At 35.5% G+C, this 576,716-nt stretch overlaps 3 protein-coding genes and 1 non-coding gene across 7 annotated transcripts; 2 read left to right on the top strand and 2 right to left on the bottom strand.

Annotated features, from left to right (window-relative positions):
• Positions 1-63,041: 63,041 nt before the first annotated feature.
• Positions 63,042-466,423, bottom strand: Zip48C (Zinc/iron regulated transporter-related protein 48C). 3 transcript variants are annotated; one of them, XM_069845971.1, is made up of 8 exons: positions 465,536-466,423; positions 464,612-464,846; positions 464,409-464,507; positions 462,735-462,914; positions 455,234-455,303; positions 201,195-201,293; positions 144,661-144,819; positions 63,042-64,481 (listed from the first exon to the last, which is right to left on the bottom strand). In XM_069845971.1, the coding sequence occupies exons 1-8, from the start codon at positions 465,641-465,643 to the stop codon at positions 64,403-64,405; spliced, it is 1,029 nt and encodes a 342-aa protein (XP_069702072.1). In that variant the 5' UTR covers positions 465,644-466,423; the 3' UTR covers positions 63,042-64,402. The 3 variants fall into 3 exon arrangements, with proteins under 3 accessions (XP_069702072.1, XP_069702073.1, XP_069702074.1); XM_069845972.1 differs by lacking the exon at positions 201,195-201,293; XM_069845973.1 differs by lacking the exons at positions 63,042-64,481; positions 144,661-144,819; positions 201,195-201,293 and adding an exon at positions 296,848-297,125.
• On the top strand, positions 411,915-411,987 carry TRNAA-AGC (transfer RNA alanine (anticodon AGC)). Its single transcript has one exon. It is a non-coding gene; the product is annotated as a tRNA-Ala (tRNA).
• On the top strand, positions 466,290-474,404 carry hoip (NHP2-like protein 1 hoip). Its single transcript, XM_069845974.1, has 4 exons — positions 466,290-466,428; positions 466,562-466,679; positions 467,553-467,690; positions 474,128-474,404. Exons 1-4 carry the CDS (start codon positions 466,426-466,428, stop codon positions 474,250-474,252), a joined length of 384 nt encoding a protein of 127 aa, XP_069702075.1. The 5' UTR covers positions 466,290-466,425; the 3' UTR covers positions 474,253-474,404.
• A 6,818-nt stretch (positions 474,405-481,222) lies between these two features.
• On the bottom strand, positions 481,223-526,740 carry Alg1 (ALG1, chitobiosyldiphosphodolichol beta-mannosyltransferase). 2 transcript variants are annotated; one of them, XM_069845976.1, is made up of 6 exons: positions 526,390-526,740; positions 525,963-526,305; positions 518,917-519,170; positions 513,567-513,740; positions 504,898-505,012; positions 481,223-481,436 (listed from the first exon to the last, which is right to left on the bottom strand). In XM_069845976.1, the coding sequence occupies exons 1-6, from the start codon at positions 526,589-526,591 to the stop codon at positions 481,238-481,240; spliced, it is 1,287 nt and encodes a 428-aa protein (XP_069702077.1). In that variant the 5' UTR covers positions 526,592-526,740; the 3' UTR covers positions 481,223-481,237. The 2 variants fall into 2 exon arrangements, with proteins under 2 accessions (XP_069702077.1, XP_069702076.1); XM_069845975.1 differs by lacking the exon at positions 481,223-481,436 and adding an exon at positions 495,886-496,404.
• Positions 526,741-576,716: the final 49,976 nt, after the last annotated feature.

The raw sequence follows: 576,716 nt of genomic DNA on the forward strand, positions 1-576,716 counted from the left end.
TTAATTCTTGCAAATATTTAAAAACAATAATTAACAGTGCAATTTAGGTGAAATTGCAGTGGTAAGTTTCCAATTTATAATTATTACTATATTGAACGTCTCTAAAAATAATATGTTGAAAGCCTAAAGCAGTCAAATCAATATCTCACTTAAGCGGTAAGAAGAGGGAAATTGTTATGTGTGTTCGGTTGGGAATACTGAATGTGGAATTTTAGACTTGCCGCGGGTTGGTTTTGTGCGGAAACCAAGCAAATACGCACGATCTCGCACAAAAATATATAAATGTATCTACCATATCTATTAATGTTAATAATAATGGTTATTCTTTTTGCACAATCTTTTTGGTATATTTCAAACAGAAAGGAAATAACTGAACTTGGATCATCTAACTTAATCGGAGAAATTTCTTCAGTCAGAGTTGACTTTAGTTTAAGACAAATTAATCTCAGATTAGACTTTATACAACACAAAATTCCAAGGTCAGCTAGAACTAGGATCAATTTAACCCCTGATCTAAGATTAAATGGTTTATACAATCGACCCTAAATATGCAGTAATTTAATACGAACAAATGTAACATTTTAAAATGCCTTTTCAGGACGGAAAGTTACATTGTTCTGTAGTGTATTTAGTTTTCACTTTGTAGTATCCAGTATCGAAGCTCTAAAGCAGATGTTGCTGGTATCGAGTATCGAGCATTGAGAAATTGTAGTATGAAGACATCTCTATTAGGAAACACGTGTAATGGATATGAACTGCTATTCCAGCAGCACGTGAGTGCTGAGCGCTGAAGCAGATATGGACATTCTTACACGATTCCACAAGAAATGCTGTAATGTGACACACACTTACATCAGGTCCCGACTACCGTTTGCACTGTTAAACCCTCCTAGAAGTAAATCAAGATATATAGGTTTACTTGCTACAAGATTCCGTTTTGCTCTCGGCTCTCAGTGGGACTTTTTCACGATTTCGGTCGTGATATCGATCGTATTTTATTTTCTCTCTGTAATAAATTTCGAAAAAAAAAATATATGTTGATGCTGTAATAGTAATATACGTTACAAGAACGGTATGTTGACGTTTTCATGTTCGAGGAAAAGATTGAAAAAGCGAAACGAAGTTGAGCTTTTTTAATTTCCGAGAACATGAAAACAAACATACCGCTCGTGTATCGTAGATTATTTTGTGCGAAGATCGTTTATTACATACCTGAAAGACGAATTTCTAATTAGTTACAATGAAATCTCCATGTTGGTTTCTGTTTAATGACGCCAACTTCGGAACACCAAAATATTTTTCTTCAACATTGTTGCTGTAAAATGTTTTCTGTGTTTACTGTACTCCAGCAGGCCGTGATATACGTCTGTCTTCCCCCCCCCCCCACCCACCAGTCTAGAAATGCGAACTTAAAACAAACGGTAAGGTTATGTAATGATTTATTTTTCATTTTAATATTTTAACAATATTATTTACAACATATTGCAGTAATAACATCGGCATCTGGAATCTCGTTGATTTTTTAACGGCTTCCTTAATGTTACTTGTATCAGGAATGCAATAAGTTTCGTGGAGTAGTATACTTTACTTAATTTTTGCAAATATTTAAAGACAATAATTAACAGCGAAATTTAGGTGAAATTGTAGTGGTAAGTTTCCAATTTATAATTATTACTATGTTAAACGTCTCTAAAAATAATATGTTAAAAGCCTGTAGCAGTAAAATGAAAGTAGCGCTTAAGCGGTAAGAAGAGGGAAATTGTGATGTGTGTTACGTTGGGAATACTGAATGTGGTATTTCACACTTACCGCGTATTGGTTCTGTGCGGAAAACAAGCAAATACGCACGATGTCGCACAAAATTGATTTTCATATTTTCAAGAAGAACACTGAAAGTGAAGTTAGGAGCAAACAAACAGAGAAACGAACGAACAAACAAACGAATAAGTAAATGGATAATGGGTGAATTAGTGAATGCATGAATACTTACTTATTTAATGGCTTTTAAGGCACCCGGAGGTCCATTGCCGTCCTCACATAAGCCCGCCATTGGTCCCTATCCTGAGCAAGATTAATCCAGTCTCTATCATCATATCCCAACTCCCTCAAATCCATTTTAATATTAGGCCTATCTTCCCATCTACGTCTCGGTTTTTCCCTCCGGCCTCCCAACTAACACTCTATAAACATTTCTGGTTTCGTCCATACGTGCAACATGTCCTGCCCATCAGAAACGTCTGGATTTAATGTTCCTAATTATGTCAGGTGAAGAATACAATGCGTGTAGTTCTTCGTTGTGTAACTTTCTCCATTCTCCTGTAACTTCATCCCTCTTAGCCCCAAATATTTTCTTAAGCACCTTACTCTCAAACACCCTTAACCTAGGTCCCTCTCTCAAAGTGAGAGTCCAAGTTTCACAACCATAAAGAACAACCGGTAATATAACTGTTTTATTAATTCTAACTTTCAGATTTTTTGACAGCAGACTGGATAATAGAAGCTTCTCAACCGAATAATAACAGGCATTTCCCATATTTAGTCTGTGTTTAATTTCCTTCCGAGTATCATTTATATTTTTTACTGTTGCTTCCAGATATTTGAATTTTTCCACCTCTTCGTAGGATAGATTCCAATTGTTATATTTCCATTTCGTACAATATTGCCGTCACGAGACATAATCATATACTTTGTCTTTTCGGGATTTACTTCCAAACCTATCTCTTTACTTGCTTCCAGTAAAATTCTCGTATTTTCCCTAATCGTTTGTGGATTTTCTCCTAACATATTCACGTCATCCGAATAGACAAGAAGCTGATGTAACCCGTTCAATTCCAAACCCTCTCTGTTATCCTGCACTCTCCTAATGGCATACTCTAGACCAAAGTTAAAAAGTAAAGGTGATAGTGCATCTCCTCGCTTTAGCCCACAGTGAATTGGAAACGCATCTGAGAGAAACTGACCTATACGGATTCTGCTGTACGTTTCACTGAGACACATTTTAATTAATAGAACTAGTTTCTTGGGAATACCAAATTCAATAAGAATATCATATAAAACTTCTCTCTTAACCGAGTCATATGCCTTTTTGAAGTCTATGAATAACTGTTGTACTGTACCCTTATACTCCCATTATTTCTCAATTATCTGTCGAATAAAAAATGTCTGATCATTAGTCGATCTATTACGCCTAAAACCATACTGAGGATCCCCAATAATTTCATCTACATATGGAGGCAATCTCTTCAAAAGGATATTCGACAAAATTTTAGTACGACGTCAACAAACGTGATATTCCTCGAAAGTTACTATAGTTAGTCTTGTCTCCGTTCTTAAAGATAGGTACTATTATGGACTCCTCCCATTGTTCTGGTACAATTTCCTTTTCCCAAATAGCAAGTATAAGCTTATAAATTTCGTTAGATAATGCGCTTGCACTCTCTTGTATTAATTCTGCTGAATTTGAAATTAATTAATCAGGTATAGAAAATTGAGATGTGTTTATTCAATATTCTGATAACGAAATATGAGCAGTGTACCTTTAGAAACAGCATCCAGCGTAGTTAGCAAAGTAACAAAGACGCTAGAGTAGCTACAATGAACGTTACGGTTCGTGCCACCGTCTGCTGCATCGGAAAACGAGTGAATGCAATCGCAGGAGACAGGAAGACTTGGTCACAAAACAGGAGCAGACAGAACATCAACACGCGTTTGTCTCAAATCGTACGTGGTCGAGTTTAAATATAGCTGCTTGTGGTTGGAAATAGTTCCCAGGCCGGGTCAGGCACCCAGACAGACAGGAAGACGGACAGACAGCGCAAACAAATGGACAGATATACACAATTTGGTAAAATGGGCAAGAAATAAATAAATATAAGGTGATATAATTACATCAAGCAAAGTATTGATTAATTATTTATTGCATTAACGCTTGGTTTTGAGATTTTATCGCACATGCAGTGTTGCAAGGACGTATTTATTAGTTGTCAATTCTCAACGGTCCTAAGTATTAGTTCAAAATTGCAAGAACGTTTACCAAAGTTAGTTAAAACAGTTAATGTGTCTTAGTGAAACTTACAGCAGAGTCCGTATAGGCCAGTTTCTATCTGATGCTTTTCCAATTCACTGCGGGCTAAAGCAGGGAGATGCACTATCATCTTTACTTTTTAACTTCGCTCTAGAATATGCCATTAGGAAAGTTCAGGATAACACAGAGGGTTTGGAATGGATCGGGTTACATGAGCTTCTTGTCTATGCGGATGACGTGAATATGTTAGGAGAAAATCCACAAAACGATTAGGGAAAACGCGAAAATTCTACTTGAAGCAAGTAAAGAGCTAGGGTTGGAAGTAAATCCCGAAAAGACTAAGTATATGATTATGTCTCGTGGTCAGAAGATTGTACGAAATGAAACTATAAAAGTTGGAGATTTATCCTTCGAAGAGGTGGAAAATTTCATATATCTTGGAGCAACAGTAACAAATGTAAATGACACTCGGGAGGAAATTAAACGCAGAATAAATATGGGAAATGCCTGTTATTATTCGGTTGAGAAGCTTTTGTCATCTAGTCTGCTGTCAAAAAATCTGAAAGTTAGAATTTATAAAACAGTTTTATTACCGGTTGTTCTGTATGGCTGTGAAACTTGGACTCTCACTTTGAGAGAGGAACAGAGATTGAGGGTTTTTGAGAATAGGGTTCTTAGGAAAATATTTGGGGCTAAGAGGGATGAAGTTACAGGAGAATGGAGAAAGTTACACAACGCAGAGCTGCACGCATTGTATCCTTCACCTGACATAATTTGGAACATTAAATCCAGACGTTTGAGATGGGCAGGGCATGTGGCACGTATGGGCGAATCCAGAAATGCATATAGAGTGTTAATTGGGAGGCCAGAGGGGAAAAAACCTTTAGGGAGGCCGAGACGTAGATGGGAAGATAATATTAAAATAGATTTGAGGGAGGTGGGATATGATGGTAGGGACTGTATTAATCTTGCTCAGGATAGGAACCAATGGCGTGCTTATGTGAGGGCGGCAATGAACCTCCGGGTTCCTTAAAAGCCAGTAAGTAAGTAAGTATGTTAAAACAGTTTTCTAACTAAGATGTCTGATTTTGGCTCTCTAAGAAGTTAACGCTCCATTAGTAAGCTGTAAATAAGCTACCAGTTTTCGAAAATTAAAAGTAAAAGTTGGGTTCTTTTATTTTAAGGTTAATAGCTAAGAAACAAATTGGCGTTTCAGCATGTGCTAAAAGGAATTACACAGTATTGTCGTCATACGAGTATAGGGGAATTGTACCCTATTTACAAGCATGTTTTAGCTTATTTAATTTATCTTTATATTCGACCATACTATAATACGCTAACTACATATGACGTAACTATCTTAATAACATAAATTACAGTACTGCTATGAATTATGTTATTCAAACTATCGATTTACAAATAAACATATGCGATATTGATTAATATCGTATGCGCAACAACCCGCAGACCTTGATAGCAGCTATTCAAAATGGCAGGCGCGAGTTTTGAAAGTGATAATTTCGAAATAAACATTAACCTAACTTCAAACATTCCACTAAGAGCCATACCCCACATAAATTACACAAATTTCACAATCAATAACATTTAAAATAAAATAAATTATATTCATGTTCATTTTAATATTCTAATAAATTGAGTTTATTATGAGTGTTGCTTGCAGTTAATAATAATAATAATAATAATAATAATAATAATAATAATAATAATAATAATAATAATAATAGTAATAATAATAGCTTATTTATTTAATCTGGCAGAGCTAAGGCCAGTAGGCCTTCTCTTCCGCCCAGCCAGACTCTAATTCTAATTGAATGCAATTGCTTACATAGTAATTACATGAATATCTAGACCATAAAACAACATGAAAGTAAATAATGAAAGTTGGATAAGTAATGTTAGTGTTACAATAATAAACATTGGTAAGAAATAGTTATAATAATAATAATAATAATAATAATAATAATAATGATAATTTTAGATATTTATCTGTAATATATATAACCATTAAACATTGAGAAGCCTGAAACAGCTATTACTGTTAACAAGAATTGTTAGAAAAATATTTCGTTAGTCTATTCTTAAATTGGTTTGATGTCTGACAGTCCCTGACATTACTCGGTAGGGAATTCCAAAGCCGAGGAAGAGCCACAGTGAAAGAAGATGAATATGAGGATGTTCGGTGGGAGGGAATGGGTAATATTGAGGAGTGTTGTGATCGTGTGTCTAGGTTATGATGGGTGGATAAATTTTGAAAACGAGACGCAAGATAGACAAGAGTGGAGAAATGCAATATGTGAAAGAGAAGGGAAAGACAGTGGATTTTCCTACGATCTTCTAGACGAAGCCAGGACAACATTTCGAGGGACGGTGTTACGTGATCAGCCCGGCGAATATTGCAGACGAAACGGACGCAGGAATGGAATGGATGATAAAACTAAAGTAAACTTGATACTCAGATCAAGATTTAGCAAAATCTTTACAATGGTGTGTATTAGGAAGAAGAGGATCCCAATGATTAAAACCGAGTGAAGTGTTAAATAGGAAATGTTAGTATAGTGATTTTAAATTGAATAGGCAGTTAAAATTTATGTATGATATTTTGAAAAAGTAATAATGATCAATAGAATATACCGTAAAGAAGAACGAATAAGGTGGGATATACAATTTATGTTAATAAGAATAGAATGCTGGAAGGGACGTAAGTAAAGTGTGCAACTAAGAGACGGTAGATATTTAAGAACAATAAGGAGAAATGGAATGTTTGGAGTTAAGTTAATAGCGGGAGTAGAAAAATTATTATTTAAACTGACTGTCGGGACTGCATACTAATTGTAGGTAAATGTAGTAGAAAGTTATGGTGGAACCCGTATACAGGAATGTGGTGGTACACCATAACGGGTATAAATAAATAAGTAAATAAATAAATAAATAAATAAATAAATAAATAAATAGATAAATAGATAAATAAGTAAGTAAGTAAATAAGTAAGTAAATGAGTAAGTAAATAAATAAGTAAATAAATAAATAAATCAGTAAATAAGTAGATAAATAGATAAGTAAGTAAATAAATAAGTATATAAATACATAAATAAATAAATAAATAAATAAGTAAATAAGTAAATAAATAGATAAGTAAGTAAATAAGTAAAATAAGTAAATAAATAAATAAATACATAAATAAATAAATACATAAATAAATAAATACATAAATAAATACATACATAAATAAATAAATACATAAATAAATACATAAATAAATACATAAATAAATAAATAAATAAATAAATAAATAAATAAATAAATAAATAAATAAATAAATTGAGTTCATTTGCTGTGTTTTAATCTGTGTTGCTTTGAGGTTCAATTCTCCAAACCAAAGCCCTGTAAGTAATCAATAAATACTGCGTAGACCCAAAAGTGCTCCGTGCCTGCCATCTGTTGCAATAGTCGAGAACACGCTGAAGACAGACTCATGGTCCGTACCTGTCATCTGTTGCAGTAGTCGAGAACATGCTGAAAATACACTCATGGTCACCCTTTCATTTATCAGTAAAGTAACAAGTTTATTTGTAAAAACTCAAAACGTGGACATTTAATTATGGTCGAACAAAAAAAGTCATATGCATCTTGCCTATAATGGTAATTAATACACAAGGTATAAAAATTATGAAGCTCGCTTAGGATCGTTTCATAAACATACTCGCGTCTTAATTACTACCATTAGATGTTCGTTGCATAATATACTATTTTAGTTGGTTATTTAACGACGCTGTATCTAGTGCCCATGGTAGTGCTAGAATTTTGTAAATTTACAATTTTTTGTACTGTATTTTTCTGGCAATAAACATTATTATTATTATTATTATTATTATTATTATTATTATTATTATTATTATTATTATTATTATTATTTCACTGACACGGACTAACTTTTGTAACGTTAGTAAAAACACTACATGATTTATTAGTCAATTCTTTCTTCAACCGTTTATCCAATAGTCATATAGGTTCTACATGCTTTAATGAAGTGCTTCAATGCAACAGGATGGATGTACCGGCAATCAGAAATATGCTGTTATGGAATTGAATTTTCGGAAAGGGGTATTATTACCAAACACTACGACCTCCCAAACCCACACCGGCTGACTACACTAAGGTTCGCTGCGTACCAAAATTTAGAAAAGAGAATTCCCCTCGTCCCTAGGTCAGCCCCCTCCGTGCATTGACAGCCGGCGTTCGGAAAACTCCTGAAATGCGAAATGGAGAAATGTTGACGGAATTATGTCGATACCTAATATGAGCGAATGGGACTACCTTGAAATATACTGTTAACATTTTCAAGTCTAGCGGGGCAGCTCATACAGCAGACAGGTTTGCTTGCTGATCCGTAGCTGCGCTAGGACCTGGGTTCGATTCCCGCTTGGATTGATTATCTGCTTGGGTTTTTTCCGAGGTTTTTCCAAACTATAAGACGAGTGTCAGGTAATCTATGGTGAATCCTCGGCCTCATCTCAATGACGCTAAATAAGATAGTAGTTGATACAGCGTAGTTAAATAACCAACTGAAACAAAAAAAAAAACTTTAAAACCTACTCAGGAAGGAAGTACAGGCTTTGAAACAGTAAGTGAATAAACAACACGTATTCGCACTATTACGTCAATAACATAACTGTATTACGTAACGGAATATTTAACATCAGATATGAATGTCATGAAGGCAACACATATCTCACGTGTTTCACAACAGTTTAGTTTCACTTCTATAGATCATTTGCTTGAGCAATTATTCAAAAGGCATACATAATCTTTTCTTATGCGCCCAAGTAGAATTATAACTTAGGTTTCTTAAGTTCTTCTTCTTCACTTCATAGATTAGGCCAAGTCAATATGCCTGTTTCGCCTTCAAAGTCCCTCCAACCATCTCCTTCTAAGTCTACCGATAGATCTCCTTCCTATAGGTCGATTTTTCCATATTTGCTTGGCCATACTCTCTGAAGTATAAAGACCAATAAAATTTACAAATAATTTGAAATTGCATTACATTTCCTGCTTCGAACAAACCTGAACTACGAATTCAATTTGGCATTAGAAAACATTTCTTTTTCACGAATTCACATCTCGGCTCACTATGACATCATACTGCATCACATGGCATACAGGGAGATATATGATAATTTAGCGTCCTAAATACCACTGTTATATTACATATTAGTCGTATGTGCATGTTCCAAAATACCACTGTGCACCTTGTTGTTACACACAAGTACATATTGTCGTTGTTCCGGCAATAACTCCTATGTGACATATTTATCGATATTCAGATTTTTGCTCTATTAAATAACTTAAATAGTGATACAGCAAATAATGAAATCTCCTATAGGTAATGATATTTCTTTCTACATCTTGATTACACAACTTTTAACACTGTATCACTTTGGAATAATCGAAGGCCTACCCATGGGATCACCCATTTCCAGCATACTAGCAGAAATATTCTTACACCACATAGAACAGACGTACATACTAAACAAAGACAGCAACAAACACGCAGACATCATATGAGCTGTTCAGAGCAGAAGTGGTGTAAGTCAAAATTGGGTGATGAGGTTTAAAGTAAAAATTCTGTAAAATACAGGGCAAAGTAGCAATTAATATGTTCTTCGTGCTATCCACTGACTACTGCTAGATTAAATAAATTGAATATTAATTGCTACTTTACGTTGTATTTTACAGAATGTTTACTTTAACCCTGATTACCCACTTTTGACTTACACCACTTCTGCTCTCAACGGCTCATATATTGGCACAGAAACGTAGATCACATACAAATACTATACAAAGGAAACAAAAGACAGATCCAAAACCTACATCAACACATAAACAAAATACAGCAAAGTTACACTACACATTAGAAATTGAAAACAACAAATCTATAAATTTTCTAGACATCACAATAACAAAAGTCGACAACAAACACACATTCAAAGTATACAGAAAATCCACAACAAGAACACAACACATCCAATCATCAAACACAACACAAACAAGCTGCATTCCGAACAATGGTACACAGACTACTCAACATACCAATGAACCAATATGATTACAAAGAAGAGCTAAACACAATGAAATACATAGCACAAGAAAACGGATAACACTCCAACATAATAGACAACATAATACGAAAGACAAAACATAATCACAAAAAACATAAGAATACAACACAAACACAAGAACACAAAAAATACGTCACACTAACATACGAAAACAAAAACACACAAGATGACAACCGGGCAATCTCATTCAATAAATTAAATTACAACATCGTATACAGAACAAATAATACTTTACAAAAAAATCTCAACACACAAACAACAGAAACAAACAAATACAACCACACAAGCGTACACAAACTCAAATTTAACACCTGCAACAACTTTTACATAGGACAGACAGGCAGATCATTTCAAAAATACGTTACAAAGAACACATCACAACCATAACAAAATTACAAAACACTTCCATATATGGAGAACACATCACAAATGCTAACCGCACCTACAGAGACATCAACACAGACATGGAAATTCTACACATCCAACTAAAAAGCCAGAAACTAAACACTCTAGAACAATATGAAATATACAGACACACAAAAACACACCCCAATGAAATTCTCAGCACACAACTCAATTTCAGAACACACACACTCTTTGACTCCACGTTACACTACACAAACACACCCCACAGGAAACAAAACAAAAGGCACCAAGACCAGCAATAACCAGTTCTGTTCTGAAGAAGGTCAATAACAGACCGAAACATGTTAACCAGGTACGATAGAATTTTATAATAATCTGAAAAGCGCACAAATGTGCATTGTTTCAACCTTAGTTAGTTTGCATTTGCGTAGTCGCGCATTGATCTTGGTCTTTTTGTGCATTGTTCTATGTGGTAGCGTTCAAAGACTCTACTACACAATTCACACACGCATGCTTGGGTTGGGTCGTGATACGTCTTGTTGGTACAGATTAGGTGATGGAAGCCGTGGATTGCCAGTCTAGTCACGACGTGCCGCAGTTCGAAATTTGGGGTCGTCCATGTTCGGTCTGTCATGGCTCCGGTGCCGTAGAACTCAGGCCATACTTCTTCTCTTTTCCTCTCCATGATCTTCATTTGGTTTCATAATGAAATTGACTTACCTCACTTCTTTTCCTCTTAGCTTAGAGTAATTCCACGTGTAACTGACTGACATTTACAGTACACTTTGACAGCAAAATGTCTGCCTAAATTGTATAATGGGTTGAAATTAGACTGTGTCACCGCAGGATTTTATAGAGGGAAGTGTACACTTACGATACATATAAAAATAAACGTCTTTAAAAGGAAAAGTATACTATTTATTTACGTCCAAAGTGTGTGTAACAGACTGACATAAATGTCAACTCTCTCTTCGGGTGAACATGATTCTCCACAGATTTCTCTGAATTGTCATTCTTGATACAATTTTGCAAAATATAGTTCGGAAAGGAAATTATAATCTTCAGTTTAAGTTGAAAACGACCTCCAAACCACGATTAGTAATGGAGTTATGGCCGAAAAAGTGATGTGTAACTGACTGACCTCATTCTGTAACTGACTGACATCTCTGAATTTTAAAATGAAGTTGCACTTACAGAACCGTAAATAGTACAAAATAATATGAAACTTAATAAGCAGTAAATTAACATAACGATTAATTTAACAAATACCGACGATTGATGTCTTCTATTAGGAAAGGTTCTCTAGCTAGGGGATATACCAACCGTGATCTAGTTGTTTTTGATAGTCCAAGTGCTCTTTTTAGATATGTTGATTTTACCTTTTCTAATGCATTTAGGTTACTTTCTGTCATTTTTGAACGAAAGAAATATTTGGAATATGTATTATATGTCTTTCTCGTGTTAAATTCTATCGTAACGTTCGGCCGTTACGATAGAATTTAACACGAGAAAGACATAATTATAATACATATTCCAAATATTTCTTTCGTTCGAAAATGTAAGAATTCAAAATCTCCTATGCACTGTTGCCATAGAAGAATAAATGTGTTCTTTCTTCCTACTGAAAATTTTCATATTTTGCACATAGGAGTTATCGCAGGAACAACGACGATATGGTACTGTTATTTCGAAACTGTTATTTGGAACCTAGTAGTTTCAAGGAACTGGAACAGTTGGAACTGCTACGAGAAAATAACTTTTCCCATCTCTACATTAAACAAGACGGTGAGAGGCAACAACAAAGCTGAGCTGGCAGGTCTGCACGTAGCGGTGAATGAAAGGATTTTGCCAGTGGCGCGCTATTAGCGAACCACCATCTCACCTCGTCTGTGTACACACACGAGTGAAGGTTAACAATCGGCCCGTACGTATCTTCGTCTCAAGGAAGTGTTAGAGAAATAAACTATTGCAAGTTATTTCTGTAAATAAAAATACCATTATTATGGGATTTTCCAATGGCGGAATTATCGATTGGACTCTGAAACACGGAACTTTGCAGTGCATTCCTACACCCACTACAGAAAAAGTAAAAGTTAAAAGACATTAGCATTGGGTATTTCCAGCCACCAAGGCCTTCTGTGTGCATGTGTGGCAGGTCGCTAATTGACTCATTTGTGCATTCGACAGCTTGACAGGCCTGCTTGCACGAACACGTGTTCCCAGTGCACCGTGCCAGTAACAACATAGCTGGAACATCCCAGTGTGGAACCAGGGCAAATGTTTTCCTATAAAAGACTCTTAGTATTATTGTGGAGCAATACTTCCAGTATATTGAATTATCTACGCCAGTGGTTCCCAAACTGGGGGTCGCGACCCCGAGGGGATTCGTGTAAAGAGCTGAGGGGGTCGGGAGATGATTTACAAAGTATTAACATACGCTTACTGTTTGTTCTGAACGTAATAGTAATTTATGTAACTAGTGTACAATCTCGGTAATTATGGCACGACTCAATGTTTAGCGCTGGTACAGACACTCATTCTACCTCACTTCGATTATTGCGACGTTTTGTTCAGTGATCTCAGGATTGATTCCGCCCAGAAATTACAGCGTGTTCATAACGCGTGCGTCCGCTTCATTTGTAATGTTCGATACTATGATCATATCTCACCTTCTTTCGAGAAGTTATCATGGCTTAGGTTACATGAGAGGAGAAATCTGCACTCGCTTTCTCTCCTATATCGAATTATGCACACTTCATCCCCCTATTATTTATTCACTCGTTTTCATACTCTCTCTCGCTATCATAATATGAATACTCGATCACAACGCGATAACACGCTAGAAATTCCACTTCACACATCATCTCTGTATTCCTCATCTTTCACTGTTGCTACCTCTCGTCACTGCAACTCTCTACCGCCTGAAGTCAAGGGCTGCCGAACATTGAAATCTTTCAAATCCAAGTTAGAAAATTATCTTATGACGAGTTGCCAAACTAACTTACTATTATGATAAGTGTTGTATTGCATGTTTCCACGTATTCACATTTTTTTTATGTTCTAGTGATATTTAACTTATTTTATATTTTTGTTTTCATATTTTCCGATAATGGTATATCTCTAATGTGGTAAGTTGAGCTATATATAAACATAATTTTCCTTACTGTGTGTACTTAAAAATATTGTATTCATTGTATGCTTTGTACTGCACTATTTTATTACTACTATTAGTATTATTATTACTATTGGGCCTGTTATCTTACAGGATCCAGTTGAGGAGAATAGAGATAATTATTTCAATGAAAGACGGGAAGCAAGTCGTACACTTAGGAATAAAAAGAGAGGTTACTTGAAGGAAAAACTGAATGAGGTAGAAACAAATAGTAAGAATAAAAACATTCGAGATTTATATAAGGGTATAAAAGAATTTAAGAACGGATATCAGTCAAGGGTAAACGTGATCAAGGATGAGAATGGTGACTTGCTTGCAGACTCTTCATCAATCCTAAACAGATGGAAAAACTATTTTGCGCAACTACTAAATGTACATAGGCCAAATAGAAATGATCGGGACGATATTGAAATACAAACTGCTGAGCCATTTATACCCGAACCCACGATTTCAGAAGTCGAAATTGCGATAGAAAATCTGAAAAAGTACAAGTCTCCAGGTATCGATCAAATTCCAGCAGAATTAATACAAGAGGGTGGAAGTGCATTATATAGCGAAATTTATAAACTTGTACTTGCTATTTGGGAAAAGGAAATTGTACCAGAACAATGGAAGGAGTCCATAATTGTAGCTATTTTTAAAAAGGGGGACAAAACCAACTGTGGTAACTTTCGAGGAATATCACTTTTGTTGACGTCGTACAAAATTTTGTCCAATATTCTTTTGAGCAGATTAACTCCGTACGTAGATGAAATTGTTGGAGATCATCAGTGCGGTTTTCGGCGTAATAGATCGACTATTGATCAGATTTTTTGTATTCGGCAGATAATGGAGAAAAAATGGGAGTATAAGGGTACAGTACATCAGTTATTCATAGATTTCAAAAAGGCATATGACTCGGTTAAGAGGGAAGTATTATATGATATTCTTATTGAATTTGGTATTCCCAAGAAACTAGTTCGATTAATTAAAATGTGTCTCAGTGAAACATACAGCAGAGTCCGTATAGGTCAGTTTCTATCTGATCCTTTTCCAATTCACTGCGGGCTAAAGCAGGGAGATGCACTATCACCTTTACTTTTTAACTTCGCTTTAGAATATGCCATTAGGAAAGTTCAGGATAACAGGCAGGGTTTGGAATTGAACGGGCTACATCAGCTTCTTGTCTATGCAGATGACGTGAATATGTTAGGAGAAAATACACAAACGGTTAGGGAAAACACGGAAATTTTACTTGAAGCAAGTAAAGCGATCGGTTTGGAAGTAAATCCCGAAAAGACAAAGTATATGATTATGTCTCGTGACGGGAATATTGTACGAAATGGAAATATAAATATTGGAGATTTATCCTTCGAAGAGGTGGAAAAATTCAAATATCTTGGAGCAACAGTAACAAATGTAAATGACACTCGGGAGGAAATTAAACGCAGAATAAATATGGGAAATGCGTGTTATTATTCGGTTGAGAAGCTCTTATCATCCAGTCTGCTGTCCAAAAATCTGAAAGTTAGAATTTATAAAACAGTTATATTACCGGTTCTTCTATATGGCTGTGAAACTTGGACTCTCACTCTGAGAGAGGAACATAGGTTAAGAGTGTTTGAGAATAAGGTGCTTAGGAAAATATTTGGGGCTAAGCGGGATGAAGTTACAGGAGAATGGAGAAAGTTACACAACACAGAACTGCACGCATTGTATTCTTCACCTGACATAATTAGGAACTTGAAATCCAGACGTTTGAGATGGGCAGGGCATGTAGCACGTATGGGCGAATCCAGAAATGCATATAGAGTGTTAGTTGGGAGACCGGAGGGAAAAAGACCTTTAGGGAGGCCGAGACGTAGATGGGAGGATAATATTAAAATGGATTTGAGGGAGGTGGGGTATGATGATAGAGACTGGCTTAATCTTGCACAGGATAGGGACCGATGGCGGGCTTATGTGAGGGCGGCAATGAACCTTCGGGTTCCTTAAAAGCCATTTGTAAGTAAGTAAGTAAGTAAGTAAGTAAGTAAGTATTGGGCCTGTTATAATAATAATAATAATAATAATAATAATAATATTATTATTATTGTTATTATCATTATTACTATTCTTATTTATTATTAATATTATTAATATTATTATTATTATCAATAATTGTCTTATTTTTTATACTTTGTATGCCTCATTTATTTTTGACCTGCTGTTCACATTTTATTATGCTTTTTTCTTTCCTTCTCTATGTTATATATTATGTCTGATTTCTTCTCACTTGTTGTTTACATTTTATTATTATTATCTTATTCAGTTTTGTGTGTAAAATTGTAGTGTACTTTGTAAATTTGTAGTGTTTTTGTAACGCAGTTTTTACTCCTGGTTGAGTGTTAGAGAAGGTCGTATGGCCTTAACTCTGCCAGGTTAAATAAATTATTATTATTATTATTATTATTATTATTATTATTAAATGTAAGCGAGTGTTTATAATGAAAATTTATTTATTTTTATTTATTTATTTGACTTGGTAGAGATAAACCCATCAGGTCTTCTCTTCCCCTCTACCAGGGGATTACAACTACAATATTGAGAATACATTACAATTATAATTACAATTAATATTAAATTTACAAATAAATAGGTTGGATAAAAAATAATGGCAACACTGCTGTCACGTGACGATGGTGCGTTCAAGAGCTGCCAGCTGTGTGGACGTGAACAAGGACTGTTAGATGAGTTAGTGCAGCCAGCGGCGACAGTACTCTGTCAATCTACTGCAGCGTGTAGAACGTTGACTTTCATAGGGATAGTGCGAGCGCCCTAAGACCACGTTTACAAAACTAGAGCAACGTTCCTGGATCAAAATTGAAGTGACAAGAGGTCGTAGTGCACAAGAATGTTTTCAGGGAGTGCATGAAGCATATGCCGATGCAGCGTTGCCATATCGCACAGTGGCACGATGGGTTATAGCGTTCCGGGAAGGCAGGGATGCCGATCAGGACAACCTCCGTACAGGACGACCCCGCGTGGAGGACAACACAGTTCAACTGCTTGCTTCCCTGTTGGATGCTGATCGCCGATGGACTGCGCAGCGGAAGTCTGAGTATGTCACAAAACTGTGCTCCACATTCTGCAAGACATTGGTGGTACAGAATCCCATCATTCTTCATGATAATGCAAGGAGTCACACCGCTGCAGCTGTCAAGGACCTCTTGCATCGCTGGCAATGGGACATTCTGGAACATCCACCGTACTCACCCGATATGATCCATGCGATTACGATCTTTTCACCAAAGTGAAAGACCCACTGCGAGGGACCCGGTACAATACCAGAGATGAACTTATCCGTGCTTTAGGGCGGTCAATACGGAACATCAACAAAGATGGACGCGCTGATGGCGTACGACGCCTTCCAAACATTTGGCAAAAGGTGATAAATAAGGGGGGCGACTATATAGAAAGTACGTAAATGTTGTACCCCTGTGAATAAAGCCATGTCAGAAATATCGAACTGTTGCCATTACTTTTTATCCAACCCATGTACAATAAAAATCAAAGTACTAAAAGATTATCTGATTAATAAAAGCTAGACAGTTTATTGTAAAAGTTAAGAAGAGAGAAGCATTTATTTTATTGATTAAGTAAAAATTAAACCTACTCTACACAGTAAGAAAATGCTCAATAAGTTTGTTTTGAACGCTACTAAATTCCGACAGTCTCTGATGTCACTGGGTAGGGTATTCCACAAGCGCGAGAGCGAGATTGTGTATGATGATGAATACGATGATGTCTTATGTGTTGGTATGGCTAGTATGCGGCTATTTTTGCGTGCGTGTGAAGAGATTATGATATAATGACAGGTAACTGAAACGGGAGGCAAGGTAGGTAGGTGTAGAAGTGTGAAGGACTTGGAAAAGGAGAACAAGAGAATGAAAATTTCTACGTTCGTTAAGCCGTAGCCAGTTTAGAGTTTGGAAGGATGGGGTAATGTGGTCAGCGCGACGGACATCGCAGACGAAGCGAACACAAGAATTATGAACACGTTGTAATTTTTGCGACTGGTTGACATTGAGGTCAGTCAGTAGAAAATCACAATGATCGAAGTGGGGCATTACTAATATTTCCACTAGTATTTTTTTTAGTGATAGCGGGAGAAATGTTCGAATGCTGTTTAAGGAATGTAGTATGGAAAGCACTTTTTTGGTACACTTTATATACGTATTACATACAACATTTTATGCAATTCTAGCCAGGGTTGAGCGAGTAAATTACCTGTACGTATTTTACGTGTAATTTATAGTACGTGATGTAGAAAACTGTTTTATACACGGAGTAATAAACTAACATTTATTGATTTTGACAATCTGAACATCAATTACTTCATTCCTTTTAAGTCCTGATAAGAAAAATGTCTGTTGCAGCAGAAAAAAAAAACGTTTTGTGATTTTATACTGTAGTTTTTACATAGATTACAACATTTGTTCATACTTACTTTCATTCACTCTAATACTTAGGAAAATAACAATGTTTTGCTTACTTTCTGTTTGCTGGAAAAACCGCTTAACATCCTGACTAATTATTTTTTTGGGAGAGTATATATTCACATAGTGTCCCATTTATCTTGTGCACCTATTATAACTTTTTTGTTTGGATAGATAGTGGAATTTTTGTTTTTGAGCGTTATGTTAGAACGAGGGGCTAACATGAGTATAGAGATTTGGTGCATGTAACTACATTATGGTACAAGATACACGTGACATCATCAATTTTTCAAGTAGCACTACATACTTTAATCATGTTACATTGATTACACATATTAAGACGAGTTCAAAAATGTATCACAATGTCACCTTCCTAATCAATAATAACAACAACAAAATGAAACAAAAACGTACCTCCAATGTGATAATGTTATACTTTGAGAGTCACAGAAGATGTTCCAAATGGTGACCATTCACATTAATGCACATTCGAAGGCGTTCCCCGAAAGACCGTATGACTGCCCGGCATGTTGCTGGCTGAATGGACACACAAGCCTGTCGAATGTGTTGCTGCATGTCGTCTGGTGTTGTCAGAATGTTCTGGTACACACTGTCCTTTACAGTTCCTTACAGGAAGAAGTCGAGTGGCGACAGGTCCGGAGAACGTGCAGGCCACTGTAGTGAATTGTGGCGTCGACAGTTGTGGTTTCTTTACATGTTAGACAGCAAACACACGACACACGACGTGTACGGACGTCAGTTGTCTTTCGGTTTGTGTAAGTTAATGCACAAGATGAATGGGGCACCACAACAAACGATACATTCTGATGGCATTCATTTTGCATTTAGTTGTTATTGATTGGGAAGGTGACATTGTGATACATTTTTGAACTCGCCTTAATGTGTGTAATCAATGTAGCATGATTAAAGTATGTAGTGCTACTTGAAAAATTGATGACGTCACGTGTATCTTGTACCGTAATGTAGTTACATGCACCAAATCTCTACACTCATGTTAGCCCCTCGTTCTAGCATAACTCTCAAAAACAAAAATTTTAATACCTATCCAAATAAAAAAGTTATAATAGATGCACAAGATAAATGGGACACCCTATATATACATACATATTATATATAATGAACACAACTAATAATGAATAAACCTAACATTTAGCAACTAATATCACTTGTTAAATACATTTTGACAATACAAATAAAAATAATTAAACTAAATAGTTTTTATTGATTTCCCGAAAGTTTTGTTTTTGTCACTTGTGGGGTTTTAAAAATAAACGATACTATTGCTACAGGCCTTTTTATAGTATAACATTTAAAGATAAATATTATGATTTGAACATAATAACACATTAAATGTAATAATTTTCCAAATTTTTTGTGGTACATGACTAATCATCAAAGAGTTGGAAAGCATGGCTGAATAGACTTTTTGTATGTCAGAACATTTATAAACTTATTTTTTCAATCTTCGCTTCCACTGGCATTACTATCTTTGTTGGTCGTAGGCCATGTGTACAGTTCTGAGTAGAAACCTTAGATTTCATCCGGTATGATTTGCAAAATCTTCTTAAGGTCTCCATTTTTTTAACATTAATTGGTAGCCACGAGTTATATGCTATATTTGTTGGCAATAATCACAAACTGAACAAAGAGGGATTAAAAATAAAAGTTTTTGGAGGTTTTTACGTATTTTACATTTATTACGCTAATTACGCATTATTTACGCGTATTTTACTGTAATGTAAATAACATTTTTTACGCGTGAAGTCCCAACCCTGAATCCAGCATTAAAATATGTAAAAAAATTATTATGAAACAATTAATAAAGAAATAACATCAAATTTATAATGCTGGGTAATTTGATATCATCGTCAATGAATAAAGAGGTTACTATGACAACAATGATGTAGGCCTATTAAATATTACAGCACGGCAAATAGTTTCATAATGTTGACTTTATGGCACAAGTTGTGCCGTCATAGTAGAAGTCATGATGTTTTAGTTTTTTAGTTGGCATGGGAATATTTAGGCTCTGGTACAATAATGTGGCATATTATACACGATTTTCACTAACCATAAAGACTACAGGGTGATCCGTTTGGGTATGGATAAAATAAAAACACCGTAAAACATTTACTACGGTACTGAACTTTATTTGTTGAAATTATGTGCATACAACACTGAAAGATGGGAGATTCATCAGAGCTCAACATGATATCCATTGCGCACCCTGTACAACTCATGACGGTGATGCAATTCAGCTCATCAATGTTCCTGGGTTTCTGTGAATAGACAATATCTTTAACAAGCCCCTACACGAAGAAGTCAGGAGAGGTTAGATCTGGGGAGTTTGGGGACCAAGCCAATATATAACTGCTTCTTGTATTGGGTTTCGCCTGCGATCTCCTCATGTTTTTTTTAACACAACCCGTCTCTACAAATGTTCGATGCCACAACATTATGGAATCATATTTAGTTATATTACGCACACCATACTCACGTCGAAATTCCCTTTGAACTCTTTTAACATTCTCAAATTTAGCATACCAAAGAACACATTGTGCCCACTGTTGATTTGTAGTAGCCATTTTAATCATTTACGATTTTCATTTGTCCTTTCAGATTATGCATGGTTGATTGTTATACTCGTATATGGAAACTCCAATCTTTTAATCGTAATATAACCAGTAAGGAATTTTTTCTATCATAATAGCTTTATAATCTATACTAATAATAAATCTGTAGCCAAAATTTTTCTGGTAATTTTCGATTTTCCACAAATAATTGGTCCTAACATATATAATTAACCACCCTGAAACCGAAAATCGCTTTTTTGAAATTTTTGTTTGTATGTCTGTCTGTATGTTTGTTACCTTTCCACGCGATAATGGCTGAACGGATTTCGTTGAAAATTGGAATATAAGTTAAGTTCGTTGTAACTTAGATTATAGGCTATATGGCATTCAAAATACATTATTTAAAAGGGGAGTTATAAGGGGGCCTGAATTAAATAAATCGAAATATCTCGCTTATTATTGATTTTTATGAAAAATGTTACATAAGAAAAATTTCTTTAAAATTCATTTCCGATAAGTTTTATTCTTTGAAAAATTTTTATAGGACTGATATTTAATGAGATAAATGAGTTTTAAAATTAAAATAACTGCCATCTAAGGCCGTGTAATGAATTAAAAAACAAATGACTTCGTCTATAAGGGGCCTTGGACAGCAACAATCGAAAGCTATGAAAGATAGCCTACAGATAATGTTTCTGCGTTTCTATGAAGTAATATCGGAAGCTAAATTAACCGATTTGTATAATTAATTATTAATTCACCATTGGAAAGTGTAGTTTCTCTAGATGGACATAATGCTATAATGTTATCACAGTAACTTCTGAGTGAATCGAGGACAGGTAAGATTAAAATAGATTCTTATGCACAGAAAACATGATAGGCTATTCTGTATATTCGTTTCCTGTATTTCCTAAACAAATTTTTATGACCAAATGAGTGGTCTCTGGATCAAAATGATCGCATTTTAATATTTTAATTAAATTTAAATTAAGTAACATAATAAACGATTTATCCTTCTATCAAACACGAATTTTCCCTGGATCAAATGTCCTATTTTAATTATATAATTACTTTCTATTTATTTCTAACGGGTGCAGCGGAGCGCACGGGTACGGCTAGTAAATTAATATTATCCATACCCAAACGTATTAGACTGTATTTCTAATGCTAGGATTGCATAAACAATATTTATGCATTCCTAGCATTAAAATATGCTTATTATGCTGCTATAAATCGTACACAATTGGACTAAGTCTGGCACTGTTGCCAGAAAAGGTTACCTAGCAATTAGTATTCCAGGACGTCATCAATGCCTTCAAAACACAATTTTATACAACGACTTGTAAGAAAAGGCTTCAAAACAATAACAAACTAACACTGTCTTAGAAATGGTTACTTAGCAACCATATCAGGGCCTACGTCATATCCATACTAACTCTCTATGTCATAACTAGACATCGGATTTTTAGGCACTAAAAATTGCAGTTTTAGGCGCCTAAAATAAGCTCAAAATTTGTAAAATTAGGCTCTATTTTAATGAAAATAGGCATTTTAGGCACATCAAAGTATCATACTTATTTCTGCTGAGATTGGATGATGTAGGCTGTGTTAGTAAAGTTTGTTGCAGTTGATTTTTCTGCTGAGCTTTAGCCTTATGAGCCGCTCCTTGCACATGCTGCTTTAGGTGGCACTTCTTTTCTTGCGAAATCTAAAAATGTAAAGTAAACTGAATTAAAATAAAATCCTAATTGTTGTATTGGCGTATTTCTATCACAAAGTTAGTGGGTTCGAACAATCAAAATTTTAATGACCTGCAAATACTTTAAATATCGGAATTTAAAAGGTTAAAGTGTAGTGGTCTTAAAAAGAATTATACCTCAGGATAGCTCAGTCAATGTATAAATATTATAGGCCTACTCAGTAAAATTAATAGAATTTATATATTTCAACTATTGTTACATACCTGTTTGCTACAAATCTTGCGGAATATTATTTTTCCATCATAAGTGAATTCTGAATATTCTGTTAGCCATTGCCTGATCAATGTAGATTTTGCACTTATATTTTTCGGCATTATCGCGTTAAACTTCACAGGAAAACGTCCTACCGCTCAAAACTTCTCAACACAAATAAGGTGAGGAAAAGAGCAACTGTTAACGAGCATTCAAATGAACCGTTGTTATTGAGATTCAATTGGACAAAAATACAAAGTTCCACTTATTGTTGCATTTCCTGGTAGTGTTAACACTAGGAGGGCCATTCTTTTAAATATTTTGTAACGGTTTACCCTACTAATTCGCAGTTTTACGACTTTTCATAAATATTTCAAAAACACTCTTTCTCCAAAAATTGTGATTTTATGACACTCTGAAGGGCAGTGCAGCTAATCGGTTTCAGACCGAAAACAGTCATTTTTATAGTATAGTATATCTCTGAATCGGTAGCAGCACATGTTGTGACTGTTGCCTGCTTCAAAACTAAGGTTGGTTCTTTGTCGGCATTTATGCCGCCAAACATGTTAAATTCGGTGAAATCTATTGCGAGTGTCGTGAGATTCAAAACATTTTGTTTCCTTTATCAATGGTTTCATGGCCGGTGTGAAACAAACTTTCCACTTTTTAAATGCCTTAAATTTCGCAGTGAATGCATGTATAAATTATAAAAAGTAAGAGTAAAATGCGAAACTTTACAGTGAGTTAGGCATTTTTAGGCGAATATTAACAAATTAGGCTCTAATAACCGTTTTAGGGCATTTTAGGGCACTACAAAACTCTTTGAATACCTTTCAATTTCCATGAAACACAAATATTAATAATTATTTTTACTTTTCTCCTAAAGAAACAAAATAGGCATTTGCCCTAGAATCCGATGTCTGGTCATAACATTACATTTTGTAAATTTATAATAGTTTTTTTACATACAAATATTTTAACGCTAGAATAGCATAAAACGTTGTGTGTAACACGTGTATAAGCTTCATTATAAACACTCGTGAAAATTAGAGCGCTTGCTTACGCTCACGCGCTAAACCACTGATATACACTAGCCTACCTATATTTCATGATTTTCAATTATTTTATTTTCCGATGCTGTATCAACATCTTAGATTATTTAGCGTCTGATTGAGATGAAGGTGATAATGCCGATGAAATGAGTCCGGGGTCCAGCACCGATAGTTACCCAGCATTTCCTCATATTGGGTTGAGGGAAAACCCCGGAAAAAACCTCAACCAGGTAACTTGTCCCGATCGAGAATTGAACCCGGGCCATCTGGTTTTATGGCCAGACGCGCTAGCCGTTACTCCACAGGTGTGGACGATTTTCAATTAACTTGTTTAGTCAATTGTCCGAAGACAGGTCTGAAGCACACAAGTGATACTAACAAGACACCATTTCTGAGGCAACTAAGTCAGGAGATAATGGGGTAGGGTGGCCAGTTCCTTTCCTGCCTCCATTGAATACACCGTCGACTAGCTACATATTACACTAGTCAGACTTCAGATGTACAGAAACAACTGTTCGTCCTCTGGCACATATAGTCAAGTAAGATACTCGTATAGCTACTGCCTGAATATATATATATATATATATATATATATATATATATATATATATATATATATATATATATCTGCCAGTAGCTCAATCAGACACACAAATTATTGATTTTAAATACCAAATAATTAAATCCAGTAGACAAGAAAGGAAACATTTACGTTGCATATGTGAAACTTAGAAAAAGAAACACATTGGAGGCGTACTGTAAAAAAAATTGTAGTGTACAGCTGTCAAAAGAAAAAGTGGCCGCTCTCCTGTATCAAAGTTCCCTTCGGGTATCTTCGCTACAATTCGGAGACAGGCGATGTTACATGTTGTTGGACCACGTTGCCTGATATCTACAGTTATAATTGAAGTATACTGTGTGTTATTCGATAGCATAATGGTAGCGTTCAGGCGTCTTATTCATGAGGTCCTGCGTTCGACTACAACCTCCTGCTTTTTATGTCCTTTTTTGTTCTGTTTTTGAGAGAGACAAACTAGACATAATGGTTCCTTTTTCTTTTATGATTATTTTAGTAATTAACATCAGGTTCATTAATATATTATGCCATGACTTTATCATTATCATTATGATATTGTGGCTGCAAATGGAAAGAAAAAAGATTTTATTCTCAATAAAATATCTTTCGTGGCATAAACATAACAAATTTACTGGCGTCGGCCTTAAAATATTCAAACAATTAAGCGTTCAAAAAACAAAACAAAAAGCCACAATTCAATATTTAGTCTATCTTCCTCTTATCTCGATCATCTTGCAGTCGAGTGGGGATGGAATTGACTAGTCTTTGCAAATAGCGACTGTTCTTAGACACGATATTCCAGGCATTCTGAACATACACACATAAATGTTCTGTCCATGGGCAGGTCTTTAACTGCAAACCCAGCAATCTCCAATCTTTCCTATTTTCTGCCTTCCTCTTATTCTCCACATATGATCCACATATCCTAATGTCGTCCATTATTCTTTTCAACCAGAGACCCAACCAATTCCTTTTTCTCTTTCTAATCAGTTTCAGCATCATTCTTTCTTCACTCACTTTTTCAAACACAATTTTATTTCTTATTCTGCCTGTCCACTTTACACGCACCGTTCTTCTCCACATCCACATTTCAAATGCTTCAATTCGTTTCTCTTCATTTCGTCGTAATGTCCATGTTCCTTCCCCATACAATGCCACACTCCACACAAAGCACTTCACTAGTCTCTTCCTTAGTTCTTTTTCCAGAGGTCCGCAGAAGATCCTTCTTCTTCTATTAAAAGCTTCCTTTGTTCATGTTTGCAGTTTTCTTAGGAAGGATAGGCCTAAATGCGGTAACATCCCGTTGCTTTCCGCACACCACAATCTCTTTCGCAATTTATTAAATTCCAAGGGGCCCAAGCGTGGAGATGAGGAGAGTGGATTTGACTAATTGGGCCCTCCGGACTTCACCGAAAGTCACGGCAAGGGTTAAATATTAATTCTATCAGGATGTTTGACCCGGTCAGAGACCGGGAAATCTCAATTAGCCTTTGCCCCCCGCATCCTGGACTAGCTTCTACGAATCATCAGAAGATCTTAGAGTGTGATTGGGCCAATTTTTCCAAAAATGTTTCCACACTTTTGCTCTCGTAGCTCAGCGGCCGAACGTCGGAATTTAGATGTCAACGTCTCAGGTTCAATTCCTCGTTACTCCTTTTCATTTTATTGTGGTTCAATTGTATGTAATAATACAAAAAGAAAAACTAATACCAGTATTATGCAACTGGATTTTTCCAAACCTAATATTAAATTTATGTTATTTATATCGCTAAAGAACGATTACAATATAAATAACTTGAATATTATTTATACAGTCTCACTAAAGAAGGATAATAGAATATAAATGATAAATATCGGTTTGTTTAATTAATATATTGCGAAAGAACAATAACAATATAAATAACTTGAATATTGTTTTATAATGCTAATGAAGGAAAACAGAATATAAATGATAACTTGAATATTATTTAAATCGCTAAAGAACGATAACAATATAAAAAACGTGAATATTATTCATATCGGAATTTCACAGATTTATTACAGATGTATTTAAGGAATTGTAGAAGAATAGTAATTAGTAACAGTGTCCTATTTATTCTTCTTGGAGCCAAATTTGTAACTTTTAAAAGTGTGGTTACTATGTTGAAGTGTATGTGTTGTAACGGATGCTTGATTTGTTATGTATGTGAGTCAGTTATGTGATGCTTGATGTCGTCGCAATGTCGTAATTATGGTTTGATTGTGTTTGTGTGACTATTGTGTATTAATTTATGATGTAAGGTACGGAAAGCTGCATATTTGTGTTATAGAAGTGTTACGTATGTGTGTTGTTAATGTTTTTGTATGTTACAAATTGATACCTGATATTTGTTTTGCAATCGCAATGCCTAATTTACGGATTGTTTATGTTTTGTTTACATCGCGTAAGCTAATTTAATTTTCTTTTCAATTTCTCTTTATGCTTATCTTTTTTGTGTATAAAACTATAGCTCTAACATACATATGTAAAATACGGCTAACCCCCATTGGAAATACAATAATAATTATTATTCATATCGTTATAATACGATAACAGAATACAAATGATGACCTGAATTTTGTTCATATCTCTAAAGAACGATAACAAAATATAAATAACGTGATATCCATAAAGAACGATAACTGGATATAAATGATAATTTGAATATCATTTACATCGCTAAAGAAAGATTAAAAAATAAAATGAAAACTTGAAGAAGGCCCGAACCCACAACCTTTGAATCATTAAACAAGCACTCTACCACTGGTCCACGAGGCGTAGATATGGAACACTTTCATAGTTCCGGAACTGCTTGTACAAGCACATGCATCGTGTAACATCGCCGCGACCCGAAGTGGACTTTGAAAATATTCGCTGTTCACGAGTGCGGCCACTTTTTTTTTTTGACAGCTGTACGTATGTTTACCGACGAAATGACAGTTCTAGAGTCTGTAGTGGGATGTAACCATGAAAATTGTTAAGATTTTCCTAGACAATATTTTTATCAAATAGTGTTAAACGCGATGATACCTCTGAAGGACCTTCAAAGTTGATATGAAGTCAAACTGTTAATGTTCTTGATTAAATTTCTGTTCAACTGACAAGAGACGATGTGCTTAATGCACGAATAGCAGCAGGTAGAACTAGAAGAAGAGTTCTTCCGTGGTTACCTAAACCTAAAAATGAAGTCCATACCACAGTGGGATTAGTATAGGGGCTATTCCATATTAAATCGATCAGTAAAAAACCTCACATTTTTTTATACTCTAATTTTTTCCCTATTTATACAAGATGCTGAGGAGAGTCCATTTTCAAAAATATACTATCGAAAGTCAAACGGTTTTCGTATTGTTGAGCGACAAATTTAGCGTATTTTATAAAATCAAGCCTCTTTCAGCGCTCAGAACTCTGCAACCATTTACTGTAGAACATTGAACGAGAGCTTATTTTGAAGCTGACATTTGGTAGGTTATGTTAAGAAGTAATCTTTATTTTTATTGTATACAGAGAGACAGATAATCTGATTTTACTTGCTTTTAGGCTTTTTGTCTATTTGTAAAAATGTAAAAAAAAATATATATTGAGAAAAAACCTTGCATTATTAAGAGGGATTCGGCACTGTTTGCTTAGTGGTAAGGCAATAAGTTTCGAGGGTATTAAATAGATTATTTTCACACGCCTAGACTTGAACGGCGCAGTACCGCACGCACTGGCCGAGAGCTGAAGATAAGGAACCGTTGGGGGTCATTTTACTCCTGTGTTTATGAAAACCTGTGATAAAGCTAGTACAGCCATGACTGCTAGACGACACATCACGTGTTTATGCCTCCTGGCCTTGCTTACCTCGGCTAGCTCCCGCCTCATAGTCAACTGGTTAATTCACGCGCGTACTATTTATTTTCTTTATTTTATATTTTCAATACTTTCTTATCAACGTGCCATCAGTAAAAAATGTGTGTTTATTTGTACTTTTAAAGGCGAACCTAACTATATATTTTTAAAATATTTTTTTTCCTTGGCAAAGGCGTCTTAATGAGGAAAAATCTAAACTTCACCATTTCCATAAAAAGTAAGAAAATCTGTTTATATGTCAATATAAACTTTAATTTCTCAGCATCAAAATAAAATATGATTTTGATCATTGGGTGAAAGGGTTTCGGAGCTACAACAGTTTAAAGTTGCAAATTTTATGAAAATACGATAAATTTAAATATTTTAAATTTAAACACTATGAAGTTCTGATGCCTCAAACTTTGCACAAAGTATTGTATCACAGTTCTCTACGTGCAAAAAAGTTGTATTGTATTTAGAAATTGTAAGGTCAATTTTCTCTATATTTCGGTCGATTTGAAATGGAAAAGCTCATAGGCTACATTACGATACCGGCGTATGAAACTTCATTACACAGCAATTATGACGCTACAGATGACGAAACATGACGAGTGACCTCACAAGATGGCGATAACACCAACAAAAGACACTACGGAACCTGTGTTGGAAACCGGGATTTTGGGTGGGGACATTCATAGAAAATATGATACTGTTAATCAATAAATTTACAAATCGTGGTATCGTACAGTAAACTCAAATTATACATCATAATATAATACTATATTAATACTACACATTTTGTATGAACAAAATAAGGTGCAACTTCGATACCTTCCCACACAACACATGGGAGAGAAAACATACTTAAACTATTAAAACCTTTTCACACTCCTAGGCCTTACATCACTTAATTATTCCCTCAAACAAATCCATTGACCTTGTCACATTCCTCGACCTCATGGCACTTAGCTATCCCCTAATTTAAGCCATCTAACGCAATTCAAATGTGAGTCCCGTTACTCACATCCACCGTTGCAACAACCCATTCTCTAACAGCACAGCAATCAAATCAAATTCTAAAATACACTCAGGCCAACATGCAACAAATTAATTATACCAACATCAAAAACCTAAATACTCAAATCCATTGCCTTCTCAACCAAGAGGCTTTCATTCTATAGCACAGCAATGAATAACTAATGACGTAACACAACATACGTCAACATCACAGACATCACATAAGAAAATAGTTCCAACGTCTAGTATCGGAATGTATACTAGACCCGACGCGGTCAATAGTGTTCTTATTGTGACAAATAAATCTAAGTACTGTCATCCTCTGAGGAGTTTAGTGCTAAGAGGAATGCGGTTCCGACTAGTCTATCGCGGTACTGGAGTGGGAGAGAACAGTGACAGCGGCAGTCTGGAAGGAAGTACACTCATACTGAAAACATGCGCAGCAGTATGGCTATTAGTTTTCTAACGTGTTTTTGGCGAGATAGAGATACAAGTATTGTAGAAAATTTATTAATCAATTTATTTATTTATTCTGGTTAAGTTAAGGCCATCAGACCACCAGAAATACAAATACAATAAAATAAATAAAAAGAAAAATCATAATAAAACTACAATAATATAAATGAAAAGAAGAATCATACTATAAAATTTAGCGATTAGTAGAATTGAATTAAATTAGTAATGTAATCAATTTAAATATACTGTACTGCTGAACTCACTTGAGAAGTAAAACTACTTGATTTGTATTTTAAGACATTACCAACAAATGATTTTCGCATGACATTATAGGAATCTGTTTTTCACGATACCAATCTCACACATTCTAAAATTCCAATAGAATAAAACCAAAAACTTTTCCGCAGCACGTTTCCTTAAAAATGACTTGTTACAGCGAAGTATTTAACATGAATAATTCATATAATATTAACATAGCTAACATCAGGGAGATGTTTGAGCAAAAATTGCAATAATATATTTAATATATTAATAACAAAACCATATAGATCTAGGTAAACAATATGTATATGAAATATTCACACACTAGTACAAACTGAAAACTGCATATTTTTTTAATACTTCCCACTCCGCTCAGCTCGGGTTGGCTGTAGCAACAAAAGAATCTATCTGAACACCCCCCCCCCCTCACCGATGGCAAGAATATCTCAGGTCCCAGCGCTAAACTCGTCGGAGGAAGACAGTAGTTGTTATAGGTGAATGATTGAACTCATATTACGCCTATATTTGGTTGTGGAACTAACCTAAAATATTCAGTGCGTTCTTGTAGCTCTAAAAGTATACATTTTTTTAAAAGTGTAAAGAAAATTTCCTTTTCGTTATTGCAGTGATCACATGTATACAAGTTATACTAAGTACTTATCCATTTCATTACTTTCCGGTTCCAAATTATGTGCACTTTTTCAGTGCATATTTGCATGTTTTGGCCTTTTACGGGGATAAAAACATGCCTAATGCATATTTAAGCAATTGTTAGCTTAATCTTGCATATTATATATTCAGTTTAAATGCATGTTTTAATGGTTTTGAGTGGACATCTCAGTTTCTCGATTTTTATGTCCCTTACTTTAGCTTAAAGAATCAGAATTGAAGAAGGAAAAGTATAAAAAAAACTAAATAACAGAAAAAGGTTCATTCAAATTTGCACCTATAACTTGTGACGTAGAGAGGCCATTTTCTGCCTACAAAAACAGACTGACTGACATACGCAGGAACCTCACAGAAACCAATTTTGAAATGATGTTAGTTGTTAACTGTGCAAAAAAGAAGTGAGCTGAAGTGAAATAAGAAATTTGAAACAAAAATGAAAGTGCATATTTTAATGTATTATTCGCTTGATCGTGCATGTTTCATAGTTTGATAGTGCATGAATGCATGCATATTTTGGGATTTTACAGTGCATTAAAAATTCTCGTCTCTAATTATTACTATGTTGGCGAAACTGATACCCACTGTTACATTAACGAAATTTGGCGGTATTCTTCATTCACACAAGACGATTTTCGTATACGAGAAAGGTAAGTGTTTGGATGGGCTTATAGCTCTCCCAGTGATCACATCAATTTCTACTAATCAATGCTATAAATCCAAGGCATTTTCAAGGTATTTTATTAAATTCCTATAATAAGTAATGTTTATCCAATTTTTTTAAGACTACGATTTCTTTTATTTTTTTTAATTGGGTTATTTTACGACGCTGTATCAACATCTAGGTTATTTAGCGTCTGAATGAAATGAAGGTGATAATGCCGGTGAAATGAGTCCAGGGTCCAGCACCGAAAGTTACCCAGCATTTGCTCGTATTGGGTTGAGGGAAAACCCCTGAAAAAACCTCAACCAGGTAACTTGTCCCGACCGGGTTTCGCGGCAGACGTGCTGACCGTTACTCCACAGGTGTGGACGATTTCTTTTATTCGCTACGACTAATACTAATGTTAACAAAAACGGTTGTAGGAAGAAATTCGAATGCCCTTTTTAGATTAAAGTTGTTACACTTGTTGCGCACCTCAAGGTATTGTCACTACACAGCTTCAGTGGAGAGCACAGAGCTCCTCTGAGAGCGTGTGTTTGCATTGCATAGATACAGAGTGCCCCAAAAAAATGTATACATTGTTTAATTGCCCATAACTTTCAAATTGATTGCCGGAAACATCTCATTTTTGGTAGTTGAATAGTTTAATGTTCTGTTGTTAGATGGCAGTGGTCACATAAGCTTTGTTGTTTTGTTGTTATTGTTCTTGTAGGTTAGATAGAAACCGCCGCCGTTGTTGGTTACGCGAGCAAACATGGCTGTTAATTACCCTTAATATTTTAGGAGAAAAATTCGCTCCGGCGCCGGAGATCGAACCTGGGTCCTTGGTTCTACGTACCAAGCGCTCTGACCACTGAGCTACGCCGAATTCAATCCACAGCACCGGATCGAACCTTCCTCCTTCGATGTTTCGCTTTGTGGCCTGACTCCAAGTTAGGCATATATATATATATATATGTTGACGTGTATCCAATGTCAACTGCCATTATACTAGGAGCGCACTCAGCTGAGTGACCTGTTGGCCGGGAATCCGCAGTTATTATACACTGCTAGCTGAGAGAATATTACAGATGTATTAATTAATATATATTAAATAATATAATATTATTATATTACAGAGCAAAACAGGCTGCAATAAAAGGAAATACTACTACTATTAATAGTAGTAATAATAATAATAATAATAATAATAATAATAGTAATAATAATAATAATAATAATAATAATAATAATAATAATAATAATAGCTATACTACCACTGTTTCATATCATATATGTTTTTATGTAATTTTCTTTTTATTTGTCTTTTCTGTGTATTGTATATAATATGTCTATGTCTTACGTATTGAACATGCACCAGTATGCCATGTCTTTTTCATGTCATTTTTATGTCATATACGTCCTTAAAAGTAATATGTATATTTCTACGAAATACTTATTATTATTATTTTTTATTTATTATTATTTTTTTAAGTAACAAGTCTGTGTGATATGTCCTGGGAAAGTACTGTATGTAATCTGTCTGCATTTCATACATTGCGTATCTATTTCTATATATTATATCTATTTTATCTTATATATTTGTATTTGTATAATATAAATATGATTTTATGGTTATATACATTTAATGTAATATGTGTATTTTATGTCATAATTATGTATACACTTTATGTAACCATTTGTACAGGGCTATAATATGTATGATTTAATTACAGCCCTAATATACCTTCGGGTAAAATGGGGTTCTATAAACTTGGAAATTCAATAATAATTTGTCCTACAGAATTTATCTGTAATATTGACCTTTAATATTTTTACAATTTTTCTCCTAAAATATTAACGGTCAATATTACAGATAAATTCTGTAGGACAAATTAATACATCTATAATATGGCTGTTAATGTTATTGTCACTTGTTCTTTAACAAGTTTCTGAAATAATTCCCTCTTGTTTAATTTTAATTTTTATTATTATTGAAGTATTTCTCGTGCTGTATATATTCCACGGAAGTTCGTACATCTCATGCAATTCTAAAAATGTTACAATAAGGTGTATAAGATATACTGTACGGTATATTTATTGTGACTTATGGAAAAGTATACAGGCTAGATGCCGATCAGAGCACTTTCTTCACATAAATATACATGAACAATTAAACTTATAATTTATTATTGATAATGATTCACATGAGCAGCAGTTATAAAATAGGTATATGCAACTCATTAGCAATAGAAATAAAAGAAATGAAAACACGAAAGAGATGTAGCTTATAATTATTCAGTATTGACAAAAAAAAATATATAAATTGATAATAAATTGTAGGACCAAAACAAGAGAAAAGTTGTGATATTTTTTTTCGTTACAGAGATATTAAATACGAAATTTATTCTATATATATTTGGAGGAATATAAGCTGGAATTAGTTTGAGTATTTCAGCGGAATCATTATTTTTGTTTATAATTTTCTGAGAAATATCTTTAAGTCGTTATTCTGTCATTGAACGTATGGAAACCGAAACCAAAAATTCATCTCAATAATCTAAGTAGTTGAGATCTGGAATGGACAAGGTATTTTAAATATCTTATAATATAGGAACCAAAGGAATTTATTCTGTATCAATCGTTGTTTTTGCAACGAGGATTCCAAATAATTATAGTAGCACATTCCACTTGCTTCTGACCAGGTGTAGGTCTAAAAAAAAATAGGTGGTTGCTTGAAAAATTTCGAATTACAAATTTACAAATCCAAGTGATTTGTAAGCAGAATTAATAATTGTTAAAATGTGGGGTTTGGAAGTTAAATTAATTTCAAATTCGATACCTAAATTAATCAGCTATTAATTTAAACAATCACACACTATCCACAATATCTGCTTACAAGTTGTTACAAGTTAGCATTCACACGAGGAAAGTGGTGGAGTCAAGTTGAACACGTGACGGGAAAGTGGACACAAAAATTGACGACTCATCAACTCAAATTCTACTTGACCGCCAAGTCACAACTTGACTGTCTCGATCATATCACACGGGGAAAGTCGAAGGAAAGTCGACTTGATTCAAGCATTTGACTCCTGTAAACTATCCCCGTGACATTATAAAAAGGACCTAACGTCTGTGTTTCCTTTAGATAAGGCTTCGTCTCTATGCGGACAGTTGATTAATAAAACTGTATTACGAGATGTAAAGCATACTACTGTCTTCTGAAACTATTTTCTCATCTTGAAAATCATTTCCCTCTCTTGACCATGAAGCACTTTAGAAGAACAGATTTTACCGTTTTTTGACTTTACTGGAAACAGCTCCTATATTATGAAAGTATGATTATATTTGACTGGTGTTTTGAAATTGTGGATGAGGTACACTGTCACGAGACTAGCAATGCATGGATATCACCACAAACTGTGCCAAGAAGCAAAGTTCCGTATACCAGACGAAAATTATGTGTGTAAATTGTGCAACAACGAATGTACACATATATGACTGTAGAGAAAGAACAAAATCCATTTCGGAATATAGTGAAGAAGAAAAAGAACATTAACTTTCCATACTTGTGCACATTTATAATAATAATAATAATAATAATAATAATAATAATAATAATAATAATAATAATAATAATAATATTATTATTATTATTATTATTATTATTAAATTGCGACTACAATATGATCTTACCTGGTTTGCTGTTGAGACACAAATCACACATTCCTTCCCCCTTCCTTTCCCCTCCGATGAGCTATACGTCGCTGCGCAACCAAAAGTCAGAGCTCAAGTTCAACCGAACAACCTGTAGGCCTACACATCAATGCATTACTAATAATACGATGCGACTTATTTACTTTCCCGTTTCAAACACTAGGGGCGCTAATTAAATGTACTTTAACAAAGTACTCGATGCGTCTAGCAGCGCACCAAGTGGCGAAAGTATAACTACGTGCATAAGACATCTCCCACTTCTGAAATTACCTCATTTCATTTAAAATAAATACTTTCGTTTTGTTTCACCTATTTTCCACTCAAAATCCGTATTGGAGTCAACAAAAAGATGAAAGAGTGTGAGGATTCTGATGTGTAACTTAGAAAACAGTACTTGTAATACAACTTATTAAAATACATATCGCACACTGAAGATAATTCTGTCGTAACTACGAAAAGTTAGTTTTGAGTAAATGCAAGATAAAAATTTCAAAGTCGTATGAAAATCAGGATTACCAAGTATCAGTACGAGTCCTGTAGAGTCTGCCCTTTAACTTAAACATACGACAGTTCTAATGTTTGGTAGAGGAATAAATAAATATTACATAACTGCCTGTAACTCAAAATTCAATTTCTGGGAGTTACAACAATATTATTCTAGGAATGTAATATATCTACTATGGACAGAAAAGAAAAAAAGTTAGACAATTGAAATTGCCTTTTACTATCTACTATTTTAGAATATATTTAACAACGTTTATAACAATGCATCTAATGCCCATAACATCATTGTTTAATATCTTATTACATTATGTATATACAGATAGGTACCACATACATTTGCCTCGATTTTTCTGCGCACACACACGCACACATATGTTGGGTCAAAAGTCGCTTTCCCCAAACACTTCCTTACATTTAATTACATTAAATTTACATTTGAGTACAGACCGATTATTTAGTCCTGACAGCTCAGCGACGCGAAAGAGGGGAAGTAAAATGGAATATGGTGCTGCATGTTGGGATCCTTACAGATTAGAACATATTAAGACACTGGAAAAGATTCAAAAACGGGCTCTTAAGTGTTGTTGGAAAAATTCACCATTAAAATGGGACACACTCACGGACAGGAGAACGCGAATTCGATTATGCGCACTGTTCAAAACATACAGAGGTGAGCCTGCCTGGAAAGAAATAAAAAATAGGTTGCAGCCGCCAAATTACTCTTCAAGGAACGACCACTCATATAAATTGAGGGAAAGAAGGCAGAGGACGGACACTGGAAAGTTTTCTTTTCTCAATCGTACTATCAGGGACTGGAATGCTTTACCTGCAGACTTACTAAAGGCTTTACCAACAACCAAAAATGTATTTAAAAATAGGCTTAAGGACCTTACTAATAGACGGTAATTATACACAGTACTTAAAGGGTGTAAATGATATGTTGTTATTGAAGTGTTGTATCAGTGAAGAATTATGTTGTGTCAGTGAAGTGTGTTGTATCAGTGAAGAAGTATGTCGTGTCAGTGAAGTGTGCTGTGTAAGTGAAACGTGTTCCTGTCAGTGAAGCTGTATAGGTTATAGTGGCAGTGCAAAGTATTTGAACAGTGAAATGTTTTTGAAGTGTTAGTGAAATCAGGATAGAATCAGTGAAATGTGTCGTAGTTCCAGTGCAGTGAGTGAGTTGACAGCAAAATGAGTGTAATGTTGAAAGGTACTTGTGCAGATATGAACATATACTCGTGGGTTTTAGTTCGATCTTAGTTTTAAGATACAAATTAGAATATTTCAAATGTTATTTTAAGTGATCGTTTCATTTAATTTAGTATATTCCCTGTTGTTGTTGTTATTATTATTGTTATTATTATTATTATTATTAGCATTAATTATTAGTATTATCATTAATTGTATTTTTAATTAATAAGTTTATTATTGTCATTATTGAGTGTAATTAGTTACCACTGCCACCGGGTATATACCCATTGCAGTGTGAATAAATACATACATACATACAATAGGAGTAGAGGGAGAGCTCCGGAGTAGAGATAATGGCGAGCGGTCGGTAAAGGAATGCAGTACAGCTTAACTGTACTGGAAACACACCGCTATACCGCATGACATCCGATCGCTCTGACTGCAGACGACAGACTAATCCAAACACCCCTTGGCGTAACTTAATGGACTCGCCTGACCCAGGCGCACATTGCCGGCGACTGTCAGGACTAAATAATCATTCTGTACACATTTCTTTACAGATTTTGTTCAAAATGGAGACCCTGTTTCTCGATACACAATTCACAACGTATAGACATTGATTTACAGATGACAGAACATAACTCACGATTTTAATCGATTTCCACGAATGACTGTTCAATCTTCTGTCGCAGTTTCTGAGCAAAAACATCATCTTTCGCTCCTGAGAGAGATTACTGCGTGAAAGATCGCATTTCTCAGATTCTCTGATGGTTTCCGCTAGAGTTTCAAACGAGATCTTAATCCTATTGATCATTTTGTATGGAGTGAACTATAAAAAGGAATTTACTACAAAACAAGAATTCGTAATATTGAACATTCCTTCCATTAAACATGCCTTCTCGAATGTTGGGACTTGCTTCATAAAATACAGTTATCCAGTGCTATTGGACAATGGAGAAGACGCCTACAAATGGTTGTGCGGGCAAATGGCGGCCACATAGAGCATCATTTTAAATTTTGATAATTTGAAAGATCATTAATTATTATTAATTTTAGCAAAATTCAATTTCTGAATTTTAAAGTAATAAACTGAAGGGTTCAGAACCATAGTGGGCCAAACGCCATTTATTAAAACCGTAGAAAAGAAGGGTTAAAATGGAGTTATTACCATAATTCATTGGAAACATATAACAAGTAATATAAAGTATACACATTCAAACTAAATTATATGTCAATCTTCATTAAATTGTGGTATTCACTTAACTTTCTCCGGTTTTAATAAATGGCGCTTGGCTCACTATGGCTCTGAGCCCTTCAATTGTCTTCAAGAACCACATTTTTCGCATCATTGTGATTTTAATTGAGCCTCAAAAAATAAAAAGTCCTGCTCATCTTTAAAGTCTACTCTTTCCAACAGTGAATTCATTATAAATTAATGTTATATATTTCCGGAAATAGAGTATTTCTAATTTTGTGCCTTTTTTGGCCCACTATGAATGAATGAATGAATGAATGAATGAATGAATGTTAGCCATGATGCCCCATGTTGGGCACAGGCCTTCTGTGATGGGGTTAGAACCCCCTCGACAGGGATGGCTCAAGTGTACTCGCTTGGTGAGCCAATCCAGGCGGGCTTGTTGTGTATACTACTTTTGTGACATGGTTAATAACCCTGTTAGACTTCAACTAGTCTCAGCACTCTGTTCTTTGTTCATTTTTTTTTCTTGCACTACACACATTATACTGACACCAGCACTTTGACAAACACTGATTGCTACTTACACTATTTACCTGACACTTTCTCAACACTGACTTTACTATTTACAAAACTTATCTTACACTTTCACTAATACTGACTTTACTATTTACAATATCTTAACACTGATTACATTATCTATTTACAATGACCTCCCGTAGTTCTTTCCACAAAACTCTGTTCTTTGCTGTCCTCGACCATTGTTTCCTCGCCTCTTTGGCAAACATGTCAGACCATCTAAGCCGTGGTCTTTCCTGTCTTCTCTTTCCGACGTATGGGTCCCACATCGTGAGTGCGTGGGTCCATCTTGCCTGGTGTAGTCTCGCCACATGTCCCCCCAGGTCCACTTCGTTGCCGTGGCTCGTTCTGCGTCAGTAGTGTTCGTCAGTCTTTGTAGTGTTTCGTTTGTCATCCTGTCTCGTAGCGTGATGTCCAGTATTTTTCTTTGCATCTTCCTCTGGCATGTTTGTATATTTCTATATATAAACCTAACGAGACTCAAAATATGACAATAAAATATTTCGCATTAGTAATTAACACTTCTGTATTTAATCTTAGCATGCAGGCTTTCACGGCCGGTGTCTAGTTGAAACAGAGCTTCCGGGCTAAGATGCCGTGGTCTATTGGTGCTGACGTTACCAGACGTTTCGTCAACTGATCAGTTGTTACAGGTATCCCGAGCAGAAGACTTCGACCGAGGATACCTAACCACTGAAGATGTCTGGCGTAGAAGTAGACGAAACGTCTGGTAACGTCAGCACCAATAGACCACGGCATCTTAGCCCGGAAGCTCTGTTTCAACTTCTGTATTTATTTAAAGTTTTCTATAACCCTATCTGCCATTTTATGGCATAGACCAGTCATGTCAATTGATGCCCATAGGAGCAAGCGCGCGCTTTAGAGCTCAGGAGAGCCTGAGCGCTTTACAGCGGAAAGGAAAGAGACAGACGAAAGAGGTGGTATATGCCGCTTGGTCGAGCTATATTCAGGGATGGCCAGCACTGATTCAATAGATAAAGGCAAGAGAATTTATTAAAACTGTATCCATGTTAATTTTTAGATTTTTCTTAGAAGTATAAGTGCATTATAATAATGTAAGTTTTAATTTTAATACTCATATTTCACAAGTTTGACTTTTTTATTCAAAAGAAATATTTTCTCAATTATTTTATAGAAATTTTCAGATATAGGCCTACTTATTTGTTTTCGTAAATATATTAGGTATACCGTAAATACGTATTACTGAAGATAGTGTATTGAAATTTTTGAAAATATTTGCAAGGAAATTGTTTGTAAGGAAATGAATTAACAACGCAACTACTGTTACATCATAAGCAAAAGATACGTGCCCATGTGTTGTAAAAATGTCAGCTCTATAGATTCAGCACATTTCGAGAAAATAATTTAATATTCTGGTGATAGGAAGTTGCTCACCAATATCACCTTAAAAGCATAATGCGATAAGGGTTTTGTTATGGAATATTAGTTACACTTAAAACATACACAGCACTTAGATAACTTTGCTTTGTACTGTAATATTGTTTTGATTAGTTTCTTTATTACTTTTATAAGGCTAAAGGTACCATCAAGATCAATTCCAACTTATCATGTCATACTCAATCTCTTTTTTGGGATATCACTTTCTTTATGAATGATGTGTTTCATCCACTTAGTACAGTATAGTTGTACTACTATGGGATTTAAGTGAATATTCCTTCTTAACTCTTTATTATGTTATTAACATTTAAAACACAACTGCAATATTAAGAAATTGGTATTAGTACTTTCGTTTTACAGACAATATAGATAATATCAAACAGAAAGAAGCTATATAAAAATAACGACATAAAATTTAACGTTCCGTTTGAAGCTTGTGCACCACTGTTTTCTTAATCCAAAACGCTAGCTTATTCATATACACAACCCTTCCCCTTTCAGCGCTTGATGCCCGCGCACGACGTCAAGGTCAGAAAAATGCGCTTGCTTTGACATCATTGGCATAGACGGATATCGAAAACTACGACCTTGGTTTTGACACGGCTTCACCTCTATATCTCAATGACTACGTATAGATCGGCTGACGATCTTAGGAAATATTAACAAGTAATAAATGTGATACGTAACAATAATGGATCTAGTACGGCCATATACGTACTTACATAAAATACCGGATGTATCAGGTTACACAAGTTTCACCACTCTGTACTGGTGGCATGGTTTACATAGTTTCTTCACAGCGCTCCTGCTCGCAGACTCGAGGAACTCGGTACAATTGCCACAAGTCACTACCTCCCACATCCCGTCTGTGATAACTTTACAAAGGTAGGATATCCGAAGTTCATTGCTCCCCTATGAAGTCGCTACAATAATAAGAATAAGCTGTAAAAAGACCACAATGATACATGAATGAATATAATATGTCTACATGGCATTTAAGTCTCCTGAAACAAAAATAAATATTATCTAGACAATTGTCGAAATTCCATTATACCAACCCTGGGACATAAGCTTGAAACAGTGGAACCAAAAAGGTGTATTAGTATGGCCGTCAAATTACCCATAGTTCATCTCTTTTTCCGGTGTGTTTATCAGCTGTTTTCTTCATATTACTACGATTACAAATTGTTTCTTGTTGTCAATATTTCAAAAGTGTAATCAAATTATGAATCTTGACCAGAATATTGTATGAAATCGAAATAATATATTGGAGATTTATCCCTCGAAGAAGTGGAGAAAATCAGATTTTTTTTTTTATTTTAGTAGGTTATTTTACGACGCTTTATCAACATCTTAGGTTATTTAGCGTCTGAATGAGATGAATGTGATAATGCCGGTGAAATGAGTCCGGGGTCCAGCACCGAAAGTTACCCAGCATTTGCTCATATTGGGGTGAGGGAAAAACCCGGAAAAACCTCAACCAGGTAACTTGCCCCGACCGGGAATCGAACTCGGTTCACCTTGTTTCGCGGCCAGACGCGCTAACCGTTACTCCACTGGTGTGGGCGAAATTCAGATATCTTGGAGCAACAGTAACAAATGTATATGACACTTGGGAGGAAATTAAACGCGGAATAAATATGGGAAATGCCTGTTATTATTCGGTTGAGAAGGTTTTGTCATCTAGACTGCTGTCAAAAAATCTGAAAGTTAGAATTTATAAAACAGTTATATTACCGGTTGTTCTATATGGTTCTGGAACTTGGACTCTCACTTTGAGAGAGAGGAACAGAGATTAAAAGTGTTTCAGAATAAGGTTCTTAGGAAAATATTTGGGGCAAGAGGGATGAAGTTACTGGAGAATGGAGAAAGTTACACAACGCAGAACTGCAAGCTTTGTATTCTTCACCTGACATAATTAGGAACATTAAATCCAGACGTTTGAGATGGGCAGGGCATGAAGCACGTATGGACGAATCCAGAAATGCTTATAGAGTGTTAGTTGGGAGGCCGGGGGAAAAAGATCTTTGGGGAGGCCGAGATGTACATGGGAGGATAATATTAAAATGGATTTGAGGGAGGTGGGATAAGATGGTGGAGACTGGATTAATCTTGCACACGATAATGGCGGGCTTATGTGAGGGCGACAATGAACCTCCGGGTTCCTTAAAAGCCATTTGTAAGTAAGTAAGTAAGCAGTCAAGTTCAGCAGGTGTTATTTTTTTTATAAATATGCTAATATTCTGATCGACTCAACTGTGGAGTATATCCGTTGATATGTCCCCCTATGCTTTAACATATGAAGGAGTGCCATCATCCCTCTTGATAAAAGAAAGAATGTGGAAATGAAATGTTCAGCCCAAGTCACAACTATAACACTTTTAATAAATATACAGTGAAATGTACATTGATATAATAATCTACTAATACAGTACTCCTGTTACCTCCACATCCAGTCTAAACCTTTTACGTATGATCGAAACCGATAGTAGCAGTTTAATATTTAGCGATTGGTGGTATTTCGCGGAGTATTATGGGGCATAGAAGGTGTAGTTTGACGTCATATCCGTCGCACTGATTTCAGGCATATTTGCTTGGATTGCTCCTTCGTCTCTTTCTATCTTCTCAGCATTATATTAAACGCTCACACTTTCCGTTTCTCACAAAATCAAATTCTGCTACACTTAAAAGAGGATTTCTATACTTACTTGAGTTAAAGTTTATCAGTGAATTGTTGGTAAATGATGCTTTCCACAGAAAAGTCCAAAAGAAAAGATCCAAATATACAGGGTGGATGGTAACCTCTGCACCAAAATTTAAAAGGTGATTCTACATGTTAAATATAACAAAACTTTTACATCACTTTTCCTTCGATGAAGATTCGTTAAGGGGGGAAAAATAGTCTTTGTCCAATGTTTGCAGCGGTAATGGCCCGAGAGAAATGACTGATTGCTATACAAGCAAATAGGTAAAAATAATCTGAACAGTTAATGTCTTGAATCTTCATTTGCAAATTAAACCGTCTAGTCATGAATTTAAATTGAATAATAGCGAACATCGTTTAAATAAATCTTGCAACGCAGTGCACATTGCGTCTTACTGACAGAGTACAGTAGAGGGGAAGGGAAGGTAAGGAGTGCAGGTCGCGCTTGCTTAGAGTTACTGCAGCAGCCGTGATGTTGTCAAATGCTTCATAGAAACATAACGATTTCCTCTGAAACGGGGAATGTTAGAGAAAAAAATTATTTAGATGTTTCAAATCTCTCCTCATGATCTATTATCAGTTTAATTTTGGTGCAGAGGTTACCATCCATTCTGTATAAAATGTCCATAGTATTAAGTCCAGGTATGTATTGTTCCAGGGAATTTAGTCCACAAATAAAAGGTCCAGCAAATAAAAATATTCAGACTTAAAATGTACAATAGGCAAAAGTGTCAAATTTGTAAAATAATACAAAACAAAATAATAAATGAAGTTCGATATTTGAGGATAGGACAGGACAGGAATGTTTCCAAGGTGGAGAACTCAAGAATACATTGTTTTTTATATGACAATGTCAAATCTGTTTGAAATATCTTTGAATTGTCAAATTTTGAAGCAAAATGGCTGAAATTGTATACTCATAGAAGAATAAACCTACTGAGTTCGCCCAGCATTGGAAACTGCTCATATCAGGCCTGGAAAAGGAAGAAAGAGGGCTCTTCCCCCTATGGTCGCACAAGAGATGTGGAATATGTATAAATCAATTTCAGAATTAAGTTGCATCTCACGAAGTAAATATATGGATATTTATAAAACACCTAAAATAACAATAGAATGAAACAGAAACACAGAGGGAAAACCTCAGAAAAAAACTAGGTAACTTGTTCCGACCAGGATTTGAACCCGGGCCCCCTCGTTCACGGTCAACAGTTACTCCACAGCAGTGGACCTACAAACACTATACATCGTTACAAAATACAAATGCATTCTTAGAAAGGTGAAGTTCCCTTGAGAAACGATTCCGTTATAGTTGAGTTTTATACTGTATGGTGATATTTAATTTGCATTCGCTCACAACACTGTGACTGTCTGCTGCAAGTATTCTCACACTGTGCAGCAAGCCGCCCTCTGTATGTCATGTAATTACAGCACAAAATTGACGTCTTAATTATGTGAAAACAACACTTGACGCATTGTACAACGGATTATTTTTTCACATAGACAATTATCACTCAGGCTGTGCTCTCGAACTAATATAATTATGTAAACACGGGGATATAGCAATGCAGCAGCTATGAGTTTCCAAATTGGTAGAGTGGTCATTCGATCCCGTGCCGTGTCGTAGATTACACGAATTCTGTCCCGAGTGAAAAGTCTCGAGATAAAGTAACAGTCATTTCTTTCTCACATAAAATTAAATTTTGCTAGTATCATTCTAGCTCAGGCCTGGGCACTAATAACTCAATCCAGTAACTGCAGATTTCCCTTTAACTCCCCACTCCACCTTCCCCGGTTAAGGCGAGTAGCCAGGAAGGTAAGCATTGCTCAGTGACGGATTGTGTAAGGCTGGCATCATAACTTTTACGAACTTTCAGCTGTCGCTAGTCGCCTGAAATCCATCACTAATGCACAGTGCCTACGTTCGTTGAGAGTCTGGGCGACCAGAGCGTTTTTTTGTCACGGCATGATACAGTGGCACGGAACTGTTCTACCCACCTCACAATCGTTCATGTTCGGAGATTTTGTCATGAAGTCCTAGTTCGAAGTTGCGACGAAATATTCTTTGTACACAGATGGGCGACTCATTATTCTTAAAAAAAAGTCTCATTGTTTACGAAACCACCTCTTACTACTTGTAGAGACAGAGTTTGTAGAGCGACATGATACCGCCACTGCTTGCCTTCAGTACGTGAATGAAACGCACAGCAATGTGCAGGAAACTCCTTCGTACCCGTTTGAATGTCTGTGATTACACGATGTAATCACGACACCAGCTTTGGTCACCGCTGCTCTATGTACTTAAAATTTTTTAATCTGTATGCATTATGTCACATTAAGTACTGATTACAATTATTTTATGAAGGTCCTTTTATTTTTTCTTTTAAATTCAGACATTTATGAATGTTACAAGTTCAGCCGCATCTGCAGTTAGGTTTGTACCAGCTGTTCACCTTATTTAGATTACATTTACATTACTTAATACATAAAAATGTCACTAACATATCCTTACAAATCATACTAATCAGATGCATATTATAGCCTATAGACCAAACATCACACAAATGCATTTATTTTATTCACAATGACAAGTTTAACTGAATATCTATCCTGAAAATCCCACTATAAAAGTAATCACGGATATAATATGTCGAGAAGAAGCCATTCATAAAAGTAAGTTACATTATTGCTATATTAAGGCTCTATTTTCAGAAGTATAAAAAAAAATCCTACGTTGTACAGTCGGTGGAAGACAGTTTTTGATATCCAAAGTTTCATAATTGATTACATATAGCAATAATATAAACTAACAAATTAATATTTCTCTTATAGGTATCCTACAAGCAAAACTCAGCTCGAACTCCTCGCGCCGCGCATGCTATACCCCTCTTACCCACCTGCAGTAGGCGTGCGAGCATGCTGGGAACGGGAGCATACGTCATCTCTGCGAGATAGTCACGGCCGTTGGTTTCTGCGCACTGAGCTTTCCTTATTGGATACCTATAGAAACTATTGCTAAAAATAACACATCAAAATAAATTGACATAACAAAACATGTGCCGTTAATTGTTGTCACAACAAAGATAAATAACTTACATTATTAATAGGTACACTGTTTAACAATTGTTGGCGGATATGAAATCCGATACTGTCCACTGACAACTAAATAGGAAATGTAAAATTAATAATAACAACAATTACGAAAATTTTAAGTCTTTAATTTGATATACTGGGTGTTCATTTCAAAGTGTGTCATGACGTCACTGTTGTTGGGTCACCGATTTGAAGCGAGTTTCAGCTTATATGTTAGAGAAGTTGCCTATTATTTAAGGCGTTCTTCAATCTGAACTTGAGAACGTGTACGGTATAACTTGAACGTCGTAGCAACAGATGGCGGTCTGTACGGTCTGTGTGCTACCATAACCTCTCTCGAACTGTGTTTTGGCGCCGGCAAGTCGTACGCAGGATATTTGTTATCATCGGTTGCGTACGGTAACATTCCACAACACAAATCAAATGCTCCGTGTCCATGTTTACCGTCGAAGTTAATGTCAACAAATACGTAAGTAATCGTCTTAACCCTCTCGTATTACGTATTTCCAAACAGTTCACATTCCTGCCACTACCGGCGTTACCGTACGTATCGGTTCGTACTCTTCAGAATGAACGCCGTACTTGCTAGGCAACTTCTCTGCCTCTTAGGTTATACACCTCTGCGGAAGTGTAGGAAGATTGAATTCTCTAGGCTCATCGGCTAGCCACATGACGGCATACAGCGAGCCATGACACATTTTGAACTGAACACCCAGTATGTACTAAAGATATCAATATTAATTGTAATTTAACATAGAAGATACTACTTACGATATCGATGTTTATACAGTATATAGGCTGGTCCAAAAGACGTTACCTATTGTTTTTATTTGTTTTTCAAATTGTTTTTAATATGTATTGATAGAATGCTGAAGTCGATCTGGGACACTGACATACTTTTCCGTATAGTATCTGAGCGAATCAATTTCTTCAAAAAGCTTTTTGAATGGCAGCTTTAAAGTCTTCAACTGTTGACAAAGGTAGTGACTTTCGGTCCACTTGTTTTTATAAGTATATACTGTATATACGTATATTATAGGTCATTCGGTATGTCGTGAAACCTACCTGCGCGTGGAGGGGAAAGAAAAAGTGGACTGAGAAGCTTCTCTCCCTCGCTACGCTTCGACTTTAAAACTAGCAAGCTCACTTATTACTACCATAAGTTTCTTACTATGAGCTACGGTGCATGAATGCATCTGGTTTCACGAGATAACGAATGATCTATAAGGTACATACGTCATTATTCAGACAAAAGAAGAAAGCATGCTGAGGCAGAGTTCGCATTACACACAGGAGTATCAATAGGAAGCGAGGAAATATCAATTTAACATAATATTGTAAAAGAAATTAATATAATTTGTTGTCATTTTGGAAAAACTAGTAAGTTACAAGCTATCGTTGCTTCCTACATCTTCCCACGTCTTTTATAGTGCAACGTTCTTCTGAAAATACCTTCACATTTCATACTATTGCACATTTTCATTTTTAATTTAAACTTTCTAGTAATTAAATATTTGAAGTTTGTTTCTGGTCCTTATCTGATTATTATTTTAATCATACAAAATAAGACGTTACTCTTAAAATTCAGCAGATATTATTTTCATTACAGGTTTTCGTTAATATACAGCCTTTGCTTCACCCACTTATACGGAAACAGATACTGATTTACAACATTTTCATTGTTTTTCTTTAATAGTCTTCTTTCAAGCACGTTTTTAATGACACTAAATAAGTTTTTCTATCTTCGGAGTTTTTCTTCCGTATCAATATTTCTTGATAGGGTCAAGTAGGGCTACTATGATACAAAAAATCAATATTTTTCTGTAATATATCTATCAAGCATATACATCAAAGTTTTTTGAAGCGATAAAACTTACTTTTATTTTAATACATTTATGAGGCATATAATAGTTTTTTTAAATTTTATTTAATATTGCTCCCTAAAGAGCATAAAATATACTTCCATAATCGCAGTTTTAAACATTTTCAAACTGAGCCTTTGATACATTTTAAAGTCTGTATCAAATTAGGCCGGCCTTTTTAACTGTATCATATTAGCCCTACTTTACCCAGTAAAACATTACAACACAAATGTTTTAGTACACGCCTAATTAGTTATTTCAGTATACATTTTATTATCTTTTTCGTACGTATTGTGCTGGATGATATTTTTTTAAATGTGAACAACTCATTGTACTATTTTATTTACGAAATTCAAAACAGAAATTTCCAGACAAAGCTTATGGCTTTCAATTAATGTAAAAATATCATCTCTGGCAGTTTTTTTTTTTTACAATTTTTCAGAAACATTCCAAACGTCAGTGTAAACTAACTTTTGTCAACACACGTTTATATTGATTCATTTCGTAATTTGATGGAAAAACTTACTACCGAAGCTTGTCCAAGCATTATTGAGACATAGTATTCGTGTGTAACAAGAAACACAGATTTAAATTTATCTCTCGCCTGTAACTATTTAAAAAATATGACAATACATCCAGTTACATAAACACTGTTCTCCCCAAAAGCAATATACACAGATAACTTGACCATCACTAAAACTAATGAACTGATGTGTACGTATATTATTTGAAATAAGTTGTAATATAAAAAATGCTATCAGATTTCCTTCACGTAAAACAATTGCTTTGGCATTATAAAAATATTTGAAAAGAGAAAGCTTAACTCAGAACATCTATCAATGAAACCTATACAGGTACTTATAGAAAATATATTAAAAGCCAACTAAAACAACATCTACCTATACATACATCTTACGCGGACGGTTCAATAAGTAATACACATTTTTTTTAAAGGCTGCCTTTCATTGTAAAATAACGTAATTTTATACAGATCACCTCTGAAGCTTTCTGCATTGCGTCATATAGTTTCGCAGTTTTACGTTAGATGGGTGTGATGTAGTTTCGTTTTAAAATGGCGACTGCACGTGAAACACGTACACAGCAGATCGCTCTGATTGAATTTCTCTTTGCGGAGCAGGAAATCATCACAAACATTCACAGGCGGTTACAACATGGGGATGAAGCAGTGGATAGATTGGGTTAACAGAGTGTCAGCGACAGAACAAGGTAAAGCGAGACTGTCAAATCTTCTACGCTCGGGACGACCACATGATGTTGTAACACCGGAGATAGTAGGACGCACCGATAGGTTTATTCGGGACGATAGGCAAGTAGTCCAAACAACTTGCTGTTCAAGTCGACATCTCTGTGGGCGAGGCCTCACACAAGCGTGTGCACTCGTCAAGAAATCACAAAACTTGGGTGGATTGTCCTTCCTCATCCGCCCCACAGTCCAGATCTCGCAATCATAAGGGACGTCAGGATGTGGCTGAAAGGAAGACGAGCAGAATGGTACCGAGCTGGCATACAGGCTTTAATATCTACGTGGTGCAGACCACAGATTTGAAAGGAAACTACGTGGACAAATAGGTATTTGTAGCCAATTAATTGGGGAATAATGTAGTATATTTGGATTTGTAATAAAACAAACTTTGAATGAGAAAAAAAAAGATGTGCATTACTTATTGAATCACCTAGTATTACTTATTGATTAGGGTACGAGGAATTGTATTTTATTAAAGTCACAACAGTGAAATAAAGCACACACTAATACATTTCTACTACTAAAGTAAATAACGCTACTACATAATATGATATGAACACTGGCAAAAATAACCTGTTATACGTATCACAGTAATTATTTAAGGAGTCCTTCATAGGAACTTCACTTATTAATGAAATATTGTTAGCCAAGTGATACTATTTTTGGCAATCTCTCCGGCTGCCAACACAAATCTATATTTAAAATTAATGCTAACGTTACACCCATACACACTTTCAGTTAACTATTTATCACAAAATTCTATAGGTAGTTTGTAAATCTGCCACTATGTACATATAAATACAGTATACAGGGTGAGTCAGTAGGAAAGGTACATGGTGTGAGAGAGATAATATTGGTGATTCTGAACATAAAAGTTTCTATGAACATAAGCCCTGTTTTTAACAGAATCTGACATACAACTGTTGAAAATCACGAGCGTCAGTCTCATGTCCTTCATCAGCACTCATATGCGGACACAACCAAAACGACATTAGGTTGTAGTAGGATCAATGAAACGTATCCTGGGCGTTGGATCGGTCGCGGTGGAGTTATTTTTCGGCCACCGAAGTCACCCGACATTACTACATTGGATTACTGTGCGTGGAGTTGGCTTAAGACCGAAGTAAAAACTTCTCGCTCGCATTTTACATGCTTGTGCTCAAGTAAAGGAATGTCTGAATCAGCTCAGATCAGCAACACAGCAGCTGTGTACAACACCTGCAAAGTGCATTGAAGTTGACGGTGGACTTTTTGAACATGTTCTGTAAAGAAAAGTACACAATTAACAATGTTTTAATTTACTATCACCTGCACTTTTCATGTTCCTCAATGTTTCCATTAGTTTTCTTCGAAACAGTTAAGAATAGGGCATATGTTCATATAAACTTTTTTCTACAGAATCACCAATATTATCATCCCTCAAACCATGTACCTTTCCTCCTGACTCACCCTGTATATCCAGCTTATATGACGTTCAATGCATTACTTTTCTCTGTGCAATAGACGGCTGAGGAAATCAGAATCTTCATGCAAGGGAATTATATTAATATATTCAAAATGAAGGTACACCGTTTGTTCTTCTTGTGCGTACGTAATTTGTAAGCGAGTATCTACAAAAGTGTAATTCTTTTTTCTGATACTGTAGATAGAGGTAAATATTATACGAAAATAGTTCTAATAGCACAGATCAAAACAACATTCCAATTTATTAGAAATTATAAGAGAAGTTTTTATTGTGACTTTATAAGACACTATTATTACTCGTAGAATCACAAACCGTATATGGGATACTTTTCGAAAAATAACATGGCAGTGTAAATTGTGCAGGCAATTTCTAAGCTTTTCCTTCAATTTCTGAGGAAAATGATTATTATCAATGACAGGGGAATAAAACAGTCATTATGAAACACGAGGATCGTCCAGAAAGTAAGTTTCTCTGGGCGTTTATAGAGAAACAAAACACAATTTCATGGAAAGATTTATTGGAACAGACACAGCAATAGTTGAGCTATTTTTCAACATATTTCTACCGGAATTGAGGCATTTGTCATACCATAGGATCAACGTTTGTACCCCTGTGTCGTAGAAGTCTGCCGCCTAGAAGCGAAACCAGTGTGTGACAGCCGTCTGAACTCTCTGTCACTATGAAAATGCTGATCGGACAGGAATTTCTTGAGGTGTAAGAAATGATGGTAATCGCTCGGTCACATACGGCCCGGCGCATAACAGATCTGCAGGAGTTCCGTTGGGAGGTGTTTCAACATCCACCCTACAGCTCGGATCTCGCTCCCATCGATTACCATATTTTCTTACATCTCAATAAATTCCTGTCCGGTCAGAATTTTCACAATGACAGAGAGGTACAGACGGCTGTCACGCACCGGTTACTATCCCAGACGGCAGACTTCTACGACACAGGGATATAAAAGTTTGTCCCACGGTATGACAAATATCTAAAAAAATAACTCAACAAATGCTGTATCTGTTCCAATAAATATTTATATGAAATAGTGTTTTCTTTATCTAAACGGCCTCAGGGAAACTTACTTTTTGGACGAGCCTTGTATCTTTAATATAACACGTTGGAATTATATGTGCCTCCTTTAAGTTTTTGCGACTATACAAAATTGTTCAGTGTCCACCGAAATAATCTGCTGATGTATTTTGTTTCTCCTGCCAAACATTAAAGCGACTGTCGATGTCAATATTAAGTTTTAACAAAAATTCATTTGATTAGTGACACTGTAGTGAGCTTGAAACACTTGGACACGTCCTTGGACAATGCCCTAAAGGCGAGCTGCTGATCAGTGCTAGACATCATCGTGTGCGACATGCTTTGGCGACATTGTTAAAAACTTTAAATTGGGAGATTCATGAGGAAGTGCATTGTGTATCATCAGATGGTTCTTTCAGACGGGCAGACATTGTTGCTATTAACGGACGCTTAAAACGGGCTCTTGTTCTTACCCTATTATCCGTTTCCAAAGGAACCTAAATCAGGCCACCGAAGTTGATATTGAGAAGAAGTCTATATATGAACCTTGTCTGCCGTATCTTTCTCAAAAGTACAACGTCCCTCTTAAACAATGGTCTGTCATTGGTTTGCTGTTTGGCAGTAGAGGTTCTATTACAAAATTCACATGGAATTATCTTAAGGAACTTCACATTCCTTTTGATTATGTAATGTCTGTCCTTATAAATATTATCAAGGATTCTCTTCAAATATTACATCATCATCTCTATTTCAATTAATCCACTTATATTATTTGCCTTCAACAATTAACTTTATTTTTTCTTTAATATTTCAAATCACATTATACTGTACATGTTTATTGTATTCAGGACCCTTGTGGTCACTCAAATTCGTTGAGCTGATGTCTTTAATGAATAAATAAAAAATAAGAAAGAAATATCTGAGCAGCAATACAGAGCAGATATAGCCTATTTATGTGCAGACAGTAGGGCCTAACTCTTTTACAAATTATAACGCAATATTTGGACGGAATAATAGTAAGAGATCATCACTAAGTATTAACAGACGTCTGTTCCTGCTCTTTCGGAATTACGCTCCGGTCTGAGTTCGACTCTCATTTGGGCTGACTACCTGGTTGATTTTTTTTTCGAGATTTACCCCAACTGTGAGGCGAATGTCGGATAATCATACGGCCAATCCTCAATCTCATCTCGCACAATGTCATCTCCTTATCACCAATTCCATCGACACTAAACAACGTAGAAGTTGACACAGCGTCGTTAAATAACCTACTAAAAATCAGGCTAATTTTAGTAACAATATTTCGTTCCATAATGTCGGCAGAAGAAGTAAACATTGTCAGTAGAAAGAGGGAGAAGGATGATTGCTATTGAACTAATGGCAAAGATCTCATTCCACGCTTATCTTGAAGTTGGGCGGTCTGAAGCGTTCTACCTCCTCCCAACTTCAAGTTAAGTGTGGAAGTGTGGAATGGGACCTCTGCCATCGGCTGAATAGGAATATACAGATCGTCAAAATTTCACGAGAGGATCTCTGCGAGGGGAGTGCGGTCCTTGCGGGGTAAGAGGAGAGAGTAAGCCAGTAACTCAGCGTTCTTGAGGGAGCAGGTGGATGGGAGTGATGTCATTGGCCGGCTGGGACAAGCAAGGCTCAGTCAATGGCCGGCCGGTTCCGTGTTGGGGGTAAGTTATAAGAGTGGGGGGAAAAGCTCGCATTCCTTGCGCGGATCTTCTCGTGAAATGCGAACTGTAGAATTCCTCGTATCCGGCAACTGTGGGACAAAGCCAGTGCTTCGGAAATATCTCACTGAACACAATTCGTGCTTTATATTTTCTCTGTGATAATTTAATTTAGCTTCTAAACTCATATATGTTGCCATAAGATAATTTATCATAACAACATACATTCGTTAAGTTCAATTAAATTACCGAGAAACTATCAGCACTCGTATTATAGAAGATGTTTTCTGTGCGTCCTGAAAAATTTACTGAAATGGACATGTGAGGTTTCTGCAATTCACGATTCATCTATGGCGAGAGATAATTCACATCTGCTCGAGAGTACAGGCTCAGTCTAGTGCAGGCCTGCACAAACGGCGCTCATCGAGCGCGGCCACTCCTTCGGAGCGGGAGAGCTGTCCAAACAGCTCGCCGGAAAGTTATGTCGGAATGACGTATGCCTGCCATAGGTAGATGATAGTCCACGCAACTATCTGGTGTAATGTGTATTATCAGTAGCTATTTCACTTTGCCTATCTACGGCTACATAATGGGAGAATCTAAAAGACGGAAAAGTGATCATCAGGCAAATTCTTTCAATATTGCATGGGAGAATGCACAGCAGCTTGAGTCAATACTTATCTGCCACAAAAATTCGAAAGTAAGAGGAAAATATAATATAATGCGTCATTACTAGTCCACAAATTGGAGATACGATGGTTTTGTTGGTGAAAATTGCAGCAGAAAGGTTCAGGAGTTGAAAGTTGCATTATTACATGAGGTAGAGTACGTTAGAATTTATTAATCTTCAACAATTTATAAATATCTCTCTTCAGGGAAAAGGCCAGCTCATTGTTGATGTGTTCAATAAATTACGGGATTTCAGTCGTAAACTTACATTTTTCGTAAGTCAGTTTCGGGAAGATAATATGGCTTACTTTCCAACGACAGAAACTACTCGTGATGAAGCTATGTTAAACAATTATGTTCAAATATTAATTGAAATTCAAAATGAATTTAATTGTAGGTTCCAAGATCTTGTCTTAAATGGAAAGAAGTTTAAGGTTATCATAATAAATTCCTTCAACACCAGTTGAAACAGTGTCATACATAACATTTAAGTGTGCTTAAATGCGACAGACTCAAAATTCCGGCACACGGGCGACGCTGATATAGGCCTAACCTCGGCAGTTGCGAGTGTCGTTAAATAAAACATAACATTTAACATTTAACGATTTACAGCTTGAACTTATTGATCTTCAATGTGACCTAAGGACTAAAGACCGTTTGAATAATATTACTAGCCTGGTTGAGTTTTACAAGACTAAACATTAGCAATAATATCCACGACTACACAGGCTGGCTGTGAAAATGATTGCTATGTTTGGCTCGACATTTATATTTTTGAGCAATTGTTTTCTATAATCAACTTTAATAAAGGCAGGCATCGAACATCTGTAACTGATGTTTCATTACGATCAGTAGGCTACTGTTCCTTTCAGCTGCCAACAGCATAAAACCTCGTTTTCATGTAGGTACTGATAAATAAAAATGTAACATAATGATATTGCACATTTAAATACAGTAGCTATAGAATTTCTATTGTTTCTGTAAAATAAATATTTCTTTATTAATTAATAATAGTCCAAGATAGTTTTGTAAACACTGAACGGGAATTCATTTCATGAACACCTTGTGTACATTTTGTACGAGATCACCCCTTCTTCCAGTCCACTCTTACACAGAGCGCAGCCAATATCTGCATTCCGCTCATGAGCTGTGAGCCGGCTCGGAGAGCGCAAACCTTGTGCAGGCCTGGTCTGGTATATACAGTCACGAAGCTTGAGTTGTGAGGGTGCTAGGAACAATAGACTGTGCCGGTACTATTTCGCATTGTCTGTAATGAGGCGATATTAGCGATCCTAGTGGTTAGCAACTATCTATGGATGCATATTTACTACGTATTGAGCTTCGTGACTGTATATACTAGACTGTGGTACAGGAGAGTCAGTCGGCAGATTGATTGCAACAGTATGGAAGAACGCGGGTTCGATCCCTATTGGTTCGACAGAAGGCAGTCTGATGCTGATTACTTAAACAGCGACTTTATAAATACATGCAAATTATACCTCTATTTTCCCTTTGTGCCCATATGACGTGGAAGCAGAAGGCCAATTTTTAGGGCGATAATAAGAATTAGCATGATGAGAGTAACGGAAAATGGGGATGTTGCCAAACACCTGTCGACGAATTACGTGTTCTAAATAGCTTGGGGGAAACAAAAGAATTCTTTCTAGCGAACTGATTATGATTCGTTTTTACAACAACCTTTAATTTCCTGAGGCTAAATAATATCCTGCAGTTGGTTCCTCTGGTTTCGCCTTCCATTTTAAAAGCTTCCGAACACGAAACAATCGTTATTTTGTATGAAATAATAACAATGACGTTTTACAATTCAGAAAGAATAAAACTGAACCAATGGATTACAAAAGAAGGGTTAGGCATTAAAGTATCGATCACGTAAGCTAGCCTATTACGGTACAACGATAGGAAATTACAATTTTGTTTTAAAATTCCGCGAGCTTAACAGGGAACGCAGAGAAAGGAATAAAATTTCTCAACCTGACTCCAACGACTGACTCAACAAGAAGGTAGGTACCGGGAGGCCAAAAAGATTAAATCCTGTATTTTCTTGTTGTCTTTTTAGCTGGTTATTTAACGACGCTGTATCAACTACTATGTTATTTAGCATCGATGGAATTTACGTGAAGATTAATGTTTGGTCCTACAGAATATGGCCCGGTTTCTTCAACCTTTGTTAAAATACACCTAACAGCGTTAATTAACTGTAAGTTAAAGGTATAAATTGCTGTTAAAATATTACGTTTCTTCAACTTTACATTTCACATTTTAACATTCTGTTTGTTAACACTCTGTTGGCACCAGATATTCTAGAATTTAACCATAACCTATAGCCAAGTATAGGCTCAATTCTGTTTTCTGAACTCTGACAGTTGAGATTCTCGCTTGTTTCCGTTGTTTGATTCAGAGAGGATAGAAGTCTTTCTATTGTCTCAGGTTTGACTTACGCTTCTTCCCATCGTCTGTATCACAGTAGCATGGAGCGGCGTATTGCCGTATTGGTATTCCTGTTGTTAAATGGAAAACACTAGAACAAAAAGAAATCATCGGACTAATTTCTCTACTCCTGGAAACAATTTCGCAGTATAAACCAATTATTGAGAATAAATAAACAAACGGATCTACGTTGAAAGCGAAAAGTGAGGTCTGGCAGAAAATAGCCTATACCTTTGAATGAACTTCTGTTCTGTCAAATCACAGAAATCATCTGCTCTGTTTATGAATTCATGGATATTATTTTCTAAATAATCAAGATATAAAAGTTCAGCATCTAACGCACCAGCCATATTGAATATTTCTATGATAACAGAGAGTTAAATGATTTAACTGCATGAAATTGAACAGTTAAATTAACATGGGTTTTAACAGCCTGTTAGTATAGTAGTTGAAAAAATGCTTCAACTGTTAAGTTTACAGTTAAAATGGAATAACACACTGTTATAATTTAACAAAGGTTGAAGAAATCGGTCCTATATCAGTTATGGTAGGCGTAACAATGATTATTACAGGAGAAAAATCCGCCCCGGCACCGGGGATCGAATCCGGGTCCTTGGTTCTACGTACCAAGCGCTCTAATCACTGAGCTACGCCGAAGTTCAATCCACAGCACCGGTTCGTATTACTGTGGAATCCCGGTCACCAAGTCACTCAATTGAGTGCGCTCCTTGTATAATGGCAGTTGACTTACTGTATGTCAACATAAATATATGTCGAATTTGGAGTCAGGCCACAAAGGGAAAAACACTACAGGAGATGGATTCGAATCGGTGCTGAGGATTTAACTTCGGCGTAGCTCAGTGGTTAGAGCGTAGAACCAAAGACTCGGATTCGATCCCCGGCGCCGGAGCGAATTTTTATCCTCTAATAAACATTGTAATCATCGTCGATGGAATTGGTGATATCGAGATGGTATTTGGCGAGATGAGGCCGAGGATTCGTCATAGATTACCTGATATTCGCCTTACGGTTGGGGAAAGCTCGGAAAAAACCAAACCAGATAATAAGCCCAAGCAGGAATCAAACCCACGCCCAAGCGAAACTCCGGCAAGCGCCTCTGTCGACTGAATTACGCCGGTGACCTATGTTTTGTTGTTCTTGGTACTGGAAATGTATAGACATAATTATATACATTTATATGTACAGCATTAATATTATGTAATTAGTTTCACGCTTCAGTCAACTTCAACCTCAAGAAAAATAAATTGAAAAGTTATTTGATATGTGTTTCACTAGGAGAGCCATGCTCAAGAAATGTCTAAGAATAAGTCCTTCATTTTCGATGGGAAGAGATTTTGTGATTTCTCTGTCCTATCCAGTTAAATTAGCCGCTACCAGATTCTCGATTTTCAATATTAGTGTTCCGCTCATCTTGAATTTCGTGACGAGGAGAGACTAGCGTATCGGTAATTATACAGTATGGACACTTCGTGTCGGTACTTTTGATGTAGCCGGACTGATTTCAATGACCTTCAAGCCAGCTAGAGCGTGAGATTCTGCTTTCTCACTAGAGTTGGCGCTGACATCACACCAGCTAGCAGTCGACACAGCGGAAGTATAACACATAATTAATACATCTAGGTACATTATGTACTCAAAATAAGTTGGATCCATAAAATAATAAATTCGTCATTAACTGTAATGTCTAGACTGTAGAGTTCCTTTATAATGAGAGTTGAGACGTTGACCCCAAGAACAATGAAAATATGAAATGATTTGATAGCACTGAAAATGGAAAAACAAAACTCTTATGAGAAGTAAAACCACATACCTGTATTATATTATATACAAATATTAAACGAATTCGATACTTAATTTTATAATGTATTATATTATTTTATAATATAATTTATTACATCTGAAATATAAAAAAAAAATATATTATTACAACTAGTGTCTCAACTCTATACTCAATTATTATCTTAGCGTATGCTCGATTACACTAACCTCTAGCGCTTGAAAGTGGAACTAAACGCCGGCGCACAGAGAAACAAAACACAGGAAAATTCGCTGTGTCCATTCTTTATAATCCCTATTCGCTGGAGAATCCTTCTAATTTAACCCAGAATTTTGATAAATTTTTAGACCTTCTAACTTAACCCAGATTTCTGACAAGTTTTTAAACATTTACTTAAATCTGAATGTTTTTGGGTTGAGCGCTATGTTAGTACTAAATTTTTCGTTTGAAACCGTATCTTCTTGTCCTATAATCACAATTCACTCAACAAATTTACTAATATAACGTCAGTATAACATAAGTTGGAGAAAACAAGTGGTATTAATACAACGTGTCCCGCTTAGAGGGATCGAGAAATAAGTGATAATTTCAAGTATAAATAATAGTTTATTAACGTAACTTGATGTGAAAACTCTCCGAGTTTCGGAGAATGCTGAATGCAACTCGATGTGTGCGTCTTGAGTTGCCCTGCAGACATCTAAACGACGGTATTCAACCTTCCCCCAATTCTTCTGCGGAATTTGTGGAGTCACTAGCGCACCTGCATTTGTGATGCGTTGTCTCAGTTCCTCCAAAGTGTTAGCTCTGCTTCTTTGGCACACAGCATTCTTCACAAAGCCTCAGAGGAAAAGTCCAAGGGAGTCAGATCGAATGACCTGATTAGCCAGTTAATGGGTCCTCTCCTTCCTATCCACTTATCCACGTACGACAAACACGGCGTTGCACTCGCGTAACAGATTTTTCTTCTGCTAGCCATAGCACACGCTGAACTTTCTGTTGTGGTGTCCACATGTTGACCATGGCGTATTCTCCTACAAAATGGCGTCAGGCTTGTTTTAGAAACAAACAAACGAAAATTACGCATGCAGCTGTTTTTAGACTGTTGCGTAAACTTAGACAGTTTCTCTATCTTGTCAGATGTAAATTTCAACGATATCTTTATCTGGTTTTAAGTAGTGAGCATTTATTTCTCGATCCCTCTAAGCTGGACACGGTGTATCTTAGAATCACGTATTTATAACTTGTAAAGAAAGTAATGCATTGAATGTCCAAGTACTGTGCAAGAAATGTGGCAAGAAAATGTCAGGCATTTGTATGTAGATATCCATGTCCATTTCTTGGAAATCAGAAGTTAAAGCTTTGTAATCTGTACCGTAAAATAAACTAAGTTTTCTAGATTCATTGCGCGAAAGAAGTTTGAAAATAAAGAAAGACATTTAAATTGATATTCATGTTCAAACATAAATTGAGATATATACTTGAGAATTAGGTAGAGTATACTAAAGAAGATGAAAGCTGCCCACATTCGCGCAAACATTAAGGTGTCTTTATGTCCCGATATTGTTTAATCGAGGCCTATTATCATTATTTCAAATTGTTGGTTAGGTATACGGCGTAAGCCATTTCATTATTTCCAAATATAACGAAATGTAAACCTAACGAGAGTTTCTGAACTGTATTATAACTAAAGAGCCACACTATTTAGCATATTTAGTATAGTTTGTTTGAGTATGATAAAATATAATAGGCATTTTTGTCCGTCAATTTAATATTTTCCGACATTTGGAAATGGAAACTTGTAGCAAGAGCTGTTTATTCTTTAAGCATGCGTCGTTTTAAAACATTCGTAATTATGTAATGAATGTTTATGCCATACGCTTTAATTCTGAAGTTAGCCAATTTTATTTCTAATGAACAAAGATAAAATCGTCGGATTACAAGCAAAATACATTAAGTCAAAAATTTATTTACGAGAAAAAGGCGTTTGAATGCTGTTGACAAAACTGGATCCTCAAAATATTATTATTAGCAAGTTGTGTCTTAACGTGTATTTTTTTCCAATTCTAAGTTTACACACATAGACCTACATTATGTACATTACGCCTCTTTCTCAGAAGTTACATTTTTGACTTAATGTGTTTTGCTTGTAAACCGACTAAATTATACTGCGCGACAAATGATAGACGATAGCCTATATGATAGGCTGAAATCTCATCCAATTTAAGTAACATCACCAGGGGTAGGTATTTATGGAGATTGATTTTATCATTTGTGTTTTTTAATATTGGTGTCGGCGGAGATTGTTGGAGATTGATTTGTACTCTTGGCGGAGATTAATGGAAATTTTGAAAAATACAATAATTTTGGAATTGCAGTATTAATTCAGTATGGATATTACTTTCCAAATAATTAACATTAAAGGTACGTTGGATTCTGGTAAAGGTGCGGTATGGCCAATAGACAATATTTGTTGGATTGATACTGTATTTAACACACATTCATTAAAAACGAGAAAAAAATTGCAGTCTTCAAATTAACACTATCAAATTATCAGTGAAATGTTGAATTATCCGTCTTTTGAGTTCACTAATGTAATCAGAATACCTGGAATACCATGCAATGTAGCCTACTTGGATGTAATGGATTACAAATTCAAGTGAAAAAAAAAATCCGAAAGAAACTCAGAATATGATATTCGCTATAATAAAATGACGCAATAGTAATAATTCGCGAATGTGTTCATATTTCGCTATTAGAACTCTATTTCGCGATGTGTCGTGATTGTTTTATCCGCATATTATTAATCAGAATGACTTGATTCGTAAAGATCAGCAAAAATCTAATTATTGTAATTATATCTATTATGTCGTGATTTTCGTGATTTCCATAAATACCCGACCCTGAACATCACTATTGTCTGAGCACCGGCTCTGAATCCGCGCCGAATGAGGAAGTGGAGAGCGGGGGAACATGACTTAGCAAGTAAAGTACAATCTATCGCGTTCCACTCCGCATTCCTGCCACGGTTTCAGAGCTGGCGCTCAGACAGTGTCATTCTACAGTAATTAATCCGAAGCTTTTATGATAAAAAAATCACCTGACAGGTTTCAATAAAATATGATTTGGTATAAATGTTTAGTGATTCTTGCTATTACCAAGTTTCGTACAAATCCGTCTTGTGGACATTGGGAAGGTATTCACAATCGCATTACAGTATGATATATTAAATACTTCGGTTGCTCTGCAATAGACTGTGTTTTAAACACGTGAGCAAGGAATAAGTAAAACGAAGAGAATAATCGCGACCACTAACGAATAAAATATACTCGTAGTCTTCTTAATTCATAAGTAGATTCGTTGGTGAAGCACGTTCATAAATTAATTAATCAGTTGAATTAGATTTAAATTATTACTCCACAAAATAAATGTGAATTTCATATGTTATCTAATATATTCAAAGCTTTCAATTTCAAAATAATAGAAGTTTATTGCGTTAAAAGTGATAAAATGAAGAGTAACAACTGTCGATGCTAAAATGAATTCATATAAATTAACTTCTAATAATAATGGATTTGAGGGAGGTGAGATATGATGATAGAGACTTGATTAATCTTGCTCAGGATAGAGACCAATGGGGGCTTATGTGAGGGCGGCAATGAACCTCCGGGTTCCTTAAATGCCAGTAAGTAAGTAATAACAGAATGTCATTTTACATTTCAGATGCGTCAATGTGAAACTTGTACATCTGAATCTCCGGACAAACAATTTCACAAAATTTGCATTTTATGTAATACTTCAACAATATTGAATCTGTAGAAGATGACTGGTTTTTGGAAGTAGCAAGTGACTGGAGGCTTTGGAAGCGTTTGGAAAAGGGGAAAAAAGTTCAACTTTAAAGTGAAACTCCCGTACATCAAACACAGAGAAACTTAATTTAGTGGTAGTAATTATTTTCATTAAATTCTTCGTTTCATGTCCGGACAAGACACTGAACTGGATGGATGTGACTGCTGTTCTTGGTATTTGTAGTCACTTAGTAAACAAACCTGAAGCTCTAAAAAGAATGGCGGCAGCCTGTGCGCTATAGAGAAGTGAAACTTGGAAAATTATAAGTCAAAGAAGAAAGCAGATTACACAAAGATGAGATGAGATATTGTACGTTGTAGACGGAGTTATAGACAATGGCAAGAAAGGAAAATAAATGGTTCTAAGTTTAAATAATTAATATACAGGGTGTATCAGAAATACGGCTATACGTTTAATTACATTGTGTGATGACAGTATTATTGTTACAGAAAATATGATATTAGTATTGGAAAGAAAATTCTTCAAATAACAACAATACCATACCAACGTCATTAGTCAAGATGGTGCTGAACACGCAACAGCAAATTTCAGTTGCAGTGTGAGCAATAACATATGAAGAGTTCGCGGGAAAAACGATGAATGTCACAGTTTTGTTAAGGTTGATGTCATTATCTAATTAAATGGATCACTACGAAATTTAATGCCGTTCTTATGAAAAATGGTAAAAAGGAGAATTATCACCACGAATACAGTAATCCTTTCCTTTATTTTGTATAGAAACAGCACTACATCATGCAGTTATAGACTTAATTAGATCATTATCTAATCCTTAACAGAAATGTGACATTCATCATTTTTCCCGCGATCTCTTCATATGGTAATGATCGTGATTTTAACGTAGCATTGCAGTCATCGACTGTGGGTAAGTGGAGAAAACGATTGCCGGCAACGGGAAGCATCCAGAAAGGAAAACCTTCTGGAAGATCTCGCAGTAGCACGGATGCAGGAACAACGGGAAGGATTCTGGAACCCACAAAAATCGACCCGCCAAGCTGCACATGAGCTTAGTATCAGTAATACCAATGTGTTTCGTGCTTTGAAACGTGAGCAGTACCAACGTGATTTACGAAACAGGTGGATGGGAAGAAGAGGACCAACAGAATGGCCAGCCCGTTACCCTGATCTCACAGTCTGTGACTATTGGTTTTGGAGTTATTTTAAAGAGAAGGTTTTTTGCTCGGAAACCTCAAGACTTCGACATGCTGAAAATAGCAACTGAGGGAGAAATTCATGCTTCCAATGGACATGTATCATAAATCAATCAATGACTTCCTAAAGCGTTGCCAGTTATGATTGGATGTGAATGGTGAACAGTTTGAGGCAATAAAGTGACTTGGTTAGTATTGTTGTGACTTGTTTAATTTAAAGAATTATCTTTCCAACGGTAATGTCATATTTACTGTAACAACAATACTGTCATCACACGATGCAATCGAACATATAGCTGCATTTATGATACATTCTATGTAATAAAAACTATTACAAAATGTTAGGCCACGTATACGGAATAGCAACAGAGCGGCATTAGAATAATTATATTAATTATAGATGAATCTGAAGAAGAAGAAGAAGAAGAAGAAGAAGAAGGCATGTGTGGCGCCGGACGTAAAGACAGTTTCAACCATGGACGTCACAACGCTTAAAGTAGACAAGAATATGAATATTAATATTAAACATATTAGTTATTTAACTCTTGAAGAATTTATAGAGTAAAGTGGCAATTATACCGTATTAACCAGAGCTGCAATGATATTAAATGTGATGTATTTCTTACACTATACAGAGTGTTTCAGAAATAATTTGATAAACCTTGGGGGCATGTTTCTCACACCAAAACAAGGAAAAAAGTTCATATAAACATATGTCTGAAAATTCTTAGTATTTTAGTTATTAATGAAAGAACATAATGAAACAATTGATAATGCATATCAACAATTCCATGGTCTGCACGTTCCCCCGACCTCAATCCTGTGGATTTTTATCTGTGGGGCCATCTAAAACAATTGGTTTATGCAGCAGGCATTCCTAATGTAGAGACACTTCATCAAAGTGTCATGGAAGCCTGCGAAACCGTTCGACACCGTGTGGGAGTATTTGAAAGGGTGCGACAGTCCATGATCCGACGAGTGCATGCGGAAGCAAAACAAGAACATTTTGAACATTTGTTACGAGTTTTTGAATTGATTAAAGTTGCAACACTTGCTATCACGCTGAAAATATCTAGCAGATGTTTCATTAATAACAAAAAAACTAAGGATTTTCGGACGTATGTTTATATGAACTTTTTTTCTTGTTTTGGTGTGAGGAACATGCCCCCAAGGTTAGTTAAAGTATTTCTGAAACACTCTGTATATTATACTATGTACGAGTATGTGCGTATTTATGTCATTTGAAATTAATAATAAATGTTTTCTGCATTACAAATAAAAATTATGAAATGCAATGCCGATAAATACATACGTATTGTTTGAAATGAATTTGGATGTAAATTTGATGTCAACTTTAAACAAAAAAGTTACCGATTAAAGTCAATGAACTAGTATAATACTGTACAGTAATCTATTTATAAGGAACTTGTACACAAACCTGAAAATGACACTGATACAAAATAGTTCATATCACATGTACGAATCACATTGAAGAACCTTATTATAGAAATGCGTCGGATCGCCCGGAAGGACGGAACTGAATGGTGATGCTAGCCCAGCCCCACATCCAGCACCATCATGACGATGAAGCCCCATATGCTGCCCCATGTAGCGTATTTGCCGTTGCCACTGAAACACACAAAACATCTCCTACGCATTAACATCTATTCTGACACTTCAACGTGTAATCCATTGCATACATTTATGTTCCACATTTTAAGGGAGGAGACGGATGAAATTTTCTATATTATCAGTTACCAGTGACAACCTTTCTAAGAAAATATTGTAGTTATTTTTTTAATATGTGGTGATGAAGTTGTTGTGAGAAGAGCTAAAACTTATCAAGAAAGAACATTGTTTAAATAAATATAATGAACGGTTGAGGTAAAGTGCTGATATAATAGTACCGTAAACTGGGGTTACTTTGAACACAGAGGAAACTTTGACATTAGGTTTCTACATGCTGCACTTGTTACAGATGGAGGTAAATTTGGTATTAGAATGATATTATGATAATTTACCTCCTTCTATAACAAGTGGTGCATGTAGGAACCTAAATATGATTTTCTGAAAAAATGTTCAAAGTTTCGTCTGTGTTCAAAGTAGCCCCAGTTTACGGTACCTGCCATAACAAGACAAACAAATAGAAGTCACGCATTATCAGCAAAGCTTCAAATACAAATTGCTTTACAAATTGGGATGTTGATTATTTTCCAATGCCATCTGGTCTTTCTGTCCTAGACTAGCAACACTTCCAGAATGTTTTCCTAACAATCTAATACCAATTCATCAACTGCAGTAATTTTTGCTGACTTTCCTCCTCCACTGCCAGTTCATCTGACATTGTCAACTTTAGCCTACAAATTAAACATAAAATACACTACTTTATGAATAGATCAAATGAGTAGCTTAATATCAAAGACGGACATCTGACTTCAATCGAAATTTAGATAGCTGTGGTTTTTTATACAAATTTTCATGCTTTTGCCAGTTATAGTGAAACCATATGCAAACTCTAATATTATATTTATAAAATAAATTACCTTAAATATTACAAAGAACACTGTGAATTAAAAAATTGCCTCTAGATCAAAACTATGGAGAAGACAGATGTCCGTCTTTGATATTAAGCTACTCAAATGTAAAACTGAAAAAAAAAAAAAAAAAAAAAATAGCGAACTTTTCATCAAGTCATAAGTGGCATTCATGTCGGCAGTAGACCTACTAGCTACATAATATGTTCATATTATGATACTGTGAACTTGAATTGGTACTTATCAAAGTTACTTTATTAATGTTGATCCAGTAAGTGTCACTACCATATGCATAATCTTTGTTCTGAGGTATCAGTTCCATAGCCTAACACATTACAAACTTTTTATGCATTCGTTTACTTCATCATTTTTTTGTTAATATGCTTGAAAAAGCACCGAATAATATATTCTTTGATTCATTAAACATATCGAGTACAGTTAATTTGCTTTCGATTGATGGAGTTTCAACCGAAAAGAGAAATCAAAACCAAAACATAAATAACTTAGCCTTCTAACCTCAAATAACAATACCTACCAACGACTATAAACAAATGAACTCAATCAGCTGACTAGTGAAAGAGATCATGTGACTAGTAAAAAATTGTCACAAGTTACTAGACTGGTGAAATAGTTTGAGAAACAGAATCTACTAGAGCTGATGAAATACATTCTGGTAACTAGTAACTGGTGAACGAACTACTAAACTAGTATTTTTGAGAAACAGGCCCCAGAAAGATGAAAAGTGAAACGAATAAATTCATCACTGTTTTCAATTGAAGTCTGCATATTATGCAGACATTTATTCGTAACACTTTGTCCTTTGGTTTTAGGGCTTGCAGCAACTGTAGTCGGTACGGATGAAATCGCAACCGCTTGCGATGAAACTTGCCTTAAAATCAGTGTACCATTTACGGATTATAGGCCCACTGGGTGGATCTGCACCAAACTTTGTTCGGTAATGCCGTTGCACATTAATAACCGACTGGTTCACATGAAAATCAATCACACAAAAAGCTTTTCTGTTTCTATAGCAGCCATTTCTCCTCAACAACGAACAAATTTGTTTGTATGTTTATGAGGCATTATTACCAACTAGGAAAACAATGATGCCACAATTAAACTTTTTTAGTTTCTCATTCCATTGGTGCTATTTTCATGCACCTCAGATTCATAGAGTGTAAGTTACACGTGTTTGAAACAGGAAAGGTCTTTCGTAGGAGCCCTATAGTATTACCATAATCTAGTATATACAGTTACGAAGCTCAATACGTAGTAAATATGCATCCATAGATAGTTGCTAACCACTAAGATCGCTACTATCGCCTCATTACAGACAATGCGAAATAGTACCTGCACAGTCTATTGTTTCTAGTACCTTCATAAACTCAAGCTTCGTGACTGTAGATACTAGACTGTGGTATAATAATAATAATAATAATAATAATAATAATAATAATAACAATAATAACAATAATAATAATAATAATAATAATAATAATAATAACAATGATTTATTTTAGCTGGCAGAGTTAAGGCCGTAAGGCCTATTCTTCCACTCAACCAGCAAAAAGTATACATACATATGTATCAACTTACAAAGAATTCAACAATTTGATTTAGATAAGAGTTACATGTATACAAGAGTTATTTACGAATTAAACAACAAAATACTATGAACTATTAATTAAACACTGAAATACAAACTATGTAGCAGAATTAAGCAAAAATATATAGAATGTTAATATATTTCAAATAATGTTAGATAATAGAAAGAGATTATTATGAGACAATTTTGAAAATACAGCACTATCAGGATGCATGTCTAAAGAAAGGAGTAACAATGTAGACATTGATAGTTTAAGTCAGTATGATTGGAGTGAAATGCTAAGAAGGTTATCTTTCAAGCTGTTTTTAAAAGTGTTTATTATCTTGCAGCCCCTAATACTTTGTGACAGGGAATTCCATTGTCGCGAGGTGGATACTGTAAAAGATGATGAATAACGAGATGTTCTATAAAGAGGTATACTTAACGCGCTACAGATAAATGATCTGGTATTTACGTCGTGGTTAGAGTATAGATAAGAGAAAGGAGACGAAAGGTAATTTAGTATTGAAGTGTGCAGAATTCGAAAGAGCAATGACAAGGAGTGTAAAGTTCTACGTTCTTTAAGTCGGAGCCACGAAAGACTTGCGAAGGACGGTGATATGTGATCATATCGTCGGATGTTGCATACGTATCTGACGCACATATTCTGAACTCATTATGGCTTTGAAATTAAAAAAAATAATAATAAAGGTTATGAAAATAGGGACATAACTGGTAAAATCCAATAATCTGAAGTAGACCTATGTGCATACCTTTTTTCTTTTTTTCACAAGGAAGTTTCTTTATGAAAATATTGTCAAAAGGACATATGGACATGACGTTCTCATGGTGTGCTGATAGACGTAATACTATAGTGGGCGGACTACCTACATTACTAAGTGCCAATCAAAGGAATGAAAAATCAATAGAGATGTAAACTTAAATTATATCGATCTATGAGAAGCACAGAAAGATGAAAACAAAGGGAACTGCTCATACAATACACTATAAAAATGTATAAATTCACGAGGCTTATATCCAAAATAAATAACATGTCAGCTGGGTCTATCTGATAAAACACAAGTATTTTAATTACGGGTTTATCAGCCCCTTTATTCTTGTGAGGTCAGAGCAAGTCAAGGAGCTCCGTCTTGTCAAGCACTCACGTTCGACCAGTAAATCACATACGGACTGTATATTGATACTGATTTGCACTTTGTTCAAGACATTGACCTATATGTTTAGAACCAGGATGTTTGTTTTGTGAAGAGTGTGTCAATGTGTGTCAAGGACTTGTACACGTCGTGGCATTTTAACTCCACGTATTATTATACAATTAGCATTACGTTACAATTCTTTCTAGACTAGGCTACATCTTTTAAACGAATGAAAGAATCGATTACGCAAAAAAACATTGAAGAGAAATTCAGCAACGGCGATCACTTGTAATAAAATGTACCGAACAATTAAAGAAAACAGTCCCTCACTATTTCTTTGCTTTCTACCTTCAGGAACTTACTATTTCATTTCATTTTGTGTTCTGACTAAGGGAGGTCTGTCACTGCAAACCCAGCTTTATCCAGTCTTTCCTCTTTGTTTCCTCTTATGATCCATGAATCTTAATGTCGTCTATCATCTGATATCTTCTTCTAACCTGAACTCTTCTCCCGTTCACCATTCCTTCCAGTGCATCTTCAGTAGGCAGTTTCTTCTCAACCAGTCACTCACCAATTCCTTTTCGTCTTCCTGATCAGTTTCAGCATCATTCTTTCTTCACCCACTCTTTCCAACACAGCTACGTTTCTTATTGTCTGTCCACTTCACGCATTCAATTCTGCTCCATATCCACATTTCAAATGCTTCTATTCGCTTGTCTTCACTTCGTCGCAATGTTCATGTTTCTGCCTCATACAATGCCATACTCCATACGAAGCACTTCACTAGTCTCTTCCTTAGTTCTTTTTCCAGAAGTCCGCAAAAGATGCTCCTTTTTCTATTAAAAGCTTCCTTGGCCATTGCTATCCTACTTTTGACTTTCTGGCAGCAGCTCATGTTACTACACCCCAACACTGAATTTGTACAGAAGTATCGAGTATGGCTACTTTTTGAAAAGCTCTTAATGAGCGTTATTCAAAAATAAAATAATATATTGGGCGTTCCATTTAAAATAAGAGAGTTGGAGTTACTTCCGGTTAAACCGGAAGTAGAAAAAACTCGCTAATACCATTATTGAGTTCTTAGCATATGGTTATCCTCTCATACCAAGTTTCATATCACTGAACGGTATGCTTCAAAAGTTACTTAGGTAGTTCATTTATTATTTTAATATTCGATACACTTTTCTGTTTTCTTGACTTAGCAACACTGAATTTGTATAGAAGTATCGAGTGTGGGTAATTTTTGAAGAGATCTTAATGAGCTTTATTCAAAAATAAAAAAAATATTTTGGGTGTTCCATTTAAAATAAGAGAGTTGGAGTTACTTCCGGTTAAACCGGAAGTAGAAAAAATCTCGGTAATACCATTATTGAGTTCTTAGTATATGGTTAATCCCACATACCAAGTTTCATGTTACTGAACCACATGCTTCAAAAGTTATTCAGGTGTTGCGGAACTTTTAACTAACCCTATATATAAATTAACGTAATTCACATACTGCAACTTTATCATCAGAACTGTTCATTTGTTTCACATAAGTAGCTATGACAATATGCCATTACAATAGTTATATAAACGTACAACCAGTATTCAGTGATTATTCCGTGTGTCAATTTACATTTCCCCCGGCCTGTAGGCGTACCTGCACGCGCCTCTAGTATACCTACTATGCTTACGTAAACAACAACCCTCTGACGAGACAAACTAGTCGCGTTGTAGTTACCTTCACATCAGAATGACTTTTTTTCCGCTGTCTAGTAATAATAAACGAACATAAAAGTAGAGTCTGATCAAGGTTCTAATAAAACATTCTGTATTTGCGCTCTGAAACTAAAGACGCAGAATAGATTTGCTTACGTGCATTTTGAAACAGATGAGAATGATGCTTTGAGTGGAAGTATTACCTCATTGCGAAAATATAAGCAAGTGTCGTTCTGGAGAAGCATGCGCTCCATTGCTTGCGGATTGCCTCATTCAACTCTTCGTTATCTAAATGACAGCGTATTTACTACATTAAAACGAAGATTCCTCTTTAATTCTCAAAACACAATCTTCAGTTTTATGAATGGTATAACAAGATCCTGATCTCAAGTTGCATACAGAGACCCCGGATGCAGTTCATTCAGTTCGTCCAGGCTTCGATGGCATTCGATGTGAGTGGACAGTATCGCTACTCAGACTATTCTGATTTACTTTATTAAATAATAAATTCAACGACTGCTACATTGCTGTCGTTATCTTTAGCAATCGTCTCCAGTCAAATTTTGCAGTTTGAAATAAAATGGGACTTAAGTGAATATACAGGGTATAAGGGGTATAAGTGTCATCCTTTTCACAGTCGTCGGGGACGGTCTACAGGATCAAAAAATGTCCATACAACATAGAGTCAAAACTTGTTCCTTTTCTCAGAAAAAATAATCCTTTTCTTATTTTATTTCCGTTATACTGCTTATATCGTTAGTAAAATTACAAAAATAATTAAATCAGTAGATATATCTAGCAAAGAATTAATATTACAGTAGTTTAAATAAATATTTTTATTTACTTATTTATTTATTTAACCTGGTAGAGATAAGGCCATCAGGCCTTCTCTTCCCCCTACCAGGGGTTTACAACTACAATATTAAGAATAAAATTAAAATTATAATTACAATTAATATTAAATTTACAAATACAATAAAAATCAAAGTACTAAAAGATTAACTGATTAATAAAAGCTAGACAGTTTATTGTAAAAGTTACGAAGAGAAAAACTTTTTTTTTTATTAAGTAAAAATTAAACCTACTCTACGCAGTGAGAAAATGCTTAATAAGCGTGCTTTTGAACGCTACTAAATTCCGACAGTCTTTGATGTCACTGGGTAGGGTATTCCACAAGTGCGAGAGCGAGACTGTGTATGATGATGAATACGATGATGTCTTATGTATTGGTATGGCTAGTATGCGGCTATTTTGCGTGCGTGTGAAGAGATTATGATATGATGACAGGTAACTGAAACGGGAGGCAAGGTAGGTACAGACGTGGACAAATTATTAACAAAATGGACGATTTTTATGATAATTCTGTTTACAAAATTTGACTTTTCAATTTAGACTACATTTGACAATTTTGGATATTTCCATCATTACAGTAGACAGAAATATGCAAAAATGTCAACTGTAGTTTAAATTGAAGAGTCAAGTTTTGTAAAAATTTATAATAGAAGTCTTCAATTTTGCTAATAATTGGTAAATTAGCAAAATTGTCAACTGCATTGAAGAGTCAAATTTTGTAAAAATATAAAACAAAAATCTTTAGTTTTGCTAATAATTTCGGAATATCCAAAATGTCAACTGTAGTACAAATTGAAGAATCGAATTTTGTAAAAATATACAACAAAAACCTTCAGTTTTGCTAATAATTTGTAAATATGCACAAATATCAACTGTATTCCAAATTGAGGAGTTAAATTTTGAAAAATATACAATACAAATCTTCAATTTTGCTAATAATTTGGAAATACACAAAAATGTCAACTGTAGTCTAAATTGAAGAATCATATTTTGTAAAAATATATAATAAAAATCTTAAATTTTGCTAATAATTTGTCCACGTCTGTAGGTGTAGAGGTGTGAAGGACTTGGAAAAGGAGAACAAGAGAATGAAAATTTCTACGTTCGTTAAGCCGTAGCCAGTTTAGAGTTTGGAAGGATGGGGTAATGTGGTCAGCGCGACGGACATCGCAGACGAAGCGAACACAAGAATTATGAACACGTTGTAATTTTTGCGACTGGTTGACATTGAGATCAGTCAGTAGAAAATCACAATAATCGAAGTGGGGCATTACTAGTGTTTCCACTAGTATTTTCTTGAGTGATAGCGGGAGGAATTTTCGAATGCTGTTTAAGGAATGTAGTATGGAAATAACTTTTTTTGGTAATATGGGTTACTCGGTTATTCCAGTTTAAATGCGTATCAAAGTAAACTCCAAGGTTTTTAACACACGAAGCAAAATGGATTATTGTGTCGTTTAACTTGACTGGAAGAGCAGGAGTAATATTGCATAATAGACGTTGATGTCCCACTAGAATTACTTGTGATTTTCTTGCATTGAGAGTCAAACCAAACTTTCTGGCCCATGCAGATATAGATTCAAGGTCCTCGTTAAGATATTTGTGAGTTCTATTACGTTTTCGTGAATTAAATAAAAATGCATGCTTAAATTTGTTAATATTCTGGCATGAGAGACATGGCAACGTGTTCAGCAGGCAGTACTCTGCACAGACGTACGTACATGTCAGCTGAGTTCAAGCTTCCTGTCCATAGGTCTACTGCCGAGCGGATGACAGTTCAGTACAGGGTATTCGATAAACAACTTACAATGTCATTTACAGTTAAGTAATTTATGGAGAAAGTCGTCGTAATTCAAGTGAGACAAGAAAGATGTACCGTCAATGTTTTCCTCAAAGAAGGTTACCTAATCGGCGAACTTCTGTAGCAGTTCTCAACGATTACTAGGAACTAGAAGTCTCTTATCCCGTTTCGAAAATCACATAACCAGAAATTTGTTTAAAAATGATACTGCTTTACGGAAGCGGGAGAGGTAAAAATTTTGCATTAGAAAAAAGTTCGTGTGATTTTGTGCAGAAAACCATTATTATTTATTTTTTAGACATACAATAAAAATGTAGCAATATTGTTACATAAAATGTACATTTACCATAATGTTCCATTAATGAGATTGAAAGTTTGTATTTGCTGCTCGTTTTATGTAAACAACAGTATTGTCATGGTCCTCTCCTGCATTAGAACATAGCATCTGTACCGGTATGTCTGTACCGCTTGAGCTGTACTGTGTACTTACAAACCAACTCTTCCCCATCCAGCAACGTTGCAAAACGTCTAATATTGTAAACTTTAATACTTAGTTAAATAGTGCAATTAGAAAAAAAATTGCAAGGACATTTTTCTTCCTTATGGCATCAGTTAAAATAATGGCACTTATACTCCTCACACCCTATATATATTTTATATATGGCACGAAGCGTGGTAGACTTTGGCCCAGGTAAAGGCTGATCCACAATAAACCGGGAACGGGAACGAGAACAAGAACGGAAAAATTGTTTAAAATAAATGCATTTAAATGTGAGCGTTCACAATTAATGAGAAGCTTGCCGGAGCTCGGGAACGGGAACGTTCTTAGAGTTGGCCAAGTTTAAACTTTGCCGTTCTCGTTTCCGATCACAGCCTACTAGATTCATTCTGCTGTTATCAAAAGCTATTTCATCGTCGTATATTTTGTAGCAAGATGGCCGTGATGTAATTTCTTGTTCATTCATTGCTTGCAACTGACTCGGGACTTCAGTAAAATCACTTTCAATATAAACTACGTTTATATGTGATCAGACTATCATGTGAATTCAATTCTTGAATATTCCATGACTTAAATTTCGAGTTGGTTAATCTGTGTTTATGTCGAATGGTTTGTACTCATGCGAATGTCATTGGTCAAGTGTACACAAACAATATCAGAATGCATAACTACTAAGATTTTTCAAATCATCCGTCCTCAAGTGAGGTTGACCACTGGGATCCGGAATTAACAAACATAAAAGATAAATGGAAATGAAACGAGCAAAAATTTACGTGTTAACATATAGATGATAGTGTAGAATTTGAAGAGAGGCCTTCAGAATTTCCATTACAATCTTCTGAACCTCATAAAAGGGAATTTGAAAGGATTTAAGGATATTACTTGTAAATTTTGGTAAACAACCCCTCGCTCCAAATAGTAAGCCTGTAACATCCCAGTTGTAAAGCGAAATGCCATATTTTTCACCGAGGTATGGAATACAAGGTACATATTTAGCTCGCTTGTCATCATTAATCTGCAGTGCTTGATTTGTGTCTCGTTCAAAGCAAATCGTAGGGTCTAAGACCATCGCTTTCTGGGTTCTTCTATTGATGGCCATTATATCGACTTTTCTATGAGAATCATCTTCAGACACACAATGAATCTCCTCATGTACTTCCCATTCTCTGTTTCTTAGCAGGTTGGCAATTGCTGTACGGGCACGATGGTGTCTGTTGTTACGCAGTAGCTCTCCCTTCTTACAGAACCCCAGTACATGGCCAAGTGTTTCAGTCTCGCTGCAGCCGGAATGGCGACAACGAGTAGTACTGAAGGTTCTGCCAGGATTGACATACGTATCGATATGCATAGCCGTTTCTGTTCTCGGTTTATTGTGAATAAAAAATCTTCATGTTCTCGTTCTCGGTTTATTGTAGACCAGCCTTAAGAGTGAACTCCTTTGAAATAACTGTTACATTATAAAATGGATATGGCGATGTGAGACGTGAACAATAATGAATGGTAATGGTATGATTACTCCACCTGTTTTTAAATGCATTTCATGCAGTAGTTTTTCATCGTTTTCTATATTTAATTTCGCGTCCAACCATTTTATTCATTGACTCACCACTAACGGCATTAGATAAAAGTAACATATGTGGAATTACCGGTTCATAGATTTCATTTTCTCTTGAAGTCAAATGCAACGGATGCAATTTTCATTGACTCCTCAATACGTCGTTTATTTTTAATTAAAGCAAACAATATCTGTTGTTTTGGCATCATACGCTGAAATATTTATTTTTACTATGTTTACTGTGTAACTATTTTAGTAAAGAAAGTTGTATTTCCTAAACAAAACTAACAGCGACAACTACGCCAATAAAAACACAGCACACTTGATAAAATACATTAAGATTAAAGGAGATATACTACAGTTGCATGAGCATAAAGTCCCCATACAACTGAAGTATATCTCCTTTAATCTTAATGTAGGCTATTTTATAGATTTTATAACACTGTAACAAAACCTTAACCAAATATGTGTATTTTATCACAGCGCACTTGACTTCTAAACTGTAACAATCAAGAGTGAAAATTCTGGCGATTTAAATTTCAACCAATCAAGATCGGCCAACAGACTCAGCTATGCGAGTTGTGTCACCAATTAGTCTTTCTTAAAACACCTTACATTGGAAAAAATCTTCAAGGAAACTACAGCCTAAAAGTCTACATAGACCTATGACAACTTATTTTAGTTACTGAAAATTCATAAAAATGTTTGAAATCTCCGAGGGGGATGGACATCCTGGAATTCGGGGACGACGACACTTTCATCATTTTCTACAGAGCTTAGTAGGTTAGTAATCTACACCTGAGGTAGTGATTAGCATAATTCTTGTTGAAATAAATAGTAAGTTTTATATGAATCACTCTGATATAAGTAGAGGTGAACACGAATTCTGAGAATATATTTGGGACTTCTACGGAAAAAGAAGGTTTTCACAAAAATTGCTCTTCTTGCTTAATTTATGTACAAAATTACGTTAGTTTTATAAAGTAATTTATGAAGACTATTACACTTTTAGGAGTAAATCCACAAACGATTAGGGAAAATAAGGGAATTTTACTTGAAGCAAGTACAGAAATAGGTTTGGAAGTAAATCCCGAAAAGACTAAGTATATGTTTATGTCTCGTGACCAGAATATTGTACGAAATGGAAATATAAAAATTGGAAATTTATCCTTTGAAGAGGTGGAAAAATTCAAATAGCTGGGAGCAACAGTAACAAATATAAATGACACTCGGGAGGAAATTAAACACAGAATAAATATGGGAAATGACTGTTATTATTCGGTTGAGAAATTTTTATCATCCAGTCTGTTGTCAAAAAATCTTTAAGTTAGAATTTATAAAACAGTTATATTACCGGTTGTTCTTTATGGTTGTGAAACTTAGACTCTCACTTTGAGAGAGGAACATAGGTTAAGGGTTTTTGAGAATAAGGTGCTTAGGAAAATATTTGGGGCTAAGAGGAATGAAGTTACAGGAGAATGGAGGAAGTTACAGAACATAGAACTGCACGCATTGTATTCTTCACCTGACATAATTAGGAACATTAAATCCAGACGTTTGAGATGGGCAGGGCATGTAGCACGTATGGGCGAATCCAGAAATGCATATAGAGTATTAGTTGGGAGGCCGGAGGGAAAAAGACCTTTGGGGAGGCCAAGACGTGGATGGGAAGATAATATTAAAATGGATTTGAGGGAGGTGGGATATGATGATAGAGACTGGATTGATCTTGCTCAGGATAGGGACCAATGGCGGGCTTATGTGAGGGCGGCAATGAACCTCCGGGTTCCTTAAAAGCTAGTAAGTAAGTATTACACTTTTACTACGTCATACTCCTTTTGACTGATAACACGGTACGGAAAAACCAATCACAGCTGCTTGTCCTAGAAATTTTATCACCTCCCTAGCAATTATTTTTTTTTTGTTTGCCAACATTGTACTTTCAATAATTGTACCTTTTAAAATGAGTCATGTTTATTTCATCAACCTTAATTAAAGCTTTTCTATCATTTACCTTGTTTATATTATTTAGGTTATGTTATATCTTCTGCTATACGAGATTATGGATAGTCACGTGTCGGAGATTGTTTAATAAATATTTGATAATTGAAGTGGAATGCAACTGTTTTAATAAAAATGAAACTGAATCAACAAAGCGTTCTTGACTAGTTAGACTTCAATGAAGATTTATATAGTTGGCACAAGTGATAACAAGAGAACAGCTCATTATAACACACTACTGCCATCTAGCAGAATATTTGTAATGATGATATGGTACAACAATATATTTGAAGAGAGTTTAGTATTTTCGTAAGTCAATATTTTATTGTATTAGAGTAGTACTTTATTTCTTCTAATCTTTATATACTTTCTTCTAATCATGTAAGTCAATTAAATCCCACTCGAGTTTTGATTTTCTCTAGATAAATCAAAACCCCTAATGAAATTACTGTAGATAAATTTCGAGTTCTATTTTCTCTCGGGTTTTCCATTTGCGGTAGAATTTTGTAGATAGGCCTACTATCTTATCTGGAATAACAATTTTTAAAACATGTGGTTTATATGTGTTACTTCAGATTATATATGACATAATGCAAAAAATTAGCGAAATTTGAGAAAATTGACATTCTGTGATATTTTGAATCAAGGAACCGATTAATCTTCGCTAAAAGTGATTACAATTAATATATAATTAATTTCCCCAATGAATTCACCTGTAGGTAGATATTATAAATAACATACCATACGTACAACAGCTTAGATAAAATCGCTCTACAAAGCATACAGTACCATAAGCTGTCTTTTGGTACCAGAGTTCCTGAAAACGGTGTAGGCCTACTTCCGTGAAGTTCTTAGAACTGTTAATTGGATGGAGTTACGCAATAAGAGATCAACCGACAAAAGCATGTTATCGGGATATTCACTACTGAAGGAAATTTTGTTGTTTATTAAATATTTTACGCAAGAAGTATTATGACATTCGTACTGTTACAAAAACTAGCACAAATAATAATAATAATAATAATAATAATAATAATAATAATAATAATAAGACTAACCTATTTTAATAACAGACCAGTAGTTGAGTTAATATTGCAAAGTAAAATAGACAGACAGATAGACAGACAGACAGACAGACAGACAGACAGACAGACAGACAGACAGACAGACAGACAGAGATATATAAATTTTATTCAATAAATGAATTTCGCTTATAAATGGCAGCAGAGTGCAGATATCGCATTCTTGATTTTTTTTCTGAGATAAATAATCCAGCCAACAACAGATCTGTGCAAATATCTCAATTTTCTTTTCAAAATGTCGGTTAGTCTATTGTTGCGTATCTCCATCCAATTGCAGCGCCCGCCACAACCAGGGTTGCCAGATTGGGCAATATTTCGCTGTTTGGGCTATATAAACAGAGAATTTGCGACCTATTTTTTAAGAATTACGACTAACGCCATTTGGGCGACTTTCGCCCGGAATTATGCGAAATTCGGACGACATAGGAAAAATCACTTAACCGTTTATTAATTTTATTTTATTGAGTAGCCCATTGCTGATAAATTGCTAATCCAATTATTCACTGACTGCCATGAAATATTAGACTTATCATTGTTGACACGGCGGAACTTGTTTTTTTTTTATCCAAGAAAACTTTATTATAGTTTATGTTTATTCTCAACATTACAGCTTAGGGCCGGAACTTGTCACAGATCTTTGACACTTGTTTAAACAAACGCATCGTTCTTTCTTCCTCGCCCCAGGAAGTAGGCCTACTGCGCTAGTTTTTCTTAATCTGAGGTCCAATAAACTGATCATTACTGAAACTTGTAGACGAAGCATTGTAGAGAATTTTCTAACAACGTGAAAAATAGAAATCTAACCGTAGTTTCTACTCCAGCTCCATAAATATTTAATTCTTTCAAAGGTGTTAATATTGAGATTGGTTTAATTTGTAAGGGGGGGGGGGTATAACAATGACGTGTGTTGTGCAAAATTGCAGAAGTGAGGAAAATTTGAGAAGATCGACACAAAAACCAATGCAAAGCGTATGCCATAAATACTAAATTTATAGAATTTACGTGGGATGTAACTTTAATATTGGCAACACTGCTGTAAAAGCGAAACGAGACGGAGTTAATTGTTGTCACTTCTACCACGTGTTAGTCTATGTCTGCCCTCCTTCCCCCTAAAAGGACTCTTCCATCCGACTCACAGCGCATACACTGTGGAGAGATGAAGTTAGTCTGTTAGTTACAGCTCCTAGCGGTTGCGTTTCGCCATGTTTACAAAGCAGGAACAGCGATCTTGGCTGAATGTTAATGCACAGTATATCCATCATTTTTTTTTAGCATAATCTGAGACCAGCGTTGCGAAGAAAGCGCCCACAGGTTTTGCAGAACCCTCCCATCAGTTTGCAGGATAACGCAGGGGCGCACACGGCACAGCTTGTAGCTGATTTGTACTGTCGCTGGGAGTGGGAAGTGCTTTTCCATCCACCACATTCACCGGACTTAAGCCCCTGTGATTATGACTTAATCCCGAAGATAAAGGAACCACTTCGTGACGTTTGATTCCGGACTGTTCCCGATATTCTGCAGGCAGTAGGGCGGTCCATCAGATACATCAACAGAACAGGAGCTGCTACAGGGATACTACGATTTCCACATCGCTGGCAACGAGTTGTTGACATTGCATGCTTACTACATTGAAGGACTGTAGAAGTTTCACAGATGTATCACTTGTATATTCGTAATAAAATAATAGCTGCCATTATTAAAGTTACAACCTGCGTATTACATAAATATGACAAAGTAACGATATTATATTATTATAAAAACGCATACATTGAGATTACTTATTTTTAACGTAGAAAATTGGCGACATTGGGCTACACTAGCACCAAGATTTGGCGATTTTAGGTAAAATCAATCTGGTAACACTGGTCACAACACAACACTGCCTACTTATACTTTGTATAATAGAGGTAACGTAATCAAGCAGGGTATATCTCCCTGCTTATTAACCAATGAAAAACAATCTGTACACATTAGGCCCATTATGAGTGTGTAAAATAAATCACAAGAAAAATGTACAAAGTCGAATGAGTTTCTGCGTAGTAATTTTATTTCGCTTGGATATAAGAGTGCTATGTAATGCTGGTTGTACTCAATTAGTGCTGGAACTCTATCTCAAAGTCTAATGTCATTCATAAAATATTTTTGCGTATGTGGGACTAGATAGCGGCAGCCATGTCGTCATACATCCTTGAGATGAACTCCAAGTGCAATCACCCAGTGGTCTTACGCAATGCTGACTTCTTTTGTTATCAGTTTCACAGGATGAAACATTCGATAGTTCCCAAGAATGCATATAATCGTTTCGAGTCTTCAAATGACAAACAGGATGAATTGTGGAGGTTGCGCACAAAATCGGTCATTTCTACCAAAAATAAAAAAATGAGTTTTTATGGTTTCGGTATGTTTAGAGAGGCATCTTTCTGAATATGTTACTGTTTTTATTCTAACTCGGTCATTTCCATGAGAAACAGTATGGTAAAATCAGTATTTTCAACCAAAACCGGATAATTTCATAACATACTAATTCCAATATTTTCATAGTCTTTTTTGCATCAAAAACGGACATTTATAACATTCTGTATGTGTTGCAATTGCCAATCCATTCAAAGTAAGTCTTTTCCACTTCTATATGCAAGAGCGATAATACAATGCGATCAAGAAGTCTCTCCGCAGTGCTTGCGTAGCCACAGTGTAGCTGAGAATCCACTGGGCAGAGAATTCAAGTGGCAGCACTGGTCGCTAAGCATATGGTGGACTGGGGATGTGAGGTTGTCAAACCGGAATTAATGGCAAAGTGCCAACTTTCTACAGGATTACGTGTCAACTTCCTACAGAATTACTAGAACTAATAGAGTCGCGGAGGGATTTTTCGATCGCACTGTATCGTATTGCTAATTGAAATTATTGTAAAAGTGTTATAATATATTCATTTTTCCATGATACAGAAGAATGAAAGTGAAGGATATCTAGCGAGATAAGCTATTCAATTCACACGATGAAAGAGTAATGGAACGGAGAAAAATTCTCTCCGGCGCCGGGATTTGAACCCGGGTTTTCAGCTCTACGTGCTGATGCTTTATCCACTAAGCCACACCGGATACAACTCCGACGCCGGTTAGAATCGTCTCAGATTAAGCTCCAACTCTTCGGTTCCCTCTAGTGGCCGCCCTCTGCACTACGTCATAGATGTCTATGAACGCAGGACCGAAGTCCACACATGCGCTGAGGTGCACTCGATATGAGTGACTAGTTGGCCGGGATCCGACGGAATAAGCGAAGTGATTTACGCATATCATATATATATATATATATATATATATATATATATATATATATATATATATATGATATGCGTAAATCACTTCGTGATTTAAGACGGCGCTTAATCTGAGACGATTCTAACCGGCGTCGGAGTTGTACCCGGTGTGGCTTAGTGGATAAAGCATCAGCACGTAGAGCTGAAAACCCGGGTTCAAATCCCGGCGCCGGAGAGAATTTTTCTCCGTTCCATTACTCTTTCATCGTATGATGACGCAGAATATCTGCATGGAAATATCATATGTACTTCGGTACATTAAAATAATAAAATAATATATATATATATATATATATATATATATATATATATTCAATTCACATTTTTATTTTCATGCAATGTGCATTCACATAGTTGAGCTAAATATTTTTTTAATTGAAATTATTGTAAAAGTGTTACGATACGGGTGATAATGTAGTAAACACCGGCCAAGCCGCCATCTTCCCACAATAGAGGTCCTGGACACACAATATTTTACCGTTAGAGTGCAAAGGAACTCACAATATGCTAGTTATACGCAATATATGCACAGAACTTCTTTTTTGGTGCAGATGATGTAAACGTGTAGCCTATGTCCGCGAAAATATCGAAAGCAAAAAGATTAATAATTTATTATTTATTATTATTTATTTAATCTGACAGGATTAAGGTCATAAGGCCTTCTCTTCCATCCTACCAGATAGCACATATAAATACAAAAAAGAAATACAAACACTGATGAAAATGATACAACTTAAGTTAAAGCCCTATAGAGGGTCAACAGAGTCAAAAGTACATTATAGTGCTCTCATCGAGCTAATACAAAAAAAAGAAAGAAAACAGAGATAGCAATGATGATATTGATAACTGACAATAATAATAATAATAATAATAATAATAATAATAATAATAATAATAATAGTAGCAATAATAATAATAATAATAATAATAATAATAATAATAAATACATTACATATTAATTTTCAATTTTACAACAGCATAGTTACAATATTTACTATATGTCATGGGTTAAGGTGAAGTTGCGCAACCTGACATGTGTTCAACAAACAATTCCACGAACTAGAATATGATTTTTTAATTTAAATTTGAATTTTGATATTGTCCGACAGTCTCTGACGTGGTCAGGGAGAGAATTCCAGAGGCGTGGAATAGATATGCTGAAAGATGATGAGTAGAAGGATGTTCTGTGCAGAGGAATAGAGAGAAGGTAGATGTTCCGGGTTCGAGGTAGTGAAAGGTAAACAAAACGAGATGCTAGGTAAGAGGGTGTGGAGGTGTGGATGATTTTAAATAGTAATAAGAGAGAGTTGAAGAATCTTCTTTCTTTAAGTGGACTCCAAGACAATTCTAGTGACGGTGTTACATGATCGAATTTTCTAATGTTACAAACGAAACGAACGCAGATATTGTGAACACGCTGTAGTCTATGGGCAAGATCAGTATTTAGGTTCGTGAATAAAGAATCGCAATAATCGAAGTGGGGCATCACTAAAGTTTGGATCAGGTTCTTTTTAAGGCTGAGAGGTAAAACATTGGTTAAGTGTTTGAGGGAATGAATTATGGAAAAAGTTTTCTTACATATGTAGGTCACTTGACTTTGAAAATTTAAATTTGAATCTAAATATACCCCTAATTTTTTACTGTCTTACTATATGTAATTGTAGTATTATTTATTTTTGTATTTGATACAGTGGCTAGATCTATTTTGTTTAATGCTCGTTGGTGGCCCATTATTATAGCTTGTGATTTGTCTGGGTTTAGTCTAAGTCCAAATTTTTGCGCCCATTGAGCTACAGATGCTAGATCTTCATTAATTCTGGTCACAGAGTCATTGATTGTACAAGTTCGGGAATGAATGTAAAGTTGTAAGTCGTCAGCGTATAGGTGGTGTTCTGAATATTTTAAGATCTTTGTTACGTCGTTTATATAAAGCGTAAAAAGTAATGGCCCAAGAACCGAGCCCTGAGGGATTCCGGCCTTGACGGTACGCCAATTGGAAGAATGACCACCGGCTGATCGAAGAGTTCAGAGCACAGGTCTGCATCGGACGTTTTCGCTCGAGCGCCAAGTAGTTCATAGCATAATCCGATAGGTAGCGCACATGCATGATGGGTAAAATTGTCACGAGCGACAAATCCTCGAACGGTATAAGCTGAGTGTTAGACATTCGATCTTGTTACAGTGATTTATCATTTCAAAACTTTGCAGTGTTTAACTAACCTCTCCACAGTACAATTACAAAACTTGCTTTAAAATGTAATATAAATGTTGTAGGTATTTTTTTTTTTTTTTTTTTTTTTTTTTTTTTTTTTTTTCCCCACAGGAGTGATTTTGTTTTTGCCACATCTGATAGATGTTATTGGATGTAAATGTAATTATTATAAACGGAGAACACAATCACGATAATGCAAGAACTGTATCAAGTTTTCTAGTAGTAGTAGTAGTAGTAGTAGTAGTAGTAGTAGTAGTAGTAGTAGTAGTAGTAGTAGTACTAATAATAATAATAATAATAATAATAATAATAATAATAATCTCTAATAATTAGTGTATCAATCTTTGCGTCTGTAACAGTTGTGCAGCATGATTATTCGTTTTATTATATTTTCTGTGACGTTATCTCCGTACTAATATTGTTATTAATCTACTGCTATATCAATAATATTTTGTAAAACGTTTCTACATTGTCGCAGTATATAGGCGGAACACTATGTATGGACCTGTCATATTATATATATTATATATGTGGTAAATCAAATACTGAATCATTATTAATTAGCAATAATAACTGTATATCGAAGTTTTTCATACTATTTTATTTAAACTTCATGTTCCAGTTCTGGTACGTTCCATTGACTGTTCTATTAGACGTTTGTCATAAACGCAGAAAATAAAGCCTTATTTTTATCGTGTGAGCAAAACATATGTGTATCTTATCTGTCGCCTTCCATACAAGATAAGACATGTCGGTGAGATGACCTTGTACTGTGCTCCTATTTATTACGAGTGTATCACGACCGATCGTATCTCACTCGAGGGTGCGACACTCGACCGAGTTGAAGCGGGCGATTAAACTCCAATGCAGCACTCTGGTTCAGAGCCATAGTGGGCCAAGCGCCATTTACTAAAAACGGAGAACGCAATGGTTAAAGTTAAGTGGATACCATAGTTTAATGAAGATTGACATATCATTTAGATTGAATGTGTATACTTTATATTACTTGCTATATGTTTTATTTTAACCTTTGTTTTATACGGTTTTAGTAAATGGCGCTTGGCCCACTATGGTTCTGAACCCTTCAATTGTATATGAATTATTCTTCAAACATTGCGGTCGACGTACCACCACCACTACTACAATGAGGAGTCCGCATTCAGTATTTGTAAAAGGGGCGAAACAGAGAAATACATCGTCCTGAAGCGTGAAACTCTGATGAGTAAATTAAGACAGATACAGTTTGAGACTTATTATCGTCTAGACGCAGATGAGTCTATCACTGGAACAAAAATTCTGGAACCAATCTTGATCGTGGGAAAACAAAGGGGATGCAAAGTGCTTACACATAGATAAACATAACGCCTCTAGCCTAATCAATGTTTGTTCATGATGACAATGATGATGATGATGACGATGACAACGAAGTAAAATTGGAAGCTACGTTTCTCATATGAGGAAGTACTTTTCAAATCGTATTAAGTCCACTTTTTAACATATAATTGAGCTTTATGTCATTTCCGCATATTCTGAAAACGCTCTATCGAATCGTGAAGTCAATTCGCGTCTAACTGTATTAGGTCCCATTCAAACAAGGCTTGAAATATAGCGTTCACTTCAAATCGTATTCTGTCCACCTCGTCGTCCATTTCAAACCATATTCAGTCCTTGACAATATAAAAAAGGCAATTTCTTGCGTAAATTTTTCAAATTTATGAGACCATTAGTTCTGTACATGCACAAATTGTTAGGAAATCAAGGATTATAAGTCACTTCAACTACACCTAAAAAAAACTTTTTGGGATCAGTGACACGAAACGAATAATGATGAAGAAACCATAAAAAATGGACAGATTAATGTATTAATGAATATGGAACCCACATCCACATGGATGATCTTTCAAAGAAATATAGTTTTCTTTTGAAAACGGGTAGAAAACTGGATAAAGTACTCGATCCATTGGTGATACCTCTACGAAACAGGATCTCAAAAGAGAAGAAAACTGATGCAGAGAATTTATTGAAGAAAAGGTATGGAGAGGACTGGAGAACTAATGATGACGTGAACTTCTACATCAGTATTTTGGATGATCCAACAAACACTCTTGAGACCGGCGAAGATATAACGAGGTGTGATTGCTTGGAAGATGGAGAAGGATTGTTACAACTTTGAAATAATACGATGAAAGAGTAATGGAACGGAGAAAAATTCTCTCCGGTGCCGGGATTTGAACCCGGGTTTTCAGCTCTACGTGCTGATGCTTTATCCACTAAGCCACACCGGATACCCACCCCGGCGTCGGGCAGAATCGTCTCAGTTTAAGTTCCAACTCTTGGGTTCCCTCTAGTGGCCGCCCTCTGCACTACGTCATAGATGTCTATGAACGTAGGACTGAAGTCCACACATGTGCTGAGGTGCACTCGTTATGAGTGACTAGTTGGCCGGGATCCGACGGAATAAGCGCCGTCTTAAATCACGAAGTGATTTACGCATATCATATATATTATTTTAATGTACCGAAGTACATATGATATTTCCATGCAGATATTCTGCGTCTTACGATGAAAGAGTATGACGTAGTGCAGAGGGCGGCCACTAGAGGGAACCCAAGAGTTGGAACTTAAATTGAGACGATTTTGTCCGACGCCGGGGTGGGTATCCGGTGTGGCTTAGTGGATAAAACATCAGCACGTAATGGTGAAAACCCGGGTTAAAATCCCGGCGCCGAAGAGAATTTTTCTCCGTTCCATTACTCTTTCATCGTATGATGACGCAGAATATCTGCATGGAAATATCATATGTACTTCGGTACATTAAAATAATATATTTGAAATAATTAAATTCAGTACTTTCCCACATGTTAAACAGTCTTGTATGATAACACTTTCCTTAACAGCCTTTTTCAGAATAAGACAATCAAACGTCTAAAAAAAGATTAACTTATACATTATGTTTTGTTTATGTAAACGAATTTGATAAATTTGAAACATATTCAAAATGCATTTATGTTCTTTTCCACATCAAACCATATTATGTCCATATTGTTTCTGTGATTATCAACAACCCCATTTTGAAAATGATTTCAATGAAAATAGATCCTGAATCTCAAAATCTATAAACAATTTTGGATACTTGGAATTTAAATTTATCTCCAAATGTTCAGGAGTTAACGGTTTTTTACTCTCCTGAAAATTTCGCTTTAATGGACATAATACGATTTGAAAAGTACCTCCTCATATATGCTAACCTTCGCATTATATCAAGTGCTGTGAATTTCGCATAGGCCTGCTAGTACACGAATCACAAAAAGTTGGAACAATCTTCGTCTTCGAAAACATTGGAACGGATTGGCCGGATCCGTAGGCGGATCCATGCTCTGGGAACTGGCACGACCAACTGTAATCTAAATAATTTTATTCCTAACGCCTTCCCTTTGACACGGACATTCAATACATGAAAACAGGAGACGGGTTTCTTTCTGTAATACAGATTATAAGTAGGCCATTTCTTGCGTCATTGCAGCCAACCTTAACGAACTGTTCTTAAATAGCAGTGGGGGCAACAAATGACGAAATTCATAAATAAAACAGAGCATGATGATCGCAGCTGTTATTCGAATTTCATGTGAAATCTTATCCCAGATTTGTTACGCCGCCCCCTCCACCCCGGCTGTGCGCGTCACACATTGTTCTCAATTACATGATGTCACTGTACTGTCTTAACTACAGCTTAATGTGCAATTTTGCTATCCAAATATTTGGAGATTAGACCTAATATGGAGTCGTTTCGACAACTTTTACATAGTATTAAAATACCCAATGTAATATCTCTGACTAGGGATCGGAGAATTAATAATTGAACATGCCCTTTTTAAATTGGTAAAGTAATAGTAAAAGTTTCATTATATTTGTAATAAATTACGTAAAACATTATGTTACTTTGTTATTCTAAGAAATATTTTGTCAATTAACTGTTTACGTGTAATTTATTTAGCATTATTTCAATTTATATTTATGTATGGTATTATAGGTTCGAGAGGAACTTATAAATCCAACCTTTATCCGTTAATTTTACTACAGAAAAAAGTATTAAAAATTTATTTAAAAAAGCAGAAAGATTACCCAACTGAAATGTTGTTTAAACATTTCAAAGTTTTCAATATTTTCATAGAAATTTTAATAACTTTGAAAGGTATATACATAAATATAGAACAAAAAATATGAATTCTCTGCGTTTGTCTGAACCAAAATGTAAAACCAATGCATTTTTTTTTATCATAGCATGAGTCAAGGTCCCAGATTATTAAACAAATTTTATTCACATATTATTTCAACCACGAATCCTCTCCAAATTAATAAAAAAATTTAAAAAAATGTTTTGGATTTATAGTTTAGGTTTAAACATATTAAACACTATTTAATCTGTATTCACTTTCAATTTTAATTTTATTTTTGTCTGTATTGGAATCCCCTCCTGAGCACGAGTCTTACTCATTCAGGAGTGGGCTAGTTTATCTTTCATTGTATTTATTAATTTGTGTTCATTTCAAACTTACTAGCAATAAAATAAATAAATAAATAAATAAATAAATAAATAAATAAATAAATAAATAAATAAATAATATGCCCGTGTAGCCCATCGGTGAAGTCAGAAAATGTGACCAGACTTATACTCATATTTTCATAATATTTCGACACTTTTAGGCCTTGATCTGAATGAAGGAGGGAGAGCAATGGTGAATTGTTCAATGGTTGAGCTGTCTGAACTTTTTCCATTGTTAATTTTAAAAAATTGTAGCACAACGTTTCGAAGAGTGGATCTCTCTTCGTCGTCAGGTGAAAATCTATTATGAGGATCGTTACAAACAGCTAGCGAACTGATCTATATCCACACAACTAATAAATGCGACATAATGAATTAAAACAGAAATAAGATTAATACTGAATTTTTAACATTTCGTACTACAATATTTTAGAATTGGCCTATGACACTATAGAATAATATAGAAATTAGTAAATAATATTTAAGTCTAGATCTACATCAAGTTTACATTTCTGTGCAGTTCACGTTATCCTTTACTCATATCGATGGAAGATTACTACTTCTATCGATTGTAGAAGTCGTACATACCTGCGTCTGTTCTTGTAAAATTTCTACAAAATTTCTACCCCTTTGAGTCATTCTCCCATCGCTTCGTTACATTTATCTGATATTTCTTTTCGAACTTCAAAATATATATCCATCCAAATGTCCCTCCATGATTTTCCGTCTATCAACTGTTTCTGCATGGATAAGCCCTTAATAAGTGTAGTTCGATCACCAACTTCAACCATACATAAGGATCAGTTCATTCTGAGCATATTTTAGCGATGTTCTTTTCTACAGGTTGTTCAATACGTAGACGTACATGTTAATATTCATTTATTAAAAATAATAAAAATACACATAATATGAAATGAAATATTGTACGTTACAAGAATTTAAAGTTTTTTTTTTTTTTTTTACGAATTCGTTTTGAAATTTCCGGCCTCAGTAAACATCTCAATATTTGTAAAACCTCACTTTCAATCCTTGTAACGTAAATAGATCTATTTCACTAAACAATGCGTGTTTGAAGTATGTGCAAATAACATTGTACGTTGTATACTACGGAGTTCTCCTCATTATAAATTGTTCTGACAATGGAGAGTTCATCTTATTTGATAATCTGAAAATGTAAATTCTTGTGCGATATGTCAGGATATAGTTAGGCTATAAATTTTTCGGCCACTGTAGCGTAAAATAGATACTTCTCAGAACAGCTTAGATCTAAAACATGATCATTTCAAATTGCTTCATAGGTAGGCCTACGTGACGGCCCATGGTTCTATGGCAGGAGTTCCCAAACGTTTTGAAGGCGCAACCCGCTTCTGGACAAGACATTCGTTTACGACCCCCCCCCCCCAATACCGTACCAATACTTAACTCTATTCGAAAAATACAAATCCCTGTAAAATCGAAAACAACGATACTATTACTCAAAACCTGTGGTTACCACCTAACTTCGAATATAGGCCTATGCCTATCGGTTTGTGCAAGACGACAAAATTGGAATATAGGCTACAAACCTATTTTTCACTTCTTTCTGGCTTCTTAAATTGACATTTATTGCTTAATATTTTTCGAACATTTGAATAGTAGCTTGCATGACTAAGATGTTAACATAACTATACGGATTCATAAGAAAACTTGATTTCTAGTCGACATTACTTGACAAAACGAAATCTGATTCATTTCAGCGTATTAATTAACCCGTGAAGAATTTAGCCACGCATTGTATGATACAATTACTGAGTTTGCGTTTGTAGACATGTAATTAGATTTACACAATTTTAAACAGCAGATTTTAGAGTATTTTCTGGTATAAACTCAAAACAACTACCACAGTCACAGAAGGACCTACTGAGTACGTTTTTTAGACAGTTGCGTTTAACGGACTGAAATTTAAAAATATATATTAAGGATAGGCTAATTGAAACAGAGTGGAACGGGGGAAGATGCCTAACTTTTTCTTTGATTGAAAATTTAAGATACTGTTCATTTAGTTTTGAATTTCATATTGAAATATCAAAGTCTGGAAGGTATTTTGAAACTATATTTTTGGTACAAAGCAGAAAACATTAATTACTTTGCTTATAGATACAGGTTTTCTTGTAATCTGCACTATAGGCATCTTTCCCTGATAGTCGGAAAAGATGGCAAATGCAATTAACACATTTACCGATATATGTATTTTATCTGAACTTGGTTTGATACATGTAAAACAGAAATGACTTAATCTAAAGCTCATGGACACTTTCTCTCTCGTTAATCACTACTTAGGAACACAGTCATTGCACATAATTTATTGCAGTATGCAGATTCGTGAAATCACTTCTTGCACACAATGAATTCAATCCAGTACAATTTTTTGTCATCATTCTTTTTTAGGAGGCGTTGGTAAGGAATCTTATATGCTTACCATGCTCTAAAACAATTCATATCCCCTGTTCTAACATGTTCCATCGCACGTTGAAGACTCTTCAATCCACTTATTTCTATCAGAGGACATTACGTAATGTTTACGCATTCCCTGCAATAAAACAAGAAATAAAACTCTTGCAACGAGCTGCCATCTTACCCCGAAAAAAGTGAGCACCTTCCCAAAGAATCGGGGTAAGATGCCTAGTGCTGTGAGGCAACCTAAGATGGCGGAACAAGGTCGTTTGTTGTTAACAATACACATTTTTAGAACCTTTACTACAATTACAAGGGTCTGACAGTTATTACCAGAGACCAGACGTTTAAGCATTATGAATCATTAAAATAAGCAGGCAAAAAGGCATCATAAATAGCTAAAATAGGCAGGCAAAAAGGCATTATAAATAGCTAAAATACGCAATAAAAGGCAATTACAAAAACCGTGCACTAGACCCACAACCTCGCACTTTCCACAAAGGGATTTCGGCAGCAAGAAAAGCTTTACATAAGTTGAATGCAAATTGAGATTTTCGACTCGATGTTGCAATTACTGTTGGAAGCAAAGAAATCTTCTTCCCAGTAGCCTTGGAAAGTGCATTTTTGTGTTTGGTTGTACTGATATGTTGCGAGCTACAACAACGTCGCAATGAAAACTGAAAGAAAAATAACCGTTAAAAATAACGTTAAACCCGTACTCATTGTTGCCTTGTCAAATAAAAACAATCGATAATTAAAACGCTTATTGTTATAAATTTTTTGCACGGCAGCACTCATTGTTGCAAAGAGAATATGAACTGACTGAAAGACAATAATATACATTCGGTGAGGTCACTTTCATTGCAGTGGTTATAGAAATAAATTAAAGTATACCTGTAGGAAATTTTTAATAATAAATTAATAAAATATAATAAATAAATAGTCAAATAAAGGCAAAAAGCATTTATTTTGTAAATTAGGCATTTATATTTAAAAAAGACACAAAAGGGAAACATACAACTGAGACGTTTCAATCACAAAGGTATAATTCGTACAGATTTACTTTCAAAATGAAGATAGATTTAACACATTTTAAAAGGTATTCTGCCAAAGCTCCGATCTCTGGTTATTACGAATTCAAACACCTTTGCAATTATTTTATAGCAGACAAATGAGCTGTTTTCTTGCTTTTCAACAAGAACACGTGGCAAAATGAGTTAGCTTCCACTCTACAGACATTCAACTGTCTCAGTGATCATGAAGACATGCGCGTGGCGTTCTCTCTTGGAAGAATGTGAAACTACAAAGAAATAAGCATCCTCCCCCGATAGTCAACTCCCCCCGATGAAATAGGGTAAACTGGGGTCTGTAGGACAGTCGGGCATGTTGGACACACTATACTTTAACGTGTTACCTCGCCACTTGTGGGCACCACATTCTGCTACAAGTCAATGACGGAAGTAGTCACGAGTGGGGCTACTTCCGTCATTGACTTCTAGCAGAATGTAGTGCCCACAAGTGGCGAGGTAACACGTTAAAGTACGGAGAGTCCAACATGCCCGACTGTCCAACAGACCCTAGTTTACTTACTTACAAATGGCTTTTAAGGAACCCGAAGGTTCATTGCCGCCCTCACATAAGCCCGCCAGCGGTCCCTATCCTGTGCAAGATTAATCCAGTCTCTATCGTCATACCCCACCTCCCTCAAATCCATTTTAATATTATCCTCCCATCTACGTCTCGGCCTCCCTAAAGGCCTTTTTCCCTCCGGTCTCCCAACTAACACTCTATATGCATTTCTGGATTCGCCTATACGTGCTACATGCCTTGCCCATCTCTAACGTGTGGATTTAATGTTCCTAATTATGTCAGGTGAAGAATACAATGCGTGCAGTTCTGTGTTGTGTAACTTTCTCCATTCTCCTGTAACTTCATCCCGCCAGACCCTAGTTTACCCTATTGAAACTATAGGCAATATATATATATATATTTTCACGGAGCGTAGAGCAATTTTGAATCAAAAGAATAAGTTATAAGAATATCTCGAGCATGAAAAAAAAATCTTAAATTTTACATAGCATTTACAAATTCGTATTTATGCAAAATAAGTTCCTAAACGCCATTTCATACAAGTTGAGAAGATTTGAAAGTATTTCTTTCCCCTTCTACTTTCTCTGAGTTAGTCAGCGACAGCGTAAAGTGAAATAAATGCATTCGCATCATCTCAACTTGTATGAAATATCGTTTACGCTGTCGCTGACGAACTCAGAGAAAGTAGAAGGGGAAAGAAATGCTTTCAAATCCTCTCAACTTGTATGAAATGGAGTTTAGTTTATGATTCTCATCAAAACGAAAGCGGGAAATCTCCTTGAAAATGAAAATTATATCAATGTATGTAATGGATAGACATCGGATTTTTAGGCACTAAAATTGCAGTTTTAGGCGCCTAAAATAAGTTCAAAATTTGTAAAATTAGGCTCTATTTTAATGAAAATAGGCATTTTAGGCACATCAAGGTATCATACTTATTTCTTTCACTGAAATTTTTAGTTATACACTAAAATACGCACAAAAAAGTATGTTTAAACATTAAAAAAGAATACTATATTATATTTAAAACAGAGCTGCACAAATTTAATATATTGAAACGAATGAAATAATGATTATTGATATCAAGATTACTCATTTTAAGTTATTGAAATTCAGTTCCATGCTCAGACTTTATTATAATTATCTGCACAGTACACCACCAGAATGTTTTCTAAATTCTCCACAGTTAACCTTTGCCTTTTGTCACTGAGAATCATTTTGAAAGCAGAAAAACTTCTTTCAACCGAAACTGATGTGAGAGGCGCAAATTTTAAATTAGGTACAATAGAAACATCAATACTTACTGGAACATTTACAGTTTCCCCCGATATCACTCTTGATACTTTTTCCAACAATGAAAATCCTACATTCTTATTTAATACGTTGTCACACTTATTTTTAACTTTTTTCCCAGTTTCGCCCAAAGCAGAATGTATGTTCACTTGAGCTTCCTTTACTATTGCTATTTGGCTACAAAGAGATTGTTTTTCACGTTCTAATTGTTCAATGCTTGCAGGTATGAAAGAAAAGTTTGATGTTATGTAGGCAATATCGTTTTTCACTCGTGAGTCATTCAGACAATCTTTCACTGCTTTCACACACGCTGCACTATCAGTTTCAGGTAATTTATCAATAACTGTGACCACTTCTTTAAAATACTTAGAATAATACACCACTGACTGAATCCAGGTTCCCCATCGTGTAACAACCGGCTGAGGTGGGAGTGGGATATCTGGAAAGTTCTCTCTGAATATTGAAATCCTGGATGGGGCTTTACAAAAACATTTTTTTGTGTTAGAAATAAACGAATTGACAAGAGGAAATTCATTCCGGATTGTTTCAGAAACCCTGTGAAGGCCATGTGCTAGACAGGTTACATGCGTGAGGTTAGGATAAAATGTTTTAAGAAGTGGAGCTGCAGCAACCATGTATGAGGCAGCATCAGTACAAAACAACAGAACTTTAGAATCGTCTATATTATAAAGACTGTAGACCTTTATTTACAAAATAAGCAATGGCTTGGCTATTCACTTTCGAAAGTTCCTTAACACATACGAGGTGTGGAATCGAAGGTCCATCAGGACTAAGTTTTCCTACTACCATATTTGCTATATACCTATTCATAGGATCTGAGGTTTCATCCACAGAGACCCATATGTAAGAATCACCTATATCCTCCCGAATGGAAGCTAAAGTTTCATTGTATATTCTAAGTAATTTTTTCTTTGGGTCGACTCAGATGGGATATTTTGTTTGCAGTATTTTTGTAAAAAGTGTCTTAAAACCGGATTTTCAATTGCATTCCAGGGAATGTTAGCAGCAACAAACGCTCTGGTTAAATCAGCATAGAAATTACTGCTGAGATTGGATGAAGTAGGCTGTGTTAGTAAAGTTTGTTGCAGTTGATTTTTCTGCTGAGCTTTAGCCTTATGAGCCGCTCCTTGCACATGCTGCTTTAGGTGGCACTTCTTTTCTTGCGAAATCTAAAAATGTAAAGTAAACTGAATTAAAATAAAATCCTAATTGTTGTATTGCCGTATTTCTATAACAAAATTAGTGGGTTCGAACAATCAAAATTTTAATGACCTGCAAATACTTTAACTATCGGAATTTAAAAGGTTAAAGTGTAGTGGTCTTAAAAAGAATTATACCTCAGGGTAGCTCAGTCAATGTATAAATATTATAGGCCTACTCATTAAAATTAATAGAATTTATATATTTCAACTATTGTTACATACTTGTTTGCTACAAATCTTGCAGAATATTATTTTACCATCATAAGTGAATTCTGAATATTGTGTTAGCCATTGCCGGATCAATGTAGATTTTGCACTTATATTTTTCGGTATTATCGCGTTAAACTTCACAGGAAAACGTCCTACCGCTCAAAACTTCTCAACACAAATAAGGTGAGGGAAAGAGCAACTGTTAACGAGTATTCAAATGAACCGTTGTTATTGAGATGCAATTGGACAAAAATACAAAGTTCCACTTATTGTTGCATTTCCTGGTAGTGTTAACACTAGGAGGGCCATTCTTTTAAATATTTTGTAACGGTTTACCCTACTAATTCGCAGTTTTACGACTTTTCATAAATATTTCAAAAACACTCTTTCTCCAAAAATTGTGATTTTATGACACTCTAAAGGGCAGTACAGCTAATCGGTTTCAGACCGAAAACAGTCATTTTTATAGTATAGTATATCTCTGAATCGGTAGCAGCACATGTTGTGATTGTTGCCTGCTTCAAAACTAAGGTTGGTGCTTTGTCGGGATTTATGCCTCCAAACATGTTAAATTCGGTGAAATCTATTGCGAGTGTCGTGAGATTCAAAACATTTTGTTTCCTTTATCAATGGTTTCATGGCCGGTGTGAAGCAAACTTTCCACTTTTTAAATGCCTTAAATTTCGCAGTGAATGCATAAATTATAAAAAATAAGAGTAAAATGCGAAACTTTACAGTGAGCTAGGCATTTTTAGGCGAATATTAACAAATTAGGCTCTAAAAACCGTTTTAGGGCATTTTAGGGCACTATAAAACTCTTTGAATACCTTTCAATTTCCATGAAACACAAATATTAATAATTATTTTTACTTTTCTCCTAAAGAAACAAAATAGACATTTGCCCTAGAATCCGATGTCTGGATGGACTATAATTAAGTAAGCTTAGACCTAGAGTTCAGATTAGAGAAGCTGCTTTCTCAGAAACAAAAAATTGTCACATTAATTATTTTTTACTTTATAGGCCTAATTACTGAAATACATTTTTTTAATTTTTATGTTCAGAGCTGTTATGTTTCTAAATACAATATAAGCTTAGGCTTAAATTTAGTCCATGTTAGGCCTAATAAGGCGTTTATTGTTTTATTTTGTAAGTCATCTCACAACACCCTCAGCTATTTACACGACCCCTCAGGGTTGTCACAGGGGAACCGGAGCTCCCGGAAAAAAACCCTTATTATCTGAACCACGGGCTTGCCCAACACAAGTTATAAATCGGTGGTTCATCAGGGATCGAACCTGGGTCCGCAGGGTTATAAGTGCAGCGCTCTAGCCACTAGACCACCGTGGCGACTTGTAATACAAAGCTGAACCCAAGTTTTACACATTGTGTAGGCCTACTTACTGACATAGTAGGCATATTTGAACATTATTGTACGAAATCGGTGCACAGTACTGAGGTCGGTGGCAAAGGGATAATGCGAAAGTTTTTTTTATCCACAATTATTCTTTCAATTGCTATTATTTTATAATTTATGTGTGTATGAGTTGAATGCGTTGTACTTAACGTCTAAGACACGCTTAAACAGTACATGCCAGTAAATCTATTGACATGAGCCTTTCGCATTTAAGCACACTTAGGCCTAAATGTCATCAGCCTGGGCCGGGATCGAACCCGCAACCTCGAGCACAGAAAGTCATCACCTACAGAGATTTCAGACTTAACTAAAAATATAATTTACACAATATTATATTACAATTTTATATAATTTATGTAAGAGGTTTTAGGAAAGGCTAGTTAGTAACATAATTCGCATAGCTGAAGTGTTCTTCTTCTGGAGAAAAAGGCGGTGGAACTCTGTTGTGGAATATATTATAGCAAACGAGAATAGGAATTTTGTCGTTTTTAACCTAATTTCCGTCTAACTTCAAGACTTTCAAGGCCTAAGCTGAGTTGAAATAAATAATTAGGCCTATGTTAAAACATAAATTATTAACACATTTCTCTGTTTCATGATGCAAAATAGAACAAAAAGGATGCCGTTATTGGGTAGTTCTATAAAATACTACTACAGTCGACTTAGCTAATTCGAACGATTTAAATTCGGAATCGTGAATAACTTTTCGGACGGTCCTTGACATTCCTATAAAACTTAATGTTAAAAAACATTGTCTATAATTCTATTTTTAAAGGAGGATAGCAATTGCAAAGGAAGCTTTTAATAGAAAAATGAGCATCATCTGCGGACGTTTGAAAAAAGAACTAAGGAAAAGACTAGTGTAGTGTTTTGTGTGGAATGTGGCATTGTATGGGGGCAAAAACATGGACATTACGACGAAGTGAAGAGATGCCATTAGAAGCATTTGAAATGTGGATATAGAGAAGAATGAAGCGTGAGTAATGGACGGACAGAATAACATATGAAACTGTGTTGGAAAGAGTGGGTGAAGAATCACTAGTCTAGGCCATAGACCACACACAGGAATTAAGGTGTTATGTTGAAGGACAACAAAATGTAAGTGAAAGAATTTTCGAATAGCTCAATAAAATGGAAGAATTGAAGGGTTCAGATCCATAGTGGGCCAAGCGCCATTTATTAAAAACGGAGAAAGCAACGGTTAAAGTTAAATGAATACCATAGTTTAATAAAGACTGGCGTATCATTTAGATTTAATGCTGTATGTTTCCATTGAATTATGGTAATTACTTCATTTTAACCCTTGTTTTGTACGGTTTTCGTAAATGGCGCTTGGCCCACTATTGTTCTGAACCCTTCAATTGTGCATGAATCAGAGATTTTATTTATTTGAAATAATAATAATTATTATAATTATTATTGCAAGAAAAAAATACATACATTAACTACGATTTTACAATAGCCTACTATTGTAATAGTCTATCGTTTGTGAATATTCTTCAAAATTCGAAATTGATTACCAATCTCATGTTCAAATATATATTACAAATTGTTGTATAAATACAATTGTAACTGGGTCACACCCGAAAGAGCAAGATGTTTCAAGTCGGGTGTGACCAACAATGAAAACTGGATAGAGGGGGGGGGAAATAATAATAATAATAATAATAATAATAATAATAATAATTATTATTATTATTATTATTATAATCACAACTGTGATTAAACTGTTCATTGGAATTACACGTACCGTACAATTTAAAAATAAGAAAAAAAAAAAAAAAAACAAAAGCAAACAAACAAACGGTACATGCCTATACATAAACATACTAAATTAAGAATACGACATTGTTAAAGTGACAAAATAATAAAGGATAAGAATTTACAGGATTATAATTTTTAAAACAGTTCAAGCACTTGTTTTTTTGATTAGTGTATTGTTTAATAAGTTTAGTTTAGGATTCCTCTTTATAAAATCATTATACAATCTTGGACCGTAATTAGAACTGTGTCTTAGACCTGCTTCAGTCTTACATTTTAGTTCAAAGGGGGAGGACGAAATTTTGTATCTTCTTGATTAAATGTTAAAACAAATTATCAAGTTTTTTTTTTAACTTTAAATGGAATATAGTTCGACAGTGTTGTTCAAAATCATTTAGCTGGTTTGGAACGTTACTCTCGAAAAACGTTGGTATAATGAAATCAAAATATGTCTGATGTAGAAAGTAAGAAAACAATCGAAACTTGTCTAATTCGAAATCGTGGATTAATTACATTTTTTAATGGTCCCTTCAACTTCGGATTAACCAAGTTCGACTGTAGGCTACTACCACAGTCTAGTAGGCCTATATACAGTCACGAAGCTCAATACGTAGGGAATATGCATCCATTGATAGTTGCTAACCACTAGGATCGCTACTATCGCCTCATCAGAGACAATGCGAATTAGTACCTGCACAGTATATTGTTCCTAGTACCCTCAACAACTCAAGCTTCGTGACTGTATATACTAGACTGTGCTACTACTGTAGACCTACTTACAAGAAAGTGTATTCACATTGGCTATTTTGTACAACAGAGATTATGTTCTTGAAGGCAGGGAATGCAAATAAAGTGCTCAAGTGATGGATTTTAGGAAATGAAAGTGTCGGCTAAGTTTGTACAGTGTGGAAAACTCACTTCCGTGTGCGAGTATCGCGACATACAAAGCAGCGCAAGGAAGGCGAGAGCGGCGGGTGTGCTGAACGGCACGTCGTTCAACAACACAAATAGGAAGCGACTCTGCCGCGGCGCGGCGGGCGGCCAGTGATCCGACTCAAGTGCAGTTCTATTTGGGCACCTGCAACTTCTATAATTAAGAACGACATCCTCACAACTCTGCAGGCTTGCAGACGGCTAGTAGCCGCATTTAGTGCTCGTGTTCCTCTTCTGCCTTTTCCCTCTCCCGATATGTTGCACACTAATTGAAGACCTCCCTCGAATAACGATGTAACCAACAATAGCAAAATATACGTTACAAGAGCGGTATGTTCACGTTTTCATGTTCGAGGAAAAGATTGAAAAATCGAAACGTAGTTGAGCTTTTTTTAATTTCCGAGAACATGAAAACAAACATACCGCTCGTGTATCGTACATTATTTTGTGCAAAGATCGTTTATTACATACCTGAAAGACGAATTTCTAATTAGTTGCAATGAAATCTCCATGTTGGTTTCTGTTTAATGACGGCAACTTCGGAAAACCAAAATATCTTTCTTTATAAAATGTTTTCTGTGTTTACTATACTCCAGCAGGCCGTGATATATGTCTGTCTTCCCCCCCCCCCCCAGTCTATAAATGCGAACTTAAAACAAACGGTAAGGTTATGTAATGATTTATTTTTCATTTTAATATTTTAACAATATTATTTATATAACATATTGCAGTAATAACATCGGCATCTGGAATCTTCTTGATTTTTTCACGGCTTCCTTAATGTTACTTGCGTCAGGAATGCAATAAGTTTCGTGGAGTAGTAGACTTTACTTAATTTTTGCAAATATTTAAAAACAATAATTAACATTGCAATTTAGGTGAAATTGCAGTGGTAAGTTTCCAATTTATAATCATTACTATGTTAAACGTCTCTAAAAATAATATGTTAAAAGCCTAAAGCAATAAAATGAATGTCGCGCTTAAGCGGTAAGAAGAGGGAAATTGTTATGTATGTTACATAGGGAATACTGAATGTGGTATTTCACACTTACCGCGTATTGGTTCTGTGCGGAAAACAAGCAAACACGCACGATCTCGCACAAAATACTTTTACATTATGAACAAAAAACGTCTGATAGGCTCTTCTTAAGGTATATGTACACCCACAAAACTAAAAAAATGATGAAAAATTAGAATTTTCAAAATATAACTACTTTAATACAGAATTGTCTCCCCTTTAATTTGATATAAAACATTTTTGATTTATGCCTTATGGTTTTTCAGATAAGTCCCATTTTCCAAAATGCTCCGTCATCAGCCACGGTCACTTACTTTTGGAGTGCATTACTTTTGGAGTGATCTTCGTAGCAGTCAATCCCCTCGTCCAGCATTGCTTGTAAAATAAACTTCTTTCTAGTCCCGAAATAGATGCATAGATATCTAGGCATGATCATTAGATTGAAAAAACTTTTTTACATAATGAAGTAATTTATAATCTTTTACTGATAGTCATGAAACTGTGAATTTGTGTGTCAGTGATGTTGTACGTCATTTTAATAAGAGTCCAAAAGTAGAAATTACAATTCTGAGGAGGATGGGCATAAACCCTGGGGCAAACACCATCGCAGGATTTGTTGCATCAATGGAAATAGGGACAAAAATGCAAAAAAACAAAAAAAAAAAAAAATCAACACCTGAAGTTAAAACAAGGAGGAGGTATTTGAGAGGCAGAAAGAAGCTGAAACTGGACCGACATGAAGCTGCTTAAGGGGTGACATATGATGATGGAGTCTTCTAGGCTCTGAAAGTTTGTGGCTCATTTCCTGTAAATAGTAATTTTAAAATATTTAATTCTTTCAAACATGATATCTCAGCCAAATATGGTGATACCAAGAAGATACTGGTGTCATTTTGAAGCTTGAAATGTCACCCAGTGCCTGACAATGAGTAAAATAACATTAATATAATTAATAATTATCTATGGATTTTTTACAAGATTTATGCAACATAAAATATTATTGTAAGTTACATATATGGTAATATTTAATTAATGTAAATAAAAATAAAAAATAGCTCTATGTCAGGCACTAAAGAATAGTTTTAGCTATAAAACAGTGAAAAAACTGTGGCTCTATCTTAAAAACTGCATGAGCTATCATGTTTCAAGTTGCATGTCAAAATTATAAACAAAATAAGTTTTATAAACAATTTAGACATAATTTCAAGGGATCTGTTCACTTCATTCTCTTTCTGGTACCATTCTCAATTGTATAAACATTTTACAGAGCAAAATTATGCAAAACAAAATTTTTTGTATGTAAAGGTGTACATATACCTTAAGTCATGTAACATTACAGCTATCAGTATAATCTTGTTTGAGAGTTTATTCAATTTTTAGATAAGAAATAGTAATTTTTCAAGTTTATAGTTTTGAAATAATAGAAATTGTTTTGAGATTATAGTGGAGTAAGGTTGTATCATCAATTAAAAAAACAAATTAAACGTAAGAAAATGAGCAAAAATGAAAGATTCTTTATTTCTAAGGGCAGTACAATCTGCAACATAGGCATCACATGCTCTGAAAAATAGAAAAAAATATTTTTTTTAACGACACGTTAAAAGTGTTAAAATTTTTAAAAAAGGTTATGTACCTTAGACAGATGGCCCGTTTCGACGCCGGTTCTGCGTCATCTTCAGTGTCCTACGAACTACTAATGTTCCTGTTGATCTTGCATACTGCTATTTGCATTCGTCAGTTGTAGGGGTGGGGGTGTGTTGTTCCTGTGGTGGGGGGTGGTTATTTGTGTGCTACGTATCATGATGTCGAGTAATGCGTGGGTATGGAACTGTAATTGTGTATTAAGTATATGTTGTGGGTGTGTTATTGTATGTTTGTATATTTCGTATTGTTCTAAGATGTTTAACTGTGGACTTTTTGGTGTGATGTGTAGAATTTCCATATCTGTTTCTATATTATTGTAGTCATGATTGTTGTTGATAATATGTTCTGCGTAATTTGATGTGATGTAGGGTTTGGTTATACAATAATAGCTCACTTAATATTACGAGTACGACCTGCAGATCGCAGCATCACATAACACATCGATGTTGCGTACGTTTCCACTATAACCTCACTTAAGCAAAATTTGGTATTACACCCACATTCGACGGAGGTCTTCAATTTCACGCGAACTTCTAGCAATAGGCAAGGAATCCAGTGAGAGATTATTAACTAAATTCGGCTTTATTTCTTTTCAGGTCAAGTAGCTGGTTAGATATGAAGCTGATATTGTGTGCTGGGGAATATGTTGCATTAGGCTTCACGAAATTGTGATCATAAGATGATGATAGAAATCTGGGAAACTATTTTATTGGAAATGGGAGTATCCAATACCATATATGTTCATTACTTGGGCTTGATGAAATTTAAGCCGGGTCTCTTACGTTGTATGTATGTATGTATGAATGTATGTATGGATGAATGTATGGATGGATGAATATATGGTTGGAATGAATTGATGGATGTATGGATGGATGAATTTATGAGTGTAAGAATGGATGGATGTATGGATGAATTGATGAATGTAAGGATGGATGGATGAATGTATGGGTGGATGAATTTATGAGTGTAAGAATGGATGGATGAATGTATGGTTGGATTGATGGATGGATGAATTTATGAGTGTAAGAATGGATAGATGGATGGATGTATGGATGGATGAATTTATGTATGTTTGGATGGATGAATTGATGGATGTATGGATGGATGAATTGATGGATGTATGGATGGATGAATGTATGGTTGGATGAATTGATGGCTGTATGGATGGATGAATGTATGGTTGGATTAATTTATGGATGTATGGATGGATGAATTTATGAGTGTAAGGATGGATGGATGGATGGATGAATGTATGGTTGGATTAATTGATGGATGTATGGATGGATGAATGTATGGTTGGATAAATTGATGGCTGTATGGATGGATGAATTTATGAGTGTACGAATGGACGGACGGATGGATGAATCTATGGCTGGATGAATTGATGGATGTATGAATTTATGAGTGTAACAATGGATGGATGGATGAATGTATGGATGGATGAATGTATGGATGGATGAATGTATGGTTGAATGAATTAATGGATGGATGGATCAATGTATGGTTGGATGAATTGATGGATGTATGAATGTATGGTTGGATGAATTGATGGATGTATGGACGGATGAATTCATGAGCGTAAGAATGAATGGATGGATGGATGAATTGATGGATGTATGGATGGATGAATTTATGAGTGTAAGAATAGATGGATGTATGGATGAATTGATGAATGTAAGGATGGATGGATGGATGGATGGATAAATGTCACTACAGCGGTAACGAACAGGTAATAACCAATGTAATTGAAGAGTGTGATACCAAAACGCGTTCAGTCCATTTTTATGAAAGGACTGGACTAGTTTTTTTTTATCCACCGATCTACGGACTGAGCGAGTTTTCAAGTGACGTGCACAATAACAGAAAGGTTTAGATAAGGATTGGCGTTGGTTTGGAAGAAAACAAGCTTAAAGTGTAATGAATAATAATAATGAAGGTCTCAAACATAATCATATGCATAAATCATAAAAATGGGCGAACGGGCTGAGCGAGTTTTGTGATCATATCTTCAATTATCTACTTAACGTCCTTTAAAACTAAGTAGGACATTCAGATATTATTGAAAACGTGACTATGGGAGAATGACAGAATATGAATGACACAGGGGGGGGGGGGGAAACGACAGGTACGTAACTTTGCTATGCTGTATATCTTTACGCAGAATTACGTGTGGGTGCGATCACCTGTCCACAGGTCATAGATGTCGACAGCTTCAATCAGCCTGAGAATCGGTTAGCTTTAGCATAAAGGAAACGCACTGAAATCGCGACTCGGTTATTAAAATACTCTCATATTTCACCGTATTAATAAGAAACTGAACATCTTAATCCATCAGAGCCTTGTGTTAGCTTTACTTTGTACACAGCTAATGTGATTCCAGTGGATGGGTGGCCAAACGCTGGGCTTTAGTTATGGGACCGGATTTTTATGTAATTACATAATATATTCCTTTCAACCTAACCGTATATAAATAACAAATCTTTGCTAATCTTATAATTACCATTAATATATTAAAATTTGACACTACATGTTTTTACATATTTACCCCACATTACATATTATAGCATAGTATTACATAAATCTACATATTTAGGAGTTTTATTCATTTTTGCTTCTCTGAAAGGAAAAAGAAAGCTTCTGTTGGGGAAGTTTACAATTTGAAATACACAGATTTAAAAAGCCTTTTTACCTACCCAAGAAAGGATATATTTCGGGATGAAACATAACGTCCTTAGTTCCAGGAAGTAATGAGGCACTCACCCCATACCGCCCACTGTAAATATGAGTGAACAAAAGGCAACAATTCTCATACAACTACCTTGAATTGTAAAAATCACTAAAAAAATAGCGTTGCCTTCATGCGGTGGAGGACGACATGATTTTTCTCGAACTATAATTGTTCTGTACACGTCTTAACAAGCCGTTCCCATGCAATTTGCAACCTTATCCACCCTCTTCCTAATTCTTCCAGGGAAAACCCGTGTCAAATCTGACAGACTTTAAGGTTATTGCTTGACCTCTTTATTTTAAATTTAGTAGACCTATACGGAAATGGGATTTTCCGAGCAATTAGAAAGTATGGTTCTCGGCTGGAATAATCCTACCCTTCTGAATAAGACAGGAATGTCACTTTTCAAACAACAGTTTGTAAATGCCTATAGTTTGAGGTTTCAGTAGGTACTTTGTTTCTTACAGGGAGCAGCTAAAATGAATGTGTTCCACATCTCCTCTTATTTTCTCCTAATCCAGTAAAGCGAAACAATGCTTGCAGTACAGTTGTGTCATTCATTTCATTCAGTTCTCTAGTTTTAGTACTTACGGTACCTATGAAGTGCAAGTTAGTTTATCTACTGCTTTTAACTAACTAAAATGGCCCCTGTATCTTCAACCCTAACAACAAAAATAAAATCATGGATTGCAATGGACGAAGCTTTCACTACAGATGGAAAAATAGTAATGTGTCAAGTGTGTGGTAAAAAAAGGCGGGTGCTCTATGAAATCACAACTGGAGAGTCCTCCTTATCCTATACCTGCCAGATATTGAAATTAAATATTGTCATGATTTTACATATTTTGGTACATATTCAGCTTATTTTTCTTACATAAATATGTACATATTTCACATCTTGATATTACATAAAAATCCGGTCCCTAGTCTATACTAATAATAAATCTGTAGCCGAAATTTTTCTGGTAATTTTCGTTTTTCCAAAAATAATTGGTCCTAACATATATAATTAACCACCCTGAAACCGAAAATCGCTTTTTTGAAATTTCTGTTTGTATGTCTGTCTGTCTGTATGTTTGTTACCTTTTCACGCGATAATGGCTGAACGGATTTCGATGAAAATTGGAACATAAATTAAGTTCGTTGTAACTTAGATTTTAGGCTATATGGCATTCAAAATACATTATTTAAAATGGGGGTTATAAGGGGGCCTGTATTAAATAAATCGAAATATCTCGCTTATTATTGATTTTTGTGAAAAATATTACATAACAAAAGTTTCTTTAAAAATAATTTGCGATACGTTTTATTCCTTGAACAATTTTGATAGGACTGATATTTAATGAGATAAATGAGTTTTAAAATGAAAATAACTGCCATCTAAGGCCGTGTAATGAATTAAAAAACAAATGACTTCGTCTATAAGGGGTCTTGGACACAACAATCGAAAGCTATGAAAGATAGCCTACAGGGAATGTTTCTATGTTTGTATGAAGTAATATCGGAAGCTAAATTAACAGATTTGCATAATTAATTATTATTTCACCATTGGAAAGTGTAGTTTCTCTAGATGGACATAATGCTATAATGTTATTACAGTAACTTCTGATATAATATAATATAATATAATATAATATAATATAATATAATATAATATAATATAATATAATATAATATAATATAATATTATATGTAATATTATATAATATAATTTAAGTTATTTGAAGGGTTCACAACCATAGTGGGCCAACCGCCATTTACTGAATACGTAGAAAACAAGGGTTAAAATTAAGTTATTACCATAATTCAATGCAAACCTATAACAAGTAAAATAAAATATACACATTAACATTAAATGATGTCAATCTTCATTAAACTATGGTTGCATGTAATAAAAATTAAGAAACATGTTAAAGGAATTGTCATTGCACCAATGAGTGTCTCTGGACCAAAATGATCGCATTTTAATTATTTGGATGCAATTTAAATTAAGTAACATATTAAACGATTTATCCTTCTATCAAACACGAATGTTTCCTGGATCAAATGTCCTATTTTAATTATGTAATTACTTTATATTTATTTCTAACGGGTGCAGCGGAGCGCACGGGTACGGCTAGTTATAAATATAATCATAAAGACGGAACCATTGAGTAGTACCAAAAGTTAAATGTTTTGCACTCTATCACACGAGTAAAACACGCCGTGTTACATCTAAATTAATTATCTGATTAAACACAGGGATGCGAAGAAGTCGCTTAGGTGTCAACCGGGATTACTGACCGGTCTAATTCTGCAAGTTGGCGAATTTCCACACATTGCAATATAAATGCTCTGTGACTCGCTCGGCTCATAACCTTTCAGAAGTGTTTTACCTGCAATCTCGTCTCGCGAGGAAACATATTAATTAATAATACTCTACTAAGACCACAGAGTATTACAACTCATGAAGGGTCTTTGCCTTCAGTTATAATCTGGTCTTCTCAACCAGTCACGAAACTTGAGTTGTCGAGAGTATTAAGAACAATACGCTGTGCCGGTACTACTTCCCATTGTCTATGATGAGACGTTAGTAGCGATCCTAGTGGTTAGCAACTATATATGTATGCATATTCCCTACGTATTGAGCTTCGTGACTGTATATACTATAATCTTTTCGCTGTAAGGAAAATCCTAATGTAAACAATAGCACGTGACGGAAGTGAGGCTTCATTGGACGCAACTTGGCGGCATAGATTCTCCCGCCCACTGTTATACATTCCGTTTCATGTTAAACATTTCCTGTTACTCGTCAAGTAGACCTAACCTCACTACTATGCATTACTTTTCTTAGGAAACTTTTACTTTATAATTACTGTAATTAAATTATTTTAAACTTACGTGTAAGGTCAATCGTTGCTGGACAAAGGAGCTATTCCTTCCAGGATGCAGAAGCCATACTAAAGTACCACATGCTTACGTGATCAACTACGAGCTCAAGGGACGCCAGCTTGTTACAAGAACAGACTACATCGGTATGACTCTTGGTATTCACCCGCGTTCATAGTAAATAACAAAATATAAAAGTAGCTTTTCTTTCACATAGCGTTTTACATGTGAAGTTATATGTTTCATCGTATTTAACAACTAGAATTCAATTTTTTATTTTCAAATAATACAAGATTATGGTTTCGAAATACAGAACTATATTTTCCTGCGTCGTGTGAGTATTTCGAATGGCAGCCAATCACGGGTACAACAGCAACATGCTTGTGTTTATATTAGGATTTTTCTTACAGCGAAAAGAGTATAGACTGTGCTTATACCAGATAAACGCGGTGTAACTCCGTGATGTGGTGTCGGTACGACGACGAACATTTAAGAGAGAACAAGACATTGCATTAAGGGTGGATACAGCGAACATAACCTCAGTGCAATCGAATGGAAGTAGTGGATATCAGATGGGTGCAATTCCGAAGCGGGTGAGGGAACTAAGATCTAAATCGAGGCTAACAAGAAGTAGAGTAACGCAAGTAGGAGATAGTTCAGGGAGCAGTGATGAAGGAAGAGAGGAAAAGAAAATGAAAAAGCAGTATGACTTAAGCAAATGCTATGGAGGGGAAATAAATCGTGAGAAAAGAAAACTAAGACCTAAAATAAAGTAGCAATGTGAAAAAGTTGGTAGTGAAAAGTGCAAATAGAGATGTGAAGTGAGGGAAAGTGTGCCATACAGGAGGGGGTCAAGAATCAGAAGTACTGCATAGTATTTTTGGTATAATAATGGGTGAGGAGTAAAGTAGTGGAATAATTGATGACGGACAAGAAAAGACTAGCGGAAGAATTGCAGTAAAAAATTAAAAATAACTAACGAGCTGAAGTGTAAGGCCCACAGGGACTAGCTCAACCCGTGAGCAAAAGTAGAGCTGCCCTACCGATGGTAGGAGGCCCTTGCCTGCTAAGGATGTAATGGGCTTTTCTAATTATAATTCTAATGACCTGAATGACTTGTACGAGAGGCGTTGTAAAACGGGGAGACGGCACTGTATACTAGCCTAATAATGTGAAGTGCCACCTCACCAAAAGGTATATTGCTAAAGACTAATATAGGCCTATTCATTCATTTATTACGGGTGGATAAATATCCGTTTACTGCTGGGATTCGACTCCATGACTTTGGTGTTAAAACTAAGTCGTTAGATGTTATGTTTTATTTAACTACGCTCGCAACTGCAGAGGTTATATCAGCGTCGCCGGATGTGCCGGAATTTTGTCCCGCAGGAGTTCTTTTACATCCCAGTAAATCTACTGACATGAGCCTGTCACATTTAAGCACACTTAAATGCCATCGACCTGACCCGGGATCGAACCCGCAACCTTGGGCGTAGAAGGCCAGCACTAAGTCGTAGTCGTGGACAACATTGGTTGCATAAAAGGGAAAAGGAAGCCGCAAATGTAGGTCTAGGCTGGATACGATAGCGTTGCGGTTCTGGTATTGCGCTACAGTACGGAATGTCACGGGTTTAATTCCCGATAGGATCATGTTCTATCTTATTTATCTAATCATTCCTATCGCGCTATAGCCTGAAAGTCAGCCTCTAACAGAAACGGGTTTCACAGCCTGAGAGTAAATCGGCCAGCACGTAGGACTGACATCCTTACTGTTACTCACTGCCGATTGTCTCGTGAGGTGAGAGTCTTATGCTGGGTTGCAAGAAAGCATTTATAGGTTCGTTAAACACTATTGTTCCTATAACTGTCCATTTAGCGTCAGTAAGCGTTGCAAGAACGACCTTTAAAGCTATTGGTTCGTTAAAGCACTCTGTAAACTATAGGTCGAAAATCGGAGCTATAAACTGTTAACGAATCGTTAGCCGCCATATTGTACGTATATTTCTTGTTTTTGTATCTGACAGTATTAAGTAATTTCGTGGATATGTTATCATCAGAAACAGGTATGTAAAATGTAATATACATATCACAATGAACTCGAGATTCATGTGTGTATAGGAAAAGTTTTGTGAATAAATTTTATTACCGGTATTAATATAGAATCGTCTGACGTAGAGGTTATGTTTGATATGGTACAACATCTATCAAGACCAAGAATACTGAGAGACGATCGAATCCTCTAGAAGAATATGATAATATTGATTTTAAGGTTAGATTTAGATTATCAAAGACACATTCATGGCTCTTTTGTACGAAATAGGACATCATATTGGAAAACAAATCGTACGCAGTAAGTAACAGTTGTTGATTGCCTTGCGCTATTACACAATGGGAGCGTTTCAGAATGTGATAGTGGGTCATATTCATGTTTATAAATCTACAGTGTGTAGAATAATAAGATGTGTGACTGCATTGCAAGAATGAGAGAACAATACATTACTGTGCTTCAAGGAAATTCTGTACAAACAGCAAAACAGGATTTCTTCTCAATTTGCAATTTTCCCAACATTATTGGTGCATAGACTGTAGTCATATGAAAATTCAAAGCCCTAGTGGACACTTGAATGAGATGTACCGAAACAGGAAGGATTACTTCTCTATCAATCTGTACCAAGAATCGTTGCATGTTGGCCTGGGTCATTATTTGATGCCTGTCTTCTACGTGCAAAGTTTGAGAACAATGACTATCCAAAAACACAATACTGTATTACCATAGCGACACGCACGTATAATAAGGGAATTATTTGCGCCGGCTAAGATGGCTCTGTCGTTTTGAATCTTTTCCGTTTAAAGATGGGATAGCTAACAGATCGTTAAATATCACATTTGCAAAGACCTATACTTTAAAGACTGGAATAGTTTAAAGGTCCGTTACTTAACGAGAGAATAGCAATTTATGGAACAGGTTTCTTGCAAACCAGCATTAATATCCTTTGGAGTCCTACTATAGCTTTACTTTACTTTAGGTTAGACATACTGAGATTGAAGCCGATTCTCCGACTTTAAATTTGCTAACACCAGTCATTCGGTTAGCGGCACGCCCGGTCTGAATTCGTTAATAAAGGCTAATATGCACTACAGGAAGACGAAACTCCTCAGCAGTGCTATTTAAGAAATTTCGTTACATACTGCTTGACTTCTTCAGTCCCAATGGTCTAGTTGCCAGACGGACAAAATTTGCCGCAGCCGTCTGACCAGCATCGTGGGTCGTCCTGCACATCGATTATCCCATCCGTCCACCCACACGGAAGGCTTTCACCCTCTAGCGGCAAAGCAATGTCGCCTCGAGCTTCCTGAAGACCATGCCAACAATCCTTCGCATGCGACGGCGTGTCTCCTCTATTCTGATCCAGACCGTCATCTACTTGTAAAGTGATTCTCGACTTCTCCCACATGTTCTATGCAGTCGTAGCGTCACGACAACCAGTAAAGACGTGCCATATTACTTAAATTGCTATAGCCTATGTGCGGTTCACAACGGTACTACCAGTATTTTTCTTTTAACTCTGAAATATGTACAGACACAAACTTACTTCTTCTATACTACCGCCGCGTCTTCAGAACTTGATCGAGATACATTTTCACAAACCTAGCAGATCTTCGTTTTTTTCAGTTAGTTATTTAAAGACGCTGTATCAACTACTAGGTTATTTAGCGTCGATGAGATTGGTGATAGCGAGATGGTATTTGGCGAAATGACGCCGAGGATTCGCCATAGATTACCTGGCATTCACCTTACGGTTGGGGAAAACCTCGAAAAAAACCCAACCAGGTAATCAACCCAAGCGGGGATCGAACCCGCGCCCGAGCGCAACTTCAGATCGGCAGGCAAGCGCCTTAACCGACTGAGCCACGCCGGTGGCTCTCTTCGTTTTCCATCAGATCTGCAGTCTATGTTTTCTTACGAAGCCTAGCTATGAATAACTGGGCCAATATAGGCTTAAGCATTCATTTATTATACTCTTCGCAAAACTTTGAATATTTCGACTACTTTTATCTTTTTTTTATTCGTCATCTCATTACTTAAATTGTGCACCTAACATCTGCCTTATAGTTGGGAAAATCCCCGGTAAAACCCAACTATGGTTCGTCCCAGGAATCTGTAGAGTTGAACGACGAAACAAGACCTCTGCGCAAGTGGTGTGTGGGAGGGCTAGGACCGATGACCGCTCTGGGGGGAGGTGTTGGTTGAACGAAGCTACCAATCGCTTGCAGAGAGGGAATCATTTCTATCTGAACTTTACTCCACCTTCTACCACGAGCATCTTACCCCTTAGCGGGCTCGAGCTGATGCTGCCCGCAACACACTCCGGCACAGATAGACTCCGCCCCTATATGCGTAAAGTTACTCTACAGATTTCTGGAACGGACCATAGTTAACCCGTCTAAGCGGGCTTCGAACCCAAGTCCGAGCGCAGCTGCGGATTAGCACACAAATGCTTTACCGCCTGAGCTACGCCGGTAGGTCTTGATTGTTTTAATTAAAAAAAAAAACTAGCCAGATTCCATTTTGCAACACCTTAAACATACGAGTAACAGTGACCATTAGAACAAAAGTTTTTTGTGACAATACTTTACTCGTATATATTTTTCATAGGAATCGTGCATGTTACTTTTCTTACGTTGTTCTCTATAGTAGAAGGTAATATGTGAGCAATGTATTCTGCAATTCGTGGTTGTTGATTTCGAGTTCATCTGTCATTATACAATGTAAACGTCCGATTATTAAGGAGTCCTCTGAAGTTAAATATTTAGGCATTATTTTCGACAAATATTTAAAATGGAACCAACACATTAATTACCTTTGTAATAAATTACGTAAAATAATATATTATTTTGTTTTCTTAAGAGATTACTTGTCAATAAATTTATTACGCACAATATACTTAACTTTACTTCAATCGGTAATTATGTATGGAATTATAGGATGGGGTAGCTTATTTAAAACCAATTTAATCCACTTTATTTATTATAGAAAAAAATAATTAAAATATGTCTCCATAAACCTACTGACTTTCCATCTCAAAAATTGTTTTTAGACTTTGATGTTCCTAAAATAAGATAGATTTATTATATTGTATTAATAAAATTCATACATAAAAATCGAAATAATTTTGAATTTTATTCTCATAGTTATGAAACAAAAGGTATGAATTATTTAAGATTGTTTGAACCAAAATTCAACACTGCTACAGTATTTAATCACAGTAGTAATTTAGGTCCAAGAATATGTAACAAATTTATATTTGAATATCCTAATCTTGTCCCGCGCCGTGGCGTAGCGGTCTAAGGCATCCTGCCTAGGATGCGCGCTGGTTCGAGTCCTCATGGGGGAAGAAATTTTCTCATGAAATTCGCCCAGTGTATGGGACCGGTGCCCACCCAGCATCGTGAAGCACTTGGGGAGCTACGATAGGTAGCGAAATCCGGTTGCGAATGCCAGCTATAACGGCTGGGGGGATCATCGTGCTAACCACACGATACCTCCATTGTGGTTGGATGATCATCCACCTCTGCTTCGACATGTCGGCGTGACGCCAGCAGCCTAGTCGGTCTAGGTCCTTCACGGGCTGTAGCGCCACGGATTATGATTATTATGATTATTATTATTATTATTATTATTATTATTATTATTATTATTATTATTATCCTAATCTTGTCAATTCTAATAGTTCTAGTATTAAATTAAAAAAGTTATATATCGATTTTATAAATAATGAAACATTGTAAATTTAGATTTATATATTCTTATTGTATTGTACGGGTAGACATAAAACAAATTGTGAAATATACTTCTTAATTTAAATTCAGGAATCCGCCCCTGAGCACAAGTTCTAATTTCTCAGGGGTGAGGAAAAGTTTTATCTGCTTATATTATATTTTATGTTACAATTATTAGCAAAATAAATACAAATACAAATTCAGATGACAATTTCAAATGGAATGGTTTGAACAGTCCAATTTTTATACAAGATAATGGGGTAGACGACAGAAAAATAATATAATTGTGACGGTGTCGTGTATAGTTCCTGGGGTAGCTCAGTAGGGAGAGCATTCGTGCGCTAAGCGAAGGGTCCCGGCATCGATACTCGGCCCCGGAACAATTTTTCCTTGAAATTATTCAAACCTGCTTTACAGGGAGCTACTACCTGAAAGCCAGATTTGCGTATAAAAATAATAGTTAAGAACAAAAAAATAAAACATTAAGAATATAGGCCTAAGAGATGTATTTATTTACATTTCATGGTATTCGATATCGCTTCACAGCAAAAAATATCGAACAAGGCGAAGTCTCGAATGTGTTTTAGATTCAATAACTCCTATATTCTCAAAGTTAACTGTAGTAGAAATTTTGTTAGAAAATAGGTTATGTACATTAGAAAGGAATGGATTTTAACTGAGGGGGACACGGATGGCCCAGCACTGCGACCTGTTGAGATCTATTGCGCTAATCCTCGATATAGAATGAGTTGCATGCCACAGATCCCCTACGCGCACCAACCCTAACCACATCACTCCCTTAACGACCGGTCCCTATAGCCGACAGAAATCCATATACCATTCCTGCTTCGGTAACTTCCCGTAATCACAAAGATTTAAATCCTATATTCGTAGAAGGACGTTAAAGAACAATAGAAATCCTTTTTAGTGGTTTATTGTACAACGCTTTATCAAGTGTCATGGTTATCTAGCCTTTGCTTGGTGATAATACCAAACGACATGAGTCCAGGGTCCAGCGTCGAAAGTTACTCAACATTTGCTCCTATTAAGTTGAGGGAAAACCTCGGAAAAAACCTCAATCAGGATTTAAACTGAGACCCGTTCATTTCACGGTCAGGCATGATAACCGTTACTCCATAGCGGTGGACAATAGACATCTTAAGGAGTCTTTGAAATAATTTTACAACTGAATTTCTGTTCTAGTTAACATTATGGTTGCTACATGCTAGAGGAAACAGTATTCCCTGCAAAAAGGAAAGTACAATTAGTTCTTGAATTGCTACCAGAAGCAAGAACAACGGTTTGTCAAATGTCACCGAATAAAATAAAACAAGCAGAAAAGCTGATATGCTGTAATTTCTCAGATATTTAATCAACGTAAAACACAATTTCTGAGACATAGATAAAACAACGTTACCAAAAATTACGACATTGCCCACTTAACAGACATTGTTGTTGATAATAAATTCCCCTTGTATATTCTTTACTGCCTTTTAGTGGTGAATCCTTGGCGTGACGTAACAGAACCACCTGCTTTATCGCTCAGGTTCTCACGCCATGGGAGTTCTTCTGGGAAGCATTATCATATAAGGAAACTAGAGTTCACTTTTTTACTTCTACTTGTTATGTTGTTGACAATCCTGTATCAGTGCTGTACTAGGTGTCCTACAGTGCATGTATTTTTGTTATTCAAAATCTAACATTACAAATCTTTATATAAAGAAGATACTTTATTCTCCACAGGCTTCCCCTATCAAAGGCTGACTGTACAAACAAAGCACTAATATACAGAGTGATTCACGAGGATTTAACGTCCCTTACGGAGCTTATTTCCGAAGACATTCTGAGCAAAATATTATGTCATATAAACATTTGTCTTGATCTCAATATTTTCAGAGTTACATTAATTTGAAATTGTTTGTAAAATACCATTACTCTTGAGTTTTAAAGGTAAAAAAAAATATTACAGATAAACAATGAACTATTCAGGAGTACCATTTCTTTAATTAGCTAGTATTCTGAAGCTAAAATGTGTTCTGAATTCCATAGTTGCTTCGTACAATTTTTTTTTTTCGATTTTTAACTACAAAATTACATTTTCTTACGCCTTTATCACAACATTTGTTACAAATCACGCCACTCTTGTAAAGCTTTGAAGACTGTACATTACGATGCAGAATTAGACTGTAAAGAGTCGAGTTCCTAAAATCAATTGGTTTGTAACAATTTTTGTGTTAAGTGCATAAGAATGATGTAATTTTTAGTTAAAAATTGAAAAAAAAATCTGTACAAAGCAACTGACAACACATTTTTAGCTTCAGAACACTATCCTATTAAAGAAATGATACTTCTGAATAGTTCATTCTCTATTTGTAATATTCTTTTACCCTTAAAACTAAAGAAAAAAGTAATTTACAATTAATTTTCTAATAATCAGATAAGCCGATCTTATTGTTACATGTATCAATATAAGAAAGCTTTTTTCAATCAATTATTTAGCAGCAATGTATATCTTTGTACGCAAAGTATATTAAGCATTAATTATCGCATTTTTTTTGATATCGTACATAGCATACAAGGTACAGCCATTCAGGCATGTTAAGGGGAGTTGGTCATAATCGCATGCAACATAAAAGTAAAAGTAGCCTATCTTCAAGCAGTTCATAAATATAATACTATTTATCAGAGATCTTTCATTTTTGTTAGCTATGTGTGTATACATATTACGCTATAAAATGAAAAAGAATGGTTACTCTAGAGTAAATCTCTATCCTTAAATTATTTTTTTTAATTAAGCACATTTCTTTTTATAAATTCACTACATGTCTGTGATTAGTACACTCTATTCACTTATTATAGGACATATTGAATTGAAAATTTGACCACTTACTGCTAATAGATACTAAAACATATCCTACTAAAATTATTCATGTATCTGTAACATTATGGGCATAGGGCTTATAGCAATCATCACCGTCAGTAAAATAAAAAAAAAATGACGAAGATTAGTATAAGCCCTATGCCCATAATATTACAGATATTTTAATAATTTTAGTAGGGTATGTTTTAGTATCTACTAGCAGTAAGTGGCCAAAAATTGTAATTCAATGTGTGCTATGACAAGTGAATAGAGTGTACCTAATCACAGGTATGTAGTGAATTTATATAAAAAATATGTTTAAATTAAAAAAAATAATTTAAGGGTAAGATTTACACTAGATTAACCATTCCTCTTTCATTTTAAAGCTTAATGTGTATACATATATCATGAAAAAAATGAAAGAGCTGTGATAAATAGTATTACATTTATGACTGCTTCAAGATAGGCTATTTTTACCATTACTTTGCATGCGATAACGTCCAATTCCCCTTAATATTGATTCTTCACGATGGATTTTAATATAGGCTAGCCTATATTTGTTCAAGTCCATTTTCACATGTTCATTTGTGCACACTATAATATGAGATTTTCTTCATAGGTTATGTATCATGATAAACAGTTTTGCACAGTTTTATATACTTGATTTTAGATACATGATATTTTAATATTGTTTTACCTGATGATGCCCCTTGGGAGGGTGAAAACGTTCGTACAAATGTAAATATACAAAACAGTGGCATGTAACTTGGTTCTGTTTAATGTGTTAAGCCATAAAGATTGAAAAAAAATAATATATTGATATATGTAACAATAAAGAGAAAAGGTATTTTACAAACAACTTCAAATTAGTGTAACTCTGAAAATATTGAGATTAGGACAAATGTTTATATGACTAATTTTACTCAGAATGTCTTCGGAAATAAGCTCCGTAAGGGACGGTAAATCCTCGTGAATCACCTTGTATACAAAGCCTATGACAACCAGAAACAATTTTGATTTAAAAAAATGCACTCTGAAATTAATATAATTGCAATTGGTACAAACGAGAGAAATGTAATATGATAAAAAGTAAGGTGAAGTAGGACTAATATTATACAGTAAAAAAAGTCGTGTTAATCTGATACAGATTTTAAAATATACCAAAATCTCAGTCTCAAAATGTTTGAAACTGAGATTAAGGAGTACATATTGAACAAAGTTTAAAAAAATCATTATTAGCCACATAAATGCATTAAAAAGAGCAGCTTTATATGTTGAAAAAACTTTGACGTGATGCTCGGCTACTTTGGTATTGCTCTTGAATAAATAAAGCCAGAATAATTTTTAAATCTTCCTTTTGCTCAGAATAGTGTCGGCTTCAATTTTCTCTAAAGGAAAGCTGTGAATGTTGATCAGTCTGGCAATAATTATTAGTGTGTGAATAAGAAGGGATATTATGATACACTTTTAGGACTATTATGAAACGCTACAAGGGCTATTATGAAACGCTAGAAGGTCTATTATGCTATTATGTTTACTATGAAAGAAACTGACCAAGTTAATCAATTTGTAACTTAAAATAATTACCTCTTGAGGGATATTCCATAATATCTCAGCTCTTCAGGTATGTTTGAATTGACATGCTGGCATCTACAGTGCTGTACACGTTAAAGAATTACACGTATAAACTTATTTTTACGTATGTGGCTAACATTTTAGCTCAACAGTCATTCTTCTTATTGCTAAAATTTTACACAACATTGGAAAATATATTCATCGTTATTTTAAAATATATTTTAAGAGAATTTCAGCGATACAAACTGAATAATAATTTTCTCAATCTATTTTATTACACAAAAATTATTGGAACACAGCAATTTTATAACATTGGCAGCAAAGTGTTAAAGTTTCAGTAAATTGTATAAATGTTAATGAGGGGGAAAAAAGGTCATTACAAAATTAGCTAACTCTTAGTCAATTTTAATCTGTTTTCAACCGAACTTTTACAGGTGATACATTAAGCATTTGTATCACAATAGCCTTCATTGTCCTATATAATATGACCAGATTTATAGCACTGTATCAGAATAGCCCTACAGGTGTATCACAATAGCCCATACAGAAGGCTATTATAATCTACTGGTTTTATTTTAATTTGATCCATAATTACAATTATAATATGACCAGATTTATAGCACTGTATCAGAATAGCCATACAGGTGTATCACAATAGCCCATACAGAAGGCTATTATAATCTACTGGTTTTGTTTTAATTTGATCCACTGTTACAATTATAATATGACCAGATTTATAGCACTGTATCAGAATAGCCATACAGGTGTATCACAATAGCCCATACAGAAGGCTATTATAATCTACTGGTTTTGTTTTAATTTGATCCACTGTTACAATTATAATATGACCAGATTTATAGCACTGTATCAGAATAGCCATACAGGTGTATCACAATAGCCCATACAGAAGGCTATTATAATCTACTGGTTTTGTTTTAATTTGATCCATTGTTACAATTATAATATGACCAGATTTATAGCACTGTATCAGAATAGCCATACAGGTGTATCACAATAGCCCATACAGAAGGCTATTATAATCTACTGGTTTTGTTTTAATTTGATCCACTGTTACAATTATAATATGACCAGATTTATAGCACTGTATCAGAATAGCCATACAGGTGTATCACAATAGCCCATACAGAAGGCTATTATAATCTACTGGTTTTGTTTTAATTTGATCCATTGTTACAATTATAATATGACCAGATTTATAGCACTGTATCAGAATAGCCATACAGGTGTATCACAATAGCCCATACAGAAGGCTATTATAATCTGCTGGTTTTGTTTTAATTTGATCCATTGTTACAATTATAATATGACCAGATTTATAGCACTGTATCAGAATAGCCATACAGGTGTATCACAATAGCCCATACAGAAGGCTATTATAATCTACTGGTTTTGTTTTAATTTGATCCATTATTACAAATAAAATTAAATTTAACTCCAAATTCTTCATATAGCCTATGTCTCAGATAAAACATGACTTAATTTTTTCAATTTTGTATATGCTTTAATCGTCACTCTTGTTGAAATAAATAAAGAAAGAAATGTGTTAGTTTTATGTGAATCACTCTATACAGGCCTATATGTAGGTCTATTTCTGTGAGATTAATTTTTCTCAGCATGACAGTACCTACTTATCTATACATTGTAGTATAATACTTATCTATACATGGTATTTAACAAGGTAAAACCCGGAAAAAATAGAAGGATATATAGGTGAAAAAAACATACCGATGAATCAGACTTCTTCCCCTCCCACCTAATCCGGTTCTGATAGGGTCTCAAATCAGTTTGCCAACTTTTTCCTTTAGACATAATAACACCGAGAAGTGGTTTTTAAGCAGAGTCTGTCGCTCAAGAACTAGAGCGCTGGCCTTCAATCTATGGACAGGTTGTGATGGAATTTGTGGTGGATAAAACAGACGTTGCAGAGTTTTTCTCGGAGTACTCCATTTTCCTCTATCATTCTATCAACATTCATTATCTTCCCCTCATTCTGTCATCTGCAATAGTTAAAAATAGGTTGTGGTGGTCTTGGAAGTAGTACGGGCTTCTGATGCTGACAGAGGAATGGCTTTGCGCTCCGGTCCCGGGGGTTTTCTAGTACACGTCTAAGGATGGGACGTGACTATCAGGGCTGTCACTTGTCGGAATCGGATTTATGAATGCCACCCAGGCCATTTGTCTGGCATGGAAATCAACGCAAATATAAGGTGCTTCAAAAGTAACGCAATACTGAAATTATAATTTGAAAGAGGGGATTTGGGATAAAAAGTCCTGCCAAATCAAATCTTGTTTTAGAAAGAAATATTTTCATGGAAACAAAATAATTCTGAGACTATTTTTGTGGGATTTATGACGACATCGAGAACATTTTCAAATAGGCTACAGCGTAACCACTTTCTAGAAAATATTTAAAGATCAGCCTCCATTTCATCAACATAGGCCTAATGGATTATAGACACTACAATGACAGAAAATAACGGTGGACACATGCTGCAACATAGCGATAAATTCTGCAGTGCTTGGGAAAAGTGACATAAGTCAGTTTCCACAAACCCTTTTTGATACTTTATTGACAACTTACGGAACATCTGCTCGCTTGGAAAAAAATTCATAAGTATTTCTCCCATTACAATAATTCATCCAGAAAAAAATCAAATCGATATAAACCAGTGTAAGTTGTCAATAAATTATCAAAAAAGGTTTGTGGAAACTGACTTATGTCACTTTTCCCAAGCAATGCAGAATTTATGTTGACTATTTCGTTTATATGACGTCATTCCATTTTCGACCAATGAAGGGCAATGAAATTTTGAATTCCAACCAATCACAGTCACACTTTGCGATAATTTTTGCAGCTAGATTTATCGCTATCAATTTATCGCATTGTCGTTCTTTTGTTTAATCGTTGTCGCCAACTGTTTCCCCGTAAATTGATGATCATGAATACATTAAGATGCAACTACACGGTTAAACTTTTCTTTCAATTTTACAGCATGAATACAAGATTAATATTTAATATTAATTAATATATTTACGCAGTGAAGACGTTCAAAACGACGCACCATGTAGACAAAATCTTCATGCATCTTAATTTAACGTACGTTTTAAACTTGATTCTTTCAATATTCTTCCTAGATTGCATGCATACGCGATTGGAATATTGAACTGTGTAGATGCAGCTTTAGTTCCGTTACACACTACAGCGAGAATGCGTTTGCCGAGCTATAAAAAATGCTTTCCTGTAGCACGCAGTAACGGTCAAAATAAGGCACAGCTGACACTGGTCCTGCTCACACAGGTAACCTAACCTTTATTGTAGCCTATAAAATACATCTTCATCGTCTAATTCCATGTCCATCGTAGGCTCTCTGAAAAAAAATTAGATTCCTTCATTTAGATTAGATAACTGCGTTTCAACAATTCTTCATTTAATTAATGTATTAATTAGGTTACTGTAATCATATTATACAATTTTAATTTAAATCATGATTTCAGCAGATAATGAAAATGTATTTATGTTATAATAATAAGAGAAAAGTGCAGTACATGTCATTAACATTGTTAAACCTGTATTTCGCTTTTCGCAATTGGCATTATTGAATAATAACATCGAATTTCTTTATTGCAGTAATCAATATTCATCTCTTTTAACTTCACGATGTCTGAATAGGTTAAGTATTCGTAAATATACAATTATTAACATTTTGTGATCGAATTTTAGGGATATATTATTTACATTTTTATTTTATTCACGAAATAGTCCTAATAAATGTCACTCGAGGTCTGAGATTTCCCAGATAAATCCACTCGCTTCGCTCGTGAATTTATCGGCAGATCTCAGACCTCTCGTGACATTACTACAGATAAATGTACAACCAGTGTGTTCAGTGAGCAGATAGTTTATGCAGTTTCGATGCGATGCAAATGGTGGTGATGATGGTGAACATTATACACCTAAGGGCAAGTCCTACGCCAGAAAAGAGCTGTAAGTTTAAGCTTCTACCATGGGAATATTCATCAGTAGCCCACTGTTCTACAGTAAGGTCCGAAAGTCTTGTCATCCCCCTTGTTTGTATGTTGATGTGCATCCATTTTGAACATGTCATAGCAGATGTGTGACAATGGTTGGAACTTTACGTTCCAGCTTGTTTAGTGATCCAGAACAGCAGTATGGTCACCAGAATGCTGCATTGGAGTTAAATCACTCGCTTGAACTCGGTCGAGTGTCGCACCCTCGAGTGAGATACGATCGGTTGTGATATGCTCCTAATAAATAGGAGCACAGTACAAGATCATCTCACCGACATATCTTATCTTGTATGGAAGGCGACAGATAAGATACACATATGTTTTGCTCACACGGTAAAAATAAGGCTTTATTTTCTGCGTTTATGACAAACGTTTAATGGAACAGTCAATGGAACGTACCAAAACAGGAACATGAAGTTATAAATAAAATAGTATGAAAAACTTCGATATACAGTTATTAGTGCTAATTAATAATTATTCAATGTTTTATTTGCCACATATATAATATGATAGGTTAATACATAGTGTTCCGCCTGTATACTGCGACAATGTAGAAACGTTTCACAAAATATTATTGATATAGATAGCAGTAGATTAATAACAATATTAGTACAGAGATAACGTCACAGAAAATATAATAAAACGCATAATCATGCTGCACAACTGTTACAGACGTAAAATTTGATACACTATTTATTAGAGATTATTATTATTATTATTATTATTATTATTATTATTATTATTATTATTATTATTACTATTACTAGAAAACTTGATATAGTTCTTGCATTATTGTGATTGTGTTCTCCGTTTATAATAATTATATTTACATCCAATAACATCTATCAGATGTGGCAAAAACAAAATCACTCCCGTGTGGAGGGGGGGAAACATTTACCAACAACATTTAAAGCAAGTTTTGTAGTTGTACTATGAAGAGGTTAGTTAAACACTGCAAAGTTTTGAAATGATAAACATCTATGATGTTACTACACAGTTCATCACTGTAACAAGAACGAATATCTAACGCTCGGCTTATACCGTTCGAGAATTTATCGTTCGTGACAATTTTACCCATCATGCATGTGCGCTACCTATCGGATTATGCTATGAACTACTTGGCGCTCGAGCGAAAACGTCCGATGCAGACCTCTGATGGGCACCATCATTGTCACGGCACAAAATGATGCGGTGCCATGTCCTGTGTGAAATTTCCGCAGGAAAGGCGGTGAGATTTCCCTGAATGCCTCCCTAACAGCTTGCTTCAATCTTCAATTGTCTGGTATCGATGTTTCGAGACATGCTGCTTAATTATTCCCCAAAGGGAAATCACACCTCCTTTGCTGGGGAAAATTTCACACAGGACATGGCGCCGCATCATTTTGTGCTGCGACAATGATGGTGTCTATATTGATGTTCTGGATCACTAAACAAGCTGGAACGTAAAGTATCAACCATTGTCACACATCTGCTATGACATGGTCAAAATGGATGCACATCAACATACAAACAAGACGGGAGTGACAAGACTTTCGGTCCTTCCTGTATACTGGATAGTCCAAAGACTCTTCGGTTTCAGCGGAATTGTGGTTGGCCGTTGGTTATATTGCGGCATCCTTCAGCCAACAAGCTGGAACTCGTCAGAGCGATACATCCGACTCGATGGGCAAAGTCGGCCTGTAACACTTTGAGCCCCCATAATAGGTCCTACATGAATGTACACAACCTCTGATCCGGGCTATATATCTGAACATGCATATAGGACAATGGGAAGGATCCACTATCGATTCGCTATTGGACACTCCGAAAGGACACACAAGTCGGAAGCCACGCTAGAAACAGTGGAACAAGACCACAGATGCAGGAAATTTCCTCGCTGGGGAGGCGGAAGCTAATAAAATTAAATACTGAACTTAATAATGATAATAAACCTAGACAGTGAGGAGATATACCAATGCCTGCTATGAAGCCAGACTGAAAAAATCCCGCTTAAGGGGGACGTGGCAAGAACTAACACCGGGAATGAAGGTGTGATAATGGGTGTGATGATGTGATGGCCGTTACATATAAAATGGCGGCCAAGTTCGGTAGAAAAAGAGAACTGCGATAAGAAGCGGATAGTCTCGACTTAGACGAATTGCGTTCATTTCCTAAAATATACATGTAATAGTGAATAGAAGACTCTGCTTCCTTCTAAATGTAACTTACGTAAACAAGTAAGCGAAGTTCCCCTATTCCTCAACTGGAGGAGGTGAGACACATACGTCATAGATTATCGTGGGGGAGGAAACGTCCCATTTGTTACTCTCTTCCTACCCAAAAACGCAGCGGGGTCCCAGTAGAAGGAAAACGTACTAATTGTCACGCACGTGCAACTCACTTCAACACTAACCCTTAAGTGATACAGCTGTATTAATACGATGACATATCCGAACATGAAAGAGCATTTCTTTGTTCTTCTTACGGGCTGGCGATTTTACGTTAAATCAATAGGCCTAGCTGTTTAATTCCCGACAGGTTCTATATTTCTTGGGGGGAAGGAGAATTATAAATCGGTCCAACCCAAGGATTTCAATATACCCAATTACTGACCTCTACTTCATTGTCGCCATATTAGCATTTTATTACTTACGCCAATACCGCTGTCTTCTTGTTATTCTTGTATTCCCCTTGTTCTTTCTATATTCTCCTACTTATCCTTATATTCCCCTTGTTATCCTTGTATTCTCTTTGTTATCCTTATATTCTCCTTGTTATCCTTGTATTCCCCTGTTCTCTTTTTTTAGTTGGTTATTTAACGACGCTGTATCAACTACTAGGTTGAGATTGGTGATAGCGAGATGGTATTTGGCGAGATGAGGTCGAAGATTCGCCATAGATTACCTGGCATTCACCTTAAAGTTGGGAAAAACCTCGGAAAAAACCCAACCAAGTAATTAGCCAAAGCGGGGATCGAATCCGCGCCCGAGCGCAACTTTAGACCGGCAGGCAAGCGCCTTAACCGACTGAGCCACGCCGGTGGCTCCCTGTTCTCCTTGTATTCTCCTTGTTATTCGTGTATTCCTCTGTTCTCTTTATAATCCCCTCGTTATCCTTGCATTCTCCTCGTTATTCGTGTATTCTCCTTGTATTCTTCTCGTTCCTCTTGTCGTTACTTACTCTTACTCTTTGTATCCCCCATGTTCTCCTTGTAAACTCTTGTTCTCCTTATATTCGCTTGTCCTCATTGTACTCTCCTTGTTATCCTTGTCGTCCCCTTGTTCTCCTTGTTTTCCCCTCGCTCTCCGTGTCTTTCCCTTCTTGCTCTTAGTTCACTGAATCTGTAGAGTGCCGTGATTAGTCGCACAATAAATGATGATTGATTTACAACCTTGTCTCATTTCTAGCACCAACTACGCGTAGAACTATGTAAACATAAGCAGCATAGTAAAGCTACGTTTATTGAAAAGTGAAATCATAGTATATCTTAAAAAACTTACGTGATACGAAGAAAAGAGATACATTTTCGGATTCAGCGCACACCAAACCATAAGGGACACATTGTTTTAAGTCGGAGAAAAATTATTGTTGTCCAGATATTATATGAGTAGTATGAGACTTAACGTTACTTTCTGGCTTACATTATATTAAAGGAAAAAAAATGAAACGAGAGGATGATTCGTAAGAAGGAAATAATATAGATTTTTTTGCGTATTTTTTTTATAATTGTAGGTCATTGGCTTAGAGCTCATTAAGATATATTATAAATACGGTGAAGTGAGTCTCATTAGTGATTACTTGTGGCACTAGTTAGGTAAGTATCGGTCAGTTGACACTTACTCGTAAAATTTGTATTAGGTAAGAATATCCGGGCTGAGCAAGGAATTGTCGGTATTTGGAACACGCCTACTTGCCATTATGGCAGTTCTAACGTTTCCTGTGTTAACTGAGAGACCGTGTGACAGTCTGAGGAGGTCACAGCCTGCATTTAAATCATACGCACGTGATTCCAGGGGCAGTGGCTCCCACATCACGTTGCATTACCCAGTTCTAGGAAGTAAATTCGAGAACACACTACATTTTGAATTCAAGTACTGATTAATCCACATACAAAAATTCAAAATGTCTGCCCTAAACATGTCTTCTTCTTCCGGTTACAATTTTTAGCAAGAAACTTCGAGATATAGGGTAAAGGTTGCTAATATTGTGATACTCATAATCAGGCTTCGAGACTTTGGACCCGATACAATAAGTTTACTGTGCATGTAATATAGGTTGTTGACTCGCTGTAGGTAGACAGAGATGTGTTGAGGTAACAACATTGCTATTTAGAGTAGAGTACGGTAGTATGGGGAAACACACATATTTACATTCTGAAAGTAAATATACATTACACAATGATAATGTCAAAAGAATGTGAAAAGCATTTATTCTCCTGTCTTTTATAAGCATTTGTGTTTAATTACACGCAGTATTAATGGTGGAAATAAGCAGGTAGCAATTTTAATTTCTTCATTTATCCTATTGGTCGTCTTTAGGAAGTCCAGTTACAGTACCGAATTGCAATGTACCTCCTACGAGATACATTCTCAGTGTCTCAAACGTAAATCTTTTTCGGTTATCTGCCAAAGTTTGTACTGTAGAAAGCTGCGCTCTACGTCGCATGACGTGATAGGAGCAAAACGAAAAAACCTAACATCATTGCAATCTCTAAGAGACAGTCCTTTATTCTCGGGTGACTATATGTCCACTAATTTGCTGTTTATCTTACACAATGTTCCATATCCGTTATTTTTACATAAAATTGATTTCCACTTCTGTTTTACACGTTCAGTAATCGAAGTACTTGGTGTCTCATTAATTCTCTGCATCATTTTCTAAATTAATTTGAGGGCTTCCGGCATCTCTTGCTCTGACTTTTCTAACCGTGTAATAGTTTCAGACACAGTTTGTATGAAAGCCAAATTGTTCGTCAGAACCTTCAAATCCAAAGCGTTTTCCTTTGCGTATTTGTTGTCACTCATTCTACAGTACCTCCACCCACTGTACGCTTTACCACTATACTCAGTACGCCGTTATGCGGATTTCCCACTGAACTGCTCTATTGGGTCCGAAGTCTCGAAGCCTGCTCATAATACTATGATCAAGCTGCGGATTTTTAGGCACTAAAAACAGTTGAAATAGGCAGGCAAAATAGGCATTAAAAATTCTAAAATAGGCGTTTAAAAAGGCACTAACAAATTTCTAATTCTCAACGCCTAAACCGACCATAGCGTAGCATTATAGCCTACATTACTTTCTATAGTAATATCATTATGGGAGTGAATAATTAAATATTCGTCCAAATTTTGTAATGAGAAACTCCCTTCCACTTCACATGAAGTGATGGGGCAATACTTCAGGATCCAGTCTCAGCTGGGGATCAAACCAGTGGGAAGGCAGTAATGTCAGTGTATTTTCCAGTCAGTGCTTCTGATGACTTTTGCTTTGGCATATCTCCACGGTATACTTCACATATTACAGCAGAAAACTCAACTCCATACTCAATTAACAAACTCACAAAACGGATACACAGTTTAAAACAACTACCCTAGTCAACTACCACAATGATTCATGCGGCTTTCAAAATACATTTTTTCTTATTGGTTGATTTTAAATTATTCGATTTCTCTGCGCTCTGGTGGCAGTAAAACGTAACACACAGAATTATCGATAGTTCTATATCACTTCCCTCTGCTGGATAAAAAAAAATTACAGATTAAAAAAATATCGATAGAATGGTCAGTAAATTCAAGTATAATAAATAATACGGATATTTAGGCAACTTTTAGGCATTTATAAGCAAATAGGCATTTACTAGTGAAATAGGCAATTATAGGCACTATAGAATTCGCATATAATACTCACAATGTCTTAAAATGGATGTGTAATCTAAAATCTTCCGCCTTTAGGTTAAGGATTAAAATAGGCATATAGGCATAAATCCGCAGCTTAATTATGGTACTACTTTTTCAGAATTTTTTTTTTTTTTTTTTACAATTTTACTGAGCGAGAGGACCGGTTTTTGTGCAGAAACTTGTCCACGAACACTCCCTTAATAAGTTGACGCAAAAAACCGATCTTCCTCTCGCTCAGTAAAATTGTAATAGATTTTCAAAAAGAACTATCATAATATTATTTATCAGTATCACAATATTACTAACCTTTATCCTACTGTATTTTATGTGTATCAATTACTTCCATGTGCCAAGTTATTACTTCCGGTATTAAATGTACTGGAATTATACAGTCACATATTAAAGAAGGCAATTATATTAGCTGCAAAGAAATCTAGTTACGAGGACGAATGTTCAGAGGTTCTAAAAAAATAATATTTTAAAATGTGGATAAGTCTAGATCTTCAATTTTTAGGCTCTAAAAATGTAGGCACCTATAATAAGCTTTAAAAACTATAAAATAGCTTATAAAATACTATTTTAGGCGTTTAAAAATGTGTAATACCACAAATATCGCTATCATTAAAAGCAAAATGGATGTAATAAATAAGAAAGTAATAAAAGAAATTAAGTTAATTAACTATAGTAAATCTAAGGGGGTGAAGTTACAGGAGAATGGAGAAAATTACACAATGTACAACTGCACGCATTGTATTCTTTATCTGACATCATTAGGGACATTAAATTCAGACGTTTGAGATGGGCAGGGCATGTAGCAAGCATGGGCGAATCCAGAAAAGCATACAGAGTTGGCAGGCCGGAGGGAAAGAGACCTTTGGGGAGGCCGAGACGTAGATGGGAGGATAATATTAAAATGGATTTGAGGGAGGTGGGATATGATGATAGAGACTGGTTTAACCTTGCACAGGATAGGGACCGATGGCGGGCTTATGTGAGGGCGGCAATGAACCTGCAGGTTCCTTAAAAGTCATTTGTAAGTAAGTAAACCTATGTAACCAGAAAGTAAAATCATTGTCACGTTTTTACATTATTTCGATGCTCTCATTTTCCTGGTGCTATCACAGTCTAGTATATACAGTCACGAAGCTTGAGATATGAGGGTACTAGGAGCAATAGACTGTGCCGGTACTATTTCACATTGTCTGTGATAAGGCGATAGTAGCGATCCTATACCTGGTAAGATTTATCTTGTCTCAGTAGCAATAAAACCAAGTCCCTTCAAATGAAGGTGGAGATTATTGGAGGGTTGTAAATTTTCAAGATTCCTTTCAAAATCTTGTTATTGTACAGGCTACCGGTACTCAGTTTCTTGAAAGACAAGCTAAGTGACGGAACTATACATTACGAAGAGAGATATTTTGTTACTTTATTTTGCGCTACAGAATATCAACTAGTCTCTTCCGCCACTGGCATCGCTTCACTCCTTCAATCGCAATAACAACACAGACGAGGTAAGACATATCTCCTTTCTCTCTCTTTTCACAGTTAGACAAGATTCATCACACAGAATTTAGTAGTTAGCAACTATCTATGGATGCATATTTCCTACGTATTGAGTTTCGTGACTGTATATACTAGACTGTGGTGCTATCGTATTCATAGGTGGCATTGGAATACATCACAATACAATGTTATTTTTTCTAGATTTTCAGATGTTAAACTGCATCTTTTATCTGAAATAAATTATTTTGTAAGCAGAAAAATGCCTTTCAACTGACAATGACGTGATAATTACGTATTTAAACTTAGCTATATTTGTCATGCTTATTTGTTCCGGTAGATCTACGCAGATGCATTCAATTTTTATAGGACCTGTGGGCAGCGACAACTTGGCAGTTCAATCACGAAAATGAATCCGCCCATTCTTCGCATCTGATTCAGACCTTTTAGACCAAACACAGCATTCCCGTGGTTCGTCAGACTCCCTACTCTCCCGACATTGCTCCGTGTGATTTTAGGTTATGCCCCAAGTTGAAAATGCCACTGAAAGGGGCCTGATTTGAAGGCATTATGCGGAACGCGACGGCCCAGCTGAACACCATTCCAAAAGATGCGTTCCAGAAGTGCTTCTAACAATGCCGAGACCACCAGGAGAAGTGTTTGCATTACCAAGAGGACTGCTTTGAAGGAGATTAGAGTAAACATATTGTGTATGAATAAATGTATTTTTGACGACCAAAGGTTCGATATTTTTTGAACACATCTCGTATGTCAGAGATCGGTTTTTGTTTAAAAAATAATAATTTCATAAATAAAAAAAAAAATTCTGACATAATTTAACTTCGTATTTTTTTGGGAAATTAATAAATTCCAAATATCTACGGAAATATTTAATTCAAATAATTAAAAAAATTATGACGGTGTCGTGTATAGTTCCTGGGGTAGCTCAGTCGGCAGAGCATTCGTGCGCTAAGCGAAGGGTCCCGGAATCGATACACGGCCCCGGAACAATTTTTCCTTTAAATTATTCAAACCTGCTTTACAGGGAGCTACTACCTGAAAGCCAGATTTGCATAATATTTAATTTAGTCAATTTAGACTCAAAAACACAAAATAGACACAAATGGGTAAAATAGATATTTTTAGGCACAGTTAAACTCTGACAGGTGCTATAACTTTTCTTGAAACGTGTACCTAAATTATTGGTTTTTATTTATTCCTTCAGGAAAAAATAGGCATAAAACCTAAAATTCGAGGTCTAATCATAACACAATAGCAGTGCGTCTCTTCGAATGTCAAGCTACATTCCGTCTCCTTTCCGCCTACATATTAGATTGGTACATGGCGGAATTTTGTGGCGTCAGATCAGCATGAACACAAAGTGAGAATGAACACATTGAACACACAACCGTATCAAAGACGGCACTCCAACTCCATGAACGTGGCAAAATATGGTACACTGGAGGTACAAATTGGAAATATACATTTCTGACGGTATATTTTAATGAATACCTATAAAATATTTTGTGCGAGATCGTGCGTATTTGCTTGCTTTCCGCACAAAACCAATAAGCGCTAAGTGTGAAATACCACATTCAGTATTCCCAACGTAACAAACATAACAATTTCCCTATTCTTACCGCTTAAGCGTCATATTCATTTTACTGCTTTAGGTTCTTAACATATTATTTTTAAAGACGTTCAATATAGTAATAATTACAAAATGGAAACTTACCACTGCAATTTCACCTAAATTGCACTGTTAATTATTGTTTTTAAATATTTGCAAAAATTAAGTAAACTCTACAACACCACAAAAATTATTGCATTTGTAATGCAAGTAACATTAAGGAAGCCGTGAAAAAATCAACAAGATTCCAAACTCATCATAGACTGGAGGAAAAAAAAGACAGACGTATATCACGGCCTGCTGAAGTATAGTAAACACAGAAAACATTTTATAGGAACAATGTTGAAGATAGATATATTTGTTTTCCAAATTTGCCGTCATTGAACAGAAATCAAGATGGAGATTTCATTGCAACTAATTAGAAATTCCTCTTTCAGGTATGTAATAAACGATCTTCGCACAAAATAATGTACGATACACGAGCGGTATGTTTGTTTTTATGTTCTCGGAAATTAAAAAAGCTCAACTACGTTTCGCTTTTTCAATCTTTTCCTCGAACATGAAAACGTTAACATACCGCTCTTGTAACGCATATTACTATTACATAATTCTAAAAAAATAACAAACAAGGCAAGTACCCCAGCTCGAACGGCTAAAACCGACTGGAAACGCGTTTAAAATATAATGTTGTACCTGTTCGAATAGCTATCAATGCCATTCATCTGTAAAACTACGTGCGCGGCCGCTAATGCCATCTGAAAGTTAGCGTACTAGCCTCACTACGTCGTAGCTGTACAAACAGTACGAGCGAGACCATTGCGCTGTTCAATAGTGAAGTGCACGTACTAACGGCAGACATGAGTAGGCTGAAGTCAAGTAATCCTGTGAACATTGTTCACCTGCTGCGCGAAAAGGTACGTCGAACTTACATACCGGATAATGAGGATGTAATTGGAGTGAGGAGGAGCCGTTTGCATGCATGTTACGTGACATTATAATGCAAACATACTACCGGGAATTATCAGAAGTAGATATCGACATATTGGATAGGAATAGTGATTGTGAGTCTGATGGCGGAGAAGAAACAGCACATGGGTATGAGAGTTCCAACAGTTCTGGAACGTCCTCTCTAGCAAATAAAGGAACTGCAAGTCAAAGTGAATACTTACATTCACTCCAACAATGTGACCTCCGCGATCTCCAGGTTTCAATCCGGCCGACTTTTGGTTGTGGGGTTACCTTAAAGAACGAGTTTTCCTGACACATCCAACAACCCTACTGCAACTGAAAGATGCCATCTCGCAAGAAATTGCCAATATTCCAAGACATTATCTGCAAAATGCTGTGCATGGTGTCGCAGAAAGAAAGCTGTGCGTTGAACAAGAGAACGGAGAACATCTTCCCAATGTTTTGTAAACCCCGTTGTTTGCCCAACACTGTGATGTTTTTGTTTTTTCCCTATCTCATATTATAATATTTATAGCGGTTTAATGCTTGAACTGACTTTTGAAATATCCTATACTCGTATATATTATTTAAAGCAAATGCCGTGTAGCTTCTTGCCACATAATACCTCATTTATGTATTTTGTGGATCGCCTTGTCATAACTGTCTGTTACACGGTGTTGTTTCTTCAGCGATTTGCGCTTCTCTAGTCATTAGATTGGTTATTCTTCAATCATTGATTGTACACGACTGCGGAGTTTTACAGATAAATAACCTTGATGGGTGGTAGAACAAGCACAGCTCTGTATTTTAAACGCATTTACACTCGGTTTTAGCCGTTCGAGCTGGGGCACTTCCCTTGTAAGAATTTATATTTTTAGTTCTGTAACGTGGATAAACTGCGAAAGTGTAATGATAGATTAACCCTAGCAATAGCAATACCAATACCAATACCAATACTTTGTGCTCAGCTTCTCCAAAATTTATATCTATACTAATAATAAATCTGTAGCCGAAATTTTTCTGGTAATTTTCGATTTTCCGAAAATAATTGGTCCTAACATATATAATTAACCACCCTGAAACCGAAAATCGCATTTTTTAAATTTTTGTTTGTATGTCTGTCTGTATGTTTGTTACCTTTTCACGCGATAATGGCTGAACCGATTTATATGAAAATTGGAATATAAATTAAGTTCGTTGTAACTTAGATTTTAGGCTGTATGGCATTCAAAATACTTTATTTAAAAAGGGGGGTTATAAGGGGGGGCCTGAATTAAAAAAAATCGAAATATCTCGTTTATTATTGATTTTTGTGAAAAATGTTACACAACAAAAGTTTCTTTAAAAATGATTTCCCATAAGTTTTATTCTTTACAAAATTTTGATAGGACTGATATTTCATGAGATAAATGAGTTTTAAAATTAAAATAACGCCATCTAAGACGGTGCAATGAATTAAGAACAAATGACTTCGTCTCTAAGGGGCCTTGGACAACAACAATCGAAACAGGGGCCTTAGACATCAACAATCGAAAGCTATTAAACATAGTCTACAGAGAATGTTTTTGTGTTTTTATGAAGTAATATCGGAAGCTAAATTAACCGATTTGTATAATTAATTATTATTTCACCATTGGAAAGTGTAGTTGCTCTAGATGGACATAATGCTATAATGTTATTACAGTAAAGTCTGAGTAAATCGAGGACAGGTAAGATTAAAATAGCTTCTTATGCACAGAAAATTTGATAGGCTATTTTGTACATTCGTTTTCTGTATTTCTTAAAATAATATTTATGTACACTCATTTTAATCTCAGAGAATTAACTAACAACGAGAGTGTATTGATTTAGTATGCAGTAATAGTACGTTAGCTTAGCAATCCATTATTTTATAATTCAAATTTTAACTATGCTCAATTGAATCGTGTTAAAATACATAGAATAAAATATATATGCAATAAATGCAATGCAAAAAAATTGGGTAATGAGCGAAGCAGATTATCTTGCGCTGTTGTAATAGTTGTTCCCTGGATCAAACGTCCTATTTTAATTATGGAATTACTTTATATTTATTTCTAACAGGTGCAGCGGAGCGCACGGGTACGGCTAGTTTTAAATATATAATTGATATGAAAATATTATTTATTGTCAGTTATGAGTCCTTCTTTCTTACTGTGTTATATTTAATCGTTTTCGCTGATAGTTTCAATAAATACGAAAATATGTCAAGGTGGACAAAAAAATATTCCCTCCCTTGTTGAAGAAATTGTTCGAAAATATACAATGACAATTCAATTTTTCTCTTTTGTTATAGTACATACTATTTGCTGATTAAAGAGGTTAAAAAATTGTACAAAATGGAACATTTTTTGTAGAAAAAACTGTGACCTGTTAAATAATATGTGAGGACAAGTATGTATAAAGCCTGATTCACATTTTCCAGACTGTTATGTTGAACTAATTATTGTTCAAAAATATGCATACGACATTTCAATTTCTCTCTGTCATTATAGTACATACCCTACTATTTTCTGGTTACAAATATTAAAAAAACTGTTTAAAATTAAACATTTTTGTAGTAAAACTGTGGCCTGTTCAATATGTGAAAACGAGTACGTATACTCGTAAAGCCTACTTCACATTTTCCAGACTGTTATATTGAACTAATTATTGTTCGAAAATATACAACGACATTTCAATTTTTCTCTTTCATTACAGTACATACTATTTCGTCGTTGTTCCTGCAATAACTCCTATGTGACATATTTATCGATTTTCAGATTTTTGCTCTATTAAATAACTAAATACTAAAATCTCGTATATGTAATTATATTTATTTGTTTCTAAAATGTAAGAATTTACAGCCTCCTATGTACGGCTGCCATAGGTTGAATAAATGTGTTTTTTCTTCCTACTGAAAACTTTTATATTTTGCACACAGGAGTTATTACAGGAACAACGACGATTTGCTGATTAAAAATGTTAAAAAGTTGTAGAAAAAAAACTGTGACTTGTTCAATATGTGAAGACGAGTATTTATAAAACCATGCTTCACATTTTTCAAACTGTTATATTGAACTAACTGTTCGAAAATATACAATGACATTTCAATTTTTCTCTTTCATTATTTACATACCCTACTATTTGCTGATTACAAATAATGTTAAAAAACTGTTCAAAATTAAACATTTTTGTAGTAAAACTATGACCTGTTCAATATGTGAAGACTGAGTATGTATAAAGCCATGCTTCACGTTTTCGAGACTATTATGTTGAAGTAATTATTTTTCGAAAATATACAATGACATTTCAATTTTTTTCTTTTATTATAGTACATACTATTTTCTGACCACAAACGTTACAAAAAATGTTCAAATTAAACATTTTTGCAATTGTCACAAAATACCTCCCGTTGGTACTGCATGTTATATAAAATACTATGGCATTGCTATGTTAATATGTTACGTCCCATCGACACCTGGATACGTTCTCTTACAACACTTGAGGAACCCTCTGTTTTGGGAATTTTTCCAATGGGCAACAAGTTGCCGGGTTCACATTTCAATATTTAAAATGTTCGCTTATGTGTGATATTAATATTTTCTAACGGCGATCAGGAAATGTATATGTAATACGCCATTCCTTCAACAGAAAAATGTTTCTCCATGTATTGTTAATATCATGAAACACCTTATAATACATCGTGGGACGAACAGGTGTTCCGCGGCACGCCAGTTGTAAAACACTCGACGGAAATACAAAGTCTCTTCACTTTAATACGAGTGAAGGAATTTAAAAACTCGGACACAGTTTCCCGACCCTAAATGTAGTTTTTAATGGGATCACATTAAACATTAACGAAGCATTAGTGATAGTGCTGATATAATATGAAACACTGAAATCGCCGGAATGCACTTTCAACTGTTTATTAATTGATCAAAATCGAATATCTTCTAGATGTCTAGTTCAAAAGCAATTTTATGTACTGTACCCTAATTATAACTGTTTATGAAAACAGGCACATCGTCACCCGAACGACTAGACTGCAGACAGTGTTGTCAGATTATGTTCCGATAATTTCCGTCAGATAGGTTGAAATTTTTCTTTTACGAGTAATATTTTCCTCGACCTCTCCTATATATTTCATTCTCACACATAATTTCAAGTTGTTACAACTTCACTTAACCCATTCAGGCCTGATGTACATTACAGTGTACATTTTTCTTTTATCTTTTTTGGAATGTCTTCGATACTTTTAAATATTTGAAAAATTCAATGTGATAGAAATGTTGAGTATTTTTTTAACATTTCTATACCTGAATTAAAAATAACATTTGAAATTGTAGGGCCCCCAGGGATCAAAATTCCCCCCCCCCCAATTTTGATTTGCTGTGAAGACTTGATTTGGAATTTTTGGATCCCCAGAATGATTATGTGACCAGTTTCTTTTTTCATTTTTTTTAATATAAATTCGGGACTGAAGGGGTTAATTTCACTAGCGGTAGATAAAATGAACGCTACGGTAATGGTATATTCCACTCAAGTCACTGTGCTGCAAGAGAATAAAAGACACATGAAAAACCTGACAAACGAACCAATATTGCGTCATCAGTAAGGACAAGTCATGGTTCTCGAAATCTCATACTGTTCTCCAACCAGGAGATCAACCGTGAAAGGAATGTGCTTACTATTGCGTCATCTATTGGAGCAAGTAGATAAATAATATTACCGTTATAACGTCAGTTTAAAAACCATGCGCTCTCCTGCATATGTTATTTCCTGTATGAAGAGATTAAAAGACCAGGAGATTAACTGTGATCTAATTTTGTAACTAGGTTAGTATCAATATGTCTGTATCAATGTTATAGTTTGTGCTGTGAGAGCTAGCCAATAGAGATAAGAGTACCCACGTGTGTGACCTTATGACATCTTATGACGTCAACACTCATTCACAGCATTACCCCGCTCCGTTTCACCCGGCAGAGACTTTCTCGTGGTTGGAGCACAGTATAGTCCGGGTCAGCTTACTTAATACCCTAAGGGTGAAACCTAACCATTTTCTCACTATTACTGCATATGCTAGTGGATTATAGTGATTTTGTAGCTCTCAGGTTGAATTTTCTTTTACCAACTTCATTTAGAATTTCGGGTACTGACAAATACTACAAGTGGCAGTCATTTTTTAACTGTTATGATGACAGTAATAACATCGATTTGCAGTAAAGTCAACTGATGAAAATGCAAGTACCTAGGCTTGTGAATTAATAATTAAATAGTAATACCGGTATTAATATTAATATCAATACAAAATTCAGTTCTGTTTTTGTTGTGATTCCAATTCAACTATATACTGAGGTAAGTGTAATTAAATAAGAAACAACTTATAGACCTACTTCGTATGAAACATGTATGTAAATATATTTGACATTTTAATGAAATTCTTTCGTGTTTAGATCTTTATTAAAATGTTCAAGAGAGGAAATAGCATGGTAGCGACTTCTTCAAGAAAGAAAGTGCTTGAAAGTATTTTAAGTAAGCTGTATGCCTACATTTTAAAGTGGTGTTCTGTTTTCGGAATTCGTACTACAGTCTATACAAAACTAGAAAGGTACTGACAGTTCAGCGGCTTCTAAGCGTCACCATGGCAACCGCTCAAACTAGCCAATTAGACACCATGACAACAGGCCGACGTTGCCAACTGTTTCGCAGCGAGTACGTGCTTTGTTCCGAAGTGTTGATTATTATTATTATTATTATAAACATAATCATCATTATCATTATATTAGTCTGGTCAAAGACTACCGTATGATACAAATTTATGAGTTTACGATTTTGTGTCAGCTGCTTAGTTCCGACATCACAACGTCGCTCCCTTTCTGCGTGTGCGAGAGAGAACTGTCAATACATTTCTAGTTTTGTATAGACTGTAATCATTTCATGTGATCAAACTACATTTTTAGGTTAGGTCTCGTGAATCGTAAACTGTTTAGTTGAAGCAATGAATTTCATGTTGCCAAACAAAATAAATTTTAATATTAGATCATACTAATCCTAATTACCAACATAATATGCGAGAATTTCAGAAGGAAAATATACTACAGTATTTCATAAATTATTGAATCATATACTGTAGAAAACCTCTCGCATCAACGTGTTTAATGTTACGTTCCATTCCATTGCTAAGGCATACCCAGTACAAAATTCTCATCTCCAGATTTTGTCACTCATAGATTGGCAGGTATGATATTACATGTGCTCTGCGATTGTCAAGAATGACGTAAGACGGCTGAACTATTGGTCGCAATGAATTTCATGTTGCCAAAGAAAATAAATTTTAATATTAGATCATACTAATCCTAATTACCAACATAATATGCGAGAATTTCAGAAGGAAAATATACTACAGTATTTCATAAATTATTGAATCATATACTGTAGAAAACATCTCGCATCAACGTGTTTAATGTTACGTTTCATTCCATTGCTAAGGCATACCCAGTACAAAATTCTCATCTCCAGATTTTGTCACTCATAGATTGGCAGGTATGATATTGCATGTGTTCTGCGATTGTCAAGAATGACGTAAGACGGCTGAACGATTGGTCGTACTATATTTTGACTCAAGCAACGATTTTCTTTCTTCCTGATTTCAGCACTACTGTTTCTCTTTCCTCGGACCAAATCCTTCCAGTAATTTTTATTTGACACAGTCGAACAATATTCAATATTCATAATACTAGAATTTGTTGAAAAATGCTAAGGAATAACGAGAAATGAAATATTGTGAAATGAAACTGGAAAAGTTGTCAAAAGTGTTAAAAAAATTCCCTCTCTGGAATAAAATTTCCCTTTTCCCCCCCTCAATGTGCCAGTTTTTTCCCCAGAATGTGGGAAATTTCCCTCCATCTGACATCACTGACTGCAGGCATGTTCAGCGCGGACACTTATAGACTTTAAACGAGTACAACATTAATTAATTCATTCATAGTGTTCTGCCCAAGGGCAAGTCTTTCACTGCATTCTCCAGTCTTTCCTATTTTCTGCCTTCCTCTTTGTTCCGCATATGATCCATATATCTTAATGTCGTCTATCGTCTGATATCTTCTTCAGCCTCCAACTCTTCTCCCGTTCACCATTCCTTCCAGTGCATCCTTCAGTAGGCAGCTTCCTCTCAACAGCCAGCCAATTCCTTTTCCTCTTTCTGATCAGTTTCAGCATCATTCTTTCTTCATCCACTCTTTCCAACACAGCTTCGTTTCTTACTCTGCCTGTCCATTTCACACGCTCCATTCTTCTCCATATCCACATTTCAAATGGTTCTATTCGTTTCTCTTCACTTCGTCGCAATGTCAGCGTTTTCGCCCCATACAATGCTACACTCCACTCAAAGTACTTCACTAGTCTCTTCCTTAGTTCTTTCTCCAAAAGTTCGCAGAAGAGAGTGACAACAGTGAGGTAGAATCTCAGAATTTCAGGCAGGCATACGCTTAAAGTGATTCTACGTCACTGTTGCACCTCGTTTAAAGGCTAGAAATGCCCGCGCTGAACATGCCTAGAGCAAACACAGGCATCTCCAACAGCAAACCGGAATTGAAGGAATACAAACTGGGAAATATGTAAATCGTATCGGGAAATATGTGCCGCGATAATTCGTCCCAAGAATTCGTCCCACGAGAAACTTATCCAAGAATATTTCGTTCCGAATCTACGATGTACCACTGTCCCAAGGCGAAAATTGAAAACAAAATCAAAATTCGTTGTATAAACTGGTTAAACATCATGGAACGTCCACATCTCACCATATCTCAGAAAGGCGAAACCAAATTAAGTTGGAAAGGATATTTGTACACCAAGCATAGGGAAGGAAGGGAGAAAACAGGATGGAGATGTGAAAGAAGAGGAAAATGTTCCGCTAGAGTTCATTTAGAAGTAGGGTCACACCAAGTTCTAAAAGAAAGTGATCATACGCATGCTTCTAATTGGGGCAAGTGCAGAGCAATCAGATTTTTAGCAGAGATCAAATAGTGAGCGCAGTCATCCAACGAAGCAACATCTTCAATAGTGAATCATCATGTCAGTGAGGTGTCAAGTGAGACGTACTTAAAAAAAAATCAACCATAAATCGTTTGGTGCAAAGGGTTCGTAAAGAAAATTTACCTCCCGATCCTAAATTCCTGGACGATTTGGAATCATACCAGAACGTTTCCAAATGAAGAGTCCACTGCAAGAATGATGGATGTCTATTTCTTGTCGAAAATGAACCCAGACTGTCAATACATAGCTTAAGACATATAGAATGTACATACAGAGTTATATGGCATTAACACTGATAGTCATTGTCCAGTAATGATCGGAAAATCACAGTTAAGCTTTGAGCGCTAAGCATTTCAAACTTTCAATTGCTTCTCCTGCAAAATGTATTCCAAATTACATTCATCATTCTTGCAGTGGACTCTTCAAATTGATAAGGACGGCAGACGGTGGCTCCTGTCTTCCAATGCCGACAGTCAACTGGGAATATTTATGACTTATCTGGCACAAACGTGGGACTAAAATACGTTGGGACAAATACTTTGGCACGATTTGTCACGGTACAAATCTTGTAGCGGTATCAAAACGCGTTGTGACAGTTTGGGACGAATTGTCTTGGTACGATTTTTCCGGGACGAATAGTCGTAGATTCGACTCTTGGCCATTGTTGGTTATAATATGACGAACGTTAGATTTTTCTGTTCTTGTTTGGTTTAGTTTTATGTTTGTTTTAAATATTAATGCATACACTGAAATATAAACTCAGCAAAATCGAATCTTAATCGTTTTCTCCTTTCACTGTCTAATATCCAAAGGCATAAGGAACAGAAGTATTGCTAGTAAGAAAAAGAAGTCCGTCTACAGTCTATGTTTTCAAGCCATCAGCACTATATGATAGATCAACATCACTCTCCGGCCACAATTTTTACCACGGATACGATCAACTGCTGAACTTAAAAAGAGGTTTAGTGGACCTGAACCTTTGTGACAGTTATACTTACTTAATTACGGTTTACAATACGCTGTAAGAAAATTATCTGTTAATAAAAAAAGGCACTTTAGAATTTTTAATTTATTGGGTTATTTTACGACGATGTATCAACATTTAGGTTATTTAGCGTCTGAAAATGATATGAAGGTGATAATGCCGGTGAAATGAGTCCGGGGTCCAGCACCGAAAGTTACCCAGCATTTGCTCGTATTGGGTTGAGGGAAAACCCCGGAAAAAACATCAACCAGGTAACTTGCCCCGACCGGGAATCGAACCCGGGCCACCTGGTTTCGCAGCCAGACGCGCTGACCGTTACTCCACAGGTGTGGACGGCACTTCAGAATGTCACACAACACAGATAACTTGAAAAAACAGAGAAGTAGTACAAAATATTGAAAATACTACAAGATATAAGGTAAATCAAACTTTCCTGCACAAATTGCACCCCCTAAATTAAAAATGTAATTACCCTTAACAATAAAAACTGTTTGGATGACAAACTTTGTTTATCAATGTATAAGTATTGTGTAATCACTATAACAAATTACAGTACAAAATTAATTCCGGATATACAGAAATTAAATTTTGAATTTTACTAAATTTATACCAGCGAAAGTGTACATAAACTTTCATAGCAGTTTTACGCCAGTGAAATTAATACTTCTACGTGTGATGTGATAGAGTTTTGAATTTAAAGTTCGTAACTGTTGGCACACGGTCCCCAGAAAACTTTATTGTCTCTAAAAAAACGTGTAACATTGGGGTTGGCACACCTGCTACTGATTGTTGCGTGCTGCAGCTGTGCAATAAAATGTGGGGCAGCAGGTGCTCTGGGGATGACAACAATGTGCTGTAGACAATATACAAAAGACTGCAAGCACGAGGATTCTTCCCCTCCCCAAAAATTCAGATCGAAGTCACTTCACTTCAGTGAACGTCTGATTGTATCAGGAGTATCGCAGTCTTAATTTGAGACACTTAACGGTATGTTTTCTACACGCAGTTTCGTAACCATTGAAACTAACGCATTGCAAGTGCAATGCTGACCCCTTGCGCCATTTGTTCGAGATATAAAAAACATTCTTCTGTGCCTCTTAGACATATCGGAAACTAATTTTGCATCAATATGTACAAACTAATAAGTGGAAATTAACCTAATGTTAAGAAACACAATAACCCCATACATATTTTTTTTTTGTAAAATAATTTTCTGCAGTACAAGAACCAAACGAGAACTAGAAAATTATTGAATATGAAGAGTTCGCGGGAAAAACGATGAATGTCACATTTCTGTTAAGGATTAGATAAAGATCTAATTGAGTCTATAACTGCAAGAAGTAGTGCTGTTTCTATAGAAAATAAAGGACAGGATTACTGTATTCGTAGTGATAATTCTCCTTTTACCATTTTTCATAAGAACAACATTAAATTTTGTAGCGATCCATTGAATTAGATAATGACATCAACCTTAACAAAACTGTGACATTTATCGTTTTTCCCGCGAACTCTTCATATGTCATGACTCATGAGTAGAGCCCGGATGTTTAGGCATTTATTTTGGTTAAAACAGGCAGGCTTATGGGCACTAAAAATAGTAGTGAAACAGGCATTTATTATTCATGGAAACAGACAAAAAATAGACAAATACTTAATAAACTATCCCATACGGTACTCACTTTCCTTGGTTACATTTCACAGCAAGATGCTTTTTTAAGTTGTCAACTGTCATAGTGAGCCGCCTGTCAGAGAGAACGTTTTTCATGGTGGAAAAAGATCTTTTTACTTCTACTGAAGTGATTGGAGCAAACTTAAAACAATTTATTTCAAAAGGACTGTCTCTACTTTCTTTCAGAGATCGGGAAAAACAGATTGGGTATTATCTCAAAAAGAGGGGTGTGAGAAGGGATTAGAGATTTCAAAGTACGCGAGACTTGTGCGTGCAAGCGGCAACAGTAACGGGACCTGGAGACTTGCTTTTAATACTTCCCTCATCCCCTTTTGCTGGTAAACGCCGAAGTGACCTGAGCACTGAACATCTTTGTTAAGTGGCATAAAAGATGGAATCAGTAGGAGAGAAAAGTTTACGACTTCTTGGAAACATATGTATTGCTGGAGAATAAGATTCTCAGCAAATATTTGTGTGAGGTGAATATATATTTTTAATTTGTATAACCGTTCTTTTTTGTTTTTTGATATAATTTATGTGCGGTTTATTTTAAATACATTAAAAATATAGAAAATGTACAATAACGACGTAAACAGGCTCAAAAAAGGCATTTAACCTTAAAATAGGCAACGGGAGCTAAAACAGGAAAAAAAAGGCAAAATAAAAATGTGTGGAAACTTGTTTATCTCTAATAGAACTTTCATACATACACTCAGGTTAAAAAAGGCATTTTGCCTAATATCCGGGCTCTACTCATGAGTATACCTTCGATTTTAGGCTAAATGCCTATTTTCCTGTATCGATAAACTAAAACTAATTAAATATCTTCATGTTTAGTATCAAAGAAGAACGTTTCGAAGCGGTTTTATGGTGCCTAAAATACCTATTTTTCACATTGTGACCTATTTTACGGTTTAGATCAGCCATGGGCATAAAGGAGGAGGGAATAGGAAAGGAGATACCCTCACTCATGTCCTTTTCGGTTATACAGCTTTAGAAACAAACACACAGTAAGGCACTATGCGTCAGATTTCAGGCAACCAGACAGAGCCGAAAGCTATGATGCCTCCTTATACAATCCGTCACTCAGCAATGCTTGCCTTCTCGTCTACTCGTATTGGTCCGAAACATAACTGCCTCTGATAGCACGATAGACTTGCCGATGGAGTATGAAAGCATTTTTTACGCGAATTTATGCTACGAACTGTTGAATTAGAAATTTTTCACGATTACATACGAGGAAGATTATTAATGAAAAAAATATACTGACAAGCCATGGACATTATTTGTAATTTTTTAAAATGGTTCTACATGATTCCCTAGATTTGGCACTTATTACGAGTATTATTGTAATTACTTTTTTTTTTTTTTGTAGCGGGAATATACTTTTACTATCACTGTCAAATTTCCCCAGAATATTATTCCAAAACTCATTACTGAGTGGAAGTATGCAAAGTACTGTAGGGGAGACTCGGCTAATTCCGCAATATTAAGAAGTAAATACATCATATTTTTATCAAAATGTTTATTGAAAAATATTATAAAGGTATGTAGACAAGGACGAAACCTTTCATTACCAAATAAGATAAAGATACCTATTAAAATGCAAATATATTTAGTTGTACATACATTACAGTTGAAAAAGAACTCGGGCAATTCTGCAACAGTGCGGATAAATCCGCAATAAGATTTGGCTAATTCCACAGTAGTAAATAATTATGAAATACACTATGAAAGTAACACAAAAGGAACAATTTATATGTAACAATGCTCACTTTCCTAACAGCTGTGTAGAAAAACACGAAAAACAGCCAACTTTCGATGTTTCACTGTATTGCCGAGAGAGATGTCGACCAATATCCTTGATTTTTTTCTACAGTACTGCAGAGGACATGCCTCCTGTTTACAGACTTTCAAAACTTACGTTCACGCTATTGTAAAGCCGCAGTAAAATCATATATGCACTACTGCGGAATTACCCGTACTGCGGAATTAGCCGAGTTTCCCCTATTTTGTTTTTAAGATATTTACTATCTCTTGCAAAGATCTAGTAGCAGAACATGCTGAATTTAGTTTGGGGGTATTTTCTTTAATATGATTTTCCCAATTTAACACATTATCGATTTGGAAGCCAAGAAATATGGTTGTTGTTTCTATTAGGGGACCTATTTTAATTACTGCGCTTGAAATTTGCGAGGTTGAATTTGGATAGGATTTAAATTGGATATGTTATCTCGTGCATAATTGAGTGGTTAGCTGGAAGAAGAGCGTAACTCAGAAAAAGTTTTGAGATAATCAACAAAAACTATTCTATACCCTGCTGAAATATGACACTATTCATATATATTGTAGCCTGGATCTAACATTTTATAGCCCTGCATGCGTCATTTCCGTTTTCTACCTTTCCGTATGTAATTCATTTTCACTGATACTTTCAACATCAGAAAGGTTATATTTCCTTTAATTAGGCGAAAGATAGGCTAGATCAGAACATTCGTCAGACAACGCGAACACCCTTGCAGTTATCTTCGCCGGTCCTCGAACCACAGTAGTGAGATGGAAGACGGACCCATTTCAATAATACCTCTCTATTGCAATCTATTGGGAGTAGAGGCATAACATTGTGGTGGATGGTAGAACGCCGCCAAAGAACGCATATATCCATTTTACGGATAAACGCCGTAATTCGAATTACGTCCTTCTTCCAGCTAACCCCTCAGTTATGTCCTTTACACGATGGTATATGTTACTTAGCTCTAGGTTGTATAGTTTCTGAGATATGAGCGTGTCCAAAAGTGTCGCGTGTCGTTTTCATACTACCATCCATATCTCAGACCGAAAGAATATATGTCAAAAGGTTGAAACCGGTATGATATGGTTAAGATTTGACACTTCGACACGATACAGTACATTATGGAAGATTGATGAAATATGGTAAATTCTCACCAGGAGTTGGCTTCGGGAATGATGTCGTCCACGACGACATAGATCATGGCGCCGGCTGCAAAGGCTAGAGCGTAGGGCAGGATGGGTTGTGCGAGGGAGACGGCAGCTGCACCCAGCACGCCGAACACGGGCTCCACCATGCCACTCAGCTGCCCGTAACTGCAACAGGCAAATACGACACCATGACACCACAGTCTAGTACAGAGGTCTCCAAAAAGCGTACCGCCATTCGTGCTCTTGATGCTGCCCGCCGAACACAGTGCGCTATAACCCTAGAGAAGGTAAAGAGACTCATACCTCAACAGATGGGAGCGATCAGTGGCGGATCGCGGCAACAGTCTGCTTATGTTTACAAATAATAACATCAAAAGAATAAGAAATATCATACGTTTGTATATTATTTTGACATACTATGAAGCTGGAGCCCCGTCTGTTGCTATTGACACAAGCCATTGCAAATTCAACCTCTTCTGTTCTATCGTTCCTTTCAGTGTCTGGAAAACATCTTCTCCATTTGTATTTTGTAATTACATCTAGAAGACATTCCGACACAGTGACATGTTCATTAACTCCTCGGATGAAATTGGCTAGGTGAGCCTTATCATTTATATCTGTGCTTTCGTCCAATGCAAGTGAGTAAGCTACAAACTGGTTAATTGTGGTTTCGACTTCAGATTCAATTGCAAGATTGTAAAATCTTGAAATTCCTTCTTTGAACTGTAATTGGAAACAATTTAATTTTCATAAACTTTGACTTTGTTCTGGACACAGTATTTTAGTAACGTTCTGTATGCACGATTTTACAAATGATGCTTCTGTAAAGGGCTTCATTGATTTTCCAATACTCCAAGTTAGAACACAGCTAGCAAGAAGCTTTTTTGTTTAAGACTGAGGACACGTGTGTTATTTGTGATTGTATTTTCTTGTTTTATGTTAATCAAAACATTTGTAGGCCTACGCATTTCATCTAAAATTAAACGAAAAACATATGTTTGTCATGCGGAACTGAGTGTAAACGTATTGTAATATAATAATTATTATGTATAACCAACAGTTATACAGATAGCCCAAAAATAAATTATTTTCACATGTCCAACATGCCTGTAATTGTATGATATTCTTTGTGAAGAGTCGAGTACTGTCGTCGCATGTTGAATTTTAACACACCCTTAAGAATGTTCGAACAAATTAAGCATTTCATATTCTCCCAACTAACACAAAAATATGTCTCTTCCTATTCATCCTTGAATGTACTACGTCCATGATTAGAAGACATTGTAAATCGGTGGAACACTCCGACCAACACAATGGTAATGGCAGTCCACCACTGCTCTTCGTTTGCGCATAAACATTGAGTACAGTACAGGTGGAGATGGGTAAGGGAAGCGCGCTCATTACGTACTGGCTTCGGTTCCGTTCAGGGGCTTACTCGCGAGTACGCTTTTGGAGACGTCTGGTCTAGTATATACAGTCCAGTAGCGGCCCGCGGTTACAAAGGTTGGCAGTTCTGCATGAAAAATAGTGTATTTAGGAAACGCATGCTGTTTATTGCATCTAAATCGGATAACGCGTGTAATTACAGCGTCTTCTCAAAGTTGACTCTGCACCCGAAATTGTACTCCAACTACCTCGTGCGCTACACCTCTCCCACCCGGCACAACTACACGTAGTGGAGATATGCCCCACATGTTGATACCTGAATGAACAACCATCAGGAACTTTCTATCGTTCGAACGCTTTTAACTCCTACCGAATTTTGTTACGCCAACTTTTCTAACCTACACCCTTACCGGCAGACTTCCGTCTGCTGGGAGTTCTCTGTGCAATTTCTCTTTTAATTTAGAAAAGGGTTGGTCGTTTAGGTTTTCATTTCATTCATTTTAAAATAAAACATTTCCTTAGACACACTGACTAATCATATCACACAACTCACGGTACTATAACACACTATAACTGTAATGATATACAATAAATCCAGAAGCCTATGTGCTCTCCTAACGCAGGGCATAAAGAGATGAGGGTGTTGGCGGTTCTTTTGTATATTCGGAGAGAGCTGCTTCGGTTGCAGCTCTAATGCAGTCTTATGGGAGGGTGAAGGAAACAAGTTTTCTGCTACCGACTACCCTACGTTGAGATCCAGGAACTGCCGATCACAGATCCGAAAAGTACACTACAGCTAAAATTCTCGAGCAGTTCAAGGCTCCTACAGAGAATGAATTGGAAATATAAATGAAACAATGAACTAGATTACATAAAAACACGTTTTACATTTACAGGTAAATTGCAGCTCTGCAGTTCTTATTGTACAGCCGCCCCTGATACAGTCACGAAGCTCAATAGGTAGTAAATATGCATCCATAGATAGTTGCTAACCACTAGGATCGCTAATATCGCCTCATTACAGACAATGCGAAATAGTACCGGTACAGTCTATTGTTCCTAGCACCCTCACAATTCAAGCTTCGTGACTGTATATAGGCCTACTAGGCTGTGATTACCATTATCGCGATTATCTCCGATCACGATTACCGAAAATGTATGGACACATTAGGCCACGCTTGGTCACGTCTGGTCAACAGCTGAATTACCATAGAACAGCACTTCTCAAACTTTTTTTTTGAAGTGGGGACCACTTTTTAAAGTCGGAACAGTTCCGCGGACCACCTCACTCTTGTTCCCTTGGAAAGCAAATTTATAATTTTCGTAGCATATTTTGATACCAGTATACTTATATTTTAAAATTGAATTAAGGTTCGGTACTTTGGTCCTCTGTTATGAATTCGGGTGATCCCTGGCTGGGTTACAGGCGCGGCGCCAGATGTGAAGGGAAAGATGGCGAGAAACATCACGTGTATAGTGCTTTAAATCTCTCTTTTGTTGCTGAGAGTAGAGTGGGAAGTCGATAGACGGGTAGGGTAATAAATTTCATAAAATGTCAGTACTGGGAGAAAAAGTTAAATTCGATTGCCATGTGTCATTTCCAAACTCTGAGATTTTAAGCTATAGTGTGATACGCAATTCGTTTGAATTTTATTTTTTCTTCTATCTTGTTTGAAGGACCACAAGGGCACACTTCGAGGACCACAGGTGGCTCGCGGACCATACTTTGAGAAACGCTGCCATAGAAGAAACAATTTTCTCTATGTATATAGGCTACTTTTATGTTTGTTTTCCTTCTGGCCATCTGAATGTCATACTTTCTTTCGATCTCTGTTCATTGGTTCCCCCCCCCCCCTTTTTGTTTCTTGCAGCTTGATACGGGAATTTGTTAGAATTTTTTAGAGATTTTATAATCTAAACTGATACAATTTTAGTCTACCATTAGGCCTACTATTTATATTATTTTGGAAAGAGATTTTATAACCTACGAGGGAGAGTCAAAAAGTAGCTTTAACTTTAACAATTGTTTTATTAAAATTGAATATGCACATCCATTCTCCTGTAACTTTAGACATCTCTCTTAGCTCCAAATATTTTCCTAAGCACCTAGCACCATTATTGTTCAATAAGTAAAGTTTTGCTCCAAAATTAATACTTGATTTGACTCTATGGGTCGAATTCATAGTCGTCACTTATAAAATGAGGAAACACTTAAGTAATGAGCATTTCCTTAGCACTTATTTCAGATCGTATTGCAGAGACGCTGCTCATTCACATGCCCTGAGCATTCCCTTGACATCGAAAGAAATATGGCAACATGGCTAGACGTGAGCGCTTTCCTACATTCAATTGTTTTCCAGCGCCTTCAAATTGTTAAATCGGCATTACTGTCATACACAAATACAGAAGTAAATATTATAGAGCTAAAAATTATACAAGATGTCCAGAAAGCATTTTACAGAAAAGAAAGAAGTGAGCTAAGATAACTAGTTATGAAATATAGAGATATCGTCGAAAGTAAAAAAAAATTGATAATTGTTCTCTCCAAAAGAAGAAACTGACATGGAACAAAATTGCAGTTGAGTGTAATGTAAACTCCGGAAATATTCCTGTAAGTAAATCATTTTCATTTATTTTTCAGTTACTTTTATTCTAAACAAAGTGGAAATGATATAATTACGCAAATTTTAACAGCTTATTTTTTGGGTAGAATACAAACAAAAATGCAAATAACACTTTGTTGGGACGTGAATACTTTTCCAAAAAAAAATGCCACTTAAATCTACCTGAAATGCTGCTGTATCATAAAATCTCAAAGCAACCAGTACTTTCAGCACTGGCGAAATCGGTAAGCCTCATGGTTGTATTGTGAATTGAAATGAGAGATACCAGAATATTCACAACAGTGTTCTTGTCGAAATGGTATCTCCTCTTAAATTGTTGATCATTATACATCTCTAAAGGGTTTTCCATACCTCTGATATATCTTTTGCTTGCCGAAACTCATTTTCATTTTAATTACAGAACTCAATCAATTAAATTAAATCATAATCATCATCTATTGTATACCGAATCAGCTGATTACAATGCATATGAGGAAACACTTGAGTAAGCTGACAAGCTACCTTATTTGAATAAGTGTTCACTTCAGTGGGATTTATGAATTGGAAATTATTATAAGCAACTGCTTAAGTGTTTCCTTACGATAAGTGTTGACTATGAATTCGGCCCTATATTTATTAGTATTATTGTTATTGTCAGTGTCATCATTTTCAGGCTTCTTTATAACTCGAAGCCCTCGCCTATGCGTCATGCGTTAAAACGGCACTGCTTATAAGTATGTACAAATTTATTTTTTATGTTAATTGGTTATTTTACGACGCTTTATCAACAGCTTAGGTTATTTAGCGTCTGAATGAGATGAAGGTGACAATGCCGGTGAAATGAGTCCGGGGTCCAACACCGAAAGTTACCCAGCATTTGCTCATATTGGGTTGAGGGGAAAACCCCGGAAAAAACCTCAACTAGGTAACTTTCCCCGACCGGGAATCGAACCCGGGCCACCTGGTTTCGCGGCTAGACGCGCTAACCGTTACTCCACAGGTGTGGATTACGTATGTATAATTTTCAGGAATTCGGGTATGGTCAATCCTATCTAAATGATCAATCCAATTACTATTTCTGTATTGTTTTATCTAATCATTAATTCAAAATATGTTTAATTTGTTCCTTATTTCTAAATCCTTGATTTTAACTATTTTTTTAGCCTATCTTAACATTCCTGCAGGTTGTAGGCCTATACGAAAGTATATTCGTAATGCATAATTTGTGGAAATGAGATATGTAACGGTGCGCGTAGGGTCACGGAGGGTGCAAATGCCAAGAAGTAGGCTATGTAAGAAATAAAGGACGATATTTTCTTGAAAGGAAAAGACAAATGCGGATAGAGTAGAAATAATTAACAATATTATGCCTTAGCCACAAAACGTACTTGGAATGTCCAACTTCACGGTTATTCTATCTAACTCTCTGCCTCTTCCGCTCAAACGGCTGTATCTCCATACCACATCCTTCCTGTTACAATATTATAGACGAGTTGAAAAAGGATATAAGTGACACTTCACAACTTTTTGAAAACTATTTATATCAGCCATATAAATTTTAGGCTATTTATCAAAGCGCACAAATTAAGTATTCTTACAATACATTAGAAATTATGCTATTAGACCACTTCAATAAGCTGTAAAACTTCTTTCTTGCTCGGCTCGACAAAACGTACCCTGGACAAAATTCATATCTTAACTTTCTTCTCTACCTAATACACAGCAGGATTTCTATACCGCGGGATTAGTATACATACACAAAAGTTACATGGACAAGTACAAACATGTAATCATGTCCCAGAATTTATTTCATTCAACAACTGTGGTTTCCATGCAGTGTTAAATTTGTGCTTTAACTATTGTGTATACTAGAGCGACAAAATGGAATTAGAACTCCAAAAAGGTAATTATAAACAGACCAAATTCTTACAAAACTTGAAGCTTTCATGGTTCTTGGATTGTGATATGGGTTCAGAGTAAATTTACGCGGTTCTTTGATTATGATGTGATTTTTGAAAGTCTTTCAAGATTCTTGGATTCTGTTGTGGTTTTTGAGTAGGTTTTCACAGTTTTTGGATTGTGGTGTGGTTTCTGAGCAAGTTTTCACGGTCGTTGGAATGTGATGTAGTTTGTGAGTAGGTTTTCACGGTTCTTGGATTGTGGTGTGGTTTTTGATTAGGCTTTCACTGTTTTTGGTTTGTTGTATAGTTTTTTAAGTGGACTTTCAAGGTTCTTTGATTGTGATGTGGTTTTTGAGCAAGTTTAGACGGTTCTTGGATTGTGCTGTGATTTTCGAGAGTATTTCAAGATTCTTGGATTCTGTTGTGGTTTTTGAGTAGGTTTTCACAGTTCTTGGATTGTGGTGTGGTTTCTGAACAAGTTTTTATGATCGCTGGATTGTGATGTAGTTTGTGAGTAGGCTTTCACGGTTCTTGAATTGTGGTGTGGTTTTTGAGTAGGCTTTCACAATTTTTGGATTGTGGTATAGTTTTTTAAGTAGACTTTCAAGGTTCTTCGATTGTGGTGTGGTTTTTCAGTAGGTTTAGATGGTTCTTAGAGATTGTGGTGTGGTTTTTGAGTAGTCTTTCGAGATTCTTGTGTTCTGTTGTTGTGTTTTGAGTAAGTTTTCACAGTTCTTGAATTGTGGTGTAGTTTCTGAGGAAGCTTTCACAGTACCTGGATTGTGATGTGGTTTGTGAGTAGGCTTTCATGTTTTTTGGACTGTGGTGTGATTTTTCAATAGGTTTTTACGGTTTTTCGATTGTGGTATACATTTTTTTAAGTAGACTTTCAAGGTTCTTGGATTGTAGTGTGGTTTTGAATAGGCTTTCACTGTTCATGGATTGTAGTGTAGTTTTTGAGTAAACTTTCAATCTTATTTTTTGTGGTGTGATTTCTGAGTAAGCTTTCACGCTTTATAGGTCAGTAGACTTTGTGGTATGGTTTTCTTTAGTAGGCTTTCACGATTCTTGAATTGTGGTGCGATTTTTTGAGTAGTACTTCACGGTTCTTGGATTGTAGTATAGTTTTTTTTAAGTAGGCTTTCACAGTTCTTGGATTGTGGTGTGGTTTTTTTTAATAGGCTTTCGTGGTTCTTCGTTTGTAGTGTAGTTTTTTTTAGTAAACGTTTAAGATTTTTGGATTGTGGTGTGATTTCTGAGTAGATTTTGACGCGTTGTAGGCTGAGTAGGCTTTGTGGTGTGGTTTCTTCAGTAGACTTTCACGATTCTTGAATTGTGGTGTATTTTTTGAGTAGGTCTTCATGGTTCTTAGATTGTGGGCCAGTTTTTAATAGGCTTTCAAGGTTATTGGATTTTGGTGTTGTTCTTCAGTATACTTTCACGGTTCTTGGATTGTGGTGTGGTTTTCAGGTTTTTTTGGTAACGCGAGTCTTAGGCATGATGGCCTTAGACCACAATGCTACTCCTACTATTTCGTACAAGAGTTATAAATGCATGACTTGAGGCTTTCCCGGCGTTTGATATAGAATAACTCTTCTAGGGTTCTCAGCCAGGTGAGTTGGAGATTAGCTAATCTCTAACTCACCTGGCTGAGAACCCGAGAAGAGTTATTCTAAGAGTTATAAATTTTATAACTTTAATTAATGATGTAATAAGATATATGATGTCCCTCAAAGTTTCAAAATCTACTCCTGCATCTGCTCTACGCCCGAGTTAGATGCTCGACTGCCAATTACTATGTTTTTCTTCCATTTGAACATTGATGTAATTTCGAAAAGATCAGACATATTATTGTCAATTATTTCTTGTGACACACAATAGTAAATTCATTCTGGTGTATATTGAAAAAAAAGATAACAATATCTAAAAAAATTGTATGTTTTCAACCAGATATTTGTTTTAATGCAACTTAAAGTGCCCATCACTATATCCTTTACCCTATTCAGAATTAAATCGATGGCTTTCACAGGAGACGGTATCAAATGGTTCATATAAAATAATTTTTATCTGGAAAACGGAGCAAAAACGAGCAAAATTCTATTAAAGCTGTTTATCTGAAATATCTCAAAGAATAACAACCTGAAATTAATGACATTACATACGATTCACTCTGTATTTCAAGGCTGCCTTTGGGCGAGAGTTCGAATCTCGCTTACACTAATTTCCTGGTTGGGTTTTTTTCGAGGCATGAACTCTTCAATTCATTTCTCTATCACCAAATTCATCTATGCTAAATAACCACGCCGTTGCGTTGATACAAAGTTTTAAATAACCGATTTTAAAAATATATACTTTGAAATGGCGAAATTCTGAATTTCTAAGGAAGTCTTGGGGATGTCGACCACATAGTGAGCATAATTATCAAGGTCTGTTCCTTAGACCGCTGTTCCACTACAGGGACTCGACATCTGAATTCCGTTCATTCATTCTTATATTTCCATTAATAGCACAGTTCTCTTCCCGGTCTTTATCGCCGTTTATTTAGATTATAACTCATTCATTTGCACCGCATCATTCACAAACAACTTATTCAAAACACACAATGTTTCACGAGACTATAGAATGGAGCGGAATTTACAAGTTATTCGAGTAATTAGTAAGAGACACGGCAGATGCGATATGAATAAGACAATACAAAAAAGACAACCTATATAAATTGTGTTGCGCCCTTTTTTATTTACACTGTCACAATTTGTCATTTTAACTAACCAATAACGTAGTCGTAATCGAGAAGTTAACATGCTTGCTACGAGATCGGAGACTTGCAACATTACAAAATCCTGCCGAGAGCGCTGGTTTTCAAGGGCGCTTTTTCATTTATAAGGAAAGTGAAACCGGGGATCTACAGGCCAAGTTTTTTTGTCTCTTTTCCCCTTTTTAATTCAATGCTATAATATCTTCATAAATTTTTCCACTGCCTTCTTTCAGACGTTTTCAGTACCTATTATATTATTACTAGGGACCGTAACTGTCGAAAGATATTGCAATTTAAAAGTGAATTATTTAAACACGTGACCAGTATTCAGGTTTAATTCTCCTTTATGTGCATATGTGTATATATGTAATTTTCCTCAGTGTTGTATACTGTAGTTATAATTTACATTTGAATTTGTTATTCTTGTAATTTGTAATATTGGTTCACTTACCGCTTGCATACTCATTGAGTGTAACTTCTAGCCTTATATTATTTTGTAATTATTATTTAGTATGTTCGCATTATTTTACTCGACTATTGCTTGTATAACTACAGACGTGGACAAATTATTATACTAAAACATTTTTCTTGGAAACATAATACAATTCGTCATATCAACTATCATTATAATTCACAGAGTCTCTATTGTTGTAAATATGATTGTTTACATATTATAGTATATTTTGTCAATGGTTAAGTATATTTTTCCTGGCTGTGTTGGTATTACTGATGTTTTAATTATATACTGCAGAAGATATTCAACTGTCTGTTCTCCCACGGCCTGCAAGAAGACCGGACATGAACGAAATTGAAAAGCTGTGATCTATACTGGAGAAGAAAGTGAACAACAAGAGGCTTACAACAAAACATGGACTCATTTAAGCACTGTCTGATATCTGGCTAAATGATGCTGATATTCAAAGAAAGTGTCAAACTTTGGTTTCCAGCATCCCTGACAAAATCAACGTGTTAATAAAGAATAAGGGAACGTTCACAAAATATTAGTAATCTTCAGATTAAATTTTCTGTCCATATTTTCCGTGCAAAATACATTTTTGTTCATTATTTCTGCCGATAAATACAGCTTTGTTGTACATATAATTAATTTAGTCTAATAATTTGTCTGTATATACATTTTTATTAGTGTTCTTTAAATATTAGTCTGTAAAATTGTATCAGCTTCTTTTGTTTCTGGCTAAGTGGAAGAGAAGTCCTGATGGCCTTAATTTCGCCAAAATAAATAAATATATATTAATATTAATACTTCGTCCTAGGAGGTTACAAGATTAAGTATTACTGGAGTTTTCAAGTAGACGACGCGCGTGCATTTAGCAAGCAAAGTACTTGACTGACTCATGTTTTGTCAAGTTGGGCAGAACAAAACATGGACCACTTTAACAATTACACTAATATTTACAATTTAAATTATTTAGGCCTACACTACATACACTAGAATTCCTTATTTTTACTATTTACATTATAATAAAGAGTGCAGGCTTACGTTGATCAAACATTATTTACACCAGCGGTCGTCAGCACACTGCACTCTCGGGCTAGCGTCTCTTACCCGCAGGTCTCTTACATACCAGCGTGCACCCGTGGCTGCTGGCGGGTATGCTGTCTCCCTATCCCTTCTGCACGACGGAGCATCATTCCTTGCACCGCTTGCACTGTACCCATTTCAGCGAGTGCTGACGACCACTGATTTACACTAATAAGATTATGTACAGTGTTGTGTATTGTAATGCAAGTTATTTTATTTCATAATACTTTGACCTACTTCTTTCTGTAAATTGTATAAAATAGTGTAAATACAGACGTGGACAAATTATTAGCAAAATGTACGATTTTTGCGACATATTTTTTTACAAAATTTGACTTTTCAATTTAGACTACTGTTGATATTTTTATGATTATAGTACTCAGAAATAAGTAAAAATGTCAACTGCAGTCAAAATTGAAAAAGTCAAATTTTGTAAAAAAATATACCATAAAAATCGTCAGTTTTGCTAATAATTTGTCCACGTCTAATGTTTAATCAATGAAGGCCTTCACTCTTTATGATAGTGTAAATATTGAAAATAGCGTATTTTAGTGTACGGTAGTGGCAAAAAAAAAAAAAAAACCCGGACCGACGGAATAATCGAAGTCCCCGAAATGAGCCACTGCGCATGCCACGCCCGCATTCACAAGATAGCGAGTAATCTATTGAAATTGTTGTAGTTTCGACTGCTGACGTAGCCCATTTCGAAAGCCATTAGAAAATAAGCTGGTAAAATTCATGTTCTGGGAATAATAAGTTAATTAAGTAGTAAAATATCGCTGCAATCGAAAAGTGTTGGGAATAAATTTGAATAATTCCCTAAAAGCCATAAGTAAGTAAGTATTAATTTGTTTATTTTGTCTTCTTCTTTCTGTTTATCTACAGGTCAGTTCACTCCCGGCCACTAGCGTTTGCTCATACGGAGATAAATTCTTTAATTTGTATTTCTGTTTTATGTATGTAATAGTTTCTTAATGCATCTTTTTAATGTAAATAAATAAATAAATAAATAAATAAATAAATAGTTTTTGTTAAAAAATATGGAGTTGGAACGGATTGAAAAGTCAAAACCTTGAAGAAGAAGAAGAAGAAGAAGAAGAAGAAGAAGAAGAAGAAGAAGAAGAAGGAGAGCAAATTTATAGCATCTATTAATTTCGCATTGTTCATATGAATAAATTAATAATAGTACATTAATCATATAAGGTTCTGGAGGTGAGGAAATCGACACTGGCAGATAAGCTAAAGGTCTGGAGATTTATATTTGAGGAGAAAAATTCGCTCTGGCGCCGGGGATCGAATCTGGGTCCTTGGTTCTACGTACCAAGCGCTCTGACCACTGAGCTACGCCGAATTCAATCCACAGCACCGGATCGAATCTTCCTCCTTCAGTGTTTCCAGTGTTTCAAATATTAATTGTCAACATTACAGAGATTATTCTGTAGGACAAATTAATAAATATATACTAATAATAAATCTGTAGCCAAAATTTTTCTGGTAATTTTCGATTTTCCAAAAATAATTGGTGTTAACATGCATAATTAACCATCCAGAAGCCGAAAATCGCTTTTTTGAAATTTTTGTTTGTCTGTCGTCTGGATGTTTGTTACCTTTTCACGCGATAGTGGCTGAACGGATTTCGATGAAAATTGGAATATAGATTAAGTTCGTTGTAACTTAGATTTTAGGCTATATGGCATTCAAAATACGTTATTTAAAAAGGGGGTTATAAGGGGATCTGAATTAAATAAATCGAAATATGTCGCTTATTATTGATTTATGTGAAAAATGTTACATAACAAAAGTTTCTTTAAAAATGATTTCCGATAAGTTTTATTCTATGCAAAATTTTGATAGGACTGATATTTAAGGATATACAAGACTTTTAAAATAACAATACAATACATTTTCACCACCACCTCAAATTATAGCGTTGTTGTTCCTGCAGTAACTCATATGTGCAAAATATAACATTTTTGAGTAGGAAGAAAAAACACATTTATTCATTCCATGGCAATGGTGCATAGGAGATCGTGAATTCTTACATTTTCGAAAGAAAGAAATATAATTACATACCACTATATATGCTGCATCACTATTTAAGTTATTTGAAGGGTTCAGAACCATAGTGGGCCAAGCGCCATTTACTGAAGATGTAGAAAACAAAGGTTAAAATTAAGTTATTACCATAATTCAATGGAAACATATAGCAAGTAATATAAAGTATACACATTAAAACTAAAAGATATGTCAATCTTCATTAAACTGTGGTTGCATGTAATAACAATTAAGAAACATGTTAAAGGAATTATCATTGCACCAAATGAGTGGTCTCTGGCTCAAAATGATCGCATTTTAATTTTTTAAATACAATTTAAATTAAGTAACATATTAAGCGATTTATCCTTCTATCAAACACGAATGTTCCCTGGATCAAACGTCCTATTTTAATTATGTATTTTCTTTATATTTATTTCTAACGGGTGCAGCGGAGCGCACGGGTACGGCTAGTCCATAATAAATGTCTGGAGTCCTATACCTTTCTCAGTTATGATTATTTGGTAGCACATAAACTGGGTTCCTGTTCGAGGCGTCAAAACGTCGCTCACAAATCCCAGACAAAATAAGGTACATTGAGGTTTATGACACCTCGTGAACTGCGACCCCTGTGACAGCTCTTATGAATGGAACGTACGTAGTACGAGACGGCAACATGGCGACCTCCGGAGACCTCTCTCTGTCGGAAATCATATCTTATTGTTACAAGATTTCAAGGTTAGGTCAGCTAGGCTACAAAAAACAAACATCTTCTGTGTTGCATTTACTATTCATGTGACAATGGCTGAAAACATTTGAAGTTTTATTTACGTAAAGATGATGGACAGTCAAGTAAAGGTTCAACATCTCTGTCTGTCTGTCTGTCTGTCTGTCTGCGTCCGTCTCAATTCCGTACTAGACGTAATAAACAATACGAGTGGAGAAACTTTCTATTGGTTAGCGAACGTTATCAATTTGTTTTTTCAACAGTAATCTCACTAGAGATTTTGATTTATCTAGAGAAAATCAGAACTCGAGTTTGATTTAATTGACTCTTACACGATTAGAAGAAAGTATATAAAGATTACAAGTAACAAAGTACTCCAATACAATAAAATATTAATTGGCTTACGAAAATACAACTATCTTCAAATCTATTATTGTACCATCTCAACATTACGCTAGATGGCACTAGTGTTTTATGATTATGTTTTCTTGTTATCAATTGTGCCAACTATGGAATCTTCATTGAACTCTGTGGACGGTTACTAGTCAAGAAGGCTTTGTTGATTCAGTTTCATTTTTATTAAAACATTTGCATTCCACTTCAATCATCCGGATCCCAGTAATCAACGTCACTTGACAGATGATTTTCAATAAATCTTAGTATTAAACAATCTCTGATACGTGACTATCCATGATATCATATAGCAGAAGCTATAACAAATATAACCTAAATAATATAAACAAGTGTTAGAAAAGTTTTAATTAGGGATGATGACATAAACAAGAAACGTTTTAATTAACGATGATGAAATAATTGAAAGTACAAATTTCAAATTTGAATGTTTTAGTGGTTGATAGTTCAGTTGATGTTATATTGGACGTGTGCATAACAGAAGTGAACTCGTTGATGTACATGGTGTATCCCTCACTTATTCAGGATTTCCGAATGGTGCTCTTCATATATGACCAGTGATATTTATTAATTCTTGTTCTTGAATGCCAATGCGAGTCATATTCGAAAGTGCTGTGCATCGACTGGAATGGTTTGTAATTTTCTGTTTTTTGACGTCCAGACCAGTGCAGTTTGAAATGTTGGCAAAGAAACAAATGCAAGGTTAGTGATAAAAATAAACAAATGCTAGGGACGAGATAAAATTGTGCGATAAACAGCTATGATTGGTTGAAAGACGTCTTTTCGTACCGTTTTATTGGTCAAAAGTAGTGTGACGTAGTAAAAGTGTAATAGTCAGTGTAAAACAGGGATAGCCTTTATCACAGATCCATTTTAACATGTAGGGTAAAGTTTCCTAATGCCGTGATACCTCTAATTTCATGATACGTTTCTTTTACTTTCACGGGGTTGGGTATCTTGCTAGGAAGTTCACCGATGTCTCAAAAGTAGGCGAAAGATGCACTCTTTCGAGAAAGATGTCTGGCGCTATGGTCGAACGGCAAAGCTTTGACTGATATTCAGTTTAAAAAAGTATCACGGAATTAGGTGTATCACGGCATTAGGCAACTTTACTCTATATATGGTGAATTGTAAGTAATGTCATAACTTTCAGGGGTTATTCTTTGAGGTATTTCAAACAAAAAAGTGTAATACAATTTTGTTTCCTTTTTCAGATAAAAATGGTTTTATGTGAAATATTTCACAGCGTGTTTTGGAAAAGCCATTGATTTAATTCGGAATACGCTGAGTCAATTTAAGGGAGAAGTGCGTTATGATTGATTGATTGATTGATTGATTGATTCATTCATTCATTCATTCATTCATTCATTCATTCACTCATAGGGTTCTCTCCAAAGGCAGGTATTTCACTGCATACCCAGCATTCTCCAATCTTTCCTATTTTCTGCCTTCCTCTTTGTCTCTTCATATGACCCATATATCTTAATGTCGTCTATCATCTGATATCTTCTTCTGCCCCGAACTCTTCTCCCGTTCACAATTCCTTCCAGTGCATCCTTTAGAAGGCAGTTTCTTCTCAACCAGTGACCCAGCCAATTCGTTTCCTCTTTCTGATAAGTTTCAGCATCATTCTTTCTTCACTCACTCTTTCCAACAAAGTTTCGTTTCTTATTATGTCTGTACATTTCACACGATCCAACCTTCTCCATATTAACATTTCAATTGCTTCTAGTCGTTTCTCTTCACTTCGTCGTAATGTCCATGTTTCTGCCCCATATAATGCTACACTCCACACAAAGCACTTCACTAGTCTCTTCCTTAGTTATTTTTTCTAGAGGTCCGCAGAAGATGCTCCTTCTTCTATTAAAAGCTTTCTTGGCCATTGCTATCCTCCTTTTCACTTCCTGGCAGCAGGTCATGTTACTGCTTATAGTACACCCCAAATATTTGAAGCTGTCCACTTGCTCTACTGCCTCATATAGAATTCGCAAGTTTATCTTCTGTATTTTCCTCCCTATGACCATGCTCTTCGTCTTATTTGCATTTATCTTCATCCCATACTGCTCACATCCGTCTTTTTTAGCTCCAGTAGCATATCCTTTAGTATCATTTCTCTTCTGCTAACAACGCCATATCATCAGCAAATCTTATGCACTTTATTCTTCTTCCTTCTACTATCACTCCTCCCATGTTCTGAAAACAGTTCTTTACTAAATCCTCCAAGTAGATGTTGAACAGGGTAGGTGATAAAGGACATCCTTGACGTACTCCTCTCCCAATTTCACTTCCTTTTGACATTTCTTCTCCTATCTTGATTTCGACTCGTTGTTTCATATAAAGATTACTGATCAGTCTTCTCTCTTTCCAATCCACGCCAATTTTCTTTAGGATCTCCATCAGTTTATTCCAATCCATTCTGTCAAAAGTCTTTTCTAGGTCCACAAATAGGCCTACTACATACACTTGTTTATTCTTCTCTAGGTAGCCTATCTTTCGCCGATTGTCCGTAGCAGTCCAATTGCATCTCTCATACCTTTTCCCTTCCTGAAGCCAAACTGCTCTTCTTCCAACTGTTCTTCCATCTAAGAATATAAACGTCGAGCATTTAATTCTTAATTTAATTTGAAATAAACAGAATTAATCCAAGAAAATTCCCAAAGCAGGCTTGTCTGCTAGCAACTTCACCGCAGGGCATCGATGAATCAAATGAGTTACAAGTGGCTCTAAATCGTATGTCAAAGGTTTCTTTTCAGCATTAAGTAGGCAAGCATATGCAAGTAAGTAATCGAAATGACACAAAGGAATATCGTTATGTATTCTCGAAGTAGAATCTCACATTGTGACGCATCTAAAGTTACAGAAGTCGGCTGAGAACACATCTAGTTCGCCATAAAATCACATGCCTATTGCTTTCGAAGAGTGTGACAAGACATAATGCTTTTACATTACATTTTGCAGTGTTAACAGGAATTATTTTAAATCTCTAAGAAAATGTGACATCGTGGAAAGGTAAATATGTGAATCTGTCACAATACCGTCTTTGTAGGTACACTTACTGCAGATTTCACTTGAATTCGTCAGTATATTGACAAGGGTTTTTGGTACCAGAATCCGATGTTCCACCAAATAGGCTAACGGAACGTTCAGTCAATTTTTTCTCACCATTTTCATAGCCATTAAGATTATCAGTTGAGAAAAAGAAGATATGCTGTATAACTTCCGTGTGAAGTACTACCGGACATATTGGTTTAAAGATTGGAAAAACCGTCCGATAATATACAGTATATCCTCATCCGCTGTTTTCTTTTTATCTGTATCGCGGTTATCTGAAAACCACGGAGTGGTGAGGAACTGGTCCATTGCTTGGAGGAAATGAGGCTCACGTTGATGTCTTTTATCGACATGTACAGGGCTGACCGGAAAGTATCTAGTCATTGTATATTGGGGGGAAAAAAATTTACTTAGGACAATGACGCTTTAGTTCCTTTAAATTGTTTCATAACCACATGCGTAACATTTTCGTCCAAAGAAAGTTCATCTACCAGGAAGTAGTGAAGTGTATCAAAGTAGAGACTTAGTTTGATTGCTAAGTAAACACGTTTCTCGGAATACAAATCTGGCTTTCAGGTTAAGTTGTGCCATGTTGGTATCACTTGTGAGGTTCAGACCTGTCTTCGAACAGTTGACTAAACAATAACAATTATAATTCCTTAAGTCAAATGTTGTTTGGATTTGTCAAAACCTCGGCATAAATTATAAACAGAATATTATTTTCAAAATATTGTTCTTGGTTAACGAACAAAACTCCATTTGCACAAAAAATGACAACCCTTTTTACCCGAACATAATCGAAATTGTTTGTCATCATAAATTCGAGCTAAAAATACCACCGTAACAGATCTGAGTAAGCTGTAGAAACTGGTTAAAAGTTCATACTGCTATAGGGGAACAACTTAGTAAACTCTGTTGGTTTGCGCATGCGTCAATATTAAAGAGTGACCTCCTCTTTCCTAATTGTCAGCCAATAACGGAAGAAGGCGTTACTTACATAGACTTTCAATGAAGCAGAATATTTTCATATTTTATATACTTAATAATAACTCAAAAAGTAGTAGTCAGATTCTAATAAGGAAAAAAGCATGTTGAAGATTATTGTTTGCAGATTTTTAAGATGACTGAGTCACCGCAATATAAGAAATGTATCATCATCATCATCATCATCATCATCATCATCATCATCATCATCATCATCATCATCATCGCTACAGCCCAATTTGAACTTCGGCCTCCCTTAGAACTCTCTTCCGTGTATCTCTGTCCCTGGCAACCAACCACCATCCTTTAATTCCCACTTTCTTTAAATCCTCCAACACTCCATCCATCCATCGCAGTCTTGGTCGTCCTACACTCCTTTCTCCTTCAAATTTATTCCCCATAACTTTCTTGGGTATCTCATGATCTGCCATTCTTTGCACATGTCCTGCCCATCGCAATCTTGCTATTTTAATAACTGTAACCACATCAGGGGACTTATATAGTTGGTAAAGTTCAAAGTTGTATCTTATTCGCCATTCTCCATTATCACATATTGGGCCATATATCTTCCTTAAAATTTTAGTTTCAAAGGATCTCAATCTTGACACATTAGTCTTTGAAAGGGTCCACGTTTCACTGCCATATGTTAATACAGGTTTTACCAGAACATTATAAATATTGCATTTTGTTTCCCTTGTAAGGAGTCTTGACTTAAAGTGCCTCAATAATTCAAAATATGCTTTATTGGCACTTTGAATTCTTCTATCAATTTCTTCGCTAATATCATTGGTGTCATTGATTAGTGAGCCCAGATATACAAAACTAGAGACCCTCTGAAATTTATATTGATTAATTTTTAGATGGGTTGTTGTTATCACGTCTCTTTTTTGTTTTTTGCATCCAAGAATCATGTACTTGGTCTTCTGTTCGTTAATTTTCAGTCCCATTTTTTGGGCTGCTGTTTCTAAAGCAGTAAATGTTCTCTTAACATTCTCCTCAGATCGACCAATGATATCTATATCATCAGCATAAGCCAATATTTGGGATGATTTATAGAGTATTGTACTTCTAGTTTGTATATCTGCATCCCTTATCACCAGGGAACGGATTTATATGGACTAAAAATATATGAAATATGTAAATATATATGTAGTTATTTTTACCAAAATATGGAATTAAATATGGATTTTTACCAAAATATGGAATTAAATATGGACTTAAAATTATAAAAAAAATGACTATGTACGTTAAATATTGGTACATTTTAATCAAACTAAACAAAAAATATAATGCACGTACCTTATCTTCCAATGTAGTTTCAACAAAACACAATTTTTATTGTCTGTTACCATAACAATAGGTTACAAACATTTCTTTCAAGTGCTGAAAAGTGAATCTTCTTCTATTGTCTCTGAGGATAGATTTATACTGACTAAAAGAGCGTTCGACGTCACAAGAAGTAACTGGTACATAATTCAATTTCACAATGTCTGCTGGGGATAAGTCCAAGTTAATCTTCACTGTTGATTCACCACTCATCACAGCAACAACCTTTTGTAGTTCTTCATATCCAGGGTTTTTTGAAAGTACAGTGTCCACCTTAGCTCTTACTGCATCTGCAACTTTACCTCTACCACGATTCAGTTGTTCCACAGTACTATTTATAATTTCAAAACTTTCAGATAGTGAAAGGTGCCTATTTTGGAGACTTTTGAGCGTTTTTATGATGCATGAAAATGTATGCTGAATGTGAGCTAAGTCATTCTTCACACTTATGTCACAGGTAACTGTTTTCGCAGTATCAATTGAGACTGCATCTTCAGAGTCCAATGCAAGGAGAACATTGTTAATAGAGTCTATATGTTCGGCATAATATTCAACTGCTTCTAGCCATGTACCCCATCTAGTTAAAATTGGCTTTGGTGGCAATGGAATTTCAGGGTACATTTCTTTCAACACGTTAACTCTACTGGGAGCTTTGAGAAATACTTTTTTCACTGATGAAATCAACAAATCTACTTTAGGGAAATTGTCTCTGACCACTTCTGCCACACGATGAAATGCATGCGCCACACAAGTAAAATGAGTCAATTTAGGATATACAACAGATAATGCTTGTCCAGCTTTGACCATATAAGGGGCAGCATCGCTAATAAAGAATAACACATTATCGTACATAATACCCTTTGGCCACAGGATACCCATAGCTTCGTTGAACAGTTTAACTATAGTTTTGTTATTGCACTTTTCTAGAACATCACAATGTAAAAGAATTCGTTCAGAATATTGTTCACTTAACAAACCGATAACTACATTACCAAAAAGTCTACCTTCTTTGTCGGGAGTCTCATCAATGGAAACCCAAATTGAACTATCTTTAATTTCATCTCTTATCTTCTGTATTGTCTCATCGTAGATGGATGGAGCATACGTCTTCCTAAGTGTTGACTCATCCGGGATTGTATGTTGAGTATATTTTTCAAGGAATTCCCTGAAGACCTTATTCTTTAGTTTGTAGAGAGGAATATCAGCAGAGATGAGAGAACGGCACAGGTCGATGTTAAACTCAGATCTTACATTCGATGTTGTTGGTTGTGTTAAAAACAATTGTCTCTGCTTGGAATTTAGTTGTTTGTTGGCCTGATGTTTACTAGTTGTAATGTGTTGTTGCACCAGGAACTTTTGTGTAGATGATACTGCACACTGACACAAATTACAAAATAATATTTTATTGTCAGTTGATAAACCATCTTCTTTAAATTCTGAAATGTAACTTGTTAGTTTTGATTTTAAATTGACTGAATGACGTACTTTTGGCATATTTACCGTCTTTATAGTATGATTTACAAAACTGAACCTATGTGTACTCTGACTGGCATTTAACTGTTGAGCTGCACAACTGAAGTCTGTTAAAAATTTTAAATTAAATTAATACAGTTTTGTAACTTACTTTCCCATTGTTGATAGGACTGCTAATTTTCAAATAACTCTGATGTTAAAGGGATTACTGAACATGTGTTTAAATCTCTATTGTTGAAATGTATTTTTAAAAGTTAATGGAATTTTGTTTTGTTTTATTGTTAAACCTAATATAATATGGACTGTTTTATATGAAATATGGAAAATATATGGAAATTAACGAAAATATGTACTAAACTCTAAAATATGGAAAAATATGGAAAATAAAAGTAGGATTTTTCAACCCTACACATTGTGAAACATAAAGATAATGCAAAATATAAATTATATTAGCTTTATAAGTAAATATGTATTTACATATAAATCCTTTCCCTGCTTATCACTTTTTCAAGGGCAATATTAAATAAAAGTCAAGCTAGTGAGTCGCCCTGTCTTAGACCCTTAGTTATATAAGAAATGTAAGACCTCTTAATTGAGGAACTCAATCACGGACAAACTTTTTTTTTCTTGAAAAGATAAGTGGGTAGTTGCAGTGTATGAAATCATCTAAATACATTATACTTTAAACTGAAAAAAATCACGTTAATAGAATGCGTCTACAAGATATCATCACTTGTTAAAGGTTTATGTCTGACTGCTAGCTGTCAGTCCAGTAGCGCGTACATAAACATTATTTATCTTCAAAACCCAACAGTGCTTTAAAAATAAGCATTTATTGTTTTGATTGGCTTCATTTACTTAAAGGGACAAACTAAAATGTTTAGTCAGTTGTCTCCAGTCTTTTCAATTAGATTTTTGTAACAGAAATTGGGCCAGCAAGACATTTCGATCAATACGACATTACGGTACAACGATACTCGGGTATCGTTTCGGTATCACAGACATAATGGTCATCCGATTGTGTTGGCTATATCGTAGCAGTATCCTCATTCGATTGTATTGTCTGTATCCTAGCAATGTAGGCTACGATATTCGGTTTAGAATTACTTTAATTCTCATTCCGTCACCACTTTTGCAAAATCCTGAATTATAACAAAATTACTACAGCGAAAATGGCACTTAATTCAGTGCAAGAAGAAGAAACAATGCATGCATTAAATTAATTCTGTTACCAATTCTACGTGTGTAACGAACAGAAAGCCTGTCGTTATTGGAGTTATGAGGACAGGCAAACATGTAGACTTACAGCAAGATGTACTAACGGTATTAGTCTTCATAGCATAGAGGTATTCGATGCTGAAACAGGGAAAGACAGTCATCCTTCGGGGTGAACATTGAAGAAACTAATAGTGAAGATGATCATGAATAACTTTTATATATATATTATGCCACAAAAATTCTATGTATTTGTATCACAAAAATAAAATGTAGTAAAAAAATTGTCCTCTTTCTTTCTGACCGAAGAAATGAGTTACCGATTTCAGTGACCGAAAAATCGTGACAAAAATGTGCTGAGTGACCTAAAAATTCTGACCAATATCCAGTAACCGAAATACCACTTTGAGCGAAAAAATTTGACCCAAAAATCCAAGACCAATGTATCTATGACCTGTCATACATTGGCCGATAAACATTGACCAAAGTCGCTGCGAATCGTCGCGTGTCCCCCAGCCGATAGTAGTGACGACGTGTATTCAGTTCCTATCGGCTGCAAAGGTCTCGTAAGCAGGGAATGCCAACGGAAGGAATGCGAATGCAACAATGCGATAAGGAAGAGCGGCGACAGGAAAGGTCGCGAGATAGCTTGAATGATATTCAAAAGTGCAGTCGGAAGAGAAATGACATCGATAGAATCAGTCTTGCGTTGTGATAGTTTGTTCCATTGCATGTGAATACGTGTCTTGTATCGCACGGTATTATTATTTCATTCGTTAACATATGCTGCGCGTTTAATAAGCTTAGAATTTTTCTCTTGCTAAGTTCTTTATTTCCACAGCGATGTCCTCATTTGTTCATATTCTTGAAAGAGACAGTACTTCCATCGGCCCGTACCTCTCGCATCCTCGGCGTTCCTACATACACACGTCAAAACAGACAGCAACGTCACCACTGCTTTTCGATAATAGTTTCTTCCGCGAGCTATACTGTCCATTCACTGATGTTTTAGCTAGGGGGAAGGGAGCACTCTTCCCAGCAGGTAGAGTTTTAGCTAGTGCAAGGGGTAGTGTTTACTTAGTCTGAAAAAGTGAAGACTAACTTACCGGTAGTCTGAAAAGTCAAGAATCTATTCTATACAGCTGTACAGCCTCACCTAATACAGTTGCTTTATCCGAACCTTAATAATAACTTATATTATCGTGATAATGAATTTTATGTCGAAATTGATATGAACAGATGCGTGAAAATTATAATATATATTTATTATATATGCCTATATTATTTAATTAAAAAGAAAAGAGCTGCGTGTTTAAGAAAAAGTTGGAGAATTGAATTTTAATTAACTGAACCATAAAAAGTTAAAACACTTTCACTTAATATAGCTATACGCACGATGCCGCTGTACATTTCTTGTATTTAGCAAGCCAGTAATACTTAATAACACAGCAAACACCTAATGTACTCCTCTTCCTCACAAAAATATTATTCATTCTTTATGGAAATAGCATTTCCCTGCCTTCTTCGATTCACTTACTTCCTCCGAAAGGGACAACTTCCTCATTAAGCCGTCGCTGGTATTTTCACACTGAAACACGTCAATAAATTCTGCCGGTACAGGTGAACTACACTGCGTTCCATGATATCTGACGTAAACATTGCCGGAAGAGGGAGGGAGAAAGGTAATAATTGCTGTTCAACCAATGGCAGAGGTCACATTCCAGACTTATCCTTCAGTTCAATGTAAAAAAAACAAAATTACGTCATAGGCAACCTTTTGTTATTCCCATTCCTAGATCAGTTTTCTTCAAGAACTCTCCATTGTTTGTTATGTGTAATACTTACAACTCTCTGTCTCTAAACTGTGATTTTCAATTAGATTTCAATTTAACAGTTAAAAAATTTCATACAATATTAAAAAGAATTGTATTTCCTTAGGAATTTAAATTATGAAGAAGTGTATTATAATGTTTTTACTCTAGTTTTTAAATAATTTTGCATCATTATATTGACATTTGGCACTATATTAACTGCAATATTATATTCTAGCATCTATTACCGTTATGTATTTTCTTTCTTTCGTTTGTGTTGTTTGTTTTGTTTTTTTTTCTTATTATGTATTTTGTGTATGTATGTAAGCCACCTGTAATTGGAAGCCTGCTTCTGTTGGTGGTGGATTTAAACGAATAAATAAATGAATAAAAAAATAAAATAAAAAATTAAATAAATAAATAAATAAATAAATAAATAAATAAATAAATAAATAAATAAATAAACAAACTTAGGCAGTCTGAAGCGTTCTATCTCCACCCAACTTCACGATACAGTAAATCTAAGATGTACCCTTTGCCATTGGTTTAATAGCAAATTATCCTTCTCCCTTTCTCTGCCGGCAGTGTTCACGTCGTCTGTCAAACATTATGGAATCGCTTGGTCCGAAGGGTTGTGGGTTCGAGTCCCGCCTCGGGCATGGGTGTTGTGTTTGTATTAGTGTAAGTAAAACAAAGGAAACGAAAACAGAAAACAAATAGATAACTTTGGTAAACGGCCCCTGGCCCTGGTCTAAAAAAAGAAAGTAACGTACTACAAATTCTAACTGTAGGCCTACTACATTTGTCAGTCTCCAGTGTAAAGGTAAAGCACACGAACACTCAACTCTTTTTTTCTTTTCTTTCTAAATAACGAAAACTAGCACGTGCATTAAGAATAAGGTTACAACATTTGGTACTTGGAATGTAACAAGTTTATATAGAACAGGACATTAGTAGCAAAAGAACTAGCTAGATATAGAATAGACTTCGTGGGAGTACAGGAGGTTGGTTTAGATGGGAATGGCATATCACATATAGGAGATTATTTGTTGTATTATGGGGAAGGAAACAATAATCACCAATTAATAATAGGATTCTCTATTCACAGAAGAATAAAATCAGCAGTAAAAAAGGTCGAATTTATCAATGACAGGTTATCGCTGCTGTCGGCATTTCATGCGGTATCTTACTTACGTCATACTTATACAGGGGCACAGTAATGCATCCCTCCACACGCACTCACTCCACGTAGGACAGACAGAATACATACATAACTAGTAATCAGCATGTCTGTTTCCAAATCATTAAAAGTAAACAGTGCAGCAAAACGAATATTTGTAGAAGAATGGGAAGAGAAATTCTTTTGTTGTGCACAGGAAGAAAATGTAACATGTTTGTTATGTTCTAAACTACTTAAAGGTTTCATATTACCACCATAAAGAGACATTATACAAAACTCCATTGTCGCGTGTACTTTGTCATAATATTATCACATAAGGAAAAAGCGTTGCCGAATATCATTTTCTGATATTACATTTTGAAACTTAGCAAAGAAGCCTACATAAGGGAAAATTTCTCAGATTTAAAAATTTCCCGAAAATTCACTATAATTCAAAATTGCCACTCCTTAGCACATTTTCTACTAGGTTCATTTCAATGTTCGGCTCGACATAGCCTATATATATGTGTGAGCAATTTCTTTAAAAAATGAAACACGTTAAATGTAAAGCGCGCTTCTGATTGACGGACCAACATTCATTTGAACAATTACAAACTGCAACTTATGACAGAGAACCAGATTTCACTTCACTGATTAAATTATCTGGATAGGCTGATGAGTAACTTCAAATCCATCAGAAGGATGCTAAGACATGATAATATAGCTCGGTTACTTATTTTCAGACTATACGGGAGAGGTTCAGTCTTCTCCTCCCCCAGCCTACTGCTTTCTACCACTTCTCGTCTGCGAGCTGCGTTTTAAATGACGTCATCTATGTTGACGTTCTGCCGACCCCTTGGTTATCGTATTTGGTATTTAAGGGTAGATAGTGCGATATCATAGTTATAAACGCTGACGCCCCTACAGAAGAGAAAGGCCATATAAAATGCACAGAGAATGTTAGTTGTGAGGGCGGAAGGAAAGAGACCTTTGGGGAGGCCGAGACGTAGATGGATATAAAAATGGATTTGAGGGACGTGGAATATAATAGTAGAGACTGGATTAATCTTGCTCAGGATAGGGACCGATGGCGGACTTTGGAAATAAACCTCCTTTAAAGTCATTTGTATGTAGACAGATGGATTTATTGATCAATATTATAGGCTACATACAGAAGTACTATATTATCATAATTTTCTCTCAAAACCATTGCACGGATCTTCCGACCGTAAGTACTGTGTAAAACATCCTACTTTCATCATATCATTCCAGTACCTAAAAATCTGTTCCCTACTAAATACTAAGTAATGCTAGTATTTTAAACGCACATATATTCTGTAAATTAGTAAATAGGACCTTAGCTGACAACAAAAGAATGTGACACTGCAATTCAGTAAAAATATTAATCCCGATGTTCATTTCTTTTTAATATCGACTGTTTACAAGAATAAAAATCGATTCTAAGCTGTGTTGCATATATAAAACCCACGAACATCGGTTTCTTCTCAAGCCGCGTCTCCACTTCGTTTTAGAAATCGCATAAGGATTCAGTCCTCGATCGCGGTTTAAAAGCCGAGGTTCGGAACCACGATTTCGTCCGTGTTTTAGAAATCGACGCATTGTTTTGGCTGCAATGTGCTTAATCAATAATGCATTTTCACAACAGAGCCTATGTGGTGCGTTGCCTGGAAACGTTCCTCAAATTATAATACACAAACATGTGGAGCGCGAAGTTCGTTGTGAGAACGCTTGTGAGATCTTGGACAAATGCGGGGACCGTCAGCAAGCTGGCTACAATTGGAGCTTACGTACTGTATAACAACTACAAAGAAAAGCCGCCCCTCCGGGATGTCACGAAACTTTAAATTATACCACCAGATAAACATGGAAATAGCCCTCCAGGTACAAGTGGACAAAAATCTGTCAAAAAACCGGACAGTGCCACGAAAGGCAGGCCAAGAAAACCTGGGAGTGGTAGCTCAAAAGACGAACCAAAAACACCTGATGACACCGAAGGAAAGACTGAAGAACATCCGAATGATGACACCAGAGACGAGACAAAAGAACCGGAGAATGCTGGGACGGAGAACAACACAATTGAACCAGCCAAACCCGATGATGGACCCACGGTTGAGGAAGATAACAAGAGACATGTAACATTTGCAGACCCCCTTCAAGAAATTCTTGGGGAGGAACCACCACCTGCACCTCAACCGGAGGAGAGCCCACCACCAGTTGCCCCAGCGCAAGAGGAACCTCGAAACTCCTATGAAAGGCTCCTAGATGACGTATGCCGCATGTTCGGCATGCGTAGAAGTTAATCCGGTAAGTGCAAGACCCTCTTTTGTAATTGAATCCCTGCTTTCCAAAAGGGCTTCAGTCCATCTTTTCGAAAAACGAGTTTTCTGTTGGAATTGGCAGTTTAGAGGTCGGCGCATCATTTTACAACAAAAGAACTTCAGTTCAGTTGATAGTTATATGTGAAATGTGGGTATAGAAATGTTGTTCTAATACAAATGTCCTGGACTGACCCCCCGTTTGGAAAAAAAAGAAACTATTGCCAACCATGATTTACCTATGGGATTGGATTGATAATTATAATCGAAATATATCTAACGATATGTATTAACCAAATCGTTTCTTTCAAGGTTAAAATGATTTTGAAGAATTTTCAATTAAATAGTTAAGTAAATGTATCAACCTCCTTTGTTTTGTGAAAAGTAACTTTTAAACCGTTTCTTCGTAACGTCTAAGATTTTGACTTCTCATCCTGAAGTAATACATAAAGTAAGTCGAGTTTCAAGTGCAGTAGACCGAAGAAAACTGAAATTCATGGAGTTGACAGAATTTATGCATGACAAAGGTTGGAAAATGCTTTATACAAAATGAGAAGAAGTTTGAAAAACGAGCAGAACGATCTTTCAATTTCCGAGATTTTGTAATGCACTTCACAAACGTGTACTGTACAGTATTTTTTGCACGATAGCATATTTTGAAAATAATATTTAAAAAATATTAATATACATTATCTACGTACGTTAGACTATCTACAGTTGACTGATTCTCAGCAAGAAGTTTGTCATAGGTGTCGGTACATGGCAGGAGTAGTTTTAATTACAACCCTGGAGCAGTTATTTGTAATATTTCAACATACTTATCTAGATTGGCAACTCTCAATTCAATAAAATCAGCTTCCAATAGTCGCGTTTGCTGTAACAACGAAAAAACACACTACCGTGCAAAAATAAACACAACAGTACGGATCTTATATCACTAATTAATTATCGAGAATCTAAGAAAGGTCTCTTCTCATCCTTATTGCACGCATGTAGGCTACTTACTATTATTACAGAGAACCATAGTAAAATATTACAGAAGTGATTGCAATGCTTTGATGAAGAATACATGTATACTCCATTAAGCCAAAGGGTTTGCAGAAAATAACTGGGAGATTTGTTCACAGGTCATCCTGCCCCTCTTCTTCGCCGCCGCTTCATCTGGCTACCTCGGCGCCCCTGCCGTCCCTACTTACACTGCCGCCTCCGGAATGACTTACGCAGCTCCTGCCGTCCACGCCGCCCCAGTGGCCTATGCAGACCTGCCGTCCACGTCGCCCCAGTGGCCTATGCACACCTGCCGTCCATGCCGCCCCCGTAGCCTACACTGCCGCCCCTGCTGTGGTCAAGGCCGTCGCGTATTGCGTGTTTTTTGCACTAATTTTCTTCTAGTTCTTCATAAAATTCTGACCTTCGAAGAATTAAGTGCACCACATAATGTCAACAGTTTTTAAAATGTGGAAAACGTCAATATCCTACAGTTTATTTCATTATTTTGTCTTTCGCACAGGTTGAATTGTAATTCTGCGTGCTATCGGTAACATATTTGCGTTGTGAAAACGATATATGTCAAAAGCAGCATGCCCCCGGGATAGAATCGAGCTGGTGATTTCAATTTGACTTTCCATGCACTCACAGATTACTGTTATTATTGAACTTGTTCCAAACTGCTGGAGCGGTGTGCTATACGCGATTGTTGTAATTACAAACCAACATAGCAATATAATATGAATTTCCCTATATTTCATACACATGTAATCAACTGTATTTGCTGCAGATTTTTTGTGAAAGATGCTAGGTTCATTTTTATCTATATTATTAATCCTTAAACCAGTTTAATATGATGTGCAAAGGGTTACATTTATATATTTTATTTCTGGAAACAAATATTTTTTACATTTTCTATAAAGGTGTCCAGTCTTACTAAAACATTTATAAATTTGTATGCAATTGATAAATATGACAACTATTCTCTTCTAATAAAATACCATAAACATTACACGTTATATTAATGTTAGCCTACCGACTAGCACGTCCGCTTACAACGATAACCTGGGTTCGAATTCCGGCGAATCAAAGTGAAATTTGTGATGTACAAACACGGTGCTTGGTAGTAAGTAATCCCGCTTTTACTACCCGGTAATAATTCATTCATTTAATATTCTCCCCAAGGGCAGGTCTGTCACTGCAAACCCAGCATTCCCTAATCTCTCCTATTTTCTGTCTTCCTCTTTGTCTCCTCATATGAACCTTATATCTTAAAGTCGTCTATCATCTGATATCTTCTTCTGCCCCATACTCTTATTCCATTCACCATTCCTTCCGGTGCATCTTTAAGTAGGCAGTTTTTTCTCAGCCAGTGACCCAAATAATTCCTTTTCCTCTTCCTGACCAGTTTCAGCACCATTCTTTCTTCATCCACTCTTTCCAACACAGCTTCATTTCTTATTCTGTCTGTGCACTTCACACGTTCCATTCTGCTCCATATCCACATTTCAAATGCTTCTATTCGCTTCTCTTCACTTCGTCGTAATGTCCATGTTTCTGCCCCTTACAATGCCACACTCCATACAAAGCACTTCACTAGTCTCTTCCTTAGTTCTTTTTCCAGAGGTCCGCAGAAGATGCTCCTTTTTCTATTAAAAGCTTCCTTGGCCAGTCCTATTCTCCTCCTGACTTCTTGGCAGCAGCTCATGTTACTGCTTATAGTACACCCCAAGTATCTGAAGGTGTCCACTTGCTCTACTACATCATTTAGAATTCGCAAGTTTATCTTCTGTATTTTTCTTCCTAAGACCATGCTCTTCGTCTTATTTGTATCTATCTTAATCCCATACTGCTCACAGCTGTCATTTAGCTCCAGTAGCATATCTCTTAGTATCATTTCCTCTTCTGGTAACAACGCCATATCATCTGCAAATCTTAGGCACTTTATTCTTCCTCTTCCTAATATCACTCCTCCCATATTCTGAAAACAGTTCTTTACTAAATGCTCCATGTAGATGAAAATGGACATCCTTGACGTACTCCTATCCCAATTTCACAGGTAATAAATTGTACTTATAAGACACATTACATAAAATACAGATCACTCAGATGCATATTACTTACTTACTTACTGGCTTTTAAGGAACCCGGAGGTTCATTGCCGCCCTCACATAAGCCCGCCATTGGTCCCTACCCTGAGCAAGATTAATCCAGCCTCTATCATCATATCCCACCTCCCTCAAATCCTTATTAATATTATCTTCCCATCTACGTCTCGGCCTTCCTAAAGGTCTTTTTCCCTCCGGCCTCCCAACTAACACTATATATGCATTTCTGGATTCCCCCATACGTACTACATGCCCTGCCTATCTCAAACGTCTGGATTTAATGTTCCTAATTATGTCAGGTGAAGAATACAATGTGTGCAGTTCTGTGTTGTGTAACTTTCTCCATTCTCCTGTAACTTCATCCCTCTTAGCACCAAATATTTTCCTAAGAACCTTATTCTCAAACACCCTTAATCTCTGTTCCTCTCTCAAAGTGAGAGTCCAACTTTCACAACCATACAGAACAACCGGTAATATAAGTGTTTTATAAATTCTAACTTTCAGATTTTTCGACAGCTGACTGGAGGATAGAAGTTTCTCAACCGAATAATAACAGGCACAGATGCATATTACTTACCTCAAAAACAATTAAACCACAAAATTATAAGAAAACTGCAAACAAATCGACTAACATATTAGAAGCGCTTGAATCAACAGTACAGCGGGAACACTCGATTATAGGTTAACAACAACTTACAAAACTCTGTTGGTTTGCGCATGTGTCAATCTTAAAGAGCAACACAAAATACTATTCACCTCCTCCTTCCTAAGTGTCAACCAATAACGCAAGAAGGCAGTACTCCAATGAAGTAGAATATTTTCGCATTTTTTATATTTTATAATAACTAAAAAAGTAGTAGTCAGATTCTAATAAGGAAAAAAGCATGTTGAAGAGTAAGCTTATTGTTTGCAGATTTCTAAGATATTTGAGTCGCCGCAATATAACAAATGTAAGACTTCTTAGTTGAGGTTTGTTTTGTACTATTGTAGTGCGGGAAAAATATGTTTTTGAAGTAGAAAATCGATCAACGATAACGTTTTTCTGGTAAAGATAAGTGGGTAGTTGCAGTGTATGAAATTATCTAAATACAGTATACTTTATGTTGAAACAATCCCAAGTTAATAGAATGCGTGTACAAGATATTATCACTTGTTAAAGTTTATGTCTGACTGCTCGCTGTCCGTCACGTAGCGCGTACTTAAACATTATTTATCTTCAAAACCCAACAGTGCTTTAAAAATAAGCATTTATTGTTTTGATTGGCTTCATTTACTTAAAGGCTAGACTAAAATGTTGAATCAGTTGGCTCCAGTTTTTTCAATTGGATTTTTTTTTTTACAAACATTCAACCCACTTAACGTAAAGGAACGATTCTGTCGCCGCCTTTTCGCAGAATATGGAAAAGACAAGTGGAAAAAATGTTTTGGTCACGTTAAAAATAACTGAGAACAATATTTTTGTAGTGTTAATGTATTAGACAGTGAAACTGACAGAATAATTTCATCAGAAGTTTAAGTGATGGTAGTGATGTATCAATCAGATGTCCTGTCAATCACTAGCGACAATGGTTCAGATTAATGGAGGAAGACTCCGCCTCCAGCGCAGCTGCAAGGTAGTAACCTCCTTCAGCGGAGTTATGTCAATTGTTAACCTTACAGTTCACTATGTCTGTTTCGTGCAAAGATCTCACTGAGGCTGAAGTGCTCATGATTATTGAGTATATACAGTGGAAGCTCTTAAGTTTGACAGAAAACAAGTTCGACATTCTATAGTTCGACTGCTTACGTAGGAGAATTAGTCACGCCCCTATACGGGCACTAAGAAATGGGTTTGCCATTTGAATGGGAATTGGTTGTGTGTCTTGTAGTGATACTTTTGTTAAAGGAAAACAGAATATTTTATTGATTAGGACATCCATATTTAATCACTGATTTTAAATTATTGAACTCTTCTTTTTCTATTTGAGAATTGTGCCGTTTGTGAGACAGAACTGTCGAAACCCGCTGTGGTACTAGAAGCGCATACACAAGTCTCGGGGCGGGCACGAAATGCAAGTACAGTACTGTATTTGTTGATGTATAACCAATAAGAATTTGTATTCATTTCACCTGCCACACCCACTACCCTTATTGGACTGAAATTTCAATTCTGTTCAGTCGAACTTACAAGGGAAAGGTTTCGGCTCGAACAGGAATTTCGTATCCAAAATTTGTAAACAGGTCCATCTTTACATCTCTGTAAATCTCCCAAAAGCATTCGTTTGTGTAATATGTGGTTTGTCTGTTAGAGCACTGTACAAGTTGAAGGGTGGGGAGAGCACTGCACAAATTAAGGGGATGGGACACCTTACCCGTAAGCCTAGCCTAGCCTAGAAGATAGTGCGAGCGATAAAATGTCTAAACCCCATGTAAGAACATTTTTCTCCAACTTTCTGTCTGAAAATATTGCAGCTAATCAAAAATGTACACTGTGGTGTGAGTCATTGAATGCGCACAAGGACACAACCTTAATAAATGAATCATTCCAAGGCTGGGACATAGAATGTATGATCATTCCACCTAAAAAAACTAAATATTTACAGCCTCAGGATATCTATTTCCTTAGACAATACAAAATATATGCTCGGAGGATAACAGATTGCATAAGGACTATTGCTGAGAATCCAGAACTTAACTTGGGAAATCGAGTGTTTATAATGAAAATGCACTCTGTTATTCATAACCAGTTTTCTCCTCCAGTATATCGCCCTATGCTTCAGTATTCCTAGCAATCAGCTGGTTACGTGAATCCTGAACAAGTCTCGGACTTCAAAATGTAATTCAGGTGGCATTTGATTTTTCAGCACTGGAGTGTGGTTCAGAAGATTGTTCAGGTATTGCTTCTGTGTGTTATGCTTATTGCTTTGCTTCATGCTGTTTCATGCATTTTATAGAGAATCCTAATGTACATTTTTAAAGAAGTGTATTGACCAATACCAACCAAACAGAGAGTTACACAAATGAATGCTTTTTACGGACTTCATCACCATTGCGAGGTAAGCCTCTGTACAAATTTTTAACCAAAAATTCCTGTTCGAGCCGAAACCCTTCCCTTGTTAGGAGAGTCCACTGTATTTCTTATTTTACTACAGAAAATACCAACGTCTCTTCTTTGTAACGAGAATGGTAACTCCGTCTCCGTGAGAAAGAACTTATTCTTCCACGCCGAAAGGTTTCGACCTAAGGACGTTCCCAAAGAGAAGACAGCACGTAGAGAACAAAGCGTCGAGCACACATATGGAGTAGTGGGAGGAAGCGCCGAGTTCTTCCTATTACAGCCAAGTGACTGCTGCTGTTGCTGGCATTTACACTCGACTTCCGGCCCCCCCTAACATCCGGCTCAATCTTCGTCGCCCCCAACCTCGCGAGTTGGAAGGGCAGACACAGCATGAACGTGCGGATTCTGCAGAGGAGGATGCACCGAGCCAACATTCATTCATGGATACATTTCGTGGTAGGGTGACCAGATTCGCATCGATAAAAAAGAGGACAACAAAGCTTAAAAAAAAAGAGGACATTGTTCGAAAAAAAGATGACGGAAAATAAATATTTAGATTTAGGCTTAGGCCCAGTATACTTTAAATTATGTCAATATGTATTTTATTACAAAATATATTTAGACATATCATACTTAATAGTATACATTATGCAACGAGCCTATAATGGTAGTAATTAAGACGCGAGTATGTTTATGAAATGAGCGCAAGCGAGTTTCATAATTTTCATACGAGCATCTTAATTACCATTATAAGTCAAGTTTCATACAACTTTTTATGCTCGACCATATTGATTTTTTCCGGCAATTGGTAAAATGAATTTGCGGAAATGCGCTTTGTGAAAGGCTGGAAGATGACGGTGAATTGATGTTTTTATTTATTTATTTATTTATTCACTTGTTGTTGAACATAACAGGCAAAGCCCAATTACAATGTTCACGACTAACAAATTAATTGATAAAACATAAACAAGGAAAAGGAAACATACACTTATTAAAAACTGAAACAAAATAGAAATAAGAGAAAGAAAAAAAAGGAGAAATTGAAATAAGGTGTGAAAGTAGTTTCAAATTAACTAACAACAATATTCTGTAAAATATGATAACAAATAATTCTGTATCTAGAGAAATTCATATTGAAAACACCAACATTAGGATGAGGATGTAATTTATTGTATAACTGTAACATTTGGAAAACTGGGGAATTTTTGTGGGATTCAGTATTTGTCCTTGGTATGTAAAACAAATTTCGAAATTTCGTTTTAAACTTAGGTGCATATAATGTTATATAATAAAATAAACCAACACAGTCCAACTTACTGTTAATAATTTTATAAAGAAAGTTTAAAGATTGACAATTTCGTCGAATTTGCAAACTAGTAAAATGGAAATGTTGAAGCATTGTAGCATAACTCTCATAGGTAGGATAATCATTATAAAGTCTGTAATATAACCATTTTAGAAATTTATTTTGAATTTTTTTCTAGTAACAGAATATATTTGTTAGTAACTGTGTTGTTTTTTTCGATTGAGTTTAATATTGTCTAATCTCGAGCTAGTTGTCTTTCGATTGCATATCCGAGAATAATCGATACTTGCGCTTTCATATTGCTACAATGGTATTTTCTGATTGGTGGAACACCTGAACTTTAATGAATAGGTGCACTTTAATGAGGTCCATTAAAGGGCTGCTACCAGGTGTATAATTACTACATTTCGGCATGGTCGAGCATAAAAGTATATTAATATCTATTTTATTACAAAATAATTATGAAAAAAAACTTAGTGATTTTACAGTTAGCTACATATATGAAAGTCAAGAGAAGTTAAAGAGGACAGAAAATATCTACCTATTTAGATTTAGGCTTAGGCCTATACAGGGTGATACAAAACCTCTGCGACAAACTCTGAGGGGTGATAGATCTAACAATAAGGAACCCTTTTTGTTAAACAACCTATGTCTTTTGACGCGTCGTTTCGAAGTTACCGTTGAAAATGTTTTTGCGCGGGCGTACGTCAATGTATGTATTGTTGAGACCTCTATCATTATATTTTAAACGTATTTTCTTCCAAAACGACGCCAATCCTAGCGTAAAAGTTTGTGTTATTGTGCAAGTCAGTGGAAAACTCTCTCAGTCCGTAGACTGGTGGATAAAAACTAGCCCGGTCCTTTCACGCGTTTTGGGATCACAATCTTCAATTATCTTCTGTACTGAAAAATATATTTATGCTCGACCATGCCGAAATGTAGTAATTATACACCTGGTAGCAGCCCTTTAATGGACCTCATTAAAGTACATCTATTCATTAAAGTTCAGGTGTTCCACCAATCAGAAAATATCATTGTAGCAATATGAAAGCGCAAGTATCGATTATTCTCGGATATGCAATCGAAAGACAACTAGCGCGAGACATTTGTTTCTCGGAAAAAATCAATACTTTCGCGTCTGCGCATATCTCACAATTTACGAGGTACTGCATAAGGTCAGTTCCGCTCCTCAGTCAGATAAGAATAACATGAATACTTATGAATAATTTCAAGTTAGAAATATGGTCGAGCATAAAAAGTCGTATGAAACTTGACTAAAATGGTAAATAAGACGCTCGTATGAAAATTATTAAACTCGCTTGCGTTCGTTTCATAAACATACTCGCGTCTTAATTACTACCATTATAGGCTCGTTGCATAATGTACTATTATTTCATTACCGGTTGCTTTGTATATAGTTTTAAAAATTCGCCTTAGACACGAACATGAATTCGACGTTTGGCTGTTACATGTTTCGACAAGAATTACCTACACTATTACTTAAATGATAACTTCTTTTCTAAATTATCTTCAGTATTAAAAATATTTATTTCTTTGTCAGTTGCCGTGTACATAGATTTAACGTATCGGTTCGTACACGATCATAGATTCGAAGCTTGGCTGTTGCCAATGTGACATCCTGTGTTTTCTGGCATCGTACTGATCGCACGCCACCAGAGTGTCACAATATGCCAGTCTCGTATGGTTCTACAAGTCCTCAATTGATAAGACATGGAAAACTATTTCCTGTTACAGTACAGTCAAACCTCAATTCAACGATATTTTGGGATAAATGATATCACTTCATGAGGGTTATTGTTTTTTTATTGAGAGATGGTCATAATGTAAGGAACTTTCTTGCATAATGCAGGGTAATTCAAAGACATTACAGCCAGAGAAAGTAAATTAAAATTAATTAACAAAGCTTAAAAATATTGTCAGGTACAATAGCAATAATGAAACCGTACTCGATTCAGTAACAAATAATTATGAAGGTCTACATTTTTGTTGCACTGTAAACAAGTGAAACTATATAGTAGGTAATGAAAATTTTGGAATTTCATATTATATTTGTAAAAAGCGATACTTAACAGGCACGTAAAAGAGTTACAGGGGAACAAATTAGAAAACTCCGTTGGTCTGCGCATGCGTCAATCTTAAAGAATAATACAATATACTATTCACAACCTCTTTACTAATTGTCAGCCAATAACGGGAGAAAGCATTACTTAGGTAGGTTTTCAATGAAGTAGAATATTTTTACATTTTTTATACTTAATAAGAACTCAAAAAGGAAAAAAAGCATGTTGAAGAGTATTGTTTGCAGATTTTTAAGATGTTTCAGTCATCTCAATATAATAAATGTAAGACTTCTTAATTGAAGTTTGTTTTATACTACTGTAGTATGGGAAAATATGTTTTTGAAGTAGAAAAGCGATCAGCGATAGACTTTTTTTTTTCTTAATGTGGGCCATTCACGTTTGTTAAGCACTATTACCATACCAAATTTGTCCCCGATTAAAATACACGGCACCGAAATTCCGTTCAGTGAATCAGTAAAGAAACTAGGTATTTATATGGATAAAAGTTTAAATTGGAACATTCAAGTTGCAGAAACCTGCAAAAAGATATTTTCATTAATCCACTCGTTTAGACGATTGAAGAATTTTCTACCCTTTTCCATGAAAAAAATGTTAGTGCAAACACTCGTGATGCCCCACTTCGATTACTGTAATATTCTGCTTACTGACCTAAGCGTTACTTCGGCGCAGAGACTACAACGTGTTCATAATATGTGCGTCCGTTTCGTCTGCAATATTCGCCGGGCTGATCACGTAACACCATCCCTCGAAATGTTGTCCTGGCTTAGTCTAGAAGATCGTAGGAAAATCCACTGTCTTTCCCTTCTCTTTCACATATTGCATTTCTCCACTCCTGTCTATCTTGCGTCTCGTTTTCAAAATTTATCCACCCATTATAACCTAGACACACGATCACAACACTCCCAATTTTTATCCATTCCCTCCCACCGAACATCCTCATAATCATCTTCTTTCACTGTGGCTGTTCCTCGACATTGGAATTCCCTACCGAGTATTGTCAGGGACTGTCAGACATCAAATCAATTTAAGAATAGGCTAACGAGATATTTTTCTAACAATTATTGTCAACAATAATAGCTGTTTCAGGTTTCTCAATGTTTAATGGTTATATATATATATATATATATATATATATATATCACAGATAAATATTTAAATTATCTTATTATTATTATTATTATTATTATTATTATTATTATTATTATTACTATTATTATTACCATTATTATTATTATCATTATTATTATTATTATTATAACTATTTCTTACCAGTGTTTATTATTGTCACATTAACATTAGTTATCCAATTTTCATTATTTACTTTCATGTTGTTTTATGATCTAGATATTAATGTAATAACTATGTAAGCAAATGTATTTAATTAGAATTAGAGTCTGGCTGGGCGGAAGAGAAGGCCTACTGGCCTTAGCTCTGCCAGATTAAATAAATAAATTATTAATTATTATTAAATTATAAGTGAGCAGTTGCAGTGTATGAAATCATCTAAATAGATTCTACTTGATGTTGGAAAAACTCCATATTAATAGATTATTTAAACACAAAGTTTGAAAAACGTATTTGAATTTAAAATTATGACAATTTAAAATACACATGTGGCTGAAACAATTAATGTAACATGAGTTTTGCGTATTTCAATACTAAATAAAATATAATTAGTTATACAATGTACACTTATTTATAACCTAAAAAATTTTCAACAAGTAAAATACATAAAACTCGTGAGTCATTATTACAGTACACATCATTACCGGTATTTATTATTATAACAACAATTTGATGGTTTACTATAAGAGAAAACAAGTATTCCACTATGTAATTTAGATATCGTAGGAGCAAGTTGTATCTGATGATGCCGTAAAAGGCGAAAACGTTTATACATTATTTATGTTAACATATATTGACAAATGTTAATATTGAATTGATAAGTCATAAGATTGAAAATTTTAACATTATTTATTGTATTTAATACAATATGCGATGGGCATTATTTGTAGTTTTTTTTAAATGGTCCTACACGATTCCCTAGATTTGGCACCCACTATTATTCTAATTACCCTTTTTTATATTAGAAATATTCCGTTACTATCTGTGGAATTTCCTCAGAATATTATTCCAAAACTCATTACCGAGTGGAAGTATGCAGTAGAGACTACGAGGGACTTTTTTACATCCTTACGTTTTAAATTTCGTTTTTTTTTTCGATACGCTCTACTGTACAATCTGTCACTGTCGGGAAAAATATCATATCATTGGTTTTTACCTCTCGAATACACAAGTTAACATACAGCTCTTTACTACAGTTCAGTAACATTTCAGGTTTGTTTCAAAATCGCATTTTATGAATATCAACAAAAGTATGCAAAATCTTTAACGGCGGAAGTTTACACAGAAATCACTTAACTGACGCAATAAAATAATCCTACGTCGCATTTCTACTGACTTTTCCGACTGTGACGCGGTGAAACAGTTGCTAAAGCCATGTATCTGTGAAGTTCATTGACAGATTGTGTGCAAGAATCATCAGGTGTAGCCAAATATTTCATAAAACGTGCATATAAAAGAGTACAATGCTATATTTAGACTACCTGTCAAACTCTCACGCCAGAGAAGTTGCCGCAGGAGCATGGCGCCAGATAATAAAACCCTATATAAAATTTCTTCTAAGTTGCAAAGCTCTTTGACATTGCGAAATACATGAAGATAATCTTCACTGTGTTCACATATTCTATGTCATTTAATTAACATAAGCGCGAACGTTATAATACAGGATGTTAAGTACGATATTTAACAAATAAAAGAACAACGTCGTGAAGCTGAATGATCATCGTTAAGTAACGTCATTTTACTTCTATTTTTAAAGTGAAATGTTTGTCCTCGAGGGTCAATAAGCTTAACATCTGACGTCACAAGCTTAGCAACGGCAATGAATTACGTCACACTAATCTGAAGTCGCTTGTCTAGCAATGGATCATACTATTCCATTGATACAGTGTTTGTTGGATGGATACAGACATAATTCCATACATTAAATACATTTCTTATGGACACAGACATAATTTCAAACCTGAATTATATTTCTTATTTCTCTTCATAGTAAGGAGGAAGAAGAATAAAGTGCATAAAATTTGCTGCTGATATGGCGATGTTAGGAGAAGAGGAGATGATACTAAGGGATATGCTACTGGAGCTAAATGACAGCTGTGAGCAGTATAGAATGAAGATAAATGCAAACAAGACGAAGATCATGGTTATCGGAAGAAAACTAAAGAAGGTAAACGTGCGAATTCGAAATGATGCAGCAGAGCAAGTGGACAGCTTCAAATACTTGGGGTGTACTATAAAGGCTGATCCACAATAAAACCTGGAACGGAAACGACAACGAGAACGATAACTGAAACATTGTTAAAATAAATGTATTTAAATGTGAGCATTCACAATTAATTTTCACGTTCACGTTCACGGGCCCAGGAAAGCTTCTCGTTAATTATGAATGTTCACATTTAAATAAATTTATTTTAACAATATTTCAGTTTTCGTTCTCGTTGTCGTTTCCGTTCCCGGTTTATTGTGAACCAGCCCTAAGCAGTAACATGAAGTGCTGCCAGGAAGTCAAAAGGAGGGTAGCAATGGCAAAGGAAACTACTAATAGGCCTCTGGAAAAGAAACTAAGGAAGAGACAAGTGAAGTGTTTTGTGTAGAGTGCAGAATTACATGGTGCAGAAACACAGACGTTACGACGAAGTGAAAAGAAGTGACTGGAAGCATTTTAAATGTGGCTATGGAGAAGAATGGAGCGTATGAAATGAAAAGACAAAATAAAAATAAAGCTGTATTGGAAAGAGTGGGTGAAGAAAGAATGATGCTGAAACTGATCAGGAACAAAGAAGGGAATTGGCTGGGTCACTGCCTGAGAAGGAAGTGCCTACTGAAGGATGCACTGGAAGGAATGGTGAACGGGAGAAAGTGCTGAGACTAAGAAGAAGGCAGAAAATAGGAACGATTGGAGAATGCTGGGTTTGCAGTAAAATACCTGGCCTTGGACAGAAAACTATGAATGAATGAATGAATTTCTCTTAATTCAGATCCAAACTAAGAGCTCTGCAACAAATTCAAATAAAACACAGTAATTCCATTGTACATTCTACCTGTACAAATGTTATATTGGTATCCAGGTTGAATCGTAAGTAATGTCATTAATTTTAGGGGTTATTCTTTGAGATATTTCAAACAAAAAGTTTAATACAATTTTGCTCGTTTTTTATTTCTTTTCGAGAAAAAAATTGTTTTATAGGAAACATTTAATGGCGTGTTTTGGAAAAAAATATTGATTTAATTCACAGTATACTCAGTCAATTTAAGACAGCAATATATTATGATAATAAATAATTGAAAGAATTCTTGTTTTGTCCTTTACTTATGCAGAAATTTGATCCGAACAAATGTAACCTTTCGTTCTGTAAAGGAATTTTTCAATGTTACATTTGTTCGGATCAAATTTCTGAACAAGTAAAGGGCAGCCTGTGCCGTTGAAAGGTCATTTTCATTTTACAAAACATTGTTGACAGACAATAGAAAAATATTTGCACCAGATAATTTATAAATGTGGCTTGTCATTATATTGTAACCAAGAATCTTAAATTCATATAGCAAGCTGTAAATTAGTTAAAGGAAAGCGTCATACTCATGTCGTCGTGTCGTATTAAACAGTTCAGATAAGAAAAATAGACGTTGACATGTTTCTTATATTAGTTTTTGTGTAAAATTTATAAACTAATAAAGGATAGTGTGTTTATGGTTAAAAACCTAAGAAAATACTATTTCGTTTATACAAAAAGGCCAAAATGGTCCTTTAAAAACACTAACCCTGGTGATGACAATGTATAACTACGGAATGATGATACGGGGCAAAAGGAGTAGCCTACCGCGAGATGAACTGTTTAAACAATGTATTGATGAAAGAAATTGCATTTGAACTGCTCGGTTTTGACATAGGCATTCATTCTTGTAATTCGACTCACAAAGCGCATCATAAATATGGTAATTCCGTTAGTCGCGAATATCTGCTACTGCTGCACAATTTTATACTTCGTTGCACAAAGTATTGGTCAGAATTCAAAATCCTGACGAGAGTAGACTTCTTATAGTTGATGCTGACGGAGGTTAAACTCAGAGTACCGAAGTATATTCTCATAAATTTTAGTCAACATTATTTCATATTCCCTTTAATAGTGAAATAATACTAACTTATATCTAAACATACATTTTAATTATTTATGTCACTAACATATATCAATATAATTAATGAAACAGTACGTAGTTGTTGGCTGAGTCACAAGCAAACACGCAAGCCAACAACTACATACAGTTTCATCGCTCAGTAGGCTACATCAGAATGAATATTCGACAATATTTGGTCACCGGGATGCAATTTATTCAATTAAACTGATCACATGTATACATCCCTTCATTTTAAAATTTCAGAAAACCTGTGTACGATGATGATTTAGAATTTTCGCATGATATTATATTTGAGCACAGAACACTTCGCTCCTTCGAAATTAGTCAGTTCATATTTGCTTTTACGACTCTACATTTAGTAATATCAGGTTTATATATTTCTAGTAATTTCTGCTCCCTGTATGCTTCTCTATTCACATTCAACAAGTTATTGGCAACAGTACAATATATTTAGGATACCAATGTATTGAGATCTAACTTTGTGTGCCAACACTGCGTATTCAGTATTACTTCATAGCTATGCAAGCTTACGTTGTTTTAATTGGTTTTAATATTTGACATGATCTTCTTTAATGTTGTTTTGAATGAATAGTATTGTCACTATGCTATATTTCATTCTATTTGTCATTTCCAAATGTAAGATAAAGTTTTGTAATTGATTTTAGATGGATATCTGTTATATCTCGTACCTGAAGATGCCCTATAAGGGTAAAAACGTTAGTATTAAGACTAAATAAGATGTAAAACATAAGGGCCATATTCATAGACAATTTTAGCGCGGGCTTTTGGTGGATAATCAGCGTTTTTCGTATTCATAAACCAGTGTTAGCGATAGGATCTGATTTGAATTCTGTACAAGTAACCAGTGGATAGCCGGGACTAGCTTAGTACGCTCGTAGCGCGTGCTGCGAAATGTCTATGAATAGCACCCTTAGTGTTTTGTTTTATATATAACCAATGCTCAAGCGATAAGACGGAATAAATAATTAATTATATTGATATATGTTATTAACAAGGGGCTTCGCTGACTATTCCTCAACATGAATTGTAAATTATTTATGTCAGTCTAATTCATTTAGTGTCCCATTTCATTATACTTTTACTAGAGGAGAAATTAAGAATGTCAAAATTTTAGGTGCTCATACTCGTAGAATACAACAGTAGACTATAATCTCTCAGCATTTGATCACAGAATTCTAAGATGTAAAGATGACTTGGAAAAAAGTAAAAACTTCATGAAAAAGTTCCACATCATACTGAAAGTACTTTTCGTTCTGCAAAGGAATTTTAAAATGTTACATTTGTTCGGATCAAATTTCTGAATATTTAAAGAATAAAAGTAAAATTCTTTCAATCATTTAATATCATTATACACACCTCTCTTAAATTGACTGAGCATATTGGGACTTCAACCAATGTGTTTCCCAAAACATGCTATGAAATGTTTCATATAATAGATTTTTATTATCTCGAAAAGGAAACAAAAATTAGCAAAATTGTATTAAACTATTTTGTTTGAAATATGTCAAAGATAAGCTCCTGAAATTAATGCCATTACTTACGGTTCATCCTGTATATTCATATTTTTATTTATTTTTATGAAATTCTCGGGTCTCAAAGCGCCAGGACCGTATCCGTGGGGGTTCCAGGTGTTGCTATACTGAGCAACCCGGAAAATTCTTCCTACCCTCGTACTTAATATATGTAACAACGCGCAAAACACCGCATCGTGCTGGATGATAGTGTTTACAGTAACTAAAAAATTGTACGGTAAGTACAGTGAGAAGAAATCTACAACTATTTTAGATTTATATAAGGTGTTAAAAAAGTATCCAATATTTTAGGAGGTGATAGTATGCATCAAAACAAGAAAATAACGTCTAATAAACATGCTTTCTGAAATCTGAACACTTGTTCATAGAAGGTGCTCAATGTGACGTTCATTCATGGCAATCCATTTCTCTGCCCTACAATACTGCAGACTACCAGATAATCATACCATAGTTGACACCCCTGGCATGGAATAATGATACGTCGCAAGGAATACTGAAAACAAAAGTCTGGTTGCGGATATGAGCGGGGTTCAGCAGAGATGATGATGTGAATTTTCGTAATCAGCGTGTGTGGTGTGATGAAAATCCCCATGCAATCGAAGAAACAAGGCATCAGCACCTATTCTCAATCAACTTATGGCCAGGCGTTCTTGGAGATAGATTAATAGGGCCATACGTGCTACCACAGAGATTAACTGAGGATCGTTATCAGGACTTTCTTATTAACGTATTAAAACAAATTTCAAAGAGTGTGTGATTCCTTACGTCGAATGCATTGCCATGAATGGACGTCACATTGACCATCTCCAATTAACAAGTGTTCAGATCTCAGAAAATATGTGTTGTAGGACCCATTTTATTAGACATTTTCTTGTTTTTATTTATTTTATTAGGTTATTTTACGACGCTTTATCATCTTAGGTTATTTAGCGTCTGAATGAGATGAAGGTGATAATGCCGGTGAAATGAGTCCTGGGTCCAGCACCGAAAGTTACCCAGAATTTGCTCATATTGGGTTAAGGGAAAACCCCGGAAAAAACCTCAATCAGGTAACTTGTCCCGACCGGGAATCGAACCCGGACTACCTGGTTTCGCGGCCAGATGTACTAACCGTTACTCCACAGGTGTGGACGACATTTTCTTGTTTTGATACATACTAGCACTCCTAAAATATTTGATACTTTTTAACAGCCTGTATAGTTTCAGTAGAATCCTTTCAGATGACGTTTAAAATATTTTGTGTTTCATGTTTCATTACTGTACAGTACGTCGTACTAGTAATAATTAGTAGTTAAATATTAAATTAATAATTTTATACCTGGTGTTTATTTAATTGTATCCAATGTCAAAAGAAAAGGCAATTCAACTCAAATCTAGTTCAGTAGCAACTCTAGGGAAATCAAAGCAATCCCTAGTGCTATCTGCTGGTTACGGACCTGTAAAGCGCCTTGGTCTAAGAACATATTTGGAATTTTTCCGAGATACATCGTGGAGTCAGGACGTTGCCGAGACTACACTTATGACAACCCAAACGATCACAGTGAAAATGACATACAGTATATCGTCGTCGTTCCTGCAATAACTCCTATGTGCAAAATATAAGATTTTTCAGTAGGAAGAAAAAACACATTTATTCATCCTATGGCAGCCGTACATAGGAGACTATGAATTCTTACATTTTCGAAACAAAGAAATATAATTACATATAGGAGATTTTATTATTTCTGTATCACTATTTAAGTTATTTAATAGAGCAAAAACCTGAAAATCGATAAATATGTCACATAGGAGTTATTGCAGGAACAACGACGATATGTATGATCTATGTATAACTAGAAAGTCAGACCGTAGTATCTAAGACGTGTCTTATCAAAGCCGCAATTGTACATTCCGTATAATTTTGTGAAGATTTGCCGTCTCTAAATTAAATCTAGTCTTTGTTTACTCTATACCAGTAATCTGGTTTTACACGCGTAGACATACTTACATGTAATATTCCTAAACGTGTCATATTCATACATATTTTTTAAACAGAACTGTTATCATTGTGTGTCATTCTATTGTATTAGTTATTATGCCAAAAAAAAACAAGCTACAACAAAAACACGCTGTTTAGCATACACAACCTGCAGCGAGCTATCGTTATCATATTCCCGGCAGGTGGGGAAAAGGGGAAGTCACACCAAGGCTACCAATAATACGACACCGAGAGTTCAATGAACTCCAATCATTATCTGTTTTCAATACGGCGACTTTTATTATTGTTTTCCTGTTGAGGTCAAGAGAGTTACATAGTAAGAAACAAAAGAGAACGTATCATACACTATGTTGATATAAAGCTATGAAATCTATGCAGAAAACATAGTAGCATTCAGTTTAGAACGGAAAATTCGCCACACAATTTGATATTAGTAGTAATAGATTTATTTCTATTGGCAGAGTTAAGGCCATAAAGCCTTCTCTTCTACTCAGCCAGTATTAGAATAGCAATACAATAGCAGAAATACAGGAACAATATACAATTGATAATAATAATAATAATAATAATAATAATAATAATAATAATAATAATAAATGAAAACAAATTTAGTTACATGTCTAAAAATCAAATTATAGTAACGTGAATCGAATCGAATTGTTAAAATAATAAGGAAAAGTTATATGTTAAAAATAAAAATCATATATTAGAAGAAATTATACTTTAGGAAAGCTCACACTCTAAGCAATCTACTTGACAACCAGATTTTGAAATTAGTAAATGTCTGATAAAAAAGACACAAAAAAGTAGTACATTAGTCGTTACGTTAATGATAGGCCTTGGCCTGATCAAATAAAGAACAATTTTATTAACGATTCCGGCAAGAAAGCAGTCAGTTTCCGGTAATAAATGAGTCGCCAAATTTTTCATTTCGTGAGAACAATATGATTTAATTAAAATTTACTATTACCATTACAAATTACTCCGAAATACTTACTGAAATGTAGACTGCATGCTTCGTAACACATGAATAGATTCTGAGACGCATGTTTCAGTTTATACCAGTTTTCATTAATAGGCCAATAGATATTTTGAAGATCTTGTTTTTCACATTCTGCAGGGTGCGAGAGTTTGTTTTATAAACCTTATGTTCAAGACTTTCCCTCAAGAAAAATTGAAGCTACCGGCGTAGCTCGGTCGGTTAAGGCGCTTGCCTGCCGATCCGAAGTTGCGCTCGGGCGCGGGTTCGATTCCCGCTTGGGTTGATTACCTGGTTGGGTTTTTCCGAGGTATTCCCCAACTGTAAGGCAAATGTCAGGTAATCTATAGCGATGGCGAATCCTCGGTCTCATCTCGCCAAATGTCATATCGCTATGACCAATTCCATCGACGCTAAATAACCTCGTAGTTGATACAGCGTCGTTAAACAACCAAGTAAAAAAAAATAAACTGGGCATCTAGTTGGCTATAAATTGAAGCCTATTTAGGCCTATTTATTTACAAAAACTTCCCTCGTTAGAGGGGTGATTCTCTGGATTTACTCCCGCAGTCAATTTATTCCTGTTTCCCTCCCAAACAATAATAGTAAATACACAGATTACCTCCTCACCAAAAAGAAGTTGCTACATTTGAACACACCGATTCCCTCCCTATCCTTTAGATTTTCATATCATTCAATTTTCTCATCTCATTCAATAGCCATATTCAGGTCAAGACGCATGTTTTCATCCGCTTACGGGAGGGAGCGTCCTCTCTGCAACAGTTCCTGAGTTCCCAGCCTTCCGCAATATTTCTGCCAGGATTCGACACTTTGGAAGGGCCGTTGAAATGGATCCTTGACGGTATGAACTTAGAACGGGTAAGGGTAGGAGGCCCCCATTGGGTGAGCGGATGAGGGATCACATGCGGCCGGTGGGCTGGTACACCCTCCTCATTCATCCCATATTCTTCGGGGTGCAGTATGGCCGACGTACAAAGGTCGTCCTAACTCAGCCGTAGCCACCCTAACCTAACCTAATCTAAACAACTACCTGGAAATCTACATAACATACTTCTTTTAATTAGTACTGAAAGTCATATCAAGTTCAAATATAATACTATGTAAATCATATAGTTAGTTTAAATTGAATTAAATATTAGAGATGCCACATCCTGAAAACCGATATAGAAGGGGGGATTCTCCGCGGTCCACACCATGAATTCATCACTTGGCATGACGAAACAATGTTTTCCGCTCAATTTCGGCAGTTTTTAAGTACTTCCCTAGTCAAATAAAGGAGCCCTGGATAAATTCTGTCGAGAAAACGCGTCGTCATCCAAAGTAAGGATTGATGGTCTGAAAATGATGAGGGAAATAAGAAAAAATGCTTCAAGGATATGATAGTGATGTGGACGTTAATCGTATCGTGTTACCAGATTGTAAGTTTTGTCCCCTGATTCATATGATGCACAAGGAACTTTTTCTGTGCACAAGTTTATTTTTACGGATAGGAGAAACAAGTTGGATCCTGAAAACAGGAAAAAAATTATTATATGAAGAAGGTTGGCACCGGGACTCAAACCTGGGTTTTCAGCTCTACGTGATGACGCTTTATCCACTACGCCACAACGGATTCCAGTTCCGATATCGGATTGAATCCTATCAGTTTAAGTTCCACCTCTTAGTTTCCCTTTAGTGATCAACCCTCTTGCACTGTGTCACAGATGTGTGACGGTGGCACAATGTCCAACACACTATGTGCAGAGGTGCACTCATTACGGGTGACTAAGTGACCGGGATCCGACGTAATGAGCGCCGTCTTAAATCACTAAGTGATTACATGCGCATATCATATTACTATGATGTACCTAAGTACATATTATGATACTTCCGTGCAGGAATTCTGCATTACCATATGATGAAGAAAACTAAAGGGAAACTAAGAGGTGGAACTTAAACTGAGAGGATTCAATCTCGTATCGGAACTGGAATCCGGTGTGGCTTAGTGGATAAAGCGTCAGCAGGTAGAGCTGAAAACCCGGGTTCGAGTTCCTGTGCCGGAGAGAATTTTTCTCCGCTCCACCCATCCATCATATGGTAATGCAGAATTAATTAAATTAGCAACAGTCAATAAGACAATAACTAAGAAATTAAATGACAGCGTCTTTCTTTATGCCCCATAGGCCTAATTTGAACATTTCCCACTGTATAGCTAGTGCTTTATTTTTCGTGAGATCGTATAGGCCTACAGGTTTGCTGGCTCTTCAATTTTTAGTACATATGTAAGTGCATATTTCGGTATTTTAAACTGCATATTTTAAGAGTTTTGGTACATATGAATCTCAACACTAGTGATAACTGTTAAGCATATATAATAATATATTACAGGGTGATCCGTTTGGATATTCATAAAATAAAAACATTTACTACTAAATTTTATTTCTTGAAACTTTGTGCATACAATACTGAAAGATGGGAGATTCTTCAGAGCTCAACATGACCCACATTGCGCACCCTGCACAACTCATAACGGTATTGCAATTCAGCCCATGTCCGTTGTAACATAAGAGTGTGATTTGTTGAAAAATTTGAGTAATTTTTACTCTCAGATCATCAATGTTCCCGGATTACTGTGAATAGACAATATCTTTAACAAAACCCTACACGAAGATGCCAGGAGGGGTTAGACCTGGGTAGTTTGGGGGCCAAACCAAGAGATAGCTGCTTCTCGTACTGGGTTTCGCCTGCGACCTCCTGCATGTTTTATATATATCACAGAACCTGTTTCTATAATGTTCGATACAACATTATGGAATCGTATTTAGGTATATTACGCACACCATACTCACGACGAAATTCCCTTTAAAACACTCTCAAATTTAGCATACCAAAGAACACATTGTGCCCGCTGTTGATTTGTAGTAGCCATTTTAATAATCTACGATTTTCATAATATGTCCTTTCAGATTATGCATTGTTGATTGTCATATAATATGGAAACTCCCATCTTTTAATCATAATATAATCAGCAAGAAATTTTTCCTACTATCGTAATACCTTTATAATAATAAATTAATATTATCCATACCCAAACAGATCAGACTGTACAACATTTTAATTCATCGTTAATTGTGAATACAATTCTTACAAAAGTACAACAATGAAAAAAAAAACACATACTAAGTACGATTAAACTTGGAGTTCGCGCAAAGGTCAAAATAAGTGCACGGACCAGCTCGACCACGAAGCGCTAAGTTACGAAGAATACCTCAGCCCTTCGGTCAGACAGAGGGGAGGTAACCAGACGGACATTGCCCTTCATGTTCACATCTTATCACCACCTCAAACCAGCCATGATAATGTTACAAAGCTTTTTGAGGTCAGATCCGAGACATAACATTTCAGTGGCGTTACGAGACCAGTCCAGTGGCGTGTCAACTTCGAAGAATGACTGTTTCCACACGCATGTAAATAATTTTTATAAATAAATTTTATAAACAGAGATACATATTGTTACAGGTTTATGCAATTACGTAATAACATTAACTATAGACAGTTTTTTTTCATCCTCCTGTTTATTCTGAAATTAAGTTATTGCGTCTTTTCATTGGTCAGCCCGAATTTCTTATTCTATTTTACTTGGTTATTTAAGACGTTGTATCAAATACGAGGTTATTTAGCATCGATAGAATTGGTATAATAGCGAGATGATATATGGCGAGATGAGGCCGATGATTCGTCATAGATTACCTGACATTTACCTTACGGTTGAGAAAAAACATCGGAAAAAACCCAACCAGGTAATCAACCCAAGCGGGAATCGAATGCAACTCCTGATCGGCTGGCAAGTGCCTTAGCCGACTGAGCTACGCCGGTGGCAGGTCTTTATACAGAAAACAATTGCCTGGGAAAAATGTTTTTATTTTAAACCCAGTCTCTCTATTTTTCAAGCTGTGGATTATACATCAATTTTTCTGTTATGAAAACTTATTGGAAAATTACATTTTTTGTAGCAGAAAAATTAGTTACTCCAGAATGAGTGTTATTTAGATCAATAAATCTTGGGACAGAGTTAGACATATCTGAAATGTTTCTTGTGCAATTATCACTTTTTATTTTAAAAATTTGTGACGGCTCGTTCACGCATTATAATCCTGATTTTTTTCCTTGTTTTTATTAGGAAATATTGACAGTTTCTAAAATTATCTTGAATTTGAAATTCGCGGCAAATTGGTCAGGGACCGCTACTGCTATTTAAATCACAACATTGGAATTTGATAGAAACTTGTCAATCATCTTACTCCGACCATTTCTAGTAAACAGTTGTGGAGTTTGTTACAGATGTGGAAAGGTAAGATTTATTCCTTGAAAAAAAATTGAAAATGGGTTGAAATTCAGTGAGTATGGACATGAAGCGAAAGATTATTGTATTGTGAATGAATGACTTCAGATAATATCTAAGTATATCCCGAAATTCACCGATATAAGCACATCCATTCTGAAGTAATTAATTTTTTTCCTACATCCACTCATATAAATTGAGGGAAAGAAGATGGAGGACGGGCACTGGAAAGTTTTCATTTCTCAATCGTACTACCAGAGACTGGAATGCTTTACCTGCAGACTTACTAAAGGCTTTACCAATAACCAAAAATGTATTTAAAAATTGGCTTAAGGACTTTACTAATAGACGGTAGTATATTACACACACTATTTGAAGGGTGTAATAGATAATTGTTATTGAAGTGTTGTATCAGTGAAGAAGTGTGTTGTGTCAGTGAAGGGTGAAGTGTGTTGTATAAGTGAAGTGTGTTTCTGTCAGTGAAGCTTTATAGTTTATAGTGGCAGTGCAAAGTATTTGAACAGTGAAATGTTTTAGAAGTGTTAGTGAAATCAGGATAGAGTCAGTGAAATGTGTCATAGTTCCAGTGCAGTGAGTGAGTTGTCAGCGAAATGAGTGTAGTGCTCAAAGGTACATGTGCAGGTATGAACATATCATACTCGTGGGTTTTAGTTCGAACATAGGGTTAAGATACAAATTAGATTTACTTTAAATGTTATTTTAAGTGATCGTGCTTCATTTAATTTAGGATGCTCCCTATTATTATTATTATTATTATTATTATTATTATTATTATTATTATTATTATTATTATTATTATTACTTGTATTTTTATTAGTTGTGTTTAATATTAATTGTCATTATTGAGTAATTAGTTATTACTGCCACCGGGTATATACCCATTTGCAGTGTGAATAACTACATACAAAAATGTAATTTTTCTATATGTTTTCATAACAGAAAAATTGTTATACAATCCACAGTTTCAAAGATACAGGGATTGGAGTTGCAGTAAAAAAACTTCATTTTTTCACACAGACATTTTGGTCCCTGTATAAAAATCAAGGTGTTTGAAATGAGTATAAGGACAGAAATGAAACATTATTTTGAATGGGTGTCCTTAAACTTTTGGTAGAAACTGTATCAACTTGCGCACTACAAGAAGATGGAGACGAGACAGTTTCTTACGAGGATATTATTGTATTCAGCAAAACACCGACACTTCAGTTGTGTTCTATCATAATTTCTCAGAATTAGATTTTGCATGACTGAAGAATTATCACTGGTTGACATCTGCAACCACTCAGTTGCCGCGGTGTTATATTGAACACACAGGTAAGCACGTGCTACAGACGGCGTCCATTTAAACACAATGACCCTGCTCATTTCAGTATCTGTTCCTCTTGCTCTGAACGTCAAGGTTAATCAAACACACATGGCCGATGTAAGCGCAGCACGTTAGTCAATGATGTACTGCACTGCATATCTGCAGTGAATAATGTAGCCTAATTTGTTTTACGTTTTATATCAGGTCTGTTATAAATAGACCTCGGATTTTCAGGCTCGAATAGGATAGGTTGCAACAATTTTATGTAAAAATCCCTAAATGTATGCAACACGAGAAACCTTCAAGCAATGATATTGCCTAAAACTAGGTGCGTTAAAGAACTTATGTTTCAGCCTACGCTTAACGAGCCTAAAAAGACTGAGGTCTATAGTCGCGACGCTGTTATTCCCGGCGTGACTCCTCTTTGCTTACGTCTTACGAAGTTGAGGCTCTATAAAGTCTAGGTAGGTAGTATCGTTCGCCATTTTTGTTCTTTCGTTGCCGAGCTACCAGACGAGGAATCTATTTGCCACACCGTTAAACATTATCATGTCGTAGCTCCTATGATAATAAATCAAACGAACTGTAATTCAGTAAATAATTGAGCGGTAAATAACGTCCTCGTGTGCTTTCTGCGAACGCCAGCGAAAGAGCCAAAATGGCGGACGATTATATTAAGTATTTATCGAGCCTTAGGAAATGCATAACGTCTTCATCAGCGAATCACAAGACGCACACGTTTAAATGTGGCCAACCTGCAACGTGATTGGCTGCCGGAAATTAGAGCGACAGGACTATAGTTATAAAATACGCATTGTGAGCTATTAAAGAGTCTGATCAACATGACACTGTCTCATATATTTTACGCATGACGGAACAATTCAGTTCATCATATTACAAATTCATTCATTCATTTGTAGTGTTCTGCTCAAGGGCAGGTCTTTCACTGCAACCCACTCGTCCTTAGGCCAGCCAGCTCCATGCATCGCCAGCCGGTGTTCGGGGGATGTTGTGAAATGATGACGGAATGAAGAGATATTGATGGAATAATGTAGATGCCTAATATGGGAAAAGGAATATCTTAAAGGTAAACCTCAACTGCTACTTTTTCCGCCACAAATGTCACTATGAACCAACCTTAAAAAATATCGTGTTTTACTTCTTTTTTTTTTTTTATCTTCACTGTTAGCAACCACTAGTTTATGGAGTAAATGAGTGTGCAGCGGGATTTTAAATTACAACTTTAGTGTGCCTTACTTACGACTTTAAGAGAACCAGGAGATTCATTTCCGCCCTGACATAAGCCCATCATCAGTCCCTATCCTGAGTAAGATTAATCAAGTCTCTATCATCATATCTCACCTCCCTCAAATCCATTTTAATATTATCCTCCCATCTACATCTCAGCTCCCCCAAAGGTCCTTTTCCCTCTGGGCTCCCAACTAACACTCAATCAATTTCTGGATTCGCCCATACGTCCTACATACCCTGCCCATCTCAAACGTCTGGATTTAATGTTCCTAATTATGTCAGGTGAAGAACACAATACGTGCAGTTCTGCATTGTGTAACTTTCTCCATTCTCCTGTAACTTCATCCCTTTTTGCCTCAAATATTTTCCTAAGCACCTAAAATATCCTTACCCTCTGTTTCTCTCTCAAAGTGAGAGTCCAAGTTTCACAACCATACAGGTAATATCTCTTTTATAAAGTCTAACTTTCAGCTTTTTTGGGAGCAATTTCAGTGTGCAACATGTTGAAAATGGTTGAAAAACGCTGCATTAAACGAACTCGACCATGAGCACTGACGAAACGCGATTTCTACTGTTTCTTTTCATGAAGGAGGTCTCCACCCGTTTCCCTTACATTTTTAATGTGATAATACTAATAATAATAATAATAATAATAATAATAATAATAATAATAATAATAATAATGATAATAATACAAACGGCTTCTAAGGTACCCGCATGTTCATTGCCGCCCTCACATAAGCCCGCCATCGGTCCCTATCCTGTGCATAATTAATCCACTCTCTATCATCATATCCCACTTCCCTCAAATCCATTTTAATATTATCCTCCCATCTACATCTCAGCTCCCGCAAAGGTCCTTTTCCCTCTGGCCTACCAACTAACACTCTACGCATTTCTGGATTTACCCATACGTGCTACATGCCCTGCCCATTTCAAACGTCTGGATTTAATGTTCCTAATTATGTCAGGTGAAGAATACAATGCGACCAGTTCTGCGTTGTGCAACTTTCTCCATTTTCCTACAACTTCACCTCTCTTAGCCCCAAATATTTTCCTAAGCACCTTATTCTCAAATACCCTTAATCTTTGTTCCTCTCTCAAAATGAGAGTCCAAGTTTCACAACCATACAAACTAACCGGTAATATCTCTTTTATAAAATCTAACTTTCAGCTTTTTTTGGGAGCAACTTTAGTATGCAACATGTTTGAAAAAAGGTTGAAAGACGCTGCTTTAAACAAACTTGACCATGAGCACCACGATGAAACGTGATTTCTATTATTTCTTTTTGTGAAGGCAGTCTCTACCCGTTTCCCTTATATTTTTAATGTACTAGACAAAAATTAATGATTGCCAATTTCGAAAGCGTGAACATGGGGAGGTAGCTATTTTCACACACAATATCTTAATTATACAATTTATGGCAAGCGACTCAGGTGCGCGCGCAAGTGTATCGATGTGAATTGCGATCTGGCAAATACGCAAGCATAAGGTCATTCACGCATGCAGTCTGTCCCCGCCTAGCCGTCTTCGTTTTTAAAAGTACCGGTACGCAATGCATCTTTTTTAATAGAGTGTAGATGACAAGTAAGTGATAACATTCAAATCACGTCACTTATGTTTATTCGCGTTACATCGACTCGGTTGTCTACTGCAGTTCCCTACATTTTCAGGACGCCTATTTTTAAACCTTTCTTACAAAACAGAGAATTCACATTAGACAGATTTTCATGCAAATTAACATACAGTGCAGTTTTTTTTTTTAAATTTGCAAGACACTTCTTTCACGTTTCTTCGTACGAAACAGAGAATTCAAAATAGGTAGGCCTATGTGAAGAAAAAAGACAATTTTCATATTACAGGAAATATGAGAAATTTTTAATAATTTTAGAGTTCCTAAAATGGATGTAAGGTTATATAGAGCATTTTCATACTGACTTACAAGTTAAGTTTACATATAGCTTTTAGAGAACCCGAAGGTTCATTGCCGCCCTCACATAAGCCCGCCATCGGTTCTTATCCTGAGCAATAATAATAATAATAATAATAATAATAATAATAATAATAATAATAATAATAATAATAATAATAATAATATTACTACTACTACTACAGAAAATTACTGGGTAAATCACTCAACTATATGAAAATGAAAATGGAAACAAACTCATGCAAACTAACCACTTGGCAGTTAGAACTTCTATTTATTTGATTATAAAGTATTTGCAGCTGGTGGATAATAGCTGACCGCTTGAAACGCTAAAATATATTTAGCATAACGCCAGGGTTAACAAGCTATAGTCCGGGTCAGCTTACTTCATACCCTAAGAGTGAAACCTAACCATTTTCCCCCCCATTATTACATAAGCTAGTGGAGTATGGTGATTTTCTAGTTTGCAGGTTGAATTTTCTTTTGCCAACTTCGTTTCGAATTTCGGTACTGAGAAATACTACAACTGGTAGTGATTTTATAACTTATGTTGGCAGCAGTGACACAAGTTGTCGGTAGCTTAAATTCTGAAAATTCTAGATTTCTGAGCCCATTACTGGAAGCTAGTGAAATTTGAACATAGTAATAATTAATATTGTATATGTTGCTTTGTGTTGTGGTTCAAGATGATAGTCAGGTAGGCTGAGTAAATAAATATAACATATTTCGTGTGATACATGCCCTTGGGTAATCGTTAGAAATACCATTTCACATTTTAATTAATTTCTTTCGTGTTTAGACTTTTACTACAATAATGGAGTAAATATTCTAAAGCATATATTTCAAAGTGGCATTCGTTTTCGGAATTCCTGCTAATCATTTCACGTGAATCATTTTTAGGTTAGGTCTCGTGAATCGTAAACTGTTTAATCAAAGCAATGAATTTCATGTTGTCAGACAAAATACATTTTAATATTAGATTATACACTAATCTAGTAACTATATATATATATATATATATATATATATATATATATTTTTTTTCTTCTATCCAGTTTTCATTCTTGGTCATACCCGACCTCAAGCACCTTGCTTTTTCGGGTGTGACCCAGTTACATTGTATTTATACAATAGTTTGTAATATGTAGGCTATTTGACTACTAGATTGGTAATCATTTTCGAATTTTGAAGAATATTCATATACGAGTATTACAATACAGTAGTATTGTAAAATCTTTGTTATTGTATGTAATTTTAGCTTGCAATAAAAATCTTTGTTGTTTGTTGTTGTTGAACGTGCGAGAGGTCCAGAAGAAATATAAAGATGAGATGTGGTAAATAAGCAAGACATCGTTATTGTTAAGAATGACATTGTGATTTTATCCTCTTTTGGTGATATCTAGTAGATATTAGTTGGCAACACTGAAGAGACGGCCAAATTAGTCTAAGGGCCGTATTCATAGACATTTTTAGCGCGGGCTTTCGGTGGATTATCAGCGTTTTTCGTATTCCTAAACGAGTGTTAGCGATAGGATATGATTTGAATTCTGTACTAGTAACCAATGGATAGCCGGGGCTAGCTTAGTACGCTCGTAGCGCGTGCTGCGAAATGTCTATGAATAGCACCCTTAGGAACTACTCTAATATGATCCTCAGTATACTCACAAAAAGCTCCGCCATGTGGAGAAGCCTGCCGCCTGGAGAGGTAGGCTGACCGCGAGGCCTTCGGGGAAGTTCTGAATCCCAATGCCTATCGCCAGGTTCCTGCGAACAAGAATGGCTTATGAGAGAATGAATCAATGAATGAATGAATGAACGAAGGAACGAATGGAGAACACTATGAGCCCGGGGCTTAGAGTTCTGAGAGACTGTCTGGCGTCACGGTCGAATGTAGGGCAGACAGAAGACACCGGGAGTGACGACGAAACCAGCCCCGACGGGAGAAAGCACCGAAAGTACGAGTAGTGTCGAGACGGAGATCAAATTCGTACAAAAACAAGGGGCATTTTCGTAAGAAACTAGCAAGGCATTCAAACAAAGCTATTAACAATCCGATGGCGAAGGAGAGAAGTTCTTGGTGCCAACATTCACTAGCGCATAAGAACCAATAGTCAAATATTTTCTAGGTCATTATCATCCGCTTTAAAGGATAAGCTCAAATCTTACGCTTAGTCCGCATTGCCGCAAATAAATAAGAGCAGAGCCGTGTCCTTTCTTATTAGCGGTAAACGCGAAAAATGACTTTAGCTGTGGTTGAAGGTATGTATACGTTTAGCATTCAATGTAATTCATCTATAATATCAATATTTTTCACGCGAATTTTCGTGAATTTTAAATTTTCTTGCGGAAGTCTTAATTTGCGTGATAAACACGAAAAATAGTGTGTTTTTTTTTCATTTTCTTTATTTTAAAAGCAAATTATATCTAATGTTTTAATACTTCGGTCAAAGACCTACTTAAACCTTTTGACTTTCCTTTATTTACATACGTTGGGACAGAAATTACATTTGCCTGCCAGTTAAGGAACACTAGAACTGAGTTTTTGGTCGAAATAGTATATATATATATATATATATATATAGTTTTTCTAAATAAATAATTACCTTATACATTTGTTAAAATTCTGTCCTATATTTAGCTCCCGCCCGCTGTTTTTAAAAGGCCTGACATCCATTTTTTAAATTATACTCGCAGGTCTTTTAAATCTACCACAAATAAAATGGCTTTAAAGGAACACGCAGGTTCATTACCGCCCTCACATAAGCCCGCCATCGGTCCCTATCCTGTGCAAGATTAATCCAGTCTCTATCATCATATCTCACTTCCCTCAAATTCATTTTAATATTATCCTCCCATCTATGTTTCGGCCTCCTCAAAGGTCTTTTTCCCTCCGGCCTCCCAACTAACACTCTATATGCATTTCTGGATTCGTCCATACGTGCTACATGCCCTGCCCATCTCAAACGTCTGGCCATAAAAGTCATTTAAATATGCGCTCCTGCACGTATGACTTACATTGTCTAAAGTGCAGGTAGTAAGGCCGTAAAACATTACGAGAGGAGTTCGGTCGGAACCGTGGATCGTGTCCCGGCATAGCTCAGTTGGAAAGAGCACTCAGCGCGTAGAGCTGAGAGGTCCCGGGTTCGATTCCCGGTGCCGGAACGAATTTTTCTCGTATTAAAAGGTGATAATACACATTGCCTACTTCATAGTAGTCATGTAATATTCAATGAGGTGGGCGAGACCTCATATATAATGAATATGTGATGTATCTGGATTTAATGTTTCTAATTATGTCAGCTGTAGAATATACAATGCGTACAGTTCTGCGTTGTGGAACTTTCTCCATTCTCCTGTAACTTCATCCCTCTTAGCCCCAAATATTTTTTCTAAGAACCTTATTCTCAAACATTCTTAATCTCTGTTTCTCTCTCAAAGTGAGAGTCCAAGTTTCACAACAATACAGAACAACCGGTAATATAAACTGTTTTATAAATTCTAACTTTCAGATTTTTTGACAGCAGACTAGATGACAAAAGCTTCTCAACCGAATAATAACAGCCACTTCCCATATTTATTCTGCGTTTAATTTCCTCCGAGTGTCATTTATATTTGTTACTGTTGCTCCAAGATATTTGAATTTTTCCACCTCTTCGAAGGATAAATCTCCAATTTTTATGTTTCCATTTCGTACAATATTCTGGTCACGAGACAATCATATACTTCGTCTTTTCGGGTTTTATTTCCAAACCTATCGCTTTGATTGCTTCAAGTAAAATTTCCGTGTTTTCCCTAATCGTTTGTGGATTTTCTCCTAACATATTCACGTCATCCGCATAGACAAGAAGCTGATGTAGCCCGTTCAATTCCAAACCCTCTCTGTAATCCTGAACCCTGTCTGGCACATTCTAGAGCGAAGTTAAAAAGTAAAGGTGATAGTTCATCTCCTTGCTTAGCGGACATGGGATCGATACAAAGTAAGGCGAGACTTATCTCTAATTCTTGAGTCCTACAGTTCCAGAATGTTTCTTATCCCGAAAAATCGAAAATTCAGGCAGGCCTAAGTACACTACTGCACTCTATGATCATTACACAATATACTGTCACAAAATGATGTTCCAAAAAATTCTTCTCCCTATCAATTTAATAGGAGAAATATGGTTGATATTCCAAAATGTGTCTTATCCACCAAACGTGTGTTTCATAACTTGTCTATTCCATACTCCATAGAAGTGAGATCAAAAAAGGGGCACAACATTTTTTATATATATCCTCAAGTTATTCGCAAAGGGAACATTATTAAAGAAGCAAAATTAAATTAATTTAACAGCCTTGTAACAAGACATTTCGCCGATGGATGGAAAAATCAGGCCGAATTATCTTTTTACATGAACCTCCTGAATGCAAATCGTGATGATGAAGTCCAGAATGTTGAATCAGATGTTGGCCGTTGTGGTGAATCAGACTCTGAATCAGTTCATTTTAAAAATTTTTCATTATGAGAGTATTTTCAATTTTTTTAGTAAGCTATCAATTTTTTTTACTAATTATTATTGATCTTAAACTACTACATTGACAATGTGTAACTTTTGATTTGAAGTTTTGTAATAAAAATTTTATTAAAAAAATTAAAATTATAAAATAATAGTACATTATGCAACGAGCCTATAATGATAGTAATTAAGAAAGCGAGTATGGATGTTTATGAAAGGAGCGCAAGCGAGTTTCATAATTTTCATACGAGCTTCTTAATTACCATTATAGGCGAGTTTCATACGACTTTTTATGCTCGACCATATTTCTAACTTGAAATTACCGGTATTCAGATGTATACATTTTATTTTATCTGACAAGATCGGAAGTGACCTTGTTCTAGGTCGTGAATTGTGAGATGTCCGCAGACGCGAAAGTATTGATTTTTTCCGAAGAACAATAATGTCATTGACCTTGATGTATAATTCAGTTTAACTTGATAATATTATAATATTATAACCTTGATTACTGATTTCGACATTGAAAAACGAGATGACAAATTAAATTATTTGAATATTATTTACAATTAACGCTAATTATTATAGTAACAGAAAATAACCTTCTGCGACAGTATTGGATTTCAGCCTCCGTGACTTTTCGCTAATTCTCTTTCGATTGCATATCCGAGAATAATCGATACTTGCGGTTTTATAACGGTACAAAGCTGACTTCTCATTGGCTGAACACATGTAAGCTGAGTTATCATTGGCTGAAGACCTGTACTTTAATGAGTAGGTGTACTTTAATGACATGCATTAAAGGACTGCTACCAGGTGTATAATTAGTACATTTCCTCATGGTTGAGCATAAAAATATTTCTAGCCAATACCGTAAGAGCCAGGCTCGTGTACGGTGTGGTCTTAGCCAATATAACATAAAATTTACAAAGACAGTTTGCTAAATACAGTAAGTAACTTAATTCAAATCGATAAATAACACACAAGAGCAAAAAAAAGTAAGAGAAAACCAAACATTTAATATAAATTGACAATCAGACAGAAGCCAGTGATATTCAATAAAAACATTAATATAGTCGACAGATATAAAAGGTAAAAAATACATTTGTTAATATTATACGTATGATGAATATAATTTTATAAATATCTTTTTTAAAAGCTTCACTTTTAAAATATTTCAAATTTGGAAAATGGTTTGTAATTTTATTATAAAGTCTTGGGCCAAAACTAGCACCATGTTTAAGAGCTGCACATGTATGACATTTAGGCTCAATCAATGGAAAAGTAGACTTTTGTCTTCGAGTACGATATTCATGTCGATTAGATTTATGTTTTATTTGATTTCAGTGGTAGCAAGTTAGTAAACTATATTTATAAATTTCTTCAATAGTTAATACTTTAAAATCTGTATAAATAAAAATTTGTTGGGTAATCCATATTTTTGGTCAGACAAATTTTTATTAATCTTCTGTGTAATAAAATTAATGGATTACGTACAGATGATGCTACTTCACTCCAATTTATTGTACCATATTGTACTAAAGCTAAAAATATTATTCTCAATGCCTCCTTAGTGATAAAATTTTCGAAGTATTATGAATTTATAAATTGTCTTTCTTATACTTGTACACATAAAATCAATTTGTTTATCCCAACGTAAATGTTGATCTATAATAATTCCTAAACATTTGACTTCTGTGGAAGATGTTAGATGTGGGCAATTACAATAATTACTTGTTAATTCATTACATGAAATATTATGTATTACTAAGTGATAATTATTCATAGGTGGAGGTAAACCTTTCGTTGTTAAAGAAAATGGAAGATGATTTACAATGACCATTTCGTTTATATGACATCATTCCATTTTCGGCCAATGAAGTGTAATGAAATTTTGAATTCCAACCAATCACAGTCATGCATCGCGATAATTTCTGCAGCTCGATTTATCACTATTAATTTATCGCATGGTCGGCCTTTTGTTTAGTCAGTGTCGCCAACTGTTTCCACGTAAATCGATGAGCATGGATCCATTGTACTAATTAAAGTCCGAAATCTTACTTTCACATCTACATCTTCATCTTTTAATTCCATGTCCATTGTATCTAAAGAAAATTAACAATTGTTCATTTAATTAATGTATTAATCAGGTTATTTGTATTATACTATAAAATGTTTAAATTAAATTATGATTTCAGCAGATAATGAAAACGTATTTCTGTTATAACAATAGAAAAGCGCAGTAGATGTAATTAACATCTTTAATCCTGTATTTCGCTTTTCTCAATTGGCATTACTGAATAACATTCACTTTCTTTATGGAAGTAATCGTTATTAATCTATTTCGACTTCAAAATGTCTGAATAGGTCAAGTATTCATAAATGTACAATTATTAACATTTTGTGAGCGAATTTTAGGGATATATTATTTACATTTTTATTTTATTCACGAAATAGTCCTAATAAATTTCACTCGAGGTCTGAGATTTCCCAAATAAATCCACGAGCGACAGACCTCTTGTGAAGATTTTTGTGTTGTTCCAAATAATGTCTTATCCAACTATGTTGTTACCAAAACTTGTCTTCTCCTAGGTGTAATTCCAAAATTTGCCATTTACAATTTTAACATTTAAACAAAAGCCTTACTGAACAAAGTAACCTATTGACCTTTATACTACAAAATATTTATTTTAAAGGCTGAAAAATTCTTATTTTTAACATAAAAATTGTAACATTTTTTTCTTGATTTATGAAAAAACATCAAATGTAGATAAGACACGTTTTGAAACTATAGGACTCACTTAGAGAATATGTGGAATCCCTTGCCTTAGCTTACAAGCAAACATTCTGATGGGGGCAGATAATAAAGCTAAATTTTTTTCTTTCACCATGTTAATAATGTCAAAAGAAGTGCTTATACAAATTTTGGCCACTCGACCGCAATTACGAGGGCCGTAAAAAAATAAGTTCGCCAGGAGCCGTTATGAGAAAAAAGCAGCATTTCATTGGACAAATTTATTGGAACAGACACAGCAATTTTTTAGCTATTTTCCAACATATTTTCCATCGGAATTGAGACATTTCTCATATCATGGGATCGACAGAGAGAGGTGCAGACGCAGTCAAACGCTGGTTCCGATCTGAGGCGGTTAACTTTTTTTTTTTTAGTTTGTTATTTAATGACGCTGTATCAACTACTAGGTTATTTAGCGTCGATGAGATTGGTGATAGCGAGATGGTACTTGGCGAGATGAAGCCGAGGATTCGCCATAGATTACCTTGCATTCACATTACAGTTGGGGAAAACCTCGGAAAAAACCCAACCAGGTAATCAGCCCAAGCGGGGATCGAACCCGCGCCCGCACGCAACTTCAAACCGGCAGACAAGCGCCTTAACCGACTGAGCCACGCTGGTGGCTTGCGGCTGACTTCTACGACACAAAAATTGATCCCATGGTATGACAAATGTCTCAATTCCAGTGGGGGATATGTTGAGAAATAGTGCAACAATTGCTGTATCTGTTTCAATAAATATTTCCATGCAATTGTGTTTTTTTTCTATAAATGGCCCAAGGAAAATCACATTCTGGACGGCCTCGTAATTGCGGTCGAGTGGCCAAAATTTGTATAAGCACTTCTTTTGACATTATTAATATGGTGGAAGAAAAAAAAATAACTTTTTTATCTGCCGCCATCAGAACGTTTGCTTGTTAGACGTCGCTCGATAACCTCGAACGGGCCAATGATTCTAGTCACTGACAATGTGATGATTAGGGCTAGGATTTTGATGAAATTGCATCTTCTTTCTAGTAAGCCAGAAACATAGCCGCTTTAGTATTTATATGTTATGTGGTAAACTTAGTGTTTTAAGACATATTTGTTAGGACATTTTTTTGCATTTTTTGCCTGTTTCAACTTACAAGAGCATCTTTTGTGTTATTCAGACATTTTTTAGACATTTTCATTTAATTTTGGGCACAAATCCCCATTATTAATATAAAATAATGTTTATTTCCTTTGATATTTTGTCTACATATTTTGTCCATTAATACCCTTTATTTTTTACTTAGTTATTTAACGACGCTATATCAACTACGAGGTTATTTAACGTCGATGGAGTTGGTGATAGTGATATGATATTTGGCGAGATGAGGCCGAGGATTCGCCATAGATTACCTGACATTTGCTTTACGGTTGGAAAAACCTCGGAAAAAACCCAACCAGATAATCATCCCAAGCGGGAATCGAACCCGCGCCCGAGAGCAACTCCGGATCGGCAGACAAGCGCCTTAACCGGCCGATCTACGCCGGTGACTAATACCCATTTTTGTATAATATTTTAATCGTTTTTCTACACAAATATTGCAATTATAACGTAGTACACTCCAACCACCCCTTCAAATATAGACTCCTCTATACCTGCTAGTTCCGGATAAGAGTGGCCTTGTGGTGGACTACATGGAACTACATCAGGTAATATAATTAATTAAAGTGTACCACTTAGAAAAAAATATGTAAAATTAAATAAACTTAAATGTTGGTACTACTGGTAGAATTTAATTTAATTACTAGTCTAAATATTAAGTATTTAAAAACCTCTTTTCCTACTAAGCCAATTATGTAAGAACAATTTTTAGGGCATTTTTAAGGGCATTTTTGAAAGATTTTTAGGTCATAAATGCATTGTTTTTAGGACATTTTTTCATGATTTATAGGTCATGAAAATCCTAGCCCTACTTATGATAGCACAAAGTAGCAATTCTGACCGAAGATTAATCTACAGAGAGAAAAGTAAAGTTTATGGCCTGTCTGGTCAGCGTTTAAATGCTGAGCACTCTGAATAAAATACTGTGAATTACAATGATACAAGTTTGAAGACATTTAAATATCTTAAAATAGAAACAGGAAGCTTATTTACGATGAATACTACTGCGACAGGAAGAAGACTCGGGCAAAGATAGGAGCACAAGGGCGGCGGGCAGCAGCAGACATACAAGGAAATACAGCAGCACACGTAGCAGACGTCGGGAGGAAGGAAACGGGCGGAAGAGGCCGCAAGTAGAACTTAGTTTCTAAATAAGTCGGTCGACCAGACATGACAAACCTGCTGCTGCTGGAACTTCATTCCGCTCAACGCTACAACTCGGTCTGAAAACATCGACTCGCTGTTCAGATTAATGTACAGCTTTTCCTAGTGGTCTACAGCCAAACTTTGCCTCGGGATCGAATTGCCGACAACGACAAGGAAGGAAACCGTCAACGTCGCGTCGTGTCCACATTAGTATTTACCCTGTAGAGATAAGGCCATCAGGCCTTCTCTTCCTCTCTACCAGGGGATTACTGACAGGGGCGGCCGGTAGGGGAGAGATGGGTACAGTAAGACAGGCAGAACAGTGAGACATATTTTTATTAGATGGTAAATTTTGATGTTGAGATGTTGGTTACAGTGGAGTTGTATGTTGCATGACTAAAGTAACAGTATTTTCAAACTCGATTTGATTCTAGTTATAAAGGTGAGTGATGAAAAAATAATTCGTAATTTTCACTCTAGAAGCAAAATTTTGGCTTGTGTTTAATGAAGGTTATATTGGATATACAAATGAGATATAAATATGAATGTTTTATTACCTAATACTATGGTATTTGAGATTATGTTTGACAAAGTTTCGTCTTTCTTGTTTTAATATTGAAGTGATGGCGTCATTTTTAAATGAACTACGCGTAAAGGGAACAATGAGACATGCCATTGAAGGGTACACTGAGACGTCTCACTGTTCTCATGTAGGCCTACCAATGATTTGCAAAAACAAACTGTAATTATATTACATTTACCAATAACTAACATTAAAAATGAACATACTAGTAACCAATTTAGGAACTGTAGCTTAAAATGATGGATACATTACATTTTAATGGTTTCATAAATAAAAAAAAAATATTCACAAAATTTAAGAAAATGTTAAAAAATAATAAAGAATTACATTAAATTCTTATAATTATAAGCTTTGTTGTCACCAAAAATTCATTTCATTTTTTTCGCAAAAGTTTGAAATGACATGGAAAATTCACTTTTCCAAATGTTCCAAATGTTTCAATGGTTTCGAAGTCGGGCATCAAAATGGTTCTAAATAAGCCTACAGAACATGTCAAGATAAAGAGACAGCAAGCTCTCCTTTCTTTTGAAATAAATGTAAATAATTTCAATGTCCGACGTCCGTTAATAGACACTGTGGTGTCTCACTGTACTCTCCTGAATGAGAACAGTAAGACATTTGCATTTTTTTTATAAACACGTATTGTATATTATGTCCTTTATCTAGTAACATTTTTGTTTATGCATTATTATACTCCATGTTTTAATGTCTATTTCTATTGCACTTGATTTTAAAAATACTTGAATTATCACTTGCATACATATTATGTCTTAATATTTTGTGTCTCACTGTACCCACTACTCCCCTACTTATGTGCTTATGTCCTGCAGCACATAATAAAAGTAAGAGAGAAAAATATGTTTTGTTTTAAAAACCTCAAAAATATTTCTTTAATTTAAATAGTTACGGTATGTTTCCATTCCATATTGTTAAAGCATTTGAATAGTCCGCCTTGACACGTCTGATCATTCACCCTCCACTGTAGTGTGATATGTGCTAAGCACAGGAAAGATGTCGACATGGAGAAATGCGCGTGCTTCAGTTACCCTTTTCACTTCCCCGCAAGCACCGAAAACCTCATCAAACTGCTGTCCCTTCTGTGCTCACCAAAGGGTAGCCAGAACAGAATAGCCAACTTATGTATTTAGTACCTAAAACTTCATTTATTAAAAATGTATTTAAATATCAAACATTTATTTTTCTATTAGAAATGTGGTTTTTACCCACCGTTTTCAATTCCCCTAGTTCATAAAATTAGACATATATCCAGGTCGATGGCATTTAAGTGTACTTAAATGCGACAGGCTTATGCCAGTAGATTTACTGGCATGTAAAAGAACTCCTATGGGACAAAATTCCGCTACACCAACGACGCTGTTATAACCTCGGCAGTTGCGAGCGTCGTTAAATAAAACATAACATTTTTCAATACTAAGGTGATAGAAAAGTTCGCCAGCAGGAAGGAGAATGGATTTTAATTTTGGTTATTAGAATGAGTGCTATTATTATCATTATTATTATTATTATTATTATTGTTATTGTAGTAGTAGTAGTAGTAGTAGTAGTAGTAGTAGTAGTAGTAGTAGTTAATAAAACCCAAGCCATTCTCTTAGGGCAGCAAAGGCTTTTTATCCTCTATTAATATGAACACCCTTCAACCTGACTCTCTCAACAACAAAATAATTCCTTTCAGTGCTACTGTAAAAAACCTCGGCATCTATTTCGACTCCAATATGAACTGGAATACGTAAATCAGATATAACTGTAGAAAAGTTTTCTCTATCATGCATTCTTTGAAACGCCTGAAAAATTTCCTTCCTACTAAACTCAAACAAATTCTAGTACAGACCCTTGTAATGTCTCACTTTGACTATTGTGATGTTTTATATAGCGACCTAAGTGCTGAAGATATCAGATGATAGACAACATTAAGATATATGGATCATATGAGGAGACAAAGAAGAAGGCAGAAAATAGGAAATATTGGAGAAAGCTGGGTTTTTAGTGAAAGACCTGCCCTTGTTCAGAACAATGAATGAATGAATGAATGAATGTACACGGCTTGGAAATCCGTTCCAAACTCTCCAACTCTTTTCCCACAGTTTTCAAATTTCGTCTTATTCTATTTGTGATAAAAAGGGATAGGGTTTTTAGGTAACTAAAGAATGGATTTGCACTGTAATAGAAACTCGTAATTGTGTCTTAAGTTTCAGACAAGGCCAGTTGAATATATATTTTAAATTTTATTTCACATAAACATATTTCGATTTTTTTTTATGTAAATACATATTTTCAAATACTCACATAAAAACACATAAAAATTAAGCTTTCATCAAATAATTTTCAGCGAAAGTCCCATTTCAGATTAATCACCACCCGAATGTTCAGTGAAGTTGCTTACACGTGACAGCTGGCAACTGTTTCTCTGAATTGCCTATCTGTAGACCTGTGGAACTACAGTCTCCTCTCTCACCACAAGCGATAATAGTGTCACCAGTAACAAACTGTACTGTAACTAACACACACAAACACTGATGTGTCATTTAGGAGTGCTTTGTAAGTTATCATAACGCTGATTCAGGAATAAATTATAATTTTATGAACATCAGCTGCCTCTGTTTTCGTTTCCAATCATAAACATGTCTCTAGGAACTGCATGTTGTTTCTCAATGACCAGGTTGCTCTTTGTCTCAGTACAAGGCAGTGTTCCGCGATAATTGTCAGTCATTTGTGATGGACATCTTCAGGATCAATGTCACCCTGTACTGTAATTCTTCAGCATTGGCGAGACAGCATAATTTATACTGGGGAGTTTGCATATTGTTTATATTCACATGAAATAATTGAAATATAATTATTTTTCCTTTTTTGTCACATATTTTCCCAATTTTTAGCACCTAAAAATTCGAGCCTTAGTGATAAGGAAATAAGCAATCGACTGAAACACTCAAGTATGTTTATTTGTGATAGGGCTCTAGGAACTAAAACGAAAACGTTACTTATCTATCATATTCCAACCCAGAATCACATGATACAGCACACCAGAAATTTCTGACCTTTCGAATATATATAAAACTTAGAAAAAATGACCAACTTCCATATGCTAAATCCCCTTTGGAAGACTTCGGTTTATTCCTTGAGAGCTTACGTTTACAACGTACGACTTCGTTCTGTTTTTCCTTTCTTTTGTTTGTTTGTTGCTTTTTCTATCTGTTTATAGATCAGGTGTTGAAACTAATTTACAGCAAAGATACATTCGAGGGGTAAATTATGTGCAAAATAAATATCTTTCCCAGTCGTGTAAACTAGGCGCTACCCCAAGTGGACTTAAAGTCACCCTAGAGCAAATTGTCTAAGGCTGTACACATACAGCACTTATTAGAATGACGTATGTATGCTATTTTATATAGTAATTTTTGTTGTCCTATTAAACTTACTATTCAAAATGATAGAAGGAGTAGTTATAATGATAGGAACACATTCTACAGTATCGAGGAAAAGAAAGAATAATGAAATGGAGAAATGAGCAGCTAGAAAGGTAATTAATGACGCTTGATTTAACATAGTTTGCGCACAAAAGGAAATGCTTCTTACCCGCTTATTCCTTCTATAACAATTAAGACGGTTTTATAATTAATGCATTACAGACACATTGATAATGATAATGACATGCTTGATTCGAAGCATCGATGTAATACAAATAAATGAGGTTCAAGTGTTGTACCAACCCTGCCTACTACCTACATAGGCCTAGTAATTAAGAGCAGAAAGATGATTTACAATCACACAAACTGCCATTAATGAAGTTTGTGCCATGTCCTAAAAGATGCCGATCTCGAAAAGAAGAAAAATTAATTTCTATGAAGGTAACGTACCGGGTAACAGTAAACAATGAACAAGTTTCAGTTTAATATAGTAAAGTTTAAATAGAACCGTCTGTGCTTATCTAATTATATAATATTTAATAGTTTTTTACATGAACGTTTTCGGCACTTGTGTGTGCCATCTTCAGATGTATGCGGGATATTGCATGTTAACCCTGCCAAATGCATACGTGTAATATCGCCATGCTCATTATGTATGCACAAATATATAATAAATACCCATTTTCAATTAATAGTAAACTACGAATAGAACACTTATGCACAGTTAATTAGAATCAGTTGATTAAAGCAATTATTTTTAAAAACACTGTTCACTTGCTGCTGGAAATGTCTATCATAGTCTGACATACATTGTTCTATTTAAACTTTATTATATTATAACTTGCTTATCGGAAAATTTAAAACAAGATGAAGTTTCAGTTTGTTTCAAATCTATTTGGAGTAGGTACGATGAGACAATATCGTAGCATCGCTAACAACTGGTAAACTCGTCTTTGGAAGGAGGGGAGACGACCGGAAAGGTAAAAGTATGCTGAAAAGAAGCAGTCCGACACAAACTCTAAGGGCCGTATTCATAGACATTTTAGCGCGGGCTTCCGGTGGATGATCAGCATTTTTCGTATTCATAAACCAGTGTTAGCGATAGGATATGATTTGAATTCTGTACAAGTAACCAGTGAATAGCCGGGGCTAGCTTAGTACGCTCGTAGCGCGTGTTGCGAAATGTCTATGAATAGCACCCATAGGCTTTATCATAATACTTTTCTCTCTTAAATTGACTGAGCATATTGGGAATTAAATCAATGTCTTTCCCAAAACACGCTATGAAATATTTCATATAAAACAATTTTTATCTTGAAAAGGAAGCAAAAACGAGCAAAATTGTATTACATTTTTTGTTCGAAATATCTCGAATAACAACACCTTGAAATTAATGACAATGTATAATTAGGTTTCTTAGATTCTTGCAATTATGTTTGCGTCAAACGACACCAGGATTCCTAACAGTGCCTGCTTACTATAGATACTGTGGTATTTCTGAAAATTCAGTTTGAACATCGATTATACAATTATTTTCCAAGACTGAAAATAAATTTCATCACCATTTGTTGCTAGGAAGTCAATGAGATTGTAAAATAATCAAATTCTCCATTCATGACTCAGCGATATCACAAGTTAATTCCTTTATCGTTGCTTCAGTTTTATCCTGGACGGCGAACGCAGTTAAAGTTGGATCCTGAAGATTAGATTATATGTAAGGCAAGATAAGTTCCTCAGCATAACTCATTCCTGTTAAACTCTGTGCCTCAAAAGTCTGAGATAATCAAAAAACTATCCAGCAAACTGATAAAAATCAGAGAACGTGATAAAGTTATCTTGAGTTATAATACCATTTGAAAACACACCACATCGGTCCGCGGAGCACAGGTTGGGAACTGCTGCTGACTATAGCGAGCGGATGGCGAAGCCGGCTTAGCCGAAAAGCACAATGATTAGCAGGCAACTATAGTCGCGACGCTGTTATTCCCGGCGTGACTCCTCCTCTTTGCTTACGTCTTAGGAACTGAAGGCTCTATAAAGTTTATGTATGTACTATCGTTCGCCATTTTTGTTCTTTCGTTGCCGAGCTATTAGACGAGGAATACTTGCCACACCGTTAAACTTTATCATGTCGTAGCTCCTATGATAATAAACAAACCCACTGTAATTCAGCAAATAATAATTGAGCGGCAAATAACATCCTCATGTGCTTTCTGAGAACGCCAACGAAAGAACCAAAATGGCGGGCGATTATATTATTATATAATAGATCACAAAGTACATACAAGTAAATCAATTTAACCCTTACATTACACACTTTACAACAATTTTACACAAAGATATAGTATTATATAAATACAATTTCTACAATTTACATATTTACATATTTTGTTTTATCTTGCACTTGCTTTTAGTTTTGTGCAAGACTCAACTCATTCTAGAATAAAAATAAAATAAGCTTTAAAAAAAAACATATTTGTTTCATAATCATTATTCTTATTTTCATTTATTTATTTACCGGCATTTCTCTATTTATTTATATATTTATTTATTTTTTTCGTTCAATTCTATTTCATTTATTCTATCCATTCTAATTTTTTTTAGTCAAAAAAGATATAAACCTAATTGCTTTTGCAATTTTATGCTATTATTATTCATCAGTTTTTTTATACCTATTTCTTTATTTATTTGTAGGAACTTTTCTTTTATAAATTTCTTCCGTATATCTTCTGTATTTTGACATTGAAGCACAATGTAAATGTCATCTTCTCTCCGGCCACGTAATGGGCATGTGCCTTGAGGTATATTGCCTCCATTATTTCTTAATTTCCAAATCCCCAGTCTAAACCAGGCTAGTCCAAATCTTTCTTTCATATTCGTATTTTCTATATAGCCTATGTACTCCTACCCCATATTTTTTTTATATTCATTAAAAAATATTAGGGATCGCATTTCATTGTTAACTACTGAAATCATTTTGCCTAGTTATATTTTTACATCTTAATTTAATTAGATTTAGGCTTGCTGACATATTTCTTGTAGCTCTTAGGAAATGCATAACATCATCATCAGCGAATCACAAGACGCACACGTTTAAATGTAGCCGATCTGCAACGTGACTGGCTGCCGGAAATAAGAGCGACGGGACTATAATTCGATAACGGGTGTACAAAAAGTCTACTTGGGCTGCAGCGCATAGGGGTGATGTCGCCCTTCCAGGTAATCACCAAAGTCAAATTGTGCGTACAATCCCTGAGAAGGGATATGAGACCAATGAAACCTGACGTGTAGACATGCAGTTTGGAAACAGTACACAGACGACACAAGTAGGTTTTTAATGATTAGTAGATTTAACTGACCATCTCCGATTACTATTGGGTCTACGCAACTGGGCTTCCTTGACGGGTTTTACGAAATGCTTCTCCAAGTTATCGGTACCGGTCATAGTAATGTGCACTATTCAGAGAATCAGGCCGACTGATCACCTCCATCAAAGCCAGCGGTTCCCAAACTCTTCCGGTTTACGACGCTCTTTGTGCATCAGGATTTCTCCACGGCGCCCAAAGTGAGAACTTGGGCCTATCTAATAAACGGGGGCCACCAGCTCGAAGCTCTATGGGACGCGGACTACCTGCTCCGCTGCTCAGATGCCGCGCGGATTAGAGAGCGAAGTGGTTTCAGCAATGCCGTGTCGTAATTTGACACACTCACAAAATATGATGTTGGCAGTACAAATTGATTTTGTATCTTATTATTATTATTATTATTATTATTATTATTATTATTATTATTATTATTATTATTGACTATTTCATTTATATGACGTCATTCCATTTTCGACCAATGAAGTGTAATGAAATTTTGAATTCCAACCAATCACAGTCACACTTTGCGATAATTTCTGCAGCTAGATTTATCGCTATCAATTTATCGCATGGTCGTTCTTTTGTTTAGTCGTTGTCGCCAACTGTTTCCCCGTAAATTGATGATCATGAATACATTAAGATGCAACTACACGGTTAAACTTTTCTTTCAACTTTAAAGCAATAAATGCAAGATTGATATTTAATATTAATTAATATATTTACGCAGTGAAGACCACTTTCAAAACGGCGCACCATGTAGACACAAAATCTTTATGCATCTTAATTGAGCGTACCTTTTAAACTTGATTCTTTCAATATTCTTCCCAGATTGCACGCATACGCGATTGGAATATTGAACTGTGTAGATGCAGCTTTAGTTCCGTTACACACTATAACGAGAATGCGTTTGTCGAGCTATAAAAAATGCTTTCGTGTAGCACTCCTTGTAAGTAACGGTCGAAACAAGGCACAGCTTACACTGGTCCTGCTTCCACAGGTAGGCCTAACGTAACCTATAAAATTGTAGCCTATAACATTGTATTGAAATTAAACAATTAATAGACATTCAAATTTATGTAACATCATCGCATATCAAACTCAAAGACCTTGCATAGTAATAATGTCTTTGATCAAACTGCCTTTCGTATGACGTAATAAAATTCGTGTTTTAATTAGGCCTATCTATACAGAGATGGCTTCACTGTGTAGCACCATGTCTCGCTGTGAATACCTAACCATTGGTATATAGCTGTCCCCACTGTTACTGTTAAATTAAATTATGATTTCAGCAGATAATGAAAATGTATTTGTTATAATAATAAGAGAAAAGTGCAGTACATATAATTAACATTTTTAAACCTGTATTTCGCTTTTCGCAATTGGCATTACTGAATAATAACATCGAATTTCTTTATTGCAATAATCGATATTCATCTACGAGTATTTCAACTTCACAATGTCTGAATAGGTTAAGTATTCGTTAATATACAATTATTAACATTTTGTGATCGAATTTTAGGGATATATTATTAAAATTTTTATTTTATTCACGAAATAGTCCTAATAAATGTCACTCGAGGTCTGAGATTTCCCAGATAAATCCACGAGCGAAGCGAGTGGATTTATCGGCAGATCTCAGACCTCTCGTGACATTACTACAGATAATTTCTGGGTTTGCAGTGAAAGACCTGCCCTTGGGCAGAACACTAAATGAATGAAATGAATATTATTGTTATTTATTTATTTATTTATTTATTTATTTATCTATTTCCTTCCATAACAGGGCAAAACCCCAATTACAATAGACAGTACAGATAAAAAAACATAGAATTGCATACAACACGAAAAAAGAGGTAAAACAGATACAAGTGCAATTACAAATTAAAAATGGAAAAGAGAAGGAAAAAACATATAGATACCACCTAAATAAAAGACACAGATACAGATATAAATGAAAAACACCAAATAAAAACAAATCAAAAAGAGCCAAGTACAGACATCAAACCAAAAATGCAAAATGTAGGCGTAGCTATAATTGGAAAATTGCAGAGCAAATACAACACCATGTTAATAAATTCAATATACAGCACTACACAGCAGGCCCAATAGGCTCAATTAATTTATTCAAAAAACTCACCAACACAGAACATGTGTTTCAAGCAATGCTTTACATAACTTTTCTTGTACATATTGTACGACAACGAAAAATCGAAATCCTATTTATTTGACAGATGATTGTAAGTTCGAAGCATTAACAAAAGTGGAGACATTTTATGAGATAGTGTTTTTGTTGTCTGTAAATAAAAGAGAGATCGCTTTCTCAAATTTGATTTACCAATATTGAAACTAATTAGCTGTAGAAGATCAGGGTTGTCTATTAAGCCATTTATGGTTTTGAACAAATACATTTGTTGTGCTCTTATCCTGCAACTACTGAGAGATGGTACATTAAATTCAACCAGTATGGATTCATAAGATTGGAATATGTTGTAACATCAATGTTATGCTCATTATACTGTAGTAGTATTAGTCCTGATGACATTTTATTACACATTTTAGTGTAATTACACAATCATCTCTACAATGCCAGTACCGGTACATGTATTTTATAACACGAATTGTTCTGTAGCAATTTCCTGTATCATAATAATAATAATAACAATAATAATAATAATAATAATAATATTATTATTATTATCATTATTGAGATGGAAAGGGCATGTAGCACGTATGAGCGAACCCAGAAATTCATACAGTGTGTTATTTGGGATGCTTCTGTTATATGTTTCGAGGATCTATTTATCATCATTTTATCCCATAATTTGTTTCGGTCGACTTCAAAGGCTTTAATAAAATTAATAAAAGTTATTATATTGGGGGATTAAAAGCTTGTTTCTCTAAAATCTTCTATATGACTATACAATCAATACCTACACGATCTTCCTTCACGAAATCTGTTTTGTGCTTCTGAACTTCTGGGATCAGTAATATTCTTGACTCTTTTGTTCACAATTTTGGAATATATGTTATGCTCGACCATGCCGAAATGTAGTAATTATACACCTGGTAGCAGACCTTTAATGTATGTCATTAAAGTACACCTACTCATTAAAGGTCAGGTCTTTCAGCCAATGACGACTCAGGTTACAACTGTTCAGCCAATGACAGGTCAGCTTTCTACCGTCATAAAACCGCTAGTATCGATTATTATCGGATATGCAATCGAAAGAGAATTAGCGAAAAGTCACGGAGGCTGAAAATCCAATACTGTCGCAGAAGGTTATGTTCTGTTACTATAATAATTAGCGTTAATTGTAATAATATTCAAATAAATTCAATTTGTCATCTCGTTTTTCAATGTCTAATTTTATTTCAATGTTATCTCTGTAGGTTCTTATGGCCTAGCAAGGTCAATGTGGACATCTGTTCCTCGGAAAAAATCAATACTTTCGCGTCTGCGCACATCTCACAACATACGGGACATTGCTCCAGGTCAGATACAATAAAATTAATAATATCAAGTTAGAAATATGGTCGAGCATAAAAAGTCGTATGAAACTCGCCTATAATGGTAATTAAGAAGCTCGTATGAAAATTATGAAACTCGCGCTCGTTTCATAAATATCCATACTCACGTCTTAATTACCTTCATTATAGGCTCGTTGCATAATGTACTATTATAGCACGAGTTAAGCGAACTGATTCCTTATGCTTATAATTTTATAGTATTTTTTTTTTTTAGATCTTTCTTAAGTATTGTTATAACGTTTACGTCCTGCATGTAGGATTCAGGCCCAAAATTGTAGCTTTCAAGCATTGTGTCATTACGAACAGTACAATCGACGCACGTAAGAACAATTATTAGAGCTATACAGAGTCCGCCGAAAAAATTGTATACACTCTTTGTCAAACTGTATCGGGATATTGATATTGTCAATTGATTTGAATTACGAGTATGTTGTAGTATGGTCTTTCGCTCAACAGATGTCGGTACTTTCATCACGATAGTGAGAAAACCAAATGGCTGAAGCACGCTTGACGTTCGAGCAGCGAAAATGTATTCTGAAGTGGTTTATGAGGTCTGATAATGCCGTTGAAGTGCAACGTCAGTGGAGGCGGGAGTATGAAACAGAACCCTCAACCCGCCTAACAATTAAACCCATTATTGACAAGTTTGAGGAGCATGGAAAGATTTTTGATATTCACAAAGGAAGATCGGGGAGACTGCGTACAGTTACAAGTCCCAATTCGTCGGCTCTCGTGTTGGAAAAGCGACCGCTCGTCGTTGAGTTGTGTGTCTGGCCGCCAACGGCGAACATTTTGAACATCTGAAGTAACCATGTGCTTAACTGAGGGCAGTACTACATGTGTGATCAGTAAAGGGAGGAAAAATGTGCGTTATGCCTTAAATTTAGTGTCAACGGACTATAGTGTTATCATTCACTCACGTAAACAGCGGCAATAGAGTACAGTCTGGTAATGAGAACCTCGTCACTCCATTCAATCGATCTATAACTACTGGAATGAAGTTGTAATATAGTTATTATGATTTAAAAACTTACCTGAAATGTTAACTGCCACCGCCCGGATGATTAAAGGATGCATTGTACTGAACCTCAATATACATCCGTAAATTATCGAAAGAGAAAGTTTGACGTCTCTCACTCAAACAGTTTTTCAACATCGAAAAGGTTCTTTCTGTGTCACAAGATGTTAGTGGTGGAAATGAAAAAAGCGTCGTAGTATCGTCGTTTTTCCTCCGTTCAAAATGTTACACATAACTGCATAACCGGTAATTTTTTTTTGTAGAATTTGTGGAAATTTTCTTTCACCTTTTCACCTCTAAAATGTGAATTACCAAGTTTCTTGAATGAAATATTTTCGGAAATCATATTACATAAATCCACATTAAATTCATATTGTGAATGTATTTTCATTATTTGATGTCGAAGACCTTTGTACGTTTTCGGTATGTTTCTTGCTCTTACAATGCCGCTCTATGTAATATTCCCTATGTATTTTAATTTCACATTTGCGCACGGCACAGAAAATATTTTCCCCTTGCGAAATCAAAATCTCCCTTCCGTATTTATTTCTTAGACTGTTTAATTCCAAATCCTTCGATCTAGATATTTTAAATCACTTTAACACAACACTACCACCTGCACAAAGACAATAAACTATATTGTAAACACCTGGCTTTCTTTCCTATACGACTAGAAGTTGACACTGACCGTCATTTGTTGGTTCCTCTTGTACTGCCGCCTTCTCGTAATGCATTTATGTTATTGCGCTTGTACCTGTGACGTCATGCATACTTCAGACCAAACTAACCTGTATCGCGTGATAACGCACATTTTTCCGCCCTGTAGTAATCAGTATTTATATGTAAAACAAACACATAATAAATAATTTTCGTTCCTTAAAGAGTATATACATTTTTTTCGCGGACTCTGTATTATTAAAATGTTTCCAGAAAGTCATTGAGAGTACATTAAACTTTTGACAGCAACAGTGATGATAGTAAATAATACTCGTTGTACGATAGCAATAAAATTAATTCATATTTCTTTCGTAATATGAATTTTGTTCAATTAATTGATCACCAGATATCACTCTCTACAGGACGATTGTTCTGCAATATCAGAGTCAACAGCCGAGACATTAGTTAATACGATTAATAAATTACGAATAATAATAATAATAATAATAATAATAATAATAATAATAATAATAATAACAGAGATGACGAAAATAAAGTGACTCGAGTGTTGAAGGGAGGTATCGGGCAGCACTGAAACAAGCGCCGTGCAGTCTGACGTGTTTTTTCTCTCACTTGCAGTTAATTCATATATATTCAAGTCCTTTCAGCTTTCTCCCGGAACTCTGGTCTTTCCTCGTCTGGCCAAACGTATAGGGTATTCAACAAAACAACACGACGCTGCAAAAACCTTTTTACTATAACTCTCTGTAATTGCACACCAAAGCAAGTAACACAAGTAACACTTCACCATAAAATACATATTAGAAGAAATCATAGAACACAAATCTTGTTAGTCAACTTGTAGCCTACACAAGCATGAAATTTCAAAATTTTATTTCTGAAATTCTAGGGAATTAACAAGAAAATTGAATGCATTCATTTTATACAGACGTGACGTTTTAATATTCACACATGTAGCTATTTGTAACAATTCAGTCGTAAGGCGCGAGATTTTCTGTCAACTCACTGCGACGCCGTACTGTAAACTTTTATTTGAGATTTCTTTATTTGCAACGGCATTCCCTACGTAACCTTGTGATAACGCGTCGCAATTTTCTTTTTCTTTCTTGGCACCGCAATACTTATGAAGCAACTGATGAAGTCCATATTTAGACTTTGACGCACATATGGGCACATAGAGGTGTTCCCAAGACGAGAGGTCGGTATACGCCTGACATCGATCTAAAGATAACAGAAGCATCAAGTTGACAATAGATAAACATGCATGTACTAATAAGCAAACATTCTCATGGTGGCAGATAGAAAAGTTAATTGTTTTTCTTTCATCATGTTAATAATGTCAAAACAAGTGCTTAAACAAATTTTGGCCATTTGATCGCAATTACGAGGGCCCCCAAGGAAGTAAATTTCCCTTGCGCCGTTTACAGAAAGAAAACACAATTTCATGGAAAGATTAAATTGAATTATAGTTTATTTAACGACGCTCGCAACTTCCGAGGTTATATCAGCGTCATTGGTGTGCCGGAATTTTTGTCCCGTAGGAGTTCTTTTACATGCCCGTAAATCTACTGACATGAGCCTGTCGCATTTAAACACACTTAAATGACATCGACCTCGACCGGAATCGAACCCGCAACCTCGAGCATAGAAGGCCAACGCTATACCAACTGCGCTACCGAGGGCGAGTTCACGGAAAGATTTACTGGAACAGATACAGATATTGTTGAACTATTTTTAAACATATTCCCCACCGGAATTGAGACATTTGTCTTACCGTGAGATCAACTTTTGTATCCTTCTGTCGTAGAAGTCCGCCGCCTGAGATCGGAACCAGAGTGTGACAGCCGTCTGCACCTAGCCTATCTGTTGATCCCACGATATGAGAAATGACACAGTTCGGGTGGGGAATATGTTGAAAAACAGCTCAACAATATCTGTATCTGTTCCAATCTTTTGTCATCCAGTCTGCTGTCAAAAAGTCTGAAAGTTAGAATTTATAAAACAGTTATATTATCAGTTGCTCTGTATGGTTGTGAAACTTGGACTCTCACTTTGAGAGAGGAACAGAGATTAAGAGTGTTTGAGAATAAGGTTCTTAGAAAAATATTTGGGGCTAAGAGGGATAAAGTTACAGGAGAATGGAGAAAGTTACACAACACAGAACTGCATGCATTGTATTCTTCACCTGACATAATTAGGAACATTAAATCCAGACGTTTGAGATGGGCAGGGCATTTAGCACGTATGGGCGAATCCAGAAATGCATATAGAGTGTTAGTTGGGAGACCGGAAGGTAAAAGACCTTTAGGGAGGCCGAGACGTAGATGGGAGGATAATATTAAAATGGATTTGAGGGAAGTGGGATATGATGATAGAGCTGGATTAATCTTGCTCAGGATAAGGATCGATGGCGGGCTTATGTGAGGGCGGCAATGAAACTGCAGGTTCCTTAAAAGCCATTTGTAAGCAAGTTCCAATAAATTGTGTTTTCTTTCTGTAAACGGCGCCAAAGAAACTTACTTTCTGGGGGGCCCTTGTAATTGCGCTCGAGTGACTAAAATTTGTATAGCACTTATTTTGACATTATTAACATGGTGGAAGAAAAAAATAACTTATTTACCTGTCCCCATGAGAATGTTTCTTTGTAAATGGAAATCGAACCCAGGACAACGGTTTCGAAGCAACGTCAAAATTGCCTGACGTTTGCGTACATCACCGCCGACAATCGTAATAATTAGGACATAAAAACGTTTATACTGGAAAGGGGGAAGGAAAAATATCGGAGAATAATTTTGTATGTAGACTACTATTGGTTATGGGTAAAAAAAATGTACAATAAATTAAATATACAAATAAATACACTATTAAGGGCACCATATCTTGTGACATGCGCTTCATTACTTATCAAATTTCGATAGTAATGTTGACCTAGATGAGAAAGATATTCTCACGAAATTGTTGGGTTTTTCCTCTGCAAGTGTTCCGATGAATGGTATTCATAGAGTTCAAAGCATGATTTCTAGGCGACTAAGGAAGGAGCTAGATTTAGTTTTTCTCGGTAGCTCTTCTATCACTATGACAAAAGTTTTCTCTTCTTCTTTTTCCAAAAATAGCGGGAAGTCAAACATCGTGAATTCCATGCTGTAGCTATCTGCAACTTACGAAAAGATGTTCACTTCTGCGTTCCGTAATTAGACGAGAGAAAGAAAGAGGAGAGAGGTGATTCAGATAGAGAGAGAGAGAGAGAGAGAGAGAGAGAGAGAGACGATCTGTAGCAAGTCTTTATTGCACGCAAGTCCTTATGTTTATAACAGGCGAGGTTAGCCGAACATATACGATTGATGAGCAATCGGTGTACTCGAGAACTTCCTCTTCTACTGTCTCTTTCTGTTTTCATTCTTCAGATCTCGCAGCATCTACAATCTGAGCAAAGTATTCGAATACTTGTTCACGAGTCGAGATATGTCTCGAAAACTTACAAGAATCGAAAAATTCGTATTTTTTTATTCCAATACTCCCATCACTACTCACAAGACTCCGAAATCTAACAACAGAGAACTAAGGTTTAATTTGAAGAATACGGCTCAAATAATAACAATACTGGCTGTTTTGGTGCGGACCAACTAAATGGCACGTGTATACAAACAATTCGCCTTATGGTCGGGGAAAACCTCGGGAAAACTCAAACGGGAATCGAACCCACGCCAGAGCGCAACACCGGATCGGCAGGCAAGCGGCTCGGCCGACTGAGCTACGCCGATGGCCTAAAAGTATCCTTAAAGAGTACAATTATGAAAAGGAGCTACCGCGACGTAAATCTAGTGTCATACGTCATCAGATGAAGCATTTGAAATGTAAGACTAAGAACGGTACGGTTTTATTTAGTCGTTCTAGGCCAGTAATGAGGTAATTTTAATATACAAAAGTGAATGTGGGCATGTATGTATGTATGTATGTATGTATGTATGTATGTATGTATGTATACAGAGTAATTCACGAGGAAAGGTAAAAAATTTGGGATGTGAATTCTGAAGCCATTCTGAGTCAAAAAGTTCACATGAATACAGGTCCGTTTTCGAACGGTTACAGAGATTTCACAAAAACTTCTGGGATTTCATTGTAGGCCTATTAACTCGCATTTAGAGACAGATAAAGGACAAATTTAAAGTTTATATTCACGTATGCATACATACCTAATATTCTAGATGTCGGGGTCGATGTTTTCGCACATTTTCAAAGGTACCTCCTTCTGCTTCAATGCACTGTTGCACTCGGGCGTAAATCGCGCTCATCGCTTGGGAGAGTTGCATGTGGCTGTTATTTATGCGGCATGCAGCATCCAAAATACGGTCGATTAGCGATTTTCTATCGTTTTCACCTTCTTTTGGTATACCAAGTCTTTCATCCAACCCCATAGACAGTAAATACTCTTCGATATGGTACCCTTCTGTTCGGAAAGAGTCGTTCATATTCAGCGACGGCACGCAAGGAACTCCATCGCACAAACTATAAACATACACAATATCGGCGTATTCTGCAGTCGAAAATTTATAAGGCATCTTGAAAAACACAACTTAACAATTCCGATAACTGTACCTTGTATAACTACTGTACTGTAATTAGCTGACTGAACTGCTGTGAACAGATAAGCGATAAGCTAGTGTATCTGTGTCATGAGCGGGATCTGTGTCATTACATCAGGTAAGGACAGGCGATTGGACATTTGTAATACCCCCATCACCCGGTTTGTGAGGTGAGTAAACTTATCCACATCGCTCACAATGCAGATTCCAATGTTACGTCATTCACTGCGCTCCGTGACCTTGTCTCACATCTCACGTTAGCAGCATATGGTAACGTCTGATTCACATTGGGGCGAGACGTTTTACGAAAAAAAAAAAAAATGCATCTAGCTCCGCCATCGTTCGAAAACGGACCTATGTTCATATGAATTTTTTCATTCAAAATGGCCTAAGATGTCGTATACTAAATTGTTTACCTTTCTTCGTGAGTCATCCTATATATGTGTGTGTATGTATGTATATTCTGTACACAAATCTACACGCTTTGACCGATGTGTCAAAGTTTGCACATTTAGCCTTTATAACTAGGAGAAAAACATAGGCTACATTAAAATTGTGTAAATGGATGTTAAATTAATAGAAAAAATAAAAATAAATACAATCAAACATTCATGTTTAATATTAAAATCCAATCTTCTGTAGTCAATAATAATAATAATAATAATAATAATAATAATAATAATAATAATAATAATAATAATAATAATAATAATAATAATAATAATGCAGTTCAAAAAGGGAAATTTCGGTACTGCGATTTGAAAACACTTCAGTAATCTAAGATATTGTCCTACTTGCACATCACAATCAATCGTAATATAGGCTAATCCTAGCTGAAATTCCTCTACATGATAAATTCATGTTCATCTGAAACTTAATATAACACAAACAAACCAGAGGGAAACGCTTAATATGCACGTGTATGAAGAATAAGGTCAAAATACATATGTGTGGAAGACAACCTGAATAACTTTCAAGCCAATCCATCAAAAGCAAATAAAATACCTCCCCCTCCTTCTCTCTCCGCAACATGTTTGGCAGACTGCGGGGCTCCAAAGGGAGATCAGAGAGAGATGGACCCCCAGGGGGTTCAAGATAGTGGGGGCGGCCACTAAACTTGTATTCAACAAGGACACCCACACGTTCATGTTTTCTTTTCTTGTGATATTAAAAAATTAGTTCCGTGTATCGTTGGCTAAGGATTTTTTAAGTCGTAAAATTATTCGCAATGCGCCGTTCGAACTTTTACAAGGTGCAATAAAAGTTTGGATTTAATTTCATACAGTACCCTTTCCCTGGGGAATTTTAAAGTTTTAAGTTAATAAAATATTATTCTATATTATTAAGAGTTCATATTTATTGTAAATGTAGAAAATACATTAATGGCTAGGAGTTTAAATCTTAACAACTTTGTAAATTGATATTTCGAAATAGAATAATCGTGCATAAATAGGTTATTGTTATTCTTATTATATAATAATACAGGGTTGTTTCCGATCTCTGGTAACGAATTCGAATTACGTCATGTGCGTCAGGAATCACACCGACAGCTGAATTGCGACGAGAGGTTACAGACCAGTAGTGAGTGATTTCATAATCAGAGTGCACGGTGTATCACAGTAGCATTGCCCAAGAAATTCGAGCCTCTTGGGAGGGGTACACAACTCTTTCCGATGCCAAGTACAGTTACGTGAAAATCATAGGAGCCTGCAAAAAACGTGGTTTCGTTATATCCAAGAAAGGCATCTTGTGTGTACCTAATAAGACTGGCAAAGTTCGGATGGGATTAATTCCAGAGTGTAAAAATCAAGTAAATCCATCCCCCGTCAAGTTCTAATTGCAATATTTAACTAATTATTAAAGTTTACAATATTAGACGTTTCGCAACGTTGCTGGATAGGGAGGAGTGGGTTTATAAGTACACAGCACAGCTCAAGCGGGTACAGACATACCGGTACAGATGCTCTGATCTAATGCAGGAGCGGAACATGATAATGCTGTTGTTTACATAAAACGAACAGCAAATACAAACTTTCAATCTCATTAATAGAATATTACGGTAAATTTACATTTTATGTAACAGTAATGCTCTACTTTTATTGTATGTCTAAAAAATAAACAATAATGGTTTTCTGCACAAAATCACACGACATTTTTTATAATGCAAATTTTTTATCTCTTCCGCTTCCATAAAGCAGCATCATTTTTAAACAAATGTCTGGTTGTGTGATTTTCGAAACGGGGTAAGACACTCCTAGTTTCTAAAAATTGTTGACAAACTGCTACAAAAGTTCGCCGATTAGGTAACCTACTTTGAGGAAAACGTTGACGGTACATCCTTGTCTCACTTCAATTATGACGACTTTCTCCATAAATTAATAACATATGATATTCCTAAACTGTAAATGACATTGTAAGTTGTTAATCGAATACCCTGTACTGAACTGCCATCCGCTCTGCAGTAGAGCTATGGACAGGGAGCTTGAACTCAGCTGACTCGTACTTACGTCTGTGCAGAGTACTGCCTGATGAACACGTTGCCACGTCTCCCACACCAGAATATTAACACATTTAAGCATGCATTTTTATTTAATTTCACGAAAAGATAATAGAACACACAAATATTTATTTAAACTAATTGTTTTCGTAATTTTATTAACGATATAAGCAGTATAACGCAAATAAAATAAGAAAATGAATGAACAAAATTTTCTGGGAAAACTATCAAGTTTTGACCCTATGTTGTAGGGACATTTTTCCCCGACGACTGTGAAAAGGATGGCACTTATACCCCTTACACCCATTGAGAGCTAATACATTTTATTTATAAAAGTTAGACTTTTCACATTATTAGAGCTCATTTAAAGTTTTAAAATCATGTTTTATTATTAGGCCTACAACTTGTAGATATATTTTTCACAGCACAGCTAGCAGCTACAATTATGTTGATATTTACAACGTTAAGACTGTTGGCTACAAAGATGCCGAATGTAAACAGAGATACTGAGAAGAACTTGTATAAAATATACTATTTCTTTCTAACAAGGACTCGGCCGTATTTCAGAGAGTTACAAAACGACTTTTCAACAACGGAATCGCTGTTTCACAACTGGGACATGTTCAGGTTATTGGTTGCCAAAGCAGATGTAAGCACGACTTCTCCCGCCATTTTTATTTCACCACTGCTCTTTGATCACCATATCATCATTCTAACACGTCTTGACGTAAAAGACTACCTATTTTCGTTCACAGGAGTTCCTTTACATAACCTGTGAAATTACAAGTTACCGTAGCCTAATTAAATTTCATGTAAATTATCTTACATGAGTGATAAAAAGTTCAGATTAAATAGAAAATATTCAATAATAAGTAGTGTTGTTAATACACATTACACAATCGGACTCAGTCCGATATTACGGTACCACTTTATGAACGTTATTTACCTTTAGCACCACCACCACATTCGTAGTTGTCATCAACGATTCAACAATAGGCGTACGCTCGGAACTATACTTCGTAAATATTGCCGGCAGAAGAGGAGAGAAGTATAATTGCCTGGCTTGGAGTTGGGTGGTCTGAAGCGTTCTCTTCCGCCCAACTTCAAGACAAGCGTGAAACGAGACTTCTGCCATTGGTTGAATAACAATTATACTTCTCTCCTCCTTTGCCGGCAATGTTTATTTCTCTTGTCAGACATTATGGAACGAAGTATAAATGGTTTTCCATTCAATATTGCGTTAGTTCTTTATTTATGTAAAATATGGGCAACTCTTTGAACTTTGCCCACATTCTTCCTTACATTTACGAAATATGTCCCGCAATTGATTTCTGCTTATTAAATTCATAGATAGACTTTTAGTCAGTCTTCATGTTTCACGGCCGCAAACAGAACATAATAAAAACTATTAAAATACTAATAACAGTACAAGAATTAAGGCTCAATCACAATGAAAATTAAACATAACGTAAGCGTTAACTTAAGAATGTAAACGTTCCGGTAAAATCAAGAAGTCATACCATCATTCACGATGGGAACATAAACATAACCGCAAACATACTTGGTAACCATGGAAACATAACGACGACGCCATTTCCTCATATTCTGTCGTATGGAGTTTGCAAACTTTCATGTTAATGTCTTACGGTAATGTTTATGTCAATGCTTATGTGAATCATTGTGAATGATCAAACTTGGTAGCCTGGGTGCAAACTTCTGTGTTTATGTTACGGCTATGTTTAATTTTCATTGTGAATGGGCCTTTGGAATAAATAACCAACTGACAGAAAAGATACCAATTGAAACAGGAATAAGACAAGGGGACAGTTTAAGTCCTATTCTTTTTAAAGTCATTATGGAGGAAATAATAAAAGCAACTAGGAAAACGAATGCAGGTTATAGATGAAATAAGGATATTAATGTAATATGTTATGCAGATGATGTGGTCTTACTTGCTGAAAATGAAGACAATCTCCAGAAATTACTACACAAATTCCAACTGACATATCAGGGATTTAACATGACTATTACACTCTTACTACGTCATACTACTTTTGACTAATAAAACGGTACGAAAGGACGTATTTCAACCAATCATGGCTGCTTATCGCACAATTTTATCGCGTCCCTAGCATTTGTTTAATTTTATCGCGTCCCTAGAATTTGTTTCTTTGTTTGCCAACATTTGAAACTGCGCTGGTCTGGACGTCAAAAAAAAATATATATGTATATATGTATATATATATATATATATATATATATATATATATATAATTTGAACTGGTAATGGAAATTACGGGAAAACGGCTGAACGGATTTTAATGAGTGACCCCTCATTTTCATGCCCGGCATCCAAAGTTTTTCGGAAAAGTAGTAGTTTTCAGTGAAATGTCAATTTTCCTACATAATTTTCCTATTTTCCAAAATCCATCTGTTGTCAGTTTTGAGAACTTATCGAATCACGGCCGACTTGATTGAATTTCAGAACAAAACACACACTACAATAAACAATAGGCTATTACACGAAGGACATGACCTGCAGGATTGCCGACATATTTAGAGCTCAATTCAATTTGTTATTAAAAACTGATTCTGCAGTGTATAATTTTCTGAGTACAGCTGTGTATTGGATATTCAAATCTACGAAACTTGAGGTGGCTTGATGACATTATTACCATTAGGAATTAAATATCATTATAGTTAATATCATGATGCGTCTATTCTTCATTAATTGTGCATAATATTGATGCTATATAGATGACATGAAAGTGAAACGTTTTGAGGTTATGTAAGTAAATGTAGAGAATATCTTAATTTAGATCTTCATTTCTATAATTTACTGAGTGACTGCTATATATAACTACAAAACTTAAGATAATAATATTGTTATTAAAAATCAAATATTTTTATACTTATTAAACCAGTGGGGTTGGGTCTTTTTTATATACTTAATGGCGGTGTAGCTCAGGATAAGGACCAATGGCGGACTTATGTGAGGGCGGCAATGAACCTCCGGGTTCCTTAAAAGCCAGTAAGTAAGTAATGGCGGTGTAGTGTAGATATTGATATGTGTCATTGCCTTGAGGTCTAGAAAATTTTGTAGTCTCCAGATCATTTCAGCAAGACCTCTTAGTAGGATAAAATTATTTTACGCTCTAGATTTCAAGTTCTACATGCAGCAGCTATACGAAAATGCTATTGTTCGAAAGCTTAGCAAACCTGACATTTTTTAAAGTTTTGCCTACAATCTACAATGACCTGAAATAACTACTGCTATCGTCCTGACATTGATATTTGCGTTTTCGTGTTGAAACTCAAAAACTGAAGTTGGATAGGTTCAAGAAAAAGTATTTGGTCTAAAAAAATCCATTCAGAGGGAGTATGTTTCATTATTATGGAAGCAAATAACTATCAAAAAGACAAGTATTCTTCATTGAAAATAAATCTGAAAAATTTTTATTTGAACGTCTAACGAACTTAGTTTGCAGCATTTGCTGCACAGGCCACTAGTATATATATATATATATATATATATATATATATATATAATTACAAACCACTCCAGTCGATGCACAGCAGTTTCAAATATGACTCGCATTGGCATTCAAGAACAAGAATTAATAAAAATCACTGATCAAACCTATGCATCTTCTGAAATCCGATTTACAAATAAATGAAGAGCATCATTCGGAAATCCTGAATAAGTTGAATACACCATGTAGGCCTACATCAACGAGTTCCACTTCTATTACGCACACGTCCAATATAACATCAATTGAACCACCAACCACATTCAAATTTGAAAATTGTACATTCAATAATTATTCCTTTTAAAATTATTCATGTTTATTTTTTATGTCATCGTCGTTAATTAAAACTTTTCTAACACTTGTGTATATTAGTTAGGTTATGTTATAGCTTCTACTATATGATATTATGGATAGTCACGTATCAGAAATTGTTTAATATTAAGATTTGCTGAAAATCATCTGTCAAGTGACGTCGATTACTGGGATTCGGATAATTGAAGTGGAATGTTGCATTTTAATCAAAATGAAACTGAATCAACAAAGCCTTCTTGACTAGTAACATTGCCATCGTGTATAATAGATCGAGAACTTCTCGACGAGAAGGCATTGCTCACTACTGCCATCTAGCATGCATTTAGCGTAATATTTGTAATGTTGAGATGGTACAATAATACATTTGAAGACAGTTGTATTTTCGCAAGTCAATTAATATTTTATTGTATTGGAGTACTTCGTTACTTCTAATCTTTATATACTTTCTTCTAATCGTGTAATAGTCAATTAAATCCCACTCGAGTTTTGATTTTCTCTAGATAAATCTGCGTGTTCCATTCGCAGATTTATCGATTAAATCAAAACGTCTAGTGAGATTACTGTTGATAATATCAACAGAAAAAAACCAAATCATTAACAATTTCAAAACAACCATTAAGATGCAAACTAGCAGTATACAACAAAAGTATAGAACAAGTTATTTCATTCAACTATCTAGGATCAAAAATTACAAGTAATAAAAATTTAATAAAAGAAGTGAGAGCAACAAATATGGCAGTTTGTATAAAGGACGTCATTTGGAGAAACAAATATATCAATATTGAAAGTAAAACTAGAATCTATGAAACATGCGTTAGGCCCATTCTCACATATGCTACTGAAACGAGAGCTGAAACGAAAAAGACTGAGCAAATGTTGACAACCGTAGAAAGGAGAACCTTAAGAAGCATCCCAGGATACTTTTTTTTATTTTATTGGGTTATTTTACGACGCTGTATCAGCATCTAGGTTATTTAGCGTCTGAATGATATGAAGGTGATAATGCCGGTGAAATGAGTCCGGGGTCCAGCACCGAAAGTTACCCAGCATTTGCTCGTTTTGGGTTGAGGGAAAACCCCGGAAAAAAACCTCAACCAGGTAACTTGTCCCGACCGGGATTCGAACCCGGGCCACCTGGTTTCGCAGCCAGACGCGCTGACCGTTACTCCACAGGTGTGGACCGCAGGATACTACAAGACAGGAAAACAAATGAGGAAATTAGAAATACAGGGTGTTTCCGAGGTGGTGTTACAAACTTTCAGGGATGATGGCGAAGGGTTACATGTATCAATTTGAGATAAGAAAACCTGGTCCGGAAATAACCGAGTCGAAAGTTACAAGCAAAAATAGTTGTGTGGAAATGAAATAATTTTATTCCTCTGTACACCTTATTTGTGTGTATTTATCTGTACATCTTACACATACTGTATTCATCTCACGTTGTTTACGTTGTCTACTTACAGTATTCCATTCAATGCGCTGTCTGAGGGGGGGGGGGACAGGAAACTACACTAAAGCAATGCAGATAGCGTAATGTGTAACGGACATGGTCGGCCCTCATATGCACGCCTGTAGACAGCAGTGTATGTGTACAAATTGCAGTGTCCAGTCGATCAGTCCTAGTGAAATGGAGGAGTACACGAGAGCGGAATAAGCAGACCTGATTTTCGAATACGGATGAGCCAATGAAAACAGTAGACAAGCTCACAGATTATATCGGTGCAAGTACCCACGTAGGAGACATCCAGCTCATACCATTTTTCCACGACTGTTCCAAAAGTTAAGGGGTAAAAGGGCACGTGGTGCCAAATTACAATTCCATTTCCACACAACTATTTTTGCTTATAACTTTCGACTCAGTCATTTCCGGACCAGGGTTCCTATCTCAAATTGATAGATGTGCCCTTCGCCATCATCCCTGAAAGTTTGTAACACCACCTCGGAAACACTCTATATATGTAATGAACAGGACATAGAAGATAAACGACGTATCGAGGATGCCGGACGATCGTTTACCAAAACTCGCAATGACAGCAAAGCTAGACACCCCTAGACCTCAGGGACGACCATTGAAACATTGGCAGGAAAGCTGGTCACCTGCCTCCGAACACAATAGCACCGATTGAAATAGAACAGGATTGAATCCTAATTTAAGAGGAAGAAGAAGAAAGTATAGACATGAAAAAGGCACTAACTTCTTTTAAATATTGTGGGGAGGGGACAGGACTCTTGGTTTCTCAAAAACTGCCTTACCTATATAGTTCACAGAAAATAACATCGGCTGATTTGTCATATAATACCCATAGAAAATACTTAACCTAAGATGGCTAAAACTACGGCCCATATGCACTACCTTTCCCTTTTACTGCTTTCTTCACCCTTCGTTGATTCTTGCAGCGATTAGTTTCACTGCCACTAGTACAACCCAACATATCATTCTGTTTCCGTTCACTGCAGTTTTATTTTGGGCAGTTTTCTTTATTAATAATTTATCCATTATCAATAGTGACATCGCAACTGGCGAATGGACTATCCAACAAATGTGATCCATTCCGAATTGAATGTTTTTAGAATTGACCAAATTTATAAATACTCTTTAATGAAATTCTATCATAAAAATAGAATGAAATTTGTAGCTCAGCCACATAAACATAACACAAGACGAAATGAAATTCTTAAATTAGTTGAACCTAAATGTTTCACATCTGCTGCTTTACTACACAGTACAAATTATGGTCCACGTCTATATAATTCGATAACAAAATTTCATCCAGAATTGGCTACTTTAAGCAATGAAATTTTCAGATCCAGAATTAAAAAAATTATATGACAGACTTCCCTGTATTTATATTATGTACCATGTATTGTAAAACAAGTTTATTTCTATCCTAAGTATATTTTTTCTACCTTAACTTGGTTACTATATCAACATGACCTGTACTAATTATAGTACTAACAATAAGTTAATATTAATCCACCAATCTCAACATCGTCTCTTTTTTCACTCAGTTATTACTGGTATTATTATTTATTAATTTTATTATCATTTTCATGTGACCTTTTTTCTTCAGTATTTTGTCTACAAAATATGTATATCTATGTAACGGAACTGTCCCCGAACACGAGCTTTGCTCTTTCGGAGTATTTTAATATAACGTTTTTATGTATATGTTATTATTAAATAAATAAATAAATCAAATAAATAAATAATTGATCACTTAAACACAAACCAGTGACGATGAACTTCAGAAGAAACGATCTCTAAAACTGAATGTTGATAACAGTTACTTTTAAATTTCGAACAAAGTTAAATATTTATGGAAAAATATTGAACATACCCTAATACTCCCTCCGTTCCAAAATATGGTATAATAACAAACAAAATAAGTTCAGTTATTGCACATGTGCGCACGAAATGTTTCGCGGTGTGGTATTCTGTTCAGTAGTGAAGGGACTATCAGACAGTGCAGTTGTGAATGTTTCTAATCTTCTGTAGTGCATGAAACTATAATATTTAAATAGTTCACTATGAACAGAAATCAAATGGGTACCTGCTGTGATGTTCTTGTTGCAGAAAATGGGACACCAACCCAGTCAATTTTGAATAGAACATCTAAGGCTCAACAGTCGTACAAAAAGGGATATAATTTATTGCAGTTTTTATGTTTGATTGCTTCTCTCAAAACAATGTTTGTTTTTTCTTCTTTTAATTTGACATCACACAGAATGAAATGTATGTACCTAAATTTTATGTTTTTCTTATGTTAATTTATTAAAAAAATAAGTATCTAGAAGATGTATTAAAGTAACGTTATATTACTGAGAACTTTAACAAATCTATACCATAATTTGGAACAGAATTAATTACATCTTTCTATACCATATTTTGGGACAGAGGGAGTAATAATTTGCTAACTGATATTAGGCAAATTTATAATCTAATAAACTGTTAATTCCGTATTATTATTTCCGCTTGTTTAATAAGTATTTTTGACGTTACTGTTTGATCGCAATACTTGATACGTTTGAACTGAAAAAAATATGGATCAGGCACTTATATACACATAGATCCATACAATGCTACCAAACGACCAGAAAGTACGAAGGTTCGGAAATTTGTTTTCAGGTAGAGTTTAAAGAACTCGGTACCTATTTACTTAGACCAGCGGTGACCAAAGCGGGTGTCGTGATTACATCGTGTAATCACAGACATTCAAACGGGTACGAGGACTTTCCTGTACATTGCTGTGTTTTTCATTCACGTACTGTAGGCAAGCAGTGGCGGTATCATGTCACTCTACAAACTCTGTCTCTACAAGCAGTAAGAGGTGGTTTCGTAAAGAATGAGAAGGAGAACATTTTTGTTGTTCTGTCGGACAAAATGTAATGTATTTACTTTGCTCAACATTTCAGTTGGACTATATAGAAACATTAATTGCCACGCTGAATAATCTGTTATTATTATTATTATTATTATTATTATTATTATTATTATTATTATTATTATTACTGAACACTAAGTATGTGTTTCTATAATTCTTCTGTACGTGCATGAATATTACTATTTTTAGATCTTATTCCTAGAAGAATAAAATTACTAGGTTGCATCTCAATTTTAATCTTCTTAATCTTTAGATGAAGGTAACTATTTATTAGTTATTCATTTAATAATAATATTCTAGAAAACCTGATTCAATATTATGTGCCAAAGAACTGTTAAACGTTAGGAATTGACATGTCTTAAATCACAGCCAGGAAGAGAAAGATGAGATAAATAAATGTAAGGAAGTCAGCTACCTAATGGGGTTTGAAATATCTCGTGCTCTAAAGCCTTTTAATAGAACAGAATTTCTCAAAAGAGTAGCCTAATGATTAAAATACTTGTCCATAAGAAGTTTTTAAATTTGAAAAACTGCGAATTTCTCGACCAAGTATCGAGAAAAGAATTGAGAAAATTCCTGATTATATTCAAGAGGAAGGTAAAAAAAAAAAAACTTATATTATTCATTGGCTCTTGATCACAGCAGTGACATTACTGATACAGTAAACCGGTATTGATCAAGATGTTAGTATAGGAACCACCACTGGTTGTAGTTTTCATGCCAAATACCTTTCCTCGTTTCCTTGCTTCATAGGCTGTCTGTCGCATGTAATTACTGCAGCTCAAGTTTTGGTCACCGCTAACTTAGACCATCTTATTGTTGTACAGTTCTGCACATACATCTTAGTTCTAATTGCAGTAATGCCGATGCCTCGATAGTAAGAGTCCCCATTCCATGTAATATTACAGGCGTACTACTTAAAAACCCGTTAAGGATTGCTGTAAAGAACGCTTATAATGTTTCTATTTATTAAAAACATCAAGAGAAGAAATTGTACTTTAGGAAATTGTTTTTTAGTTGTGAAAATATTTGAGGTTTTCACGAACGACTATTCATTAACTTCACAAATTGTAGAAATATAGTTATAAAGCACTTATGTTTCCCTCTCATTGCAGAAACACCATCAGTTTCCCCTAAGGTAATTTATACTTTAAAGGACAGCTTAGAAAATGTCGTTCCTAGCGGTGTTGCTTCAGTTTCCATTCGTTCTTGATAACATGGACTACGTCTCTGGTTTATCGTGAGATATGATTCCGCCACTGACGCAGACATAATTGCTTTGAACGATAGAATGATGCGGGCGTAGTACACGTATGCGAGTTAACTCAAAACTGGGAGGAAGTAAAACAAAGACGGAGGGGAGAACGCGCATTGAGACAATTTTCCCCATAAGGTGCCTTAAACTACGAATTATTTTACTGCTATATTATTTTATTACTGATTAACCGAGTTTACTGAACCCTATTTTACAATTACGTACCGGTATATTAGAGTTGTAATTAAATCATATATACTATATGGGTAGATAAAAAATACAGTATATAAAACTTGACTTATAAATACATACTGTGCATATTTAGACTGCGGACTTTTTAGACACTAATCCCTGAATCAAGTGGACTCAAGATCATATAACGCTTATTATCATAGGTAGAAAGTTCGTACCAAAGCAGTAGATTTCAGTAGAGTACAGTGAGATGTATAGATGTCACCCGCGCCTCGCCCTGCTCTCGCTCGTTACACAGTATTTTCAAATAAACAACGCATAGTGGCATTCTGTGGAGCTGTGTAGATTCGTGAATAGTTTGAAGAATATTGTTAATTTATATTAATATTTTACGTTCTGAACAAAGTGAGCTATTCTGTTATTATTGTATTATTTACGTAATGTTCCAAGAAAGTAAACTCATCTGTTATTAAATAATCATGCAAAACAGGAGTGTGTAACACATTTACTTTTCTCCGGATTATTCTTCGTTAAATGTTGACGTCTCGTGCTGCTATGCATTCGGTTGCGTTACAGTCCAAGTTCAACATCGGAATTACGAAACGAACTTCCTAGCTGTCATTACAATACTTACTTGGCTTTTAAGGAACCCGGAGGTTCATTGCCGCCCTCACATAACCCGCCATTGGTCCCTATCCTGAGCAAGATTAATCCAGTCCCTATCATCATATCCCACTTCCCTCAAATCCATTTTAATATTATCTTACCATCTACGTCTCGGTCTCCCCAAAGGTCTTTTTCCCTCCGGCCTCCCACTAACACTCTATATGCATTTCTGGATTCGCCCATACGTGCTACATGCCCTGCCCATCTCAAACGTCTGGATTTAATGTTTCTAATTATGTCAGGTGAAGAATACAATGCGTGCAGTTCTGTGTTGTGTAACTTTCTCCATTCTCCTGTAACTTCATCCCTCTTAGCCCCAGATCTTTTCCTAAGCACCTTATTCTCAAACACCCTTAACTTATGCTCCTCTCTCAAAGGTAACTTGTTGCTCTACTCGCTTGGCTACTGATATTCTTTCTCTTAGTTCTCCAATTACCAAATGATGGTCAGAATTACATACTAGTATGTCTTCTTTTATCTATCAAGATGTGATCTATCTGGTTATGTGTCAATCCATCTGGAGAAGTCCAAGTATATGTATGTATATCCTTATGGGGGAATGTTGTACTTTTGACAAATGTTTTGATGTGGCAAAGTTGACTAACCTAACTCCATTATTATTACTAGTTACGTGTAGGCTCTTTTTTCCAATAGTGGGTTTAAAAATATCCTCCCGTCCTACTTTAGCATTGAAATCCCCCAATAAAATTTTCATGTGATATCTAGGTAACATTACAATAGAAATGAAAAAAATTCTTTAAAACAATTATGAGTTTAATATTGCGTCCCACATATGAGATACATTATTATATTCACAAAGTAGTTGTTCACCTGATGATAGTAAGATACACTGTATCATATTTCAGATTGTCCACACCGTGGAGTAACGGTCAGCGCGTCTGGCTGCGAAACCAGGTGGCCCGGGTTCGAATCCCAGTCGGGGCAAGTTACCTGGTTGAGGTTTTTTCCGGGGTTTTCCCTCAACCCAATACGAGCAAATGCTGGGTAACTTTCGGTGCTTGGACCCCGGACTCACTTCACCGGCATTATCACCTTCATATCATTCAGACGCTAAATAACCTAGATGTTGATACAGCGTCGTAAAATAACCCAATAAAATAAAAATATTTCAGATTTGCTCCAGTAATGTCTTGTGACGTAGAACGGATATTTTCAGAGTATAAATATTGCTTTTTTGTTGAACCTAAAATGAGTATTTCTTTTGATAAAATGAAAATGTTCATTGTTGTTTGTTATAATGGGGCTAGGATCATAATTATATACTTTGTATGTTATTTATATAAGTATGGGTAAATTATTTTAGTTTGGGAGTTACGAAGTTAAGCTTATCAATTGCTGAGTGAAATGTATTCACTAAATTAGCAAATACTCAAAATTTTAATAAGTAATAGTTTTTCCTCCTACGTTCATTGTTTAATTTGTATCTCTCTGCTTCGATGTATCAGCAGCCAAGCAATTACGTGAGATTCGCAGTCTCAACATGCAAAAATAATTAATTACAATAATTGCACAATTAATTACTGTAAGTAAAAATGCTTACAATAAAATGAAAGATGTTGAAAATTATAGATAAGCAATGATAAAAGTTCAAAATAAAGTGTTGTTATAACCTCAAATGTTCAATTGTTTTTATTCCAAGGAGCATTTTATTCTTATCTCTGCTTCGATTCGACTGTTTTTCTGGATCTTATTATTATAACCTCGAATGTTTAGTTGTTCAAAATCGGGATTATCTTGCTGAATAAAATTCGTGATAATAGTTATCCTCAGGTAATTTAATTTCGCTTTTTAAACTCATGTTTGCTGTCATTAGTAAGGCTAGGATTTTGATGAAATTGCATATTTTTTCTAGTAATTCAGAAACATAGCTGCTTTAGTATTTATATGTTATGTGGTAAACTGAGTGTTTTAAGACATATTTGTTAGAGCATTTTTTTTTGCATTTTTTGCCTGTTTCAACTCATAAGAGCATCTTTTGTTTTATGCGATCATTTTTTAGGCATTTTCATTTAATTTTGGCCGTAAATCCCCATTATTAATGTAAAATAATGTTTATTTCCTTTGTTATTTTCTTTGGTGAAACGAGCGTTGAGCGACTTCCGCCGATTTTGGGAGACACCAACGCACTTGAACTGCCAACATAGAAAATAAAAAATCACACTCAATCGCTTTCACCTTCATCTTGACGGGATAATAAAAGCCTAAACTAACCTAACCTAAGTGCGTCGGTGTCTATTCCAAAATCTGCGGAAGTCGCTCAACGCTCGTTTAACCTTTTCTTTACATATTTTGTCCATTAACACCCATTATTTTGTATAATATTTTAATCGTTTATCTAGACAAATATTGCCATTTTAACGTCGTACACCCCATGTAATGGATCAGTCCAACCACCCCTTCAATATAAACTCGTCTATACCTGCTAATTCCGGATAGGAGTGGCCTTGTGGTAGACTACATGGAAACTAAAAGTAAAGTAAATCCATGGCGCTACAGTCCATGAAGGGCCAAGACCGACCAGCTGACTGCTGACCTCACGTTCACATGCCGACGCAGAGGTGAACGATCATACATGGAAACTACATCAGGTAAAATAATTAATTAAAGTGTACTACCTAGAAAAAATTATGTAAAATTTAATTTAATTACTAGCCTAAATATGAAGTAGTACAAAACCTCTTTTCCTACTAAGCCAATTATGTAAGATCAATTTTAGGGCATTTTAAGGGCATTTTTTTAATTTTTAGGTCATAAATTATATGTAAATTGTATATGTATTGTAAAATTGTATATGTATTGTCAAATTGTATATGTATTGACAAATTGTATATGAATTGTAAATTGTATATGTACTGTTTAAATTGTATATGTATTGTAAAATTGTATTGTGTACTGTAAATTTTATTGTGTATTGCTTATCATTTTATTGTGTATTGTTTATATTGTGTATACCACTGCCACCGGGTGCTTGCCCAGTTACAGTGTAAATAAATACATACATACATAAATGCATTGTTTTAGGACTTTTTTTCATGATTTATAGGTCATAAAAATCTTAGCCCTAATCATTAGATATTTATTTCTCGACCTCCGGTCTCGAAATCTATCAGCACTCAATGTATTATGTAAGAAAGTATTGGGTGCCGGAAAGTAAAACCACGTGCTTAGTACCCTATAATTACTATTCGCAGTACAAAAATAGTGCCTCCTTTGACCTAGTTCTTCTGTACAATTGCCTAATAATGATTTAATACTCACATCAGTTTGTTGTTTTTCTTCTTTTAGTTCATTAAGGAGGGCCAGGCGCTTATAATCCTCTACACTTCCGTATTGGTTGAAGTGGTGTTTTCCAGTCCTGTACTAAATTAAATTTTTAATGGCTAATATTTTGTTATACACCAAAGATTGTGCTCCCGTTTCAGTTTCGCTAAATAAGAAATTCAACTTCCATACTACGTTAAACTCAGAACTGGATCGCCACCATTTTACACCGTGGCTTTTATCAGCCATGACGAATACTAACTTCAACCCCATCCTGCACATCCCTGGTTTCAACATGCTGCGCCAATTCTCGATCTACCTGTCTCTCAATGCTCACTCAGCGCTCTGTGAAGTGGCCCAAAAAGCGTAAGCTCCCTGGCCTCTCTGTACTACGACTCTACGTCAACAAAGCTACTTGCTAAGTATTTCCATCAGAATTATTTATTACGCCGCGTAAAAAATTGTGTAATAAATTAGTGTTTTGTGTCAGTTGGTTATTTAATGACACAGTATCAACTACATTGTTATTTAGCGTCAATGGGATTGGTAACAGCGAGATGGTGTTTCGCGAGATGAAGCCGAGGATTCGCCATAGATTACCTGACATTCGCCTCGGAAAAAACCAACCATGAAATCAGCCCAAGCGGGAATCGAACCATCATCCGAGCGCAACTCCGGATCGGCAGGCAAGCGCCTCAGTCGATTGAGCTACGCCAGTGGCTAAATTAGTATTTCTAACATATAAAACACGTATAAATTACACAGAGGTCTAATTGATGTCAAATAATTGTACCTATAACGTCATCAAATAACAGTATCATTAATTGCTTTTATTTGACATTTCTTGTTATGTTATGCTACGTGTTTGCATGCATTTCTTTATTTCAGATACCTAGTTTCAAATGTACTGCAGCTCCTATAGGTATCCTACAAGCAAAACTCAGCTCAGACTCCTCGCGCCGAGCATGCTATACCCCTCTTCCCCTCCCCCTGCAGTAGGCGGGTTCTTTAATAAGCGGCTTCTGGTATAGCTAGCGAATAGGGATTATAAAGAATGGACACTTCGCGTCGGTACCTTTGATGTAGCCGGACCGATTTCAATGACCTTCAAGCCAGCTAGAGCGTCAGATTCTGCTTTCTCCCTAGAGTTGGCGCTGATATCACACCAGCTAGCAGTCGACACAGCGGAAATATAACACATATAATTAATACATCTAGGTACATTATGTACTCAAATAAAATAAATTGGATCCATAAAATAATAAATCCGTCATTAACTGTAATGTCTAGACTCTAGAGTTCCTTTATAATGAGAGTTGAGACGTTGACCCCAACAACAATTAAAATATGTAATGATTTGATAGCGCTGAAAATGGAAAAACAAAACTCTTACGAGAAGTAAAACCATATACCTATATTATATTATATACAAATATTAAACGAATTCGATACTTAATTTTATAATGTATCATATTATTTTATAATATAATTTATGATATCTGAAATATAAAATATTATTATTACAACTAGTTTGTCACTGAGAAATAAGGAAAAGCTGTTAACTTGAATTTATTTAAAGCAAAGCGTTACTGGATTATGCAATAAGGTAGGCGATGTTTGGATCCTGTGTCTCTACTCTATTTTCAATTATTGTCTTAGCGTATGCTCGATTACACTAACCTCTAGCGCTTGAAAGTGGAACTAACCGCTGGCGCACAGAGAAACAAAACACAGGAAAATTCGCTCAGTGTCCATTCTTTATAATCCCTATTCGCTGGTATAGCTATAACGGCTACGGTTGCGGACATGTGCACTCAAAGAGCAGCTGTAACAATAACGAATTAAGTGAATATAACATTACAAGATGTCAACATCGTCTCTTTCTAAGTCATAATCGGTATCTATCTTCACTGAAACTGTCCTCATATTTAAATTTTAAATATCGGTATCTATCTTCACTGAAACTGTCCTCATATTTAAATTAAGTGAAATTAAATTAATATTTTATATAAAACGCTATGTGACTCACTGACTTTGTAGAAATCACACGTGTTCAGTTCAGCACAAGAAGATAATATGTGGGCTTGCGCATAGTGTCGGTGATGTGATTGGAGACGGGGAGCACGCTGGGAAAGGGAGCATACGTCATTCGCGCGAGACAGTCACGCCCGCTGGTTTCTGCGCACTGAGTTTTGTTTGTTGGATGCCTATACCAGCGTAATTAGACTAAGATACGATAAGCGCAGACAGCCCGGGTTCGAGTCCCTGTCAGGTCTGGGATTTTTCATTGAAAAATCCATAGTGACACTTGTGGCGGACAAGGTCGTAGTAGGGGTTTTTCTCGGGGTTCTCCAGTTTTCCCCATATTAGGCATTTATATCATTCCGTCACCATTTCTCCATTTCGTCATCATTCCATAGCATTCCCCGATCGTCGGCTGGCGACGCATGGAGGGGGCTAGCCTAGGGACGAGGGGAGTTGCCTGCTCGACACTTGGGTACGCAGCGAACCTTAGTATAGTCAGCCGGTGTGGGTTTGGGAATGCGCCTAGCTTGAAGGTTAGCGCAATAGATCTTAACAGGGAGCAGTGCTCGGCCATAGTGCCTCCCTCCCGTAAATTAAAAAAAAATTGAATTCAAAGATACGATAAGACGATCTTTACCATATAGCCTACGACAGCTTTAATGCCATCATTCATTTACGGCGAATCTGAGTTCCATACAAGTTTTGAAGTTCAAAAACTGAAGTCTGAATAATAAATAACATTCAACATTCGTTGTAAGTAGGAGTACCATAGGTGAGTTTTAAAAAATGAGGACAATACCATATTTCACCTTTTAAAAGGGATAAAAATATTACATCTTGCAAATGGAAATATGCGTGACTTTATTATTATTATTATTATTATTATTATTATTATTATTATTATTATTATTATTATTGTTACAACAATCATTACTATTATTAATTTTACTTATTAAGAAATTGCAATGTGTAAGACAAAAATAATACAAAATACCTAACTCACTAGAAATACAAAAATTGTACCAAATAATAAACAGAAAATATAACAATTATGAATACATCATAGTATGCTGGAAAATATTTCTATTGTCTATACAAATTTGCATATGTCTTTCGTTATTTCTCAATTCGCCAATGTCCTTTTATGAAGGATCGCATGTTCTTGAAGTTATAGCTTACTGGACTAGCAGTATTCCTGTCATTGATTCCATATTCAAATTGTTCCATTCTTTGGTCCATGAGTTTGCATTAAAGACAATAGCCTCTTTACTTTTGTATTACAGAATGATATTGTAAAAATATTACAACAATTTTAAAATTTTCAGACTGTTATTGAATTTCCTTTAGTTTTCGAAATATTTGATCCACTTTGGATGAACCTATAAATAATTTGAAAACTGTTAATTTCCGTTGTTCAGTTTCACGAGTTTACGCATCAACGTGGAAAAACAAAATAAGAAATTTAACAAAGATATTATTTGTAGACGCTCACCAACACGGTACGTGTAATTTCGACCGCGGAAACAATGAACAAACCGCAAATAAAATCATATGAAAATAAGAATGAATTTGGCTGTACGCTATATGGGGCGTTCAGAGCACAAGGGAATCAAGTCACAAAAATGAACTATTAGACTTAAAGTCTTTATGTATAGTTAATAACCCATTGTAGGTGAGTGTGATTTTAAACATCTGCACCATTGCAAAGATTGTGAGGACATGGTTCTTTTATGCTATGAAAGTAGCCTCATCTAAGATATGTAGAGATGAAATATCTCCCAATTGACCAAAAGTAGACTTGATTCCCTTGTGCTCTGAACGCCCAATATAAAACTAAGGAAAACAATTAACGTTATACATCTTGATTACACAACTTTTAACACTGCATCACTTTGGAATATGTATGCTAAGACTTTCTTGTGTTAAATTCTAATGTACCTTGTTTACATGTTTCGACCTATTTATGGGTCATCCTCAGAACTGGTCGTTGTTGGTCTTGGCGTCTCTTGTTTTGTTTCCTGTGAGGGTGTGTTCGTGTGGTATAGTGTAGAGTCAAAGTATGTGTGTGTTCTGAAATTGAGTTGTGTGTTGAGAATTTCGTTGGGGTGTGTTTTCGTGTGTCTGTATATTTCATATTATTCTAGTGTGTTTAGTTTCTGGCTTTTTGATTGGATGTGTAGTATTTTCATGTCTGTGTTGATGTCTCTGTGGGTGTGTTTAGCATTTGTGATGTGTTCTGCATATGTGGAGGTGTTTTGTAACAAACAGCCATAACAAAATTAAAAAAAAAAACACCTCCACATATGCAGAACACATCACAAAGCTAACCACACCTACAGAGACATCAACACAGACATGGAAATACATATCCAACCAAAAAGCCAGAAACTAAACACACTAGAACAATATGAAATATACAGACACACAAAAACACACCCCAACGAAATTCTCAACACACACACACACTATTTGACTCTCCACTATACCACACGAACAAACCCTCACAGGAAACAAAACAGGAGGCGCCAAGACCAACAACGACCAGTTCTGAGGATGACCCATAAATAGGTCGAAACATGTAAACAAGGAACGTAGAATTTAACACAAGAAAGTCTCATCATACATATTCCGAACTGACGTTAGATAAGCGGTAATACAATCTGCACACAAAAAAGAAGAAGAAACTGTACGAACGATAGTAAAGGCAGGCAAAATCTCGGACTTTATTTTAACATAATTTTAAAAGACTTTCCAGACTTAAATTAGGACAGCTAAAAAGATAACATATCGAGGAAAATAGGGTATCAGTACAAGAAATTACAAATGAACTAGACAGTAATTTATATATTTTGAATATACAACCATTTGGTCGAGTGAATCATTCTACACTTGCCGATATTAGGCTATTATGGTCAGTGGGTATACAGTGCAACAGTGTTATTTCTCAATAATGCTGCTCGATACAAGTAAAACGCCAACCAGAATACAATAATTCTTCATCAATTAATTCCTTCGATATGCAATGCTAATACATTACATTGTGTTGCTGGAACTTTTAGCCAATATTTACACATCGGACTGTCTTATTTCTAGAGTAAAGAACGTACTTGTGAAGGCATCTACCCGACTTAAAGTACGCTAATTACCTTCAACTATGTTTTCATCTTCACCAATTATAACTCAACGGTGTTTGTGTTTAGCGACTGTGTCATACTACGCGAAATATGTCAATGAATTGAGAACAGTGTTAGATGACAAGGAGACGCGGTTCAAAAAGAGCCCAAATTATGAGGAATTTGGAAACTCTAAATAATGCAAATAGAAATTTACTCATAGACACTGAATCTGAACAAAATCAGACCAACAGATGAGGAGAAATCGCTATACACAGATGGAAAAGCAAATATAGATAATCACAGACAGCTGTCCAAAACCACTTTTTCAAAATGATGGCGAAAATTCCGCGAAAATCTCGAAATCATTTTTCTTTCTAGTATCACAATATTTACTCTAGTGAGCAAGTAATAATACTAAACAGTAGCTGAATGTAAACAAATATTTTTAAAGTTTTCCGAACAATATTACAGACGTGGACAAATTATTAGCAAAATTGAAGATTTTTATTATATATTTTTACAAAATATGATTCTTCAATTTAGACTACAGTTGACATTTTTGCGTATTTCCAAATTATTAGCAAAATTGAAGATTTGTTTTGTATATATTTAGAAAATTTAACTCTTCAATTTGGATTACATTTGATATTTTTGCATATTTACAAATTATTAGCAAAACTGAAGGTTTTTATTATATATTTTTATAAAATTCGATTCTTCAATTTGGAATACAGTTGACATTTTGGATATTTACAAATTATTAGCAAAACTGAAGGTTTTTATTATGTATTTTTACAAAATTCGATTCTTCAATTTGGAATACAGTTGACATTTTGGATATTTCCAAATTATTAGCAAAACTGAAGATTTTTATTATATATTTTTACAAAATTCGATTCTTCAATTTGGAATACAGTTGACATTTTGGATATTTCCAAATTATTAGCAAAACTGAAGATTTTTATTTTATAGTTTTACAAAATTTAACTCTTCAATTTAAACTACAGTTGTCATTTTTGCATATTTCTGTCTACTGTAATGATAGAAATATGCAAAATTGTCAACTGTAGTCTAAATTGAAAAGTCAAATTTTGTAAACAGAATTATCATAAAAATCGTCAATTTTGTTAATAATTTGTCCACGTCTGTAAATCGAACATATCGCACACCCACTAAAATACTATCTTGAGCCGAAAATGACATATTAGTTTCGTAAATTATTTCCAACGCTGTTTTACTAGTTAGACGTATGAAATTCTAATAATAAAATAGTGTAGTATCAAAGCTTTGGTACCTATTTATTAAAATATTTTTACAGCAGTATTTTACTAGAAAATACCATATCTTTACAAATCACAATTTTCGAGTTACGCCACTATTTTACTGAGAGTGTGATATATAAGCAATTAAATTACTTCTGTTAATCAGTTAAAGATACACAAATGACTGTATGAAGCCTGAACCGTAAGTAATGTCTTTACAATTTCAGGAGGTTATTCTTTGAGATATTTCAAACAAAAAAGTTTAATACAATTTTGTTTGTTTTTGCTTCCTTTTCGAAACAAGAATTATTTTATAAGAAACATTTCATAGCGTGTTTTGGGAAAGCAATTGATTTAATTCTCAATATGCTTAGTCAATTTAAGAAGGCAGTATATTATGATAAAAAAATATTGAACGAATTTTAGTTTTGTCCTTTAAATGGGCAGAAATTTGTTCTGAACGAGTGTAACTTTTCATTCTGAAAAGGAATTTTAAAATGTTACATTTATTCAGATTAAATTTCTACATATTTTAAAGATAAAACTAAAATTCTTTCAATCATTTTTTATCATAATACACTGCTTTCTTAAATTGACTGAACATATTATTTATTTGAATATACAATTTCTTGAACCCTATTTTACCCGAAAATATACTAGGGTTATAGTTATAGACTGATGGTTTATATTATTACATGGGCAATTCATTTGACGTGGGTAACCCAGTCTTGCTACTTGAAATTAACACTTATATCTACTACATTAATTTAAATTAATTACAAGTTCTTAAAAATATTACATATAAAATTACAAGGCTGTTTATAACAGCATGTTTTTCTGAACACATTGAATAGTGGTTTGTCATATATTACATTACAAATATGTAAATGTCCGACCAAAATAAATCTTCTGTTTTCGAATACTGGACAATGAAACAAGAGGTGATCCACAGTTTGCTGTTCCCCACAGATACATAAGTAGCCATTTTCCTTAAGTAATTTAAATCGTTCTAAACAAGACCCAAATTTCCCATGACCCGATAAAAATTACGTTGGTATAAAATCCGGTATAATTTTGTTGCTATTTAAGCGGGTGTCGACCCTAGGAAAAAAAAAATTCTCTCGTAACTGAACCCTTTGATAGCCACTGATTGTTCCACCTAAGGGTTAGGAATTCAATGAATGGCTTTCCCCGAAACACGCTATGAAATGTTTCATATAAAACAATTTTTTGCTCGCAAAGAAAGCAAAAACGAGCAAAATTGTATTGAAGTTTTTTGTTTGAAATATTTCAAAGAATAACCTCCTGAAATTAATGACATTACTTACGGTTCACCCTGTATATTTCAGAATACTTGTTTTTTCTAATTGTAACTTGCTCCACAAAGTACATCCCGTTTGATTACATAGCAAAATAAAAATTGAATGCATTCTTACGTATAAAGACATGACAGATTCATTGCTCAAGGAGAAAATAATTAGGAAAGTTACACTTTATTTATAATGTATCGCAAAATTATTGGAGAGCCTGAAGAAAGCCTAGCAGACCGGCTGGAATGCCGCACATGATTGGCACCCTATATGGGAACAGACCGGAGAAATAATCAATTCCCAGCAGCATTAACACACACCATACATGGCGTTACATTCCGCCAGCACTGTTGCCAACCTTATTGAACAGCATGCTATGCAACCCTCTGAGAAGCAGCCGTGCACCCAACATCTCTCTCTCTCTTGCAGGCCGCAAAGTGCATAATATGAAGCAGAAATAAAGACTTTAGGAATTTAAGTTTGAATCATAATGTCGGAAAATAGTAATGACGACTGAAGCATTTCAGAGACTTTACAGATGCATGAACGATGTAAATATGAATAAAATTATGATAATAAGGTAAACACTCACATCAAATAACCCTTTATATTTGCATGTCGATATAAAGAGATGAGATGGAAGGACCAACAAAAGATGACAAGTTTTCTTTCAGAATTATTTGTCATTATTGGCGGTGGTGGTGGTGATAACGATGATAACCAAGTCCCAAAAATAAAAAAAGCAACAAGAAATGGGAGAAAAAATTCAAAATGCCTCCCCCTCTATTTTTAACTATGTTTACGGATGAACTGAAAAAGACACTGAAAATCAATTAAATAATCTATAGTAGTTTTTTTAATTTTGAATTCATTTTTATAAGGTTGTCAAATAAGTCGAATTATAATGAAGGAATAATACAATTTTAGTTTTGTTTCCGTCTTGACTTATTTTAATGTTCACCCAGAAGTACGTTTGTTAACACATTTTAATATTTTACTTGTGAACGTTTTCGCCCTTTTTGGGCATCTTCAGACCATAAAGATATCTGTACATAATTGCATAATACATATTAAAATTCTACAAACAATTAATGGAAGTTTATGAATACACCTGAAACATTTTCTAAAATGGTACACTAAAAATACAGCAACAAAAAGTAGTTATATAATAAATATGCATATTTAATGTCATATTATAATTATTCATGACAGCTAGAGATCGCGAACGAGTTATTATATTAAATAAATAAACTGTATAATGACTCAAAGGTGAATACTTGTTTAACAATAAGACTCTTAGGTTAAATGTGCATATTTTAACAGAAAGTCACATTGAAAATATTACACATCAAAAAAAAAAGTGTAAGGGTCCTAGTTGACTTATATTATTGAAGTTAGTGTAAATAGAAGGGATGTGGATGTAGGCGGAAGGTTTGGAATTACAAAATGAATGTTAAATGTAGTTTATATAAACTTATGTGACGCTGTAATAATCTATTAAACAAATATGTTGTAAATATGCATTATTGTGAAGGTTGCAATATTAATTGAAGTCAAATTGTTACAAGCATGTATCGTTGTGTTGGATATTATATAACTACTTTTTGTTGCTGTATTTTTAGTGTAGTCTACTTTTTTAGAAAATGTTTCAAGTGTATTCATAAACTTCCATTAATTGTTTGTAGAATTTTAATATGTATTATGCAATTATGTTCAGATATCTTTATGGTCTGAAGATGTCCAAAAAGGGCGAAAACGTTCACAAGTAAAATATTAAAATGTTTTAACAAACATACTTCCGGGTTAACATTAAAATAAGTCAAGACGGAAACAAAACTAAAATTATATTATTCCTTCAATCTATAGTAGGCCTAATGTCACAAGAGGTCTGAGATTTGCCGATAAATCCATTCACATATGCGAATAAAATAAAAATGTAAATAATATAATCGCTCACAAAATGTTAATAATTGTGTATTTATCATTAGTTAACCTATTCAGACATTGTGGAGTGAAACAGATGAATAACGATTACTGCAATAAAGAAATTGAATGTTATTAGTAATGCCAATTGAGAAAAGCGAAATACAGGTTTAAAAAGTGTTCATTACATGTAATTGCGCTTTTCTATTGTTGTTATAACAGAAATACGTTTCCATTATTTGCTGAAATCGTAATTTAATTTAAACATTTTATAGTATAAGTATAAATAACATGATTAATACATTAATTAAATGAATAATTGTTAAGATGGAGTGTCATTTCTTTAGATATAATGGACATGGAATTAGAAGATGAAGATGTAGATGTAGATGTAGATGTGGAAGAGGATTTCGCACTTTATTTAGTTCAAAGGATTCATGTTCATCGATTTACGTGAAAACAGTTGACGACACTGACTAAACAAAAGAAAGGCAATGCGATAAATTGATAGTGATAAATCGAGCTGCAGAAATTATCGCGATGTATGACTGTGATTGGTTGGAATTCAAAATTTTATTAAACTTCATTGGCCGAAAACGGAATGGCGTCATATTGCCGAAATAGTCATTAATAATTCATTAAGACGACTTCTGACATTGCTGAACGGCGGGAAACAATGTGATTAATACAATCCTTACTTTACGATGACTTATGGTATCTAAATATGAGAAAATGGTAGTGGTGTCTCAGAAATAATGATTTTATCAAAAAATAAAGTTTTACGAATTTCGACTAATTCTCCTCATGATGCTTAATCCAAGCATTTACTTAAAAGCGAAAAAAAAATAAATAAATAACTGTCACAATTAATATATGAAGAGTCCACTGCAAGAATAATGGATGTCACTTTCTTGTCGAAAATGAACCAAGACTGTCAATGCATAGCTTAAGACATATAAAATGTACATACAGAGTTATATGGCATTAACAATGATCGAAAAATCTCAGTTAAGCTTTGAGCGCTAAGCATTTCAAATTTTCAATTGCTTCTCCTGTAAAATGTATTCCAAATGACATCCATCATTCTTGCAGTGGACTCTCTATATACTATAATAATTCACTCATAATTTTCTGCGCAAGAGCAGGCCTTTCGCTGCAAGCCCAGCATTCTCCTATATTTCCTATTTTCTGTATTCCTCGTAGTCTCAGAATATGATCCATATATCTTATTCTCGTTTATAATTACGAGGCGCTAATAGAAACTCGTAATTGTGTTTTAAGTTTCGAACAAGGCCACCTGAGCATATATTTTAAATTTTATTTCATATAAAAACATATACTGCATTTTGAATATTATTTTATGTAAATACATATTTTTTTAATTTCACGTAAAAACACATAAAATTAAGTTTTCGCCAAATAATTTTCCACAAAAGCCCATTTCAGATTAATCACCACCCGAATAATTAGTGCAGTTGCTTAGACGTGACAGCTGGCAACTGTTTCTCGCAATTGACTATCTGTAGACTTTTGGAACTGCAATCTGCTCTCTCACCACAAGCGATAAGAGCTGCCACCATTAAAAAAATTGTACTGTAACTAACACACATAAACACTGATGTGTCATTTAGGAGTGCCTTGTAAGTGATCATAACTCTGATACAGGAAGTAATTATAATTTCATAAACATCAGCAGCCTCTGTTTTCGTTTCTAATCACAAACACGTCTCCAGGGAGTGCATGTTGTTTCTCAAGGGCAAGGGCGCTCTTTTTCTCAGTATATAATAATAATAATAATAATAATAATAATAATAATAATAATAATAATAATAATAATAATAATAATTTATTTTAGCTGGCAGAGTTAAGGCCGTAAGGCCTTCTCTTCCACTCAACCAGCAAAAAGTGTATATACATATGCATGAACTTACAAAGAATCCAACAATTTGATTTAGATGAGAGTTACATGTATACAAAAGTTATTTACAAATTAAACAACAAAATACTATGAACTATTAATTAAACACTGAAATAAACTGTGTAGCAGAATTAAACTAAAATACGTAGAATGTTAATATATTTCAAATAATATTAGATAATAGAAAGAGATTATTACGAGACAATTAAAATACAGCACAATCAGGATGATGTCTAAAGAAAAAAGTAACAATGTAGTCAGTGAAAGTTTAAATCAGTATGATTGGAGTGAAATGCTAATAAGGTTATCTTTTAAGCTGTTCTTAAAGGTGTTTATTGTCTTGCAGCCCCTAATACTTTGTGACAAGGAATTCCATTGACGCGAGGTGGATATTGTAAAAGATGATGAATAACAAGATGTTCTATGAAGAGGTATACTTAGCGTGCCACAGATAAGTGATCTGGTATTTACGTCGTGGTTAGAGTATAGATAAGAGAAACGAGACGAAGTATAAGAAGTGTTCCGCGATACTCTCCAGTCATTTGTGATGGAAAACTTGAGGATGAATGTCATTGTGTACTGTAATTTTTCAGCAGTTGAGGAGACAGCACAATTTATAGTGCTGAGTACTGCATATTGTTTATATTCATATAAAATAATTGAAACATAATCAAATATTTTTTCCTTTTTAGTCACATATTTTCCCGATTTTTAGCACATAAAAATAAATATTTTCCCTATTCTTAGCACCTAAAAATTCTAGCCCTAGTCATAAATATTCTTACTTACTGGCTTTTAAGGAACCCGCAGGTTCATTGCCGCCCTCACAGAAGCCCGCCATTGGTCCCTATCCTGAGCAAGACCAATCCAGTCTCCACCATCATATCCCACCTCCCTCAAATCCATTTTAATATTATCTTCCCATCTACGTCTCGGCCTCCCCAAAGGTCTTTTTCCCCTCCGGCCTCCCAACTAACACTCTATATGCATTTCTGAATTCGCCCATACGTGCTACATGCCCTGCCCACCTCAAACGTTCCTAATTATGTCAGGTGAAGAATACAATGCGTGCAGTTCTGTGTTGTGTAACTTTCTCCATTATCCTGTAACTTCATAGCACCAAATATTTTCCTAAGCACCTTACTCTCAAACACCCTTAACCTATGTTCCTCTCTGAAAATGAGAGTCCAAGTTTCACAACCATAAAGAACAACCGGTAATATAACTGTTTTATAAATTCTAACTTTCAAATTTTTTGACAGTAGACTGGATGATAAAAGCTTTTCAACCAAATAATAACGGGCATTTCCCATATTTATTCTATGTTTAATATCCTCCCGAATATCATTTATATTTGTCACTGTTGCTCCCAGGTATTTGAATTTTTCCACCTCTTCAAAGGATAAATTTCCAATTTTTATATTTCCATTTCGTACAATATTCTCGTCACGAGATATAATCATATACTGTACTTTGTCTTTTCGGGATTTACTTCCAAACGTATCTCTTTACTTCCTTCAAGTAAAATTCCCGTATTTTCCCTAATCGTTTGTGTATTTTCTCCTAACATATTCACGTCATCCGCATAGACAAGCAGCTGATGTAACCCGTTCAATTCCAAACCCTGCCTGTTATCCTGAGCTTTCCTAATGGCATATTCTAAAGCGAAGTTAAAAAGTAAAGGTGATAGTGCATCTCCTTGCTTTAGCCCGCAGTGAATTGGAAACATATCTGACAGAAACTGACCTATACGAACTCTGCTGTACGTTTCACTGAGACACATTTTAATTAATCGAAGTAATTTCTTGGGAATACCAAATTCAATAAGAATCATAAATATTCTACTAGAAAAAATTATCACTTAGTTTACTCTTATGTTAAACTAACAAGGACGAAGAATTTTGTAAATTCGATGGCCATTTTACTAGTTAATAGATTACGCAAAAGAAATGCACACTTTAAATTTAATGTATTTAAGAACTTGTTGTACAACCCGTTTCATAATGTTAGAGAATATTTTGATAGTAGAGTAATTCTTTTTAATTCAACTAATTTATTTTATTTGTACTTACATTTATGTCTTATTCTATCTATTGCAAATGCTTTTTTATTATTTATTTTATTATGGAATCTATGAACGAGGCCGTCTAGTAGATCGTAGGAAAATCCAGTGTCTTTCCCTTCTCTTTCACATATTGCATTCCTCCACTCCAGTCTATCTTGCGTCTCGTTTTCAAAATTTATCCACCCATCATAACCTAGACACACGATCACAACACTCCTCAATATTATCCATTCCCTCCCACCGAACATCCTCATATTAATTTTCTTTCACTGTGGCTGTTCCTCGACTTTGGAATTCCGCACCGAGTAATGTCAGGGACTGTCAGACATCACACCAATTTAAGAATAGGCTAACGAAATATTTTTCTAACAATTCTTGTTAACAATAATAGCTGTTTCAGGTTTCTCAATGTTTAATGGTTATATATATATATATCACAGATAAATATCTAAATTATCTCATTATTATTATTATTATTATTATTATTATTATTATTATTATTATTATTATTATTATTATTATTATTTCTTACCAATGTTTATTACTGTCACACTAACATTACTTATCCAACTTTGATTATTTACTTTCATGTTGTTTTATGATCTAGATATTAATGTAATAACTATGTAAGCAATTGAAGACATTATTACGAAAACAACCCTTGTCAAAATTGCTATTTTTCAGAAGAACACTAAAAATAAATGGAAGAACATATGTCAGCTGTTTCCGTACAACTGGTGTTTATCCCTGTGGCTATTCCATCTGACATTTGTCATTTTTGGAATCTATAATTATTTTAAATAGTAGCAAATGTATTCTTAACTCAATTTCATTAAAAATGACTAGGACTGTTTTTGTAATAATGTCTTCAATTGTATTCAATTAGAATTAGGCCTACTGGCCTTAGCTCTGCCAGATTAAATAAATAAATATATTATTATTATTATTATTATTATTATTATTATTATTATTATTATTATTATTGTACTTTGACAATATGTCCATGCTCATAACGTAAAGACTGAATGATGGTATAAGAAATAGCATATAAAATAGGATTACTTGAAAGAAACTTGCCCCCGTTGATGCGTTCACTACGGGCCGTATTCATAGACATTTTTAGCGCGGGCTTTCGGTGGATGATCAGCGTTTTTCGTATTCATAAACCAGTGTTAGCGATAGGATAGGATTTGAATTCTGTACAAGTAACCAGTGGATAGCCGGGGCTAGCTTAGTACGCTCGTAGCGCGTGCTGCGAAATGTCTATGAATAGCACCCTACATATCTTACAAGTCCATCCGAGTCCTTAAACGAAAAGATATCAGCTAACAAAGCTACTGTTGGGTATATGACATAATTTTTCTACTTGATTTTCGTAGGTTTATAAAATTATTTCAGTATAAAATGCAATTTACTAACAATTTTTATTTATATTTATCTAAAAGTAGTGTTTGTGGTTATCAAAATTATTAGTAAACTAGCCGTACCCGTGCGCTCCGCTGCACCCGTTAGAAATAAATATAAAGTAATTACATAATTAAAATAGGACATTTGATCCAGGGAACATTCGTGTTTGATAGAAGGATAAATCGTTTAATATGTTACTTAATTTAAATTGCATCCAAATAATTAAAATGCGATCATTTTGGTCCAGAGACACTCATTTGGTGTAATGACAATTCCTTTAATATGTTCCTTAATTTTTATTACATGCAACCATAGTTTAATGAAGATTGACATCATTTAGATTTAATGTGTATATTTTATTTTACTTGTTATAGGTTTCCATTGTATTATGGTAATAACTTAATTTTAACCCTTGTTTTCTACGCATTCAGTAAATGGCGTTTGGCCCACTATGGTTGTGAACCCTTGAAATAAATTGAATAATTTAATTATATTATATTATATTATATTATACTATATTATATCAGAAGTTACTGTAATAACATTATAGCATTATGACCATCTAGAGAAACTACACTTTCCAATGGTGAAATAATAATTAATTATACAAATCGGTTAATTTAGCTTCCGATATTACTTCATAGAAATGCAGAAACATTCTCTGGCTATCTTTCATAGCTTTCGATTGTAGCTGTCCAAGGCCCCTTATAGACGAAGTCATTTAATTTTTTAATTCATTACAAGGCCTTAGATGGCAGTTATTTTAATTTTAAAACTCATTTATCTCATTTATATATCAGTCCTATCAAAATTTTTCAAGGGATAAAACTTAGTGAAAATTATTTTTAAAGAAACTTTTGTTATGAACATTTTTCAGAAAAATCAATAATAAGCAAGATATTTCGATTTATTTAATTCAGGCCCCCTTATAACCCCCCTTTTAAATAATGTATTTTGAATGCCATATAGCCTAAAATCTAAGTTACAACGAACTTAATTTAAATTCCAATTTTCATCGAAATCCGTTCAGCCATTATCGCGTGAAAATGTAACAAACATACAGACAGACAGACAGACAGACAGACAAACAAAAATTTCAAAAAAGCGATTTTCGGTTTCAGGGTGGTTAATTATATATGTTAGGGCCAATTATTTTTGGAAAATCGAAAATTACCAGAAAAATTTCGGCTACAGATTTATTATTAGTATAGATTAGTAAATCTGCGATTTTTATTCACAACTGAAAAGCTATTGTAAGAAAGATGCGGGAAAAATGGATTCCATATCATGAAGAAGAGAGAAAGAACTTTATTCTCTATCACATCCAGAGCGTCGGATTCCCTCGATGGAGACCCGAGTTGATATAATGGCAATTCAAGGTCGAATTTGTGATAGACAATTCCTACTGTCGAACGGGAAATTGTACCTATACACTGTAAATGGAAGAAGTTAATAAGGCGCACATGCAGGCCAACTGGGATTTGTTGGTTTGTTTCCGATTTTTTTTGTGAAATAGCAGATTATGAACTGAAAAGCATGTAGCTCTACCAAAAATTATAGTCGCTTTAAAATCTGTTTTTCACGTCCTACTGAAAAACTGTGACGTACGAAAATTTGCGATCAGAAATTACAAAGTCTAAATTCATACAAAATTAACAGTGCTTTAGTTTCTTAAGACATGTAGTACATAGCGGAGATAAAAATTTGACCACAATGATCCTTTTAGAGATTTCGAAGAAAAGTTTCAGAATCAATCAGTACATTCTTCCTCCTCGTGCATCCATTAGTACATTCTTCCTCATCGTGAATCCAATCTCCGAAACGTTCGTGAAACCAATCTCCGAAATATCCTGTTGCTGTAGAATATAAGGCCACAATCAATAGATACGTTCTTCCTCTTCGTGAACCTAATCTCTGAAGTGTCATGTTGCTGTAGAATATAGGGCTACAATCAGTACATTCTTCCTCTTCGTGAATCCAATCTCCGAAATGTCCTGTTGCTGTAGAATATAAGGCCACAATCAATAGGTACGTTCTTCCTCTTCGTGAACCTAATCTCTGAAGTGTCATGTTGCTGTAGAATATAGGGCTACAATCAGTACATTCTTCCTCTTCGTGAATCCAATCTCCGAAATGTCCTGGTGCTGTAGAATATAAGTCCACAATCAATAGGTACGTTCTTCCTTTTCGTGAACCCAATATCTGAAATGTCGTGTTGCAGTAGAATATAGGGCAACAATCAGTACATTCTTTCTCCTCCTGAATCCAATCTCCGAAGTGTATTGCTGTAGAATATAAGGCGACAATCAATACATTCTTCCTCCTCGTGAATCCATCAGTACATTCTTCCCCTTCGTGAATCCAATCTCCGAAATGTCGTTTTGTTGTAGAATATAAGGTAACAATCAGTACATTCTTCCTCATCGTGAATCCAATCTCCGAAATCTTGTGTTGCTGTAGAATATAAGGTACAATCAGTACATTCTTCCTTCTCGTGAATCCAATTTCAGAAATGTATTCCTGTAGAATATAAGGCGACAATCAGTACATTCTTCCTCCTCGTGAATCCAATCTCCGAAATATCATATTGCTGTAGAATATAGGGCAACAATCCATTCATTCATTCATTCATTCATTCATTCATTCATTCATTCATTCATTTATTTTATTCCATAGATCTTACATGAGCAATGAAGCTTTAAGATGTGGAACATGTCAACATTTTACAATATTACAATTACAATTTTTACAAATTTTTATAGTTTTACAATTTAGTAATTTTCTACAATTTTTACAATGTTGTACAATTTTTTTTACATTTTGGCGAGATGTAGTGAGATAAGATGAGGTCCGAGGATTCGCCAAAATATTACCCGGCATTTGCCTTTTCGGTGGGGGAAACCTCGGAAAAACCCAACCAGGTAATCAATTCTTCCTCTTCGTGAACCCAATCTCCGGACATTCTTCCTCTTCGTGAATCCGTGTTGCTGTAGAATATAAGGCGACAATCAGTACATTCTACCTCTTCGTGAACCCAATCTCCGGACATTCTTCCTCTTCGTGAATCCAATCTCCGAAATATAGAATATAAGGCCACAATCAGTACATTCTTCCTCCTCGTGAATCCAATCTCCGAAATGTCTACTACAGCTGACCATGTTCGTTCCGATTCCTAACACTGAACATTTACAAGAAACTAAATTCTCTGATCATGTGATTACCTAATCACCACTTAAGATAACATGGGACTCATTCGAATCAAGGACTACTCACTTTGTCAACCAATTAAGACAGGGAATAAAAGTCCAATTTCCAGCAGAGTAACGAACCCAGGTCCACTAGGTTTGCAGACGAACTACTACTTAGTTTATTGTTTGTAAGATCCGCCATATACCTATCCGAACACAAATTCTAGATATCGGGACATGAATTCGAGTCTGTGAACAGGAAAGTTTATAGCCTATATTAGCTAACGGTGCATGCTGCTGTGCCAGCGAGTGTAGAAACGTTTCTTGGAAGAACACGCACGATTTTGTATGCGAAATTGAACTGTAAAGTCCAATGTTACAAAGGTAAAAACAGGTAAACAAGAACTTAATCCACATATTGTCTGAAAAATGCGAGGGCCATTCGGGGAGCGAAGTGTTGAACTTGTGGGAAATGCAAGGTCGGCACTGTGAAACGCTCGGAAAACAGAGCGCACCTCATTGTACGGGCCACTGACACGGAATTCCTGTCAATTCTTGGAACTGGAAGAACAAGGGCAAGCAAACAAATGGTCCGCGGGCCAGCCACGACCCATCAATACTTATCATACCTCTACATTACATTTCATTGAGGAAATGTTCATCGAAACACTATGTGTTCCACAAAGCTGTTCGCATTATTGACAATAGTATTCTTGTTGTCTCAATGGTTACTTCAGGGACCTATTCCACAAAGATACGGCGTTGTACATTACAGGTAAATTCTCTAGTAAGTAAGTAGTACAAATACCAAAGTTTCTATTCCACAAGAGTTTTCTACAGTTGTGAAGTTTCGTAATTGTGTTCCACAAAAGTACTAGTACACTGAACAACAAATTTTTACTTTTTGTCTTGCTCCGAAATAAAAAATAGGTGAATATTACTAATTCCGAGGCTTATTTTGAGGTTTCGTAATAAGCTTTTTTCTACGGTGATGGGTTATTAGCCTTGGAATTGAACGGGTTACATCAGCTGCTTGTCTATGCGGATGACGTGAATATGTTAGGAGAAAATCCACAAACGATTAGGGAAAACACGGAACTTTTACTTGAAGCAAATAAAGAGATAGGTTTGGAAGTAAACCCCGAAAAGACAAAGTATATTATTATGTCTCTTGTACAGAATATTGTACGCAATGGAAATGTAAAAATTGGAAATTTATCCTTTGAAGAGGTGAAAAAATTCAAATACCTGGGAGCAACAGTAACAAATATAAATGATACTCGAGAGGAAATTAAACACAGAATAAATATGGGAAATGCCTGTTATTATTCAGTTGAGAAGCTTTTATCATCCAGTCTGCTGTCAAAAAATCTGCAAGTTAGAATTTATAAAACAGTTATATTACCGGTTGTTCTTTATGGTTGTGAAACTTGGACTCTCACTTTGAGAGAGGAACAGATATTAAGGGTGCTTGAGAATAAGTTGCTTAGGAAAATATTTGGAGCTAAGAGGGATGAAGTTATAGGATAAAGGAGAAAGTTAGAGAATACAGAACTGCACGCATTGTATTCTTCATCTAACATAATTAGGAACATTAAATCCAGACATTTGAGATGGGCAGGGCATGTAGCACGTATGGATGAATCCAGAAATGCAAGTAGAATGTTAGTTGGGAGGCCGGAGGGTAAAAGACCTTTGGGGAGGCCGATACGTAGATGGGTGATAATATTAAAATGGATTTGAGGGAGGTGGGATATGATGGTAGAGACTGGATTAATCTTGCTCAGGATAGGGACCAATGATGGGCTTATGTGAGGGCGGCAATGAATCTCCGGGTGCCTTAAAAGCCAGTAAGTAAGTAAGTAAGTAAGTAAGTAAGTAAGTAAGTAAGAATATTACTAATTATGTGTACCCTAAACCTGAATTTAAAATCCAAATTGTCCCATCACGTACCATTTTCCGGGCAAAGTGAATTTAAATTTTCTATAAAGAAAACTTTTTTTTTTATTTTTCACTGCTACTGATAAAATTACAACAGATTAGGGGATTGAAAATGCCTCATAATACTTTAAGAATGTGTACTGGATACAAAAATGATGTTGGATAGTTAAAAACACACAAAAAAACAACAATAAAAATATTTCATATGTATAATGAGAAGAATCTCGGAATTTGAACTTACCATTTAAAAGAAAATTCTGGATGACTTCCGTTTATAACTAGACCCAGGTCTGTCTTTTACAGAGAAACAACAAGATTCTGCAAGCATGTTGGATGATGATCTTTCTTTATATCGCCTTTCCATTTCAGATATTTCTTTATTAAATCTTTCGTCGCTTACCGCTCCAAGGTTAGGAGAAAAGAAATTCAAATGAGAATGTAAAAATTGTATTTTTGAGAGACATATTACGCTCCATTTTCTGACATGCACTTAACATGGTTTCCACAAATTAGATGTCTGCCCTAGAATTTCCATGAAAATTTGAGCAAACATCTTTGAAAGCGCGCTATGTCATTTTTTCTGTAACGAAAAGTTTTTCCCCAAACAAAGAGTCAGCCAAAACTTGCGAATTTTTGGACCGATGAAAATGTCCTCTTTTAATTTTTCTTCACTCAAACTGGCAAATCACACCCTTGTTTCTTCATTGCGTAGACCTCACTTTGAACTCCTATGAAATTTACTGAATAGAAGGGACCAATATCTGTTTATTTATTAGAAGTACAAAAGAACATATCAACAACCATAAGAAACCGGCAATAGGTCAGAAACCAACTCAATGCATTAGCTTTCATTTTGGTTTACAACCCTCAACCCGCACCAGATGATTTCTGGAAGAGTGCTTATCGAAAAGGGAAATCATAGTATATCTTAAAAACCTTACATGATACGAAGAAAAGAGATGCACTTTCGGATTCAGCGCACACCAAACCATAAGGGACACAATGCTTTAAGCCGAAGCAAATTTCTTGTTGTTCAGTGGTATTTGCAACTTGTGAATTGTCAAGCCCTACTCTACCAATGACAGAAGACTAATACATACATGAACTAATATTATTTAAATATATTTATTTAGTATTAAGATATATTTTGATAAATATGTGGTCTAGAATATCTTTTCTTGCTTCTATTTACTTCCTATCCGACATTCATTTTACAGGAGGAGAATGGATGAATACTTTATTTTTCCGCTCGCACCATTCCAGTTCCTGGGAATTGAAACAGCGCAAATGCGTAGAAATCGTAATACACTGTAGAATACAGTAGAACAATAAAAGATCCGCACCTGTGGTTCGGCGCTGAAGCGCTGGTCTTCAATCAAGGCGACCCGAATTCGTTCCCCGGCCTGGTCAAGATGGAACTTGTGTGAAAAAAGCAGGCGTTTCAGAGGGTTTTCTAGGGGTATTCCAGTTTCTCTTTCTCATTCCATCACCATTCTCCACCTCACTCTCATGTCATATACAGGGTGTTTCCGAGGTGGTGTTACAAACTTTCAGGAATGATGGCGAAGGGCACATGTATCAATTTTAGATAAAGAACCCTGGTCCGGAAATGACCGAGTCGAAAGTTTGATCTCATTCCCCAATTGAAAAAGTCGTTGCGAGGGAAGCGATTTGGAAACGGGGAAGGCATCTTAACAGCGTTTATACGAGATGTGGTACATATAGACGAATCGCACACAGCCGATAGTATTCAACGCATCGACGTGTGGAAGTTTTGGGGGATTATTTTGAAAGGTGTTAAAGTCTGTGTGATGTATCTTGTCTCACTGTGAAAAGAAAGAGAAAGAAGATATGTCTTACTTCGTCTGTATTGTTATGGCGATGGGGGAGTGGAGCGCTGCCGTCCATCCATCCAGTGGCGGAAGAGAGTAGTTGATACATTCTGTAGCGCAAAATAAAATTACAAAATATCTCTCTTCGTACTGTGTAGTTCCGTCACTGAGCTTGTCTTTCAAGAAATTGAGTTCCGGCGCCTGTACAATAACAAGGTTTTGAAAGGAATCCTGAAAATTTACAACCCTCCTATAATCTCTACCCTCATTTGAAGGGACTTGGTTTTATTGCTACTGAGACAAGATAAACCTTACCAGGTATAGCTGTGAGTAATTTGTTTCCTTTTGTACATAAAAACAATGATTTATATTTACGCATCTTTAAATTTCTCTTACCAATTGCCTCCTGTACCCGGACCCAATTTGGTACTAACATTGTGAAGCACATTCCAGTGACCTTCAATCGCATATAGTGAATTTATATTCCTTCAGCTTTATTGGCTGATATAATATAGTTGCCATGACCCTCGTATTATATAAATTTGCCGACACGGAGGCTCATCTCAAACTAAAACCTATCTCTCCCCTCCATTCCCATTGGTGAAATAGCCATGGCACATGATAATGATAAGGTCACAGGACAGGTCTTGCCTCCTTTACTATATTACGCAATTCCGATGCTGATGTAGGAAGGCTTGGATGTCCGGGCCTTGGAGCTTATCAGGTACTCGTCTGGAGATGGGACCTGGGTATTAGGGCTCAGGCAAAATGGCCTACCTGTCAGCATAGGATTCATGAAAGCCATCCAAGCCACATGTCAGACTTGAACAAACATAAAAATACATAAATACGAGGCGCGATTGCCCATGAGGGGCCATAGCCGACCAGCCGACCTACCATTCACCAGAGGCGGCTTTTCAGGTGAACCAAGTGAAGCACAACTTCACCATAGAATTTAAAAAAACAATTGAAAAATTAACTTTACTTTTACTATACATCACAGTGCGACTGATTTCATGATATTTATGTTTAATGTACGTGCAAAAATCGCGGCGCGCTGAAGTATTAACGAACGTAGCGCCGGTGAATCCACCTTCTTGCATTGCGACTTTCTATTCTATTTCGTTTGCTATGGTTACCGTAGCAACAAGACTCCGATACGTTTAAGTTCTGCGCTGGTGAAGTGAGCTCGATTTTTCTCCTGTTAGTGTTTCACTCAGCTATGGTTACTATGGCAATAAGGCTACACTCCTCACCCCGCAACAACGGTTACTATGGTGGCTTTGGTTGGATGTGAAATAGTTGAAGAGACGAATTCACAACTTTCCACCAATCAACGACAAAGGGACTAATCAGGGTAGCCAACTCTAAAAATGAAAATTACAGAAATTTAAAAGTGAAAAATTAATTTCCCCCATAGAAAAGATATACTAAATGAATATATTTGTAATTTTTTTTAGCTGTTTTGCTAAAGACGCAAGCGCGATTCTTGAGAAAAGTGTAAATATAATGTAAGAGGAATTGAAAAAACATGGTTATGGTGTTAACGTTGTAGATACTACTGTAGCCTATATGCAACTTAAATTTTTCCGCAGTTTAGTGAGCGAGTGTGCATAAAGATCGCTTTGTGTGCATTGTAATTATCTTCTCTACTGTTCTTATTACATTAATTATTAGGACTATTTTAAATAATTACGAGTAATATTTGTTCATAAAGTGAGTGTGCTTTAGGGATTTGGGCTGTTTATTAACAAATTTGTCCGCGGAAAGAAGTTTTTCTTATATGAATCGCATTAAAAGGTATTTGCGTAGTTGCATGTCATTACAAAGACTCCAGTCAATCGCAAATATTTCCATGCAGAAGCAAATTGTGCACAAAATTATGAAAAAAAAAAATCAGCCTTTCAACAACGATGTTACTGATAAATTTGCCGCCATGAACAGAAGGATTCAACTTGTCTTCAAAAAATTTGTATGATTATTTATTACCGTTAATTTATGATTTTATTATTATTATTATTATTATTATTATTATTATTATTATTATCATCACCATCATCATCATCAGTGTAAGGTATTTAATATACATAAGCCTATAAATGAATTTTGATATGTCGGACTAACACTGCTTCGCGCACCCTTTAGTCACGAACCGCAACTGCCAACGACATGACTCAGCAGAGGTGAACGAACATCGAACTAGAACGGAGGTATCGTGTGGTTAACACGATGCTGCGACAATAATAGAATATATGATGATGAAATGATATATGATATATTTATTTATACAACTCTTATTTGGTAACGGGTCGCCACCACATCTCTGTATTCGTGCTCCCCATTACCTTCTAATTACAATAACACATCCGAACTTTCATTGACGTGTGCAGTCACCTTATTTTACCTTTGTTACCTCTATTACTATAATACATACTCTCAATTTGCTTTCTAACCTCTCACCTTAAAATTTTCTCTTCTTTCTAATGAACACCTAACCACTTTTATTGCTTAGGCCTACTTATATTGAAGTACTTCCTATCGTCTAAAATTTCCCTAAATTTGAACTAACTTTTATTAACACTATTTAATCACACTCATTCACTTTCCTCTCTACTTTACAATCAGTTCTACCTCTCCTCACTTCTGTCATCACTCTTGTCCCCTATTTCTCCATTAGACACTGACTCACATGTTTATTTTGTTTAATTGTTCCCTTTCACCCCGATAAATTTTCCGTTTGGCACTATTTTTTGTAAGTCCACTCAACCTTCATTTGTAAACTTACATTGAAATACTTGCTGTCTTCCTATCATTTCAATTTCTCTGATTGTACGCTAACTTAGTCGACACTCCAATATTACTAACATTTCACTACCAATTACTATTAACAACACTTCTAATTTTCTCCAGTCACTTCTTTTATCAACTACTGTTTCTCTGGACAATAATAGCATATAGTTTACAGGGCGCACAAAGGGCAAAAGTAATTCTAAGTACATGGATCTACCCCGTGTCCGACCTTCGGTAAGTCAAGCCAGCCGAGTGCTGTAAACTACAATATTTCTGTAAACCCACATAAACGACAACTCAAGAATCGACACCAACGTAACTACTGCTCTTTAACAACAGTGATGGCCGTCTGAATTGTTCTATTCTACCTCTATATTGTCCAAATTTCACTGATAACACTGAACAACAAGAATTTTGCTCCGACTTAAAACAATGTGTCCCTTATGGGTTTGTGTGTGCTGAATCCGAAAATGCATCAAAATGCAGCAAAATTCTTGCTGTTCAGTGTAATCAGTTATTTAGATGAAAAGTTTTGAAATGAAAGCCCTGTATGAATAACTCTATATTTTCTATTTTGCCTATACCTAAAAATTTAACCTAACTCTAATTTTTGGCTATTGAAGGTTATTATTACGCACAGAGCTGACTTAGGCCCGGTTTCTTCAACCTTTGTTAAATTATAACAGTGTGTTATTTCATTTTAACTGTAAACTTAACAGTTGAAGCATTGCCTCAATTGCTGTTAGTACTAACAGACTGTTAAAACCTATGTTAATTTAACTGCCCAATTTCATGCAGTTGAATCATTTAACTCTCTGTTAGCATAGAAGTAGCCAATATGGCTGTTGCGTTAGATGCTGAACTTGTATATCTGGATTATTTCTAAATGATATCTATGAATACATAAACAGAGGGGTCTGTGATTTGACAGACCGGAAGTTCATACAAAGGTATAGGCTATTTTCTGCCAAGCCTCATTTTTCGGTTTCAACGTAGATCAGTCTATTTGTTTACTCTCATTAATTGGTTTATACTGCGAAATAATTTTCAGCAGAAGGCTTCTCTCGAATAAAGAGAAATAAGTCCCACGATTTCTTTTTGTTCCAGTGTTTTCAATTTCATAACAGCAATACCAATACGCCACTCCACGCTACTGTGATACAGACGAGGAAAGAAGCAGAAATCAAACCTGAGAGAATAGAAAGACTTCTATCTTCTCTGAATCAAACAACGGAAACAAGCGAGAATCGCAATTATTGTCAGAGTTCAGAAAACAGAATTAAGCCTATAGGCATAGTTGGTTATAGGTTATGGTTAAACTCTAGAATCTCTGGTCCTAACAGAGAGTTAGCAAACAGAATGTTAAAATGTGAAATGTAAAGTTGAAGAAACGCAATATTTTTAACAGCAATTCATACTTTTAACTTACAGTTAATTAACGGTATGTTAGGTGCATTTTAACAAAGGTTGAAGAAACCGGGCCTTAAAGTGAGGCAAGTAGGAACCGACCAAGACAAAGGAATTGCTCTAACAACAAAAAATAATCTTGAGGGTTTGTCTTTGCTGTCATATTCCCAAATGCTTGTTTCACATATCTATAGACATTAGGGGTATTAGTCTGTACGCATCAGCACCGGATATCGGGATTCATCTCTGGATCTAAAACATGAACGATCAGTTACACTCATATCAAGGCCACATTGCGGTTCTCATTATACATATAAATTTCCTTGTTATTAAGTTAACGCTTTCATACGACCGCACTCGGTGATACCAGAAATTTGATCAGCCTCGAAGGACGCATTAAGGGTGGTTCACAATAAACCGGAAACGAGAATGGGAACGAAAACGAAAACGGTAAGATTGTTAAAATGTGTACATTTAAATGTGAGCATTCACAATTAACGAAAAGCTTGACGGAGCCCGGGATCGGGAACGGAGAGTTGGCCAAGTTTCAACTTTGGCGTTCACGTTTCCGATCACAGCCCACTAGATTCATTCTATTGCCATCTAAAAGCTATTTTGTCGTCGTATATTTTGTAGCAAGAAGACCGTGACATAACCTATGCATTATTTTGTTCTGTGCTGTGCATCATGGAGCAAGTTTTATTTGATGAAATTCTAATATTGAGTGTTGAGGAAAATCCTCACGTTTACGACAAGCGACGCGCCTCGTATAAAGATGAGAAAATGAAGGAGAATACGTGGCTTTCAATAGCTGCGTCTTTGAACACCGATCGTAAGTGAATCATATTTTATTACTGTATTGGTTGTATTACACACTACATATTCATACTTCAATTCAATAACTACCGTTGTGTTAATTTTTGTTCTATTACAAATGTTTCTTCTCTAATTATTTTACGTTATGGTAGACTTAAAATAGGTTGTGATAATAAAGATGCATGGGCATATTTATAGTACCGTTGAAATTTTGAAGTTGGTTAACCTGTGTTAATGTTGGCTGCCTTGTACTCATGAGAGAACGCCATTGGTCAATTATACACAAATAACATCAGAATGCGTAATATCGACTTTACATATCGTTATTGACATGCATATCGATATGCATAGTCGTCTACGTTCTCGGTTTATTGTGAATCAAAAATTTTCATATTCACGTTCTCTGCTTCTCGTTTTCACTCTGGTTCTCGTTCCCGGTTTATTGTGAACCAGCCTTTACTGAGATCCAATACAATTGAACTGGCACCGAAAATAACATATCTGTAGACACATCAACCACCGAGGTCCGATAGGATTTAAAGGCAGATAGTGATGCATGTTGCGGGACGTCCTGTAGCGACCTAATATTGTGTGGCGCATAGGAATGTGCGGCAGGGTAGTCAAGGTGAGTGGCCTCTGGAATGCGGTCGGTCGCGAACAAGAAGACGACCGGAGTCCCAGGCGCCGGGCCGGGGTAGTAGTGGCTACCTCGCACGCCAACAAACACTTGTTCGACGTCCCACTCTGGTCAGGAGAGGTGATGCACAATGTGATCCATTTCAACAAACGGTGCAAGGTAAATGACACATCGTTTTTTATTTGAACTTCACAGGTTCAAACTCATTCAAAGCTGATGGACTTTTTTTAAGGCTATACTTACTATGGCTTTTAAGGAACCCGGAGGTTCATTGCCGCCCTCACATAAGCCCGCCATCGGCCCCTATCCTGTGCAAGATTAATCCAGTCTCTACCATCATATCCCACCTCCCTCAAATCCATTTTAATATTATCCTCTCATCTACGTCTCGGCCTTCCCAAAGGTCTTTCTCCCTCCGGTCTCCCAACTAACACCCTATATGCATTTCTCGATTCGCCCATACGTGCCACATGCCCTGCCCATCTCAATCGCCTGGATTTAATGTTCCTACTTATGTCAGGTGAAGAATACAATGCGTGCAGTTCTGCGTTGTGTAACTTTCTCCATTCTCCTCTAACTTCATCCCTCTTAGCCCCAAATATTTTCCTAAGAACCTCGTTCTCAAACACCCTTAATCTCTGTTCCTCTCTCAAAGTGGAGAGTCCAACTTTCACAACCATGCAGAACAACCGGTAATTCAACTGTTTCATAAATTGTAACTTTCAGATTTTTTGACAGCAGACTACATGACAAAAGCTTCTCAACCGAAAAATAACAGGCATTTACTTACTTATGGCTTTTAAGGAACCCGGAGGTCCACTGCCGCCCTCACATAAGCCCGCCATTGGTCCCTATCCTGTGCAAGATTAACCTAATCCCTACCATCATATCTCACCTCCCTCAAATCCATTTTAATATTATCCTCCCATCTATGTCTCGGCCTCCTCAAAGGTCTTTCTACCTCCGGCCTCCCAACTAACACTCTATAAGCATTTCTGGATTCGCCCATACTCTGGATTTAATGTTCCTTATTATGTCAAGTGAAGAATACAATGCGTGCAGTTCTGCGTTGTGTAACTTTCTCCATTCTCCTGTAGTTTCATCCCTCTTAGCCACAAATATCTTCCTAAGAACCTTATTCTCAAACATCCCTTAATCTCTGTTCCTCTCTCAAAGTGAGAGTCCAAGCATCACAACCATACAGAACAACCGGTAATATAACTGTTTTATAAATTCTAACTTTCATATTTTTTGACAGCAGACTACATGGCAAAAGCTTCTCAACCGAAAAATAACAGACATTTACTTACTTACTTATGACTTTTAAGGAACCCGGAGGTTCATTGCCTCCCTCACATAAGCCCGCCATCGGCCCCTATCCTGTGCAAGATTAATCCAGTCTCTACCATCATATCCCACCTCCCTCAAATCCATTTTAATATTCAAATCAAGATTTCAGGTATAACTCCCTGTAAAGTTGATTTGAACAATTTCGAGGGAAAAATTGTTCCATTTCAATATTATCCTCTCATCTACGTCTCGGCCTTCCCAAAGATCTTTCTCCCTCCGGTCTCCCAACTAACACCCTATACGCATTTCTGGATTCGCCCATACGTGTCACATGCCCTGCCCATCTCAACGTCTGGCTTTAATGTTCCTAATTATGTCAGGTGAAGAATACAATGCGTGCAGTTCTGCATTATGTAACTTTCTCCATTCTGCTGTAACTTCATCCCTCTTAGACCCAAATATTTTCCTAAGAACCTCATTCTCAAACACCCTTAATCTCTGCTCCTCTCTCGAAGTGAGAGTCCCCGTTTCACAACCATACAGAACAACCGGTAATATAACTGTTTTATAATTCTAACTTTCAGAGTTTTTGACATCAGACTAGATGACAAAAGCTTCTCAACCGAATAATAACAGGCATTTTCCATATTGATTCTGCGTTTAATTTCCTCCCGAGTGTCATTTATATCTGTTACTGTTACTCCAACATATTTTAATTTTCCACCTCTTCGAAGGATAAATCTCCAATTTTTATATTTCCATTTCGTACAATATTCCGTTCACAAGACATATTCATATACTTTGTCTTTTCGGGATTTACTTCCAAACCTGTCGCTTTACTTGCTACAAGTAGTATTTCTGTGTTTTCCCTAATCGTTTGTGGATTTTCTCCTAACATATTCACGTCATCCGCATAGACAAAAGGCTGATGTAACCCGTTCAATTCCAAACCCTCTCTGTTATCCTGAACTTTCATAATGGTATAGTAAAACAACACTGTTCCTTAAAAATTGTATTCCAGACAAAATTAATCTGGATGACTGCTCGATGTCAATGGAGTGTCATACATCACTCTACCCCCACATCGCGGGCCGGAAACCTCCATCGTGTGTCCGTCCAGAATGCAGGACAATTGAAATATATCGCAAGACAACAACAAACTAATCTAATGAAAAATTATGGTCTTAGATTTTCGTCATGAAGATTCATAGTCATCCCTGTAGATTTAAAACAGTCATCAATTACTCTCTCTCTCTCTCTCTCTCTCTCTCTTTACGTTCCGATTGATTCAGCACAGTAGTGAATGGCATGGTCCAGATTCTCTTTAGATGCAACTAGTGATGACAATTTTCAGGAAAGATCCCTGAAAATTTTCCCCTTATTATGTATTTTTTTAAGTCACAATGTTATTGTACAAATACCATTTATCTCTTATTTTGATCGAACTACTTCCTGCTGAAACTGTCCCCATTTACACAATCACACGAACACTGACTGTGGGTAGTATACGCTCAACTCAAAACAGATCGAGATTTAAAAATAAATTTGATCTCGAAATTAACTGCACAAAACAATTTTCTCGAAGCCTTGAAATCACGAACCACAATAGGCTCGGACAATAATAACTACAGTAATTATTTTTTAATGATGACAGCTCTACAAATGAAGTTGTCTTAGAAAGAGTGAGTGAAGAAATAATAATGCTGAAACTGATCAGAATTGATTGGGTCACTGGCTGAGAAAGAGTTCCGGCCTGAAGAAGATATCAAATGATACACGACATTAAGATAATATGTGGATCATATGCGGAGTCTAAGAGGAAGGCAGAAAGTAGGAAAGATTGGAGAATGCTGGTTTTGCAGTGAAAGACCTGGTCATGGGCAGAACACTTATGTATGTATGATAGCTCTACATGAAGGAAATAATATTACGACAATTTAGAATATATCAGTAAAGTTCTCAGGAAATTGTATTCGCCAGCGCTTGTTTCTTAATCGGTATTATTTTTACCCTAAAACTAACGTGACTATGGCGCTTGTTTTGGAGTCAGTATTGACACAGTCATCAAAGGATTAGGAATGATAAGCTGCTGGCTCTGTTCAAGCGTATTGATGAAGCTAACATTAGTGAAATAGAATTTTAGTAAGTCAATTAATACAGTAGAACCCCAATTATCCGTCACCCTATTAACCGGTTGGCTGACTATCAGACTGTCTTTCCTTCCCTGCTTTTTTTTTTTTTTTTTTTTGCTACAGAAACATATGAAGTACTACTGTACGTTTTATTAGTAGGCAAACGTATTTTTTATAGAGTGTTTTATTATAAGCCTTTACACTTGCACACTTTTGTCTACTGTTCGAGTTGCTGCATTGTACAACTTCTATATAAAAAGTATTCCACGAGTGTCAAAAGAAAACATGTTGTGCTGGTATCGAAAAAAGTGCAAATAATTGAGTGGTTTTGGGAAAGAGAAACTGTGGCTCATCTCACATCAGAATACGAGACTGTGCGCGATTTAATAAAAATCAAGGATAAAGTGTAAAGAGTATGTAAATCTACAACATGAGACCTCTGGTATTCCTATCCTTCCGTTGACAGCCATTACAAGGAGTTTCCTTGCCCCTTAAAAACACGTCGTTGAGAACCGAACTTAACCCATATATGCCCAGAATAATTTTTTGTTTTCAAATTTAATAAAATTGAATTCCTGAGTGCATTAGCATTTATGAACGTAGAATTTTCAGAAATTTTTGTTATCGCATTTGTAGTTCCTGAGATATGATGTGTTGCGAAAACGCATCACCGGGCACATAGGGTAGCAATTATTACTCACATTGTGTTTTTAATATGATGACTCAATAATTAAATAAGACGACATATTTTGACCTAACCTATTTTATTACCATGCACAGAATGTATTTTACATGATCTGAGACATTATTTCTGAAAATTAAATTCTTGAAAATATTTAACACTGTAAGCAACAAGATGAAAAGTTTTCATTTTATCTCATTATTTCTGGAAAAAAAAAAAAAAATTCTTGGAAATATTTAACATTGAAAGCAACAACATGAAAAATTAACATTTTACATCATTAGAGACATTATTTTTGAAAATTAAATTCTTTGCAAGTAACACTTGAAAAGTTTATATTATTTACATCGTTAGAAACATTATTCCTGAAAATGAAATTTTGGAAGTATTTATCATGCAAATCAACGTCACATTTTAGACATCGTTTAGTTGTCTGAGATTTACAAACAGCACACCTTGTCCTCTTTTTCTGAGTGACTATAATATGGCCCCTTTCATCAAATCGAACACTTGGTGCTACTCTGCTGCTGACAGGAGTCACAGTTAGACTAGGTCTTGACTTCGGTGTTTCATATTGTCTATGATAGCCATTGCGATACTTCTACGAAATGACAGAAGATCCATGTCTTCCATATGACTGACTCTATAGAGAAGCGATGTGTTTTGACACCGACATCTAACTCCCACAAAAAGAAAGACCACCACAACTTTTTGGGACGTATATTTTTTCGATAGGTACTAACATTTTGATCCATGAGATCAGTTCCACCCATATTTATATTGTAATTTGTGATGGATGCTGGTTGAAAAATTGCCACATTCTTTTCCTGAGAGCTGGAATATCTTTGTACGTTACTCACTAGCAGTACACTGTCACAGTTTGACACAACAGTCACGACAGAATTGTCATTCCAGCGACATATCAGTAATTTAGAACTTTCATACTTCATATCAAAGGAACCTCTCTGTTTTCTTCATATCATCCAGATTTGTTAGTGGACACTTCTGTCCCTGTAATGCCCATACCTATTTCTTTGAATCTATCTACAACATTCAGTGCATTTCACTAAATGAGGAAAATGAAAATTATGCATACAGTAGGCAATACTGTGAGAGAATAAATCCAGTATTGACGAGGCTATGATACTTTATTTTGGAAGACATGGACTAAAACAATTTATGCGAGGAAAGCCAATTAGGTTTGGATACAAAGTTCACTTTCTCACATAAGTTCATCTAGAAAGGGCCTCACCTTAGACAACCTATGGCTCTTGTCAAGTTGTGTGTTGCCATTTAGATGAAGATTTCTCATTATTTCATTAAATCTATTGCGTCTCATAGCTCTGACTATTGATTCATTTCTTGTGTCACTGCTCTCTTCCCAGTGTATTCGACGGCGTGAGACTTTAGCATATCCACTTCCAAGAAGAATCCTAAGGAATGTTTTGAAATAATTTGGGGAAAAACTAAATTTATACCTGCCTTTCTGCACCGCATACGCAACACTTTGGTTTACAATATCAAGTACAATATTTTCATGGAAAAATAATTGAAAAATATCAATTGGCAATAAGTTCTTTTCATGTTGGGATTCGACTCACAATTTTCAATTTCCTCATTTACTTTTCTTTTCAGTTAACAGTAACTTGGTAAATCACTCTTTTTCCATTTTCTTACAATAGTCTCTTTATCTCCTGACAGGCTCTGATATTTCACGTATTTCTGCACCTTTTGGCAGCTATTCATTCTGTGCCTGATTTTATATTATTATATATTTTTCCATATACTGAGGACCACTATCCCTTCAGCCCCCAGTTGATGATTATTTATGTTTCCGTCGAAGTCCTCGTCAGCACTGTCTTCATCAATATCACTTCTAGCTTCCGGTGGAGATATGAAAACATCTATAAAATCTGCCTGAATTTTTCGTTCTCTTCCATGATTGTCATTATTTCATGTACACTCAGGTCCCTTGAAAATAAAACATGAATAGAATAACTATTTCATGCGAAAAATCGAATTCCATAAGTAAATATATATAATTAATTCACTAATCTCAGAAAGACAGTTTTGATATTCCATGTGCCCCGTGTTGCAAAAACGCAACACCAACATTCAGGCATACATTACAGAAGTAACGTTTCATGCAATGTCCAGCTACTTTTACAAGAAGTATCCTAAGAGTCTTTAGATTGTAATATATACACGAAAAGGTATAATAAAATTATAAAAATAAACAAAAATTACATTTCTTTGTGACAAACTGCAGACATTTCAACATTTGTAATTATCACTTCTTTTCTTCTCAAGTATTGCGCCATCAATGAATCAGTTACCAAATGTTTTCAATAAACCAGGTCTACCAACATCAGTATAATAGATAATAAGTGCCATAAACTTAACAAATACTAAAAACCATATTTCACACACGTTTAATAGCAAAGAAGTAAAATGTTGCGAAAACGCATCACCGGGATAATATGGGTAGTGCACTTCTGATTCACAACCAAGCGTGTTAAACAAGACCACCGAGAAAATAGCGAAAGTGCAAGTATTATTCATTTAATTTACGAACATATTTTATGGTACGGATTATCCGATTCAGTCAACCTTCTTCATTACCACGGACAGTATAGGTTCTACTGTATTTTATTGTATTGTAGTACTTTCTTTCTTCTAATCTTTATATACAGAGTGATTCACGAGGATTTACCGCCACTTACGCAGCTTATTTCCGAGAACATTCTGAGCAAAAAAGTCATATAAACATTTGTCCTAATCTCAATACTTTCAGAGTTACACTAATTTGAAGTTGTTAGTAAAATACCTTTGTTATTCAGTTTAAGGGTAAAAGAATATTACAAATAGAGAACGCGCTATTCAGAAGTATCATTCTTTTATTTTGCTAGTGTTTTCAAGATAAAAATGTGTTCTTAATTTATTTGTGCAGATTTTATTTTTCAATTTTTAACTAAAAATTACATCATTCTTAAGAACTTATCACAAAAATTGTTACATATCCTACGACTTTAGGAATTTGATTCTTTACAGTTTAATTATGTATCCTAATGTACAGTCTTGAAGAATTCACAAGAGTGATTTGTAACAATTGTGTGATAAATGAGTATGAAAAATATAATTTTGTAGTTCAAAATCGAGAAAAAAACTCTGTACGAAGCAACTATGGAATTCACAACACATTTTTAGCTTCAGAATAATACCTAATGAAGTAAATGATACTCCCGAACAGTTCATTCTTTTCCTGTAATATTTTTTTACCCATAAAACTAAATAATAATGGTATTTTACTGACAACTTCAAATTAGTGTAACTCTGAAAATATTGAGATTAGGACACATGTTTATATAACATTTTTTGCTCAGAGTGTCTTCGGAAATAAACTCCGTAAGTGACGGTAAATCCTCGTGAATCACCTTGCACTTTCTTCTAATCGTTTAATAGTCAATTAAATCCCACTCGAGTTTTGATTTCTCTAGATAAATCGAAACCTCTAGTGAGATTACTGTAGATAAAAATTTTCAGTCACTTTGAATCCATTAGGAAGCAAAAAAAAAAACTATCAGCTTTTTACGAAGTGTAAGGGGACACTATTCCCTGCAAATCATCTGAGAATCGTCATGAACGAAATGTATTAGGGGAATTCTTCTGTATTTCATTTCAGCAGTCCACTCAGCGTCGTCAACACCACATCACAACCGTCATCACACTCGTAACCACAGTGCACACTTAATCTATGCATGTGAAATACGTCACTAATTCAGCTGTTAGTGGGGAGGGGAAGCGACTGTAATTCCCATTGTGGGCCATGGAGGCCCACAGGGTAGCTAGCGGAAGGTTAAGACTCCCACTTGCTACAGTCCTATATGCCTGCAGCCTTTACCCGCAAAGACGTACACCCAAGGCCATAGGGCAGCCGCGACTCCATCAGCAATCGAACCCGCGAACTTCCGCCTTGCAGTGTTACGTCTTGACCGCGAAGCTACAGCGAACCCCGACTGTGTTGGTACAGCCCAACTGGTAACATGACTTTTAATAAGAAACCAGACACACTCCTAAAGTCGCGACGCTGTTATTCCCGGCGTGACTCCTCCTCTTTGCTTACGTCTTAGGAAGTGAAGGCTCTATAAAGTCTAGGTAGGTAGTATCGTTCGCCATTTTTGTTCTTTCGTTGCCGAGTTACAATACGAGGAATCTATTTGCCACACCGTTAAACATTATCATGTCGTAGCTCCTATGATAATAAATCAAACGCACTGTAATTCAGCAAATAATTGTGCGGCAAATAACGTCTTCGTGTGTTTTCTGCGAACGCCAACGAAAGAGCCAAAATGGCGGGCGATTATATTAAGTATTTATCGAGCCTTAAGAAATGGATAACGTCTTTATGAGCGAATCACAAGACGCACACGTTTAAATGTAGCCGACCTGCAACGTGATTGGCTGTTCGAAATTAGAGCGACGGGACTATAGTCGTCAATGGTGTTGCAACTGAGGCGCGCCACAATTTGAATTCTTGCGGCATATACATAAAATATTAAACATTCTCTGCAACAGATGCGTGAATTGCAGCTTAAGTGATGTTGTTTCCCCCCTCGATCCATGGTATTTTATGGTGTCACATATAGCCTGAACTCTAAATATTCAATTCGTGTCCACAGCTTAGCATGCCTGACCGTGAAACGAGCGGGCCCGGTTTAAAATACTGGTTGGGATATGTTACCTGGTCGATTATTGTGATTTGCCGAAGTACTGTCATCCTCTGAGGAGTTTAGTGCTGAGAGGAATGCGGTTCCGACTAGTCTAGCGCGGTACTGGAATGGGAGGGAATAGTGACAGCGGCAGTCTGGAAGGAAGTAAAATCATACTGAAAACATTCGCCCAATTTACGAGAGCAGTATGCCTATTAGTTTTCTAACGTATTTTTGGCGAGATAGAGATATACAACCATTCGAACTTACGTGTTCTGAGAAGGAAAGTATTGTAGAAAATTTTATTTATTTATTTAGGCCTATTTATTTATTTATTTATTTATTTATTCTGGTGAAGTTAAGGCCCTCACACCACCAGAAATACAAATACAACAAAATAAAAAATTAAGAAAAATCATAATAAAACTACAATAATATAAATGAAAAGAAGAATCACACTATAAAATTGAGTGATTAGTAGAATTGAATTAAATTTGTAAAGTAATCAATTTAAATATACTGTATTGCTGAACTCACTTGAGAAGTAAAACTACTTTATGTGTATTTTAAGATATCACCAACAAATGATTTTTGCATGCCTTTATAGGAATCTGTTTTTCACGATACCAATCACACATATTCTAAAATTCCAATAGAATAAAACCAAAATTTTTTCCACAGCATGTTTTCTTAAAAATGACTTGTAACGGTGAAATATTTAACATGAGTAATTCATATAACATTAATATAGCTAACATCAGGGAGATGTTTGAGCAAAAATTGCAACAATATATTTAATATATTAAACTCCTGGTTGAGTGTTAGAGAAGGCCGTATGGCCTTAATTCTGCCAGGTTAAATAAATCATCATTATTATAATAACAAAACCATATAGGCCTAGGTAAACAATATGTATATGAAATATTCACACACTACTACAAACTGAAGACTGCATATTTTTGGACGATTAATACTTCCCACTCCGCTCGGCTCGGCTTGGCTGTAGCAACAAAAGAATCTACCTGCAACCCCCCCCGCACCGATGGCAAGAATACCTCAGGTCCCAACGCTAAACTCGTCGGAGGAAGACAGTACGTATATTTACGTGCAGAAATGTCGCATTACCATGTGATTACGGATGGGTGGAGCGGAGACAAATTCTCTCCAGCACCAGGACTCGAACCCGTGTTTTCAGCTCTACATGCTGACGCTTTATTCACTCCGCTCCACACATCCTTCATCGCATGGTAATGCAGAATTCCTGCATGGAAATATCATACATACTTCGGTACATAGCAATAATATGATATGCGTAAAATAATAATAATTAATAATAATAATTTATTTATTTAATCTGGCAGAGCTAAGGCCAGTAGCCCTTCTCTTCCGCCCAGCCAGACTCTAATTATAATTGAAGACAATTGGTTACGTAGTTATTACATTAATATCTAGACCATAAAACAACATGAAAGTAATTAATGAAAGTTGGATAAGTAATGTTAGTGTGACAATAATAAATATTTGTAAGAAAGAGTAATAATAATAATAATAATAATAATAATAATAATAATAATAATAATAATAATATAGTAATAATAATAATAATGAGATAATTTAAATATTTATTCTGTGATATATATATATATATATATATATATATATATATATATATATAACCATTAAACATTGAGAAACCTGAAACAGCTATTATTGTTAACAATAGAAAAATGTAATATAATAATATAATATATATATAATATAATAATCACCTAGTGATTTAAGACGGCGCTCATTCCGTCGGATCCCAGCCACTTAGTCACTCATAATGAGTGCACCTCTGCACATAGTATGTTGGACATTGTGCCACTGTCACACATCTGTGACATAGTGCATGAGGGTTGGCCACTAAAGGGAAACTAAGAGAACTAAGAGGTGTAACTTAAACTGAGAGGATTCAATCCGGCATCGGAACTGGAATCCGGTGTGGCTTAGTGGATAAAGCGTCAGCACGTAGAGCTGAAAACACGGGTTCGAATCCTGGTGCCGGGGAGAATTTTTCTCTACTCCGTCCTTCATTACCTGGTTGAGGTTTTATCCGAGGTTTTCTCTCAACCAATTAAGAGCCAATGCTGGGTAACTTTCGGCGCTGGACTCTGAACTCATTTCGCTGGCATTACCACCTTCATCTCACTCAGATGCTACATAACCATACCAGGTGATAACGCGTCGTAAATAACCAATTAAAAATATTCAATCTGTATATCTTCGTCTTCCCTTCACGTTACAGATACACCCTATGAGTATTATATTGGGATTGTGGTATTTATTTTATGCTCTAATTTTTAATGTCACTTTTTATCTGACTGTAAAATGTTACCCAAGAGAACGACTAGTTGAGGTAATAAAATTAGTTTTATTTCGTTGCATGTCTGATCATGTGTCCCAGAAAGGAAGCAGTGCGCATGATCAGAGGAGAACGACCTGGTTCACAGACAAGAGTCACTGCACATGAGATTGTCTGGGACTGTGCGACAAGACTTTTTTCTAAGACTGTACGTTATTGAACATTCAAAATTCAATAAGGATATTTAAATTAATTTACTGTTACGGTTAACCATCATTAGTCCAAATAAATACGATTAAAAAACAAAACTTACATATAACTTAGAAGCCACCGGCGTAGCTCATGCGGTAGCGCATTTGCCTGCAGATCCGAAGTTGCTCTCAGGCGTGGGTTCGATTCGCGCTTCGGCTGATTACCTGGTTGGTTTTTTCCGAGATTTTTCCCAACCATAAGGCGAATGTCAGGTAATCTATGGCGAATTCTTGGCCTTATCTCGCCTAATACCATCTCGATATCACCAATTCCATCGACGCTAAATAACCGAGTAGTTGATACAGCGTCGTTAAACAATAAAGTAAAAAAAATTGTAACTTATGCAAAGATGTAGGCACGTCTATCATAAAAAACCACAATATATTACACATAAACTATAATGTTATGATGCAATGTACCAGTCATTGAAATACTCACTGAGTTTCTCCCTTATTTCTCTGACTAATTTGCTGCAACTATTGTTCTCACGATCCAAATTTCCATTACTTTGGACAATTTCAATTCCTGTCGATTGTACAAAAATTTCTCGATAATGTAGAACATTGTTACCATCTTTTCTCGTATCAGGTTATGGAAAATACAGGCACATTTCATAAATGTCCTGCCTTTTCCCACATTTCACTCGATATTTTTTATCCAGGAATCGCTACTTAGAAATATTCTGAACGCATCTTCCACACATTTTCCAACACCAAGTAAAATGATTTATTAAATGTGTCCAGCCCGTTCCCCGGACTTTAAAGAGGGTAGACTTCATCTTCAGTAAGCACCAGTGGTACACTTCTTAGTTTGGTAGTTTTTTTTTATCACTATGCACACTGGACTGGCTCGTCTCGAACAAGTTAGAAACCGGCAGTTGTAAAAATGTCTCCATCACTCTGTCTTCTTTGAGCCTCCACCTAAATGATTAATATTTTTTTTGTCTGCATCAGCAATACTTTGTAGTTCTACGTAGAAGTATTTGAAGTAATTAATATAGTTGGAGCCGTAATTATCAAGGTACTTCATCTGACAATGTTTTTCGTCGCTTGCTCTAAATCAACGAAGAGAAATTCCAACGTTGGTAGTAATCAGTGACCAACTTGTTTAGTTTTTCATCAGTTGGTTGCCACATAAATTCTTCTAACAGTTCATTCCGGATTGCTTCACAAGTTTCTTTCACTATTATACTGACCGAAGATTTTCCTAACATTAAGGCAAATTCCATTGACCAAAATGATGCCCTGTAGCTAGAGGAGAAGGAACAGTTCGATTCCTGATTTCGCTGGAATCTGAGTGGCGTGCTATTCTGTAGATTTATCAATTCAAGCTATAAACTTTCAGGATTTTCTATCGCCTGTAAGCCAAAAGGATTTCAGAAAAATCTCGATTCCTTGTCAAATGTCACTGTTTCTCCAAACTTACCAATGAATTCTGCTGTAGGTGTTGAAGTAGGGTCTTATATTTGATAAGAAGATTTTCTTACCACTCTTCAAGGTAGTTTATAGTCAAAGAAAGTGAAGTTGTCTAAGTTCTACATGATACTGCCACATTTCAAATTTATCCATAAATGCTCTTTAGGTAGCCGATTATATGTCGTGCAATTCTGTAACTCGCACACACAACGTACTAACGATATTTGGTATCTTTTATTTTACTAGGTTATTTTACGACGCTTTATCAACATCTTTGGTTATTTAGCGTCGGAATGAGATGAAGGTGATAATGCCGGTGAAATGAGTCCGGGGTCCAGCACCGAAAGTTACCCAGCATTTGCTCATATTGGGTTGAGGGAAAACCCCGGAAAAAAACCTCACCCAGGTAACTTGCCCCGGCCGGGAATCGAACCAGACGCGCTGACCGTTACTCCACAGGTGTGGACGATATTTGGTATCAGTCTCACCTTGTTGATATCCTATTTTTACCTTTAGCTGTTCTAAAGTAGATACTAAAACCTTCACTGTGTTTATTTGTAACATAAAATGTATATACAATACGTAAGAAAGTGTAATAGAACATAATACAAGCTTCACCTCCCTTCTTAATAAAAAAAAAAATTCTTTCGACTCATCACTAAAGGGAAATGATCTGGGAATTATATTGTTTTTCACTTAAAAAGAGCCGCCACTTACTGCAGACGCGAGCGAACTTGTGTCTTGCAAGAACCGCATACAGACACTACAGCTAGTACAGAGTCCGTTCTACCTGTACTGAGTTGTGTTGACACTTTGCGAGCACGAGTTGCCCACCCTTGTATAAGAAGTATAATTTTTATTCTTTAGTGAGTTTTCTTTCTTACGATGTAAGATACGGCTCGTGTATTTATTTCCTATTTGATACTGAGCCGTAAGAATTGTAGTGTACAAGTATATAGGATTACGTGTTACTAGTCAGCCGGTAGTGATAACTCGTGTTCCGAGAAAAATGAAGTTAGAGCTTTCACACTACGACTACGTGAAGAGCTGTTGTAAGGAGTATCTGACATGTTTTCATCTTGAAGTCTATTAAACACGTTTATGAACGTAATGAATATTACAAAATGTTAGAAGATAGCAGCGGTTTATGGATCTGTATTTAGTACACTAAAACAAAATATAGGCCTAATGCATTTAAACCTTGACATTGCCCTCTACTGTATGGTAATGTTAGTAGAATGCTGTTATTCTAGATCATAAAATTATCATATTACGTGGAAGGAGTGGGATAGGCAGAAAAATGAATGCCGATCCTATGTTACCAATACCTCCAACTCTTCATTTTATTCAACCCTATGAGGGAAAAAGACGCATGAATACCCATTACTTGGGGACGAGTCTTAAAGGAATTTGTGGTGCAAACACATTGTTCTGAACGGTTTACTTGGGATAGTCTCTTTCCTCTACTATAATAACACTATTTCTTCTTAATTATAATAATTCCTGTGGCAACATTCCACGAAATAAATAACAATAGGTATTTTTACAGACAGCGTCGATATCTAATTACAGTAATGATATTTGGATTGAAAGGGCATTCAGTTATGGAGCTTACATTTGCCACGACTGACAACTTTCCTCATAATAAGTAATCTTACACACATATATTTTCGTTATTTGTTATACTTCATTTCAGTAAAAAAATAAAATAAAATAAATAAATCTAATCTTCCTCAACTTGGTGAGGTTGCCAAAGACAAAGAATGTTAAACAGTAACATTTAAGGTCTGACATTAAAACTGTCTTACAAGAAATTTGTTTAAATAAACTGAAATTTATAGTAGATAATGTTTTGCAATAATGAAAATTTAAAGTAAAATAAAAAAATACAGATAAAATATAAAATAGAACGAGAAAATTCAACTGTAGTTTGAATTGAAATACAAGTGTCGCCGTAAAATCTGCAGAGAATCCTTCAACGCTATCATAGAAATGTCCTTAATTGTTGTTGTTGGGACTCCAAATTTATGATAGAATGACACGAATTGTTTTGTTATGGTCCCTCTAGCGCCCACCATTAATCCGATGACTTCTATATCCCTTAGTTTATATGATGTTTTGTAATAAGGGATAGTTGGTTCATAAATTGCCCTTTTCTCCAGAGTAACCTCCTCGGGTTGATTCTGATGTGTTTCGAATCTGATGGTCGGATCCAGAATATAACCTTTTGTCTCTCCAGGTTTAAATGTTAAAATATCAATATGCCAAAGACTTTTCAGTATCCGCTATTCCATGGACTTCTTAATAGGTAATGTAGATATTCGACTTAAGCCATGTTGTGATTACAGACCTGATTTTGTGATGCCAGCTGTTACGAAGAGTTTCGCCAAATGGGCATGAACCCAAGATATGAGCCTGAGTTTATATGATGTTTTGTAATAAGGAATAGTTGGTTCATAAATTGCCCTTTTCTCTAGATTAACCTCCTCGGATTGATTCTGATGTGTTTCGAATCCAATGGTCGAATCCAGAATATAACCTTTTGTCTCTCCAGGTTTAAATGTTATAATATCAATAAGCCGAAGACTTCCGGTATCCGCTATTCCATGGACTTCTTCACAGGTCGTGTAGCCATTGGACTTAAGGCATGTTGCGATTACAGACCTGATCTTGTGACGCCTGCTGTTACGAAGAGTTTCGCCAAATGGGCATGAACCCAAGACGTGAGCCAAAGTTTCAACCTCACTGTGGCATCGCCTACCAAATTTCCAAACGATACTCAATTTTAGTCCAGGTTCTCTACAGCATAAGTTGCTGAGGTCAGTCACCTTGATGGAATACACATTTAAAAAGAACTCAAGTGCAAATATTGATGACGCCACATTTTGATTACTGTGACATATTACTGAAAAATTCTGACTTAGCCCAAAAATTACAACGGGTACAAAAAGCCCCAGTCGAATAAAATGCAATATCCGTAAATATGATCACATTGTACCTTCTCTTGAAACTCGCTAGTATGTAAGACTATACTGAGCACTTCTCCATATTGTCTCTCAGTGCGTTTCAATTTCTTGTCTTCACAGTCTTGGCATTCGTTCTAAACATTGTTTTGTGACTGGCAAAATTTGAATCTGTGATTCGTGTACGACGTGTCCAGAAACATGAGAAGTGGCCTCATAGCTAACAGCACACGACCTAAATTCTGTTCGTCACTGTCAATTTCATTAAGCGTAGCCATAGCAAACTCATATCTTCAGTGATAATAATCTGGATGAAGTGCATGTAACAATTGAAGTTTATTAGGAGACAAATGAAGTCGTTTCTTTAAAACTCTATGACCTAATGTTTTCGTAAGTCCTAATTGTAGGACACATTTATGAACTGATTCCTTTTGACTCTGCACAAATTCTGTTTGGATGGCTTCTACCGTTTCATTTGTCGATAGTCTTTCAGTAGACCAACGCTTTTTCTTCAGTCTCTTTTAACTGTCGTGTGGTGGTTCTTCGTTAAATACACGATGAAATTCCGTTTTATTTGGACATCATCTTGCATGATTAATTGTAACAATGAAAATTATTGAATTTATGCAAATCTGGCTCTGGGGTAGCTCAGTCGGTAGAGCGCTCGGGCGCTAAGCGAAGGGTCCCGGGATCGATACCCGGCCCCGGAACAATTTTTCCTTGAAATCATTCAAACCTGCTTTACAGGGAGCTACTACCTGTAAGCCAGATTTGTATAATATATTCGTTACTGGAGGTACGTTAACAGAAAGCCACAATTTAAGTCACACAGCATTTGTGTGCACTCATAGTGGAGTTCTGGTGTCTAGTCAGCTAATGTGAGTTGTGTGGATATAATGGGAAAATTGTGATGGTGTCGTGTATAGTTCCTGGGTTAGCTCAGTCGGTAGAGCGTTCGCGCGCTAAGCGAAGGGTTCCGGATCGATATCCGGCCCCGGAACAATTTTTCCTTGAAATTATTCAAATTATTGAATTTGTTCCATTGTTACCGACTTTTGTTTCCTTCAGTGTTTCAAACTTAGACAAAAAAACTTTGAGGGTGCTATTCATAGACATTTCGCAAAACGCGCTACGAGCGTACTAAGCTAGCCCCGGCTATCCACTGGTTACTAGTACAGAATTCAAATCATATCCTATAGCTAACACTGGTTTATGAATACGAAAAACGCTGATCATCCACCGGAAGCTTGCGCTAAAAATGTCTATGAATACGACCCTGAGAGGTTTATTTTCATCTGGCACCAATATTCATTTCTACCGTCCACACCTGTGGAGTAACGGTTAGCGCGTCTAGCCGCGAAACCAGGTGGCCCTGGTTCGATTCCCGGTCGGGGCAAGTTACGTGGTTGAGGTTTTTTCGGGGTTTTACCTCAACCCAATATGAGCAAATGCTGGGCAACTTTCGGCTTTGAATCCTGGACTCATTTGACAGTCATTATCAACTTCATCTCATTCAGACGCTAAATAACCTTAGATGTTCATAAAGCGTCGTAAAATGAACTACTACTATTCATTTCTACCTCTATTCATTTAAAAAAATACAAACTCAAAATTTAAAATTTTCAGAAACCTGCATTTTAAAGCTTCATGTTGCTGTGAAAAATTCAATTAACATACACTAATTTGGAACTTATAGTATATATGAAATATCATTGACAGAATTTGAAGCAATTTCAATGATCCTTGGACTTTTCACAGGAAAAGAAGCTTTAAAATGCAGGTTTCTCAAAACTTTAAATTTTGAGTTGTCTCCGTTTTGAACTGGCCCGTCGAAATACTGTCCATTATCAACTTGAACATTAATCGTGTGGACTAAACACACACGTCGCCTCCACACAATCGCAGCTAGCAGCCCCACGCGATGAGATGACGGACATTGCGTCATATCCTCCTGTGGAGGCCATGATGAAACAGGAAATGCAATGCAAGAATGCAGCGCTCGCATCACCAACTTACATAACGACTGCAGGTGTAATAACGTGGCAAGGTGACATGAAAGCCAGCCGATAAAGCAGTATTATACAAAATCAATGTCTTCTCTAAGAGAAACAAACATCGTCAATTATTCTAAAACGAAACATGAAAGTAAATGTTGGGATAAAATTTCTGCACATTTAAAGATAAAACTAAAATTCTTTCAATGATTTATTATCATAATACACTGCTCTCTTAAATTGACTGAGCATATTGGCAATTAAATCAATGGCTTTCCCAAAACACGCCGTGAAATATTCCATATACGAGAATATCTATCTCGAAAAGGAAGCGAAAACGAGCAAAATTGAATTAAACTTTTTTTTTGTTTGAAATATCCAAAAAATAACCTCCTTAAATTAATGACATAACTTACGGTTCACTCTGTATGTATGTATGTATGTATGTATGTATGTATGTATGTATGTATGTATGTATGTATGTATGTATGTATGTATGTATGTGTGTATTTTTTATTAACTCAACCTGCATGCTCCATTACTATGGAGTAATATTACATGCAATGACATTGTATGTATGTATGTATGTATGTATGTATGTATGTATGTATGTATGTATGTATGTATGTATGTATTCTTTTATTAACTCAACCTGCATGCTCCATTACTATGGAGTAATATTACATGCAATGACATTGTATGTATGTATGTATGTATGTATGTATGTATGTATGTATGTATGTATGTATGTATGTATGTATGTATGTATGTATGTATGTATGTATGTATGTATGTATGTATGTGTGTATTTTTTTATTAACTCAACCTGCATGCTCCATTACTATGGAGTAATATTACATGCAATGACATTGTATGTATGTATGTATGTATGTATGTATGTATGTATGTATGTATGTATGTATGTATGTGTGTATTCTTTTATTAACTCAACCTGCATGCTCCATTACTATGGAGTAATATTACATGCAATGACATTGTATGTATGTATGTATGTATGTATGTATGTATGTATGTATGTATGTATGTATGTATGTATGTATGTGTGTATTTTTTTATTAACTCAACCTGCATGCTCCATTACTATGGAGTAATATTACATGCAATGACATTGTATGTATGTATGTATGTGTGTATTTTTTTATTAACTCAACCTGCATGCTCCATTACTATGGAGTAATATTACATGCAATGACATTGTATGTATGTATGTATGTATGTATGTATGTATGTATGTATTTTTTTATTAACTCAACCTGCATGCTCCATTACTATGGAGTAATATTACATGCAATGACATTGTATGTATGTATGTATGTATGTATGTATGTATGTATGTATGTATGTATGTATGTATGTATGTATCTGTAAAGGGTGTAAACAATATGAACTGCCAAAAAAAAAATCTTGCGATAGAGCAAAAATTACTGAACAAAAAAAGTCTAATAAAGAAAGATTTTTTTTTGGCAGTTCATATTGTTTACCAAAAATTACTGAACAAAAAAAGTCTAATAAAATTTTTCTGTAACTTACGTGGTTTACCTAGAAAAAAATGTTATCTTGAGTCTAATGTTTTTGGAAATTACAGTAGACAGTCATTATATTATACTTTGGTCCGCCAAGTACGTCGCAACTATGGTGATATCCTAGTTTACAAATCAGGCTACTCTGTTGTCTCTCTATTGTGGTGGTGTTGGCGTGTGTTGGACATAAGATCATTGGCAATGACATCCACATTTACTCGAACAGTACATATTAGACTACTATCAATCCTAAAAACGTGATACTTTAGGAATTAAAAATGAAAATAGAAGAAAAAACAAAGTTACACTACACAACATGTTTAGTACACCGAGTCGACCTGGTTGGCAAGTTGGTATAGCGCTGGCCTTCTATGCCCAAGGTTGCGGGTTCGATCCCGGGCCAGGTCGATGGCATTTAAGTGTGCTTAAATGTGACAGGCTCATGTCAGTAGATTTACTGGCATGTAAAAGAACTCCTGTGGGACAAAATTCCGGCACATCCGGCGACGCTGATATAACCTCTGCAGTTGCGAGCGTCGTTAAATAAAACATAACATTTAACATTTAGTACACCGAGATGTACAGCCTGTATAATTTTGGCAGTTTACATCGTTTACATCCTGTATATGTATGTATTTTCTCTCTCTCTTTCCTTCACTTTCCTCATTCGTTTTCAAAAAGTTAAGATTATAATAAGTAGACTACTCATATTATAAACTGAGTGTAAATTTCTGTTAAATGGTACAGGTTTATTATTATTATTATTATTATTATTATTATTATTATTAGTAGTAGTAGTAGTAGTAGTAGTAGTAGTAGTAGTAGTAGTAGTATGTTTACTATTACTATTATTGTTATTTTGTTATTTTATTATTATATTACAATAACAATACTATTATTATCATCATATCCACCGTTGTGGCTGAGGGGTTAGCGAGTCTAACTCAGAACCCAGAAGGCCCGGGTTCGATCCCCGGTCGGAACGAGTTGCCTGGGAGAGGTTTTTTCGGGATTTTCCCCCTCACTCCTATGGATGAATATCAGGTAACCCCACTCATCTTCGCCACTTCCTTTCCTCCCCTATCATACTTTCATTCATCATCCCGTTATTTCTTCTAGTTTTGAGATCGCTCTACAGGTGGCCCTCCGAAGCTGCTGGCTCTCTCGACCGGCCTCCGTGGATTGTATTCATGCGATGATGGATAGCTTCTGTAACGGAACCCGGGGCAGACATTCTCAGGGGAGGACTTCCGCCTCGGACCGGGGGGGTTGCCGAAGCAGGAGTGGTACATGAACTCTGTTGGCTGTAGAGACCGGTCGTTAAAGGGGGTCAAGTGGGTAGGTCGGTGCGCGTAGAGGATCGGTGGGCACGCAACTCGGCCCATATCGGGAGGTGTACAATAGACTTCAGGTCGTAGTGCGTGGGATGTTACCTCCCTCCTAACAAGTAAAAAAAAAATCATCATTATCATTATTACTGTTACTGCTTTACTAGCAAGATGAAGTTTGTCAAATTTTATAGACATGCAAACTAGAGAAATAATCAATAGAATTACCTAGGTAGGAAGATTGTGATACTAGAGATATTTTATTCCGATTTGAGTAGTAGGCAATAATAATAATAATAATAATAATAATAATAATAATAATAATAATAATAATAATAGATTTATAATAATAACAAAAATAAAAATAATAATATGTTGGTTCTTCGTAATGCATTCAGGACTGGTGCTCGAGGAATGATAAAAAACATTCACAGAATCATTTTGTAACATTTTGCAAAGCACCAATGATAACTGGTGAGATGGTAAGTCTCTCAGTCACATGTGCACTGCATTAATCTGTTTTGAAATCCATGTAATATTTCGACAGTTCTGCAGCTTCCTTATTATAGCTGGATCTTCATCACCACCATATCATCATCATCATCATCATCATCATCATCATCCAAACAAGTATAAGGCCCAAGGCGCGTTAGGTCTCAGTGAATCATTCTCTGTCCACCTTTTTTGGACGGCCCAAATATCTCTTCCCTTGGGGACGATATTGACGAACCATTTTATTTTTAGTAGTGTTTTATTATCATTATTATTATTATTATTATTATTATTATTATTATTATTATTATTAGCTTCTTGTCTATGCGGATGACGTGAATATGTTAGGAGAAAATCCACAAACGATTAGGGAAAACGCGGAAATTTCACTTGAAGCAAGTAAAGCGATAGGTTCGGAAGTAAATCCCGAAAAAACAAAGTATAGGATTATGTGTCGTGACCAGAATATTGTACGAAATTGAAATATAAAAATTGGAGATTCATCCTTCGAAGAGGTGGAAAAATTCAAATATCTTGGAGGAACAGTAACAAATATAAATGACACTCGGAAGGAAATTAAACGCAGAATAAATATGGAAAATGTCTGTTACTACTCGGCTCAGAAGCTTTTGTCATCTAGTCTGCTGTCAAAAAACCTTACAGTTAGAATTTATAAAACAGTTACATTACCGGTTGTTCTGTATGGTTGTGAAACTTGGACTCTCACTTTGAGAGAGGAACAGAGATTAAGGATGTTTGAGAATAAGGTTCTCAGGAAAATATTTGGGGCAAAGAGGGATGAAGTTATAGGAGAATGTAGAAAGTTACACAACGCAGAACTGCACGCATTGTGTTCTTCACCTGACATAATTAGGAACATTAAGTCCAGACGTTTGAGATGGGCAGGGCATGTAGCACTATGGGCGAATCCAGAAATGCATATAGTGTGTTAGTTGGGAGGCCGGAGGGAAAAAGACCTTTGGGGAGGCCGAGACGTAAATGAGAAGATAATATTAAAATGGATTTGAGGAAGGTGGTATATGATGGTAGAGACTAGATTAATCTTGCAAGGGATAGGAACCGATGGCGTGCAATGGGTTCCTTAAAAGTAAGTTATTATTATTATTATTATTATTATTATTATTATTATTATTATTATTATTATTATTATTATATAATTGGCCTCTGGCTGTTGTTCAGAACACAAATCTATACTATCTATACTAATAATAAATCTGTAGCCGAAACTGTTCTGGTAATTTTCGATTTTCGAAAAATAATTGGTCCTAACATATATAATTAACCATCCTGAAACCGAAAATCGCTTTTTAGAAACTTTTGTTTGTATGTCTGTCTGTCTGTATGTTTGTTACCTTTTCACGCGATAATGGCTGAACGGATTTCGATGAAAATTGGAATAGAAATTAAGTTCGTTGCAACTTAGATTTTAGGCTATATGGCATTCAAAATACATTATTTAAAAGGGGGGTTATAAGGGAGTCTGAATGAAATAAATCGAAATATCTCGCTTATTATTGATTTTTGTGAAAAATGTTACATAACAAAACTTTCTTTAAAAATCATTTCAGATAAGTTTTATTCTTTGAAAAATTTTGATAGGACTGATATTTAATGAGATAAATGAGTTTCAAAATTAAAATAACTGCCATCTAGGCGGTGTAATGAAATAAACAAATGAATTCGTCTATAAGGGGCCTTGGTCAACATCAATCGAAAGCTATGAATCATAGCCTACAGAGAATGTTTCTGTGTTTGTATGAAGTAATATCGGAAGCTAAATTAACCGATTTGTGTAATTAATTATTTTTTCACCATTGAAAGTGTAGTTTCTCTATATGGACATAATGCTATAATGTTATTACAGTAACTTCGGAGTGAATTGAGGACAGGTAAGATTAAAATAGCTTCTTATGCACAAACAACTTGATAGGCTATTCTGTGTATTCGTTTCCTGTATTTCTTAAAATAATGTTTATCTCAGAGAATTAACGAACCACAAGAGTGTATTGATTTAATATGCAGTAATAATATGTTAGCTTAGCATTCCATTATTTTATAATCCAAATTTTAACTATGCTCAATTCAATCGTGTTAAAATACATAAAATACATATGCATTAAATGCAATGCAAAAAATTGGGTAATGAGCCAAGCAGATTATGTTGCGCTGTTGTAAAATAAAATTTGTTCCTCCTGAGATTCAAGAGCCCCCATAACAAATTAGATACTTATCGGTGTACATCCGTTATCAACACATTTTTTATATAATATAATATAATATAATATAATATAATATAATATAATATAATATAATATAATATAATATAATTTAAATTATTTGAAGGGTTCAGAAACATAGTGGCCCAAGCGCCATTTACTGAATACGTACTGTAGAAAACAAGGGTTAAAATTAAGTTATTACCATAATTCAATGGAAACATATAGCAAGTAAAATAAAGTATACACATTAGATCTCAATGATATGTCAGTCTTCATTAAAGTATGGATGCATGTAATAAAAATTAAGAAACATGTTAAAGGAATTGTCATTGCACCAAATGAGTGGTCTCTGGACCAAAATGATCGCATATTAATTATTTACATACAATTTAAATTAAGTAACATATTAAACGATTTATCCTTCTATCAAACACGAATCTTCCCTGGATCAAATGTCCTATTTTAATTATGTAATTACTTTACATTTATTTCTAACGGGTGCTGCGGAGCGCACGTGTACGGCTAGTATCTATACTAATAATAAATCTGTAGCCGAAATTTTTCTAGTAATTTTCGATTTTCGAAAAATAATTGGTCCTAACATATATAATTAACCACCCTGAAACCGAAAATCGCTTTCTTGAAATTTTTGTTTGTATGTCTGTCTGTCTGTCTGTATGTTTGTTACCTTTTCACGCGATAATGGCTGAACCGATTTCGATGAAAATTGGAATATAAATTAAGTTCGTTGTAACTTAGATTATAGGCTATATGGCATTCAAAATACGTTATTTAAAAGGGGGGTTATAAGGGGGCCTGAATTAAATAAATCGAAATATCTCGCTTATTATTGATTTTTGTGAAATATGTTACATAACAAATGTTTCTTTAAAAATGATTTCTGATAAGTTTTATTCTATGAAAAATTTTGATAGGACTGATATTTAATGAGATAAATGAGTTTTAAAATTAAAATAACTGCCATCTAAGGCGGTGTATTCAAATAAAAAAGAAATGACTTCGTCTATAAGGGGCCTTGGACACAACAATCGAAAGCTATGAAACATAGCCTACAGACAATGTTTCTGTGCTTGTATGAAGTAATATCGGAAGGTAAATTAACCGATTTGTATAATTAATTATTATTTCATCATTGGAAAGTGTAGTTTCTCTGGATGGACATAATGCTATAACGTTATTACAGTAACTTGTGAGTGAATTGAGGACAGGTAAGATTAAAATAGCTTCTTATGCACAGAAAACTTGATAGGTTATTCTGTATATTCATATCCTGTATTTCTTATAATAATGTTTATGAACATATTCATTTTAATCTCAGAGAATTAACGAACAACGAGAGTGTATTGATTTAGTATGCAGTAATAGTACGTTAGCTTAGCAATCCAATATTTTATAATTCAAATTTTAACTAAGCTCAATTGAATCGTGTTAAAATACATAAAATACATATGCAATAAATGCAATGCAAAGAAATTGGGTAATGAGCCAAGCAGATTATGTTGCGCTGTTGTAAAAGTTGTTCCTCCTGAGATTCAAGAGCTCCCACAACAAATTAAAAACTTTCTAATTCGAGTACATCCGTTATCAACACACTTTTTCATAATATAATATAATATAAACATAATAATAAATCTGTAGCCAAAATTTTTCTGTTAATTTTCGCTTTTCCAAAAATAATTGGTAATAACAATTAAGAAACATGTTAAAGGAATTGTCATTGCACCAAATGAGTGGTCTCTGGATCAAAATGATCGCATTTTAATATTTTAAATACAATTTAAATTAAGTAACATATTAAACGATTTATCCTTCTATCAAACACGAATGTTCCCTGAATCAAATGTCCTATTTTAATTATGTAATTACTTTATATTTATTTCTAACGGATGCAGCGGAGCGCACGGGTACGGCTAGTTAATAATAAATAAATAAACAAATAAATAAATTATTATTATTATTATTATTATTATTATTATTATTATTATCATCATCATTAGCTTCACAACAACCGACAAAATTGCTATCAACAGCTGTGCACTCTACATGTCTGGAGTGCATTTCTTTGTGGGAAAGGTGCAGCGACTGGATGCACCGCAGTAACGGAAGTGGCGCGCATACCTTGTTACCTGATGCATTGCAGACAGTCGCGCGTCACGGACCGCGTGCTTCAGATACAGCGTGTGTCAAAAACACGGTCTCATGTACTTCGTTGCAGCAGAGCCAAAGATTCACGAGAGATGAAGTAATCTTATTTTTGGTCTTCAGAATTCGTATTTATTAATACGCATGTGCATGTAGCACTTGTGGCACAGCTCCGGCACTGAGTGTAAGCCATGATCATAGATTGAAATTCAGTTAGGACATGAATTGTATGTTCGTTATCAATGTGATAGTTTGCGTTGTCTGTGATGAAAATCCAAGTCATTACGATTCCATCTTATGGACGTATCCCCGAGTGTCCGTATAGTGTTGGATTAGAAAAATCCACATAGATTTAGAGTAAATCATTGACAGAGGATTGAAACACTTTTTATTACAACGAATGTATGACTAAAATGTTAAAGAACGTGATAAGGTCTAAATTTCTCTCACTATAATAGGGAAGACTGTTGTATCTTTAAATACTTTTATGCTCTACCATGCCGAAATGTAGTAATTATACATCTGGTAGCAGACCTTTAATGTATGTCATTAAAGTACACCTACTCATTAAAGGTCAGGTCTTTCAGCCAATGACGATTCAGGTTACAACTGTTCAGCCAATGACAGGTCAGCTTTCTACCGTTATAAAACCGCAAGTATCGATTATTCTCGGATATGCAATCGAAAGAGAATTAGCGAAAAGTCACGGAGGCTGGAAATCCAATACTGTCGCAGAAGGTTATGTTCTGTTACTATAATAATTAGCGTTAATTGTAAATAATATTCAAATAAATTCAATTTGTCATCTCGTTTTTCAATGTCTAATTTTATTTCAATGTTATCTCTGTAGGTTCTTATGGCCTAGCAAGGTCAATGTGCACATCTGTTCCTCGGAAAAAATCAATACTTTCGCGTCTGCGCACATCTCACAACATACGGGACATTGCTCCAGGTCAGATACAATAAAATTAATAATATCAAGTTAGAAATATGGTCGAGCATAAAAAGTCGTATGAAACTCGCCTATAACGGTAATTAAGAAGCTCGTATGAAAATTATGAAACTCGCTTGCGCTCGTTTCATAAATATCCATACTCACTTCTTAATTACCTTCATTATAGGCTCGTTGCATAATGTACTATTCACATTTTATTTTTTTTTTTAATTTTGGGAAATGAAATTTTTTAAATGAAAAAATTCTTGAAATAATTATTAAAGATTCCTTTACAACTTCCTGATGTATTTTCCTGTTTTACAGATCTGTTAAAGATGGAAAAAATAAAATGAAGGGATATGTAATGTGTTCAAAGGTACAAGAGGTTCATGTACCTTGGAACATACCCTTTTTTAGGTTGGAACATATGAAATATATGTGGGAATATAAGCTGTAAAAACTGACAATCATATTTAAAATATATCTGCAATCATAAACCAAAGCAGACTTCTCTGATTGAGATTTTATTTCCTGGAGGAGCAATAACTGCTTCAACAGCTTTCTTCAAGGCATCCGGATCAATTGGGGGCCTATTTAACTCCAGACTTATTTCGTGACAAGATCTTAAAACAAAAGAAAAACAAAAAACCGACAGTATCATGTGCCTTGGAACATGTTCCATGGTACAACATGGTTTATATTCAAGGTACAAGAGGGTGCACTCTTAAACAAATATGGCTCCCAAAACTAGAGATTCGAATAAATCATGGAAATTAAAATATATTACTCACCAGATGATAGGGAACACATAGAACTTGAAACATATTAACAAACACAATCTGGTTTTGTGTTAGAAAACATAATATCAATGAACGAAATGTTAACTTTTGGTACTAAAAAAACTTCTTTTGTCCACAGAACTCACACTTTGCAGTAAATCAAACAAACTACGACCAGAGCTACTTAGCGGCTTTCTCTACAATCTACTTCAGTTTGAGTTCTCTAGGTAGCAGCAAAAATTAAAAAAAACAAAAAATGTTCAAAGGTACACGATGCTGAAGGTACAACAGTCTCCCCTAAAGATTAATTCCATAAGGACATTTCCTTTTATGACATAAATTAATAATAAAGTTATATACGGATTTTGACATATAATAATAATAATAATAATAATAATAATAATAATAATAATAATAGTCTAATAATAACAATAATAATAATAACAATAATATAAAAAGGATACTTTCATGTTTACCTCATTATCGATATCTATGATTTGAAACTTGCTTCCTGCTAGTATTAAAATGATATAATCTATGCATTGCTTAAAGCTTTTGCTATTTAATAAACAGATAAGCCATGACGAAAGGGTAATAAATATTACAAAACAGAACAATCTACAGAGAAGTTTCTCCAGGGAAAAGGGAATAAAAAAATAGGTTGCAGCCGCCATATTACTCTTCAAGGAACGACCACTCACATAAATTGAGGGAAAGAAGACAGAGGACGGACACTGGAAAGTTTTCTTTTCACAATCGTACTATCAAGAACTGAAATGCTTTATCTGCAGACTTACTAAAGACTTTACCAATAACCAAAAATGTGTTTAAAAATAGGCTTAAGGACTTTACTAATAGACGGCAATATAGCCTAATATGCACACTATTTAAAGGATGTAATTGATGTTTTGTTATTAGAAGTGTTGTATCAGTGAAGAAGTGTGTTTGTGTCAGTGAAGTTTTATAGTTTATTATGGTAGAGCAAAGTATTTGAACAGTGAAATGTTTTTGAAGTGTTAGTGAAATCAGGATAGTATCAGTGAAATGTGTCGTAGTTCCAGTGCAGTGAGTGAGTTGTCGGCGAAATGAGTGTAGTGCTCAAAGGTACTTGTTCATGTATGAACATATCATACTCGTGGATTGTAGTTCGAACTTGAGGTTAAGATAGAAATTAGATTTACTTTAAATGTTATTTTAAGTGATCGTGCTTCATTTAATTTAGGATGCTCCTTGTTAATTTTATTATACTATTGTTATTATTTATTATTATTATTATTATTATTATTATTATTATTATTAGTATTAATTATTACTATTAGTATTACTATTAATTTATTATTAATTGTGTTTATTATTAATTGTCATTATTGAGTGTAATTTACTACCACTGCTACCGGATATTTACCATTTGCATTGTGAATAAATACATACATACATACAATTGGAGTAATAACAACATAAACTCGTTAAACATACATAGGTAGTAGGCCTATACATTAATTGTATTTTATGATCCAATATTATTTATTTTTCTGTTTACTGAGGTTGACTATCCTTGTCTTTCATTTTGTTAACTTTTTTACATTGTATTTTATATAATATATATCGTACTTTCATTCTTAACCTTTTGTTGTTTCTGTCTGAATTTGTATGTATTACATATATGTTCTCTCGTACAGGGACATCATTTTATTTTTACTTCAATTTTCATTGTAACTGAGTTATTGAATGTACTTTATACCCACCCCCTCTACTAGTAAACTTTCAACCGTTCTTCACACAGAACCAAGCGTATACAGTCAAAGTCACCTTACGGCCATAGTAAACACAAACAGTACTGAGTTAGTGAGTATAGTACGTTCCAGAAATATGTTTGCTTTCAATATTGAATCATATTCTCGCACAGGTACTGTCGTCCGTTTGCTTATGTCGCATCCCGGTTTCCCCCACCCACTTCTGCCCGTCCCTTTGTGGCAGGGATGTCTCAGCTCTTTTCTGAAAACATTAATTTCTGTTAGGAATTGGACGTCTACGTAGTATTATACAACTGTTAAAAATAACTTAAATAAAAAGGCCTCGTTAAGTAATTAACTGTCACGTGATTTCCCCCCTTTCTACGACCCTGCGACAAAACCACTTGGACGGACAGTAAATAGCATGTCTGAGTAATTTTATCTTTTCGGATCGGGCAGAACTGAAGATTAAATTTACAGTACGTAAGGTACACTTTTATAGAGTAGGTACAGAATTATTTCAACATGAGTTACTAGTACGAAAGACGAAACTGGTAATTGGAATTAGATGCAATAATCTATAGTGCGATAATAAGCACAAAAGAACTGAAACCTGTATAGAAATGAACGGCCATCATTTTCAAATATGTGTTTAAATATCCATAGGCCTATTATGATTATTTTTCAATTTAACTTCATTCTCTATATTGTACGCTAATGTGCTGTAGACAGTATAATATACACTGCATAATGAATACGTCCGAATGGACGAAAGTAAAAACGCTTATTGTTAATACAGTACTGTATTTTGATTAAACAAAAACCTAATGAAAATTATCAAACTCAAAATCGCGATATTTCCTACTTTACGTAAATGGATGAACTACTTTTCAACCCTCCTATAACTAGTAAAGTGATTTGTTTGTATCTTACGCCAGTATCATCGAACTCCAGTCGTGGAAGGGGTTAGCAAATGGTGTTTCCGGTTCACAACCTTTAAGCCAAAGGTATAGGCAGGTTAATATTAGAAATGTTAGTAAAAATAAAATGATGTCCCTGTATTATTTCCACTTTGTATTACATTATGTCTTGCTTTTTATTTCATATTGAACAGGTATTGTAACTCAACTGCACCCCAGCACGAGATTTTGCTCCTTCGGGTGTTATAGTTATGTATATCATATGTAGAGCTACAATTTTGATGAAATTGCATCTTTTTTCTAGTAAGCCAAAAACATTGCTGCTTTAGTATTTATATGTTATGTGGTAAACTGAGTGTTTTAAGACATATTTATTAGGGCATTTTTTGCAATTTTTGCCTGTTTCAACTCATAAGAGCATCTTTTGTTTTATTCGGTCATTTTTTTAGGCATTTTCATTTAATTTTGGTCATAAATCCTCATTATTAATGTAAAATAATGTTTATTTCCTTTGCTATTTTCTTTACATATTTTTTCCATTAATACCCATTATTTTGTATAATATTTTAATCGTTTATCTACAAAAATATTGCCATTTTAACATAGTATACCCCATGTAATGGATCAGTCCAACCACCCCTTCAATATAGACTCCTCTAAACCTGCTAATTCCGGATAAGAGTGGCCTTATGGTAGACTACATGGAAACTAAAAGTAAAGTAAATCCATGGTGCTTACGGCTAAGAGGTTACGTCCAATTTCGGCTTCCCCTTCAAAATTTTCTAGAGCTCCTTCAGGGGAGCAGCGTAACCCGGAGTGAGACTAGTGGCCAACAGGCTTGGAGCTCACATATTTAGTTTTGTACAGCCCCCAACCCCTTGCAAGGACGCGTTTTGCGTACCTTTTAAATTTTCCTCCCAATTCTCCTTCGATTTTTCGATTTTTCGATTTCGAGACACAGGATCAGTTGCCTCAGGTACGCCGAGAAGAGTCTTGCGACCTCGGATACCACTCCACTGAAGATGTCTGCCGCAGTTGCAGACGAAACGTCTGGTATAAAATCAACTAATAGACCACGGCCTCTCAGCCCGGAAAATGAATCTACATCTATAGACTCCGGCCGTGAAAGCCTACACTGCAAAATCAAATGAAGCTATATTTAAACTAGAGTTGTCTGTTATTGAAGTCAAATGAAGCTATATTTAAACTAGAGTTGTCTGTTATTGAAACCAAACAAAGTCATATTTAATGTGGAATTGTCTACTTTTGAATCTAAGTTACTTCTAACTCGGTTTCAAAGCAAACTTACGTAAAACAGTACTTATTCATTCACAAACCGGTTATATAGTCAGCCATGTTGGATTCGCGATGAGAGATGGGAAAAGATGGTACGAATGTGAGCTTTTCATTGGCTACTGAAGAAATTGTCTCAATTTGAAACCAAGCCACAGTGGAGTTGTCTCATTTTGATTGTAAAGCGCACAACTAAGTGCTATTTTCGCTCCGTTCTGTCCGTTTTTGAACCTAAACAGTTCCAGAATCGCATTCAGCACACAAAATTCTATGAGAAACAATCGATATCTCGAAATCGCAAAAAAATGGAGTTGTCTAACATTGATATTATGCTCCTCATCTCTATGTTACTATATTTGGAAATAAGGATAACATTATTTATTGCCTCCCGGTTTTAGTTTTGAAATAAATATCACTGTCATCACCATCATCATCCACTGACTGTTTCTCATCAAATTTACCAGAGTCTGATCCATGGCAGAATCTCTGGAATTTTAGAGGGGGAAACCAGCTGCCTATTACTTTTTCTGCAAGTCTTTCTCGTTCCATTCTCGGCATAAAATAATTGTCTTCAAACCAATGTATATATTGAGTAAAGAATGTCATCAAGGATGGAATGTGGATACAATACTCGTGACCTGTTTTAAGTATTTTCTTCGAGGAGCAGCGCATGAACATAACTCCCCAAGCTCGACCGAATGTTGGATTGTGAGATCGAATTCAGTTCTGAACATAGGCCTATCTAGTAAATTATGTTGTCGTGCTCGGTGGCCAAGTGTTCACTATCCGGTTCCAGATTTAAACGTTCAAACTCGGAAATGAATCTTTAAATGGGATAAAATACTTACTATGGATTCCTTCAGAACGCGCAAAGATAAGGCTGAGATGTTGTAGATTTGCGATATATGCAGAAAACTGCTCCTGAACGACAGGGCTTCAGGTTATATTTTCGGCCAGTCCCTCGTTCAAGTTTTCTATTTAATTAAAAATGTCTGTCTATGTAGAATCTACGAAACTGTAGGCAAATTAGTACCCAACTCTAATGGTTAGGAATTCAGTACTTGACTGGGTAGTGAATAGGGGTAAAAAATTCGATCTTTTTAGTGGGTTATTTTATGACGCTATATCTACATCTTAGGTTATTTAGCGCCTGAATGAAATGAAGGTGATAATGTCGGTGAAATGAATCCGGGATCCAGCACCGATAGTTACCCAGCATTTCCTTATATTGGGTTGAGGAAACCCCCGGAAAAAACCTCAACCAGGTAACTTGATCCGACCGGGATTCGAACCCGGACCACCTGGTTTCGCGGCCAGACACGGTAACCGTTACTCCACAGGTGTGGACACGATTTTGTTATTTTGTGTTTTTAAAAAAAGTACAAAACTTGCGCTTTAATACAATTATATATTGTGTGGGGGATGTCTAAAGATAAGAAGTTTAAATGGCCTCTTTAAATTTCGCGGCGTATGTAATTAATACACTTTTATTTTTTTTAAGTACAGTTTTCCAAAAGGTGGTGTTTTTCAAACTTAAGTGCATGACTTTTTATTTCGAAAAAAATAAAGGTAATAATTATTACCTCAGTTATTGTGTATATAAAATTCCATTACAGAGTCACATACATACAGACCTATTCATTATCACCACAATTTCTACATCAAGTAATATATATATAAAAAGTCCTCGTCATCATCATCATCATAATCATCATCGATAAATAACTTACTAAAATCGTAGTCATAGCAGAAGTAACAATACTGGGTGTTCATTTCAAAGTGTGTCATGACGTCACTGTTGTTGGGTCACCGATTTGAAGCGAGTTTCAGCTTATATGTTAGAGAAGTTGCCTATTATTTAAGGCGTTCTTCAATCTGAACTTGAGAACGTATACGGTATAACTTGAACGTCGTAGCAATAGATGGCGGTCTGTACGGTCTGTGTGCTACCATAACCTTTTTCGAACTGTGTTTTGCGCCGGCAAGTCGTACGCAGGGTATTTGTTATCATCGGTTGCGTACGGTAACATGCCACAACACAAATCAAATGCTCTGTGTCCATGTTGACCGTCGAAGTTAATGTCAACAAATACGTAAGTAATCGTCTTTACCCTCTCCCCATATCCCGACAGTACGTATTTCCAAACAGTTCACATTCCTGCCACTACCGGCGTTACCGCACGTATCGGTACATACTCTTCAGAATGAACGCCGTACTTGCTAGCCAACTTCTCTGCCTCTTAGATTATACACCTGAGCTGCGGAAGTGTAGGAAGACTGAATTCTCTAGGCTCATCAGCTAGCCACATGACGGCATACAGCGAGCCAAGACACATTTTGAACTGAACACCCAGTAGTACTGATAATAATACTTATAGTTGTGCTAGCAAAAATTGTCAAGTAATGAAATAGTTTTGGAAGTAAGTTCCGAAAAAAAAAAAAGTATATGATTCTCTCTCGTGACCAGAACATAGTACGAAATGGAAATATAAAAATTGGAAATTTACCCTTTCAAGACGTGGAAAAATTAAAATAACTTGGAGCAACAGTAACAAATATAAATGACACACGAGAGGAAATTAAACGCAGAATAAATATGGGAAATGTCTGCTATATTCGGTTGCGAAGCTTTTCTCGTCTAGTCTGCTGTCAAAAAATCTGAAAGTTAGAATTTATAAAACAGTTATATTACCGGTTGTTCTGTACGGCTGTGAGACTTGGACTCTCACTTTGGGAAAGGAACAAAGCCTAAGGGTGTTTGAGAATAAGATTCTTAGGAAAATATTTCAGGATAAGAGGGATGAATTTACAGGAGAATGGAGAAAATTACAGAACGAAGACTGCACGCATTGTATTCTTCACCTGACATGATTATGAACATTAAACCCAGACGTTTGAGATGGGCTGAGCACGTATGGGTGAATCCACAAATGCGTATAGAGTGTTAGTTGGGAGACCTGAGGAAAAAAGACCTTTGGAGAGCTGAGACGTAGATGGGAGGATAGTACTAAAATGGATTTGAGAGAGGTGGGATATGATGGTAAGGACTGGATTAATCTTGCTCATGATATGGACCGATGGCGGCAAATGAACCTTCGGGTTCTCTAAAAGCCAATTGTAGTAAGTAAGTAAGGAAATTTAGTAGCGGTAACACAGTAGTAATACTTACTTACAAATGGCTTTTAAGGAACCCGGAGGTTCATTGCCGCCCTCACACAAGCCTGCCATTGGTTCCTATCCTATTCAAGATTAATCCAGTCTCTATCATCATATCCCACCTCCCTCAAATTCATTTTAATATTATTCTCCCATCTACGTCTCGGGCTCCCCAAAGTCTTTTTCCCTCCGGCCTCCCAACTAACACTCTATAAGCATTTCTGGATTCGCACATAAGTGCCACATGCCATGCCCATCTCTAACGCCTGGATTTAATGTTCCTAATTATGTCAGGTGAAGAATACAATGCGTGCAGTTCTGTGTTGTGTAACTTTCTCCATTCTCCTGTAACTTCATCCCTCTTAGCCCCAAATATTTTCCTAAGAACTTTATTCTCAAACACCCCTAATCTCTGTCCTTGCCTCAAAGTGAGAATCCAAGTTTCACAACTATATAGAACAACCGGTAATATAACAATTTTATAAATTCTAACTTTCAGATTTTTTGACAGCAGATTAATGATAAAAGTTTCTCAACCGAATAATAACAGGCATTTCCCATATTTATTCTGCGTTTAATTTCCTCCCGAGTGTCATTTATATTTGTTACTGTTGCTCCAAGATACCTGAATTTCTCCACCTCTTCGAAGGATAAATCTATTTTTATATTTCCATTTCGTACAATATTCTAGTCACGAGACATAATCATATACTTTGTCTTTTCGGGAGTTATTTAGTAACAATAATGCAATAGTAGCATGGCAGAATAGTGGTAATGATGGTAATAACATCAGTATTAGAAATAGCAAAGGAAAATGTATATAAAATTTCATTTGCTTAAGTTGTCACTCTCAGCTACAGCGTTTGCGTTCGGTGAAACTTGCTTACACGATTCGGCTGAAGACTCCTGGCTTCTTGTCGCCCCGTAAATGTATGCAACCAAACACACCGCTCTCTAGACAGCAAACAATCTGGTATTTAAAATAACGGGGCAACAGATCCGACTTTAAATCCACCACGTGGAAAGCTCGCCCATATCAAGCATGCCACGAGAAACATTTAAATCTGCGTCTAATACATCTAACGTTACTTACTATATTTACGTACAAGATCGTTTACTCCTCTTCCTGGAATGACATCTGATTTCTTTACAGCATTTCTCTGGTACAAAGCTTGATTTACACTAGAGCTACTCTGAATTGAAGGGTTCAGAACCATAGTGGCCAAGCGCCATTTACTAAAACCGTAGAAAACAAGGGTTAAAATGAAGTTATCAACAGTAATCTCACTAGAGGTTTTGATTTATCTAGAGAAAATCAAAACTCGAGTGGGATTTAATTGACTATTACACGATTAGAAGAAAGTATATAAAGAGTGTAAGAAATAAAGTAAGTTACTCTAATACAATAAAATATTGATTTACGAATATACTGAACTGTCTTCAAATGTATTATTGTACTATTGTATTCCGCTAGATGGCAATAGTGTGTTATGATTAGCTGTTTTTTTGTTATCAGTTATGCCAACTATAGAATCTTCATTGAATTCTGTGGAGGTTACTATTCAAGAAGGGTTTGTTGATTCAGTATCACTTTTATTAAAACGTTGCATTCCACTTCAATTATCCGGATTAATCAACCTCACTTGACAGATGATTTTCAATAAATCTTAGCATTAAACAATCTCTGATACGTGACTATCCATAATATCACACAGCAGAAGCTATAACATGACCTAAATATAATAAACAAGTGTTTGAAAAGTTATAATTAGGAATGATGAAATAAGAAAAGTTTCAATTAAGAATGATGAAATAAAACATAAACATGAATCATTTTAAAAGAAACAATTATTGAAAGTACAATTTTCAAATTTGAATGTTTTAGTGGTTGGTGGTTCAGTTGATGTTATATTGAACGTGTGCTTAAAAAGTGGAACTCGTTGATGTACATGGTGTATTCCTCAACTTATTCAGGATTTCCGAATGGTGCTCTTCATTTATTCGTAAATAGGATTTCAGGGAAGATGCATAGCTATGACCAGTGATCTTTATTAATTCTTGTTCTTGAATGCCAATGCGAGTCATATTTGAAAGTGCTGTGCATCGACTGGAGTGGTTTGTAATTTTTTTTTATGTCCAGACCAGTGCAGTTTGAAATGTTGGCAAACAAAGAAACAAATGCTAGGGTAATGATAAAAATAAACAAACGCTAGGGACGCGATAAAATTAAACAATTGCTGGTCTCTTACGTAGAGAGCCCGGGTTCGATTCCCAATCGGGTTGAATTTCCTGGTTGAGGTTTTTCAGAGTTTTCCCTCAACCGTAAGGCAAATGTCAATAAATACCGGCCATAACAATCTGAATATGACAGGCTTCATTCATTACCAAAATCATATCCATAACAAATCAGTAATAAATATACAGACACCATCTAGTTCACAACAATGAATCAGTCTTAACAATAGTACAAGGGCTTTCGGATTTCACTAAAAAAATTAATTCGCGATATGACCAGAGTTGTTAAAGCGAGTATGAATAACAGCAAAAAAATACGTCTGTGGAATCTGAATAATAAGCGAAGACTACATACACATAACACGCGGGCCTAATATTTTGTAGTTCAGTAAGTCCAACATAAAATGAATTGTTATGTAACGATACACACAGTTTCTACTAGATATAGGGATTAAAAATACATTTAGAGTTCATTTGGAAAAATCATGTAACTTAGAATGAGTAGAAAACAAAAGATTTTATATAATGACTCAGACTTCTTTCATTCTGTTTAACCTCCTTTTTATCCGACTTACACCACTGCGGATAGGGAAAGCATTTCATTTAGTCGTACATTAGACATCTCACAAATGTGGGCCTCCTTGGTTATGGGTTCGGCATGACGCAGGGCCACCGATGAGACATCAGAGGACAATGTATAAACACTGAGTGCAGTGGACGGTAAGATAAATTCATTCCATTGCTCACACCATAACTTCGGATCGCTTAGTTCAGAAGAACACGCGCTATCAACAAAAGTAGAACAGCGAACCGATTTTGACTTGCACAAAAAAATCGAACATGACAAGACCAAGAAAACTATATAGAAACAAGGACGATTAAATCAAAATAATAAAGGAAGACAACAGGTAATAAAATAAAAAATCCCAGGTTTAATAATAGCAGAATGTGCCAGATACTGGGAAGAGAGAAGCCTCATGCCTCTGTTTAGTTCTTAGTTTTTAGTAGGCCTACTTTAAGGTTTTTGTTTAGTTCCTTTATTATATTTAATTTTAAGCTGTATCAAGTTAATTGTTTTAATCTTGAGGTTGTGTTTAGGTCAAAGATAAGTTATCTATGTACCTGTCATTCGAATAAATAAATAATATCACGAAATAAACTAGTAAGTAACGACAGACTATATCATTCCTAGTGTAGACATAAAAATTATAAATTAAAGTATGCTGCATTTGGGAATAAGATATATATATAAAAAGAATGAAAAACAATTTTCTATAAAAGATACAGTATGAACTGTATGTATTGTCTAAGTTTAATTCAATTTTGCTCGTTTTTGCTTCCTTTTCGAGATAAGAATTGTTTTATGTGAAATGTTTCATAGCGTGTTTTGGGAAAGCCATTGATTCAATTCCCAATATGCCCAGTCAGTTTAAGAGAGCAGTGTATTATGATAATAAATGACTGAAAGAATTTCAGTTTTGTCCTTTAAATGTACAGAAATTTGAGCCAAACAAATGTGACATTGTAAAATTTCTTTGCGCAACGAAAAGTTACATTTATTCGGATTAAATTTCTGAACATGTAAAGCACAAATCTAAAATTCTTTCAATAATTTGTTATCATAGTACACTGGTCTCTTAAGGGGTTAGGTATAGCTTACAGCAGTAAAATTTTTGTAAATATTCAACATTTTTTTCCTCCATTACTGTATCTTCTACAATAATGAAAATTGGTATGTGTGAAATACTATCCTTCTGCTATATGAAAAAAATATTTTTACGATTAAAAAAATTATATCTATTTTTTTTTCTTTTTTTTTTTTCAAAATTATAATGGTGGCAGTTTACTGTGCAGTGATGAAGAGTTTCCCTCATAACTTACAAACTTGTTAACTTTTTCATGTTCTCTCTCTTTTATTTTATTGCTGAAACTCATATTTACAATATCATGCTATTTCAACTACATTCCTCAATAAATCCTATTTATTTTTATTTTGTGTTACAAGAAAGTACTGGTATCTGACCATTTTAGATGAATTTATTTTTTATCAGACAATCTATCAAAGGTAGGGAAGTGATCTTGCATCATATTGTAGATATGACATGCATAAATACACACAAAATATTTCATCACAGAATGTTGGATAGTTTTTTGGTTATGTGGGAAACACTTCATCACTGCACAGTGAACTGAATTTTGAAAACAAAAATGTAAATAATTTTTTTAAATCGTAATTTTTTTTTTCATATAGCAGAAGGACAGTGTTTTACACATACTAATTTTCATTATTGTACAAGATACAGTAATGGAGGGGAAAAAATTGAACATTTCCAAAATTTTACTGCTGTAAGTTGTACTTAACCCCTTAAATTGACTGGGCATATTGGGAATTAAATCAATGGCTTTCCGAAAACACGAAAGGAAATATTTCATATAAAACAATAATTATCTCCAAAAAGAAGCAAAATTGTATTTAACTTTTTAGTTTGAAATACTGTATCTCAAAGATTAACCCCTGAAGTTAATGACATTACTTAAGGTTCACCCTGTATACTTGACAATTTGAAGACAAAATATTACGAAATTGACTAATGTAGTTCTGCAACCGTCCTCCGGGTAACGGCCCACGATCTATGGTCGAAAGAAATGAAGATAAATAACCTCTTGTTACTGTTCGCGGGGGGGAGGGGATGCGCTATTGGAATCCACAGACTGTCGGACTTCACACACTTCACAAATATTTAGGGGAATTTGAGTAACATGAATAAATACCGATTAGTAAAATACGAGATTACTTGCTCTGTGCAAAATATGTGATTGAACGTAAAGTTTCGCTTAGAAGAGGAATTGTATTTCAGTTCAGCGTGTTATATATTTAACTCTTTTAAGAACGTATAGTTTTCGGATTGTTACTGTTCTTCTTCTTCACCCTTTACGTTTCTACACTTAGTTGTCAGTTTCGGCACATAAAATGAAATCGTAAGTTAAAGTTTTAACGGTCTTCTTAGTCTACTTCTTCTTCAGGTCGGTAATTCAAAATGTGTAGTGCGATTCTCTTTTCATCCATTCTTAAAATATGTTGCATCCAATTTTTATTATTTTTAAAATAGATATAATTTTTAATTTTTGCAAAATTTCTTCATTTCTTAATAGTCTCACAAAATGAACTCAGTTGTTTGCCCAAAAAATTCATCTCTGCGATACATAATCTCGTGAAATCTTGTTTTCGAATTATTCAGATTTCGCTATCATACTCATGGCAAAGTCGGAACTGAAAAAGTTCTTATTTTGAACTCTTTTAGGTTTGAAAATTTGATTTGATGCCCAATATTTATTGATATTCGATTATTTTAGTTTGAAAAGTTTTTTCACGTTATCATATAATTATTGGCACTCTAAATAGTTATGTCTACAGTATTTACTTTTTCTAATGTTTAATTATCTACTAATATTTTACTTCTTATATATTATTGATCTAAAACTCTGGCTTTAGATATCGAGGCTAAAATACTTAAACCAAAATCATTCAATTCTATTTATAATGTAGTTGCCTTGTGCACATACTTACTTCAGGTGACAATGTGCAATATTGTCTTTCTCCTCTAACGATTTGTTTTAAATCTGACATTATTATTATTATTATTATTATTATTATTATTATTACTATTATTATTATTATTATTATTATTATTATTATTATTATTATTATTCAGTTTATTTTTGTTTGTAGTTCCGTACAGTTCTATTATGTAATAAGTAATAACTGACTTCGATTTCCTTTGATCCTAAGTGTTTTAAATAGTACAGGTATTTTTACTGTATCAAATGCTTTTACAAGTCTTTCTTAATCATTTAAGGCAAAAACTTATATAATTAAGCACTGCTTAATATTTGTGTATTCTCGTTTATCAACTATGTTTGTTTAATGTATGTGACATAGGGTAAAGGTTGGTAATACTGTGATACAAGTAATATTGTGATAGTTCTTTTTGAGAATTTATTACAATTTTACTAAGTGAGGGAAGGACCGGTTTTGTGCAGCAACTTTTCCACGAACATTCCCTTAATACGTTGACGATCTTTCTCTCGCTCAGTAAAATTGTAATAAATTCTCAAAAAGAACTATCACAATTTTACCAACCTTTACCCTATATGAACAATCCTGCGTCCACTGTAAATTTTTGTATGATTTAAAATAATTACTTTCTTGGAAAACGCGGAAACAAAGCACTCCATATAGCCGCTGATAATACATTAAAATTTCAAGTAATTGTGAGACAAGTTTTGTGGACTTTAATACACCGTAGAAAATAATCGCATGATGATTATGATGATGACGATGATGATGATTACGAATATTCGTTCAAATTGAATAGCTATGGTAGATGCAGACTACAACTGTGAAAGTTGGGAATCCTATTCTATATAACAATTACTCTCCATTTTCAGGCAGAAAATAAATACTGTATCTTACAATTCATTTTTTTTATTTTTCAGATAAATCAGTTCAAGATTATAAACTTATTTAAAGTTTCTCAATCATATGTTTTATCATTTGTTGCAAATTATTATTTGCTAATAGATCTTACTGAAGAAAATATATGAAAGTTTTCGCCTATACGCCATCATCAGATATTCAAATGTTATAACGATATCTAAAACTTAGGGGAGAGTTGGGTATTATCGGACAGTGCGTTTCTTTCATTTATCACCAGATCGTAGTTCCTGAATAACTTGGTTACGTTTCTGTATGCGACATCACAGAAACGTAACCATGCCATTCAGGTACTATCATCTGGTGATATATGAAAGAAACTCACTGTCCGATATTACCCGATGTCCGATACTACCCAACTCTCCCCTAAGTCCAATAGAGTATTCACAGTGATAAACATAACAAAGATTTAAATAATTAATCATGAGTTATATAATATGTAATAAGAATCTGATATTGTTGTGAGAAATGTGTTCAATTTCACTGATTTGTGTATAGTTTCGCCAACTTGCCGAAAATGTAAAAATATAAATGTAAAATACGTAGAACTCATGTTACATATTTTGTGTTTGTTGAATGCCACTATTGCATATAAAAAATTTGTTAAGAATTGATAAAAGAATGTAAAATGTTTGTACTTATGTCTATGTGACACAGATTCGACGTGATATTATGCAAGTATTACTGATGTTGTAATTAAAATTTACAGTGTTGTAATAATGTATGTTTTGTATATAATACAATTTGTTTTCTTGGAATCTTCTATATATGATTGTTCATCAGGTGATTCTTGACTTATATTATGTACGTGTGGAATAAGTTCAGCGTTCATACATATTGATACATTTGATGTTGGTCGTTTTGGATTCGTAATCAGTGTGTACATACGATGAACTTATGTAAAAGTCGACTCATGTTAGTATTTGGGGAGAAGAAAAAGTTTGACGTGATAATAGGCCTATTATGTGTATGTGTGCATTGAAGCGTATGATGTGTTCTCGTTGTGGATTTACTGCTATTTAAATAGGCTATTTAAAATTTAAATGGTTTGTGCAATACCCACCTCCACGGTGGGCCTCCTGAAACAAGACTAACAGTAAATTAGAAGATCCTGCGTTGAGTGATACAATGCGAGTTCAAAATAAAATGCGGTCAGGAGCCATGTGACTATCATAAAACGAATATTCAACATTTTTACCGCTGAAAACTATTAGAGACAAGTGAAAAATGATTATCTATCATACATTTTCATCTGATAATCATGAAATGCAGACATTTCAACTGCAACGGGCCACATTATCTGCAACTACTCTATATGAATTTAGGTATCGATAAATAAACGTTTATCATAATAGCAAATCTGTAGTGTCCATATTCAGGATTATGAAATTTTCAAACATACGCACATATACATATCCTCGTTCTTACTGCAATTAATTCCTATGTGCAAAATATAAAATTTTTCAGTAGGAAGAAAGAACACATTTATTCATTCTAAGGCAGCCGTACATAGGAGATTGTGAATTTTCGAAAGAAAGAAATATAATTACATATAGGAGATTTTATTATTTCCTATATCACTATTTAAGTTATTTAATAGAGCAAAAATCTTAAAATCGATAAATGTCACATAGGAGTTATTGCAGGAACTACGACGGTATAGACCACTCGATATATATCAGATTTGCTTTTGTAATAAGATTTATAATATACTCTTATTTTCCCAGTCACGAGGTAAATGAAGAGGTACTATTTTCGAATAAATCATATCTTGGTCCCGTGTAATCTCAGCGAAGATTAACATATGCGGGTTCACAATGTATTCACATAAACCTTAACCCAATATTTCTCATTACAAAGTTACTTTCCTACCTTCTCTGTCAAACAACTGTTCTATACTCCGCTCAGTCAATGAATTTCGAATACTTTATATATAAGCTACAGTCTCCTCTTCTATCTTTCAGAAATGTCTATTACAAAAATCTTCCTGTCCGTCTTCCAAACTGCCCGTATCACTGCAGTTGTTTTGTTGAATATAACTGAAGTGTGACCCCAAAACTCGCTAAGTCCATGTGGCGATTTTTATGATTTATGCATATATTATAATATATCATTTTGTTTGAGACCTTTAACATTATATCTTAAGCTTCTCTTCTTCCAAAAGAACGCCAATCCTTGTCTCAAATTTTGTGACGTGTATGACACTTGGAATCTCAGTCCGTTGGTCTGTGCATAAGAAAAACAACTAACCCAGTCCTCTCATAAAAATGGATTTAATACGTTTTGGGATCACACTCTTCAATTATCTAACTTAACAAGCTCTGTATTTGGATTTACTTCTACTAACTCACAGATTTCATTATTGCCAATTTTCTCCAGAAATTAATTTCTACTGCCGTACCTAAGTATAGAATTGCCGTTTTGTTTCACACATTCAAGAGCTCAATAAATATGAGCACATAAAAGTTCTTATTTCTACAAATCGTCGTGTTCCTGTAATAATTCCTACGTGCAAAATGTAAAATTTTTCAGTAGGAAGAGAAAATACACTTATTCATCCTATGGGATCCGTACATAGAAACTGTGAATTCTTGCATTTCGAAACAAATAAATATAATTACATACAGGAGATTTTATTATTTGCTGTATTACTATTTAAGCTATTTAATACAGCAAAAATCTGAAAATCGATAAATATGTCACATACGAGTTATTGCAAGAACAACGATGATATATTTCATGAATGTTCTTGTATTTATAAAAACATTTGGGCCTAAGTGAAATACAAATTCGTGGATATCGTAAGGAGAAGGATTAAATTTCTGCAGTCGTTTAAAGAATAACGGTTCTGCTTCCTTATTCGGCTAGAATATACGAGAATTACACATATACAAAGAAATATAAAACAGTGGTTTGTAAGGAACCAAACAGTATCTTATATTACATTTCAGTAAATAATGAATCAAAATCGTAATAATCAACACAGTTTACATCACATTCGTGTCGGGATTCGAACCAGAGACATGTCGCGCACTCACTTCCCGTTCACAGGAAGGTCAGACTGAGCAAGGGGTCGACATCTTTGGCATTGACATACAGTATTGGGTGAACGAACGAACGGCTCACGCGAAATTCCATCTATACTACCACCATGAGAGAGTGAGAGAGATGTTTAGATTTGGCAACAGCGAAGATGTCTGGCGGTTCGAGATCAACGGTCCAGAAACAGAGGTTGTGTACCAGTGTGTATACATGATAAGTAGGTTAACTACATAGCACAAAATACAGCATATCTGTAATATTAATAATACAGAAAAAGCGAACAAAAGTAGATTGTACGGCATTTAATGTTTTCAGAAGTCTGTGTTACAATAGGCAACACTATTTATCTCAACACAAATAACAAATAAAGATGTATCCTAGCGCATTAGATATATACATCGTAAACAAAAGAAACAAATTATACTTAAAACTTCATTTATTCATGAAATCAAAAGGTGTGACCCTATTACTGTCACATCAAAAACACAAACCCAAAAGAACTTCAACGGACATGTGTAATGTGTAGACCTAAATAACATTTTAAATAATACACAGTACATGAGAAGTGTATTGATTATGCATTATTTGGATAATGCTATCATAATGGTATGATGTAATTAATTCATTTTCATTCATAGTGTTCTGCCCAAGGACAGGTCTTTCACTGCAAACCCAGCATTCTCCAGTCTTTCCTATTTTTTGCTTTTCTCTGTCTCCTAATACGATCTAAATGTCTTAATGTTGTCTATCATCTGATATCTTCTTCTACCTCAAACTCGTTTACCATTCCTTCCAGTGCATCCTTCATAAGGCAGTTTCTTATCAATCAGTGACCCAGCTAATTCCTTTTCCTCTTTCTGATCAGTTTCAGCATCATTCTTTCTTCATTCACTCTCTCCAACACAGCTACGTTTCTTATTTTGTTTGTCCACTTCACATACTCCATCCTTCTCCATATCCACATTTCAAATGCTTCTAGTCGCTTCTCTTCACTTCGTCGTAATGTTCGTGTTTCTGCCCCATACAATGCTACACTCCAAACAAAGCACTTCATTAGTCTCTTCCTTAGTTCTTTCCAGAGGTCCGCAGAAGATGCTCTTTTTTCTATTAAAAACTTCCTTTGCCATTGCTATTCTCATTTTGACTTCTCGGCCGCAGCTCATGTTACTGCTTATAGTACACCCCATGTATATGAATCTGTCCACTTGCTCTACTGCCTCATTTAGAATTCGCAAGTTTACCTTCTTTATTTTTCTTCCTATGACCATGATCTTAGTCTTGTTGGATTTATCTTCATTCCATACTGTTCACAGCTGTCATTTATGATGTAAATAATACCAAACTATATGCAGCAGACAATGCAATCCCAATGAGCATTGTTAGAAATATAGTCTTCGTTATTACAGAATTCGTTGCTTTCACCAAAGAGATGATTACTTCTCTCTTAAAATACCTACAATTTAAATCCCTTAAATTTCATAAATGGGCTAAGAGAATTGACACACAAATACACTTTACATCTACTTAAAATCCTGTTATACAGTAAAACGCGATAATAGAATTTTCAGTTTCGGAAGAAAACTAGATGCTATGTAAGTGAATGTACAGATTTTCAAAATAAAAGTTTGTTGCAGATGCAATATGCTTACGTATATCATCACCATACAGCAGATTCTCGGTCCCTACAGAGCAACAAGACTTCACTTCCCTTGGTGTACGGAGCGTAGCAATGTGTTCAATGTCGTCCCTGCAACGAAGTACTCCTAACGTTCAGTTTCGGGACCGAAAATCCGCTGTCTGGTCATCACATACAAACTTCAAACTGACTTTTACGTGAATTTTCAAATAGGATTTTATGTTCTGCCTAACGTTTAACTCATGTTATTAAAGAAACTACTGGATCGAGAAGTAGTTCCTGTTATAACGTATAATTTAATCTTCAATTAAAGATCGAAATTAGATTCGTATATATGAAGAAAATAACTAATTTCAGTATAGTATCACATAAGAATAAATCTAATATGAATGTATGATGAAATCTCATGTTATAGGCCGCGCCACCGTTTTTGGCATGTGAAACAAGTAATGGGAAACTTAAGTGCAAATGTCTCACCTTTGTAAAAGTCTATGAGCGATGAAGCTGACAATTTTATTCTGATTGGCAGATTGTTGTTGTGACGTGTATTTAGGTGGTACTGTTCTCAGCTGCAGTGGCAACAGAAATTCATTAAGTGGATGGATACTGTACTCAAGGACACACCGCAGGAACGCTAGCGTAGGGAAAACAACTGCCAGTTGTCGTATTTGTCAGGACTCGAAATTGGAAACAAAGTTGGTAAAAGAAAATTCCATGTGGCATTTAGAAAATCACTATAATGCACTAGCATATGTAGTAATAGGGAAAAACTGGTTAGGTTTCACCGTTGGGATATTAAGTAAGCTGATCCGGACTATAGTACATTTCGTACAAGTAGAAAGCGACTTCTCAACCCTGCTTGGTTGACGTTTAGCGTACCAGATGAATGAGCTATGGTCCGTCCCAGGAATCTGTGGAGTAACTTCACGCATATGGGTCGGAGTCCATTTGTACAGAAGTGTATTGCGGGCAGCATCAGCTCGAGGCCGCTAAGGGGTAAGATGCTCGTGGTAGAAGGTAGATTAGAGTTCAGATAGAAATGATTCAATCCCTGCAAGCGATTGCTAGCTTCGTTCAAACAATACCTCCCCCAGAGCGGTCATTGGCCCTAGCCCTCGCACATACCACTTGCACAGGTCTTGTTTCGTTTTTCTACTCTACAGATTTCAGGAACGGATCATAGATGGGTTTGTTGCGGTTACTGTAGAACGACTGAAGGTATAAAAACCGATCACTGCTTTAAAGCAGCAGTAAGTATTAGTGCAAACAGTTTTCAAATTTTCATATTTTACTGATATCAAAATATGTGAAATTAACACTTCCTCTTGATATTTTCTTAACAGAAGGTATACATTAAAGTGCATGGTAGCGAGTTTGAACATAGTACGAGGAACTATGCTCAACTATTTCGATTAGGAATCATCTATGCCTTACCTGTAACATATAGAATTGTCCACTCTTTGATACATAGGTACCTACTTTACCACACAAGATGTCTTAACCCAGTTTTGTTATTATTTTTTGTACAGTTCACTTTGAGGATTTTTTCAGACAAGTCGTAGTAAGTTCAATTAAATGGTGTTATTATTTTCAATCTATGATTTATCATACAAATATTCAAGGAGTAGTTCGTTTATATTACATATTTCCTGTTTGAATTAACGTTTTCATCGCTCCTGCGACATCATCAGATACATTCTTACATTATCCATTATGTTAACCTCATTTTCAATGTGCATGAGCATAGTGAATATCAAATATCAATAAAAACAAAAGTTAAAAGTTAAAGTCACAAAGTAAAACCATCTAAAATATGTGTTACTAGCTTTCACTTACATTTTTACATTTATTTTGACTTTTGTTTGTGATTGATCATGCAAAATTGGTATAATTTGTTAATTTTATCAGTGTGAGTGAAAAATCGTTTACAATTTTGAATTATAAGATGTGAAATGTATAGACTATGTTACATGTTGTATCAATGTTCGTTTATTAGTGTTTTAGTATGGTGTTGTTTTATGGTTGCTCTCATGTGTCTGTATGATAAAGTTGATATTTGGGAGTATAGGTCGATGTTGAAGTATTATGTAAATATTTGTGTGTAGTTAGATATTGTCTTCTGTTAGGAAGACAGTTTTGTTAGTTTCCAGGAGAATTCATGGCAGAATTTAATTTTCAACTTGCTCTCAAATTCTCCGTTGACAATTACACCGTTTTTTTTATTCGTACATATTAATAAAATTGTAATGTTGCAACACTGAAGTATAAGGTAGTTCCTTAACTTGAACAACTGATAATCTTCGACTTCATGATTCTTAATTAGCTATTGATGATAACTTTTCGTTGTTTTTATAGAACTTCTGTCAAAGTTCTTTGTAATTTCTCAAGTTGTTCGGAATTAGGAAACAGTATGCGATGTAATTATTATCCTTCGTGTTTCGTAAATTCATTCCTTCATCATTTTAATCTAAGAAAAAGAAAATAACGTGTTTACAGAACTAATCATTGAGTCGTTTCTTGAATAAATCTGTCTTCAGGAGTATTTATAGCTTGCCAGTCAAGAAACAAGTCTTCTTAAGTAATGTTTGCTTGACATCACGTTTTGAACATACATATTTCCGACCTTACAAAGAGACAGCTCACAAGTGTACGTTCTCCGAAAAGTATTTCTTGTCCGCTCTTCTATTGACAACGTTTCTTGTATATTGTTAATCATTTCTGTACACATAACGTTTCTTTCGAACCCAACCCTAACAATTTCCACGTACTTAGGCCTATGTGAGAATAAAACTACATAATTCATAAATTCCTCTCACATTAACTAGTAAAACACACTCTAGTGTGAATACGAAATTGTACATTGCAATGTCTAATGAAGTTCCAATAACGTCTTTTCCAATTTTCACATTAGTTTTTTTGTTTTCGTTAGTTCGTATGAATGCATCTCAAGAAGTATTAATAACAATTTAATGGTCGTTATTTTACAAGAATACTTAATTCAAACTGTTACATATAATACAAAGCTGTCTCACATTTTTTATTTACCAAAATAGAGTTATAAATTAATAGTAAAAGATACTTGTGGTTTCTAACGACATCCCAAGTATAGTATTTTACTGTCAAATAACCAACAGTACTGTGAAAGCAGGTCAATAAAGGAGAATATTTCAAACAGATTGAAACTGTGGAAATTCACTTATACAAAATACAGGACTGCTAATGGTTTAAGAAAGACCGACCAACCGATTACCTATCCCTCCCATAGTCTTTAATGATGAATTTTCTGTGCTTGAGACAGCAAAATTTTAACGAAAAGACACATATCCAAGAGAGGAAACAATTCTCATAATATCACTTGCCAATTTATTCTATGCAATAAAAAAAATCAAGAAGAATATGATCTGATTTGATTTGCACTAAATTATTGTTATGTTTTCTTGATTTGAAGCAAATACATTAATTTTGTAGTAAAACAGTTATACTGCAGATAAACCGACTCCTAAACTAAACATGAACAAAAACCACATAATAAAGATTTTGAGACTCAACATATCGATGGCCCAGAACCAGACTATTCAAAGTCCATTTCACTATATATTTTTTTTTTACAGGAGAGCTATTTTAAGCTCCTGACATTCAAAGCTTCATGAAATAATTTGGAATAGTTTCATAGCAACTTTATGGAGAGGAATATTTACAAATTTGTTCAATTCATATATGCAGACAAGAACTGGAACACAATGAAACACAGATTTCTTGCTTATAAAAAGTTGTACTTAGAACAGTCTTGCTCTCAGCTATCGATATCTTATCTCAGTTGCCCTTAATGATCAAGATTTACCAATTAGTTTACATGTATTCAGTTTATTGAAATAATCCGTAAGTCACTTCAATTAGGCCCATATGTCCAAGTTAAAGGGAGAAAATAGTGTAACAAACTGGAATTATTCAACATTCTTAACGTTTCTAGTCTAGACGAACGAAGTATCATACGATATAATATTTTCTTGCATCAAAATCCACAGTTAATTCCCGATTTACCACGAAAATCGTCTGTAGCTGCATTTAGATTGGCAACAGGCCATGACTGTTTGGCTAAACACCTGCATAGAATTGGAATATATCAGTCCCCTAACTGCCATTGTGCACCTCAAACCAAGAAATGGATTCGGAACACCTCAAAATCTGTGCTTCATTGGCTGGTCATGATAATATCTTTGAAAAATATTGGAGTGCAAGAGGTCAAATGACTTTGTCAAACGCCTGGCATTAGAAAACAACAACAATATATTTTCTTGTCGAGAATGTCTATAATTTTTACCTTAACAACAGTGCACACAAAAACAATTTTGCGACTCTGGGTTGACACACCGTCTCCACTGGAAATAATACGGGATATATATCATCATAATGCCAACGGACAGAAATCCATAGCCCTTCCGGAATTACAACCCACTACGATGCTTTTTTACAGCGTTAAGCTGATCTGGAAAAATTATGAAACAGCCTAGATTTAAAACTCCTTTTCAAGATAGTAAAATGAGATATATTTAAAATTGAATGTGGATTTTTATATTTTTTGACAAATCGCAAAGTGAAAAAATAACACCTCGTTGCTATTAAATAGTTCTTTAACACATACTGGGTGATCAGCTTGGGCTTGGTGCACAGCACGACATTTTTGTTCTCAGCACATGAACTTGGATCTTCCGCGAGCCGGTAGCCATCATGATGAAGTATTACAAAGTATTTTATTTCTCTAACTGACTTAATTTATCCAAGAACGTGTTGAAATTGTTCATTTTTTTCTAAATACTTTTGACACGGGCTGAATAAATTCTCAAACACTGTTGCAGTTCACTTTGTGATATGGAGGTTATTTTCTGTAATATTGTTTTTCAGTTTGTCTAGTTTGTGTGGGTCTATTTTGTACTTTTTTCCCGTTAGTATAGCCAAAGATAATAATTGCAAGACGTAACTCCAGGAGATCGTGGAGGCAAGACATTATTGCTAATTAATATGTCTTCAAACAAATCATGAATTGCCTGAAAATAAATATTGATGTTTTGCACTGTTACAAATTTCTGTTGAAAGGATCCGAAACTAATGTCTCATTCAACGGATGATTGAAAAAGTGCTGGAAAATCAGAGTAATGGATCTATTGACGTTTATTGACAGTTTAAAAAAGGCCCTATAATTCGTTCGCCACAAATGCCACACCAAGCACCATTTTTTTTTGCACTTCCAAAACGGTTGCATTTAGAATTGACATATTCACGCATTTGGACAAAAGTCTCGTCTGAAAAGAAAATAAGGAATTATCACTTCGCCATGAACGCGGGTCAAAAGTCACTCGCTGAACATACACCAAGACACTAGATCATCTAGTCCTAAGTCATGCGTTCTACAACTTTCTAAGGTTTTAGTTAATAATTTTGTTGTTTTCCGAGCCGAACCGAAGAAAATTCCTGTTTGCATGAGAAATCTACCTAAGAAATTTTTTTAGAATATTCTAATCGAAATGCAATATCGTCCAAAGTTTCTCGGTAATTGGAAGAGTACAGTTGAGTTTTTGATCTTATGTACTTCCAGTTTTCTGAATTTTGTCTACTTATGATGGCAGCTGAACAATTTGAAACTTCAGCAACAGATAATTGTTCAATATTTGAGTTGTTTGGACTTTTTCCATTGCTAATTTTCAAAATGTGTAGAACAACGTTTCGAAGAGTGGCTCTCTCTTCGTCGTCAGGTGAAAACGTATTGTGGCGATCGTTACAAACAGCTAGCCAGTCAGACAGGCTAGCTATTTGTAACGACCCCTATAGTAGGTTTTCACCTGACGACGAAGAGAGATCCACTCTTCGAAACGTTGTGCTACAATGTTTAAAAAACAGCAGTGGAAAAGGTACAAACAACTCAACCGTTGAACTATTCACCGTTGCTCTCCTCCCTTCATTCAGATCAATACTAGATAATTATTGCTCAATTCGCTTTCAACATATTCTGTCACTATGTAAAAATCTTACACGAACTTTTTCTTTTTCCAACAGGAAGAGCTAGTACAACGACAGTAAGTAACAGAACTTTTTTTGATATTGCTCGTTCTGAACGTTTGGTTCCAGTGAATCTTTTCCTAAATCTGATTGAGTTGGAAGAAATTTTAAGCTTTAATCAGTCATTTTGAGTGCTTAGGAATATTCCTCTGTCACATGTGATGGTTCGGCAGTATTGTTTGGTGCACAAGATGGCGCAAGGATTCTAATGCAAAAATATTTCCTGATATTATTTTCTGACATTCCGCTAGCCATTGTCTCGAATTGTCTTTTGACGATATAGTGAAAATAGTGACCGGGATGGATCGTTTTAAGAATTTTATGGACAAGCTTTATGTTACTTGTCATGCTTCAAGAATGTTACGAAATTACTGGGCTGTGCAGCGACTCTAAAACTTCAGCTTCTGAAAATTGACGAGATTTTGAACATTCGCTGGGTTACTTCTAACTGTCGCAGTGTTTCTGGAGTAGACAAGATTATGAAACCTTCTTTAGTCACTTTCAGGATACAAAAGAAGACAGCAGAAGAAGCAAAATAGATACATGTCTTTATGAAGGTCTTTTAAGAAAAATAACGTCGTGTGGATATATCCTCGAATCGAGTTTTATTTGTGACGCTAACCAGTAACTCAGTGAACTAAGTTTTGATTTACAAGAGAGAAATGTTGATTTGTATAAAATAGACAGTAAGTTAAAGAACAGTAGTATTTCTCTTCCAGGTCAGAAGAAATGAAATTCAAAGTCACTGAGCTCTGAAATAAGTTCATTTGCTTTTTGTGAAAGTCTGAAAGAATCTCTTGGGCAGCGTCGGCTTGAAGGAGATGATACTATTGCCTAAATTTGCCTAGGTTTTAGATTTAAAATATTGGCCAGAAAATCCCGGAAACCAACTGACATTTGGTAAAACTGTAATTAGAAAATTGGCACAATAGTTTTTGCTTAATTAAAGAGAAGCAGTTCGGGGCTTCCGTGACTATCACCATGAAAATAAAGTTCCGGACAAACTATTTCCGATAAAATACATTTTAAGCATACTTGCAATATCTTTCAGAGAATGAGAAGAAGAATTTTCTCAGAGAAATCTTATAACAACGTTCAAGATTATCTCTGCATATACGAACTTCTGTATTGATGCGAACTAGCATGCCATTGCTAGTAATTCTGCAGTAATGCACCGACAGAACGTGCCATTTAAATACCAACCATGCAAAGCATTTAAAAATGGCGAATAACTACGTCACATAATTTGAAATTAGCTTCAATTTAGTATACAATGTGTTCACCAATAATACAGTATGAGGAAAAATATATATTTTCTTTTAATTTAAAGTTTTTAATTAAAATTTCGGTGTCTCACTAGCATCGCAAAACATTTGATGGCTAACGTTGGTTTTCTGTATTTAAATGCTTACAGTTACGAAACAAATCAGGATTCGATCGATGGATGTCCTCAATGTGAAGAAATCTAACAAATACGTTGATTCCAAGCGTAACATAAATCACCTTTCGAGGACTGCGAGTAAAAGGCTAGTGGAAGTGCAATCAACCTATATAGAATACCACAGTAAGTCATTGGAACACATCCCGACTGAAGCAGAATGTGGGTGAGGAGGCCCGACGTGGGAGTGCACATGGGCTGCCTACACTCCAGGAGCACGAGGCCTGCACTTGGGAGTTCCATTTCACACATGACAGATAAACCTACATCCGCAGTTGAGGAATTCAGATTAGTTTGCGTATACCTTCAGGACCTCTGGGTGTTACTGCCAAAAATAGGAGTAATGTTCTGCTATGACGTTGGTAGTGAAGTTACTTTCGATCTCATTCGACAATTTTAGGTGCACATCTATAGTAATTTCGGACCACTCGCACTCGGAGGTCACTTAAGTTTAGGAAAGTGTGAATATTTTGCTGGACGAATTTATAATTATTGCAAAATGCTTATTATTTTATTTTTATTTAATTTAAATGCACCACCAACAGAAGCAATCTTCCAATTATAGGTGGCTTACATTGATACATATACAAAATACCTAATAAGAAAAACAAAACAAACAACACAAACGAAAGAAAGAAAATACATACCGGTAATAGATGCCAGAATATAATATTTCAGTTAATATAGTGCCAAATGCCAATATAATAATGCAAAATTATTTAAAAACTAGAATAAAAAATATTATAATACACTTATTCATAATTTAAATATCTAAGGAAATACAATTCTTTTCAATATTGTATGAAATTGTTCAACTGTTAAACTGAAATCTAATTGAGAATCACAGTTTAAAGACAGAGAGTTGTAAGTATTACACATAACAAACAATGGAGAGTTCTTGAAGAAAACAGTTCTAGGAATTGGAATAACAAAAGGTTGCCTATGACGTAATTCTGTTCTTTTTCCATTAAACTGAAGGAATTTAAGAAAATCACAGTTATTCAATATACCGTTAACAGTCTTATACAATAAAAATAGTAGTATTATCGTAATAGACAAAAACTACATCATCTTACTCGAATTGCAAGAGATTTGTGACATACAACTGAAGTAAATTCAACAATTTAAAACTTTGGTACTTTGGTAAGTATATTACTTCAATTTCATATGGTTGCAAACATAATAACTACCAGCGAGAAACAATATTTGATGCTTCAGTATTTTCTGTCTTCAGAGTATTTCAGTATATCAAAACAAGGCACGAATGACAAATAGTTTTACTTGTTAAATTTTGAACTATCCTACAAATAAACTGCATTATTCAAAACGTTATAAATGTATAAAACAATTTAGTGAAGAAGTACAATTCTATAAATGAAGTACGATGGGAGACTGTACTGTCATAATGATATCGAATGCAATAAAATACAATACAATTAATTTATTTAAATACATAAATAAATAGTCGTCATGTTCACACAAAGTACTAAAACCATAAATTTCTCCAATTTGATTTTACTCAGTTATAATATGAAATAATTCAATTCTTTAGCATTATTTTTAAACTTATTTCAATCATAAAGGATAAAGGGATTTCAATTACGTACAATACAGAGCGTTCACCTCGGCTCTCGAACGGGAACACGTGCAACAGACATGCTTCCGGTCGGAAGTCGAGCTGAATGTTCTGTAGAAATCATGTAAGTTTCTTAGTCAGAAATGTATAGGATGAATTTTGAGTATTCATCGAGCATTTGTTACGTTAATTATACAGCAGAGTGCAGTACCTAAAACCCTTCAAATCAGTTGAGAAATAAAGGATGGGAGAGAACTTGACTATAGGCCTACAACAGAATACAGTTGGTACTTAATTTATGGAGAGTTTGAACGTACCATAGAATTTACTTACAGCATATATCGATGACCCAGTTCAAAAGGGAAGTAACTCAAAATTTAGTTTTGAGAAACTTGAATTGTAAAGCTTCATGTTGCTGTGAAAACCCTAATTAACACTATTTAATTTTAAACTTATTGTAAGGTAAAGGTTGGCAATATTGTGATACGAGTAATATTGTGATGGTTCTTTTCGAGAATTTATTACAATTTTACTGAGCGACAGAAGGACCGGTTTTGTGTAGAAACGTGTCCACGAACATTCCCTTAACACCGTACGTTGACGCAAAAAAAAAAAAAAAAAAAAAAAAAACCGATTACCCTTTCGCTCAGTAAAATTGTAATAAATTCTCAAAAACTATCACAATATTACCAACCTTTACCCTATATATGAACACCATTAACAGAATTTGGAGTGAAATCAACCATCCTTTGATTTTTCACAGAAATATAAAGCTTTAAATGCAGGTTTTTCAAAACTTTAAATTGTGAGTTGTTTCCCTTTCGAACTGGCTGTCGGTATAAACTGAACTTATAAATAATTCAAGTCTTTTGGAAATAAAATATTTATCTCCAATGGTATATACCGGTACTGTAAACTTGAAAAATATTTACTGTATGGAATGAATTTTTGCTGTAACGTCGTTGAAGTTAAAATCTTTGAGGTTAATGCGCCTACAATCAAATTAAAATATAAGACAGTATGAAACTATTAACTCAGAGGTTGCAATAAAACCTAAACAAAGTCTGTCAATAGACTTATGTTCGATGCGCGAAGAACAATTCCCAAATTTACATTAGAGATTCTCAGAAAATTAAAGGTTCCTGAAAAGACTCTTAAGACAATTGTACCAACCATTTTAAAATCTTCATTGAACATCATCAATCACCATCTCTATTCATCTTTATAATATATCACTATATCATTTATTTTTCAATAAATTCTTACCATATTGATAGCTACCACATCTCGTTGCAGAACATTACTTTTTCTAATTTTATTATGCATATTTCTAACATTAATTTACATTTTCTTATATTTCTTTCATTTGAATAAATTAGAGTGCCGATATTTTAAATCCAAGATTTGGATGATGAGTAGGGCTAGGATTTTGATGAAATTGCATCTTTTTTCTAGTAAGCCAGAAACATAGCTGCTTTAGTATTTATATGTTATGTGATAAACTGAGTGTTTTAAGACATATTTGTTAGGGCATTTTTTTTTGCATTTTTTGCCTGTTTCAACTCATAAGAGCATCATTTGTGTTATTCGGACATTTTTTAGGCATTTTCATTTAATTTTGGCCACAAATCCCCATTATTAATATAAAATAATGTTTATTTCCTTTGATATTTTGTCTACATATTTTGTCCATTAATACCCTTTATTTTTTATTTGGTTATTTAACGACGCTGTACCAACTACGAGGTTATTTAGCGTCGATGGAGTTGGTGATAATGATATATTTTGCGAGATGAGGCCGAGGATTCGCCATAGATTACCTGACATTTGCCTTACGGTTGGGAAAAACGTCGGAAGAAACCCAACCAGATAATCAGCCCAAGCGGAAATCGAACCCGCGCCCGAGCGCAACTCCGGATTAGCAGGCAAGCGCCTTAACCGATCGAGCTACGCCGGTGGCTAATACCCATTATTTTGTATAATATTTTAATCGTTTTTCTACAGAAATATTGCCATTTTAACGTAGTACACCCCATGTAATGGATCAGTCCAACCACCCCTTCAATATAGGCTCCTCTATACTTGCTAATTCCGTATAAGAGTGGCCTTGTGGTGGACTACATGGAAACTACATCAGGCAAAATAATTAATTAAAGTGTACCACTTAGAAAAAATTATGTAAAATTAAATAAACTTAAATGTTGGTACTAGAATTTAATTTAATTACTATCTAAATATTAAGTAGCATAAAACTCCTTTTCCTACCAAGCCATTTTTAGAATGTAAGATCAATTTTTAGGGCATTTATAAGGGTATTTTTGAAAAATTTTAGGTCATAAATGCATTGTTTTTAGGATATTTTTTTATGATTTATAGGTCATCAAAATCCTAGTTCTAATGATGTTAGTACTAACTAGAGGTGGGGAAAAAATAACGTAACGGTTCCATGCTTGGAACTATTCCAAAACGTGACAGTACCTTGGAATACTACGTTCCAAAATAACGCTAGTACGAAATACTTGCTGTTACGAAATACTCATTTCACTTTGGAACTACATTATGACAACGCCTGTTTCACAGAACGGAACATGTTTGACGCTATTGAAAGCAGTGGCGCCAACTTTTAGAAAACACTGGGTGGGCTCAAAAATTTGAGCTATACGTTAAATAAATGTCATAAGAATAATCATAACACGATAAATTATTGGGTGGGCTAGGATCCCACGAGCCCATATAAGTTGGCGCCACTGTTTGAGAGCAGAATTGGGAATCCTTTCGTCGCACTGAAAGAAATGTTGGAATCTAAAGTGAAAGATAAAAAGTAAAGAAATGAAGATCATCTTTTAAATGTGCACATTATCTTGGAACTAATATTAGCCTACTGAGTATAGGACTCTATCAAACAGTTATTAACATAATGCCTGTATTAGATTATAGCAACTGCATTGTGAATTTTATCAAGGGAGATGAAAATATATAGGTTATGTTTTATTTACAAATATTTTACATTTTTAGTTTCATTACCAATTCTTGAAATCAAACTAAATTCTGTTGAAACATGACTATTGTCGAAGTTTTTATTTACAAAAATATAACGGTAAATTTTCATATTTCATTACAATGAGATTATTACTCTTCAGGACGGTATTAATATGAATTTTAGCACGGCCGAAATAATTATAGATTTTATTAACTAATTTTTGGAGAAATTAGAACACTATTGTAAACTTGAGCTGAGCAGAAGAGAAAGAATAGATTAGGTTTTATTTACCATTGGGAGCCACTTCCATTTCGTGAATAATAAAATTTACAAATAATTTAAAATTGCATTGCATTTCCTGCTTCGAACAAACCTGATCTACGAATTCTATGTGGCATTAGAAAACATTTCTTTTCCACGAATTCACATCTCGGTTCATTATGACATCATACTGCATCACATGACATATAGGGAAGTATGTGATCATTTAGCGTCCTAAATACCACTGTTATATTACTAGTAGTACGTACATGTTCCAAAATACTACCGTTCCATCAGATACTAGTCAACCGTTCGGTTCCAAGATACCACTGTGCACCTTGTAGTTACACACAAGGTACATAATGGTACTGTTATTTCGGAAATGTTTTTTGGAACCTAGTATTTTCAAGGAACTGAAACAGTTGGAACTGTTACGAGAAAATAACAACTTTTCCCATCTCAACTACTAACAATAGTCTACCTGTTTCACTTTGAGACTTAAAAGTAGTTCCTCAAGCTTTTGGATGACTGAAGTTGTCTCTATATTTAGGGGAATTAGGCCATATTTACATCTCCGTAACATTTGATGACAGACTGAAAGCGATCATAGTTCTTTTGACATGTTTTTACCTAGTGATGTCATAAAATTGATTATTAACTAGTTAGAAAGAAAAAAAATTAAGAAAAAAAAGATCGGTTTGACTTCTCTATAATAAAATAAATATTTAATGCTTTACAAAATAAAAATATATAAACAAGACAGTGAATTTCAAAGGTAGTTAGGTGAAGACAGATAGGTAGCGATACATTTCTTTACCAGTGTTGGCCAAGTCAGCGGTTTTGTAGCTAAATCTGGTGTTTTCAGGACTATGGTCAGCTACAAAATTTTACCGTTAGCGGCTAGTTATTTATTTGGCGTTTTTGATGATACTGGCAGAGGGAGACGATATTTTTATTTTTTTTTTCCGTAAAGATGTTATAATTGGTTTTATATGTAGTACTTGTGGACAACAATATTAGTTAATCATATTATCATAATTTTTCATTGTGATAGTATAAAATATCAGTGTTTTATGTTAACTCGATTTGGTACAACCATGTCCATTTCCTGCCTCATCTATTGTTGTTGTACAAATAAGATATGCCACATTCGTTAAACTCTTAATCTAATCATGTATGCATTGTTTTTGTAAATGAATTTGATATGTTTAATCATAAAGAGTAGATAATAAACTGAATTATTATTTTCATTTATGATAACTTATACCATGATTCATTCATTCATAGTGTTCTGCCCAAGGGCAGGTCTTTCACTGCAAACACAGCATTCTCCAGTCTTTCCTACTTTCTGCCTTCCACTTTGTCTCCTCGTATGATGCATATACATATCATAATGTAGTCTTATATTATATATTTTTTAATTTATAATTCCGCATTGTAGTTAATTTAACACAGACGTACTTAAAACCAGGCTCAATTGTTGGCAGGCACGTCTCCAGTTCAGTGCGAAATCACATTTCGAACGGACTGGTGTGATTGTGAATGTGGTTATTTCCGAAGTGTCCAGTATATTATTCTTGATCTACTTCTTTCAGTTTTTAAGAAATATGCCGCGTAAAACTCCATACATACAAAAGTTTAGAGATGTGTAAAAAAAAAAAAACGTAATGTGTTGAAAGATTTGTTGGAAGAAGTTGCCGGTGATAGTTGGAAAGCTCGATGTAAATGATGTAAGGTGATATTGGATGCAAAATATTCAAATTTAATTGTATAGAATATAGAGCCTACGAAGTGATATCACTTTCCATAATTTAGTCTACATTTTTATAAAATTCTCCAGTTCTTAAAACTGTATAGTTTGTATTTCAAATTTGGAAGTGTTGTGTTAAGAAAAATCTGGAGTTTTTCAACTATAGTTTAGCGGTTTTTTTAAGCTTGTGGAGCGGTAAATGGAATTCTGAGTTGGCAACACTGTTCTTTACTATCTGAGCTATTTTGCCATTCACAACTATGACACAGTATCACCTACGGGGAGGAATATGGATATAAGAATTCTATGTAGAATTTATAAGACTATTCTTCACAGATACGAAGATACCTGATGGAAGTAGTATCGTACCATCTTTTCAGGCATACCCTACCAAAAGAGAGGAAATTCTAAGTTTCTGTGTTATTGCAAATTAAAATTCTTACATGCAATTTATGTGGTCCCCTCCCGTCTGCTGCGACGTTGCCGCCCTGTGGACCACAAGCCATCACGTTCGTTCCCCGCCCCTCTCGCTCGCTCGGTTCTCATGGCAGAGCGCTGCAATTCCGTACAGAGGCGCCGCGCCGGTTCCACGTTCACTTACTATAAATTTAATCTTATAACCGGATAAGGGAATCTGGGATGTAACAGCTACGGTTCGACTTGAACCCTTTTCTCTAACCTCTAGATAACATTGATTCACACTGTAGTCAAATTCGTCGAGAAAGTTGGATCAGTGGCGAGTATGATTTGCATTTGGGAAGATCCCGTTAGACTATAGAACAATATCGTTTTACGAAATGCTTGTCTCACTACCTCGAAATTAAAATTGGGATATGTTTCATATTAATTTCTAAATTCCAACCAACATTTTTCAATACGTGATCATCATCAACAACAATGAAAACAACAACAACCACAACGAGGCTTAAAGGTTGTTTCTGGATAAACATTATTGGCTCGGATTATATTTTTCAATCGATCTATTTCCTCCTCTTTTAGTTGTAATCTTCAATTGAATTCTTTCATTGTACATTGTGCAGACAGTGTCGTACCTGGGGTCTATTCCACAAAGGTTGTACAGTCTGATCCGTTTGGGTATGGATAATATTAATTTATAATTATAAAGCTATTTGCTCTAGAGTATGCCATTACGAAAGTCCAGAATAACAGAGACGGTTTGGAATTGAACGGGTTACATCAGCTGCTTGTCTATGCGGATGACGTGAATATGTTAGGAGAAAATCCACAAACGATTAGGGAAAACACGGGAATTTTACTTGAAGCAAGTAAAGAGATAGGTTTGGAAGTAAATCCCGAAAAGACAAAGTATATGATTATGTCTCGTGACGAGAATATTGTACGAAATGGAAATATAAAAATAGGAAATTTATCCTTTGAAGAGATGGAAAAATTCAAATACCTGGGAGCAACAGTAACAAATATAAATGATACTCGGGAGGAAATTAAACACAGAATAAATATGCAAAATGCGCGTTATTATTCGGTTGAGAAGCTTTGATCATCCAATCTGATATCAAAAAATCTGAAAGTTAGAATTGATAAAACAGTTATATTACCGGTTGTTCTTTATGGTTGTGAAACTTGGACTCTCACTTTGAGAGAGGAACATAGGTTAAGGGTATTTGAGAATAAGGTGCTCAGGAAAATATTTGGAGCTAAGAGGGATGAAGTGACAGGAGAATTGAGAAAGGCACACAACACAGAACTGCACGCATTGTATTCTTCACCTGACATAATTAGGAACATTAAATCCAGGCGTTTGAGATGGGCAGGGCATGTAGCACGTATGGGCGAATCCAGAAATGCATATAGAATGTTGGTTGGGAGGCCGGAAGGAAAAATACCCTTGGGGAGGCCGAGACGTAGATGGGAAGATAATATTAAAATGGATTTGAGGGAGGTGGGATATGATGATAGAGACTGGATTGGTCTTGCTCATGATAGGGACCTATAGCGGGCTTATGTGAGGGCGGCAATGAACCTCCGGGTTCCTTAAAAGCCAGTAAGTAAGTAACCAACATTTTTCAATACGTGATCATCAACAACAACAACAACAAAAACAAAAACAACAACAAGGCTTAAATCTTTTCTGGATAAACATTATTGGATCGGATTATATTTTTAAATCGATCTCTTTCGTTTTTTTCTTTTTTTTCCTTCTCTTTTACTTGTAATCTTCAATTGAATTCTTTCATCGTACATTGTGCAGACAGTGTCGTACCTGGGGCCTTTTCCACAAAGGTATGGTGTTGTACAGTCTGACCCATTTGGGTATGGATAATATTAATTTATTATTATAAAGCTATTATGATAGTAGGAAATATTTCTTGCTGGTTATATTATGATTAAAAGATGGGAGTTTTCATATATGACAATCAACAGTGCATAATCTGAAAGGACAAATGAAAATCGTAGATGATTAAAATGGCTATTATAAATCAACAGCGGGCACAATGTGTTCTTTGGTATGCTAAATTTGAGAGTGTTAAAAGAGTTCAAAGAGAATTTCGTCGTGAGTATAGTGTGCGTGATGTACCTATAAACGATTCCATAATATGGTATCGAACATTTGTAGAAACAGGTCCTGTGTTAAAAACATATGCAGGAGGTCGCAGGCGAAACCTAGTACGAGAAGCAGCTATCTCTTGGCTTGGCCCCCAAACTCCCCAGATCTAACCCTTCCTGATTTCTTCGCGTGGTTTTGTTAAAGACATTGTCTATTCATAGAAACCCAGGAACATTGATGATGTGAGAGTAAAAATTACTCAAGTTTTTCAACAAATCACCCCTCTTATGTTACAACGGACATGGGCTGAATTGCATCACCGTTATGAGTTGTGCAGGGTGCGCAATAGGGGTCACGTTGAGCTCTGAGGAATCTCCCATCTTTCAGTGTTGTATGCACAAAGTTTCAACGAATAAAGTTCAGTAGTAAATGTGTTTTTATTTTATCCACACCCAAACGGTTCACCCTGTATATTACAAGTAAATTCTCTAGTAAGTAGTAAACACATTAGAATTTCTGTTCCACAATAGTACTTTATCACTCCATACTTAGAAATTACCAATGAAGTTTCATGATTGTGTTCCACAAAAGTACTAGTATTTGTAACTTACTAGTGAATTGATAAATATTCTCTATGAATGAAGGGAGGCTAACACATATATGTACTAATACTATTTAAATATATTTCATAATATTACGATATATTTTGATAAGTACAGGGACATCATTTTATTTTTACTAACATTTTTAATATTAACCTGTCTATACCTTTAGAGAACCGGAAACACCGCTTGCTCCCCCCTCCAAGACTGGAGTTCGATGATACTGGCGTAAAACACAAATCACTCTACTAGGTATACGAAGGAAGAAAAGTAGTTCATTCATTTACGTAAACTAGGAAATATCGCGATTTTGAGTTTGATAATTTTCATTAGGTTTTTCTTTAATCAAAGTAAAGTACTGTATTAAGAATAAGTGTTTTTACTCACGAAGTGAGTTATCCATGCGAACGTATTCATTATGCAGTGTATATTATACTGTTACAGCACATTAGCGTACAATATAGAGAAAGAAGTTAAATTGAAAAATAATCATAATATGAATATTTAAACACATTTTTGAAAATGGTGGCCGTTTTCATTTCGATACAGGCTTCAGTTCTTTTGTGCATATTATCGCACTATAGACTATTGCATCTAATTCCAATTGCCAGTTTCGTCCTTCGTACTAGTAACTCATGTTGAAATAATTCTGTACCTACTCTACGTACTGTAAATTCAATCTTCACTTCTGCCCGACCCGAAAATATAAAATTACTCAGACATGCTATCTACTGTCCGTCCAAGTGGTTATGCCGCAGGATTGTAGAAAGGGAGGAAATCACGTGACAGTTAATTATTTAACGAGGACCTTTTATTTAAGTTAAATTAAACAGCTGTATAATATTACCTACGTAAACTTCCGATTCCTAAGAGAAATTAATGTTTTCAGAAAAGAGCTAAGACAGCCCAGCTATTACAGAGGGGCGAGCAGAAGCAGGTGGAGGAAATCGGGATGCGACGTAGGCAAACGGACAGTACCTGTGCGAAAATATGATTCAATATTGAAAGCTCTTTCGTCACTGGAAAACGCGAACATATTTCTGGAACGTACTATACTCAGTAACTCAGTACTGCTTACTATCTGCGGTCTTGGTTCTGTGTGGAGTTGGAACTTCCTTAGTAGATGGGGTGGGAGTGAAGTACATAAAAAAACTCAGGTACAATAGAAATTGAAGTAAAAATAAAATGATGTCCCTGTATATGCTATAGAATATCTTTTCTTGCTTCTGTTGCCTTCGAAAGAAACAATTTCATCTCCTTTGACACCATTTCAATAATGTTGCAGTGTTTGTAACTTCGTAACAATTAAGTTTGGGGATGAAGACCGTATTAGTGGCATCTGTTGGCTGATATGGCAAACTATCAAGGAGCATTATGCGGGGATCGCGGAAGAACATGACAATAATAAGGAAGTAATTTTTTCAGTATTAAAGAAGTAAACTAAAATAACATTGCAAGATTACGAAATTCATAGGATCTACGAATCTTTGTTGTATAGCCTACCTTAAAATACATTACGATTAAAGAGACAAACATAACCTAATTAGATGAAGGAAATACGAAGATAACCAGCTCCTTCATGATATGACGTAGTATTTTTAGTGATATGACGTCACCAGTAGCGATTCATTGGTAACGTACAACACACTTTAATTTTTTTGTGAAGCAGAAAGGTACAACTCCATACTTTACAACATCTTTCAACAGTAATTTGTAATATACAAAACTATACCTTTGTGGAATAGGTTCCAGCTGTGGTGGGCCCAAGGCGTAAAAAATTTCAGGGCGCAAGTGCACTTTTTTACTACTGTATGTCACTAGGCATTATGGTAAATTAACGCCCATACTAACGTCATGAGCGCTAAATTCTAACGGTGATCTGCAACACGGTCTATATACAAATGTTGGCTACACTGTTCGACTGTTGATAATTTACCGAAAAAATTGCAGCTTTTCTCTTTTGTTTCTGTAACTCTAACTCAATACAAAAACCAACTACGTACCCGTTTGGAGACTCAGGATATTTTTAATTGGTTTATTTACGACGCTTTATCAACGCGATGGTTATATAGCGTCTTCGTGAAATAAAAGTGATAATGCCAGTGAAATAAGTCTAAGGTCCAGCGCCGAAAGCTATCCAGCATTTGCTCTTAATGAGTTGAGGGAAAACCCAGTAAAAACCTCACCCAGGTAACTTGTTCCAACCTCTCGTTTCACGGTCAGACTTGCTAACAGTTACACCAAAGCAGTGAACCTCAGGATCTTAAGAACAAGCTATAGAAATATGAAATTGCTCTTCCGCCTCTGTTCTGGAATGACATACTGGGAAGAAATGATACAACTAATGAAATTCTTCATGAGAAAACTCTTAACTTGTTAAAAACAACCAAAACAATTCAGAAACTGAAGTTATATTTGTAATAAAAAAGAGATGGCTTTGAACATTTTTAGGAAACAACACTGAAACTAAGTGGCTGTGAAATTCCAAACCACCCACCCAAGAAACTGACAACGCAAAGTTTTCACTGATGAAACTATTGAATGGAAGTAACCCTTGATGACAGAACTTATCAGAATGAGCGTGTTAATCAAAACCATTGATTCACCTATTGTTAACTTCGGGAGGAGGAAAGAGGGTTGTAGAATACTCGCAAAAAGTTTTAATATTTTGTCGAAGGCGCAACAAACAAAAAATTGTAGATCAAGGCAAACAAATTTGTCAAGTGCTATCCAGAAGATATTGATGATAGTTTTTCCGAGGAGGGTCTTCATTTTAAGGCCTATGTTGGACTGAAAGCTTGAAAATATACCAGAATTCTACTCTTACATAAAAGTGAACAACCTCTTACATAAAAGTGAACAACCTCCAGAGCACACTTCCAAACATTGAAAGTGTATTGAGAATGTTTCTTTCCTTGGAGTGACAAATTGCATAGCAGAAAGAGAGTTTTCTGTTCTCTGTTCTGTGGGAATGGCACCTCAGAATGATCGTTAGTTTTAGAAAATTCCTTCGGGTCCCCCTCTGAAATATAATTAAATATTCAACAACATAATAATGTGAAAAAGTTATCTACATGTTTATTTATTTTCAAGAATTACTTGAGTAATTTTAGTATAATATCACACAATCCAATTTTAAAAAGTGGTTCCTCATTGTTCAGCGACCTATGAAAGTTCGACAAAGGGCCTAGACCCTACAGTGACAGAGTCTCGGCTCGTCACTCTCGTGCGCTTCGAGTCTCGCTCGTCATTCTCGAAATAGGATTTGACCGACGTGGAAAGATTTCGTAACTTTGAATAACATACATCATTGAAATAAATAACATTATAAATATTTAACTGAGGCAAAAAGACAAAACAGAACAGTATCTTAGTTATCAAAATGTTCTGGTTCTATTATATGATATTACCTATGGTTATATAAATAGAAAAAACCAATTCTCAAATAAATTTACATTTCTAAGAAACATAACACATGACATTAATATCTTTTTACTTGAGATTGCACACTTGATCTTAAACATATGAAAAGAAAATTCCTAGCCTTTTCATAAGGGCCTAGTAATTAAATAAAGACTGGGTATGTTTCAAATAGGCTACTTGATTGTTTATACATATATAACAGTTGCCAAAGTAGATAAAAGTTCAGTCAGGTATAAACAACTGCTGACTTCGGGACTTCGGGAGATGATCAATATCGAGTCTCGGAAGTCTCACAACCAGTCCTTACGTCAAGGACGCGACGTAATACAACAATGTCGTGCGGGTTTTCGGCTTTGCGGGCGCTGTTAGTCTCGTTTTCTCGATCGTTGTTCATCTCTACTACGGAAGAATATAAAGATGAATTATTATCACTATTATACTTTTACTACGTCATACTATTTTTGACCAATAAAACGGTAGGAAAGAACGTTTTTTAACAATCATGGCTACTTATCGCTATAATTTTATCATTTCCCTAGCATTTGTTTCTTTTTATCACTTCCCTAGCATTTATTTGTTTTTATCACTTCTCTAGCATTTGTTTCCTTTACAAACATTTCAAACTGCAAATTCTTTACGGTATTATGAAACATAGTTTGCGATCGTTATTTGTTTACGCATGAATAGTCGACTGAAAATGGCGGATCCGTTCACATGTTTCGGTGAAGGAAACATTAGTGAAATAGGGTTTTAGTAAGTCAATTAATATTAATTTAAGTATTCTGTGTGTAAATAATGAACGATTCGTGGATTTTACACTTCAAATAATAGAAGCAAAATCTTTAATTAAAAAAAAAAAAAAGAACCGTATGTAAGTAACAAGGTGTTATTCTCTTCTTCAATATTGCAATAAGATGTATAAAAGCACACGAAATATCATTCATTAACTAAGCATTTTGTAACTCGAAATATGTTACATAGTTTGTAGTATTGTCTACACGATTTATTTCTTTGTTAATCAATTTAATTATTCATTAATATCTATTTTATTGTATTAGAGTACTTTATTTATTCTAATCTTCATATAATTCCCTCAGTTTTTATCACCTCCCTACCATTTGTTTCTTTGTATGCCAACATTACAAACATGCTTTGCGATCTCATTTGTTTACCGCATAGACAGTCAACTGAAAATGGCGGCCCCGTTCAAACGTTTTGGTGAAGCTAACATCAGTGAAATAGAATTTTGGTCAGTCAATTAATATTTTATTGTATTACAGTACTTTATTTCTTCTATCTCTATATACTTTCTTCTAGTTGTGTAATAGCTAGTCGAATGAAACTCGAGTTTTGAGCAAATGGAGTCTCAAATTAGTCCACGTTAATAAATGTCCTGATCTATCACTTACATAAATAAATAGCAACAATAACAATAACGTGTTACATATTATTGTTAACAGACCAGGAACGCCGTTATCTTCGATATCACTTGTGACAGCCACTTGCAGTATTTAACGTTATGGAGGTCGAAATCCTCACTCTCTCGTATTTACTTCCAGAAAGGAAAAAAAGCAGTAATTATGGCAGAAACAAGCGGCAGTAGTCATCAACCTTATAATAACATTTGATAAAGGTATGCACGTTGGCTATTAACCTAACAGGTATCTGAGACGAGTAACTGAACCTTGTATTCTATACCTGTGTGTGTTTTATACCAGAATGATACTCCTTGTATGGTAGCGTACAGCTTCAGTTCTATAATAGGACACGGAGATACAGGACTTTTTCCTGAGAAGTCTTCCACGACAGACAACTCTAGAGAAACGAACATTAGACATATGCTATAAGAAAATAATGAGGTAGGGACAGGAAAGAAAGATTAGAAAAAATTATATAACGAAGGAAGTAAAGGAAGGAAAGAAAGAAAACAGCGAATACGGTGACGAAGTAAAAAATAATAATGAGTGACTGGATGGAAGGACGGATAAATTACAGAGAAAAGTATAGAAATAGTAACAGTAATCCACTGTTTAATGATTCTTAAGTTGAGGGATTATGAAAGTCCGTAATATTATACAACGGTACGTAATCAATGTGGAATAATAAAGGAAACACAAATTACTAACAGAAAACTTACCGCTTTATCCAACAAGTTAAAGAATCTATGGATACTTAATATTCAGTCGATTTAGTGAAAAACCGACAACTGACTGACAGCAAAATGATACATTATAAATCTTCCCAGTTCAATATTAATGTCATGCTTATAAGCGGCCGTATCAGACATACTTATACAGTACATACATACATACATACATACATACATACATACATACATACATACATACATACATAGGCCTACATACATACATGTGTGTTCTGCCCAAGGGCAGGTCTTTCATTGCAAACCCAGTATTCTCCAATCTTTTATCTTTTCTGCCTTCCTCTTTGTCTCCGCATATGATCTACTTATCTTAACGTCGTCTGCCATTTGATATCTTCTTTTGCCCCGAACTCTTCTCCGTTCACCATTCCTTCCAGTGCATCCTTCAGTAGGCAGTTTCTCCTCAGCCAGTGAACTAACCAATTCCTTTTTCTCTTTCTGATCAGTTTCAGCATCATTCTTTCTTCACCCACTCTTTCCAACACAGCTTCGTTTCTTATTCTGTCTGTCCATTTCACACGCTCCATTCTTCTCAATATTCATATTTCAAATGCTTCTTTTCGCTTCTCTTCACTTGTTAACATTATGTATTAGTCGTAGTGACAAAATAAACCGAAGACTTAATTTTGAAATCAATAAACAATTCAAACGTCACAAAAAAAATTAGTCGCCATGGCTACCTGGCGCCCTGAATTTGTTTACCCGCGATTTTACAATAGATAAAACGCATCTAGATATCTTACATTAAATTAAAGTTTGGAATTAACAAATGAAAAAAGTATATACTGTATATAAATGTTACATAAACTTTAAGTTAGATTTTGAGTGCGTGCTTTACGAGTCTCTATACATTACAACCACTGAATGTAAACGTTTTAAGTGTTTCAAATGAAAAAAATGTTTCCTTCTTTCCTATAAAATACATTTTCTTCTTTCCTTAAGACGTGTTCGCTACCAAATTCTTCTATTGGAGCACTTATTTCCAACCACCTATGTTTGTTTTGTTTTCGTATGTTCACTGAACAGCAGACCTGAACGAAGTAGCGTCGGATACCGTCAAGGTATACTCCACACCGTTGCTTACGAGATTATACTATTCATCATTTAATAGAACTGCGAGGCGAACCTAGCGGCAGAAATTGTCATGACGCTCAGAGACCCACTCTTGATCATGTTTTGCGCCAGCTTGTATAATCTCGTAAGCAACGCTCCATACACTCTACACTGTTGCGGAAAGCTTGATACGCATGAGCATAGACTAACATGTTCCGTTATCCGAACGGCTAGAACGTCGGCTATCCACGTTTGTATTTCGGGATGAAGTTCAGGTAGGTCCAACTTGAATTTGTGGCCGACAAAAACGGTACTTCGTGGTAGGTTTTCGTGGGATACTCTCGCTTCCTCCTCCCGGCATATCACCACTGTCCCTTTAATCATTATCATCATCATCATCATCATCATCATCATCGTAGTATGATGCTATATAGTTCGCCTGCAATGGTGCGCCAAAGGCTGAAAGAACTACAGCTTCGGAACGTCGCCCACAGAAGGGGAAGATTGGAAGTCAAGTGTTGCCATTATATAAATAAAAAAACATAGAACTACATATATTATAGAGGATTCCATGTTAAGAAAAAAGCATTGAACATATGGAGGCTGTTCCATCATCTATTTATAAGTATTTTCTTGAGAACTGGGAATTAATTAATTTCCTTTAATCCATAGAACATAATTTCATTGAGAACTAGAGCTAAAATATTGTTACACCACTAAAATTATTATATATTTAATTTATGAATAACGGGGTAACAGCTAAATTGGTGGAATAGCATTCTGCTTTTTTGCCAAACTTCCCGTTAAGGAATTTAACAGACTAGTAAGGGTGGTGCAGTTGGAGCTAAGATTTTACACTGTTAAAACACGTACAACATTGTCTGTGTTTATTATATGAAGTACATACAACTTAACTGCCAGCAAAACAACAAGGCATTAGGTATGTCAATTAAGTTCTTGTTTGATTATAATGTGGAGTTAATAACAGAAAACTTGTGTTGTACATAATCTAAAATCTGTATTATAAGTTTCTCTTAACATAATAAAATAACTGTATTGATGTTTGACATAGTTTTATAATAATAATAATAATAATAATAATAATAATAATAATAATAATAATAATAATAATAATAATAATAATTATTATTATTATTATTATTATTATTATTATTATTACTTACTTACTTTTGGCCTTTAGAGAACCCGAAGGTTCAATATCGCCTTCACATAAGCCCGCCATCGGTCCCTATCCTCAGCAAGATTAATCCAGTCTCTACAATCATATTCCATTTCTCTCAAATTCATTTATTATTATTATTATTATTATTATTATTATTATTATTATTAGCCTATTTGTAATTGCACTTACTTTTAGGTACCTAAAACAGTATTTTATTGCCTACTTTTGATCATTTTAGAGCCTAGTTGAGGTGTCCAAAAGTTGGTTAATGGCCTAAATTTCCGAAGTCTAGTTATAATGCATAGGCTGTAAAATATAATGTAAGGTTTTGCAGGAATAATTATGGCATTAGGAGTATTTTTTATCATTTGAGCGAACTCGAGGTACCTATATTGTGCGATAATCTTGCCAGAACATTGTACGTGTTGGGAAGAGAGTGAGACAGAGATATTATACCTGACTCTTCCTTCTAACGGAGACATCTTGCGGCAACAGTGTACTAGCCAAGACCCATAAGACCAATGCTTTTTGCTTAAGCTGGAATCCTCTTATAGTGAAATAGTTTTCAATAGCTTCACGACTGAAATGACCGTAATATCACAAAGAAATTCTGCATTAAATAACTACTAATGCAAACACTTTAAAAGAGTAGTTTATTATGTTCTTAATTTCTTTGGGCTAATTTTACATTTTCATCTAGTTTCAAAGAAGAATAAAGTGCATAAGATTTGCTGATGATATGGCATTGTTAGCGAAAGAGGAAAGGATATGCTACTGGAGTTAAATGACAGCTGTGAGCAGTATGGGATGAAGATAAATGCAAACAATACAAAGACCATGGTTATAGGAAGACAAGTAAAGAAGGTAAACGTGTGAATTCTAAATGCGACAGTAGAGCAAATGGACAGTTTCAAATATTTGGGGTGTACTATAAGCAGTAACATGAGCTGCTGCCAGGGAGTCAAAAGGACGATAGCAATGGCAAAGGAAGCCTTTAATAGGAAAAGAAGCATCTTCTGCGGGCCTCTGGAAAAAGAACTAAGGAAGAGACTAGTGAAGTGCTTTGTTGGAGTGTGGTATTGTATGGGGGGAGAAACATGGACATTACGACGATGTGAAGAGAAGCGACTAGAAGCATTTGAAATGTGGATGTGAAGAAGAATGGAGCGTGTGAAATCTACAGGCAGAATAAGAAACGACGCTGTGTTGGAAAGGGTGGGTGAAGAAAGTATGATGCTGAAACTGATTAGGAAGAGGAAAAGGAATTGACTGGGTCACTGACTGAGAAGAAACTGCCTACTGAATGATGCACTGGAAGGAATAGGGAACGGGAGAAGAGTTCGGGGCAGAAGAAGATATCAGATGATAGATGACATTAAGATATATGGATCATATGCGGAGATATGATATTTCCATTGCAGATATTCTGCGTCATCATACGATGTAAGAGTAATGGAAGGGAGAAAAATTCTCGTGATTTAAGAGGGCGCTTATTCCGTCGGATCCCGGCCAACTAGTCACTCATAACGAATGCACCTCAGCACGTGTGTGGACTTCGGTCCTATATTCATAGACATCTATGACGTAGTGCAGAGGGCGGCCACTAGAGGGAACCCAAGAGTTGGAGCTTAATCTGAGACGATTCTGTCCGACGCCGGGGTGGTATCCGGTGTGGCTTAGTGGAAAAGCATCAGCACGTAGAGCTGAAAACCCGGGTTCAAATCCCGGCGCCGGAGAGAATTTTTCTCCGTTCCATTACTCTTACATCGTATAAATTATTATTATTATTATTATTATTATTATTATTATTATTATTATTATTATTATTATTATTATTATTATTATTATTATTATTTTCATAGGCTGTCTGTCGCATGTAATCACTGCAGCTCAAGTTTTGGTCACCGCTATCCTAACTTAAACAATATGAAAGTAACGTGAAACGGATTAAATAGTGCATTTTGTGTATTCATAATTATTGAGAGCCACTTCTTTGCGTACATACTGTACAAGCTCTCATACGTACATGTGTTTGTCTCTGTTACGTGACTGGGTGCAGTTAATTAAGACGTTAATGCAGGCACATTTTCCAGTATTTAGTCAAAGTCAGTCGGAAGCGCTAATAGCGACCGAGTCGCAACTGCGAAGTGTGCTGGTATTCAAGACGGATGGATGGTCATGTGGTGTAATTGGGCTAGCGTTGTTTGGTCTTGATTTTCACCAGGAATGTAGGGCAGACTGTCTGCGAATGTAGTCACGGTGCAATAAGCAGCTTCATCTGGCGGGGGGAAAGTCGACGAGACGGTTTTGAAAGTAGTGGGTGTTAGGGAAAACAGAGCCGCGACGGGAGTTACATGGTGTTGACAGCTGCCGGCGCTTCCAAATCGGAATCAGTACAGTAAAGTGCAGTTTATTACCCACCTATCGTTTCTCGAATACGATTTTATCGTTTAGTTTAAAGCAATGTTTATTTAAACTCATCCAGTGGCAGGTGGAAACTTAAGTTTCGGTGTTTTCTCCAAAATAAAATCATGTTACACTATTGGAAAATAAAATAAACACTTACAGTCATACAATGCAACATGTAGAATTTTATATCCATAGCGACCATTGCTCTCTCTCCAGTCTCAGACAAAATAATTACAAAAAGTGCGTTCCTATATAGAGCTTCAAGTGATTTATGCTTTATTGTCGTAAACTAAACTTGAATACTACAATACCGTAATTAAATTAAAGGTTCGTTATCATGGCTCTGTGGAAGGTGTTTGTGCTTCCCATTCAAGCGGTCCGTGGTTCGATTGCCGGCAAGGGCAATGGGAGAGTTTCATCTTCTGTTCACGGGACTGGGTACTTGTCCCTTATCAATTGCTGTCCTCTTTTGTCTCAGCGGTAGCACTATGCAATGGTGACAACATTACCATGGATAAATAAATAATTTATTGCGTTTTCCGTTTCACACGCTAGAGGCGCTAATGTAGAAATTGATCTTGCTGCCATCTCTTATCTTTAGGAGAAACTAATTACTCCATGCATCTAGCAGCGCACCTGGTGGCAAAAAGTTAAACTGTATGCAGAAAATATCCTCTCCATCCCACCCACCCTGACCCCATTCTCAATACAACCCAATTTAAAAATAAAAAGTTAAAATTTTTATTCCCCACATCACCTCCCACTGAAAATTCTTATTGGAGCCAACAGGAAGATGAAAGAGATGGTCTATTTTACACTAGCTAATTAAAACCAAACAGAGACAGAAAAGAAAACAAAAGGTTAGATAATTGAGACCATTGTTTGGGTATTTAGTGTACAGTGCAATGGAAAATTCAGTAAAAAACTAATAATCCACCGCTGTGGTCTCGTGGTAGCGTGTTCGCTCCTGAACCCAGCGGGCCGGGGTTCGATTCCCCGCTTGGGACGAGTTGCCTGGGTGAGGTTCTTTCGGGGTTTTTCCCCTCACCACTATGGATGAATATCGGGTAAGTTTATTAGACGTATGGAACCCCACTCATTCTCGCTACTTTCTTCCCCTCCCCTCATCATTCTTTTCTTATCATACCGGTTGTCTTTCTTGGTTGTCAGATCGCGCCTGCGGCGTCTCCCTCCGAAGCTCCTGACGCTCTCGATCGGCCTCCATTGATATGCCAAAGCATGGTATCGTTGGCCAGACGGGAGGGGTGGCGTACACCTCAGAGCGTTTGAGGGGGGAAAGTGGGGGGGGGTTGTTGGGGTGGAATGGTACAAGGACTTGGAGGGATGGCGGGACTGGTAGCTAGGGTGTTGAGGTTTAGGTCGGTTCGGCGTGGGTGCGGTCGTTAGGCTACAACTTATCCCAGGGGCGCACAATAGTCCTCAGGTTGCGGTAGTTGCGTAGTTCACACAGCGTCGTTAAATGACTAAGTAAAAAAAAAAACTATGTCGGGCACTGTTCTTGTTATTTGGTCCGTAAGACGTAAGATGGTGCTGACCGCAGTTTCGCATCTTATTATATATTTATCCATGACATTATGAGGAAGGCCTATGCCTGTGCTTGTCTAGTGTTGGTCAAATTATATATGAGGAGAAAACTTTCAAAACCTAAGCCGTCCATTTTCAGAAAATACACTTCAGATGCTAAAAACTTACATCTCTGCAATGAACAAAATATTATGTGGTGAAATATTACAAAATATAATTTTTTCTAAAGATTCATATAAAATTTCACCATAGTTTAGTTTATTATAAAGACACATAGGTCTATTTGTAGCATTTTATGAAAATGGACATATCATATTTCCCCTTCTACAGCGCATTGGATTGTAAGTCAATACGAAAGAGTCTAGGTAAAACATGACAGAGAAAAAAATAATTAAATTGCATACATTAGGCTACTTCTGTATTTTCTGCTCTTTTTCTTAAACTGCGACCTTTGAAGATTTCTATGCAATATAGTATTGTTATTAACTGTGCAACATGCTTATTAACACGCTGTTTAGGGTTCCCAGGCATATTAGAAAAAATACGGGACACTTATCAGTTATCACTGAGTAAGTTTAGTATGCGCACCCATCAAATATGCTAATCTTTCAAAGTGTATGTTAGTAAAGTTTACTACACAAACACTTCACTAAGGGCCTAGATCAAATATGTAACAGATAGGTCATCGCTATGTTAAAATCGTTTGACTTTGAAGAGAACAACCGCCAGGATCGCCACCCGTCCGCCGTAAACGAACACGAGATGCCAGTACAGTCGCTAATGCAATTCAAATGGAAATTATGACGTGACTCCTTATGTAACAACTAGATGGCAGCGTAGTAAACCTGACAAAAGTTGTTACCGCAAAGCCTATAAGGCCGACCTCTGGGGTATATATGATCTAGGCTAAGGGTAAGTGAACAAATATTAAACAAAACTGTTAGGGAGCATATTTGCATTAAGTTTAAGCTTCTTTATGTAAGTTGCTTTCAAATTGTTTTTACTAAGTTATTACAGAAATAGCTACAAAATACACTAAGTTACTCACGTGACAATATTCTTATAAATCAATCCGCCTTGCCCTTGCAATCAGTATTGCCAACTCGATTCTACAAACCCACTAAGATATAATGCATAAACCGCTAAACTGCTATACTGGCAATGTAAAATAAGATTATTTTACCGCTGTGAGTGTTAAAAAAATCCACTAAATCCCTATAAGAGCAATACAAATTTCATAAATTTTACCCGAAAAACTAACAATGCAAACGCTAGATCTAGTGAGAAACCCGCTGAATTGGCAACACTACTTGCACTGTTTCTCTAAAGAATGAATTTCTCTTAACAATTGTTTATTTTGCAGAATCATGTCATGAAAAGCAACACAGTCCTCAATGAAGAATGATTTTACAACAAGCATTGATTTTTACTGTTTTTATAGACAATTTATTTCTCTCATCAGTTCATAGAGCGGTCATGTGAGAAAATAATCTTTCGACATACGCATTTGTTCCAGGGATACACACAATGAACTCCACTACCCTCTTCAAATTTGAGAGTTCTCCTTCAGTACTTTTAAAAAGATTCACCAGACTTCATCTAAACATATGGTGTTGCCATCACTCATCTTGAGAAATTAATAACTCACAATAATATTGTTTCATAATAGTCCATCTACAATCACCTGAAATGACGAAGTGCGATGTTTGTAATTTGTAATATAGAATAGACATTGTAACTTTTCTGTTTTTTCTCAGTTTAGAACTCTAAAATACGGGACGGAAAGCTGTCCCGGGACACATTAGCGAAAAACGGGACGATCCCGTATTTTAAGGGACATCTGGGAACTCTAACGCTGTTTTCAAGTTCGGATAAAATCTTCTGCAGTATCTTAACGTAGAATTCTTCAGTAACATTTACGTAAGAAAAAACGATCCTAGCAATGCAGTCGCAGAAATTCCTCTGTTTCCCTATATATGATTTCCCGACACGTTAAGTTCTTCAACTATAATCTTACGTACGATCAATACACAGTTAGGGCAGTTTCACACACAACGGTTTTGTCCGTACGGAAAAAATTCGTACGGTTTTCTTCCGTAAATTCTTTGTAGTGGAACACTGAAATACATGCTAGGTTTCAGACGAGACGGATACGGCACGGTTGCCGCGTTGCAGCCGTAAACAACCACTGTACAGTAAGGCACTGCCCGTCACAGTGATGCTAGTGGCGTAAGTTACATGCTTTCAAACAGCACGGATTTTATAATAATAATAATAATAATGATTTATTTTAGCTGGCAGAGTTAAGGCCGTAAGGCCTTCTCTTCCACTCAACCAGCAAAAAGTGTATATACATATGCATGAACTTACAAAGAATCCAACAATTTGATTTAGATGAGAGTTACATGTATACAAAAGTTATTTACAAATTAAACAACAAAATACTATGAACTATTAATTAAACACTGAAATAAACTGTGTAGCAGAATTAAACTAAAATACATAGAATGTTAATATATTTCAAATAATATTAGATAATAGAAAGAGATTATTACGAGACAATTAAAATACAGCACAATCAGGATGATGTCTAAAGAAAAAAGTAACAATGTAGTCAGTGATAGTTTAAATCAGTATGATTGGAGTGAAATGCTAATAAGGTTATCTTTTAGGCTGTTCTTAAAGGTGTTTATTGTCTTGCAGCCCCTAATACTTTGTGACAAGGAATTCCATTGACGCGAGGTGGATATTGTTATTGGCGTCCATCTGTCCAGAGTCTTCAGTTTTCCAAGTTTCTCGATAAAAAGTAAAACAACCGTGGCTTGTAAGAGCGAACTATTTACTGAATAAAGCCGTGCGAACTTTATTCCGTACGGACAAAACCGTTGTGTGTGAAACTGCCCTTACTGTGCGACGTTTGACACGAATATTTAGCTTAAAACATATTTCAACAGTCTACATGACTAACTCACAGAACGACTGACATTAGTTTCACTTGGAATCACGAATGATTCACAAAACTCCAATATCCTATCATCATCGTCTTCACGCATTGTTTGCAGCATGGAATACGTTCGTGCAATAGGCCTACTACCAATACTGCAATTTCTCTCACCAAAAACTACAATTTCCCTATTTTAATTGCATGTTTCTATCGCATACTACTTATATAACAGGATTATGTATGAGAAAATTGACTTACAGGCCACTTTGTATAATGTTGTTGCCGAAACAAAACATGAGTTCCACATACGTAGCGATATTAAACTATCAGCTGCAGAAAAGTGTCACAAATGTACAAACGGCGCTGAGAACATTGTTTCTCATTATTTATGTTAGGCATTGCACAAAAATTCAGTTCTTTATGTCAGAATGATAATCATATTTATATTTCACTTTCTTCAACTATCACTCACAAGCTATAGCCTATGTAAATACGATTGTCCAGTCTTCTCTATATTCTTTGAGATACTTACAAATGGCTTTTAAGGAATCCGCATGTTCATTGCCGCCCTCACATAAGCCCGCCATCGGTCCCTATCCTGTGTAAGATTAATCCAGTCTCTACCATCATATCCCACCTCCCTCAAATCCATTTTTATATTATCCTCCCATCTATGTCTCGGCTTCTCCAAAGGTCTTTTTCCCTCCGGCCTCCCAACTAACACTCTATATGCATTTCTGGATTCGCCCATAAGTGCTACATGTCCTGCCCATTTCAAATGTCTGGATTTAATGTTCCTAATTATGTCAGGTGAAGAATACAATGCGGACAGTTCTGCATTGTGTAACTTTCTCCATTCTCCTGTAACTTCATCCCTTTTAGCCTCAAATATTTTCCTAAGAACCTTATTCTCAAACGCCATTAATCTCTGTTCCTCTCTCAAAGTGAGAGTCCAAGTTTCACAACCATACAGAACAATCGGTAATATAATTGTTTTGTAAATTCTAACTTTCAGATTTTTTGACTGCAGACTAAATGACAAAACCTTCTCAACTGAATAATAACAGGCATTTCCATATTTATTTTGCATTTAATTTCCTTCCGAGTGCCATTTACATTTGTTACTGTTGCTCTTTCTCTTCTGTAGGGGCGTGAGCATTTATAACTACGATATCGCACCATCTACCCTTTAAGTACTAAATATGATAACCTGTCACTGATAAATTCGACCTTTTTTACAGCTGATTTTATTCTTTTGAACAAAGAATCCTGATCCTAATTGGTGATTATTGTTTCCTTCCCCATAATACAATAAGTAAACTCCTATTTGTGATATGCCATTCCCAGCTAACCTAACCTCTTGTACTCCCACGAAGTCTATTCTATATCTAGCTATTTCTTTTATTATTAATGTTACCCCTCCTGTTCTGTAAAGACTAGTTACGTTCCAAGTACCAAATTTCATAATCTTATTCCTTTGCTGTGGTCGTGGCAGAGAATCAGTCACATTCCGAGGCTTATTGTATGGATTCGTAACAAGCTGTTTTTTACGGTGATGGGTTGTTAGCCCTTCAGTCAACTCCCAAGCTGGAGGACTATCCCTTATCGGCTGTCCACGACAGCTTTTTCAATATATTCGCAGCTACCATCCATATCTGGAGGCCGTCTCCTCTATCCACAACCTGAGGACGCGCCATGGCGTGGTGATAGGGACCCACAATACATGGATGTTGGCAGCTTAGAATAAATAACCCGCGTAATTTAAATATTTCATCTTCCATATACTGTATAATGAGATAATTGAAAAGTATAAAAATGACTTGGCCAGGTTTGTAACAAAGGATGAAGGTGGCTGTTTTTGTAACATAAATGACAGCACACCCCATGTATTTGAATAGGGAAGCAGAGTGAATGATAAATGTCAATATATTTTATCTCTTGAAGAATAAACTGAAATATATTTATTGTAAGAAAAGTACATTATATTAGTGCAACCACATGAAATTAATTTGAAAAAATTCCAATAAAATAAATAGAAAACACCGCAGAAATTCACTGACTCTTTGAAAGTAAAGTTATTGCTTGTCATCATTGTTACAGAATAAAAATAAATAAATGTTATAAACATACTTTTAATAGAAAGTAACTTCACATTACAAATTATAGAAAAACATTACAGAAATTCACTGACTCTTTGAAAGTAAAGTTATTGCTTTTCAACATTGTAGAACAGAACAAAAAAGAATCAATGTTATTAGCATACTCTCCCATATCCCATAACCACCTGCTCAGTCACATGACCTAATTCAAGCCTCTGATTGGTTTTGCGTGGAGTTGGCCGCTATCGTCATACATACGCTTAGGGAGTGGCCGTCTTTGTAACGAAGGCTTGTTTTTAAAGCGCGATTTAACACATTTCTGTCAGCTTTAATAGCAAATTCGGATTCCACGTACAATTTTCCATAGGAATAACTCTTATCCCCACTTTCGAAAAAAAATGGACTTGGCCGTCTTTGCAACTAGGCTACTCAACTGTTCCCACAATCCTCGCAAATGAGAACCAATTTTTTTTACTAAAATATATATGTCACAGTTAACAGCGGCGGACTTTCAGGGGAGGCAAGGGAGGCCGTGCCTCCCCTAATATTTTACCAGAACACAATATGGCAGTAATAATTCCAGCTGATTTAAGATCACAAACAAGTTAAAGCAAATGGCGAACATTTTTCCTTTTATATTAATTTTACTATTCACTACGACTAAGATGTAAGTTACGTAATGTCGACCACATCCAGTTGGAGATGCCCACTCGCTATACTGTAGATAGTACAAATAATTCGTACTGAAAAATAACAGCGCTGTAACCTGTATAGTCGACATCTATCAGCCTGCTGTGTCTATGCGAGAGCGGGAGAGAGGAGTCGGCTACATCACTCTACTCCCCGGTAACCATGACAACAGCAGTTCCACTAATAAGATAGCTGGTTAGCGGAGTGTTGAAACATGACTAGATCGCGCGAGGGAAGCGAATTTGGAGACGTCCTACCCACCTCTGACAACTGTTTCGGCTGTATTGGGAAGCTCTCTCTCTTTCTCTCCTCTTGGATTTTGAAATTTAAGTCACGTGTTGTTAGTTTTCTCTCCCTGCGTAAAAGTTTTCTTTTATGTTGATAGATTTTTCTCTTATTTGCGAGTGTTCCTGTTATTTTTTTCTATTGTGTTACGAGATATACAGTATTTGAAATATAGGCCTATCGAGAGTTAAGAAACAAATGCAGATTTGTCTCTAGCTTCTTCTAGTAGCAGTTGTTCAGTATGTTGTGATCTAATTGATCGGTTTGAGAAGAAAGAGGATCGTCGAGTTAATCTGCTGTAAAATTAGACTATGTAATAGTAATGAGCAAGCCCCGGATTCTTAGGTTCGAATCAATTTTGTTGCTATATCGTTACTCTCGAAATATTGCTTTTCTTATTCGTTTTATGTAGCAAAGAGTAACATTCTTAAATTCAATATGACCTAGAAGGACCTAATTCGTAGGTTAGGATTTAAAATATCCTAAAGAGAGGCAATCTTTACCAAGCCGATGTAATATACCTATTAACAGTAGGCCTATGTTGTTCATTTTTATTTTTTCCCGTAAAATCGTATCAATTCCTAAACATAAGATTTAAAATCCTAAACCATAAACTGGAAAAACTAATTTTAGTTTCTTAAAACCTATAAATTCTGAGCTTGGTAATGAGGTACGTCACAGGCCTTATATTTTTATATTCTCATTAGTCACGTCTTGGCCTCCTCAACTTTCAAACTCACCGTCCGCTATTGTCACAGTACACCCAATCGAGAGCATAAACGTTCGACGTAATTACATGAATATGAATCAACTTGTCACGTTTTTGTTGGAAGTGAATGATAGTGGATACATATTAAAGTACGAATGAACACGCTGTAGCTCTAAATGAGTAATGAATAGTCTACGGTTCATGAAAGTTGTTCGGCACCATAGGTCTGCATCGGACGTTTTCGCTCGAGCGCCAAGTAGTTCATAGCATAATCCGATAGGCAGCGCACATGCATGATGGGTAAAATTGTCGCGAGCGATAAATCCTCGAACGGTATAAGCCGAGCGTTAGATATTCGTTCTTGTTACAGTGATGAACTGTGTAGTAACATCATAGACGTTTATCATTTCAAAACTTTGCAGTGTTTAAGTAACCTCTTCAAGTACAACTACAAAACTTGCTTTAAAATGTAATATAAATGTTGTAAGTAAATGTTTTTTCTTCTTTTCCCACACAGGAGTGATTATGTTTTTGCCACATCTGATAGATGTTATTGGATGTAAATGTAATTATTATAAACGGAGAACACAATCACGATAATCTAGTAATAATAATAATCTCTAATAATTAGTGTATCAATCTTTGCGTATGTAACAGTTGTGCAGCATGATTATTCGTTTTATTATGTTTTCTGTGACGTTATCTCTGTACTAATATTGTTATTAATCTACTGCTATATCAATAATATTTTGTAAAAGGTTTCTACATTGTCGCAGTATATAGGCGGAACACTATCATATTATATATGTGGTAAATCAAATATTGAACAATTATTAATTAGTAATAATAACTGTATATCGAAGTTTTTCATACTATTTTATTTATAACTTCATGTTACTGTTTTGGTACGTTCCATTGACTGTTCCATTAAACGTTTGTCATAAACGCAGAAAATAAAACCTTACTTTTACCGTGTGAGCAAAACATATTATGTGTATCTTATCTGTCGCCTTCCATACAAGATAAGACATGTCGGTGAGATGACATTGTACTGTGCTTCTATTTATTACGAGCGTATCATGACCGATCTTATCTCACTCGAGGGTGCGACATTCGACCGAGTCCAAGCGAGCGATTTAACTCCAATGCAGCACTCTGTTCGGCACCAACATCACAAATTAACGAGTCGTTACAAGACACAATCGCAGATAACATTAGCATGGTAGAACACATATTCTGTACTTGCTAGTGATAGTTCCCACGGTGGATATGTAACAGCAGCCGTCTCTTCTCTGACGGTTCTTGGAAACTCAGCCCTACATGTAGGTACCGTTCACCAATCACCGCTACGTATAAATCGCTCACAAAAAAATGTACCTGCACTGCTTAGCTGCCAATAATATGTCGGCAAATTTTGTACCTTCATCTTATATAAAATCCTCTTGTAATGAATACGTACTCCTTTTGCTGAACCATAAAACTTTATATTTCCCGGTCACGGTGTACGCCAGTGATGTCAAAACAAGCGCATTTTTCTGACCTTGACGTCATGCGCGGGCAGCAAGCGCTAAGTATGGAAAGAGGAAGGGTTGTGTATGTGAATAAGCAACCTGTTGGATTAAGAAAACAGTGGTGCACAAACTTCAAACGGAACGTGAAATTTTATGTCGTTATTTTTATATGGCTTCTTTCTGTTTAATATTATCTATATTGTATGTAAAACAAAAGTACTAACACTGATTTCTTAATATTGCACTTTTGTTTTAAATCTTAATAACATAATAGAGAGTTAAGAAGGAATATTCACTTAAATTCCATAATAGTATAACATTATACTGTATTAAGTGTATGAAACACATCATTCATAAAGAAAGTGATATTCCAAAGAAAGAGATTGAGTATGACATGATAAGTTGGAATTTATATTGCTGGTATCTTTAGCCTTACAAAAGTAATCAATAAACTAATCAAAACAATATTACAGTACAAAGCAAAGTTACCTAGGCACTGTATCTGTTTTAAGTGTAACTAATATTACATAACAAAACTCTTATCGCATTATGCTTTTTAGGTGATATTAGTGAGCAACTTCCTATCATCAGAATATTAAATTATTTTCTCGAAATCTGCTGAAGCTATAGAGCTGACATTTTTCCAACACATGGGCACGTATTTTGTGTTTATGATGTAACAGTAGTTGCTTTGTTAATTCATTTCCTTACAAACAATTTCCATGCGAATATTTTCAAAATTTTCAATACACTATCTTCAGTAATACGTATAACGGTATATTAGATTTACGAAAACATTCTGTAAGGCTACTAAATAAATAGGCCTATACCTGAAAATTTCACTTTTCTATACGAAAAGATGAGAAAATATTTCTTTTGAATAAAAAAAATCAAATTTGTGAAAAATGAGCATTAAAATTAAAACTTACATTCTTATAATGCACTTATACTTCTCAGGCAAATCTAAAAATTAACATGGATACAGTTTTAATAAGTTCTCTTCCCTTTATCTATTGAATCAGTGCTGGCCATCCCTGAATATAGCTCGACCAAGCGGCATGTACTACCTCTTTTGTCTGTCTCTTTCCTTTCCGCTGTAAAGCGCTCAGGCTCTCCTGAGCTCTAAAGCGCGCGCTTGCTCCTATGGGCATCAATTGACATCACTGGAGATCATTTTAACGTTGCGTTGAAACCATTGTCGTGATTTTGAATCCTGTTCAGGGCATCAATGTTTGTCCGTTGTCAATGTGGCTTCTCCAACCATAATCCATTTGAAGTCTTACTGAGAAACCCTATTCAAAATTATAGCAGTTTGTTCTAACAATGCAAGTTTTCATACCACTGATATGAGAACATTGCCTCCATGCTTAGCATTCTATAATAATTGTAATAATTCTTTATTAATGTTCCTTTTCACACAACAGAGGTTATTTTTAATTGGTTATTTATCAACTGCAGTAGAGCAAGTGGACAGCTTCAAATACTTGGAGTGTATTATAAACAGTAACATGAGCTGCTGCCAGGATGTTAAAAGGAGGATAGCAATTGCTAAGGAAGCTTTTAATAGAAAAAGGAACATCTTCTACGGATCTCTAGAAAAATAACTAAGGAAGAGATTAGTGAAGTGCTATGTTGGAGTGTAGCACTGTTTGGGGCAGAAACATGGACATTACGGCGAAGTGAAGAGAAGCGAATAGAAGCATTTGAAATGTTGATTAGGAAAAGAATGGAGCGTGTGAAATGACAGGCAAAATAAAAAAAGAAGCTGTGTTGGAAAGAGTGGATGAAGAAAGAATAATGCTGAAACTGATCAGAAAAAGAAAAAGGAATTGGCTGGGTCTCTGGCTGAGAAGAAACTGCCTATTGAAGGTTGCATTAGAAGTAATGGTGAACGGGAGAAGAGTTCGGGGCAAAGAATATATCAGATGATAGACGACATTAAGATATACTATGGATCATATGCGGAGACTAAGAGGAAGGCAGAAAATAGGAAAGACTGGAGAATGCTGGGTTTACAGTTGAAGACCTGCCCTTGGGCAGAACACTGTGAATGAATGAATGAATGAATGAATGAATGAATGAATGAATGAATGAATGAACACCATCGTATGATTAGTCTCCGTATATATTTAACGATTCTTCTAAAGTCACAATTAGCTATTAGGTATTGCATATTGAAACAAAAAATGTACTTTTCATATATATTTATAATATGTTAGACTACCGTCGTACGAGTTAAGCAATATTAATTTTGTGAGTCCTACCGACACTGTACCAACTAGCATATATACTGGACATCACACATGCAGCCATTACATCCAAATGGAAATGGGGTGGACACGTGGCCAGGCTACCGGGCGACAGATGGACATACCCCGCATAGGAAGGAGACTTCAGGGCAGACCTCGGCGCAGATGGGCAGACTCCTTCAAAGAACAGGCAGGTCAACAGTGGTCCAGAGAGGCAAGAGACAGAAGAAAGTGGAAACTACAAGAGAGGCATTTGTGCATAGACAGAAAGTTGTGAAAGGCAGTGAGAGAATCACTGTTAAAGGAATTCAAGTTCTTAGACTTAAATATCACGTCTAACGTGAACTAACTCATCACGTTAGACAACTAGAGCTTTGCCTTATTTAAGGAGGCCTTTGCTCTTCATGGGACACAATAGGCTATCTTTATTTTTATCTTTATCTTTACTAGACAGCATTATTTTAACAATTTAACAATGTTGTGAAATAATATATTTTGAACTATGAGAAAAAGCATATGAAATGTTGCCGTGAAAGATTATTTTTACTTAGGGTAAGATGGTATACGGTTCGATGTCAGAAGTCGGCTATTCTGACTTTGCTTTTTCGCGATTTTTCAAGTTTCACAGGCAAATTTTGGGACAGTAGGCCTACCAATTATAAAAGAACCACAACCTACTTCCTCTTCATCCCATAAGCCATAATATCACGCTTCCTTATATGTCACTTTCAACGACGAACTAGCCATCTGTTCAGACGAATTTCGCCATCATTAATTTGAATTTCATTTATCATTCAACAGTTTCAGATCAACAGAGGATGCACCAGGATGTGGTACCGTTGACTTGCATACAAACGATATCATTCTGAGGAGGCTGCAGAACTCTCAGAAGGACGAAAGGACGTTAATGGCGGACTCCGTCGGAACTAAGTGTTGTGCAGGTGAATTAGTACATGACACCTCCGATCACACACACACACATATATATATAATATATATATATATATATATATATATATATATATATATATATATATATATATCATATTGGCCATTTCCATGTCATAAAATGGAACCATATAAAAGAGAACAACCACTAGGATCTCCACTGTCGAAAATAATTTTTTTTGGTAACGACCGCTAGATAGAAGTAGAACTGCAAGCTATTACTATAGTCCGGGTCAGCTTACTCAATACCTTAAGGGTAAAAACCTAACAATTTTTCCCCCCATTACTACATATGCTAGTGCATTGTGGTGATTTTCTAGTTTGCAGGTTGAATTTTCTTTTGCCAACTTCGTTTCGAATTTCGATACTGACAAATACTACAAATGGTAGTGATTTTGTAACTGTTATGTTGGCAGCAGAGACAGACTGGAGTTCCATGAAATTAAAATTGTACTAGATTTCTGAGCCGGTTACTGGAAGCTAGTGAAATTTTGAACATAATAATACTTAATTAATATCAGTATTAATATTAATACATAACAATTAGTTATTTTATGTGTTCCGTTGTGGTTGTAATTCAAAACTATAGTCAAATAAATGTAGGTAAATATAACACATGTTAAATGTTAAATGTTATGTTTTATTTAACGACGCTCGCAACTGCAGAGGTTATATCAGCGTCGCCGGATGTGCCGGAATTTTGTCCCGCAGGAGTTCTTTTACATGACAGTAAATCTACTGACATGAGCCTGTCGCATTTAAGCACACTTAAATGCCATCGACCTGGCCCGGGCTCGAACCCGCAACATTGGGCATAGAAGGCCAGCGCTATACCAACTCGCCAACCAGGTCGACTGGTAAATATAACACATTTGAGTGTGATAATGCAGGTGGGTAATAGATAGAAATACCATTTCACATTTTAATGAATTTCTTGCGTGTTTAGATATTTATTAAAATAATGTCAAAAAGAGGAAAAGCATGGCAGCGACTCCACCAAGCAAACGCAAAGCGTGCTGCGAGAGTGAGGATAACTTACCCCTACTGGCGTTCTGTTCTTTCAGATTTAACCGAAAGAAGATAATTAAGAAGGAACAAAATTATGCTCACGAAAACAGCAATTATAACCAGAGTAGCAAAATTATTAGGAGTAAGTATTCTTAAGCATACATTTCATGATGATAGGCCTATTCGGTTTTCGGAGTTAGTACTAATAATTTCATGTGGTCAAACAAAATACATTTTTAGGTTACGTCTGGTGAATCAATTGTTTAATCAAACCAATGAATTTCATATTGCCAGACAAAATACCTAACATGTTGTTCTCTTTCTCGTATAGTTTGCTTACGAAAATATGTTACAAATTATTGAATTACTTAGAATATCCTTCCAACATAAAGGTAAAGTACGGTAAGTAAATAAATCATTCAGTACGTAGTATCATGATTTTACTTCATATGATGATATCTGGTAACAGTTGGCAACACTGACAAGACGGCAATATTTGCTGTTTAGGAACTGTTCTTATGTGACCCTCACTATACATGCAATTACATCAGGGTTATAACGAAACTTCTTTTGCAGTCGCTAGATGACAGCATTGTGAAATTGATAAAAGTTGTTGTCTTGAAAGTGCATTAGGCTGATCAATCTATTATATATGATCAGGGACGACACCAAACGACGCTTATAGAAATGCGGTCCTACGGACTTAAACAATGATTCCTACAAAAGGGTTGGTAAGCACAATAAGCCTCGGAAAGCGGTGGAAGCCTTCGGGCTCCTCCTCCGTAAAAGAACAGAAAAAACCGTAGCTATGGTGCACATCAACCTTGATTCCCCACGGAACTATGTATCGCAATGTGAAACTCTGTGCACTCACTGTCAGTAAAGAGTGGGACTGGATTGTGACGTGTCAGTTTTTAAGTAGAACAACGCGTCATCCAACAGCCGTGTCACGGGGGCCTAAAAAGGGAATTCACAAATACTGTACTCGGGCTGGCTTAGGATACATGGAAAGGAGATACAATTTTTGTCATGGAAATCAAATACAAATAATTGAACATGATTCCCCAGTATAAAATATACAGTATAGGGAAGTTGCTGAGAAAGGCGGAAGAAAGAATTCTCCTGGCTCTTTCATTTCTTAAAGGACATAATGTAAGATCTTGGACTATTATAGAGTTTGTGATTTCCTTCTTCATTACCAGCGATGGAGAAATTCCAATCTAGATATTAAAGTATTATAATAAAGATCTTTTTTAAACAATCCACCATTACTTCAGCCGGGTTTGGGTCAATGCCTCCTCATTTCTCGAAAATTAAGATCTTCATTTCTCTTACGATGTCTAACGTGGTCAGTATATTAAGAGATGTTTCAGCATCTGTCCACTTTTTAGCATATACTATAACAACAGAATAAAATAGAATAGAATGTTTTATTTTCGCTGGCAGAGTTAAGACCATAAGGCCTTCTCTTCCGCTCAACCAGCCTTAATCAATAAAACAGTTACATACATATTTAAATTATGAATATTTACAATACACTTAGAAGATTCTCCAGCAATATTCTTCAGTTAAGTTTTAACGACTACTACATGTTTATTTAAATTGAGATATAACCTATAAGAAAAAAATAATAACTTAATTTATGAGCTAATGTAATTCAATTCAGTCTAATGCAATATGTAAAGAAGTATAATTAAGTTGGGATAGCTAGTTGGTTAAAATGATGAGAATTAATTTCATATAAGTTTACTAGAACTATGTTATAGGGAGCAAAATATAAATCTAAAATATATTGATATAATGAGAATATTAATGTAATGAGATTTTGCTATTAGAGGTTGTGTATTCTATTTAGAGAAATTAATGGTAAAAATAAGAATGGACAGATGTTAGTTTCATTACAAGTAAGAAGTATTAATCAGTAATTAATCTGTTAAGAATTTATGTAATTTTGACCTAAATTAAGTTATTGCCCAACAACCCCTTACATCTCTCGGAAGCGAGTTCCAATTCCTAGCAACTGAAACTGTGTAGGATGAAGAATATAAAGATGTCTTGTGGTAAGATATAATGAGTAAATTATTATGATGAGATCTTGTACTTAGCTGATGATATGCGGATAAATTCTGGAAACTAGAAGCCAAGTACTTACTTACAAATGGCTTTTAAGGAACCCGAAGGTTCATTGCCGCCCTCACATAAGCCCGCCATCGGTTCCTATCCTGTGCAAGATTAATCCAGTCTCTATCATCACACCCCACCTCCCTCAAATCCATTTTAATATTATTCTCCCATCTACGTCTCGGCCTCCCTAAAGGTCTTTTTCCCTCCGGTCTCCCAACTAACACTCTATATGCATTTCTGGATTCGCCCATACGTGCTACATGCCCTGCCCATCTCAAACGTCTGGATTTTAAGTTCCTAATAATGTTAGGTGAAGAATATAATGCGTGCAGTTCTGTGTTGTGTAACTTTCTCCATTCTCCTGTAGCTTCATCCCGCTTAGTCCCAAATATTTTCCTAAGCACCTTATTCTCAAACACCCTTAACCTATGTTCCTCTCTCAGAGTGAGAGTCCAAGTTTCACAACCATACAGAAGAACAGGTAATATAACTGTTTTATAAATTCTAACTTTCAGGTTTTTGGACAGCAGACTGGATGATAAGAGCTTCTCAACCGAATAATAACACGCATTTCCCATATTTATTCTGCGTTTAATTTCCTCCCGAGTATCATTTATATCTGTTACTGTTGCTCCAAGGTATTTGAATTTTTCCACCTCTTCGAAGGATAAATCTCCAATTTTTATATTTCCATTTCGTACAATATTCTGGTCACGAGACATAATCATATACTTCGTCTTTTCGGGATTTACTTCCAAACCGATCGCTTTGCTTGCTTCAAGTAAAATTTCCGTGTTTTCCCTAATCGTTTGTGGATTTTCTCCTAACATATTCACGTCATCTGCATAGACAAGAAGCTGATGTAACCCATTCAATTCCAAACCCTGCCTGTTAATAATAATAATAATAATAATAATAATAATAATAATAATAATAATAATAATAATAATAATAATAATAATAATAATTTATTTATTCAGGCGAAGTTAAGGCCATTAGGCCTCCTCTTTCACTTAGTCAGAAACAAAAGAAGCTGATACAATTTTACTAACATTTAAAAAAACACTATGAAATATGCTATGAGTACCATAGTAATAGTTATTTATTGGGCCTACACAAATTTCAAAAACAACATTTTATTTTGCGAAACGAGGTCGGAGGGCATGTGTAGGAAACTTACGAACAAAATAGTATCATTTTAATATGTGTGTCGTACACTAATTTTAGACAGCCGTTCAGTATTTATAAATACATTAGATAATTAATCGTGTATTTAAATATTTGGAATAACAGTATTATAAACAGTGTTAAAAGGAGGATATATGTGTAAAACAGTTGTAGGAAGTATTAGTCCGTGCGACGGAGATATGGGAGATTTCAAAAATAAATTAATCGAATATGAAAACAAACTGGAGACGTAGCTGTGGTATAACGATGATAAATGGAGTTAGATTTATATCACACGAGAATAAATGGTCATAATAATAACTAAGGAGCGGATTCCTATGTAATTAAATATTCTTTTTGCGTGTGATAAAACACAATTAACAAAGTTAAAAATTCCGAACATGAAGTTTAAAGTTTAAAACCCGAATTTTATTTGACATAAAAACACATAATTTCACCAAAAAATTATGTAAATACATATTTTCAGGAAATCTATTATAAACACATAAATCTTGGAGTTTTTTTACTTACATAATTTAGTTACAAGAATTTTTAAATATTTTAAAACTAAATCAATTATATCACTCAGAAGTACGTTATATTTGTTAAGAATTCTTGGTTGCTTCGTGTTTCTAAGCGCTGTGTGGTGTATCCGTGATCCATTTTCGTAATAGTATCGCCTCAAGTTCTGAGAACTGCTAGGCAGCATATCAGTGTTATCATTAGAGAATAAATTAACATGGACAAGGAGGAGAGATCTTGTAACACAAAATTAGGAATGTTTATTGTTGCTGAAGATGATTTCATTCCACGCTTTGTTTGTGAAACACAGCTGGGTATGAACATTATTTAATTTAAACATCTCTCGTCTCTCGTTCATGTATATCAAGTAAGGCAATATATCTTGTTGTGATTCCCTATTATCGGGCTTCGTCAAACGATATCCTTCAAGATATACTGAAAGATGGTTATTTAAAAAGCGATTTGGCTTTCCTATTAGCAAATTTAAGCTTTTTGTGTGATACCATAAAAAACTCGAAACATCCAGAAACCTGTTGTCTGAAACAGGGCGGTGCGTGCCGTGAAAATTAAACTAGACTCGCTACCAGGTTCAAAAGCACAATTACTAAGGGACAAATTCCAGACTGTGTTTGGGAAAAACAGTCGATATAAAAAAATGTGTAAAGTTGCTCAAGTTTTGGAGGATGTGCCTGTAGGTGAAATTGACGTTATTCAGAGATAATTGGCATGCATTTGTGATGGAGAATTTGGAGATGACCTTTGTTGTTCACTGCAATTCTCGGCCAACTACTAGCACTCAAGTGTGGTTGGTGAGTACCTAGTAACATTTTTTTTTTCAAGCTAAGTAAGGTATTTTTGTCATATTTAAAAAAAATATATTTATTTTTTATTTTTAGCAAATATTTTCGTACTTTTCAGCACATAAAAATATACATATATTTAAATTTTTTAGCACATACAAATCCGCTCCCTAATAATAACTAATATTATTCATACAATTGAGGCCAGACGTCTAAACTGATATGTAAACCTCAAACACGGCAGATAGCGACAACTCCACCGTCGAAAACGTAACCAGATTAAATAATTAATCTAATGATGAAACCAACTAGGCCACGGTAGGAAAGAAAAGCAAGCAAGAAATAACAAGTAAATTACAGTACGTAACAAAACCGAAACGATGAAAATGGAATATAAAACGGTTCCCAAGAAAAAATACTTGTTCATCTTAAGGCTACTCTCTACCACTACTTACTTACAGTACGATTATTTAGTCCTGACAGTCGCCAGAGATGTGCGCCTAGGTCAGGCGAGTCCATTTAGTTACGCCAAGGAATGTTTGGGTTAGTCACTCGCTTGCCTTCGGAGCGATCGGATGTCATGCGTGCGGTAGAGCGGTATATTTCAAGTACAATTAAGCTGTACTGCATTCCTTTACCGACCGCTCGCCCTTATCTCTACTCCGGAGCTCTCCCCACTACTCCTATTACTTCCCCTCTTTGACGTTGCTGAGCTGTCAGGACTAAATAATCGGTCTGTACAAATGACTTTTAGAAAACCCGGAGGTTCATTGCCGCCTCATGTAAGTTCGCCATCGGTCCTATCCTGAGAATGATTAATTCAGTCCCTACCATCATATCCCACCTCCCTCAAATCCATTTTAATATTATCCTCCCATCTACGTCTCCGCCTCCCCAAAGGTCTTCTTCCTTCCGGAGTTTAGTAGTTCAGTACCATGGTCAGAAATATATATTATTTCGAACCGGAGCCAAGAAGTAAACAATAGTAGTTCTGTCCCGGGTCATTAAGTTAACAGTACTAGTTCGGTCCCAGATCGAAAATAGAGCAGTACTGGTTGGAAATAAACATTTTCCTTCCCATTCTATGCAGGCTTAGGACCGTCATAAGGCAGGGACGGGTAAATTCGTGGCTCGAGGCAGCAGACTACAAAATCAACATTTTCCTTCCTATTCTATGCAGGCTTAGGACCGTCATAAGGCAGGGACGGGTAAATTCGTGACTCGTGACAAAAATCAACATTTTCCCTCCCATTCTACGCAGCCTTAAGATCGTCATAAGACAAGGACGGGTAAATTCGTGACTCGAGGCAGCAAACTACAAAATCAACATTTTTCCTTTCCATTCTATGCAGGCTTAAGACCGTCATAAGGCAGGGACGGGTAAATTCGTGACTCGAGACAGCAAACTACAAAAATCAACATTTTCATTCACATTCTATGCAGGTTTAGGAGTGTCATAAGGCAGGGACGGATAAATTCGTGACTCGTGACAGCAAACTACAAAACTGCCTGCCCCTTACTTAAGACATGGTTCAAAATGTTGATTATCATGTACACTGTACAGTATAAACCTTAGTCAAAAAACTACAAATAATGCCCATGGCTTGTCAGTATATCTTTTCATTGATAATCTTTCTCGTATGTAATCGTGAAAACTTTGTAACTAATTCAACAGTTCATAACATAAATACACGTCAAAAAAAATGACTTTCATACTCCATCGGCAAGTCTATCGCGCTATCAAAAAGGAGTGCGTTATATGGCAGTAAAAAGTTTTAATAGCCTCCCTATCGATATAAAAAATGAAACTCAAAACATAAAATTATTTAGGGCCAAATTAAAGAAGTACCTAATTTCTCACGCCTTCTATTCTGTAGGTGAATTCATGACATTCAATAACACTTTATGAAATTGATACTAAAACTTTGTGTTGTACTAGTAGACTATATTGTGAAGCTCGTCTATATATATATTTCATCTAGACTGTGACTAAAAATTAAGATTTTATAATAGTATTAAGTTTTTTGACTTGTTCCATATTCTAGCTGTAAGCATGTATGAATACCATGGAATGTTAATAAATACAATACAATAAACAAATGTCATCCATCTTAACATCCGAATATTGTGAATTTGCACCGAGTCAGCAATGCACTTAATAATTGAGTGATTTGTTGCTTGCCAAGGATTTGTCTAAAATGATTCCCCGACAACAGTGCATTGTCTTCATGTTATCAGATTGCAATAAATAAAATATAAATCCTGTAATGTGTTTCAATGTCTGAGTTTCTTCTGTACTTCATTTTTACGATTTTTCGTATTCTTAATCTTGGTTTAAGCACCACACTGATAAAAAAAAAATAACGAAATATGCTTTCATATGCGCTAAAAAGCTGAAATATGCATTAACCCTTTAAATAAGAATATATGCACTATAAAATCTTGACCTTTGATAACAAATAACGTGAAATGCATTTATATAATAATAATAACAATAATAATAATAATAATAATAATAATAATAATAATAATAATAATAATAATATCACTGTTATTATGTTGTCCTGGCTCCGTCTAGAAGATCGTAGGAAAATCCACTGTCTTTCCCTTCTCTTTCACATATTGCATTTCTACACTCCTGTCTATCTTGCGTCTCGTTTTCAAAATTTATCCATCCATCATAACCTAGACACACGATCACAACACTCCTCAATATTATCCATTCCCTCCCACCGAACATCCTCATATTCATCTTCTTTCACTGAGGCTGTTCCTCGGCTTTGGAATTACCTACCGAGTAATGTCAGGGATTGTCAGACATCAAACCAATTTAAGAATAGACTAACGAAATATTTTTCTAACAATTCTTGCTGACAATAATAGCTCTTTTAGGTTTCTCAATGTTTAATGGTTATATATATCACAGAATAAATATTTAAATTATCTCATTATTATTATTATTATTATTATTATTATTATTACTATCATCAGCATCACTATTTCTTACCAATGTTTATTATTGTCACACTAACATTACTTATCCAACTTTCATTATTTACTTTCATGTTGTTTTATGGACTAGATATTAATGTAATAACTATGTAACCAATTGTATTCTATTAGAATTAGAGTCTGCTGAGCGGAAGAGAAGGCCTACTGGCCTAGCTCTGCCAGATTAAATAAATAAATAATAATAATAATAATAATAATAATAATAATAATTATTATTATTATTATTATTATTATCATTATTATTATTTCTAGAATATATATCACTCTAGCATCCCCAGAAAGAGTAATGGTGATATGTAGCCTATATGTATGGATATTTATTGTCACCAAAATCATGTACAATTTGTGTATCATTTGTTAATGGTGATCCTGTTACATTTCTGTTTTCTAGTAAACCACCCTTAACTACATTCTACAATTCATAAGTATTACTCTATATTCTATACTACATGTAATCATTATAGTTATTTATTAACAAAAATTCTTTCTATTTGGTTAATACTTCTTATATATGTGATTTCGCTATTATTTTGTAACTGAGTTAATTGAATTCTTATAATAAATACTTATTACGAAAATAAAATATTTATTTTATTTTATTTTATTGAGCTTCCTCAAATTAGAGGCTGCCATTAGACAAAGCATACAAAACAATAGAAGAACAAATAGATGATGAAAGATAACAGAGTAAGAAAAAAGTAAACAAGTACACAAACAAACAAACAAACAAACAATGGCAGTTTACAGAATAAAAAAAGTTACAAGTAAAGAAGCAATGAAAGCTAATAAGAGAAAGAAAAATGATAATGGTGTGTCAGTGTTTTCAGTACACTGAATTAGAGTCCATATAGGTGGTTCCGTAAAAGTTCGACTGATTCTCTAATTATGAGGAGGGCCAGTTCATTTAGTAAAGATTTGTGCAGTCCTAGGGTCTTACAGAATTGAGAAGAGAAGTTAGGTATCGTTCCTCTTGCTCCAAACATCAATCCCGTAACACTGATATCGTGAAGTTGGTATTTATCTTTATAATACAGGATGGTAGGAACGTAGATCGCTCGTTTCTCCTCATGTACGTCTTCAGGCTGTCCTTTATACGTTTCAAACCTGATGGTGGGGTCGATTATCATACCCTGAGACAGGGACTCGCTAATGGCGATTATGTAAATTCGTCTGTTACTGCCATTGTCGGCACTTCCGTGGACTTCTTCATAGACGGTGTATTTTAGTTTTCTAAGGGCATAGGCCAATTTAGTTGTAATTGCATGGTGCCTATGTATACGCAATGTTTCGCCATAAGGGCAGGCTCCCAAGACATGTCCAAGGGTTTCTATCTCACTGAGGCATCGCCTGCAATGGTTGTCCTGAGACCTACCGGGTATGGCTCTTACAGCACTTACGTTGGCAGTCATCTTGATAGCCTCCTTCCATTCACCGCTAGTCATTCCATCGGGCTTAGTTATCCATTTGTTAGAGGGAGTGAATTCACTGTACAGAATAACGCCTTTTGCCTTTTGAGGTAAGTTGCACCATGCGTTGTACTCTCGCTGGCGTAATACGGTCCTAATTTTTCTTGTGTCTATTACTCCTCTCGTAGAAGTTAGGTGTGCAGAGAGAATTCAATTTCATTTTCCAGTGATAAGAAAATATAAATTGAACTAAATATCTACTGTAAGTATACACCTAAACCTACAGAATCTTTAATAAAATTCTACATTACTTCCTTCCATCTAATATCTTATATTTTTAAAAGCTGTTTATTAGGGTGGAGTGAAAATATGAAGTTTATGGAATCAAAATGTAATACCAGGCAAAAGCTGCGGGGTAATATAAAGAACAATGCAAAATATATTTTCTCTGGCTTAATATTTAGAGGTGCCCCAAGAGCATCATATTTTGAAAATTTTCACAAAATTTCAAGGTTCAATTTTTTTAGCGAGAGAACATTCTCTAGTGATTTAATCTGAACAGGATACCAGGAACGTGTTAAAAAGTACATGTTAAAAGACTCTGCATATTTTTGGTCCCCTGCTGTTTCATCTTGAAGTGTCACAGAAACCTCAATTTATAAGAAAATTGGGAATAATCACAAAACTCTTAGGTATGATGTACCTAATAAAATTAATGGAAATTCATTCTTCTTATGTTGCAGGGTATTTAAATCAGAATATCTCTAATATTAATACAAGAAATCCGATCTTCTACGCTGTATTCGCAATGCCAGAGGAACTGAACCCATCACAATTATCTATTTATCATAACGTAATGAAATATTATCTATGGGTCGAAAATGAATTAAAATCTGACTTCAAATCAAAAGAATCTACTGTTGGAGAGATTTAAGAAACAGTTGCCTTCAGAACTAAGGGAATCCAGGTAAAGGCATAAATTCCGAAATTCAGCCATACAAGAATATTACAACTGATTCGTGCTTACCATGATCAATACACAAACTTAATGAAGCCTTGTAAGAAACGACATAATGACGAAAAATTACAACATTGCAAAATTCAAAGAAGCAGCAAACGAACTATTTGATATATGTAGCTTGCAAATGCAAAAAAAAATTAATACTGTAGGCCTAATTGTGGGAATATTACTTTAAGCAAGTAAAGCGATAGGTTTGGAAATAAACCCCGAAAAGAAAAAGTATACTATTATGTCTCATAACCAGAATATTGTACGAAATGGAAAAACAAAAATTGGAGATTTATCTCTCGAAGAGGTTGAAAATTTAAAATATCTTGGAGCAACAGTAACAAATATAAATGACACTCGGGAGGAAATTAAACGCAGAATAAATATGGGAAATGCCTGTTATTATTCGGTTGAGAAGCTTTTGTCATCTAGTTTGCTGTCAAAAAATTTGAAAGTTAGAATTTATAAAACAGTTATATTACCGGTTGTTCTGTATGGTTGTGAAAATTGGACTCTCACTTTGAGAGAGGAACAGAGATTAAGGATATTTGACAATAAGATTCTTAGGAAAATATGAGGCTAAGAGGGATGAAGTTACACAATGCAGAACTGCACGCAATGTTTTCTTCACCTGACATAATTTAGGAACATTAAATCCAGACGTTTCAGATGGGCAGGGCATATAGCACGTATAGGCGAATCCAGAAATGCATATAGAGTGTTAGTTGGGAGACCGGAGGGAAAAAGACCTTTGGAGAGGCCGAGACGTAGATGGGAGGATAATATTAAAATGGATTTGAGGGAGGTAGGATATGATGATAAAGACTGGATTAATCTTGCACAGGATTGGGACCGATGGCGGGCTTATGTAAGGGCGTCAATGAACTTGCGGGTTCCTTAAAAGCCATTTGTAAGTAAGTAAGTAAGGCCTAATTGTGACAAAGATCGCCGTGTTCCAAAACAAGAAAGAATGTTTTACTAGAGCAAAGAACAGAAAGGATGATAATTGAACCTGTTGATTTAGTTACCACTCAGAAAGAAATTAAAAAGAAAACAAGAATAATTTCTAACTAAAAAAAAATAAATGGATTGAAATTGAATTTTTCTCATATTTTATGTCAAGTACTATATATTTTGTCTCTTTAGATCCCTTCAAAAGTACTGTATACTGCAACTCCAATTTAAAGTTTAAATACGTGATTTTACAGCAGTTCATTAGTTATGTAATGAAAAACAAAATAATAGAACCAATATACAAAGAGGCACAAGAATTATAATTTTAAGAAACTTCAAAGATCGTGGGACGCCTCAAAAATTAAATATAGAAACTCCATGGGTGGAATGCATTAAGTTATAGTATTACCTTTTGCTTTAACTGCAGAAGATTTCCGAAGTAGAAGTATATACTTCGTTTTCTATGCATAAACCTGATATTACTACTACGAAGTATGTACTACGCGGCGGTAGTATAAACTATAGAGAGTATTCGATATTATCGATTATCGACAGTACTTTGAGTTTATCAGCTAAGATTCGTTAGTTTTCGCCTTCCATGTATTTATAATAAATTTTTGGTGGGTGAAATTGGTTATCGTCCTTAAAATTTAGTTGATTTAACAAGAAAATGGATAATTACAACGAAGTGGGAATTTTGAAGAGAGAGACTGCTGTTTGTTAATCTACTAAAAGAATACCCAGCATTATTTAACAAATTACAAACTCCTTCCGCAAGAAGTAACAAAGAAAAAGCCATCCAGGTTATGAACGTTGAGGTCAAAGTTTACAGTGGTAAAAATTGACGAAAAGCGAATTATGAAGAAAATAAACAATATGAAAATTAAGTAGAGTCAAAATCGGAAGGATCCAAAATGTTATTCATTAAATTAACGTGTAACCTAAATATTATAGGCACATGGAGTATTTTCACGTAAATTAAATGTACCGGCATTATAATTATGCCTACATCATAGAATCATTTTGCTAAAAATACATTATTTTTAATAATAACAAAAATCAACTAACAGAATTCCAGTTAAGTTATCTCAAAATCATCATTTGAGTAGTCCATTACAAAAATTGATCATATGACATTTTTTATTTATAAACCCTAAGATATAACTTCTTACAGTGGCGTTCTGATGGTTCTCGTCTTTTCTTGTAGGATTTTCTAGCATAAATTTACATAAATTCTGCCATTTTAAACTGCACAATGCTTATTCTAAGCTAACAAAATCTCTTAGTTTATACTTAGAAGTAGAAGTATATACGTCTTGTTACGCATACAAATAGTAGTTTATACTACAAATTCTAGCATAAACTAAACACGGCCTTCTAGATCAACTTTCTGCTACGCAGGAAAGACTTTACTATGAGTTTTTATAATAAAGATCGTAATATATACTACGAAAACCTTAGCAACAGCATAAACTTTAACTTTATGCATACCACCTCATATTTTTCACATTCCTAAGTTGAGTGAAAATACAGATTTTTGCAACTATTACTTACTTACTTACTTACTTACTAACTGGCTTTTAAAGGACCCGGAGGTTCATTGCCGCCCTCACATAAGCCCGCCATGGGTCCCTATCCTGAGCAAGATTAATCCAGTTTCTATCATCATATCCCACCTCCCTCAAATCCATTTTAATATTATCTTCCCATCTACGTCTCGGCCTCCCTAAAGGTCTTTTTCCCTCCGGTCTCCCAAGTAACACTCTATATGCATTTCTGGATTCCCCTATACGTGCTACATGCCTGCCCATCTCAAACGTCTGGATTTAATGTTCCTAATTATGTCAGGTGAAGAATACAATGCATGCAGTTCTGTGTTGTGTAACTTTCTCCATTCTCCTGTAACTTCATCCCTCTTAGCCCCAAATATTTTCCTAAGAACTTTATTCTCAAACACCCTTAACCTATGTTCCTCTCTCAAAGTGAGAGTCCAAGTTTCACAACCATAAAGAACAACCGGTAATACAACTGTTTTATAAATTCTAACTTTCAGATTTTTTGACACCAGACTGAATGATAAAAGCTTTTCAACCGAATAATAACAGGCATTTCCCATATTTATTCTGTGTTTAATATCCTCCACAGTATCATTTATATTTGTTACTGTTGCTCCCAGGTATTCGAATTTTTCCACCTCTTCAAAGGATAAATTTCCAATTTTTGCAACTATTACATTTAGGAAACAGTTAAAAAACAATTTCATGTATAGATTCACTCCACTCTACTGCTTATGTACAAGAAAAGATAATTCGAGTCTAAGATAAGATAATGTGAGAATTCCTATGAAGAAAATTAAATGGTATGCACTAATTATTGTTGAGGCAGACGCGACCTTGCTTTTATTACGAAGTGACGTTCGTCGTAGTGTATGTAACGACAGTCGGGATAAAATTAACAATTTCTCGGAAGGAAAATAAAAGTATGAATACGCTTTTAAATACAGCTTTTATCACATATTTTTCATTCATTCATTCTTCCATCCATCCATTCATTAATTCACCCACGACGTATCATTCTAACTTCAAGGCAATTCCTTGGGAAATCGAAGTACAGTAATTGTTTGGTATGAAGTATGTAGTCGTAAGATTGGCAACACTGCGAGCAGTCTCTGAGCCATAGTAAATCTCGTGTCAATGACCGCCTAGGATTCTCAATGTGTGTGAGAGAGATGTATAAATAGACAGAGAGGGGAATTCATAGGCCATTTGTCTCATTCTAAACAACTACGCAAACCGCAACAAAATAAATAAACAAGATTTCTGTAGAATTTGAAATATCATAAGTCATTAATGTGGATTATTTTATGTTACAGTACCTAAAATCGCAGCCTACTGAACACCGAAAAGAGACACTGCTAATTTGTAAGATTATTTACCATTATTAATTAACCATTTATCAACGATACAATGACTGTAACGTAGCTACGCATCTAGGTAACCTCGGTTCGATTGCTGGGAGAAATGTATGTAGGGATACATGTATCTCTCTACACTGTGGTCTTTTGCTATGCTGCCCCTATGAACAGGGTATCTAGCACTTCTTAATGACTACTGTTGGCTGAAATTCTCACAAAAATGAACACGGAACGGCATCATTTTTGTGGTTAAACAGTTAATGGAAAAGAAATGTGTAAAAAGACAATCAATACATTTTGTATTAGTTGATTTAGAAAAAGCTTATGACTCCGTCTCACTAAAGAAATTATGGGAAGTATTAAAGAATAAAGTAGAAAACAAACTTCTTGTAAATGCCATAGGCAAATTATATGAAAATGCAACCTCTAGGATAACGATTGGGAAGAATGTTTCGGAGGAATTTCTAGTTACAAAAGGCTTACGCCAAGGGTGTAGTTTATCCCCAACTTTATTTAAGATATATATGCAACAAGCTTTACAAAATTGGAAGAAATGTAAAGATATGGGAATACCATAGTCTACTATATACAGTCACAAAGCTTGGGATGATTTTTTGCAAATCTCGCGATGGTTGCTAGCCGCTTGGAGCGCTGTGGGTACTAGGAACAATAGACTGTGCCACAGCCATCGTGATCTAATACAGGCCGTAAGGCAGACCATGTAACTCGCTTAACCCGATCACGAAGGGCGGCGTTTCACCATATAAATTAGTTGGAATGCATAAACAGTAACATATGTTTCTCTAAAATGTAGTGTAATTCCATTAATAAAATTTAAAACAATGATTATGAGATATTTCAGACATAATTCACTTGCGAGTTACGATGTAATATTATTTATGATGTGAAAATTACGTTGTTTGTATATGTAATACCAGCCTTTATTTCGATTAAATATTGCGAAATTCTTGTACATTCATTTAGGCACGATTCAATAATTTTTAATTGCACCGCACGGATATTTAGATATGTTGAAATTATAGGTTATGTTTACTGTACGAGTTGCCCCTTTCTGTCTAAATTTAGTGATCTCCAATGCCTTGCCATTCATATGAAAATTATAGGTTATGTTTACTATATTTAACTTATATTCCTAAATTCGCAATCATACATTATAATTAAGCATAATGTTATTTATGATACCTCAGACATTCAATTTTCTGTATTTTAATACTACAATTGAGTACTGAATTACTGTATTTATCTACTACTTAGGAGACGAAGTAACACAAATGTACGTACACTAATTTCATAGGAGTGATATGGTAAATGTTTTGTCTAAAATTAAGGAAGGTAGATGTGCTGAATTGAAATCGCAATATAAATTCTCTTTTATTAAACCTCAAATTTTTTTCAAAAGAACACGATATCGATAGTACAATACATTTTATGGTCTGCTAGGGAAAGAGTCTGTGATGAGGCGATAGTAGCGATCCTAGTGATGAGCAACTATCTATGGATGCATATTTCAACTGTCTGTGTTTGCATATTTAGTAAGTATTAAGCTTCGTGACTGTATATACTAGACTGTGGGAATACCTACTGAGAATTCTACAATTTATACTCTGTTATTTGCAAACGACCAGCTAGTTATAGCACAGAACTATGAGGACATAGAATATATGACCAGAAAACTTATAGAAGAATATAATAAATGGGGTTTAAAAATACATTTAGAGAAAACACTATATACGTCCTGTGGGGAGGAAATGAAAGATTTGGTTTTGGAAGATGGAATGGGATGTATCAAAGGATGTGAGGAGTGTGAATATTTGGGGGTAAAAATTAATACAACATACAGCCAGGAAAGTGATATAAAATATAGAATTCAGAAAGGTAGATCGGCAATAGCTATGTTAAATGGGGGTTGGTGGGATAAGGCAATAACAATTGAATCAAAACTCCAAATCTATAAATCTATAATAAGGAGTACTATAACATATGGGGCTGAAACGTGGCATTTAAACACGAATCTGAGATTGAAACTCCTCTCTACTGAAATGAATTTTTTAGACGTTCCACTAGACATTCTAAATTGGAAAAAATTCGAAACACAACCATTAGATAAGAAATGAGAGTTAATAGTACATTGTTAGATTTCGTTAGCTACACGCAATTAGAATGGTATGGCCACGTACGTAGAATACCAGAAACAAGATTACCCAGACGGAATGGATTCCGCTAGGAAGAGGAAAGAGGGGAAGACCAAGGAAAACCTGGATGGACGATATAAGAAGTGGAATGAAGAAGAGAGGCTTGGAAGAACGGGATTGGGAGGCAAGAGAAGGATGGAGGAAGAAGATAAGACGCTAAACACTTTGGATACAGGAAGATGTAGTTTACATTGTAACCCTGTTAATAAATAAATAAATTATTATTATTATTATTATTATTATTATTATTATTATTATTATTATTATTATTATTATTATTATTATTATTATTATTATGACATATGTAAAAGGAATAAGTTCAAACTACCTGTTATTTGCTGACGATCTCAAAATGTTTCGCACAATAAAAAGTCCGGCCGATTGCCAAACTCTTCAAAATGATATTAACGCTATTGAATTTTGGTCTGACGATAATGGAATGAAAATTAATGAAACAAAAACTTTTTGTCATTTCGTATTCACGAAAAACTACTTCCATAAAATTTAATTGTTCTCTTAATAACGTCTGTAACTTATTATTAGGAAAGATTGTATTAAAGATATTGTGTATTACTCGATTCTAAATTATATTTTCATGAACATGTTCAATATATTTATAATCATTCAATAAGAATGCTTGGTTTAATAAGGTCTACACTTATTCTTTTTCTACTCCTGCGTCTCTATTAATTCCAACTTTACTTCGGTTCGATCTAAACTTGAATATGCATCTGTAGCCTGGAATTCCATTACTTCAACTGACTCGGTGAAATTGGGAAATATTCAAAGAAAATTTATTTCCTTATGTGCTCTTCGATTTATACCCAATTCCTCTGACTTTAATTATGAGATTACCTGTAAATATTTTAAGTGTTGTAGCCTTTATTCTAGACGTCAACATCTTGATTATCAATTTTTCTGCAAAGTTATCAAGGGTGATATTGATTGTGAGGCTATCATGAACAATATCAGCCTTCGTATTCCTATAAAGGGTTTAAGATTTCAAAAAAATTTTTACAACAGAAATTCAAAATCTCTTTCTTCAGTCTGTAGATGCATAAAATATGCCAATTTGCATGGGAACAATTTAGATCCTTTTAAAGTATAGTTTCGTTTATTAGTATTTACAGTCCTTGTTCTCAATTTTATTTATATAATGTTTTTCTTGAATTAAGATATTATTTTATTTATTTTTTGTATCTTTTTATCTTCTGTTTGTGTATTGTGCTGAACTATAATATTATAATAATAATAATAATAATAATAATAATAATAATAATAATAATAATTATACATACATACATACATAGTGAGGGAAGTGAAAAAAAAAAACCAGAGGCGGCATGCTACTCCAAGATTTTCCCCTGGCATACCCCCTTCCTTACAACATACACATACATGATATATACAATAAATTATTTCGTGCAGTCAGTAACGCGAATCTTTGAAGTTTACGCAACACATTAAATTTCTTAATAAAATAATTTCAAGTTACTTCAGTTATTTACTAGATCAGTTTGCAATGTACATTGAGACTTATCATTTAAAATAATGTTAAAGTTTCAAAGTGCCTTACTTAATGCAGGCCACAGCCTTCTATACTTGAAATACTACAGTTGCAAGCATTCCAGGGGTTGACTTATCAGATACAGTTCCAGAAGGCTATGGTTTAGATTTACGAAGCAAACAGGTAATATTCTTTGCTGTGAAGAAATATATCAACAAATTTTTATGGATCACATTTTTTCAGTGACGGTATGTAATTTTTCACTAACGGCATGTTTTCTGACAACAGAAACCAGTGGCGGTATTCAATATCGGCGCATACCGTCTCACGTCCCTCACTACATACATACATACATACATACATACATACATACATACATACATACATACATACATAACCGGCCACGGCAAATTAAGGGCCTACTTCCACCGTTTCCACATATTGGACAGCCCAGAATGCCCTTGTGAGAAGGGCGATCAGACAGCTGAGCATCTAATCTTCCAGTGTGCCATTCTCGATAAAGAAAGACGTGTGTTCAGAAATAACATCCTAAAACTAGGGTCACTGGACTAACACATTGAGTGAACTAATACTTAAATATAAGGAACAATATATAGAATTTGTTCAATCTGTAAATTTAGAAAAGCTATAACCCCAAAAAGAAGAAGAAGAAAGCAAAGAAAGAAACAGAGTTGTAAATAATGTAATAACAACATAACAGAAGTGCAATCAGTAGTCATAGTGAAAATTGTGTAACTATATAATACTCATCTCTTAGTAATACTAGCGATATAGAAGTGTATTAAGTATAAACATAAATGGGAAGGAACTAGATAATTATGAACCAGACTCAAAGAACAGTTAAGCCATATGTGACATTTATCTAATAGTGATTATCTAATAGTAATTTAGAATTGTATTGAATGATCAACAAGGCATGTAGTATTACTAACCTTTTAATGGAACATGCTGCCCAATTAAAAAAAACATACATACATACATACATACATACATACATATACATACATACATACAGGGACATCATTTTATTTTTACTTCAATTTTTATTGTACCTGAGTTTTAGAATGTACTTCACTCCCACCCCTTCTACTAGTAAACTTCCAACCGTTCACGACACAGAGCCGAGGGCGCGTAAGCAGTACTGAGTTACTGAGTATAGTACGTTTCAGAAATATGTTCGCGTTTTCCAGTGGCGAAAGAGCTTTCAATATTGAATCATATTTTCGTACGGGTACTGTCGTCCGTTTCCCTATGTCGCATCCCGGTTTCCCCCACCTGCTTCTGTTCGCCCCTTTGTAAAGTCTAGTAGCTGGGCTATCTTAGCTCTTTTCTGAAAACATTAATTTCTGTTAGGAATTGGACGTCTACGTAATATTATTCAAGTGTTTAAAATAACTTAAATAAAAGGGCCTCCTTAAGTAAGTAACTGTCACGTGATCCCCCCCCTTTTTACAACCCTGCAACAAAACCACTTGAACGGACAATAGATAGCATTTCTGAGTGATTTTATCTTTTCGGATCGGGCAGAAGTGAAGATTGAATTTACAGTACGTAAGGTACTCTTTTATAGAGTAGGTACAGAATTATTTCAACATGAGTTACTCGTACGAAGGACGAAACTGGTAATTGGAATTAGGTACAATAGTCTATAGTGCGATAATAAGCACAAAAGAACTGAAGCCTGTATCGAAATGAACGGCCACCATTTTCTAAAATGTGTTTAAATATCCATATTACAATTATTTTTCAATTTAACTTCATTCTCTATATCGTACGCTAATGTGCTGTAACAGTACAATATACACTGCATAATTAATACTTCCGAATGGATAGCTCAATTCGTGTGTAAAACACTAAGTGTTAATACAGTACTGTATTTTGATTAAACAAAAACCTAATGAAAATTATCAAACTCAAAATTGCGATATTTCCTAGTTTACATAAATGGATGAACCACTTTTCTTCCCTCCTATACTTAGTAAAGTGATTTGTATTTTACGCCAGTATCATCGAACTCCGTCGTGGAAAGGGTAGCAAACGGTGTTTCCTGTTTCAATCGTTAATAGAAAGGTATAGCCAGGTTAATATTAAAAATGTTAGTAAAAATAAAATGTCTCTGTACATACATACATACATACATACATACATACATACATACATAGATACATACATACATACATACATACATACATACATACATACATACATACATACATACATACATACATACATACATACATACATACATACATACATACATGACAGTAGAAATAGAAATAGTACTGTCTCTTATTTCATACTGTAGAAAGGTGCTGCTGTGGCGCAAAGCTTCGGGTTTCGACAGTACAGCACTCTTTGTTGCGTGAACACCATGGAGGTGTCTGAACGATAAGAGCAGAGAAGCATGCAGACAGCACTGCAGGGCGGGGCAGCGGAATGTTTCATTCATCTGCCAGCAGTTCATTCTGTTCGATGACGAGCCGGGCATAATGGTTCCCCGTTATATCCACTTCCGGTCTATCATCCCACCGACGTAGTACTCCACGCATACTTACTGCGCTCACCGGAAATGACGTCATTGCAACCTTGCTTTTAATTGGAGTGCTTAACGACGTACTAACCTCAACTTAAAAAAAAACACACACACACACAAAAGATATTACGTACTGATACTTTGCCCGCAAAACGATATCTAACAACATAGGCTGGAAGCATATTACACGAACACAAATTCACATACTTGGTTTAAATAACATATAAAAATATCTAATAACTAGACACAGAGCCGTATTCATAGACATTTTTAGCGCGGGTTTCCGGTGGATGATCAGCGTTTTTCGTATTCATAAACCAGTGTTAGCGATAGGATATGATTTGAATTCTGTACAAGTACCCAGTGGATAGCCGGGGCTAGCTTAGTACGCTCGTAGCGCGTGCTGCGAAATGTCTATGAATAGCACCCCGTATGTTTAAGAAAATGCCTATTTTATTTGGATGTTCATGTTTAAAGGCTTTTAGTAAATGTGCACGAATCACGAGAAATTATGCATTCTGATGAAGTTTGATCTTGCCTTTTATTTGCCTTTTTTGCTGTTAACGTCTTTTTTTTGCTTTAATACGTACTTTTATACCCTTTTTTTGCTTTTATATGTACTTCATTTGCCTTTTCCTTTATATGACTACTCGCTCAACAATATTATACAGTAGAACCTCTATTATCCGTGGTAATGAATGGGATGGGCTGAACGGTTAGTCGAAAAAATAGGATAATCCGTACCATAAAAGATTTTCGTAAATTTAGTGAATAATGTTGACACTTTCGTAATTTCCTCTATAGTTCTGCATTGAACACGCTAGGTAGTGGATCAGAAGTTCACTGATATAAGTCTGGTTGTTAACAATGGAATTTTAGGGGACAAGGAAAGTTCTTGTAATAGCTAATCTGTGAAAAGAGGAATAGTGGAGGTCTCGTATTGTAGATTAACATATAATTTATATACGTTATTTTTTACTTTTATTAAATTCCACACGGTTGTGACTCCAACCTCGTATTCTGACATGAGCCACAGTTTCTCGTTTCCCGAAACCACTCACTTACTTGCACTTTTTACACTTAGCACAACACGATTTCTTTTGATACTCGTGGAAGACATTTTATATAGAAGTTATACAGCACGAGAACTCGAGCAGTAAACCGTACTGTGTAAGGGTAAAGTCTTGTAATAACCCTCTCTAGAAGAAATAATTTGCTAATATAATGTAGGGTAAAGTTGCCTAATTCCGTGATAGCCTACGTTTTTTTCACTGAATGTCAAGGGATTGGGTATCTTGCTAGGAAGCTCACCAATGTCTCAAAAGTAGGTGAAAGATGCACTCTTGCGAGAAAGATGTCTGGCGCTATGGTCGAACGTCAAAGCTTTGACAGACATTCAAGTTTAAAAAAGTATCACGGGATTTGGGGTATCACGAAAATAGGCAACTTTAGCCTGCAATAGCATACTCCATATATTTCTGTAGGGAAAAAAGCGAGAGAAAGACAGTCGAATAATCCATCAATCGGTTAATAGGGTGACGGTTAATCGGCGTTCTACTGTACTTGGTTTAAATAACATATCAAAATGTCTAATAACAAGACATCGGATGTTTAGGAAAATGCCTATTTTATTTGGATGTTCATATTTAAAGGCTTTTAGTAAATGTGCACGAATCATGAGAAATGAAGCATTCTGATGAAGTTTGATCTTGCCTTTATTTTTGCCTTTTTTGCCGTTAACGTCTTTCTTTGCTTTAATATGTATTTTTGCCCTTTTTTTTTTTTTTTTTTTTTTTGCTTTTATATGTACTTTTTTGTCTTTTTCTTTAAATTACTCGCTCAACAATACTGCATTTATTTCTGCGTTCGAAACTAAGGAAATTACAGTTCTTATAGTAGCCATAGATATGAGACACATTGTTGCAAAGCAGCATTGTTGTTTCACTTATTCCGGAATCGACCTCGTCCTTCTGACTCCAGCACTGTGTTAAGAACACGAAGTACGCAGTTAGCCTAGGATTGTCTTTGTGAGGGTACTGTTGTATGGTGAAAAATGCCAAAATTGAAAACATCGAAAGCTTCATCAGTGGGTAGCAGAATTTCCTGCTTTCACTACTAATGGAACGATTATTATGTAGCCAGGATGACACTGTTTAAGTGTGCTCCAGTCGCATCAGTATACGTTGAGAGATCTTTTTCAGCTTATAAACTGATTTTGTCCAATAAACGTGACAGAAGTTTGTGTGTTAATCTTGAAAAGTTGCTTGTCCCCCCCCCACCCCGCTGTTATTTATACTAGCTTTAACATCTTTGGTCATATCGCGAGTTAATCTTTTGGGTGAAATCCGAAGGCTTGTGTACTATTGTTGAGACTGGTTCTATTGTTGTGATTTAGATGGCGATTGTATTGGTATTACTGATATGTTGTGAAAATGATTTCGGTGATGAATGAGACCGGTGATATTCAGGGATGTTGTGGCCCGAATTTCCTGACATTTGCCTTACGGTTGAGGGAAAACCCTGAAAAATCTCAACCAGGAAATTCAATCCGATCGGGAATCGAACTCTTGTTTATTGTAACTCAAATTATGGACGTGAAGTTGTGGATGAATAAGTACAAGTGAAACTCAAATTATGGACGTGAAGTTGTGGATGAATAAGTAAAAGTGAAACACAAATTATGGACGTGAAGTTGTGGATGAATAAGTACAAGTGAAACTCAAATTATGGACGTGAAGTTGTGGATGAATAAGTACAAGTGAAACTCAAATTATGGACGTGAAGTTGTGGATGAATAAGTACAAGTGAAACTCAAATTATGGACGTGAAGTTGTGGATGAATAAGTACAAGTGAAACTCAAATTATGGACGTGAAGTTGTGGATGAATAAGTACAAATGAAACTCAAATTATGGACGTGAAGTTGTGGATGAATAAGTACAAGTGAAACTCAAATTATGGACGTGAAGTTGTTGATGAATAAGTACAAGTGAAACTCAAATTATGGACGTGAAGTTGTGGGTGAATAAGTACAAGTGAAACACAAATTATGGACGTGAAGTTGTGGATGAATAAGTACAAGTGAAACACAAATTATGGACGTGAAGTTGTGGATGAATAAGTACAAGTGAAACACAAATTATAGACGTGAAGTTGTGGATGAATAAGTACAAGTGAAACTCAAATTATGGACATGAAGTTGTGGATGAATAAGTATAAGTGAAACTCAAATTATGGACGTGAAGTTGTGGATGAATAAGTACAAGTGAAACACAAATCATGGACGTGAAGTTGTGGATGAATAAATACAAGTGAAACACGACCATAGAACAAAGAAACTACTTTTCCAGTGCGCTTTGTTAAATTACTTATGGTCTTATGGATGTTTATGCTACTTTATGAATTATGAGTGATTCAATATAATTTCAATGTCTTTTATTGCCTTATTTTTGTTGTTTTTAGAGCCTTTTTAGGCGCCTAAAATACCATTTTTAGTGCCTTAATTTCCGATGTATACTAATAACATACAGTATTGCTGCCGCTAATGATGATGATGCGAGTTATACGCGAGGATCATGATAGGCCTAATATTTTAATTTAGGTATCAACAAGAAACGGTACGTAAATATTGTCTGTACCCCTTTCACTCAGTGACGAAGTTTTTTCATGTCGTAAATCTATAGCACGGAACCATTAAATTTACTTCTCTAATGAGTATTACAAAAAAATCTGCCCTGCGAACTTTTTATCCAGTAAAAAGAATGGTAGCATAACTATTATAGTCGATCATCACGAAAGAGCAGATAGTATCTACTTATTTATGTAGGTCCTATTTATGTTTCTATTAAAGTCAAAACTATAATGACCTTCCCGTTATACGCCCAGACGCGATCACATTTCTTTAACATCTATAGTGTAACACCCCATAATTCATTACCTCGTAATTCGGATTCCCAAACGCTGAAATAATAAAAAAAAAATGCATTCAACTTTTAACAGGTAAGATAAGCGTAAGTAATAGAGGGTACTAACTAAAATGTTCACGTAAATCCTTAATAGAATCACTGAAATTTCCACTGAAATTCAATTTTCAGAGGGATAGAGAGGTTTATTCCCTTTAAACACGTAGTGGGCATGTGTCCTTTCTCTTCGGTTGTTTCGTGTTTTCTTGCGCCATGTTCATTACATGATCAGAGAACGTCACTACAAACGAATGTCTAGCACTAAGTGTTCGCACAAGAATGAGAATGATTAAAATTCTTGAAGGATGATGATTATGCCAATAATAATAATAATAATAATAATAATAATAATAATAATAATAATAATAATAATAATATCCTGAATGCCATAGAATAGAAAGCTCTTTCTTTAAACATGTGTTTTGCATACAAATAGGATGATGATTATGGTTTTAAATTGACTATTACACTTTTACTACGTCATACTACTTTTGACCAATAAAACGGTACAAAAAGACGTCTTTCAACCAATCATGGCTGCTTATCGCACAATTTTATCACTTCCCTAGCATTTGTTTAATTTTATCGCTTCCCTAGCATTTGTTTGTTTTTATGACTACCCTAGCATTTGTTTTTTTGTTTGTCAAAATTTCAAACTGCAAATTCTTTACGATACTATAAAACATGCTTTGCGATTGTAATTTGTTTCCAGCATAGACAGTCGACTGAAAATGGCGGTTCCGTTCAAACATTTTAGTGAAGATAACAGAATTTTAGTAAGTCAATATCTGTTTTATTGTATTAGAGTATTTTATTTCTTCTAAACTTTATATACTGTCTCCTATTTTTATCACCTTCCTGCCATTTGTTTCTTTGTTTGCCAACATTTCAAACTGGAAATTCTTTACCGCACTATAAAACATGCTTTGCGATCGTCATTTTTTGTTTACAGTATAGACAGTCAACTGAAAATGGCGGTTCCGTTCAAACGTTTTGGTGAAACTAATATTAGTGAATAGAATTTCAATAAATCAATTAATATTTTGTTGTAATAGAGTACTTTATTTCTTCTAACCTTTATATACTCTCTTCTAATCGTGTAATAGTCAATTAAATCCCACTCGAGTTCTGATTTTCTCTAGTAAGATTACTGTTGACAAATAAAATTGAACGAAGTGATCATATAGACCTATTATATGACAATAATAAATTATTATTATTATTATTATTATTATTATTATTATTATTATTATTAACTCAGAAGTTACGTATTCTTAAGTTCATTTATTTATTTTACTTGGTTATTTAACGACGCTGTATCAACTACGATATTATTTAGCGTCGATAAGATTGGTGATAGCGAGATGATATTTGGCGAGATGAGGCAGAGGATTCGCCTTATGGTTGGGGAAAATCTCGGAAAAACCCAACCAGGTAATCAGCCCAAGCATTCAGATCTCAAATTGTATCCGTACAAGCTTCAGGCCGTACACAAATTGCAAGCCGGCGGTGCCAACAGACGAGTAACTTTTGCTGAACCGCTTTTAGCAAAATGTGAGAAAAATCAATATTCATCGCTGCATCACGAAGGCTCCTTGACGAGCGTCTCATGTCAAAGAACGGCAACATGGACTAGCCCGCGCGATCGCCTGACATTTCAGTGTGCGATTTTTGGAAGAATTTTTAAAGGATAGTGTGCATGCTAGTCGTTCTCACACTCTAAATGAACTAAAGGCTAGGATTCGTGATGACATTGCATTGATCAACCGAAATTCTCGTCGTGCAGTTTCACAACCATAATTGTTTTTACTGCGAATTCACGATGCTCTTCCGTCCACTGCCTCATGTCAACTAAAATGGCAATGCCTAAGGAACAATATGGTGGTATCAGAGTCTTACCAACTATGACTATGGCTTTACGTTGGTCGATTGAAAATGTCCCATTCCCGCGCACCATCCTACAGTAGAAAACCATTAATTAATTACAAGAGTCCTAACATTTATTTCTATAAAGAAGCAGCTGATATAGCCTTTTTTTTTCACAAATAACTATCTCGTCGTTATAGGTTATTATTCACGTAGTTTGAAATAGTAAAATTCACAATCAAAAGAAGTTTGTGGGTGATTAATAGAGGGCGGATGTTGATGACCTAAAAATCTACTTAAAATGATCAATAAAATGCCCTTAAAATAATGGAAAAATGACATGAAATTAAAAGAAAATTACATTTAAATATTATTCACCATACTTGCAACACAACTTCTTAAAAATTAGACACCTTGTTTCAATGACTGCCCAGCAAATGTCGGGGAGAGGAGGCAACTTCCTGGAATTTGACTAAGATAAAGAGCATGCAACAAAATTGAACTATTAAGGGAAAACTATAAATTTTAATGAGGGTTTACAATGTGTTTCAATCAGGGGTAGTCCATGTAAGTGCCTCACTTTCCGTCTACTCCTCTTTCCATACCAGATCTTCCAGATGGGGAGTGTAAATGACAAAACAAATTGTGGGCGCAGTGTGCATTATTGAAATCTTTGTGTTATAAATACTGTCTACTGTAGCACATCCCTTCCGAACCATATTGGAGACACAACGTACTATTATCCAGGAAACGGTGAAAGTTCCCTCCCTCCTTCCAAACATACATTCTAAAGACAGCCTCGTACCGACAAAAGAACAGTAGCGGTCAAAGCCCTCACTTAAACTAAGCTGTTGTCAAGCATTTTATATTACTTACGTTGTGTGAGGTGAAACCTTCAGTGGAATGAGGTATGGACTTTAGAGTTTGTTCCAAATTATAAAACTCAAACTTCACTGTTATTCACTTATTCAGTAGGTAATTACTAGTAAGACCTACTATTGATCTGTTTGCTTAGAAAAAGATTTATCCCAACAGGCCTATGTGTAAATAAGGAAGTAAAGAGCATTCAAAATTATCTAAAAGTTCTTCAAAATATTAAAAATGACCAAAAATGCCGAAAAAATGTAAAAATGACCTCTTAGTTCAAAAACGTAAAAAAATAATGAAATATAAGAAATTAATTTTTTACGTTGATATTAACATAGAAAAGATTTCTATATTAATATGCATCGTCCTAATGTGAAAAATAAGATGACTTTTCATCAACATCCGCCCCCTAGTGATTAAAAATAATTGAAAATAAATATTTAGCTACTTAGGTATACCACATAATATAGGCCTATTAGTTGCTGGTAATATGCCATTTGCAAATCTTGAGATGAGACAGTTTGCGAAAGAATGGAATTTTATAATACATACGAGTAGTCCCACTATCCCAATTCACAGCAGGCTAAACCAGGGAGATGCACTATCACCTTTACTTTTTAACTTCGCGCTAGAATATGTCATTAGGAAAGTTCAGGATAACAGGCAGGGTTTGGAATTGAACGGGTTACATCAGCTTCTTGTCTATGCGGATGACGTGAATATGTTAGGAGAAAATTCACAAACGATAAGGGAAAACACGGAAATTTTACTTGAAGCAAGTAAAGCGATCGGTTTGGAAGTAAATCCCGAAAAGACAAAGTATATGATTATGTCTCGTGACCAGAATATTGTACGAAAAGGAAATATAAAAATTGGAGATTTATCCTTCGAAGAGGTGGAAAAATTCAAATATCTTGGAGCAACAGTAACAAATATAAATGACACTCGGGAGGAAATTAAACGCAGAATAAATATGGGAAATGCCTGTTATTATTCGGTTGAGAAGCTCTTATCATCTAGTCTGCTGTCCAAAAATCTGAAAGTTAGAATTTATAAAACAGTTATATTACCGGTTGTTCTGTATGGTTGTGAAACTTGGACTCTCACTCAGAGAGGAACATAGGTTAAGGGTGTTTGAAAATAAGGTGCTTAGGAAAATATTTGGGGCTAAGCGGGATGAAGTTACAGGAGAATGGAGAAAGTTACACAACACAGAACTGCACGCATTGTGTTCTTCACCTGACATAATTAGGAACATTAAATCCAGACGTTTGAGATGGGCAGGACATGTAGCACGTATGGGCGAATCCAGAAATGCATATAGAGTGTTAATTGGGAGACCGGAGGGAAAAAGACCTTTGGGGAGGCCGAGACGTAGATGGGAGGATAATATTAAAATGGATTCGAGGGAGGTGGGGTATGATGATAGAGACTGGATTAATCTTGCACAGGATAGGGACCGATGGCGGGCTTATGTGAGGGCGGCAATGAACCTTCGGGTTCCTTAAAAGCCAGTAAGTAAGTAAGTCCCACTATCAACAGTCTAACAGTCTAGCTGAAAAAGCATCAACAATCTCAAAAACGCTCGTGAGTCCAAGCAAGACTTAGTATTATATTTACTCAATTACAGAAACAGTTCAGTGGCTGGTCTCTCTCTTTTCACCAGCTCAGCTATTGTTCAATATGGTATTGAGGGCCAAATTGCCAATTATTCCTGTCAATGTTAAATCTAAAGTCATGCCTTCTACTGTACACGAACAAATGGAAAATATTTAACAAAAACATTATAAGAACAAATGTAGGCGAAAAACTAATTACTAGCAAGGTCAAAGAATAATGTTACAAAACAATGGACACCAGCAATTGTGCAATAATGTTTACAATTGAAGAGGTGGATTCCAAACTGGCCTGTCAAAATGACAAGTTATGAGAAAAACGACAAAAACTGATGAAAGAAATTTAACGCCCCTAGTGCCTGTATATTTCACTTCATCAGGTGGTTGAATTTATTTTGACACTTCTCTGAAGTATTTAGAGTCCCTCTGCTTATTATATACGTAGATTTAATGAGCTTGATGTTCTTTCAAAGGAATCTAAATCAAGACTCAAAAGAGTCTGGAAGATAAACTTACACCTAGGTATACAGGGTGAACTGTAAGTAACGCCTTTAATTTCAAGGGGTTATTCTTTGAGATATTTCAAACAAAAAAGTTTAATCAATTTTGCTCGTTTTTGCTTCCTTTTCGAAAAAAAATATTACTGATTAACTTTCAATTTCTTTACTGTGTTAATTTTTTAGGAATTTACCTGGTTGATTAGTTTAGAAGTGTTGCCCTTCATTGTCTACTGTGGTAAATTTCTAAAAATTAACACAGTAAAGAAATTGAAAAGTTAATCAGTGATATATAAGCGTTAAAAGTGTATACAAGGTGTTAAAAAAAAGTAGGCCTACCCAATATTTTAGGAGGTGATAGTATGCATCAAAACAAGAAAATAATGCCTATTAAACATGGGTCCTACAACACATACTTTCTGAAATCTGAACACTTGTTCATAGGAAGTGCTCAATGTGACGTCCATTCATGGCAATGCATTTCTCTGCCCTACAATACAGCAGACTACCAGATAATCATAACGTAGTTGACACCACTAGCATGGAATACTGATATGTCGCAAGGAATACTGAAAACAAAAGTCTGGTTGCGTATATGAGCGGGGTTCAGCAGAGATGGTGTTGTGAATTTTCGCAATCAGAATGTGTGGTCTGAAGAAAATCCCCATGCAGTTGAAGAAACAAGGTATCAGCACCGATTCATAATCAACTTATGGCAGGCGTTCTTGGTGATAATGACCATACGTGCTACCACAGAGATTAACTGGGGGGTCGTTATCAGGACTTTCTTATTAACGTATTAAAACAAATTTCAAAGAGTGCGTGATGCGTGATTACTTACGTCGAAGGGCAGAGGAATGCATTGCCATGAATGGACAAAATCTGAGCTATCTAATTTTACGAAGTTCCGGATACAACGCACTGTGCATGTGCAGTAAACAATAGCGCCTAAATGTATGTTACTTGTGGACAGTCTTGCGAAGCTTGTTGCCTGCACAGAGGAGGACTGCTGCTAAGACTCGGCCCATTTTTTTAATTCCACATCTACACACGTTGTCTGATTTAAGTCCATCATTTTTGTTTAGACAGCCCAAATATCAGTCCAGACATGTAGGAAGTATTTAGTGGTTTCGCAGGCGGAATCAGGGGTGTGTATAACGTTCACTGACATCGTCACGTGATTGTTACAACTTTTAGTTTCCGTGTGATAATTTTAAGTTCGACATGTGCAGTCAATCTGTTACGTTAATTCTTTATTTTCTTTCGGCTTTCTAACGTTTCTTACAGTCGCCTTTTTCAATGGCTAGTGTTTTATCGAGTCATTTGCTCTTCTCGTATTATTTCTTAATATATCGCGTAAGTTATCACCAGTTCATCAAATGAATTTGTTTTGTTTCATTCGGAATAAATAACAGACAAAATAAGAAGGTATCCGTAAATAACAGTTAGTGTATAGCGCATGCATTATATCCAGCACTTCCCCATTCTTCTACAGAGCTGCGCACGAGATCGGATGAGTCTACTTACGAATTATAGGGGAATGGGTTTGTCTTTGCCTTAAACTCGGTAGACACACGTCCGACCTTCCCTTCTATTCCTACCTCCTCTACAGAAACGTTGTTCCCGTACTACACATCGCAAGCTGTAGAGTTCTAACACAATGTAGGCCTATTCATTTATTTAAAGATATTCTGAGTATGTCTAGCGACACTACCGTGAGAACGTTACAAGCTGGGTAGACCATGAAAAACGTTGAACTCAGTCTATGACATACCAATTAATGGTCTGCGACATACGAGATCAATGACAACTCGCATAGAGCTGAACCATATCGACGTACACCGTTTGCTGGACTATATTATATTCAATTCTTCGTTTCTATCATTCACTTTTGCTGTCACGAGTTTCAGAGATTCGAACCTTGAATGATTATTGACGGCAGAATTCAGGATTTTATAGTTACTGATGTGGAACATTCTGATTCATTTTTCATCGATTACATACTGTATCTGCAATGCTTGGGAAAAGTGACATAAGTCAGTTTCCACAAACCTTTTTTGATAATTTATTGACAACTTATGGAACAACTGCTCGCTTGAAAAAAAAAAAAGTATTTCTCCCATTACAATAATTCATACAGAAAAAAATCAAATCGACATAAACCAGTGTGAGTTGTCAATAAATTATCAAAAAAGGTCACTTTTCCCGTGCACTGCAGATATTTCCGTTTAAAAGTAGTATTAACTACAACCTTCTAGAATCACCTGCTATCGGAATTCGAAATTAAAGAGTACGAAAAGAACACCTGGGAATCGAATCATCACAGGCAGTCGAAATACTTATAGAACTCATTACTCTGAGAGCTATTAACTACCTTGAGAGATTCGCGTATTAGAAATTAATGTTTCTTTACTCATAAGCATCGTGCTTTTGTGACAATTTACCGATCCATTTTAAGTACAATTGAGTCGTTCAGAGCAGAAGTGGTGTAAGCCAATTTTGTATATACGAAGAACAGAGAGATTGAGAGAGAGAGAGAGAGAGAGAGACGTATATTATTTATTTGAGCCGATCAGAGCAAAAGTGGTGTAAGTCAAAATTGACTTACACCACTTCTGCTCTGAACGGCTCAATTGCTACTCGCAAGAAACTCTAAGGACTCAATTAAAACAACCTTACACTGGGCAATAATTCGATTCTTTCACAGTGCTTAAGTGGCTTTAACTTCATGAGTCCTGGAGTATAATATAGAATACTTCATAGACGCATTTAGTTTCACATTTTGCCATTAAGTGGAATCGTTATCGATCACTTCTTTTCTGTGCTTTTCAAGCTCCTGACATCTCTTGGGACTTGCAGGAAGCACAAGAAGATCGAGTCAATGATTTTTTTTTATTTTATTGGGTTATTTTACGACGCTGTATCAACATCTAGGTTATTTAGCGTCTGAATGATATGAAGGTGATAATGCCGGTGAAATGAGTCCGGGGTACAGCACCGAAAGTTACCCAACATTTGCTCGTATTGGGTTGAGGGAAAACCCCGGAAAAAACCTCAACCAGGTAACTTGCCCCGACCGGGATTCGAACCCGGGCCACCTGGTTTTGCAGCCAGACGTGCTGACCGTTACTCCATAGGTGTGGACTCGAGTCAATGATATTTTATAAAATATACTCTGTTAAAATTTTACCATAAAATCGTAATAAGTTTGCATTACAGGCACATAATCATGACACAAGGCGAAATAATAATTCAACATTAGTAGAACCTAAATGTTTCACATCTGCTGGTTTAAAGCTTACGAGCAAACATTCTGATGGAGACAGATAAAAAGTTAAATTTTTTTCTTCCTCCATGTTAATAATGCCAAATGAAGCACTTATACAAATTTTGGCCACTCGACTGCAATTACAAGGGCCGTAAAAAATAACTTCGCAGAGGCAGTTAACAGAAAGAAAACAGAATTTCATTGGAAAAATTTATTTGAACAGACACAACAATTGTTAAGACATTGTTCAACATATTCCCACCGGAATTGAGACATTTGTCATATCATGGGATCGACAGAGAGGTGCAGACGGCTGTCAAACGCTGGTTCCGATCCCAGGCGGCTGACTTCTACGACACAAGGATACAGAAATTGATCCCGTAGTATGACAAATGTCTCAATTCCAGTGGGGGATATGTTGATAAATAGCAAAACAATTCCTGTATTTATTTCAATAAATCTTTCCATGCAATTGTGCTTCTTTTCTGTAAACTGCCCCATGGAAAATCACTTTCTGGACACTCGTAATTGCGATCGAGTGGCCAAAATTTGTATAATCACTTGTTTTGGCATTATTAACATGGTGGAAGATAAAAAACTATTTTATTTGCCTCCATCAGAATGTTTGCTTGTTAGCATTAATTTTGGCCTTCGAATGTATAATTCTGTCGCTAAATTACACTCAGAACTTCTAACATGTAACGCACTAACAATAACAACAAAATTAGAAACGTGTTAATGTCTTCAATTTTATTAAATAAATATATAGCCTATGTGTATGAATTAATCAGCCTATGTTATATTATTTTATATTCTATAATTTCTTAATATTTTTTTTCATAAATTGTCCTATTATTCTTCTCTATGCTAATATTATATTATGTAATTTCCTTGCAGCAGTAATTTTACTTTTAGCTCCTATTTTATTTTATATTATATACAGTATTCCTCTTATAGTCTATTTAATAATATATCTGAACTGCGACCGAACACGATCGCTGCTCATTCGGACCGCAAATTTTATTAATATTATTGTATTCTCTTTTTTATATTGATGTATTATTTTATTTCTATTGTTCTAATTATATTGTGTAGTCTGATGTATTATTGTGTATTATATGTTCTGTTCTGTTTCTTACAATGATATTCATTTTATTGCATTTTTATATTACAATATCTAGATCAGTTTTATGTTCTGCAAATAATTTAATTAATAAAAATAAAAAAACATATTACAATGCGTGTTTGAACTATTTCTAAATGAAAATGGCCTAATTACATTTCTATAATAAATATTGTACATACAAGCTGACATTCAACATATTATGTAATTTATGCTCGACCATGCCGAAATGTAGTAATTATACACTTGGTGGCAACCCTTTAATGGACCTCATTAAAATACACCTATTCATTAAAGTTCAGGTGTTCCACCAATCAGAAAATACCATTGTACCAATATGAAAGCGCAAGTATCGATTATTCTCGGGTATGCAATCGAAAGACAACAATAAATCAATAAATCACCTATATTTGAAATAAAGTCAGCTCTGTTACTATAATAATTAGCGTTAATTGTAAATAATATTCAAATAAATTCAATTTGTCACCTCGTTTTTGAATGTCTAATTCAATTTCAAGGTTATATCAAGATTTTTTTATTGGGTTATTTTACGACGCTGTATCAACATCTAGGTTACTTAGCGTCTGAATGAAATGAAGGTGATAATGCCGGTGAAATGAGTCCGGGGTCCAGCACCGAAAGTTATCCAGCATTTGCTCGTAATGGGTTGAGGGAAAACCCCGGAAAAAACCTCAACCAGGTAACTTACCCCGACCGGGATTCGAACCCGGGCCACCTGGTTTCGCGGCCAGACGCGCTGACCGTTACTCCACAGGTGTGGACTATATATCAAGATTAATGTTTATTTTACTCTCTAGATTATATCAAGGTCAATGTCGACATTTCTTTCTCGGAAAAAATCAATATTTTCGCATCTGCGCACATCTCACAATTTACGAGATATTGCACTAGGTCAGTTCCGCTCCCCAGTCAGATAAGAATAACATGAATACTTATGAATAATTTCAAGTTAGAAATATAGTCGAGCATAAAAAGTCGTATGAAACTTGCCTATATTGGTAATTAAGACGCTCGTATGAAAATTATGAAACTCGCTTGCGCTCATTTCATAAAAATACTCGCGTCTTAATTACTACCATTATAGGCTCGTTGCATAATGTACTATTCTATAATAAATATCGTACATACAAGCTGATATTCAACATATTATGTAATTTATAGTACCGATACTAACAATGGAATCTAATTCATGCATTCTGTATTCGAATCTATTGCACATCACAAAAAAAGTGCGTACAGACACACAGTAGGGCCTACCTATATCCAAAAATAGAACTATGGATCTCACTCGCTTATCTGAAGAAAAGAATCAAATATATACCATATTTGGGAATGATTTAGCTATTCGTCTAGGAGTTTGGTCAATATTTAATGAGCAAATCGTGATCCTGTCCATTTAAAAAAATCGAACAAGGAGCAATTTTCAAGCGACAGTATTGGTCATAAAGACAGGAGTAGAACTGCCCGAGGCAACCATCATTCCAGAGGCTGGCATACCTATTGGTTCAAGATACCTCTTTAGTTTATTTTTGCCGTGTGTGTATGTGTGTGTCTGTCCATGCTTCTACCTGTTTGGTCAAGGTGAATGCTGACCACATTCCAACCTCTCTTTCTCTCTCTCCAGTATTCAGTTACCTTTCTTTTCATTTTCTCCTTTTCACCTTCCTCCAGTATTTCTTATTCTTTATCAGATATCACCATTACTTCCAGTCTGTTCCCGAATCCCCACACAATATACTAAATTAACCTCTTTGTCCTTAGATGATGTTAATAATACTGTTTCGTAAACATTACCACAATTCATTATCAATATCTAGAGCCCGGATGTTTAGCAAAATTCCTTTTTTACTGGGTGGAAGTAAATCATTATTTGCATATATATATATATATATATATATATATATATATATATATATATATATATATATACTAGTCGTACCCGAGCGCTCCGCTGCATCCGTTGCAAATAAATATAAAGTAATTACATAATTAAAATAGGACATTTGATCCAGGGAGCATTCGTGTTTGATAGAAGGATAAATAGTTTAATATGTTACTTAATTTAAATTCCATCCAAATAATTAAAATGCGATCATTTTGGTCCTAATTTGGTGCAATGACAATTCCTTTAACATGTTTCTTAATTTTTATTACATGCAAGCATAGCTTAATGAAGAGTGACATCATTTAGATTTAATGTGTATATTTAATTTTACTTGTTATAGGTTTCCATTGAATTATGGTAATAACTTAATTTTAACCCTTGTTGTTTTCTACGTATTCAGTAAATGGCGCTTGGCCCACTATGATTCTGAACCCTTCAAATAACTTAAATTATATTATATAATATTACATATTATATTATATTATATCAGAAGTTACTGTAATAACATTATAGCATTATGTCCATCTAGAGAAACTACACTTTCCAATGGTGAAATAATAATTAATTATACAAATCGGTTAATTTAGCTTCCGATATTACTTCATACAAACACAGAAACATTCTCTGTAGGCTATCTTTCATAGCTTTCGATTGTTCTGTCCAAGGCCCCTTATAGACGAAGTCATTTGTTTTTTAATTCATTACAAGGCCTTAGATGGCAGTTATTTTAATTTTAAAACTCATTTATCTCATTAAATATCAGTCCTATCAAAATTTTTCAAGGAATAAAACGTATCGGAAATTATTTTTAAAGAAACTTTTGTTATGTAACATTTTTCACAAAAATCAATAATAAGCTAAATATTGCGATTTATTTAATTCAGGCCCCCTTATAACCCCCCTTTTAAATAATGTATTTTGAATGCCATATATCCTAAAATGTAAGTTACAACGAACTTAATTTATATTCCAATTTTCATCGAAATCCGTTCATCCATTATCGCGTGAAAAGGTAACAAACATACAGACAGACAGACATACAAACAAAAAATTAAAAAAAGCGATTTTCGGTTTCAGGGTGGTTAATTATATATGTTAGGACCAATTACTTTTGGAAAATAGAAAATTACCAGAAAAATTTCGGCTACAGATTTATTATTAGTATAGATAAGTGACTGCGAGTAAATCAAAGTGATAGGTCCAATTTTTATTTTGCCTATACAGTAGAACCCCGATTATCCGTCACCTTATTAACCGATTGCCGGATTATCCGACTTTTTCACCTAGCTTCTTTCCTTTTTCTTTTTACTGCAGAAAAAATTATGGAGTAGCCTAGTGAACGTTATATTTCTGCGTAGTTTTTCTGCATTGGATTATTACAAGCCTTTTTTCTTACAAGTATCACAGTATGTAGTACGAATGCTTTGCTATCGGCAACAGAAATAGTCAGTCTACTTGTAAATAATCACTATCTGCTTTCAAATAAATTACTCCAAGAACTTCTACAACCATGTGTTATTCTCTTCTTATCCTTAATATTCGAGTGGCAGTATTGTATGCAAAAGTCTTCCACAATAGAAAAAAGAAAACGTATTGTGTTACTTGCCGAAAAAAATACAAATAATTGAGAGGTTTGGGAAAGGAGAAACTGTACGCGATTTAATAAAGAAGACAAGGATAAAGTGCATAAAGTATTTTATGCTCGACCATGTCGAAATGTAGTAATTATACACCTGGTAACAGCCCTTTAATGGACATCATTAAAGTACACCTATTCATTAAAGTTCAGGTGTTCCACCAATCAGAAAAAACCATTGTAGCAATATGAAAGCGCAAGTATCGAGTATTGCAATCGAAAGACAACTAGCGAAACGTCACGGAGGCTGGAAATCAATACTGTCGCAGAAGGTTATGTTCTGTTACTATAATAATTAGCGTTAATTGTAAATAATATTCAGATAAGAATAACATGAATACTTATGAATAATTTCAAGTTGCGCTCGTTTCATAAACATACTCGCGTCTTAATTACTACCATTATAGGCTCGTTGCATAATGTACTATAAATCTACATCAGACTTCTACTATTCTTATCTTTTCGCTATCATCAACCATCAACCCTTGGTCTATAAGAACCCGTCGCCGTCGTTGAGAACCGAACTTTTAGTGATCTCCTGATCCACTACACAGCACTTTAAACACAAGACCACGCAGGTAATTACAAATTGTAGGCCAAAATATTATACACTTCATTTATGAAAATCTTTTATGGTACGGATTATCCGATTTTTTCGATTAACCGTTCAGCCCACCCCCTTCATTACCACGGATAATAGAGGTTCTACTGTATTGTCCTTTTAAGGTATTTCTTACTAATAAATGCCTTTTTCGTCATTTTAAAACAATATTTCTTGTTTATTTGCAATTTTCTATGTATTGTAGGTCCCTATCACCACGGCGTGGCGCGTCCTCAGGTTGCGGATCGAGCAGACGGCCTCCAGATATGGAGGGTAGCTGTTAATATATTGAATAAGCAGTCGCGGACAGTCGATATAGTTTTTAATATATTAATTAATGAATATTGATCTTACATTAAGTACTTTTCGAGAAAAATGCAAATTAAAGTTTTCATCTGTTTTCTTAGCAACTATAAGAAAGATTTAGGTATTTAAGAAGCACTGTGTAAAACTACGTCCTAGTTTAGTATGTAAAAAAAAAGCCTACAGGTAGCGCAAATGTCAAGACCCTTTTACACCGCAAATTCGTTATTTTGTTCTCCTGTACAATTTCCTTCCACGACTTCAGGTCCATTTTCCCGCAACGGGTCACATAAAGATTAGAAGAAATAAAGTACTGTAATATAGGCTTACAATAAAATATTAATTGACTTATTAAAATACTAAACTGTCTTGAAAATGTATTATTGTATTATATTCCGCTAGATGGCAGTAGTGCATTATGATTAACTTTACTGTTCTCTTGTTACCAATTGTGCCAATATACAGTCTTCATTGAACTCTATGGACGATTACTAGTCAAGAAGGCTTTGTTCTTTCAGTTGTATATTTTTCATCCTGTACACTACACGAAACTTAAATAATTTCTATTTTAATTAGTCCGCATAGACAAGCAGCTGATGTAACCCGTTCAATTCCAAACCCTCTCTGTTATTCTGGACTTTTCTAATAATAATAGTAATAATAATAATAATAATAATAATAATAATAATAGCTCTTGTATTTAAAACTCTAAATTTAGCTTTTTCACTTCTATAGCCTACTCAATCTCTTAAAAATTATTCTGTTAACTGCATTCACTACTTTTCGTAGTTTCCTATCGTGTCCGACTACTCAACATTTATAAATGCATATCCGTTAGAGCTTTGACTTTTTCTTCCCATCTAATTTTAACTCTAAAAAGAAATTTTCAGTCAATTAAATACCACTCGAGTTCTGATTTTCTCTAGATAAACCAAAACTTTCAGTGAGATTACTGTCGATAGAACAAACCACAACATTAAATACGATATTCGACAAGCATGCCGAACAGTTATATTTTGAGGTTCAAAGTCAGCAATCTTGAGGGTTATTTCCGGACTGTGAAGTGCGCACTTTAGAACAGGGCCTGTTCCTTGACAATTATTCCACAGCACAGACTTCTCTCCCCCTCTCTTGAGTTTTTATCACTTTCTACGGCAACACATCCTTTCTCTCACACCGCACTCTTCTTCTCTTTCTTCTTCCAATTTAAGGCTGCTGCTCCCGGTTCTCAATTTAAAAAAATGACCAAATTTGTATAGTTGCATCATGGTTCACTTCTATCGTATTTGTAAGAGAGTACAACTTACTCAAGAGCCCTTACAAAGTTAATTTGAATGTTTCATTTTCTTAACGTAATTCTTCTGCATTTTCTTACTCTCTTTTTTGTCATGTCTGATTACACACGTAATTTTCAGGTACTTACTGGCTTTTAGGGAACCCGAGGGTTCACTGCCGCCCTCACATAAGCCCGCCATTGGTCCCTATCCTCAGCAAGATTAATCCAGTCTCTATCATCATATCCCATCTCCCTCAAATCCATTTTAATATTATCTTCCCATCTACGTCTCGGCCTCCCCAAAGGTCTTTTTTCCTCCGGCCCCACAACTAACACTCTACATGCATTTCTGGATTCGCCCATACGTGCTACATGCCCTGCCCATCTCAAACGTCTGGATTTAATGTTCCTAATTATGTCAGGTGAAGAGTACAATGCGTGCAGTTCTGCGTTGTGTGACTTTCTCCATTCTCCTGTAACTTCATCCCTCTTAGCCCCAAATATTTTCCTAAGCACCTTATTCTCAAACACCATTAATCTCTGTTCCTCAGAGTGAGAGTCCAAGTTTCACAACCATACAGAACAACCGGTAATATAACTGTTTTATAAATTCTAACTTTCAGATTTTTTGACAGCAGAGTAGATGACAAAAGCTTCTCAACCGAATAACAACAGGCATTTCCCATATTTATTCTGTGTTTAATTTCCTCCCGAGTGTCATTTATATTTGTTACTGTTGCTCCAAGATATTTGAATTTTTCCACCTCTTCGAAGGATAAATCTCCAATTTTTATAGTTCTATTTCGTACAATATTCTGGTCACGAGACATAATCATATACTTACTGTAGTCTTTTCGGGATTTACTTCCAACCCTATCTCTTTACTTGCTTCAAGTAGAATTTCCGCGTTTTCCCTAATCGTTTGTGGATTTTCTCTTAACATATTCACGTCATCCGCATAGACAAGAAGCTGATGTAACTCGTTCAATTCCAAACCCTCTGTGTTATCCTGAATTTTCCTAATGGCATATTCTAGAGCGAAGTTAAAAAGTAAAGGTAATAATGCATCTCCCTGCTTTAGCCCGCAGTGGATTGGGAAAGCATCAGATAGAAACTGGCCTATACGGACTCTGCTGTAAGTTTCACTGAGACACATTTTAATTAATCGAACTAGTTTCTTGGGAATACCAAATTCAATGAGAATATTATATAAAACTTCTCTCTTAACCGAGTCATACGCCTTTTTTAAATCTATGAATAACTGATGTACTGTACCCTTATACTCCCATTTCTTTCCAATATCTGTAGAATACAAAAATCTGATCAATAGTCGATCTATTACGCCTAAAACCACACTGATGATCCCCAATAATTTCATCTACATATGGAGGTAATCTCTTCAAAAGGATATTCGACAAAATTTTAGTACGACGTCAACAAAAGTGATATTCCTCGAAAGTTACTACAGTTGGTTTTGTCCCCCTTTTTAAAAATAGGTACGATTATGGACTCCTTCTGGAGTTCTGGTACAATTTCCTTTTCCCAAATTGTAAGTACAAGTTTATAAATTTCGCTAGATAATGCGCTTCCACCCTCTTGTATTAATTCTGCTGGACTTTGATCAATACCTAGAGACTTGTACTTTTTCAGATTCAGATTTTCTATCGCAATTTCGACTTCAGAAAGTGTGGGTTCCGGTATAAATGGCTCAGCAGTTTGTATTTGAATTTCGTCCCGATCATTTCTATTTCGCCTATGTATATTTAGTAGTTGCCCGAAATAGTTTTTCCATCTGTGCAGGATTGAATGAGAGTCTGCAAGCAGTGTACTTGCCCTTACTTCAGGGATACATATGACTAGACTCCGTATTCCAGCTACCTAAAGACTTAAGTTAAAGACACAAAATTGGGTATATAATATGTCGAACACAGGTAATGCAACGGATAAGGATATAAAGAAACACGTTGTTGTTGTGTGTTCGTGGAGTACAGTCAACTTCCGACATTCTGAAGCTATAGACTACTAGTAAACACATATTTGAGCCGTGATGTTCATTTTTGTCGTGATCTTTGCAGTGAATAATAACATGCATTCGTAAGTTACGCAACTTGAACGTATACGGATGTCACTTGAAATGATTTTATATTGCAAGAAATTCTTTCAATGGCACATGACGTTACTGGTGCGTGATATAGTACAAGAGTCCACACCTGTGGAGTAACGGTTAGCGCGTCTAGCCGCGAAACCAGGTGACCCGGGTCCGATTCCCGGTCGGGGAAAGTTATCTGGTTGAGGTTTTTTCCGGGGTTTTCCCTCAACCCAATATGAGCAAATGCTGGGTAACTTTCGGTGTTGGACCCCGGACTCATATCACCAGCATTATCACCTTCATATCATTCAGACGCTAATAACCTAAGCTGTTGATAAAGCGTCGTAAAAAAACCTACTAAAATAAAATAAATAATATAGTACAGATATTTCTATCGTCTGATATTTTTTCGTGTTTCATTAGGATACTGCATATGTCACTAATGTTCTATGCACGTTTCTGTAAATTCCCTAAAATGAATATTATTTACTTTATTAATTGGAATGTTGGCACTGAACATCATGGTAGGCTACACAAATCCATGCTAAACGTCGAGTTAATATCTTCATAATTTTTAGATTTTGATGGTACTGGTTCTTTCGGAATACGTTCAACACACTTTCTGTGCCTTTTGGTGTTGCAGTGTCTTTCAGTGCACTGTTTTTTTTTTGTCGCTCTTATGTTTATTTTACACAATCTATATGCAATGTTGTCTATGTTGATAATGAAAATATTAGTTCAATATCCTCAACTATGCCCTGCAATATTACACGCTTGAGCGTCTTACCCAAGGCATTTTACCTCTGCAATGAACCTTCAATCAGCCACAAAGATGTAGTTATTTAAATAATACGACTAGTAAGAGCAATGATCGATAAGACTACTCGTGCGTTCCTGTTTTGACTTTCTAGAGGAAGAGGGCAGAGGATGCATAACTATTTTGTATCTGTACCAGCTCTGTGACGTCACATAGGCCTATACTTCGAATCAGACAACCTCATTCAAGTCTATAGATAGGTAGGTGGAATACGGAGCCTACATATGACACATACAGTGCTATTTTATCTGGCGGAACGTCTTAGAACGGTGTTCCGGCACCTTTCTGTTGTATCTTTCATCATGGAACAGAGAAATGTGTAATAGTTATGTTTTTATATAACTCACCTCCAGGAATAAGGGTGTAACCAACAAATCTAGAATACACGTTTCAGAAGAAAAGAAAATCATGCCAGTAGCATATTTCGTTAGCATAACTATTGTGAATGCTCACATTTAAATACATTTTTTAACAATATTTCCGTTCTTGTTCTCGTTGTCGTTTCCGATCCGGTTTATTGTCAACTAGCCTTAACGATTAGCGCGTTTGATCGTGAAACGAGCATATTAGTGTCGCCTGACAGCTGTGTTATTGAAAAATATGCAACTAAAACGATTTCTTACAAAGAAGCGACAAGGAGACGAGTCATTTGTCATTATCATAAATCTTAATCAATGGGCTTTGATCTAGGCCTACTTAACTATTATTGAACGATGACAAGGCGGGACTCCCATGGCATGGGGTCAACGTCGCCAGAATTCTAACACAACACAACTGACAAACCTCTATCCATACACTGTTTTAGACGAGGTTCAAATTACGATCATGGTTTCCACACAGCGTTAAATCTGCCCCTTAACCGTTGTGCATACTGTGACTCACATTATTGCAAGTATATACATCAGCCATTTTCAACTGGTGTGCCGCAGCAAAATAGTGTGCCGAGAATGATTCGCTGGTTGTCAAAGGAAAAATTGAGGGGCTGGGTGCAAGAAGGGCATTTTAGAGGATGTGCCCTTTTTTGAGTAAAACGCTTTATTGTGTTCAATGATCTGTTATGCACATGATCATCAAGTTGTAGTTCAATACTTTGATCATAGAGGTCAGGAGTACCCAAAATGTAAAGGCGTGTATGGGTAACATCATTACGCATTGAATTTTCAACATCAATCTTCTCAAAATTTACATTCCAGAGAAGTGCCTTTCTTGCACCCAACCCCTCAATTGGAAAAGTAAAAGTAAAAAGAGTAAGTAGTAAAAAACTGAGTCCACAAGAGCGAAAGCGGCACAAGTCTACATTCAATAAAGACAGTGTAGTTGTGCGATCGGCACAGAAGAGAATGACCGAGGGTTGCCAGATCAGTAAAGTTAGAATATACTTAGTAGCTACTAACCTTGAATTGAATTTGAATTTAAGGGAGGGGGCACTACGACCCATCACTGCGGCCTTATTAGATCTATCGTGCTGACCGTCAAGTTAGGCGCATTCCCAAACTCACACCGGCTGATTACACTAAGGTTTGCTGCGTATCCAGTTTTCGAGCAGGCAACCCCACTCGTCTCTAGGCCAGCCAGCTCCATGCATCGCCAGGCGATGTTCGGGGAATGCTGTGAAATGATGACGGACTGGAGAGATGTTGATGGAATAATGTATAGGCCTAATATAAGGAAAAGAGAGAACTCCGAGAAAAACCCCAACTGCGACCTTTTCAGCAACAAGTGTCACTATGGACCAACCTTAAAAAATATCGTATTTTACTTGTTTTTTATGAAAAATTAATTCCCCCTTGTTAGAAACCATTGTTTATAGAGTAAATGAGTGTGTCGCGGAATTTTAAATTACAACTTTAGTGTGCCACATGCTGAAAAAAGTTGAAAAACGCTGATCTACATTAATACGTTCTTAAGTCTTACATTCAACGTCATACATTACGTTCATTGCTTTATTGGAAGGAGATCGCAAACCATAAGAATTTCGAATAAATAGTTCCGAAGTATTGTTTTATCGGTTATATAACGACGCTGAATCAATACGAGGGTATCTAGCATTGATGGTATTGGTGATAGATCAGTCCCGAGGATTCGACGTGGGAAAACCTCGGAAAAAGGGTGAATCTTTCTTATGTCGCAGCCACTAATAAATAAATAAAAAAAAAATACCTTGGAAATGCCTTGGATTTAAAGTATCGAGTAGTAGATAATCGATGTGATCCCAGCCCGCTCTAAATACGTCCCTTACTTATATACGAAAATCGTCGTGCGTGAACGAAGAATACCGCCATATTTCTTTAATGTAACAGTGGGTTTCAGTGTTGCCAACATAGTAATAATATACACACCTAATCAAAACCTAACCTAACCTTTCTCATAATACTACACACCTAATCAAACCTAACCTAACCTAACCTAACCTGTCACGTAATATACACCTTACTTACTGGCTTTTAAGGAACCCGAAGGTTCATTGCCGCCCTCACACAAGCCTGCCATTGGTCCCCATCCTGAGTAAGATTAATCCATTCTCTACCATCATATCCCACCTCCCTCAAATCCATTTTAATATATCCTCCCATCTACGTCTCGGCCTCCCTAAAGGTCTTTTTTCCCTCCGGCCTCCCAACTAACACTCTATATGCATTTCTGGATTCGCCCATACGTGCTACATGCCCTGCCCATCTCAAACGTCTGGATTTAATGTTCCTAATTATGTCAGGTGAAGAATACAATGCGTGCAGTTCTGTGTTATGTAACTTTCTCCATTCTCCTGTAACTTCATCCCTCTTAGCCACAAATATTTTCCTAAGCACCTTATTCACACCCTTAACCTATGTTCCTCTCTCAAAGTGAGAGTCCAAGTTTCACAACCATAAAGAACAACCGGTAATATAACTGTTACATAATACACACCCAATCAAACTTAACCTTGATTACCCCCCTTTGATTTGATTACCTGGTTGGGTTTTTCCGAGGTTTTTCCCAACCAAAAGGCAAATGCCGGGTAATATTTTGGCGAATCCTCGGACCTCACCTCATCTCGCCAAAATATTGTAAAAAATTGCAAAATATTGTAAAATTGTAGAAAATTACTAAATTGTAGAACTGTAAAAATTTGTAAAAATTGTAATTGTAATATTGTAAAATTTTGACTTGTTCCACATCTTAAAGCTTCATTATTCATGTAAGATCTACGGAATAAAATAAATGAATGAATAAATGAATGAATGAATAAATGAATGAATGAATGAACGAACATGTAGTAACATTCTTCACACTTAGTATCATTTCGTTTTCATGTATTGCCGGCTCTGCCAATCGTGTCGGTTTCCATCTAGTGGAAGTAGATTGTACTAATACTACTAATTTGAAGAAGAAGCAATGGCGACTTTCATAATAATTACATTTTACATGTTTCGTGATAGGCCTATACTAAATGTGTTAATGTAAGGTAAACAAGGGTGAAACGGGTCACCAGATGAATCGGGTCAGTTTTGAAAACACCGCTCTGTACGCCAAAGACAAAAGAATACTGATTGCGCCCAACATAGCGTTGAAGTTGGGAACTTCTTCAATGCAGAAACGCGGGAAAGCAATAAAACTGCATTGTTTTCGGTGCGGTATTTGAGGTAGAAAATTGTTATTGTAACGATAAGTAGCAATATTTTATTTAGTTTCTTGTATTGTAGTGTTTATTTACTCGTAATCTGCGTTTCACCAGTTATTCTTGTGATACTTACATGATTTAGTAATAAAGTTTAAAGTGGACTCTTAAGCGATAGGTTACCCTTATGTCGAACTTCTAAGTATGGCAAACCTTACGATGTAAAATATTACTGCTATTTGGGTGATTCGGGTCACTATTTTAAGAGTGAAAAGGGTCAGATATTTTTTTTAACTGATTTCACTGCAGTAGGGTTTATATTTGTCCTAAATGGGGAAATGCGAAGGAATATGATTGGAGGAGATGTGGAAGGCAATAAAAACTTATCTTGAAGGACGAAGCCAGCGCCACGCTGCTGCGGAGCTCTTCAATGTATCACATTACTGCCTACAAAGAGGTCTGGAAAATGAGGTCAACCAACAGGTAAAGAATAGGGGAGGATAAACCGTATTCTCAGTTGACCAGGAAAAGCAATTTGCAAAGAGAATACTTAGGCCTAGACTTTCAGCTTGTGGATTTGAACTAGAATGTTCGATGTTCGAAAAGGTGCTCATCATCATCATCATCATTATCAGGAGATGAATCCTCAGATGAATATGACACTGCATGTTGTTTTTGCAATGTTAAATAGAGGGATCCTGTTTCTTAAAGCTCGGAAACTAGGTACAATGCATGGGAAAGAGGAATGAGTGGTACCATGAAAATTGTGTTGGAGCTGAGATTAAGAAGAGAAGTATTTGTGGAAGATGTTCATTGAATAATTAAAACAGGACATTTGTTGCTTGTGATGAATAATTAGTATTAAATATACAGAGTGAGCCATAAGTATGTTTGGAAAACGCGTGAGCGTGCTCCTGGATCAAAAATAAGAACAATTCCTTATATGGAAATTTGACAAATAGCGACTTTTGTTTTCATAAGTATCTGATCATATTATTATGTTGCTTTTGGTTTGATTTTGTAACAATGTTTGTTTACAAACAACACAGCAACAATACAGTAGTACATTGTTTTGATTGGACGTGGTGGTCCAGTGCCTTGGCCACCCAGATCACCCGACCTCACCTCACTAGATTTTTACCTTTGGGGTCACTTGAAGGCTGTCGTCTATGCAACACCAGTGAATGATGCAGAGGAGCTATTGCAACGTGTTGAAAATGCATGCCAATTGATCCGTGATGACAACATGGTGTTTGAGGGAACTCACCTCGTGCTCAGGCATGTGTGAACAATGGAGGGGGACACACTGAGCCCCTTTTGTAAACGTTAAATGACAAGTTTCTAAACATGTACTTGTGACACAACAAGAAAAGAACGAAAAGAAAATATGGCCGTTTCTCCAATAAATAAGAATTTTCCGTCACATTTTCATATAAGGAATTGTTCTTATTTTTGATCCAGGAGCACGTTCACGCGTTTTCCAAACATACTTATGACTCACCATGTATATTTGTGGATCTGAATCTTCCTAAATATTTTAAATTGTACAAGTTTATGAATAAAAATGATATGTAAGAATGTTTCCATTCGCCCTTCTTGATGACCCTATTCACCCTGGCTGCTTAGCGTGAAAAGGGTCATGCAGTACTTTGATTAATTTCTGAATATGCTAAATAGTTGCAGAGTTAATTCTAATATAGACATTAAAACTTGTAGCTAAAACAACAATCTTTCTGACGAAGTATTACACTTTAGCTTTGCTGTTAAGTTATGAGAGCTATTAGAGTAAATATGAATTTTGACCCTAATCACCCTTGCTTACCCTAGTAATAATTCACTGTATATGGTACAATAAGATTTTAAATGTGTTGTGGTTGTGATAAAAGTATTTAAAATTGGTATATAACGCCACATTGGCAGTGACAAAAGTGTGCAATTATCGTTCAGTGGCTGGTGGATGCTCTAGATTGACCAAAAAAAGAAAAGATTTGGTAACCAGCCCAAACAGGATTCGAAACCACGCCCGACCGCAGCATGGAAGCAGCAAGCAAACACGCTACCACCTGAGCTACACCGGCGACTTAGTTCCGACTTACGCAGGGCATCTTTTCCGTAATCATTCGTGCCTAATAAGAAATGTGCACTACCGCCTTAAAAATAAGGGAAGGAATGGAAGTGTTGAACTCGTCCCAGTATGTGTGCGCGCACCCGTCTTCCTCCACGGCGCGGCGAACTTCTGACAACAAAGCAGAATCCATTGATGGATCTTCAATTATAATCCTTCACCTCCTCCTTCCAGTCGCCAGAGGCCTCCACCATAGCTCCGTGACCTTCGCTGTTATTTAAATGTTTCGTTCATAAAACTTTTGAGGAATCTCACGGAGCCACACGAAAAGCGGTGTTGCCGTATTTGTCACTAAATATGAGAGCTTCTTTCTTCAGACTGGGGAAATATTATGTATAGTCTGGATCAGCTTACTTAATACCCTAAGAGTGAAACCTAACCATTTTTCCCCCATTAATACATAAGCTAGTGGATTATGGTGATTTTATAGTTTGCAGGTTGAATTTTGTTTTGCCAACTTCGTTTTGAATTTCGGTACTGAGAAACACTACAACTGGTAATGATTTTATAACTGTTATTTTGGCAGCAGCAGTGACACGAGCTGTCGGTAGTTTAAATTCTGAAAATTCAAATTGTTCTAGATTTCTGAGCCCATTACTGGAAGCCAGTGAAATTTGAACATACCAATAAGTAATTAATATCAGTATTAATATTAACACATAATAGTTATTATATGTGTTCCTTTATGTTGTGGTTACAATTTCAAGATTAGAGTCAGGTACTCGTATAACATATTTCGTGTGATACATGTACTTGGGTAATGGATAGAAATACCATTTCACATTTTAATTAATTTCTTTCGTGTTTAGAATTTTATTACAATAATGGAGTAAATATTCTAAAGCATATATTTCAAAGTGGCATTGGTTTTCGGAATTCGTACTAATCATTTCACGTGATCAAACAAAATACAATTTTAGGTTAGGTCTCATGAATCGTAAACTGTTTAATCAAAGAAATGAATTTCACGTTGTCAGACAAAATACATTTTAATATTAGATCATACACTACTCTACTAACTACTAACATAATGTGCGAGAGGTCCAGAAGAAAAATATACTTTCACAAATTATTGAACCATTTAGAAAACACCTCCCTGACATAAAGATGGGATGTGGTAAATAAGCAAGAGATTGTTATTGTTAATACTATATTATTATTATTATTATTATTATTATTATTATTATTATTATTATTATTATTATTATTATAGTACATGACATTGTGTGATTTTATCCTCTTTTGGTGATATCTAGTATTAGTTGGCAACACTGAAGAGACGGCCAAATTAGTCTTTTAGGTGCTATTCATAGACATTTTTCTCCCGTTTCCCTCCGTCCTTCCAACGCCAATATCCATTTCTATACTCATCATCATTTCAATAGTAGACCTACCTACCATAGTCCTGCATTTATTAATTTCGCTCCTGCGTGAGAAAGCGATGATGTAGTTGGCTATTAAACCGCTAGATGCTGCGAGTGTAAGAGGCTTTATCGCTCGCCATTAAATTAAGCGAGTGACGTTCGAAACACATTCATTCCTGAGAATTTTTCCAGTTAACATAGATTGTGGAAACTAGTCTAATTGTGGAGGCTAAACTTTTAAGCCATCAAAAGTGATGTGTGGGAAAAATTTGTTACAGAAAAGAAGAGAAGGCCTTATGGCCTTAACTCTGCCAGCGAAAATAAAACATTATTATTATTATTATTATTATTATTATTATTATTATTATTATTATTATTATTATTATTATAAATCATTATTTAATTCCGTTGCTCTCAATTGTTATTCTTGTATTATTTTTATTTTTGAACGAAAGACAGAATTTAATACGGTATTAATTCTTGTATAATTTCTATTTCTGATCCAAAGACTAATTAAAATAGAAATTATTTAAGTTTCGTGTAGTGTACAGGATGAAAAATATACAACTGAAAGAACAAAGCCTTCTTGACTAGTAATCGTCCATAGAGTTCAATGAAGACTGTATATTTGGCACAATTGGTAACAAGAGAACAGTAAAGTTAATCATAATGCACTACTGCCATCTAGCGGAATATAATACAATAATACATTTTCAAGACAGTTTAGTATTTTAATAAGTCAATTAATATTTTATTGTAAGCCTATATTACAGTACTTTATTTCTTCTAATCTTTATGTGACCCGTTGCGCGAAAATGGACCTGAAGTCGTGGAAGAAAATTGTACAGGAGAACAAAATAACGAATTTGCGGTGTAAAAGGGTCTTGACATTTGCGCTACCTGTAGGCTTTTTTTTACATACTAAACTAGGACGTAGTTTTACACAGTGCTTCTTAAATACCTAAATCTTTCTTATAGTTGCTAAGAAAACAGATGAAAACTTTAATTTGCATTTTTCTCGAAAAGTACTTAATGTAAGATCAATATTCATTAATTAATATATTAAAAACTATAGCACCTACAACCATGATTTTTTTTAAATGCTCAGTATTTCATCCTCTTTTTGAAACCACAAAAAAAAAAAAAAAAAAACAAGTAAAAGATCCGACTTTAGGTCCCATTTCCTGCAACTAGTCACATAAACTTTCTTCTAATCGTTCAATAATCAATTAAATCCCACTCGAGTTTTGATTTTCTCTAGATAAATCAAAACCTCTAGTGAGATTACGTTGGATAAAACATTTAAAAAACAAGAAAAATGTCAAGTTGAGCACAAAATGTGGTAAATATAATGGCAAATCAGAACAAACATAAATATTATATTAGTTTAACCTTCATATTCTCACAGAACATGATGTTTGTTGTTTAGTCAACTGTCAGAAGATAGATCTGAATCTCACAAATGATACCAACATGGCATCACTTATAGCCCTAGCTAATTCATTAGGCCACAGTAAGGAGTACTGTAGGCTATGTGCTCTTCCGAGTAAAAATTTAAGGGCCATATTCATAGACATTCTTAGCGCGAGCTTTCGGTGGATGATCAGCGAATTAACGTTTTTCGTATTCATAAACCAGTGTTAGCGATATGATATAATATGAATCCTGTACAAGTAATCAGTCGATAGCCGGGGCTAGTTTAGCAAGCTCGTAGCGCGGGCTAGCGAAATGTCTGTGCATAGCACCCTAAATGATTTCCGGTTGTTTGAAACGAATCTCTCTTTATGCGAGCATAGTTTGCTCGTTAACATGGTTTGGAGCGCTCTCCGCTCGAAGGAAATGCCCTCGAATGCGGGACCTTCGAACGAATACGAGGGAGCGAAGCATTTACATTGCAGTACTCTGCTACCTACCAAACTGTTGCAGCTGGATTAACAGCTGGATGTAATATTGTGATTGTGGTGGGGGGGGGGGGGTAACGTACCGGTTATTTTGGAACAGTTCCTTGCTTGAAAGTCTTGGAACTGTTCCAAAAAGTAACAGCACTTTGGAATAATACGTTTCAAAATAACAGTATTATTCTGAGTTAATACGAAATATAGTCCGGGTCAGCTTACTTCATACCCTAAGGGTGAAACCTAACCATTTTTCCCCATTACTACATATGCTAGTGGATTGTGGTGGTTTTCTATTTTGCAAGTTCAATTTTCTTTTGCCAACTTCGTTTCGAATTTCGATACTGACAAATACTACAAATGGTAGTGATTTTGTAACTGTTATGTTGGCAGCAGAGACAGACGTTGTCGGTACTGGAGTTCCAGAAAATTAAAATTGTACTAGATTTCTGAGCCAGTTACTGGAAGCTAGTGAAATTTGAACTTATAATAATTAATTAATATCAGTATTAATATTAATACACTTGGCCCAATGTAAAAAAACTCAATAAGTTGGGCCAATATAAAAACTCCATCAACGCAAGATCTATTTTCTCTGAAGCCGTTTTGTTCTTCAAGAAGTATCGTTTCAGTGATTGGCTTTAGTCTGCTATTTATGATTTTTGCATATATTGTAGCGGCTGAATTTAATAGACTAATGCCTCTATAGTTAATCTTATCTTTTCTATTTCCTTTTTTGTAAATGGGAACCACTAGTGACTCATTCCACTCATCGGTAAGCTTCCATGGTTCCTACAGACATTTATGACATCTAGGAACTTATTCAAGAATGATGGCGGGGCATCGCAGCCATTACAGAGACAATCCACAAGTATCGGAGCAACTGGCATGAACATGTTCTACGGATGCCAAATGATAGACTACCCAGGAGATTATTAAATTACAGACCCCTTGGATACAGAGATCGTGGACGCCCGAAGAAGCGATGGAGAGACCAGCTTTTCACCTGAGACGGAACAGGCCAAATGGCCTAAACCCTGACAGCTATTGATGATGATTAATATTAATACATAATAGTTATTTTATGTTACGTTGTGATTAAAATTGAATACTACAGTCAGGTAAGAGTAAATAAATATAACATACTTGAGTGTGATAATGCAGGTGGGGTAAACGATAGAAATACCATTTCACATTTTAATGAATTTCTTTCGTGTCTAGATTTTTATTACAATAATGTCAAAAATAGGAAAAAGCATGGCATCGACTCCACCAAGAAAGCGTAAAGCGTGCTGCAAGAGTGGGGATAATTTCCCCTACTGGCATTCCGTTCTTTCAGATTTAACCGAAATAAGATAATGAAGACGGAATTATGCTCACAGAGACAGCAATTATAACTAGAATACCAAAATTATTCGTAGTAAGTATTCTTATACATATATTTCATGGTGATATTCGGTTTTTGGAGTTAGTACTAATAATTTCATGTGGTCAAACAAAATACATTTTTAGATTAGGTTAGGTCTCGTGAATCAATTGTTTAGTCAAACTAATGAATTTCATATTTCCAGGCAAAATACCTAACATGCTGGTCCCTTTCTCGTATAGTCTGCCTACGAAAATATGTTAAAAATTATTGAATTATTTAGAATAACCTTCCAACATAAAAATAAAGTATGGTAAGTAAATAAGTCATTCAGTACATAGGATCGTGATTTTACTTCATATGGTGATATCTGGTAATAGTTGGCAACACTGACAAGACGGAAATATTTGCTGTTTAGGAACTGTTCTTATTTGATCCTCACTATACTTGTTACAAAATACTTTTTTCACTTTGGAACTTCATTATGACGGAACATGTTTGGCACTATTGGAAGCAGAAGTGGGAATCCTTTCGTCACACTGAAATATGTGTTAGAAACTAAAGTAAAAGATAAATAGTAAAGATACGAAGAACTTCTTGGAAATAATGTACAAATTATCTTGAAACAGATGTTATTGAGTATAGGATTCTATCAAACAGTTACTAACATAATGCCTGTATTACAGTATAGTAACTGTATTGTGGATTTCATCAAGGGAGATGAAAATATATAGGTTAAGTTTTATTTACAAATGTTTCCCATTTTTAGTTTCATTACTAGGGCTAGGATTTTGATGAAATTGCATCTTTTTTCTAGTAAGCCAGAAACATGGCTGCTTTAGTATTTATATGTTGTGTGATAAACTGAGTGTTTTGAGACATATTTGTTAGGGCATTTTTTTTGTTGCATTTTTTGCTTGTTTCAATTCATAAGAGCATCTTTTGTTTTATTCGGTCATTTAATTTTGGCCATAAATCCCTATTATTAATGTAAAATAATGTTTATTTCCTTTGATATTTTCTCTACATATTTTGTCCATTAATACCCATTATTTTGTATAATATTTTAATAGTTGTTCTACACAAATATTGCCATTTTAACGTAGTACACCCCATGTAACTGATCAGTCCAACCACCCGTTCAATATAGACTCCTCTATATCTGCTAATTCCGGATAAGAGTGACCTTGTGTTAGACTACATGGAAAATAAAAGTAAAGTATATCCATAGTGCTACAGCCCATGAAGGGCCAAGACCGACCAGCCGACTGCTGACCTCACGTCCATATGCCGACGCAGAGGTGAACGATCATACATGGAAACTACATCAGGTAATATAATTAAGTGTACTACTTAGAAAAAATTATGTAAAATTTAATTTAATCTACTAAGCCAATTTTGTAAGATCAATTTTTAAGAGCATTTTAAGGGAATTTTTTAAAAGATTTTTAGGTCATAAATGCATTGTTTTTAGGACATTTTTTCATTATTTATAGGTCATCAAAATCCTAGCCTTATTCATTACCAATTCTTGAGCATCTTGTACGTTATTTCTTCAACAGTAGCATAGAGCGAGCAGTTTATTGTATGTACTAGATGGCCGTGAGTAAATTGAAAACGAACAGGTTTATTACTATTATTTTTCTGCGAATTATTTTTAAATTTCTGTAATAAAGTGCAACTGGAGAAAACTTTGGTTACTCTGCATCATTACTACCAATGAAGATTTTCAACAACAAACTGTTATTAATTACAATATCACTATTTCAAATGCGTATACATTTCACTATTTCAGTTTCCAACACGCTGATTTCTTCCTAAATAAGGGGAGAGCGGTTAAACCCCCAAACTCCTCCCCCTCCACCTCGTGCGCGGCCTTGTGGTTAGTAACGTAAGCGTAAACTCATAAAAGCAAGGCTTACACACAATTTATTAATGGACGGGAGAAAAACTTCATTTCTCTCCCCGATAATTTTATTGAACCCAAGTCCACTTGATTGTAAAATACACGAGATATGATTTAGTGATTGCAGAACATCAATAGACGTGATAACAGTAACGTTTTGCATATCTTTTTCCTTACAATGCTTTGGGAAAATCATTGCCTTCAGAATGTTAACTTGTCAACGGAAACAACTGTGCGTGTGAATGTGCTTACAACTGTGTGATGTCATAAGCGAACCGAGTAGTGTCGCCATTTTGTGTACTGTACTTTTTGCTACAAAGATGTTCTTCGCTCTCGGCCTACGATAATGTATTCATTAATTATTACACTTTCTAACATGGAAATGAACACAAACTATTTCAGAACTGAAGTAGACAAGCATAACTCTTGAATTTTAGGAGGCACTGCTTCGTTGGGGGCGTAGCTCAGATGGTAGAGCGCTCGCTTAGCATGCGAGAGGTACCGGGATCGATACCCGGCGCCTCCAGGTATTTTTTTTCTTTTATTTTTACATTTGTTCATGATAGAGCTCAACGAAATTAAGACCTTATTTGATTTATTATGTGTGATAGCATAATTAAACGCAATTTGATGTTCGTTGTTATCTTATAGATATTTTACTGACATTTTAATATTCTCACGATTTTAGAACACCTGGTACCGAAAAATGTTTCGTCTGTAAAGTATGGTTAGACCTACAGTACTATAGATTTTCAATAGCCTTGGATAATTTTCTTAATACAGTATATTTTGTGTTTATTGATCAACTTATAAAATGTTTGTGCTTTTCACGAGAAATATCGTAGTTTAAGTTCGATGGGGGAAATGATACCATGAAATATGGATTGTAACTATTATTTTTTTTTGCATAAAACGCAACAAATAAAATAGCTTATGTAAGATGTTTTATAAAAATCAAATCAATTTTTATTGTGAACATTTTTATACCCGATAGTTCGCTTGCCGCTAGATTTAAATACGAGTGTAGCTTATGCACCGTTGTGTGGAAAACTTGGTGAATGTTTCGGATTTAAATTAAACACAACTGTGGAAAGATCACGAACATAACAGCAGCGTTTTGTAAGAAATACAAAAAATCGTTCAGTTGCAATGGAAGCACAAGAGAATCAGTTATTTGGAAAAGGCCATATAGGCCTATTCATATTTTCTAATTTTACAGTAGGGAGTAAAAACTGAATTACATAAAACCCCTAAGCGATGCTAGTCATATTCTTTTATTAATATTTATACCTATTTAATGTCAATTTTGTTATAAACTTTTAATAAAAACAGTGTTAATTTTAGTAAAAAAAAACAGTTTTAATAAGTGGAGATATGGCCTTTTCCAATTAAATGAAGACAGTTAACAATATTATATTGTAAAAAATCATATTCTATGTTCAGAAAATATGTTGAAGTTAAAATCAACAATGAAAAAGCAACAGAGGTGGGAAAATGTCTATATTCTTCAGAAGATGAGAACCATATTCTTAGAAACCCGCTGAAACTGGAGCACTTGATCTGTCGTAGGCCATTGACACAGATTATTGTAGGTAAAGGTAAAGGTAGCCCCTTCACATGACATGAAGGCACTTTGGGGGCATGGAGGTAGAGGCCCATGCTTTCTTGACCTCGGCACTACGTAGGAGGAGGTGATGTGGTCGGTACCACGCTCCGACCGCCTTTCACCCCTGGGAAAGACTCAGTACTTAATTTGATAGGAGGCTGAGTGAACCTTGGGGCTGTTCTGGAAGTTTGGCAACGAGAAAATCCCCTCACCACCCATTTACAAAAGCAATGTGACTCTAAAAGACACATGGAATATTTGAAATTGTTTAGTGATTCGATTTCGGATCAATTCACTTTTTACTATGACTTGTATCTGATATTGATATGTGCGAATATTCCGTTCCATGAACTTGAGAATCCACATTGTAAACACTTCATTGGAAAGTATACGTTTAGAAAATTGCCGACTCCAACAACCATGCGTATACAATACTTTAACCCTCGTGTTATAATAGTGTGAGCGGTATGTTGAAGTTTTCATGTTCGAGGAAAAGTTTGAAAAAGCGAAACGTAGTTGAGCTTTTTTAATTTCCAAGAATTGAAAGAAAACATGCCGCTAGTGTATCGTACATTATTTTGTGCGAAGATCGTTAATTACATACCTGAAAGAGGAATTTCTAATTAGTTGCAATGAAAACTCCATCTTGGTTTCTGTTCAATGACGGCAAATTTCCAAACAAAAATATCTATCTTCAACATTGTTGCTTTAAAATGTTTTCTATGTTTACTGTACTCCAGCAGGCCGTGACATATGTCTGTCCTTTTTTTTCCCCCAGTCTAAATGCGAACTTAAAACAAACGGCTTCCTTAACGTTACATGCATCACGAATGCAGTAACTTTAGTGGAGTTGTAGAGTTTACTTAATTTTTGCAAATATTTAAAAACAATAATTAACAGTGCAATTTAGGTGAAATTGCAGTGGTAAGTTTCTAATTTATAATTATTACTATATTGAACGTTTCTAAAAATAATGTTAAAAGCCTAAAGCAGTAAAATCAATATGTCACTTAAGCGGTAAGAAGAGGGAAATTGTTATGTGTGTTAGGTTGGGAATATTGAATGTGGAATTTTAGACTTACCGCGGATTGGTTTTGTGCGGAAACCAAGCAAATACGCACGATCTCGCACAAAACAATTTTAAATTCTATACTCTTGATAACAATGAAAGGGTTAAACCACAGTCTAGTATATACAGTCACGAAGCTTGAGTTGTTGAGGGTACTAGGAACAATAGACTGTGCCGGTACTATTTCGCATTGCCTGTAATAAGGCGACAGTAGCGATCCTAGTTGTTAGCAACTATCTATGGATGCATATTTTCTACGTATTGAGCTTCGTGACTGTGTAGCCTATACTAGACTGTGGTTATACTAAAACTGAAGAGTGTTATTGAGAAAAAAAAAAACAAACAAACAAACAAAAAACAAACAAAACCTGAATATTCGAAACATTGTGAAGTGCAATATGAATTAATGAATTAAATAGTGAACAGGCACAATATAATACACAACTTTATTTTAAATATAAACTATTTCAAATTCGCACCACTAATATCGTATTATGTATGTCGAAAGAATATTTTCTTAGTACAAACACTATTTCAGTGACAATCGAACAGGTTTATATTTGAGAATTTATGAACGTACACAGTTGTACATCGCAAAAAAAATCAGTGACACTTAAAGTACACAATTCATTTTTTAATTAATTTGAGAAAAAAATCGTTCTTATTAGAGATGAACAAAACTAACTGCCGCTCTCGCTCGCTGTGTTCGTTGCATTTGTCTTTCGAGTCTCGTCTCGTCATTCTCGAAATAACATTTGGTCGGCGTGGAAAGATTTCGTAACTTTGAATAACATACATCATTGAAATAAATAACATTATAAATCTATAGTAATAATAAATCTGTAGCCGAAATTTTTCTGGTAATTTTCGATTTTCCAAAAATAATTGGTCCTAACATATATAATTAATCACCCTGAAACCGAAAATCGCTTTTTTGAAATTTTTGTTTGTATGTCTGTCTGTCTGTCTGTCTGTATGTTTGTTACCTTTTCACGTGATAATGCCTGAATGCATTTTGATGAAAATTGGAATATAAATTAAGTTCGTTGTAACTTAGATTTTAGGCTATATGGCATTCAAAATACATTATTTAAAAGAGGGGTTATAAGGGGGCCTGAATTAAATAAATCGAAATATCTCGCTTATTATTGATTTTTGTGAAAAATGTTACATAACACAAGTTTCTTTAAAATAATTTGCGATAAGTTTTATTCCTTAAAAAATTTTGATAGGACTGATATTTAATGAGATAAATGAGTTTTAAAATTAAAATAACTGCCATCTAAGGCCGTGTAATGAATTAAAAAACAAATGACTTCGTCTATAAGGGGCCTTGGACAGCAACAATCGAAAGCTATGAAAGATAGCCTACAGATAATGTTTCTGTGTTTTTATGAAGTAATATCGGAAGCTAAATTAACCGATTTGTATAATTAATTATTAATTCACCATTGGAAAGTGTAGTTTCTGTAGATGGACATAATGCTATAATGTTATTACAGTAACTTCTGAGTGAATCGAGGACAGGTAAGATTAAAATAGCTTCTTATGCATAGAAAACTTGATAGGCTATTCTGTACATTCGTTTGCTGTATTTCCTAAAATAATTTTTATGACCAAAAAGTGGTCTCTGGATCAAAATGATCGCATTTTAATTATGCAAATACAATTTAAATTAAGTAACATAATAAACGATTTATCCTTATATCAAAAACGAATGTTCCCTGGATCAAATGTCCTATTTTAATTATGTAATTACTTTATATTTATTTCTAACGGGTGAAGCGGAGCGCACGGGTACGGCTAGTGTTTAAATGAGACAAAAAGACAAAACAGAAGAGTATCTTAGTTATCAAAATGTTCTGGCTATATTATGTGATATTACCTATGGTTATATAAATAGAAAAAAAAAACAATTCTCAAATAAATTTGCATTTTTAAGAAACATAAAACATAACGTTAATATCTTTTTACTTGAGATTGGACACTTGATTTCAAATATATGAAAATAAAATATTATTATACACTGAAAGGTAGAGATGGTGTTTCAAATAGGCTTCTTGATTATTTATACATATATAACAGTTGCCAAAGTATATGAAAGTTCAGTCAGGTATAAACAACTGTGGCGATTTAAGACAAGCAGTCTACGTCAACGACACGACGTATACAACATTGTCGTGCGGGTTTTCGCCTTTGCGTGCGCTATTAGTCTTGCTTTCTCGATCGTTGTTCATCTCTAGTTCTTATGTGTAATTCATTTTTATTTAAAATCTATCACCATTTTCTACAACGAAGAGAATGAGATAAGTCGCTTTCGTAAGTATGTTTTATAATTAGGGTTGAAGAAAAGTATTGGTATCAGGGTAGTAAATAATTTCTATATACATTTTTTACAAAATGCGTCGCGTTGCCGGGTGTCTCTACCATCTGGAAGAGCAGAGAGAATGAACATCCGACTCTACGCAATAGTAGACCTTCTTAAGTGACGTGAGATTGTATCAGAATGCCGAAACAAAACTCCAACAAAGAACAGATAATTGGAGGATTGAATTCAGAACACGGGGAAATTGTGTTTGACTTAATTGATAACCAAGTGCCTAGTAAGTTTGCGTTTGAATTCAATTTTATTTCCTGATGCTAGCAGGTAGCGAATTCCACAGTCTTAGCAGGGCTATTGTGAAAGAGGATGAGTATGAGAAGGTGCGATGGAATGGTATTGTTAGTATTGTTTCATGGCGAGAGCGTGTGTTTAGACTATGGTGGGAAGAAAGGTAAGTAAGTGAAGCGAGACGACAGGTAGGAAGGAATAGAAGAGTTCAAGATTTCGAAGAGAAAGAGAAGTGAATGTAAACTTCTTTTCTTATCTAGTTTAAGCCAACCTATTGCTTCCAGGGATTGAGTAATATGATCATATTTACGAACATTGCTTACAAAACGTGCACACAAATTATGAGCACGTTGAAGTTTCGTTTTGTTGTCGCTGGAAAGGTCAGTCAATAATTTCATCTCTCCAGAATTATAGTAAAATAATACCATGAAAGACATTACCAACTTACATGATGAGCTGAAAACAGTTATATTAGTAGAGAACAATAGAGAACGTTAGTAAAATGGAAGCTTAAAAATGAAATCTGCACTACTGTAATGACAGAAGTAATCGGGTCGTATAAAATGCTTTTGTTGCGATACGGTGCTTCTGTATCAGTGAGAAAAAGTCCTGTAACTCAAGATGGATGTTTTTTTATCGCATCAGCTGTTTCCTGCCCTCATCTTTGCTCAATGGAACTGTATGTGTGTATGGCTTTGTGTTGTTGTTACACTTGCCAACGAACAAGCAGTAGTGGATTGAACTCGTGGAAAGGGACTGGTCTAACTTCCGTTTCCATTAGTTACAAAAAGAATTACAGTCATCGTCAACATCATAATTATCGTCGTCTCAACATTCATTGCTGCAATCCATTTTATGCCTAGCACAACATACCTCGCCCGTCATACTGCATTATACAGTAGGGGAGACTGTTGTACCTTTAAACACTTTTCACATTTTATTTTTTTTTTTAATTTTTGGAAATGAAATTTTTTAAATGAAAAAAAAATGCTTGAAATAATTATTGAAGATTCCTTTACAACTTCCTGTATGTATTTTCCTGTTTTACAGATCTGTTAAGGATGGAAAAAATAAAATGAAGGGATATGTAATGTGTTCGAAAGTACAACAGGATCATGTACCTTGGAACATACACTCTTGTAAGTTGGAACACATGGAATATAGGAGGGAATATAGCTGTAAAAAGTGACAATCATATTTAAAATGTATTTGCAATCATAAACCAGAGCAGGCTTCTCTGATTTAGATTTTATTTCGTGGAGAGGCAATAACTGCATCAACAGCTTTCTTCAAGGCATCCGGATCAATTGGGGACCTCTTAACTCCAGACTTACTTCGTGACATGACCTTAAAATAAAAGAAAAACAAAAACCGATAGTATCGTGTAATTTGGAACATGTTCCATGGTACAAGATGTTTTGTGTTCAAAGGTACAAGAGGGTGCACGTTTAAACAAATATGGCTCCCAAAACTAGAGATTCGAATAAATCATGGAAATTAAAATATGTTATTACTCAACAGATGATAGGGAACACACCGTACTTGAAAGATATTAACAAATGCAATCTGGTTTTGTGTTAGAAAACATACATCAATGAACGAAATGTTTACTTTTGGCACTAAAAAAACTTATTTTGTCTACGGAACTCACACTTTGCAATAAATCAAACTGAAACTACGACCAGAGCTACTTAGCAGCTTTCTCTACAATCTACTTCAGTTTCAGTCCTTTAGGTAGCAGCAAAAATTAAAAAACAAAAAATGTTCAAAGGTACACTATGCTAAAGGCACAACAGTCTCCCCTATTTTCTAATTAAGTTGTTCGAAATACAGAGAAAGCATGGGACGCTAAAAACCTAGAATCACGTTTCCAGCATTACTGATACAGAACATCTTTTTCAATGTCATCTCCACAGTCTAGTATATACAGTCACGAAACTTGAGTTGTGAGGGTGCTAGGTACAATAGACTGTGCCGGTACTATTTCGCATTGTCTGTAATGAGGCGATATTAGCGATCCTAGTGGTTAGCAACTATCTATGGATGCATATTTACTACGTATTGAGCTTCGTGACTGTATATACTAGACTGTGGTCATCTCTATGCCTCTTTGTCTATGTAGTCTTCCTCTTAAAGTACTGGACGAATTTTGTTCATATTCAGTGTTTAAGAGGCAATTCGCTCGGAAAATATGCGCATGTGATATGACAATCTTACTCTAAAATAGCGTAACACTATTTCCCAACCAAAAGCTGCACAAAATAGGGATTTACTTCGAAAAAATATATTCTAATGCCTTTCCTCTTTGACTTCCTCATTAATACAGAATAAAACAATACCTTCCCTAGTACAAAGGCATACTCGAATTCGCCTTTACAAGACCTTGGCGAGACCTGTACTTGGTTACGGCAGTGAAGCACGGACATTGAGGAAGAAAGACGAAAGCAGAATAACGGCTAATGAAATGAAATTTATGAGATATACAGCGGGATATACGAAATGGGATCACAAACGCAAATGAAGATGTAATGGAAGAATTACAACTAGAACCTGTAATTAATCACGTAAAACATTATCAGAACAACTGGACAAATCATCTGCATCGCACATGCATAAAGATAGAATCCCAAACGTCATGCTCCACTATTGTCCAAACGGGAAGAGATCTCTCGGTCGACCAAAGAAGCGCTGGATTGAAAATTCAACTGTGAGATCGTAACAGGCCATTTGGCCTAATACTTGAAGGGAAGAAGAAGAAGAACAACAACAACAATACAAACTTCATGACTTAATATAGGCCTATTTTACGTTCGTTGTTGGTTCTCATATGATACTTTTCAAATACCTATATCTAAGGTTGAATAAAACTAGTAAATAAACTGGAATATTGAGAAACCCCACGTGTCTAGAGAACTAAAGTTTTCAGGAGATACAAAAAACATCTCAGGTCCTAGATTTGTGCTCAATTTATTTTTTTCTTAACATTTTAGCTAAAATGAATGTTGATGAGAATATGTGAGGTTTCCGTTCATTATATCATGAGTCTACATGTTTAGAATACGAAATCATATACAACTCAATTTCGTAAAAATTGGACATGTGGGGTTTCTCAATATTGTGACTCAAATAGTGTATATTATCTGATGTTAACGTTCTTCATTTATCACTTAGTGCTTACGTTTTACAATATACATAATAGTGTTAAGAAAAGGTAATACTGTTAGACTACTTACTTACTTACTTACTGGCTTTTAAGGAACTCGGAGGTTCATTGCCGCCCTCACATAAGCCACCATTGGTCCCTATCCTGAGCAAGATTAATCCAGTCTCTACCATCATATCCCACCTCCCTCAAATCCATTTTAATATTATCTTCCCACCTACGTCTCGGCCTCCCCAAAGGTATTTTTCCCTCCGGCCTCCCAACTAACACTCTATATGCATTTCTGGATTCGCCCATACGTGCTACATGTCCTGCCCATCTCAAACTTCTGGATTTTATGTTCCTAATTATGTCAAGTGAAGAATACAAGGCGTGCAGCTCTGCGTTGTGTAACTTTCTCCATTCTCCTGTAACTTCATCCCTCTTAGCCCCAAATATTATTGTTAGACTACAATAACATAAAAAAATTTAAACATATATACAGTAAAACCCCGATTATCCGTCACCCTATTAACCGATTGATGGATTATCCGATGTTATTTTCTCTCGCAGAAAAAAAATGAAGTACTGTACATTATATGAGTAGGAATTTTTTCTACAGAGTGTTTTTTACAAACCTTTACCCTTAAGCATTATGGCCTACTCTTCTATGCAAAATGTCTTCTACTAGTGTTAAAAGAAAACATGTTGTACTACGTAAAAAAGTGCAAGAGTAGTTTGGGAAAAGAGAAACTGTGGTTCATCTCACATCACAATACGAGATAGGAATTACTACTGCGCGCGATTTAGGCTATTGAAAAACAAAATATAAACTGTATAAAATTTGTAAATCTACAACACGAGAACTCCACCATTCCTATCTTTCCACAGATAGTAGTCATAAGGAGCTTCCTTGGCCAATAAAAACCCGTCGTTGAAAACTAGACTTAAGTACAATAAATAATGTTTTAATAACTGACTTATCGGAAAATCGAACATGAATTGTAAAAAAACAGACTTAAATTAGTGAACTTCTGATTCACTACCTAGCGTATCAAAAGAAAACACCATGGAGGAAATTACGAAAATATTATGTACTTACATTATGAATACTTTTTATGGTACGGATTATCAAATTTTTTCCATTAACAGTTCACTCCACCCCCCCCCCCCTTCATTACCACGGATAATAGAGGTTCTACTGTACAGTATATATATATATATATATATATATATATATATATATATATATATATATATATATAATCATTAACAATAAGTTATAACTAGACTTCGAAGTTCAAGTTCCAGTGGGAGAGATACAGGTTAACTGATAGATCAGCGGTAACCAAAGCGGGCGTCGTGATTACATCGTGTAACCACAGACATTCAAATGGGTACGAGGAGTTTCCTGTACATTGCTGTGTGTTTCATTCACGTACTGAAGGCAAGCAGTGGCGGTATCATGTCGCTCTACAAACTCTGTCTCTAAAAGCAGTAAGAGGTGGTTTCGTAAAGAATGAAAAAGAGAACTTCTTTGTTGTTCTGTCGGACAAAATGTAATATGTTTTCTTTGCTCAACGGTTCAATTAGGAGTATATAGAAACCTTAATTGCCACTCTGAATAATCTGCTGCTGCTACTGCTACTGCTACAGCAAAGCTTGAGATTTTTATCCTCGGGATTGATCAAGATGTTAGTACAGGAACCACCACTGGTTGTAGTTTTCTTGCCAAGTACCGTTCCTCCGTCTCCTTACTTCATAGGCTGTCTGTCGCGTCTAATCACTGCAGCTCGAGCTTTGGTCACCGCTGTGCTAGTTCATAGTTAATTCATTTTTTATGTTATCCCCAAATTATTTTGTTATGTTTCGCTACTGGTTCTTTTTTCTCGTTGCCAAACTTCCAGAACGGCCCTAAGGTTAACTCAGCCTCCTATAAAATTGAGTACCGGCTCTTTCCCGGGGGTAAAAGGCGGTCAGAGCATGGTGCCGACCACACCACCTCATTCTAGTGCCGAGGTCATGGAAAGCATGGGCATGGATAAATATATAATAGGATGTGAAACTGTGGTCAGCACCATCTGGCAGTGGGGGGGCTGAAATAAGATGATCAGCGCCCAACGTCGTAGGTGGTGAACATTAGAACTACGTGTTGGGTACATTACCCAGAGTTCTCTATTTATCCGTTCGAGATATTGCTCGAGGACGAGGACTCGACGAGGAGCCAAGATGGCAGACAGAAACTTGCTAATAAGTGAACATAAAGTGATATTACGTGTGTGTATAAGCTGTGTATGTTAAACAGTGATGTTTATGGACATTGTAAAAATAGTGTTGTTGAATGTATTGTAAAGTAATAGTAATATAATAAATTGAACTATCTAAGTAGTTCTTGCAGACTTTTCAATTGCGCTGTACAATAAATACCCAAAGAATACAATCCCAATTATCTAACCTTTTGCTTTATTTTTTTTGTCTTTGTCTGGTTATATTTTAATTGGGTAGTGTAAAATAGATCGTATCTTTTATCTTACTGTTGGTTCCGGTAAGAATTTTCAGTAGAAGCTGCTGTGAGGAATAAAAATGTAAATGTTTTATTTTAAATTGGGTTAGTTTTGAATATCGATGAGGGTGGGAGGGAATACTTTCTGCACAGTTTAACATTTTCGTCACTAGGTGCGCTGCTAAATGCATAGAGTAATTACTCTTTTCGCTACTTGGTGCGCTGCTAGATGTAATAACGCCCCTCCCTCTAACAGGTGGCAGCAAGATCATTTTCTACAACAGCGCCTCTAGTATGTGTTACGGGAAACTCGGTAAGTTTCGCATCCTATTATATATTCATCCATGGCATGGGGCTCTACCCCCCAAGTGCCTTCATGGTGTGTGACGGGGATACCTTTACCTTTTACTGTTTCTTTTTAATGTTAGTTCAAGAAAACAAAATTGTCGTAGAGAATACCATTGACAGCAATATGATAAAAGAATTGAATTGATCCGAAGAGCGTAAAACGACAGCATCACCCCAACGACAAACAATGTAGGCTAATATTATTTTAAGAAAGGAAGTTATAAACTGACAAGTATAAATCCTCATTTACGCGTATAGTGTACAGCAGGGATGAGACAATATTAGCTCCCAATCATGGTAGAAGAGCTCGACCTTGAACACGAGCGCATAGCGCATTCACTGTAACGTAGACAACAGGGATGTACATGCACATGCGCGAATAAAGGCAGCAATTATTACAATAACTTGCGTTACTAAATTTCTGGCTATGTAATAGGGCTAATTACTCAGTTATTTAATATACATGTACATATATAAACAAATCGCGAAGGGAAGGGTTTTTAGGAACAAAAAGAGAAATAGGAAAAGTTAATTGTATGTAAACCATTTTATTGTTAAAAGCAATAATTATTTATTATGTAAATACTTCACTTCATTGGTTAGGAGAAACTAATAGGGTGAAATTTAAACTATATAAACAGATCTATAATAATATCATATGTACAAAATTTTGTGCAATTAGGTCTAATAGTTTTCAAATTATATTTTAAGCATATTTTATATTGACGTTACTAAAAAAGCTCCTTGTATCAAAGTTTTCAAAATGTTTAGTTCATATTTGCTCAAAATCCTGAAAATAGTTATTGGAATAAAAGTGAATTGGCTTTTTGAGCTTAGTAATAGTATAAGCTAAAGTGCAATCAAAGATAAAATATTATTTCTAAATTAAAGAAACACGTAGTCTAATAAAAGTAAATATTCAGAAACAAGCAACAAATAAAAGCATCAACAATACATTTAAAATAAATAAATAAAAGGAATCTAGATACTATCTGCTGACCCAAATGTAAATTAATTTACCTTCGATGTCAATTCCGAAATGAATTTATTTCTCTCTTCTCCTGAATAATGCCTATATATTTTTTTCATGTTGCGTCTCATAATGCCGTTTTATGTTGCTTTTTTTTGAAAATGATATTTTTTTTTACACAACAAACATGGACTTCATCACCATGTTCGAAGCATAAATATTGTATCTTCCACTCTTCCTTGAAAGCTTTAAGCGCTTCCGTTCCGTTATGATGCGCTGTGTTCTAAGATCTGTACAACCTTTAGCAATGTTTACAGGTAAAAGAGCTCCGCGCGCGCGCAGCGGGCATAAAACAGCTCTCGCCCGCAAATATTAGTCACCATCGCAAGACTGGTGTACAGCAAGTAGATCTATTCCTAATTTATTAATTTGTTTAATATCATGCATTTAACTGAAATCGTATTAGGAAATACCAAATTTAAATAGACTGACGAACATTGAGAAAAGGAATCTTCGTTGAAATAAGTCTACAACTTTACAACCTTCTGCCTTCTCTTTCGCGTCAATTGTGATAGTTCGTTAATACCCAGTTGGATCGATCCGTTCAGTGGCGGATCGACTTGCTACGCATTCCTAGTGACAACACAAGTCCCGTTCAGTGTGGTGACCTTCGCATGCCTAATAAACCGAGGGTTGTGTCCGCGGTCAAGTTTTGCATATCGAGGTGCGTGTGAACGGGGCCTGCCCGCGGGCACACTTCGTAATGACTTTTAAATTGCCCAGACCTAACCATCTCAACGGCATTGTATAACATGCACTCGCTTTTCTTGGAAATAGAAGACACATGTTCGGCAGTTCGATAAAAAGTGATCTTCCTGTACCTTTTAAATCTCACAAGTCTAGCTTGAAACAAAATGAACAGTACTTAAAAAAAAAAAAAAAAAACACTTCGAGATACGAAAGGAATGCCACGGACACACGTTTTCGACCATCAACACCAGTTATTACTAGTGTTGTGGGATTTAATCGAATAATATAATCGATTAATCGATCAAAAATATCTAATGGAATAATCGAGTCGATTAAAATTAATCGATTGTAGTTGATATTAATTATTATTTTGTTAATACAAACTCATACTAAAAATTCCGACAATATTTCTCTCTCGGAAATTGCTTACTTAAAAGCACAACAGTACTGTTATTTTCTAACAGTAAACCAGGTAGCGAAGGGAAAATCTTTGCACAAACACTTCAGAAAGAGATGGAGATATGAGGACAGTGACCTAGTCTATCTCTATTGAAAGTTGAAACACAATGGGAAACCGACATAGAGGGAAAAATTGGATCGGTGTCTGGTAGAGTTCCCGTGTAGCTCAGTTGGTAGAGCATTGGTACGTTTAACCAAAGGTCCCGGGTTCGATGCCTAGCCCCGGAACAATTTTTCCCTCGAAATTGTTCAAATCAACTTTACAGGGAGTTATGCCTGATAGTTTGATTTGCTTCATTTACAATGGGAAACCCTTATTAAGTTTTACGGTTTTCCAAGAAAACTTCCACCTTGTTGTCAGCTCATCTTCCTAGCATATGAAATACATACTTTTCTGAGATTCGTCCCCCTCATCCCTTATAAAATAGCCATGTCTACACTGCGTGCAAGTGAGAGCGTAACTACTTTCTTTTCTTTCTAAAATCTGGTAATTCGATTACAATTGGGGCCAGTCTTCTGTTTCAGCGCTGTACAGCAGTTGCAGTTTCTGTACTGAGTTTGTATATGAAGGTTGTGTGTTTAGTTTGATAAAGAAAAAAAATCAGTTTTCTGTGGTTTGTGAAAAGTGTAAACTCCATTATGTCATATGAGAATTTGAGAGGTAAACTCGGTGAAACGTTTGGATTTAAATTGAACGATCGTGGAGAAGTGCTTGACAGAAAAAAAAAGTTTTTTCGTGTTTAGTGATGCAGGAAACATTGTTACTAAACATAGACCGGCACTTGATTCGGAGCATGTGAATACACTCACATGTTTAAAAACATGGTTGAACCAGTATTAACTAGGTGAGTCTTCATACTTTTTGTTATTTATGTTTGTCTCAAAAATTCCCGGAGAAATTGACACAATAAATTATAAGTCTCATAATAAATATGTTAGTAAGTAATTAAAATAGTTGTTTTGCAATATAACGATACAATATATGTACAACATTCAATACTTATGCTTATCATCGAACAAAAGTTAAATTTAGCAATAGTAATTGTGTATTACAGTACATTATGTAGTATTACATATTTACGATATATTAGATTTACGAAAACATTGTTTCATACCTGTAAGGCTACTAAATAAACATACCTGAAAATTTCACTTTCTGTAAAAACGTTGAGAAAATATTCCTTTTTAAATAAGAAGCAAACTTGTGAAAACTTAACATTAAAATTAAAATTTACATTCTTATAATGCACTTAAAAATTAACATGGCTACAGTTGTAATAAGTTCTCTTCCCTTTATCCATCGAATCAGTGTTGGCCATCCCTGTATATAGCTCGACCAAGAGGCATATACTACCTCTTTCGTCTGTCTCTTTCCTTTCCGCTGTAAAGCGCTCATGCTCTCCTGAGCTCTAAAGCGATCGCTTGCGCCTATGGGCATCAGTTGACATGACTGGCCTATATGAACAGTGGCTTGGCCCGGACGGGTTTGTAGGTACGCTTTGGCTCATTGTGCGCTCTATATACAGGGTGAGTCATCAGTATGTTTGGCCTCCGTGGTCTGTTGGTCAACATGCTGGCTTCTAAATCAGGAGGTCCAGGGTTCGATTCCCGGGCTCAGCTCTCAGTGAATTTTTCTTGAAGAAGAAGAATTCCCTGGGTGTCTAGAGTCTGGAAATTTGTATAAATGTGAGTGTGCCGGGTTAATATTAATTAACCAATCATCACAAAAAAAATGCATCAGGACTGTCGCTGGGCAGTAACCTGAACACACGTTTCAGTGTCACATTGTTGACAAGTAACTCCATCTGTTAGCACAACCATAAAGCATCTAACAGATGCTATAGAGTTAGCATGATTATGAACTTAAAGGGCATAGGTCTAAATATACACTACATAGTGCAGTAAAATGTATATACTTTAAACCTTTGTGTGATCGATAATAGACTAATATTTATATAGTTTAATTACTTTAATGCAAACTTGATGAATTTTCTTTATTTTTAATATTATAGGTGTAATAATGTAATTATTGTAATTTCATAGTTATAATGTATAAAAGTAATATAAACTATCTTAAAGAAATCCATACGCATTTTAAATAATCATTTATATAATTGTTTAATCTTTTAAACTTTCTAAATTGCATATTGTACTATGATTTCTACCTACTGTATTGATGTTTCTCTCTATTCCATATATGCATTTTTTTAATTGTTTTCCGGGCCTATATGGTCACCTGTTATGACAGGCGGATTTTATTATTATTTTAAAACAAGTTCTTTAAATTTTCCCAACTCATCGTTTTTTTTCTGCCTGTCCGGATTAAGCGAAGTCCGGCTTATCGAGGTCAGGATTAACGAGGTTTCATTGTACATTTCAACTTATTTACAACCAAAGGTCAAGATTTTATATGCATATTGAAAGGTTTAATTCATATTTCAGCTTTTAGAATACAGGGTGTTTAAAAAATACGGGGCATAATTTCAGGTATGTATTTCCCACATGTAGAAAATCAAAATAGTTCATTACAACATGTGTCCGGAAATGCTTCATTTCCGAGTTATGGCCTTCACAACATTGAAATTCACCGGAACGTTTTTCTTTCCGCAGGTCGTTGTCATTACAGAAGATGTTCAAAATGTCCACCTCCTGCTTGAATACAGACCTCACATCGATGTCTCATTGACCTGCGAACACGATCCCAAACTCCAGGAGTACTGCGTATGTCCTCAGAACATGCCACAATTCGATTCCAAAGGGATTCCAAATCAGGCACCGGAGACGAATAAACCAATGATTTTAAATGGCCCCACAAGTAGAAATCGAGAGGGTTCAGATCAGGTGAGCGTGGAGGCCAAGCAATTGGGCCACCTCTACCTATCTATCGATCAGGAAACCTTCGTTCCAAGTACCTACACAACACTGAATGTAACCTTCGCCTCGGAATGAACTGTCAGAGTGCCCTCTTAATGTCTCCTTTGATGGCAACGACCTGCGGAAAGAAAAACGTTCCGTTGAATTTCAATGTTGTGAAGGCCATAACTCGGAAATAAAGCATTTCCGGACACATGTTGTAATGAACTATTTTGATTGTCTACATGTGGGAAATACATACCTGAAATTATGCCCCGTATTTTTTAAACATCCTGTATATAAAAGCATATTTTTGTTATTTTTGTAGCAATCTGGTGTTTAAACGAAGATTAAAAACACGAAAAGAATTTCACTGAGAAGAAACGCAGATATTAAACGATATTACAGAGTTATATTTTATTTATTGCAACCTGGCAACATGCAGACAGTGCACTGTGGGTCGGCGAATCATTGCGGACAATTCCGCGGCAATCAACAAAGCACTCCGTAATTAAACGCATTGCTGAATCTGTGCAAATGTGTAATATTGGGACGTTATGGATGAAAGTTGAGATTAAAAGAACAGATAATAATCAGAAAAAGAAGCCGCCTTAACGTCAACTTTGCACGTGCATAAGATTTTGACATTTCCACGAGAGGGCTGCAATATGATCGGCGCAGAAGTTACAGGAAATGTTGACAGACTTTTTTGTACTTGCTAAACTCGAATTTCGCCGCCTGTCAAGAATAATATACAGTAGGTACAATGGCATTTTCTGCTTTCTACTTGTCGACGTGGCAAATCAGAATATTTAATTTTATTGTGGTCACAAGTCGAAGAAACTTCAACATTTTGCGGAGTGCTTTATATTTTAGAATAGCTTAACCGCAAGAAAATTATTAATTTTGAATTTGTTTTTTCAAAGATGCCTAACGATAAATGTACCAGAAGAGTACTGCTTAAGCATGAGTTGAAGGATACGTAACTTTCACAATTGATGGCGTATCAATATTCTGTTAGTGGGAATCAGGAATGAATGGGATAAAAACATCTTCTCCTTTAGTTTTGCCAGTTGATATTGTCACTTCTATTACGTTTTGAATGAGTTTTTTCACACCAATTCTTGTTCCATTGCATAATTTTGGTCGGTCAACATTTCGCAATAGTACTATTGGTGATTCAATATTAAGTATTAAATTATGTGGTAGCAATCCTTGTGGTTTCAAAGAATTCAAGAATTCAGTTAGATAAAAACACAGTCTGCTCAATATCTACAACTGCACCGAGAAATTCACAATATGGTCCTGGAATGCGTAATAGTAATAATGCGTTACAAGAGCGGTATGTTGATGTTTTCATGTTCGAGGAAAAGATTGAAAAAGCGAAACGTAGTTGAGCTTTTTTAATTTCCGAGAACATGAAAACAAACATACCGCTCGTGTATCGTACATTATTTTGTGCGAAGATCGTTTATTACATACCTGAAAGAGGAATTTCTAATTAGTTGCAATGAAATCTCCATCTTGGTTTCTGTTCAATGACGGCAACTTTGGAAAACAAATATATCTATCTTCAACATTGTTCCTATAAAATATTTTCTGTGTTTACTATACTGCAGCAGGCCGTGATAAACGTCTGTCTTTTTTTCCCCCCAGTCTATGATGAGTCTGGAATCTTGTTGATTTTTTCACGGCTTCCTTAATGTTACTTGCATTACAAATGCAGTAACTTTTGTGCGAGATCGTGCGTATTTGCTTGCTTTCCGTACAAAACTAATACGCGGTAAGTGTGAAATATCACATTCAGTATTCCCAACGTAACACACGTAACAATTTCCCTCTTCTTACCGCTTAAGCGCCATATTCATTTTACTGCTTTAGGCTTTTAACATATGATTTTTAGAGACGTTCAATATAGTAATAATTATAAATTGGAAACTTACCACTGCAATTTCACCTAAATTGCACTATTAATTATTGTTTTTAAATATTTGCAAAAATTAAGTAAACTCTACAACTCCACCTACATTCGTGATGCAAGTAACATTAAGGAAGCCGTGAAAAAATCAACAAGATTCCAGATGCCGATGTTATTACTGCAATATGTTATATAAATAATATTGTTAAAATATTAAAATGAAAAATAAATCATTACATAACCTTACCGTTTGTTTTAAGTTCGCATTTATAGACTGGGGGAAAAAAAAGACAGACGTATATCACGGCCGGCTGGAGTATAGTAAACACAGAAAACATTTTAAAGCAACAATGTTGAAGATAGATATTTTTTTTTGCAAGTTTGCCGTCATTGAACAGAAACCAAGATGGAGATTTCATTGTAACTAATTAGAAATTCCTCTTTCAGGTACCGTAAAGTGGGGATATTCCGGATGCAGGGGTAACATCGGACGGTAATTCAATGTATCATATTTTATGTTGGTAACACCAGTTCTTAGCATCTTTTCCGCGCTTTTTACTATGTTTGTATGTTTCTGCACATTTTTAAAGACCCATTGGTGAACTGGTGTTACCAACATAAAATATGATAAATTGAATTACTGTCTGATGTTACCCCTGCGTCCGAAATATCCCCACTTTACGGTATGTAATAAACGATCTTCGCACAAAATAATGTACGATACACGAGCGGTATGTTTTCTTTCAATTCTCGGAAATTAAAAAAGCTCAACTACGTTTCGCTTTTTCAAACTTTTCCTCGAACATGAAAGCTTCAACATACCGCTCTTGTGACGCATATTACTATTATTGCATGATTATCTAGTTTTAGCCTTCATGATGTGTATCAACAATGTTATTTAATTTCGTGTTATAATTTCCATGTCCTCGTGAAAGTCGATGTTGAATACAAGAGACAATAATAAAGAACAATTGACTACAAAGATGGCAATTTAATAGGTTTGTTCTGACAGCAAGTTCGTGATGGTATGAGAACTGTTTGGAAATTTTGTACCTAATGCGCATGATCGATTTGAAAACCAATTTCAAACCATCCGTGATTTCAGCTGTATGAACGCATTTCCAAACTGGCTGGAATCACCCAGCGGTCCCGGATTCGATTCCCGGTCAGGACGAGTTGCCTGGGTGAGGTTTTTTCGGGGTTTTACCCCTCACTTCTACGGATGAATATCAGGTAACTTTATCAGGCGATTGGAACCCCACTCATCTTCACCACTTCCCTTCCTCCCAATCATCCTTTCCTCATCATCCCGTTTCTGGTTTTTCAGATCACTCTACCGGCGGCCTCCCGAAGCTGCTGACTCTCTCGACCGGCCTCCGTGGAATGTAGTTAAGCGATGTTGGATGGCTTCTGCAATGGCCCCCGAGGTGGACCTACTCGGGGGAGGAGTTTCGCCTCGGACCGACACGGGGGCCTTGGGGAAATTTGCCGAAGCAGGAATGGTATATGGATTCTGTCGGCTGTAGGGACCGGTCGTTAAGGGAGTCATGTGGTTAGGGCGGTGCGCGTAGGGGATCTATGGCACGCAACTCATTCGATATCGAGGGTTAGCGCAAGAGATCGCAGTGCTGGGCCATCCGTGCCCCCCTCAGTTAAATTCCGAATTCCATTCCATGCTATATAATTTACACATTAAATAAAAACAGCTTGACATGACGTATCCAGAAAATTAAATGTTAGAGCTATTAAATAAAAAAAATAATAGTAGGTCTATGCTTATTACTTTAGAATAATACGCACGCTTTATATAGTATTACCTTCCCGGAAAATGACAATTATATGAAGACAACAGTGCTAAAAATACAATTACTCGTATAGGTTATGTTGTAAATAACATGCAGAAAACAATGGCAAAACTATCTTAATGCGCATAAGTCATCTACAACTAGAGATTGGTTTGCACTTGATTCGCAAATCGATTCCTTCGCAAATCAATTCCGACTGCCAGGAATCGATTTGTGATAGTTCGACATGCTGCACGAACGCGTGACTATTAGTCAGAAATAGTCAGAGTTTGAAATTTGCGCGAACTGTTCAAACCAATTTGAAACTGCTGTGCGAACAAACCTACTATTATACATGAATGTTTGATCGTATTTATTTTTTAAGTTAATTTAACGTCCATTTGCACAATTTTAATGTAGCCTATGTTTTTCTCCTGGTTATGAAGGTTAAATGTGCAAACTTTGGCACATATAGGTGATTTACGCATATCATATATATATATATATATATATATATATATATATATTATTTTAATGTACTTCGGTACATTAAAATAATAATATATATGATATGCGTAAATCACTTGGTGATTTAAGACGGTGCTTATTCCGTCGGATCCCGGCCAATCAGTCACTCATAACGAGTGCACCTCCGCACATTGTCCTACGTTCATAGACATCTATGACGTAGTGCAGAGGGCAGGCCACTAGAGGGAACCCAAGAGGTGGAACTTAAACTGAGACGATTCGATCCGACACCGGGATGGGAATCTGGTGTGGTTTAGTGGATAAAGCATCAGCACGTAGAGCTGAAAACCCGGGTTCAAATCCCGGTGCCGGAGAGTATTTTTCTCCGTTCCACTACTCTTTCATCGTATGATGACGCAGAATATCTGCATGGAAACTTCATATGTACTTCGGTACATTAAAATAATAATATATATAATATTAAAATGTACTATTTTGTCTGACAACATGAAATTCTTTGCTTTGACTAAACAGTTTACGACTCACGAGACCTAACCTAAAAATGTATTTTGTTTGATCACGTGAAATGATTTAGTACAAACTCCGAAAACCGAATGCCACTTTGAAATATATGCTTAAGAATACTTACTTACTCCTAATAATTTTGCTATTCTAGCTATAATTGCTGTCTCCGTGCGCATTTTCTATCGATCACCCAAATGCATGTATCACACCATATATTATATTTATGTACACTTATCTGGCTATAATCTTTAATTGTAACCACAACACAACGCAACACATGAAATAACTGTTATATAGTAACATAGTAATGGTATTAATTAATAATTATTAGTATGTTCAAATTTCGCTAGCTTCCCAGTAATCGGTTCAGAAATGTTAAACAATCTGAATTTTCAGAATTTGCACTACTGACAACAGCTGTTCCTGCTGCCAATATAAAAGTTAGAAAATCATTACCAGTTGTAGTATTTCACAGTATCGAAATTCGAAACGATGTTGGCAAAAGAAAATTCAACCTTCAAACTAAAAAATCAACATAATCTACTATACCTGGTAAGGTTTATCTTGTCTCAGTAGCAATAAAACCAAGTTCCTTCAAATGAGGGTGGAGATTATAGGAGGGTTGATTCTTGAAAGACAAGCTCAGTGACGGAACTACACAGTACGAAGAGAGATATTTTGTAATTTTATTTTGCGCTACAGAATATATCAACTAGTCCCTTCCGCCACTGGATGGATGGACGGCATCGCTCCACTCCCCCATCGCCATAACAACACAGACGAAGTAAGACATATCTCCTTTCTCTCTCTTTTCACAGTGAGACAAGATACATCACACAGACTTTAGCATATGTAATAAAGGGGGAAAATGGTTAGATTTCACCATTAGGTATTAAGTAAGCTGATCCGGACTATAGTACGCAACAATACGAATCACTCACGGTACTAAGTACATTTTATACGTTCAAAACTGATTGTACAGAAGTACGTACTTTATTTTACTACCAAAGTAATATTTTACATAATGGACACGTCTGATCCGTATAAAAGATGACTTAGGGAACTAAATTACTGTATCTCTGTCAAGTTGTCAGAGCTGTCCTGGCATCGCGGACCGAATAAAAAAAGTGAACTAACCATGGTTGCAGTAATGTAACGTCTTCCTATTCTCAAAAGAGAACCGGTAAATACTGGAAAACTTTGTTTCACTATACATGGTTGAAACAATAAAAATCTGATCACTGTTTTATGTTACTTTTCAATAAAAATGCCGATCAATACCTAAAATCGATACAGTCACGAATATGATTAAACAATGTATGGAAAACCATTAAATAAAATAAAACCGGAACAAAACAGCGTCATAAGTAATTTTGTGAAAACAAAAGTTTTCATATTTATTAAGTGAAATACGCTTTATACAATATATATTTTTTTAATTATGTGGATACTTTCTTTTTATTTCTTCACTGTGGAGTTTTTCTTTTTAATTCACATTCATTTCATTCAAAAATAGGGCTATAAATCATGTCTCCCACAATGATTTCAGCCGATCTTGTGAACTTATTCTCCAGTTGCTAAGAATAGCTTGTCACAGCGGACCTAAGTGGGCGAAGAATGCAATTTTGAGATGAACTTCAGTTAATAATAATAATAATAATAATAATAATAATAATAATAATAATACGTATTACATATAATTTGGAAACACACCTAAAAGGTAAAATGATTTACATTTGAAACGGTTAGGGAATCAAATACATAAAACATCAGAAAAAATTACACCTAAATAGCGTTTGAGCTCATTTGCAGTTAAGAAAGGGATAGTAGTATCATCAGATATATTAGAATGATTTGAATGCCATACACCGCGAGAAAAATAATAGCTGCGGATTTATAATTTTACAATTCATATTGATGTTCCGATAAGCCAATTGCTATATATACTTTATCAATAATTTGAAGTAATCAATCTTAATGGCTTAACAAGAAAATATACAAAACAAGTTACATTATAACTGTTTTAAATATATTTTTACGTAACATTTTATTACAAGTGCAAACGTTTTCGCCCTCCTGGGGTATCATGAGGCTGGAATAACAATATCAAATATCAAAATCAAAAGTTAAAATAAATGTGTAGTCAATGTGTGTGATAAAATTGCATTTTATGGAAAACGATGGAGTGTGTTTCATGTAAAACTTATCTATATAATATAAAATGCACAAAACACTGTATAGTGTATGAGTTCTACAGTTGTGAATAACGACATCGATGAATGAGTATTAAAATCATTGAATGTGATGCTTGATATGGGTCAAAATACTGACAAAATATTAAGATTGATCACTTAAAATTATTTCTCATAAGATGGAACAATAAAAATTTCTAAACGTTGGAGTCGAATCTCTCCAAAACAAGGTTTAGATACCCATAAATTACATTACGCCAAACCCTTAGAATGTATTATTATACTGTACATATTTCTGGGAAATATCAGTGCCTAAGGTTATTAGAGAATCCATTATTGCAGGAATCTTCAAATGGGCCCCGGTCCGGATGTCAAGAGTAATAAGAACTGCAAATAATTACAAGTCTAATATTAAAAACAGTAAAAATATTTCAGACAGTAATGTAACGTCTTATACGTCCCCTAAATCTTAAAATAATATTTTCTCCATAGATGTATAAACATCAGTGTTACGTTGTGAATTATTTCAATGAACGTCTTCGCTCTCTCTTGATAGTGATTCATACCCTAACTTGCGCATGTTTTCAAAATAGGTGCTCACAATGTTTGGGCCGTCGACATATATGTGCGAAAATATATTTTCCTTATGAATTTTGTAAAGAACAGTTTCAGATCCAGAATAACTAGTGAACACTTGTGGGACTGTTTAATCATTGCTGGAATTTCGTACACTCCGGACTTTAAAAGATTTCACAAAGCAAGACATGCCACTTCTCTGATTGATGAGGTTATGTGGGTGAATTTTATATTTCAAATGTGCATATTGTTATTGAATTTAAAATGTCACTGATTTAAAATATTGTTATGATGATATTTCCGTGCAGGAATTCTGCGTTATCATATGATGGATGGATAGAACAGAGAAAAAAAACCGGGTTCGAGTCCCGGTGCCGGAGGGAATTTTTTTTCTGTTCTCTCCATCCTTCATCATACGATAACGCAGAATTCCTGCATGGAAATATATGTACTTCGGTACATCATAATAATATGATATGCGTCAGTAAATCACTTAGTGATTCAAGACGCTCATCCCGTCGGATCCCGACCACTTAGTCACCCGTAATGAATGCATCTCTGTACATAGTGCGTTGGACATTTTGCCACTGTCACATATTCTGTGACACAGTACATGAGGGTAGGCCACCAAACGGAAAACTGAGAGGTAGAATTTAAACTGAGGGATTCGATCCGGCATCGGGACTGGAATCTGGTGTGGCTTAGTGGATTTTTTCATTTTTATTCTAGTAGATTATTTTACGACGCTTTATCAACATCTCTGGTTATTTAGCGTCTGAATGAGATGAAGGTGATAATGCCGGTGAAATGAATCCGGAGTCCAACACCGAAAATTACTCAGCATTTGCTCATATTGGGTTGAGGGAAAACCCCGGAAAAAACCTCAACCAGGTAACTTGCCACGACCGGGCTTAGTGGATAAAGCGTCAGCACATAGAGCTGAAAACCCGGGTTTGAGTCCCAGTGCCGGAGAGAATTTTTCTCTGTTATATCCATTCTTCATCAATTGATTTAAAATTTTGTTTCTGTGTGTGTATGTACGGATACGAAAATAAAATCTGGAACTCCCTTATTGTGTAAGTTTCGCTTACAAGACATTGCGCATGTGCAGTAAACAAGAGCCCCTGTATATATGCTACTTGTGGACAGTCGTGTGAAACTGGTGCCTACATACAGGTGGACTCCCATCAAGATTCTTTCCAAATTTTAATTCCGTATCTGTACACACTCCACTGGTTGAAATGAAAAAATGCAAGAAAGTACAATGCTAAATCATGCTAATATACGCCATAGTTACATTTTCTGTAATTATTCTGTATCTATAGGTACTTCTATACAATTATACGGAGTAACTAATCCTCGTTAAGACCAACATCTGCCTTACTCAACCAAATGTTTGGACCTCAACGCTCCCTTTATTGCAATATTACCACCAATCCGGACTCCAAGGAAAAATATTTCAAGACCCCTGCATTACTGTATGATTGTACGTAATTCTTTAACGAATTATTTTCTAATATCTTTTACTATAAATCTGAATGCGTAACTATACTCATTTCATAAACAATGGGCAAAAAGAATAATTGGGTGTACCGGTACCTTAAATTTTGTACCAATACTATGTATTATTGAAGATTCTGTCTTCACCTTTTTCTTAGCAAGTTTTGTTACTAATATAGAAGCAGAACTTGTAAAAGACTGAATCATGTTATCTCCGAGATTAATCCTATTTAATATATAATTAATTTATTACTATTTCCAGTGTCTGAAGAAAATTTATTTTTGAATTACATATAGTACGGAAACGTCAAGATAGGAGAGAAAATGTTTTTAGTCCGCATAGTACAACGACCATGCAAGGTGAGGTCAGATACGAAAGGAATGTCCGGCGCCTCGAGCCCCAAAACAACTGCTGACTGCCCCCTGGTCTGGTATAGAATTCCATTCCTCGTCCCTCGCCCCCGGTTCGACACAAGGGCAAGCCCACCCGGCAAGCTTCATTCATTCAGACCTCCTACCACGCAACAGAGCCACTGGGAAACAGTAGTCAGTGCCATCTATGGGTCTGTATTGTAACTAGCACGATACACGTGACATCTACTCTCCCATGGATGAACCTATACACATCATACGCGTTTGGGTACTCTACTACTTACATTACCAATAATAATGTTAAATCTTACTCACTTACAAATGGCTTTTAAGTAACACGCAGGTTCACTGCCGCTCTCACATAAGCCCGCCATCGGTCCCTATCCTGTGCAAGATTAATCCAGTCCCTATCATCATATCCCACCTCCCTCAAATCCATTTTAATATTATCCTCCCATCTAAGTCTTGGCCTTCCCAAAGGTCTTTTTCCCTCCGGTCTCCCAACTAAAGGCTCATTCACAATGAAAATTAAACATAACGTAAGCGTTAACTTAAGAATATAAACGTTACGGTAAAATCAAGAAGTCATACCATCATTCACGATGGGAACATAAACATAACAGCAAACATACTTGGTAACCATGGAAACATAACAACGATGCCATTTCTTCATATTCTGTCGTATCTGTGTCGTATACTTCAGCGCTCCACGATTGTGTTCTGTTTGCAAATCACGTAAGCATAAGCATGAAAGTTTGGAGGTGGAGTTGGTTATTTAACGACGCTGTATCAACTACGAGGTTATTTAGCGTCGATGAGATTGGTGATAGCGAGATGGTATTTGGCGAGATGAGGCCGAGGATTAGCCATAGATTACCTGGCATTCACCTTACGGTTAGGGAAAACCTCGGAAAAAACCCAACCAGGTAATCAGCCCAAGCGGGGATCGAACCCGCGCCCGAGCGCAACTTCAGACCGGTAGGCAAGCGCCTTAACCGATTGAGCCACGCCGGTGGCTATGAAAGTTTGGAGTTTGCAAACTTTCATGTTAACGTCTTGATTGTGAATGATCCCATTTGGTAGCCTGAGCGCAAACTTCTGTGGTTATGTTACGGTTATGTTTAATTTTCATTGTGAATGGGCCTTAACACTCTATATGCTGCTGTGGTCGTGCCAGAGAATCAGTCCCATTCCGAGGCTTATTGTATGGATTCGTAACAAGCTGTTTTTTACGGTGATGGGTTGTTAACCCTTCGCCCAACCCCCAAGCTGGAGGACCACCCCTTATCGGCTGTCCACGACTGCTTATTCAATATATTCGCAGCTACCCTCCATATCTGGAGGCCGTCTCCTCTATCCGCAACCTGAGGACGCGCCATGCCGTGGTGATAGGGACCCACAATACATGGAATGTTAAATCTACAAGCATTTTTCAAAATGGAGGATTTAAATTATCACATTATCAAAGCTAAATCATGTTAAATCTTACTTACTTACAAATGGCTTTTAAGGAACCTGCAGGTTCACTGCCGCCCTCGCATAAGCCCGCCATCGGTCCCTATCCTGTGCAAGATTAATCCAGTCTCTATCATCATATCCCACCTCCCTCAAATCCATTTTAATATTATCCTCCCATCTACGTCTCGGCCTTCCGAAAGGTCTTTTTCCCTCCGGTCTCCCAACTAATACTCTATATGCTGCTGTGGTCGTGCCAGAGAATCGTCTCATTCCGAGGTTATTGTATGGATTCGTAACAAGCTGTTTTTTATGGTGATGGGCTGTCCACGACTGCTTATTCCATATATTCGCAGCTACCCTCCATATCTGGAGGCCGTCTCTTCTATCAGCAACCTGAGGACGCGCCATGCTGTGGTGATAGGGACCCACAATACATGGAATGTTAGATCTACAAGCATTTTTCAAAATGCAGGATTTAAATTATCACATTATCAACACTAAATCATACAGGCAACTTCTCGACTCACCTAATGCTATGAATGCCGAGGTTTTGCACATTACAAATAACATGTGTAAAATGTGGAAAGGACCACCTTCTGCAAATTGCTTCTTCAAAGGATCACATTACATATCTAACTGCGCAAAATGTGATGATAACCATAGAGATAGTTACTGTAAAATAAAATGTTCCCATTAACTGAAACAGAGAAAGGCGCCTGTACAAAAATTAAGAAATAAAGAAGGTTCAATAATTTAACTAACGTTACAAGCCCAGCTTGGCACTTCACACAGGTTTTCCTTCACCATCTTGTTCGCAAACTTCAGCTGCAATTATTCAATCTAAAACTCATGAAACGGAATCTATCTCGATCATAGAAGACAAGAAGACATAGCATATATTTAAGAAATTAATATTATCCAGACCATACGATCAACTCAAAGTTTTTTATTATTATTTTTTTTAGTGTGCAGTCACACACAATTTGTGCAATAATAAAGCAATATGTGCAGTAATAAAAGTTAAAAGACAACAGACACCAAGTGAAAGCAATAGCCTTGTATTCATGGAAATGTGCATTGTATAAGTTACACACAGTTACAATAAACAGAAAAGTACAAGTAATGTAAACAATTGTAGCATGACTATGCAAAATTTAAGTAAGAAATTAACGCGTAACAGCCAGCAGTATCTTAGAATATCTTTTTCTTTGTTTTTGCGGAGTTATCCTCCTGTGGGCTGTCTCCTTGACGTTTCTTGGCACAGCTGAATAAGCCAGTGTAGTACTCTTGTGGCAGCTTCGGACGATCCCAGGTACATCGTTCACATTTCCGGAGCCAGAACAGTACTGCTTCCCAAGGATTGCATTCAGCCAGACGTGGCATGTTATAGTGAACAAAGAAATAAAGGTTCTCGGTTTCAGTACTCATTCTGGCATGTTCCGTGTTCTTCAAGCTCACAAGCCGCTCCATATCAGCAGTGTGAGGCTTAGCCACAAGGATATGAGCAAAATGAGTTGCTAGAATTTTGTAATTCGCTGAAGAGGCTAAATATTTCACATTTTCTACAAGTGTTTTGCCGCGGTGAATGTCTTTTTCGCAAACTCTTAAGATCTTGATACTCAAGGTCTGATAGATCGAGATCACTGCCAATGGTGTTAAATACATCCTTGAACAGGTCGCAAAATGGCTTCACAATGTCAATCATTATTTCATCTACACCTTTTCCAGTTGTATTTCAGAAAACATCAATTGTATTTCAGAAATTATCAAATGTATTTCAGATTAGTCAATTTAATTTCAGAAATCATCAATTGTATTTCAGATTTGTCAATTCAATTTCAGATAGTGTCAATTGTATTTCAGATCTGTCAATTGTATTTCAGATGGTATCAAATATATTTCAGATTTTTCAATTATATTTCAGATGGTATCAAATGTATTTCAGAAAATAAGCAATGCATTTAAGATTACATAGTCACTTTTATTTCACAAAATAACAAATGTAGGCCTACTTGAGATTTTAACATATATTTTAAAAAATGGGTTTAAAAAATCCTCAACTTTATTGCATTTTAGCGTCCGACAGACATATTCACCATAGCTAAAGCTCCAGCTTGATGAATTGTACCGTGTTGTACTGCACGAACACAATCACCGGCAACAATTATATTATGTGTGTTGCTTCATCAATTTTACTCTCTACTGTACAGTAGGTAAATTAGCCTACAACACCAGGAGCTATGACATCAGGAATTCCAAGATGGGTTTTTACGTACGTCTTCACTTTACACCACATTATCTCGATTGGATTTAACATTGGAGAATAAGGTTCCAACCGTAACTTCTGAAATACAAATTATAGTTTCTGAAATACAATTGACAAATCTGAAATACAATTGATGTTTTCTGAAATACAATTGATACTATCTGAAATTGAATTGACTAATCTGAAATACAAATGGTACTATCTGAAATTAAATTGACATATCTGAAATACAATTGATGTTTTCTGAAGTACAATTGATACTATCTGAAACTGAATTGACTAATCTGAAATACAAATGGTACTATCTGAAATTAAATTGACATATCTGAAATACAATTGATGTTTTCTGAAGTACAATTGATACTATCTGAAATTGAATTGACTAATCTGAAATACAAATGACAAATCTGAAATACAATTGGAAAAGGTGTAGATTGAAACAGTTGCTTAAGAAATTTATGAGCCCCTCCTTCATCTCCACGAATTTGGCAGTTACATTCCTGTTATCAGTAACATATAGATTGTGTCCCTTACTTCTTTTTAGCCATGATGATCCGAAGTCACAATCAGATCCGGAAGTCAGATCAACGCTCTTCAGCTGTCTCAAACCACATGGGAGTCCAGTAATGCTTTCTGTGAGTATCGAGGTCCAACCTCCCAAGATGGGATCTTCAAGCAAAGATGATATTTTTGACTTCACAGATTCAGTTAATCTAGCCATGTCAACAATATTGGTAAAATTTGACGGAAGTGATTTCTGATACCTGCTGAAGACGAACAGTACACCGGCCAGAAATGTTAAGAACCTCAAGTTATCCTCTGTGCAGAGAATTTTTTTTAGTACATTACTTTACGACGCTTTACCAACATCTTAGGTTATTTACCATCTGAATGAGATGAAGGTGATAATGCCGGTGAACTGAGTCCGGGGTCCAGCAGCGAAAGTTACCCAGCATTTGCTCATATTGGGTTGAGGGAAAACCGCGGAAAAAACCTCAACCAGTAACTTGCCCCGACCAGGAATCGAACCCGGGCCACTTGGTTTCGCGGTCAGACGCGCTAACCGTTACTCCACAGGTGTGGACGCTGAGAAATTTCAAGTGACCATAGCAAGAGCTATCGGTACGGTTTTTTGTGAAGTACTCTGACGTAGCTATCATCCGCAAGTTCAACAACAACAACAACAATAATAATAATAATAATAATAATAATAATAATTTCCGATAATTTTGATGCCGATTTATGCAGTAATAAAAATTGCTTGAAAAACTCTGGATCAACTCTTTGCCGTTCAAAAGCTGAAAATGATCTTTTATACAGGGAGATAATATTCGTGGGAGGACTGGCCCTCCCCAATATATCCCTTAGAAAATAGGATGCTTCAATTCTAACGTCAATGGTATCAAGAAGCAGCAATGATTTGCCGTGACAGCTCCGGAAAAAAATCGCTGTGACAGATGACAGCGATTTAGTCACAGTGTGATTTTTATGCTTGGATGATTCCTGGAGATTTCATATGTATTTCATTACGAGACGACAGATGTTTATGTTTATCATTCTTCTGCGAATTAATAAACCGGTGCCATAAGTATTCTGAATTATCAACAAGACTGATTAGCTATGACTCATGTTATCGCGATGTGTGGGCGCATATATTAGCCCAAGAATGTTTACGAATGATTGCGAGTGTATTCGGCAATGTGCGGACGTAGCTTCGAGTATAAAAAAGTTGCCGACGTTAACCTTTTGAGTGGGACGATAATTAATTAGATCCCAGTTATGTTGTCCTTCAAGCTGTCTGAGCTGTCACATTGCCATACATACATCAGTCGCCGTTGCTATGAGTCACATATCGGTCGAAGATGGCGATTTCTCAGAGCTATGATTTTTAACTACAGTCACAGTCGGAACCAGGGGCAAAGCCAGAGATCTTTAAATCACACCCCACCACTATCAGCAACTCGAATTTCAACAACTCTTATGGCCACGTGCATCAACGTCAGTTAGTGTAACCATCGGTTAAAATTGCCACCAAACCCCTGGTTAAGCATTTTATGGTGCATCAACCTCGGTTAGAACATCTAACCAGCCATATTCGAGCGGTTAAAGGAGATAACCAGTAATTAACAGGCCTAGTAAAAGAAAATGGCGGCCAGATCTACAGCAGATTACTTCGAAGACGATTAGTATTGTACATAGATAGGGATGATGGTGAGAGTGAAGTTTTATTAATGGAAAGAGAATTCTTACGAGGAATTACGTGACAGAAAATTTCAAGAGGGATTTCGTTCATCAAAATCTCTCGTGTGACTTCTGCTGCAACAAATGGATCACTTGGAATAACCCACAAACAATCCTATTTCTACCATGAATCAGCTGTTTGCAATACGATTCTATGCAACTTATAATTTCAGTATTTTACAGCCCTGTGTAAATATTTTAATATTATTAAATAGTAAACATATTGCATTGTATAATATGTTATTGTTATTAAGGTATTAATTCTGTACATATTTCATATTTGCATTTTTATATGTTAAAGTAAGAATTGGACATGATCTTTATTCTATATCAGGCCTGCACAAACGGCGCTCGTTGAGCGTGGCCGCTCCTTCGGAGCGGGAGAGCCATCTAACAGCTCGCCAGAAAGGTACGTCGGAATGACGTAAGCCTGCTATAAGTAGAGGATAGTCCACGCAACTATCGGGTGTAGTATGTATTATCAGTAGCTATTTCACTTTGCTTATCTACGGCTAAATAATAGAGGAATCTAAAAGACGGAAAAGTGATCATGAGGCAAATTCTTTCAATATTGCATGGGAAAATGCTTATTTTTTCACAGCAGCTGGAGTCAATACTTATCTACCACAAAAGTTTGAAAGAAAGAGAAAAATATAATATAATGCGTCATTACTAGTCCACACAAACAGATACGATGGTTTTGTTGGTGAAGATCGCAGTAAAAAGGTTCAGGAGTTGAAAGTTGCATTATTACATGAGGTAAGGTACGTTAGAATTTATTAATCTTCAACAATTTAAATATCTCTCTTCAGGGAAAAGGCCAGCTCACTGTTGATATGTTAAATAAATTACAGGATTTCAGTCGTAAACTTACACTTTTCGTAAGTCAGCTTCGGGAAGGTAATATGGCTCACTTTCCAACGACAGAAACTGCTCGTGATGAAGCCATGTTAAACGATTATGTGCAAATATTAATTGAAATTCAAAATGAATTTAATTCTAGGTTTCAAGATCTTGTTTTAATTGGAAAGAAGTTTAAAGTTGTCAATAAATTCCTTTAACACCAGCTGAAACAGTGTCATACAATTTACAAGTCAGTCTGGTTAGCGCAGTTGGAATAGCGCTTGCCTTCTATGCCGGAGGTTGCAGATTCGATTCCGGATAGCATTTAAGTGTGCTTAAATGAGACACTCATGTCAGTAGATTTATTGGCATGTAAAAGAAGTCCTGCAGGACAAAATTCCGGCACACAGGAGATGCTGATATTATAACCTCGGGAATTGCGAGTGTCGTTAAATAAAACATAACATTTAACGATTTACAGCTCGAACTTATTGATCTTCAATGTGACCTAAGGACTAAAGACCGTTTGAATAATACTACTAGTCTGGTTGAGTTTTACAAGACTGAACCTTAGCAATAATATCCACGACTACACAGGCTGGCTGTGAAAATGACTGCTATGTTTGGCTCAACATTTATATTTGTGAGCAACTGTTTTCTATAATTTACTGCTGAATATTGACACACATACGATTTGCATTATTTAGGATAAAACATACGCAGCAATGCAATTTTAATGTTGAGCATGCCGAGTTTAGTGTAACGTACTCCCCTCATTCTCCAAGTCAAATCAAATATTATTACGATATTACGAGTAATAAATAAACAATAATTACTACAATTATTCGTTATGATGAGATACAACTATCATCATATGGTGTACCGAAGATTTTTCTTTATGCTTTCATTAAATTGACATGTCATGAGTGAGGACAGAAAACAGTTCAGGGGAACGAGATGCAGACATTACTAAAAGAGAAATGGGGATTGGGGAAAGCAAATGCGCATGTGCATGTGCCTATGAACGACAAAATTCTTAAAAAAGAAAAAAAAAAAAAGAAAAGGAAAAAAAAGTCCCTGAGAATCTTGAAATATTTGTTTATGTTTTGGGAAATCGTCAAATGTGGAAATCATTTCTAATCACATATATTGCAGACTAATTTCCTAATTTACTTTAATTCTAACTTCTAATTTAAAAATTGTTTACAAACACATTTGTGAAATGGCTTAACTTGCTAAACATTATACGAGTAAATGATAATGTTCGGTAAATCACACGTACTTTTTAATTATTAGAAAACTAGTTATTATTTTTACTTATTTGTTTTAAGTTTTCCTATAGTGCAAAACGTGTTAATGGAGGAGAAAGTTTTTTGGGATAGGTCCAACACCAACAAAGTTCTTAGGGATGCTGGAGTCCGGGTAGTGAAGGAGGGGTTCGCCAAACCTACCTATTTCTTCTGCCTCTAGTATAGTATTAAAAGTCATTACAACCGATTTTGGGTAAGTCACCATTTTGTGTTTTTCTATTTCCAAGTAAGCACAATCTTAGGTGAAGGTTACTAATGTTCCAACCACTACAGGAACTTACTAAAATACCTTGAAAATGCCTTGGATTTATAGTATTGATTAATAGAAATTGATTTGATCACTCGGAGAGTTGTAAGCCCACCCAACCCACCCTAAATACGTATCTTACATATATACGAAAATGGTCGTGCGTGAACTAAGAATACAACCATATTTCCTTAGTGTGACAGTGGGTTTCAGTGTCGCCAACATAGCATTAATACTATACACCTAATCAAACCTAAACTAACCTCTCTCATAATACTACATACCTAATCAAACCTGACCTAACCTGTCACATAATACACACCTAATCTAATCTAACCTAACCTAACACACCTGTAGTAAAATTCCTCACGTTTAGTATCATTTCCTTTGCATGTGTTACCAACCCTGCTACTTATGTCATGGGCCATCTAGTGGAAGTGGATTAAATGTGTTAATGTAGTGACAATTCCATACATATAATACAATAAGAATTGAAATGTGTTGTGGCTGCGATAAAAGTATTGAAAATTGCTTTATAGCGCATACTGGCAGTGATAAAAGTGTGCAATATTCCTTCAGTGACCAGTCAATACTCTACCTTGACCCAATCTTGTTCCTAAATAAAAATGTTGATATCTATTTCGCTGCTGCCAGGAAGTCAAAAGAAGGATACCAATGGCAAAGGAAGCTTTTAATATAAAAAGGAGCATCTTTTGCGGACCTCTGGAAAAAGAACTAAGGAAAACACTAGTGAAGTGCTTTGTGTGGAATGTGGAATTGTACTGGACAGAAACATTGACATTACGATGAAGTGAAGAGAAGCGACTAGAAGCATTTCAAATGTGGATATGGAGAAGAATGAAGCATGTGAAATGGACAGACAGAATGAGAAATGAAGCTGTGTTGGAAAGAGTTGGTGAAGAACAAATAATGCTGAATCTGATCAGGAAGAGAAAAAAGAATTGGGAAGGGAATGGCGAATGGGAGAAGAGTTCGGGGCAGAAGAAGATATCAGATGATAGACGACATTAAGATATATGGATCATATGCAGAGACAAAGAGAAAGGCAGAAAATAAGAAAGAATGCAGAATGCTGGGTTTTCAGTGAAAGAACCGCCCTTGGGCAGAAAACTACGTATGAATGAATGAATGAATGAATGAATGAATATCTATTTTATGTGCACCATTTCTGGGTAAATTGATTTTCAAATCCTGAATATAAACAGGAATTGATCTATTAGCTCAGGAGAAAATGCTATACACAGACAGATAAATGACATGCCAAAAACTACACCGTATATCACAAATTATCTAATAACTTCAACTGCAAATAACGAAATAATGGAGTGAAGTATCACAGTTCTATGTATCACTATCGTTATAGTTATCATTATTATTGTCATTGTCAGTGTTATTATTATTATTATTATTATTATTTATTTTTTTTAAAGAGAACTTGTCAAAGTAATATTATGGATTTATTAATTTGTCCTACAGAATAATCTCTGTAATGTTGACAATTAATATTTGAGCAGAAAAATTCGCTCTGGCTCCGGGGATCGAACCCGGGTCCTTGGTTCTACGTACCAAGTGCTCTGACCACTGAGCTACGCCGAATTCAATCCACAGCACCGGATCGAATCTTCCTCCTTCAGTGTTTCCCTTTGCTGCCTGACTACAAGTTAGGCATATATGTTGACGTATATGTCTAGTGTCAACTGCCATTATACTAGGAGCGCACTCAGTTGAGTGACTTATTTGGCCGGGATTCCGCAGTTATGATGCACTGTTAGCTGTGAGAATATTGTGGATTTATTAATTTGTCCTACAGAATAATCTCTGTAATGTTGACAATATTTGAGGAAAAAAATTTGCTCCGGTGCCGGGGATCGAACCCGGGTCCTTGGTTCTATTCACCAAGAGCTTTGACCACTGAGCTACGCTACAATATTAATTGTCAACATTACAGAGATTATTCTGTAGGACAAATTAATAAATCCATAATAATCTCAGTGCATCATAACTGTGGAATCCCGACCAAATAAGTCACTCAACTGAGTGCGCTCCTAGTATAATGGCAGATGACACTAGACATATATGTCAACATATATGCCTAACTTGGAGTCAGGCTACAAAGGGAAACACTGAAGGAGGAAGATTCGATCCGGTGCTGTGGATTGAATTCGGCGTAGCTCAGTGGTCAGAGCACTTGGTAAGTAGAACCAAGGACCCGGGTTCGATCCCCAGCGCCGGAGCGAATTTTTCTCCTCAAATATTAACTGTCAAAGTAAGTTTGGTTTACGTTGGTTTTCAGATGTGCTGAGTAAGTGGTGAAGAGGTGAGGTCACATTTTCACAAAAATGACTACTCTAGACCCCCAAATTCTATAGTTATGATTGTTCAATAAGCCTGAAACATGAAATGTTGCCTCATCACTGACTACAACATAGTTAAGAAATCTATTTGTTCTTCAATTCTACGTAGCATTTCATCAGCAAACTTTTCCATACATATTTATCTTGTGGCTTAATGGTCTGCTGCAGTACGGCCAGGAACAAAAGCTTCACGAACGTGTTCAATACCCTCTTCACTAACGCCCTTTTCATGCAGACACAACCAGATGGAAACTTTCTGTGCCATTAACAGATTGTTGATCGTGATGGCGGTTCCCTTCCATACTTAATCCTCAAATTTCCTTGGACCTGTGTATCTGATCTTGTCTCTATGAACCAGGAAACACACTGTCCACTGTCCCTTCTTCTGTGAAGTAGTCATTCTGTGGAAATGTGACCTCACCTCTTCACCACTTATTCAGCACATCTGAAAACCAACGTAAACAAAACTTTGAGAGACAACATTACTTACTTACAAATGGCTTTTAGAGAACCCGGAGGTTCATTGCTGCCCTCACATAAGCCCACTTCGGTCCCAATCCTGAGCAAGATTAATCCAGTCCCTACCATCATATCCCACCTCCCTCAAATCCATTTTAATATTATCCTTCCATCTACGTCTCGGTCTCCCAAAAGGTCTTTTTCCGTCCGGCCTCCCAACTAACACTCTATATGCATTTTTGGATTCACCAAATGTGGTACATGCCCTGCCATTCTCTTTTAAAGGAAAAAAGAGAACTGTGATATCTCACTCCATTATTTTGTTATTTAAAGTTGAAGTAATATTCAACCACTCAGACACTATATATTACAAAAGGATCTAAAAATACATTTAAAATTGCAAGCCTCATCCAGATCTCAGATGTTCTTCAAACTGTCAGATGATATCCTGTGTAATTTCTATAAAATAAAAAAAGAAGAAATACCAATCTATATCACAGACACACTCATTGCTAAAACTCTAGTTGTGAACGAAATTCCTCCATGGAAATGGGTGATTCTAGACCTTAGCATACAAATTCCAGGAAATCATTCCAAAAATGACCCTCCATACATTCTTAAGTTAGATGCCATGGAACTCCTCTGAAGTACATATGAAGATCACCTTCAAATTTATACAGATGGATCTCTAAATCCTAATAATGGGACATCAGGAGCAGGGTATTATATTCCAAAATATTAAGAAAGTTATTTCATACCATGTTCATCCTCCTCCAGTCTTGCTAGCTATTGATGCTGCTCTTCAGTGTGTTACTCAAATTTCTGAAACATCTATTTGCATACTTACTGACTCCAAGGGGGTTACATTTAATATAATCAAATATGTACCAAACCTATATGCACATAGAATTATTCCAATTCAGAAACAACTAAGTAAACTAAAAGAACTCCAAAAGGAAATAACATTTCAATGGATACCTAGTCATTGTGGTATATCTGGAAACAAGAAAGTCGATAATATTGCCAAACAGACAACATATTTGCAACCAAGACCTCTTCAAGTGATATCTCTATCCAATGCTTTTGCTTCAGTAAAGTCTCATTTTATAAACCTATGGATCAACAATTGGCTCTCTTCTGACAAAGGAAAAATTTTATAGTCTGTACAAAAGAAACCAAATGACCTGGAAATGTACAAAAACTTGTCCATACATGTTCAAACATTTTTAACAAGAGCCAGACCTACACCGATTTCACATTTCTGATAATCCTACTTGTCTGTGGTGTAATAATCATGATGAAGTTCTGGAACACATTCTTCTATACTGTCCATCCATAAACCACAAAAGAAGTAAATTAAAATCATCAGTACCAGTTGCAGAAGACACAGCCCTGCAGTATATATTGACTACACCCCAACTCTGGCTACTAGCAACAGGCATCTATAATGAACACCGATCAAAATACCCCTCATTTCTCATGAAAAACATGGACTATAGTGGACTTTATGTTGTCACAAAACAGCTGGATACATTAAGAAGATTGATTAAAGTTGAAGTAAAGATAATTTGGGGAACCTTGTACTTTTTGAGTAAGAGGGATGCTGAAAACTTATAACATCTATGCAAATGTCAAAATCGATTTTTTCTAGCAACACAATATTTTCTTTTCATATCTCATATAATTGTTTAAAAAAAAAAAAAAAAAAAAAAAAAAAAAAAAGGCAAATTGTGTTGTGAAAGCTAAAGAGGAATATGTCTGTTAAATGCAAGCTACGGATTTGCAAAGATTATGGGGGGAAGGGAAGGAAAGATAAGTTATTAAAAATCGTTGACTAGAATTATTTCTGAAAAAATTTGTTAGAACGTTTTGTTCATTGCGAAAAAGCATTCGACAAAATAATAAACAATCTGAAATGTTTAAAATGCGAACTCTGTTTTTCCTGACCACCACAAATTTACATGAAACTATTCATAAACCGATCAGATCCATTAGTACTGTTACATGACAATTGAAACCAATTACAGTAGAATTCCTTGTATCCGGCAACTGTGGTACAAAGCCAGTGCCGGATAATTGATTTTGACTGATAATTGGAAAATACGTTTATAGCTTATATAAACACATACTATACTGCACAAACGTTTTTTTCCATGTTGAAATTTAGTAATTTTCCTATATGCCTAGATATTTAAAAATAAAGTTTTTAAATATGTACAATGTTTATTTTTAGTACTGAATACGGTAATGTACATGCATCAGTTCATATTATTACAGTAATACATAATAGCATAAAAAATACTAAAAATTTTTGTAATCCTATGACAATTTTAAATGGCGGCCATGTGACGTGAAGAGCAGTGTATAGCCAACATTGCAACTGTGAAGACGATGATGTAGTGCTCGATGATTTGAACCTCTTTAACATATCACTAATGTCTGCTTGTTTATACATACTATTACTCGAATGAAACTTTTATGCACTACACCATAACAGAGAATTTCACACTTTCCTATTTAGACTCATCCAACACCCCTTCGAAATGGGCGATTTCAAGTGGTAAATTTAAAGATATCATCCCTGCGCATTGTTTGCAAGGTCCAAGTGACAGCTTACCAATGCTACCCGATCTACTCCAGGAACATAACGGAGTTTTCTCTCTATGTTTTCACGTGTGAACAATGTAAAGAGTAAACACAACACGTGGCATGTGCGATCCACGAAAACCACTCACATCTTCATCCGACTCTTCCCTTTCGCATGAATGACAATTTTTTTTTGCTGTTGTTTTGGTATTGGTGGTTATTTGAGTGCTGGATACGAGGGATTTTACTGTAAAAGTACTGTTCGTTACAGTTGTTTAGTGTTAGTATTGTTGTTGTTTAGTTAACTGTCCGAAGACAGCTTTGAACCTCAAAAGTGACACCAGTAAATTTAACACAAATAGAGATTAAATCATTTATAAATGGAAAGAAAGCCATATAATTATACTAGGATTCAAAACTGGCCAAGAGACCATAACATAAACTATTATATTTGCTGGCTATCAGATGATGTTTGCCAATAACTAGGATAAAATAAAAAAAAATATCCGATAAAAAAAAATTTAATGAAGTTACAGCATTCACACTACCCCGGTAAGCTGCAAAGCTGTAACTGGAAATAAGATAACAGAACTAACGGTAGTTAGCAAGTTAGTTAGTTTAAATATCTATCATTCAATCAATCAATCTTCTTAATGTATCCAGTTGTTTGCTGACAACATAAAGTCCACTGTAGTCTATTCACTTGTTGTTTTTCATGAGAAATGAGGGGTATTTTGATCGGTGTTCATTATAGATGCCTGTTGCTAGTAGCCAGAGTTGGGGTGTAGTCAATATATACTGCAGGGCTGTGTCTTCTGCAACTGGTACTGATGATTTTAATTTACTTCTTTTGTGGTTTATGGATGGACAGTTTAGAAGAATGTGTTCCAGATCTTCATCATGATTATTACACCACAGACAAGTAGGAGTATCAGAAAGGTGAAATTGGTGTAGGTACAATTGTGTGACAATGTGATCTGTTCTGGCTCTTGTTAAAAATGTTTGAACATGTCTGGCCAAGTTTTTGTACATTTCCAGGTCATTTGGTTTCTTTTGTACTGACTGTAAAATTTTTTCTTTGTCAGAAGAGAGCCAATTATTGATCCATAGGTTTATAAAATGAGACGTTTCTGAAGTAAAGGCACTGGATAGAGATATCACTTGAAGAGGTCTTGGTTGCAAATATGTTGCCTGTTTTGCAATGTTATCGACTTTCTCGTTTCCAGGTATACCACAATGATTAGGTATCGATTGAAATGTTATTTCCTTTTGGAGCTTTTTAGTTTACTTAGTTGTTTCTGAAATGGAATAATTCTATGTGTGTATAGGTTTGATACATATTTGATTATATTAAATATAGCCCCCTTAGAGTCGGTAAGTATGCAAATAGATTTTTCAGAAATTTGAATAACACACTGAAGAGCAGCATCAATAGCTAGCAATTAGTGTCAAAACTGGAGGAGGATGAACATGGTATGAAGTAACTTTCTTGATATTTTGGAATATAATACCCTGCTCCTGATGTCTCATCATTAGGGTTTACAGATCCATCTGTATAAATTTAAAGGTAACCCTTGTATGTGCTGTAGAGTAGTTCCATGGCATCTAACTTAAGAATTTATGGAGGATCATTTTTGGAATGATTTCCTGGAATTTGTATGCTATGTTCTGGAATCACCCATTTCCATGGAGGAATTTCGTTCACAACTAGAGTTTTAACAATGAGTGTGTCTGTGATATAGATTGGTATTACACAAGTACAGGATCTGCAAATACCTATCATTCAAGATAACACTGATGTGATTTTAAAACAAGTTACTTTGTAAAATTAACAGAAACGATAAACATTTTCAAACCTAATCAAATACATAAATTAATAGCATAAATATAGAGCCATAGTCAAATCTAGTGACGATTCCTACATGAAGGATATGAGGATAATCCTACAGTTTAATTTCGTGCCTCAGAAGATAGAAAACATTTCAATTACAGATTTTGATTTTTAATGCATCTCATCGTAATAATTTTGTTCAAACTTTCGCTTTCTGTCGTGAGTTGCCGCCAGTGCACATCTCAGATCTTAGAAATACTTTCCGAGGAACCATCCAAATATCTTACAACAAACGGTTTTTTCTAGCAGTGGAGTTAAGGACAGGGGAGGATGCGGGTTATGGCTTGACTTTAACCGCATTTGAGGATGTGACCATCTATCCTACAGTACTACGACCCTTCTTTCTAGGTGGTGGAGTGGAAACCCTGTCAGAGACTACAATACGAATTTTCAAGTACCCTTGTAGCCTCCTTAAATGCAGTTCATTTGTCATTTTAAAAGAATAGAATAAAGGAAATAATAAATCGTTTAAAAAGATACAACTTACTTACTTACATACAAATGGCTTTTAAGGAACCTGCAGGTTCATTGCCGCCCTCACATAAGCCCGTCATCAGTCCCTATCCTGTGCAAGACTGGTCATGCCAGGGAATCAGTCTCATTCCGAGGCTTATTATATGGATTCGTAACAAGCTGTTTTTTACAGTGACGGGTTGTTAGCCCTTCGCCCAACCCCCAAGCTGGAGGACCATCTCTTATCAGCTGTCCATGACTGCTTATTCAATATATTCACAGCCACTCTCCATATCTGGAGACCGTCTCCTCTATCCGCAATCTGAAGATGCGCCATGTCGTGGTGATAGGAACCCACAATACATGGCATTTAAAATGAAATGATATAAAAAATAAATTGAATAAAAAACTAAATTACATAAAAATAAATAAAATAAGCTATAATAAAACACAAGAATTAATAGGACTTTCAGGTGACAGAACTTCAGGAAGAATATCTGAAGTTGTATTTAATCAATTAGAAGAATTTAACTATAGCAAGAAATTAATTGCACATGCTCTATTATTATTATTATTATTATTATTATCATTATTATTATCATCATTATTAGTTTCTGTCTTGATCATCAGTCGTCAATCTCATATCCTACATACAAAAAATATCACGAGTCGCCATTGGTCAAATCTATATTATTCTATGAAAAATTTGCAAAGAACTGAATTAGAATGTTTCAGTTGTATCTGTATTATGATATGTACAACACTTGTCTTTTGACCAGCCTCATGGTCTAGTGGTCAGAGCTTCTGGCTATAGTTCATGAGGTCCCGGGTTCGATTCCCGGTTAGAGCACAGGAATTTTTCCTTCGTCCATGGTCTGGAATTTAGGTTAAGTCTAGATTTAAGACCTCTCCCAGCACTACATTATCATAATCATCCTATCACATCATCGGGGTAATGTAACTCCGCCTTCCAGGCGCCCCAACCTCAGAAGTGGGTTACAATTAAGCCACAGCCAGGAGAGAAGACCAGAAATGTCGAAAAGACAACCTGGTGGCATTGGATAATAATATAATAATAATATTATTCTATGAAAGTGAAGCACGGACAATAAAGAGCTTACTTAGATCAGAAAAGAATTGAAAGTGCAGAAATTATTTTTTTTTATGGAGAACAAGTGGCAGTAAACTAACAGGCGAACAAAGCTGCGAAAAATACTTAAAGACATTCTGTAAATATAAATATAGGATAGATGGACTAAGCATACATCAATTGGACACAATTACAAGACTACTCGGAAAATTATTATTACTGATGAACTATTAACTTATTTTAATTAAATAAATAACGACATCACTGTGTTAAAATTTTAAATTATGGTATTATTTTACCTGACTCACTAGTTTCAATGTTATTTCCATCATTTTCTGAATCCTTTTATTTAATTTAAATAACTCAATGATTGATCAGTGATTATATAAGTGTTAAAAGAATGTATTCAAGAACGAAGAATTATTATTGGTGCATATTCAAATGTAGAAGAAAAACGGCATGAGGCAGAAAAAAGTCAGCTGGTCTAAATTCTTAATACAATTACATTATTATGTAGCTATTGAGAATTATGATCTAATGAGTGGAGATAAACACTGTCATAATGGAATAGCTCAATGAAGTTTTTACAGAATGGATTCCATAAATCATGAAACAGTAAACACCTTCATCATTCCAAATGTAAGTACTCTAAGGCACACAATACACTGTACCGGTACAGTATGTATCATCAGTAAGAAGGTAGGTAGTAAAAATGGCAGACACAGAAAATTAGTCACTAGACTGATTTCTTTTTTTAGCAAAATGCAATAAAACTTTTCTCTCAGATAATTAAATATCTATATCAAATTCATAATACTGGAAAAGTAATTAACGAAGAAATCTAAAGAAAATGAAAATAAAAATATACGAATACAAATTGGAATAAGTAACAGGTGAAAAGCCCTACCTTGCATTTTCAAATGTTGCAGCTGAGGAATTTCCAATGGCACCAAAACCAACACCAACTGCAAGGCCCTCTGAAAGCAAAATTGAGATCATAACAGTACACACTTACTTACTTACTTACAAATGGCTTTTAAGGAACCCGAAGGTTCATTGCCACCCTCACATAAGCCCGCCATCGGTCCCTATCCTGTGCAAGATTAATCCAGTCTCTATCATCATATCCCACCTCCCTCAAATCCATTTTAATATTATCTTCCCATCTACGTCTCGGCCTCCCTAAAGGTCTTTTTCCCTCCGGTCTCCCAACTAACACTCTATATGCATTTCTGGATTTGCCCATCTCAAACGTCTGGATTTAATGTTCCTAATTATGTCAGGTGAAGAATACAATGCGTGCAGTTCTGCGTTGTGTAACTTTCTCCATTCTCCTGTAACTTCATCCCGCTTAGCCCCAAATAATTTCCTAAGCACCTTATTCTCAAACACCCTTAACCTATGTTCCTCTCTCAGAGTGAGAGTCCAAGAACCGGTAATAACAGTACACACACAAATACAAAATATGACAATCCTCTTTTATCATTATATGTAATTTATATAGTTATTTATTTAGGTACCGTTATTTACAACACAAAATTTCTTTTCAGGCAGTAAAGAACAATGTTGTGCTGTTCTCAGTGGTCGCATCAACATTAATAGCTTTGAAATAAAAACAAAGAAAGCATCTCTATTAAGTAAAATGAAATACTTTTTGCAATATGAAGCGTTAATTTTACACATAAATTCACTTGTATCAATGATTAAGCAGTTTATAGGTTATGTTACCTTCTTAAGAAGAACATTCTCAGCAGAAGTATGAAGTACGCAGAAATATATTATACTGGTATTATGCTACTCAAAAATGTTACGTTATCACAGACACAAAGGAAACAAAAGACAGATCCAAACCCTGCATCAACACATAAACAAAATACACCCAAAGCTATACTATACATTAATAAATTGAAAACAACAAATCCTTGAACTTTCTAGACATCACAATAACAAAAGTTGACAACAAACACATATTCAAAGTCTACAAAAAACCCACAACAAAACACATACACAACACATCCAATCACCCAACACAACAAGCTGCATTCCGAACAATGGTACACAGACTACTCAACATACCAATCAATCAACAAGATTACAAAGAAGAGCTAAACACAATCAAATACATAGCACAAGAAAACGGATACAACCCCAACATAATAGACACCATACTACGAAAGACAAAACCAGTGGCGTATACTGGTTAAAGGGTTTGGGCTACCACTGACCCTATTATTACACAAAATATATCTAACAATTACTTTAATTTTAATTACTATGGTAAAACTAATAATACAAAATTATTACATTACGTTATATTATACACTTTTTCTTTTGTAATTTCCTTGGGCTACCGCCGGTAGCCCGGGTAGTCCGCAAAATACGCCCCTGGACAAAACATAATCACAAAAAACATAAGAATATATCACAAACACAAGAACACAAAAAATACATCACACTAACATACGAAAAAAAAAACACACACAAGATTGCAACCTCATTCAAGAAATTAAATTAAAACATCAATACAGAACAAATAATACTCTACAAAAACATCTCAACACACAAACAACACAAACAAACAAACAAATACAATCACACAGGCGTATACAAACTCAAATGTAACACCTGCAACACCTTCTACATAGGACAGACAGGCAGATCATTTCAAACACGTTACAAAGAACACATCACAGCCATAACAAAATTACAAAACACTTACACATATGCAGAAACATCACAAATGCTAACCACATCTACAGAGACATCAACACGGACATGGAAATTCTACACATTCAACCAAAAACCAGAAACTAAACACACTAGAACAATACGAAATATACAGACACACAAAAACATATCAAAATGAAATTCTCAACACACAACTCAATTTCAGAAAAAAAAACACACACACACGCACGCACGCACGCACGCACACACACACACACACACACACACACACACGCACACACACACTGGAAACAAAACCAAAGGCGCCAAGACCAGCAACAGCCAGTTCTGAAGATGGCCAATAGCAGGCCGAATCATGTTAACAGGTAATAAAATTTAACACGTGAAAGACACATTATACGTTTTCCGAATATAAAAGACCAATGAACCCAGCATATCCATTCATGTTTCCTATGACCTGTTTTGAAAGTAAGTATTTTGTAGTTACTAGGATACATTGCACAGGTCTGCAAAATTAAGGTCATAACAACTTTTCTAAAAACGTATAAATTTTTTAATTTTTGGGGTGCTTAATCCAAAACTGAGTTCAGATTTTCTCAATCATATACTATTTTCCCTCAAGATGCATTGATACTATTAGCAATGTGACTGTTATTGAATTTAACAGGGAAATGTGATGAAATTAAACATGTCCTTGGCAAATTATTACATGTTAAAAGTTGTGGCTGCTGAGGAATTGCTGCATTGTGAAATTTGTGATCCAAGTATGAGTATGCTGCTTTGAAGTTGAGGTTGAGGTTGAGACGATTCCATGTTCTAAAAGATGTTTTTACTTTTGTTTATTACAATATTGTTTGAAGCCTTGCTTACTTTATAATCACGAATCTTTTTTTGTTTCTTTACACTTTCATAGTGATATCACCATACCCATTTTGGGACCTCATTTTCTCAAATCGTTAACATTATCTTGTCGATGGTACCACTGACTTAACATCAAAAAGTATTATGCATGCGGATCCATCCGAGTATGTTAAGATTTTTCGGATTGAAATTTGATTTAACCCAGTGGTAAATATTAGGAATTTTACTGTAGACATTTCACTTCCTATTAAAAATAATACAAAATAATATTCTCATAAATAAAATACTACCATATTCAGCCAAAAAAGTTAATGCAAAACATTATTTTTTTTCATTTTATTTTTATGTTAAAATTAATTAATTGATTGTTCCAAATCTTCAAAAAAATTACAATATAATTGGATAGGAAAAACACGAAACCTTGCTCTTTGCCACCTAACAAGCTGAAAGCTGCTCGAGAAGACTTTCAGATCCTCTACAACATGGGAGTATGCTATCCATCAAAAAGCCCCTGAGCCTCTCCATTTCATATGGTAAAGAAAAAGAACAGATCCTGGCGTTACAGTGTCTGATCAGTACTCTTTCCCTCATATTGCTGACTTTCATAAGGAGACCAGCAATTTAATTGGTAAAAGTGTTAAATCCGGGATGGGGCTATACTGTTCTTATAGTTCCATATCACATCTCCAAACCAGAACTCGTTGAAACTTATTATCTGGGCTGCACAAAAGGCATTCCAAAAACAACGATAACCATGATACTGGTTTGTTCGAGTTCTTGTGGCAAATTTTATGGCATTCCTACAGCGAACATTCCACTGAACAAGTAATTATTGTGTAAAGGTATGAGTATTCAATTACGACAAAATCAGATTAATTAAATAAATAAATATATATATATAAAATACCGTAGTCGTCTTCCTAACAAGTATTAGGCCGAGTAGCCTGTTACAGTCTCAAACTAGAATTTTTAGTCCATCTCTTCTTCGGACGACCTAGAGATCTTTTGCCATGTGGATGGTAATGAAACAGTGCTTTTGGAATTCTGTATCGATCCATTCGTTCGAGATGACGCTTCCACTGAAGTTGATATTTGCTGATGAACTGCATAATGGGTTCTATTTGAAGTTCTTGCATTATGTCCTCATTTTTTTATGATCCCAGCGAGTATATCCAGCTGTTGCTCTCATGAACCTCAACTCACTTGCTGTTATTCTAGTGGCATCTTTATTCTTCAGAGTCCACACTTCACTACCATAGCTTAAAACTGACAGTGCTAAGGTTTTATACAAACCTATTCTTGTGTGTCTTTGTACTAATGAAGGTTTCATGATTTTATTAATGATCCCCATTGTTTTATTATATTTACATATTTTTTCAACAATATCTACTTCATCATAAGGTGATAGTGTATAGCCAAGGTAAGTGAAAGTATTTACTCTTTCTATTATTTTATTATTCAAACAAATTTTACTTGGTACAGGGAATTTCCCACAAAATGGCATGATTTTCGTTTTTTCAATATTAATTTCCATGTATATAATATAAATAAATATATAAAAAAACAAATAAACAGACAAATAAATAAATAATAAAATAAATAAGTAATAAGTAAATAAATACCGTATTTGCTCGCATACTTTGCGCCACAGCGCATTTTACGCACCCTAATTTTTAAAGGATTATTTTGAACTTTAATTTTGCTCCGTGTATTTTTCGCACATATTTTACGTAACATTTTTTTGTGCGAGATCGTGCGTATTTGCTTGTTTTCCGCACAGAACCAATATGCGGTAAGTGTGAAATACCACATTCAGTATTCCCAACGTAACACACACAACAATTTCCCTCTTCTTACCGCTTAAGCGCGACATTCACTTTACTGCTTTAGGCTTTTAACATATTATTTTTAGAGACGTTTAACATAGTAATAATTATAAATTGGAAACTTACCACTGCAATTTCACCTAAATTGCACTGTTAATTATTGTTTTTAAATATTTGCAAAAATTAAGTAAAGTCTACTACTCCACGAAACTTATTGCATTCCTGATACAAGTAACATTAAGAAAGCCGTGAAAAAATCAACAAGATTCCAGATGCCGATGTTATTACTGCAATGTGTTATATAAATAATATTGTTAAAATATTAAAATGAAAAATAAATCATTACTTAACCTTACTGTTTGTTTGAAGTTCGCATTTATAGACTGGGGGAAAAAAAAGGCAGACGTATATTACGGCCTGCTGGAGTATAGTAAACACAGAAAACATTTTATAGCAACAATGTTGAAGAAAGATATTTTGGTTTTCCGAAGTTGCCGTCATTAAACAGAAACCAACATGGAGATTTTATTGCAACTAATTAGAAATTCGTCTTTCAGGTATGTAATAAACGATCTTCGCACAAAATAATGTACAATACACGAGCGGTATGTTTGTTTTCATGTTCTCGGAAATTAAAAAAGCTCAACTACGTTTCGCTTTTTCAATCTTTTCCTCGAACACGAAAACGTCAACATACCGCTCTTGTAACGTATATTACTATTTCAGTGTAGTATGAATTTTCCTTCCCTAAATTCCATTGCCAATAGTTGCATTCCACGGCATTGTTCATTGGCCAGTACCCAACTCAACTACCTGCTTCATAAAGAAACCCTAAATAACGTCACTTCAACACTGATGCTTGTCCTTGTAAATTACTCCTAAGGCTAGGTTTACACATTGCGATTTTGCAGGACCGTTTTTGTGGAATCGTTTTTGCAGGACGATAACAACTAGGGCAGTGACTGTGACAAGTCCGAGAACAATAAATACCATTCGAGGTTCCAATACCAGTAATCCTAGTAATGTTAGTTTTACTGTTTAACAGGTATCGTGCAGTTGTCACCATAACATGAAGAATGCATCGATCAATCACCTATAGGCCTATAAACTCGTACATTGTACTCAATTAAAGACTACCTATTGAGAATGCTACGTCTTCTATGTACTTTGCATTCATTATGATTGTCATATACCCAATTGAATTATTATTTATAATTCAAGATTACAGAACACGATTATTTGGCCAAACACTTGAATAAAATAGGAATTTACACAAATCCAAACTGCCCTCTATGCAACAAAGAAGAAGAAATGACTGAAGATCATCTACAAACCTGTGAAGTTCTACCTGATGGATCCACCACAGAGAAATATTGGAGAGCAAGAACGCTAATGGCTTCGTTCCCAAAGCCCAGCATTAGATAACAACAACAACAGATTACCAGTATTCTTAGGTGACAAAAGTATTGTATTCTTAATTACTATATACTTGAATAAAACTCAGATCAAGAAGTCTAATTTTAAAAATTCGCATTTTTACGCACCCCAATTTTTCAAACAGCCAGAATAGATTAAAAAGAGCGCAAATTACGTGAGCAAATACGGAAGTAAGTAACAAGTAATAAGTTGTTGTTGTTTTCTAATGCCAGGCATTTGACAATAAAGTCATTTGACCTCTTGCACTCCAATATTTTTCAAAGATATTATCATGGTCAGCTACTGAAGCACAGATTTTGAGGTATTCCGAATCCATTTATTGGTTTGAGTTGCACAATGGGCAGTTAGGGGACTGATATATTCCAATTCTATGCAGGTGTTTGGCCAAACAATCATGGCCTGTTGCCAATCTAAATGCAGCTACAGACGATTTTCGTGGTAAATCGGGAATTAACAGAGGATTTTGATGCAGTCCATTTTTTCCCTTGGGATTGTGTTATCAAATTTTGTTTGTTGAAGTCTAAGTATGTAGATTTAATAAATCTCTTCACACAGTAATACGTAGATTTAGTAACAGGTCTGTAAGTAGCAGTGCTGCCCTTCTTTGCTAAAGCATCCGCATTCTCGTTTCCCAGGATTCCACAATGGGATTGTATTCATTGGAATACAATTCTTTTATTGAGTGATATTAATTGAGAGAGCATTTTAGTTATTTCTGCTGTTTGAAATGAAGGTGTGTGTTTAGAGACTATTGATAGAATAGCTGCTTTGGAGTCTGACAATATAACTGCATTCTTAAATTTATTGACGTGGCATAGAAGATTCCTGAGACTTTCACTTATTGCAATGATTTCACCATCAAAACTTGTTGTTCCATACCCAAGAGATCTATAAAGTGAGAAGAGACAGCACGTAACACCTGCATCTGCACCTTGTTCTCTGGAGATCAAGGATCCATCGGTGTATAAATGAAGCCAGTTTTGTGAAGGGTACCTAATATTAATTGTCTCTAAAGACAATTGTTTCAGTAACAAGTAATAAGTAAATAAATAATACATAAATGAAGACATAAATAATTAATATGCAAATAAATACACAAATAAATAAATATATAAATCAATAGATAAATAAAAATAAACAAAAAACAAGTTTCAGTTATGTGCTCAGAAAGTTTATACACTTGATTAGGGATCACCTACCATTACACAATATTCACTGTGCTACACCAAAGGTCTCAGAACATGATAATGAAATCAGATGTCAGAGTCAAGAGACTGTCCAAAGACTTTCACAGTAGTAAATACATCCCTGCACACCCTAGAAAATCACTGCCTTACTCTAAATCCCATACCCTGGATGTACTGTACATATTCTCTGTACTATAGTCTGTATCAAGATGACATACACAGATTACTTGAAGATTTTCTTTTGGTTCTTCTTGATATTTGATACAAAAGCATGAGGGTAATCTAGTACCAACCAGCCTATCTGTTATCACTCAGTATTCACCACAAAAAAAATAAATGAATGGTTGTATTTCAAAAATAAATATTTCATCTCTAGTTTCAGGCAAGTTAACACTTCCAGTGTACTTACCTGGAATATTATGTACAGTAATAGCAACGATTAGTAAAACTATTCTTTTCCATTGACTGTTTTTATGGTGACATTCAGCTGGTTCTTGTACTTCATTTACTGAATTAAAACGTTCTGGATTCACTGAACTTGCAACTGTTCTTCTCCTTGAAAGAGGATTTGAATTTCCTTCACTAAATCCTGTAAATAACAAACATATAACTGAAGTAAAAATATAACTAAAAATGTATCTTAATAGTCAAAACATAATTTGATACAGATTTAAAGTAGGCCTACTGAATTCTTCGTTATTCTTAAAAAAAAAATTGGGGAAGCCATATCTGTACCGCGACCAGCCTAATGATCTAGTGGTCAGAGCTTCTGGTTATAGTTCATGAGGTCCCGGGTTCGATTCCCGGTTAGAGCACAGGAATTTTTCCTTAAAGGGGATTCCTGTGTTCGTCCATGGTCTGGAATTTATGTTCAAGACCTCTCCTAGCACCACATAATCATAATCATAATCATAACATCATCAGGGCAGCGTAACTCCACCTTCCAGGCGCCCCAAACTCAGAAGTGGATTACAACTAAGCTAATGCCAGAAGAGACCAGAAATGTCGAAAAAGACAACTTGGTGGCAATGATAAAAAAAAAATCTATACTATATCTACCCTCTTCCTGTTAAACTTGGTTTAAACTATGTGGATTACATTTATTTCCGTATTACTTTCAGAATGACATTTCTAAAGTTCTACAGGTACAGACCCAGAAACAAAATTTGGGCCAACTGAATTTTCCAAGTTCCATGCGCATGCTCAGTGCTTACTTGTTTCTGGGTCTGTACAAAAATGACGACGACGAAAATTAATCTTATCAAAAAATGGCATTTCTTTCAGACTAACAGTGGGAGAAATAGGAGCTCATGGTTGTCGTATAGTATTCAACACTTCGGAAAATGATATTTTTATATCCTTCCTTAACTTCATTATCTTAATGTGAAACTTTTATCACATTAAAAGGAGGCATTGGTGTAACTCAGTGTAGAGTCTAATTGTACAAGTAGTATATTTACTGGTTTTCAATCAAGAAAAATAATCGTGAATAATAATATAAAACATAAACTGATTAAATTTAATTTTAAATTTATTTCATTCTCAATCATATTAAAAAAAAAACAAAATCCTTAAAAAAAATCTTGATCTAATTGCAAGAGCAGAAACGTTTCACGATCTTATGAATCCTCTGTCAGTTTTTGTTATTTTTTTAATTATTTGTTATGATATTTAATTTGTAAAGTAACAGGTCTATCAGACCCTTGCTTTTTCAATAGACCAAAGCCATGGATAAATATAGCTTTTACAAAATGTATGTATGGTTAGTAAACAGTACTAGTTGTTATTTCCGCTAACAGATGGCATCACTGTCAACGATATCAACATGGCGACGAAAAGAACAATATTTATTTTGCAGTATTTGATTTTACTGTTGAGTAGGATAAATAAACTATTTTCGCATAGTAATTGTTCATACGAAATAATTAAATTTAAGTAATACTTATAATAACTGTAAGCTAATACAGATAACTCATATGAAACTATTTCTATTGTGTTCAATTTGTTTGTATCGTAAGTAAACATAAACATAACCTCAATGATGACATGCATCTTATTGCACTGATTCTTGAAATAAACTTGCCTTCAATTGTTGTCGTTTCCATTTGTTGAAAACGATCTGTATCGTTAAATATTGGATTTCTGTCAACCTTTTCTTTACGAGAAATGCCAGATGACAATGCTGCAAAAAAGAACATTACATCAGCTTTCGTCAGAAATTTGTATTATATACGAGATATAGTAATAGAGTGATATTCTACTGTTATAACAAAATACATAAATCACCTAAGACCAGATTTGGTGAGTGTACACCAAGGGATGAGATGAAGAAATCAGTTCCATAAACAAAGAGTGCTCCGATTAAAAAGCCAAGAGCAACTGGAGCAAAGGCATATTCTCCGTTTTGTCCATACAATTTTGAATCTTCAGCCATTTCTATTGCAGGAGCTAGAAGAGACCAATATGATGCAGCTATCATCACTCCTCCAGCAAAACCAAGACTTGTATCGAGAAGTTTACGCTGAAAAAAAAATGTTGCACATGTTATTTTATTACATTACACTGTGCTCTACTGTTGTAAGAGTATGCTTTTGAATGAGGTTTAAAAATATGATGCTTGAGCAATTTACATGGAAATATGGATTAACTGAATATAATAAAATATGATAGGTGCTGTCAAGTTGAATGAGATAATAATTAATTTAGATTGAAATAGCAGCAATTGGCGAAATCAAAAGTACTAAAGATAATGTAAGAACTCTTTGCTGACAAGTTTAAATATTTCTTATTAAACTTCCGGTGATAACAAAGTTTAAAATTATAATGAGTTATGCAACTCTTTATTGTAAAGTCACTATAGATAAGTCTGGATTTTAATTATAATTTATGTTGTTACTACTTGTTCAAAATATTTTATTTATTGCTGTCTTGAGCAGCAAGACTGCTGCAGTAAACATAAGAGAAATAAAAATACACATGTGTACTGGAGATAAGAATTACATATAGTAAGGATTATGAATGCTATGACATCACGTAATTTCTTTTCTTGGAAGTTCCGAGGGTTGCGTCACAGTTCATAAAAGAAGGAAGTTGCTTTGTGCTTTTCAAAAGCGCTGTGAAATATTTTTGTCTTTCATATTGCATAATTGACTGAAAACAACTGATAGCAGTGATAAGTATCAATCTACTATTTTAAAAGAGTGTTCTTACCTGTGTTCCTCTTATTATTACAACCAAACTAGCTCCTGCTGCTGTCAGACCCCATGTAAAAAGTGTTCCTAAAAGGGCTTGAGTTATAGCACCACAATTCTTTATCATTTTGAATATAAAGGAAGATTTCTTTAAGAAGTGTCATTCGAATTTGAAACTAAAAGACGTGTCTCGTTACACCCACTCCAGGTGAATCCAAGGAGACTGCACTTTTGAAGTGTCTCTCGTGAAAAGTTATTCGATTACAATATGAAAGGAGTTGTTCTGTACCACAGTCTGTGTCTGTACCACGTAATGAATTTCCACTTTGAGGGAAATAACTTCATAAAGGACTACAAATGGCTATCAACATTCCTTCATTTATATACTGTACATAAATAGTTTACAGTACTGAATCGGAAGATGGATGTTTACGCAGTTCACTCTCGGATAGCAAAAACCTATAATCATGCATTCTCTTTTTTATAGCGTTATTTTATCGGCAATGCAATATAAAATTTAGAACATAGAATGAATCACAGAGGGTTCCAAAAAAGTGATATTATAATACAATGCACTCCTTACAAAACGATTTTCAGTGTATTTGTTTTAGTGATACTTATCTTTTGTCCTCTTAAAAATATAAAATTTACCGCAGGTAAATACCGTTATCCGTTGGTAACCCTGTGCTGCGCATTTGTAAACGTAAAGTAGTGCTATTTGGTTTCGTTACTTTTGTTGTTTTTCCGATTTATCCGTTTTGGTGTAAGCACGCGTAGGCAATATACTTGTATTAATCTAAAATTAGTTTTAAATTCGTTATTTGTTGAGTCATCATTGCTCCTCAGTGAAGCGATTTTAGTCGCAGAGAGGTGGCCGAAATTAATAAAAACTTAAATTAGTATTGCGCTATGGTAAGTACATGGTTGATATTGAATTATAAACACGTGGTGAGGTTATGCCTTTAACCTTAACCTATAAAAGCATTATGTACAATAATATGTAACGAGTATAAACCACAATTTCTTGATGTAAAATCTCTTACAGACGGAAGAAGTAAATCCTAAGGCATATCCTTTGGCTGATGCCACACTCACAACTAAGATATTGAATCTTATCCAACAGGCGTTGAACTATAAACAGCTACGGAAAGGTGCAAACGAAGGTATTTAACATTAAAATAGTGTTGGTGTAAACGTTAAGGTAAATATTCAGCACATCACCGCCACTTCATAGCAATGTCATATTGTATTTTCCCTGGACCAGAAATACAATATTATTGGCGGTAATGTACACTCTTCGAATAAACTTCAGAATACAGTTATCTTTCTTCCTCCAAAATTCCAACCTTGTGCACACAAAATAAATTACTGGTGCTGAAAAGTGTCTTTTCTTAAACGTGATGGTGTGCATTCGATAAACACAAATCTGCTCTGCATTTGGTGTTAGATTTGAACATGCATAGTAGTACTTCAGAAACAATGTCAATGGTCAGAACTCTTATCTATTGAACATGCTGCCAGAACTTCTTGATGGTGTGTGATGGAGGACTATGTTTCGTTCAAATATATTACATGCCTCTTATTTTCACCTTGTTATTTGCCTCTAAGTTCTTATAGTTTCTTTCCATTAAAATTTTTGGTATCAGTTCAAATCGACTACATTACCGATTTTTTCAAAACATTCTATTTCGAAGGAGTTTTTGAAAAGCACTTAGCATTTTTTTTCGGAAACAACTACTAGGCCTGCACCACTTATTTTTTTTCTTCACAACACTATAAAAACCAGTATATATTCGTATTAAGATACGTGTGGTGATATCTCTCCAACATTACATACACGTGTATATGTGTGTGTGTGTGTGTGTGTGCAAGTGGAGGAAAGTAAATTATTACAACAAATATACCTGTCTATTATATTTTGTAATTGATTAATGATATCTGCAATTCAGGAAGTGAACCTAATTATTTTGTAGCGAAAAACTGACATGTAATACAGTATGAATGTTCTCGATAATTAATGGTTATTTATTTTGCAGCAACAAAAACACTCAATCGAGGTTTGTCGGAGTTCATTGTAATGGCTGCTGATGCAGAGCCTCTTGAAATTCTATTACATTTACCACTACTCTGTGAAGATAAAAATGTACCCTATGTATTTGTACGATCGAAACAAGGTGAGCAGAAAATTATTTGATAACAAAATGGTTATGAATAAGGTATTCATGGTTTATATTGGTTATTATATTATTTCCTTCATTGGTTTCATTACCATCAGCTAACTAACCATTGATCTGTGCTTAGTGGGAAACAATTCTCCATATATTTTGTGTGAAATTGAAATATGTTGAGAAAAGAATTCAAATTTGCATTATGGAACTAATGAAGTGACCACTAATGGATGCTGATTTCTTTCAGAAAATATATATTTGATTATGTATGCTAATTTGTGATTGTGATAATGGGGAATTTGGTAGAAACGCCAATTTCTGCAATAAGTAAACAAATAATTTTTCTAAATATACTGAGTTCAATAAATAAATTGTCATCGAACAAGGAAATAAAATATAGCGAAAACTGCCAGTAAATTGCAATACAAGAATTAATTATTTGTACAGTAGATGCTCGGAAAGATTTTCGGAATGTTTCTCAAAACCTCCATTATCCTGTAAATTACCTCACATAAGCATTGAAAACCTCCCACTTGAAAGGCAGAATATTTTTGATTACTAGAAAACCCTCAGCTTAAATAAGGGTTCAACCACTGGTGCATGGACAGGGGACGAGGGGTTGTAATGAGTTTTATAGTTAAATCGACCATATCCATAATGATCGATTCTTTTCCAAGAAAGGCTATATAATTGATCCTACCATAAGGATTGAAACGGGGAGTAGCCAGCCGGAGGATGTCAATAAAGAAAAGATCAACATTTATCTGCCAACAGTTGATTACTTCAAGGCAAAATACCAGCTTGAAGACATTGAGGTGATTGGTCTTCTTATTGGAGCTCGTGGTGTGATTCCCAAGTTCTTTGAAAGCTTCAGGAAGACTTTTGAACTACCACAGACACTTACTACTGACATCATAACTTCAATTTTGAAACGCTCTTGCCAGATTCTGAGTAATCATATTCACTCTGTTTAATTTTTTTTATTCACTTTATATTCATATATGTTTATTTTAATTTTCTTTCTACAAAATTTATGTAAACATTTAATATTGTAAAATTCATGTAGGAGAGTATACTGAGTCCTTCTGGGCTACCTCCAATGGGAGGCAGTTATTATATTATATTATCCAAGGTATTTGTTTATGTAACCAGGTAGCTAGATTTATATGTTGAATAAAGCCAACTTTGGTTCTATAAATTGCAACATTATTACAATTTATTCAACATATAAAAATCAAATATTTTACTGATTAAATTCTATTAAGATATGTACTTCAACGAATTTAATAAGTAAAAGGAGAAGAAGAAAGAACATGGAGAAATTTTTGCGTCCAGAACGCCTAGATTTGGACCCTGCATCGCAATCATCATCTCAGGAATGGGAGTACTGGAAGACTACTTTTACTAATTTCTTGGCAGCCAATGCAGAACAACTTTCAGAAGAGCTGAAACTTCAGCTGTTAATAAATCACATATCTGCTAAAGTTTATTCATTTATAAGAGATTGTAACAGCTATACGGCAGCTATAGTTTACCTTGAATCTGTGTTTGTAAAACCCACAAATGAAATTTTTGCAAGACACCGTCTAGCTACAAGACAACAACTGCAACACGAAACTGTAGATGAATATCTGCAAGCACTTAAAGTATTGGGGAAGGACTGCAAGTTTAAAGCAGTTTCAGCAGAAGAAAACTCAAATGAATGCATCCGCGATGCTTTTATTACTGGACTATTATCATGTCTGATTAGACGTCTTTTAGAAAATATTACATTAAAATTAGATGAAGCATTTTCCCAAGCACGTGCCTTGGAGATGGCTTTCAGACAATCAGAAGAATATGGTATAATAATGTGTCATCAGTCAGTGCAGCATTAGGTAATGTGCAAGAGATAAGTAAGAAGTCTAATGAATCACATCATCCTGATAGTGTACTAGGCATTGCACAAAAACAATTTAACAAGTACGATGAAAGAGTAATGGAACGGAGAAAAATTCTCTCCGGCGCCAGGATTTGAACCCGGGTTTTCAGCTCTACGTGCTGATGCTTTATCCACTAAGCCACACCGGATACAACTCCGACGCCGGTTAGAATCGTCTCAGATTAAGCTCCAACTCTTGGGTTCCCTCTAGTGGCCGCCCTCTGCACTACGTCATAGATATCTATGAACGCAGGACCGAAGTCCACACATGTGCTGAGGTGCACTCGATATGAGTGACTAGTTGGCCGGGATCCGACGGAATAAGCACCGTCTTAAATCACGAAGTGATTTGCGCATATCATATATATTATTTTAATGTACCGAAGTACATATGATATTTCCATGCAGATATTCTGCGTCATCATACGATGAAAGAGTAATGGAACGGAGAAAAATTCTCTCCGGCGCCGGGATTTGAACCCGGGTTTTCAGCTCTACGTGCTGATGCTTTATCCACTAAGCCACACCGGATACAACTCCGACGCCAGTTAGAATCGTCTCAGATTAAGCTCCAACTCTTGGGTTCCCTCTAGTGGCCGCCCTCTGCACTACGTCATAGATGTCTATGAACGCAGGACCAAAGTCCACACATGTGCTGAGGTGCACTCGATATGAGTGACTAGTTGGCCGGGATCCGACGGAATAAGCGTCATCGTATGATGACGCAGAATATCTGCATGGAAATGTCATATGTACTTCGGTACATTAAAATAATATATATGATATGCGCAAATCACTTCGTGATTTAAGACGGCGCTTATTCCGTCGGATCCCGGCCAACTAGTCACTCATATCGGGTGCACCTCAGCACATGTGTGGACTTCGGTCCTGCGTTTATAGACATCTATGACGTAGTGCAGAGGGCGGCCACTAGAGGGAAACCAAGAGTTGGAGCTTAATCTGAGACGATTCTAACCGGCGTCGGAGTTGTGGCTTAGTGGATAAAGCATCAGCACGTAGAGCTGAAAACCCGGGTTCAAATCCCGGCGCCGGAGAGAATTTTTCTCCGTTCCATTACTCTTTCATCGTATGATGATGCAGAATATCTGCATGGAAATATCATATGTACTTCGGTACATTAAAATTATATATATATATATATATATATATATATATAATTTAACAAGTGTTTCTTCTGTGGTTTCAATTGTCATATGAGAAGTAATTGTCCCGCTTTAAATGCTATTTGTAATACTTGCAAGAAGAAAGGACACTTTGCTAAGGTATGTCAATCTAAAAGGAAAGTTTATGATGCTGTAACAGCTGCAACAGATGGAAACAATAAACTTTCAGATGCTTGCATTAGTTCGAGTCGTACTCTCTGTGGGGCTTCAACTACTTTTTTAAACAAATCTATCTTACTAGTTAAAATTAATGGAGTGCAAGCTAAAGCTCTCATTGATACAGGAAGTACCACCAGCTTCATTAACAGTTCCTTAGTAAACAGGCATAATTTTGAAACGACACCTGCTAATGTGCAGATTGCAATGGCATCATCAGTACTCATTTCTCATGTGAGAGGTAGCTGTAATGCTACTATAGAACTTGATGATCACATTTATCGAGATGTCGTGCTATTAATTATGGATGACTTGTGTGCTGATATAGTACTTGGGCATGATATACTCAAACTTCATTCTTCTATTGAAATTGTTTTTGGGGGACCTCGTGAACCCCTTTATGTTTGTGGGCTTGCTACTGCTTCCATATCACCTGTGTCATTATTTTCTAACCTCACTCAGGATTGTCATCCTATTGCTATAAAGTCTCGTAAACATTCACGAGAAGACAACAAATTCATAGAATCTGAAATCGCCGAACTTTTAAGTGAAGGCATAATTGAAAACAGTACATCACCGTGGAGGGCACAAGTTCTTGTTACTTCGAGTACTAATCATAGGAAGCGAATGGTTGTTGAATATTCACAAACCATAAATAAATTTACACTACTTGATGCGTACCCTCTTCCTAGTATTGAAAGCATTGTTTCAGAAGTAGCTAAATATCAATATTTTAGTACTGTCGATTTAAAGAGTGCATATCATCAGATATCCATTGTTGAACATGAGCGATCTTATACAGCTTTTGAAGCCTGTGGACAACTTTATCAATTTCTGCGAATTCCATTTGGTGTTATGAATGGAGTGGCAAGTTTCCAGAGGGTGATTAATTCAATTATCAGTAATGAAAAACTAAATGGAGTATATGCTTACTTAGACGATATTACTGTGTGTGGTACTAGTCAACTAGATCATGATAAAAACTTGAGAAAGTTTCTTGAAGCTGTAAAGAAATATGGCCTTACTCTCAATGAAAGCAAATGTAAATTCTCTACTAAATCCATTAACCTCCTAGGTTATGAAATTATAAACAACACTATTAAACCTGATCCTGATCGTATTCGTCCTTTACTGGATCTTCCTATTCCTAAAGATCAACAGTCACTAAAAAGGGCAATTGGGATGTTTTCACACTATGCTAAATGGGTACGAAATTTTTCTGATAAAATAAGACCCTTAATACAATGCAGAGAATTTCCTATTCCTATTCATGTTTGTACTGCCTTCAAGGAAATAAAATCTGATATTGCCAAGTCAGTTGTAGTCTCTGTAGGAGGAGTTCCATTCTTGGTTGAGACTGATGCTTCTGATTTTGCTATAGCTGCAACTTTGTCCCAGTCTGGAAGGCCAGTAGCGTTCTTTTCTAGAACCCTTTCTGAAAGTGAACATCGCCATTCTGCTGTAGAGAAAGAGGTTTACGCTATTGTTGAATCACTGCGAAAATGGAAGCATTATCTTATAGGACGCCCATTTTCGCTGTTAACCGATCAAAAGTCAGTATCTTTCATGCTTAATTGTACTAAACATGGAAAAATAAAAAATGAGAAGATTGAACGCTGGAGATTAGAATTATCATGTTACAAATTTGATATTGTCTGTCATCCTGGAAAGGATAACACAGTAGCTGATACATTATCCAGAGTCTGCTCATCCTCATCTGCTAGAATTCCTACTCTTTATCAGCTTCACCAGTCTCTCTGCCATCCTGGTGTAGTGCGAATGGCACATTTTATTCGTTGTGGTAACTTCCCGTATTACTTAGAAGATGTCAAGAAGATGACTGCATCATGTCCAGTATGTGCAGAAATTAAGCCTCATTTCTACAAAGGAGAAGATCGACTAATTAAAGCAAGATCACCTTTTGAGTGTCTGAATATAGATTTTAAAGGGCCAATACCTTCAAAAACTAGCAATGTATACTTGCTCACAATTGTCCACGAGTATTCCAGATTCCCATTTGCATTCCCTTGCAGTGATGTTTCAACTTCGACGCTCATACACAGATTATCAACTTTATTATTGATTTTTGGGAGTCCGTCATTTATCCATTCTGATTGAGGCTCTGCTTTTATGTCGCAGCAACTTAAACAGTATCTTTGTTCACAAGGAATAGCAACTAGCCGCACTACAGCATATAATCCCCAAGGGAACGGACAAATTGAGAGATATAACGGAATAATTTGGAAGACTATACAACTGACTTTAAAATCTCGAGGTCTTCTAGTTATACAATGGGAGACTGTTCTTCAGGAATCCTTAAATGCTATTCGATCTCTGTTATGTACAGCAACTAACACAACACCACATGAACGTATGTTCTCACACTCCAGACGCTCTGCAAATGGATCTATGCTACCGACATGGTTGACAACACCGGGAACTGTATTCATGAGAAGAAACGTTCGTGCAAGCAAGTTCGATACATTAGTTGAAGTTCAGTTGTTAGAGGCAAACCCTACCTATTCTTATGTCCGAACATCTAATGGAAGAGAGATGACTATCGAATTGACAACTTGCTCCGAAAGAACAGATGTCTGTTTTTGAGGAGAGGGATGAAATTCAAATGGAAAACTTCGAAAATGATGACAACCAGAATACAGCTATTTCTAAATCTTCACAAAGCCCGAGAATAACAGAAAGGAGTGATTCCAATTTGAATGAGTCTTATGGAAGAAATGGCGAGACTAAGTCAAACGAGAACAATATACCAGTATCTCTTTCTGGCAGAGTAGTGAAACCCCCAAGTTACTTACTGGACTATATTCAATACTGATCTGGGGGAGAAAGTAATGAGTTTTATAGTTAAATCGACCATATCCATAATGATCGATTCTTCCGTTTTGTTTTGTTTATGTATCCAAGGTATTTGTTTATGTATCCAAGGTATTTGTTTATGTATCCAAGGTATTTGTTTATGTAACCAGGTAGCTAGATTTATATGTTGAATAAAGCCAACTTTGGTTCTATAAATTGCAACTTTATTACAAGGGGTGTGTGTGCATGCGCCGTTAAAATGCAATCTGTTATTCACAAATGTGCTATGTTTGTTATGTGACAGTATTTAATGTGTTGAAACTTGACTCAAAGTTACATTTCTGCGCACTTTCTTGTTTGTTACACAGCACTAGGTCGCGCTTGTGGAGTTTCTCGCCAGGTTGTGGCCTGTTCTGTAACTGTAAATGAAGGTTCACAGCTGAAACAACAGATAAGTTCAATTCAGCAGGAAATCGAGAGATTGTTGGTGTGAGTGAAGAATGAAGTTTAGTGACTATCCTTTCTTTATACGAAAGTGTACATAAAATAACAAAATTTACATGTAATTTTCATTCCATATGTTTTGTAAGGCCTTAACTCTGTTCTGGTTTTTGAACTCTTTTTAATAAAATTAATATTACCGTATATATTGTCCTCACAGTATTATGACTGACAGGTCTGTGCAATGAGAGCATTAGCTCTAAAAATCTGTTCTGAGGAAAATGAGGTTGGACTTTCAAAAGAGCAAATATAATAATGCACTGAAAACCATTTTGTGAATTAGAATATTTAAAATTACAGTCAAAGATTTTTTCCTCTATTTGAAATAGCTCTCAGATTGCAGACATTTAATCTAACTAATGCTGTTTTTGCACAGAGCAATTACGGTTTTAACCTTTAAACCCCACAATCTGTATCTCTTTTACATATGATTTTGTTACAAAGACCAATTTTAAATCTTGTTCAAAAGAGGAAAAGCGCTATCTAAAATCTGTGGTTCCAAGGCAAAGAACATGTCACTTTTTAGCGAAAATGAGATTTTGCGATATGTTCTGCACTCTGATGGTATCTTTATTGTGGCAAAAGATGACATGCATATTTCTACAGTATTATTTTTCTAACTCATTATGAAACATGATTTCATATAGTTGTTCAAACTTTAAATTCTCGTTCCTGAAAAACAACAAAAAATGATGTATCACATTTTGCCTTGAAACCACTGATATTGTACGTCCGCTCAAATGAGAGCCATTTGGAATGTGCAATTGGACACACTTACCGCAGGGAGCAGGTAGAAACGCAACTCTGAGCAGGTTCCATGTAAACAACGCTGCATTGCCATCTCTCTCTTCATGTGCGTCTTGTAAATACAGAACTAACATACGAACACCACCTATTCAGAGTCCATTGAGTCACTATTTAAATCAATTATACAAGATTCCAAGCTAGCTTCTAAGGAGCGATAATCACTTTCTTTTGTCTTTACATGTTCGACCTACTTTACCCAATGCTTTTTATTATTAATGTCATCCATCACATTTATTATTAAATCACGTACTTCTTGAACAGATTTATTTTCCAATGCATTTTCTGACCAGACATTTCTCTTCAGTTCCGACCAAACTAATTCTATGGCATTGAGACAACAATGGTAGGAGGGGCAGTCATAGTATTATCGCCGCGCCTCATGCTTAACATGTCGGCATCCTACAATAACGTGTGGTGTGCTTTTAAAGCATAATTTTGCCGACCAATTGTTGCTTTGTAGGTTTCACTCTAAGCAGCACGCCTACTTCCTCGATAAGAATAAGCACTAGTTTGTTATATTGTTAAATGGCTATTATTATAATTATTATTTCATATACGAGTACGTTGACATTCTTAACTCTTAATAATAATTTTTAATCACATACCTTAATATTCGTCCTCAGCACAAGACATTGCAACCTCGGTTTTAGTCCACGTGGATTAGACAAGTAGGTGTCATTTAATAATGAAAGCAGCTTATTGGTTGCAATATTGAAATTGAGGCGAGTGATTGGAGCGGCAACATAAGAAATTGAAAACAATATAATTAAATTTCAAAGACTTTCTGAATGTTATGCACAAGGCCGCTCAAAGACCTGCCAAATGTTAACCATGAGAGCGCGGCGATAATACAACATGGCTGTATTTTGATGATAGTTCAATTACATCTTTTTTCTATGATGGCTACGTTTTATCCCTTGTAGCAAATGTAACTTTGTTGTTGGGGCTGGCATGGGCAGAGGGATGTTATTCTCACGTATAAATGTTTTAAGGACATCTATTGTTGATCTAGTGGTAGGTACAGGATTCAAAAGGTAGTGAAAATCTGGTTTCACAAACCAGCTATAACGACTGGGGAGATCAATGTGCTAACCGCACGATACCTCCATTCTGGTTGGATGATCGTCCACCTCTGCTTCGGCATGTGCACGTGAGGCCAGTCTTGGCCCTTCAGGGCTGTAGCGTGATGGATTTTTACCTTGATTTCATGTCATTTTCTGCTTTCAAGATAAAAGTTTAACTTGACAAACATTCACGCCTGGTCTTTCTTCCCCAATGTTAGACTGGAATTGGGCAGTACTTGTCGCGACCGGTATTTTTATTTCTCCCCTCTGTGAAACTTAAACAAAAAGCTGTTAATCAGTTCTCACCGCCCCCCCCCCCACGGACTAGTACTACATGTTACTCTCAGTAGGGTGAGGGATCCTGTCACCTGCCTTGACCGCCATATAGCAGCAGAGCACAAACAGGTAAGAGACTTCACATAAAGTGGAGGGGGGGGTTTCTTTCTCTTCATTGATTGTTACAGTATGATTATTTAATCCTGACAGCTCAGCGATGCAAAAGAGCGGAAGTAATAGAGTAGTGGGGAGAGTTCCAGAGTAGAGATAAGGGCTAGCGGTCAGTAAAGGAATACAGTACAGCTTAACTGTACTGGAAACACAATGCTATACCGCATGCGTGACATCCTATCACTTTGACTGCAGGCGACAGACTAACCTGAGCACCCCTTGGCATAACTTAATGGACTCGCCTGACCCAGGCGTACATGGCTGGCGACTGTCAGGACTAAATAATCGTACTGTACATATTTATTTATTTACTTAACCAATCGGCTGCCATTATAGATGTAGACTTCCTTGACTTAATTCCTCTTGTTTCTGCTGAAACATAGGGCATCCGTGGAACATTTCCAATGTTCTCTCCATCCTACTAACACTTTAACTTCTAACCATGACTTCTCATTCCTGCAACTTCACCCTGCACTGTCCTCCATGTCTTTCTTGGGCAGCCTATCTTTCGAGTTCCTTGGGGATTCTAGTCCAATGCACTCTTCTCAATGAATCCATATTATAGGTATAGGCTTTCAAAAAAAAAAAAAAACTTTGTTTTGTAGTGTCCACATTTCACCAGATGATCCGAACAAGGAATGCAAGGTTTTCCCCCTACTCTCACAACCAAATATTGAGACAGAACCGGGTTTGTGTCCTCTAAACCTTCGCTATCAACTACAGTGAAAACATTGTCCCTCAGTAAAACATTAACTTTGTATCTGGATTATTAATTCATACAGGCTACATATTATACATTTAATATCTATAATTAAGTTAATTACGGAAAGCAATTATTCAGTGGCAGTGTTATACTACACCAGTCAGTGTAAATGAAATTAGTATTAAATTACAAAAAATAAATAAATACCTGCGTATTTAGCAGCCCTTTCTGTAGCATTCATCAAAGGACAATAATCTCTTCTGCCTTGCTTCTTCATCACACATCTTTATTACATTCGCTATACTTTGTCATGCTTCACTATGTATAGTTTTTCCATTTTTACGCTTTGTAAACATTATGATAACTGATATGTGACACTATTGAAATCAAACAGAACTTTACTTCGCTTTAAAACTACTTAACTAAATATTTCACTGACTAAACAATTTCGTAACTCATTGTCTAACTAAATTGTCAGCCACACCAATGTATTTGCAGGGGAATTGCTGATATTTACGGTTATCATGCACTTAGCTGTGCGAGGAGCAAGGGTCGCATTCCCAGACATACATCACTCAATGATATCATTAAAAGATCTCTGACTTCTTGTGGCATCCTGTCTCTTTTGGAACCACCAGGTATTAGTCGCGCAGATGGTAAACGACCCGATGGTCTTACCTTAATTCCATGGTCTAGAGGAAAATCTTTAATTTGGGACTCCACTTGCGTTGACACTCTAGCTCCATCTCACTTGCCGAATACCTCCAGACACGCAGCATCTGCTGCTGAATTAGCCGTGAAAAAGAAAGTCAATAAATATGCTCATCTTTTAGACAATTATATCTTTGTCCCCTTTGCTGTGGAGTCCTTCGGTCCTTGGAGTCATGACGCTAAAGTTTTGGTATCTCAAATCGGCCAAATTTTGATCTCCATTACTGGTGATCGCCGTTGCACTACTTATTTGCGTCAACGCGTAAGTATTGCTATTCAACGCGGAAATGCAATGAGCGTTTTGGGTACTCTTCCAGAGTCAGCCCTTTGGACGAACTTTTTCTCCTGTACAATTTTTTTTATCTCTATGTAAATGTTTATATTTAGTGTAATTGTAACGGTGAAAATATTGTTAATCCAATAATTTTTTATTTATTTATTTTTTCATAAGTGTATATTATTTTTGGGAGTGTTTTTGTAAGTAATTTTATGAGGTTGTTATTGATATGCTGATAAATTATTTGTAATGATATTTCATTATATAACATATTGCAATTACTAAATTACTAATTTAAGATAATTGCCTAATTAAAGCATAATGCAGCCAATTTGACACGATCTTTAAGTTAACCTAAGAAATTAAAATCTGACTTAAGAATGTTTTAATGTAAACTACACTTGTTATCCACAGTATTTACAACACCAACATCATACAATAAAATGTCAACAGTAACTAAAATGCTTGCAAAACCAACGTTTTCAAGTCGAGTGTCACTGAACTTTGTCCCCGCCAGTCAATGGCACCACCCTCATCTACCTGCTCTTTCAGACGCGCTGAGTTATGGTACATTTCCTTACCCTCGTCTCTTACCCCGCAAGGACCATTCCCCTCGCAGAGATCATCTCGTGAAGTGTGGACAGTAACTATCACCTTTTTTAAGATTTTTCTTAATTTCACTGCTGTGACGCCATCTGAAGATGTAACTTGATCAAGACCACAAAAACTTATCGAATCAATTGACTGTTATTATAAATATAGGCATTAATAAATATTATAAAATAAATTTCTTTCCTTATTTCACATAGCTACTGCATAATATATAGCAATATAGGAAAAGTGATATGGAAACTTCATTGAATGTTAGTGTTCCCTCTCTTTATTTCCTATAGAGATTTACAAGTCTAGAAAAGAGTACTTATCTTATGGGCAAATCTTTTAAATGGTCAGGTATATTGTAAACGTTCGTCCTATTGGCAGCACAGTGGTACAGTGGTCAAATGAGCCACACATTGTTCCTTCCTCTGTGCACAGAACTATGTACACACTAGTCAAGGAATAGTGCAATTCAATGACATGTTAACAGTGATGGAAACTGCAATGAAATGAAAACAAGGTAAGATATTGAGGAATAAAGAGCGACAAATTGTTTAAAAGTGTACAATTATGTTTGAGAAAGAATTCTGGGCAAAGAGTGACCTGGTTTGTAAAAGAATGTACAGATACAGAAATAAAATTTGGAGCTCCCTTATTGTATAAGTTTCACTTACAACATACTGCACATGTGCAGTAAACAGAAACCTGCTTTGTATAATTATCAGGGCAAGGCATGGGAAGCTGTAATAAATATATTGGCACTTGGTATAGATAGAGCGTGTCGCACTGGATACAGGTATTGCACGAGCATTAGTACAGTCTGCTTATCGAAACTGGCACATACTGAAAACAAGCAATATCACTTGGATCTAAATCTCCTACTATATCATGGGAATGATGCAGTATATCCGAAATTTGGCTTAGAATCTTGTACCCAGAATTATTATCTAATATTCTGTTTATTTTTTCAGAAACTAATTTTGCAATGCTATTTTCCACGCAATTGATTTTGTTTACTGCAGATCTCATTATGTTTATTTGATCAGCTAGTTCCATGCCGGATTTTTCTAATGCAACAATGGAATCAGGCAAAAATCCGAAATATGCCGTGATGTCTTTTAAGTAGAGTTTTTTTTAGTAATTCCTGACAAGTTCCAATTGCACTCACGTCCTTGGGATCAAACAACTGAACCACTTTCTTCACACTGTCAAGATTCAAATGGTAATAATTACAAGACTTCAGCCAAGTTCCCCAACAAGTAAGTACTGGACATGGAGGAATAGGCACATCAAGACATTCTTTCTTGAATTCAGACTCGGCCAGGAGATTTTACAAATACTTTTTTCATATTTGCAATTAACTTGACAACAATAGGAAAATGTGACCTCACTTCTTCTGCAAGCGTGTGCCAGACAAGTTACATGGATCATTTTTCTATACTTCTTTTTCAATGATTTTGCAGCTTTTACCATGTAAGTCCCAGCACCTGTAATGAACAGTAGCAAATTTTCGTGTTTGATACCAGATGGCCAAAGCAGTTTCAATGCACTTTCAAATAATTCACATACTGTAGAAAAATTCACTTTATTTAAAGGCGTACATGTCACAAGCTATGGCCTACCAGGAGTTTCCGCTTTCAGTGAACCAACAATAACACGGGTAACGACTGACTACATCTGTTGTTTTGTCAATAGATATCCACACCTCTCATTTTCCAGTTCATTTCTGATTTCTTCTATGTTTTTGTTGTAAATTTGTTTTACGTACACTTTTTGCAATGTTGATTCATATGGAATCTGTCGACCTGTGTATTTCTGTAAGAATGTACAGAGTGAGTTATTTTTTTTAACTTGAAGAGTGAAATGTTGGAGAAAATAAATGCATTGTATAAATATGTGTTAAAGTCATGCACTGTATTATATGAGCCACTGTGTTCTTGCTATAAATTCTGAACTTTTGTTTTTTTGAAGTCCTTTTATCCAAGTGAATATGACGATCAACACTGAAATTCTTACAGCCTAATATGTTGTTTTCTAATGCCAGGCATTTGACAATAAAGTCATTTGAGCTCTTGCACTCCAATATTTTTCAAAGATATTATCATGGCCAGCCACTGAAACACAGATTTTGAGGTGTTCAGAATCCATTTCTTGGTTTGACTTGCACAATGGGCAGTTAGGGGACTGATATATTCCAATTCTATGCAGGTGTTTGGCCAAACAATCATGGCCTGTTGCCAATCTAAATGCAGCTACAGACGATTTTCGTGGTAAATCGGGAATTAACTGTGGATTTTGATGCAGAGAGTTCCATTTTTTCCCTTGAGATTGTGTTATCAAATTTTGTTTGTTGAAGTCTAAGTATGTAGATTTAATAAATCTTTTCACAGAGTAATATGTGATAATATTTCGATATTGCAAAGTTTGCAGAACAGTTTATTATAGCAAACACATTGTCACCATACTTTGAAACACATGCTTTCAGTTCATTATATGTATTTGGTTTATGTTTCGGCATTGTAATGTACAACATCTCGTAATATGACTGTGCTAATTGGGAAACTTCAAACCTGTGTAACAGAAAAAAACTAAATTACAAAAGTAGTAAGAAATAATGATATACTGAATGATAAATTTATTGCACGTACCTTTAATAATGTTTGTATAATATAGAAATGGTGTAATGGTGATGTATTTAACGTAAAAGTTTACTTGTACATTGCTATTTCCTTCATACAACTGTACGCTTCAAAGTTTCGTTACTAAGTAAGGGTGGCCTCTGTGTACAAAGTACATGCTATCTACTCGCGGGACCTGTACATGTTCTGCAACGGATCAAAACATTGGCTGTGTACATGCCAATCTTAGCGTTTAGAGCTCTCTATGCCTTGTCCTGATAATTATAAACTTTGTTTTTATTTGGTGACTGTACCAAAAGACACTCACTGAATATTAGATCTGAAATATCAAAATATAATTCAGTGAGATTTCAAATTTCTTTCCATCACATTGCAATTCCTGGAGAAAATTTTGTAGTTTATTTTCTTTCTTATCTCATTAATTTGACGCATCCTAAGTAGCTTGTCCTCAACATCTGTGTATGACTTCTCTACACCAGTGGCAGGCATGTTCTGTGCTCTGTGACGTCATACCATGGAGCTGCCTTGCTCTTTGCTCGGCAATCTCTGCATACTGAGCACAGTGTGGAGAGAAGATTCAACTGAACAGTGGCGGTACGGCGCCTATGCACTGACAGAGCGTGATCCATTCTTCTGAGATAGTATGGGAACAGCACAATTACAATACATTTGTAAAAAACAAAACTGTACAACAGTGATAAATCAATGTAACAAAATATTTTGGTTTGTAATCAAATTTAATGTACTTACAGCCCAGTTACTTTATGGTGACAGCTCGTCGATGCGAGAGAGGGGAAGGTTCGAGTGTGGGAGGGAGACCGATCCAAGACGGAGCAAGAGTTTTCTGGATGGAGGGAGGGAAATACAGTCATATTAAAAATGAAGTCTCACATTGCTCTTTCGCACATTGCAGCGTCTGCATAATTTTGAGCTCCTATCACTGTGTTCTCTTCATACTCTGGAACAATAGTCACTAATAAACACTTACAACTTACTTACTTACAAATGGCTTTTAAGGAACCCAAAGGTTCATTGCCGCCCTCACATAAGCCCGCCATCGGTCCCTATCCTGTGCAAGATTAAGCCAGTCTCTATCATCATACCCCACCTCCCTCAAATCCATTTTAATATTATCCTCCCATCTACGTCTCGGCCTCCCTAAAGGTCTTTTTCCCTCCGGTCTCCCAACTAACACTCTATATGCATTTCTGGATTCGCCCATACGTGCTACATGCCCTGCCCATCTCAAACGTCTGGATTTCAAGTTCCTAATTATGTCAGGTGAAGAATACAATGCGTGCAGTTCTGTGTTGTGTAACTTTCTCCATTCTCCTGTAACTTCATCCCGCTTAGCCCCAAATATTTTCCTAAGCACCTTATTCTCAAACACCCTTAACCTATGTTCCTCTCTCAGAGTGAGAGTCAAAGTTTCACAGCCATATAGAAGAACCGGTAATATAACTGTTTTATAAATTCTAACTTTCAGATTTTTGGACAGCAGACTGGATGATAAGAGCTTCTCAACCGAATAATAACACGAATTTCCCATATTTATTCTGCGTTTAATTTCCTCCCGAGTGTCATTTACATTTGTTACTGTTGCTCCAAGATATTTGAATTTTTCCACCTCTTCGAAGGATAAATCTGCAATATTTATATTTCCATTTCGTACAATATTCCCGTCACGAGACATAATCATATACTTTGTCTTTTCGGGATTTACTTCCAAACCGATCGCTTTACTTGCTTCAAGTAAAATTTCCGTGTTTTCCCTAACCGTTTGTGTATTTTCTCCTAACATATTCACGTCATCTGCATAGACAAGAAGCTGATGTAGCCCGTTCAATTCCAAACCCTGCCTGTTATCCTGAACTTTCCTAATGGCATATTCTAAAGCGAAGTTAAAAAGTAAAGGTGATAGTGCATCTCCCTGCTTTAGCCCGCAGTGAATTGGAAAAGGATCAGATAGAAACTGACCTATACGGACTCTGCTGTATGTTTCACTGAGACACATTTTAATTAATCGAACTAGTTTCTTGGGAATACCAAATTCAATAAGAATATCATATAATACTTCCCTCTTAACCGAGTCATATGCCTTTTTGAAATCTATGAATAACTGATGTACTGTACCCTTATACTCCCATTTTTTCTCCATTATCTGTCGAATACAAAAAATCTGATCAATAGTCGATCTATTACGCCGAAAACCGCACTGATGATCCCCAATAATTTCATCTACGTACGGAGTTAATCTCCTCAAAAGAATATTGGACAAAATTTTGTACGACGTCAACAAAAGTGATATTCCTCGAAAGTTACCACAGTTGGTTTTGTCCCCCTTTTTAAAAATAGGTACAATTATGGACTCCTTCCATTGTTCTGGTACAATTTCCTTTTCCCAAATAGCAAGTACAAGTTTATAAATTTCGCTATATAATGCACTTCCACCCTCTTGTATTAATTCTGCTGGAATTTGATCGATACCTGGAGACTTGTACTTTTTCAGATTTTCTATCGCAATTTCGACTTCTGAAATCGTGGGTTCGGGTATAAATGGCTCAGCAGTTTGTATTTCAATATCATCCCGATCATTTCTATTTGGCCTATGTACATTTAGTAGTTGCGCAAAATAGTTTTTCCATCTGTTTAGGATTGATGAAGAGTCTGCAAGCAAGTCACCATTCTCATCCTTGATCACGTTTACCCTTGACTGATATCCGTTCTTAAATTCCTTTATACCCTTATATAAATCTCGAATGTTTTTATTCTTACTATTTGTTTCTACCTCATTCAGTTTTTCCTTCAAGTAACCTCTCTTTTTATTCCTAAGTGTACGACTTGCTTCCCGTCTTTCATTGAAATAATTATCTCTATTCTCCTCAACTGGATCCTGTAAGAATTTCAATTTTGCCTGTTTCCTTCTTTCTACTACCATGCAACAATCTTCATCAAACCACGGTTTCTTTTTCTTAGTTTCATAATAACCTATGCTCTGCTCAGCTGCAATTTTGATACTATCTCTGATATTTTCCCACACGCTATTAACATCTAATTCTTTCTCAACTTCGTCGGAACTTTCTAAAGTGGCAAACCTATTCGAAATTTCGACCTGATAATTTTGCTTAGCTTCCTCGTCCTTTAATTTCAAAATATTGAATTTAGTAATATTAACTTGTTGCTCTACTCGCTTGGCTACTGATAATCTTTCTCTTAATTCTCCAATCACCAAATAATGGTCAGAATTACAGTCTGCACCTCTGAAAGTTCGAATATCTACTATACTAGTATGTCTCCGTTTATCTATCAAGATGTGATCTATTTGGTTGTGTGTCAATCCATCTGGAGAAGTCCAAGTATATTTATGTATATCCTTATGGGGGAATGTTGTACTTTTGACAATTAAATTTTTCGATGTGGCAAAGTTGACTAATCTAACTCCATTGTCACTACTAATTGCGTGTAGGCTCTCTTTTCCAATAGTTGGTCTAAAAATATCCTCCCGTCCTACTTTGGCGTTGAAATCCCCCAATAAAATTTTCATATGATATCTAGGGAACTGATCAAAAGTATGTTCCAATTCCTCATAGAAGCTATCCTTTATATAGTCGTCTTTCTCTTCTGTAGGGGCGTGAGCATTTATAACTATGATGTCGCACCATCTACCCTTAAGTACTAAATATGATAACCTGCCACTGATAAATTCGACCTTTTTTACTGCTGATTTTATTCTTTTATGTACAAAGAATCCTGTTCCTAATTGGTGATTATTGTTTCCTTCCCCATAATACAACAAGTAATCTCCTATTTGTGATATGCCATTCCCATCTAACCTAACCTCTTGTACTCCCACAAAGTCTATTCTATATCTAGCTAGTTCTTTTGCTACTAATGTTACCCCTCCTGTTCTATAAAGACTAGTTACGTTCCAAGTGCCAAATCTCAAAACCTTATTCCTTTGCTGTGGTCGTGCCAGAGAATCAGTCCTATTCCGAGGCTTACTGTAGGAATTCGTAACAAGCTGTTTTTTACGGTGATGGGTTGTTAGCCCTTCGCCCAACCCCCAAGCTGGAGGACCACCCCTTATCGGCTGTCCACGACTGCTTATTCAATATATTCGCAGCTACCCTCCATATCTGGAGGCCGTCTCCTCTATCCGCAACCTGAGGACGCGCCATGCCGTGGTGATAGGGACCCACCATACATACATGGTATAAACACTAAAGAAATAAACTAATGTGGAAATACAATGAGCAGCAGTTAGGAACAATAGTCACTAATAAACACTAATGTGGAAATACAATGAGCAGAAATACCGGTAATGTTCATAAGTGCTTCACTGTTACCTTTCCCATCATCATCATCATCATCATCATCATCATCATCATCATCATCCAATGTAAATGATGGGGCGGCCTTCTCTGTACTTCTTTATTTTCCTCAAATACTGCAAATTTTTGGCCCTAATGCTATGATGCTCCACCAGAATTTGGCAATTACTTTGTGTTTTTTTTTTTTCAATGAAATCTTAATTTTAAAATAACTTTCTTCAAAGTCGAGATACCTCCCTGAAAGTCTATAGTCTTTCAATTTCAATAATGTTTTTTTAAGTGTGGGCCGCTGTTTTTGTGAAATATAGAACTCGTGCTATGGTTCGCCTTATGACAGCTTCATTAAAGTTGTCCACAGTTGATTTTGGTGCCAATCGATATCTTTCTTTATGTGGAGCCCTGAAGGAAGCTGAAGCCCAGGAATCAATGTCTTTAGTCTCCCTTATTATTTGGCTATTACTGCTCACGGACACAGCAATAACTTCTGCTACAAGTTTTTCAAGATTTGTTACGTTTTTTCTTCTGACGCTACCTTCATAAAGCGCTACATGTTGCTCACGACTTCTCGCGACTGCAAATGCAATACCCGACCTTACAGTTTGCTTCTAACAGACAGCATTTTCACAAACAGAAAATAGCAGCGAATCTAGAAAATAAATACTAAACACTAAACAATACAAAACAGAAGCACTACAACTATTTAAGTAACTAAATGAAATGTACGTAACAAACACACTAAACTGCAATATACAAGGCAGTGGTGATGTAGTACGTCCTTAGAGCGACTGTACGCCCATACTAATGCAGCCAGGAGAAGACTAAAATGAACACCCCTTCGAACAAGCAGTGAACTCGCCCAAACCACTGCATCGCCAGGCCAGAGCTGTCACCATAAAGTAACTGGCCTGTACAATAACATGAAATTCATAATACAGCCAGCTGCAGAAGCATTCGCATATATAAATGAGGCTCTGAAACTGCTACAAACATACAAATATAGAAAAAAATACTTTAAGCCAGTGAACGGCAGTATCAGTGCTCTGTGACGTCATCCCTTCGAGCAATCACGCTCTGCATCAGCATGCAGAGCTGTGAGTGAGCGAAGCAGGGTTGATAAGCTTCAATTGAAAGCTACAGTGATACTCAGTACATCTGATTTCGTGCATATGGTAATCCGCAGTAATATTTATAGCACTGTAAATTAATTTAAAAAAACGGACAAATATTTTGAATGTTTTAAATTCGATTTTTTATTGAGAGCAGAATTTCTATGAACACAAAATGAAATGACAGAAGGAACTATACAGTAGAATGGAACAGAATATTTAACAGCTTGTCTTTCAATTGTTGTAGGCCTACCTGCCGATCAAGTCACTCATTTTGTCATATTAAATGACATAATATGCTGAATAATGATACTGTAAATTAAACTTCCTAACATTTTGACTTTCAATTAGCATATGACTCTGTTTGGAGAAAAAAATAATTACTAAAACTCCAGAAATTAGGTATCTCCAGCAATATGTTCAGATGGATATCAGAATTCTTTAGTCAAGATTCATTGCTACTAAATTCAATAACTCACTTTCTAGTTACAGACAAACACATCAGGTCTACCCCAGGGCGCTGTCCTCAGCACAACTTTATTCAATATTTATATAAAAGACTTACCCTCCCTACTAGAGGAATCAAACATGAAAACAGCACTATTTGCAGATGGTATAGTTTTGTGGACTTCCGGATCTCACAGACATAGAGACAAAATTCAAAATTCTGCTCTTAAAGCTCTAAATCAACTACGTGAATGGAATACATCAAATTTGATGACACTCAATTTAAGCAAAAGTAACTACCAAATATTTTCACTCGGTAAAAAAGAAAGAGAATTCAATATCCAATACAATGGCCAACACCTTCCTAGGACTTATGAATCCAAATATCTTGGAGTTATTTTCGACAGTAAGTTAACATGGAGCAACCATTTGAAATATATTTCTGAAAAAGCTCGTAAAAGATTCTCCCTTCTGAAAAGACTAGCAGGAAAGAAATGGGGATGCTCTAGTAATACTTTGAACACTACATACAAAATGTTTATACAGCCAGTGCTGATGTACTGCAGAGAAATTTTAATTACTTCACCTTTCATAAACGAAATAGAACGTGTTCAAAACCAAGCTCTCAGACTCATTACTGGTGGAATCAAAACAACTCCAATAGATTCTATGAGATTCCTCACTAATATTAACAGCATCAAAATGACAATAGAAGAAAAAGCACTGATTCAATATGAAAAACTTATCAGATTACCAGGAAACAATTGGCATTCATACAGTCCTCTCTGTAGATTAAAAACTCAAAAAAGTTTGATATCCATGGTTCAAGAATTAAAACAGAAAATCAACATCCCGAATTTAAAAGAAAACTTACAAATTAAACCAAACCCTTTAACTCTATTAAATATAGAGTATAATTTAAATTCAACAGAAGAAATACTGAAATCAGAAGTAAACACTGAAATAATGAAACAATTGTCTTTCGAGACAATTAATATTAGGTACCTCCACAAAACTGGCTTCATTTATACACTGACGGATCCTTGATCTCCAGAGACCAAGGTGCCGGTGCAGGTGTTACGTGCTGTCTCTTCTCACTTTATAGATCTCTTGGATATGGAACAACAAGTTTTGATGGAGAAATGATTGCAATAAGAGAAAGTCTTAAGAATCTTCTATGCCACATCAGTAAATTTAAAAATGTAGTTATATTATCAGTAAATTTAAAAATGCAGTTATATTGTCAGACTCCAAAGCAGCTATTCTATCAACAGTCTCTAGACACAACTTCATCTCAAACAGCAGATAGAACTAAAATCCTCTCTCAATTAATAACACTCGATAAAAGAATTGCATTCCAATGGATACCATCCCATTGTGGAATCCTGAGAAATGAGAATGCGGATGCTTTAGCAAAGAAGGGCAGCACTGCTACTTACAGACCTGTTACTAAATCTTCGTATTACTGTGTGAAAAGATTTATTAAATGTACATACTTAGACTTCAACAAACAAAATTTGATAACACAAACTCAAGGGAAAAAATGGAACGCTCTGCATCCTAATCCACAGTTAATTCCCGATTTAACACGCAAATTGTCTGCAGCTGCATTTAGATTGGCAACAGGCCAGGCCATGACTGTTTGGCCAAACAGCATAGAATTGGAATATATCAGCCCCCTAACTGCCCATTGTGCAACTCAAACCAAGATATGGATTCGAAACACCTCAAAATCTGTGCTTCAGTGACTGACCATGACAATATCTTTGAAAAATATTGGAGTGCAAGAGGTCAAATGACTTTACTGTCAAATGCCTGGCATTAGAAAACAACAACAGATTAAGTTCGCGCCTCATAATCATGATCATCCTATCACGTTGTCAGAGTATTGTAACTCTGTTTTCCAGGTGCCCCAACCTCAGAAGTGAGTTACAACTAAGCCAATGTGAGGAGAGAAAACCAGAAACATTGAAAGACAACCTGGTGGCATTGAAAAAAAAAAGTGATTGAAGAATTTCAAACAAGATGTTTGTGGAACTGTACTTGAAACAGATACAAGAACGGACAACTGAAACACGACAATATTACAGATCTAGGGGCGTTATTCAATGCCAAGAAATACACAATTTCAAGTCCCAATTTTTTTGCGGGGATTTAACTAAATTGAACACGCAAAGAGTGGTACATCAAAGGATGAAATTTATACGTCAAATTCTGCTGTAAACTTGTTTAAAACCTAGAGTGTCCTCAAGTTTTAATAACAGAATTCACTAACAATTCATAACAGAACTGTAAAGGCCTTAACAGTGTCTTTTTTTTTTTTAAACTCCGAATCCAACATATATGCCTTTTCTCTCTTTTGCCTTCATTAATTACATTTGTTGTGCTGCAACACAAGAAGAGTTTAGCATCTGAAGCCATAGTATTAATGTTTCTCCTATGATTTCTGTCTCTAATGTCAACAAATCCTCTGATTGAGGTTCTGGCTCAGCTATGGGGACTATCAGCAAAGTAGGGAGGGAACGTTCCTACTCACCCCACATTCGTTTGATTGACAGGTGAGGGGTAACGCAGTTGTTTTGCTAAGTCAAGTGCAGTGGTGGATTCGACACACCTTACGCATCAGTAATTTCTCCGCTCTTATTTGTTATTTCAAAATCTTTACAGTATTTTGTTTATAGAAAGTACACGTATCGTACAATAATTATGACGGCCACGTACTGTCATTAGGCAAATTATATATTTTTCAATTGTATAACTATTCCTTTATCATGTGCACAGAAAATTCTTGAACTGTCTTGTGATCGACATAATAAAGTATTTCTTTTTTAAAAACAATAAAGAAAAAAGCAAAGCTCCATTGTCATTTAACTGCACAATATATTAAAAGACACAATGCTCAACATAATAAATTGTTTCTTTTGAAAATCAATAAAGTAACTAAGCTCCATTGTCATTTAACTTGAAAACATATTAAACACAATAATGATCAACAAAATCAATTGTTTCTTTTTATAAATACTAAAGAAAGTAAAACTAAGCTCCACTGTCATTTAACTTTAAAACATATTAAACAAAATATATGAGATATGAATGAAACGAAATACTACTGTAGGCCTATACTGCTGGTTTTCATTTTTTTGTTATTGATTGCCCTCGAAATTTCTTATTAACTAAAAAGGATATAATTGACTCTAAAATAGAACAACTCAACCGTAATACTGAAACTAAATGCATGTTGTGATCCTAGACCTGGAGATACTTTTGGTCATATTCATTTTGAAAAGAAAAACAGCTCACAACAGTAAGTTGAGCCAAACATAGATACCATACGCATTGCAAATGTGCGCGGATTAGGGAATTGCTCCTCTGGTAGGTATTTAAAGAGATCTAATTCATTTTTTCCTAAATACTTTAGTGGCGTGCTCTTTTGCATCTTTATAGTGGCTCTGCTGCTTGGGTAACATCAAATACAAATGGATTATTGAACAGACAAATCTCCATGTCCATTGCATTTACTTCTGAAAACCTTTCTTGGAGAGAGAACGCATCAAGTAGGCCTAATATGCACTCAAAGTTTTAAATAAGTTCAGTTCCGGATACTTAATAAAATAATAAGTATCTAAATCCTGAAAATACCATAAACATATCTTGTTTTGTATCTTTTCACAAATATTACGAAAATAGCTTTTAAAATTGTAAATAAATACTTGTAAGATTACCGAAGTCAGCTTTAGCCTATGCTTCCGATTAAAGTGGCGTTTAATATTGAAGCGTTTTATATGCGCAATTTTAAACCTACATATTAAGCAACAGACTTTCTTCTTTTTGTAAGTAACAAACAATTCTTTCTGCCACTCTTCCTGAAACTGACGTCCCGAGATCGAAGCCATACCCGCCACTGAATGAAGCGTGTCTAGAGAAGCACCAGACGGAGGAGAGGGTCGGTGGAGTGAGGTAAGGTGGCTTTGAGTGCAGTGGCCCTTCGGAACCATTTTTCCCCATGGTTGTTCTGGCTGATATATACATCTATTATTAGGCAGTACATCTCACTTGACGATGATGCATCAGAGGAAGAAGAACTGTTTGTATGTATCTGAAGTCTGACTAGTGTAATATGTAGCTAGTAGTCGGCAATGTATGCAATGGAGGAGAAAAGGAACTGGTCACTCTACCCCATTATCTCCTGGCCTAGTTGCCTCATTAGTGGTGACTTCTTGGTATCACTTTTCAGGTTCAGACCTGTTTTCGGACAGTTGACTAAACAGTAACAACAATATATTATTTCAATGTATCGAAGTACATATGATATTTCCATGCAGATATTCTGTGTCATCATACGATGAAAGAGTAATGGAACGGAGAAAAATTCTCTCCGGCGCCGGGATTTGAACCCGGGTTTTCAGCTCTACGTACTGATGCTTTATCCACTAAGCCACACCGGATACAACCCCGACGTCGGACAGAATTGTCTCTGATTGAGTTCCAACTCTTGGGTTCCCTCTAATGGCCGCCCTCTGCACTACGTCATAGATGTCTATGAACATAGGACCGAAGTCCACACATGTGCTGAGGTGCACTCGTTATGAGTGACTAGTTGGCCGGGATCCGACGGAATAAGCGCCGTCTTAAATCACTTCGTGATTTACGCATATCATATATTATTTCAATGTACCGAAGTACATATGATATTTCCATGCAGATATTCTGCGTCATCATACGATGAAAGAGTAATGGAACGGAGAAAAATTCTCTCCGGCGCCGGGATTTGAACCCGGGTTTTCAGCTCTATGTGTTGATGCTTTATCCACTAAGCCACACCGGATACAACCCCGACGTCGGACAGAATTGTCTCTGATTGAGTTCCAACTCTTGGGTTCCCTCTAGTAGCCGCCTCAGCACATGTGTGGACTTCGGTCCTATGTTCATAGACATCTATGACGTAGTGCAGAGGGCGGCCACTAGAGGGAACCCAAGAGTTGGAACTCAATCAGAGACAATTCTGTCTGACGTCGGGGTTGTATCCGGTGTGGCTTAGTGGATAAAGCATGAGCACGTAGAGCTGAAAACCCGGGTTCAAATCCCGGCGCCGGAGAGAATTTTTCTCCATTCCATTACTCTTTCATAGTAACAACAATGTCAACATCTGCTTGGATACTTGTGTCAGACACATATCTGAGATTTGTGCCAGAGACACGTCCCAGGTACAAGTCTCTCACTGTGAACGTAGCTGAAAGGAAAACTAATTACGTCCACCTGACACTTCGTTACCCTGAAATAAATTATTATTTTGCCCACTACTCCTTAACTGCATAATGCTATTTGGGTCATTCAATACAAAATTTTAAGAATATGCCAGCGATGTCATGAATTTTTTTGGGCTTTTAATATAATAATATTATGAAAATAAATTAAACTGCCAACTATGACCGCCATATCATTAATATTTTAGTCATATATATATGACTGAAAAATGGGTGGCAGTTACATGTTATCCATCATTTAAAATATTCTAGACACCATATATGAAGTGTCATCGAAACTAAACAGACGCCATTGTAAACCTCAATAACCATATTTTCATACCTTAAAGACTAATCCGAATAATATTAAAGCATGCTCATAAAAACACCTCATTGAAGGAAAGAAATAGTTTTATATTCGAATGCAACAAATTAAATTCATGCGAATTTCATTCGCATTAAAGAAAATCTTATTCCTAATCCATCTCCCAAGTTTTATGACTTTATCTAAAAAAATTGTGAATAATTAAATTAATAAAATTATTAATTTTTGTTCCAACAGTTGAAAATCGCTTGCTATGTGTTGCGGTCGCAGCATTTGCGAGACTTCATAACGATGAGTAATCTCAAACGTTCATCTCCCTGACTTCGATCGCGAAACATTCTGTACGACGGGAGAGCCTACCTGCTGAGCTCCTTTGTTCCGGTGAGTTATTTTTATTTAAAACCAACATGATATTTAAGTCAACTTTCTGAAATTTTCACAGTGGAATTAATATATTCTAAAGAAATAAACACTTTTTTTTTGTCTGTAAAAATGAATTGCATTTTGTGTTCTATATTTTTTAAAATTATTTTTACGGTGGGTAACTATTAAAAAAGTTATATATTTTTTTCATTTTAAGGGCATTTATAAACAAGGCTCTCCTTTTTCGAAATGCAGTGAAATCATTTTTCCATCTTCCTTTACACAGTAAGAAAACTTCAATGAATGAAACCGTGTTCTTTGTTAAACCAATATTTTAAATTCTGATTGTTGCCAAACTATGAAAAATATAAATATAGTAAATTCATATTTAGAACATACAAAATAACCTACTACAATATTTTTAACTTTTAAGACATCGTGGTTCAAAAACATACTTTTTTGCATGGACAACTACGTTAAAATATGATTCACAGCCATTGTAACTAAAATGAGCAATGACTTACCAGTACGTGAAAACTATGTGTGACAGAATGAGTTATTTTCCAATGCTTGCAGTTAGGTTGAGCTAAGACATTTGGCAAGGGTGATTTTCATTCCTGGTGCAGGGGCACCTATAACTCCTATAAGATGAAGTTTATTACACCAAATAAAAAAAATAAAACTATGCAAAGAATTATTCTTTCCAATGGCAGGTACTTAAATTTTCGTCATTCACCCATATGAAGCCAGTTGTGTAGACTAATTTACCGACAGCTGTTGCCCAGGGTGCACTATAGGAGACTGGTCTATGCTACACCTACAATAAGATGAGATGATGTTGGAGATTTGTTGAGATGCTGCAGGGAAACCGGAGTGCCTGGAGAAAACCCGTTATCTGAACCACAGGCTTGCCCATCACAAGTTACAAATTGGGAGTATGCTGGGGATCAAACTCAGGTCCACAGAATTGCAAGTCCAGCACTCTAGCCACTAGATCATCATGGCAGGCATAAAGAATTATCATCCTTAAAAATCCTTTGCCCTTAATTGGGTTCAAACTTACAAATGGAACTGTCAAAAAGAATAAAACATTGGTGAGAGATTAACAGGTCAAATGATGATAGCCATTACGATTCGCTATGTTATGACTAGGGGGTGGATGTTGATGAAAAGTCATCTTCTTATTTTTCACATTAGGATGATGCCTATTAATATAGAAATCCTTTCTATGTTAATATCAACGTAAAAAAATAGTTTCTTATATTGCATTTTTTTGACGTTTTTGAAGTAATAGGTCATTTTTATTTTTTTTTTCGGCATTTTTTGTCAATTTTAATACTTTGAAGAACTTTTAGATCATTTGGAATGGATTTTATTTTTTTATTTACCGATAGGTCTGTTACATAATTTTCTAAGCAAATAGGTCAGTAGTAATTACCTACTGAATAAGTGAATAACAGTGAAGTTTGAGTTTTATAGTTTGAAACAGTCCATCCCTCATTCCACTGAAGGCTTCACTTCACACAACGGAAGTAATATAAAATGCTTGACAATAGGTTAGTTTAAGTGAGAGCTTTGACAGCTACTGTTCTTTTGTCGGTACGAGGGTGTCTTTAGAATTTATTATACAAATCTGGCTTTCAGGTAGTAGCTTCCTGTAAAGCAGGTTTGAATAATTTCAAGGAAAAATTGTTCCAGGGCCAGGTATCGATCCCGGGACCCTTCACTTAGCGAGCGAACGCTCTTCAATACTGGAGGTACATTAACAGAAAGCCACAATTTAAGTCACACAAGTATTTGTGTGCACTCATAGTTGAGTTCTGGTGTCTTGTCAGCTCATATTTTGAGTCGTGTGGATACAAAGGAAAAATTGTGACGGTGTCGTGTATAGTTCCTGGGGTAACTCAGTCGGAAGAGCGTTCGCGCGCTAAGCGAAGGGTCCCGGAATCGATACCTGGCCCTGGAACAATTTTTCCTTGAAATTATTTAGAATTTATGTTTGGAAGGGGGGAAACTTTCACAGTGTCCTAGACAGGATGTGGTTCGGAAGGGATGTCTACTGTAGTAGACAGTATTTTTAACACACAGATTGCAAAAAATGCACGCTGCATCGACAATTTGTTTTGTAATTCACACTCCCTCATCTGGAAGATCTAGTAACAAAAGAGAAGCATGGAAGGATGAGGAGACAGAGAATGATGACACGAACATGGACCACCCCTGATAGAAACACATTGTAAACCCTCATTAAAATCTATAGTTTTTCCTCAAAACCTTCATTTTGTTGCATGTGCTTTTCCTTTATCTTAGCTAAATTCCAGGAAGTTGCCTACTCTCTTAGAGATTTGCAGGGCAGTCATTGAAACAAGGTGACTAATTTTTAAGAAGTTGTGGTGCAGTATGGTGAATAATATTTAAATGTCATTTTATTTTAATTTTATGTCATTTTTCCTTTAGTTTAAGGGCATTTTAATAATAATTTTAAGTAGATTTATAGGTCATCAACATCCGCCCCCTAGTAATGACTATGAGTGAAAAAGGATTAAGTTATCAAAAAATCATACATTTTCGGAAAATAAACATATTATAATATTCTTGGTAGAGTACACAAGTGGTACATCATAAATGCATATCTGAGATAATCTGAAGGTTTACATTATGTCTATTATACACAAGCTAAAACAATAATTATTTTGTGTACATAACAAATATCCTGTAAAATTGGCTTCTGAAGATGTCTAAACTGTATAAATGTAAAAATGAGTAACATAAGCATAACACATTATGCTGCTCAGATCAAGATCGTCATCCTTTATCTTGAACACATAATAAATGCAGTCCTCTGTAGTTAAAATCATAATAATATATTACCGTGCACTGAATAGTGGTAGGGCATTAAAAGTCCAGTTTTCATGCCAACGTAACTTTTGGAAAATTTTCAACTCTTCCCTAAATTTTGCATCTCTTTCCAACTGTACCTCACTGCATGGAAACCCTCGGAACCAAGTCTGAAGCTGATCAGCTAGTTGACTGGCATCATCAAACTTCCAACCATTTATGTTGTGTTTTACCAATTCATTCAAGCTAAAAAAAGAAATTATAATTATTATACTTGTACGAAATTTTTATCTCAGGCAGACACACCCAGATGTACACTCGGGACAGAACATGTAGAAGCTTGGAGTCCGTTACTCTTAAGTGGTCCGACCACCCCTCCTCCCGCACCTAGCAGGTACGGTACCATTCATCTGCAAAACATTTTCTGAACGAAAGTTACTGTATTGTGAGAGCACAGCTGAATCAGTGAAAGTCTTTTCTGTGTATATCTGTACTAGAATAAAAGTTCTTTTACGATATTGTGAATAGTTATATACAGTAGGTGTGATTAGCGTACAGCAGCGGTCTCAAGGTTAAAACTGCTCTGGGCAAAGCATCATTAGTCATTGCGAAACCGAAGGAACTCGATCGTAGAATGATGTAACCTTGAGAGCGATGATTGTAACGCTTCTGCGATAAGACGTACACCCACACTACCTTTGATTCATAACATGTTATTAACGTATTATATTTCACGTTAGGCATGTACATAAGCCGCAGCGTGTAACACTGTGAGTGGTCTCTCCATAAGGAAAATGAAAGTAAGCTTTCTGAATGGATATGTTCCATATACTGTATGTGTAGTCATTCATATTTGGGAATGATCAAATAATTTGTGCATTGTAACATTCATGTTAAAAAGCCTCAAAATTAAAATTAAAAGTGTAAAATATTAAAAATGGCCTAAGCTAATCAACTATACAAAATTGTATAAATGAACACTCGTACACACATTATATACTATACATAACCTATACACATTATACATAACCGAAAATGGAGTTGTAAACAATTCAGAATCCTTTTAAAAGAGATGAAACTCCTTGAATCTATCCTCAAATGATATTCTAAATTCTTTCAAAATTTCACTGTATCTAAGATGTTGTTGTTCTGTTAAACCAGATAACCCTTTAACGTTCCCGAGTTTCAGCTGAGCTTCCAATAACGTGAGCCTCATGATAAAAGATTTGATTTCATCATACATGTCAGTTATTAAGCTATCTTTCCCGTGTAGGCTTTTAACTGAGACGTAGTAATATGATAAGAAAGGCTAAATCTTGTATCCATTCCTCATCAATAAGCCCTGGTACTGGGTGCTTAAAAACTGTCTAAAATTCCTTTATCTCAACCTTATTAGTTCTACTCTCTGTAAACAAATAATCTTTTTCCAAACTTTCTCGTAATGCATAGTTTTTAGATTTCCTAGCCACTTTAGACAGAGCCATTTCTCTATGGACGCTCACGTAAAGCAATGGGTAGTGACACAGATTAGCAGCATGAGGTAAGTGGTCAACGTTTTCAGTTAGTAGTGTAACGAACAATTCTGCTGTGTGCGAGCTCTACCGCTGTGACGTCACTCAAGCCTCTAGATGTTCTGTCTCCGGTATACTGCGCAGTACATTAACCATAATTTTACTCTTAACATAAGCTATCCCAAAGAAAAGCACACACACATATACACACAATGTGGACACTTCTTATATGGTGTGTGTGTGCGCATGCGCAAGGTGTGTATGTGTGTGTGTGTGTGTGTGTGTGTATATAGTCCGGGTCTTCTTACGTTATACTGTAAGGGTGAAACCTAACTATTCTCCCGCTATTATCAGTGCTGTAGTTGGGCCAGTACGCATACCGTCTCAAAAAATTCGCTGTTACCATCCCGGAAAAAAATATAGACTCGAAAACATTCATTATATTCAACTATTCGATGGCAATTCGGAAGGTGGTAGTCTGCTAGTGTTTGCGTCGAGAGAGACAGATAGAGAGAGCAAGGCAGTGTACAACATTACCACATCGTACTTCATGCGCACGTGCAATACAAATAGCACAGGAGAGAATTGAAATTATCAAAAAACAATAATGACCTTAGTTGTTGATTACTGTAAGCATGACACCAAACAAACCTTTCTTTTCTTCACTAACAGTATCCTTTGCACGGTTCTCAATCCTACACCACATGCTTCTGCAGTTGTTTCTTGCATGTTGGCAACGTTGCAGCCAGCATCAAGATGGCTGGCAGCATTTTGCTCGTCAACGTTTTTAAAATAATTATACACCTTAAACACTATTTTCCGCTCCTGCCTGTGCAATACTTCTCTTTTTACAGTCTCTTCTTCCATTTATTTATCTTACACACACACACAGTAAATGTAGTAGTTCTTATTCAATGTATTGAAACACTCACATGTGAACAAACGAACTTCGGAAGTGCTTGTTATAGAATGATTCCAATTGATTCTAATGTACAAGCTTGTGACGTCACTTACCAGAAATGCTACGGCGCCTATAGCAGCTGACCGCCTTCCGAACTGCCGTCGAGTCTATTGTTTAATACACTTTGAAATGGAGGACGTAAAATGTCTGAAAATATTTAATTTTGATATCTGGTATAAAAGTAACAGCCTGACATCTCATATCCTTTACTTAAACGCTTGTAAATTCGTTGTTTTATCGAAAACCATGCTCTGGCACCAAGAATAGTTGCAATTTGTTAATTTAAAGCTTGCAGACCGTTGCAGTATTCCTAATTAATAGGCCTACTAATCTCAAAACACGGCACCTCAAGACTGAAGCCTCCAATAATAAGTAAAGAAATTCTAAATAAAGATCTAAATACGCAAGTTTAGCTAAAATTACGATGTCTGTTGCTTTTGTTCAGAATATGGCAGTAGTCTGTGATGACCTTATTATGAGAGATCTAACAATTCCAGAAGTTTAAAAGCGTACTGTACTGTTAAGATCTTTGAATCTATATTACATTCGCCAGCATCTTATGTTGAGGAGGCATTCTCCGCTTCAAAACAGACAGTTTTCAAAGATAGTGAGCTACGCAGCAGGACAAAGATAGTTGAAATAAACCCTAGTCAAATTTACAGAAGCCTGGCAGAAAACTTCAAGCAGAGGCTTATCAATCCCACACAAACATCCTGCTTACATTGACATCTAAGATTAGCAATACAAAATGGAAGACAGGTAAAAAAAAAAATGTAAATACAAACATATATAACCTATAGTGCTATATACATCTCAAACTTGTATTAACATTTTCCATCTCGAAGAAAAGCGAAAGTAGGCCTACATTCAGACCTTCAGGAAATATACTGACTATAATGTGAAACCACCAGTGCTTTGTAGTTTGTTATATAGCTCTGTAATAGATTCTATTCAAATTTAAACTTCAGAATGTGAAGGTGCACTAATGTAATGTACGATATCTGGACTAAGAAAAGGAATACTCTTCTAATAAAAGAATTTCTAGACTTTCATTCCCAAAAATGTGTTGGGCCACCAGTGTCAGCATTTAACCCCATGCCTTATGAGCAATTGTGGCTGTGATCTGGAAAGAGGTCTGCAGAGGAGATTGCATGCTGTTGAAATAACCTTGACATAGAAGTGCAGTACGAGTCCGTATAGAGTCTATTCTAATCAAGGAGATTTCAACAGTACACCCTAAAATGTTTTTTCAACTACAGCACTGGCTATTATTACATATGCAATGTTATATTATACATGGGAAAACTTGTAACTAATATAAATGGAAATAAATAACTACTTCTAAAATACCCAATTACACTTAAATTTAACTATAGGGTGACAACAGACTAAACATAGTGCTTCTGTTGCCGCTTAGCACATGACATCATACTTTGACGCTCACTGACAATGAGAGGCATTGCAGAAAGGTAGGCCATTTTACACTTCAAAATTGACCTGAAATATGCTAATGTAGTATGAATAGAACAATACTATATTACACTAATCATTCAAATATACATAGTACTGTATTAAAATATTACAGTATTAAAAACACTCATGCTGGGTTGCAAGAAAACAGATCTATAAATAATGTATTCCTCTATTAGTTAGTGGATCTTTAAAGTTAGTGGATTGTCGGGTTGCAGGAGAGAAATTTAATGGGCCACTAGTTATTGGATCGTTAACCAAGCAACTTTGAATTTCACAAGTGACGCAATGGGACATGAATGAATAAAAAGTGGACATTGGCTGCTAAACTGATGTGAGGCATTGCTTTTATTGTTGTCAAAATTTGCAATAGATATAGACTAATACGAACCAGAAAGAAATCAGGAACAGAAGTTTCAGTGAGAAAGATAAATATGCCTATTAGTTACTAGAAATAGCGCATGAGTGCATTAATTTTATAGAAATTAAAAATACAGTCTACAGAGCACATAACCTCGTCATCAGACCATGAACTAGAGTCTGTAATAAAGAAATAAATAAGAATTAATGAATGCATAAATAAGTAAATAAACAAGTACCGTAATCAAATTATCGTACATCGATGGCTAAGAAGAGATAACTCTATCTACAAAAATTTAGTAATTTAGTTTAACTACATTATTATTATTTAGACTAACTACATTATTACTGTGTTCACAAAATTGGACAGTGTACTAATATTTTGTTCTCGAATAGAAGATCTTGCAAAGCAGAAACATATATAAGAAGTTTGTCTATTTTGAGAAAATAATTTCGAAGTTTTTTTTATTTACCTGCAAATGTAAGATACGAGGTATCACTTTTGAGCCATCGATATGCAATATTATTATAATATCGTGTATATAGTTCTATTATACAAAATATCGCATGCCTGAATCTCATACAGGTAACATTATGATGAATCAAATTATATAAACTACTCGCCAATACACAAAATGTACATAAGATGGCTGTCTAACTGGAGAAATAAATATTATTATAGGAGGGAAATCAGATCTCTAAGTTAGTGAATCCTTTAACGGATCAATACAGGAAGTACAAAGGACTAGGAATTTTTCGAACAAAATGGGAAGCACTATTACAACAAATTAATGCCCTTCGATGTTTACACAAATCTCAAAACCCATACATCATACAAACACGTCAGGTTCATGAGGAGAGCATTAGATGTGCCCAATCTCTGAACATTGTTCCAGAAGATGACTTCTTTCATAAGAATGAACATTTCTTAAATGCTACAAAGATTCGTAACCTTCTGAGGAACAGAGAATTTGATATTTGGTGTCGTCATCCACAGAAAGGGAAAGGCGTAGTTTTATTTAAACAACATCCTGGTGCCAACAAATGGATTTGTAAACACGAAAGACTCTCCAACAGCGAATGGCGCGATGGCATTAAAATGGTTGGAAATGTTGCTGCAGTACGTGCTGTGCCGGGAAGATCTCAGGACAACCGTTGTAGGCATTGCCACAACGAGGTTGAAACTCTTGCACACGTCCTGGGATCCTGTCCGCACGGCGAAGCTCTGCGAAACGCTAGACACCACCAAGTACGATCAATTATAGCCACTGCCCTTAAAGATGCCGATTACAACACCTTTGAAAAAGTACATGGTCTCTCTGTCACTGGCAGTACACGGCGCATAGATATAATAGCTTTCAAGGAATCTACAAGATCTGGATACATAATTGATCCCACTGTGCATTTCGAAACGGATGAGGAACAGCCAGAAGAAGTGGATAATGAAAAAAAGAATATCTACAATCCTACCATTCCCTATTACCTCCAAAAATACCAGTTAAAAGAGCTTGAAGTAATCGGACTTCTGGTTTGAGCAAGAGGTACCGCTACTCTCTTCATGAAAGATGTGTTTAAGAGGCTTGGAATACCTACATCTATTATTCCGATTGTAACCTTAGTGCATTGAAAGGATCAATTGCTCTCCTGAAGAATCACCTATATTCGAGATCAAACTAAGTTCAGTAGCATTCTTTACTTTTTTTGTAACACTTACCTCTCTAAAATAGGTATATTTCCACTAATCTCAAAAAAATTATTTGCAGCTATGTACTTGTAGGAATTTCATTGTTAAAACAAAATTAATGGTTCAGTGAACTTGTAAAAATTTCTGTGCTTAAGAACTCTTTGTCCCTTGTGGCAGCTCACGAATGGTGAGAAGATTTATTTATAATTAATTAAAGATGTTTCTTGCAATGCGTCTTTCGAACTTATTGGTCTGTTAGCAGCTAACGAAGAAATAAATGCGTTCTTGCAACCCACCATCAATTAGTTAAAATTCGTATTAGCTAGACATGTTTCAAAACTTTGCCGTCCTATCTTCAGTAGCTGAGTCCTGAAACATGTCTAGCTAACACGAATTTTAACTAATTAAGTGTTTTTTAATACTGTAATATTTTAATACTATGTACATTTTAATCACTGAATGAAAAACACAGTTAAATAATGATTAATAATATAAACATATCTACTATATTACACTATCTAGAGTAAACCATACTTCAGAGGAGCCAATCTTTACTCCACAACAGACTCAAGCCAAATGACATAATCCCCACTCCAATATCACCAGCAGGAATGCTTGGTTTCTGTGCACTTTGAAATTCTGTTTTTGGGCTATAGGCCTACAAATGACTTGGTGTGTGGATAAGCTTCGGGGCTTCTACCGCGTTGTCTTGGTGTCATCAAAACTCTCACTGAGCGTGCTCATAGAATTTGTGACTCTGACAACCTACAAGCAGAACTTCAATTCCTACACAAAACCTTCAAAAACAATGGATATGACAACAACATTATAAGGAAGTCCACATACAAGAACTCACGACCAGAAGCACACGAATAAGATCCTGAACTTATGAACATGAAACAGAAGGCCTTTCTCCCATACATAGAAGGAACCACAGACAGAATTGGGAAATTACTGAGGAAATTCAATATCAAGACGGTATACAACGCCCCACACAAGATTTCCCACTCATTAGTCAAAGTCAAAGATAAACTTCCATACCTCCAATCAGCCGGAATATACATGATGCCTTGCTCCTGCAGTTTAAAATACATAGGCCAAACTGGACATACGGTGGAAGATAGAAGGAAGGAACACATCCGACTCTGCAAATATGGACCATACGAAAAATCAGCAATAGCCTTACACTCAGCAGACTCAGGCCACGCCATCAAATTCAACAATATCAAGATAATAGATAAAGGAGACAACTTATACAGAAGACTGGTTAAAGAAGCCTTCCACATCAAACAACATCCCAACAACATCAACAAGGACGAGGGGTTACAACTCAGCAACTCATGGGGAAGTCTATTCCAAGATCATACTTAGGAACGAGAAACCAGGTCTCCACATGTACGCGGTGCCCCCCCCCCCCCTTCATCCGGACATCGGGCACGGTATCAAGGTCACTCTTTCTGACCTTATGAGGGCCAGTATTTAATAGGAATACTCCCCTTCATACAGACCTCAACCGGATTGGACAACGAAGGACCAATCAGATGCCAGGAGGAGAACCTACGACCTATCACCGCAAGTACTCCCCTATATATATATATATATATATATATATATATATATATATATATATATATATATATACGAGCTCGCAGACTATTTCCTAAAAGAAATGGGTCACGGACCTGCACTCATATCCCCACGAACCCCTTAATTACTCAAAATTAATTATTAATTACATCTATCCTAAATTCATAAATCAATCGACCTATTACCTAAAAGCCAAATTGGCTAGTCTCTTATATTGAGACAACTCATCCTGCCTAAAGTATTCCGTGGTTTTCCTAAGGTGTTAAGACAAATGTTGGAATGAGCCCTAAGAGAAATGGGCCACGGACATACATGCCCTTCCCCATAAGCCCCCATTTTTTTCTAACAAACAACTTAAAGCCCTAGTTCAGAGTATATAAATTATGAAATACATGTGCAACATCACATATGTCGCAATGCGAAAGGACAGGGAACCTTTCAATTTGCAGATTAAGAATTCATGGCGTCTCTCCTGGCGGTCTTCACCTGCCTTGTCATCGAACAACAGACGATAGAGTCTTCTCGACTCCTCCTGCACTGCGAAATGACAGTTCATTTCTATGTGCAGATCTACACCAGCCAATCCTCCTCGTCCCGTCCCGTGATCATTTTGATCACATTTCCAACCCCCTCGCGTATGTGGTACCTAAGAGGTCAAGTCCATTTTCGGCTTTTCTCCTTCAAAATTTTCTAGAGCTCCTTCAGTGGAGCAGCATAACCCGGAGTGAGACTAGTGGCCAACAGGCTTGGAGCTCACATATTTAGTTTCTTACAGCCCCCAACCCCTTGCAAGGACGCGTTTTGCGTACCTTTTAAATTTGTCCTCCCAATTCTCCTCTCTTTTTCGATTTTCGATTTCGACTATTTCCTTATTCAACAACTGCTCTGAAGATGACAACACAGCAGTCGAAACGTCAGCCACCAACACCAAGACAACGCGGTAGAAGCCCCGAAGCTTATCCACACACCATGTACACCAGCTGCGGAAGCCTACACAAGCACTACAAATGACTTACTTGAATTTATTCAAAATCAAGATTACAAATGAAAGTTCAGAGGATTACTTGCCAGCAACAATAATTAATAATAGGTATTATTATTTAATTGGATCTGGACATCTGTGGATAATACATGTACAACAAGCAGTCATGTAGTCATTTACTTACCAAGAAAAGTTGTATGCACAAACAGGGAGCCCACAGCCGAACATATCCACGACTTTCATTGGGAGATCTAAGCCACTGGATGACGTGTGAAGGCATATCCCTAAATTTGCACTAGCTGCAACATGCAATGTTATAGCATTAGAAAGATTCAGCGTGAAAGATAGCTGGTAGTACAAATCACAGATAAGAGAGAAGCTTATGACTATATTTTTGGAAAATATTGAAGTAAACTCAGTAGTTGTTGATGGGGAATCAGCAGTGGCGGCTGCTTCCTACGTGCTAACGTGCTGTAGCACGCCATAAAATTATCGTCGAAATAATATTGTAAAAAAAACGCACATGATACAAATTCTACTTACAATAGTTCAGTATTTTCGATAATTTGGTGCTATAGACTCAATGGAATCCATCCTTACTCTCGCGCTAATTCGCAATTTAGCCTGGCTAGCAGTGTCTGCTCATGCGCAGAACAGCACTTCACCTCGCCCCTCCTTGATATTTTGTCCTGCTTTTTCACATAACACTGTGCTCACTATTGTGCAGCACGGTACGCTCTGCTTCACTTTGTTGTGGTGAAACTTTCTTTCTTTCTTCCCTTCTATATTCTTTGGTTCGTAGCAGTCGACGGAACAGTGCTGCCTAGACACCGCTAAAGATATAACTTTGAAATAAAGAAAATACGTTTTATATATGTAGCTTATTTTTGCTTTTTGTGTTTTTCATAAATATAATCATATTGAAATACATTTTTGAACGTTTGTGTAAACAGGTTTACTTTTATATAATCTCAGCAGATAGTTTTGAGTTTATTATCTACGTGTTACGGGTCTATGTTGGCATGCCTTTTCGCGGGAGTCCGTTAAAATAGGGATTATTTTCCACTTTCAAAACAATGTGTGCAGGTTTATGGGATTCATTATCTTTTGCACTGTGGTCATTTTAAATGTATATTCTGCTGTGTGTCTGTGTATATTTTGTGCCTAGTGTAATTCAAATATATAATGTAAGTTTAATGTGCATGTTAATCCAGAGACAGGTTTAGGTATTGGGATTATAAACAGTTTCAAAAATATACTGTAGTTATAACACGATGAACTCAATCGATTCATTACTCAAAAATGCTTTCTCCAAGCAGCCATAGAAGATTAAATTAGAATAAAAAATCTAGGCGGCCAACACCAATATTGTGCAGAAAGTAAAGGATGGTAAAAACTATGTGTACACTAGGAAATGTAACAGAACAGTTTATGACAACAGTGACTGGATATGTGGATGCGAAATACGAAATGCTCTGTTCTGCTTCCCTTGACTCCTATTTAGTAGCGGTGATTCATGTCTACGACAGGTATCGAAGATCTTGGTCTCTGAATGAATATATAAAGAAACATTCACACAGCAAGAAACATAAACTTGTTTGATCTTTGTAAGATTGGCACCGCAAATATTGAGCTTAGGAAGAATTAGCACAGAAACATAATGAGAAAGTCGAAAAAATCTGTATATTTTATCGAAAATAATTGATTGTATTAAATTTTGTGGGAAATTTGAACTAGCGCTACGTGGCCACTATGAGACGGAAATGTCAGATAATCCTGGTGTGTTCATAGGTCTTACTAATCTGATAAGTAGCGTGGACAGTGTAGTGAGAGAATACATTGACAATAACAAAGTGTTTAAAGGCAATTCTAAGTCGATTCAAAATTTCGACAGATGGATTTCACCTTAAAAATTTAGGAGAGTCTAAAAATATTTTTAGCACGCTATTATTTTCAGGTACGAGCCGCCACTGGGAATCAGGATAATGTTTTTGTGAAACATGGTTAGACCTCGCCCCTAGGTCTAATATGTGAAATGGTTATGATGATGATGATGATGATGATGATGATGATGATGATGATGATGTAAGACTCTAAATTTGATTGTGTAATAAAATAATAAATAAATAATTTAGCCACTCTGCTTCACTTATTATATTGATTTGGGATTTATCTTTTTTCAGATTTATCGTATTTAGGTATATTATTATTTTGTATGCATACTCTAGTCTTCTGTATGTATCATTTTCAATATTACTCATGTATCTCAACTTCTTTGAAGCAATCCTCTCTATTCTTTTCTTGAAAATAACTCATCTCTTCTGCAGCATTTCTTTTTAGGCCTACGCCTTTTTTTTTATCATTTGTGATTTGTTTGTACATGTGCCTAATACATGAGAGCATGAAGACGAAGAAGGAGATGAGGATGATGATGATTATGATGATGATGTTAATGATGATGATAATTTGTTTAATCTCCTCTGTTCAAATTGTCAGATTACAGATATATTAATAATTCTAGTCGGATATCTTTTATTATCTATTAGCAGTAAGTGACCAAAATTTCAATTCAATATGTGCTATGATAACTGAATAGAGTATACCTAATCACAGGCATGTATAATGAACTTATAAAAAAATGTTTAAATTCAAAAATGAATTTAATGGTAAAGATTTATTATAGAGTAACCATTCTTGTTTCATTTTAAAGCTTAATATCACTAAAAAATGAAAGAGCTCTGATAAATCTATATATGAGTACGGTAGCTTAATATCAAAGACGGACATTGTCGTCTCCATAGTTTTGATCTAGAGGCAATTTTTAAATTCACAGTGTTCTTTGTAATATTTAACACAATTTATTTTATAAATGTAGTGTTAGAGTTTGCATATGGTTTTACTATAACTGGAAAGAGCATGAAAATTTGTATAAAAAAACCACAGCTATCTAAATTTCGATTGAGGTCATATGTCCGTCTTTGATATTAAGCTACTCATATATAATTTGAACTGGTAATGGAAATTACGGGAAAACAGCTGAACAGATTTTAATAAATGACTCCTCATTTTGAAACTTGGAACCCAAAGATTTAAAGAAAAATAGTAGTTGTCAGTGAAACGTCAATTTTCCTACATAATTTTCCTGTTTTCCAAAATCCATCTGTTGTCAGTTTTGAGAACTAAGTAATGGCTTTTCAGAATACAACAAAACACACACACTACATTAAGCAATATTACACGAAGGCCATGACTTGCAGGATTGCTAACATATTTACAGCAATTTCCATGACAACATAATGACAACAATATGTCGATCTTCATTTGTGTGGTGTCTGATTCTGTGGTGTGTAATTTTCTGAGTACTGCTGTGTATTGGATATTAAAAACTATGAAACTTGAGGTCGTTTGATGACATTACCAGCATTAAAAGTGAGTACTATTATAGTTAATGCCATGATGCGAGTATTTGTCACTAATATATTATATTAATGATATAGCCTATTGATGATATGAAACTCAAACCTTTTGGAGTTATATAAGTAGACATAGAGAATATCTTAAATTAGATCTTCAATTCTATAATTTACTGAGTGACAGCTGTATAACATATACAATATACGTTACTGAAAACTACAAAACTTAGGTAAGTTAAAATTATTGTTATTAAAAATGCAATATATTTAATGGTGGTGTGGTGTGGATATTTATATGCGTGATTCTCTCCAGTATTGTCTGGAGAGAGTGCAAAAATTACAGTTCCTAAGAAAAGACCAAAAGGTATTACTTACTGATAAAATAAGAGGCCTACAAGATTTTGTAGTCTCCCGATCATTTCAGCAAGATCTCTTAGCAGGATAAAATGATTATGCCCTCTAAAACTCTAGTTCACGAAACATGCAACAGCTATACCAAGATGCTATGTCTATTGTTCGAAAGCATGACAAACCTGACATTTTCTTAACTCTCACATCCACAATGACCTGAAATAGCTATTACTGTTTTACTCCCACATGAAAAATCCAATGATCGTCCTAACATTTTTACTTTTGCGTTTTCGCATTTTAACTAAAAAACTGAAGATGGATAGGTTCAAGAAAAAGTATTTGGCTTAAAAAGCATTCAGAGAGAGTACGTTTTATTATTATGGAAGCAAATAACTTTTAAAATGACTGGTAGGTCTATTCTTCATTGAAAATAAATCTGATAAATTTTTATTTGAACTTCTAATGAACTTAGTTTGTAGCATTTGCTGCACAAGCCACTAGTAATATTATATTTATGACTGCTTGAAAATAGGCTATTTTTACTATTATTTTGCATGCGATAACGACCAATTCCTCTTAAATACATATAGCTATGGTGAGAGCTACTTCCATCGATTCAAGTTACTGGAAATTGCAACATGTCCGTGTAATAGTGGAAGTCAGACTATAGATCACTTGCTATATGATTGCACAATATTAAGGAAACAAAGAGAAATTCTAAGAAACAGCATTTCGAAGACAGCAAATTGGCCACCTACCAAATATCAGCTTATAAAATTACATCTTCAACCATTCATCACTTCATCAATTCAATATATTCTGAACAATTGTAGGAATGCAATTATTGTTAGGTTACACATACTTCATCTTTCAACCTTATTATAAAATGTAAATATGTTATATCTCGCCTTAACTATTTGTTTTAAAAACTCACAATTGAAATATAATGATATTATGTATATATACTTTTCTTTTTTCTCTTTTTTAGGTTAAGCCATATGTATTTGTAATATTTCTGTATCTTGCTTAGGTATGATTGATGTAAATAGGCAAAATAGACTAAATTAGGCATATTCAACAATTCAAATCTAAATGTATACTTATTGTAGGAAAGGCAAAACCCAAAAAAAAACATGTAATTACTCTGTAATGGAGCATGTTGTTAAAAAAAAATTAAGTCCTATCTGAAATTCTGCTACTTTGGCAAAATTTAATTAAACTTCTCCCTTAAAGTTCATTGAACAGTGCTTTCCACCAGGTTTGACCCTGTTAACACCGGGCCTAATGACAAGCATTATAGAAACTCTAATTATTTAGATTATATTTTCTTAAGCCAAATAGTGTCTTGTGAATGTGACTTGAATAATAGATATAACTCATTATGAGCACCTGTTGTGAAATATGTTTGTGTATTACATATGCCTTAAATTAACTATTTAAAACTCAGTATCATAGAGTCTATTTTCATAATGTGATGTGCATCATTTCCTTATTTATTATCACGAGAATGATCATCACTATTGGTGGTTATTTCACAATAACTAAGAATTCTGTGGCCAGTGTTAAATGAGTGTTGAGTGACTTCTTTTCCTATTGCAGATATGCATCTTCAGCCTTTTACATGTCGTACCAACATAACTTATGAGACATTACGAACGTTTCATGCTAGTTTGCAATTTTCCAGCGGGATAGAAATTCGGCCATTTTCATACCTCAGGGAAGTGTGTTAAGAAAATGGAGTGTTATGACAGATTATGTTAGTTTAGGGTTTTGTTATGGCTTGTATAGGCAAATCTGTGACAGGTTATATTAGGTTAGTTTAGGATTTTAATGACAGATTAGGTTAGTTTAGGCTTTTATTATGCTTTGCATATACAAAACTGTGACAGGTTAGGTTAGGATAGTTTAGGCTTTTGTTAAGCTTTGTATAGGCGAATCTGTGACAAATTAGGTTAGGTTAGGATTTGTGACAGGTTAGGTTAGGTTAGCATTTTAATGAGATTAGGTTAAGTTAGTTTAGACCTTTATTATCCTCGTCAGGATGAAGGTGAAAGCGACTGAGTGTGATTTTTTGTTTTCTATGTTGGCAGTTCAAGTGCGTCGGTGTCTATTCCAAAATTGGTGGAAGTCATTCAATGCTTGTTTCTCCTTATCTGGTTATCTTTACATACAGCTCTGATCACCACATTTAATGGTGCAAAGCCTGAAGGTCACGAGTCGATTCCCAATGAGGTCATGGATTTTCTCCATTAATCTAATCCTTCTGGCCGGATATTACCCTGGAGTTTAATCAGCCTCTAACAGAAGCAGCAGTCCACACCTGTGGAGTAACGGTCAGCGCGTCTGGCCGCGAAACCAGGTGGCCCGGGTTCGAATCCCGGTCGGGACAAGTTACCTGGTTGGGGTTTTTTCCGGGGTTTTCCCTCAACCCAATACGAGCAAATGCTGGGTAACTTTCGGTGCTGGACCCGGACTCATTTCACCGGCATTATCACCTTTGTATCATTCAGATGCTAAATAACCTAGATGTTGATACAGCGTCGTAAAATAACCCAATAAAAAAAAAAAACAGAAGCAGCAAAGGCACTTCCTTGGGTTAAAGGCATCGAGCAAATAGGATTGATATCCCTACTGCAATTTTTAATGCAGATTGTCTGTGAAAGTGGGAATCTTTATGTTCCTCCAACCTCTGGGTTGATTTGGCCTGTAATAGGGTTGGTTTTACCTTTTTTTAATAACTTCACGAGGGTAAAGAAGTAGGGTTGTGATTGTGATCACTTTCTACTTTCAGGGATGAGATCAGAGAAGTATAGGAGCATCTCCCTGCACCAAATGGACCTTTACTGTACATGAACATAAAGTAAAGTAAGTAAATCCATGGCGCTACAGCCATGAAGGGCCAAGACCGACCAGCCGGCTGCTGGCGGCCTCACATCCACATGCCGAAGCAGAGATGACGATCATCCAACCAGAATGGAGGTATCGTGTGGTAGCATGAACATAAATGCCAGTGAAAATTAGCCTATTGATTGAAAGTGTTTGTGGTTGTTATCTGTTCCAGCTTCAAAGGATTGTTGCCACAATCTTGATTTTGAACATCCCAGGCTCTCTGTCCCTTCGCTACATGTTGTAATATTTTCTGTTGTAATACTGTCAGGCTGTTTATAACTTAATGAAGCATTCGAGTAAATAACATTTTATGTGAGCAAGTTACAGCCCTTTACACAATTGTTAGCCAATGGGATTGGGGCTTTTGATAAAAAATTTCCTTCCACTAGACAGATAGCCCTTCATGGCTGATGAATCTTACGAAAGTACACTTGTGAAGTTAAACATCGGAATCAGTGTCTCTGCATGTTTTGCAATAATTAAATTCAAAAGTTAAATTTTCATCTTCTGCCTTGCAGAGGCATTCCCGACACAAATGTTTATGGAGGTATACCATCCAGACCATGTTTTAGCTTCTCACATTATCTTATGTTAGAAATACAATTAAAGACAAAAAATCATTAAAGCCAATTTGAGTTAACTGCAATACTGTGCCAAATACGAGTACGGTACTTTAGGAAAAATTGCTCTATATATAAGAGTATACGAACATATGACAGGCAAAAAACACCTTTTCTGTAAGACAGGAGCAGAAATGTGTATTTCGAAACTTTTTTTTTTCTTCTTTCTATTTTGAATGGTAACGAAAAAGTGAAAAGAACTTTTTTGTTTGGTATTTAAATGTTACTGAAATTTAAAGGTACTGTCATCCTCTGAGGAGTTTAGTACTGAGAGAAATGCGGTTCCGACTAGTCTAGCGCGGTACTGGAGTGGGAGGGAACAGTGACAGCGGTAATCTGGAAGGAAGTACAATCATACTAAAAACATTCGCCGAATTTAAAGGAGCAGTATGCCTATTAGTTTTCTAACGTATTTTTGGTGAGATAGTGATACAACCATGCGTACTTATGTGTTCAGAGAAGGAAAGTATTGTAGAAAATTTTATTCATTTATTTATTAACTTATTATTTATTTATTTATTGTGGTAAAGTTAAGGCCATCAAACGACATAAGTAAATTTTCGCGAACCCATTTTTTTTAATTTTCACTGTTCATCTGGCCATGATAATCCCCAACAGTGGTACCTGCTTTATACACCAGCGAGGCATTATTTAAAAAGCCAGACCGTGATCTCACATGAACCATAATCAGACGGTTAGCAGCATTTCCATCTGCACATATGCCGGTTACTTCAGAGCCCTGCCAACATTTCTGAAAAGTGAGATTACTGTCCACCCAACTTGCATCTAAATAGAAAATAGATCTCCATTCACTCCGGAAATCTACTATTGTTCTTAAATATCTAGCATGCCAAAATATGATGTCCGGTCTCTCTACTAATATTTTACGCTTGGCGTTGCACTTCCTCCACTTAAAACCAATTTTGTGCAAAATCCTTCCGAGTGCATCAATCCCCCACGGAAAGTTACTTATTTCTCTAATTACAGTAATAGTTTTCTGCATGTGGGCACTATCTTATTAACAGTATAGAACTCGTGCACAGTTCTACAAATGACACAAAAGTCAAAATCATAATTTCCACGTTTTTTTCTTTTGTTCTCAGATGGCATTTCCCTGGTGATTTTATTGGTGATTGAGACCTGATGCGTTCTTAATTTTCAGTTCTTTTCTTATATTTCTAATAGTTGCCACAGATACGCCTATATAAGCGGCAGCTTGTTCTGTTGCATGGGCCAGGGGAATATTCACAGTATTCAACCTCTTAATTACACTCGTGATTATATTATGCGCTTCACTGTGAATTGTTCTACCTTTTTTATTCACCATTTTACTCGTATATAAACACCTAACACGTGCACACAGTCACACACTACTACAAACTGAAGACTGCATATTTTTGGACGATTAATACTTCCCACTCTGCTAGGCTTGTCTGTAGCAACAAAAGATCTACCTACAACCCCCTTGCACCGATGGCAAGAATACCTCAGGTCCCAGCACTAAACTCACCGGAGGAAGACAGTACCTATGATTTGGAATTGAGTTGCGGTAAATCACATAGTTTCTGAAGTTTACATACCCAATAGATGTGGATAATCTTCCGGTTTGAGCCATGGAGTGACAACTTGTATATGTTTCCAAGTCTTTTCTTTCATAAGCTGACAGTAATGTTCCTTGAGAGGTCCTTTTCCTGTGATAACGCAGACCAAAGCTGGCAACTCACAGCCTTCATCACAACGGGCCTCTTCATATTCTTCAAAAGAAAACAATGAATTAAAAAATAATGTAAAGAAGCCCCTTCTTCTACTACAAAAAAAATTCAAGTTCAGTGTAAAGTCGGACACAACAATTCTTATTACAGTAATATTCCTTGTAACTGGCATCCAATTAACCGGCAATATCAAAACAATGACACTTTTTTGTCCACCTTTGTGGCTGAGGGGTTAGCGAATCTAACTTCCAAACCCAGCGGTCCCAGGTTCGATTCCCGGTCAGGATGAGTTGCCTGGGTGAGATATTTTCGGGGTTTTCCCCTCACTCCTATGGATGAATATCAGTAACTTTATCAGGCAATTGGAATCCCACTCATCTTCGCTACTTCCTTTCCTCCCCAACATCCTTTCCTCATCATTCCGTTTCTAATTTTTCAGATCACTCTAACAGGCAGCCTCCCAAAGCTGCTGGCTCTCTCGACCGGCCTCTGTGGAATGTAGCTAAGTGACGTTGGATGGCTTCTGCAATGGCACCCAAGGCAGGCCTACTCGGGGGAGGAGTTTCGCCTCAGACCAACAGAGGGGCCTTGGGGGAAGTTGCCGAAGCAGGAATGGTATATGGATTCTGTCAGCTGTAGGGACCAGGGAATAGGGATTATAAAGAATGGACACTGAGCGAATTTGCCTGTGTTTTGTTTCTCTGTGCACCGGCGTTTAGTTCCATTTTCAAGCGATAGAGGTTAGTGTGATCGAGGATACGTTACGATAATAATTGTGTACAGAGTTGAGACACAGGATCCAAACATCTCCTACCTTATTGCATAATCCAGCAACGCTTTGCTTCAAATAAATTCAAGTTAATAGCTTTTCCTTGTTTCTCAGTGACAAACTAGCTGTAATAATAATTTTTTATATTTCCTATATAATAAATTATATTATAAAATAATATAATACATTATAAAATTAAGTATCAAATTCGTTTAAGGGGAGGCAGAGGTGAATATTTCAAAATCCACAAAATTTATCCGATTTGTTTGAAATTGATCATGGATACTAAGTATGTTATTAGTAATGGACATACCAAGTTTCAACTTTCTAAATAGGCCTACAATAGTTCTGTAATATAAAACTTTATATCGTTTGATATAAAATGCTCCATGCACCATACTGTAAGAAATTTTCAATATTTCTTTTTATTTATATGTTCAGAGAAGGTATATAAATAATGATAAGTATTAGTTTATTATGGGAATAATATAGTAATACAGTTATCTTGGTTTTAATTTCATACTTTTAAAGGGCACAAAGTCAAAAACTAACATCAGAATATGAAAATATAGTGTATAAAGATAATAAAAAACAAATTTTCATTTTTTCTTCAGTTTTGTTCAAAATTTCACCTCTGCCTCCCCTTAATATTTGTATATAATACAATATAGGTATATCGTTTTACTTCTCATAAGAGTTCTGTTTTTCCATTTTCAGTGCTATCAAATCATTACATATTTTAATTGTTGTTGGGGTCAACGTCTCAACTCTAGAGTCTAAACACTACAGTTAATGACGGATTTATTATTTTATGCATACAATTTATTTTATTTGAGTACATAATGTACCTAGATGTATTAATTATATGTGTTATATTTCCACTGTGTCGACTGCTATCTGGTGTGATGTCAGCGCCAACTCTAGGGAGAAAGCAGAATCTCACGCTCTAGCTGGTTTGAAGGTCATTGAAATCAGTCCAGCTATATCAAAGGTACCGACGCGAAGTGTCCATACTTAATTATCTATATGCTTAGGGACCATGTGGTTAGATCAGTGCGCGTAGGGGATCTGTGGCGTGCAACTCATTTCATATCGAGGGTTAGTGCAATAGATCTCAACAAGTTGCAGTGCTGGGCCATCCGTGCCCCCCTCAGTTAAATTCCATTCCATTCCATGGCACTTTTGGCTGGGGGGGGGGGGGGGGGGTGAGGGAAATATGTTTAAACCTATCACACTAACTTCCATGTTCAGTGAATATAATCTAAAATAAGTGTATTATTTGTGCTATGTTATGTGTTTTAATAAAGAAAATCCACACAGTTTTTATGTTATTTAGCTATATGATAATTCAGTAGTTATAGCTATATGATGTATATAATGTTCTTAAAACAGTTTACACTATGAAGCGAACTGCTACCAGATCGAACACTGCGGAATCTCATTGGTTTGACAAGATCATAATAAAATTGTGAAAAATGTTCTGAATTCCAAAGAAGATGGTGAATTGAAGGGAATTCTTAAATCAAAATATTTAGATGAAGTCTGCGTGGATCTGTTCAAAAGTGTTGATGAAAAGCTCTCAAATTTAAAAAAGTGATAAGTTTGTATGTGTATCCCTGGTACAAATGTGAATGTTGAAAGATTATTCTCCCATGTGAACTAACGGTGGACTGACAAGAAAAGCAAGTTGCATAAAAAGACAGTAAAATCAATGTTTATTGTGAAATAATTTTTCAGTGAAGATTGTGTTGCATTTCATGACTCAATACCTCAGAAAAAACAATTATCATAAGAAATGTATTCTTCAGAGAAGTATTGTACGTGAGATTGTGCTTTATAACAACAGTGTACTCAGGTGAGCCCCTTTTGTAAAAACAGTATATTTTTCAATTCTTTTGGTTCAATTTTTTCTTTAAGTACTTTATTTTCAATCGAAATATTTACCAGTAATTTGATTTAATTGTAATGTTTTAATATGTTCAAAGACAACATGGTTAAGCATAATGGAAAATATACATCAAAGTTTAATTTTTTAAATCGTGCTGAGCATTTCGTATTTTCTTCTGGTGTTTCTGGGAACTCTAATCAATCATGTTGACCACAACGTCATATTTATCTGAGATAGAGAAAACTGTGTGTGTATGTGTGTGCGAGCGCATGTATCTAATGCCTACCCACTTCACTTGCATGATTCGAGCAGCATTGAAAAATATCTTACAAGCTGTTATAAAATACGAATATCTGTATTCTTTTCAACAACCAGTCTGCTATTTCACTATTAGACAGACAGAAAAATATAGGACCTAGTCAAGGAACAGCAAAATCTATCTTCTTAATAAAGTATAAATGAAAGCTTCTACTCTTCCTTACTGCTACTGAACCAAATCCTTCCTAAACAGTGGGCTTCAAGCACTGAAACAAAATCTGACTAAGAAATTGCGTTAAGTTTCAAGTGAAACTGCAAGCTATGAGTAAGGTCAGGTTCATAATATAAGATTTTGTAAATTCCTTCTGTTGATTGATAGAATACAAATCAGTACAATGAAAAAGATGTCACGGGAATACTTCACAATTCCAGGTATAGGTAATATAGAAATGAATAAGAAAAATTCTCACATGCTGTGTTTCAATACCCTGCACTGGGCACACTTGGGTTTAAATACCTTAGGACCCCGTCTTTTAGTTAGATTAGGTTAGGTTAGGTAACAGTGCCTAGGGGCAGGTTAGGGACGACCTTTTGCATATCGGCCATAGTGAGGCCTATTGTGCACTCCGAATTTTATGAGATGAATGAGGATGAGGTGTACTAGCCCACTGGCCGCATGTGACCCTTCACTCGCTCACCCAATGGGACTCCTACCTCCCCCAGCCGAAGTTCATACCATCAAGGTGACCAAGCAGCACAGGATTCATTCCAATGGCCCTTCCAAGGTGTCGAAGCGCCCTTGGAAGTGCTCTTAAGAAATTAATCCTGGCAAATATATTGTGGAAGGCTGGAAACCTTGGGACAGTTGCGGAGAGGATGCCCTCTCCCATAAGCGGATGAAGACATGCATCTTCACCTGAATATGTCTTATGAAATGAGATGAAGAAGATGAATGATATGAACTCTAAATTCTTTTTCTACACGGAAGGGGAAGAGAAACAGACTGTGGCAATGAAAATTCCAATCTGGTATTTGCGTAACTGTGAAAACCACGGAAAAACCACAGTCAGTTGGTCGGTACAGGAATGGAACCATTGACCTTCCGAATGAGAGTTCCATCCGGAATGCATGAGTCATCTCGCTCAACTGTCTTTTAACTCCTGGGAATTTAACTGAAGTTAAGTCAGGATTATGTAGGTAGGGGATGTATTCTGCATTTGTTGATTTTAACTATAATAAACGTTATGGCTAGGGGGTGGATGTTGATGAAAAGTCATCTTATTTTTCACATTACAATGATGCCTATAAATATAAAAATCCTTTCTATGTTAATATCAACGTAACAAATAATTTCTTATGTTGCATTTTTTGACGTTTTTGAACTAATAGGTAATTTTTATATATTTTCACCATTTGTTTTGTAATTTTTAATACTTAGAAGATCTTTTAAATCATTTGGAATTCATTTTACTTTCTTCTTTACATATAGGATGTTACATCTGTTTCTAAGCAAATAGGTGAAGTTTGAGTTTTATAGTTTGAAACGAACTCTAAAGTCCATCCCTCATTCCACTGAAGACTTCACCTCACACAACGGAAATAATATAAAATGCTTCACAACAGCTTAGTTTAAGTGAGGGCTTTGACCCCTACCGTTCTTTTGCCAGTACCAGGGTGTCTTTAGAATTTACATTTGGAAGGGGGGAAACTTTCACTATTTCCTAGACCATAGGACATTATATCCCCAATATGGTTCGGACACTAAACAGTATTTTTAACACAAAGATTTAAAAAATACATGCTGCGCCCACAATTTGTTTTGTCATTCACACTCTCTCAACTGGAAGGTCTGCCGACGGAGAATGAAGGCACTGACATGGACAACCCCTGATTGAAACACATTGTAAACCCTCATTAAAATCTATTGTTTTCCCTTCAAACCTTCATGCCCTTTTCTTTTATCTTAATCAAATTCCAAGAATTTGCCTCCTCTCTCCGAGTTTGGTGGGCAGTCATTGAAACAAGGTGACTAATTTTTAAGAAGTTGTAGTGCGAGTACTTTGAATAATATTTAAATGTCATTTTCTTTCAATTTTATGTCATTTTTCCATTATTTTAATGACCATTTTAAGTAGATTTTTAGGTCATCAACATCCACCCCCTAGTTATGACATACTAACTTTGTTATGATAGAAATCGTGTAAAGAGAGAAAGAGATTTATCAGATACTAGCCATGCACAATACACTTTGTACCAAATGTAGACAAATTAAAAATCTGTAGTCTGTGCCTATAAGTGAATACCTTGTAAAGCAGACAGTAATATGGAGAAATCTTCATCTTCAGTCCAACTGGTACTGGAAACTATCAAACCAGGTCTGTCTTTCCTCCAAACAGCCTCACCACTTGAAAGAACCTCTGTGAATATTGTACTCGTAGAACTGTCATTACTTCTGAATGTGGGATATTGATTTGCAAGAGAAACAAACAACTGATGACTCTCCAGTATTGATATAGGCCGAAATGCGTCTGGTGGACGATCGTACAGAGTTACAGCTCTAGAAATAAAATGAATTGTGTTATATCCCTTTCTGCCAGTGGCGGCTTCTGCATATTTCTTAAGAGGAGGAAAGAAGTTAATAGCACAAAATGACACCTTCTTGAATGAAACATGCTACAAATTAGCCTACATGGATACATGTAAGACCAGGTAATGTTGAGGTTGGCCTTCCCTTCTGTATAGCAATAGTTCTTGTAAACTGAGTTTCCTAAATTGTCCAAAATACAATATGTTTTCACTTCAATTCGTTGCTGAATAATTGCACAAATTAACAATTACAAGGAAATTCACAACCTTGCAGCATTTTTCGCGAACACTACAGCATCACACGTGTTGGAACAGACTAGCTACTAACACCTAACTGGAAATAATCTGTTAGGAAAGCGAAAACACTGCACCAACCCACGTGGTCTGTGTTGCCACATGTACATTTTACAAGTTCAGTATCACAATGCTTTTGAAGAATGTCAGTTCTTGTAAAGTCATACTATCATTATTGTTCATTTCTGTTATGTTAAAAATAATGTAGTTTGGAGTATTTTTAATTTCAAATATATTTGTACAAAACTGGCAATTTGGTTGTTGCCCTGTCTAGCAGACAATGAATGGAAGTGAATTTCAGGGGCCAAAATATATGCGATACTAACATAGAACTATTTCCTCTTTGTTTTATATAAACCCGACTTCAACTCTCAAATATCCTCGAAAGTTTCAAACCATGAATAGTAGCCTATATAAAGTGCAATGAATAATATATTTTGATTTATAATTTTAAAAAAGTTTATATGTTGTCTTTCATAGCTTTTTATTGTGCCTCCTTCTAGATGTGTTATAGTATGGTTGAATGTAACATCGCTAGATGGCAGCGGTAGCAAGCTTGCTGCATGACCAGTCGGTTTCTGTCTGCTACACTATTTCCCACCCATGCGCTGATTCAGAGGAGGATCTCCTCCCTATCCGTTCATTTATTTACTTTAAAAATCTGTTTCTTTCTCTGGCTGCTAGTGCGTTGTTATCTATGTGTGTTAACTGCAGTAAAGGAGAAAAGGATTGACTTTCCTCCTTACAAACAATCTCGCATCTTTCTCACAGTTTTCTAGCAGCACATGAGCGTGCGTCGTTTAAAACTAGATCTTCCTCGAATTTCAACACATATATCTGCAGTGCTTGGGAAAAGTGGCATAAGTCTGTTTCTACAAATATTTTTTATTAATTTATTGACAACTTACGGAACATCTGCTTGCTTGAGAAAAGAGACATAAGTATTTCTCCCATTACAATAATTCGTACAGAAGAAAATCAAATCGACATAAACCAGTGTGAAGACAGTTTTTTTTTCCTTCTCCTGTAAAATTAATATTTTTGACTTCTGCCACTTTTCCCGAGCATTACAGATATTTTATTCGGTATTTACTTTCAAAAGAAGAAAAATTTGAGGAGGACATTCCTCCCTTCCCTCCCCGAGGAACCGCCACTGCTTTCTGCTGTAATTATTCCCATATTCTGAAAAGATAATGTTATTGTATGTTAATTACTTTGTACAGTGGAGCTTCCATTGTCATTATTTCTACATTTACTATTTAATATCGCCTAGCTATTGGCATGGCCCAAGCTCAGGTGGTAGCACATATGCCTGTTGATTTGGAGCTACGCTCCAGAATGGGTTCGATTTCCACTTGGAATGATTACTTGGTTAGGTTTTTTCGACGTTTTCTCGAATTGTAAGGCAAATGCCAGGAAATCTAAGGCGAATCCTCAGCCTCATCTGGCCAAATGCCAACTTGCTATTATCAATTCCATCAACACTAAATAACCTAGTAACTGATATAGCATCATTAAATAACTAACTAAAAATAATACCACTTGGTGGCAAGCAGGCCCAGTGTCAGCGCTTGTCATTCCTGGTGAAGGGGTCCACTACAGTTGCTAGAGTCAGCTATTAAAATTACAGTATTCATATTGTTTACTAACATTGACTGCAGAAGGTGTTGAAAATGATGTCCCTTTGCTGCAAAACATTCTTGACATCTCTGAAGGAAAATGGCATTTACACGTGCAAATTCGTGTTCTGTAATTCTCCTGATTTCTCGTACAATAAATACTGTCTTTTAACTCATGGACTGTGTGCGGATTGTCTTTGTATACTTCATTTTTTAGATTTCTCCGTAAATAAAAATCGGGAGACCTAGAGGGCCATAATCCTCTACTAATAACCCCATCTTCGAATATTTCACTTACCAAATTCATGTTTCAGCTGCTGTATGGGCAGTTGATTATGTTCTGTATGTCATCATTGACTGTATCATCAAAAAATGTAGGGCCTATAATCCTATGTGCAGTTATAGCACACCATATGCCAACCTTCTTATCATGTAAAGGAGTTTCATGAATGAGATGAGAATTTTCTGTACTCCAGAATCTATTGTTTTGCGTTATAACATGGTCATGTAAGTGAAACCATGCTTCATCTGTAAAATAAATAGTATAGGATTTACAATGCCATCGGCAACACTTTGTAAAACTCAGTTACAAAAATTCACACGACTCACATTATCTCTAATCTGTAATTCATGCACTAATGTCACTCTGTAGAGCTTAAATTTAGGAATTTTAATGGCTAGGGTTTTCGAAACACCTGTTTTTGTGAGAGACGGCAGAGAGATTTTCGAGGAGACTGTTCTAACTTTTCTCCTTTATCATGAAGTTTATCCTTGGTAAGTACACTTGGGTTTCTCCTTCCACGTTTATTCAGAACTGATCCCGTTTCTCTAAACTTATTTACGAGTGAGGTTTAAAAAAAAGGCGCGTCACCAACTGTGACTATTTTCGCCCTTATCTGAAATTGATCACAAAACATAAAACACAACCAATACAACCAGAATGCTAAGAACTAAAAAAAACGTTGTCACAGTAAAAACGAGGTATGCTTTTTACGAGGTTTAATATAGTCGTCCTATGTGGAACGGAAACACCAAGAAACTGCATTGCAAAACGTTGTCGCACTGTTCCACAATTCTTCGTTACTGGTATCAAGTAACACTCAACAAGATAAATCCTTCGTTGTGGTGACTCCCGACGAATTTGGAATAGACATGGACTGACTTGAACTGCTCACTACCTGTTCGAGAGTGTCACACTCAATCGCTTTCACCTTCATCTTGATAATAAAAGCCTAAACTAACCCAAAATAACCTGTCACTAAAATCCTAAACTAACCTAACCTAACTTGTCACAGATTCGCCTATACAAGGAATAACAAAAGCCTAAAATATCCTAACCTAACCTGTCACAGTTTCGTATATGCAAAGCATAATAAAAGCCTAAACTAAAACCTAAACTAACCTGTCACTAAAATCCTAAACTAACCTAACCTAACCTAACTTGTCACAGATTCGCCTATACAAGGAATAACAAAAGCCTAAACTATCCTAACCTAACCTGTCACAGTTTCGTATATGCAAAGCATAATAATAGACTAAACTAACCTAACCTAACCTGTCACTAAAATCCTAAACTAACCCAACGTGTCACAGATTTGTCTATACAAGGCATAACAAAACCTAAACTATCGTAACCTAACCTGTCACAGATAAGTACACAAGACATAATAAAAGTCTAAACTAACCTAACCTGTCATAACACTCCATTTTCTTACCCCTACACACTTCCCTGAGGTATGCAAAATGGCCTAATTTCTACCCTGCTGGAACATTGCAAACTAGCGTGAAACGTTCGTAATGTCTCGTAAGTTATGTTGGTACGACATGTAAGACGGCTGAAGATGCATATTATATCTGCAATAGGAAAAGAAATCACACAACACTCGTTTAACTCAAACGTCAACAAAGTTCATAGGCAACTGAACAGCAGCTATAAGTTGCAATGTAACCATATGCTGTGTCCTTGAAGACAGGGACAGAGAGAGAAAGCCTGTAGCAGACCATGTTCACCGAGAATGACAAGTGCTGGCGCTGGGCCCATTTGCCGCCTGAATGCCGTAGAGAATGTCATAGACCGCTCTGTGGATGGTCTTTTAAACAAATCTCATCTTATGATCCAAGAGGACGACCTAAAAAATGCTGGCACGAGACCGAACCAGGGTTGCTAGATGGCCCGATTTGGCGGTACATGTCCCAATTTTCATATAAACATCCCGAGTTCCGCTTCGATTCGTGGAGGGACGCAAAAAGTCTCTATTTTAGAAAACTAACATCACTCGTATAATTTTATCGTTACCTAGCAGCCTAACTATTTTCTTCTATGTAGGCTACAAATAATTACATAACATTTAAATTAATTTTCTTAACAAAGTAGGTTTGCATATTGGAAAAAAAACTAATATTTTGGCATGTGTAAGGTTTTTGACAGCGAATTCAATGGTGAATATCATATTTCTAAACATTTAAATAGAGACGTATGTATGATTTGAGGCTTTCTCGGCGTTGGTTCACTAATATGTTTTCGCGGGATATCAGCCGAGTTAAGATTTAGGAATGCTCCAAGCTTTCGACTGCTATCTCTGCAGCCATCTTCAGGGAAGTGATGTCCGAACAGAAAGTCGAAAGGTTATATAGATGTTAGGCTGTCTCAGGTGAAACGGGATTGGTTGGCGGATCGGCCAATACGGGGCCGGGAATTGTCATCGCTCGTAAGCTCCGCCCCTCCCGGGATTCCTACGTGAAGTTTGGCGGGCGGCGAGCCCTGTGCCGCCGGTTGGAATCGGTTGCCGTCCTCGGTCCATGATCTTCATGACCTTGATTGTAAGAGGGCCTGAGTTGGTCTAAGGCCGGTGTCCATGCCTGACTGAGCTGGAGTCCACTGTCTCTGTTAAAGTTGTTTTTCTCCAGCTTGATCTCTATGGCCTCCTTGATTGTACGATCCCAGTAGTGGCTTGATTTGTTAATGACCTTGGTGTGGTCAAACAGTATTTTATGCTCCTTTTCTATGCTGTGTTGCGCCACTGCAGATTTTTCCGGGTAATACAGCCTCAGGTTCCTCTTATGTTCTTTGATTCTGTCTTCTATTGTGCGGCCAGTCTGCCCTATGTATACTTCGCCACACTCGCATGGAATCTTGTAAATCCCTGGAGTCCTTAAGCCCTGACTGTCTTTAACCTGACGTAGATGACTCCGGATTTTGCTCTGTGGTTTATGGATGGTTTTGATATTAACCTTCTGGAGGATTCTGCTTATTTTGTGTGACACGCTCCCGCAGAATGGAATGAAAGCTTTCTTTGTCGGTTCTTGCTTGCTGTCTAAGTCTATTGTGTTACATCTCGTGGTAACTTGTTTGAGGGCTTTGTTGATGTCTCTCCGGCTGTAGTTGTTTTGTTATAGTGTTCTACGAAGATGGTCCATTTCTGCAGGCAAGTTGTTGATATCGGAAATGACTATGGCGTGATGTAATAGACTAGTCAGGACGGATTTCTTCTGCGAAGGGTGATGGAGGCTGAGTGCATTCAGGTACAGATCTGTGTGCGTCGGCTTTCTATACACGCCATGTCCGAGAGTACCATCTGCTTTCCTGTGTATGTGGATATCCAGGAACGGCAGTGAGCCCTCTGACTCCACCTCCATGGTGAACTGGATATTCGCGTGGATGCTGTTGAGATGTTGTAGGAACTCTTGTAGCTTGTCTTGTCCGTGCGGCCAGACCACGAAGGTGTCGTCTACGTAGCGGAAGAAGTGGCTCGGCTTGTGTGTGGCTGAGTCTAGGGCCTTCATCAGAAATGCATGACACAGAGAATGAAAGAAAAGCTTGTTGAAAATGCTAAATTCCAGTGATAAATATGTATATAAGCTCTGAAAATGTATACCAGTACTGTATATTAAATGATAGGTTTGAAGCAGTCATATGCTAAGGCACAAAATATATATGAATTCAGATATTGGTAAATTTTATATCATTGCAATCAATTAATAAACATTGAAATTTAAATATTTTGTCACATATGATACCATCTTTTGGAATTTGTGCTTTACAATTAATAATAAACAGCTGAAGAAATCTATGAGACAGAACTACTATTAAGTCATCAAGTTAATAATTTGACATAACATATTTTTGCCACAGAAAGACGCCAGAGAAACGTGATGTAACTTACAACCAGATAAATATTGTTTCATACTTGGAAACCTGTATTTACAATAAGTTAGCCTATGTTTATTAAAATTGCAATTCTGAGATTCATTTTAGTTTCTTCAATTGCATATAAAGCAATAATATTTTGTTTCTATTTTTTTTGTACAGTCATTAAAATATCAACTCTGCTCATATTCATATGACTCTTTCTTTAAGACAAAACGTAAGTACTGTGTATGATAAAAAAAGGATGTCCCTACTTGGTATATCTAAAATCTGGCAACCCTGGACCGAACAGATCCACTGGGATCTAATACATAATGATGTGATGATGATGTGTAAAAATATATTTTAGACTGAATATAAGTAGACCTAATTTGTTATCTATTTTAATTCCCTTGTAATAAGCTTAACTAGGTTTACCAGTCAAGTTTTTAGTAAACATTACTATTCTACAGATAAATCTTTAAAATAGCATTATCAAAGGAAGACACAACTGTGAGTATATGCAAGGCATACAAAAAAACCTAACCTAACCAACTTGTCACTGATTAAGCAATGGCTAGGCAGCGTTCACTTTTCTTTACAAACCTACACAAATCTTTTACAAAACTGCTCCAATACATTATTTGATTAAATAATATTGGGTATTTCAATAATATGAAAAGTATGGTAATCTCTTACGTTATTGAATAGCATAACAACTTACGATATTCCCCACTTCTTTTCTAAATCCACTTTCATTGCTTTCGTAACACACAGGCTGGCAGTAGCTCTTCTACCAAAATAACTCTCAAACCAAATTGATATACGGACAAACATATGTTCTTGCCCCACTGTTAGAGCCAAAACTGTATGACCATAATTATGCCAATCTATTACATAATTTGCGACCATAACCAAACTATAAAACCAGCAGACAGCCAAAGCAGGAATAGCTGGAGGATTCTGCACAATAACGTGGTGAGAACGTCTTTTATATAGCAGAGCAAATAATAGTGTAATACTCTGCCATATTATTTTCGAAACATACGCCAAACTCCGTGGCAAATCTGTAAATAAAAATGATACAATAAACAAAGTTGCTTATCTAATTATGAATGTAAAACAATAAATAAAAATATTTACACACTAACATTGTTGAAAATCTGGGCATGGAGCCAAATACCGAATTTTCACTTTTGGATGCTCTGACAATTCTTTTATAGGTTCGGAACCACTATAACCAACAACATCAACATCATAACCTTCTTTAGCAAATGACAGTGAATGATACTGCATACGTGGGCTTCTTCCTATATCTCCAAGCACAACAACACATACACATTTACTTCCCATTTTAAACACCAAATTAATACCAAATAAAAATGTGTCAATAGATTTCTAAAAGATAGCCACTATTTACTAACGTTCATGTAATTAACATGCATAACAAGCACTCCCACTCTATTTCACATTTTCGTTAAGATCGGGCATAGTGGTCATACAGCAGCCCAGTGTTGCCAACACATACATTGTATTCCCGTCAGTCTAACACCAGGAAATTCATCAAAAGAATAATAATAAAGACCCACTCAATATATCTACGTATATGCAAATAAAAAGCAAATTTTAACACAACTTACTTACCAATCTTGATTAAAATAATAATTCGTCAACCTCTGACTTCATTATGAGGAAATCTGAAACAGGGGATTCTTTAACAGGGTATGGCACATGGCACAGACAGGACTGTTCAAAGAAAAAGTAAAATCCTCCAAAAATTAAACAATTAAAATGACAGCAGCTAAAAAAGTCAAAAGACGATGTAAATTGTAATTTCCGCCAGAAAATCCGTCATCCGTCAAAGCTATTCTTTTCCCGTCCGTTACGTTGAAATTCCGTCCACTTGTTGCCAACACATAATGTCGCATGGCGAACAAAACCTCGTAACTCCGAAAATAAAAATTTTACAGGAGAAGCAAAAAAAAAAAAAAAACATATAGATAACCAGGTTGTTAGGCTTCCTTAACGAAACACTGCTATGTTGCAATAAAATCAGTCCTCATGATGATGAGGTATCTGATTTTATATTGCTGTTTAATTTTGAGCTGTAAATGGAGTTACGTGTTTTTATTTCTTCATTTCCCAACCAAAAATGGACTGACGAGGTTTTGAAAGGAAAATTGGTGCGATAATTATTATACTACTAATAATTCTAAACACAGTTCTCATGTTTATTACACACTATATTTATTGAAAATCATGTAATAATATAAGAAATTAAAAAAAAAATCTAACATCCATTTAGGTCGGCTTCGGTACCGTAGTTGATATAGCGCTGGCCTTCTATGCTAGAGGTTGTGGTTTCGATCCCGTCCCAGGTCGATGGCATTTAAGTGTGTTTAAATTCGACAGGCTCATGTCAGTAGATTTACTGGCATGTAAAAGAACTCCTGCAGGACAAAATTCCGGCACACTGATGACACTGATATAACCTTTGCAGTTGCAAGCGTCGTTAAATAAACCACAATTTAAAATTTTGACATCCATTTAGACAAAAAAATATGTAAAGTATGAAACGAAAAAAAAAAACTAGAAATTAAAGCATTTAATAATTAATTTGAATTGTTAAACTTTTCTACTTCAATCAATTATAGTATAGAGCAAAACCAAGGTAACTTCTTCCATTTCAATCTTAAAGATGCCCATATGATTTATCTGAAGAAACATGTGGCAAATTATTGTAAAATGGATGGAAATCACGTGATATTACACACTTAAGTTGTTGTAAATGTACCAATTTCTCTGCGTTAACTTTGATTGGTTCATTGCATAGTTCTGGCACTGAGGTATCTGCTTTGTTCTGGTTGTTCATCCTCTTTGGAAGCGGTTGCCAATCATTCTCATAAAGATGTTTGTAGTGAATTACTCCACTAGGATTAAAGCGATGATATTTGAGGTGAGTCACAGAGGGATCCCTAGCTTTATTCCCAGGGCGAATAGGGCGATGACAAGCCCTGAAGAATGTGTAATCAAGATACGCTGTCTCATAGGGTTTGGGGTTCTTCCAAACAGTGGCACACACATCAACATAACCAATAGTGGTGAAAATCTGCTTATTCTTACATTTTCTTTCTATTGCTGAGTGTGACCCTTTTCAAGAAACGTTTGGACCACTGTAATATTTTTTGTGCATGGCAAGTGTCACACGAGTATTCGCTAAAATGGAGTTTCTATTTTGATAAGAAGCCGTCACTATACAAAATAATCTCTTTCTCAGTTGGATCTATTTTTGTGTCTATGAAATGCACTACAATGCTTGCAAATTCATCTGCGTTAAGACCTCTGTCTGACTCGTTCTACAGAAAAAAGTATCCATCATTTGAGTGCAGGTCAAACATGGTAAAGTTGTAACTTTCAACTTCAGGAAAGGAGACAGCAAAAGGCTTGAAGATCCATAGTATACACTTTTGTAGATCTATTCTTGTCAGTCTTTCTCCTTACGTGCCTAATCTTTTCGAGGAATATGTTGTGAATATTCTTCCTGTGTAATGTTTCCAGCCTTGTATGCACAACAGGATCACATTTTTTGGAGAGAAAAGGCTAAGATTTTCTTCCTTAAATTCCATTAAAACATTTTATTGATGCTTCTTGTAACTCATTTATGGTACAGTATTTCTTAAACTCTTCAAAGAGAGCACTTTTTGATAGCCAGTTTGTCTCAAGATATAGTTTCTGTGATGTGAATCTACATTAATATGACTCCAGTTACGTTAAGTTTCTTAGAAATTGTTTTGCACTGTTGCGCCCTGCCTGGTTATGAGAACCGCGAGGAGAAAATTCAAATAATTGGCGTTTCTCGTAGCCTTTCTTCACCCAGTTCCTTACACTACATTCTCCAATGCAAAGTGTATTTATAAACATGGTTTCACAAGCCTCAATCCTTTTACCATTAATTAATAAATGAAAACGCAATGTGTAAGATCTATGGGGTGTTCCTGTTGTTGTATCTCTGCGATGTTTATCATTCATATACTCAAAATTCTTGTTCGTTGTACCCATCTACTAAAATGTGGTCATACCGGGCAAACCTCCGCATCAGAAATTAATGCTAATTGTTGGATAAAAATAGAATACTGCAGAACACCTCCTGGAGTTACGAGTATTTGAAGGTTTAATTTTCATGCGCTGGTCATACGAGTTTTTGATATTACATGGTAGATGCTTGTAGGAGTGACTTAGACGTTCGAGTCTTCGCCAAGAGCTGTAGCAGTATTGCAAAAGCCTGAACATGAAGAAAACGCATTTTTGAGCCAGGGTGAAGTTACGAGGTTTTGTTCTCCATGCAATGATTTAAATTGTATTCCCGTTAGTCTAACACCTGGAAATCCGTCAGAATCCGTCAAAATAATAATAATAAAGATCCACTCAATATATCTACGTATATGCAAATAAAAAGCAAATTTTAACACAACTTACTCTACCAATCTTGATTAAAATAATAATTGAAAGGAACTACAACAAGACTCATGAGGATCCCATGGAACTTTCTGGCCTCCAATCGGTACTATGAATTAAGTTTGGTAATATCAAAATACGTAATAGTCAACATTAGAAATAATTCCTATGTAGCTAAGAAAACAAAACAACAAACACAAAATGTCATTAAAATTGATAAGCTTCGCAGAACTTTGTCCTAAACGAAATTTTAAGCTTTAATTGTTTATATTCGATGTAATATCCACAAATATAAGAAAATGTGCCTCATCGCAGTTTACAACCTCTGGATACTGATTTTTTTTTTCATTTAAAAGACAGCAATCAACAGTAGCAGTGAATGGAGACTAGCTCTTAAAATGACAGCTAATGTTTGTCCACTGCGCGCTATACCAGGAAGGTCCTGACAGAAACCACTGTCGTCGTTGCGTCAGTGAGATTGAAACTCTTTGCCACGTTTTGGGTGCCTGTCCTTTCAGTAAGACACTGCAGAACTCTAGACATCACAGAATCAGGTCATGATTGCCGAAGCCTTGAGGGAGAAAGGTCTCACTGTGCACGAAGAAGTCCATGGCATCTCTCAAGAGGGATCCTGTCGGCGAATTGACATGCTTGCCATTCCACCAGGCTTTACATCCGCCTACATTATCGACCCAACAGTCAGGTTCGAGGCACAGGAACAAGAGCCCGCTGAAGTCCACGCAGAAAAATGCCGAATTTATGAGCCCACAGTTCCATTCTATTTGGAGAAATATCACCTCACCTCCATTGAAGTAGTTGGGCTAATGGTTGGCACTAGGGGCACAATACCTCACCTCTTTGTCAGTTTCTGCAAGAAGTTCCAGCTGAATAACGACCTCATTCGTGATGTTTCCCTTACTGCTGTAAGAGGATCACTTGCCATTTCAAAATACCACCTGTACTTTGTTTCCTAAAAAGGAAGAACTTTTGTTTGAATGTCTAATCTGTTTGTTTATTATTATGTTTAGGCATGTTATATGTATGCTATTATCCTTCCTGTACTTAATTTCCCTTTTTTGTTCGTTCCCCACATTTCTCTTTTGTGGTCTGTTTTTGTTTTCACTTGTGTGTTTGTTACGCTTTGCCCAATGAGGCAGTCCCGTTATTGGGAAAGCTTAAAGAGGGTCTTTCTTATTATTATTATTAAAACACAGGACTTCGGCTAAATTCACAAACAACAGGAAGACATTTTGTGAAAAATATCAATATATGCTAATGGTTTGTTAAATATGTAAATGTATTCAAGACTTCTAGCTTTAGTGAAACTGAAACTGCATTTGACTGTCACATACTGCCAATCGCTCTGAGCTACTAAGATTGCCAGCAAAGTGGTTAATTTAAAATATATTAATAATCCATAGAATGTAGAAAAATATTGACATTTGAGAAAAACTAATTGTATATTCGTGTTCAGTACCGTACGTTCATTTTATTCAACAGACACTAATAAAGGAACATAAACAATTTTTGTTCCTAGTGTAATCATTTCCCTGACAGCTATACCTCACTAAAAGAAAAAAATAATGGCATTTCACCAACATCCTCTTGAATTCCAGAATGGACACTATTTTCTTTAAAATTAATGAATTTTCCAAATGTAAGCTTCGAAAATTAGAATGCAATGTTAATTATTATCAACATTAGTTTTAAAAGTAATTACTAGGGAAATAGACATTTATTCCAATTATCCAATATGAAATTAACCTATTTCTATTGTATTATTATTTGAAAAAGTTTTGACACCTACAGATGTTCCTAATCTATATTTTCAATCAGTACATTAATTACCACATGACTGACATAATGTAGTATGATAAAAAAAACTTTGAAATTTCAACTGTCTACTTTCACTTGTTCTAGAGAAAATGGGGACACATGCAAAGAAATGTAATTTTTTGAAAACCAAATACACAGAAGAATACGTGGAAAGAACTGTTTTCTTAACTGCATAGTCGCAACATTAGGGTTCATTTCCTAACTATTATGAAAACGTAGGCAACATAGTATAGAATGAAGTTTCAGTTACAGAGTTAATGAAAGAAGAGGAAGAAGATCTCTAAGCTTTGAAATTAATATCTTCGGAAAAAATAAAGATTTGTGATTTTTATACTGATAAAAATCAAGTAATAGGAATGTAATACATAACTGCATCAGAAAATGTAAGTTATATCAATTGCTTCAGAAACTTAAAAATACGTTCTAAATATAAACTATGAAAATGAAAATATTTAAATTCCCTTGCGGCTGGTTAACTGCATTTTAAAATCAGGTCCAAAGTTCTCAACCCAAGGACTATCAATTTTCCTATCTACAGCATCTACTCTCTGACGCTATATCCATTGTTTCATTCTCTATGGAATTCGCATTCATCACTCAATGCGTAACAATGCCATCTTAAACAATGCAAATGACATATTGGACAGCCATTACGATTTTGATTTCAAGTAAAGCAAGCAAAGATAGCTGTTTATGGAGAGTATGTGTATTGAGGAGCTCGGATCGACTCCCATGGGACAACCAGGATGAACTTCTTCCCACTGAGGTAAGCTTTCTAAGTTATATTATGATTCTGCTTGAAAACTGCAACAATAAGTCGGGAATAACAACATTTACGTTTTGTAGCGTCAATGACGATTCTAGGAATAAATGTGTATATTGGGGGCTGATAATTAAGCCTCGACTGGACAGGCACATTTAAAACACTACGAACGCGCGACACAATTTAAAAATTACTGAGGACAATGAGGATTGTGGTTTTAATACAGTACATTGTTTTATGACCATCCTTTCTTATCAATGAATACAAACAAAATAAATCGTATAATAATGCGATGCTTCTGAAAGTTTGGAATCCTATGAATTGTAAATTATATTCAAATAGTATTTTAAATTTGGAGAACACTGCAAAATATAGTATACGAAGTCACGAAAATACAAATCAATAAAAGATGAAACATCACCATCAATGATTATGATATACCAGTAATCGTAATGTTACAAAAAATAATAATAATTATATTTCATTATTATTAATATCATTAATACAATTAAAGATCTAAAAAGAAATAGACCTATTATATTTATCAGTTTCATATCTGGATTCTCTGAGTATTTATCGATGAAAACATTAAAATTACCTAAAAAGACAAAATGCAGAAGCAGAAATGAGGCTCCAAAACTAGATAATTATACAAAAAAATGTGTTCCCTTTAAAAAGGAACATATTCATCCCAGGGTAAAGCCACAGCATTTGTGTGTTACATATGGGCCATTTTGCAATACATTTTCTTGTGGAATATAATTTACAGTTTTTAAAAATACAGATTCATATATAATTCAACAGAATGCTTTTCCTTACCAAACTCAGGAATCCAAAATCTCATTTCGCTGCGGGGGGGGGGGGGAGGAATTAATTAATACTGTACCTGTTACATACGGGACAGTATAAAATCAGCCTTTATTAACTGCTTTATTTCCACTTCATTTTTTCTGAAATTACATATAGTTAAAAATGCTTTTTGGTGCTCAGCATTAATTTACAATACTATATACTTAACATTATCATCCAGTCTGCTGTCCAAAAATCTGAAAGTTAGAATTTATAAAACAGTTATATTACCGGTTCTTCTGTATGGTTGTGAAACTTGGACTCTCATTCTGAGAGAGGAACATAGGTTAAGGGTGTTTGAGAATAAGGTGCTTAGGAAAATATTTGGGGCTAAGCGGGATGAAGTTACAGGAGAATGGAGAAAGTTACACAACACAGAACTGCATGCATTGCATTCTTCACCTGACATAATTAGGAACATTAAATCCAGACGTTTGAGATGGGCAGGGCATGTAGCACGTATGGGCGAATCCAGAAATGCATATAGAGTGTTAGTTGGGAGACCAGAGGGAAAAAGACCTTTAGGGAGGCCGAGACATAGATGGGAGGATAATATTAAAATGGATTTGAGGGAGGTGGGGTATGATGATAGAGACTGGATTAATCTTGCACAGGATAGGGACCGCTGGCGGGCTTATGTGAAGGTGGTAATGAACCTTCGGGTTCCTTAAAAGCCATTTGTAAGTAAGTAAGTAAGTATATACTTAACATGTGCTATCAGATCAAAGATTTTCCTTTACATGTTCCCATCACAAACATATAATTTCTGAGAAGTGTAAGTTACATATGGGACAAGTGCTTGGTTACGTATGGGACACACTAGTATTAAGTTATCCTATTCAACTTAACTGAACAATAATAACTAAAAGCTTGTTTCAGAGTGTGCCTTACATTCCCACATTTTGAATTTTGGATTCAGTCATCTTAATTTTATCAGCTGGAAGTGCAAATATTGGCATTTATTTTATTCGGACCTTCCACAAGCATTCCTATGTTTTCATATGAGCACATGCATACATTGTGAACTTTGCATGATGTTAGAAATGCTTCTGATGGTCTCAGTGTTTTGAACATGGATAATTCTATTTTAAAATTATGATTTTTTTTAACAAACCGTATCCATCTTGAATTTTCACGATTAAAATATGCTTTTGTATTTGTTTCTGCTTACGAGATTCACGATTTTTCACAGAAACATATTCCTTCTTTCCTGGTATTATTCTGCTTATGTCATTCCTTCTGTAGAACTGTAACACCTCACACTTTTATTTTTCACTTAGTGCATCATCTCATTTCTTTCTTTCCTTTAGATCACTTATCAAATAGAGTTTAAGGTTTTCAGAAAGTATTTTTTACCTTTGAAAGTGACAGATTTTGAATGGTGTTGGAAAGAACATGAACTTGTTTTGTTGGAGATGTTGGAAGAAAAAATAAATTATGATTTATTTAACGACGCTCGCACCTGCAGAGGTTATATCAATGTCACCAGTGTGTTTGAATTTTGTCCCACAGGAATTCTTTTACATGTCAGTAAATCTACTGACATGAGCCTATCACATTTAAACACACTTAAATGCCATCGACCTGGGCTGGGATCGGACCCGCAACCTCGGGCATAGAAGGCCAGCGCTATACCATCTACGTTACTGAGGCCGACATGTTGGAAGATTGCGTTCAACCCACTTGAATGCCTTGCCTATTACTTGTGATGAAATCTTTGATGTTGATGCCTCTGTTATCCGAGGTTGAGCAGCTTGTAACTTTTTTCTCTCTCTCTGAACTCTCTTCCTCTCTCTTTCCCAAATTCTTTCTCGATCAATCTCTCTCTTATTTGTTTTACATCTCATACTTACTTACTTACTTACTGGCTTTTAAGGAACCCGAAGGTTTATTGCCGCCCTCACATAAGCCCGCCATTGGTCCCTATCCTGAGCAAGATTAATCCAGTCTCTACCATCATATCCCACCTCCCTCAAATCCATTTTAATATTATCTTCCCATCTACGTCTTGGCCTCCCCAAAGGTCTTTTTCCCTCCGGCCTCCCAACTAACACTCTATATGCATTTCTGGATTCGCCCATATGTGCTACATGCCCTGCCCATCTCAAACGTCTGTATTTTATGTTCCTAATTATGTCAGGTGAAGTATACAATGCGTGCAGCTCTGCGTTGTGTAACTTTCTCCATTCTCCTGTAACTTCATCCCTCTTAGCCCCAAATATTTTCTTAAGAACCTTATTCTCAAACACCCTTAAGTGAGAGTCCAAGTTTCACAACCATACAGAACAACCGGTAATATAGCTATTTTCATAAGTATTTCTATATACTCTCAATACGGTATCTCTCCTTCTTTCTTTTTTTTTTTCACTTTCCTGAAACTCTGGATTTTCTTTATTTTATTTTTTTTTTGCCTATGTTTTCTCACTCTTTCTGCAACTGTCATAGAAGTCATACCTTACAAGTGGATAATAATGGCACAACATGAAGAGTATTACATCATATTGTATGCCTATATAACATTAGAATAAATTTTGTATCTAAATATATTTGCTTCTTGTCCGCACCTGTGGAGTAACGGTCAGCGCGTCTGGCCGCGAAACTAGGTGGCCTGGGTTCGATTCCCGGTTGGGGCAAGTTACCTGATTGAGATTTTTTCCGAGATTTTCCCTCAACCCAATATGAGCAAATGCTGGGTAACTTTCGATGCTGGACCCCGGACTCATTTCACCAGCATTATCACCTTCATCTCATTCAGACGATAAATAACCTCAGATGTTGATAAAGCGTCGTAAAATAATCTACTAAAAAAATATATTTGCTTCTTAACCTCAAAATTATGTAACCAATATTTATGAATAAAAAATAACTAATCAAACAAGTGAAACAAAAACTTCCTTCGCAAGTTAAATTATTATAATGATCAAAATCACATTAGTTCAAGCAGCACTACTAAAACCATGTAAGTAATGAAACTTATCTTTTTAATTACCGGTAGCAAGTTTTTTATGTATGGGGTACTAATTATATGTTGCTATAATGTACCGGTATACCAAAGCCATAATAGGAGGCTGATTTTTCCTCTATAATGCTGGCAACCTGACTATCTGATAAATTCTCAAATTTTACAGAACATATCTCTCCCTAAAATGGAATTTCCTTAATATCTAAGGAAACAGTCCCATTAGTAACAGATTTTAAAATAAAATTTAATGTCTATATCATACCCCACATTTTTTATGTTAATGTATTTTCAGTTACAACATAACGTCATACTTTAAAAAATAAATACTAAAAATTTTTCTGCATTGATAACAAGGCACAAAGTTCAAAATTGTCGATTAATTTGTTACGTATGAGACACTGACTTCATTTTCAACAGAATACCACTAACTTTTAAATTGAATAAATCTTGTAAATATATGGTATGAAAGACTTTTAAGTGCATGTCTTTGAAAACATAGGTAGAAATATTTCAAATAAATTATTTAAAATTTAAGCCTTTTTAAACTTTGTCCCATACGTAACACAAAATGATACCACTGGAAACATTTTCAAGCTCTCTTTAAAAATTCTGTACATTTTTGCAAAATTATCCATGGATCTAAGTAACAGAGATTTCAAGCTTTAAAATGATGTATTACACAATTTATTGTCTTTCATTCATTTTATGTTTGGTCTCTTCTGAACAGTAATACTGTGGCTTCACCCCCCACCCAACAGAACAAATGAGTACTAGACTTTATATAAATTCGAGGTCGGGCGTAGAAATTGGTTATCATTATTTTCCACTAAACCTTGTTTTGAAATTAAGACTAGTATTGTTTGATAATAAATCAAGAAAAAATTTGCGGATTTGCAATTTTGTTTCTTCGTAAATTTCCTTGTTAATGGATAATCCGCATTTTTTTTTGTTGATTTATTATCAGACAGTACTAATCTTAATTTCAAAACAAGGTTTAGTGTAAAATAGTGATAACCAATTTCTACGCCCAACTCAAAGCTCATAGTAGACCTACTATTTGTAGTGAATGTGCACTTCAAACTAAATTGAAAATTCAAGTTTTTGACAATGTATGTGCATTATTAATATATTTTCAATTCTACAGTTACACCCACTTCAATAAATGTGTAATAATAATAATAATAATAATAATAATAATAATAATAATAATGTCCCGCACCATGGCGTCGTGGTCTAAGGCATCCTGCCTAGGACTCGTGTTACGGAATGCGTGCTGGTTCGAGTCCTCATGGGGGAAGAAATTTTCTCATGAAATTTCGGCCAGTGTATGGGACCGGTGCCCACCCAGCATCGTGATGCACTTGGGGAGATATGATGGGTAGCGAAATCCGGTTGCGAATGCCAGCTATAACGGCTGGGGGGATCATCGTGCTAACCACACGATACCTCCATTCTGGTTGGATGAGCGTCCACCTCTGCTTCGACATGTGGGCGTGAGGCCAGCAGCCGGCTGGTCAGTCTAGGCCCTTCACAGGCTGTAGCGCCACGGATTATTTATAATAATAATAATAATAATAATAATAATAATAATAATAATAATAATAATAATAATAATAATAATTCTAACAATAATGAAACTTCGAAATCCTCCCATACCACACATGGGACTGTTATCAGATTTTCGTTGGGTTAATTCATGATCAAAAGAAAGTGAGAAATGTATTAATATTACAAATGAATGGCACACTTTAGGTCAAAATATGTTACTTTTCAGAAGAGCAAAGAAACTTATTTTCATGATTAGGCTAAATACGAGTGTACCTGTCCCATACTATAAATATCAACTTGATATTAGAGATACAAGGAAAGGTTTGACTAAGTTCCTTTCTTTACAAATCAATACTTGATGGAAGTATTATTCATTTCATCACTAAAAAAAAAAACTGCTAATTTTGACTTAGTTCCTTTCTGAAAAGTGCGATTCTAATATATAACCTGGAGGTTCATTACCGCCCTCACATAAGCCCGACATTTGTCCCTAACCTTAGCAAGATTAATCTAATCCCTACCATCATATCCCACCTCTCTCAAATCATTTTAATATCATCCTCCCACCTACGTCTCGGTTTCTCCAAAGATATTTTTCTCCTCAGGTCTTTCAACTAACACTCTATATGCATTTCTTCATTCACTCATACGTGTTACATGCCCTGCACATCTGAAACGTCTGGATTTAATGTTCCAATTATGTTACGGTAGGTGAAGAATGCAATGCGTGCAGTTCTGCATTGTGTAACTTTTCCATTCTCCTGTAAGTTCATCCCTCTTAGTCCGAAATATTTTCCTAAGCACATTATTCTAGAACACACTTAACCTCTGTTCCTTTCTCAAAGTGATAATGCAATTTTCACAACCATACTGAACAACCGGTAATATGGTAACTTGTTTTATAAATTCTAACTTTCAGATTTTTGAAAGCAGACTTGGTGACAAAAGATTCTCAACCGAATAATAGCAGGCATTTCCCTTGCTTATTCTGCGTTTAATTTCGTCCTGAGTGTCATTTATATTTGTTACTGTTACTCTAAGTATTTGAATTTGTTCACCTTTTCAAAGGATAAATTTACAATTTTTATATTTCCATTTCGTGCTAATTTATATTCTCGTCACGATACATAATAATTTACTTTATTTCCTCAGGATTTACTTCCAAACCTACTTGAACTTACTTACTTACTGGCTTTTAAGGAACCCAGAGGTTCATTGCTGCCCTCACATAAGCCCGCCATTGGTCCCTATCCTGAGCAAGATGAATCCAGTCTCTACCATCATATCCCACCTCCCTCAAATCCATTTTAATGTTATTTTCCCATCTACGTCTCGGCCTCCCCAAATATCTTTTCCCCTCTGGCCTCTCAACTAATACTCTATATGCATTTCTGGATTCGCCCATACGTGCTACATGCCCTGCCCATCTCAAACGTCTGGATTTAATGTTCCTAATTATGTCAGGTGAAGGATACAATGCGTGCAGCTCTGCATTGTGTAACTTTCTCCATTCTCTTGTAACTTCATCTCTCTTAGCCCCAAATATTTTCCTAAGAACCTTATTCTCAAAAACCCTCAATCTCTGTTCTTCTCTTAAAGTGAGAGTCCAAGTTTCACAGCCATACAGAACAACTGGTAATATAACTGTTTTATAAATTCTAACTTTCGATTTTTTCCAAACCTACTTGTATCAAGTAAAATTCCCGCGTTTTCCCTGTGGATTTTATTCTAACATATTCAAGTCAGTCCACACCTGTGGAGTAACGGTCAGCGCGTCTAGCCGCGAAACCAGGTGGCCCGGGTTCGATTCCCGGTTGGGGCAAGTTACCTGGTTGAGGTTTTTTCCGGGGTTTTCCCTCAACCCAATGTGAGCAAATGCTGGGTAACTTTCGGTGTTGGACCCCGGATTCATTTCACCGGCATTATCACCTTCATCTCATTCAGACGCTAAATAACCGAAGATGTTGATAAAGTGTCATAAAATAACCTACTATTCAAGTCATTCGCATATTCATTCATTCATTCATTTATTTTATTCCATAGATCTTACATGAGCAATGAAGCTTTAAGATGTGGAACATGACAACATTTTACAATATTACAATTACAATTTTTACAAATTTTTATAGTTTTACAATTTAGTAATTTTCTACAATTTTTACAATGTTGTACAATTTTTTTACATTTTGGCGAGATGTAGTGAGATGAAATGAGGTCCGAGGATTCGCCAAAATATTACCCGGCATTTGCCTTTTGGTGGGGGAAACCTCGGAAAAACCCAACCAGGTAATCAAATCAAAGGATAAACAAGCAGGTGGTGTAATTCGTTCAATTCCGAACCCTCTATGTTTTCCTGGACTTTCTTAATGGCATATTCTAGAGCTAAGTTAAAAAGACAGAGGTGATAGTGCGTCTCTTTGATTTAGCTCGCATTGATTTGGAAAAGCCTCAAACAGAAATTGGCCTATACTGACCCTACCGAGCGTTTCACTGAGACACACTTTAATTAATCGAACTAGTTCCTTGGAAATATCAAATTTAATAAGAATATCATATAAGACTTCTCTCTTAACCAAGTCATATGTCTTTCTGAAATCTAACAACTGATGTACTATGCCCTTACGCTCCCATTTTTTCTCCAATATCTGTAGAATACAAAAAAAAAAAAAAAAAAAAAAAATCTGATCAGTAAGTTAGTCCATCTAGTACGATTAAAACCACACTAATGATCCTCAATAATTTCATCAAGATATGGAGTTAATCTTCTCAAAAGAATATTGGACAGAATTTTGTATGACGTCAATAAAAGTGATATTCCTCAAAAGTTACTACAGTTAGTCTTTTCCCTCTTCTTAAAAAAAGGTACAATTACGGAATGAGACTAATTTAATTGCGTCAATCTACATCATGGGAAACCACATTTATATTTGTTCTAAACTGAGCCAAATTACGGCATTTATAGCCCTTAAAACTTCACCATCGTGGATTAAAATTTTACCATTTACAACCCAAACATAATAGACAACGTCATAAGGAAGATAAAACAAAAACTCAACAAACACAAAAACACACAAAACACAACACAAACACAAGAAATACATCACACTAACATACGAAAACAAAAACACACACAAGATCGCATCCTCATTTATAAAACAGAAATACAACATAGCATACAGAACAGAAAACACACTACCGGTATAAAGACATCTCAACACACAAACAACACAAACAAATAAATACAACCACACAGGCGTATACAAACTCACATGCAATAGTTGCGACAGTGTCTACATTGGACAGGCAGGTAGATCATTCCAAACTCGATACAAAGAACACATTAAAGCAATAACCAGAGGACACAATACATCTACATATGCCGAACACATAACTAATGCTAACCACACATACAATAACATAAATACAGACATGGAAATCCTACACATACAACCCAAAAACCAAAAACTCAACACATTAGAACAATATGAATTATACAGACACACTAAAACACACCCTAATCAAATTCTCAACACACAGATCAATTTCAGAACACACACACTATTTGACACAGCTCTTAATCATATGACCGCACCCACACAACAGGCAGCGAAGTTAAGATCGCGCCGAGACACAGAAGGCTCTGAGGATGGTGTCAAGTAGAGATGGCCGATATTTCACAAACCGATATTTTGTCACAGGTATTTTTTGTCACAGATAAACCTGTGACTGATGATGCGAAATATCTGTGACAAAATATCGCTATCGAAATCTGCTCCGTATTCAGTACTCTGTGACTGATATCTTCTCCTCTACGTCGTAGGTTTGCGCGTGCGCATGATACAATAACAGCAATCTGGCGGTAGTTTCTCCATCTTATTATAAATGATGTAGTTATTACACGATTTAAATAATAACATCATTGGTTACCAGTACTTAATATTGTGTAAAATCCTGTCTGAACAACTGTTTTGTTTTGTAATTATTTTCCAATGTTTTTCCGAATACTTATGTTTTATTAATTTTTATTCTATGACTCAATATTATAATGTTAATGCACGACTTAAAATAATTTATCCATTATATTATATACAATAAAAAGGATCAATTTTTAAAACAATTAGGATAATCATATAACCTCAATTTCTCCATACCCAACTACATTTAAAAATGATCAACTGGTTCAATATCTATAATATAACCTCATGGTACATGAGGTTAACTTTTGACATGTTACTGTTCAGTTAGGTAAGTATTTATTTGTTAATGGTACATGTACATAATTTCTATGTTGGATTATCCCATATAAATCAGTGATGAGTGGTGTGTATAGAGAAATCATATTCATATTTCACTGCTCTTCAATATTTCCTGCTAATTTTTATCGGTGTGACAAAATATCAGTGTAATTCATGCATATTGTGCTTACGTATCGATATAAAATATCGGCGTGACAAAATCGCCGATAGAAGTCACAGATATTTAATTGTCACAGTCACAGATACTTGAAAATATCGTTTAAGCTCATCTCTAGTGTCAAGTAGCACCGAAACAGCTGTAAGCCGCACATGCTTACATAATTAACACGAGTAAGATCGCCATCTAATCAATTATTTACCATTTATTATTCCACATTTCTGAAATTTTCTAGGAACAACTCGAGCCATGACGTGGGAAGACATCGATGCTGAGAATGACATGCAGCCCTTGGAGTGGGACCCTTTAACTAATCCAGTTGAACATCTGGCTACATTAGAATACCAGACAATGGAATGGGATACCCAACGGAAGTAATGATGGTGGACTAAACTTTTCGCCAACAAGGTAAGACCTAGCGGCTTTCATCTTTTTATTAGGTCAAATAATTGAATTACCATGACTGCAGCAATATTCCTGGTCCGCATTGCAGTAGCAGGAAACTGAGAGTTTAAGATTATTTACCTCTAGAAATATAAGGCTTTTGCTTTGAGAAGTAAATTATTGCATTTTCATAACGTCTTGAACAGGCAATTCTACTCAATTCTTGAAATTAGTTTGCAGAGATTGTTTGATAGCTTGCATGTTCGAATGTGTGGAAATATGTAGCTTTTAACGACGATAAAACAGTATGTTCTTCCACAAGTTATAGGGTTTTGTGTCTTTCGGGGTTTAGGCAACACCAGGTGTTACAAACCGCGCACAAAAGTACAAAAAATTTGGAGCTCCCTTATTGTGTAATTTTCGCTTACAGCACACTGCGCATATACAATAAACAAGAGCCCCTGTATATAAGCTACTTGTGGACAGTCGAGCGAAACTGTTGGCTACATACAGGTGGACTCCCATCAAGATTCGCTCCATGAAAGAATAAATACTCAGTGCATATGAGACTGCGTAGCATTTCTTTTTTATTACGATATTGTTGACACGAGCTTTCGTAGCACAACCAAAATAACCCCATGTCTACCTGTGTGCCCCCAATTCAACACAAATATAAAAAATGAAGTTAAAACTTTTTTTTTCAGAATTCTATTAAGCCTATAATTATTAGTTTAATAAATTATATTCAGTTCATGATTTTTCCATGGATTTGTTTCACAACCTCTCTTATCACTGCATAAATTAATAATATCGAAGTATTAGTTTGTTTAATTTTCATAGAAGTTTAACTTCATCTTGTTCCTGTTTCGCATCTAGGTATTCCGCAAACTGAAAATTAATTAATGGCATTTGTAAATTAAAAATGTTATTATTCTAATAATCTTATTCTTAATGTAGACAGAACATCATGTTTATTTCTTAGTAATGTTAATTTTACATATTTCTAGTATTTCAGTGGCATAACTTTAATCTTAAATTATTCTGGAAGACTAACTTTCTTAGTGTCATGTTCGATAAGTATCTTGGTTATCTTTTCACATTGATGATTTTTATAAAACTTTAGACTCAATAAGGGGGGCAAAGACTAATTGGGATTTCCTGGTCTCTGATTGTGTTAAAAACCCTGATGGAACTGATATTTAACCTTTGTGGTGAATTTCGGTGAAGTCCGGAGGGCCTAATTAGTCAAATCCACTCTCCTCACCTCCACGTTGGGGCTCCCTGGGATCTTTTAAGATGCGAAAGAGAGAGTGGTGTGCGGAAAGCAATGGGAAGCTACCGCATTTATATATCCCAATCATATTTGCATAATTATCATGATGAGTCCGTCTCTGGTAAAAAATTCCGGACGTAAACTATTCCCCCAATCGTATGTCCTGGTGGGGGATACTGGAGAAGGGCACATCATGATGCAAGGCAAGAAAGAGAAGAAAAGAAGACCGATGAAAACTGGATCGCGGAATATGAAGACTACGAATCAACCAGGTAAGTTGGAAAACTTGAAGGAAGCAATGAGTCTCGGAAGTTGATGAAATACGAGTACCATATTTTTTCTTAGACAACACAGACAATGCAGGATACAATATAAACTCGTTTCACTTCAACACGAACCAATATAGCCTACTTTTATTTTGCGTTTATTTGCATTTTTTAGTCTTTTATTGTGTACTGGTAATTTTTAGGTAATATTCTACTTTTTGTTGCATTAGTGCCCTTTCTTCTTTTGAACGGATTTTTTTACGGTGCAATCATAGTCTGCATTCCAGAACCTCTGCAGATTGCGTTATGCAGGAATTTGCCTTATGGTTGCAACAACCTTAACTCTTGATCACGTGTGTAATGTGACTGCCTCCATTCAACGCAACAGAACAAATACTGCAGCAGCAGTGCTCGCAGTTAGCATATTTAAATACCGTATACTGATATTAATATGTACCTACCCTCATTTAATAAGGGTTCGATTTATTAAAAATATACTACTACTAGCATACAGTCTACCGCTGTGGAGTAACAGTTGGCATGCCTGATCATGAAACGAGCGAACCCGTGTTAAAAACCTGGTTAGGACAAGTTGTCTGGTTGAGATTTTCTCCGTGGTTTTCCCTCAACCCATCTAGAGCAAAAGCTGGATCTCTTTCACGCTTGTTCCTGGACTTCATTTCATTAATACGCTAGATCAGTGTTTCTCAAACTTTTTTGAAGTGGGGACCACTTTTTTTAGTCCAAGAAATAGTTCCCCGGGCCACCTTACTCTTGTTCCCTCCGAAAGTAAATTTATAATTTTTGTAGCATATTTTAATACCAGTATACTTATTTTTAAATTAGAATTAATTAATTACAATTAATTTAATTCAATTAATTTGATATTAGTATTAGCTAATTAAGTTGATGTTAATGGATGAAAATTCAATTTCGTTTTTTTAATATTATTCAAGGCTATTAGAGTTTGGATAATCTTTAACTTATTAACTAAAAAAAAAAAATAAATAAATGTTGTTAATGAGATGAATGAGCTTGTCGATTCTTACACAGTTTTTGTAGGCCTATATTTGAATGACTAGATATTAAATTTTCTTTAATGGCACTAGAATCATTGATATTAATATCTTCACACACAGCTACTGAACTATTAGCAGTGCCTAAATGAAGCATACCATCATGTTCCTTTCTTTTCAAAGATCCGGATCGAAGTTTTTCAGTATGTATAATGGGCACTATTTAACAGAGACATAGGCAACTACTAGCGTGTACCACATAAGAAAGATTTAAAGTCATAAATACATGAAAAGGTTCGGTACTTTGGTCCTCTGTAATGAATTCGGGTGGTCCCTGGCTGGGTTACAGGTGCAGCATCAGAAGTGCAGGGAGAAGATGGCGAGAAACACCACGTTCATAGTGCTTTAAATCCCTCAGACTTTGTTGCTGAGAGTAGAGTGGGAAGTCGATAGACGGGTAGGGTAATAAATTTCATAGCCAGTACTAGGAGAAAAAGTGAAAGCGATTGTCATGTGTAATTTCCAATCTCTGACATTTTCAGCTATAATGTAATACGCAATTCGTTTGAATTTTATTTTATTTTTTTGTCTTTTTTAAAGGACCACAAGGGCAGACTTCGAGGACCACAGGTGGTCCGCAGACCATAGTTTGAGAAACGCTGCAATGGCAGTGAGAAAAGATTATTAGCACATGGGTTCAAAAGTGAAAAATTACTTCATTATTATTGATTTATTGCATTTATTAAAAGATTTTACTATTCTATTAGTGTATAAAATTGTCAGTTTCTAATAACACTCTAGGAGGAAGATGACCGTTGGTACAACAAAAATGCACTTATGATGCAGCACATAAGTATTTTGGCATTTTACTTAATGTGTTTGAAATTTGTTCCGATAAACATAACAAGTGTCTTTTGAATACTTCGCCCAATAAAGCATTATACTTAACTAAACATACATGGGTGACCAACATGCTTTCAATGTTAGCAATAACATCATTACAGTGTAATAATAAAATTATTATGGAATAATTTACATTATTCAGAACAATGCTCTCCAATTGGGACCACATTTCTAATTTCATGTTTGCGCTTACCGACATTGTGATGCAGTGAATATCATTTTGATTAATAAATTAATAATAATAAATTTAGCCCGTACACATCCCGTAAGGGCAAGGGCCTCCTGTTGTCACAGGGAATTGCTCATAAGTAGACTCCTAAGGTGAGCGAGTCCTTGGGAGCTTGGTCATATTACTGATATTTCTTCGTATCACAGTTCCTGACTTCCCTCTTCGATCATTTCTACCATACTCACCTCCCACACTTCCTCATATCACTTCACACGAATTACACTCACTGTCATTGACTTTCTGTCCTATCTGGTGCTTGTTGATTCATGTTTGGTGCCAGCTGCCTCCATACTTCTCTGTCTCGTGCCACTCTCGACCATTGACTTCCCGCTCTGGTTCTGAAGTAGTCTGCCCATCTGGTTTTTTGTTGTCCCACGTGCCGTCGTCCTTCTCTCGGGTCCCACATTGTGATGCGATTCGTCCATTTCTGGTGATCCATACGTGCTACGTGGCCACCCCATTTCCATTTTAGGTTTTCTGCCCTTTCTACCACATCGCGCATTTTTGTCCTTATTTCCTCGTTTCTGAGTCTGTCTCTTAGTGAAACATTTAGGATCTTCCTTTCCATTCTCCTTTGACAAACCTGTAGCTGTTTTTTCTGTTTTTCTGTCAAGGACCACGTTTGACAGCCATAGAGTAATATCGGCATGACACATTTGTCTAGGATTTCAGCTTTCGTACTTGCGTTTTGCCGTTTGTCCATGAGTAGGAATTTGAGCGACCAAAACTTGTTCCATGCCAGTCCTATTCTGCGTTTGATTTCATTCTCTGTGTTCTTTTAGAGGTACACATACTGCTGCACATATTCAAGTGGTGATTGTTGAATTTGAATAGGGTCTTGTGTTCTATTGGTCATAACTTTTGTTTTTGTGGGATTCATTGTGAGTCCTACTGTGCTGCTTACTTTGTCCACTTCAATGATCATTTCCTCTAGCATTTTTGCTGATCTTGCTATCAGAGTTATGTCATCTGCAAATCTGAGGTGTGTCAATTTTCGCCCATCTATATTTAGTCCATGTGTATGTTTCCATTTCAGTTTTCTAAATTGGTGTTCCAGCACGCTTGTAAATAGTTTTGGTGATAGAGGGTCTCCTTGCTTCACACCTCTTTTTATTTGGAACCATTCACCATCTCTTTCTGTTCTTACTTTTGCTGAGCTGGTTTTGTATATTTTCCCTAGCAATCTTATGTACTTGATGGGGATGCCTTGTTGTTTTAAAGCCTGTAACACACTTCCATGTTCCACGGAGTCAAAGGCTTTATTATAATCTATGAAGGCGATGTACATTGGCTGTTGGAACTCCTGTATCTTTTCTGTTAGTTGACACATAGTTTGGAGGTGGTCGATGGTGCTGTAACCGGACCTGAAACTGGCTTGTTCTGTTGGTTGGTTGGTTGTCACTTAACACACAATTGCACAGATAAATTTTCCTATACTTTAATATTCACATCAATTTGTGACACACTCTCAAAATTAACCATAAAAAAGTACACAAACATTGCACTGACATTAATGATCCACCTGTTATAGTTTTTAAAGTAGGAATCTAAGTTACCTACACAGTTCATTATAGGAATTAATTTTGACCATTTACAACCACTTAATTTGTTGCTGCTCAAATCTCTGAATACACTTCTGCCACCTATTTGCAGGGTCCATTATTGTTGAGGTATAAAATTGTCTAATCGTTCCTGTAAACCTGGAAATATCCTTGTTTTAAGAGACATCTATTTCGGGGGTATTCTTGCACATTTACTTCTTTGTCTCTAGAAACATGTACAGTACTAGATACAAATCGTTTACTTCAAAGTGTTTAATACACACAATTGAATGCTTTGTTAGCATAAAGACATTTCGTGGTATACAAAAGCTTCTAGCCACATAACTTATCCTTTTCACATATACATCTTGATTACACAACTTTTAACACTTTGGAAAACGTATTATATATCTTTCACATGTTAAAGATAAGGGTTCTGATGAAGGCCAATAGCAGGCCGAAACATGTTATCCTTTTCAGTTGGAAATTTGAGAACTGTAACATAGCACTGCCATTTACAGCACTCTGGTAATTGCTTGTACACACAGGCACACAACATTTTTAGAAGTCCTATGTAAATAAAGAATATGGATAAATTAATTTAATTTCTTTTAAATTAAACTCTAAACTTCCTTTATTTCAGTTTCCTCAATTTATTTTTCTTTGAAGTTATACATATATTAGTCGTAATTATTATTACGTGCTTCAATTTTTTATTCCTTTTCAGACTTTACTTTTACGATTCAGTTATTGTTAATAGTTTGGTGACGTATATGTTGTCTTGCTACTGTCCATCAGAGTGGTTATGTCACACGGTCGTCAAAACGGGGAAATCACACGACAATTACTTATTTAAAGGGGCCCTTTTCTTTAAATTATTTTAAACAGTTGTTGTTGTTTTCTAATGCCAGGCGTTTGACAATAAAGTCATTTGACCTCTTGCACTCCAATATTTTTCAAAGATATTGTCATGGTTAGCCACTGACGCACAGATTGAAAATGGCAAGTTGTAGCCGATTTAAGTGAATGCCATATTTTAACGTTTTGGTGGCTACTTCATTCACACGCAATCCCCAGAATGTCTGGAGGACCACACCTGCTGTTGGTCGACAGGTCCACTGGACCTAGTTGGGAGATCTTGTTGATCACCAGCTTTCCTTCCTTAAGCCAATGGAGGACGATTTTAGTGCCATAGCAGGTCAGCACTAGGAACAGAAAAGTAGGAAGGGTAGGAAGGAAAGTGAAATGAACCCCTAGGTCTCGAATGCTCTAATACTGTCGGGGTCGAAGAAAGTAAGAGTTCAGTCAGAGGACTGGATAGGAAAGGGTAAAGAGAGAATTAGGTATTGAATATAGAAAAATTATACCAAATTCGGCCAATAACTCATCAAGCTGACCAGTGCTAATTGATGAGTAGCCCCTCCCTTTAGTTCAGCTTGTAAAATTATGCTTACTAACAGCTGCACATTGGGTATTTGTCCAGGTTGGTTCCTTAAAGCCTTCAATGGGAAGGATTAATGGCTCTCCCCCCTGTATTCGACAAATACCGTTTTGCAGCCTTTTAAACAGTTGTATAATTCTCAGGGGCGTGTATTGCGGATGTTCAAGGTGTGCGCTGGACACCCTGTAAATTCGGTAATCTCATTTTTTATTTTAAGTCGTTTTATATAATGCAACAATCATTTTAATTTATCACAATTTAAATGCGTGATAATCTCATTGGAAGTTCACGTATATAGTTCAAGACTAATTTTAATTTATTACCATTTAAATATTTTAAATGCCTGCTGGTTGAATGTGCACACCATCCCCAGAACGGCTTTCGTTTTATAACGTACGCTCTGCTTGACGAAGTGGGATGAGTTCTGGTCTGGTTGTCCTGTCCGTACAAAAGAACATCCCCTGCTGAGAGTTACTGCTACAATTCTCTGCGCGTGCAAGGTGGCATGGTGGGGATACTCGCTTCTTTCAAACTCGCAGGTCGTCCTGTATACAGGCAGCTCAACTTGTCAATAGCATTACAAAATATTGTGTTTGACGTGTGTGTTTACTGTTTGTGTGGGTGAATTTACTGTGTATAGGTTTTACTAGGGTTCATAGTTGTGTGCCAGAACAGGTGAACAATTTAAATTACTTATTTAATAATAATAGCACTTGGAAATGTACACTGTAAAATATCTTTTGCTAAAGCCATTCTCTTCTCGCCCACTAGGAGAGAAATTACATATAGTGAATAAGGGTAGACCTACCCTGCCACTTCCGAATTTAGTGCAACAATATAAAACAAAAAGTGAACAATACACTAGACATTTTTCCATTTCGCAATATGAAATTGTAGAATAGTTAGCGGGTTGTGGAACTTCAAACAGGTTATTTTGCTGGCCATGGTTATTGTTTGATCATAAATAATGCAATTTTGAATAACGTTATTTGTAGTTGCCTCCTTTCTCCGGCATTTGCAGGGCAGTCATTGAAACAAGGTGATTAATTTTTAAGAAGTTGTGATGCGAGTACTTTGAATAATATTTAAATGTCATTTTCTTTTAATTTTATGTCATTTTTCCACTAGTTTAAGGGCATTTTAATGATCATTTTAAGTAGATTTTTAGGTCATCAACATCCGCCCCATAGTTATTATTTATAAATAATACTAAATTATATATTAAAAATGGCAGTTAATGTTGACCCGATATTTCACTTAGGCCTATAATAATTGTGCGAGATAGACCAACTATATATTTATTTTTAACAGAACAACCAAACTCCAGGTTCAGCATACGCCACTGATAATACTACCTAAACTTCCAATTCCATACAGCAAATATTTGCAGAGAAGATCCTAACAGCTCAGCCATTAGCCATTACAGAGAGGACAGGAAAAACAGGATGCGATATAACCATTCGGCTGGACAGTACATATTTATCCTCTTCAAAGTTAGCAATCAGTGTATTAAGAAGATTTCAACTCAGAATTATATTGTCTTTAGCTCGACAAGAAACAACTGACAAGCGGGCAAAACCGACGATGGTGTACGCTGCCACCCAGACCTCGAGCAGCGACTACTTGGAGAAGATCGGGCAGGAAGAAATCATGAGGCAGGAGGAGATGATCATGAAGGAGGGGCTGAAGAAGCTGTGCGTGCTGGAGGTGCATCTCCTTCACTTCCAATTCGAAGAGTACGGAGGTACAGTAACTGTTTACATTCTAAGTAGTGGCGCTTTGAGCTATGCACAAGCAGAGTCTGTGGATATCCAGAGTAGTGCAATCAGTCAGCCGCCATCGTTATTCCATTTCAACACACTTGGGATAGGAACATTTAAAGTGAAACTCAATTTAGGTTAGTATCCGTGGCCCTTAAAACTAAAAATATTTGATTCTGGTGTAGGTTACATTTATTACCTATACAACTGCATATGACAAATAGAGTGCGCTGGAATAAAAATTGCTGATTTTTTTACATTTCCGGCGCAAAGGATTGCGGTACTCTGGATATCTACGAACTCTGTGCACAAGTTTAGCAGGCTTGTATTCTTATTGGTAGCGAATAGAACATTTATCCAGTGGTGTCATTCAGCCAGTTCACACCAGTCGTCCAATTCACTTGTTGAATTTGTCGCAGTTCGTAGAACCTGTTCTTAAATGTTTGAAGTTAAAACAAATTAGGTTCTTGACAGAAAGGAAGAATATTAATATATTTAACATTTTAACACGAAATTCTGTAGCTTTTTAACATAACAGTAAACATAATCATTTCACATGATTAAATCATTGTTTCTTATTCAAGTGTGCAGGCAGTCAGAAAAGGAATGCAATATCGATGGCCTTGTTTAAAAGGGAATCAACTCAAAATTTAAAGTTTTGAGAAACCTGCACTTTGGAGTTTATGTTGCTGTGAAAAATCAAAGGATCTGAACTGTAATTGGAAACAATTTAATTTTCTTAAACTTTGACTTTGTTCTGGACACAGTATTTTAGTAGCGTTCTGTATGTATGATTTTACAAATGATGCTTCTGTAAAATGTTTAATTGATTTTCCAATATTCCAAGCTAGAACATATCTAGCAAGAAGCTTTTTTTGTTTAAGACTGAGAACACGTGTGTGATTTGTGTTTGTATTTTCTTATTTTATATTTATAAAAATATTTGTAGGCCTAAGCATTTCACCTAAAATTAAACAAAAAACTATATGTATGTCATGCGGAACTGAGTGCAAACGTATTGTAATATATTGATTATTATGTATAACCAACAGTTATACAGATAGCCCCAAAATAAATTATTTTCACATGTCCAACATGCCTGTAATTGTATGATATTCTTTGTGAAGAGTCGAGTATTGTCGTCGCATGTTGAATTTTAACACACCTTTAAGAATTTTCGAACAAATTAAGTATTTTACATTCTCCCCACTAACACAAAATATTTCTCTTCACTTTCATCCTTGAATATACTACGTCCATGATTAGAAGACATTGTGAAACGGTGGAACATGCCGACCAACACAGTGATAATGGCAGTCCGCCACTTCTCTTCGTTTACGCATAAACATTGAGTACAGAACAGGTGGAGATGGGTGAGGTGGAGCGCGCTCATTACGTACTGGCTTCGGTTCCGTTGAGGGGCTTACTCGCGAGTATGCTTTTGGAGACGTCTGCATTGATACACACATATTGATACTCCCCTAGTTACAAAATTAGATCACTGTTAATCTCCTGGTCTTTTAATCTCTCCATACAGGAAATAACATATGCAGGAGAGCGCATGGTTTTTAAACTGACGTTATAACGGTAATATTATCTATCTACTTCGTTCCAATAGATGACGCAATAGTAAGCACATTCCTTTCACGGTTGATCTCCTGGTTGGAGAACAGTAAATTCGTGTATTTCCTGCTTCTATCGTTTTTATTTAATTTGTGTATACAGTGTAATGCTGTATATCAGCGTTTCTCAAACTTTTTTGAAGTGGGGACCACTTTTTTAAGTCAGAACAGTTCCGCGGACCACCTTACTCTTGTTCCCTTCGAAAGCAAATTTATCATTTTAGTAGCATATTTTAATACCAATATACTTACATTTTAAAATAGAATTAATTAATTAAAATTAATTAAATTAAATTAATTTTATATTAGTATTAACTAATTAAGCTAATGTTACAGAAGAAAATTCATTTTTGTTTCTTTAATAATTCAAGGTATTAGTGTTTGGATAACCTTTAACTTATTAACTAAAAAAAAAAATAAATAAATTTTGGTACTCACATTAATGAGATGGATGAGCCTGCCGATTCTTGCACAGTTGTTCTATATTTGAACATATGCTGGTAAGCTTAAGTCGGAGATCGTCACATACATCGAGTTCATTTCCGTAGTCTACTTTGTTTTTATTAGAGTTAGTGATGAAAACCCTTTCTCACACAGATACGTAGAAGCAAACGGAATTATAATCTCTAAAGCACAATTGTGCAGTTCACCATATTCTCTTTTCACTTGTAATGAGGTCCAGAAATTAACCATACCTTACGCTTGGAATTTCATTTTAAGTCCGCTCATTCGAGAGTCCAATTAACTGTTCTATTTCACTCAATGAAAGTTGGTTAGTTTCAATATCACAATGAAAGTGATCACGAACTCATGAAAATTCGTCATATTTACTTGGAAAATAAGCTTCAAATTGTGACCTCCGAGTTGTATTATTGGTGTACGACATACAGTATGTGGCCATTTCAATGTGCAGACTGGGTGTCGGCAAAGCTACACATGAAAAGTTCGGTTCTCTGTTACGAATTTGGGTGGTCCCTGGCTGGGTTATAGGCGCGGCACCAGATGTGCAGAGAAAAGATGGAGACAAACACCACATTCATAGTGCTTTAAATCCGTTTTTTGTTGTTGAGAGTAGAGTGGGAAGTCAGTAGATGGATAGGGTAATAAATTTCATAAAATGTTAGTACTGGAGAAAAAATGAAAGGCAATTGCCATGTGTCATTCATTTCCAAACTCTGAGATTTTCAGCTATAGAGTGATACGCAATTCGTTTGAATTTTATTTTTCCTTCTGCCTTTTTTGAAGGACCACAAGGACAGACCTCGAGGACCACAGGTGGTGCGCGGACCATAGTTTGAGAAACGCTGCTGTATATTACACTATATTTGTGCGTATAACAGTATAGTAAAGTCATCGGCAGAACTGTACTCACGATGACATTAGGCAATGCAACCAGCAATACACATGTCGTCACATGGTTGTGGTTAGAGTTGAGGGCCCGCTCAGACATCAGTGGCGTGCAGCCATTACACACTTCATATTTACTGTACTGTAACTTTCAAGGTGCCACAGAATTCAAAGTCACAAGTAGCCAATCTCAAGATAGCGAATAAACTTTCACCTTCCAGCCGGGATCTTTGTTTTGATTCTGCAAGTTTCAATTTTGAAAAAAAAAAAAAAAATGTTCGCAACAGCTGCAGGCCTAAGTGGAATCAACCATAGCCGCCATATTGGCGGCAAATAACCTAAGGGAAGCATATTTTTCCGTAGACAGAATTTTAAAGAAATGTAAACCACACATATCTTTGCACCGCGTTTTTAAATATGTATCACTCTGTAAATCAGCTGCTACTTGCTGCATTTCTGGCTTAACCTTGGTTATGTCTATGGTCAAAGGATTTGCAAAAAGTAAGAAATCATTTGCAATGCTTTTAAAATCACCGAATCTCCATTGTTGAAATTTTGTTTTTAGCTTTACAGTAGATGAGCATAATTATTTAAATTTGATTCAGAAATATCAGAAAGAAATTGTAAGCATGGGAATGATGGAACTGTTTTTCCCTCATACTTGATTTCCAGATATCTATCATTGTAATGAATGATCGCACCGTATCGTACATATCTACTACTTAGTTATAGTACAGTAAATGATTGTAGTGATATGTTAAATAAGTTGGTCTGTGAAAATGATGAATAGAAAAAGTAATTGAATAATTTCAAGGGAAAAATTGTTCCGGGGCCGGGTATCGATCCCGGGACCTCTGGTTGAACGTACCAGCGCTCTACCACTGAGCTACCCGGGAACTCCACCCGACACCGTCTCAACTTTTCCCTCTATATCCACACAACTCGCGTGGGCTGACGAAACGCCAGATACCCACAACAAGTGCACACAATCTCTGTGTGACTTGTGATTGTGGTTTTCTGTTAACATACACAGTAACGTATATATTATGCAAATCTAGTCTTTCAGGTGAAGCTCCCTGTAAAGCAGATTTGAATATTTTTATAGCTTAGTGGTAGAGCGCTGGTACGTTCAACCAGAGGTCCCGGGATCGATACTCGGCCCCAGAACAATTTTTCCCTTGAAATTATTCAAATCTGCTTTACAGGGAGCTTCACCTGAAAGACTAGATTTGCAGAAAAAGTAATTGTTACGTTGTTATTAGGAATAGGAAATAGTAGAAGGTAGGAGTAGAGGGAAAGAAGGAATATTTAATAAACGCATAAATATAGGAAGTGTGGTGAACGAACATGAAAGACTTAGTGGGTGAACTTTAAATGATGAAGAGATGTCGGTCATTAACATCGAGTATTGTACAAGTTGTAAATAGTATATGGAAGGGACTGCTGGCCAGAATACTATATAAGTGAAGGGCCAGCAGGACCAAAAGTTTGAGTGAGAATAAACCATACCGATACCCATACCCATACCCATATCTACTATGTTTTGCTATTGCCTTTCGTACTGCAATTCGGATTTAAAATGTTCATAAATACTGTGATCTTCTGATGCTCTTTATGACATAGGCTGCATTATAATGACGTTTAATTTTTGTTGATAAATGCCCTTTAAAACTTTCGAGCACAATAAACATATAGGCCTACTATTGTTTCCATAAGCACAAGAAAAATACGTCTCCTCCCATTCTTCTTTAAATATACGTTTCCTACCTTTGAACAGAGCCATGCTTAACTAGCTATACATTACGCCACTGGTAGCTGCTTGTACGATGTATCTGCAAAGGGTTGGTTGGGAGGGGGGATCTGTATTCCTTACCTGCCCCTGCAACGTCACTTAGTAACAAGCATCACGATGACATTTCTACCGACGGCTGGTATAGTAGGTAGGATAATGTAGCCTTATCACAGTCTACTATATACAGTCACGAAGCTTGAGTTTTGAGGGTGCTGGAAACAATAGACTGTGACGGTAATATTTTGCATTGCCTGTAATGAGGCGATATTAGCGATCCTAGTGGTGAGCAACTACCTAATGTTTGCATATTTACTACGTATCGAGCTTCGCGACTGTATATACTAGACTGTGGCCTTATGTCAGGCATGTCAGAAATCAGACACTGAAAGTGCAGTGTATGTGCGCGGAACGACGGACTGTGCAGATTGCGTCATTCACGTGTTGCTCTTACCAGTTCTTAGCCGGAGGGATGTACAAGAATCTATTCTGCAATTCTAGTGTTCAATTAAATTGACATTTGGACATTATAAACATAATTAGCAGAAGGAAAAAACACAATTATTGTCAGTGTCTATATTTGACAATAATTGTAACACAAGAAACAATAGACTTACTCAGTTACAATTCACAAAGCTGTCATTTGTAAAGAATAATTTATTTACATGATTTGTATACAATATTTGAAGAAAATATCGTAAATATTGCAGTAATTTCGAAACAACAAAAAAACGAATACAGTGTTTCATTTTACGTAGTAGGTACTGATTATTTCAAAGTAATACTCTTTCATTGTTCCTCAAGCATTATTGGGACCATTGGTGCACAAATATTAAAGAAATATTTTACTCCCAATTACATACAATAGGACATTGTGAGGCTTTTACACTGGAATCATTTCCTTGCTGTATATTAATATAAATTCACATTATTATTAATAAATTGGATAAATTAAGCTTGAATTTAAATTTATATATAGTTTATTTGGAAAACGTTGAGAGCAAGTATCAGCAAGTTGGGAGTGTTACTGACTTGAGTTAAAAGAGTACTTCACAAGCTGTGCAGCAAGGACATTTTCTTTATGTCAGGTTTAAAGATTTATTAACGTAAGTATGTTAAGATAATATAGTAACGTGAGATGGAAAATTCGCCATTATGTATTATTTTTCCAGAAAATTTTTCCGCCTTACAAATAGTTGCTTTCTTCCTTCCCTTACAACCTCAAGACCCTCACACGTATTCCTTAATCAATATTCTCATCACTTATCAGCTTATCAAATAAAAGTTGTAAGTCGTCTAACCATTGATGGCTGTGTTAGTACAGACTCCAAAACAACATCATTGTTATGTTTGTTTTGCCGTGAGAGTACTGATTAAGAAATAAGAGCTGGCGAATATCATATTTTGAGAACTTTACTAATCTGATTTAAATTCTCACATCACTATAAGGTCCACATGATATGATGAAAGCCTTTCATTTTAAAATAATTACTATTGGCTGAGGAAAATATCATAACAGTTATGTTATATGATTCGTGATTTCTCTTCTTCGTTATATCTGTGGACTCCTCACTTTATTTTCACAACGCATTCACTCAATGAGCACCCGTACTGATCTGTGTTACTGAAACCAAAGCTGTTCTGCTACTGCAGGCAATGTACAGCCCTGTCGCGTTCCCCTCCAAACCGATTCACTCCCTCCAGGTAGGGGAATAGGAACTGCACGTTGCACAGAGACAAGTGCACAATGTGCAGGGTTTTGACATGCCTGCCTTATGTGATAAGATGTTTCTGTAGTGAGTTGTATCGAGGAAAACCTCCGCTGCTCTGAACTCGACTGAGCACATGGATGAAGTGCCGAATTCTACTCCCCTTTTTCGTGACATCAGTCAGCATTTTAAATTATGCATATAATTTTGTTATGCAAGAACATGTAGAATTGTAGTTTTCCTTTATTGGTAGCTGCTTATTATTACGTAATTTAATATTTTTAAATTTCCGGCCATTAGCTGAGAGAATCTGTTGTTAAAGAATTAGAATGACACCACTGGATATATCAATGGACCTGCACGTGCGTTTACTGGTGTTGCGATGTGTTAACCTTACGACCAGAGATTTCAACATTGACCACGAAGCTGAACAAGCATGTCCATAAGCGAAACTTTTAATATTATAATTTCAAGTTATCATGATGAATAGGCCTACTTATTATTAGGAATTTTATACAATACAGACACGCAGAAAGAGAGAAGGGCTGACTTTATTTAGAAAAAGACGTATGTAGATAACATGGAACAACCTCAAGTGAAGTATTCATATCATGAAATAATGTTATTTAATTATTCTGTCTATTTACAATTCCCTAGTTACTTTCTTCTCACTAGGTATGGGACCTGACATAATTAGGAACATTAAATCCAGGCGTTTGAGATGGGCAGGGCATGTAGCACGTATGGGCGAATCCAGAAATGCATATAGAGTGTTAGTTGGGAGACCGGAGGGAAAAATACCTTTAAGGAGCCGAGACGTAGATGGGAGGATAATATTAAAATGGATTTGAGGGAGGTGGGATATGATGATAGAGACTGGATTAATCTTGCACAGGATAGGGACCGATGACGGGCTTATGTGAGGGCGGCAATGAACCTTCGGGTTCCTTAAAAGTCATTTGTAAGTAAGTAAGTAAGGTATGGGAGGTAACTTGGACATGGAATTCTATCTCCTTGGCCCCCAAACACCTTTACATTTATACTTTGTTAAAAAACATTATGGTTTTCCCTCACAGTCTTCACCACTTAAATGTAGGAACGAGCAAAGGATAAACACTTAGCTCAGTTGCCAATTCTTGAAGTCAATGTCATATTGTAGCCTATTTCTGCCATGCAACTAAGGGTTGAGGAGAAGATGGGAGTTTATGAGGGTTTATCAATTCCAGGAAGAAAGGCCGTTATATTTTGGACCAAGGCATACCCTCACCATTATTAGAATCTAAAAAGTGTCACATTCCAGTACAGTGCCCGAAATTTTCGCACGGCTTACATCATGTGAATACTGGATGAAAGAGTTAGTGACAAATTTTTTATCCGAAGAACTTTTAATTGCACAACTGGACAACACAGCATGTCTTAGTAGTCTACGGCAGTGTAACGTTTGTTGTTATAATCATAACTAACAAACAATAAAATTACAAGGAATGGATAAGCAATAAAGAAAATCAAGCGACTTAGCCCAGACGGTAGTGTTAGAGACTCGCGAAAGTCAAACCCCGAGGCCAGACAATCTGAGATTTTTCATGGTTTCCCTCAGTAACGAAGGCACATGCCGGATTGGAAATTTACACACCGTGATACCATGACTCATGGCTTCCTTAATCACCAATACCATAAACATTAAAGCAAAATCTATATCAGTTACATGAACATAACATACGACCAAATATTTTACACACGTGATAGGACCATATATGTTAAAGTGTGTATTGTTGTCGCTCTACGAGATGGCACAGAAAAGTTTTAGGCGGGGCAAGGGGGAAGCCATGACTCATGTGCATAGTATTGTTCTTTGTAGTATTCCAAGGCTTTCCCCCGCCCTGCCCAGAATTTATTTTATTGGGTTATTTTACGACGCTCTATCAACATCTAGGTTATTTAGCGTCTGAACGATATGAAGGTGATAATGCCGGTGACATGAGTCCGGGGTCCAGCACCGAAAGTTTGCTCGTATTGGGTTGAGGGAAAACCCCGGAAAAAACCTCAACCAGGTAACTTGCCCCGACTGGGATTCGAACCCGGGCCACCTGGTTTCGCAGCCAGACGCGCTGACCGTTACTCCACAGGTGTGGACCCCCGCCCAGAATATTTCTCTGCCATCTCTTTGCGCGACAACAGTATAAATAAACTTAAAAAAACTGTCAACTGAGAATAAATGAAACAGGAAAAAGGTGGTTATGGGATTTTTAAGTCAGGTAGGACAAATTTAATTTCAGTTAGAATTAATAATAGGACCTCAGAATGGCTCGTAATTAACCTGAGATTGAAACATGGTTACGATCTGTCCCTCCTTCTGTTTATAATGCAGAAGAATAAAATTATTCAGGAATGGCGACAAATGCGACATGATCAGTTGCAGATAAACAGAAATTAAAAGTACTTTGATTGATATTTGTAGATGCCGTAAAATGGGGCGAGATTGATCACTTTTAATTTTCAACATAAAGTAATTTAAAAAATATTCATTTTTTTTTAACTTGAAAACGCCCTGTATATTGCGTTGGGGGCAGCTATCTATCATGTGCCCTACATTTAATTCGTATGCATTTCAGATACCCAAAATACCGAAAATTTCACTGATCAAAGACATACTCAGAGTGGGGTGACTTTGATCGGCCGTAATTTTATTAGCAATTATCAAAGACGACCCTCAAACTAACGATTCTGTGGAAAAAAAAGTTTGATTTTTTTTTTAATTTTTCTTATATTCACCTTTTATTTTTTTTGAGGGGGTGACTTTGTCAACTGTTTAATTTATTTCAGACACATCATACAATCAAAAATATTTTTTTTAAAATCAACACACAACATCTATAGGGCCTACAGTAGTTCCATACAAAAGCATTACAAAGTATACGTATTTTCTTATTGCATGTAACACAGATTAACAAAATTCCTTTATATCAACATTCTGTTGAAAAGTGTACATATCCCCATCATCTGCTGCATTCAAATCTGGATCTGGAAGTACTTTTATGATGTGTATCACACTGACAGTGGACACATCGTCTTTAACTGGTTTGAAGGCACACTTATTTTCAATCGATTTGAGGCCCATTACTTTTACCTCACGAGTAGAACTGTTTATCTGTAGGACTTTACAAACATATCTATAAACCTGACTTCTCTTAGAGCTGAAACAAAAGTTTACCAATACAAAATTTCCAACTTCAATTTCTTTTCCATCCTTCCCACTCAGTGTTTCAGGGGTTTCGTCGTTTCCTTCCGATAAACTTTCAGCTGAATCATCGGAAGTACTGGTTTCTTCAGGTGGAGTATCTACATCAGAGTCACTTGACGATTCGTGTGGTGCAGTAATACTTCGTCCAGGCTCTACATTCAGACGATTTCGCTTTCTTCTTATTGCTGGCTCCAACGCAGTCCTTTGAGACTGAAGAAATTGTGTGAGAGTATCATTCATTTGTTGCCCCAATGTTGACTCCTCTTGGGCTTCCGGTAACTTTGAAAGGACTTTATCTTCATGTAGTGGGAAAATTCCTGTAGCACGAAAACAGCTGATCAAATTTTCACATATCTTATTGCCAGAAGGTCCGTTCAAATCTATAAGTGTGTTTCTCAGAAGAGTAGGAAATTTTTCTTTTGGCAGTATTCCACATCTTGGATATTTTTGTTTCCATTCCAATAGTTGCTTTCTCCACACTCCTTTCATAGCACGGAAAAAGCACACATCAAGGGGTTGACATAAGTGTGTGGCATTCGGTGGTAAACACACAAAAGAAATACTGTTTTTCTGACATAACTTAATGACACTGATGTTGATGTGTGAAGACAAATTATCCCCAATGACCACTTTGCGACCAGGTAATCTTTTAGCATGAGGCAGAAATGTAAGTTGGAACCAATCTTGGAATGTTTGAGCATCAAACCAACCATGTTTAGTTCGTGCATAGCGAGAACCTTGAGAACAACACTGCTTGGTACAACATGGTGCTCCCTTTGGTCCATTTTGACACCAGGTATCCCACATACATTCACTTTTATACACAATGTACGGTGGCAACAATGTCCCATCTGCAGAGCCGCACATCATAATAGATGTGGCAGACTTTGAGAAGTTTACTACCCTCTCTGGGTATTTCACACCTCTTCTGAAAATGAAACGATTTTTACCGGGATCGTCACTTAAATTTGTTTCGTCAAAATTAAAAATATTGGAAGGAGACACATCAGCAATTGTTGAGGCCAAATTCTTGAAATAATCGCGTATTGTTGCGTGTGACAGACAAGCCCTGGTTCGTTTAATGTTAGGACAAAGTCTTTGTGATGCTTCAGATTTGTGTCTCTTTAGCACTGAGTAAACTAAATCTTTTCCTGGTAAATTGTTTTTCAAAGAAGTGCATGTTCGCCCTTTAGTGTCCAAATAATGTTTGATGAACATACGCAGATCCAACATACTAATGGAAAAACCCCAATCGCCGCATTTACAATTTCACGTATAATGCATTTTTCCTCTAACTCTGAAAGTACAGTTTGTCCACCGAGTTTCTTTGTATGAAGGCCTTTGAATTTGTTATAAAGTGTACCGAAACTTATATTGTACTGGTTTGAAGCTGCCCGAATTGAAAGTTTGCCAGTTGCTACTTTAGTAAGAGCTTCCTCAAGATTCACATCTGAATAGTTTTTGTAGTTTCTATATCCTGGCTTCCTTTTGTACGTCCTACCCATTTCTTCAATCTAAAATTGATAAAGAAATGAAACTGATCAAACTCACCCCAATAACTAAAAACTGTTATTGAATACGTACTTTACAATTTAAAACTAATTTAATTAATGCTAATCATAGATCAATTACCATTTAAAATAATAGTATATGCGGCAGAGTAAATATTTAAATAGTTTAATAAGGGTACTCATATTTTATACGTGAATTCACAATATGCAGGAAATAACATCTAACGACAATGACTGCTGCACGAAGAATGGAAAAAGTTGTTGATATAATTTTTGCAGACTATGTTCCGATACCATTGTTAAAACTAACATGCAAACAAGCAACTTTCTAAGAACCTTCATTTGTTCGTTATGGCGGGATTTTTCAAATTAAATGTAAATGATCAAAGTCACCTCGCGGTATCAAAGTCGCCCCTGATCTAGTTTTAATAGCACCTACAGAAAATGTTTTACAATACGCAGTACATAATTTAAATATCAATGCAAAAATAACATGGAAATATGCAGAAATAAAACAAAAAAATACCCTGTCCCTAATAAAATATGTTTAGAAGGCAACATTTTAGAAGAGTTAATGATTTTATATATCTTCGCTACAAATTAATATGTTTGATAATGATTTGGATATAATGAGAGCAAAATTGTAAAATACTCCGGAATAAGCAGCAGGGTAATGAAACCTTCCCTAGTACAAAAAAGTTTCATATTCATTGTTCAAGAATTAAAACAGAAAATCAATATCCCGAATTTAAAAGAAAACCTACAAATTAAACCAAACCCTTTAACTCTATTAAATATGGAATATAATCTAAATTTAACAGAAGAAATACTGAAATCAGAAGTAAACACTGAAATACTAAAACAATTGTCTTTAGAGACAATTAATATTAGATACCCTCCACAAAACTGGCTTCATTTATACACTGACGGATCCTTGATCTCCAGAGAACAAGGTGCCGGTGCAGGTGTTAAGTGCTGTCTCTTCTCACTTTATAGATCTCTTGGGTATGGAACAACAAGTTTTGATGGAGAAATCATTGCAATAAGTGAAAGTCTCAGGAATCTTCTATGCCACATCAGTAAATTAAAAAATGCAGTTATGTTATCAGACTCCAAAGCAGCTATTCTATCAATAGTCTCTAAACACACACCTTCATCTCAAACAGCAGAAATAACTAAAATGCTCTCTCAATTAATATCACTCAATAAAAGAATTGTATTCCAATGGATACCATCCCACTGTGGAATCCTGGGAAACGAGAATGCGGATGCTTTAGCAAAGAAGGGCAGCACTGCTACTTACAGACCTGTTACTAAATCTACACATTACTCTGTGAAAAGATTTATTAAATCTACATACTTAGACTTCAACAAACAAAATTTGATAACACAATCCCAAGGGAAAAAATGGAACTCTCTGCATCAAAATCCACAGTTAATTCCCGATTTACCACGAAAATCGTCTGTAGCTGCATTTAGATTGGCAACAGGTCATGATTGTTTGGCCAAACACCTGCATAGAATTGGAATATATCAGTCCCCTAACTGTCCATTGTGCAACTCAAACCAAGAAATGGATTCGGAACACCTCAAAATCTGTGCTTCAGTGGCTGGTCATGATAATATCTTTGAAAAATATTGGAGTGCAAGAGGTCAAATGACTTTATTGTCAAACGCCTGGCATTAGAAAACAACAACAACAACAACAACAGAAAAGCACTATAATACGCCTTTAACAAACCCTGACAAGACCTGTACCCTGTTATGGTAGTGAGGCATGGACATTAAGGCGGATAGATGATCACAGAAAAACAACTAATGAAATGAGATTTATGCGAAGAACAGGCATGATATATAAAATGGGGCCATAAATGCAACGAAGAAGTAATGAAAGAACTCGGTCTGGAGTCAGTACTCCATTTCATACAGAAATATCAGAACAACTGGATGAACCATTTGCGATGTATGAGATCCTACAGAATCCCAAAAGCTATGCTTCACTATTAACCCCATGGGAAAAGATCTCTAGAACGTCTAAAAAAGAGTTGGGGAGAAAATTCCTCTTTATTATGAGATCGTAATAGCCCACATAGCCCAATACTTCTATGGATCATGATTATGAAGTCAGGTAGGTTGAGGTGTTTGGGAATGCTTCTTGTTGTGCAGTAGCACAAAGGAACAAAAGCATTGCGTAATTGTTTTGGTTTTTCCATACCCACATTGAATATGCAAGGAATTTCCCGCCATCGAGTACAGTTAAGAGAAAATATTATGTGCTGAAAAACAATTCAGAATATTACTGTTTTTACAAAATATGCTAATTTGGAGCTTTATGCCACAAAATACGGAAAATATGCTATACTGCATGCTCAATAGTCTATTATATACAGGAATGCTTGAAATATGCACACATATGTACAATTAATTTTGAATATTCGTCATTACAGTCGTTCAAAACATGCATAAAATGATTTTGTATGACTTGCAAATGGACAGTAAGAATATGTAGTTGCATACGAATCCTTCCCTATTAATGTACCATTCATTGAATGGCTGTGAATGCAATGACACACGATTAACGGTCAAGTTTATTTTGCTTCTTGCAGTGTTCGCGAAAGTCATCAGGGACAGGCCAGATCTCATGAGGAAGTTCATGCCAGATGCCCCTATCAGATTCCATGACATTTTCTACGTCAGCTTCCATGTCATATTCTACGTCAGATTCCATGTCAGATTCTATGTCAGATTCCATGTCAGATTCCATGTCATTTTCTACGTCTACGTCAGCTACCATGTCATATTCTGCGTCAGGTTCCATGTCATGTTCTATGTCAGAAAACATGTCAGATTCCATGTCATTTTCTACGTCTACGTCAGCTTCCATGTCATATTCTGCGTCAGGTTCCATGTAATGTTCTATGTCAGAAACCATGTCAGATTCCATGTCATTTTCTACGTCTACGTCAGCTTCCATGTCATATTCTACGTATTCTACGTCAGCAGCAGAAGAAGATGATGAGGAGAAAAGAATATCCTGCTGGTCCGGTTTAAGGCGCGTATTTTGTCGTCTTTTTAGGCGTAAACGCGTAAGTAGGCCTACTTATAAATTTTATGTCTAAGAGCCATTTTCAGAGAGATCACCCTCGGCCTGTTAATATAAATTTCCTTCCCCACTTGTTCATAGTTAAGCAATTCTGTTACAGTTGGCCCTAACTCCTTAATTATACCAACCATTAAAACTTTCATTTTGTTTGGCGGCCTTTTTCTTTATGTGCTAAAAATATGTTTGAGTCTCACACTCCGTCCCTTGGTTCCACTCAATGTGGCGATAATTAAGAATGTGTGATCGCATTTTCCATTTAATTCTTTCGTTTCCCGATAGGCACATCATGGCGAGAAATGTTTGGAGCTGTATATTAAGAATGAATCATATTTTTATGGCGAAGCAACAGGAAAGGGGTGTAAGTTTCTTGTTGTTGTTTTTTTTTTGCACTTCCATCTCAAGAAATGCATTTTCCTCTTGCTGCCACTAGAGTGCACTGAAATTAATGTGTGAAGGCAACAGACTTACTGCAAGCTAAGCTCATATATTTGCTTTGTTTTCTTAATGTAGTTAGTAATTACGAATGTTCTGGAATTTTTAAAGATTATGTGCTACTTTGTCTGAAACCACATTAACAACTCCGTTTAATAAGGAAACACGATAACAAATTTCAAATATTTCTTTTCTAATCTCAATGTTTGGCGGTAAAATCATGACCGTGCTTCGCATGTTTGTCACAAGAGCTATCCGGGATGGAGTAGTTTCTCCTGGTACATCAGTGACGTCAGTCAAAGGCACAAGCAGATTACAAGACCTCTGGGAGTTCTGATTTGTGTTATTGTGTTACATAGGAGCACATGTTGTTACGTATATTTGTATGTCGATGAGTTCATTGTGATCTCGTTCAGTCATAGAAGAGGTGCACTAGGGCAGGCTTGCAGAACTGGGCACCAATTGTAGCGTTACGTCACTCATCGGAATACGTCACACACCCTCTCCTTCCCCCTCGCGTCAATGACTTGGTAGGGGAGGGGATTTGTATTCAGTGTCTGTCTTATGTGACTGCGTATGGACCACAGATACGTCATTCAACGCTGGTGGACTGTGGACGGGGAACCAACGCTTTCCCCATGCTTTCCACTCCTCTCTCGCCAGTTCTGTATCCCTGTACTAGAAGATAAATGCCGCCACCAATATCTCCACTATTTCGGAATTGGAAATAATTATTTTTGTGTAAGGAATGGTAACATATAGTGTGTAAAGTGAAACTGAAGGTAGAAAGACGATGTGGTATTCAAATTCACTATGGCAGTAAAAATATACGAAACATTTGCAATTGTTTCTTGCTGCAAGAGATGCAGATTCTAATTGTGACCAGTCAATTATTTGCGCTTAATGATAAGTGCAAATATACAATGCAATAAACTAGGAATTCCACATTTTAAGGAATTTATTGAAAAATATACACAGAAAATTATTGTTTGTATATAGACCTAAAACTTCTGTTGTACAACCTATTTATTATCATGTTTATTTATTTTGAAATCCAATTGTAATCAATGGCGTGGCAAACAAAACGTTTCGATTTTGCAAGTCATTATAATTAAGTTTCAGTGTTGTCATGATAATATGCTCCATTATTTACAATCACCGTAGGCCTACTGTACCGGTACTTATGCAGTGAGCGCCAGACATTTGAACTCCCTCCGTACCAGGATGTACTTGATAAATTCAGTGTGACAAAAATGCGAAACCTGATCATGACCACGTAACCAAGCCTATCAATCGAGGGCTCAGAATAACAAGTTTCTATCTACTGTTTTGTAAATTTTACCGGAGAGCATTTTTAAAGTTGTCGTTGTTGTTTTCTAATGCCAGGCGTTTGACAATAAAGTCATTTGACCTCTTACACTCCAATATTTTTCAAAGATATTATCATGGTCAGCCACTGAAGCACAGATTTTGAGGTGTTCCGAATCCATTTCTTGGTTTGAGTTGCACAATGGGCAGTTAGGGGACTGATATATTCCAATTCTATGCAGGTGTTTGGCCAAACAATCATGGCCTGTTGCCAATCTAAATGCAGCTACAGACGATTTTCGTGGCATTTTTAAAGTTTGTTTAGAAATAAAATGAAAATGGAAAAAGAGTTTTAATGACTACTGTGGCCTGTTAGCTTCGTAAATGAGCGGTTTATCATTTCGTGAACCTAAAATCTTCGGAATAATATTATATTATGTTGTACTGAGTTGAAATAAAATTGTTGTTCTCAAACAGAACCTTGTGTTTCCAAATTGTTGTGTTTGCAGTTTCAATCTTATTTTCATTAACACATGAAACAAAAGGAATCAGTTATTTTTTTTTTTTTTAAGAAATGGTAAAATTTCTCATTTTGATTTTTTGACTTGAATTTTTAGTTCATTTTTTGAAAACTCCAATAAGTGAATTAATAAATTCAAAGAGAATGCTGTTCAATCATATGACTTAAGTTTAATGTAAATTATGCAATTATAAATTTGCATTGTATTTTTTTAAATTGTTAACGTTTTCGCCATTATAGTGTGGCATCTTCAGACATTGATAATAATTAACGATATCTTATGAAACAACATTAAATCCAAACTGTATTTCTAGATTTTTACATACATCAAAATATTACATTGTTGACGTCAATATTAAAAAAATATTAAAAACGGTGAAAACACATAAATATACAAATTACAAATATCCAATATGCGTATTTATGTATAAATTAAATTGAATTAAGTAACCATATCCTACTATGCAAAAAACAAATATACATGGATAACTTTTAATCAAATGCATATGCTAATTGTATTGGCATATTAAGACTCGTTTGGAAAGAATACAAAAATTGTGTTTAAATGTATTACGTACATGAGAGAATGTGGTTGTCGACTACTATTTGAATATGTAAAATTGTTAAATATGCACATTTTATAAAAGTAAGTTAAGATTAAAATAAAATTGAATCAACATATCATACTCTTTTTATTAATAATTGATTAAATGGCGATCTTACTCGTGTTCATTGTGTAAGCATGTGCGGCTTACAGCTGTTTCGGTGCTTCTTCACACCATCCTCAGAGCCTACTATTAATCTACGATATGTCTATACTGTATACAGATGAAAGATTATTGAAGTATACTGGTTGTGTTATTATATATTATGAATCAATTTAATGAATCACAGATTATGTACTTTAATGTATTACGTAACTCGGAGGAAATGGTGTGAGTTACTACTTTTAACGTAGGTAGTGTGCTTTATTATATACTAAATGCAAGATTTCAAACTAAATCTAGTGAATACATGGATGAATACTTAGGAAAAATTGGTTTGAACTATTCCAGAACATATTAGAGGTAATCTGCCCTAATTATACTATATTACACACGTGAATTGAAATTTAAACACGTGTGTACATATATGGATGTTACAATTTGCAACATGAATATGAATTATGTATTCAAATATATTGCGTAACTCAAATCATATGATTGTAAATTGTTATTTTTCTGTAGTGTATTTTTATATGTGCTGTTTTAATGAGATATTTGCATAACTAGATTTCTTATGGTTATATTTACAATCAGTACGTGTTCCCTATTTCGCATTTTAAAATTTCTTTTGGTCTGACCTATATATTTATGATTAAATGAAATGGATTTAATGCCATATATGTATATAATGTAATGCTATATATATATATATATATATATATATATATAGCATTACATTATAGTAGTGTACGCAAGATTCAAAATTACTATTTAATCTGTTAATATTGTCCAATTGGGTACTCATATTATCGCTTAATTTATTAGTTTTGTGAACTATGTGTATATCTTCTCTTTTGAAAAAAATATACAGTTTATTAAAAATATATTTCTTACAGGTGATGGAGCCATTAACTACTATTTTCTTATTCTTTTGGCAGATTAAAGTACTTCTGGGTTTTAATTTCGCTTTATTTTATTTATTGCGTAATAATTTTTTGATGTTTGCTCTACTACATCCATTTTCTATTCCAATTTCTAAAATTATTCTAATTTCTTCTTTGTATTTATTTTTACTTAAGGGAATATTTATCATTCTGTCAATTAGATCGTAGAATGTGTTATATATATATATATATATATATATATATATATATATATATAATATATGATATATATTTCTTATTATATACCAACTTATTGTTATTATGTTTTGTGATTCTAATGTCAAGAAAATTTATTGAGTTGTTCTTTTCTATTTCTGTGGTAAACGTTAAATTATAACGCAATGTGTTGAAAGAATCAGTGATATCTCTGTTTTTAATATTGTCGTCATATATGATTAATGTATCGTCCTCTTACCGTTTATACATTATTATACAGTATTATTGTCTTTTATGATTTGGTTGACTGATTCATCTTCAATATTCTGTAAAAATATCTAAGCCAGTAATCCTGAAAGCTGGTTGCCCTTTGCTATACCTTTGGTTTGTTTATAAAATCTGTTATTAAATGCAAAGTAATTTTGTTATTTACTATGTTAAGAAGTGTTATTACTTGATCTATTTCTTCTCTTGTTCTTTGGTTATAGATTAAATTTTCTTTTATTATATCAATTGTTTCTAGTACGGGAATGTTTGTATAGAGGTTAGTTATATCCAGTGGTAACATTTTTGTATGTTTATTTACTGTAATGTTTTGTAAACTATTACTTAATTGGTTCGTATTGCCTATTGCATATTTATATTTGAGATTTATGTTGGTTTTTAGACACATGTAAAAATTTACTAATCTTATAACTTGGTGCATTCATGCAGTTTGTGACGCGTCGCATGGATAAATTTGCTTTGTGGGTACTTGGTAGTGTTTTTAGTTTAGGAATATTGAGGTTCTTTAATTTTTTGAGATCAAGTTTTGAACTGATTTTAATGTTTCTTTTATTTCTTTTTGAAATGTATAGGTAGGGTCAGATTTTATTTCAGTAATATTACTCTGTTTTATAAATTCTATTGTTTCATTAATATATTATTCTCTCCCCATTATGACAGCTGCGATACTTTTGTCTGTTTTGGTGTGGCTTAAATTGTGTTATTGTAACTTATTCTTTAATGTATTAATTTTTTCATTTGTTTTTCAGCTTCTTGAAAGTCATTTTTAGTTTTGGGGTTCGTTACATATTCATTACATACACATGAATATACAAATTATAAATTTCCAATATGCATAATTATGTATACATTAATTTGAATCAAGTAACCATATCCTACTATGCAAAAAACAAATATCCATGGATAACTTTCAATCAAATGCGTATACTACTTGTATTGGAATATTAAGACTCGTTTGGAAAGAATACAAAAATTGTGTTTAAATGTATTAGATACATGAGAGAATATGGTTGTCGAGTAATATTTGAATATGTAAAATTGTTCAATATGCATATTTTACCAAAAATAAGTTAAGATTAAATTAAAATTGAATGAATATATCACACACTACGATGGTCTATTCTATATAGATGAAAAATTATTCAAGTATATTGAATGTTTTATTATATATTACGAATAAATTCTATAAATCACAGATTATATATTTAAATGTATTACGTAGCTTGGAGTATAAAAATACGGTTTAAATTTATAATTGCATAATTTGCATTAGAGATAAGTCATATGATTGAACAGCATTCTCTTAGAATTTTTTAACTTGAAGTTTTTATAAATGCATGAAAGGGCTAAGGTAATAAAATATAAGAAATCATAAATTCTCACTTGGTTTCTATAAATATTTGCAAATAATTTTGTTGGTCTAATTGAAGGGTTCAGAGCCATAGTGGGCCAAGCGCCATACACTAAAAACGTAGATTACAAGGGTTAAAATGAAATGAATACCATAATTCAATGTAACATATAGCAAGTAATATAAAGTATGCACATTAAAACTAAATGATATGTCAATCATCATTAAATTATGGTATTCACTTAACTTTAACCCTTGCTTTCTCCGTTTTTAATAAATGGCTCTTGGCCCACTATGGCTCTGAACCCTTCAATTAAGATATAACTTGTAAATTAGAGTATTGTTAAGAAAAATATACAGAATTGGGATTAACATGCTCACTTCTAAATACCATTTTCAAGGGGGGTGACTCCTTTCTGTGAATTTTTAGCCTCCATTCATGATAACTCACTTATGAAGCTAACAGACCAGAGTGGTCATGAGCTGCTGCCAGGACGTCAAAGCAATGGCAAGGAAGGTTTTATGAAGAATATCCTCTTATGTTTCTCTAAAATTGATTCTTAACATGTATTCTTTATTTTAAAATTTTGAAAACGAATATCAAAATTATGTTACAGCCATTTTTAGAATGGGCTTTTAGAAATAAAATTATAAAAAGATTATGAATTTAGCTTAAAATGCCTGATAGATATTCACTGTGGTGAACTACTGAACTACAGGATCGTGGTACTTTATTCCCCGCCAAATTTTTACTAATCTGGAATTTAATTTAACTTAATTTGCAGCAATGATATCTCTACATACAAACAAATGAAAAATGGTAATCAAATAGGAAGGAATTCAAATTATACAGTCATCTCCCCTTAAAAGTAAGATTTACATGTATCGGAAATTGTCTATGCAGGACACTCACAGCTTGTGTATGGGTGGGAGAGGGTACGTATCAGTTTATGTGGAGATTATAAAGAAATACCGTTCCATAAGTGAGTTAAAGTATTAAATATTTAGGCCAGTATAACTGATTCTGTGAGAATATCCATTCCGTTACGGAGGGCGACGGAGATGAGAGTCACTTCTCAAAAGTGGAAATTAAAAAATATATATATAATATTAAACACACAGTTGTTGAGTAGCTGTGTAAATTTTTTTCGGAAATCATAGCGCACTTAAACTTTAAGATGAGTAGGCCTACAGATAAATTATTATTTTAATAACAATTATTTTATTTTTGTTTTGGGAAATTGAGAAGGGAGAACTATCTGAATATGGCTCTTATGACGTTTCATTGTAAAAAGCAATAGAAAGCAGCAATTTATAGTAGAGTAGTAGTAGTAGTAGTAGTAGCAGTAGTAGTAGTAGTAGCAGCAGTAGCAGCATTGGTAGTAGTAGTGGCAGTAGTAGTAGTAGTAGTTTCAGCAGTAGTAGCAGTAGTAGTATTAGTAGTAGTAGTGGCAGTAGCAGTAGTAGTAGTAATAGTAGCAGTAACAGTAGTAGTAGCAGTAGTAATAGTAGCAGTAGTAGTAGTAGTAGCAGTGGTAGTAGTAGTAGTAGTAGTTGTAGTGGCAGTAATAGTAGTAGTAGCAGTAGTAGTATTAGTAGTAGTAGTAACAGTAGTAGTAGTAATAGTAGAAATAACAGTAGTAGTAGCAGTAGTAATAGTAGCAGTAGTAGTAGTAGTAGTAGTACCAGTAGTAGTAGCAGTAGTAGTCATAGTGGCAGTAGTAGTAGTAGTGGCAGTAATAGTAGTAGTAGCAGTAGTAGTATTAGTAGTAGTAGTAGCAGTAGTAGTAGTAATAGTAGCAGTAACAGTAGTAATAGCAGTAGTAGTAGTAGTACTGGTAGTAGTAGCAGTAGCAGAAGTAGTCGTAGTGGCAATAGTAGTAGTAGTGGCAGTAATAGTAGTAGTAGCAGTAGTTGTATTAGTAGTAGCAGTAGCAGTAGTAGTAGTAATAGTAGCAGTAACAGTAGTAATAGCAGTAGCAGTAGTAATAGTAGCAGTAGTAGTAGTAGTAGTAGTAGTAGCAGTAGCAGAAGTAGTCATAGTGGCAGTAGTAGTATTAGTAGTAGTAGTGGCAGTAGCAGTAGTAGTAATAGTAGCAGTAACAGTAGTAGTAGTAGTAGTAGTAGCAGTAGCAGTAGTAGTAGCAGTAGTAGTAATAGTAGCAGTAGCAGTAGTAGTAGCCAGGGCCGCTGAGAAGGGGGGCAAAAGGGGCAAGTGCATATGGGCCCGTGAGCAGTAAGGGCCCGTCAGACTAAGAGAGTCTGATTACTTTTTATTATCACGAATATTATTCACAGATACATACCGGTACTATAAAATTTTGTAAGAACATTTGTTACATGAATCTGACATATTAACCAGCAATAGTAGAATTAATACAAATTACCACTTCATTATGCAAATGTTTAACTTTTATATAATAGAATATCGGTTTCCCACGCTAACAATCATCGACATGACACTTGAGGCCTCCGGGATTTTCCTGAAATATATTCCCGTAGCTTGTACCGAACATGTTCAATTGGCTTGTCCTCTTAACTACCAATCCCTGCCGGCCCACGCAATATGCTAGTGGACTTCTCAAATCCAAGCTGCACGATCACGTTTCCTTTTCAGTAGGGCCTACATAATATATTTCTTGACGAAACATTCGTCTTTTCGTTGTCGTTTTTCTAGTAAATTCTGTTCATTAGTGTTACCGGTGGACATTGGACAAGTAGAAGCTGAGAAGCGCAAGGAGAGACAGAAAAAATTGGAAGATATTAAGAAAGGGAGTAGAACTTTCTTTGAAGTTGGTGTGAAATTGAGAGACCTTGGAAATTTAAAAAGTAGCAGACAAATTGTGTCATTGAAAGTATTGTTCGAAAACAAGAGCCTTTCCAAAAATAGTATTACCAGTGCAGTATTTTCAAACCTCAAGAATGGAGAATGTGTTCCCAGAGACTGACTAGTGTAGAGTGAAAGAAATCACGGAAAATAGTACAGTGACTGATTTGTTTCACTCCACACTAGGAACACATTCTCCATTCTTGAGTTTTGAAAATAATACTGGAAGAGCTCTTGTTCCGTCACTTAAAAGGTTATTAGGCAGGTTGCGGGTAGTTTTTCGAACAATACATTCAATGACACTTACAATTTATCTGCCACTTTTTAATTTTCCAAGGTCGCATGTTACTTGCCATGACTCAGAGTTAGGAACTGGTGTGTATAAATTTGTTTCACTTGCACATATTAGCACATCATTTTTACTATTGTTTGCTTTTTCTGATTCAATACTATGTTATCAGAATTTTTTTATAAACAGCCACAACCATCAGTATTCACTTCTAAGCATGAACTGTCTTCATTTTTGACAACCTGAATAGACGGGCTTGAGATTGTTTTATATTCTGCACCTTCACTAGCAACACTCAATTTCACACCAACTTCAAACAAACTTAAGGAAATGAAAATGTTTTCAGAGTAGCACTGTGTCAAGTGAGACTGAGTAACCTTGGCCTCCTTAGTCTGGAGAGCGATCTTGCTAGGTCTTTAAATTTTGATGATATAATTGATGATTTTGCATCAATGAAGTCAAGGAGATGTTGGCCTGCAAGTCAAAAATTACAACTGTTTAAGAATAATGTTTTATGAAAATGAAACGAAACAAACGACAACGAAAAGACGAAAGTTTCGTCACGAAACATATTATTACAGGCCCTACTGAAAAAGAAGCGTGATGAATATAATATATTGTGCTAATGTGAAGTTTTGCTAAAAGTTTTCATTGTAACAAAAGTGTATAGTTTTAGATTCGTATCTATGTATGGGGTTATCTTTTATTTACTTTGAAAATAATTATTATGGTCAGAATAATTGGTAACTCATTTTTTAACTTTTTTTTTTCAACGGGGCCCGAGCACAATATTGCACAGGGGCCCATAAATCCTGTCGGCGGCCCTGGTAGTAGCAGTGGTAGTAGTAGCAGTAATAGTAGTAATAGTAGTAGTAGTAGTAGTAGTAGTAGTAGTAGTAGTAGTAGTAGTAGTAGTAGTAGTAGTAGTAGTCCTTTGTCTTCCCTCTATCCTATTCCTGATAACTATGCAATCCTTATCTACGAGTACATTACTCTTTTTATAAACTCTCTTGGCTGCAATCTAACTAATCCTTCTCCACAACCCCTGCGGTAGCTGAGTGGTCGGACGCAGGCGGCCTGGGTTCGAGTCCCGGTCAGAAATCCATAGTGACACTTGTGGCGGACATGGTCGCAGTTGGGGTTTTTCTCGGGGTTCTCCCGTTTTTCCCCATATTAGGTATTTACACCATTCCGTCACCATTTCTCCATTTTGTTATCATTCCGTAGCATTCCCCGAACGCCGGCTGGGGATGCACAGAGGGGCTGGCCTAGGGACGAGTGGGGTTGCCTGCTCGAAAGCTGGGTACGCAGCGAGCCTTAGGTAGTCAGCCGGTGTGGGTTTGGGAATGCGCCACTAGAGGGTTAGCGCAATAGATCTCAATAGGTCGTAGTGCTGGGCCATAGTGCCCCACTCCGTAAATTCCATTCCATTCCAAACCTTCCCTACTATCATTGCTACCTTCCATTACTATTGTTCCTAATTTTCTGTTTATCTTCAAGCGTTTTTATCTCTGACTAATATTCATTCTATATTCCACTTTTTCATCTGCATTACAATATTACATTATTTGCCCTTTTTCTCTGATCTTTCTCAGGATTTTACTCTTGCATTCATTCAAGATTATGTAATTATCGGAAATTCCATCGTGTTAATTGAATCTTTTGTTAAACTAAATTTGAAAATCAGATGTGCGGTGAGGCATGGGTTCGATTACCGCTTGGGTTGATTATCTGTTTGCTATTTTTCAGAGGCATATACTAAATATAAGGGGACTGTCAAGTAATAAAATGACGAATCTCAGGCCACACCTCGCCAAGTATCATCTCGCTATCACCAATTACATTCAAGTGAAGCAAATAATATTTCAAATCCTCAACAAAATGTGTCGTTTACTTTCTGTAACAGTTTAATAGTATTAGTTGCCTAAAATTAGTTATTATAAGGAATCATCTGTGTATCGACGCGCCAGCAGAATGCTCTGTTGCCTATTCAGTTTACCCCAGATTGGTACATATGACGTATAATAATTTTATCAAGAATTAATAGATCCTTACCTGAAATTAAAGCACACAATGACTATCCACTGTGAGAAACTTCAGACGATTTCGTCAGTGACATTTCTTGTTATTCTTATGCGTCTACCACTTTTTGCGAAGTTGAAAGGAGTTTCTCGCAGTGTAAGTATTGTTTAAGTGACCACTTCACTTCTATTTCGGTTATTTTCGTATATAGTGCATTGTTCACTCCAAAGCTAGTGTGAATAGCTTACTTGTGGCCCGTCTGTGCCGTCGTTTTTGTACTAGACTTCCCTTAATGCATAAAATGCTAAACAGTTGACTATAGAGGACACTATGTCAAGAAAAAAGTGTTGAGCATATCGCTCATTTGCGATAAGAGTGACACAACTCAAAAAGTGTTAATTTTTCAGGAGAAGCATTTTAAATTTCTCATATTCTTAAAAATCAAATTGTAGGCACAAGCTTTTCCCAAATGGAATGCAAGTTTGCACATTGATTATGTTTATAATGTTATAGCGTATAGTACCATAACTATTCATTAATTTCAATAATTTCAACCATTTTTTTTAAGTTGTGTCGTTCTTTTTTTTTTTAAATATATATGTTTGCTTTTAGTTTTGACAGTGAGAATTTTTACTTTAATAACAATAATTGTACAATTATTGCAATTGTACAATTATTG

The sequence above is a fragment of the Periplaneta americana genome, chromosome 14 (genome assembly GCF_040183065.1).
Source record: "Periplaneta americana isolate PAMFEO1 chromosome 14, P.americana_PAMFEO1_priV1, whole genome shotgun sequence".
NCBI classification, from domain to species: domain Eukaryota; kingdom Metazoa; phylum Arthropoda; class Insecta; order Blattodea; family Blattidae; genus Periplaneta; species Periplaneta americana.

Bases quoted from the DNA above. Each gene is read 5' to 3' on its own strand.
- Zip48C (XM_069845971.1), bottom strand. From the start codon at position 465,643: ATGATAAAGAATTGTGGTGCTATAACTCAAGCCCTTTTAGGAACACTT. The intron at 464,847-465,535 runs GTAAGAACACTC...TTTTTTTTTCAG, and splicing joins TAATAATAAGAGGAACACAG to CGTAAACTTCTCGATACAAG. The intron at 464,508-464,611 runs GTGATTTATGTA...TCTTTTTTGCAG, and splicing joins CTCACCAAATCTGGTCTTAG to CATTGTCATCTGGCATTTCT.
- hoip (XM_069845974.1), top strand. The intron at 466,680-467,552 runs GTATTTAACATT...TTTATTTTGCAG, and splicing joins ACGGAAAGGTGCAAACGAAG to CAACAAAAACACTCAATCGA. The intron at 467,691-474,127 runs GTGAGCAGAAAA...TTTGTTACACAG, and splicing joins ATTTGTACGATCGAAACAAG to CACTAGGTCGCGCTTGTGGA.
- Alg1 (XM_069845975.1), bottom strand. From the start codon at position 526,591: ATGGGAAGTAAATGTGTATGTGTTGTTGTGCTTGGAGATATAGGAAGA. The intron at 519,171-525,962 runs GTAAGTTGTTAT...TTTTATTTCTAG, and splicing joins GAAAAGAAGTGGGGAATATC to AGCTGTAACTCTGTACGATC. The intron at 496,405-504,897 runs GTAAGTAAATGA...TTCTTTTTTTAG, and splicing joins TGTGCATACAACTTTTCTTG to CTTGAATGAATTGGTAAAAC.